The sequence below is a fragment of the Calliphora vicina genome, chromosome 1 (assembly GCF_958450345.1).
Source record: "Calliphora vicina chromosome 1, idCalVici1.1, whole genome shotgun sequence".
Classification (NCBI taxonomy): Eukaryota; Metazoa; Arthropoda; class Insecta; order Diptera; family Calliphoridae; genus Calliphora; species Calliphora vicina.
Genome location: NC_088780.1, coordinates 100,205,241 through 100,781,956, shown reverse-complemented (window position 1 = coordinate 100,781,956; position 576,716 = coordinate 100,205,241). Strand labels below are relative to the sequence as shown.

Here is a 576,716-nt window from a genome sequence, read left to right as displayed (position 1 = left end):
GAATACTTTTTTGAAAAATATGAAAAAAAAAACCTTTTTATTGAATTTTGCATAGATACAAATTTTTCAAATTGAAATAAAATTTTTATTTATGAATATTTTTTAATGAAATTTCACAGTTATGTAGATTTTTCTATTTAAAATGGAAAAATAAAAACAAATTTTGAAATGTGTTATCAAGTATCACGCAATTCCCAAAAAAATCTTGAAAAATCCCAAAAATGGGATTTTTTCGTTTCTGGCTATTATATCCATACCAAAGGCGGGGTTATCGGAACCCTTTACAAAATAATTAAGAACTTATTGGGCCATCTAAAATAGGTTACTATATTTTGATATCGAGTATGCGATTTGAGAATTTTTGCCCTAAATTGAATTTTACATAAAAATAGGCATTTTTTAAATGGATCTGATCCCGTCGGTATCAAAAATTATAAATGTTTTTTTTCATTTAAAATATTTGGCGTAAAGTTAGCTTTTCAAAAAGTACAAATTAATTATACATCATCTTAAAAATTTTTTAGATAACTTAAAAAGAATAAAAGCACTTTTTTCCCAAAAAAATTGCGAAAAATCGCCTTTTTTAATTTTTTTATAGTCAAATGCATGTAACTTTGGAGTCAGTCATGATTTTTAAAGACTTCTTTCTTTATTTGATATATAGATTGTTAATCCTATACAAGAAAAATGGATAAAATCGGAGAATATTTGGAACCGTGGCCACCAAAAAACTGGTGTAGGGTGGGTAAAAATGTTGAAAATTAAATTTTCAAATGCGAATATCTCCTAAGCTATACGAGATAATTGATAGCAAGGTTTTATGTAGTGCTCGACGAGGAGATTCTGTATGTGTAATTTTTTTAAATCGGAACACAAACGAAGAATTAGGATCATTTTAAAAATTGAACATACCCGAGGTGTCCTACTTTGGGAACCCCTGGTCCCGCTCCTGGTGGTGTCATGAGGTCCAAGTTCAAAAATTAAACTCGACTACACTTCCCTCTTTTTTTATTCTCATACCACTGTGCGTCGGCCTTACGTCCTTCGGAAATTGATCCACATGTTCAAAAATTCCAATGATGGAATCAGAAAACAGAAAGCAGCTTGGAAATCTTCATGTGTTCCCTATTTATCTCCAAAGTATTTTCCCAGCCCTGAAGGAAATGTGGACCCTATGTGCAAAATTGAAAAAAATATCTTTTTTGGGACTTTCGCTACAATTTTTAGGAATTGCGTGATTCCCTTTGACATTTTGACAAGTTTTTTAAATTTTCTTATTTAGAATGACAAATGTTGCTACTATTTAGATTCATATAAAACTTGCTTATGAATGTTCAAGTCATTTTGCGAGGGGTACCTTATATGGGGACTAGGGACATATGTTGCCTGATTTTCGTCATTCTTCACAGTATAATTTCAGAACTAATCTGTGCAACATTTTATCAGGATTGCATTAATCAACGTATTTATTAGGGTATTCGAATTATTCGATTTTTCTCTTGTTCGAATAAAAATAATAATTCGAATAAGAGATTTTAACTTGTTCGAATAATTCACACGTTTTAAATTAATCGAATTATTCGAATAATTTAATTTTTTTTAAAAAAGTAAAGAATGAAGTTTTGGTGTCGGTTTTTTAATATTTTATTGTTAAAGAAAAACAAAAATTAACGTTAAAGTTAACAATTCAAGCATTGATAAAGTTAAAAATCATTCGAAAACAAAGTCCATCATTAAATTTGCAACAGAAATATTCTGATCAGATTAACTCCCGAACAATCTACAAAACAATTGACTAGCAAACCCTTTAGTTTCCGTTTTGGAGCTATGCTTTAAAAAATTTGAGCTAGTTGGACATGATCCTGAATTCAAATAAAATATAAACGTATTAAGAACGTTTTTATGTCGTCCATTAATTCGGGTTTTAAATTGAGTAACTAATTCTTTAGTAAATTAATTATTCACTATTTCTAAATTATTAATAACAAATTGTATTATACATCAAGCTCTATCAACGTTGCCGAATCTTTGCTTAATAAAGTGATCTTGGGGAATTACACAATAAAGGGAATCTGTCCAAAGTTTGATATCATTGTCAGTGAACGTGGCTGATTTGAAGTCAGGCAGTGCATGATTGACAAAGATGTTCAACGATATTCAAAATAATTTTTTTGCAAGAAAAGCAACAAAACGTTAGTTTACAGTATTTGTGTTTATCATTCGATTTATTAAAAATTATGCAACACTTACGTACGCGGTTAATAACATCACTTATATACATATATGTTAAGATCATGACTTTCATCTATTTCAATGTAATCATTATAAATGTAATGCTCAATATCACTTTCGACGACCGTTTCAAAATCACATTCTCCATCACATCCAACTACATTTTTATCTAACTTAAAATTTTGATTATTAATTTCGATTCTTCTAATATTTCGCCAGCTTAATAACAAATATTTTACTCCGTACCATTTATTTTCATTGATTCAAGTCCTAAATTAAAAATTTTGAAAGATTTGTTTTTAGAATTGTAACTTCTTGCAGTAATATTTATATATTTATAGAAGTAGCTATCGGAATACTCATCTACAATGATCGAAAGTCATTTGTCCTTATTTATTTGTCGAATTTCAGAAACAATACAATTTTTGTGAGTCATTATTACTTATTTAATTTTGAAATTATGAAAAATTTTAAGCAATTTAATAAGTTTAAATATATATGAACATTTATTCGTTTTATTCGATTATTCCATATAAAATTGTTCGAATTATTCGTTATTCGAAAGCTTAAATTTATGAAAGCTAAAACAGTATTTCCGGTCGATATTTGCATGGGCGTTAAATCATGGACCAATATTTCCCATTTTTAATACCTATCAAAACTTATCAACAGAGATTTCATCCAGCTAGCTCCTTTCGTTTGGGCCCTATTGTGTTTCCAACACACAGACAGACAGCCAGACACAGCTAGATCGTCTTAGAATTTCATAAGGACCCAGAAATTATACACTTTTGTGGGTCTGCGATGAATATTTCGATGTGTTATAAATGAATGACAAAATCTTCTGATGGTGGGTATTAAAATATAGTTCAATAAGTTGTCTACTAAATAAATAAAAACAAGTAAGAGTGCTATATTCGGCTATGCCGAATCTTATATACCCTTCACCTTTGTTGTGGATGCATTATTATTTTTTATAATTAGTATATACATATGTATGTATGTACATTGCCCACTTTCAGCGTACAGCATCCTAAATTTATCAAGAACACAAAAAACAACAACAACGCCAAACGAAACAAAACACCAAAAGAAAAAACAAAATACGCAAGGCAATGAAACCAACACACATCCAAACATACGTTTAATTGTATAAAAAACAACAACAACGCCAAAAGAAACAAAATACGCAAAGCATGCACATTCAAACATAAGATTTGTTGATTTTTTGTCAAAAAAACCAACACACAACCAAACAAACGTTTAGTTGTATAAAAAACAACAACAACGCCAAAAGAAACAAAAAACAAAAAAAAAAACCAAATACACAAAGCTTGCACACCCAAGCATACGTTTTGTTGTTTTTTTGTCAAAGCATGCAATACATTGTGTTTTTTGATGAAATTTTCAGAGGTTGTCTCGGATTTTTGCTCATATCTCCGTTATTTATGGACGGATTTTGCTGATTTTAAATAGCAAAATTCTCGAAAGTATGTCTGACAGAATTGTTGAAGATTTGGATCCCGGAGATATCTGGGGCCTTCAGAAAATTGATTTCAACAGACAGACAGACGGACAGACAGACAGACAGACAGACAGACAGACGGACATGGCTTAATCGACTCCGCTATCTATAAGGATCCAGAATATATATACTTTATAGGGTCGGAAATGAAAAATGTAGAAATTACAAACGGAATGACAAACTTATATATACCCTTCTCACGAAGCTGAAGGGTATAAAAAGTGTAGTATTTGAAATTAGCAATTATTTTAATAATAAACTGTAAATTTTTCTTTAAATTAAATGTTTTGTAATAAAAATGTCTTATGTTTTGCATAAATTTTCCATCTAAGTTTCATTACACAAACCTGCTGAACATTCATATCGATTACCATCTTTTTGAGTATCACTTACACAGATTTTTGCGTAATATTAAACATCACGCATCACTAAAATCACGAAAATGTTTATGTTTATATGGCCTCAAGTATTACAAGTGATAAAAGATACGAAAACAAACTGAAAAACTAAACAAATCATTATGATCATTCATATCTAACAAAATATTTTACATGAATAAGCAAGCTGTAACTGCGGTAGGTTTAGAGAAATGTACGAGTAATAATAAAAAATACTTCCCAAATATTTTATTACCAACTACTTTTGCTGGTATTCATAATATTTTATACAAAACATATATGAAAGATACAAGCCGCCATATGAATATGAAATCATCAACAAATTTGAATAAAAATACATACAATTTTTTTCTAAATTTTATTTGTTTAAAAGTGTCAGGTAGTAAGTAAAACGAACACAATAATTTAGAAAATAATTTATGTTTAAAGATCTAAAAGCTGATAAATTATGAATGAAATTATAGAAAATATAAACGAAAACTCAAATTAAATGTGGAATAATTTGAAAGACATGTGTAATTTGTCGACAATTATAAAAGGCCTCAAGTATAAAACGACTTATAAACAAATTTAAAAAAAGTTTGAAATTAAATTAATTAAATATACATATAAATAATTTAATAATTTATGGAATTTTATGGAAGTTTAAAATGTTAGAATAATCAAATTTATTATACTATTTAAAGTCACAAATACAATTTCCTAGATATTTTTTGTTATCGTTTAATACTTTTTTTATTTTACTGTTAAGCTATTTTGCTTTCTTTGCTAATATATGAAATTTAAATAAATAAGACCTTTTTCTTTTAAATAATTCAAATCTGAACTTGTTGCAACGTATAGACCAAGACAAAACCTTAAGTAACGACACACCTCTAAATGTTTTTGCTGACCATTAGAGACAATAGATATTGGCCAATGTTGGCTAGGTACATGGATCACAAATAACAAAAAAAATATAAAATATTCAAAGCATATACCGATTACAACAACAATAACAACAACAAATCAAACATATTTTAAACAATATGAAGTATTAAACAAAACAATAAAACACTTGAATTATTGTAACTGAACAGTAAGAAAGAAAAGGCTAAAGTACATTTTTCAAACACAAACTAAAACATTGACACTTGGGACAGTTCAAAGTACAACTGTCATGTTTTATTTTTTTTTTAACATTTTAATTCCGTGATTTAAAACACAACACAAGATAATCGTTGTAATTATTTTGTGAAAGAATAAATTTTGACATTAGAAATTATGAACACGCAAGACATTTTAAATAAATCTTTTTTTCTTTTTTTTTGTTTGATCTATCAAAGGCCTTAAAAGTTCTTGTTTTCGTGGTAGAAGAACTCACACGTTGTGACATTAAGGCATTTGAAAAATTATTTAAAGACATAAATTATCACATAATTATAATGGTTTCCTCTATTCGAAATTAAAATCTCATTTGGAAGATAGATTTAATAAGAAATTAATGTAAATTTATATACATTTACATTAAGTTGCGATTAAGGTGGCATTTTCGAGGTTGCACATTTTATTTGAAGTTCAAGAAGATATATATTCAAAATAAAACACGTAAGAGTGTTGTATTCTGCTGTTCCAATTCTGGTTTACCAATTATCAATATGTCAAAATATAATATTTTTCGGATAAAAGGGTTATATGGTGGTGGGATCAATAATGAACCAATCCTCACACAAGTTGGATATTAATTATTATAAGACAACTATAAATGTTCAAGTCATTTTGTGAAGGACACCTTGTATGGGGACAAATGTTTGCCCGATTTTTTTTCGATAATTTACAGTATAATTTCAGAGTACCTAGAACTAATTTGTGCAAAATTTTATCAGTATTCCGGGGGACATTTGTAAGGAGGACAGCTGAAATCATGCTCCGAAATTGCCCATTTTCAATACCAAACACATATCAACAGAGAATATTTGTGTTGAATATTGTATCAAGCTACCTTTTTTCGTTTGGGCCCTATCGTGTTTTCCACATAAAGACAGATGGACGGACGTAGCTTATGTGGGGGATTTACTGACATTTGAAATCGATGTCTTCAGATCGGTATGAAATTTGCACCAAGGTTGGTTCTATTGTGTAGTAATTAGTGTTTATAAAAAACCGACTTTTTAAAAAACCGGTTTCTCGGTTAACCAAAAATTGGGCTTTTTTAGAAAACCGGTTTTTCGGTTAACCGACATCGAAAAAACCGGATAAACCGGTTAACCGTCATATATATGTAGAAAACATAAAATGTCCAATAAAGTATATACAGCTTTAAAATTTGTAGTTTTTAGTAGTCAGGAATGGTTAATATTAAATACCTATGAATATACAAAAGAGCTAAGTCCATTTTATTTTGTAAAAACTTCAAAATTATTATCTCAGTCAAATGGAATTGAGTACAAATATGTTACTAAATATATAATATACTTGTTTTAATTATTGGTTTATTCATTATATTTTTCTGATATGGAACAGAAAATGTAGCAAGTCCCAAAAAAGGACCTATAAGATGCAAACGCACTTCTTCTTAGCTATGATTATTTGTCATTATAAATCATATCAAATAATTAATAAAACACCATTATCAGATTCCAAAATATTTCAAATTATGGATTTTGGAACGTTGTTATTTCTGAAAAGGACTTTGTACACTTAGCTAACGAAATGAATAATAAAATAAAATTTTAAGAACAAAACCCACTAATGAAGTCAAATTGATTGAAAGAAGGTATGCACATCAAATTCAACTTGACGTTTGGTAAAATCATCACTAAGTTTATAATGAATCATTATTAAGATTTTGCTTAACTTCTAGAATTCTGCGGAATTTAATTTTTATAGTTTGAAAAAGTTTTTAAGTAAACTCATCGCCCTCTACTATTTAGAATCATTGTAATTCTTAAAAATATCAATCTAAATAGGTTTATATTGTAAATCAGCAGTTTAGGTTTCAAATCAGACCAATAATGTTTGTACAATGAATATAAAAAATGCACAAAACCATAAGATTTCTTAATTTTAAACCTAAATTTTAAAAACCGGTTAACCGAGTGATAAAAACCGGTTAACCGAAAATCCACATTTTAAATTAACCGGTTCGCAAAAAACTGAGATTTCAAAGAAAAATCGGTTTTTCGGTTAACCGGTTTATAAACACTAGTAGTAATTCAGACACAATTTTTAAACAAGATCGGTGAATAACTCTATGAGTTAGAGTTCAGTTGGCCAAGCAGGCGTTTTTTCTCAACCATGTAACTTATTACCTATTGTTCTTAACAAAATGTATCCCAAATAGTTTAGATAGCTATTTTTTCAATCTTCCGAAGATTTAAAAAAAACAAGAAAGAGAGCTACATTCGGCTGTGCCGAATCTTATATACCCTTCACCAAATTATACTTCAAAATACAAATTTTAAATATTTTTAGGTAAAGAATTTATTTTTCCAAAGTTGTTTTTTTCATTTTTTGGAAAAAAAATTTTGGAATAGTTATTTTAAAATTTAATTTTTTTTTTTAAATTTATTTTTTTTTTTAAATTTAAAAAAAAAAATTTTTGTTTTTTAATTTTTTTTTTGGTGAAAAAAATTTGACCCATTGTAGGTCCAACTTACTATGGTCTTTTATACATCGTTGCAAAGGTCTTTGAAATATCTATCGTTAGATATCCATATTGTCTATATTAATGACTTAGTAATCCAGATATAGGTCAAAATAGATAAAAAAATCGATGTTGCTCTGGTTTTTTCCTCATATCTCAGCCATTTATGGACCGATTTTGCTGATTTTAAATACAAAATTCTCGAAAGCATGTCTTACAGAATTATTGAAGATTTGGATCCCGAAGATATCTGGAGTCTTCAGAAAATTGATTTGAACAGACAGACGGACATTATATTTATTGAAGTACAATATGAAAAGTATTTCCAACTAGAAAATATGATATAAATAATAAATACGCAACGTTTGTTGAAATTACTTGAACTTATTTCTATTACCAACATGAAGGTAAAATATGTCGCGTAATAAATCATACTATAGGTTTTTGAAAACTACCCAATGCAAATATTCAGTCATGACTATTATGTTACATTATTTTACCTAAGTTTAATAAATATCGCTATAAAAATTATCTTCCAATTTGCAGATGTCTAAATTTTTTGGATTCAGTCATGTTTAGTGCTAATATATTGGAAACAACCATTATTTTTTACCATTAATAGTCGTAAAAATGTAGCATTCTAGAACGTGCAAATACTTATATGTGAAGAAATGCATGTATGTTTTAAGATTTGTGAAGGACCTTGTGAATTGAGCAGTCTGTAGTTGAGAACTTCTTCGATTAATTTTGTACATTGTTTCGGCAAATATGACTTAAATTATTGAAGATTATCATAGTAGTCTCAAGGATATTCAATCATTTAATCACACTACTATCTTGGTAATACCTGACATTACTGCTGATTTAAGAAAATTCTTTCAGAAATACGTAAATTTTATTAATGTTTTTGTTATTTCTGAAATAATTTTCTTAAATCAGCAGTAATGCCAGGTATTTCCAAGATAGTAGTGTGATGAAATGGTTTAATATTCTTGAGACTACTATGATAATCTACAGTAATAAAATTTATATCAAAATATTTACATCAAACACTCAAATGTTAACATGAAAATTATGACTCACTTTCAATACTACTAGTGGCTCAAAGAAGTATAACCTGCTAGTCGGCGGCATCCAAAATGATAAACAATACTCGTTGTAGAATAGTTTCTGATCCTAATATTGAGCAATTATCATCCTGCTTCTCCCACAGTAAATGCTAAGTAAATAGTTAATGGTATCTCAGAAGCTACGCAAAAGTTCATCGAGTGTGGACGGGTTCGGGTATTTTATATTTCATGTCAAGTGAACCAACTTTAAGGCCCTAATTTTGTAAATCACGTCACCAAAGTGATATTTATATTGAAAACAAAATTTCAAAAATTTTAAATTTGCACCAAAGTTAGATGTATTGGATGCCAAAAAAGTCAAAAATTGTCTATCTTGAGTTACAAAACATTTATTTTGATATATAACCTAAAACCCTCTTAAAGGAATGGACCTAAGCTTTCTTTTAATAAAAAAAAAATTAAAAAACAGGGTCCATTTTAGAAAAAAAATTATTTTGGAAAAAAAAGTCAAAAACTCTATGTCTTGAGTAAAAAAATATTTTGATAGATATCCCACTCGCATCCCACAAAACGACTAAAAAGGTCTTCAAGGAAAAGACCAAAGCTTTCTTCTGAGCAAAAAAAAAAAATTAAAAAAGGGTCCATTTTGAAAAAAAGCCAAAACTGATATGTTTTGAGGTACAAAACATTTATTTTGATAGATATCGAACTCGAGTCCCACTAGGAGACCAAATATGTCTTCAAGGAAAATATCTAAGCTTTCTTTTAAGAAAAAAATGGCCCATATTGAAAAAAAGTCAAAAAAATTTTTGATTTCAGGAAAAAAATATCAACATTTTTTTATTTTTATACCCTTCATACTCGTGAGAAGGGTTTGTCAATCCGTTTGTAATTCCTACATTTTTCATTTCCGACCCTATAAAGTATATTAATTCTGGATCCTTATAGATAGCGGAGTCGATTAAGCCATGTCCGTCTGTTGAAATCAATTTTCTGAAGACCCCAGATATCTTCGGGATCCAAATCTTCAATAATTCTGTCAGACATGCTTTCGAGAAGATTAATTTAAAAAAAAATTAAAAATTTAGAAAAAAATTTTGTTTACCTAAAAATATTTAAAATTTGTATAAAGTATAATTTGTTGAAGGGTATATAAGATGCGGCACTGCCAATTATAGGTCTCTTGCTTGTTTTTAAATATTTTTTTTGAAAGATTGAAGAAATATCTAAGTATCTAAGTTACGTGGATGAGAAAAAACACCTGATTGGTCAAAATATAAAATTTTAACCCCCTCCAACTCAGAGAGTTCTCCAACGATCTTGAAAAATTATGGCTGAATTACTATTCAATAAATTAACCTTGGTGCAAATTTCATCCCGATCGATTTCAAAAGTTTTTTCACTTGACATGACATCCCCCACATATACATATATAGATTAGTAATCTAAACATTATATTAACTATAAGTACCAAAGGTCAATAATTTTCATGTAATATCCACAAAAAAGTAACAAATCTAATATTAACTATTACTTACTTTCATGATCAAAATTTATAATTCTTTGGAAAACAATTCTTGGCTATCAAAACTATCTATTGATTTATTATTATTTTAAAATGCCCATAAATTTACACAAACGACCATACAAGTAAAACATAGAAATACATCAAATCAAATTGTCTACCCCCTACTAAATGTATGAGTTTTTTTTTCTTATTTTTTGTTTTGTCCAAATGCAATTTTTTTTATTTTATTTTTGGCATGAAAACAAAACAAGTATAAAAGACTGATTTATCACACTTATTTACCATAAATGATCGTCGTCAAGTACCAGGGCCAGCAAACAGACGTACAATGGACAATGAAAGGAAAACGAAATGGCTGGCCCAGAGTGATGGAAAACTGAAAACGAAAAACTTAAAAAAGAGTAAAAGTTCTCATATTGAATGCGTAACGCATTCAATGGTTGCTTGTTTTATGCAATCAAATGATCATTTTTTATGCAAGAGATAAAACAAAAAGTTTTCCTTTAAAAATGCAAACTAGTTGCTTGTACTCGTAAGATATTATTTCTTCTTGGCCCAACTGATGACAGTCTATAGTTTAATATATTGTTCTTCTTTTCTTTTCGTTTTTTTTTTTGTTAAAGAATAAATTTAAGTTGGAACATAAATGGCAAATTATTACTATCAGGTTATGAATTTGTAATCGTTGTGTTGAAGTTTGATTCGCATTAGAGTTTCAAATTTGTGGCCAGGTGAAGGTGTTATTTTTGTATGTTTTATAAATTTATGTTATAAAGTTATAAAGAACCGGATGTATTACAAGCTAAAGAGTTTAAAGTTAGCATGGGATAACTAAAGTTTTTGACAAACTTCTACATCATTTTCGGTATAACTTTTTCAAATGTAGATGATTCCCCATTGCACCCAAAATAAGTTGTCTTCATTAAATAAATTATAGCAAAGTGGGGACGATTTAAAGTAAATCAAGACTAGATTTACACCAAATTTAAGAAAATTTTGTTTATTTTTTCACGATTAAAACTAAATTTCAGTAAATTTACTATAATTTACTTAAAAATCGTATAAATCTTTAAATGCAAAACTAACTGGCAGCCAACCAACCACTACTTTTTTTTGAAAATCAAAAACTATCAATACAATACAATAAACAATGCATTCTTGAGGTTGAGGGTATAATTTTAACTGAAGTTATTGTTTCTAAATGATAATCATTGACTTTTATTATATTTGTCTACGCGAATCGTTCGTTGCATTTGTTGTTAATGGAGCAGAAACAACAGAATTATTGTTTTGTTTAAGATTGCGTCGCAAAGTGGGGACGTACTGTGGGGTCGATTGCAAAAAATAGCTTAAGTTATTCCCTATATGGCTACTGTTAGACTTTGCTATCGATTCTAAAACAACTTCCTCATAATTAGTATAGTAATCCTGCTTTATATTTACCTACCTTAGCTAGAACGTTCAATTCAAACCTAAAAGAGACATTAACTACCAACTAAAGCAGTTTCCAAGACGTCCCAAGTTCCATTAGATCATATATAGTAAAACAGCTCATTGTATGTTTCGCTTTATATATTTCAGATGCCATAATATTAGAAAAATTTAAACCGAATACAATGAAAAACACTATAGCGGTATTCACAATCTTGTGGAAATGGTCTAGCATCATTGCAAATGCAAAATTTTACCGTAATCCAATAACAGAATACACACAAAAATCTATATTTTGCATTTGCAATGATGCAAGACCATTTTCACAAGATTGTGAATACCGCTTATATGTCACCAACTTTGGTGTTACATAGGAAATTACATGGAAAATGGATTCATTATGACGAAGCGTAAAATATCGTAAGTTATGCCTTAACAACCAGTCGAGACCAACGCCAAATACCCATGGCTCTAAGATATTTAGTGGGACCAATAGGGTCCTATCTCTTATGAGCTGCTGAAATCTGGCCAGACCATCACAAGCCACCAGTACTGGATGTAAATGATTCGTTTGAAGAGAACATTTGCCGAAAAACGTCCAGAATATGCCCCGTCCGAATACTAGTTGTTTCAATCGATGCAGAACGCTCTATCTGGGATACGCTTCACTTTGGAACAGATATTGGCCTGATTCGTTCTTGGCCTCAAAAGATGAGCAATTCTTTTGGCTCGGAATCCATATGTTGCAAGAAAGATGTTAAAAGGTCATAGCTAACATTGGCCAATACTAAAAAATAAAAGCTAAAGCATTTTTAAGTCTCCCAATATATTTTGTCTTATGTCGTAGAAGCCCATTTCCGTTTGCTCACATATCTTTGTAATTTGTTACACTCGTTCATGTTTATTTTGACATATTCTGTTAGAATTCTGTCATAGCTTTCAGATTGGTGACTAGTTGCATGGTAATTTATCAGCTACACTTCCATTACCTAAAAGCTACTTGCAACACGGACTGCTTCGTATTTGATCGGTATTGTGAAAAATGTTCTCAATAGTTTATGTCGATGTTGGTTTTCATTGCACACAGATGTTTCTGCTGTGCTGTAGAGCGGATTTTATACTAACTTTGTTTTATATCTTATCCTAAGTATTTCGAGCCTATCGCTCTTCTGCTGAAAGCCCATATTTGATGAGCTTTTTCCACTCTGTTACCAATGTAGTCCTTCCTCTATAGTCTCCAATCGAGTACTACTCTTAGGTAGTTGACTTTCTTAAGAACAACATTTTAAAAAATATTTTTAGTTAAATTTTCCTTATACACAAACATGAGTTCTATATAATTTACGTTTCGCTGGTAGATAAACTCAATTCCACGGCTATGATATATTTCGGTCCACGAGATGTAGGAAATTTTTTACTACTGGTAGCTAAGAAGCTTTCACATCAGTATAAGTAATTTGTTGGGTTGATTCACAGTTCTGCTGTGCCCAGAGGGTAGATAATGAAAACGAAGAGGGATCGTATTTCTAACATTTTTGCAATTATTTGATCTATAACAACTTACTATGAAGAAGTCGTGGTAAATAGTTGGTTCGTTACTTGGTAGATAGCTAAATGCATTCAATTAAGAATAATTGTTATGATTCCGTTTTTACTCGTGTAGATTGATGTACCATATTATGATGTTAGCGAGAAGTCACTAGACCCAACTTTAAGAAGGTGCTGTTGCTTAATTGTTTAGCGCATTTGATCATTAAGCATGATATGGTATTTGCTGCTTGGGATCGATTCCCAGCCGCTGCCAATTAGTTTACTAATATAAAATAAATAAATAAATAATGGCTATAAAATAGCTTGAATAGTGCGTTTACACACCACTATATTCACTGTAACATATACTAATAACAAACATAACGCGCAATTACAGAGTTTTCAAATAAAAAGCTTTTCTCCTCCTTTCACCACCTTTCTTTCTGTAAGTTATCCCCTTTTCATAGATAGGCATAACTTGCCGGAGGCATTGAGATCACTCAGTCTAGTTTCCGATACCCAAGTTATATCGTTCTGCGTATGCAGACAAATGATTTCCTATTTCCAACGGTCTCAACAACAACGACGATAACTTTTAAGGAAGGACAACTCCTTTATTTATCCACGACTTATCCTTCCGATTTATATTCAACAGTCATTGTATACGTTTCCCTAAAATTGAGATACTAGATGTTGGCGATAAGAGTACTAGATCTAAGTTGTTTCACTGAGTCATTCAATAAGATCATACAGGCTAGTTTCCGAGTCCTCAGCTAGATCGTTCAGTATATGTTAGTCTAAAAATCGATATCTAAGCACATGTAGATCTGTACATTCGCAGTTTAGATAAATAACTTTTAAGGAAGATTAACTCTTCTTGCCATCCTCGAAAAATCATCCTGATTTTTTTTCAATAAGTAGTAACGTAGTGCATTTCTCATTATTATTATTAGAGAGGCTTTACGCACTGCGATTCATACGATCTTTTGCGCAGCCTTAAATTTTTCATCCCATCAGATTTAGGTTAGGAATATTCTATTTGGTGAGAGATCAATTACGAACATAAATGCCCTTCCGTGCCATTTAGTTCTGCACATTGCCAGAATTAGACAGTCGCATAGAACATGTTCAGAGGTTTCTGCATGAAGTTCACAAAACCTACACTGTTGGTTCTCAACATAATTTAAAATAAATTGATGATACTTTAAAGCACAGTGTCCGGTGATTGAATATGCTCAAGCGATAGCAATGACTCGGATTTACTCTGGATAGGGTAATGAACCGTTTGGACTGTCTTAGTCCCGCTAAGTTACTCCAAAATCGGGCAAATTCCGATTTAATACAAGAAAGATTGTGTATTCAGATGGGATGCCAAAGAACGGTTCAGGACCTATAGACGTGCACTGGGCGCCCCTCTTGGCAATACAATCAGCGCATTCATTGCCAGGATTCAACCCCAACACACTGTGAGTTCATTGTGTTCACCCCAACACCAGACCTCACTTCATATGATGATAAGGCTCTAAGCAGTCTGCCTATTCGACATAACAAATATCGTAGTACTTCCTAATCTCCTACTTAAACATATATTGCAGTCTGCCTATTCGACATAACAAATATCGTAGTACTTCCTAATCTCCTACTTAAACATATATTGGAGCATATAAGGATGCCGTAAATCTCCGCTGAATTATTGATGGAAATGTACCCATTGGGATACCCCTGTGTCACTATTAGCATGTCTGGAATCATCAGTAAACCACACTTGATCGGCATTATCCTGCCACCATGTCTGATTTAACCACTCGTTCCATTCAGGTATAAGATCCCTAAATTTCCTATGTAACACCAAAGTTGGTGACATATAAGCGGTATTCACAATCTTGTGAAAATGGTCTTGCATCATTCCGAGTCCTTCAAAATGACAAATGACATCTATTGTAATTCCCGCCTTTATAAGTCTTGCTCCCAATAGATTAATACTTTCGTCTATGTAAGTATAGTTGGAGGGTATTTCAAGTTCGGCACATCCAAATATAGCTTTCAAATAAGTTTTCTTGAAAATATTGTATCAAAAAAGTTATATTCTACTAAATATAAGAATTCAGCCAACCTAAGCTTTTTCCCACAAATACCCCACTGTGCGTAGCACACTGCTTGAGAAAAATCCACAAAAACAACTAAAATAAAGGATACGATTGTCACCTTTAACAATTGTATGAATGTCGAAATGACAATAACCAAACAAACCAACCAGGCAGTTAGCCAAATGTCTGAACTAAACTTAAATATCTGTCCGCCTGTCCGTCCGTTTGTCTGTGTCTATTTAGGTTGGCATGTTCAAGTTAATGGCTTTGATTTCTTGATGTTGTTGTTACTGCATGTTTTACTGTACAATATGGTGGCAATTTTAAACCATCCCAATGCAATTTTGTGTTCGCTTCATTCTGTATTTTAAATGAGTTCTGAAATTCCTATTTAAAACCTTATTTTGCATATACAATTGCGTATGTTTTTTCGTGGGTAACAGGGTGTTGGGAAATTGAGTGGTATTTTCATATTAAGCCTAAATTTCCGGACAATGTATTTGAATGGAACCGATAAAGCAATCAGACGCTACAATTTAACACACTGCTAAAAAGTCTACTTGTGGTAGAAGGGGCTCCAGTTGTCACTAACTAAACTAAAGGTAGGGTCACTCATGGCAAATATTTGTTCAAAAAAGCGTAACCACTTTTTTACCACAAATTTGCTTGACGTGTTTACTCTTACAAGTATTTTGTAAGATCAAACAGCATCAAATAAAATAAAACACAATTTTTTGTTTTGAATCATCCTAAGTAAAATAAGTTTTTTCAAATAAATAAAAGAATTCAAATGTATTTTATTTAGTGGTTACGTCATTTTCGTCAAATATTTGTCATGTGTGACCCTACCTCAGCCAATTGTTATATGCGATCATATGAGTAGTTATCGATCAACCAAGAACTGGAATGCGTACATACTCGTACATGTTTGGAATAATTCTGGCAATAAATAGAAAGCAAAACGAATTAGAAATTCCACTCAATTTCTGTACCACCCTGTCACCGACTGAGTAATACGAGGGCACCATCATCATCATTGTTGGCGCATACCTGCGGATGATTCCAAATTAAGGTGAGTTCGATTCTACTTTTGTTGTTATTATCGTAGCAGTTGTTCTTATTGTTATTATTCTTGTCATTTCGCTCTTTTTACATTTTGCAGTTTTATTTATTGTGATTTTATAAAACAAAAAACTGTTTCGTTTTGGAATTATCGGTCTTTAAAAGATAATTTTTTTTCTTACTTTTGTAAATTTTTTATTGCGTTTTTCGAAATTCGTTTGCTGACTTCTCTCCGGTTGATGTCATCATATAAACTGTGATATTTTACGATAACTTTTAAATGATTTCATGTTAAACACAAATTTAGCTGCAGATAAGAGACACAAATGAAAAATGGGTGGTAATATTATATTTGTTTTTTGCAAATAAAACTGTTTCAATAATATTTATCTATATCGAACATTAATTTATTTTTTCAGCAACACACTTATAATTAACATTAACATCCTTTGTCGGTTAAAATGTGGATACAACAATTAGCCGCTTAGTGTTGAATATATAATGATATTTAGGAATCACATAGGAAGTCTACTTACAATATAGTGTGAAAAACAAATAAATGATTGTGTTGGTATTGATGGGACAAAATTAAAAAAACTAAAGTTTTGTAACTAAAATGTAGTTTATGCGGCTCAACCAATTATATTGAAATTTTTTTCTTAAATATATGCGATCATAAATGTGTAAAAATTGAGAATAAAGAGCTGGAACTTGGTCATATTTCCGAACAAAATTTATTTTTTATATAAAAAGATCTAAGATTATAAAATCGTCCATTATTTTTTAAATAAGTGTAATCATATGTCTTGCTGTGTCGTCTGAGTTAGTTATTTATCCGTTTCAGACAATTTTAAAACTTTTGGCACCGATTTGTTAGTGCAGTTTCTCTTTAAAGCATGTTTTGCTTTTTATTGCATTTTTTGCATATTTTTTTCAAAGCTGCATATTTCTGTTGCATGTTTTGGAACAAATCAAGATCCCAGTTTATAATCTTATGTTTTTTGTTAATATTCATATTTTCTGTATTGCTGGCATTCTGCCGGGCGAAGGGACTTTAGACTCTGGGGTGTATCGAACACCGGCTTCGCTAAAATCACTTTTCTGTACATCAACATTTTTTGGTTCAGAATGTTAATAAACAGTACCATATTATGTAGCTTATTAAAGGTAATTTGAAGCACCTTTTGAATTGTAGTTCTGCAGATATTGCAAAATAACTATTTTCTTTGTATTGTTGGTGCCACGCCCATTTATTCAATTCCGTCCATTCCTGCCAAGCTTCGTGAATTATTACCGAGGAAAATTAAGCGAATTGTTGCGTCTTTCACAATTATAGTTTATAAAATATTCCATGGCAAGTGTCACGACCACTAATTCAATACGGCACATTTTCAGCCAACTATCTACCATGATAACGAAATAAATTCTTAAAAGTTTTACTGATTTCTCTACTACAGTTCACCAGATTTTATATGATATTTATTTTTTTTGTATGCGATGTTCCATCTACACTAATAATAACCCGCCCATTTTCAGACAAATTACTTAAGTAAAATTATAAAAATATTTCAGACAAAGTTCGAAGAATCTCACAATATTAGTTATCCAGATATTCAAAATTTACTATGTACTTTGTGTAGAAGGTTCCACGCCCACTGTTCAGATCTAGATAATTTTTAGCTAATCTCCGTACAGTGATAATAAATTGTTTCATACAAAGTTTAAATACTTTACACTTATAGTTTTCCTGATATTCGAAATTAACTATTTACTTTCTACGTAAGGTCCCCCACCCACTAATCCAATTCAGGTAATTTTCTGCCAAACTATGTAAAATGATAAGAGAGGAAGGTGCCACGCCCACTTTCAAATTAGAAAGTATTGTTTCTTTCAGGAACATGCCCGAATTTCAAGAAGATCGGTCAAGTGGTTAACATTAGACTTCTAGCACTGATAATATATTGGTTCGTATAAAGTTTGAAGACTGTCAGAATTATAGTTCTGCAGACATTCGAAAATAATGGTGATATGGGTAGTGCCATACACATTTATCCAATTCCGTTCGTTTCCCAGTACAGAAGTAAATTCCGCGAAGTTTTGCGGCTTTCACAGTTATAGTTCACCAGATATTCCATAATATGTTGCTCTGTATCCTTGAGGATACAGAGAAACATATAGGAAACATTTCAAGAAGATCGGTTCTTTGTTTTAGGCTCCTATAAGTCACAAATCCACAAATAGCTCAACCAATTATAGCTCAATCAAACAATTATTTTTTTAGACGTGGTAGATTTCAAATATCGCACTGTGGTTCCAAATCAAAATTTAGGTGGACAAAATTATAAAAATCGATATCTTCAGAATTTGGAAAAACGAAGTTTTTTCGGATACTGCTCTCCTCCAATACAAATGGGTTTTTCAATTGGACATTTCGTTTTCTCGACAGAAGCGCCAGAAGTTCAAAAAATTTTGAATCATATTTTCGTTATTTTTTTTTAATATTTTACTGCTTTACTAAATTACATATATCTCAATTTTTTTACCATATAGAAATTCATTCTTCAAAACATAGATAAACATTGATATAGGCTTTTATTAAATGTATATCTTATATTTATCGGCCTCTCCATTTTCCTGTTATAGTCCTTTAAACTTGGTTCTCAAACTGATACTGATATTTTTTTTCTAAGAATGTTATATAGCTTGCCGAAAAAAAAGGCCGTCGAAGCCCGCCCAAAGACTACATACATCATTTAAAGAAACTTCTGGTGAATGTATTTGTAGAAAATTTGTAGCCGCCTGCACCCGCCGAAATACTTTTTTTTAATTTTTATGGAATGGAATTTTTAGAAATATTTTTTTTTTATTATTGATTTTTATATATCTAGACCCTACAGTAACTTGAAATATAGTAAATACAGATCTTTTTAAAAATTTAGTTTCAGAAACACATGAAAACGTATTTTTTTAATTTTTTTTATTAATGATTTTTATATATATAGACCCTACTGTAACGTGAAAAAAATTTATATTGATCTTTTAAACATTTCTTTTTGGAATCGTAGACACCAATTCTATATAAAAAGAGCGCCAAATAATTTTGTCCACCTAGATTTTGATTTGGAACCACAGTGTATCGATTTGAAATTTTCATAGAATACATTTTTGGTACTAATGATAGATATCCCACAACGCGACCACGAAGGTCTTCAAGGAAAAGACCTTAACCTTATTTTGAGCAAAAATAATAAAAAAACTGTCCATTTGGAAAATAAATTGTCAATAAAGTTTATGATTTTCCAAAAAAAAATAAAAAATTGTTTGTTTGAGTTACAAAACATTTATTTTGATAGATATCCAACTCACATCCCACTAAGGTCTTCAAGGAAAAGATCTAAGCTTTCTTTTGAGAAAAAAGGACCATCTTCAAAACAAAGTCAAATAAGTTTTTGATTTTAAAGAAAGATTGAAAAAATATCTATCTAAACTATTTAGGATACATTTTCCTAAAAACAATAGGTAATAAGTTACATGGATGAGTAAAAACACATATTTGGCCAAAATGTCAAATTTTGACCGCCTCTAATTCAGAGAATTCTGGACCGATCTTGTTAAAAAAATGTGTCTGATTACTATCCTTGGTGCAAATTTCATCTCGGAAGACATCGATTTCAAAAGTTGGTTCACTTGACATGAAATCTCCCATATATTAATGAAATACTTAAAATATTAAATGACTCAACTAATCCTTATTTCAAACGTGACGTGAAAGTGTGTAGAACTCTGGTTCTACTTGACCGATTTAGCCCACATTCAATATCAAACATTTCTGATCAACAATGAATAATTGAGGAAAATTAAGTGCTACCTTGTAGGTCCTATCGAGCCTTCAACATACAGACAGACGGACACAGCGAGATCCTCTTAAAATATTAAATGGACCCATGATATACTATATATACTTTTGTGAGCCTGCGATGAATATTTCGATATGTTACAAACGGAAAGACAAAAGCAATTCTAGATGCAGTCGAAGACGAGTTCTAATTTTTGTAGCGTTTTGAATTTCATGTTTATTGCTAGTTAGCTGAACCCAATCCGCGTTGCTGGCCCTTAGAAAACATCTGTTTTATATTGCATCTCGATCTTGATTTTTATATAAAGTGTCGGACAAAGTCGGTGATCCAACCTTCAATGTTAATACATGTGGTGGCAGTCCGTCTGGTTGCAATGAATTCAAAAATTCAGTAGGATAATCGACGGCTTGTTCATTACTGTGTCAATCGATTTGCATTTTATTGTTTCGCCAGGCAGTTTCAATTGTATTTGATCATTGAGCTTGTTAACATCATAATTTGTTGGTGACAAAACTGCATGTTCCTCCAGTCAATCCGCATTTTTGTAGTTGGTTGTAAGACATTGGAATACATTGTAGAAACGGCTTGAATATTTATTTGAATTTGGCAGAAGTTTGGGAACGAAATCTCATTTGTGGCGGGATTAATTGAAATTTTCCATTTCCGATGTCCAACAATTGTTTTCAGAATGTTTCGGCAGAAGGGTATTGCTGCAAAGGCACACGCATGTTCGTTGATAGCATTCGGCTTCTGTAGCTTCATTTCCAGTGAAATAAATTTGAAGGAACATCGCATCAACATTGGGAAGCGGGAGCAATGACCAATTCTGTGGTACATTTGGCCTTTAACATTAAAGGTGGGCATGAAGCTGACGTCATTTGAAAGCATGAGTTGCACTGGAATTTGTTTGAACAAATTCATTTTTTAAAAAAAAATGTTTGGCAAAAGTTCGGGAACGAAATCTAAATTGTGGAGGGATCAATTGGAAATTTCCTATTTCCGATGTCCAACAATTGTTTTGAGAATGTTTCTGTAGCTTCATTTCCAGTGAAATAAATTTGAAGGAACATCGCATCGTGATTGGGAAGCGGTAGCAATGATCCAATTCTGTGGTACATTTGGCTTTGAACTTTCAAGGAGGACATGAAGCCGACGTCATTTGAAAGCATTAGTTGCACTTTCGGATATTTTGAAGGAGGTGCTTGGAAATTGGAGGTGCGTCAAATTTGATTGAAATTTTTTTTTTACAACAATCACTGACCTTGTAGACCTGTATATAGGAAACTGAAAATTTCATCAAAATCAGTCCAGCCGTTTTTGAGTTTATTCCGAACATACATAGCGTCTTTTAAGTTTTCTACAGAAATGATGTCACACTGCTGTGAATATAATTGTGGAAAAAATAAAATTTTTCCTGGGTTACAAACATTTGTTAATCTTTGAATATTTTTTAAAATGTTTACTTTTGTTATTTTATTACAAATTTAGTTAAAGAAAATTTGATTAATTTCTTAGCAATTTATGTGAGTTTAAAGGATTTGACCCAAATTGCCAACAAAAAAAACAAAGTTTAATTTAAACCAAGTTTTTGTTATTTTCTTTCAAATAAATCCTACTTTTACACAAGCCTTACAATAGTATTTGGGCTACTGTAGTTTGTTTAAATTTTGTTTTGTTTTTCCTGGGTTATTTGGTGGTTTAGCAAACAAAAGACTTGAAAAAACAAACCTGTTTATTTAGCATTTTAATCATAAACCCAAATAAACATTATTATATTGCATTTATATATTGTATAGAGATATTTTGTTGCTTAGTTTTATTTTTATTCGAATTTATATAAAATTGCTTGTGCTGAGCCATTGTAAAATAAATAAATGAATACTTTTACTACAAACTACGTCTGAGCTGTACAGCACACCTGCATTTGAGATTTTTTTTTTTATATTTTTTTGCGGTTTTCGCTCTTTTAGTTGTTAAATAATGTTTATTATTAAAGGCATTTTATTAACTAGACTTTAATAACATTAAAGAAACTAACTGGAAATCGTAAGACAACAAACTAAACAACCAGTTTGTAGGAACAATAAAAACTATTCATACAAATACATACCAATAAACAATTGCAATTTGCATTGAAGCCCACAGTGCAAGCGACAGGGCGAATATTGATGAATGAATATTTTACAGAAAAAAAATATAGGCTATACGTCAGTGCTTTCTGATCAACTGAAATTGTTCATAGTTCAACGGGAGCAGGACAAAATCAGCTGGTTGTCAGTAGTTCTGTAAAATATATATTTACTGACAACAGAAGGACAAAATCAGCAGTCCTGCTGACATTTAACAACATGTAGGAGTAACTTAAGGATGTCGCAGGTTTTAAATGCGCCAAGGTGCAGAAGTCAGCACGAACCAGAGTTTCTCTGGAAATAAATGTCCTCAAAAAGATCAATGAATTCTTATCGAAGAGCTGCGCAGGCTCCACTCAAATTCAGTACAAACAAGCAAAGGCATAAAATGTGACGAATTCTCTGCCTCTCTCTGGATCTGAACTTGCGTACATTCTGATCTTGACTAAACTTAAAGTGTATTTGGATAATGTTTTTAAATGATTTTAGATCTCTTCTCTTGTAGTTTGTGGCCTATCGCTGGCATTGCAGTTTTCCTCACAATATAAATTCAAGTGTTTTATATTATTTTAATATGGCAATTTATACAATATGTTCAGTTAAATAAAGCATTTTAGCATCGCTTAGCTCCTCTAAGTCTATATGAGTGGTTGTGTTTTGTTTCGTTGTAATTTTTAAGTTTACGTCACTACCATTTTTGGCGTCTATTTGTCTCTCATTGATTTCTATACAAGTTAGGTCCATTGTCGGTTTGTTTTGGATGGCTGGCTGTACGTGTATTTGTTATAATTGTACTTTGGCTTTAAACTAAACATTTTTTATTGTAAACGTAAATGTAAACGTAATAACAAATGCCTCAACAAATATTTATTTAATAACCAAAACGCGCCACCAAAATCATTAAAAAAAAATCAAATGAAAAAAACCATCGGAATTGTATGTTTAAAAATCACTTTAGTAATCAGCTCACCAATGCAGTTTTTAATTACAAAATAATTAACGAAAGAAAATTATCCAGAAATTCAGCTTTGCAATAAATCTATATAGTGGTATAAAATGCTGCATCAATAACTTGTTTTTTTTTTGTTCAACAAACATTGTTGCACAACCTTCATAAGGTCTGCAAGGTGTCATCTTTGCATAAAGATTTTATATGCTACAAATGATAATATCGATGGCCATATGATAATTTAGTTAGGATTTCTTAACTCTCTGATACGGGTATTTAAAATCAATACGAAGATTTATAAACGCACATGAAATTCCTTACCAGGAGGTTCTTCGTATTACTTATTTTATTCCTTATACAATAAATATTTACCTGTACGATCGATTTTATTGGCAAAACTGTCAGTACTTAGTATTATAGACATGTGTATTAAATAAAATTGTTAAGTATCATACAATGTTGTTGCTTTGTTTTTGCCTCCAATATCTTCTCATCGGCTTAATTGATTTTACATTTTTTAACATGAAGACTGAGAGAATTTTATTTTAAACTGACAATATTTTAATGAAATTCTGTTGGTTGATTTTAACGTGGGATTGATACCTTGAAGTTAAGTTGACAAATAACAGCTTAGCGCTAAGAAAGTACTAGGATAGGGTTTATGAACATTGTTAAGGTATACTATTAGCAGCGATGGGCATATAAAAGGTTTGAAGGGAAAAAAATTAAATTGCACTGAATTTCTTGTGAACTTCTAAATAGTGAACCTGAAAAAACTAATACTGTATTAAGTTAAATAAAACTTATACCCTTTAATATAAAAATTCTCAAAAAATTGATTCAAATATTGTTCAAATTCATTAAACTTTACAATATTGGCATTTTTCTCGGTATTTATTAGGGTGATCGATTCTTCGACATTTTTTAGAAACCGGTTTTCGGTTTCTTCGAAAAATTGCAATTTAATATAAACCGGTTTCGGTTTTTTTATAATAACCGGTTAAACGGTTTTTTGGCAAAATATTGAAACGCTTAAAAATAAGAAGAATAAAAGTTTTATTTATTAAAATAATAATTACTAAAACAAAAACAGTTCATGAAAAAAAATAACAGAACAAAGAAGAGATCATATATTTTTGATAGAGAATATACAAGTATTTTAATAACAAAAAATAAGCCTTTTTAAAACGCTTAAATACTGTTTAATTCTAATTTTGATTACTTCCTTTAACGTTCACAAGGTCTTCGAGTCAAATTTGACCCATTTTGAAAATTGAATTTTTTCTAAAAATTAGTGGCTGATATTTTCGATATTTTATGAATTTTTTTTTGAAAAAAATTGGCAAAAAAATATATATTTTATATTTCAGTTAAATTTGACCCGAAGATCGTTAACCTGAAGGTCAAAATAATCTCTTAGGAATAAAACACAGTTTAAATGCTTTGAAGTATATGGATTTTTTTCTTTTGATCTTTCACTCAGTCTACTTGCAGGACATTGCAAAGCATTGAGTAAGTTTTCAAGCTTTCCAAATCGCTTGTGACATTTGTCTAAATATAAAAAGTCTTCTAAAATAGTTGGAGTATTTGTTTTAAAATTTTTTTATGGATTTTGAATATTTTTTAAAGTTTTTAATACACTAAAACTTATAAAAAACACTTTTAGAAAAAAACGGCTATTCGAGGAGTAAAACCCGGTTTCTTCGATATTCGAAATGTGAGCTTTTCAAAAACTACGAAACCAACATAACCAAAAAACAGGTTATAACCTGTTATTGAAAACCGGGCCGATCACCCTAGTATTTATAAACTTATTCACTTTTTCCGGAAATCCTCCCATTAAAGATTTTATAGTTGCTTCCGTTACATTATTGGACGAGGTGGTCCACTTACTTTTAAAATCGGACATGTCCTGGGATACCTTTCCCGTGTTCTTTAATGCTTTTTTAACCATTCCAAAGGCCGAAGTTCAGGACAGTTACGTAGATTTACCGCCTGTGTTTGAAAATTTACATTATTGTTTGAATACCACTCAAGGGTCTTTTTTCCATGGTGGCATGATGCCAAATCGGGTAAGAAATGTTAAGGCTCTCTGTGCTGTTTTAAGAAAGGTAAAAGCCATTTTTGTAGACATTCTGTAATATATATATTTCTGTGTTTATCGTACCTGATGTCACAAATGACTGGCTTCTTTTGCCACAACTACAAATGGCTTGCTACACATAAGCAACTTCTTGAGGAATTTCGTTTGTTTTTATCCGGTATTGTTCTGGAACAGTTCCTCGTTCAAATAAAAATCTTGACCCAGAAGTTGTGAAAAGTCTGCAAGAATATAAGTTTCATCATCCATCACACAATCCAACAATATACCGATCGACTTAGAATCACTTTCTGATTAAACGATGTCCGTCCGTCCGTTTGGCTGTCCATGTAAACTTTGTGTGCAAAGTACAGGTCGCAATTTTGAAGATATTTCGATCAATTATGGTACACATAATTTTTTGGCCCAAGGACCAAGCCTATTGATACTGGCTAAAATCGGTCCGATATTTCACCTAGCCCCCATACAAATGTCCTCCTGAAATTGGACTTTATCGGTCATAAATGTTTAATTTATATACATATGTATCTCCACAAGTTTCGCTCCAAATGAATTTTATATATATAAAATTCATGTCACCAATTTTTGTTACGATCGGTTCATAATTCCAAAATAGTCATAAATCCAAAAATCACTCTAAAGTGCATAAATCTCTTAGAAATGTTTGTATACGCACAAAATTCACCATAAATAACTTTTATATAGAAATAAATCACATGACCTAATTTCATGGTGATCGGACCATAATTTGTCATAGCTTCCATATAAGGCCCACTTCCGAAAATCACTCACGAATATTTATTATTGATATTTTAAAAGAAAAATGTTTTTGTTCATTTACTTAGTGTAGGGTATAATATGGTCGGGCTTGACCGAGTATACTTTATTTTTTCTTATTTTCAAGAAATCGCGATTTAATTCAGAATTTTATATTTTTTAAAGGTGACAAAATTCGACAAAGTATGAAGTTTATGTATTTTTATCTTGTGGTTCTGTGGTTCGAACTGTGGTTCGTTTAATTGTGACACCGTGTATTTATTTAGCAAATATCTACCCGAGCACAGCTCTACATGATAAATTTACGCAATTTGTCCAATTTTGTTGCTTTTAGAAAATCGAAATTGGCGAAAAAATTTGCAAGTTTTCCGAAATCCATAGAGCATATTTTTACCAAAAATTAATAAAATCTATACACACAGATTTGTTTTTGGCTGATTGATCTAAGGTGGAATGAATGATTTTTAATTTAAATTCTTCTAAACGTTTCTACTTTGACTCAAAACTCGAAACTTCAAATAAAAGATGTGCAACTTCTAAATATTATCCTATATTGCCCAAATTTTCAAGACCTTGGAGGCATCGAAATTCGAAAAAGAACAGAACATAAGACATCCTACTATTCAACCTAAAACAAAAGAGTTAAGTAACAAACTTGACAATTTTACTTTACTAAAAGCAATGACCGTATTATTATCAGCAAAACAAGAAATAAATTTTAATTTATTACAAATTAATCATTCCCTACTGTTTGGCTACAAGAAAACAACTTTTGTTATCAGACACTTTCATCCAACAGACATAATTCTAGCACTTCCTGTCTTGTACTGTTCTCTTCAAGCGAATTCTATATTTATTTTTATTATATGTTGCATTTTTATGCAACGCTACACCACCATAGTGGGGATGATATATTGGGTTAGTTCTGATATTTGTAACGTCCAAAAATATTAGTCTAACACCCACCTTAAAGTATACCGATTAGGATTCCTAATTTCCCGGACTTTTTCCTCCCATATCTATAAAACATGCGTAGTTATTTTAGAAAAATACATTTTTCAAATTAGATTGTATATAAACAAATTTAAACCACTATTATTGTTAGTATATTCTCCAAATATGAATACTTTTAAAAGTTGTAATAATTCCTTTAAGGATATAAAATTTAAAATTGATTCAATCTTAATAAACGAATTTTTCTACTGTGCCTTGAGTTTCTCGGGTATTTCAACCGTAATGCTTCTATGCCAACTAAGTCTCAGTTGCTAGAACCGAAGAAATCTATGAATATAATAGAATAATTCAATTAGCAATAAATTTGTTCATCAAAATGATTCTGAATATTGTATCTTTAAGAAGAAACCTTAAAAAGAAATTCCCGAGAAACATTTCCCGAAAATTTGCAAAAAAAAATATTCTCGGGTATTCCCGAGCAATTTTTCACGCGTAAGAACCCTAATACCGATCGACTCAGAATCATTTTCTGAGTCTACTAAACTATGTTCATCCTTCCGGCAGAAAGTACAGGTCGTAATTCTTATGATATTTTAAAAAAATTTGGTACGTACAATTTTTTCAGCCCACGAATGAAGCCTATTAAAACTGGCTTAAATCGCTCCTTTATTTCACCTAGCTCCCATACAAAAGTCCTCCCTATATAAATATATATAGTCAAAATGGACCGATCCATATTTTTTTTACATAAAATATTATTTTGCTGATATACGCATATTCTATAAGGATTTATGTACCGCGGCACAGCCGAATATAGTAATGTAACTAGTATTTTTCTCTCTTTTCAATTCCCAACTGTGTAACATATATTTATGTTTTGTTGCCAAATCACTTTAAATAACCAAAAAGTGATTGACAAAATAAGAATGATCTTGACATCTATTATTTGATTTATGTATCGTATAAACCTATGTTTTAATTTAAGGTAACGTGAGTCAACGATCTTCATATCAAACGATTCTTGAAAGTTTCATTGTTATTTTGCCCATTTCTTTTTAAAACTCACCAGAAATCACATACATAATAAATATTCCCATAAATAATAAAAGATTATCGAAGCATTCTAAACACAACTACAAAACAGTATACGTTTTGAATAAATTACGACACACTTTAATTTGCCCCAGTGTGATCCAAAACAAACATGCGTCTGCACAAACAACTGCAAAGCTAAAATCTAAAAAAAAACGACAAATGAATACAAGTGGCGCCACAGAATTGGCATACAATATTACTAGCAGCAAACTAAACAAAGTGTTTAATTACAAGACACAGCTAAAAAAACGAAACTCGAAAAGAAAATAATAAATAAAACTCTAATTTGAAGATGAAAAAAAGAATAAACTATAAACTGTTCTAAATGCAATTTAATATCGACAAGAGCTGTAAATGAAAGAATTAGAAGAATTAAAATGAAATAAATAAAAAAGCAATTAAACAAATAAATGAGCAGACACAATAAAAAGCAAATGGAACTGAAGTAGAATGGAAGAGAAAAAAACAAACTGGAAATGGTGTTAATGGGTCAGAAGAACAGAACGAAATCAAAGAATGCCAATTACACACAATGTTTAGCTGAATAACGAGATCATAATGTTAAAATATATACGTTTTTTGATCTTTAATGTTGAACATGAATATTTATTTCTACTGGAAATAATCGTAATGAGGTCATAAGAGGCGTATGAGTAATAATTATTGAGAAATAGCTTCTAATAACATTCTAAGGCCTTTTTTGTAGCAAGTTCTTTAATTATAATTAAGTTATTCTGCCATTTTTAATCTTAATAATAAAAATGAGCAAAAAATAGCAGTAATAAAAATAAAAACTAATGAATGAATGGTTTCGTTTTTATATGTTTAACCGCAAGTAAATAAAACAATTATTTCTATTTTTGTTATAATTTTAAAACAAACACTGATCAAAGTCATAAAAAGCCGCAAAAAATCAAACCTAACAAAGAAAAAAAAACACATGGAATATTTACTCAGCGGCTTTTAAGAGTCTATGAAGTCTGATTTTTAGTTTTTATTTTAATATAAATAAAATTTAATGAATAGTAAAACAATTATGGCAAAATTTTGTTTAAAATAATATGATAAATCTATGGGTTCATTCAACCTTTTATGGGGAGATCATTCATTATCAAGCGTAAGATTTTTATTCATTTATTTTTAGTTTTTTTTTTTGGTAACCATGATTGTACTTATTTGTTTATACATATGTCTTCTGCTATAGCAGAATGAAGTCATAGTTAGATTATCATTTGATTTGTAACTAGGCTTCGTAAGAATATTTTTTTTTGGAAATTTTTTGGAATTTCTTTACAAGTTTTGTTCATAAAATTACAATATTCAGATGCGTTGTAATGGACAAATTTTTGTTGCTAATTGAATGAATCCATTAAATCCATAGAATTTTTCGGTTATACCAATAGAAGGTTAGTTGGCAATGAAGCATTTTGGTTGAACTCACCGAATTTTGTTCACTCAACTACAAATTTTCAGCCGCAGTAGAAAAATTCGGTCAAATTGAAATTTAATGTTTTTAATGCAGCTATATTTTCAAACTTGTAGCTTTTATTTTGAAATATTTGTAAAATATAAATTTATTCAAAGTATTGGCCATTGTTAACAAACAGATATGGACTTCTGCGAAATAAGCCAAAATTTATTGGGTGTATGACTTAAAAATGCAAGATTTTTTCATATCTAACTTTTAAAATTCAAAATTTTGCTATTTATCTCACAATATCGGACACAACAATTAACGATTTCATTAACAATTATTCTGCAAGTAAAAAAATATGGGGGATTTCAAAATCAAAACTTTTGTTAGCTCAAAACAAAGCTTAGGTATTTTCCTTGAAATAATTTTTGGGAGAAGTATATCTATCAAAATAAATGTTTTGTAATTCAAAACATGAAATTTTGGCCTTTTTTGCTAAATTAAAAGCTTTGGTGTCTTTTTTTAAAATCGACCCTTTTTTATTTACTTGTTTGACTCAAAAGAAAGGTCAGGTCTTTTCCTTTATGAGCTTTTTAGTCGCTTAATGGGATATGAGTGGGATATCAATCAAAATAAATGTTTTGCAGCTCAAGACATACAATTTTTTTTTTTTTTGCAAAATGAAAACAGTTTCGTTTTTTTTTCACAATGGATCCTTTTTTATTTATTTTTTATTTTTTGCTCAAAAGAGAGCTTAGATCATTCCCTTTAACTCTAGAAATATAATGATATTCTGACATAGAACAGTGGGGCAGAAATAAATCTGGCATTTCCAAATGGCTGGTCGGAAAATTTGACGTCTGCATAGTCAAGGAGTATTCGAGTTCAAGTTATTATAATGGACCCTGCAAACGCTCAAGGGGCGGCACACAAAGTGGGGTTCGACATGTAACATTTTTAAACACATCATATTTTTTTAACTCTTTTTTTAATTAATAAAAAACTGTCTTTAAGAACATATAACAATTTTATGTTTTTCTGTAAGGAATCTTTACGGAGAACATTTCTGTATAAAAAATATTTCCTAGTTTTCGAACATGTCGGCCTTACGTCCTTCGGAAGACATATTTTTTATCAAAATTTAAAATTTGGTCCACATTTTCTAAAATCCCAAAGCCAGGATCAGAAAACGGAAAGCAGCTTTGGAAACCTTGATGTGTTCCCTATTTATTTTCAAGGTATTATCCCAGCCTCGAAGAGAAGTGGACCATATGGGCAAAATTGTAAAAAATACCATTTTTGAGATTTTTGCTTAAATTTTTAGGAATTGCGGGAGTCCCTTTGACGTTTTGAGAAGTTTTTTCACATTTTGTTATTTAGAAGACAAACATTTAAAAAACCTTAAAAATTTCATTGAGTTTTGTTAATAAATAAAGATTTCATTACATATTTATTGAGTTTCTAAAACAAAAATTTGTATCAAAATTTTAATAGGATTGCAAATATTAGCAACAATTTGATCCATATTTATTCCGTAATAATTTTTCTTCCGATAGGAAGACATCGATTTCACTTAACATAAAATACCCCATATGTATATAAAAAATGAATAACAATAAACCTTTGAAGAAATTCAGAGCATGATTGTTGATTCCAAATACGGTTTAGAATGTAAGCTTTATTAATAATCGAATTGTGGTTCATCCAATTTAATATTTATTTAACTAATTCAAAGAAGGGTATTGAAATATCGACTTTAATCTTATATTCTTTGTTTAATTTATTTTCTTTATTCTTTTATACCTAATCATTTTTATTGCTTTAACAAGCCATGAAAAAACTGTCCAAAATATGATTATGAAATAAAAATAATACTCCTAAAATTAAAAACATTTCAGTTGGTTGTGTTTAATAACAAACCAACATTTAAGACAATAAAAATCAGAAATAAAAGCAATGGAGGTGTTGACCACAAAAGCAAAATGTTTTCAAAAGAAAAGAAACTAAACGTTTTAACAAGTGTTTACTTGTTTTAAACAAAATACAGTTTAGGTGAAAATAAAGTACAAAAGGCATGAATAAATATACCCAACACCACCATAGTGGAGAGGGTATATTACGTTAGTAAAACCCAAAAATATTAGCCCAACACCCACCTTAAAGTATACCGATCGACTCATAATCTCTTTCTGAGCACGCCCATAATTTACATACATAGGTTTCCTCACAAATGTCTCCACAAATAAGTTTTATATAAAATAGCAATTTTCCTCCCTGTAAACCGAAAGGTTTTCATATAAAGATGAAAAAAAAGAAAAATGTAGAACAAATTTAAATTTTTATTTAATGACAATGGAATACAGAGCATTATTGTCGATTTTAAATTAGGTTTAGAATATAATTGTTATTTCTAATCGAATTGTAGTTTGTCCAAGTTTGAAATAAAATTATATTTTTTTATAATTTAATATTTATTTGACTAATTTAAAATTTATAAAGAAGGGTATTTAAAAATCGTCTTTAATGTTTTCTACTCTACGTTTAATTTATTTTCTTTAACTTTCATATCAATCAATTTTGATTGCTTTAACAAGCCATGTAAAAAACTATCAAAATATGATTATAAAATAGAAATAATACTCCTAAAATTAAAAACATTTCAGTTGCTTGTGTTTATAAACAATACAACATTTAAGACAATAAAAGTCAGAAATAAAAGCAATGAAGGTGGTGACCAAAAAAGCAAAAGGTTTAAAAAAAAGAGAAACTAATCGATTCAACAAGTGTGTTTTTATTTTAAACAATACAGTTTAGGTGAAATTAAAAAGGACAAAGGTTAAATCACAAATAAAGTGAAACGCAATGTATTCCAAAATTGGCCATAATAGAGCCTAAAGTTTTTTCATAAATAAAGAGTATTTTATTAGGCGCTTCATATCTTAAAATTTAAATAAAACAAAGTGTATATGAGATATCATCGTAATGAATATAATTTCGTGTAAATGTTCGCCAATTACCAATTTTCCATGTCTCTGGAGATAAAACATGTTAGAACGGTATATTCGGCTTTGTCGAATCTTTACCCTCCACCTGCATACATATTATTTAGGTGAATATATATGGGAGCTATAATCAATTATAGGCCGATCATCATAGAATTAGGTATAGCGATTTTGGTATATATGGGGATTATTTATGATGAATTTCAACTTAATAGCAATATTTATAAGATATTTATGCTAATTTAAGGGCCGATCCACAAAAAATTTAGTGTTGTGATTTCATTTACCACGAAACTTATTTTTGCTGAATATTGTATGGATAATGCAATTCTGAAGGCATTTATAAACAATAGAACCATATTTCGGGAAGAAATTTCTATGGGGGCTAGGAGAAATCATGAACCAATTCTTATAATTTTCACCAGAGTTAGTCCTTTTATTATAAAAAATGACTTGTGTAAAGTTTTATGGCATTATCTGCAATATATTTACACAAATAACCAAAAATATGTGAAAATTGTCAATTTTTTTTAGGTTGTCTGACATTTTTGTTCATAGCTCTGGTTCTACTGAACCGATTTTGCTGATTTTCAATACCAAACTGCTTAGGACAACAATAAACATATTTTTTGCAAGTCTACCAATTTTGTTTGCGTATTTTGGACGTGAACGTGTTTTACACAGACACACAGACGGACACTTAGAATTTCATAAGGATCAAGAAAATATATACTTTGTTGGGTCTCAGATGAAAATATATGGAATTTCTAAACGGCTAGACCGATCGGGATAAAATGTGACGTGAGCGTAGTATTCGAGTTTAAGGTATTAAAATGGGACCTACAGATAGGTGCCATTTTTTTGTTTCAAATCCGATTTCAAGGATTTTTTATCTTTCAGAGCAGTGTCAATTATGCATCCAAAAATAAACGATTTTCAATTCAATAATTAGAAAAATAGTAGGTTTTTGTTGTTTTTTGGGCAAAAAGTTGACTTAGCACTTTTTTTACATAAAAAATACTTTCTTCAAGAGCATATAACAATTTTGTGTTTTTCTGTATGGAATCTTTACGGTGAATATGTCGCCAAAACGTCCTTCGAAAATTGGCCCATTTTTTATCAAAATTTGGGCCACATCTTCAAAGGATCAGAAAACGGAAAGCAGCTTTGGAAGCCTTGATGTGCTATCTATTTATCCCCAACGTATTTTCCTAGCACCGAAGGAAATGTGGACCCTATGGGCAAAATTGTAAAAAATACCATTTTTGGGATTTTCGCTCCAGCTTTTAGGAATTGTGGGATTTCCTTTGACCTATTTTATTTAGAATGACAAATTTAAAAAACGTTGAAAATTTGATTGAGTTTTGTTAATAATAAATTTCTAAAACTAAAATTTGTTTAAAAATTTTAATAGGATTTCAAATATTAGGAACAATTTGATCCACATTTATTCCGAACTAACTTTTTTTGTTTAGAAAAGTTAATTTTTGGTCTTACAAAAAAATTTCCAGTCAATATCTCAATTAGATTCAAAAATATGGCACTTTAAAAATCCGTCCTTCAAAAATATATTTTTTAAAAAATTTCTACAATATGGCCGATATCAGCTGTCAAAGTTATGAAATCTCAATGGGAAGACCCTTAACATATTTACTTTTTCACTACAGAGGACATCCCAAGGAAAACGTGGTAATGACTTGCCATGACTGATTAAAATACTGTGTAATTCTTCATACAATTAACATTATTTAACTATACGAATAAGTCATAATGGCAGTAGTAAAGAATATTGATGTAAAAAGGTCAAAAATCTCTATACCAAATAATGAATAATTTTCAAAACTTCCATCATCATTTATAAACTTTTAAAAAATGTACTGCGAAAACAAAATTTTCAAATTATACTTAATTTATAATTTCATAATTTGAAGTCTATTTATTCACTAAAAGTGATTATTTTGCATGATTTATGTATTGAACTTTTTCGCTTTAAGAAAAACTTTAGAGAAAGGTTTTGTTTAATCACTAGCAACAATAAAAACAGCAAAATTTCTTAACTAAATTCTTAAAAATTACATTACACTATACAATTAATGACCATTAAACACGAAGAAGTCAATATTAGCTCAACTTCCTTCCCTCCGGCAGCCAAAACACTGATGATGAGCAAAAACTTGAAATTAACATGATTATTCATAGTTTCTATACTTTGTTTGGGAACCACTAATAATAAGTATAAGTAACAATTTATGAGTATAAAAGTTTAAAATTATGATGGTGCTAAATGTATGTCATGAGAAGCTGTGCAAAAGTGAATAGAAGACAAAAAACAAGCCATGTATTTAGTTATTACTAAAATAAATGATGAGAACGTTTTTAATACCTATAAAATGTGTTATAATCGGTTGAAAGCAGTGAATTTTTTTTTTAATTTTATATCATGACATTTTAAATAAATTGCAGTTTATTTAGGAGAATTTGGTGAAATGAAATTGATACGTTTCGGTTCAAAGTGGAAAAGTTAATTTAAATAATTAAGGGAATATGATATGATTCTCAGATTTCTTATATGAATTAGAATAATTCATATATGTATACATCTACATAGTTCTGTTTTTGCAAAGAAGGGGGAACAATTCACATTTTTTTCTTTGTCTTCAACTGATTGATTGATTTATTCTTCATTAATATGCATTGTCATGGTACTTAAACGTATCTGAGAGTTGTATTCTATTCTCAGTTTAAGATTAAGTTTATATGCATTTTACAAAGTACTGAGTGACTGACTGATTCAGCATCGCCCAGCCGGAACACCAAAAGGTGAAGACTTACAATTTGGACTATAGAGGTTTCCCACTTTTTATGTAGATCCACTAAGAAGGTATTTTTGAAAATTCGAAGTTTTTATTGTTAAATTTGGTAAAATTATTTCTTTTAAAATAATAGGGATAAAAACAAAATATAAAATTCATCTTTATCTATTTACAAAAATAGCAGACAAATGTTTGTAAACTTGGTACCATAAATATAGAAACACTTGCCGGAAAGTGATCAACCACTGCCCGAACTGGAAACAGTATTAGTGACTATGCCAAATTTATTATTTCGAGCTATTTCTATAAATCTCAAAGTAAATAAGTTTCCTGGGCCAGTATTTCCTGTATGTTGGAAAATTGCTAATGCCACACCAATACCCTGAAAATTTTTCGTTCAATAGCAATTTGTTCTGAACTTTTCAAAGTTATGGAAATTTACTGTTAGACTTGCTAGCCTTCCTATCGTATAAATAGTGTAATTTCAATCACCGTTTTGGCGAAAGTAAAGTGGTGGCTTTTGGTGTCGGTATTAACATCTCTCGATTTATATCGAGCTTACTCAGAGATCGCACTATACGAGTTGTTATAGATGGTATCTCATCAAACGAGTTCAAGATAAATTTATGGGTACTCTATTCCTTATTTTTCGAAACGACTTTCTACGTCACACTTTCAACCCTATATATTCTATTGCAGATGACATCAACATTTGCCATACATTCAATTACAGACCAATTCTGTCGGAAATTGGGGAAATGACGGAAAAAATGAGAGATTTCCTTAATCGGGACCTTTTGACAATCTCTTGCTAGCAAGACTCAGTATTGCATGTTGACACAAAAACGATCGACAGACCATGTTGCTTCATCTGTATTAATGGGTGGTGTAAATATAGTGGAATACAATTTGATGTCCGATGGTCTAAAAACATTTTTCAAGTGTCGAAAGAACCATTCACGTGTCTCGGATTTCTGAAACGGTGTAGAACTTTAGTACATCTGATCTCCTCACTTTTACATCACATATATCCGACTGATCATGGACTGCAACTCCCATGTATAGGCCGGTGCTTAAAATTCTATTTTGGAGCTTCTGGACCGCGTACAGGAGAGGGCGAAGGTGACAGTAGGATATCTAACTTTATTGATTCACTGGAGCACCGTCACAATATGGACTGCGTTTCACTGTTATATCGGTACTACAACCTTATACGTAATACCTATTTTTCATCAATCATACATCCCTTTATGGTCAATTGACCAGTGGAGCGTCCAACACACTACATGGCCGTACAAGCTTGCGGCTGAAGTGTTTCCTGTAATTTTCAATGTAGAAAAGTTTAAATCAAATGTCCACAAATACTTTTTTTATAGTTCCAACACAATTAGAAGTCGATTTAACGACGTCTGTCGGTCGCCTGTCCATCTGTCCGCATTTATTTCACCTAAATATTCTGACGAAATAAGACTTTATCGTCCATAAAAGCTTTATTTATATAGATATAAACACGGAGCGGATCGATTCATAATCGACTATAGCTCTCATGTAAGGCCTACTATCGAAAATGACTTTAACCGAACTAATTTCGAATACTCTGTTCTGAAGTGCAGCGTATCCTAGAGAGAGCATTTTGCATAGATCGAAACAAATAGTAGTCGGACGGGGCAAGGTCTGGACTAGTTGTTAGGTGATGCAAAACTTTCCAACCACTTATTTCTAAATAATTTTAACAGGTATTGCAACATATGTCCTAGCGTTGTCATGATGGAATATTACGGTTTCATATCTGGCCGCATATTCTGGGCGTTATTTGGCCAATGCTCGCTTCAAATTAATCAGCTGCATTTCAGATTTCAGTAGCTCATCATAGATAGGACCCTTTTGGACCCACCAAAAACAGAGCATTACCTTAGCGCCATGGATATTTGGCTTTGGTATTGATTCGGCTGTTTGGCCTGTCTTCACTTACGATCTCTTACGCTTCGGATTGTCGTAATGGATACATTTTTCATCGTAGGTAATGAATCAAGCATCATTTCAGACACACAAAATCGTATTTCAAGGTCTCTTATCTTCAATGCGTATGGTAGCCAATTGCCCCGTTTTTGTATGAATCCTTTTGTATGAACGCTGATTGAGTAGCCAGCCCCCAATGATTTTAGAAGCTCTTGTTTAATTTGACAACAATATTCATGGAGTAATGCCTCCAATTCTTAGTCTTCAAACTTTTTAGGCTGACCTAAGTGATATTTGTCTTCCATGTCAAAATCAACACTTCTGAACTTTAGAAACCATCTCTCGCACGTTGAAACTGATGGAATACATTCACCATAAACTTTGGTGAGCAATCGGTGTGCTTCAGCGGCACTTATTTTCAAATTAAAGAAGTAAATCGCTCATTTTTAAGTCATACACTTTATATATAAGACAAACTTATTGATCTATAAATAGGTTCTAGGTATGTTTTTGGTCCATTATTTTTCATAAGATTAGTTTTAATTTTTATCAACTTTCTTTCCAAACGTAGTATCTAAAAAAACATTTGTTGAAACTGTTAAATTTTTAAAAAAATTTTTACAAACAAACTGATATATTCTATTAACATTAACTAAATCCCCACCTTCCTTAGATACACTTGTTATTTTTCCCATTATTTCCGTGTTTTTTTGTAATTAAATTCTCAAGTACCAACATTAATTTGTTGCACAACAAATTGTTCGTTAATTAATATTTTCTTTTTAGATACAATAATAATTTATTTAACAATTAACTCCACCTACTAAACTAAACTGGCTTTTTGTCTACTGTAAATATATAAAAACACATGTTTTATTTTCAGCTTTTGTGTGTTCAAAGTCTATTGAATTAATGTCTAAATTTGTTTACAATGAAGGTGTGTGTTGGCTTGTATATTGCACGTGTGTTTGTATGTTGCAGAGACAACTACGGCAACAAGTCGTCATGAATATTGCTCATGTTTCGCGGTTGTCAATGTATTTACGCACTTTAACACTTTTGTGTTTAACGGTGTTTTCATCAACGCCTCCTTTAGTAAATTTTAACATGTTTTTTGTTTTTGTCGTTCCCCCGATCCCCCTTTTCCAGACACCTTGATGCATTAGGGAAAAGCCCACAAATATTTAAAGTTTAGCGTTTTTTTGTATAGATTTTTCACTATAGTATTTGCAATATTGTCTATTAATTTATGTTTATTAGTAACTTATACGAAACAGGTGTTTATTTAATAATAAAAAAAAACCAAGAAAAAATAACGTTTATTTTTCTCAATATATATTTCGTTAGTTAGCTAAATCTTGTTGTTTGTACACGTTTTATGGAGATAAGATTTTTGTCTATTGCTGATAAGTTGCAAAAGTTTTGCAATGATTTGTAGATAAATATTTTATTTGAACATATTTATATTTTTGGGGGTTTAGCGTGTATTAAGTTTTTATGCCAATAAAAAAAAGATTTAATATGAATTTAAATTGCAATAGGAAATTAACCAGTTGTTACATGAGATTATAATCTTGGTTATAATTATAATTTGTTTATTAACATATAAATACCAAACTGAATAAACGTAATAAAATATTTAACTATTGATTATTATTATGTGATTGAACATTTTCATTAAAATCTATATTTGATAGTTGTACCATTTAGTATGTATGGAATTTCATTTAAGACAAATTTCCCAAATGTGTATATTTCTCATAGATGCAAATTTAATCATAAATAATTCATGCAGTGATGTTTCTGGGAAATGTGAGAAAATATTAATGACTTTATAGATTATTAAGAAGGAAGTTTAATGTACTGTTCTTATTAATTTTTAAAATTTTCAATATACTTTTGCAGCAATTGGGAAAAATATTCATGGGACTTTTTCCAACACTTTTGAATGGTCGTCATATTAAGAAAAAATTAATGAACAAGAAAATAATTTTCAAAAATTATTTTTTTTTAAAAAGGAGTTTGAATTTTGTGTTTTTTGAGTTCTTTAATGTTCAAAATTTGGCAGTAGTAAAATTTTCATTAAACACTTGGACTTAAATTATTTTTGAAAAAATTCAAAAATTACAAAAGTTTGTTGGAATTTTTAAAAAACTCGTATAAAATCGTATATATTTTTCTTAGTATATAGTGTTTTCAAAACTTTTTGCCACAACTTAAAAAAATGCATTTTAAAATAAGTCTAAATTACTTTCATTTTATGTATTATAGAGTAATAATGTTAAAGTAATCTTACAAATAGTGTTTCTAAACCGGTTAACCGAAAACACGGGTTTTCTTCAAAATCTCGGTTTTTTGCGATCCGGTTAATTATACCCTACACCACCATAGTGGGGAGTGTATTACGCGTTTGTGCAGATGTTTGTAACGCCCAAAAATATTAGTCTAACACCTACCTTAAAGTATACTGATCGACTTAGAATCACTTTCTGAGTCGATGTCCGCCGTCTGGTCGGCTGGCTGGCTGGCTGGCTGTTCATGTAAACTTTGTGCGCAGAGTACAGTTCACAATTTTTAAGATATTTCGATAAAATTTGGTAAATATTACTTTTTCGGCCCAAGGACCAAGCCTATTGAAACTGGCTGAAATCGGTCCATTATTTCACCTATCCCCCATACAAATGTCATCTCGAAATTGGACTTTATCGGTCATAAATGTTTAATTTATCGCTCCAAATAAGTTTTATATATACAAAATTCATGTCACCAAATTTTGTTACGATCGGTCCATAATTAGTCATAGCTCCCATATAGAACCGCTTCCGAAAATCACTTTAACGTGCATAAATCACTTAAAAATGTTGGTATACACACAAAATTCAACATAGTTAACTTTAATATAGACATAAATCACACGACCTAATTTTATGGTGATCGGTCCATAATTGGTCATAGCTCCCATATAAGGCCCACTTCCGAAAATCACTCACGAATATAAATTATTGATATTTTAAAAGAAAAATATTTTTACTCATTTACTTGGTGTAGGGTATTATATGGTCGGTCTTGATCGACCATACTTTCTTACTTGTTTTAAATGTTGATTTGATTTTCCAACCCTATAAAGTATAAATATTCTGGATCCTTATAGATTGCGGAGTCGATTAAGCCAAGTCCGTCTGTCTGTCTGTTGAAATCAACTTTCCGAAGCCCCCAAATGACTTACATACACGATTCATACATCAATATCTACCGGAATTCTTCCTGCTCGGTTGCTGTTTAAAATCGAGAAAATCGGTCCACAAATGGCTGAGATATAAGGAAAAAACCAGGACAACCTCGATTTTTGACCTATATCTGGATTACTAAGTCATTAATATAGACACTTTGGATATCTTATTATAGATATTTCAAAGACCTTTGCAACGACGTATATAAGACCATAGTAAATTGGACCTACAATGAGTCCACATCGAAAAAAAACATTTTAACCCGAATTTTTATTTCACCTAAAAATTTTTTTTCGCTAAAAATTAAAAAAAAATTTAAAAAAAAAATTAATATTTTAAAAAACAATTCGAAAATTTTTTTTTGCAAAAAATTAAAAAAAAACAACTGCAAAAAAAAAAATTTTGTTTACATAAAAATATTTAAAATTTTTATTTTGTAGTATAATTTGATGAAGGGTAAATAAGATTCGGTCTGAAAACCTAAACTGCTGATTTACAATATAAAACTCTTTAAATAAAACGTTTTAAAAATTACAATGACTCTAAATAGTGGAGGAGGATGAGTTTTCTTAAAAACTTTTTCAGAATAAATTGCATATAATGAAACTATTAAAAATTAAAATTAAATTCCGCATAATTCTAGAAGTTAAGCTAAATCACACAAATGATTCATTATAAACTTAATGATAATTATCATTCAATAAATTTTTACTTAATTAGTGTGTTTTGTTCTTAAAATTTTATTTTAATAACTATTTCGTTAGTTTGTACACTAAACTAACGAAATAGTTCCTTTTTAGAAATAAACGTTCTAAAATCCATGATTTGAAATATTTTTGAAATCTGATAATGGAGTTTTATTAATTATGGTATGATTTATAATGACAAATAATCATCGCGGAGCTAATAAATTTTTAAAATTATAAAATATTTAATTAAAAAAATTGTGATATACATATTTTGGTTGAAATTTAATGAATAAACCAATAATTAAAACAAGTATTAAATATTTAGTAACATATTTATAATCAATTCTATTTGACTGAGATAATAATTTTGAAACTTTTGCAAAATAAAATGGACTTAGCACTTTTGCATATTTATAGTTATTAAATATTAATCATTCCTGACTACTAAAAACCAAAAGTTTTAAAGCTGTGTATACTTTATTGGACATTTTATATTTTGTTGGCATATATGTCGGTTAACCGATAAACCGGTTTTCTAAAAAAGCCAATTTTCGGTTAACCGACAAACCGGTTTTTTCATAAACACTAGTTACAAGCGATATGAAATAATATTAATATATTAAATTTTATTTAAAAAAATAGTGAAAAGGTATTCCATAGAAGTCAAATTGTGCACCAGAGTGCGCTAAAATTATATAATTATAAGCATGATGAGGTAATACGTTATATACACACCTGTTTCAGTGACTCATCTCTCTCAATACTTTTTTATTTATTCAAAATCAGCAACAAACTGAACATTTACAGAATCTTCACGTTTGTGCACTGCATTGCCGACTACTGCATTACCAAAAATCGGTGAACTAAATAATGAAGTTTATTAGTGTGAGTTATGTATTTTGAAACCATTAATGAGATTTCTGGAAAATATAAGGTATACATACATATTATATATCAACGTATAGGAAATTGTATACAATTTTTAAGAATTTAAATTGGTAGAAAACGTTTTACAAAAATATTAAAATCAAAAATGGTGTCTGATTTTTTGGAAAAATTTTAAATTTTTAAAATGCAATAAAAGCTTTGTTTATGAATCGTTTTTATTGAAATTCGATACTGATATAGATCCATATGCAAAAGTGATAAAGAACTTTGTGAATTGTTATTGAGAATCAAACAATTGCCAAAAAAACTTTTGCAAAATCTCAAAAATTATATTTCTTAGATTTTTGCTAAATATTTAAGATCGTATTGGATCATACAAATGTGATTTTTATTTTATAAAAGCAGCTATGCATTTAGAGAATATTTGGCATAAAGTAGCAATTTACATCAAAAATATGTCTATTTCAGAATGTTCGCAGTTATACAAATTTTGAAATTGTTTTTTTTTGTTTATAATTGTTTTATTATTAATAAATTTTTTGGTAATTCAAAATTATATATTTGAACAAAGTCGGGAGAGATTTGGATCTGCTATTAGCAAAAATCCAGACTAAGGTAGGTAAAAATTTTGAAATTTTAATTTTCGAGTGAATATCTTATTAACAACTTTCTGTTAAGCTCTCTAACTGTTTTAGCTCTCTTCTTATATTCTACATACATATGGGCAAGTCCCAGAAACAGTCTACCAACAAAAAAATGTTTAAATGAATCAAACTTGAGATTTTTAATTGTAATATTAGACTAGATTTTTTTTCCATTATCCCATTTAGGGGCATTTGGCTTCCACAAAGCATCTCCATCTTATACGAATTGTTGAAGTAGTTGTTTTTTCGCGTATTTCCCCATGTAGATTACACTGTCCTTCCTAATTATTGGAGTATCGTGCGTCTTTTGTACGGTGTTGCCATTAAATCGATTGTTATTGTTTGTATCAGTTTAAACGGATGTTGTTCCGGCTAAGTAGATGATTGGTCTGCTGTAGCGGGTCTTCGGATACATGTATGATGTTGCCATAGGGATTCAATCGATTGTTATTATTGCCTTGTGTCAGTTTCGTTAATCGGTTGTTGATCCAGCTAAGTAGATGATTTTATTTTATATATAAACAAAATGTATTTCTATGGTCATTCATAAAAAAATAATTACCAAATCCAAAACTTAAAGCCCAAATATCTTAATTTTATACAAAAAAATAATAAATTTTCTATTTTTGATTTTAACGAGATGGTTCGATTGACAGCTATATTTTTGACCATTCAATTTAAATACAAATAAATTTTGAGTAATTTCACTTTGAATGGAATTTTTCACAACTTCTCATGGAAAAGGAGATAATTTTCAAGCATCTGGATAATTTGTAACGTGCTTCACGTAACGTGCGTCACAAAATGTTCTTGGCTTTTTATGAAAACGGCAAATGTTTTTTTATGCAAATAAGTTATATTTGAATTCGCTTTCATGCTTATTTCTTTTAGGAATAAAATTTTGTGTGCTTTATTATGCAAAATTCGCTAAAATTACGAATAAACACTTCAGCTTTTACTTTTTGTAACGTGCGTAACAAAACTTTGCGCTCAATTATTTCGCAAGAAATGACAATTAAAAAGTAATATATTATGCCATTTGGAATTGTACTTTAATCTCACTATAGCGTATAGTATACGTTGGAGGTATCTTATTTGAAAAACCAAAAAAATTTCATATTTAAATATGAAAACGTGTACAAATGAAACGTTCGTCACGCAGGATTTGTCCATATATAAAAATGGAGAACAAACATAATTTGTATATACCCAAGATACCCAACTATGACCCCTTGAGGCTCCTCGCCACCTTAGTTTCTAAAGATCAAATTCAAAACATAAACTCATCTACTCCTCTTTTTGGCCCTATTTGGCACCATGCAACTATGTAAAAAAGGCCCTGAGTGGTATTCAAACAATAATTTCAATTTGGTAACACGGGAGGCAAATCCACTCAACTGTCCAGAACTTCTGCCTGTGAATAGACATTAGGCTCTTGTAAAAAAAGAATTAAAGAACACAGGAAAGTTATCGCAAGACATGTCAGATTTTAAGCGTAAGTGGACCACCTTGTCCAAAAAGGTAACGGAAGCAACTATAACATTTTTAATGAGAGGATTTCTGGAAAAAGTGAATAAATTTATATATGGGAGATTTCATGTTAAGTGAACCAACTTTTGAAATCGATGACTTCCTATCGATTTAGTTCTATTGGATAATAATTCAGACACAATTTTTCAACAAGATCGGTGGAGAACTCTCAGAGTTAGAGGGGTTAAAAATTTTACATTTTTGTCAAGCAGCTGTCCACGTAACTTATTACCTATTGTTCTTATCAAAATGTGACCCAAATATTTTAGATAGCTATTTCTTCAATCTGTCGAAGAAAAATAAAAAATAAAAAAAATTTTATTTTTTTCCGAAATCAAAAACTTTTCTAATTTTTTTTCAAAATGGGTATATTTTTTTTCCTTAAAATATATAGCTTAGATATTTTCAAAACTTGTACTTGTATGTCTTGAGTTAAAAAATATTTATTTTGATATATGTCCCACTCGCATCTCAAAATGGTCTGCAAGAAAAAGGCCGAAGCTTTCTTTCGAGCAAAAAAAAAATTAAAAAACGGTGCATTTTGAAAAAAAAACTCAAAAAGTTTTTGATTTCGGAAAAAAATATTAAAATTTTTTTTATTTTTTTAATACTTTTTTTCGAAAGATTGAAGAGATAGATTGAGAAAACAGTTCTTAACCGATCTTGATGAAAATGGATTCTGAATTACTATGTGAATTACCTTGCTGCAAATTTCATACCGAGCGGAAGACTTCGATTTGAAAAGTTGGTTGACTTGACATGAAATCCTCATATATATACAAAAGTCATGTTACCAAATTTTGTAACGATCGGTCAACAATTAGCCATAGCTCCTATATAAATTTTAAAAGAAAACTTTTTATAATCATATTCTCGGTTTAGGTTATAATATGGTCGGGCTTGACCTACTATAATTTACTTTAAAATCTTGGAGCAATCTATTGAAACACTGTTGTTAAATTAGTCCACATTAGGTGGCCCTTAATAAACGAAAGTTGGATTTTGGAAATTCTCACCCCCCAGTTTGGTGAACATTAGTAAAAAATCATCCTGAACAAATTTTAGGTAAATCGGTTGGGGTTAAGACGTACCGGAAGCCCTCTGAAGTTTTGAGATGCATTTACAAGGGGAAAAACGGCATTTTTTCAGTTTTTGTACAAATTTTGCCATTAAAAAATTACTTTTCCAATTTAATTTAAAAGAATAGAAATGTGTACGCAAATGTCGTTCTAATGAGACATAAAAAAAAGAAATTGGTCAAAAAAGGTTAAGTTATTAAAAAATCGCCATGCCATTAACTTGTCTCAGGCAACTAGAACAAGAAAGGTAAGAACAAAATTAACATATTTTGATAAATATTAAAATAAAAGCTCATTTTTACTTAAAATATGTCCATGTTTACTTGTATATGAATTTTTGTCTTCGTAGGACTCCGTTAACCTATTCTTAGGTATGAACAAAAAAATAAAATTTTTTTAACGGCAGTTTCAAAACTCCATTTTCAAATTTTTAAAAATTTTGTTAAACAAATTTCAGAATTTTTTGATCATCTCATTGGGATTTATTAAGAATATAATAGGGAATAAAAATGTGAAAAAAATTATGAAAATATCTCTTATAGTTTTTTCGTCCAGCGATTTAAATTTTGAAATTTTCGAGAAAAACCAATTATTTGGAAATTTTTAGGCGAATGAGCTCTATTTCCTTACTCTTATGAATTTTAAGCAAAACTTATTCAGAATATTATAGTCCAGATGATTCTAAATATACTCTGAAACTTTTACTAAAATCGGAAAACGTTAACCCTTAAATCGTGAAGGTCAATGGTCAAATTTTTCAATATTTGGAATTCTTATCCCCAACCGATTTACCTAAAATTTTTTCAGGATGATTTTTTTACTAATGTTCACCAAACTGGAGGGTGAGAATGGCCAAAATCCAACTTTCGTTTATTAAGGGCCACCCTAGTCCACATACAAAATCATAAAAATGTCATTGCACGATAAACAATACAAAGTGGGGTAAATCGAAAAAAACATTTTATAAATCTGGATCTTCTAAACTACTGGTTCGCTTGTAAAGTAATAGGCTTTAAGAAAACTTAATATTTGACCACCATGTTAGAATACAAGGATACCGTGTGTCAAAATTGGCCAACTCTGGTTAGGAAAATTTTGCACAGCTTGCAACTTGTACAGATATAGACAGATTTCAAAGACTGAAAGTGGTCGACTTTGGCACACTGTATCTCACCTTGTATTCTAACCACCCTGTTATAATTTTCTACAAGCCTATGTGCTCCTCTTCTACTCGTTCACACAGCATTTTGCAATCGGACTAGTACATTAGAAGTTACAGATTTATTGCAACTTTTTTTTTGTCGATCGACCTCACTGTGTAACATTTAGCTTTCCACAGCATTTTTATAATTGTCACAATATTAAAAGCAAAAAGTTGTTAAAATAGCAATTCTGTTAATTCTTAATACAGAAATAAAACCTCATCGTAATAAAGTATGAAAATAAATGAGTTTTCAAAGAATCTTAGCAAAATTTAAAACCAAGACTAGCATCTTAATTTATTTCAGTTACATTTTATAGTCTTTCAATAATTAAAATCAATTTAAGTGTTTTTTAAAATTTATTTAGCAATTCTTCAATAAAAAAAAATCAAGCTGACATACTACGTTTACGAAAGGCTTAAGTGACAGACACCAAGAAAAACAAAAGACTTTATGTTGATATTTCGGAATTTTTTTTAAACAATTTTCATTTCTGAAAACACACAAAACCACAATATTTCATGACTTCTATTCATTAAATTTTTAATATAAACATTAAAAGAAAATTGCATTTTCTAATAGCATTTTCTACGTTTTAAGCAAACAACAATTTATGATAATTGTGTCCAAGAAGAGATGAACTCATATGGAAAATATTTACTTTCTAATTAGCAAAAACAATAATAAACCACTTTTTAAGTACAATTTAAACATTAATGCGGTGTACTCGTAGTCGTACATACTCATATTTGTCTGCACACAGATAATATTACAGGGAACGCCACATGATATCCTCCTATACAAATAAAGCAATGGACTTGCATTTAAACTACAATAAAGATGTCTTAATGCTTTGGTGTAAAGAAAAAGTAGTGTTTCAAGAAAGGCAAATACATATTTCACTTTATATGGCTAATGACTAAAAATAAAAACTGCATATAAAGCAAAATGTATAAAGTGATTCTCATATGAATCTCTGCATGCTAATTCTCTAGCTTGTGCCTTTTTTTAAATTATGTTAATTACTAGTTGCACTTGCATACAAAAGCAAATACATATCTACCATCATAGTCAGTTAAACTTCAGTGAGTCTAGTGACTGAAACTCAACTGCAGTTTAAAATCACAGCAACATTAATGTCTATTGCTGTATGTTGCTGTTTTAAATTGGTGGACATAAAAATATTGAATGTCTTACATTTCAGCCATTGAAATTTCATTTCTTTTACATTCTTTCCAAAAAAATATTTAGTAGCAGTAAGTTAAATCATGTACTTTCAACTCGTCTAAATAAAAACTATGCCCACCCGTGGCAAAAATTAAATAGAATAAACAGCACTAAAGCGATGATGCCATTAAAACTAGAATATTTACCATCACAATAAATTGATTGTAAGTATGTACGTAGCTACATATGTGTTGAAGTATGATCATGTGGTAAATGCTCGTAAAATGTCTAATCCAAACACACAAAACACTATTTCAACACACAATCAGGAAGCTATAAAAATGAGAATATAAAGCCACAAAAACACATAAAAATGTTGAATATTTCAAATGATTTACAATGCAATTCTAATTATAGAGTTAAAGTTTTTTTTTACTGAGTGAAAATATTTTGTTAGAATACATTTTCCATTAAGTGTTTAAGGCACAGCAGGAAAATGTATTTCAATTATTTTATATTAGTTAGACAAATGTTACGGTTTGAACTTTCCGAACATTGTATTCCATAAATTGGATACAATGAAACAAATTTTAGATATATTGTGTACTGATTTGACAGAACTTAACCGTATTGGCCAAATTTTTAATTTTTGGTCTTAAGTTTAATTTAAAATTTGACAATAGATTTGAAATGGTTCAAAGTTAAATACACAACAGTGTGCGAACACCAACAGTTTTGTGAAACTGATGAATTCAATTAATTCTGAATAAATTTTAAAAGAATCCATCGATTTTTACGACCGATATCTCATTTTGTTCCTACTACATGTGGCTTTGCGATAAATCAATAAATCTTGACAATTTCTGCCGTTTTCGATTTTTCGTGATTTTTTTAAAACACAAAAATTGTCTATTTTCACGTAAAAACAAGTAAGGAAGTGTGGTCGGTCAAGCCCGACATAAGTAAAAGAGCAAAAACATTTTTCTATTAAAATTTCAATAGTTTATATTTTTGAGTGATTTTCGGAAGTGGGCCTTATATGGGGGCTATGACCAATTATGGACCGATCACAATGAAATTAGGTCGTGTGATTTATATCTATATTAAAGTTAAGTATGTTGAATTTTGTGTGTGTACCAACATTTTTAAGCGATTTATGCACGTTAAAGTGATTTTCGGAAGCGGATCTATATGGGAGCTATGATGACATGAATTTTGTGTATATAAAACTTATTTGGAGAGGAATTTGTGGAGATACATTTATAAATTAAACATTTATGACCGATAAAGTCCAATTTCGGGAGGACATTTGTATGGGGGCTAGGTGAAATAGTGGATCGATTTCAGCCAGTTTCAATAGGCTTGGTCCCTGAATGGCCGAAAATATAATATGTACCAAATTTCATCGAAATATCTTCAAAATTGCGACCTGTACTCTGCGCACAAGGTTTACATGGACAGCCAGCCAGTCAGACGGACGGACAGACGGACGGACGGACATCGTTTAATCGACTCAGAAAGTGATTCTAAGTCGATCGGTATACTTTAAGGTGGGTGTTAGACATACTGCACTATGGTGGTGTAGGGTATAAATATATTCTTTGTTTCAATTTGTTATTATAACTCCTAAACTATTGAAACGCAATATATTAACGGATTAAAGGTTATGTAAATCTTAACTTTTCTAAGTTCATTTTAATAATATCGGAATAACCCTATTTAAGTTATCATAGGTTATGTGGAGAAACGTTTAAAAAAAATTTAAATTTTATAAAAAAAAAAAATTTAAAAAAAACTTCTCCATTGAATTTAAAATTTGGACTATATTTGTACTATTGGAACCACAATACATCAAAATTGTGTAGTGGTTTAAAAAGCCTATAATTTTTTTAGTTTTTTTTATGCCGATCGCCATAGAATTAGGTCATCTGATTTACGTCTATATTAAAGATATTTTTTTTTGTAATTTTATGTAGCTTCCAACATTTTTAAGAGATTTACGCTCGTTAAAGTGATTTCTGCAAGAGGACCTTATATGGGAGCTATGACTAATTATGGACCGATCGTCATGAAATTAGGTGGCATGACTTGCGTATACATAAAACTTATTCGGAAGGAAGTTTTGTGTAGATACCGAAATTAATTAAACATTTATGACGGATAATATCCAATTTCGGGAGGACAGCCAATTTCAATAGGCTCCTTGGGCCGAAAAATTTGTATGTACCAAATTGTATTGAAATATCTTCAAAATTGCGACCTGTACTTTTAAATGAATGCATTTAAACAAAAATTGGGCAAAACAAAATGGGTATGTTAATAATGGACAACGTACGTACTTTAAAATAGCACTATGTTTTTTAAGAAATATTAGGAATTCCCTAAGCTGCTATTCCATCAAACCTTAAATTTAATAAATTTTTAAAAATAATATGAAAGAGATTTCAAAAGTGGTGGAAACATATATCTACATTGAAATTAAAGCTATGAAATCATTTTAACGAAAACCGTTTATTTCATAAAAATCCCTTTTGAAAAGAAAAAAAAATTGTTACAAAATCCTACTTTACAGTCAGATAATAAAAAAGGTGCATATGGAATCACCCTGTTTATAGGAAAGTGTTTACATAGAGACCTGAATTTTTGGCTTCTGAGGTTCTCATGTGTTAACTTTAATATGAGTATTTAAAACTAAAAATTGGCGATGAAAAAAAAGCTATTTCAAAATTAACAAAAATTAGTGGCACCATTTGAGTTTTTTCGTTGTAAAAATTATAACTTTAATTTAAAAATGTTAAAGGCATATGATAGATAACACTAGTTTACAAGGTTTTTGCTCATGAATTGAAATATATGGGGATTTGTGTATTTAGGTCTTCTAACTTCGGAAAAAATATTAAAAAAAATCCTGGACGTCAAACTTTTGAGATATTTATTAAAAAAGAAACGTGTAAAAATGTACATTAAATTAGGACAAACAAACGAAAAATGAAGTGTTTAGTCCTCATTTTATAATTATTTTAATTTGTCTCCCTCACGACACTTCAACAGTAGTCTCCTAGCATATTCTGATCCCAAAAACCTTGATAATTCCTCTCGAAAAACTTCAAATCTTTATGGAAACGCTCTCCATGTTCATCACTCATGTGTCCGAGGTTTTCCGGGAAAAATCCACATGAGAATGTAAAAAGTGAATTTTGAGGGATATATCTACACTCATCAGTTCAAAATTATGTAATAAATTCGCAACAATATCTCTGTAATTTAGACTTTTCTTATTCCCAAAAAATTCTTGAACAACAAGTTTAAAAAAATTCCATGCTGCATTTTCAACATCGATTAATAGATACTCAAATTTGGTATCAACCAAAATTTTTCTTATTTGAGGACCCACAAATATCCCTTCTTTTAGCTTAGCCTCAGAAAGACTCGGGAACACGCTGCATAAATATTGAAATGCTGGTTTTGTCTTATCTAAAGCTTTTACGAAATTTGTTAATGTAAATAAGCATTTTGCAGTGTTTATGTTATAGGAAAACCTCGATTTGACTGAATAATTTTTCAGCAAATAAAACAAAAATGGTCTGGGTTTATTTTACAGTTTCTAGAAGACATTTAAAAATTGTTTTTACTTTAGAGTTTTGTATTTAATAGCGATTTATTAACGTTTATCTACAGGAAATATGTACTTTTAAACAGTATTTATTTTTTTCCCGTTAATTTTTTTTGGAATTTGTCAAAAGAATACAACTCTGAAAGTATCTAGTAGCTTCGCCAGAGTATTGAGTACCCAAAAACGATGTAAATACTTAATTACTACAATTCGGTACACTACAGTATGCATTAGTAGTACTCAGGGCAGGTGAAAAATAAAAACCCATATATCTCAAAATTTTGACGTATAGGTGGGAAACAAAAAATGGTCAATTAACTAGCGTCCCTAGGTCCTCTCAAAAATATAAGTTTCATTCCATGAGCATACAAAAATGTTTGATTTGTAAACTAGTGTAATTGATATACATACCTATGAAATGAGTGTTTGAGATGAGTTCTACGCCTTTTATCTACCTACTTATGGGTTAGCAAAGTTTAAAATTGTGGAAAATTTAAATTTTGAATTGTTTATGTTTCTTTTTATGATTTATAATTATTCCAGAAAAGATTTAATTTTTTTTTTTAATTATTTGTAAAATATTCCAGAGAATATTGTAATTTTTGGAACCATGTTTTTTTTAAATTTTAGCAAAAAAAGGACGGGAGGTGGACATGTTGGCATTAGGTAAATAATCAAAGACCTTATTTTGAAAATATGGCAAATATAGAAATTGATAGTTTTTTTTGCTTTCCATCAAAGTTGAGAAATATAGAAAAAATGTATAGTTTAGATTTACCTGGACAAATATAAAGCAATTCTATTCTTAATAAATAGATCTATCAATAGAATCAAAAATAATGCTGATCCGTTACCTAGTTTTCGAGATATTGTATCTGATAGCGGACCAAATTATCTAAAAACTCTGAAGGTCCATATCTTATGAAAAATTGTAATAAGAGTAGCATATTTGAAATCGTTGGAAAATTTCCTGTAAAATAGATTTATTCAATTTTATTTAGGAGCACATGAAATTTTTGATTTTTGCAACCTCACTTATTCTACGTGCGACATTTTGTTCTAAAATTTTTTAGGTTGAACTGATTTTGATCATTTTCAACAGCAAACAATTCTGCTCAACAACAAATATTTTCAGGAAAATTTCACCCCATAAATTCGTCACTCTAGGCAGTATCGTAGTATTCGGTCGGGGCAAGGAATAAGGCGGATGAGCCAAAACTTCCCAACCACTTCATTCTAAATAGATTTTAACAGGTATTGCATCATGTGGCCGAGCGTTGTCATGATGGAATATTACGGTTTCATGTTTGGACGCATATTTTGGTTCGCTAGAGGTTCCCAATGATGAACTGGTCAGATTTCAGCAACTCCCACCAAATACAGATTATTACCTTAGCGCCATGGATATTTGGCTTTGGTGTCGATTCGGCTAGTTCGCTTGGCTCAACATACGATCTCTTCCGCTACGGGTGGAAGTAATGTTTCGGTGCAAAAATGATTTTTCTTTTATAGCTTTCAAGCCTCATTTCGGACATGGAAAATCATCTTTCAAAGTCTCTCGGCTTTAATTCGTATGGTACCCAATTTCCCTGCTTTTGGATGAAGCCTGTTGCTCGCAAACGTTTTGAAATTACTGTTTGAGTAGCTTCTAATGATTTAGCAAGCTCTTGTTGAGTTTTACAATAATTTTAAATTCTTGGGCTTAAAATTTTTTGGCTAGCTTGGGCGATCTTTGTCTTCCGTGTCAAAATCACCACTTCTGAAAGGCATAAACCATCTCTTGCTCGTTGAAACTGATCGAACATATTCATCATAAGCTTTGTTGAGCAATCTGTGTGCTTGATCGGCACTTTTTTTTTAAATTAAAGAAGTAAAGCAAAACTTCCCGCATATGACGCTTTGTTGGCACAAGATACGAAGCCAAAAAAACTTTGTTGTTCAACAACTAAATGAGCATAAATAACAGATATGTAGCCTTAAAAATTTCGTCTTAGTAACGATTTTTTACAAGAGTTTTAATATGTTCTAGTTATTCTCGAAAGTAGATCTTATGTGGGAGATATGGCCAATTATGGACTGATCGCCACAAAATACAGTGTGAGTTTTGCATACGTTGTTTTAAATTCTTATTTTTAACTCTACAAACTGTTACCACTGAAATAAACATTAAATATGTATTTTTGCATAGTTTTGTACCCAACACTACTATAAATAGCATACAAAAATAATAACATTTACTCATCTCAAAATATATCAATCAACTCAGAATCATGTTTACTTAGATTTACTTTGAGATAACTTGATATTGATTTTAGCCCTATATAGGATTTCTCCACAAAATCAAACCCGGCAAACTCTTATCACTAAGGCTGGGTTTCCACCATAATCTGAAACTGAAAAGCGTTGGTGTTCGTCACCGTCTCGTTTTTGAATTGTTTTCGTTTCAGTTGGCAAATCTTGACAAAAACTATTATTTTTTCCTCTTCCAATAAAGAAAATTTATTTTTGTTATTCATTTTGATTTTCTTTAAATTTGAAGTAAAAAAATAATTAAAATAATTTCGTTCCTACAGCACCGAAAACAAGCTACTTGAAGTTGTTTTCGTTCCGGCCCCAAATGACAGGTTTTTCGTTACTGATCGGTGCAGTTTCGTTCCCAATTTTCGTTGCCGATTTCTGAAACGAACTTTTTTTCGGTGCAAATGTATTGAATTTATTTTTCGGTGCCGATTACGGTGTATGCGGAAACGTGCCTTAAGTGGTTGAACCCCCAAATTCGCATAAACAAAAATCTTTTTTCTAAATGTTTTACCCTACACTTTAATGTTTACAATTTTGGTAGCCAACTGTGTAAAGTTTTGTTTTTACACCCAATCCAATATGGAGGCATTCTGTTTTATGAAATACAGTAATTTCAACCTAATTCCACCTCATTGTCCAATAAAGTGTCTTTATATACTAAAATCTATCAATATGTTTTTTTAAGAGCCATAAGCTAAAAACCGTTGTCAATATTCCCATTTATGTACATGTTTTTTTTATAATTTTTTATTCTAAACTTCTGATTTAATCTTTTGTAAGCTCAAGCCTTTTTATTTATTTTTCTTTTATCTGTTAAATGTTTTTAAAAAAGTAGTTTTAAGATCGATTTTTTCTTGCTTAACCGTATCACATTAAGATCATGGTTAAGATATTGATTTTTTTTGCTAAGATTTTTTTCGCAATCATATGTTAATTTAATTATATATAAGTATATTGTATATACTTGTTTCTTTATTAAGTAGTGATTGAGGGGAAGGGGAGGAGTGCGAAAAAAGCACTGTTAGAATGAAGTGTGGTTAATAGTTTTGTGCGCACTTTAAATGCAATATGCTGGTAATTTGCAATATCTTGAAATATTCTTAACTGATAATCAGTGTGGCTAGAGGTGGTTTAGCAGTTTTTTATCTCAGCTACAACAGGAAAACCACATAAGGTTAAACATAAATATATTCACACTGACAAATATATCAGGTTGTTGAATATAAATATTTGACATGTATGCCTGGTGTTGAGGGGAGTTGGAAGATAAAATTGTACACGATTAGTAAAACAAATACACATATTTGTAATCTATCATCTCCGAGATTTTAAGGGACATGATATAACAGGTCCGCTCAAAATTTCCCATATCAAGCTGTAGCCATGCAAATAAATTTCAATCTTCTCTGAGTAACAACTAAAAGTATCTGAAAATGCTTGTGAGCTGTCTGAATAATTCATCTCATCTAAATTTCCAATCTTATTTATTACTCTCCCCACCCAATAAATATCTTTGCTCACAATTAATTCAGCACTAATTGCATGCAGTTCTACAATTAAAATTAAATAAATTTATTATTTAATTATTAATTTATTTTAATTAACACTTCATCTTGGAGGCCAATTAAAATATAAGTAAAAAAACAGAAAGACAGAAACTAATTGCCAACATCTTAAGATCTAAACCAACTGGCAGTTAAGACCCATAATAGCAATTAAACACTCTCAAGTCAGACTGCTTCATTTAAATAGCCATTTCAAATTCTAACTTGAATTCAATTTTTATAGCATGTAAAACACATTTTATGTCTGATTTAAAGATTTTTCTTATTTTATTAATTAAATTTGCAAATTAATTGTGTTTAAATCTAATAAAATGTTTAGTTTTCAACAAAAACAAAAACAGAAAACAAACAAGTGTCACTATTACTGCTTTTCTATAGCAGCCTGTCAATATTTAATCTTAAACTTTTTAATATTTTGAAAAAAAAAACAAAAACACCAACATTTAGTTTCATATCCTAAAGAAACAGCAGTTTTACTAACAACAATTGCAGTAAAAATTGTAATAAATTAATGTATTAATATTATTAATTATGCAAAATTAATAATGACAATTAGCAACAGGTTTCCAACATCCAACCACAATCATACAAGTACAAAAAAATTGCTTAAACATTTATTTTAATTTATTTTGTATTCATTTATTCACCTCTTTTTTCACTTATTTGCGAGTGCAAGTTACATGTATTGAAAATTGTAATCGAGTTGAAAAGTTTTTTGTAAAATGATTCATTAGTTTTGGTTGGATTTCGTACTAAATGAGGTTCTGCTTTCTGCTGTTTAGCGGCCTTAAGAGTTGTTGTCGATATTGATGAGGGGCAGTCATTTAAACAAATGAATTCATTTATTAAACAGTCACAACTAATATTGATCAGCAATTATGATAGGAAAATATGTAATATGAGAATGGGTCAATAAGTCCACGATTTTTTGAATTTCCGGGCTCTTAACTGAAAGGGCAATATTGCCCTGGTCAAGAGACATACATATATCAGCTGGCACCTGTCAAAATTTGAATAAGCTGCGGCAGCCATTGATAGCAGACTACCTCGTGACTTGAGAAGAAATTGGAAAAAAGTGAACGCTGGACGACCAGTAGAGGTCTCTACACTCGAAACAATCGAAAAAAAATCACGATATGGCATTAGATATGGATTGTGAAAGACATAGGCATCTCACTTGGCTCACTTTCCGCAAGATGGCTGTAGCTTTTGCTCAAAATCGGGTGCACAAAGGGTACACACATTTGCAGTTTCCATGGCAGAAATCCATGACTATTTCTTGTTTCCAAACCAGAAGAAAAGCCTCAGCGGAAAGAGATGGAATCTTCTCACAAAAAATACCTAACTTTGACAAATCTTATTTTTTGATTAAAAAAATGGACAAACGTTGGACAAAGTGCATAGAGCTCAAAGGAGACTATGTTGAACAAATTATTCCCCAACCACTTCTTTCTAAATAGTTTTTAACAGATATTGCAACATATGGACTGTACAAAACTATATTCAAGGCATACAGACATACAGGATTTCAGACATACAAAATCGTCTTTCAAGGTTTCTCTGCTTCAATTCGTATGGTACCCAATTTCCCTGCTTTCAGATGAAACCTGCTGGTTGAAAATGCTTTGAAATTGCTGGAGTAGCTCCCAATGAATTAACAAGCTCTTGTTGAGTTTGGCAATAATTTTGATGGAGCAATGATTCCAATTCTTGTTCTTTAACTTTTTTGGCTGGTCTGGACCATCTTTGCCTTCCGTGTCAAAATCAGCACTTCTGAACAGCATAAACCATATATTGCACGTTGAAACCGATATAACACCTTCACCATAAGCTTCAGTTAGCAATCGGTCTGCTACAGCGACACTTTTTTTCAAATTAAAGAAGTAAAGCAAAACATCCCGAATATAACGCTTTGTAGGCTTGAAATTCGACATTTTCTAAACAAAAATAACTTTGTTGTTTACACTGTAATGTTCAATAACTAAGTGAGAATAAATGACAGAGATAAACCCTTCAAAATGACATATACGTTATTGAAACAAAAACAAACAAAAAAATCCATTTAGTCCATATGATATTATACATATGCTAACGAGACTATAACGTTTAAAAAGTCAGCCGGATATGATTCAATAACTTCATGATTACAAACCTTTAGAACTCGAAAAGAAATAAATCCGGACTTAATTTATTATGAATTAAAACTCCAATTATTATAAATGAAATAACCCTCAACGAGGAGAACTAAACTCTCATACCAAAAATGAATTAAGTCCCTACTTTTGCTGTATAAAAATCGGCTTCGCCAAGTAAAAATTTCTTGCATTGAAGGCCTTTGGCTTTGCGCAAAGGTTTTCTTCCCTGGAGAATATCAAAAAGCGGCTTCGCTCAGTATAGGTTTTTTGCCCATTTTCAATACAAAACATTTCTGATCAACAGAGAATATTTTGAACTAATACCGCAGTTATAGATCAACATGTGAGACAGCCTCCAAAAAAGTTAAATATAAATGTTAAGAATCAGTCAATGAGCCCATAAAATATCTTCCCGGAATATGACTCGATTGTACATAATTGTCTAAAGAAATTCAGCAAAAATGAGTTCAATACAGAAATCAATCATAGCTCCCACATAAGATCCACATTCGGGAATAATTACTACAACCATAATAACCTTGTAAATATTGTAATTGAGACGAAACTGAACCAAAATACGAAGTCAAACTATCAACTTGTCAATTATTTGGAATCGAATAGACTTCAGAATGACAGACAATATTGCTTCAGGAGTAGTCATTCAACTGGGGACATAATGGCGTTTCTTTCAGAATAGTGGAGTCACTAAATATACCGCTTGTGAGAGAGTAAGGTAGTCGCACTCGACATTTCGAAAGCATTTGACCGTGTGTTGCATGATGAACATGGTTCGAAATTGATCTTGTTCGGTGTCGGTTTCTAGTTTCCTTCGTGGACGTATAGTGTATTTGTGCAGATGTTTGTAACGCCCAAAAATATTAGTCTAACACCCACCTTAACTATACCGATCGACTTAGAATCACTTTCTCAGTCAATTAAAATATGTCCGTCCGTCCATGTAAACCTTTTGCGCAAAGTACAGGTCGCAAATTTTGAAGATATTTCGTTAAAATTTGGTACATACAATACTTTCTGAGTCAATTAAAATATGTCCGTCCATCGATCCAGATATTTCGTTAAAATTTGATACATACAATTATTTCCTAAGGACGAAGCCTATTGAAAATGGCTGAAATCGGTTCATTATTTCACCTAGCCCCCATACAATTGTCCTCTCGAAATTGGACTTTATTCGTAATAAATGTTTAACTCACATAGGCATCTATACAAATTTTGTTCCAAATAAGTTTTATATATACGGAAATCATGTCACCAAATTTTATGATGATCGGTTCATAATTAGTCATAGCTCCCATATAGGGCCCTCTTGCGAAAATCACTTTAACGTGCAAAAATCTCTTAAAAATTTTGGTATATACATACAATTCAACAGGACTAACTTTCATATAGACATAAATAACATGACCTAATTTCATGTCGATCTATCCATAATTAGTCATAGCTCCCATATAATGCACTCTTCTGAAAATCATTCACGAAAATAAATTATTGAAATTTTAAAAGAAAAATGATTTTGCTCAGGCTTGACCGACCATATTTTCTTACTTGTTTTAATCTTCATGAATGATTTACTAACTATCACTTCAAATCAAATTTATTCCTTTGCGGATGACAGTAATATCTGTTACTCATATTCATTTGCCCATAGACCAACTCTTTCTGAGATTAAACTATCAATAATATCAATAATAAAAATCGTGACATTACAACAATATCCGAGTTAGTTTCAACGCCATCAAAACTCAGTGTTGCCTTGACACAAACAACTCTTCGTATGGGTACGAAACTGTTGGAGTTTCAGATAAACTTTGGATCCTAAGTACGAGAATACAGTGTGACGTCAGTTGGAATCGTTATATATTCGATGTTGCAAAGGAAACTTTTAGCTTCATTCGTCTAAAAATGGAATAAAACTCACTCATATAATCCGGGGCTGCAAGGTCATGTCTAGGGTATGAAACTGTTGCCTGCAGATACATCCAAAATTTAGGAAAATCCTGACAAGTAATGTTGAGCTCATGCCGAGAAACCTATGAAAAGTAGTTAGACTAGACTTTTGTGGAAAACACTCTATAAAACCACTGCTCGTTTAATAATTTTTCATCTCTTTCTTTTAAGCGTCATGTGGGTGGGTGTGGTTTTATTATATTTTTTTCTTGCCTGTTTTATTTTTCCACGTTATCGCTTTTTTTGGAGCGCAAAACTTAAGCGAAAACACATATGCTACAATGGAGTTTACAAAGCTCTCAGTTGGTTCCACCAGCTGTCCGTCTGTCTAAATGTCTTTGATTATTTGTTACAATGTCATGTTTGTTGGTGGTTTTCGACATACAATAAATATGTTTTTGCAAAAATCTATAAATACATTTACATCATGTTTAACTGAAATGGCTGAATGGTTGGTTGGTTGGCTAAAGAAAGAAAAACCACAAGAGACCCCCAAAGGCAGCAGAGTGTAGTTGAGTTTTTTCTTTTTCTTATTTAATTTTTTTAAGACTGTAACTAAAGAAGTTGCCTTTAAGCTTATGGCAGTTGCTTTTTCCATTTCAGTTTTTTTTTTGCGGCTGTCAACAATAATTTTGAGTAATTGTTGTAATGACATAAATGAAATAAAATACTTAATTTTATGAGTAATTTTTGGTTGGTGTTTTAAATTATAAAATGACATTAAGTTGGCTACTTAGAAATTAAAAATAATTAAAATTAATGGTTTTGTGTTTTATTTTTATTTTTTTGCAAATAAAGAATTTCAATTTACTATTTAAATAATAATTATTCAATTTATACATTTACTTAGTTTAATTTAAAAACAGTAGTTTCTAACTCATTTAAAAGCATTTTAATGGCAACATTTTTGTGTTCTCGTTTTTCTGCATAATTAATAACAAAAACTTCTTTTTATTCCGGTTTGATTTATAACAAAATTTACAAAAAATTATTAAGTTTATTTCTGTAGCCTACGTAACTAAGCCAGGTCTTTTGTTTGTTGGTGGTGTTATTGTGGTTGTTTATTAGAAGATAACAAAAAAAAAAAAAACAAAGTTTGCATGTTCATAAACGACATCATGCAATATTTTAAATAGAGAGACAAACATGTGGCAACTTAAACACTTGTCATAAGTGCTTTTATTAATGCAACACCAACCAACAGCAAACAGCCATGCAGCCATGCAGCCAAAACCAAATCCAAAACCATATCAATAAATTAATTGTTGCGTTTTTTCCTTTAAAGATTTTTATATTTTTTCGCTGAAATGTAACGTTACAGAAAACAACAAAACACCACTATCAACAACCCACATGCACCAAGAATTAACATAAAAACACTTTAAGCTACAACAAAAAAAATAAACATTTTATGTTAATGTTATTAAAGAAAACTGCAAAATAAATTATTTACGTTACATAAATTAAATGTTTTTGAAAAATGATTAATTAAATCATTAGAAATTGTTATTAATATGCAAACAAATGACACATACTTTAAATAACTTGACAATAATTGATGATTAAAGTGATGAAAAACTTTAATCGTTTACAGTTTCAAATAAAAATTGTTATAAATATAAACTTGCGACCCTAGCCCTATATACCTAACCTTTGTCGAAACGACGAACACCGGACAATAATATCGGTATATCTTTTGCACCGATCGCCGCAAATTTGTTTGACAACTTAGTTTTCGATTAATTCTTTTTATGAAAATGAAAAAAACTAACAATGAAGATTGAAAGAGCAATTAATTCTTAATAATTTAGGGACAAACATTTCATTTTCATAAAAATTTTAGAAGTTATAAAACCTTACTTACAAAATTTATGGAAAAATTACGAAAAATTGTAAAAAATTTTACAATTTGCCTAAGTATGTTTTTCCAAATTTGATTATTATGACACGAACGCCATTTTATGCTTGTTGAATACTCCGATACTTAAGTACGATAAAACTATTTGTGTTAATTATTTCGCTCTCACTGCAAGCAAAAGTGATGTTGTTTTAAAGTTTAAACTAAATCTTAAAAAAAACAAGTAAAAGAGCTATATTCGGCTGTGCCGAATAAAAATTTTTAGGTAAATAATTTTTTTTTTCCAAAGTTGTTTTTTGAATTTTTTGCAACATTTTTTTTTGAATTGTTATTTTAAAATTTTTTAATTTTAAGATTTTTTTTTAAATTTAAATTTTTTTTTTTTTAAATTTAAAATTAATTTTTATTAATTTATTAATTTTTGTAAACATATCACATATTTGCTGCAACAACGTCATAATTCAAAATCCGTGTTTTTTGAACTGAGTAATACAAAATATGCGCCGTTCTATAATCTTTCATCTAGTTTTATCAGTTTTCCAAAAAGTCAATTATTTTGTAAACTTCAAAATTAAAATTAATGTTTTCTCGTATATTTGATAAGTAACAATTTGGTTTAAATACAGATTAGAAAGATATTAACATCTACTATTTATATTTCTGAAATCGCATGATTTGTTGAAAATTTATTTAAGAAAAAGTAAAATGTCATAAAACATTCAAAGACGTTTTTCTCGAAACGACTTTTTTGAATTATGTCGGTGTTGCAGCAAATGAGCGATGTTTGAGTTTTTTATGCTTTTAGTGAGATCTTCTGAAATAATCTTTTACAAAAAGAATATATTTTAAATGATTTTTTTCTTTAGATTTAATAAAACTTTTCTTGGGAAAAAACTCTCTCACTGATTGTATATGTTGGAGAAATCAAAAGCATGATAAAGAATATTCCTTTTTGGATTGTTTTACATTTTGATTAATTTAATAGTTTCGTTTAGTTATGATAAAAGACTCATTTCAAAAAAAGTTTCGTCTATACATGTAAATACAAACAAATTTTCAAAGTCATGTAAATTAAATATGTCAGTTGTTATACATACTCACTAATCAAGTTTATTGGATGTTCAAAAAATATCTAATTTTAATTTGAAATTTGTATTTGATTTGAAGGAGAAAAATAAATACAAACAAAAAATTAAAGTACAGAAAAAAAAAATTTCGGTTAATCGGTTAATCGACACAAATTAATCGGTTTATTTGTTATTTGAAAATCGGCAATTTTAAATTATTCGAAGTTAACCGCCCAAAATTAATCGGTTAACCGATTAACGGTTGGCTTAATCGACTGCGGACATGGCTTAATCGACTGCGCTATCTATAAGGATCCAGAATATATATACTTTATAGGATCGCAAAATTATATTGTGGAAGTTACAAACGGAATGACAAACTTCTATATACCCTTCTCACGAAGGTGAAGGGTATAATAAAGCTTTGCTGATTCCCATAGACGCATGATTAATATTATTTATTACCTACATCACATTTATATTTATCATACGCTCTATAAACAAAATTCATACTAGAGTTGGGCAAAATCGTTCTTTTTACTGATTGGTCGTTTTTGTTCAGAACAAATAAATGAACAAGTTCATTCTTTTTGTTCAGTTGTTCACTTCTATTCTGTGGTGTTTGACTGAACTAAGTGAATGAACAATAGCTCTCTTAATGTTATTGCAGTGAACAAAACGAACAGGTCACTTCTGCTTTTGGAAAATGAATTTGATTTTAATAATAAAGAAAAGAATAAGGAATTATATAAAATTCAAACAACATAAATCCGATTTAAAAGCGTTTTCAAAATATAAGTTTCATATAATGACAGATGACCAAAAGGAATAACGTGAATAAAAAGAACAAGATGATTGAACGACTTCACATTGTTCATTTGACTGAATTGTTCTTTCTCGTTCATGAACATCCCAACTCTAATTTGTACACAATACATAGATACATCATGCAAAGTGCCAAAAATGGCGATTTTTGGACAGGGGGATTCTGTATGCCACTGGCATGAATGGGTCGATCCTCCAAAGTTAGTGGGCGTCGGTCATACATTTAGACTCGAATGGGGCACTTTAAATGGGTTAAATTGGGATTTTTTCCAAATTTGACCTTTGTGTGAAAAGGAACATTATCCATTTTGTTTTGGGTTAAACATTTCATAGATTCAAACAAGTAAGAAACTATAGTTGGCAAATCCCGATATTATGATACCCTACACTCAGTATATGAGCAAATCATTATTATTTTCAATTTCAATAATTCTGTTTTCATGACTGATTTTCAGAAGTTTGAGCTATGATCAATTATAGACCGATCGTACTAAAGTTAGGTCAAATGATTTATTTCTGTATGAAAGTTATATTTGTTAAATTTTATTTGGATTCCAAAATTGTATGAGATTTATGCTTGTTAAAGTGACTTTCGGAAGTGTGTTTTTATTGGAACTATGACCAATTATGGACCAATCGTTCTGAAATTTGGTCGCATGATTTTCTTCTATACGAAACTTATTTTATATTGCTACAAAAATAAAGATCTCTTTAAAGTTGAGCCATTTTCGATAGCATTCTTCCTTGATCGAAAAAGTGTGTACACGCAGAAAAAAAATATAGTTGTCCATGATTAATGTAACCATTTAAATAGTGTTATAAGATTTTTAAGAATATTATAGTCACATTAACTATTTACATGATTGTGGTAACCATAGTATGGTTAATTTACGATTCACATGATTGTGTCAACTATATATATGTTTACAGTAAACAAGTATATGTTTGTGACAAGCATTTATATGATGAATAATTTTATCATAATATGTTGTTCTCAGATTATGATATCCATAAGCCGAGAGCAACATAATATGGTAAGTCCTTCATCATATGTATGGTTGTCACAAACATATACTTGTTCACTGTAACCATATATATGGTTAATACAATAATGTGAATTGAAAATTTACTATATTATGGTTACCACAACCATGTAAATAGTTAAAAAAAACTTGTAACATTATTGAAATGGTTACAAATGGACAACTATATTTTTTCTTTGCGTGGATGTGCAAAACTTGATCGAAATATCTTCAAAAGTGTGACCTGTACTTTGCTCACCTGTACTTTGTGACCCGTACTTTGCACACAGGTTTACATGGATAGCCAGCCAGACTGGCGGACGGATGGACGGATATCGTTTAATAAGAAAATGATTCTGAGTCGATAGGTATACATTAAGATTTGCGTTACAAACAGCACAAACTCGTATTACTCTCCCTATTATGGTGGTGTAGGGTATACAAATTGAGCGGTCGAGCATTTGTTTTCCTGATTATTTAAGAACTTTGGGAACTTAGTCATAGTCTGTGGAAATAATTTAAATTAGATATTTCTTGTTTGTGTATTACGTAATAAAAACTATATTGTATTGCTTTATAATAGTTTTAGTGATAATGCAAGAATATTACATTACTTCATGATGTGCTTAAGTTTTTTTCAAAATTATTTAATCTGTTTTTCAATTATTTCTGTCTTTTCAAATATCAAAAATTATTACTATGTATATCTCAAACGAGCATTTTTTAAGAGCTTTCAAATCAAATATAAATTGTATATACTTCGTTCATACATCGTTTTGAAATCGGACCTGTATTTCTGAAGATTCAAATTTATTTCCATCTTTTACGATCGACTACGTAAAAGGGGAACGTAAAAAGATAATTTAGGTTATCACAAAGGTAATAATCCATGAACACAAGTGGACTGGTTCACTGGCTGTTTATAACCGAAACCAGACAGATCTCACATTTTCAAAATTTTCATATTGACATCTAAATTCTGTCGCATAAAATGATCAATATTGTTATACAAAATATAGAACATAATATTCCTATACAAAGTATTAGTGTTAATTTAAAATGGCATTAAAATAAAAACACCATTAATCATTTCTAGTTTCTGAAATGTTACCCTTCTTTTTTTGTAGCAATATTTCAAATGTTTCTTACCATTATACTGCTTCTACTTCATTACTAAAGCAATTTATTGTTTTACATTTCGTACAACAAAAAAATAAAAAAAAAATATTGACAGTTCAAAGGATGTGTTGCGACATTTACATACGCACCTGGTTGTGTCGGATTCGATTGTATTTAGTTTAGTTTTTCATTTATTGTATTCAAAAAGCAAAAAAAGAGCTATAATAAAAGCACAACTAGTATTTCTGGCCATATATAATAAATTTTCAACAACTACACTTGACACTACAATTTAAAAATGTCAATGGACAGGAAGTGGCATGATATATTGAGAAAATATAAATAAATAGAAAAAAAGGAGAAGAAATTCAAATATTTTTAACTATGGATCTAATGCATGCAAAAAAAAGACTGAAAATGTTTTTAGTAAAAAAATAAATATTTTTCAGCTTTATTAAGAGAATTTTAAGTAGGCTCTACAAACACTTTATAATGCACGATTAAGACAGTTAATTTTAAGTTTAAGCTAAACTTATATTATAAATATTCCTGATAGATTAGCTATTTTTGAAAAGGAAAACCAATTTTGCAGAAGACGGATGAATTTTTGATTAATTGTAACAAAGAAAAATGCCTGTAAGGGCCATTGAAAAAGTTATGCATATTGACTTATTTTTCCAAAAATGTCTTTGTGAATAGATAATTTACTAACTGTTTAAAAGAGTTGGGAATTTTGAAAGAAGAATTATATTTCACAAAAACATCCTACAGGGAATATACATTCTTCAGGAGTAGGAACCAGTTCCAGTTATTAGACTATATAAAAGAGAAACTTAAATATATCATTTTCCTAGGTGAGGAAATTTGGCCTTAGAAATGATAAAAATTAAGAAATCATAAACAATTCTTCCATCTAAATATGTACATATGTTTGTTAAATTAATAAAACCTTTTGTTTTTGAAAAAAGATAAACTTACGATGCTGTTTTCATGGTACTGCTCAGCGTACCATTTGTTTGATATTTGCTAAAAAAAATATAAAAAAATGGACCGAATTACTGCATTCAATATCGAGTAAAATTTATCGCAATTTTTTCGTTTGAGGTTATGGCATTCCATATCGAGCAAGATATTTAGTACCTTTTTTTATAATTTCGTTATCGAATTATTTTTTCGATACGATATTTTTTCGATCACAAATGCGACAATTCAGTGCCAGGTTTGTATGCTTTCAGCTATGAATTAAAACCTCTAGATATGAGCGAAGAACGATAACTCCTCTTTCGATCGCTTATTACGAATCATAAACTTTCTTAATTCTGTGGCATTCCTGCTCATAAAGAGTGAGTCAAAACGTATGCAAGCTATTCCAGCCAAAGCTTATCCTTGGTCCAACAAATTATAATTTGTTTAAAAATATGTCAGATATTATCTTTTTTAAATCATTAATTTTCAAGTGTTATTTCGGACAAAATGGTCTTCGAAGTCGAACAACTCTTTCGAAGAGCACCGAACAGTTCTATCAGAAAAGTAGCTCGTAAAGTTAAATCTCGGGTTATTTTGTGTTCAGAGCCAAAGTAAATGCTGGGTTAAAGTCGTATAAAGTTCAGAAAGTTACAGATCGCAGTTTGGTAAAGAACTTAGAAGGAAAAAAAAGAGTGAAAAAATGTGCGGCTTAATTTTATAAAAAAAAAAGTTGTGAAAAGTCTGCCAGTATATAAGTTTCATCATCCAGCATACAACATTTGATGGATAATGACACTTATATACTGGCAGACTTTTCGCAACTTCTGGGTCAAGATATTTATGTAGCTATTGTATGTGATAATGTTCAAAAACCATACTGAATAAAAAACCAAACAAAACTCCCAAGAATTTCTTGTGTGGCAAAGCATTTGCAAAAGAAGCCAATCATTTGTGAGATCAGGCACGATAAACACAAAAATATATATTGCGAAGTGTTTGTAAAAGCGGCTATTATCTTTCTTAAAACAGCATAGAGTGCCTTCATATTTCTGGTCCAACTTGGCATCATGCCACTATGGAAAAAAGGCCCTTGAGTGGTATTCAAACAATAATTTTAATTTTGTAGCACGGTAGGCAAATCCATCCAACTGTCCAGAACAGGCTCACTCTTTAATATCTATATTATACAATACAACTTATGATTGGTTAAATTATAGTAAAGATTAAATTAAAGTTAAGAATAGTGAACAGGGTATTATATGGAGAAGTCCCAAAGCCACCTGTTATCATAATCATCACCATTCTCATAATACATTCGAACATGGTTTTGTTATTTTTCTTCATAGAGGAAAACTAAAGTTTTAACTATTCCGTTGACATACAGAGTGGGCTACAGATTGTCAATGTTGACAACATCGAATGTAATTTTTTTTAAACAGCTGAGGTAAATTCGAGGTACCAAAAATAAGATTCTGAACAAGGACATTCTTTTTAGTACTATACTTTTGCTCGGCATTTGAGTCATTCACTTTCTAACATTGAACGTTTTGGAGATGTTTTTTCTTTCTTAAAATTCTTTATTTGATTTATAGTACATTCAGCTAATGAATGTTTCAGGTCCAAATATATTTGTTTGAGTCCTCAAAAGCTTCTTTACTGCATTGGCATTAATTTCAAAGTTTCATCTTAATAATTAGGTCATTATTCAAATTGAACTTCTAAATTGCTTTGGAATTTGAATGATAGTGCAATTTTTTATAACCTGTATGCCATTTCTATAACTTGTGAAAAGTTTTCGAATCGACAACATTTAAAAATATTCTAGTAGTCATTCAGTTTTTAACAGGATGACTTAGGTAATATTCAAAGTACAGACACAGTAAACGATTTATTAATATTCCTCCTGTGTTTAACAAGAAGTCATAAGATTCTTAAACGATCTAGCTATGCTGCACAGTGCTTTGTTCAATGGACAAAAATCAAAAACATGATCATGTCTTTGATGTTAATGAAATTTATATTTTTCAATAGAGAACTAAATAACTCATTCGTGTAAAAAATACTTTTTTATAAATATATCTTTTTGTCGTCACTAGAGATCGATAAAGTTAGTATATTTTCAACATAATTTTTATGGAGAAAAATATATTTTGTTATAGTTAACTAAAATCATTGTTTAAAAGATATAAACTCGCGATTGGCTGCAAATCAAAGAATATGAATGTGGAATTATGGCAAATTACTGCTTTTGTCAAAAAAGGTTTACCAGTTTAATCTGCGCAATTTTTAATAATTAACTTTTGTTTATTGTAAGCCTGAAATTCTAAAACTTTCTTGGAATATTAATAAAATATATGTTAATCTATTTTGATTGTGTTTTACCATAAAATAGCCTTAAGTATTATCTATAAGAAAATGTAATCATTATTTGTCCTTTCGTATGAAAACTATTAAAAGTTTGTTTTCGTTTAAATGTATAAATTACCATTTGGTAAATTTTCAATTTGATGGTTTGGGGAAATAGCTCCAGACTTTTGGTTTTTTATAAAATAATACCGTTTTTTCTTTTAAATAACTAAGAAATATTGCGTTATTTAACAAAAATAGTTTAATGGCATAAAGTGTATTAATAGGTCTTTATTTGGTTCTTGATGTTGTATGTTTTTTTGCTGAAATCAAAAAAAATTCTAAAGTTTGATTTAATTTTAAAAAAAAACATTTAATTTCTCCTTAATTTTATCTAGTGCTTATCTCTTATTTATTATAATGTGAAATCATTATTTGTCCGTTTTGACTAGAACGTTAAAAAAAATTGTTTTTGATGGCACCCATAAATAATACATTTTTACCATAAATGTAAGTAACTCAATAATTGAATATAACCTACATATCCTTAGGTTGAGATAGTAACATGAGCTTCTGCTGATATTAGGAACACTTAAAGTATAATCCAACATCCAGTTTCTAATATTACAGCTGAACCAGAAGGCTATCAACATTTGAAAATGTCCGTCCATCCGTCCTTCCGAATTTAGAAAATATATACAATATTTCAGTATTTAAAAAAAGAGGATATATGGCAGTTATGTAAATCCTTGCTAGAATTGAAATGTTAATAACTAAATTAATATAATATTATAAGAGAACAACAATTGCTGAAAATTAATAATTTTATTCAGGTTTATAGGTTTTTTAAGGAAAAGGATGTATGGCAGCCACCCGAAAGCTTGCTGCGATTGTAATAAAAATTTTCACAAATAACAATAACCAAATTTTAAAATGTTATATATGTTCAGGATATATGGAAGGTACCCGTGTCCTTGCACGGATTTTTTCAAGAATTGTATTTTTTCTTAATCTTACCAAAAGTTAATATTCTACTAATTTTTATTCGTCTGCAATAACTCCTTCTATTTTTGTCCATTGCCTATATGAAAACAAAGCACTATGTGCCGTCCTTCATTCCGTATGTCTGTCTGTTGAAAACACGATACGGAGAAAACGAAAGGAGGTATATGGCTGAAATTGTTTACAAATACTCTCTGTTGATAAGGTTTTTTTGGTTTGGTATTGAAAATAGGTAATATCGGTCCATGATTTCACCTAGTCCCCATACAAATGTCTCCTCGGAATACTTTTTGAGCAGTCATAACAATATTGATTATGTGGAAATCCTGATAACATTTTGCACAAATTTGTTCTAAGTACTCTGTAAAGTATTGTGAAAGTTGGGCAACATTTGTTCCTAGTTTTAGATAGGACAAATTATTTATGACTTACTTATTACATTCTTAATTACATAAATAGCTGGGAATTGGTTTGTACACCCCAGGGGTTTGTTCCCACTTATACTACAATGATTTCAAAAGATGAAATATCTATATGAACATTTATCAGAAACCAAGAAAATTAATTTGCTAGACATCTAAATAAACATGTCTCCAACAACCTGATCAAATTTTAATAATAATCCAGTTAAAATCAAAATTCATAGAAAATATCAACATTTTTAACATTTAACACAAACAAGATTAAATAAAACAGGCTTAATTTTGAAACACATACTCGTACTATAACATGTTAACCTGAACAAGCTAATATGAAAATTTATATTCATATTAAACTAATTTAATTAACAGCCAATCAAATACAGCAAAAAACCAACAAAATTAAAACAATTTTAATCAAACTCCTTTGATTAAGACATTTATCTCGTATCATAAACATACTTTGTTTAAACTTGAAGCACGAGCAAATAGATTTTTCATAACCAATTATGGATTTTTATCTCAAAATAGTTTTACTTGTAAAAAATATACTAAATACACTCTTAACTACTTATTATATAATATCCACAAGTAAGAAAACTTGAAGAGTCAGAAGTTGTGCAAATTATTTTAACTCGTATGACAAATTATGCACAATTAATTATAAACTACAACTGGAAATTTCTAGGAAGTTGTAAACTTCTAAACCAAAAAAAAAAACAAAAAAAGAAATCTGTCTACGGCAGCCATTCGATTCACTTAAAATCAGCTAAAATTTTAATTTAAAATCTCTGCAGAGAAACTAATAACGAGCTTGAACACACAATTATCCAGCTTTTTTGTAGATGGTCTTTAGGATCATGCACAAAAAAACAGCATAAAAAGGATGCTATCGGCTTGAAAAAAAAAACGAAACGTTGTTAAACATTGTAAGGAAAAACCTATAATTAAATCACTTCCCTGGCAATTGACTGAGAGAGAAGAGTTAAAAGATAAAGCTGCAGTTGTTGTCTTTGTTAAAAGTGTTAGAGCAGCAATTATTTTGCCATTTAGCCGGTTGAAGGTATGAGAAACGATGAAATTATTAAAGAATAATGTAGCGTTTAGAAACCCATAGACACTTACTTGCCTCCTAACTTGTTGTTTAACTTAAAAGTATGATAAATTTTTTAATAACTGAAACAAATCATGTTTTCATCACTTATTACACAACGAAAATTATGTAGTACTAAATACGAAAAGAGACAATACCAGACAGCCAGACAGAGAATGCAGAGAAGCTACAAATGAAGTACACGATATTGAAGTGTTAAATTTACTCCTTAAAAGTGATGAGTGGAGTTGGTAATTTACACCATTTACAAGCTTGAAAATAAAATTTTTGAAATTATTGACAGAATTTGACAGGGATATGATCAATATGAAGGAAAGAAGGAAGGGAATGTGGAAGGGATGATAGAACTTATTCAGGATCGCTAAACTATTTTGTTAATGTTTGTGTTGCGATGAACTTTTAGAATTTACTAATTGGAAATGGTGCAAAATTACTTCTTTCTTTATAACTTCAATTTAAATTTAGTTTTAATAAAAAAACCTGCAATATACACTCTTTAATACAAATGTCTAACTTTAATTTGTATGCGTTCACTTTTAAAGTAAACAAAATTATGAAAAATAATCTTTTTGAAATTCCAATATAATGTAAAAAGCCCATCGGGAAGAATTTCTAGGGCTTTACTTTGTAGGCCTTCTAAAAGACCTGTTTACTTATTCTACAAGATCCGATACTAATTTCACTCTGTCTTCTCTCAGAAGATATTCTAGAAGGGTTTCTACTTCTAAAAACCTTCGTACACATTCAAAATTGCATTGCAAAATCAGGTCTAACAAACATTTATTAGAAATTCAAACATATTTGTTTTTGCAATAATTCCTCACTATAATAAAATTTATTTTGAATACAACGATGTGTGAAACATTTTAGTTCGATATTTATAAGATTTTTATTTAGTCTAATGTGTTTTCGGAAGTGGTCCTTATATGGGACCTATGAACAATGAGGATTCTTTTGTACATGACGATTATTTATCTCGAATTTGAAATTGATTTTGAATTTAAGTGATTTTTGGAAGTGGACCTAAAATGGAGGCTATGTTCAAATTTAGATCAATATACATAAAATCCAGCAGTTTGATTTTTGCATATATACATATATATGGGGGATTTCACGTCAAGTGAACCAACTTTTAAAATCGAGGTCCAGAACTCTCTGAGTTAGAGGGGGTAAAAATTTGACATTTTGACCAAACATGTGATTTTTCTCATCCATGTAACTTATTACCTATTGTTCTTAGCAAAATATGTTCCAAATAGTTTAGATAGCTATTTCTTCAATCTTTCGAAAAAAAAATATTTAAAAAAAAAATAAAAAAATTTTAATATTTTGTTTCCGAAATCAAAAACTTTTTTAACTTTTTTTTCAAAATGGGCCCTTTTTTCTTAAAATAAATCTTAGATATTTTCCTTGAAGACCTATTTGGTCGCTTAGTGGTATGCGAGTTTGATATCTATCAAAAAAAATGTTTTATAACTTAAAACATGCAATTTTTTACTTTTTTTTTTGCAACATCAAAAACTTTGTTGACTTTTTTTTTCAAAATGGACCCTTTTATTAATTTTTTTTTGCTCAAAAGAAAGCTTGGATATTTTCCTTTCAGGGAATCTTCAGAATAGCCTGGCGGGTAACACTGTAAAGACAGATTTTTGATTTTCGGTCTGTGGGCGGAGGGGCGTGGCATTATCAAATTTTTACATTATACCGCTAATACCATCTATATATATAAACAACTTCTGAACCGATTTTGATGAAATTTTCAGGGAATCTTCAGAATAACCCAGCGGGTAACACTGTAAAGTCAGATTTTTGATATTCGGTCTGTGGGCGGAGAGGTGTGTAAAAACCTTTTTTTACATTATACCGTTAATGCCATTATATGTAAAAACAGATGTGTTTATGTATGTTCCATATGGACTCAAAAACGGCTGGACCGATTTTAATAAAATTTTCACGGAATCTTCAGAAAAGCATAGCGGGTAACACTGTAAAGTCATATTCATAAATACTTTTTTTTATTTCCAAAGTTCAAACAATGAAAATTTTAATTTTGTTGCTTAACATCATTCTAAAAATTAATGATTTGGTATAAGCGAAAAAAGGAATACATTCCAGCACATGTCCGTTACTATAGAAGTTCTTTTACTTTTTAATCTTTTATCGATGATAAACAATTTTGTTTGCTCTTGCAAATTAGGTGCATGATTAAAAAATTTCCATATGAAATCTATTAAAAAAAATAATATTTGGAATGACTCTCCGCTGCACAGTGGGAGAAAACCCTAATTTAGTGGAACTAAATTCGTATCTTCTAAACGCTTGGCCAAATTAATTTCATTTATATGGAAATATTGCAGGCAAGGAGGTAAGCTAATAAAGTAATGCAAAATGAGCGGGAGAGGCTGCTAATCTACACTACCTAGGAAGAAATTCTATACTATTTTCAATTGTAAGAAATTATTTTAATATATCTTTCAAAAAATTTAAATTATATAAGTAATTTTATTTATAACAAGTAACTATTTAAATCTATAGATTTTGGACATTTACCCTATTGCCGGCATAGGTCGAAATATTCATAGTAATGGATCCAACAAAATCAATTTTATTATTCAAAAATCCCCAATAAAATATTAATTACGTTATTAAAGCAAAAATCAGGTATAAATACAATATTTTGCCGTTTGAAAAATGTATTGTCAAAATTTTAACAAAATTGTGAACATTTTTCAAAATGGCTTTGTACACACAGAACACAGATTCGTGATAACAACCGAATTTGTTGCCCATCGAATGATTCGGTTGTACACATAGAATTTTTCGGTTCTATCAACAGAAAGTCAGTTGATAAAGAAGAATTTCAATCTTTTATTACCCCTTCTAAAATTTTGTAGCCACAACTGTAAAATTCAAAGTCAACAAAGTCGGTTGCTATCACGAATCTGTTTTCTCTGTGTAATACTATTTTCTAATACACAACACAATATTTTAAAGTTTGTTTCCTATAAAAATATAATTTTCATCAGCACTATTTAAATTGACTATTTTTTAATGGTTTTAGAAGTTTGGCGTAATTTTAACCCCAAGTGCTATTAAGGGTTAATTTTAATTTTTGTGCTGTTATTATAAATACTAAACTTCATGTTATATTTTTCCATGAGAAATTCCAAATATTGAAAAATTTGACCTTTGACCTTCTCGATTTAATGGTTGACGTTTTTCGATTTTAGTAAAACTTTCACACTATATTTAAAATTACATGAACTATAATATTCTGAATAGTTTTTACTTAAAAGTCATAACAGTAAGGAAATTCAGCTAATTCGCCAAAAAATTAGAGGGCGTTCCGAAATTCCAAAAAAAAATTTTTTGGGACACTCTACTGTATATTCTGGGTCCAAAATTCTGAGACAATCTAGCTATTGGAAATGAACAATATCGGTCCATGATTTTACCAAGCCCCAAACAAATGTCCCCCCGGAATATTGTTTGAGCAGTATAAAATGTATGTAGAAATCCATATAAAAGGTATGTATATGAATTTGTTTTTGATTTAATATTTTGAAAAGTTTCCATTGTCAACCTCTGTATTTTAAATTAATTTATCATTTTATTAAGGGCTTAAAACCTAATATCAATAAACTCGTTCAAAATTAATTAACTAATTAATTAAAAATTTCTTTTCATTTCGCTTCAATATACACAAGTGCAGGGTATAAAAAAATCAACTTCAGCCTCTACTACTCTCTTTTACTTGTTGAAGTTTAATTTATGGACGCCTTTCCTTGTAACAGGAAACTATAAAATATCTTTATTTAACCATAAAACTTAACTAATAATCAAAAGAAAACAAAAAGCTAATATTTTGTTTTACTTTAAATTGTAAACGAAGACAAATAATGTATTTAATTTGTTCACTTTCCTTTGGCTGTTGTTATTGCTGGTGCACGCAATTTACAAATAAAACAAATAATTGAAAACATAACCCCTCGTGTATTTAATTTATATTGACATCTTGTTTGATGTTGCTAAATTTGAAACGCATGTTTAGTTTTCTGCTATTTTTATTTTTGTTTCTTTACAATTTCAATGATATTTTGGCTGCAATTGTAATTGTTACAGACAAATTTTCCAAGATATAAAAATGGTAAAAATATTTGCAATTTTACCATAAACATTTAAACTAGAACAACAACATGTAGAGGAAAATATTAGTTTTATTTTTGATATTTTGTTTAAACTATTTCCAAAGTTGTAAGACGGTGTAGAGTAACAAAACACTTTTATTTTAGTTTTTTCGTAGTTACCAAAAATGCGGAATCGTAAGTAACACCATGCAGTAGTGGTTGTATGACTGGGACGGACGGACAGACAGACAGACGGAGTCGTCTCAGTAATGAATAGGAGGCTGTGGTGTTATTTGCAAAAAGCGTGAAGTAATAAATTCACTAATATGGCTGAAATTGAAAAATTATAAAAAAAAATGCAGCAGCAAAAAAAAGGCTAACAATAATAACAAAAATGTTTGTTTAGCCATAGAGACCAATTGAAAGTGTGTTGGAATTTATCAGTGTAACTGATACTTCGAAATATGAAATTGTAATTTAAGAAATTTTGTAAACAAAAGACCTAAGCACAAACTTAAGCTGCTTAAGTTAAATAAAGCAAATATTTGAAATATTTGCATTTTGAATTGCAGGCAATCATTTTAAAAAGGTGTAATAAAAATGCCGCATAGATCAAGATTATCTTGGAAATGGTAGCAAATGCATTTAAAAGATATTAACATAATAGAGGCCAAATATTTTATATCTAAAATGAACTAAAATTTTAAGAATTTCTAATATTCCATTTTCATAATTGACATTTTTCTATTATTTTTAAACACAATTTGTGCAATTCCTTTTGTATACAATTTTTCCCCAACCAACAAGTGATGTTTTCACACAAACCTGCCAGTATATGGCCGGCAACAATTGCTGCAACAACGATGGCAATTTGACAGTTAACAATGTTTCGCTTGTTGCATGAAATGTACGTGTTTAAATTTTATTCAACAAGATGCGTCGATATCAAAAGAAAATTACAGACATGTCTTCACGTTTTAAAAGAACATGATTTTTAAATGAATTAAAAGCCAGCAAAACAAACAAATAAAAACCATTAAATGCAAACATTGCAATGTTTTCCTTATCGAGTTAATTAAAGCAAACAATATCAACGAGCTGAGCTGGTTGTGAAGGTGGAGCTGGAGTATTTCAGAGGAATTTAAAAATAAGTAAGAGTGTTTTAAGCTTAAGGATTTATAGATTTATGGATATATATATAACTAAGGCTTGTTAAAATTTAAATAAATCACATATTTAAGAGGTGTTTAAGCAATATTTTAATATTGTCACTTTTAATATAAAGCAACACTAAATCTTCATTCTGTCATTAACTCTTTAGTATACAGTTGTTATTTTATCTTTCGGCTAGGTTCTATCGGTTGTCAGAATGAAAGTACTTGTCATAAAAGTTGAATAATTTAAACATTGTAAAGTTTAATCTGTTGTCGCCTGTCAATTTGCCTTGACTCTATTTATAAATATTTGCATGTAATCCATAAAACATATACGCAAAGAAAAACCATAGTTCGACATGGTTACGACAACTACACTGTGTACTTTGTAACCATATATTGTTGTAGTATACATTTTTTACAGCTTCTGTAAACATTTGTATGTTCATCGCAGTTATAAATCTGAGGATGGTTCACTGAAACAAAACTATTTTTCAAGCAACTAAAGAATGATAAATATGGAAAAATATTATATTATTTACAACAATTTAAACTTGCAAATAAATGTTGAGATTCTATATATGGGGGATTTTATGTCAAGTGAACCAATTTTTAAAATCGAGCATTCTTTTGATCAAAAAAAAAAAAAAATAAAAAAGGCCCATATTGAGTGACAATTAAAAAAGGGCCCATTTTTGAAAAAAAAAATTAGTTAGATTTTGCAAAACAATGTCAAAAATAGCTGGTTTTGAGTTACAAAACATTTATTTTGATAGATATCGAACTCGCATCCCACTAAGCGACCAAATATGTCTTCACATTTTGCTAAGAACAATAGTTAATAAGTTACATGGATGAGAAAAAACACATGATTGGGCAAAATGTCAAAATTTCTTGACCGATCTTGTTGAAAAATTGTATCTGAATTACTATCCAATAGGTCTAACCTTGGTGCAAATTTCATCCCGATCGGAAGACATCGATTTTAAAAATTGGTTCACTTGATATGAAATCCCCCATTGTATGTTTCCCTTAATAAAGTTTTGTTGGTGTTTGTCTAAGCTAGGAATGGAAAAGTTGATACGTTCGTACTTTTTTTGATACTATTTCATATTCAAAACTCCCTCGGTTCATTTGATACTAGAGTTTTCTATGAAAATATTGTGTATAACAGGGTTATCTGTAGTAAATCTTTTGTATAACAGTCTTGTCTATAGAAAACCTTCATTATGATAGTATTATCTATATAAATCAGTATTATCTATAAAAAATATTCAGTATAACAGTACATTTATATATAAAATCTTCAATATAACAGTATTTTATGTGGAAATCTTTAGTATACTGTATTTGCTGTACGATAGCAAATCCTTTGAAATCTTCTTTACCACAGAGCTGTCTTGTATCTTTGGAATATATTTGTTAATGGACGAAGCTTCTAATAGAGGATATGACGAGATAAATGATTCGGCTCTCTTCTGCTCTCATCGGCTAACTACGACTTATTGGCTAGTACTACCTAGAGAGTACAATCCGACGAGATAAATGCTTCGGCTCTCGGTCTGCTAACCACTTATTATTGGTAAATATAGTTATGGATGCAGAAGATAAATTTTTCAGCTCTCATCGGCTAACTACAATTTATTGGCTTTGAGTATCGGACGATGTAACTGATTCGGATAACGATTAGTTATTGGTAAATATAGCTTATGGAGGAGATAAATTCTTGAACTCACATCGGCTAACCACAGGTTAATGGCTATGACTAGCTAATCAGTACAATGGGACGAGATAAATGCTTCGGCTCTCGTTCGACTAACTACGAATTTTGAAGAGGCATGAAACTTATTTGTGTTGAATTTTATTTGGATACAAAGATCTTTAAAAGATTTATTCGTTAAAATAATTTTCGAAAGTGGGCCTTATATGGGAATAGCCATGAAAATAGCTCGCATGTTTTATTTCTATATGAAACGTATGTTAAATTTTATTTATATACCAACATTTATATGACATTTATGCTCGTTAAAGTAATGTTTAGAAATTTGACCAGTATGGGCGATATGATCAAGTATGAATTGAACAGTAAAACAATTTTAAATGTAATTTATTTTTATATAAAAGATATTGGTGAAGGAATATCTCTATAGGTTAGGTATTAATGACAAAAAAATCCTATTTCTGGAGGACATTTTTATGGTACTAGGCGAAATAATAGACCGATTTCAAATTGAATACAATTTCAGTTTTCTTTCTCCGTATTTAAAGAACATAGAAAAAGTATCAGCTATTTTGATCTTGAAGATGAAGTTTTTTTCGATTTTATATGTACACAATTTTTGTTCTATATCGAGCCCTTAGCGCCAAATTAGCGTAAGCGACAAAACACAAATTTTACAGGAAAAGGTTTTTTTGATTATTTTGAAATTTATACATAGAATTAAAAATGTTTTGATGCGATATACATATGTATGTAATATAATTTCATTCAAGCTATTGTCTATTTTTCAAAAATATTTATTACTTTTGACAATTAAAAATTCATGGAATACTTTATTGAAAAATATGACAAAAAATTTAATTTTATTGAGTTTTTGCAAAGATTTTCAAATTGAAATTAAATTTTTATTTATGAATAGTTTTATAAATATAAATTCTTCAGTTATATAGATTTTTCTTTTGAAAATGGAACAGTAAAAACCAATTTTTAAATTCCTAAAAAAGTTTTGAAAAATCCCAAAAATTATATTTTTTTAGTTTTTTGTCTATAATACCCATACCAGTATCGGGGTTATCGGAACCCTTTACAAAATAATTAAGAATATGTTTAGCCATCTAAAATGGGTTACTGTATTTTGATATAGACTATGCGATTTTAGAATTTTTTGCTCTAAAGTTTAATTTTAAATAAAAAATAGGCGTTTTTTTGGTTAGAGTTGGCCCCTTGGTTTCAAATATTTCCAAATTTTTCCATTTGAAATATTTCATGTAAAGTTATGTTTTCAAAAAGTATTAATTCCTTATAAATCTTCATAGACATTTTTTAGATAAATTAAAAAGAAAAAAATCACTTTTTCCCAAAAAACTAGCGAAAAATCGATTTTTTAAGTTCAAATGAATATAACCTTAAACTGGGTCAGTATTTTTAAACAGTTCTTTTTTTATTTGACACGTACATTTTTTGTTAGTTTAACAAATGAAGAATTGAGAAAATCTGGAAATATTTGGACCCGCTGTTATCAAGATAACTGGAGTAGAGCGGGTAAAAATGTTAAAATATAATTTTCAAAAGCGAATATCTCCTAAGATATAATAGGTCTTTGTAGTGCTTGATGCGGAGAACTGTAATTTTATAAAATCGAAACACAATCGAAGAAATAGGATATTTTTAAAAATTTAACATATGTACCTGAAGTGTGCTAATTTGGGAACCCGTATCCGCGCCCCTGGTGGGTCCATGTGGTCCATAGTCATAATTTAAACTTGTCAGCACTTCCTCTTTGCGCATGTGAATTTTCATTCAAACCAATCTAACCATTCAGAAGTTACAGATTTATTTGGAATGTAAACATTGACTTACGATAAAATCCTACGCCCTATATTTTTTAAGTTACTAACAATTTTGATATGACAAGTGCCTGCCACATTTGTGCTAGCAAAAACTCAAAATTTAAACAAAAATTATCAACATCATTCCCAGGTTTAGTTTCGTAAAAGCCTCATTTATCTTTTGTCATTTTTTTATCCATGATTATATATCGCTGTTTGTTCATGGAATCTTTTTCATTACAATATCTTAAACATGAGTTTCAAATTAACTAAATCTGCCACTGTGCCTCATATCAAATAGTACATTGTTTAAATCGTTGCGACTTAAAAACACTTTATGGTCAAATCAAACTTTATTTTCATCTATTACTATTCCTGTAATTGTTACTTGCCACAAAGTAAATGATTTGAAATTTATGTTTCCTGCACAAATACAAAAAAAAAAAATAAGGTCAGCAGTCACACCATAAATATTGAGTTTCCTTTTCAAACTGTCAGGAATTTCTAAAATGCACAAAAACTGCCACAGAGTGGTGCACAACAGTTGTTGATGAGATTAAAAACAAAATAGTTTAAGTGAATTTAGAAAAGTAACATTTCCATCACTCACTCGTTGTGGCAGTTTGGAGGCAAATAAAATAAATGTCCTCTTCACTTAAAGAACAAAATATTTAAAATGTCACACTCACACACACCAACACGATGTCGCTAAGTGCAACATAAGCCACAACATCTGTTAGTGTCAACATTGAACAAGAGATTTATGCAAATCTTTATAAATTTTTTGTATTTTTTTTAATTTTGAGGAAATTTTGTTTGTTTTGTAAACTGAAACCGTTATTTTGATTAAAACTACAATGTGACAGTGTGTCACATTACATTTCAACTCTATATAGTAAGTGAGTAAGTGTGTGAGTGCCTAAAAGTGCTTTTATATAAAAAAATATATTTTTTACAAAAAAAAGGCACTTCTTTAGATCACATTACAATAGCTGAACATATTTCTGTAACCACCTTGTTTTCGTTATCGCCACGCTCTAGAGCGACGAAACGATAATAGTGTGAAAATACATGTCATGTTTTTTGCCTACATAAAGTGTCTAAAGAAACAAAACTCTGACGTACGAGTAGAAACCAAAGCAAACCAACAAACACACAGCCCAGTGAATACAATTTCTCGTCTACACTTCACTATCTTTGAAAGAAAACAAACAAGTAAAGTGCGTTGGTTTTCCTTAACATTCAGCAACTAGTCAACCAGCCAACAAACGAATCAACCAAAAACTTACTAGTAAAAAAAGCTAAAAAAAACTCAAAAAAAAATCTAGCAAATGTTCTTGTCTAATGTCATGTGTTTCTGGTGGTAAAATTAAGAAAATAAGTTACAGCCAAAATAAAAATACATCTCAGTTTCTAATGGACACAAAACATAGAATAAGTTGAAAGAAATGTTTTGATTTTAAATAATAATTGTTTTTGTTGTTTACTTTTGTTAGAAATCAGTGAAGAAATTAAAAGTTGCTGAAATACTGTTGAAAATAAAATAAAGCTTAGGTCTTAAGTCTTTTGTTTTTAAGGTAAAATTTTGTGTTGACACATTTGGGCCAATAGCAGTCTAATTCCAAATTGATTGTAGGAAGAAAAACATCTTGCTACTTGCCGCAACTCTCTAGTTTGTAAAAACACTTTCTGCAAAATAATTAGGTTGATCGGGTGTCATTAGCAGCTTTGGTCGTAGACCCAGAAAATTATATGTATTCTGGGTGTTTCTAACCAATTTCAATAGGCTTTGCCCTTGGGACAAAAAGGGGAGAAAACTTTGTTCCAAATTTTGACGAATTATCTGTAAACCTGCGACCTGTAGTTTGATTACAAGGTTTACATAGATGGACGGACAGACGGACGGACATCGCTTAGTCGACTCAGAAAGTGATCCTGAGCAGATCGGTATACTTTAAGGTGGGTGTTTGGAGAATGAAATTTTGACATTTAGTATAGAATATTTGGGTCTTTAACGCACTATTTTTTTAAAAGGAATTTATTGGCAATCTTAAAGGATATTAAAAGATAAACACTTTAAAGGACATTTTTGACATCTTTTGATCCTTACAGGATAAAATAAAGATAATACAAAATATTTTACAACTCTTCTTGTTTCTTTGACGTACAATTTGTCGTTGTTGGAATAGCAGGAGTATTTTTAAATATTTTTTGAAAAATACACAGGATCACGAAATTAAAAACTGAAAACACAGTTTGCCTGCTCTTAGAAGGTGTTTAAGAAGGCCTATGAATACCCCCTTCTAATAACAAGTGGTTAAATAAAAATAGTCTACATCAAAAAAATAAAATACTCTGCATCTCTTTGATTAACTATCTTCACAAAATTTACAACAATAAATTGCTTGATGTGGCTTCTTATTTATTTTTGTTGTTTTTTAAGTATGTAATCAGAAATTATCATGTTTCAAAAAATTAAACAAACAAAATAGGTCTTCCATGGTAGACGTTCTATAAAGCTTGAAAATGCAAGACTTTTCATAGGCTGTCCTTTGATGCCTTATTCTAATGTTTTTTTTCTCTTTTAGCCACTTTATTAGACCTTCTCATGTAGCCCTTCCATAAGACTTTGCAGTAGTCCTACCTTTCTAGGCATTCCATACGACATTCCTCTACAGGCCTTTCATTATATCAGTAATAACAGGATTTTGTACAGGCATAAGACCATAAAGCAGACCTGCGAATAGCCCTTCCAAAGTAGTCCTTCTAATAGCCCTTCCTAAGTAGACCTTCTCTCAGCTCTCTAACAGCAGCGAGTGCGCAAGGCCTTGGCTCTCAATGACACACCGTGTCAAATTGAAATGATTTTGCAATGCGGCTAGAAGTCCTTGTGTCTGCAAAAGAAGGCCTTTAGGAAGGCCTCTTTACTGCATCTTTTTCCCGCTGGAACTTGCGGGGAAAAACTTGAAAATAAGTTTTATTTTAGATATCATACTTATGATAGAAAATATACAGGTATTCTAATTACAAAAAATAAGCCTTTTTAAAACGCTTAAATACTTTTTAATTCTAATTTTGATTACTTCTTTTAACGTTCACAAGGTCTTTGGGTCAAATTCGACCCATTTTGAAATTAAAATTGAATTTTTTTTAAAAGTGAGTGGTTGATATTTTATGAATTTTATTTAATTTCAAATGTCAGCAACTACGTTAGCTTTTTAGAAACACAAATTGGCAAACAAATATCTATAAAATTGTTTGCACTTAAGTTCATTGGGTCAAATTTGACCTGGAGCTAAAATCTGCAATTTTTGTCAGGCGCAATTAAGTTAAATGTTTTCAGAGCTTTGGTAGCACTAACATATATCCACCTCTTTTCATCATACTTGCTGAACATTATACTTGTATGAAAACTGGGATTCCCCGGGTAAATACCAAATTTATTGTTTTCTTATCCTTCATATGATATTCGGGTCAAATTCGACTCATTTTAAAATTAAAATTGAGTTTTTTCTGAAATGAGTGATTGATATTTTATGACTTTCATTTAATTTCAAAAGTCAACAACTACGTCAGGTTTAAAAAAAATTGGAAAAAAAAATATTTATTTTCTATTCAGGAAGATCGTTAACGTCAATACATTTGAAGACCTTATGAAGGTTAAAACAATGTCATCGGAATAAAACACAGTTTAAATGCTTTGGAGTATATCGATTTTATCCGTTGTTTTTATAAAGCTAGACATTGAAAATGATCTTTTACTCAGAGTATTTGTAGGACGTCTATGTTGTTAACAAAGCATTGAGTAAGTTTTCAAGCTTTCCAGATCGCTTGTGACATTTGTAACCGGTTATAACCGGTTATTAAAAACCGGGCCGATCACCCTAGTGTGTAGATATTTTTCGTTCAAGTCATTTACAGAGGTGGCCTAGGGAAAAATGTTGCTTCTAGCCTTAACTGGTTGATCAGTGACCAATCAAAATTATGTCTTGATTATAAAGTCATCCTGTATAAAATAGTTTAAAACCAATTTGGATATTTGAAATCCTACTGTTATCCACTGCGAGCGCCGAAGCCTTAATGGCGTTTGATTGTGTGTGAGAAATCTAGCAATCGGGCTCGGGTGAGATTGTAATTTTATAATATATTTATCACGGATTTTCTTAAACTCATCTTTCACTAGTGTTACTTCTAAGTCCATGGTGTGCCATGGTGCACCTGTAGTGATCCTAAGAATTTTCGATTGGGCCCTGTATATAAGATCAATTCTTATTTTCCTCGCTGTGGATAACAGTTGGATTTCATATATCCAAATTGGTTTTAAATTGATTGGTCACTGATCAACCAGTTAAGGCTAGAAGCAACATTTTTCCCTAGGCCACCTCTGAAAATGCCTTGAACGTTCATAATTGTCTGATAACAATTAATATTGTGATGAAATTGCACATAAAGAAGTTTTGAATGAATCTAAATCTATATTTTATTATTAATTAATTTATGTATATAATGAATGATATTAACATAAATTTAGACATAAGTCATTTAAAGTTTCAAAAAATTAATCACTCTATCAAACTGACACCGATTTTTTTTCAAAAATACACTTTAACCGGAAGCCGGATTTTTGAATTTGCCGGCTTTTTGTCACCCAAAGTATCTAATAAAACTTGTAATTAATCATTTACTAAGTAAACAATTCAACAATATAATTAATAATAATCATTTTAACAAATTAAAACTACAACTTAAACAGTACTACAAGAAATAAAGTGAATATTAAAAAAATACTTAAGAATAGTAATCGTGGAATAAAATAAACACGTTCTCTCCACTCATATGCCAATAAAAACGTACAAATAAATTTCAATACAAATTTGAATTAAACAAATCAATTTATGAGTTAGATTTCTAATAATTTTATGTAAGATCGATGGATAAATAAATTAATTGTAATAAAAATATTAAAATCAGTTTTTTAGTGAGCAAAGTTCACATAAGGCCAGCCACACCCACATTTTCATTAATTGCGAATGTATGTTAGTGTTTTATTAATATTTTTATTATAATTCTCTTGTTTGTTTTATTTTTATTATGTATGAAATACATTTCACTAAATTGGTTTAATGGCGCAGTGATTTTGTGATACGACAAAATATTTTTATTTAATTTATGTGAATTTAAAAGTGCAGCAATTAGCGTTATTATGACAGTGACAAATTGTATTCAATAAAAAAAAAACTACACTCACAACTAAAACATTAACACTAGCATGGATAATTATCATTTTACTTATTTGTAATAAAAAGAAAACTAATGTTTTATATGCGATTGCGGATAATTAATTTAATTAAAAGATTAAAATCAATTAAAGAGAGTTAAAAAAAAGAGAAAACAACTAATTTATATTGCTATTAATTTAAATAATTAATATGAAACATAATTGAACAAAGAGGTAAAGGTTGTTTGATTTTAATGCAAAATGATTTTTATTGAAGCAAGGTTATTTTTTGCAAACTGAATTAATATTAATCATACGCCCCACTGAAGATAATGTAAAGGTAAATCATTGATTGAGATTGAACAATAAGGGAATTTTCTCCTGAGTATTGCATGATCCCAAAACAAATATTCCTAATATTTTAATACAAACAAAAATTATTGACACTTTTTTAAATAAATTATCACAACGTTAATATACTTTATATATTAATACTATAAATTTGTCTAATTTCTTTAAATTTTTTAAAAATTTGTTATCAAATCTTACAACAAAATATGGTTATTTTCAGCAAATTAGTTAACTCTCTATTTCCATATTAAGATAATCAAACACAAAAAAAAACACATCAACTGAATATTTATACATCTCCCCCTAACAAAAAAAAAGTGTTTTATCATTTCAATTACAACGAAAACGTATAAAACACCAGCACAACAAGTATTAATTGTAGAAAAACTGCAAATTCGACCGTATTTGGACTGAAATAACATCTGAAATAATGTTAGTAATTTAAATATAATTATCACATAATTTGTTGTAAATTTATTTGAATATATTTTTAATGAAAATCACAAAACTACTGCTTTGTATAGACTCGAAATACTATTTACATCAACCAGTGTCACCTCCTCCAACTTTGTGTTTTAGTATTTAGTTGTATGAGTTTGAGAAAATGTATTTGAAAATGGCAAAACATAGAAACTATAAACTAAGCTATACTCCACTAACTAACTATTATACAAACTTGCAACTTAAATGGCGGACTAACAACAAATACATCGTATCAACATGATTGTGGGCAGCTGCCGAATCAACACTCAAATGAAGGAAAACACAACTGATGCCATTTTAACAGTGACTTTGGGCCAAACGTAACTAAATAACAAGTATGTGGGATAGAGGGAATACGGCATGATGTGAACCGGAGAAAATATTACAACAATTATAAACGTTTTAAATTGAATATATGCTAAAGTTACATATTTAAGAAATCAGAAAATTTGGTTAATAAATGGCTGAAATATGGGCAAAAACTTACGACTACCTCGTTTTTATTTAAAATATTATATTTCGAAATGAAAAAGAAATTTTTACACATACAGCACCGATCATAAAAAGATTTGATTTTCAACAGAACTGATTTCGTTTACCGGGAATATTTCCTCTCTTAATCAAAATATGAATTACTTCATGTCATCCATGACCCAATTCCGGAGCTTCTGAGAGCACACAACCAAATGCTTCAAATTCTATTAACGAGAAGTTCTGGTCTCTATATATTGCCCACCAAGTTTTTCGATAACCAAGGAAAAATTAGAAAAATTCTTTCTAACACTAGGAGATCGGTTTCTGGCATGAAGTCTAGTATTTACAATAACAGCACAAAAATGGAAATTAACCCTTAAGAGCACTTGGGGTCCAAATGACCCTGAACTTTTAAAATTACGAAAAACACAGTCATTTTGACCCCAAAAGCTCTTAAGGGTTAATTTCCATTTTTGTGCTGTTATTGTAAATACTAGACTTCGTGTTATATTTTTCATAAGTTTCATCAAAATCGGCCCAAACATATATAACATTTCGCTATATTTCCATTAGAAATTCCAAATATTGAAAATTTTGACAGTTGACCTTCAAGATTTAAGGGTTAACGTTTTCCGATTTTAGGAAAACTTTTCGACCATATTTAAAATTACCTGAACTATATTATTTTGAACAGATTTTACTCAAAATTAATAACAGTAAGGAAATTGGGCTCATTCGCCAAAATATGGCGAATGAGCCCAATGGAGAAACTATAGGAGGTATTGACATACTTTTTTCACATTTTTATTCCCTGTTATGTTGTCAATAAATCCCAATGTGATGATCCAAAAATTCTGAAATTTGTTTAACAAAATTTTTAAAAATTTGAAATTGGATTTTTGAAACTGCCGTTAAAAAATATATTTTTTTTAGTTATACCTGCGAATAGGTTAACTGTATCCTATGAAGATAAAAACTCATACAAATAAATATAGATATATTTTAAGTAAAAATAAACTTTTGTTTTAATATTTCTCAAAATATGTTAATTTTGTTCCTACATTTCTTGATCTAGTGGCCTGAGACATGTTAATGGCCTGGCGATTTTTTAGTAACTTTAACATTTTTTAACCAATTTTTGTATTTTGTATCTTATTAGAACTACAATTACGTACACATTTCGATTCTTTTAAATTGCAAAAGTAATTATTTAATGGCAAAAATATATATTCTTCAGAACACTAGGAGATCGGTTTCAGGCATGAGGGGACTATAACGCCAAATATACATAATGGTGAATTCCAGACGTAGACAGCTGTACAAAGTTAGATTTCGTATCTCCTGGACACCCAACTTATTGGCCAACAGATGATAGAAAAACTGCCTGATCTAATAGACTTCGCCATATGTAGAAATATTAGTCGAAATGGAATATCCACAGAAATATCTTATGTTCTATCTTCTGACCATTCTCCTGTAATTGTAACTTATTAAGAGTCCCCCAAAACCTTCTTTCTGATGAACTTCGGTTTCTCAATCCCATCCAGCATAGAACCTATTGATGGTCCCTCTCTTGAGTCAATGAGGCTATTCATCTATACGGATTGGTCCAAAAAGGGGGATAGAGTGGGCGGAGGTGTCATTTCTGAATTTGGGATAAGAATGTGCCATAGACTCCCAAATGGATGTAGCATTCTTCAGGATGAGATATGGGCCATTAAGAGAGGGCAACTGGCTCAGATATTACAGGATATCTGATAGAGATAAAGCCGCAAACAAATCCCTGATAGCTGTTTATACAACATGAAATACAGTCCAGGAATACCGGGCATCCTGAAATGAGATGGCGAGATATTGAACAGTTGTGCTCACTTGGGTACATGGACACGAGAATTTACTTCTCTTTTTAATTTCTTTATCTTCTATTTTTTCATCAGGATACACAAAGGGAACGACCAATGGACGAGACGAAAGGTTTTGGATAGCAGCCTGAATACCTAACTTACTTATTGCGAGAGACCCAACATTCCAAGATTTCCTAAGGACTCTTTGTATTTTAACACAAATCTTAATTTACAGCGTGAGGATGATTTAAGTAGATAAAAACATCAATAGATTCACGTCATTGATAATTTCGGCTCTGGAACACTCTAGGTGCCAAATCCCTTCAAAACCTAATACGCATAGAAGGAGAAGGAATAATCCATATGATGTTTCTAAAGCCAATAAATAGAAAGCATTTTCAAAAGAGATACCAACACATCCGGTAGGAAAGCAGTCCGGTTAACTAAGTACTCGCACTATTTGGTACGAAAAGTTAAAGCAATGCAGGTTTAAAAAAAAAGCTCAAAAAAATATACCAACTGCATAATGGATGATGAAACGTATGTTCTGAGAAAAGTTTAGGATCCAAAAGCAGAACATTTTCTAAACAAGTTCTTGGTATTTCAATGCAGTTGCGACAAGTGAAGCCAAACATTTGTTACAAACGGCTCTATAAATACCGAAATTTAAATCAAGCAATGTTTACAAAAGAGGATGCTTCCATTCATAAGACTTCTGAATGTGTCCAGTTATTTTTGGCCTAATTTGGCTTCTTGTCACTATTAGTGGTACAAGAACAATAATGTTGTATTTATACCAAGAGAGGCAAATCCTCCAAACTACCTAAGGCCAGTATAGAGAAATTGGGCTCTGTTAAAAGAGATTTGAAGAGCACAAAAAAGGTGTACAAAAGTGTGGTGGATTTTAAATGGAGATGGACAAACTGTTCGAACAAAGTGACAGAAAGTAATATAAAAAACGTAATGGAAGTGTTTCCGGAAAAGGTTCATATATTCATCACTATTGATTAGAACTATAAACATAATATTTTTTGTAAGTTGTAATAATAATTTCAATAAAATAAAAAAACTGCAGGTTTAGTGATTTCTTTTTTATTAACATTTATGTATAAGATTTTTTCGATCTCACTCTTATATTAAAAGTTTGACTAGTACAAAATCCAAACATTTTTCTGTTTGAAAGGCAACGAGGACCATTAAGCCACCGGTAGAGGCACGAAGCGCTTTAAGAAAAGCTGAAGGAACCTGGGCACAAAGTACTATAGAAAAATCCACAGTATTCGCGGAACATTTATGTGAAGAATTCCAACCTAATTCCAAGGCAAAAGAGTTCGAGCTCGAAGAATTGTCAGTTTTAACAATGGCTAATGCAGTTCAATTCGCTATTAGACCTGAAGATGTTAATAGAGTTATTAAAATAAAAATAAAACTTGAAAAAGTCACCGGAATATGATTTAATAACACCATCAATGATTAAAAACCTAACAAATGTGGCAATAGTTGTGCTATCTATATTGATTAGTGCGATTTTAAAACTAGGAATTTATCCTAAAAATTGCAAAATTTCTCAAATAATAGTGAAACCTAAACCGGGTAAAGATTTAACTCCCTTGTTTGTCGAAGCTATTCAAGAAAATATTCCAGGAAAATAATATAGTTATTGAATGATTCAAACATTATCCCAGTATACCAATTTGATTTCCGCGTACATCATGGCATCATTGAACTGGTCAATCGTTTAACTGGAGAAATATTGTTCTGATGTATTTTCAGACGTTGGTCAGGCTTTTATAAGGTATGGCATAAAGGTCTAGTATATAAAATCAAATGTTTACTGCCATGTTTTGTACTCATAAATTACTGGTGTCTAACGAATCTACTTTAGAGCTGGAGTTTAACATGGAAGTGTACTACGACCTAATTTATTTAATTTACACGTGGAATAAATTAACAATTTCTACATTTGCTGATAATACCGCTAATATTAGCTCAATCGAAAATCCATTCACAGGGTTGGTTGGCTTACGTGGTAGTTCACAGCTAGCGAACAAACCACTCAGATGTCAGATGTAATGTCGTTTACATCGTAATGTATATAAAATGTCGAGTTTGCTAGACCCAACCTGTAGCCATGAGATATCTCAGTAGGTCGTTAAGTTTAGACTCGGCTACCTCACCACGTTTGATCAATATGTAGTTGCCCATGAATTTATGCTTCTTGACACTCAGGGCTGGGCACTCGCAGCGCAGATGGAAAATCGTTTCCTCTTTATCCCTATCCTTATAACTATTACAGTGGTCGTTAAAAGCGAGTCACAGACGATACACATGCTTGCCTAACGTCCAGTTAATACTGCCAGAATTCTTGATATATCCCCTCTCTTCCGGTTTATTAGTAGCATAGTAATTTTTTCGTTAAAAGAGTGCCACATCAACATTGCCACCCTACATGTGTCTAAATTACGCCATCTCAGCCTTTGTAAGAAATTTTCTGAAGATACCTTTAATAGTCCCCAGTGGAATTGCTACTGAGGCCGCATTTGTGATATCTAAGGCAGAGCCTGTTCATTGCCATAATGGTGTCTGTGCGCAGGGACCCAAACCAAAGTAATGTCAAATAGACGACCTAGCCTTGATAGAGAATTCTTACATTGCCTGACTAATGAAGATGAAGTTATGTAGGCCTTCAGTGAGAGAAGTGCTGCCTGACTGTCGACAAAAATGCCTATATTGCAGCGAGTATTATGATCATATAGTGTATTACAAGTTACCATGATTGCAAAAATTTTCGCCTGGAAAACACTACACTCATTCGGAAGGCGGTATGAGATGCCTACCCCAAGTTCGACACAGAAGACGCCATAACCAACACCAAAGCTCAAGAGATCCATAGGTAAGAACTGGACGTACTATAGCCGTATTCATCCATTTAACTATGCTGGGACTTAACATTTTTTACCAAACATCTTACGACAGATGTAGTAGGCCATCGTATGTTGAGTATTCAGTTTCCATGATAATAAAGAGCCCAGTATAATACCTAGATATTTTTCATTATTTGAAAGGATAATTTCGCGGAAGCCTGAGGCTTGGAATCTTGGTTTTTGTCGTGAAAAGTTCAGTTTTGCTTGGATTCACCCCAATACTTACCACAGCATCTAGTCAACTAGAAAACTAGAGCAAAAGTAAGCATGTTGCGTTCACTCTAAGGAGAGGAAATTGGCCACCTGTCACACTCATCAATAACTTGGTAGATATTTATCTAAATAGACGGCACATGGACTTGGAAGTGCCATTGATAAAGAAAGATTTGAAGGAAGTCCGCTAAAAATATATGTATTGTAAATCTGCAAAATCATACCAACCCGCCTGCAAGACCCGATCAAGTCTCCGTAATGCAGATCTAATACCCCGCTATGATGAGTGTTTATTCCATAAAGGCTCTCTTGTTAGAGAGCAACTAGTTTTAATTTTATGTTGGTAGACCTATGAAAGCCAGATTCAAGAAATAAATAAAGCGAAAAAAATATTGAATCCAACGACTTCAAATAGTTTTATATTTAAAGTCATTGGATTCAACTCTAGCTACTTATTCCAATATAAAATCATCAATCGTGCACACCCTTTATTTGTTTTGTTTGTCTGATTTGAATATTTTGTATGAATATATTTTAGTTGCCGGTTTGTTGATGGTGGCTGGTTTGTTTGGTTTTCGCGCTGTTTTATTTCAAATGTTTAGTTTTTATCACCAACAAACAATTAATGCAAACGTAATCGTTATTTTTTAAAAACCCCAAAGCTGCTGCTATAAAATAACAAAGTGTACAAAAAGCTTTAAAGATAGCTAGCGTTCGGTCGGCAGTTCGTCGGTCCATTCTTTGATTTAAGCCATTTTATTGACTTTTTTATTGAGTTGATTTTTCGTCGATAGCTCTTTTAACGTTTATAGGTTTTTCTTTTTTTTTTCCTGGTTGACTTTAAATTTATATGAAGATATAATAAAACAAGTGTTTTCATTTGTTTTCAGCATCAGGATGAGGAAAATGTGAATGGAATTTGTGAGGTTTTTTGTTTGTATTAATTAAAAGTGAAACATTTGTTTGGATTTGTGCGGGAACATGGAATAATTGATGAAATAAATTTACAGTAAAGAAATAATATTTTAGTGTGCTGTCTGTGGTGGTATTTATATTAGCAGATGAAATCTTCAAAGGAATCTTAAAATCATGGTATGACTATGTAAGGAGAATCGATGCAAAAATTACTGATTGAAGATCAAAAAAGATCAGGCCAATAATAATTTGTAAAAGGCCCTAGATCTGTCATTACAAGGTCTTTACATAGGCATAAATAGCTGCTGATATGATTTATAAAGTCTCTGGAGAACTAAATGGATTATTAAAATCAAATTTTTGCAGCTGTTTTTAACTTTACGTAAATTTCATTAAAATGTCACCATTTTGTATTAATTGTCTTCAAACTCAATACATTATCTCTGGGAACTTATTTCTAGTTTAAAGTTCATCAAAGTGCAAATGTTTGCAATGTAAATACACATTGAAATGGGCTTAAACAAATAATAATAATAAATAAAAATATTAAGATTAAGATCGGTTTAATTGAAAATCTCTAAAGACATTTAACACCATTTGACATACAAAATACATGCAAACTGCAAAAAAATTAAAAAAAAAAATAAATAAATGAACAAAACAAAGCGACAGCAACACCACAAAATGTGAGAAAATACTCACAGGTAACCGCCACTTAGGAAATTTTATAGTTTGTTCGCAAAAAGATCTAAATCGTTTCTAATTTTTTTTCCCTGAGCACAGTGGAGTCAATCACAAAAAAAGTGGTAATAAATCTGAATATTTTAAACTACTGGGGCGATTGCAAAATAATGTATCAACGAATTGTTAGAATACGAGGTGTTAAAGTCCACATCTGAATAGGTATTTGTATAAATTTAAACATATTTCAATGAATGAAAGTTTGTACTAATGAATTTGGAAAGATAAAGAAGAAAATAATCAAACTCAAACTTTGGAAATGGTTTGTAAAATTACAACATTTTTACATATAATATTTTAATTTTGCCAAATACTTTTTTTAATATTTTTACATTTTTACATAAGAAATCTATAAATCGATATACATATGTAGACATGACAAGTTTATCATAAAAAATATCACATCTATTTTAATTTTTTTTGTAAATTATAATAAACATATTTATTGGAATTAATCTGTCATTTAAAGGTTATTCGCCAGATAGTTGCTTCCATTACCTTTTTGAACGAGGTGGTCCACTTACGTTTAAAATTGGACGTGTCCTTAAATACCTGTCATGTGTTCTTTAATTCTCTTTTTACAAGAGTCCAATACATTTCCACAGGCCGAAGTTCTGGACAGTTGGGTGGATTTGCCTTCAGTGGTACAAAATTGACATTATTATTTGAATACCACTCAAGGGCCTTTTTTCCATAGTGACATGATGCCAAATCGGGGAAATATGAAGGCACTCTGTGCTGTTTTAATAAAGGTAAAAGCCGTTTTTGTAGAAGCTTTATTTTTCTCTATTTTTTGTGCCTGATTTCACAAATGATTGGCTTCTGACATGATTTCAACAGCCACATACGAAACTTCTTGGGGAATTTTGATTATTTTTTGTCCAGCATTGTTCCTGAACATTACCTCGTCTATCAGCTACATAAAAATCTTGACCCGGAAGTTCTGAAAAGTCTACCATTAGATAGGATTCATCATCCATCACACAACAGGTGTTTTTTTTATAAAATTTTTCCTTAATTTTTTCGCTTGTTCATTTGCTTCTAAGTTCTCTACCGCATTGCGATCTGGAATTTTATCTGAACATTATGCGTCAATAACCCAGCATTTGCTTTGGGTCAGCGCACTAAAGAATCAGAGCATTTAACTTAACGTGCTGCTTTTCTGATAGAAGTGTTCGGTGCTCTTCTAAAGAGTTGTTCGACTTCTTTTGTCTTAATCCAGGATTACTTTCAATATTCTAGTCTTCCTTATACTGTTTAATGGTGACAGTTTGACGATGAACATTCGCATGTTTTGCTAGTTATACCCTACACCACCATACTGGGGAGGGTATTATGCGTTTGTGCAGATGTTTGTAATGCCCAAAAATATTAGTCTAACACCCACCTTAAAGTATACCGATCGACTTAGAATCATTTTCTGAGTCGATTAAACGATGTCCGTCCGTCCGTCTGGTCGGCTGGCTGGCTGGCTGTCCATGCAAACCTTGTGCGCAGAGTACAGGTCGCAATTTTGAAGATATTTCGATCAAATTTGGTACATATAATTTTTTCGGCCCAAGGACCAAGCCTATTGAAACTAGCTGAATTCGGTCTATTATTTCACCTAGCCCCCATACAAATGTCCTTCCGAAATTGGACTTTATCGGTCGTAAATGTTTAATTTATAAATGAATCTCCACAAATTGCGCTCCAAATAAGTTTTATATACACAAAATTCATGTCACCAAATTTTGTTACGATCGGTCCATAATTAGTCATAGCTCCCATATAGACCCGCTTCCGAAATGTTGGTATATTCACAAAATTCAACATAAATAACTTTCATATGGACATAAATCACACGACCTAATTTTATGGTGATCGGTCCATAATTGGTCATAGCTCCCATATAAGGCCCACTTCCGAAAATCACTCACGAATATAAATTATTGATATTTTGAAAGAAAAATATTTTTACGCATTTACTTGGTGTAGGCTATTTTATGTTCGGGCTTGACCGACCATACTTTCTTACTTGTTTTTCCTTGTATTCTTTAAAAACGTAACAATATAGTGGGTAAATTTTTTTCTCGACTCGTAATCTACGACGAATTCTAAGAAGGTTTGCCAAAGAAACCACTTTTCGTATTTCATATTTTTTTTTTAACATTTTACTGAGCCTTTTAAGAAATTTGTCTTTGTTTGGGCTTGTTCGAAAGGAAAGAAAGGCAGAAAATATGAATATTTGCAAATGGAATCGGATTATCGGTTAAGAAACATTGAAATAAAACCTGGATCAGGAAGAAAATAAGTCTAACGGATATTGGTAAGGCAAAAGAAGTCGAACAACTCTTTGAAGTGCACCGAATACTTAGATTAGAAAAATGCTCGTAAAGTTCAATGTGCTGATTATTTTATGTGCAGAGCCAAAGCTAATGTCGGTCGTATAAAGTTTCAGATTGTAATACGGTAAACAACAACAATTGAGGTCAAATTTGATTAATATTGAAACTTATGTACTGGCATACTTGTCATAAAATCAGGGTGAAGATTTTATGTGGCTGACGGACAAGCTAATGTTCAATAATAATACCGGACAAAAAACAAACAAAATTCCCCAAGACGTTTCTTGTATGTCAAACCATTCGCAGTTGCGCCAAAAGAAGACAATCATTTGTAATATCAGGCACCATGAAAACAGAAATATATTTATATTACGAAGTATCTACAAAAGTGGCTTTTACTTTTTTTTAAAACAGCACAGAATGCCTTCATATTTCTGGCCCGATTTGGCATCATGCCACTATAGAAATAAGACCTTTGAATGGTATTCAAACAATAATGTAATTTGCCCTGAGAAGAGGTATTGGGTTCTTTTAAAAAAGAATCAAAGAATCAGGAAAGGAATCCGAGTACAAGTCCGATTTTAATATAAATATTTAAGCAAGTAGAAATAGAATCAATTTGAATTTATATTTTAATACACAGGTGCTTAAATTTTTATATGAATTTATATGAAAAAACCTACTTTAATAAAGTTTTTCTTTATAACGCCTGAACTAATCGAGTCTCTTTTTTGCTTTAATATAATAGATAGCTTAGGTGACCTCATACCATGTTCTTTTTTAATTTTTAGCACCGCGATCTTTGATATTTTTTACTCCGAAAATTGACCTTTAACCTTTTGGATGAAAACAATTTTATTCACACCATTTTAAAGACAATATCTATAAAAACAATTAATCAGGTCTGTGTCTGATCATATCTAAAATTAAACTGTCAAACTTTGAGGGATGGTACATGATCGATAAACGAAAACAAAAGTTGGTATTTAATGTCACAAAATCGATTGCTCTGTTTTATGCCATGTTTCCACGGCAGTCTGAATTACTTAACCCTTTCAGTGGTTTTGTCGAATATATTCGACATTATAACATACTCTGTTTCTATGCGCTTTTACTGTATAATAAAATACAGTTAGTTTTAATTTTTTGTTTTAAATAAAAGACAGGCACAGACAACCAGAGCAATAAATACAAAAAATTTAATTTTTCCCGGATTCAGCGTATTCAATTATAAATATTTATTTTTAATACTTTTAGCTCGACCTAAATTATTTTTGACCCTGAAAGGGTTAATTCGCGTTTTGAATTTCGATTGCGAATCAACCTGTTTACACGACAACATTCGTAATTCAGTTTGACATTTATTTATTTCTTCTTCTTGTTTTTTTCTTCTGTTTACATGTTTTGTTTTTTTGTTTATTTTGTTTGTTTGGTGCGAATTTTAAATTTGTAATTTGGCAATGGATAAAAAAGGTAAGTAAAAACATAAAATTGTAGCATTATTAATTAAACAAATATAATTTAATTATTATTTTCATTATTAGAAAAAATAAAAAGTGCAAGCAAGTGGGACCAGGGCAGCGAGCTGGCTTTATTAGAGGTGTGGGCTGAAAGAATGGCAGAGCTGCTACTTCTAAAAATGAATTTAACTTTAATCAGACTTTTTATTTCTTTTAATTTATTTTTTTAATACAAAAATCTTATTCTTTATTTTGTTTTGTTTTGACATTTTTGTTTGGACAGCTGATTTTGATACATAAATAATCGATAAAAATTAGAGATGACAGTCATTCGTTCGTAATTCATAAGGTAATTCAAACTGAATTACGTACGAACAAGGTAATATTAAAGTTAATAGGTGTTGGTAGATGTGCCCCTATGATAATTTTTAAAGCCAATTCGTATCAATTCGTATCAAAAATATTTAAAAAAATCTTTGAAAAATATTTAAATCACTTTAAGCTCAATTTTTGTAACATTTTAGCCATTTTTCAGTCTAGCTATTTCCAAATTTTAACTTTGATTATTTTTCACAACTAGGATGATTGAGATATTGAACAAAAACTTTTTAAGTGTTATTTCAGAATTTAATAGAAATAAGAATATATTTTTAGGAAAAGAGTTGGACATCCATTACCGAAGATATTTGCGAAAAACTAAACAAAAGGGAAACTGTATTAATTTATACTTAAAAATCTTTTATAACTTAGTGAAATAAATCGGAATTTCTTTACCTTCCGACAAAGTTTGCGTAACCAGAGGTGGTCGAATTTAACACCCTCACCTTTTTTTCGTTTAGAATATCCAGAATTATTTAAAATTTTGTTGCTATTAACCCACTGTGGTGGTGGTGGGATTAAAACAACACGACCAACCAACAACGCTTAAACGCATATTGCAAACAAAAAATGCTCATATGTTTTTCTAATGCAATCTAAACAATATCATTTATAAACTATAAATCATAAAAGTTGTTGCTGCTAAATATTTTCCATAATATTTTACCTTATAAGCACGCAATAAATATATTTTAAACAAAAACTAAAAATGCGTGTTAGAGAAAAAAAAACAATTTTTTTTAATTTTTTGGTTTTTGCACATAAACATTAAATGTTAACATAATGTTTATTAAAATTTTTTAACATAAAAACATAAATTTTTAAATGTACGAAAATTTTGCAAACAAAAAAAATAAATGTTTTTAATTTTTTTTTTCAGTTTTATTATTAAGTTATAAATTTAATAGCAAATAAATATATATATTTATGGTGTAAAAAGAAGCAGAGGGAGGGTATTGAGTGTCTCAGCACTGAATACCGACATGAGGTTTATTAATAGTAAAAATTCGCCAATGGTATGTATGTTTTATTAGTTTTCAGTCACTTCAGCCAGCCTGTTAGTTAGCTATTTCGTCAGTCAGTCATTCAGTCACTCACTCAGTCATTTATTTAGTGCGTTTATTTAGTCATTCCAATGTCTGTCTGTTTGTCTGTCTTGTGATGAATGTGGTAGTTGTTGTTTGTGGTGGCTTTTAAAAATCTTAATTGCATTTCATGTCAATTTTCTGTTTGTTGTATTTGTTTTCCAGTTACCAGTATGTGTTTCTTGAGTTTGCGTGTGTGTTTTTTGCATAATCATATAGACAGACGGACGGACGGACAGACATTCTTTTCTTCTTAGAACAATTCATTTCGATTTTAATGTCTAGATAATATTCAAATTGAAAATCAACAAATGTCCTGTATTTTAAATTGAACAGAAAATGTCGACTTTGTATTTAAATAAACTTGTTGATCTTGTTTTGCTCATTTTTTCATCTTATGCATCCTACACTGAGCATAAGAGGTTTATGGTTGTGCTTGCAAATTAAGACAAGTAAAAAATAATACCCTGCATCATTTCATTTCAAATTACAGTATTTTTTTTCTTGATTGATTTTCGGAAGTGGTCTTTAAATGGCACCAATTATTGACCGATCGCCATGAAATTATGTAACGTGATTTCCTTATATAGGGTATCTCAGTAAGAATGCGCTATTTTATTTTGAAATAAAAACTCGTATTTTTTAAGACAGTTGTTTTTGATTGGATTGTAAAGAATACATGATCCGATTAAGAACGGAAATAAAATATCCGTCAAATGGACCCCACGTCTATAATAATAGGCACAAAAAATTACACTAAATTTAAAAAGTTTAATCTAAGACATCCCATTTATATGAAACTAATTTTTGTTAATTTTATTTGGATTTCAAAGTTTTTCCTATGAAAGTTATCCATTTGTGTAACTTTTTGATAAACATAAAACTTTTTTATCTATATTAACATATATTAAAAAAAATAATATAAAGTTTGGACTTGACTGGTTTCTGAAGCAAACAACCATCAATATCGTAAATTTCATATGAAATGTTCAAATTTTATTAGGAAGTTTAATAGTAAAATGACAAATGAACTTTTCAAAGAGTTTAACATCATATTAAAATACACAAGTTTGTTCTGAAATAACTATTCGTCATCATACACTCATTCTACAGTGGATTCTGCTTCCGTTGTAGGTCATTGAGAAATATTCCCTTAAATCTCTTCATAGGGATTTAGAGCTTGTAAATCATTTATTTTTTTCGCATGTATTGAGACCTACAAAATTTAAATAAAACAATAGATTAGGGCCTAGTATTTCATATGCAGAAACCAATCAAGCGCTGTCACTTGACTTCTTTCTGCGCTAATCACAGATTTCTCTGCATTGCTTCACCATAATAGGGAAGGCAATATTTAATTTTTTGCATTAAACGATGCATTTACCTTTAATCGCCTAATAACTCAATTTTGTTTTTTTTTGTTACTTGACTGGTTTTTGAAATAAACGATTCAATTTCAGATACGGCATTCTAAGTGCCTTTTCACATGATACCAATATTGCATATGTGAAATTTGCGAGAAATATGAAAATGTTTGTTACAACCTCAAAAAGTGTAAATTTTACAGGGATCGGTTATAAGTGATATCAAAAAATATATTTTATAACAGTTATTTTGTGATTTTAAAAATAAAAATTATTTATTTATTTAGTTATTTTTCAACAAAAAAATAAAAATTCGGATGAAACTGAAAAAGAAAATTTTAATTTGAAAAATAAAATAAAACTCATTTGAGGAGTTTTATTTTCCCGTCATAAAATAAGACTCATTTGAGGAGTTTTATTTTTCCCGTCAGAAAATAAAACTCATTTTATGTAAATCGACACTTAAAGCTTACCGCTGGTCCGATCATTACAATTTGTAAAGCATCTTGCATTGCAATTGCATAAATCGCCATTAAAATAAATACAAGTGCGATTTTAATTTATTGTTTGATTCCTATTATAAAATTGTTGTTGTTTTTTTTTCATAAACAAATAAATTATTACACACATATAGGCTTAAGATAGGCTTAAGAAAGATACCGAAAAAAAGAAGAAAAGGGTGTTAGTTATTTTCTGATGGGAAAAATAAATCTCCTCAAATGAGTTTTATTTTATGACGGAAAATATAAAACTCCTCAAATGAGTTTTTTATGACGGCTAATTAAAACACTCTTTTTAAGAGCTTCTAACAAAGATCTTAATAGATTCTGAAAGAGCGCTTCAATACGAATTGGAATATGACAGTGTATATCTCCGTTGACTACAACATGGAGAGTTTACGGGCCCTCAATTTTTATCCTTTGATCTAGCTCACCACATTTCTGAACTCAGGACAAAAATTTTGAGAAACGTTATCTTAAAATTAATTTAACTTTTATTTCAGTTAGCAACAGCCACAACAAAATAATAGAATAATTTAAATTTTAATGTTTAGCCAGTTTACAGCTAAAGTACTTTTAGCTCCGTCAAACATAGTACATTATTTAGAAAATATGGTACTTTTCCAAAAGAGTGTTTTTTGCTAAATTAAGAAATAAATTAATATTGTAATGCAAAAATGATTTAAAACAAGTAAGACAACTATATTCGGCTGTGCCGAATCTTATATACGCTTCACCAAATTATACTTTAAAATAAAAATTTTAAATATTTTTAGGTAAACAAAATTTAAGTTTTTTCCGGTTGTTTTTTCGAATTTTTTTTTAATTTCAAATTTTTTTTTAAATTTTAAAAAAATATTTTTTTTTAATTTAAAAAAAAAATAATTTTTAAATTTTTTTTTAATATTTAGTGAAAAATATTCGGCTTAAAAAATAATTTTTCCGATTTAGACCAATTGTAGGTCTAACTTACTATGGTTTTATATACGTCGTTGCATAGGTCTTTGAAATATCTATCATTAGATATCCATATTGTCTATATTAAAGATTTAGTAATCCAGATATGGGTCAAAAATAAGTCAAAAATCGAAGTTGTCCTTATATCTCAGCCATTTGTGGACCGATTTCCTCGATTTTAAATAGCAATCGAGCTGGAAGAATTTCGGAGATATTGATGTATGAATCGTGTATGTAAGTTATTTTGGGCTTCGGAAAGTTGATTTCAACACACAGACGGACAAACGGACATGGCTATATCGACTCCGCTATCTATAAGAATCCAGAATATATATACTTTGTGGGGTCGCAAATGAAAAATGTAGAAATTACAAAAGGAATGACAAACTTATATATACCCTTGCCACTCATGGTGAAGGGTATAAAAAGTACTTTTTTAGTACTATTATTTATAAACTTTTACCGAATCATAATTTTTTTAGAATCAAAATGTAACCATTCCTGGCTACCCATTTCGCCAACATTTCAGTCCTACTGCGAAATCTATGTTTACAAGAGAGAAGACTCATATCCACTCATTATAGATCTGGTAGAATCCATCTGGAAAACTCATCCGCCCCGACAGTCCCTTTATGTATATGCCAGTGGCCGGGTACTTAATAATCATTATGTTAATCTGTGAATAAAGATTAAAATATATCCATTATAATCCTAAGGATGTTGTAGGGAATTACTTGGTCAATCTTGCTCAATTATAATTTCTTTCTTTACTTTTTTGTTTTGCTTTTTGTTTTGTATCCTACACATGCAATTCTTACATGTTGAACTTGGTGTCTAGTTTGCTTCGTTTTTTATATTTTTTTTGTTCATTTATTTGTTGTCTTCTGTTCTTATTTCGAACAATATTTTGTCTATTTATTTGTCCAACCAACAAAAAAAAATATATATAAACTGACATTATATTTCAAGCACTTGTTATTGTCATTGTTGTAGAGCCGTGTTCTTCTGATCCAGTCATTGCAACTGCAACAAGAACATAATAAAGAAGCTTCATATTAAAAGCAAAATGAAAAAGTATCGCATAGCTGTGTCTAAAAAATGGCATAATTTATCTTTTCAGCGCTTGGATTTATAACAATCCTTGTTTAATACTCTTACAATATTTCTTTTAATGTTGCGGATTTAAATCAGTTCACAGTAGGAGAGAATTTTTTTGGTTTTCCTTGAAAAGAATTTTTTGTTTGTTTTCAGGTTTTTTGTTTGGTGCATGTATTTAAATGTTAAGTGAATTAAATCAACATCGTAGATTTTGTAGAGCAAAAAGGAAATCATGTAGAATTAAATATGTAGTCAACTTTGGATTTATGTATGTATTTAATACCAGTAGGAATTTGTCATTTATAAGACTTTGGCGAAGATTTGAGTTATAATTAATAAATACTGAGAATTTTATGGAAATCGTAGTTTGTTAATCCTTTCAAAGAAGATACTTGTTTCCTTTTCAATGCATTGTTAGACTTCAGAGATGATGTGGGACGAGTTACAATTATTGCTTTTCAATTTTCCACACTAATCACCAATCAACTCCAATAATTGGATTGTTTCTTCCTACCAGATAGAGTTAGAGCAGTTTACCCCAATGATTATGTAAGTGGGGTTTGGATATGGATACATCGATCTCCTGCTTGAAATTTGCCTAACATAACGAAAATCACCTAAATGAAGGATGTGCTTGAGATGTAATGACAACAGGTAATACTGACGCTGTGGATGATCAAAGATATGAGAAGCATCGTTTGTTAGCCTGCCGTGCAGAAAAGCTGCACATAATGACCTCATATGTGTTACCAGAGCATTTAGCACTACCCAGGTTGCGATGACCTGTGCCTCAGGCCAATTCTGATTGATTGGCTTCGGTGACGATGAATGTTCCATTCAATGTGATCTTTGCATGACACACTGAATAGTGGAACGTTTAATCCACTCAGTGATAAGGCCATCGTATGGATGTGACCTCGTGGATGGATATACACGTTAAAACCGAACATTTTGTGTAGCGTTGATGAGGAAACTATATGATTTTTTTCGATGAATCGTCTGAATTATTGAATATATAAGTGAAGCGGATCATTAGCTTTAAAGTGAGTTATGTTGTTATGGTGAAACTCTGAATAAGCAGCGTTCTGTGGTATCACAAAGGACCGATACATCTCACTGTGTTAGATTTAACTCTGATAACCACATCTAATAACTTAACCTAGACACGGGATATGATCGATAACTGATCATGGGATTATTTTCTATAGTTTAATAGTCTTCTTAACCCTCCGTTACTCTCAACTGATCTGGTTGATGTAGGCAAACCTTTTTTTATCGTAAATTTTTTTAATAAAATAATAAAATTGATAAAATAATATTTTTACTGCAATTTTTTTTGTATTACTCTTTTAAATACATTACATTTAATATTGTTTTTATGTTTTCGAAATAAAAAGTGAAGAGATTATTTTCAAACGCTCCTTTCTTTTGTTGATATCAATAGTCTCGATATCCTAAATATGTATGGATTATAAACAAATTTCCGAATTTACATCCTCAAATAGGAGATTTACTTAGTACAACATTCCATAATTTTCTTTAAAATTATTAAAATCAAAAATTTTAAATTTATGCAATTTTATAAGTTATACATCGAAACGAATTACAAAGAAACCACAAACAAGTATTGTATTTAACAATGTTTTCAGTTTTGCCTCAAAACTTTATCATCAAACATTTAAATAACGATCAATAGCATGTTACATTTTTGTTTAAATGACAGAACCTACGATACAAACAGGCGATAAAATATAAAAATATCCTCAATATACAAACGTACGTATTTACTTATATACACCTGAATATTTAGAAAGAACCCCAACAGAATTGAAAACACAAAACTTGAACTTCAATGCTAAATGCTAAATGCTGCAAATGCAACAAGTGCAACAAGTGCATTTGTTTGTGATAAACATGCAACATTTTGCTGTTAGCTTTTTTTATGGTGGAAAAATAAAATAGAATGTAAACTGCTCTCATACGAATACGAGTATTGCTCTTTATGTTTGAAATAGATGTGGAAGTTGTATGGAAGTGTATGTGTTTAAACTGCAAACGTCACAATATTTAAAAATCTGAAAGATAAAAATAAAGTCATTTAACAATTTGAATTACTACTCGACATCCACAAAAGTGTACGACTACAAATGAAAATAGACTGAAAGAAATATCCCGCTGTCAATAGGAAGAGTTGCTAAAAAAGAAATAAACTTTAACAAACTGCTCTCAAATAGCCAATTCGAAAAGGGATTAACATAAGAACAAAATAAAACACCATTTCCAATAGAGTGAAAGAAAAGAAACTAAAATGATTTATTTTTAATATTACAGAAATTTTACTCGTTTCAACATAGAATCCTTTCCCTCTACTTCCTTTTCTAAACACTGTAAAAAATACAACAACAATCATAATTTGAATTTTCTTACTAACACACATTAAACTGATATACACATTACAACAACAAACTATGTTCAAAATTGATTTATTTCAAAAATAGAAATTTTTCTAGGTTGCCCATTATTTAAATCTATAACTTTTTTTCTACTAAACCGATCTTGCTTATTTTCAATACCCAGCTACCTACAACAATAAATAATATTCCAGAAGAATATTATCTATTTGTGTTTTGTATTTTGAACGTTACGATGTTTTACACACACAGATATCCTGACATATCTAAAAGTCCCATACTTTGTGAGGTTTAAAAGTGTTAGAGAAGACAGATTCTCCACATTTCCCACAATTAGTAGTGCAGGATATAAACACTATTTCTTGCATCAGCAATTATACATCAGTTGTTTCTACGGAAGTCTTATAGCTTTTTCCATCAGACATGGTGTAGACTGCATGTAGTTTTTTGATTAACTTCAATTAACAAAAGAAAATAAAATGAAAAATCAACTAGTAATGCAATGCGAAAGTAGAAAATAAACCAAAACAAAACAATATTGGCCCTTTTTATAGTCGAGAGCCTACAAAAAGCACTAGTTACTTGAGGTCCCCTCTACTTCACTTAGCACACCACTAACTAAAAGACAATGGGTGGTTTTTCACATTCGCTTTGAAAAGTTGTTTTTTATAAATGATTTACAGAAGAAACACAGGAAAAAACATGAATTCTTTATTAGATTAAATAAGATTTCTATCAGAGACCATTCAACCAACCAACAACCTAGCAAATAACAAACAAAAACTCAGAATTCAAAATTAATGGATTCTAAACAATATCGCTTCCTATGATCTATACCAAACTTACAATACAATAATACATATTTAGAACACAGGCAGCAGGCATACGAGAAAATATTATCAAGAATTTTAATTAATAATAAAAAATTGTTTTAATTGGTTTGGAGTTTGTTTGACTATTTGCCATTAATCGCAAAGTGTCTCAAAGTGTGGCTTGTTTGGAAAACTGAAAAAAATAAACCGCATTTTTCCAAAACAACTGCTAAATAGTTGTATGTAGGCGTAACAAACATAAATATTTTGAACATTTAATAATCGTTGCAATGAGTGGCTTAATATTTTTTTTATATAGTTTTTTAGTTGTTTTTTCCAATAAACTACCAACCAAAATGTTGATACATATTTTTTACTCATTAAAATGGAGTATTTGACGTTGAAATATACATGCGTTTTTTTCTTTGCTTAGTTGCTGTTGGGTCGGATGGTGTGATACACTTAGAGGGAGAAGTACATGTATCAAAAACATTTTTAAACCCCAAGGAACATCCCCGTATGTAGATATCTGAAGAGGAAAGATTTTGCTAAAACAAGTACGTTTTTACCTTTTAAAAACGGTGGTTTCTTTGCTTTAAATAAACCTAATACCTTTGATGGCATTGATATGCAGTACCATCTTCCAGCAGTTTCATGAATTATTTTAACGGACAAAAATATAATGCTCCATGTCTAGAGCTTTTAGCAGCTTCAATGTTAATTTTATCAGCTTTAACATTTAACAATGTTAATAAAAGCGTTTTATCAACATTGCTGATAAGTAGAAACTTCAACTGATGGAAATGTTTATTAACATAACAATATCCATGGATGTCATGAAACTTTCTACCGACTATTGAACACTTTCATAAATAACGTTCTTCATTTTTCGGGTAACACGTCAACACCATTCTGACTTCATTCTATCTTTACTAATCCTATTGAAGAAGTTCTTGAATAACAAATAAAATGATTTTAATTATATTTCCCAAATACTTGGATCATGAAAGAGAAAAAGTGTTCACAACCATCATTTTGATATCAAGTGATGTTCGACAAGTCTGACTCTCAACTGATCGGCTATTACTCATGCTTTATTATTGTAGAGATGTAACATAGAATTGACAGTTTAGAAAATGGATAAAGATGAAATCAATACGGGAAAGAGATGTGTTAGAGTATTTCTCTTTCAGCATTACAACAAGTAGAGATCTTAGGTTGATGTTGATAGTAGTGACCCTTTATTTTCTGTAGTAAACCCAACAATTAGCTGGTATGACTATTACTTACTCAAGACCAAAGAGGAACGAAACATCTTAAGTATCGTTACCAAGCAGTTAAGGGATCCTTATGGACAGTTATTGTCATATATTGGTTGAATTTCAAATACAAAAATTATTGAATAGATAATTTTTATAATTGAAACACAAAAAATAACAAAAATGTGTTTTCAATTACGAAAATTATCTATTCAATAATTTTTGTATTTGAAATTCAACCATTCAATTGTCAAAATAATCAAATTCAATAGAAAATATCAAGAAATTTTGTTTTTGAGCAAATGAATACTTGATTTAATTATGAAATAATTGAAACCAGTTCAATATGTGACAAATATTTGAATTGAAACGGTTTAAGAAATTATTTCAACTCTTTTCAACTCACGCATTTGATTCCTTGTTCGCTGATTAATGTAGATCAGTACGGATTTAATTACAATCCCTACTGATCTACTCCCATCATAAAAAAGAATTATTTTATTTTTAATAGAGTTCTTCGAATATTCGGTTTGAAATTGTCAAAATTTCTCGAGCACTGAGAATTCAGGAAGGTCCATGCCAACACAACAGCTTATTCAACTGTTTTTGATGGAATTTCTCTTTTTATAATTTATTGAGTCAAAGAACCCACTTTGTATTAATCTAGTTAATAAGCTAATTTCAGTAATTCTGACTTTCTTTCCCACAAATAACCCCAATAATTTCTTCCAGTTTATTCCACACCAAACGACATCATACTCGATAACCCACCCCACTGTGTTTGCGACAAATGTGTTCATTAGTTTAAAACAAGTGCAACATTTGGTTTCAATTTTTTTTCCCGTAAAGCTTTTAGCAAATACGAGTGTAAATAAATAAAATATTTCGTAAATAAGAAATAAAAGAAAAAAATAATAAATATTGAAACGTTTTGTAAGTTTAAATATTTCGCGCTGCTGTCTTCCAACAAAATGTCATAAATTGCCATGATTTATGCGAAATTTGTTGAGACACACGTTACCACTTTGGGTAGCAAAAGCACAAATGCTTTATATCGATTTCGTACGAAATGTGGCAGGCAGTTTTGTTTCTTTATTTTGTTTTTTGTTTGTTTCTAAATTTTCACATTTAGTTTCCTGTGGTCAATAGCAATAACAACAAATAATGATAATGTTTGCATGTTTATAAGTGTTTGATCTCTTTTTTAAAAAAACTAGCGGTGGCCCAAAACTATTTTTTTAAAAAAGCTAGGGGGAGATTTTATCTTTAAAAAAACACTGCGTAACAAGTCGTTAAGAGTATGATGCTCATAATTAATACTTTAATGGATTAATTGAATTGTCAGGACAGGTTGTATAACAGTTATATCAGCTCGATCATATGAATGTGGTAATATTAATCCAGTTAAAAAGTTCACATCAACTTCATGGTATCTTAATGCCTTAACATTCCATTATATAATAGCTTTTAAAAAGTTCAAAGGTTTTTAACAAATATTCAAAATATTTCCTAATATGTTTTTTTACCCATCCATTATGACCTAGCCCATCTTTTCTGTTAAATAAGCATTCATATGAAACTCTTTACTCGTATGAAAAATTCGACCTTTCTCTTTTCTAGTGTTTTTAACTTTAACTTATAAAAGGAAGATAGTCAGACGCTTTGACCAGACCACACAATTGCTAACAATGTGTTTTGAATTAAAAACCCATAATGACAAACATCAAAAAATTCAAATTCATTTTTCTCATTTTTCCTTTTAATACAAAACAAACCATTATATTGTTTGCTCTAACCAAACAATAACCGCCAGAAGCTAAATGATGAAAATTTTAAATTATTATTACAGTTTGAGTGAGGTTTAAGAAAAAAAACTAAATAAAAATTAAATCAATAGAAATTATAGTGATATTGTTTATAGATAATAAAAGAATAAGCAATAGAAATCAAATCAACAACACACAAACGACACACCCCACATAATGAAAATGTTAGAAGCAAATGCAAACAAAGAAATCTATTAAGGAACTGTTAATATGATTAATTTGAAAATCAAAGAATCATTTTACTTTATTGAATTTATTTTGAGGGAATTAAAAACTGAATTGTTGCAATTATACATTTGTTATATATAAAGCATACTTTAAGGCTTTTACAAAAATTATTAGAAGCGGTTATAAAAAGTGTTATAATTGTTTTACTAAACAACACCATTTCCTATTAAAGATCTGGTTTTTATATATTTTTTAAATTTCTTAGTATAAGAGTAATTACAGTTTTTTCTAACCCAACTCAAAAGAGAGCGATCTTTTCTGTTTTATACTAGAGATAGACAGCCTATGCATTACAGCAGTTAATCTATTTTGTTAACACTCTCTTCTAAGCCTTATTATAATTTTTGTAGAATAAACTTATAGTCCAGTGGGTAAATTTTTTTATTGTCAGAGTTATATTGTGAAATTTTATGGGGATCATTTTTCTGGAAGATCCTAACCCTCTATCTCCTCTCTTTAGGGAACAATTTGACCAAACAATTTGAAAACGGGTCTCACATTTTTTAAAAAAATCGCCAAAAATCCAAGTATGATCCGAATGAACTGAAATTTAAAATATAATTAGTCAAGAGATACTAAGTTTATTTATAATAGAGTTGGGTACTCTACTGTCACCGATAAGTAATTTCGTTCTCTCAATAAAAAAGCATTTTCCTATTTCTTCTTTCAAACACACTCGAATGCTTCATTCGGCACTTGGAAAATGTCTTTAGTCCAGCGGACATCATATTGCTTTCTCATGCCTAGAAAATCCTTATCACAGAATGAATCTATATGATCTGATCTGTTTCATTTATATGGCTGGCCAACAATCAATTTTAACAAAGACAAGCCTTATCAGCATTTCAGAATTATAATATCAACTCTTTCCAAAGATTGACTATATCAGAAACACCAATCATTCATCAATGCCAGATAGCAGCTCAACTCAGCAAATTGACAATTTCACAATAGAAATTAGAAAAGTTTAAATTGAAATACGATCAAATTTCAATAAAACTACTTCCTCCTCTCCAAGTTGAGTGAGTTTCAAGAATCAAAATTCGCGGTGCTATCACCTTGAGGATAGCACCAATGTCAGATAGCAGCTACACCCAACAAATTGACAACTATGAAACTACGAACATTGACCAAAAAACGATTTTTTATATAAAACTCAAAATATTTAATTTCGCTAATAACTTGGCCAATAAGCGTTTAATCAAGAAATGCAGCTCGACTGTGATCACTTGTATTTCTGACCAAAATTCGATTTTTTATATAAAACTTACAATATCTAAAATCGCTAATAACTTGGCCAATAAGCGATTAATCAAGAAAAGGAGCTCGATCTGTGATCACTCGTTTCTCAGACCAAAATTATATTACTTATATAAAAACGCAAAATATGTACATTGATTTACATGTATTCTGTTGTTGCAAGACTTAGGTTTGTGACAACAGACTTAGATTCTTTGTCTCTCAGTAGCGCTTCTATGTATATTTTATTCTATGTCCTATATGAATACACAAATCGAACACAAGTATTTTTTTTAACTTGGACAGACAACGTCTGTCGTGTCAGCTAGTCTAAGTATAATTTAAACCAATGGATGTTCTCCCAATCTATTTTTCAAGAACTAAGTCAATATAGATAAATTTTCTGTTTATAGAAGTTTATGTTTAATTTTTCTAAACTTTAAAAAAAAATGTGAATGAATATTTATTTAGTTTATCGACTTTTTATTTTACAGTATAAAATATTTTTATTTTATTAAATAATTCATCACACTTTATTCACACTGTTAGTGAAATTTTTCGTTATAAAATTAACCTGCAGACAAGGTGTTGTGCTATTAATACCCTTAAATGGATTGACAATTTTATCGCCCGTCAAATCATCATCGGCCAAATGCCAAGCCATTTGATAAGGACAGCGACCCTTTATAACGCCAGTTTCTTCATTTTCACAGGGCACACAAAAATCATGCCCAGCCAAACAGTTTTCAATCAGTCCGTTCACTTCACCCATGGTAGTGAATGTCTGATAAACATTCACCGAATAACAATCGAAAGCTTCATCGATTTTGGTATTTGAGCTACATTCGGCCGTAGTCATTTGTGAATAAAATGTGTTGGTGTTGGTATTGAAATAGTTACTCGTTGATTTGATCTAAAAGAATAAAATCTAATTAGTAACTAAATCAGTCGAATTTTTTGTCAATCAAATAACTCGTTTGTTTTAATGGATTAAGTTGAATAATTCGATTGACCACAAATTTGGTTGACACAATAGAACTACTGTATTCTCTAAATATAATTATATTGGCAAAATACTTACGGCATTGTCAGCACATGTTTTATATTTCGTTTCATCTTTTTCCCGTTTCTTTTTACAATCTTTGATGGCATTATTAAATGGCCCATTATAATGATTTCGTATATTTTTCAATGTATTTTCCGGATTATTAAGCAGCGATGAAAATGCTTTATTAGCATTATTGATACAAGTTTTCAGATTCACCTTTAAAGTATTATCAGCAGGCATCTTGCCGCGATACTTCTCCACACACATATCATTGACATCACCCAACATTTCCAATGGATCCAATTTATCCTTCATGTCACGCAATTTTACATCAACAACCGCATCATAATATTCAATCACTTCTAAACGTAATTCAAACTTTTTGCGAAAATCCTCTAAATATTTATCCAAAGTGCGCAGTTGCTCTTCAAATTGTCGTTGATGTTGTAAAATGTAATTGTCCACTTTGGCGGTGGGACTCGAAGTGGTGTACATGGCCTCTGGCAATAAAACAATGTTGCTCTGCACTCCTGTACTCCATGCCATTACTGCCATAAATATTAATGAAAATTTCATTTTTCAGCTTTCCGCTTTCCAATACTAGTTTGTTTGCAAAAACTTATTGAAATATTTGTTTTGTATTTAAGCTCAACGCTTTTATATGCAAAATTTTTCAAGTTCAATTTCAAGGGATTTTTCTACTCATACATATTTGCTGATAACTAACTAATGTTTTCTTTCCTTCAGTCATCATAATGCGTAAAATGCACTATTTCTGTAGCGATAAGCTTTGTTTCTTAATTTGTTTACATCGTATCGCATCGCATTTTATAAATACTCAAACTCTATGTATTTACATTTTATTTATTGTTACATTTATTTCCGAGTTTGTTTTCAAATTCTTATCTCTACTGGGTCTTGTGAACAACATTTATTTTGAAAAAGCATGAAAGTGAATCACTTGAATAACATAATTTCTATAGAGAAAGAAGGAAGGAGGGTTATTATATTATTTTGAGTTGGCGCATCCAAATTCTACCGAAGTTAAAAATACTTACATCCCTCTAGAGTCTAGACTCTATCGTGCCTTTAACAGACATTGAATTGTATATGTATATATTTTGGGTAGAGATAAATGTATTTTCTGGATGTTGGCGCTATATAAATATAATATGTATCGATAGTCACAAAATCCATATTTATGCATACTTTTTTGATCAATATATGTATGTATATGCATTTTTCCGGTGGGCCTTAGAGACCTATTAAGTAGTGGTGTTGTAAAATATTACGCGATGATATATATTTCGATTCAATTTCGTCTCAATAGCCATATTTATAAGATTTTTATGGTTGTTACATTAATTCTCGGAAATTGATCTTACTAGATCTATGGCCAATTATGGACTCTGTTAATTTGTGGTTCGATATCGATATTTATAAGATTTTAAGGTTTGTTAATGTGGAGGTGGTTCTTGTGTTGGAGATAGGCCAATCTTTTGTGTACATGAGGATTATTAATTTTAGGCGGCATGAAATAACCCCCCACGAAATAATCCCCCCAAAAATAAAATGAAATAACCCCCCAAAAATTAGTACAGAGTGCAACAACAACGATTTTTGGGGAGTTATTTAATTTTTTGGGGTATTATTTAATTTTTTTTATTGTGGGGTTATTTCATATGAAATAATACCCCAAAAAATCATCATGAAATAAGTCCCCAATATAAATTTTGGAGGATAATTTCATTTTTTAATTTATAAAGAAAACGTAAATTAATCTGTAAATTATGTTCCGATATATCAACAACTTGTATTTACCATTCACAAAAAAAAATGTGATGTCAGTGTTAAGAAAGTTATAAAGAATAAAAACTATTTTTGAAACTGGGTTCAGGATGACTTTTTTGGTTCAGAATGTCAAAAAGTCGGTATACAATAGTACAAGTAAATAAGAGTACAGGAATAAAACTTGCAAGGCAAGAGTAAGTGTGCTAACAGCTGGTAACTGCTTACTTGCTAAGAATTATGTTGAGCACAACCACAAGAACGAACAAGAATTGTATAAGGAGTTAAGGCTCTGAATATAATTAAGGACTAATGCGAAGATCTTTGCAGGAATATTATGAGGCGATACCTCTGCAATGAGCTTAATACAATCTTCTTTCCGTAATATTTGTGAAACTTAAGTTGTATGTTAGTAAGTTAAAAACTATTGTTCTATTTTTCTCTAAATTGCTAATGGTGTTTGAAAATATTTTCCGAGAAAGCAATTAAAAAGATAAAATATTAAAAAGATTTTAATATTAAAAAAAGGTCTACTTTTTCATAGAAAATTTGTATATTTAGTCTGCTTTAACTTTTTTAAAAAGATCTATAAGGCTTAATTTCAAACCAGTTTAGTTGAAATATTGTTTTGTAAATTACTGTAATGTTTTGTAACCAAGCACATCAGGCGAAAAATATGACCCAATAGCAGACCGTTTGAAACCCCCAATTGTTTTTGATCACCTTCACTGTGTTTGGGGACTTATTTCATTTTAAAAATTGGGGTTCTATTTCATATGAAATAAGACCCCAATAATGTGGTGTTATTTCATTTTAGTTTGGGGCATTATTTTCGTTGGGGTCTTATTTCATTTTCAAAATTGGGGTTTTATTGCATATGAAATAAGGCCCCAAATTTTGGGGGTTTATTTCATGCCGCCTTAATTTTAACTAGCTTAACCCGGTGCGCTTCGCTACCTCTATCGCAGTAAAATAATAAATATGACTTTATAAAACAAATAAACAAACAAACCTCACTTTAATACAAAAACTTCCCATGCGCTTCGGTTTAAAGTTTTAGTATAAATAGATGATGCCCATATCTGCGTTTCTTTCAAATAATAGAATTTAAGTCATTACTGCGCATGCCTGAGCAAAATAGAATTTTTATATCAACATTAACTGTTTTGTATTTGCTTCAGTACTTTGTCAACGTACAAAAAATTCCCATGCGCTTCGGTTTAAAGTTTTAGTATAAATAGCTGATGCACAAGCGTAGACATGCGCATTAATTTGTTAGGTTTATTGAACACTAGCTGACCCGACAGACGTTGTCCTGTCCAAGTTAAAAAAATGCTTGTGTTCGATTTGTGAATTTGTGAGAAGCGGTTTGAAAAGGGTAAAAATAGTTAAAAAGAAAAAAAAAACTTATTATTGAATGATAATTTTTATTCATATAGGACATAGAATAAAATATAGTACATAGAAGCGCTACTGAGAGACGGTTATTGGCCAAGTTATTATCGATTTAAGATATTGTGAGTTTTAATATAAGTAATCGAAGTTTGGTCTGAAATATTATTGATCACAGACCTATGTATTTAATAAGTGGGCGTATTAGTGGACGTGGATAATTTTTATTTATGTAAAAACTTTTGCGGACTATGTATTGCGAACACTAAAAAAAAATTAGTTAAATCGGTCAAGACGTCCTGCGATTTTAGATATATCGAAAAAAAATTGGCGTGGTAAATTTTTCTTTCAGTAAAAACTTAAATTGGATCATTTAAACAAAAAATTAGCCAAATCGATGTAGCCGTTTTCCGATTTTAGATAAATCGAAAAAAGTGGGCGTGGTCAATTTTTCATTTTGTAAAACCCTAAGTAGGGCTATGAACAACATTTAAAAAAAAAATTGTCTAAATCGGTCCAGCCGTTCTCTACTGATGCAATTACCAACGAACTACATTTGTTTTTTATTTATATAGAGATAGAAATAGATAACAATTTTGCATTTGAATTTCCTCAAAACTCTATTTTTTGAGTAATAACCCTATATATCGCAAATAAGCGATATATAAATTTTCGTTGCAAATTGTCTTAAATAATCAGTAATCTTCAAACTATCAATGTAACAGTCCATGACTTTATAAATTTCCCGCCTCTTAACTGAAAGAACAACACTGATCCTGTCAACAGGTATGTATGAATCTCTGTCGGTTGATTCTTGTCAAAATTTGAACCGGCGGTGTCATTTTGTTTTAGACTACAGCGTGACTTGAGGAGAAAATGGAAAAAAGTGAATTTCGTGTGCTCATTAAGCACTATTTTTTTGCGGAAAAAACTATCAACCATAATAAGGCTGAGCTTGATAAATACCATGGGAAATCTGAACATTTAATTGTTATGGTCGTACAAACAAGGAAAATGCCGAACGTTCTGGATATGGTGTTGACGGATTGGAGATTGAAATTATTAGAGATTGTGGAAGCCACAAGAATCTCACATGGTCAAGTGGTTTCAATTATGAATGATTAGTTGGGTATGAGAAAGCTTTTCGTTTGACATTGTTCAATCATTCAATAATGAGTTTCCATTATAAAAATTGCTCCCTAGTACGCCCTATTCTCCGGATTTTGCACCGAGTGACTATTTCTTGTTTCCAAACCTCGGCGGAAAGAGATTTGACATCAGAGATGAAATCATCATCTTATTATTTGGAAGACATACGAAAAATTGGAGAAATCTTGGAAAAAGTGTATAGAACTCAAAGGAGAATGTGTTGAAAAATAAAATGTTTTTTATCCACGGATTAAAATTAAGTATTAAAATTAAACAGAAAACACTCTAGTCACGCTAAATCAAAAAAATTAATAAAAAAAAATTTAGCTAAATGAAATTGTAGTTAATACACATAATTTATTATCATACATTATTCAAACTTAGAATAATCAAACTTATCTCTCTCTCTCACAGTCTAAACTAATACAATTTTATTAATAAACAATTAATAGACTCATTGCGACCATAAAATGGATTCGTCATTGAAAAATTCTTATGATCGACATGAGCTTGTCGCATATAAAAAACATCCGAACAAAAGTCTTCACTATTATTAAGATTCTCCAAACATTTATTGATCAAAGTATTGGCCTCGGCTATCAAAGACAAAGTGCGATTTTGAGCCAAGAAACTGCAATCAATGGCCTTTTTTATATGGGTATTTGCTGTGCACTGAGAGGACTCCATTTGAGTGTTGAATGTTTTTTGATTACTAAGAGTAACAACATTGACAGTTGAAATCTAGATTAAAGCAAATTATAAATTTGTTTATAATAACAATTAATTAGTTTATAAATCTCAAAAGCTCTTACCAAACTTGTTAAACAGGTGGTGTAATTAAACGACAACATGTTGGCATGTTTTGTGGCACAACTCTTAATTTCTTTCTCAAAATTATTGCGATAGTAATTTTGCAAATTATTTCTGGTGGTTAATGGAGTGTTTACCAAATTATTCAATTGATTTTTGGCTGCGGTAACACATGCTTGCATGGCTGTTTTAGTGGCTTCAATTGTGGGTATCCTGGGACGATATTTGGTAACGCAGTGTTTACTGAAATCACTTAGTATTTCCATGGGATTCAGAAGTTCATCATTGATTTTCAAACTATCGACTAACATCTCCAATTGGTTCTCCAATGTGCTTAGACGACCATTAAACAGTTGTTTAAAGATTTCAATTTGATAATCAAAGTCTTTTATAGTTCTCTCATATTGTCTTTTATTTATATTGACATAATCATCGCTACGAAATGAAGTGCTGTAGTTGCTGCTGCTGCTAAATACTTCGCCATTATTTAACTTAAGAAAGTATTTTATAATTTACTATTTAGTTTGTAAAATTAATTTAATATATTTTGATTTTACCTTTAAAATTACAAACAGTCCACAACATACTAAAATTAGTTTATAATGCAACATTTTTGCTTAAATATTTATGTGTTTAATACTTGTCTTGTCTTGAAATATTTAATTAAAACTGATCGCTTTTTTAGATTTAAATCATTAAATTGTATAAATACTATTCTATAAAGAATATAAAAATCCCCTTAATGTCTTTGGTTATCTGCTACAAGACACAACGAGAGTAATCTTTTGAAGACTCATTTCTCCCCAAACTGTGTTCTTATCAGTTTCTAATGAAAGCGAAAATTTCAATGAATTTGGAATTTGGGAATTCAGTACAAATGTTGTTTATACGTTGATGGAGGCTCAAGTTGAATAAGTTATCGGTCATAAATGTTTAGTTTATCTATGTATCTACACAAATTTCGCTCCAAATAAGTTTTATATATACAAAATTCATGTCACCAAATTTTGTTACGATCGGTCCATAATTAGTCATAGCTCCCATATAGACCTGCTTCCGAAAATCACTTTAACGTGCTTAAATAAATTTGATATAATCTAAAACTGATTTATATTTTACGAACACAACAACAACAATTGAACATTCATTCAGTTCAATAAATAATTTAGTACTTTCGATCTAAAAAATTACCCGTTTGTTTGTAGATCAGTACCATTTTAAGATCTTAATTTACCTAGCCAGCATCATTCTAATTTACTTAATAGCAAATTCAACAACCAAATCTCTATTAAAATATTATTTAACATTGGCGCCCTCTATATGTGATATTCAATGTGATTTTAGTACCCACAATTGTGTTATTCAGTTGGAGGTACTAATCCAAACAGCCCAACAGAGATGAACAGTAGGAAAAGAACACTGCACAGTGTTATAGAAACAAATATAGAGGAAAACAAGTAATAGAGCTAGTTTATATACCCTTCACCAAATTATATTTAAAAATATTTTTTTAAAATAATTTTATTTAAACAAGATAAAATTTTATTTTTTAAATTGTTTTGAAAAAAATTTTTTTTACAATTCTTTTTTTTCCAAATTTTTTTTTAATTTTTTAAAAAAAAAATTTCTAATTAAAACAAATTTTAAAAAACTTTTTTAAAAAAATAAAAAAAAAATTTAAAAAAAAATTAGAAATTTTTTTTAAAAAGTTTTTTAAAATTTGTTTTAATTTTTTTAAAAAAAGTTTTTTCCAATTTTTTTTAATTTAAAAAAAAAAAATTCAAAAAAGAATTAATAACAAAAAAAAAATTGTTTATGAAAAGAAAAATTCGGGTTAAAAAATATTTTTCCCGATTTTGACCCATTGTAGGTCCAACTTACTCCTAATATCTCTGCCATTTATGGGCCGATTTTGTCGATTTTAAATAGCAACCGAGCCGGACGAATTATTATATTGATGTATGAATCGTGTATGTAAGTTATTTGGGAGCTTCGGAAAGTTGATTTCAACATACAGACGGACATGGATATATAGACTTCTCTATCTATAACGATCCAGAATATATATACACACAGTTACTAAAATATACGTACGATTGACTTTTTGGGCCTTTTTTAAAAAATCTATATATTTAAAAATACAAGGCCTGACTCATTCATTCACTCACTCACTCATGACTGATGAAGCAGTGAATGAATTTACATTTTCTAAAGGCTTAACATCAAAGTTGAAATATGTGTATCATTGCAAAAACTCAATAAAAAGGATTTTTTGTCATATTTTTGAAAAAAGGATTCCAAAAATTTTTTATTGCCAAAAAATTCCATATCCACTGATATATGCATAATATGTCTACCTTATATTTTTTACTTGTCAAATTAATTAGGGAAAACTTAAGAATTCGGAGAGAAGTTTTTTTAATTTTTTGATGGAAGGGAGCATTATATATATTTGGTCAATTCACAAGGTCTCTTATCAGTCATATTGCCATAATGTCCTAATATATCACGACTCGGCTGCTCGGCTTAACCGACTCTTAGGCATTCGGCGCAGCTCTCTGCTGGTTGGTTACGATAACACAATAAACATAGCATACATAGTAGTATTATTTTAGGACATTTTTTGCTTGAAAAATAATAAAAACCATTGTTAAATATTAGGACTTTATGACAATATGACATGATAAGAGACCTTGTGAATTGAACAATTAAATGAAAAATATGTTGTAAGTTAATGTCTGAGAGAATTCTTATCTTATATCTCCTCTCTTTAGGGGCCAATTTGACCCTTTTTCAAGAAAATCAAAAAAAAATCCTTCACAAAGGACATTTAAGGATTGAAATATATCACGAAATTGTTTGCTGGAAAATTTCAAGGGGGGTCACCAAAGATACCAAAGTTGTAAATGAAGGTGTTTACGCTTATTTAGCAAAACTACACACCAAAAATCCATTTATGATCCAAATGAGCTGAAATTTATAATATAAATAGTCCTTGAGAATATCTACAAAACACATACATAGATATGTAAGTTATCTCTTTAAGTTCAAGAGATATTTAAGTTAATTTATTTATTTTTTTTATAGGGGGGTCCACATTTTTTTTCCAAAATATCAGCTATAATTGTGATAAAATTCCAAATAAAATAAAAATAATTAGCTTACAGTTATTTCATCCAAATAAAAAGTTACACGCATAAAATATTGGAACATGTAAAAATGGTCGTATTTTTTAAGTTTTTTTTCCCAAAAAAATCGCTATATTTTTTTTATAATAATGGTAATTTTATTGCAGAATTTCGGTTTTTGTAGTTTATTCAATAAACTAAACTGTTTTTCAATTACGCGAATATACTATGTTGTGCAACCTCCTTTATTTAGGAAATAACGGTATATCTCGCACCACTCAACTCAGCGTACTCGAATTAGTTTAACGCCCCATTTGACAGTTTTTTTAACTAGCACAGTGTAATTTTTGGTATAAAAAACTCAAATATTTTAAATCTTAATAATTTTGTAACTACAGTCATTTAAGGAAAAATTTCTCAATCTGTGATCACTTATAATTTATACCAAAACTATGTGATTTTCAAAAGTACCGATTACATTCGGTATTACAATAAAACTAGCAATTAGTTTATTGAGTTACTAGTGTTTTCTCATTTCAGTGTAGCGTAGCATGTGGTCAGGAAAGTCCGATTGTACTTTGTTAATTATTTCTAAGTTACATTCGGATTTTTCGCATGAACCACGTCAGCGTATAAGTAATATTTATCAATAATAACAAGTATACTCAAGAATAATATGGTATTCTGTTAAATTTCCTACAGATTTCCGATCTCAGTAATTAAGAGCATTCTATCTTTAAATTTAAATAAAACTAAGTATGTTTGATATTTCATCGACATTGTTTTTTTTATTTCATTATGTATGAAATATAACATCGTCAAATGTCCGTTATTAACTGGGTGGAGCGCATCAGAAATTTACAATTTTTCATAAATCAGGCTGAGTTTGACGGATGGCATGACAAAAAATGTGAATCTCGGTGGCCAGTTGAAAAAATATTGTAAAAATGTTCAGATGGTAAATATCGTTTGGAAGCATGTCTTTTTTCAAAATTTTACCTCTAGCAAAAATGGGGCAAGAACGGGCAGCTGGAAATTGGTTCATTAGGTAAAGGAATAATCAAAGAACTTATTTTAAAAATATAGCATATATAGAAATTGATAGTTTTTTCTTTAATTTTCCTTCAAAGTTGAGAAATATTGAAAAAATAGATAGTTGGTAAATATCGATTTACCTGGACAAACTTGTTGTCTGTCAAAAACCGAGTTCATATTCACAAGCACACTCTCACCACGGCCAACGGCTATTCTCAGATACTGCAGATCTTTTAATTCATCGTCGTTTTTTCAATTTAATATTTACTGAACCTGTGGACTCCAACTTATTCACCACACCGAGACTTGTCCTCTCGTTAGGACGAATATGGCGACCGTAAAATGGCCGAAGCTCACGAAACGTTGCCTGAACAGAACAATCATTTTGATAAAACAATTTTATCATTTGCGCATGTTGAAGAACGCTATATCTGTCCATGGTAATTTGGCAAAACAAACTGAATAAACAACAGCCAATTCGGCAGATTTGCTTTGAAAGTCCTTATTAGAAGACAATTTATATGTATTTATTAACATGTATAATGTATTAATATAAACTCAAAATCAATAACAAGTTTTTTAATTTTTTAAAATGTTCAACATTAAACAATCTGTAGCATTATAACGTCTATAAAATGGATTATCCATTACTTTACTGCTATGGTTTATTTCAGAACGATTCATGTAAAAAACTTCTGAACAAGTATTTGCACCATTACATGGTTGGCAAACATCTTGACCCTGTAAACACGTATCAATCAAAGTATTGGCCTCAGCAATGGCAGAGATTGTATTAGTTTCAGTGGCATAACTGCAATCTAAAGCTTTTTGTATATTGTCATCGAAGGAACACTGGGCTGCATCCATTTGATTGGCGAATGTCTTTTGATTGCTGATGGTATAAGTGTCAGTGTCGGATGCCTAAAATTAACAGAATTTCCTAATCAAATAAAATTCCTTAGCTTTTTTTAAACTTTAACTTACCACTTTTATAACACACATGGTATAATTCTTAGGTAATGCGATGTAGGTTCTTTTGCAACTAGTAATCGATGATTCAAAATTATTCTTGTAATAGCTCTCCAAGTTATTTCTGGTGTACAGAGGACTAGACAACAAGCTATTAAGTTTGACGCTTGCTGTTCTAATGCAACTGTTGATTTTTGTTTTAGTAGAGCTGACAGTGGGTATTGAAGAACGATATTTGTTGACACATTTTTTACTTAAATCACTTAGAACTTCTAAGGATTTTAATTTATTTTCGTTTTGAACAAGACTATCGACCAACATGTTCAATTGTATATTCATGGTATCAAGACTGGCGGTATAAGTTTGTTTAACTAAATCCATTTCTGTATCATAATCCTGGATAACTTTAGCATGTTGTTGTCTGTTCATATTGATATAGTCATCGATGTGAAGTGTAGAATTGTTGTTGGCAACTTGTTGAAGCTTTAAGGGGAAAGTAAACAATTTAATATAGATCTTAGTTTTGGCTAGTATTGCCATAATATTTACCTGTCCATTTGCCACAGCCGCCACTGCTATTAGCAATATTACCGAATTCAACATGTACATTTGTATGGTGTTGATCGTTCCGAATTTCCTAATATTGTTTATTCTTTCTGAAAGTCGTCATACAACTAAATTAACTGCCTTGGCAGTAGTTCGTTATCGTCTTATATTCAGAAATATTAAACAACATATATTTCGATAGATTACTTATCATTGATATCAGTTTGAAAAAGTCTTAGATTATATTAGCAGTCGCAGTGAAAATTGTGTTCTAGTTTTTGGTGGTTTTCTTTGACTTATCAGTCGATATGTTTGACAAGAGTTCAATTAAATAATTCACGTTTGTTTTCGTATTTGAGAAATTGCAAAGTGTGTATTTTGATTAATTAATCTATTATTAATTAGTGTTATTGTTAAAAAAAACAAAATTTTCAGAAATTGTTTATTTATAGCATAGATTAAAACACTTATTACAGGAAACTATTAAGTATTTTGCTGTTAATTGATTAAATAATTTATTTAAAATGACTAATCGTCAATAATTATGTGCAATTAAATTGGTGGTTTTTTAAATGAACCTATCAATGATATAATTTTAGGAAAGTTTTTGCAAGAAAATATTAATAGGAATAAGATGGAGTATGAGTAGGAATGGCTTGAAAAAAACTTAATTAATCATTTTAGCACTATTTCAAATATAGAGTAGCGGGAAAGACAAATAGTACTCAACACTAATTGGGTCCACCACACTTGTATCCAAAAATATTTAAAAATTTTCTTTTTTCTTTGAATAAACTTTTAGTCCAGCTTGTGTGAGTTTTTTTTTACAGCGGGTCAAAGTTTTAATTCTTTAATCGAAGGGAGCATTATACTAAATTTTCGTAGAACATTTCAATCTTTAAATGTCCTTTTAGAAAGGAGTTTTTTCATTTTATCGAAAAAAGTTTAAAATTGACACCTAAAGATAGGGTTATGATCTTCCACAAAAATTATCCCCATAAAATTCCAGAATATAACATTGACAATAAGAATTCTCTCAGACATTAACTTACAACATTTTCTTCATTTAGTATAATGCTCTCTTCTTTTAAAAGAATTAAAACTTTGTAGAAAAACTCACACACGCTGGACTATAATGGCGTTTTCTTTTCTGACACAAAATGTTGCCAACATATTTTATATCATTTATTAAAGATTATGGGTAATCTCATAATATTTTACATTTTTAAATATCACAATAGAACAAAAACCATTACCATTTATGCAATTTTCTTTTATGTACCTTCTAAATGTTATAAAACTATACATTTTGCTGTTTAAAAAAGTTCTGCATTTCTAACCCTTTGATAAAATTGAGGGTGAAACATGTAGCATATCTTCGGGGTTTTAGGGCAACATTATTTGAAAAAAACACGTTATACCCTTACCAAACTACATTTTTTTTAGAAAAGAACACAGAAAAGGGTAAAAGGTAGAATAAAGGCATCATTTATGCCAGAAAAGAAAACGCCATAAGTTTATTCTACTCAACATGCCCTTTCAGAATTATAGGGTCATCGTTTTGAATCAATCAAAACATCTCAATTTGTTGGATAGTGTAATTGAACATCTATTTTGCCCCAATTCTCACTGTTCACTTTAATCATGTTTCATTTATTTAATTTCGATATAACGAAGGCAGTCGATAAGGCGATCTGTATTCTGAGGTAGCAACAATCCTATTGACCCACAATAGTAGCAAAATATTAGAAATATTCATGAAAATTTGAGTATTGAAGATCAGCAAAATCTGTCCGTAAATATCTTAGACATGAGCAAAAAACCAGAGAATAGTTTTTCTAGATAATTTGCAGTGAATTATTATACTCGAGAGTGGTCAGCATCGCATCGTTCAGAACCATTACGGTCTACCTACATTTATCCTCGGAACATCATCTTCACGAAGAAATGATGTCTTTATCATTCAAGGAACAAAATAGCATGATTTCACGCCACTTAGTTCTGGTATGGTATCGGAGGAACCACCACAACTTTCACATAAAAGGCTGTGCATGATCAGCACACTTCGTACGTAGCAGCAATTTCAGATTACTAATTGAATACGATTACAAATAATCTAAAAGTAATCAAGATTACTTGCGAATACAATAGAATAAAAAGTAATCCACAAATAATTCCAATAATTTCAATAATTATCAAAAGTAATGACATCGGTCTTGGATCAGTGAGGAAATATTGATGTGTTCGGTTCGGTTGCAAGTCGTTTTATAGCTAATTATGAATCTTGGATTTAGTTAAGTAGAGTATATCACCGATGATAGATAGAAAAGAAACCTCACAATGGAACCATATTATAAAATATTGGTGAATATTATTGAAATTGCTTGAATTTCAAATACATCATTAATAAAATTTAGACACGACTTCAAACAAATATCTAAATTAATATCTAGCTTATATCTAATCATATTTAATGTTCCAGTGTTATTGTGTTCATATATCATTGCCTTTTTGTTGATATATCGCCACCTTGTTAAAGCTATAAAAACATCGTTCCACAGTTGGAAAAATCGTCTAGGCGACTTCGTCTTTGACGATTTATGTAAGATATATCTTATATCAAACACAATTGATGACAGGATCAGCGACAAGGTCTTGAATGTTGACGAAAAGTAGAGCGATATTGTCTTGAATGTGGTCTTCTCTAAACTTATAGCCGAACTTTTCATTGTTATTATATAAACAACAAACTGAGCGACATTAACTCTGTTTTATTCGTCTACGATTTTCGCGACATATGTTTGAAAAAGTCGTTGACGATTTGTTCTGGCTGTCCCTCATATGTCGTAGACAGTGTTGCCAGGAGCTGGCAAAAAATGAAGCTAAATTGACTTCAAAAAAAGGCCAGAAAAAGCTAAACCGCTTTAAAAAAAGCCAAAAAAAAGCTAAAACTATTTTTAAATAAAAAATTACAAAATATATTCATAAAATTAATAAAAGCAAATAAAATTAAAACGGTACACTGTTAATAATAAATATAATTATAAATATCAGAACTAGAATTTGCATAAATATAAATAAAATACAATAAATAATATTTATGTAATTTTTTTGATGATAATCTAATATTCAATAACACATTAAACATTTTTTAACTTTACAATTTTCGTTGTACTGAAAAGTCGGTCAACCTCTGCTTTACTTAAAGGAAGTACTAAAAAGTTAAATACCAGTTTAACCATGTCAGAAAATAGATATCTTGGTTCTATATTTGTCCATTTGTAGTTTAAAATGCCCCTGAGCCTTAATATTCGTAATTTCACTATCATATATTAAGTGTATTTTAAGTGTATATCTACGGATAAATAATCGATTTTGCGAAGAGTTTTCATATGATAATCTTTGTCGCAATTGCTCAATTAGTTTAATTTGCCGTATTATTAATTTATATCTCATTCTTCAAAATTGTATGAAAAATGTGGCGAAAACATTTAACAATTTTCAATTGGGGACGATAATGGATCAAATTCCTTGCATTGTATAACAATTTCAAAACACAAACTATTTAGAAAAAAATTTAAATCAGAATACAGCTTTGTTGGATCCGCTGAATTGCTTACAAATGATTTATTTCTTTTTTATACTTTGTGCAATACTGGTTTCAAAAACATGGTAGGCCAAATTATAATCAGTATATTAATCACTTAAATGTTTGGCTTTGTAGCATTGCTGGTTGGACGAAATCAAACCAAAATGGGTTTTAACTCGAAACATAGATCCACAATACGTTTAACGGCTATTGACAGCCATCGAGTATCACAAGCATTCTAGAGTTTGTAGGGCTCTTGTCCATTATATAACGATGAATATAAGGTGTAATAAAAATTTTGTCTTGAAAAAAAATTTGCTAGACATTTTAGCTTTCAGATATAAAATACTCTATTTCACTTGATATTGGCAATTGTTATTTGTTCTTTTAATACTGCACAATTCTTGAGTATGTTGAAAAACTAAATGAAAAACTAATGAATTAAAATGAAAATGGTTCACAAATATTAATTTAGCCTTTTTATTTACTCTTTAGTCTCAATATTTTGGTTTTAGCCTTTTTTAATTTCATAAAAGGCTATTTTGAAATTAAAAAAAGGCTAGAAAAAAGCCACGAAGCTAAAACCAAAATTTCGAGGCTAAAGAGTAAATAAAAAGGCTAAATTTAGCCTCAAAAAGGCTAAACTGGCAACACTGGTCGTAGACGAGGATGTCTTGAAGACGTGGCCAATCGTTCAAAAACAAAAGCCCATAATTTACAATTAAAACACATACATTTTTAATAACCTGTGAATTTTGAATAACTAATTTTTTTATTGACTTTTTATTAAAAAAAACTTTTTTTGTTAATAATACATATTAACTAATTAACAATTTTCAGCAGTAAACACTTAGTCAGATCGTAACGTTCATAGAACACATTTTTCATTAAAGGATTGTTATAATCGACTTCGTAACGTTGCAAATAGGTAATATTTGGACATGATAAACCTTGATTACATGGTTTGCACTCATCTTGACCCTGCAAGCATCTATTGATCAAAGTATTGGCCTCAGCTAGGGAGGAGGTAGTTTGATTTTGTGTCGAATAATTGCACTGTAAAGCCGTTTGAATATTTCGGTTAGCGTTAATTTGGGCAGTTTTCATTTGTGCATCAAACACCTTACGATTGGAGACTGTATAGGCATTTGCGCTGGATATCTGAAAATTTTAAAATGGTAACATAACTATTAAAATATAATTTATCATAGATATTTGCGTCTCTAAACTTACCGCATTTAAAACACATGTGTTGTAATCGCCCGGTTGTACCTTACAACTTTCTATATTACCCTCAAAGTTATATTTGTAGTAGCTGTCCAGGCTGGTTCTGGTTTGAAAGGCTTCTATTACCAAACCATCAGTTTGGCTGCTGGCAGTAACAAAACACATATTAATTGTTTGTTTGGTAAGAATCACATTGGGTAGTTTTGAACGATATTTGTTGATACAATTTTTACTTGAATCACTTAAAACTTCCAGGACATTTAAACGTTTTTCTGTCTGTTCTATGCTATTGACTAACATATTAAGACGTTTGGGGATGACCTGCAGACTAGCGGTATAGTTTTTCTTAAGTGATTCCATTTGTTTATCATAGTCTCGTATGTTTTGGGCATACTGTTGCCTATTCTGATCTATGAATCCATCGATATTATTGCTATTGTTCTGCTGTTGGACCTTTAAACAAATATTTTCACGTTTAATTTGATATTAAAAAGTTCTTTACACTTTAGGGCTTTTTTAATTTACCTGACCACTCGCCACAGCTACAATCAGAGATAAGAGGGCCACTAATTTGTACATCATTTCAAATCGCTAATACTGTTTGTTTGTTCTTTGCAGTGGTTTTTTAAATACTAAAACAAATTAATAATAGTTTGTTCACTTTATACACAAAAATTATTAAACAAATTGTTTGTATTGGTTTATTTTGTGGGGTTTTTCTATCATCTTTATCTTGGATTTAATTTTTTGCGATTGAAATTTGTTTACCTTGTCTTATCAGTAAAACATTTAAATTTGGACTTAAACACATTGTCGTTATCAAAAAAAAAAAAAAAAATTGAGAAGTATTTTTTTTATTTATAAACAACATTATAATGAATATCAAATGATTTATTGATAGTTTCTTTAACTTTGTAATGTTGTTTTTTCAAATCCGCGCAACTACAAAACATAAGCAGAAGAAATGTAAAGCAATCTGTTTAAAGGATCTATTTTACTAATTGTGTCAAGTTTGTTTTGACATTTGTTAAGTAAACAGTTACAAAATATATAGTTCAATACCAAACCAGGAAACGCACAGCTAATACAAAACTACTAACGGTATCGCGGCAACAACATGTTTTACTTTATTTGTTGATCTGTGTAATCGATCAATCCTAACAGTTCTTCGCTACTAATAGTTTCGAAGAGATTTTTTTATAAAATATATTCCGAACATGAGTCTTATATGGCTGATATTTGAACATTTGTATAATTTTTTTTAATACGAAAAACATATGAAAAATATTGTAAAACTTCGAGTTATTTGCCAACAGCGAATTTTAAATTTTTTCATATAAATTAAAAGTTAATTTTCAACATCCTTGCGATATCACCAATATATCCTAGAAATTAAATGAACAAAATTGATGTCAAAATTTTAGTAATTATATTTTATATTTCTAAATTTCAATTATTTCTAGAACCCCCATGATTTCATTTGAATTTTAGTTATGTCTTAATCGTGAAATGGATCATTGGAAAATGAAAGACATACATTTTAAGATGTCATTTGTTCAAGGACAATGTTATATCTAGTTTTGATGAGAAACTAGAACAAAAATTTAAAAATCTACGATTCATCAAAAATTGTAATATTTGACGAACAGTTTTTCTGAGGAGCTATTAAATATTGTCGAATTCACTTTCTTCCGATTCTACTTTCTTGCTTAATTCTCAGTTACAGTTGTATTTTTGCATGAACCATGTGTGCGTATGATCAATATTAATATGTAATAACAAGTATACTCAAGAATAATATGGTATTCGAACAAATTTCTAATCGATTAGAGAGCTATGTATTAGAGAGCTATTCAGTCCAAAAAGTAATAGAACAAATATTAGAATGAAAACAAAAATACATATGAGGGGCTTAAAGAACAAGGGTTCTTGTGCCTCTTTTTCTAAAATTGAGTTAACATGTGGATTTAGTAGATGAAGTTCAGAGAAGTTCATAGCACAAGAGTTGAATGTGGGATTATCATCCGTTAGCGAGATATTGCGACCAAATCTAGCACTTGTCATTAAAATACCAGTTTCGCTTCGAGCACAAGGGGTACATGAGTACTTAAACCCTTTGTGCTCTAAGTACATATTAAAATTCATTTACTGTTATTATCCCAACTTGCTTCAAAAAACAGAGTCAAACCAATAAAGTTCTAGAAATTTAACAACCTACAGAATATTCTTTGCACTTCCTCACTATAGAATAGAAGAAATTCCGGAAAGAATCGAAAGTCAAAGAGAGGATGAAGTGAGCCTGATGACGTCATGAAGCCTGATTATGACGACTACAAAATGACGACTACAAAGAGTTTCTTAATAAAATGTTATTTAGTAAAATTTAGTCTATTTAGATTTTTCATACTTCATACTTCAAAGGTAATTTTTGGGTATTTCTATATATAAAAGATGATAAATTTTTATTGTGTTAGATTAAAATATATCTCAGAATCTCTATTAATTAAAAAGTAATGTTCCAAATACCATCTAACATTTTTTATTGTAAATTAACTTTAACATTTTTTTCTCTTTATTAAACATTAGTCACTTGAACCCCTTGTGCTTTAAGCCCCTCAATATGTAAAGGGTCTTTCATTAAGCGCATTCTATATTTCACTTTAAATAAAACAATGTGTGTGAGATTTCATTTCAAAGGCCAATGGATGCCATTATATATAAAACTAGTTGATCGCCCCGGCTTCGCCCGGTAGAATTTACTAATGTTAGTTCTTCAAGTTTCTCAATTACAGTTGACTGGACTCACAAAAAAAATTTTCCGAGTTTTACCCGGAATTTTTGAATTTTTTTTTCTTTACAAACCATCTCCTAAAAAATCAGCCAAATCGCTCCAGCCGTTCTCACGTGATGACATTACATACATGGACAATTTCATTTTTATATATATATAGATATAACATCGTAAATTCTCTGTTATTTACTGATCAGAAATGTCCAATTTTTCATGTCTCTGCAACATAAATCTGGCTGAATTTGTCCGATGGCATGACAAAAAATGTTTATTTCACATCAATCAATTTCAACAGTTCATATCAATCTTTCTTATATATAAATAGGCCAGACTTTTAAGTACGTTATTATCCACTAATATTGATGAAACATATGTGGTTTAAAGGGTACTTTTCTCTAGATATGCACAATATAAACATGTTTTTCAAAATTTTTTTCCATAAAAGTGGACGAATTTCCTAGTTAAAATTAAAATGACAACACATATTTTAAAGAAATCTAATAAAATCAACCAGATTTTTTTTACATTAATCAAGTTTAAATTTATCATTTAATTAAAAAAACTCAAAAAAATCGTCTTATATAATTTGAACACAAAATATCGTGAAACTTTAACTTTTTCTATTGAGCTTTGATTGATCTTCTCGTTTTTAATGCCAACAGTAATCACATATCATAGTTGTGTTCCAATGGCCTTTAAATGATTTTTCAAGCTTCTTTACATGGTGGAACCATGATGTAAATATGAGCACGGTGAGAGGAGACACAGATTAGATGGAAAAAATACAAATGAGAATGAAGGAAGTATATTTTCAATGACATTCTGAAACCCAACTTTTCATAATCTTTAAACATGTCGTCAACTAGCTGTTCTACATTTTCGGCTCTGTTGTTCTCTAAAAACCCTGCTTTCAGAGATAACTAGGCTACAAGTTTCTTATTAGTAAGCTTTTTATCAAAATGTGGGTCTTCATTGAGTTTATCATCACTTAACTTAACATCACTTAAAAAAAAACTGCTTAAATATAAATAGAATGAACAAAATTGTTCATCAAACCAAGTTTTATGTGGAGTGATGGTAAAATGACATATTTAGGTTCTATGAATAGTATATATTTCGTATTCGATTTTCCGTAAACAAACGCTGACATTTCTGGCCATGCTTTTTGTGCATTTAAGCAGTTGCGACGACCACTTAGTTCAGTATTCATATTGGATTTTCAATTAAATGTGAACAAATATGTCCACGTTATCGAAAAGGAATGATTACTAAACAAAACAAAATAATAAAAAAGTGCAATATATCGAAAACAGTAACTGTTTCTTTTAACCCTAAAGAGTAAAATAATAATTGACATGTACCTCGAAAACTAGACGTGATGGATACCAAATTCGTTTGGAACATTTAATCTATGACTCATTACCTATTCATTCCAGCTAACAGTAAAATCGTGTAACGCAGTGTAATCATCGATCGACAGCTTCCCCGATTACGGTGATGACCTGGCCAACGTCTTTCTCCAATAAATCTTCATTATTTACTGGAGCAGTGGACTCCAATTTATCCACTACAACGCTACTAATAATACGATTGGGGCTACCGTAAAATGAGCGAAGTGCCCGGAATGAACAATCATTTTGATAAAACAATTTTATAATTTGCACATATCGTTGAATGCTATATCCGTCCGCGGTAATTTTGCAAAACAAACTGACAGCCAATTCGACAGATGTAGCTTTCACATAATGGCCGCTATCAACTGTCAAAGTTCAAATATGTACACAATTTATAGCTTCAAAATTTATTAATATACATAGCTTCAAAAACATACATACATACGTTTATTAAAATTCAATAACAATTTTTCTAATTTTTTATAATATTCAACATTAAACAATCCGTTGCATTATAACGTCTATAAAATGGATTATTCATTACTTTACTATTATGGTTTATTTCAGAACGATACATGTAAAAAACTTCTGAACAAGTATTTGCACCATTACATGGTTGGCAAACATCTTGACCCTGTAAGCACCTATCAATCATAGTATTGGCCTCAGCAATGGCAGAGATTGTATTAGTTTCAGTGGTATAACTGCAATCTAAAGCTTTTTTTATATTGGCATCGAAGGAACACTGGGCTGCAGCCATTTGATAGCCGAATGTCTGTTGATTCTTAATAGTATAATCTTCAGTTTCGGATGCCTAAAATGAACAGAATTTGTTGTTGAAATAAAATTCCTTTTAATTTTTTAAACTTTAACTTACCACTTTTGTAACACACATGGTATAATTCTTAGGTAATGTGCTGTAGGTTTTTTTGCAACTAGTAATCGATGATTCAAAATTATTCTTGTAATAGCTATCCAAGTAATTTCTGGTGACCAGAGGATTATTCAACATATAAGCAATGCTGTTGACTGACTTAATGCAACTGTTGATTTTTTTTTTAGTATCGCTGATAGTGGGTATTGAAGAACGATATTTGTTGACACATTTTTTACTCAAATCACTTAGAACTTCTAAGGATTTTAATTTATTTTCGTTTTGAACAAGACTATCGACCAACATGTCCAATTGTATGCTGATGGTATTAAGACTGGCGTTAAACGTTTTTTCAAATAAATCCATTTTTGTATCATAATCCTGGATAACTTTAGCATGTTGTTGTCTGTTCATATTAATAAAGTCATCGGTGTGAAATGTTGAATTGTTGTTGTCAACTTGTTGAAGCTTTAAGGGGAAAGTAAACAATTTAATAAAAATCTTATTGTTGTCTAGTATTCCCATAATATTTACCTGTCCATTTGCCACAGCCGCCACTGCTATTAACAATATTACAGAATTTAACTTGTACATTTTTACGTTTAAAATTTTCTAATATTGATTATTTCTTTCTGAGAGTCGTTAAACAACTAAACTAACTACCTTCACAGTAGTTCGTTGCCGTTTTATATTTAAAAATATTAAACAAAATATAATTTGTTAGATTACTTATCATTGATATCAGTATGAAAAAGTCTTAGATTATATTAGCAGTCCCAGTGAAAATTGTGTTCTAGTTTTTGGTGGTTTTCTTTGACTTATCAGTCGATATGTTTGTCCAAAATTCAACTATATAATTCACGTTTGTTTTCGTATTTGATAAATTGCAAAGTGTGTATTGTGATTAATTAATCTATTATTAATTAGGGTTATTGTTAAAAAAAAACTAAATTTTACGAATTTGTTTATTTATTTGTTAATTTATAGATTAAAATACTTATTAAAGGAAACTATTAAGTGCTTTGCTGTTAATTGATCAAATAATTTATTTAAAATGACTAAGAGTTCTGGCTTTCAATGGTAATTTTTTAACAATTGTCCAAATAAATGTGGAATTAAATTGATGTTTTTAAAAAAAAAAAACAAAATTATTCATAATATATTTCGTAGTCATTTTCTGTAACCATTGCTAGTTTCTCCTAAGTTGTTTGGAAATAAATTTAATTGGGAATAAAATGTATAATAACACTAGCCAACAAGGATTTGGACTGGAGCAACCAAATATCTTTTCTAAGGTAATTTAGTGGGTGGAATTCGAATCTGTAACTGGTTTTTCTCTATCAAATCAGGTTTTCGAGATACAAACAATTTTTTTTATTAATTTTTTACATACGAAATCATTAGTTTCTTTAAAAATCAATGAATTTTCAAAAGTGAAGCGTTATTTGAACGTCACACAGTGGCTCCCGTAGAACAAGTGAGGTTGCAAAAATCAAAAATTTCATGTGCCCCTAAAAAATATTTAATAAACCTATTTTACAATAAATAACGATTTCCAATGACTTCAAATATGCTACTCTTATTACAATCAGATTTTTGGTTCAGAAGATATAGCCTTTTAAAGTTGGGTGATTTTCAGTTTTCAAAACAACAGACCATTTATAGGTAATTTGGTCCGCTTTCAGATACAATATATCGAAAACTATATAACGGAACGTCTCGTTTTGATTCTATTGATAGATCTATTTATTAAGTAAAGAATAAGGAAAACTTGTACTGTTTGCTTTGTATTTGTCCAGGTAAATTAATATTTACCAACTATCCATTTTTTAAATCTTTCTCAACTTTGATGGAAAATAAAAAAAAAATATAATTTTCTATATTTGCCATATTTTCAAAATAAGTTCTTTGATTATTCCTTTACCAAATGCAAAAATCTCCAGCTTCCCGTCCTTGCCCCATTTTTTGCTAGAGGTAAAATTTTTAAAAAAGACATGTTTTCAAAAATGACATTAACCGTGAAAAACCCACCAAAATAATTAGTTTTTAATCTTTTCTGGAATAATTTTAAATCATAAAAGCTTTATTTTACTTCCCATAAAATGGATTTTTCCACAAATTTCAACTTTGCTAACCCATAAGTAGGCACCTGAAAGGCGTAGAACCATTTTCAAACACTCATTTCATAGGCTAACCAAATTATATATCATAGTGCTTTTAAATTTTTTGATTATCTCATTTGGTTCAAATGTTATGATTTTTGCAACGAAAAAACCCAAATGGCGCCACTGTGCGTCGTTTGTATTTTGTTGGTTCGGTTTCACGTATTACACCGTTCAACAAAAAGAGAAAAAATCTTTAGACACGAACCGGATGATATGCGTCTAAAACTATAAATTAAATGGAGCAAAACTGCGTCCTTTTTGACTTCAAAATTTCAAAGAAGTACATTTTTTCAAAAAATATTTGAAAATACTTCTGCTTAACCAACAATGCAACAAAAGAACAAGAAGAGTTGTAAAATATTTTGTATTATTTTTATCTTATACAGTCAAAAGATGTCAAAAATGCCCTTTAAAATGTGTATGTCCTTTAAAAACCTTTAAGATTGCCAATAAAATCCTTTTAAAAAAATAGTGCGTTAAAGACTCGAATATTCTATACTACATCCCAAACTTTCATCCTTTATAAATGTAGAGTTCAAATTAAAATATTAAAAAAATGTTGATTTGTATACAAAAAAGTTGTGTTAAGAAAAGTGCATGTTTATACGCATAGCGATGTCCGTCCGTCCGTCTGTCCGTCCATATAAACCTTGTAATCAAACTAATGGTCGCAATTTTAAAGATAATTTGGCAAAATTTTACACAAACCTTTATATCTCCCCAATAAAACGAAATATTTCACAACTCTTCTTGATCATTTGACACCAAATTTGGCATAGTAGGATAAGTATTGTAAAACATTTTTTGAAAAATATGCTCCTTTGAAATTTTTAAGTCCTTTTAAAAGTAAACAGAATCACGAAATAAAAAACTGAGAACGCAGTTTGGCTCCATTTAATCTCTTATTTCAGACTTATATCGTCTGGTTCGTATTTAATATTGAGTGTAGTACGGTGTTAGAGACCAACAATAGTCTCCCAGTATGTTTTTTTCCCAAAATCCTTGATAATTTCTTTCAATTTTCATTAAATCTTGGTGAGCACGCTCACTTGACTCTGTCCAAAGTACTGGAATTAAAAAATCGAAACAGATCTTCTTGCCATTTGACCACTTGTATAACACGGTTCTGTAACTATTGCAAAACATTGTCGGTGTCCACGGTTTTTCCAAGTTTCTGACAGAAAAACCAAAATATTATAAATATCCATATTTTAATGATTCTGTTTAGATTGAATCAGTAACACACGATCTGCTAGTATTATGAAGATTTATAATGAATATGGGATTCTGTCAAATCAATAATTGTAAAATTATAGTGTTTTACAGTATTGCCAGCATGCGATAAAAAAATTAACAAGACATGAAGCCCAGATTCGAATTCTGCGCACCCAGATTAGTTAAAAAAAAAACATGGTTCGTTTCTGCAGTCAATTTTTTTTCCAAATTTGAAGTCCAGTATTATCAAACATCTATTTTGCGCCATTTATTCACTATAGTCGGGTTTTTATTCAATTAATTTCGATACTATTAGCGAAGTCGATGAAGTAAAGAGGAAGGAGATCAGAAGAAGAGAGGTGATGAGAATATTATGCGGATATTAGGTAACTCCGTGGAGTATTAATTGATTATTTGGAAAATTGTTCATTGTATATAATAACCACAGTATATAATAAAGAAGATTTTGCCATAATTTCATATAATTTTTGTGAAAATTTTTCATAAAAAATATTTAAAAATGTTCTAATCTAATTAATTTTTAACAATAAACAATTTTTAATATCAAAACGTTCATAAAATGGATTATTCATTACTTTACTCTCATAATCTACTTCAGAACGTTTCATGTAATAGACATCTGAACATGAATAACCGAAATCACATTGTTTGCAATCATCTTGACCCATCAGACACTTGTTGATTAAAGTAGTGGCCTCAGCAATGTTTGATACTGTAAGATTTTCGGTTGTGTAGCTGCAATCTAAGGCCTGTCTTATGTTTTCATTACCGGAACATTTGGAAGCAGCCATTTGTGTGGCAAAAATCTTTTGATTATTGATGGTTTGAACTTGAGCCAGATTTACCTAGGAATAAATATAAGAAATGTTATTAAATTTTAAAACTTACCACATCTGTAATACACATGGTATAGTTTAAAGCCAATGCAGCATATTTCTTTTCACAATTGGCAATGCCCCTATTAAAGTCTTCCTTATAATAACTTTCCAAGAAATGTCTGGTGTTGAATGGATTTGCCATTAGGTTTGGAAGTCTCTTGCTGGCTGTTTTAATACAACCATTCATTTTGGTTTCAGTATTAGCGATTGTGGGTATCGAGGAACGATATTTGGTGATGCATTTTTTACTCAAATCACTTAAAACTTCTAAAGCATTTAATTTATTGTCAGTTTGATCTAGAGTCTTGACCAACAAGTCAAGCTTTATATTGATCGTATTAAGACTGGCAGTATATGTTTGGTTAAACATTTCCAATTGTTTGTCGAATTCTTCAATATTTTCTACATGCTGTTGTTCAACCACTTTAATGTAATTGTTGGAATGATGTGAGGAATTGTTGATGGAATTGGTGTTATTGAAGGTTACAAGTTGTTCCTTTAAATAATAGTTAGAAACAGTTTCAAAAGGGTTTGCTTATATTTAAAATATTCCCATATTTACCTCTGCTTTTACCATAGACGCAGCTATAATTATAAATAATAATGAGATTATTATTTTGTACATTTTTGAAATTTAGAACGTTATTAATAACGTTTGTTTCCTACAAAAGTCTTTTAATAACTGAGCTACCTTGATATTAGCTCGTTACTTTTTTATATTAAAATTATTTAACAAAATATTTTCTATCAGAGTTTTTATTAGCGATAAAGCTGTCTTTCATTTTAGGTTTTCTGTGAAAATAATTTTCGATTAACAATTTAATACTTTAGTTTTGTCGATTTAAATCAATATAAAAAACATATTAAATAATTTTGTTTTAATTTTAAGTGTTTCACTATCAAATCTCTAAGATAGCGATATTGACTAATTCAATACAATAAGACGTCATAGAAATTGTGGTCTGCTCGTTTATTTGCTATGATTGGTAAAGGTAAAGTTTGTTAAATTCGTTTGTGACTTCTACATTTTTCATTTGCAACCCCATGAAATATATATTCTTAGCGGAGTGGATATAGCCATGTACAACCAAATGCTGAAATCAAATTTCAGTAGCCCCTAAATAACTTACTTACATATCAGTGTTTGATCACTCAAAAATATGTTGATTATGCGGTAATTCTGATCAAATTTCGCAGAAATTTGGTGTAAGTACACCGAAATTGTGCTTTAAAGTATAATGAAAATCGGTCAAAATTTGTCCCTAGTCCACATACAGAAAATGTCCTTAACATTCATAATTATAAACTAGTTTTATATGAACTTAAATTATTCTACCAACTTTTCATTCAATCATTTCATAATTGCCCTTGCCCCAATATAACCCCTATATTAGAAAACAAGTAAGAAAGTATGGTCGGTCAAGCCCGGCCATATTATACCCTACACTAAGTAAATAAACAAAAATATTTTTCTTTTAAAATTTCAATAATTTATATTCGTGAGTGGTTTTCGGAAGAAAGCCTTATATGGGAGCTATGACTAATTATGTACCGATCATAATAAAATTTGGTGACATGAATTCCATATATATAAAACTTATTTGCAGCAAAACTTGTATAGATATCTATATAAATTAAATATAAAGTCCAATTTCGGGAGGACATTTATATGGAGGCTAGGTGAAATAATGGACCGATATGAGCCAGTTTCAATAGGCTTGGTCCTTGGGCCGAAAATATTATATGTACCAAATTTTATCGCAATATCATCAAAATTGCGACCTATACTTTGCGCACAAAGTTTACATGGACAGCTAGCCAGCCAGACGGACGGACATCGTATAATCGACTCAGAAAGTGACTCTGGGTACTTTAAGGTGGGTGCTAGACTAATAATTTTCCTATTATATTCGAATTGATACCCAATCGTATACCCACCACTATAAATATAGGATAGTACATTCTGGGTTCATATAACATTCTAAGCCGATCTAGCTATGTCCATCCATCAGCTGATGACATGATATGGGATGACTATTTCCCCAAATATTCTTCGCTGAAATATTTACTAATGAAAATGTACAAAATCGGTCTATTAGAACCAGAGTTATGGATCAAAATGAGAGACAACATAGAAAGTAGTTGATATTTTACATTCGATTACAAAATGATGTACAAACCGAGAAATATTATAATTTTTTGACCGATCGATCACACCGCGTAACTTATATAATGCTTTTAAAGATATTTATAGTTCAATTTTTAAATTTTTATAAATATCCAAACATTTTTCTATAACTATGCTCTTATTTATAAAAACTCCAACAATTAATGTTTGTAATAAAGTGGTTTCACTTTATTAAGGGTTTTTATATTTGATTATAAATTTTTGCTAAATTATAACTGGTTCAAACAAGGTAGTTGTCGCCCTCAGTGTTCGTCCTCAGTTTTGCTAGTCACAGTAGCCTTAAGGTGTTCCTGTGTCTGAACAATTATTATTTTAGTATTCTTTATTTTTAAAGAAAACTCCCGCTTTTATTTGTATTTCTCAGTTGCTTGTTCAGAAACAGACTATCGTTATCGTTAATATCAACAGGCCCTAACTCTTCTTTTTTTAATCGAGATTTTTTTCAGCATACATGAGCTGACCATTTATCGAAATAAACAAAAATCTGGGCTTACAAAAAAACACGACTTAGGGCCTTTGTATATTAATGTAACGCTATAGTGACTTTATCATTAAAATTTTTAAATTATCGAAGAGTGTTTCAAGTTTATTTACAAATTATAAATATATTTATTGAAATTTATCTGCTATGTAATTGTTACCCGCCTCACAGTGTTGCTAATTTTGAAATTGCGGCCAAAAGTCTTTTTTATTTTGCCGCCAAATTTTAGTTTTAAATACTCATCTTAATGTAAACACCTGAGAACCTCAGAAGCCAAAAATTCAGGTCTCTATGTAAACATTTTCCCTACAAACAGGGTGATTCAATATGCACCTTTTTATTATCTGATTGAAAAGTAGGATTTTCTAATAAATTTTGAAAATTCAATCGCTTATAACTGTTTATTTGCAAAAGGAATTTTTATGAAGTAAACGGTTTTTGTTAAAATGGTTTCATATCTTTTATTTCAATGTAGATATATGTTACCACCACTTTTGAAATCGCTTCCATATTATTTTTAAAAATGGGTTAAATTTTACATAAATTTAAGGTTTGATGGAATAGAACCTTAGGGAATTCCTAATATTTCGTAAAAAGCCTAAAGTACGTACTCTCTCCTTTATTAGCATACCTATTTCGTTTTGCGCTTTTTTGATCTTTTTGAGCTTGATAAAATTTTCTGACTCAAGTATGATGCCGCCATACAGGGCACACTTAGAAAGGTGACTGCATCACTACAACAATACAAAAACAACAGGTACTTTGTTTTTGTTAAAAAGTAGGTGAACTGTCAAAGTTGCCTGTTGTTGTTTTTGCTTTTGGGTTTGTTGTATTTTTCGCCGCAACAACCACAAGTGAATTGAAAATTCAAACTGAATAAAAAAATAATCAGCTGTTTCATCGCAGTCACCTTTCTAAGTGTGCCCTGACCGCCATATATGCTGTATAGTATAAATGCATTCTTGTGAATATAGTATAGGTCGCAATTTTGAAGATATTTTTTGGGCCCACCGACGAAGCCTATTGATACTGGCTGAAATCGGTCCATTATTTCACCTAGTCCCCATACGAAAGTCCTCCCGAAATTGGACTTTATCCATCATAAATGTTTAATTAAAATAGGTATCTACACAAAATTCCTTTCCAAATAAGTTTTATATACATATACGGAAGTCGATTTAATGACGATCGGTTCATAATTAGTCATACCTTCCATATAAATCTCTTAAAAATGTTGGTAGCTACACAAAATTCAACACAAATAACTTTCATGTATACATAAATCACATGACCTAATTTCATGGCGATCGGTCCATAATTAGTCATAGCTCCCATATAAGGCCCTCTACCGAAAATCTTTCACGAAAATAAATTATTTAAATTTTAAAGAAAAATGATTTTGCTCATTTTCTTAGTTTAGGGTATTATATTGTCGGGCTTGACGGACCATACTTTTATACTTCTTATTATTATAATTCTTTACTACTATTATCATCATTTATTAAATTTTATTGGAAAATAAAATATTTCTTATAAAACTTTTCTAAAAAAATTCAAAATTTTTTTTAATTTTTTTTAATTATTCGACAAAAATATGGACACAGAAAGGTTTTTATGTTATACAATACAATAAATACTAAATTTTTTGTTATAAATTTCATACGCAAATTGCAAAAAAAAAAATCTTACTTATATTATGGCTAATAATTCTTCAGAAAATAACTATCACTTTTCTAGACATCATAACTACATTCCGCCACAACCTAATATACAAATTAATATACCAAAATAAGGGTAAACAAGTCACCTATCAAACAAAAAAACCGCATTAAAAAATTCCGCCTGTGTCAAAAGTTATAGAGTTTTGGCCGGTATTTTTAAATTTGCAACACAAGTAATTACATTTTTTCAAATATATCCCTCAAAAAAACTTTGAATCTATATTAAATCCAAATTTTCGAAATTCTGCAAAAATTTTAATTTTTTATGGCCAAGAAAAAAAAATATTGTCGTATTCAAATATATTCGAATTCCGATTCGTTCGTTTTTGTTTGTTTTGCTGTGAAACCGGTTTTAGTAATTTCATGTTTTATCATAAATATATTTGATGATAATGTATTTTACTAATAATAATTTCACATGATTGTAATAGAATTTTTCATGTATTGAACAAAAATATCCGTTTTGCGTTAAAATTTATTGGAAATTATGCAATGTGGTTTTCAAAAGTACCTACCAAAATCGGTATTGCAATAAAACTAACAATTAGTTTATACAATTACCAGTGTAGCGTAGCATGTGGTCAGGAAAGTCCGATACTACTTTCCAAAACTATTCTCTGTTACAGTTGTAATTTTCGTATGAACCATGTGTACGTATGTGCAATATTAATCAGAAATAACAAGTATACTCTAGAACATAGATGCGCAAAAATAAATTCTCTCACCAATACACTTACTCTCCCCTACACATTCAATTCTTTATTTTATTCAGTGCACCTACAAACACACAAATACAAAAACTGAAAAAATAAAGAAAAAGTTATATACCAGTGCTCATGCGTATTCCTAGTTGTCTCGTTGAGTGGACAACGACTAATAAAATGTAAGAGCATAAGAATACGTGTGATTTGATTTTCCACAATTGTGGTATGGGCATGTCTGCCCATATCTGCTCTAGAATAATATGGTACTCTGTCATATTTTCGATATGTATTAGAGAACTTTTCAGTTTAAAAAGTATTAGATAAAAATATTAGAATGAAAATATAAATATGGGGCTTTCATTTCAAGTGAACCAACTTTTGAAATCAATGTCTTTTTTCAACAAGATCGGTCGAAAACTCTCTGAGTTAGAGGGGGTCAAAGTTTGACATTTTGGTCAAGCAGGTGTTTTTTCTTATCCATGTAACTTATTACCTATTGTTCTTAGCAAAATGTGTCCCAAGTAGTTTAGATAACTCTTTCTTCAATCTTTCGAAAAAAAAAATATTTAAAAAAAAATAAAAAAAAATTTATATTTTTTTTCCGAAATCAAAAACTTTTTTGACTTTTTTTGCAAAATCAAAAACTTTGTTGACTTTTTTTTCAAAATGGACCCTTTTTGCATTCTTTTGAGCAAAAAAAATTTTTAGAAAAAGAGCCCATATTGGAAAAAAAATATTACAAAATATTTATTTTGATAGATATCCCACTCGCATCCCACTAAGGGACTAACAATATCTTAGAGGAATGGAAATAAGCTTTCTTTTGACTAAAAACAAATTTTAAAAAAATTTCCGATTTAAAAAAATTCGAATTTGCAAAAAAAAGTCTAGAATTGTAAGGCTTGAGTTAAAAAATGTTTATTTTGATAGATATCCCACTCGCATCATTCTAAACGACTAAAAGGGTCTTCAAGGAAAATATCTAAGCTTTTGTTTGAGCTAAAAAAAGAAAATAAAAAGGGTCCATTTTGAAAAAAAAAGTCAACAAAGTTTTTGATTTTGCGAAAAAAATCCAAAATTGTATGTTTTGAGTTACAAAATATTTATTTTGATAGATATCCCACTCGCATCCCACTAAGCGACCAAATAGGTGTTCAAGGAAAATATCTAAGCTTTATTTTAATAAAAAAAAGGACCCATTAAAAAAAAAAAGTCAAAAAAGTTTTTGATTTTTTATTTTTTTTTAAATATTTCTTTTTCGAAAGATTGAAGAAATAGCTATCTAAACTATTTGGGACACATTTTGCTAAGAACAATATATAAATTTAAAATTTTTACATTTTTGTAAATTTGATAAGGAGTAAATTATTACTCGCAAACTATTATCGATAATTGGATGATTTTTGTTGCTATGTTGGTAGGATAATAGTCCTTAAGAACTGGTATGATTGGTCACTGTACCATTTGTACTTTTTTCTCAGGTACTATATTTTAGTAAAATTTTAATTTCAGTGGAATAAATGTGCTTAGGGCCAAAATGGGTTAAACAAGTTTTACTGCCAAAAAGGCCAAAGTGTTGTCTTTAAAACCATATATACTTATTGACCTATTTTGATATGTTTGTTGAACACTTTTTACATTTGAATGAAATTACTCCGAATTTGGCGCAAAGTACAAGTCGAATGATGATTGTTTTGTAACGTAAGGTGGCTGGTGGTTTAATCGCGCGCGCTATGTTTGTTATTGTTAGTGCAGTTAGTTAGAACAGTAGTTGGGAAAGTGAAAAAAGTACTATATTTTAACTTTTTTCATACTTGTATCTCAGCTTACTAATTTTAAGACACACAGACCATTAAAAATATTTAGAAACAGTTTTAAAATATATATTAGATATTAAGTACAGTAGTTTTCGCTTACAGTTGCACAATTTTTGTGGACTATAAGCGAATTAGGACTATGTATAAGCGTATTTCTTTTCTATCTGATATAATACACATTTTGGACTATATTTGTGTACTTTCTGCAATAAAACCACTTTTTTAAAACAAAATAAAAGATTGATTAAAATATAATCAAATATTGATTTAAATAAAATCAATAGTTAAAACAAAAACCTTTATATAATATGCAATTCAAATGCTTAAAAAACTTATTGCAATAAAAATAAAAACAACTTAAATAAATTGCGAATTGTTGAACGTATTTAAAAGAATTCTGTAATCTTAGATTGTTTTTATTTTTAAAGAAGATTTTACAATAAATTATTGTATTTTTCCGAAGCCACATCGTTCAAAATATCACCATCACTCAAGATTCCATAACAAATAAGTTCGTTATCAGAGTTGATTTTATGAAATTTTTTTCTATATAATATTAGTTATGCATGCAAAGATAATTTGGCCTTTAAACGAAAATGGACTATAGGTGAAGTGGACTTTAGAACAAAATAATTTGTATGAAATTTTAAAGAAACATCCTTTTTTGGCCTTTAAGCGGAATGGAATATAAGCGAAAAGTACTGTAATGTTGAAATATACTTTTCTGCTACGTCGACCTGATTCATGGATATTTGGCTTTGATGTAGATTCGGCTGGTTGGCCGGCCGAAGCAAGTAATGCTTTGGTGACAACATGATTTTCTTTTATAGCGTTCGAGCATCATTTCGGTCACGTCTTTTAAGGTCTGTCGGCTTCAATTGTAATCAGTTGTGTCCGCTACAGGTTCCACGTCATGGTCTGGTCTGATTTCAGCAGCTCATAATAATACGACCCTTTTGATCCCACCAAATACAGAGAATTTCCATAGCGCCATGGATATTTGGCTATGGTGTCGATTCCACTGGTTGGCCGGATATCTTACATTTCGGGTTATAGGAATGGATCCATTTTTTATCGCAAGTAATGATTCGGTGCAAAAATTATTTTCTTTTATAGCGTTAAGTATCATATCCGACATGCAAAATTGTCTTTCAAGGTTTCTCGATTTCCATTCGTATGGTACCCAATTTAAATGCATCTTCCTGCTTTGAAATTGCAGTTTAAGAAGCTCCCAAAGCTGAAAGCTAATTTTGACTCCAATTCTTCATCGAGAAATCCCGAAAGATTACATAAATAGCTATCTAAACTATTTGGGACACACTTTGCTAAGAACAATAGGTAATATGTTACATGGATAAGAAAAAACACCTGCTTGACCAAAATGTCAAACTTTGACCCCTCTAACTCAGAGAGTTCTCGACCGATCTTGTTGAAAAAAAAACCTTGGTGCAAATTTCATTCCGATCGGAAGACATCGATTTCAAAAGTTGGTTCACTTGACATGAAATGCCCCATATATCTGTCAAGAGTCTTTCATTAAGCGCTTCTTGTCTTTAAATTTAAATAAAACAAAGCGTCGATACACAAAAAATGTCAATCTCGGTGGACAGTTAACATTACTTCACTTGAGATGACCACGCCCTCAAATCGCTCATGCAGAATGTTCAATGTGGCATGAGATGTGTGATTTTGTTGCGAAAGGCCGAGTTCTTGTATGCGATTCGAAATCGACTGCTTCATGTTCTCAAGTACACCCTTGCATTTCGACATCGTATGTGTGTTGATTAATTATTTACTGAACCAGTGGACTCAAATGTAGCTCACCAATATTTCCGTTATCAACTGATAAATTTCGGAAGTACCTATTCGACAACCTTTTATATGTTATTATATTTATAGCTTCAAAATTTATTAACATTAATTAAAATTCAATAAACATTTTTCTAATTATTTATAATATTCAACATTAAACAATCTGTTGCATCATAACGTCTATAAAATGGATTATTCATTACTTTACTGCTGTGGTTTATTTCAGAACGATACATGTAAAAAACTTCTGAACAAGTATTTGCACCATTACATTGTTGGCAAACATCTTGACCTTGTAAGCACCTATTAATCAAAGTATTGGCCTCAGCGATGGCAGAGATTGTATTAGTTTCAGTGGTATAACTGCAATCCAAAGCTTGTTTTATATTGGCATTGGCGGAACACTGAGCTGCATCCATTTGAATGGCGAATGTCTTTTGACTGCTGATGGTATAAGTGTCAGTGTCGGCAGCCTAAAATTAATTAACAGAATTTGTTGATCAAATAAAATTCCTTAAAATTTTATAAACTTTAACTTACCACTTTTGTAACACACATGGTATAATTCATAGGTAATGTGTTATAGGAACTTTTGCATCTAGTAATGGATGATTCAAAATTATTCTTGTAATAGCTATCCAAGTAGTTTCTGGTATAAAGAGCATTAGACAACAAGCTATTAAGTTTAACGCTGGCTGTGCTAATGCAACTGTTGATTTTTGTTTTAGTATCGGTGATAGTGGGTATTGAAGAACGATATTTGTTGACACATTTTTTACTCAAATCACTTAGAACTTCTAAGGGTTTTAATTTATTTTCGTTTTGAACAAGACTATCGACCAACATGTCCAATTGTATGCTGATAGTATCAAGACTGGCGGTATAAGTTAGTTTAACTAAATCCATTTGTGTATCATAATCTTGGATAACTTTAGCATGCTGTTGTCTATTCATATTGATATAGTCATCGATATGAAGTGTAGAATTGTTGTTGGCAACTTGTTGAAGCTTTAAGAGCAAAGAAAACAATTTAATATAAATGTTATTTTTGTCTAGTATTCCCATAATATTTACCTGTCCATTTGCCACAGCCGCCAATGCTATTAGCAATATTACCGAATTAAATTTGTACATTTTTATACAGTTGATCGTTTCGAAATTCTGAATATTGTTTATTCTTAACGAAAGTCGTTAGAGAACTAAACTACCTTGGCAGTAGTTGTTTACCTTTTTATATTCAAAAATATATTTTGTTAAATTACTTATCATTGATATCAGTATGAAAGAGTCTTAGATTATATTAGCATTTCCAGTGAAAATTGTGTTCTAGTTTTTGGTGATTTTCTTTGACTTATCAGTCGATATGTTTGACAAGAATTCAATTAAATAATTCACGTAGTTTTTCGTATTTCATAGATTTATTTTGATTAATTAATCTATTATTAATTAGGGATATTGTTAAAAAAAATCATTTTAAGAATTTCTATATTTATAACGTAGATTAAAACACTTATAACAGAAAACTATTAAGTGTTTTGATTTGCGCTCGTTTTACGATTAATTGATTAAATAATTTATTTAAAATGACTAAGAGTGCCGTGTAATTTTTTTAGTAATCTTAAAAAATTATGTGGAATGAAATTGGTGCTTTTTTAAATGAACGTATCAATTATATAATTTTAGGAAAGTTTTTACAAGAAAATACTAATAGGAATATGATGGAGTATGAATAAGAATTCATTGAAAGAAACTTAATTAATTTTATTAACACTTTTCCAAATATAGAGTAGCTACTTTTTGGTGCTGAGTAGAGTAGAGGTAAAGACAAATAGTTCTCCACACTATTTCGGTCCACCACACTTATATCCAAAAAGTTTTTCTCTTTTCTTTGAAAATCTTTTCGTAGTTATTCTCTGTAACCATAGCTAGTTTCTGCTAAGGTGCTTGGAAAGACATTCAGATGGGAATAAAATTGATATGCAATAATAATAATTGAACATCTATCTTGCACCAATTCTCAATGTTCACTAAAGTCATGTTTTTATTCTGAGGTCGCTAATTGGAACCGGAGAAACGCGACGCAATTCTAAACACTATTTTCAAATATTAAAATATATTTGTATTGATTATCATTTAATTGTTTAATTGGTGGTTATAAACATTTTCATATTAATGACGCAAGTCGAAGTACAAGCGACGAGACTTCAAAGCCATGCTACACAAACTGAAAAAAAACTACACAACTTCAAAATCACAGAAATTTTACAAAAACTACGAAACGAAACAGACCGAAGCAACGCAAACCGGGGTATTGGTGTATTACAAATATTCGTAAAAATTTTGGTATTGAAGATCAGCAAAATCGGTCCGTATATTGCTAAGACATGAGCAAAAAACCAACACAACTATTTTTCTAGACAATATGCTGCTCCAGATTTGTCAGCATCGCTGAGTGTTAATCAATGGAGAACCATACAAAGCTGATAAAAGCGTTCCGTTACGGGCTACCTACAGATGTAATCTCTCTAGCTCCATTTTGGAGCCATCCGTAAAGATACTTAAACTGAAAACCATTACTAAAAGTACATTTTTTCATATAAATTCATTTAAAAATTTAAGCTACTGTATTTTACCATATAAATTGAAATTGATTCCACTGTGTTCTGTTTTCTATTTACTAAAATTTTTATATGAAAAAACGTATTTTTAATAACATTTTTCTTTATAACTCCTGAACTAATCGAGTCTGGAAATTATTTTACACTAACATAGTAGAGAGTTTAGGTGTCCTCATACCATGTTCTTTATTAATTTTTAACACCGCGATCTTTGATAATTTTTACATTGAAATATATACTCCGAAAATTTACCTTTAACCTTTTGGTAGTAAACAATTTTATTCAAACCATTTTAAGGACAATATCATTGACTTTAAAATCGAATCAAAAATTATGTTGGACCTTGAGGGCCTCATTTTATAAAACGAAACGTTTGGAAGCGTAAGCAATTTGTATGAAGGATACTGGGAAAATGGTTTGAAACTTGAATATTTTCCATACAAATTTTTTTTAACGTTTGTCGTTTCGTTTTACAAAATGAGGCCCTGAGTTTTTCAATTTTCAAATCGCTATATTTTTGAAATGGAATGGGTTTCCGATGATTGATTGATTTGTTGAACCCTTTGGAACCGTAATATGTGTGGTCAATTTCATTAATATCGAAGTTGTCAAATCCAAAAATAGCTGTTTTCTGTCCGTTTTGATATGGATTCTCCCACGAATTTCGATAACAGGACGATCTTAGTATAAAAAAAAAAAACATAAAATTGTTATATGTTCTTAAAAAAAGTTTTTTTTTAATAAAAAAAGAGTTAAGTCACCTTTTCGCCCCAAAAAACAGCAAATATTTACTATTTTTTGAATTTTTATATTGCTCTGAAATCGTTTGTATATTATTGGTAATTTAGTTGTCTAACTAAAAAAAACGACTCCATTCGGTCCAAAAGTACGCCCTATATTTTTAAAAAAGCGGACCAAGTTATGGCAAAATTTTAAAATTTAAATTTTGAAATGCCTATAACTTGGAAATTATAAGAGATAAATAGCACACGCAAGATTTAGACGAACGCTTTCCAAAAATATAAAAATCTCTGAACATGTCAAATTTTACATTTTGAGCCCCCATAGCGCCGCCACTGGATCATTTGTAGGGCCCATTTAAATAACTCGAATACTCCTTGGCTCCGCCCACGTCAAATTTTATTCTGATTGGACCAGCCGTTTAGAAATGCCAGATTTATTTCCAAAAATGTAGATTCTGCCCCACTGTGCATTATAGTTATTTGTTTGTATAAGTATTTATTTACAAATTTGGTGTCTTTGGTGATCCCCACTGAAAGTTTACAACAAAAATATTCGTAGAATATTTTAATCCTTAAATGTCATTTTGATTATCTCGAAGAAAGGGTAAAATTTACCCATAAAGAGAGGAGCTAGAGGGTTAAGATCGCCCACAAAAATGATCCTCATAATATTATCCAAGACAACTCTGACAGTAAGAATTCTCATAAATATTAATTTACATTTTTTTTTTCATTTAGTATAATGCTTTATTCGACGAAAAAAGAGAAAACTTTGACAGACTGTAAAAAAAACTCAGCTGGACTATAAGTTTATTCTACAAAAGTAATATACTCAGCATGCCCTTTCAGAATTAGTCTTAATTTGTTGGACAATATAATTATATTGTAAGTATAATTATCCAAAAAGTCGCTTCACGTAAACTTAATTTTTTGTCGTAAAATATAGTGGCATGCTACGATTAAAAAGATCTGGTCAACACACGGAGATATATAGGAATTTACATGTCATCATACTTGACATTTGTACATATGTAGAGTGGAATAGATTTTGCGAAAATAAGAGTAGCTGGAAAATAATTTGGTCTTTTTCATGTTCCGAAGTATAGTTGGTCAAGCCGGACCATATGTTTGTTATAAAAAGGTTTCTTTTAAAATATATATGATAGCTACGAATTTTTATATACCGATCGTCACAAAATTTGGTGAACCGAACTCGCGGTTTGTATATAATCTGAATAATTAAGATATCTCTAACCAAATTCAATAGACAATTTTTTCGAATTGTCTTTGAAATTGCAAGCTTTACATGGACCGAATATTTGGAATATTTTATTCTAATAATTCCTTTCACTAAATCAAATATTTTTCCTTTCCAATTCGTCATATTTAAATAAAAAACATGGAAGAATTTTTTAACAAATACGACATTGCACAGTGGTTTAGAAACTTTTTTTTTTTGAAAATAATTAGGTATCTTCGGAATTATTGGTATATTGTTGTGAAATTTCACATGGTTTGAGCTGAGGTGATTATGAGTTGATTTACGTTTGCTCAGCTTCCTAGCAATAATGGTAGTGCCCCTCAGTCACCTCGGGTCTTAATTTTTTTTTAAAAATTCGCCAAAAATGCATTTATGATCCGAATGAGCTGAAATTTTAAATGTAAATAGTCCTTGAGAAGGTCGCTTACAAGTGTAGGTTATATCTATTAGTTGATGAGATATTCAGGTTTGTTTATTTATTTTTAATTTTGCTCGATCTTTTTATGGTTTTTTAGATATGGCGGACCTAAGGAGGGTCGAAATTTATTTTTAAAACATCACCTATATTGGCGATAAAATTCTAAATAAAATAAAAGAAACTTGCTTACAGTTATCTGTTCTCTAAAAAATGTTATACGCATCCAAAGTTATACGCTTCCCAAAAAAGCCCATATAATTTTTCTTTTGTAGAAAAAAATTTTATTCGGGACTATATAGAATTTTTATATGATCCGGAAAGATAACTTAATGAAGAAGCGTGTAAAGAAAAATTATGCTCACTTAAGTGAGTATAACCCCATATGTTTCTTAAATACCTACTAAGTATTTTTACTATCATACAGTAAATAACTTCACAATAGGCACTTTTCTAAAAAAAAACTCAGTTTTTGGAACACATTTTCCCCGTTTTAGGAATTTCAGTATTTAAAAATAAAAAAATTCAAAAATTGTAATGCCATTGATTTAATGACATTTGAGTCTAGGTTCCAAATTGTTTATGTTATCTTTTTAATTTTTTATTCAATATTATATTTTTTTAGTTTTTAATGTAAATGAAGTCCCAAAATTTTATAACATTATTTAATTTTACTAAAATATTAATCCTCAAGTTACAATGTTTTCAACAGTATCAAATACTTATAGAAAAAGCCTTTATTTACTCCTCAGAAGTTCCACAAACCTTGCCCCCTTTGACAAATTTGTACATTTTTTCATATACTTGTAAGCATATTTTTTGCAGACTCTTCCATTCGAAATCACCTCAGCTCAAACCATGTGAAATTTCGTAACAATATCTCTAATAGTTCCCAAGATATCGAATTATTTAAAAAAAAAGTTTCTAAACCACAACAACAAAGTGAGACAATGTCGATCAGCGATATTTGTTCGAAAAAGTCGTTGTCGATTTGTTCTTGCTGTCCCTTATATGTCGTCGAAGAATATACATTGTCATTGAGGATGTTTTGAAGACGTAGCCAAATGGATTGTTCTAAATTTTAGAATAGAAATAGAAAATTAGAATCTAAAACAAAAGTCCATAATTTACAATTAAAACACATACATTTTTAATAACATGTGAATTTTGAATAACAAATTTTTTTATTTATTTTTTATTAGAAAAAAAAAACATTATTTTTGTTAATAATACAAATTAACTAATTAACAATTTTCAACAGTAAACACTTAGTCAGATCGTAACGTTCATAGAAAACATTTTTCATTAAAGGATTGTTATAATCGACTTCGTAACGTTTTAAATAGGTAATATTTGGACATGAAAAACCTTGATTACATGGTTTGCACTCATCTTGACTCTGCAAGCATCTATTGATCAAAGTATTGGCCTCAGCTAGGGAGGAGGTAGTTTGATTTTGTGTCGAATAATTGCACTGTAAAGCCGTTTGGATATTTCGGTTAGCGTTAACTTGTGCAGTTTTCATTTGTGCATCAAACACCTTACGATTAGAGACTGTATAAGCATTTGCGCTGGATATCTGAAAGTTTTAAAATCGTAACATTTTAGAAAATAATTTATCATAGATATTTGTGTTTCTAAACTTACCGCATTTAAAACACATGTGTTGTAATCGCCAGGTTGTACCTTACAACTTTGTAGATTACCCTCAAAGTTATATTTGTAGTAGCTGTCCAAACTGGTTCTGGTTTGAAAGGCTTCTATTACCAAACCATCAGTTTGGCTGCTGGCAGTAACCAAACACATATTAATTGTTTGTTTGGTAAGAATCACATTGGGTAGTTTTGAACGATATTTGTTGATACAATTTTTACTTGAATCACTTAAAACTTCAAGGGTATTTAAACGTTTTTCTGTCTGGCCTATGCTATCGACTAACATAACAAGACGTTTGGGGATGACTTGCAGACTAGCGGTGTAGGTTTTCTTAAGAGTTTCCATTTGCTTATCATAATCTCGTATGTTTTGGGCATACTGTTGCCTATTCTGATCTATGAATCCATCGATGTTATTGCTATTGTTCTGTTGTTGGACCTTCAAGTAAATATTTTCAAGTTTAATTTGATATTAAAAAGTTCTTTACACTCTAGAGTTGTTTCAATTTACCTGACCACTCGCCACAACTACAATCAGAGATAATAGAGCCACTAATTTGTACATAATTTCAAATCGCTAATAGGTTAGTTTGTTCTTTACAGTGGCTTGTTGATTACTAAAACAAATTAATAATAGTTTGTTCACTTTATACACAAAACAAAATATTAAACAAATTGTTTCTATTGGTTAATTTTGCTGAGGTAGATATCTTTATCATGGATTTGAATTTTTCGTGTGAAATTTGTTTACCTTGTCTTATCAGTAAAACATTTAAATTTGCACTTAAATACACGTGTTTAAGAATGTAATTTTGAAAATAAAAATATGTATTTGAAAAGTATTTTTTTTATTTATAAACAAAATTAAATAGAATATCAAATGATGGATTTGAAGGTTTATTTAGCATTGTTGTCATATACATATTTTGTTAGTCTTCGCATATCTTTTTTTAATGATATGTTTTATTAATAGTGTCTGGTTTGTTTTGACATTTGTTAAGTAATCAGTTACAAAATATTCACATCAATACATATATCAAGCCAAGTGGTCGGTGCTGTATGGAGTCGGCGGCCAAAAATACTTCCAGTGTAGGTATCAACTTGTAATTTCGGTCACGGCTTTATAAATATGTCAGAACTGTTTAATAATAAAATGGGAGTGTTTGATGACTCATACCCACCCCCTACCATACCTTAGCATCCAAATTCACCACAACGCTCAGTGCGAGGTTATGACATTCTAGTTAATCAAAATTTCATATCTCGGTAATAAATAATAGTACATTTATAACTTTTGGTACAATATATAATAAGGATATTACACAAATTTTTTTCAAAAATGGGCGTAATTGTACAACTTCCACACCCACTCCCCATATAAGTGAAACTATAAACTTTTTAAAATTGATAAAAAATTAAAAATCAATAAGAATTCTTACTAAATAAATTGCAAACTAAATCTGGGTGTGGTCATGTGAGTTTAATAAAATCGACTCCTTTTAGGCAAGCCAATCAGAATATGTATTTTGAACTTTTGTTTTTATACGATTGTATTTTTACCAAAATTTTGAAATTTTTTTGCAATTATAATTTGAGCGTGTTTCTAAATTACTTTCTTCAAATGTGTAGCCCTCATTTTTAATATAGTTTTTCACGACATCCTTCACTTTTCGAGCTTTTTCAGCATTTTAAGCACCAAATATCAAAAATATGTGAGCGCGAAAGTTTGCAATTATAAGATGTGACTACTGCAAAAGCAATTTATAATAAGGACCAAATTCATAAAGTAAAAATATTAAAAGTCCGTGGAAAAGAAAAAAACAAACACAATTCTTTACATGCATAACAATAACAAAGCAACGCGAACATAAACTAACAAAACACCTCACAAAAATTCAAAGTTGGACATAGAAAACAACGAGGCCGCTTTGGTGTATGGGACATAAATCAAAGAGATGCAAAAGGATGCAGCTGAAATTTCCAATTTTAGAATCTTGGAATATTAACTAATAAATCAGAAAAAATCAGGGGGAAACACAACTGAAACTCTAGTTGAAATTGAAATATATGGACGAACGAACACTAAAAATGACACTGGGCAAATATTAATTTTATAAAAAATACACAAGAAGCTAAACACATTGTAATTATCTTAAAATTAAGTTAATACCTTCCAATTCAATATTCATTTTGATTTATTTCAAAAAAACATTTTTTATATGGTTTTAATTAATTTAAAGTTGCGCTTAATTTTCCACTTTTTCACTCTGCAAAAACCAACTGTCAACATGCTCTCACTTTTGAAGCTATTCCTGAAGAGTATAGTTGGAATAAAACAAAGACAACTGTAAATTTTAAAACCTTGTTTTTATAAGAAATAGTGATGACACATTTGGTGACAAACTTATCACTTTGTTTTTTTTATTTTTGGCCTATGGGATCGACCAGTTTGCATTGGAGCAAAATATGTGTTCTGGTAAGCAATTTCATATTCAGAGTTCATCAACACAACTGCATAGTTGGAAAGATTAAACTCCAATAATTTTTGCTGGTTAGCATTCTCGTTCCGATTTGAATGACTTCCAAATATTCCGGTAATGAAACATAAGACAGGCCTTAGGTTACATTTTATGGACGTTCTGATATTAAAATTAATTAGATTAGAACATTTTTAAATATTTTTTAATAAAAGTGTTCACAAAAATAAATGAAATTAAAAAAAAAATCTTCTTTATTATATGCAGTGGTTGACAATACAATTAAAACTTTTCCAATTCATCAATTAATAGGTAAAAATCCAAATAAATTCTGAAATTTGTATTTTAGTATTTTAAGAGTACATATTATTATTAGAGCCTGACAGATTTAGCCATAAATCAATTAATATTTTTTTACGTTTTTCAATAAGAGTAATTCATAATATATATTTGTTTACGTTGCTCATAACTTTTATTTTCGATTTATATGTTTTTAAAAGGACCAAAGCAACAAAGTGCAAAGTAAACAATATTTATAACTCCTGCTTTTGGCAAAATGTTTATACCCTACACCACCATAGTGTGCAGATGTTTGTAACGCCCAAAAATATTAGTCTAACACCTACCTTAATGTATACTGATCGACTCAGAATCACTTTCTGAGTCTATTAAACGATGTCCGTCCGTCTGGCTTGTCGGCTGGCTGGCTGACCATGTCGCAATTTTGAAGATATTTCTATAAAATTTGGTATATATTATTTTTTCGGCCCAAGGACGGAGCCTATTCAGACTGGCAGAAATCCGTCCATTATTTCACGTAGCCCCCATACAAATGTCCTCCCGAAATTGGACTTTAACAGTCATAAATGTTTAATTTATATATGTATCATCACAAGTTTTGCTCCAAATAATACGAAATTTATGTCACCAAATTTTATTATAATCGGTCCATAATTAGTCATAGCTCCCATATAAGACCCTCATCCGAAAATCACTTTAACTGCATAAATCTCCTAAAAATGTTCGTATAAACATAAAACGAAAATAACTTTCATATAGACATAAATAACACAACCAAATTTCATTGTGGGAGAAATCAACAATTTAGTGGCGCTAAATAAAAAAAAAAATGTTCGCATATTTGATTTATTGTTATGTAGTTTCAATCTATAGTTGTAGCTGTACTTAAAAATAATAACTTCAGTGGTATTGGCAACTATTTAAATGTAAAAATTTGTTCAGAAATTTTTTTTATGAAGAATTGTTTTTAAAGTTGTTATTAAGCAGGATAGTATAAGGTTTTCTTTAAGTTGTATTTTTACTTTTTTATGTAGATGGAATATGGGGCTTGGTAAATCAGCAAAATAAAAATATATTTTCCGCTATTTGTGATAACCAATGGCCATATTGTTATAGAATTTTTTTTTTACTTTTTGAATTTTCGGAAGGTTTCCAGTTACTAATGCTGTGAGATGCAGTTCTAATTTTATTTATCAATATCAAGGCTATATTATAGACTACATATGGTGAAACACTTAGCTGCGAAAAAGTGCGAGGTGAATTTATATAATTTTTTTAAGAAATTATCGTTGGGACGATGTAAAATCTCGTACTAAATTCGGTCCTTATTTTTTTAAGATTGTATATAAGAAGTGTTATTGGTAATTACATTATATAACAATTAAATTTATGTAATTCCAAGTTGATAAAAACAAATGCCCATATATCAAATTTGACATAAAATTATGAGTCCTTTTGAATATGGTAGTGCTTTATTTAGATTAAAAATATAACATTTGCAAAGCGTTTTATGTCAATATTAATATATTTATTTTAATGCTGTGTTATATCTACATTGTCCAGAACTTCATCTGCAAGCTATAAAAAGTGGAACCGTTATCGAAAGATGTTAGGCAACTTTTGTTGGATCCATTACTTCCTAGTGATTCATCAAACTCTCAAGACGACTAATTTAAATAAATTTTAAAAATCTCATAATAAAAATTCACAAAATTGTAACAAGTGTTAGTTAGCTTAATTACTGTTTATTTTCTTGTTTAATTAAAACTAAATTATTTATAATAATTAAATAAAATCATTTCATAACTAATAATTGTTATTCGTTTTTAAAAATAAACTTATTAATAAAACTAAAAAGTTTAATTTTATATGAATATTTCGACATTTGCCGGCAATAGGGTAAATGTCCAAAATCTATAGATTTAAATAGTTACTTGCTATAAATAAAATTACTTATAAAATTTAAATTTTTTGAAAGTTATATTAAAATAATTTCTTACAATTGAAAATAGTATAGAATTTCTTCCGAGGTAATGTAGTTTAGGAGCCTCTCCCGCTCATTCTATTGAAGTAGCAGTACCCATTTTGCATTACTTTAATATATTTCAATATAAATGAAATTAATTTGGCCAAACGTTTAGAAGATACGAATTTAATTCCACTAAATTAGGGTTTTCTCCCACTGTGCGATCGGTCCAAAATTAGTCATAGCTCCCATAAAGGGCCCACAATATCTTTCAAAAATATCTTTAACGATTATAAATCTGTTAAAAATGTTGGTATAAACATAAACTTAAAATAACTATAACAAATAACTTTCATATAGACATAAATAACATGATCTAATTTCATGGCGATTGGTCCATAATTAGTCATAGCTCCCATCATAGCACTCTTTCAAAAATCATTCACGAAAATAAATTAATGAAATTTTAAAAGAAAAATGATTTCGCTCATTTACTTAGTGTAGGGTATTATATGTTTTTACTTCTTTTACCTAAAATTTTGTATAAATATATTGAGGTTTTGGTATATGATCTCCACGTACTTCTTAATTGGTCCCTCAAGGGAAGACGGATGGTCCCCCTTCTACCCTACTCCATCTAAAACTATCATTTCAAAATAATACAATTACAGCTTGTGGCACGTTCTGGAATTTAGAGTGCCTTTATTAGGATTAGCAAATTAAAATTTAAAGTACCCCAAAAATTTAGCATGAAAAAAAATTAGTTCAAATTTAACTAAAAATCACTAATATCCAAATTTGCTATCGAAGATAAAATAGTAGAGATTTTTAGTTAAATTTGAACTATTTTTTTTTCAAGCTAAATTTTTAGGGTACTTTAAAATAAAATTCATAATTAATGCGAAATTAACCCTAGGCTCTCTTTTGATGTGTCTTATTTCTGACATTCTGGTTGAATTTTCTGTTTTGGTGTATTCAGGGACTTATAGTAAAATTTCACTGGTAATATTTTTTCTGAACATTTTAACCCCCTAAATCCCTGTTTTAATTGTGTTTTTTGCTTTCTTTAAAAGAAGGACAAAAAAGATCCATGTCTTGAGGATTTAGAGGGTTAACATATTCTACAAAAATGTTCTCCGTAACATTTTACATAAATTTGATGAACACATTTTATATCTAAAATAAAAGGATCACATGTTTTCTTAATCCGATATTGGTTTTTCTAAAATTTTTTATCAATTTCTGTACCAAAAACTTCACATTTACCTTAATATAAAAAAACGATGTCAAATTTAAATTAGAAATGAATGTAAAGAATAGCGCGGGTCGAATCGCCCAAGTAACAAAGAAAATCGTACTCTAATGATCAAAATAAGAAACTTTGCCCAAGGAACCATATTTCTAAAATTAATTCTGATGTTCGTTATTTTGACCCAAAGGTCAAATTTTGAAAAATCCCACTTTGACCCATTTAAAGTACCCCACTCAAGTCTAAATGTATGCCCGACCCCCACTAAGTGGCACATCTCTAGAGCTCCCCTGAAATCCCCTGGAGGGTCACCATACAAAAATTTCAAAAAATCACAATTTTTGGCACTTTACATGATTATGAATTGTGTATAAATTTTGTTTATAGAGCGTATGATAAATATAAATGTGATGTAGGCAATAGATAATATTAATCATAAGTCTATGAGAATCAGCATCGCTTTATTTTTAAGATTTAGTTTAAACTTTAACCCTCCGTTAGTCGCAATCATTTTCAATTGAGATTAGTCGCAATGTATCGATTTGATATCAATAAAGAAGAAGCCGCGTTTAAAAAATAATTTCTTAACTTTTTATTTCGTAAACATAAAAACAATATTAAATTGAAAGTATTTAATAGAGTAATCAAAATAAAATTTCAGTAAAAAAATATATTTTTATCAAAAAATAGCTTCAAAATTAGAGCATTTAAAAAAATCAACCAGATCGGTTGCGACTAGGGTTCCTACACGGGAAAAATTTCCAGGGAATTCCCGGGAATATTTTTTCGGTAATTTTCGGGAAATGTTTGTAGGGAATTTTCGGGAATTTCTTCATAAGTTTTCTTCTAAAATTTTCTGATTCGTTTCGATGGCCAAATTTGTTGCGAATTGAATCATTCTATTATATCCATAGATTTTTTCGGTTCTAGCAACAGATAGTCAGTTGGCAAAGAAGTATTACGGTTGCAATAACCGAATTTTTTCACTCAACTCAAGCCACAGCAGAAAAATTTGGTTATTAAGAATGAATCTAATTTAAAGTTTATGCTCTTAAAGGAATTAAGATGCCTAACATTACAACTTTTAGGGATATTCAATGAATATTATTCGTATTTAGAGAAAGTAATAATAATAAAGTGATTTAAATTTGTTTATCTACAATCAGATATGAAAAATGTCTCTGACTGCGCATGTTTTATAGATTTAAGATAGTCGAAATTCGAAATTTTTAATTAAACAAAGAATTTATTGATTTTATACAGATTAAAACTACGACTGTGGCAATACCGATAAAATGCCACTATTAAATTAGAAACCCTTATAAAGGCTGGACCAACATTGTACAACCAAATATAGTTATTTTATACTTCTTTTAAAAACCTGATACAAATATAAGTCAATTTATTCGAAAACAATTTTCTGGTTTTTGGTTTAATTTAGTGTTAAAAAATTCCCGGGAATTCACGGGAATGAAACGATTTTTTAATTTCCTCCCGGGATAGAAAAAAGTCAGGGAAATTAGGAACCCTAGTTTCGACTAACGGAGGGTTAAACTAACACAACTTTTGCTCGCAATGAGCGAAATGATTTAGCGTGCTTAAGTAGCGGAAAATATGCTTAGTCAAATTCTACAATTTTTTTAAATTTGACCTTTGGGTCAAAATAAGGAACTTGGGCTAAGAAACTTTGCTCCGTAGACACGATTTTCCTTGTCACTTGGGCGATTTTTTTGCGTCCCTACAAATCGACGCACCCTAATGAAGAACTTAAAATTAAATCAATCGGAATAAACACTACGGAATTGAAACCACCCTAAACAAAATGTGTGACAGGCCTGAATATTGTGCTTCAAGACATTTTCATTCGTTTTTGTTTAAGATTTTTTTATTGATCTCATATAATAAAACACAACGGTTTGAAAGTTAAGCAAATTTTCAATGGCGAATACTGTAATTTTGTTTAATTTTTGAAATTTTAATGAGCTGCTTAATATGAATACATAGGAGAACAGTTTGAAACTTGGGAAGTATTTATGATTTATATATAGCAAGAATGTTTTTGAAAATTTATAAATTTTTTTTAATTAACTTTCAACATTACGCAATCATTAAGATCAGTTTGTCCATAAAATGGATTATTAATTACTTTACTGTCACCATCTATTTCAGAACGTTCCATGTAATAGACATCTGCACACGTATATTCCAGACATGGTTTGCAATTATCTTGACCCACCATACAATTGTTAATAAAAGCAGTGGCCCTTGCAATTTCTGTAATTGTAAGATGTTCGATGGCGTAACTGCAATCCAAAGCTACTTTTATAGTGGCCGCAGCGATACACTCAACTTGAGCCATTTCATCTTCAAACGTCTTTTGACTAATCAAAGTTTTGGTAGTAGTGTCAGCTACCTAAGATAAATAGAGTATTTAGTAGCATTTCATGGTAAAATAACAAATAAATAAATTGAATTGAATTGTATAGAACAATTCTTAAACTTACCACATTTGTAATACAACTGGAGTAGTTTCCATGAAATTTGCCAAATTCCCTTTCACAGTTTAAAATATTATTTTCAAATGTGTTTTTGTAAAAGTTTTCCAAGTCGTTTCTGGTGTTAATAGCTGAAACCAATATAGTAGGCAGTTTGTAACTGGCTGTATTAATGCAATCCGCTATTAGATTTTTGGTAGATGTGACAGTGGGTATCGAATAACGATATTTGCTGACACATGTTTTGCTTAATTCACTTATAACTACTAAAGGATTCAATTTTGCATCAGTTTGAACAAGAGATTTAACTAGCAGGTCAAGTTTCTTATTAATGATATCAAGACTTGCGTCATAGGACTGTTTAAATATTTCAATTTCTTTATCGATTTCGTCAATATCTTTTTCATGCTGTTGTCTATTCAGGTTGAGGTAAGCGTCCATGTGTACTGCAGATGAGTTGGTAACAGTATCGGTGGAAAACAGTGGTATAATATGGTACTTTAAAAACAAATAAAAAGGTAATTATATATGAAAAATACAATACAAAACATTTCAAAGGATTTATATCAAAAATTTTCCCTAAATTAAGTCATTAAATTTAAAACAAAACCTTAAAAATTTACCTCTCCTTTTACCACAGCCACCGCTAACATCAGAAATACTAACGCAACTATTTTAGGCATCCTTTAAATCGAAATTTTCTTTAAGAAGTTCTTAATAGTGTTTGTACTGTTCTAAAGACTTTGGAAAACTAAACTGATTTTGATGTAGATCGCCACTCTTTAAAAAATATATTTTATTAGTTTTCTGAAATATTACTCATTTGAAGTTTTTTCTGTGAAAATTTAATTTTTCGCTTGGCTTTTCGATTTAATTTTTTTTTTTAATTTAACATTGACTTCTGTTTTGCCATTGATAGATTTTTTCATGGTAATTTAGGTATAATTAATCCATTTTTCACCGCGGCTACTTTAAAGTAACAATATTTAAAAAAGAAATTGCCTAAATTCTATTATGTAACGGTTTAATTTTTTAATTATTTTTTTAATAATTGATCTATCTAACGTACAGAAATATAATTCAAAATTCCTATCATTAATTTAAGTTAAACAAAGTAAGTGTGTGATATCATAGAAATTTTGTATTCGTCTGAAAGGCCCATCGACGTCATTATTTATGTAATATACCATCGTTCGCAAATACGCTTAATGGGGCGCATCCAAAATGTCCAATTTTCCATGACCAATGTCAAAAGCTGTCAGGCACTTAGTTCAGGCAAACACATTAGAATATAAAGGAACAAACTTGTTCATTTTATTATTGCAAACAAACATAATCTATCAGTAGTCATCCAAAATTCGCCAATTGTTATTGTTGACGTACCAATTCATCATGAAATGGACCAATTCATCGCTGAATATATTTTTTTGATGAAAAACTAACAGAACATCCATTTTAATAAAACAATTTTATAATATGCACCTGTTCATGTTGATTTGACAAAACAAACAGAATAATTTACAGCCGAAAATAATTATGAAAATTTGTGACCACTCACTAAGTTCACCAAAAATTTAATTTTCAATGTCTGCTTATGTATACTCAGGTGAAAAAGTGTAAGATCAAACTGTATATAATCGAATAGAAGACATATATTCTTTTAATTTCTATACCAAATTTCATTGAAATCAAATAACAATTTCTATTTCCGGTTTAAACAGAATTACTCTAAAGTAATAAATAATTTGGATTTAATTTCAAGTGTTTCGCTGTCAAAACCCTATATTAGTTATTGAAATGACTAATTGAATATGTTTGATAATAAATAATCCAAATCGACATAATCGAATGTTAAATAAAAACTAGCAATGATAACGTTATAAATATGACCACTGTATTGCCGGAATCCCCTGCTGATTAAATGTTAAATTTCAACAATTATGAAAACAAACAGAAATTTGTGTAAACAAATTAGGCAGAGTCTAAAAATAGTAGATCGAATTAGAATTCTTGAAAATAAATTTTAATATGGGCCTGTAAAATATTACTATAGTTATAATGGGGCTTCTAAAACATGAGTTTTTTTCGGCATAAGAACTTCTTCCCGAAGTTGGACTTTATTGGTCATAAATATTTGGTTTAAAAATTTGATTCACAGCAACATTTTTTAATTTTTTAAATAAATCACATGTGGATTGATCAATAACACATTGATAATAGTGAACGATAAAAATATTCAGCGGTTCTCATGTAGCATTTCTGTTTTGTTGGAGTCCATAGAGTAGAGTAACTTCTGGTAATATGGACTACCGTTTTGTTTTTTCAAAATTTTGGACACAATATACATATATGGATATTAAAAAAGTTGTGAAGCAATAAATTAGCTAAATTAATATCTAATTGTTTTTGCAGTTGAACATTTTTTCCGTCAAAGGATAAAAAATTTATGTAAAAATATTGTAAGGAACCCAAAAAATTGGAGGGTAATATGGACCACTATATGAGGGTAATGTGGACTAGTATTTAATACATAAAATTCATGAACCAGCTAATCATGAATGATTAAAAAATTTAATTTCAATATATTTGTATTAATACAAACTAAAAAGTCGCGTTCTTGGCTTAGATAGATTGCTTACAAAGTACATTGTTATTGTCGGGTAATATGGACCAGTAGTACATAATCAAGTAATTTAAGTGGTCCACATTACACGAACTTGGGTTACAGTGGTAAAAAATTATTTTTACTTAATAATCTGAATGTGCTTAAATTCTTACCAAATATATGCAAAACTACGTGTCCACTTTAACTATATAAAACAACCAAACATTTAATTCTACCAAGTAACTGTACCAAATTTTGTTTCTTACTTGAGCCGAAAAAAATGTTGAACACGCGCATTAATTTCAATACAAGAATAAAAAGCCAACATATCAATTACTCATGAAAGCAAATGTGCAATTGTCGTTTCAAACTAATTGTAAAATGTACGACAAATCAGTTTTATCATACCTTCAATAGTTTCTGAAAAAAGACACTGGTCCACAAAAAGACACTGGTCCAAATCATCATAAATATTTTCTTACGAAACTAATTTTAAAAGGATTTATATTGTTTGGAAGATATGAGTTTTATCTTTTAAACCGAAAAAGATTTCTAAAAATAGTTTGGAAAATGGTTGTGCACCAGCTACGTTTTTTTTAGCATAACTCATACTTTTTCACCTAAAAAAACATTTTACTAGAGCGTGAAGAAAATGGAAATTTGTTGAAAAAGGTGTGTTTTTTTTAAAACCGTAACTCAGCAATTTTCTAACCGATTTTCAAAAACTCTCTTCTTTTTGAAATAATAAATAATTTTTTTAAATAAAAGAAACAAAAGGAATAGACCATCAGCTTTGGTCTATTCCTTTAAGACCTATTTGGTCGCTTAGTGGGATGCGAGTGGGATATCTATCAAAATAAATATTTTGTAACTGAAGACATACAATTTTTGATTTTTTTTGCAAAATCGAACTTTTTTTTCCAATATGGGCCCTTTTTACAAAATTTTTTTTTGCTCAAAAGAAAGCTTAGGTCCATTCCTTTAAGATATTTTTGGTCGCTTAATGGGATGCGAGTGGGATATCTATCAAAATAAATATTTTGTAACTGTTGTCAAAAAATACATTGTTTTCTCCAACAAAATTATGAATATTATATTTACTTTATATTAACATATTTATTTTTATCATATTTGTAATATTCATTGTGTACCTATTCGAATTGGTTTGTAGTATACTTAAAATGCATTAATATTATAATATGCTATAATTTTAACCAGTTGATGACGTATGTATGAAGTTGTCTATACCTACCTTCATACATATGTACGTACATTCAATATTACTCTACCGCTCTTGCATGTATGTCATTTATATGAGAGGTAACGCAGTTACACTTAAAATTCGACTTGCTACATTAAGAAAAATGCATTTCAAATGCATTTACACAATGCTTTGTAAATCAAATCATAGGTGTAATTGCATTTCAAGATTAGCGGTATTTGTATATTTGTATTATATTATAATATGTAAATATTCGAACTTCTTTATTTAACCAGTTTTAAAATATTACTCAATTTGAAATAAACACAATTCGAAATTAGGTACACAATAAATATTTAACTTTAGCTTGATCTCTTCTCCTTTCTACTTTGAAGCTGTAAACTTAAGAATTAGCTAAGTATTTTGTGCTTAAAATTAAATTGAATTTTAAACAAAAAAAAGAGCTACTACTTTGAAAACTGAAAACATACTTTAACATAATTAGTAACTGAAGATATAAAATTTTTGTGTTAAGACCAAATAGGTCTTAAAAGAAAAGACCTTAGCTTTCTTTTGAGTAAAAAAAAAATTTTGGGAAAAATGACCCATATTGGAAAAAAAAGTTAGATTTTGCAAAAAAAAAGTCAAAAATTGTATGTCTTCAGTTACAAAATATTTATTTTGATAGACATCCCACTTAGCGACCAAATAGGTCTTCAAGGAAAATATCTAAGCTTTATTTTAAGAAAAAAAAGTTTTTGATTTCGGAAAAAAAAATATTAAACATTTTTTATTTTTTTAAATATATTTTTTTCGAAAGATTGAAGAAAGAGCTATCTAAGCTATTTGGGACACATTTTGCTAAGAACAATAGATAATAAGATACATGGATAAGAAAAAACACCTGCTTGGCCAAAATGTCAAATTTTGACCGATTTGACATTTGACTCAGAGAGTTCTCGACCGATCTTGTTGTCTGAGTTACTATCCAATAGAACTAACCTTGGTGCAAATTGCATCCCGATCGGAAGACATCGATTTCAAAAGTTGGTTCTCTTGACATGAAATGCCCTATATATATTTTTCCTTTCTTTAATGTGATATTCCGAAATGTTTAATTTTAGTCAAATGTTAACAGATATTTTTAATTTCTTAATAACTTCCCATACTTGACTATTTTCGTTTTCCGATTTTTAGTTAAAAATATGTGGCAACAATTCAATTTAAATAATTAAGCATTAAGGGGATTCCTACGAAAATAATTTCAAACGTCAATTCTATTTATAAACATAAAAATGTCTTCAATTGTTAATTTGTTTATCAAATAATAAATAAATCACTTCATATTAAATCAAAATTACAATGGTTTAAAGTAGTATTTTTATTTTAATATTTATTGACCATTAGATTACATTTCCATTGAAATATGTAATACATTTAGCTGACATAGATATCTGTGATAAGAAAACTGCAATAAAATTTTAATATAAAATAACAGGGAAATACTTTAAAAGTACTTCAGTTATTTGCAAAAATTTGAAGACAACAAAACGGTATTCGGAAATTTAAAAATAACTAAAAAAATTAAATTTCGAATCATGTATAAACTAATTTTGGCTGTATTCTTGATTGTGTATGGGGCTGCTGCAAACGGAGAGGTAAATTTAGAATGGTGAAATAAAAACAAACTGAAGTTCTAATCTGAAAAATAATGGAGCTCAATATGTGGAAGTGTTATTGTAACATATATTTGGTCAATTCACAAGGTCTCCTATCATGTCATATAGTCATAATATCCTATTATTTGAAAATGTTGTTATTGTCTTTTAAGCAAAAAATGTCCTAAAATAATACTACTCTGTATGGTATGTTTATTGTGTTATTGTAACCAACCTGCAGAAATCTGCGCCGAACGCTTAAGAGTCGGTTAAGCCGAGCCGCCGAGTCGTGAAATATTATGACAATATGACTGATGGGAGACCTTGTAAATTGACCAATTGTGTAATAGAAAATAATCCTAGTTATTTTGTCACATAATTATAACACTAAAACATCTAACACTGAATTTTCTTATAGGTCCAAAATGTAGCCACCTACAGCAACAATTCCAACTATAATTCGTCACTTCGCACTGATGAGTATATCAATTTGAATAGACAACAGCATGTTAAAAATATCCAGGATTATGATAACCAATTGGAAATATTTAAACAATCATATGCATCAAGTCTTAATACCATTAACATACAACTAGACATGTTGGTCGATGTTCAGGTTCAAACAGATGACAAATTGAATCCTTTAGAAATTCTAAGCGATTTAAGCAAAAAATGTGTTTCCAAATATCGTTCCTCCATACCAACAGTGGCTGCTACTAAATCACTAATTAATGGTTGTGTTACCACTGCCAACAGCCAACTTAATAGTATGCTAAATAGTAATCTTAATACCAGAAACTACTTGGACAGCTATTACAAAAATAACTTTGAAAAGGACATTGCTACTTGCCAAAGAACATATGGTTCATTACCTTTAAATTACACCATGTGTGTTACAAATGTGGTAAGTTTTTCGTTTTTGGAATTAAGGAATATTTTTAATGTTTATAATTCCAATATTTTCAGGTAACCACCACCAACAGTTATACAATTAACAATCAAAAAACCTTTGCCACACAAATGAATGCCGCCCAGTGTTCGGCTACAGCTAATATCAAGAAAGCTTTGGATTGCAGTTTTACAGCTCAAAATAAGACCATCTCCTCAATTGCTGAAGCCAATACTTTGATTAACAAGTGTCTGGTGGGTGAAGACGACTGCAAACAGTGTAACCTTTTCAATAACTGCTCGGATGTCCAATATATAAAATCTACTGAAGTCTATTATAACAGTAGGACTATGGCAAATCCTTTCTATGGACGTAGTGATATTACTGATTGCTTGTTATTGAAAATTATTTCATAAACATGTATACAACCTGTCACAGAGTCTGTATGAAAGTGAAAACCTTAGTATATGAAAAATATTTGTGGAAGAAATATTTAGATATTTGTCGCTCGTAAAAATATGCATTAAATATTTGCTTAATGTTTCTCTTGCTTAAACATCTTCCATTTTTCTATTTTAAAGTGGAATAAAACTCAAAATGTTTGAGTTTTCGTTTTTACTTTCGTACAAATTTGATGTCTGTGACACAACCAATAATAAGATTAAGAAATAAATTAAATCTTATATAGCATTTCATATGTCTTGAGTTGTTACTTTTCTAATAAAAATAGTGAAAACACATCTTCCGAATGGAACTCAGTTTTGGATTTGTAAAGTATATAAGTTAAACGGCCTTTAGACGGCATTGCTTTATAATAATCCTGTAGATGTGTTGCGCATAAAATAGAGTTCTTTTCTTTCGAGGAACATATGTATTTGGTATGCCGAAAGGTAATGGAATATACAAATCGCGGGATCTATGGAACATATGTATTTATTAGGGATGGCAAACGGAACAGGGTTTTTCCAATCCTTGAATCCGAATTTTATAAATGTATAATGGCTTTTCTTATATTGTTTAAGTCACATCTGTAGAATTAGCTGTCGCACAGTGGTATGAGAATAAAAAAGAGGGAAATAAATCTGTAACTTCTAAACCCTTACGCCAATTTGATTGAAATTTCACAAAGAGGAAGTGTAGTCGAGTTTAAGTTTTGAATTTGGACCTCATGACCCCACCAGGAGCGGGACCAGATGTTCCCAAAGTAGGACACCTCGGGTATGTTCAATTTTTAAAATGATCTTATTTCTTCGTTTGTGTTCCGATTTAAAAAAAATTACACATACAGAATCACCTCTTCGAGCACTACATAGAATAGCTATCATAGCTATCAATTATCTCTTATAGCTTAGGAGATATTCGCATTTGAAAATATAATTTTCAACATTTTTACCCACCCTACACCAGTTTTTTGATGACCGCGGTTCCAAATATTCTCCGATTTTATCCATTTTTCTTTTATAGGATTAACAATAGATGTATATCAAACAAAGAAAGAAGTGTTTAAAAATCATGACTGAGTCCAAAGTTACATGCATTTGAATATAAAAAAATTAAAAAAGGCGATTTTTCGCAATTTTTTTGGGAAAAAAGTACTTTAATTCTTTTTAAGTTATCTAAATATTTTCTAAGAGGATGTATAATGAATTTATACTTTTTGAAAAGGTAACTTTACGCAAAATATTTTAGATGAAAAAAACGTTTATAATTTTTGATACCGACGGGGTCAGGTCCATTCAAAAAATGCCTATTTTTTATGTAAAATTCAACTTTAGGGCAAAAATTCTCAAATCGCATACTCGATATCAAAATATAATAACCTATTTTAGATGGCCCAATAAGTTCTTAATTACTTTGTAAAGGGTTCCGATAACCCCGCCCCTATTATGGATATTATAGCCAAAAAACGAAAAAATCCCATTTTTGGGATTTTTCAAGATTTTTTTAGGAATTGCGGGATACTTGATTACAAATTTCAAAATTTGTTTTTATTTTTCCATTTTAAATAGAAAAATCTAGATAACTGTAAAATTTCATTAAAAAATATTCATAAATAAAAATTTTATTTCAATTTGAAAAATTTGTATCTATGCAAAATTCAATAAAAATCATTTTTGTCATATTTTTTAAAAAAGTATTCCATGAATTTTTTAATTGTCAAAAGTTGTATACATTTTTGAAAAGTAGACAAAATCCTCTATCCATTGATATATAACATGTCTACCTTATGTTTTTTACGTGTCAAATAAATTAGGGAAAACTTAACAACTCGCTGAGAATTTACCTAGGGTTTAGAAGTTACAGATTTATTTCCCTCTTTTTTTATTCTCTGTGTGTCTTTAGTCAGTTTGTTTTCTCAAATCACTATGGACGGATATAGCGTTCAATAACACGCGCAAATTAAAATTATTTTATCAAAATGGATGTTCTGTTCGGGCAACGCTCCGATTGATTCGCCCATTTTACAGTGAGGCCCATTTCTGCATGAATTGGTACGTTAGCAAACAAAATTGTCGAATTTGAGATGATACAATCCACATGAGATCCAAGAGCATCCAATAAAGCCACTGTTTGGTGTGGATTTTGGTCTGGCGTTGTCATCGGTCCATATTTCTTTGAGAATGAAGTTACCCAGAATATCACCATCAACGACAAGCACTATCATTTGGACTAGACTGGATGATATGGAAACGACATGTGGTTAAAACAGGACGGCGCTATGTGCTACACAGCTCATGCCACATTGGGCATTCTGCAAGAGCGGAATGAGGGCATGATCATCTCACATGGACATTCTGCAAGAGCGGAATGAGGGCATGATCATCTCACATGGAGGTGATGTGAACTATCCTCCGAGATCGTGCGGTTTCACACCGTCAGACTTTTTCTTGTGGCATTTTCTTAAGACGCAGATCTATGCAAATAAGTCGCAAACCTGTAAAGTTACAAAACATGAGCTTAAAATAACATATCGCATGGTTCCTGTATTAGGGTAAAATAAACAGATCACAGAGAATTTTGCCTTTCAGTCGTCATGAAATTTATTGACCTTCTGTTTGGTCGCTGGTGTCTTGTGTTGGATACACGTTTTGTTCAATTGTTTCGGGGCATTTTAAGAACGTTCGGCATCTTCCGTTCTTCTACGGCCACTACTAAATTCAGTAAACCACTTTTTACCATTGAAATTGATGGTGCAGATTTCCAATAGTATTTATCAAGCTTAGCCGCTATTTGATTGATGGTTATTTTCCGCAAAAAATAATGATGAATGAGAATCGAAATTCACATTTTACCATTTTTTAAGAGGCGGAAAATTCAAAAAGACCCTACTTATTGTAGGGCCCTTGTACAACCAAATATAAATATTTTATAAATGTACTCCAACTAAATTTACAGGTTTTTATTTAATTTAGTATTAAAAAAATTATTTTTTAAAGCCCGTTAAATTAGTAATGCAATGTCGAATTTGTCCACCAACACACATATGGCACACGGTGGCTCAGAACTTAATTTCATCGGCCAAAAGTCCAACTTTTTGATAACTCCGCTTTCAAAAATAGTGGGCGTGGCATGTTGTTAATGTAAAATGTTTTGTGTTATTTTATAGAAAATTTGATTTTTATAAATTTGATAGGAAGTAAATTATCTTTACTTGCAAACTATTATCGATAATTGGATGATATTTTTTTGTTAATAGTCTTTAAGAACGTGTTATTAATTTCAGTGGAATATAAGTCCTTTGTGTCAAAAGGGCTTAAACAAATTTTACTACCAGGATAAAGGCCAAAGTGTCCTCTTTAATCCCATATATACTTGTTGACCTGGTTTGACCTGTTTGTTGAACACATATCTATATATCTAAGTCATTGTTTTTCCTACGCTGAGTCAAACCTTTCCGATTGTCTGAACGACATTTAACTAAATCCAAGAATGAGTTTAACTTATCCTAGCGGATGGGATGGCAGCTATTTTTACTAGAAAAATAAAAACTCAAGACATATATAATCCTATACGTTTATGTAAATATGATTTATTTCTTAATCTTCATACATATTTATGAACTAATTTTCAATAACAAGCACTCCTTAATATCACTACGTCCATAGAAAGGGTTAGCCATAGTTTTGCTGTTATAATCGACTTCTGAACTTTTCAAGTATTTGATTTCCGAGCAGCTATTGAACAGGTTGCATTGCTTGCAGTCATCTTCACCCACCAGACACTTGTTAATCATAGTATTGGCCTCAGCAATTGAGGAGATGGTCTTATTTTGAACAGTAAAACTGCAATCCAAAGCCTTCTTGATATTGGCTGTAGCCGAGCACTGGGCGGCATCCATTTGTATGGCAAAGGATTTTTGATTGCTAAATGTATAACTGTTGGTGGTGGTTACCTGAAAATATGTTGTGAATTAAATATAAATGAGTTTGTTTTTTAATTCCAGAAAATAAAAACATACCACAGTTGTAATACACATGGTGTAATTTAGAGGCAATGAACTATATGTTTTTTGGCAAGTAGCAATGTCCTTTTCAAAGTTATTTTTGTAATAGCTATCCAAGTTGTTTCTGGTATAAAGATTACTACTTAGCATACTATTAAGTTGGTTGCTGGCAGTGGTAACACAATTATTAATTAGAGATTTAGTAGCAGCTACTGTTGGTATGGAGGAACGATATTTGGAAACACATTTTTTGCTTAAATCGCTTAGAATTTCCAAAGGATTTAATTTATCATCTGTTTGAACCTGAACATCGACTAGCATATCTTGTTGTATGTTAATGGTATCCAAACTTGATGCATATGATTGTTTAAATATTTCCAATTGGTTATCATAATCCTGGATATTTTTAACATGCTGTTGTCTATTCAAATTGATGTACTCATCAGTGCGAAGTGATGAATTATAGTTTGTATTATAGCTGTATGTTTCTACATTTTGGACCTATAAAAAAATCAGAGTTAAATGTTTAGTTGTTAGATTAAAGTGACTCATTAATAAAAATAAAATAAATTTTTCACTTTAGAACTTTAGTTTGTTTATTTAACGATTTTAAACTTACCTCTCCGTTTGCCACAGCCCCTAGCACGATCAAGAATATAGCCAAAATTATTTTATACATGGTTCGAAATAAAATTTTTTAGTACTGTTTGTTGTCCGCAAATGTTTTCAAATAACTAAACTACTTTTGAAACATTACCCAGTGGTTTTATATTAAAATTGTTTTAATAACACTATATTATAACAGTTTTCTTATCACTGATATCAATGTCTATGATTGTAGTACTTCTGGAGAAATAATTATTTTTAACTGAGGCGATTTTCTTGTCTTATCAGTCAAACATAGTATTGTTGGACTTGCATTGAATAATTTGCCTCTGTTTTTTAGTGATAAATTAGCCAAATTTTCGTGGTAAATAAAAGTATTATTAATTTGATATTAATAATATAGTAATACATCAATAATGCAATGGAAATGTTTAAGTACATTTGTTTATGGTTAATAAAGATTAAAATAAAAGCACTACTATAAACCATTGAAATTTTGATTTAAAATTAAGTGATTTATTAATTATTTGATAAAGAAATTAATAATTGCGGAAATTTCAATATCAGCATTACTTTAAAAAAAGAATTGACGTTTGAAATTTGTTTTGAAGGAACCCCCTTAAAGCTTAACTAATTTAGACAGTTAGAAACAATATTTATGATTATGACCGGAAATATACAGATACAAATACAAAAGGCATTATTGGATGGGGGATATACAGTGTTCCTTGCCTTTAATTTACTTTTTAATAATCTACATGCTTTGCGAAAGCAATAGTGACACCTTGAAAATTAAAAATAAAAACGTTTTTTCACCGAAAAAGCCACATACTTTTCTTATATTATACTTATGTATATATATTTTTTGTATATCTTCTCTAGGACTATTTATATTTTAAATATCAGCTCATTCGGATCATAAATAGATTTTTTGTGATTTTTTTTTTTTAAAATGTGAGACCCATTTTAAAGTTCTTTACGCTAATTAAGCGTAAAGAACTTTATTTACAACTTTTGTATCTTTGGTGATTTGGATTTTCGTAAAATATCTTAATCCTTAAATGTCCTTTTTGAAAGAACTTTTTTGATTTTCTCAAAAAAAGGGTCAAATTGACCCCTAAAGAGAGGAGCTAGAGGGTTAAGATCTTCCACAAAAATTATCCCCATAAAATTCCATAATACAACTCTGACCATAAGAATGCTATCAGATATTAATTTGCAACATTTTTTTCAGTTAGTATAATACACCCTTCGATCAAAAAATAAAAACAGCTGGACTATAAGAGTATTCTATAGCCCTTTCAGAATTATAGGGTCGCTATTCTGTTCCAAAAATGCTGTTGATGCTATTATTAGCGAGGGGCTTTACTCACTGCAACCCATTGGATTTCATGTCAAGTGAACCAACTTTTGTAACAGATTTAGACACAATTTTTCAAAAAGATCGGTCCATAACTCTCAGAATTAGAGGGGGTAAAAATTTTATATTTTTGCCAAACAGGTATTTTTTCTCATCTATGTAACTGATTGCCATTGTTCTTAGAAAAATGTGTCTCAAATAGTTTATATAGTTATTTCTTCAAGTTTTCAAAAAATTCAAAAAAAATAATGAATTGTTCACTATTTTAAAAAATTTTATTTTGCTCAAAAAAAGCTTGTGTATTGCTTTAAGAGCTTTTTGGTCGCTTTGTGGGATGCAAGTGAGCTGTTTACTCACTTTTGAAAACAAAAAAAAATTATTTTGCATTTCCCCCCACTATGAACATTGGTCTGGTGAGCCACATTTTTTGGCCAGAACTAAAATATTCACTTATATACATGAATTCAAATAAAAGACATAATTAATAAATCATATATTTTCTTAAGTTTTTAATAATTTAATTTTTTCTTGTTTTTTACTTCCATTCTGCCAAACCCTGCAGAAAGTTATGACTTCCGCAGAATAAGTTGAAGTTTTTAACCTTCGGTTTTCTGATTTTGTACAAATTCTGTTGAAGTGATTTGGAATTTTTCATTTTTATTATTTTAAATTTCGAAATAATCAAGATTTTATTCATTATTTTTTTATTCAGTAACTATTAAATTTTTATTAACTTCAAATATTTTTAGAAGCTGATTGATTCGAATTATAATTATGTCCTCATTAGACTTCATAATTAAACAAATATAAATATACAAAAAAATTTTTGAAATGTTCTCCACCTTAACTTTAAATTTTTATACCCTTCAGCTTCGTGAGAAGGGTATATATAAGTTTGTCATTCCGTTTGTAATTTCTACATTTTTCATTTCCGACCCTATAAAGTATATATATTCTGGATCCTTATAGATAGCGGAGTCGATTAAGGCATGTCCGTCTGTCTGTCTGTCTGTCTGTCTGTCTGTCCGTCTGTCTGTCTGTCTGTCTGTTGAAATCAATTTTCTGAAGGCCCCAGATATCTCCGGGATCCAAATCTTCAACAATTCTGTCAGACATACTTTCGAGAATTTTGCTATTTAAAATCAGCAAAATCCGTCCATAAATAACGGAGATATGAGCAAAAATCCGAGACAACCTCTGAAAATTTCATCAAAAAACACAATGTATTGCATGCTTTGACAAAAAAACAACAAAACGTATGCTTGGGTGTGCAAGCTTTGTGTATTTGGTTTTTTTTTTGTTTTTTGTTTCTTTTGGCGTTGTTGTTGTTTTTTATACAACTAAACGTTTGTTTGGTTGTGTGTTGGTTTTTTTGACAAAAAAGCAACAAAACGTATGTTTTTGGATGTGCATTCTTTGCGTATTTTGTTTTTTTTTGTGTTTTGTTTCTTTTGGCGTTGTTGTTGTTTTTTATACAACTAAACGTTTGTTTGGTTGTGTGTTGGTTTTTTTGACAAAAAATCAACAAATCGTATGTTTTAATGTGCATGCTTTGCGTATTTTGTTTCTTTTGGCGTTGTTGTTGTTTTTTATACAATTAAACGTATGTTTGGATGTGTGTTTGTTTCATTGCCTTGCGTATTTTGTTTTTTCTTTTGGTGTTTTGTTTCGTTTGGCGTTGTTGTTGTTTTTTGTGTTATTGATAAATTTAGGATGCTGTACGCTGAAAGTGGGCAATGTACATACATATATACTAATTATAAAAAAATAATAATGCATCCACAACAAAGGTGAAGGGTATATAAGATTCGGCATAGCCGAATATAGCACTCTTACTTGTTTTAAAATAACCTTGTGAGGAAAGAACCTTTTTCAAATGTATATTAAAGCAAAAAATCTGACAATTTTATAAGATTATTTTAATTTTGCCCAAAATTTAAATCTCATATAAAATCTCGAGTTTTTCGAAATTTAAAACAAATAAAAATTTAAATGTCCAAATGCGTTTACCGAATATGACTAAATTCAGAAGACCCAATGTAAATTTGCTTGTAATGTGTTATGGAATTCGTAATATAATAAAACATTTTATTCCAAATCTAAAAACGAACAATTGGAGTATTCACACGGTCTGCTATCAGACAGTGTTATTGTGTTTTAAACAAACAAAAGTATTATTTTATGAAAAAACAATAAACATAGTTCAAATAGTCTTATTAGATTAGAACTTTTTTGTTTGAAACACAACAAAAATTTTATTAAACTATCATAATATATTAGGACATTATGACAATTTAACCAAATATTAGACCGTGTGAATACCCCAAATATTTCACATTAAAATTCATTTCCATATTACAAGGATAACGCGGCTCGGGTTTGACTATTATATTTAGTATTTCAATAATCCGACTAACACTCCTCAAAATTATTTAAAAAAACGCAGTTTTTATGAAAAACCAACGTCGTCTTCTCATATTGATCAACATACTCTGGATTATATACTCGTATCTAAGAAATACTTACACAGTGTGGCAGAATCAAAATTTTTTGGAAATAATTCTGGAATTTCTAACCGGCCGATATTCCGATCGGAATAAAAAAATACACTGATCCGGCAGCGGCGCTATGAGGGCTCAAAGTAGGGTACCTTTGACATGTAAATTTTTTTTTGTTTCCCATCCAATTTTTATATTTTTGGAAAGCACTCGGTTAGATAAAAATCTTTGAAATCGGATGGGAAACAAAAAAATGCCACGTGTTTAAAAATTTTACATGTCGAGGGTACCTTACTGTGAGCCCCCATAGCGCCGTCCCTGGATCATTTTTAGGAAACATTTAAAGAACTTAAACTTGAATCAAGTCATGTCAAATTTTATAGCAATTGGACCTGCCGTTTAGAAATTCCAGAATTATTTCCAAAAATTTTAATTCTGAGCCATTGTGGAAGTGCCCATATCATAAAAAAGGTCATAAAAACAAAAACACTCATTATTATACCGTTCACCAACAATGAGTGAGTGGCAAGGATATACATATATAAGTTTGTCATTCCGTTTGTAATTTCAACATTTTTCATTTGCGAACCTAGAAAGTATATATATTCTGGATCGTTATAGATAGCATAGTCGATATAGCCATGCCCGTCTGTGTGTTGAAATCAACTTTCCGAAGCACCCAAATAACTTACATACACAATTCATACATCAATATCTCCGAAATTCTTCCGGATCGGTTGCTATTTATGGATACCTAATGATAGATATTTCAAAGACCTGTGCCACGACGTACATAAAACCATGGTAAGTTGGACTTACAATGGGTCAAAATCGGAAAAAAAATTTTAAACCGAATTTTTCTCCACCAAAAATTGTTTTTCACTAAATATTAAAAAAAAATTTTTGTTTAAAATTAAAAAAAAAAAAATAATTTTTTAAAATTTGAAAAAAAAAATTAAAAACCAATTTCGAAGAATCAACTGAAAAAAAAATTAAATTTTGTTTACCTAAAAATATTTAAAATTTTTAGGGTATATAAGATTCGGCACAGCCGAATATATGTAGCTCTCTTACTTGTTTTTAAAAACAAATAGTGTTCTTAGGACAATTTACTTCCAAATCTTATAAATATATTATAAATAATTATGAAATAATGAGTACAAATTGTGTTTAATATATCTGTAATTTCAAGCAATCCTTTATATCATTACGTCCATAGAAAGGATTTGCCATAGTTCTGCTGTTATAATCGACTTCTGAACGTTTCAAATAATAGACTTCCGAGCAGGTATTGAGCTGATTACATTGTTTGCAGTCATCTTGACCCACCAGACACTTGTTAATCAAAGTATTGGCCTCAGCAATTGAGGAAATAGTCTTATTTTGTACAGTAAAACTGCAATCCAAAGCTTTCTTGATATTGGCTGTAGCCGAACACTGGGCGGCATCCATTTGTGTGGCAAAGGATTTTTGATTGGTAATTGTATAACTGTTGGTGGTGGTTACCTGAAAATATTGAATTTATAAGCATTAAAAATTTGCTGATCAATTCCAAAAAGGAAAAACTTACCACATTTGTAATACATATGGTGTAATTTAATTGTAACGAACTATATGTTCTTTGGCAAGTATCAATATCTTTTTCAAAGTTATTTTTGTAATAGCTATCCAAGTAGTTTCTGGTATTAAGATTACTACTTAGCATACTATTAAGTTGGTTGCTGGCAGTGGTAACACAAGAATTAATTGCTGATTTGGTAGCAGCTACTGTTGGTATGGAGGAACGATATTTGGAAACACATTTTTTGCTTAAATCGCTTAGAATTTCTAATGGATTTAATTTATCATCTGTTTGAACCTGAACATCGACCAGCATATCTTGTTGTACTTTAATGGTATCCAGACTTGATGCATATGATTGTTTAAATATTTCCATTTGTGTATCATAATCCTCGATATTTTTAACATGCTGTTGTCTATTCAAATTGATGTACTCCTCAGTGCGAAGTGAAGAATTATAGTTGGAATTATAGCTGTATGTTTCTAAATTTTGGACCTGTAAAAAATTCAGAGTGAAATGTTAAATTGTTGTAACTAGATGATAAAATAAGGAAGTTCAGTTTGTATAATTCTGTTTTAAGTTGGTATAAAACATTCGATACTTATTTTCAATTTGGCAAATATTTATTAGTTTTGAACTATAATTTGTTCAATGTAACCACTTTAAACTTACCTCTCCGCAATTAAAAATATAGTCGAAATAATTTTATACATATTGGAAATAAAAATTTTAATTTTATTTGAAATCTCCTAATACTGTTTGTAGTTTACAAATGTTTTCAAATAACTAAACTACTTTCGAAGCATTCCCCGGTTGTTTTATATTAAAATTGTTTAACAACAATATTTTATAACATTTTTCTTATCACTGATATTAATATCAACGATTATAGTATTTCTGAAGAAACGTGTTTTGAACTGAGACGATTTTCTTATCTTATATGTCAATATAAATTGATAAATTGGAATTGAATAATTTGGTAAATTTTTCTTGGTAAACGAAAGTGTTATAAATAAATTTGTTTATGATTAATAAAGATTAAAATGATAGTAGGTACTTGTATATAACATTTAAATTTTGATTTGATATTAAGTGGTTTATTCAGAATTTGATAAACAAATTAGTAATTGCCCAATTTCCAATAACAGTTTAATTTAATAAAATTAACAATTGATATTTAATTCGTAGGAATCCCCTAAAAACCAAACTAATAAAAGAAAACTTTAGCCATAAAGTAAATATTTTTAAAATAATACCGGAAATATGTATAAGATTATATAGCATTACACAGTTTAGTTTAAATAGAAGTAGAAACAAAATATTCGACTCAAAAAGCCATTAATATATGGCTTCAAACGAGATAAGTCACAATGTAGACAAAATGGATACAGAAATAATACTTAACTTTTGAACAGAAGGATTGGCAACAAAATATTTAAATCTTTGGGATCTTTAACAAACCCTTCAGCATCACTGTATGCTTAAACCATCCTACTGTGGAAGACCTAGTCGTCTTTTTATGAATTAAACTCATTCACAGAAAGCTACCGACTACAAACGTTGTTTTTCAAATACATATTTCAGTGGTGCCAATTTTAAATATTTCATTCTTATAAAAATTTAAAATATACTTGTATGTCGTTAACATGCAATTCATAATATTGTTACGTTTTAACCTTTTCAAAACGTTGGTTAATTCCTTTAAATAAACCGGATACTTTTGATTGCAAATAAAAACCGTTTAGTAGTTTAAAAATTTTAACAACTCTTTATTTATTTAAAATGTACAACAACAGAATTAAATAGTCACTCCATGTTTTATTTTATACACGTTTATAAATTCGCAGAAATACAGACACACTTTATAATGTACAAGAATTCACTTGAAAAATACAGCACATTTTAAGGCACTCAGTTGATGTTTATTCGAAAAGCGTCTCTGATAAACTCACTAACGACTGCAAGCTCTGCCACTATTTATAACACAGATTGCTCTTTAACTGTCTTGAGCTTTCTAATACATACGCCATCTGTGGTGTACTTTCTACAATGTTCTTTAACTGAATATTCGAATTCGAATATACGGCCGCATCAAACAGCGTTGCCATATTTACGATCAATGGTCAACTGAAAGTTTTTATTCAATGTTAATAATGCCCACCGATATGTTACAGTTTAAGAGGCAATGCTATTTGAAAGCATTATGCAACTTTTAAATCAGCCGTTAAAATCATTACCATTAACCAAATAATTTTTTCTGAAATTTCGACTCCTCGAAAATGATTTTTTTATATGTCGTAGTGGAAATTTTGTTTAAACAAAATTAAATTTTTTTTTAAATTGTTTTTAATTTTTCTTTTCCAAATTTTTTTTAAAAAAGTTTTTTCCAATTGTTTTTTTTATAAATTTTTTTAAAATTTTTTTTTATTGAAAAAAAAATTTTCTTTTATGAAAAAAAAATCGGGTTAAAAAATATTTTTCCCGATATCTATATTAATGACTTAGTAAACCAGATATAGGTCAAAAATATGTCAAAAATCGAGGTTGTCCTGGTTTTTTTCCTTATATCTCAGCCACTCATGGCGAAGGGTTGATTACATCCGCAATTATACTTCTCTAGATATTCGAAAATAACTACTTACTTTCTATGGGAGGTACCAACCTCCTGATTCAATCCATTCTATTTTTGGATGCACTTCATGCACTGAAAAGTAATTGATTCGTATAAAGTTTGAAGGCAGTCATAATTAGAGTTCACCAGCTATTCCATAATAACTAATTATTTTGTATGGGAGGTGGCACGCCCACTTAAAATTTAATAATAAAAAGCAACTTATTGTGCCATTCATATATAGAGAAATATACAGTAAAACTTTCAAGAGAATCGGTCTAGTGCTTTTTTTTGAAAATTTAAAAATTTTGGGAAATTGATTTTTTCTAGAAGATTTCAACCCAAATATAAAAATACCAAAAAATTAATTTGTAAAAAAATACGAAAAAGTACCTTTTGTTCTGCAGCTCCTCAAATATGGATAAACACTAAATTTCTCATTTTACTCGTTTTTACATCCTTAGAGGTAGACTTTTGAAAAGTTACTTTCTAAATACATATTTTTGTGACTACATTGAGCTAAATTACAAAATTTTTTCCTTTTAAAACAAACTAGCTTAAACCGGTGCGCTTCACTACCCCTATCATAGTAAAATAATAAATATAAAAGGATTTTTAAAAAGTAATAATATAACCCGGCGCTATGGTGAAAAAAAAACTTAAAAAACGACAAACAAACTAACAAACAAAACATTTCGTTCATCACTTTAGTATAAAAACTTCCCATGCGCTTCGGTTTAAAGTTTTAGTATAAATAGCTGATGCCCATATTTGCTTTCTTTCAAATAATAGAATTTTAGTCATTACTGCGCATGTCTGAGCAAAAAAGAATTTTTATTTCAACATTAACTGTTTTATATTTGCTTCAATACTTTGTCAACGTACAAAAATTCCCATTCGCTTCGGTTTAAAGTTTTAGTATAAATAGCTGATGCACAAGCGTAAAATTTCTGCAGATACACAAATCGAATTTTAGTCATTACTGCGCATGCCTGAGCAAAAAAGTATTTAAATCAACATCAACTGTTTTGTATGTGCTTAACTACTGCTTTGTCAACGTAAAAGTGCACTATTTTTCGGACATGCGCATTAATTTGTTAGGTTTATTGAAAATTTCGTTTACAGCTTTAATATAAATACAAGCTGTAGGCAAACAGTAATATTTATATTGGTTTGGTGCACTAAACTGTCAACAGTACAACTGGAATGTGATATTTAAAATAAAAAAAATACTGAAAACATAAAATTTATAAAAAAAAAAAAAATAACTCATGTCAATCGTTACTTTTACTATTATAATTCTTCAATTATATTTCCTTTATATAGGTCATTATAGTCAATCTTACTAAGCCGATCCCGCCCAATTTCGGCTTAACATCGTAAAAATATAAGTGATTCAGACCAAGCTTAAAGACTCTCGTAATTACTATTTTCTTTGCAATAACGGTCTCACTGTTCCGGTCTCGCTATTTTTTAGCTAAACTTCTTAGTGATAAAATTAATAAGTTTTTAGCTAAACTCCGTACAATAATAATAAATTGATTCATACAACGCACAGTGGTATAAAAAAAAGTAGAAAGAAATAAATATGAAAATTCTGAACTGTAAGTCCGATTTAAATGAAATTTCACATGCACAAAGAAGAAGAACTTGGGCCGCATGGGCCCACCAGGTTAGCGAGCAAGGGTTCTCAAGTAGGACACCTCGGGTATGTTACATTTTAAAAACGATCCAATTTTTTCGTTTGCCTTCCAATTTCAATTTAACAATTCTCTGCGAGTTTTCCCCAATTAATTTGCCATGTAAAAAATATAAGGTAGACATGTTATATATCAATTTATAGAGGATTTTGTCTACTTTTCAAAAATGTATACAACCTTTGATAATTAAAAAATTCAGGGAATATTTTTTTGAAAAATATGACAAACAATTTTATTATTATTGAATTTTTGCATAGATACAAATTTTTCAAATTGAAATTCAATTTTTATTTATGAATATATTTTTAATGACATTTCACAGTTATGTAGATTTTTCAATTTAAAATGGAATAATAAAAACAAATTTTGAAATTTATTATCAGCAATCTCGCAATTCCCATAAAAGTGTTGAAAAATTCCAAAAATGGTAATTTTTAGTTTTTTGGATTTAATATCCATACCAGGATGGGGGTTATGGGAACCCTTTACAAGATAATAAAAAACATATTGTGCCATCTGAAATCGGTTACTATATTTTTATGTCGAATATGCGAAATAAAAGTCGTTTTTTTAATGAACCCGGACCCCTCGGCATTAACAATTAACAATTTTTTATTTTTTTTCATTTAAAATATTTCAGGAAAAGTTAGGTTTTCAAGAAGTATAAATTCCTTATACATTCTTTTAGAAATTCTTTGCGATAACTTAAATAGAAAAAAGTACTTTTTTCCAAAAAAAATTAGCGAAAAATCGTCTTTTTAAAATTGTTTATAGTATTCAAATGCATATAACTTTGGACTTAGTCATTGTTTTTAAACAATTATTTTTGTAAAAGTTAGTGCTGGCAACTACATTTCAGATAAATAGTTAACAAGCAAAGACACGAACCTCTTATTAATACCGTCCAAAAGCGACATCTACATTTAATATTTTTACTTTATTTTTGCACAGTCACTATTCAAAAACGGTGACACCATAAAGAATCCGCTAATTCTACACTTAACAATAAACCCTGATTAAATTTAGGTGCGTATCAGAAGGTAGCTGAGCAAATGTGCTGGGTAATAATGCTTTAATAGTAAACATTAGAGAATCGATCATGAAGTAGCCATCCATTGTCTGAAGAACTCGAGCCAATTCATTGGATATAACCTTCAGAAAAGTATGCCGTTTCTATATAATATTTGAAGCTTATCAATTTTGTACTATGTATGTATGATAGGAAGCGAAATTAAGTGATATGATATTATTGGTATCATCGTCAATTACAAGGTGTCAACATCTGACATTTTGATTCAGGGGGTGAATAAAGGAAATCCCCCGCAACCGATAAGTTTTAATATAAAAATGGAAAATAAATTTAAAAATTATTTTCCCTCCAAATGGATTCCCTGGATCCACGCCTAATTTATTGTATCACTGTATGCAATTTATTCTGTTGGAAGTCTAAAAAATACTCACCAAAATTGTGACACAAATGAGGGAGTTTTACATCCAGTGCACATAGGTCTGGCGAACCACATTTTTTGGCCAAAACTCAAAACTTCTTTTCCTATATTTGTTGTTAGAATATAGTAGCAAACACTTCAGATAAACAAAAAAAATAATTTGTTTTTGCAAACTTCAATTAACCGTTAATCTATGAAGTGAGAAAGTTCAATGTTTAAAGTGCAGTGGTAAACTGAAACACGTAGTGCAGTTTTTTGTTTTATTTGAGTCACATGTTACACGAAAATAAAAAACTTTTTAAATCTATTAGTTATGGATATTAATGACAATAGTAAGTATTTAAATTTTTAATAGTGAAATATTCAATAAAAATTATGGTAATAAGCAGGGAAACTGGAAATATGCTCTAAAAAAAGCGTTTTAAGCGCTTTAAATATGCAGTAAAAACTTTAAAATATGCTCTTAAAATTTAAAAAATATGCTCTTAAAAAACAAACTTTTACATAATTTTTAACCAAAAAGTATACTTTTATTTAAAAAAATCAATACAATTCATTTCTAAAAAGGTAAAGTAACATAAAATAAACAAAAATAACAAGAACTAAAAAGTATAACAAAAAATAAATACAACATAAAAACAATAGGAACTTAAGTTATGAAGAGTCCTGGAGAGGTATTTTTTGATGATATTTTATAAAGTCACTTCTTCAATTAAGATTATTATTGTAATTACAAAATGTTGACTTAAATTTTCAAATAAAAATCTTTGTCTATTGGATCTGAAAACATTTTTATCATAGAAAATATTCTTTCGACATCAATTGATGTTATGGAGCGAATTTAAAAGATAATATTTCTTTAACACTTAGAACGGTTGAGTTTGATTTAGAACTAAAATTTGATATTTAGATGGCGCTATTATTAAAATAGTGCTTATTTTATATTAAAAAAAATATATTTTTCAATTTTGAATTTTAAACAAAGGAAGTAAAAACCTGTAACACAACAGAGAAAATAAGTAAGACAAAATTTGTTTTCGATAAAGTCAAAATATGCTATTAAACAGTAAAATATGCTCTAAAACGCCAAAATATGACATAAATATGCTCATAAAACAAATATATGCATTTAAGGGCAAAATATGCACTAACAAATCGATGCCAAAATTCTTAAATAGTTCTGAAACGTGTAAATATCTTATCCATGTGCTCATTAGACTCACCAGAAAAACATGCATTTGCATATTTTGGTTTCCCTGGTGATAAGAAATTACATAAAAAAACTTTCTTAACCTAAAAAAAATCAATGATTTTAACTTTTTATAAAAAAAATATAGTATATAACTTACCCCCAGTAACACGAAGCCTGGTTATGTGTTAACTAATAGTTATACTGACAGTTAACAGTATAACTATTAGTTAACGCATAACCAGGCTTCGTGTTAATGGGGGTAACAAAATTTCAACCTATTACAACGAACCAAAAACGCACAAAATTACAGTAATATTTTGTGCTTACGAATCATCAATAACTTAAGAAATCAATTTTTGTTTCAGGAAACATTTGCTTCAAAAATTGTGATTTACTCAGAGTTTGGCAGAGTGTAAGTGAAAAACAAGAAAAAAAATAAATTTTTTAAAACTTAATAAAATTTATGTTTTTTTGTTATTAATTGTATCTTTTGTTAAAATAATTTATTGTTTTGCACTTTATTAATTTGTTTTTATTTACATAAATACAGTTATTCTATTTCTATCAAAATTCGCGAGTGTTTAATGTTAAAATTTTGATATTTGTTTAAATAAGTATATAAATATTTTGCTATATTTTTGAGTAAATGAAAGTAGAACTAATTCAAAGTTAACATTTCTATTCTAATAAACGATAAAAAGTAAATTATTGTACATTAATAAATACAACAGCATATTAAATTGAAATTTACACGCCAAGCTCTAATTTTGTCTGGTAATTTATATGGAATGCCTTAACAAATTTTATATTAATTTAACTAAAATGAATATTTTGATATACTTATTATACTATATATATTAAGCATTTCCTCAATTGCATCATTTTAGTAACAGACTTCTTTACATAAAGGTTTAGAAAATCTAATTATATATCAAATGATTACAAACCTGTTGGGGATTACAGCAAACTTCGTTAGACCCAATTAATTAAATGGTTTAATCAGATGTGCAAAATTGCAATGAGATCCAGAGAGGAAGCATTCAGATCTTGGAGGAATAATCAAAACGAAGAAATTGATTCGCTACGAAAAAAGGCGAGGTCTTCATGGGCCAAAGTACTAAGGAGCGAAAAAGCTCTGTACGAGCAACGTCTTAGCGCTAAAGTTTTTACTGCTGCCCGAGACAGTAAAAGCACTATTTCATTCGTTAAATGAATACAGGATAAATGGTTCCTCAATCCCGAATCCTTTAAAGGATTATCAAACATTCACTGAACCGGTTGATAAATCTAAGCTTTTGGCAGAATTATTCTCTAGTAATGCTCACTTGCCGGAAAGTGAACAACCACTGCCAGAATTTGAAAGATTATAAGTGCTTATGTCAAGTATATTCATTCGAGCTCGTGCTGTTAAAAGGGTTTTATAGGATCTCAACAAAAATAAGTCTCCTGAGCCAGTTCTCATATCAGCGTTGGTCTTAACGCTATCCTTATCAACACTTTTAATGTAACGCTAATTCCTAAAAAGGCTAACAACCCTGAAAATTTATAGAGAGTATTGTATACTATTATATTTTTAAATATTTTTCGTATAGGATTCTCTCTGACACCAATTTTCCGTTCCATTCACCGTTCTAGTCATTTGACAGGGTGTGGCGTGGTGCGCTTTTATCAAAACTTATTACTTTTGATGTTGTTAATAAATTGTGTCGATTTATATCGATCTTTCTCAGAGATCGCTCTATACAAGTTCAGGATCAATTCAGAGGTACCGCAAGACTCCGTTCTTTCTTCTACTCCATTCCAATGGCCTTCTTCGTCAAACTCTTGGCCCTATCTATATCAACATTTCTATTCATATTCAATTAAAGACCATCCCTGTAGGAGACCGAGGCAATGAGGCAAAACATGAATGATTCGCTTAATCAGGATCGTGAGACAATCTCTGCATGGGGTCGTGCAAAAAGGCTAACAACCCTGAAAATTTAACTCTTGCTTTTAACTCTCCCAAGGTTTGGATATTGAAATAGAAACGCTCCACAGATAATGCCCGTCTTCCGATTACCTAATCTCGCCACTATTTACTTCACCTATGTATGTATATACGACAAAAAACGGAATACATCTATTATGTGCTTTAAAGTCTTTTTGGATATTCTCGACCGCGTAGAGGAGAGGGCGAAGGTAATTATTGGTGATAGTAGGCAATATTTCAATGTTCTATCGGTACTGCAATATTCACAGATTTAAATAAATGAAACTTTGTAATAAAACAAGCGGAATGGCTAAGAAATTATAGTTTAAAAGAAATTTAAGTTTCAATTTAGAAATTTGTTTTATTGTACTAAGATTTAGTTTTTCTCAAATATGTATTTTTTTAAAAATTACCTTATGGAGGATAAATGTTTTAAATATTTCTCAAAGGTTTCTGAAAACACTCAGTGAAGAAATGTGTCCCGGGATTATAATATGGTTCAATAATGATTCAATAATTGTCATTACCATGTATGTGTCCAAAGTAATTCTGTAACCTAGATAATCCAAGGTCCCTACCAGACCACGAACAACCAGAATTTAGTCTCACAGCAGAGTTGAGAACCATTTGTAGAATAATGCCATTTATATAGAATAATGCCAAGGTACTTATCATTATCCCTGATCATAATACTGAATCCATTCAGTATCGGTGATCTAAAGTCATCGATCTTATACCTTCCAGTGAAGAGAGCTCCTTCAATATTGAGAAAGACAAGAAGTGAATACTCCTTTTGTGATAGCAACTCTTCAATGAAGCCAACTAACGAATGTAGAGCTGTTTCCACAGATCTGCCCTTGGTGTAGGCATATTGGGATTTAGAGATGAGTTCCGTCGGAATGGTCATTCTCAGGTGTACGTTCATTACCCTTTATAAAGTTTTCAGCAGAAAGGATGCAAGAATAATTGGTCACTAATTCTTTGGTTTAGTATGAGTTGCCTTACCACCTTTAGGAATGAAGACTAATCTACACCTCGTCCATACGAATATAAGTAGGTCCATCTGATACATGCTGTGTATATATTAGTGAGCCATGGTACAACTATTTCTTGATTCTTCTGAAGATCAGCAGGAATGATGGCATCTAGTCCAGGAGATTTAAACGGGTCGAAGCTTTTGATTGCTCACTGGATTCTCTCCCTGTACACTCATGGCCGACTGGGAGCCAGCCTGAGAAATAAATGACTAGTAGGAACTCAAGTGTCTCTTTACTATTCTTTATAGCTTGGTACAAGCGGAGAGGATGGATTTGAAAAAAGTCTCATCCAATTTTGCTAGGCTTTAATTATACACTTCGCCATGAGTGGCAAGGGTATATATAAGTTTGTCATTCTCTTTGTAATTTCTACATTTTTCATTTGCGACCCCATAAAGTATATATATTCTGGATCGTTATAGATAGGGAAGTCGATATAGCCATGTCCGTCTGTATGTTAAAATAAACTTTCCGTAGCCCCCAAATAACTTACATACATGATTCATATGTATATCGGTAATTCTTCCGGCTCAGTTGCTATTTGAAATCGACAAAATCGGCCCACAAATGGCTGAGATATAAGGAACCGGGACAACCTTGATTTTTGCCCTATTTTTATATAGACAATATGGATATCTAATGATAGATATTTCAAAGTCCAGTCCAATGATGTATATAAGGTTATAGTAAAATGAACCTAAAATGGGTCAAAATCGGGAAAAATATTTTTACTTTTTTACTTTAAAAAAAAAATTAAAAACAATAAAAAAAAACCTTAAAAACAATAATTTAGCACAATTCTTACTATAATAAAAATTAATTTTGTTTAATAATAATAAAAAAAAAATATTTTTAGAATAATTTGGTGAAGGGTATATAAGATTCGGCACTGCCGGATATAGCTCTCTCAATTGTTTTTATTTACATTTTCGAGAAATAAAATTTATGTTTCTATTGTATTTTATTGTATATCCAACACTAAACAATCTTTACGATCACGTCCATAGAAAGGATTCAACATTGTTTTATTTTTGTAATCCACTTGAGAGTGATGTAAGTAATAGACATATGGACAATTAAAACCCGGATTGCAAGGTTTGCAAACATCCTCACCCAACATACATTTATTTATCAATGTATTGGCCTCAGCTATAAGGGAAATTGTACGATTCTGAACAATAAAGCTACAATCCAAAGCTCTCTTAATATGGGCATTGGATGAACAGATGGCTGCATCCATTTGAGTGGCAAAGGTCTTTTGATTGTTAATAGTATAAGTATTAGTGGTGGAGGTCTGAAAATTAAAAAAAAAATCATGCAACTAAACACCAAATCAGTTACATACACAATACTTACCACACTGGTAACACAATTGGTATAATTTGCCGTGGAATTAAGGAATTTTTTGCCACAATTTGTGACCTCCTTTTCAAAATAGTTGGTGTAATAGTTTTGTAAGGAAGTTTTGGTGCTTCGAGGACTGCTTAACAAACTGTTGACCTGGTTATTGGCTGTGTTAACACAATTAGTGATGGAGGTTTTAGTATAAGCTGCTGTAGGTATCGATGAACGATATTTGGTGACACACTCCTTGTTAAAATCACTTAAAACTTCTAAAGGATTTAAACGTTCTTCGCTTTGGACCAGACCATCAATTAGCATTTCTAGGTTTATATTAATTACTTCAACACGTCCAGCATAAAGTTGTGTAAATTTATCCATTTGATTTTCATAATCCTGTACATTATTCTCATATTGTCGACGGTTCATATTTATATAATCTTCGGTGCGTGCTACAGAGCTGTTGCGATAATTATTTCTATTATTACTTAAGGTGGTTTCATTTTGAACCTGTCGGAAAATAATTGCTGCAGTTAAGAAAGTAGTAAACAATTTAAAAAAATTTTGATAATTAACTCACCTGACCCTTTGCCAGCGCCAAAATTAACAACAACGCTGCAGTTAATTTGTACATCTTTGAAATAAGTTTTAGTACTGTCCTTTTCGGATGCTTTCAAATCACTAACGATATCTTAAATTTGCTCGCTTTTTATATCACAATTATCATTTAATATCTTTAATTTCAATTTTAAGCTAATTCGGGTACTTTTTCTTCATCGTCTCTTTGTCTTATCAGTTTAAAATGTTTTATTGCTTCACATGAATTTAATTTAGTAATTTTTTACTGGTAAATTAGCAAGTGTTTGTTTGCTTTAATTTAGATACCTATTTATTTAATATTAATTAGGTTTTATTGTATTTTTTATACACGAAAATAGTCAAAAATTCATATACCTAAATAAATAAAATAATAAGGTCACATAATTTCCATTTTGTTTATTAAAACATACAATTAGTACTGATTGGCACGTTCTTCAAATAATAATCCTTTGCTCTCATTTGACAACAATTAGTTCTATTTAAAAATGAATTTGAAAGGGCGCACAGTGGTATAGAAAAAAATAGAGGAAAAATATGTAACTTTTAAACATTAAGTCCGATTTGAATGAAATTTCACATGCATGTTGTCGGTGGTCGGACCTCATGGACCCATCAGGGGCGCGACCAAGGGTCCTCAAAATAGGACACCTCGGGTATGTTACATTTCTAAAACCTTATCTTAGTACTTTGTTTGTGTTCCTTATGTTTTTTACGTGGAAAATTAATTAGGGAAAACTTAACAACTCGCAGAATGGGAATTTTTAGTTTTTTGGCTATAATATCCATACCAGGATCGGGGTTATCGAAACCCTTTACAAGATAATTAAAAACATATTGTGCCATCTAAAATCGGTTACTATATTTTGATATCGAATATGCGATTTGAACATTTTTGCCCTAAATTTTAATTTTACATAAAAAATAGACGTTTTTTGAATGGACCTAGTCCTCTCGGTATCAATAATTTTACATTTTTTTTTCATTTAAAATATTTTGTGAAAATTTAGCTTTTCACAAAGTATAAATTCCTTATATATCCTCTTAGAAATTTTTTGCGATAACTTAAAAAGAACAAAAGTCCTTTTTTCGCAAAAAATTTTTTTAAATTCGAATGCATATAACTTTGGTCTTAGTCATTATTTTTAAACAATTCTATTTATATTTGACACATACATGTGTTGTTACTACAATTAGCTGGAGTAGGGAGTGGTTAAGTGTTGAAAATTAAATTTCCAATGCGAATTTTTTTTATAAGCTATAAGAGATAATTGATAGTTTTTTGTAGTGCTAGATGATGAGATTCTATATCTGTATTTTTTTTGAAATCGGAACACAAACGAAGAAATAAGATCGTTTTAAAATGTAATATACCCGAGGTATCTACTTTAAGGACCCTTGGTCGCGCCCTTGGTGAGCCCATGAGGTCCAAGTTCAAAACTTGGCCCTTAAACTGTGGTTTCCATACCACAGATTGTTTAAAATTGAACAACATAAATTTGTGCACAATAAAAAATTTTGAAATTTTTTGAGATATAAGGTTAAGAACATCTTATAATAAGGGCACCGATTTTTTCAATTCCAGATCAATTCTTATCAATCTGTATATATAAAAGAGTAACGTTAGTGGGTGGCTGGCTGATTAACATTGCCCTGTCCAAACGCCCAAATCGATTTCAAATATATGTTTGGTACAAATTTTATTTATTTATGACCCTTATGACCACAATGACACTGATATTTATTTAAATAGAAAAAGTGGGAAAAAAGTACCAAAATAGTGGTAAAAACGGGAAAACACATTTTATTCGAAATTATCAAGCCAATATAGATAAAATTTAAAAATTTAATAAAATTGGTCAGCAGTCATACAAAAATTTACTAAAAGGGTGATACTTGGAACTCAAGTGTGAAGGTGTATATAAATCCATTGAAGTCAATCCGTGATTACTGTGATCACATTTTATACCAGTAATCGATTTTTAGTATAAAAATCTCAAATATTTTAAATCGTTAGTATCTTTGAAAATACTTCGATTTTAGGAAAATAAGCTCAATCTGTGATCACTTATATTTTTAGTAAATCAAATAACTTAATCTTAAATCTGTGATAGGCTAGACAATAGTGTACTGGGTTGCGGGTTCAATTCCCGTCAGAGACTCTGGGTATATCTGCAGACAAGCAAAAAGCTTCGCAGTTTGTGTTAGTTTAAAAAAAATCGATTTTTAGTATAAAAATAAATTATTTTAATAACATCGTAAATGCTGCGATTTTATGGAAAATAAACTCAAGCTCTGATCATTCATATTTCATACTAAAAATCGATTTAATACTAAAAATTATTTTAAATCGTTAATATCTTCGTAAATATTACGATTTTAGGGAAAATAAATCTCAATCATATATCTTAAATTGTTCATTACCTCGTAAGTACTGTGATTTTGGGGAAAATATGCTCAATCTGTGATCACTCATATTTTATACCTAAAATCGATTTTAGTGTAAAAAACACATATATCGTAAATCGTTAATATCTTCGTAAATACTGTAATTTTAAGGACAATAAGCTCAATCTGTCATCACTAATATTTAATATAAAGAATATTTTAATTCGGTTATAACTATGTAAATACTGTGATTTTAGGAAAAAGAAGCTCAATCTGTGATCACATCACACTTCGTAAATATGTACTGCTATTTTAGGGAAAATAAACTAAATCTGCGATCTCGTATATTTAATACCAAAAACCGATTTTTACGGGCTGATTTCAAAACACCATTCGAATACAATTTTAAAATTTTTGTATGAAAATCATTGAAAAAGTGTAAAAACATATTATATCCTTAATAATTTCGTAAGTACAGCGATTTTATACCAAAAATCAATTCGGCTGTGCCGAATTTATATACCCTTCACCAAATTATACTTAAAAATAAAAATTTTAAATATTTTTATGTAAACAAAATTTTTTTTTTTTTCAAAAGTTGTTTTTGTTAATTTTTTGTAAATTTAAAAATTTTTTTTTTGTTTTTCAATTTTTTTTTAATATTTAGCGGAAAAAAAACTTTTGGTGAAAAAAAAATTCGGCTTAAAAAATATTTTTTCCGATTTTTACCCATTGTAGGTCCAACTTACTATGGTCTTCGGAAAGTTGATTTCAAGAGACAGACATACGGACATGGCTTAATAGACTCCACTATCTATAAGGATCCAGAACATATATACTTTATAGGGTCGAAGGTGAATTGTATAAAAAAAACTAAAACAGTTTATTACTTTTTAAAAATATAAAAGCAGATTTGAATAGTTTGAGACATAGTAGCTATATCACAAAATATTTCCGTAAAATTTAGTATTTAGAAAATTCAAACCTGAAACTTATCAACTTATAGCTAATGTGCATCAGAATGAATCAATGGTACTTTTTGATTTTTTATAAATTGTAGCATGAATTTATTTGTTTAATTGCAAAATATTGACTGTAATGGATGCAGCATAAATAAATTATGTAACAGGGTTGTTTAGAGCTTCTATGGTCTTGTTTTTGAATGACACTTTTTTGAAACATTTTCTATTCGAACTTGATTAGTTGTTTATTTAAAGGCAAGACAAAAAAGATCATAAAATTTCGCTATGTAACACTGATTGTAGGCTATTGTTTATTGATTATCTTTATTGAAATATAAATAAATTTGTGTATGCTAATGTATATTCAATATTAAACAATCGTTCAAATATTCACGTCCAAAGAAGGGATTCCTCATTGTTGCATTTTTGTAATCAACTTCATTAGATGGAATATTATAGATATCCGAACAAGTAAAACGGTCATTGCATGTTTTGCAAACATTATCATCCAACAGACATTTATTAATCAACGTATTCGCCTCTGCTATAAGGGAAATTGTACGATTCTGAACAATAAAGCTACAATCCAAAGCTCTCTTAATGTGGGCATTGGAAGAGCAGCTGGCTGCATCCATTTGAGTGTCAAAGGTCTTTTGATTGTTAATAGTATAAGTATTTGTGGTAGAGGTCTGAAACATATAAAAGTTAAAATACAGCTTCAAGATAAATCTGTTTCATATAAAATGCTCACCACACTGGTAATACAAATGGTGTAATTTGCCGTTGAATTATCGAAATTCTTGCCACAGTTTGTTAGCTCCTTTTCGAAATTATTGGTGTAGTAGTTTTGTAATGAATTTTTGGTGTTTATGGGACTATTTAACAAATTATTGATCTGGTTATTGGCTGTGTTAAAACAGCTACTGATAGAGGTTTTAGTATTCGCTAGTGTAGGTATCGAAGAACGATATTTGGTGACACACTCCTTGCTAAAATCATTTAAAACTTCTAAAGGATTCAAACGTTCTTCGCTTTGGACCAGACCATTCATTAGCATTTCTAGGTTTATATTAATTCCTTCAACACGTCCCTCATAAAGTTGTCTAAATTTTGCAATTTGATTTTCATAATCCTGTAAAGTTTTCGCAAACTGTTGACGATTCAGATTGATATAATCATCAGTGCGTGCTACAGAACTGCTTTTATTGTTATTGCTTAAGGCGTTTATATTTTGAGCCTGTAAGATATGATTTCATGTAAAGTTATTGTGGAGTTTCAATAAAAAAAGTTATTTGTTCTTAAAATTTAAAAAAAAACTCACCAGACCCTTTGCCAGGGTTAAAATTAACAATATTACTGCTAATAATTTGTACATTGAGATTTAATACTGTTCTTTTCTGATGCTTTAAAATCTTTAACGGTTTATTGTGTTTTATAGCTCAACTATATTTCTATTTTTCCTTAAACTATTTAATGTACTTTTCTTAGTTGCCTCTTTGTCGGACTATTTATCTTATTAGTTTAAATTATTTTATTGTTTGACATGAATTAAATTTAATAATTTTTTCTGTTTACATATTTTTTCTCTCATTTCACATTGATATATTCGCAAGTGTTTAATTGTTTAAGATATCTATTTATTTGACTTTAATAAAGTTTTATTATCTTTTTTAGATACAATTAATTGTCATATATGAAGAGTAAAATCCATAAATGTAGGTTATTTTGTCACTTAATTATCAGTATAGATAAAATTGAAGAGATTTTCATTTTATTTTTTTCCCAAAACGATAAACTTTTAACAAAAGTATATCATATAAGGTGAGTATCAAAATTATAAGACCACTTACTTTTGGTTCTGTTTATCACAAAATACAAATAGTGTTGATTGGTAGTATTTTGTAAAATACTCCAGCAATTCTAGGACACTGTCACGAACTAGTGATTTTACCTATCCTTTAGAGTGACAACTAGTTACATAACTACCTACGTGACTAGTTATTTTTACACGTATATGCAGGGGGTCAATTGACCCTTTTGAATTACAATGAGACTGTCTGATAGCTAGTCCAAAGTAGTCAACGCTTTGGATTCACATACCGGTTACATAGAGTCAGTTACCTTACTAGCTATCTAACTTGCTACTTGATCAGTTATTACTAGTTGTTTTAACATGTAAATCACCTTAAATAATCAGTTAACAAGAAATCTTATAGTCAGTCCAATAACCGATTTTTTTCAAAACAAACTTTCCTCTTACAACTTTCCAATATATTACTTCTGATGGGTAAAATAACTACTTTCTAAAGTGCAGTACAAAATAAACATTTAAAGTGACTACACTCTAGGTTACTTAGATACACTAAAGTGACAGTTGGCTTCTTGCTAGGTGGGATGTCAGTATACTCAAGCAAAAAGAAAATAAACTGTATGAGAATTATGTCAACACAATTTGTATAAAACCAGTGTGTATATAAACGTTTAAAATTACTACACTTCTAGATCATTAAGTGACAATTGACTTCACGCTAGATTACCGGGGTTGTATAAAGTATCCAATTGATTTCTCTCTGCACTACAAAGAGCACATACATGTCAAATGACCCAAAAATAAATAAGTAATCAGACCTTAGTGACAATTACTGTTTTTAAGGGATACATTGACTACTTGCTTAACTTCTGGGACTTTTTAGTTTGGAGGCTATTCGAGTTCTTACAATATATAGGTTTCATAATTATTAGAATTTTCAACTGAAATGTTTTGTGTATTAACAATAACTTCGTCGATAATTATTCCAAAACATACATTTGTTGCAGACAGTTATTAGCGAATCGCCAAAGTGCCTGCAGAGATCAGTAGTCGCCCAGTTTGCGGCACTATGACATCATTGCTAATGATGTCATAGTGAATAATTTCTGAATAATGAATAATTTAATAATAATAATAATGAATAATTTCTTCAACAGTTTTTTATTAAAAAAAATCATATTTTTACGTTTTACCTTTTAAAAACGGTGGTTTATTTTCTTTAAATAAACCGGGTTCTGTTAAATTGCAAATAAAAGCGCCAAGTAGTTTTAACAAAATTTACACAACAATTTAAATATTCATTTTGTTTAATAAACTCATTTATATTGCACACCAGCTAGGCCTTAAAAATACATGCTGGCGTGTGCCAAGAGATAAATTTCCAAGTTATAGGCATTTTAAAATTTAAATTTTAAAATTTTGCCATAACTTGGTCCGCTTTTTTAAAAATATAGAGCGTACTTTTGGACCGAATGGAGTCGATTTTTTATTTGCTAGTTAGACAGCTAAATTACCAATGATATACAAAAGATTTCAGAGCAATATCGATTATGAATCCAAAAATAAACGATTTTCAATTTAAAAATTCAAAAAATCAATATTTAGTAAATTTTTGCTGTTTTTTTGGGCGAAAATGTGACCTAACTCTTTTTTTATTAAAAAAAAAACAATTTTATGAACATATAACTATTTTTGTATAAAAAATATGTTCCATTTTTCGAATACGTCGGCCTAACGCTCTTCGGAAATTGACCTATTTTTTATCAAAATTTAAACAATGGGCCACATGAAAGCAGCTTTGGAAACCTTGATATGTTCCCTATTTATCCCCAAAGCATTTTCCCAGTCCCGAAGGAAATGTGGATGCAATGGACAAAATTGTAAAAAATACCATTTTAGGGATTTTCACTAAAATTTTTTGGAATTGCGGAATTCCCTTTCATCTTTTGACAAGTTTTTTTACACTTTGTTATTTAGAATAACAATTTTAAAAAACGTTGAAAATTTAATTTAGTTTTGTCAATAAATAACGATTTTATTACATATTTATTGAGTTTCTAAAAATAAAATTTTGTATTAGGACCAATTTGATCCACATTTATTCCGAACTAATTTTTTTGTTTAGATAGTTTATTTTTGGTCTTACAAATAAAATTTCAAGTCAATATCTCAATTAGATTCAATAATATGCCACTTTTAAAACTCAATCTTTCAAAAATGGCACGTGTTTAAAAATTTTACATGTCCAGGGTACCCTAATTTGAGTCCAGACCTTGCATTATCCTACTACTTTTACTTCATTTCACTACTATTTCAATTCATTTTTAAAATATAGATATTTGTAAAATCTTTTTTTTTTGTTCCTCTCGAACCTAAGAACCTTATTAACCTATGTGATTGATTTGAATAAATATTTGATATTGTACACAGAAAAAACTATTTCTTCAACCGTTTCAATTCAAATATTTGTCACATATTGAACTGGTTTAAATTATTTCATAATTAAATCAAGTATTCATTGGCTCAAAAACAAAATTTCTTGATATTTTCTACTGAATTTTGAGTTTTGAATTTGATTATTTTGACAATTGAATATACAATTTTCGTTATTGGTTGAATTTCAAATACAAAAATTATTGAATAGATAATTTTCGTAATTGAAAACACATTTTTGTGATTTTTTGTGTTTTAAATTACGAAAATTATCTATTCAATAATAATAAAAAAGTACGAGGGAAAGTAAATTTTTGATACCACAGCAAAATTATGAAATTTTTCTACCATTGGAAAATTGTAATTTACAATAGAACTTTGCTACCGTTTCACATACGCCCTATGTTCAAAATTTGAGTTTTTATGAATTTTCGATACCAAAAATTTTAACTCTTTCCTATAGAATTTAAACTGTATATAGTTTAAATTCTACAATAACAAAAAATTACATGTTAGAATTTTCAAAAATATTAAGGGTCCTCATGTAAACGCTTAAAAGCCTCGCAAACTGTGCAATCTGTGCATTTTTACACTCTCGCAAATGAACTGTCAAAAAATGTATGGAAATTCGTTTGCACAACCCCGATAAGTTTGCGCGACAATTTCGACTCGCAAACTTGAATTTGTTGTGCAATTGATGAATCAGCTGCTTTTGTTTACTTTTATTTATGAAAAATAAAAATCAAATAAAATATAAATATTTTGTTCATGTGAAAATTGTGTATCTTTGGAACAGAATGATTGGATTGAATGGCATTGTGTATGGAAACATTAACCAACAGCTAGAACATAAACAAATTCTTCCAAACTATGTATACCATCGTTTATTCCAAAGATTTAACGTTCATTCAACATTTCTAGAGTTTAAATTTATACAATTTGAAAATTTTTTTTAAAGTTTTTGTCAATTTATTTTTATTTGACATTTTTATCAAATAGAGAGAAATTTAATGCATAAACTTGCACAAAATTGAAACGGTGGGTTCATAAAACACGTCACGCAAATTTGCACAATTGAACAAATGGGAAACTTAAGCGTTTAAATGAGTACCCTTATTTTTTTCTTGATTTGTTCAAAATAGAAACTTTTTAACAATGACAGTGTGCTAAAAGTGTTTAAGAAAAATATAAAATTGTATGTGTTAAATTAATAATGTGTAAAAAAACTTTATTTTATCAAAAATTAAAAGTTAAAATTTCAAGACATTTCATTTGTTTACATTTCTCTGAGGTCACACGGTACCAGTATATGTGAGAGAGTAATTTGAAAAAATTGAGAGTTGGACTAGTGGGTATACTTTGTAGTCAACATTAAGCAATCTTTCAGAAATTCACGTCCAAAGAAGGGATTTCTCATTGTTGCATTTCTGTAATCAATTTCGTAGTATGGAATATTATAGACATCTGGACAAGTAAAACCATCATTGCATGGCTTGCAATCATCCCCACCCAACAGACATTTATTTATCAATGCATTGGCTTCTGCTATAAGGGAAATTGTACGATTCTGAACAATAAAACTGCAATCCAAAGCTCTCTTAACGTTGGCATTGGACGAGCAATAGGCTGCATCCATTTGAGTGGCAAAAGTCTTTTGATTGCTAATAGTATAAGTATTTGTAGTAGAGGTCTGAAAAGTATAAAAGTTTTATAAATAAAAGCGAAATGAGTTGCATTAAAAATACTCACCACACTAGTAACACATATGGTGTAATTTGCTGTGGAATTGTCGAATTTCTTGCCACAGTTGGTGACCTCCTTTTCGAAGTAATTGGTGTAATAGTTTTGTAAAGAATTTTTGGTGCTTAGAGGACTGCTTAACAAATTATTCACCTGGTTATTGGCTGTAGTTGCACAACTAGTGATAGAGGTTTTAGTATAAGTTACTGTAGGTATTGAAGAACGATATTTGGTGACACACTCCTTGCTAAAATCACTTAAAACTTCCATAGGATTTAAATGTTCTTCGCTTTGGATCAGACCATCAATCAGCATATCTAGGTTTATATTAATTATTTCAACACGTCCAGCATAAAGTTGTCTATATTTGTCCATTTGATTTTCATAATCCTGTAAAGTTTTCGCATACTGTTGACGGTTCAGATTAATATAATCATCGGTGCGTGCTACAGAGCTGCTGTGATAATTATATCTTAAGGTGGTTACATTCTGTTCCTGCAAGATATTATATAGAATTAAGTTCACCTGTTTTTATATCCTGCCTGTAATGACTGTTAATTCTTAGGAATTAAGTAAATAACTCACCTGACCCCTTGCCAGGGCCACAATTAACAAGAATACTGCAATTACTTTGTACATTTTTGGCATTAATTTCAATAACAACTTTTCTTCCCAATCGCCTTAAAATCACTAACGATATCTTACATTTTCCAGCTTTTTATATCACACGTGAAACTGTTTCTTATCATTTAGTATCTTTAATTTCAATTATTATTTTTCTGCTGAAAATTTCTTAAACTAATTCGGGTGCTTTTTCTTCGTAGCCTCTTTGTCTGTCTGTCTATCTGTTGTCTTATCAGTTTTTAAATATTTTATTTCTTCACATGAATAAAATTTAATAATTTGTTTCTGTTTACACATTTTTCTTCTCACTTTCCATTGAAAAATTCGCAAGTGTTAAATTGTTTAAATTTAGATACCTATTTAGTTAATATTAATAAGGTTTTATTGTTATTGATACACACACACAATTTTCTATATGTTTATAAAAATATTTCACCTGCCTTATCAGTTGAATGAGAGTTTTGCGGTTTTTAGTTAAAGTCCGTTTAAGAGAAGGTTTTATAAACCCTATTTAACTTAAAATTTTTGGATTTTAAGTTAAATATTTAAAATTTGAAATAATTGCTAAAATTATATAGGAAAAACAATATCAGTGCCACAACTAAGTAGCTCTAGAACGCATGTACCTGCTATTCATTTTAGTTTGGGGTTACGTCCAATGATTTTTATTTGAAACTAGCTGACCCTACAGACGTAGTCCTGTGCAAGTTAAAAAATGCTTGTGTTCGATTTGTGAATTTGTGGGAAACGGTTTGAAAATGGTAAAAATAGTTAAAAAGGAAAAAACGTATTATTGAATGATAATTTTTATTCATATAGGGCATAGAATAAAATATACATAGATGCGCTACTGAGAGACAAAGAACCTAAGTTTCTTGTCAAAAACCTAAGTCTTGCAACAACAGAATACATGTAAATCAATGTACATATTTTGAGTTTTTATATATGTAAGTAATCGATTTTTGGTTAGAAATTTGAGTGATCACTGATCGAGCTCCTTTTCTTGATTAAACGCTTATTTTGAGTTTTTATATAAAAAATCGATATTTGGTCAGAAATATGAGTGATCACCGATCGAGCTGCTTTTCTTGATTAAACGTTTATTGGCCAATATATTAGAGGATTTAGATATTTTGAGTTTTTATATAAAAAATCGATTTTTGGCCAGAAATATGAGTGATAACAGATCAAACTCCTTTTCTTGATTAAAAGCTTATTGGCCAAGTTATTAGCGAATTTAGATATTTCGAGTTTTTATATAAAAAATTGAATTTTGGTCAAAAATATGAGTGATCACAGATCGAGCTCTTTTTCTTGATTAAACGCTTATTGGCCAAGTTATAAGCGAATTTAGATATTTTGAGTTTTTATATAAAAAATAGATTTTTGGCCCCAAATGTGAGTGATCACAGATCGAGCTCCTTTTTTTGATTAAACGCTTATTGTCCAAGTTATATATTTTAATATGAGTGATCACAGATCGAGCTGCTTTTCTTGATTTAACGCTTATTGGCCAAGTTATTAGCGAATTTAGATATTTTAAGTTTTTATATAAAAAATTTAATTTTGGTAAGAAATATGAATGATCACATATCGAACTCCTTTTATTGATTAAACGCTTATTGGCCAAGTTATTATCGATTTAAGCTATTGAGTTTTTATATAAGTAATCGAATTTTGGTCTGAAATATCATTGATCACAGACCGATGTATTTTGCAGATGTATTTAATAAGTGGGCGTATTAGTGGACGTGGATAATTTTTATTTATGTAAAAACTTTTGCGGACTATGTATTGCGAACATTAAAAAAATTAGTTGAATCATTCCAGGCCTCCTGTGATTTTAGATATATCGAAAAAAAATTGGAGTGGTGAATTTTTCTTTCAGTAAAATTGGATTGGATTACTATGATCATTTAAACAAACGATGTAGCAGTTTTCCGATTTTACATAAATCGAAAAAATTGGGCGTAAAAGTGGGCGTGGTCAATTTTTCATTCCGTAAAAATCTAAGTCTAACATTTAAAAAAAAAAAATTTCTAAATCGGTCCGGCCGTTCTCTACTGATGCAATTACCAACGAACGACATTTGATTTTTATTTATATAAAACTAAAATTTGTATCAAAATTTTAATAGTATTGCAAATTTAGGACCAATTTGATCCACATTTATTCCGAACTAATTTTTTGTTTAGATAAATTTATTTTTGGTCTTTCAAATAAAATTTCAATTCAATATCTCAATTAGATTCAATAATATGCCACTTTTAAAATTCAACCTTTCAAAAATGGCACGTGTTTAAAAATTTTACATGTCTAGGGTACCCTAAATTGAGCCCCCATAGCGCCGCCCCTGGAGCATTTGTACGTCCCATTTTAATAACTTAATCTCGAATTCTCCTTGGCTATGACCACTTCAAATTTTATTCCCAACCAGCCGTTTAGAAATGCAAGATTTATTTCCAAAAAAAGTTTCGATTCTGCCCCACTGTGCAAGGCTAGGCTACATATTGCAATACCTGTTAGTGGTTAAGAAGTTTTGCCTCAACCGCCTTGTAGTCCAGACCTTGCATTTTCCTACTACTATTTGCTTCATTTCACTACTATTTCAATTCATTTTTAAAATATATGTAGATGTTTGTAAAATCATTTTTTTTTTGTTTGTAAAATTATCTGAATTTTCATCCATTTGTTTTGGCTGTTCCCGGTTTCTCCTCGAACCTAAGGATCTTATTAAACTATGTGACTGCTTTGAAAATTTTGATTATTTGATATTGAACATCCATTAATAATTTCAAGAAAGACAAAAACACTCATGAAATTTTGCTAAGTAACCCTAAATGCGGGGTATAGTTTACTCTTTATTGAAATATATGTAAATAAATTGTATAAATCTAATGTATATTCAACATTAAACAATCTTTCAGATATTCACGTCCAAAGAAGGGATTTCTCATTGTTGCATTTTTGTAATCAACTTCGTAATGAGGAATATTATAGATATCTGGACAAGTAAAGCCATCACTGCATGGCTTGCAATCATCCTCACCCAACAGACATTTATTTATCAATACATTGGCTTCTGCTATAAGGGAAATTGTACGATTCTGAACAATAAAACTGCAATCCAAAGCTCTCTTAATGTTGGCATTGGACGAGCAATAGGCTGCATCCATTTGAGTGGCAAAAGTCTTTTGATTGCTAATAAGTAGTATAAGTATTTGTAGTAGAGGTCTGAAAAGTATAAAAGTTTTATTAATAAAGTCGAATTTAGTCGCATTAAAAATACTCACCACACTGGTAACACAAATGGTGTAATTTGCGGTGGAATTGTCGAATTTCTTGCCACAGTTTGTGACCTCCTTTTCGAAGTAATTGGTGTAATAGTTTTGTAAAGAATTTTTGGTGCTTAGAGGACTGCTTAACAAATTATTCACCTGGTTATTGGCTGTAGTTGCACAACTAGTGATAGAGGTTTTAGTATAAGCTACTGTAGGTATTGAAGAACGATATTTGATGACACACTCCTTGCTAAAATCACTTAAAACTTCTAAAGGATTTAAACGTTCTTCGCTTTGGATCAGACCATCAATCAGCATATCTAGATTTATATTAATTATTTCAACACGTCCAGCATAAAGTTGTCTATATTTGTCCATTTGATTTTCATAATCCTGTAAAGTTTTCGCATACTGTTGACGGTTCAGATTAATATAATCATCGGTGCGTGCTACAGAGCTGCTGTGATAATTATTGCTTAAAGTGGTTACATTTTGTTCCTGCAAGAAATTATATAGAGTTAAGTTCACCTGTTTTTATATCCTGCCATGATAATCCCTGGAAGGACTGGTAATTCTTAAGAAATAAGTAAATAACTCACCTGACCACTTGCCAGAGCCACAATTAACAACAATAAGGCAATTACTTTATACATTTTTGGCATTCAATACCTAATATTCTTTCCAATTGTCTTAAAATCACTAACGATATCTTACATTTTCCAGCTTTTTATATTACAGTTAAACTTTTTCTTATCATTTAATATCTATTATTTCAATTATTATTTTTCTGCTGAAAATTTCTTAAACTAATTTGGGTACTTTTTCTTCGTAGCCTCTTTGTCTGTCTGTCTATTGTCTTATCAGTTTAAAATATTTTATTGCATGAATAAAATTTTATAGTTTGTTTCTGTTTACACATTTTTTTCGCACTTCCCATTGATAAATTCGCAAGTGTTAAATTGTTTAATTTTAGATTTAGTTAATATTAATAAGGTTTTATTGCCATTGAGACACACACATTTTTCTATATGTAATATTTTTAAAATTTTTCACCTACCTTATCAGTTGAATGAGAGTTTTGCGGTTTTTAGTTAAAGTCCGTTTAAGAGATGGTTTTATAAATCCAATTTAACTTAAAATTTTGGATTTTAAGTTCGCTACAAAATTTGAAATAATTGCTAAAATTATATAGGAAAAACAATATTAGTTCCACAACAAGTAAGAGAGCTATATTCGGCTATGCCGAATCTTATATACCCTTCACCAAATGATACTTGAAAATAAAAATTTAAAATATTTTTAGGTAAACAATTTTTTTTTTCCAAAGTTGTTTTTGTAAAAAAAAATTTTTCGAATTGTTTTTTTAAATTTAAATTTTTTTTTATATTTACTAAAAAAAAATGTTGACTAATTGTAGGTCCAACTTATTATGGTCTTATATACGTCGTTGCAAAGGTCTTTGAAATATCTATCAACATATATCCATGCTGTCTATATCAATGACTTACTAATCCAGATATAGGTAAAAAATCGAGGTTGTTCAGCCATTTGTGGACCGATTTTTTCGATTTAAAATAGCAATCGGGCCGGATGAATTCCGGAGATATTGATGTATGAATCGAGTATGTAAGTTATTTGGGGGCTTCTGAAAGTTGAATTCAACAGACAGATAGTCGGACAGACGAACATGGCTTATCGACTCCCCTATCTATAAGGATCCAGAATATATATAGAGTGTCCCTTAGAATTAATTTTTTTAAAATGTTGAAACGGTACCCGCTGACAACTTTCGTAATAACCAAAAATACCACCAAACAAATTTTTAGCTTGGCCACGCCCACTTTTTTCGATTTATCTAAAATCGGAAAACGGCTACACCGATTTGGCTAATTTTTTGTTTAAATGTTCGTAGTTATCCAATTTAAGTTTTTACTGAAGGAAAAATTGACCACGCCCAGTTATACGTCCACTATTTTCGATTTATCTACAATCGAAAAATGGTTATTTGCCTAATTTGCTTTTAAATGTTCGTAGTAAAATTCGTAAAAAAATTTACCACGTCCACTTTTCGATATATCTAAAATCGCAGAACGCCTGGACCGATTTGGATAATTTTTTTAAATGTTCGCAATAGTCCACAAAAGTTTCTTCCGCCCAATAATACGCTCACTAATACGCCCACTTATCAAATGCTATAAATATGTGACCAAAGGTAGTGACATTGCATCTGGAAAATGGTTGATCGACCGCCATCTAAAACATTGACCAGATTTTTTGATATGTGCCGGAATGATAAATTTGGCTGAACGCTGCTATACTCCGAAATACCAAGATATTATACATGGAATCAATCGTCAAAGAAATTCCAACGGCGGAAACAAGGCATTCCAGTTCCAGGTTTCCCCATTTATTTTCCAACGACACATTAGGTCCATCCGAGAAACGATGAGTGTTTCTATTTGCGTTGCCCAAAAATCGATTTTCTATATAAAAACTCACAATATCTAAAATCGTTAATAACTTGGCCAATAAGCATTTAATCAAGAAAATTAGCTCGAAAATCAAAATATCTAAATTCGCTAATAACTTGGCCAATAAGCGTTGAATCAAGAAAAGGAGCTCGATATGTGATCCTCATATTCTTAACAAAAATCGATTTTTTTATATAAAACCTCAAAATATCTAAATTCGCTAATAACTTGGCCAATAAGCGTTTAATCAAGAAAAGGAGATCGATCTGCGATCACTCATATTTCTGAACAAAAATCGATTTTTTATATAAAAACTCACACTATCTGAAATCGCTAATTACTTGGCCAATAAGCGTTTAATCAAGAAAAGGAGATCGATCTGCGATCACTCATATTTCTGAACAAAAATCGATTTTTTATATGAAAACTGAAAATATCTAACCGTTTGATCAGGAAAAGAAGCTCGATCTGTGATCACTCATATTTCTGACAAAAACTCGATTTTTTATATAAAAACACAAAATATCTAAATTCGCTAATAACTTGGCCAATAAGCGTTTAATCAAGAAAAGGAGCTCGATCTGTGATCACTCATATTTCTGAACAAAAATCGAATTTTATTATATAAAAACTCAACATATCTAAGCGTTTAATCAAGAAGAAGCTAATGATCACTCATATTTCTGACAAAAACTCGATTTTTTATATAAAAACTCAAAATATCTAAATTCGCTAATAACTTGGACAATAAGCGTTTAATCAAGAAAAAGAGCTCGATCTGTGATCACTTATATTTCTTAACAAAATTCGATTACTTATATAAAAACTCAAAATATGTACATTGATTTACATGTATGCTGTTGTGGCTTGGACAGGACAACGTCTGTCGGGTCAGCTAGTAAGAAATAAAAGACAAAAATTGGTTAAAAAATATTAAAGGTTTTAAAAAATCTCTAGGCCACTAGAACAAGAAATGTAGGAACAAAATTAACATATTTTGAGAAATATTAAAACAAAAGTTAATTTTTACTTAAAATATATCCATATTTACTTGTATATGAGTTTTTATATTCATAGGATAGAGTTAACCTATTCGCAGGTAGAACAAAAAAAAATATTTTTTTAACGCAGTTTCAAAACTCCAATTTCAAATTTTAAAAAAATTTTTTAAACTAATTTCAGAATTTTTTGATCATCACATGGGGATTTATTTACAACATAATAGGGAATAAAAATGTGAAAAAATATGTCAATACCTCCTATAGTTTTTGGCCATATTTTGGCTAATGAGCCCAATTTCTTAACTGTTATTAATTTTAAGTAAAATCTGTTCAGAATATTATAGTTCAGGTAATTCTAAATATAGTCTGAAAGTTTTCCTAAAATCGGAAAACGTTAACCCTTAAATCGTGAAGGTCAAGGGTAAAATTTTTCAATATTTGGAATTTCTAATGAAAACATATCGAAATGTTATATACTTTTGAACCGATTTTGATGAAACTTAAGAAAAATATAATATGAAGTCTAGTATTTACAATAACAGCAAAGAAATGTAAATTAACCCTTAACCCTTAAACTGGTTCTGGAACCAGTTCTTTAATCAATTAATTTTGTTTGAAATTGTCACCCTCAAAACTACTTCTACCGAAGCGATATATAAATAATACATCTTTTTAAGAACAGTTATAGAACTAGTTCTTCCATCATTGTTATTTGAAACTAGTTTTTGTTTCTTTTATTAACATCACAAAAAAATATATTTTAAAATTATGGCTTATCATTTTTTGGAAATACGTATTTAACGTTTGTTAAATGCCCACGATGAAAAGTATGATGCAATGAAATTTTTAATTGAGTTTTGGGCAACAAACAGCTTCTGCATTAGTGCAACTAATCTGAGACGCACATCATCTGCAGGACGGTTATGCATTTCCGAACAGGTCCGTACTTCTACGACCATAAATTTCATAGATTCGCAGATAGATTTCATTTCTTGATTAGACACGTTTGCTGATTGCTTTCCAGCTTATCACCAAGTTAATTTTCGGAACAAATAATAGCTTTCGTAATTTTAGTTATAACACAAAATAGAAATTTAAAATTTTGTTTTATTTTTTTTATTTTCTAGAACTAGGGCTTTTGGAACAGGTTCCTGGGAACCTACTATATAATTGAAAATAGAAAATATTTGAAACTACCACACTTAATTCTCAAAATATAATACAATACAGCTCACTGTTTTAAGACATTTTTAGATAAATTTAAAATGTTTCTTCAAAATTGGCCAAGTTTGGATAGGGCGCCTTTAGGCTAAGTTTTCTTTCAGAAACAAACAAAAATATATACTAGCCCGTATACATGGTTTTTGTAATATAATATTCTTACGAAATTGCACTATCAATTTGAATTTAACGACCTGTAACGACTGCTTTCAACATTCATTATGTTTATAAACATGTGCATCTGTAGATGCTTCTACTTATCAACAATGTTGATAGATATCACGCAGTTATTAGCATTGTTTGTAAGTATGGCAACACTAAATGTTTAAGCTGCTGATATTAACATTGAAGCTGCTGAAAGTTCTAGAAATAGAGCATTCTAGTTTTGTCCGTTAAGATAATTCATGGAGCTTCTGGAAGGAAGATGGCGTTGTGTATAAATTGTGGCTGTTGCAGTCGGTAGTTAGTTTATCATATGCGCTGTTCGAATTCACATTAACTGTATTACCAGTGTATGAAATTGTCAAGTGTGTTTTTAAAGTGTATAATGTAAGTATGTGTATTGTAGAAAGTGACTTCATCCCAGCATTTTTTGAGGAGACTGTCACGAACTAGGGATTTTACCTAAAAATTATGGTGACAAGCGGAAGCATTGACTTCAAATAGTCAGTTATAAAAACATCTCATAGACAGTCCAATAACCTATTACTTGTGACCAAACCTTCCTTCAACAACTCTCCAATAGATTACTCCTGTTAAGTAAAATAACTACTTTCTAAAGCTCACTACACAATAAACGCTTAAAGTAACTACACTATAGGTTACTCAGAGACACTAAAGTGACAATTGTCTTAACACTAGGTTACATAGGATGCCAGTACACTTAAGCAAAAATAAACTTGTGTATTTCAACACAATCTTAATGAATCCAGTTTCACTCTAGGTTACTTAGAGGCACATAAGTGACAATTGACTTCACATTAGATTACCAGGGATGTATAAATTAAACAATTGACTTCTCTCTCCTCTACAAACAGTACATACGTGTCAAATGACCCAAAATAAATCAATCGGAGTTAGCCAAGTGATCAGATATATAAAAGAGACATTTACTACTTCCTTAACAACTGGGATATTTAAATTGGTGTGTTTATTTTAATAAATAAGGAGTTGTTACAATTTTGTATTACTAAACTGCTTTTATTTGCCATCAAAAGTATCCGGTTTATTTAAAGGAAATAAACCACCATTTTTAAAAGGTAAAAAAACAATATGCAAAAAATATGCTCTATTTTAGATGTTCCTAATCTAAAAAAAAATTAAACATAAATACCTATTGAACTAAAAAAGATAACTTTTTTAAAATGTAATTTTGTAGGACCTAGGTGAACAACTTTTGGAGCCGCCCACTAGCCCCCATTCCAACTGAAATACTATGTAAAAGTATATCAAGTCAAAAACACCTGCGTACTGACTATATGAAATTTTATTAAGATATCTCTATTAGTTTCCATTAAAATTTCGGATGATTTTAAAAAAAATTTAGTTTAAGAAAACAAAAACACTCGTGAAATTTTGTTAAGTAACCCCAAACACAGGGTATAGTTTAATCTTTATTGAAATATAAATAAATTGTATAAATCTAATGTATATTCAACATTAAACAATTTTTCAGATATTCACGTCCAAAGAAGGGATTTCTCATTGTTGCATTTTTGTAATCAACTTCGTAATAAGGAATACTATAGATATCTGGACAAGTAAAGCCATCATTACAATCTTGCTTGCAATCATCCTCACCCAACAGACATTTATTTATCAATGTATTGGCCTCAGCTATTAGGGAAATTGTACGATTCTGAACAATAAAACTACAATCCAAGGCTCTCTTAATGTTGGCATTGGACGAGCAATAGGCTGCATCCATTTGAGTGGCAAAAGTCTTTTGATTGCTAATAGTATAAGTATTTGTAGTAGAGGTCTGAAAAGTATAAAAGTTTTATAAATAAAAGCGAAATGAATTGCATTAAAAATACTCACCACACTGGTAATACAAATGGTGTAATTTGCGGTGGAATTGTCGAATTTCTTGCCACAGTTTGTGACCTCCTTTTCGAAGTAATTGGTGTAATAGTTTTGTAAAGAATTTTTGGTGCTTAGCGGACTGCTTAACAAATTATTCACCTGGTTATTGGCTGTAGTTGCACAACTAGTTATAGAGGTTTTAGTATAAGCTACTGTAGGTATTGAAGAACGATATTTGGTGACACACTCCTTGCTAAAATCACTTAAAACTTCCATAGGATTTAAATGTTCTTCGCTTTGGATCAGACCATCAATCAGCATATCTAGGTTTATATTAATTATTTCAACACGTCCAGCATAAAGTTGTCTATATTTGTCCATTTGATTTTCATAATCCTGTAAAGTTTTCGCATACTGTTGACGGTTCAGATTAATATAATCATCGGTGCGTGCTACAGAGCTGCTGTGATAATTATTGCTTAAAGTGGTTACATTTTGTTCCTGCAAGAAATTATATAGAGTTAAATTCACTTGTTTTTATATCCTGCCATGATAATCCCTGGAAGGACTGGTAATTCTTAAGAATTAAGTAAATAACTCACCTGACCCCTTGCCAGGGACACAATTAACAACAATACTGCAATTACTTTGTACATTTTTGGCATTAAACTACTTTTCTTCCCAATTGCCTTAAAATCACTAACGATATCTAACATTTTCCAGCTTTTTATATCATCGTTGAAACTTTTTCTTATCATTTAATTTCTTTTATATCAATTTTTATGTTTCTGGTGAAAATTTCTTAAACTAATTCGGGTACTTTTTCTTCGTAGCCTCTTTGTCTGTCTGTTCTCTTATCAGTTTAAAATATTTTATTGCTTCACATGATTAAAATTTAATAATTTTTTTCGGTTTACACATTTTTCTTCTCACTTCCCATTGATAAATTCGCAAGTGTTAAATTGTTTAAATTTAGATACCTATTTATTTAATATTAATAAGGTTTTATTGTCATTGATACACACAACAATTTTCTATATGTTTATAAAAATATTTCACCTGCCTTATCTGTTGAATGAGAGTTTTGCTGTTTTTAGTTAAAGTCCGTTTAAGAGAAGGTTTTATAAACCCAATTTAACATAAATTTTTTTTTGTTTTAAGTTTGCTACAAAATTTGAAATAATTGCAAAAATTATATTTTGGAAGAACAATATTAGTTCCACAACTAAGTAGCTCTAAGTACCAATTTTAGTTGGCGTTACGTCAAATGATTTTTATTTGAAATTCTCACCTTCGGAACAAGTTCTATGAAATCGTTACGAAGCCAGTACCCCTTCATTCGAATGGTTTTGGAACCAGATCTTTAATCAATTAATCTTGTTTGAAATTGCCACCCTCAAAACTACTTCTAAGGAAGCGATATATAAATAACACATTAGTGCAGGACGGTTATACATTTCCGAACAGGTCCGCACTTCTACGACCAACAATTTCATAATGCTCTATAGAGCTTAGTTTACTAGCAAAAAAACAAGCTGCCACGCTTAATTCTCAAAATGTAATGCAATACAGCTCGCTGTTTTAAGACATTTTTAGATAAATTTTAAATTTTCCTTCAAAATTGGGGAAGTTTGGATGGGGCTGAGGGCGGCTCTATTCTCTTAAATGGGCCAATTTTTTTGAATACACAGATATGTTATGTTTTCTTTCAGAAACAAACAAAAATATATACTAGCCCGTATAAATGTTTTTTGTAATATAATATTGTTACGAAATTGCACTATCAATTTGAATTTAACGACCTTTAACGACTGCTTGCAATATTCATTATGTTTATAAACATGTCAATCAGTAGATGCTTCTACTTATCAACAATGTAGGTAGTACGCAATTATTAGCATTGTTGTAAGTATGGCAACATTAATGTTTAAGCTGCTAACATTAACATTGAAGCTGCTGAAAGTTCTAGAAATAGAGAATTCTAGATTTTTCTTTAAGATAATTCATGAAGCTACTAGAAGGAAGATGGCGCTGTTTATAAATTGCGGCTGTTGCAGTCGGTAGTTAGTTCGAATTAAGATTAACTGTATTACCAGTGTATTCGTGGAAATTTCAAGTGTGTTTTTAAAGTATGTATGTGTATTGTAGAAAGTGACGACATCCCAGCAGTTCTAGGAAACTGTCTCGAACTAGTGATTTTACCTACAAATTAAGGAGACAACTAACTGGCTACGTGACTAGTTATTTTAACACGTGCATGTCCTAAGCAGGGGTTCAATTGACGGTTTTATATTAAAACAAGTAAGAGACCTATATTCGGCAGTGCCGAATCTTATATACCCTTCACCAAATTATACTTTAAAATACAAATTTTAAATATTTTTAGGTAAACAAATTTAAAATTTTTTTTTCAAAATTGTTTTTGAAAATTAAAAAAAAAAATGTTTTACATGTTTTTTTAATTTTTTAAACATTTCTTTAATATTTTAAAGATTTTTTTTTTCAATTTATTAGTGAAAAAATGTATGACAAAAAAAAATTTTATGGTAAAAAAAAAATTGGGTTAAAAAATATTTTTCCCCATTGTACGACCACATAACATTACTATAGCCTTATATACATCGTTGCAGTGGACTTTGAAATATCTATCATTAGATATGCATATTGTCTATATTGACTTAGTAATGCAGATATAGATAAAAAATTGGCCAAAAATCTAGGATGTTCCGGTTTTAACCCTCGGAGGTATAGGGATTTTTTGGCGCTATATAACCAGGTCTGTGCAGACCTATATGGAATTTGTATGGAAATACATAGTCAGATCTCCTAAAAGTATGTTTAAATTTGTTTGTTGGCATTCACGGCACGAATCCCTGACCTGTGAATGCTGTAAACAAATCGGCTTTTAGCAATACATGCAATGAAACCACAATTATGCACATGCATTATTAATGTGTGAATCTCCTTAAATTATACATATAAAAGAGTTACCATATGTATAATTTCCTTTTTTAATTTTTATGAACGTTCAAATTATTCATAGGTCTGTACAGACCTGGTTATTACGTTTAAACCAAAATATTTGAAAATCTGGATTAAGCTGAACCAGGATCCACAATCGGTTCGATTTTTCGCTCATTGTGTCCGGAGAATGTTGCTCCAGGAAGTCATGAAAGGATTTGTCTCTGACACGAAAAACAATAAAGTTATACACACTTTTATATGCAAAAGGTCTGCACAGACCTGGTTATACCTCCAAGGGTTAAATAGTCACAAATACTTTTTTGATGTATCAATCATGTATGTAAGTTATTTGGGGGCTGCGGAAAGTTGATTTCAACATATTTCAACGGAATGACAAACTTATATATACCCTTGCCACTCATGATGAAGGGTATAATAAGAATGTCTGATAGCTGGATTCTGGATTCACTTACCGGTTAGATAAAGTCATTTATCTTACTAGCTACTTAAATGGTACTTGATCTGCTACATAACTAGATATTTTAACATGTGCGTGTGCAACCGGAAACATCTCATAGACAGTCCAATAACCGATTACTTGTGACCAAACCTTCCTCCAACAACTCTCCAATAGATTACTCTGTTAAGTAAAATATCTATTTTCTAAAGTGCGCTACACAATACACGTTTAGAGTGACTACACTATGGGTTACTTAGAGACACTAAAGTGACAATTGTCTTAACACTAGGTTACATAGGATGCCAGTATACTTAAGCAAAAATAAAATAAACTGTATGAGAATTATGTATATCAAACCAATCTTTATGAAACCAGTTTCTACCAGTTCTCAAGGTTACTTAGAGGCACATAAGTGACAATTGACTTCACACTAGATTAGCAATGATTGACATACGTGTCAAATGACCCAAAATAAATCAATTAGAGTTAGCCAAGTGATCAGATATATAAAATAGACATTGAATACTTCCTTAATAGCTGGCCTTAATAGCTGGGATATTTAAATTATTGTGTTTATTTTAATAAATAAGGAGTTGTTACAATTTTGTACTACTAAACTGCTTTTATTTGCCATCAAAAGTATCCGGTTTATTTAAAGGATATAAACCACCATTTTTAAAAGGTAAAAACGTTACAATGTGTAAAAAATATGCCCTATTTTAGATGTTCCTAATATGAATGCTTGAAACTTTTTATAGGAAACAGAACTCTATGGAACTTGCTTATATATTATTTGAAATTTTATACAAATATAGCAGATAAAAAAAATTTTGCATCCCATGGAGGTACATCCCAAAAAATAAACCGAGAAAAAGTAGGTAAAAAATTAAAAAAACAATTCAACATAAATACCTATTGAACTAAAAGAGTAACCCATACATACATACATATATTAATTTTTTGTAGATATTTGATTTGATTTTTGGTGATTTTTTAAATTTTGTAGGACCGCGATGAACAACCTTTGGAGCCCCGATTCCAACTAAAAGACTATGTTAAAGTATATCAAGTCAAAAACACCTGCGTACTGACTATATGAAATTAGATATCTCCATTAGTCTCCATTACAATTTCGGATGATTTTAAAAAAAATTTAGTTTAAGAAAACAAAACCACTCGTGAAATTTTGCTAAGTAAACCCAAACGCAGGGTATCGTTTACTCTTTATTGAAATATAAATGAATTGTATAATTTTAATATAAATTCAACATTAAACAATCTTTCAGATATTCACGTCCAAAGAAGGGATTTCGCATTGTTGCATTTTTGTAATCTACTTCGTAATCTGGAATATTATAGACATATGGACAAGTAAAGCCATCATTGCATGGCTTGCAATCATCCTCACCCAACAGACATTTATTTATCAATGTATTGGCCTCAGCTATTAGGGAAATTGTACGATTTTGAACAATAAAGCTACAATCCAAAACTCTCTTAATATTGGCATTGGACGAGCAATAGGCCACATCCATTTGAGTTGCAAAAGTCTTTTGATTGCTAATAGTATAAGTATTAGTGGTAGAGGTCTGAAAAGTATGAAAGTTTTATTAATAAAGTCGAAATTATTCACATTAAAAATACTCACCACACTGGTAACGCAAATGGTGTAATTTGCGGTGGAATTGTCGAATTTCTTGCCACAGTTGGTGACCTCCTTTTCGAAGTAATTGGTGTAATAGTTTTGTAAAGAATTTTTGGTGCTTAGGGGATTGCTTAACAAATTATTCACCTGGTTATTGGCTGTAGTTGCACAACTAGTGATAGAGGTTTTAGTATAAGCTACTGTAGGTATTGAAGAACGATATTTGGTGACACACTCCTTGCTAAAATCACTTAAAACTTCCATAGGATTTAAACGTTCTTCGCTTTGGATCAGACTATCAATCAACATATCTAGATTTATATTAATCATTTCAATACGTCCAGCATAAAGTTGTCTATATTTGTCCATTTGATTTTCATAATCCTGTAAAGTTTTCGCATACTGTTGACGGTTCAGATTAATATAATCATCGGTGCGTGCTACAGAGCTGCTGTGATAATTATTGCTTAAAGTGGTTACATTTTGTTCCTGCAAGAAATTATATAAAGTTAAGTTAGCTTATTTTGATATCCAATGAGAATTATGTAAATAACTCACCTGACCCCTTGCCAGAGCCACAATTAACAAGAATACTGCAATTACTTTGTACATTTTTGCCTTTTAATAACTAATATTCTTTCCAATTGCATTAAAATCACTAACGATATCTTACATTTTCCAGCTTTTTATATTACAGTTAAACTTTTTCTTATCATTTAATATCTATTATTTCAATTATTATTTTTCTGGTGAAAATTTCTTAAACTAATTCGGGTACTTTTTCTTCGTAGCCTCTTTGTCTGTTTTCTTATCAGTTTAAAATATTTTATTGCTTCATATGAATACAATTTAATAATTTGTTTCTTTTTACACATTTTTTTCTCACTTCCCATGGGTAAATTCGCAAGTGTTTAATTGTTTATATTTAGATACCTATTTATTTAATATTAATAAGGTTTTATTGTCAATGATACACAATTATTTTTCAATATGTTTATAAAAATATTTCACCTACTGATAAGTAAAATGAGAGTTGTTAGTTAAAGTCCGTTTAAGAAAAGATTTTATAAACCCCTCTTGACCTTTCACTGTTGTTTGTTTTTGTATAATTGTGTGTTCCATTTGATTCCCAAGAGTATGCGCCTAAGGGGATGGACGATCAGTGCAGTAACTGCGTAAATGAACTAGGCAAAAGATGTATTACAACCGACCAGTGCCCTGGCGTCGGAAGAGAGCTGTTCGCGACTTGTCTTCTTTAACCACTAACTAGACATTAAGGTTCTCAGCACTGCTACTGCTTGGAGAGGGGGATAAAAAGGAATTAGGGTTGAAGGAGATTGGGAAGAACTGTTTTGGTCCACGGTTTATAGCATTGGACATGACGGATTGTGTTCACGCCATATAACAATTTGTCAGTAATATCATGCCATTACGACCACTTATTTCAAGTGTATCACAAGGTATGGCTATCGGATGTCCCGTCTAATAAATATTAACGTAGCTGTACCAAGACTATCATGAAGTCTTGATATCACTCGAGCAGTCATGAACACCAGTCACCGTTTGTATAAAATGTATCACAGATCTAGATGATGACTTCCCCTATCCGCCTATTATAAACAGCCTATCTACATTTTTTTTTCACTAAAAAATTTTAAAAAAAAAATATTTTCAATCTTTATCTTAAAGTATACTTTGGTGAAGGGTATAAAAGATTCGGTACAGCCGAATATAGCTCTTTTTCTTGTTTAATGCAAACATTGTTTTTAACCAATTTTTTTTAATTTTTACATTATTGAAGGGTATATAAGATGCGACACAGTCAAATATAGCACGCTTACTTTTGTTTAACTTAAAAAAATAATAACAATTTATTTCCCTTTTTGGCGATATTTGTTTTGATTTCAGTTTAAATTTTAATTATTATTATGTATTTATTTGATTTATACACCCACTTGCGTATGACACATTTTTTCCGTTTCTATTGCGGTAAACTACAAATTGCTCCATTAAACGTTTATTAAATATTAAATAAATAAAAATATTTATATAGTAAGTATATTATGTGTAAATATTTGCAAGTAACAAACAACAAAGAAATAACACTGTGTTACAAAAATGTAAAAATAATTTAGTGTAAGTTGTTGGCGGACAACATTTGTTGCTAGTCAAATCAAACTCCCTCGTAAATATTAGTACATAGTATACATTTTTAAAGACTCTTACTTTCTGTAGATGTTTTTTTTAGAAAAAGAGCCTAAAAAATCTGTTTGATATTTTCTAGTGAGCAAAAACTAACATGTATGGATTTTTTCCAAGAATACTGCTTTGGAGTCAATCATCCAACAATAATTTGTTTGAAATCGGAACCCAACGAAGAAATAGGATCGATTTAAAAATGTAACATACCCGAGGTGTCCTACTTTGGGGACCCGTTGGCGCAGATCTAGTGGGCCCTGGCCGAAAAGTCTTCCTCTTTGCGCATATCAAATTTCATTGAAATCGGACTAGGCGTTTAGAAGTTGCTGATTTATTTCCCTCTATTTTTTTTTCTATACTACTTTGCAACGGTAAATTACGAAGCATATAACTGAAAAAGTCGAAACATTCGCTAAGCACTTCGATAATGTATTTACCCCTAATAGTACAAATCGTCTAGTATAGACAAAATCACTACCACAATAATAAGTAACCTGACTCAGCACTGAGATTTATTATGTTTAACTCCATATTATGCTACAGAGATAGCTATAATACCTAAACCCGGAAATACATTAATCAAATAATGTAGGAATTCCGAATTTAATTTGGTATCCATCAACACCAGCGTATCAAAATTCAAATCCAATCAAAAGTTATGGACTTTTGACCGCCTTCTCGTTAAATGGGCCACTGTGGACCGTCTAATATGGACCCCAAAATATTGAATTCTCGAAAGGGCTTCTACGTCTAGAGCATTGGTCTCCAGCGGTACGCCCGCGGGCACGGCCTATGTGTGAGTTTCTTATATATGTGAAACCGAAATTAAAAAACGAACATGAGTTATTTTACAAGTGTTGCCAGTGAAGGATATTTTCATAAGAAATTTGGTTCAGTGTTTGGTTAACAATGGTATAGAGCCTCATAAATGGAAAGAAAACGAGAGTCAAGGCTTCAGCAAATGCGTCACAGTGCATCTTCATCGAGAGCTGCAGAAACACCTCAATATCGAAAGACTAGAAGCCAATCATTCCCGAATGGCTCGACCAATAGAAAGAATCGATTTAAAGTTGCCGGCAATTTATTATATTAAGTTGACTACAGGAATCAAAAGGATGTACTGTTTGGCGCAATGAACAAACATTGCTTACATTGCAGCGTTTTGAAGTTCCCTAAGGAATCCCCGGGAATGTGCTGTTCGAACGGTAAAGTTATTATTTCACCAGTTACTGAGCCGCCTGAGCGGCTTCATGTCTACCTTTAAAGTTCAAGGCCAAATGTACCACAGAATTGGATGATTGCTCCCGCTTCCCAATGATTATGCGAAGTTCCTTCAAATTTATTTCACTGGAAATGAAGCTACATTTGTGCATTTGCCGAAACATTCTCAAAACAATTGTCGGACATCGGAAATGGAAAAATTCCAATTGATCCCTCCACAAATGAGATTTCATTTCCGGACTTCTGTCAATTGCAAATGAATAATCAAGACGTTGCCGACAAAGTATTCCTAAGTCTTACAACCAACTACAAGAATTCGTATTGGCTGTGGGAACGTACAATTTTGCCACCAAAAATTATAATGTTAACAAGTTCAATGACCAAATTCAATTGAAACTGTCTGGCGAAACAATAAAATACATATCAATTGACACAGTAATGAACGAAGAACAAGTTGTCAATTATCGTACTGAATTTTTGAATTCATTGGAACCAGCCGGAATACCACCACATGTATTAACAATGATGGTTGGATCACCGACTATGTTCGACACTGTATATTAAAATCGAGATCGAGATGCAATATAAAACAGATGTTTTCTAAGGGCCAGCTATGCATATCGGGTTCAGCTAGTATGATAATAAATGAAGTATTATATATTTGGTAAAACTATTGAATCATCCAATCCCCTTCCCATGGAGCTACTACTTTGAATGAATATTGCAGTGCCAACAACATTCTTATTCTAAATTCCTAAAACAAAATCAATAAAGAAAAAATTATTATAAAAATTGTTTGGGTTTAACTTCAATTGGCCAAAAGTAGTTTATATGTAAAGAATAATGTTGATATTGATATAAAATTCTATAAATGTTAAGTTCATGTTACTAAAGATCACATTACAAAATACAATTAAGATCGATTCATAATTTGGCAATTGTTATTTAAGGAGGTATTCTCCCGACCAATTATTAAATTGTTTGATTTATTCCGAGATATAATCAAAAAGCCACGACTACCTCAATGTTCTCATCTACATTTTTTTTCATCTTAAATTTTGTATTGCCTAATTTTTTATTTTCACCAAAACGTTTTTTTCCAAAATTTTTTGAAGGGTATATAAGATTCAGCATTGCCGAATATAACACTCTTACATGTTTTTTTAAATTTTTTTTGCATATTGTTTCAAAATTTATTTTAATTTTCACTAAATATACTGACAACAGCATAAACATTTTATGCTATGAATTTTCACAAAATTATCACAACATGTTATCCAAATACTGAATATATTTTAATTCAGAACCTTTTTAGTGCAAAATTATATAAATCTAGTTATACTTACCTTTGACTAATGTAGGGTGAATTTGAATTAGTCTTACCCAATTACAAGCTTAGCAAGTTAACTAAACCCACACTTGAACAAGTCACAAAATAATAATAACAATTTCCTCATATTTAAATTTAAATAAACAAATTTAATTGTTAAATTTATTACATAATATGTGGTATTAAACTTTTTTTGCGTCTTTTTATAATTTAAACATAAAAAAATAAATAATTAGTCTTAAAACTACGTCATGTTAGATTAAAATCTAATAATAATCTAATGATTTAAACAAAAACAATAAAGAAACATGTTTTAATTTAAAGAATTCCTTAGCATAGTAGTTGTAGTTGTTATTTATGAATTTGTAAAAATGTTTTAGCTCCAAATTACACCATTTCTCTCCAAAATTAATTCACACGCTTAAAACGATGAGCTTCAGCATAATCACGAACATCAGAGAAATTCCTTTCAGGCAAAATGCGCACATCATTGGGATCTTGCTGAAATTCACCATTCCACGAGGTGGGTAAAATGGTGGGCTCAGTATTGTACTGAAAGTATTCCGAATCATCCGAACGATTACGTTCTTGTTGCATTATAACTTCACCGCTTTTCTTGAAAGTGCCATCCCACACGGGTGGTAAAATAGTGGGTTCACTGGTGTAGCCATAGAAGTTTTGGGTATCGGTGATGTTTTGATTGTAACGGCGTACTTTTGATACATTATTAGTGGAACCGGGTGGATAATGGAATTTACCATTCCAGCCCTCACACTTAATGGGTATGTAATCATCTTTCTTTCTTAAAGGCATTTTCAGTTTTTATGTTTAGTATTTACTTTTTAAATTCAACACAATTTCTTTCACAATTCCACTGTTTATTTTCTATTACAAAATTATTTTGCAACCGTTTCGTTTAAGTTTCAAATCTAGACTGTTGTTTTGAAAGCTGTGTTCAGAGTATTAAAATATGAAATTTTATTTTCTTAAACCCGGAATAGTGGTTTAACTACTTTTTTTTCATCTGTTTTTTGTAAAAATTCAGAAAAAAAATAAATAATAATAATTTGTATCAGACAATAATATAGAAAATATAACGATGACGTTATGTTCGCGTCCCCCCCATTCGTTATAATATTGTTTTGTGTTGTTATTGTTGTTTCCGTTTTGTTTACTTTTTACTATTTACAGACGTAGTAAAAACAACAAAAACAAAGCATGATTAGTAAGTAAATCTTGTTGAATTTAACACTGACAGTGGCACTGATTACCACCTACATTCATTTCCGAATCTTGAAACAACTTAAAGACTGCTTCGAATGTATTTAATTTTGCGACTAAAATTTCCTTTTATGTTCAACAATAATTTTAAAATGTGAAAAAAAACAGAAAAATAAAACATTTTTAAAAAAAATATTGTATAATGTTGGCTACAAATATGTGTATGAAAACATTTCTGAAAGTTGTAGTCTATTTGTGTACCCTACAATTCACGCGGCCAGTGTTTTGGACAATGAATTTCTCAAGCTACATGCTCTGATGCATTCACTTATATATTGAACCTGTCAGCTTCTCTGGAAGCTATAATGCAAGTTTTAAAGTATAAAACTTATCTGAAGATCATCTTAAAAAGTACACTTTGTTTTCAGAATATCTTTAAATATAGCAAATAAGTTATGTATTTCATTACACTATATATAATAAATTTTGATAGAGGAGACAAAAAAAAAGTCACGTGTATCGGCGTTTTGAAAGCTTACATCTGAATTACTTTTGAGGGGGGGTTAAAGTTTCCCAACTCTGGCACATTCTTATTATTAATCGTCATAAGAAACCATGTGATCCTTACATTTAAGGTATAAAATGTGTTCAGCAAAGTTATGTAAAATGTTACGGAGAATATTTTTGTAGAATATGTTAACCCTCTAAATCCTCAAGGAATGGTCTTTTTTGTCCTTCTTTTAAAAATGAGCAAAAAACACCATTACAACAGGGATTAAAGGGGTTAAAATGTTCCGCAAAAATATTATCCGTCAAATTTTACCAAAGTCCCTAAAAACACCAAAACGGAAAATTCAACCAGAAAGTCAGAAATAAGACATAACAAAAGAGAGCCGAGGGTTAATTTCGCATTTATTAAGAATTTTGTTTTAAAGAACATTTTAGGTATAAAATGTATTCAGCAAATTTATGCAAAATGTTACGGAGAACATTTTTGTAGAATATGTAAAATGTTCCGCAAAAATATTGTCCGTTAAATTTTACTATAAGTCCCTGAATACACCAAAACGGAAAAATCAACCAGAAATCCTAAGAGATTAGACTTGAGGAGAAATTGATAAAAAGTGAATATCGTCTGCTTATTCATCATTATTTTTAAGTAAGGAAAAAGCTATCACTCAAATATCGTCCAAGCTTGATAAATGAGAACACTGCACAATCAATTTCAATGGTAACTAGTTAGAGAGCTATATTCGGCTGTGCCAAATCACCAAATTATACTTCAAAATACAAATTTTAAATATTTTTAGGTAAACAAAATTTATTTTGTTTTCCAAAGTGGTTTTCTCATTTTTTGAAAAAAAATTTTTTTTCGAATTATTTAAGAACAATTTTTTTTGTAAATTTTTTTTTTTAAATTTTAAAAATTTTTCTTTTTTAAATTTTAAAAAAAATTTTTTGGTTTTTAAATTTTCTTTGTGAAAAAAAAATTCGGTTTGAAAAATATTTTTTCCGATTTTGACCCATTGTAGGTCCAACTTACTATATATAGCCTTATGTAATGGACCTTGAAAGCATTAGATATCCATATTGTCTATATTAATGACTTAGTAATCCAGATATCCATAGATAAAAAATAGGAGACTTCTCGAAAGCATGTCAGAATTATTGAAGATTTGGACCCCGAAGATATCTGAGGTCTTCAGAAAATTGATTTCAACAGACAGACGGACAGACGGACATGGCTTAATCGATTCCGCTATCTATAAGGATCCAGAATATATACGTTATAGGGTCGGAAATTTATATTGTGAAAATTACAAACGGAATGACAAACTTATATATACCCTTCTCACGTAGGTGAAGGGTATAAAAAGTGGTTTGAATTTCGTTGTGGCCGTACAAGCACGGAAGATGTCGAACGTTCTGGACGACCAGCTGAGGTCTCTACATCCGAAGAATTGAAAAAAACAATATGATAGGAATCTCACATGGTTCAGTGGTTTCAATTTTGAATGATCACTTGGGTATGAGAAAGCTTTTCCCAATATGCAGTTTCCATGACAAAAATACATGAATTGGGATACGAAATACTCCATCTTCCGCAATATTCTCCGGTTTTAGCCCCGAGTGACTATTTATTGTTTCCAAACCTGAATAAATGTTTCGGCGGAAAGAGATTTGATTCCAACGATGAAATCATCTATTTTGATGACCTCAACAAATCTTATTTTTTGGAAGGCAAACAAAAATTGGGAAAACGTTGGACAAAGTGCATAGAGCTCAAAGGCGACTATGTTGAAAAATAAAATTATTTTTTATTCAAAAACTTGTGTTTCATTCAAAACTTAATTTCACTTATGTGTCGATTATGAATGGCAACCGAACTTTAGTTGCGTTGTCAGTTGCCTAAATGGTATTACAGATGACAACTGGCAGCATCATTTTCTGTTGTCAAATGGAAATTGAAGTTCGGTTGCCATCTATAATCGAGACATTAATTTCTATTTTATGTTCAACTACATTATTCTAATTTTATATATGTTTCCATAGCCTATTCTCAAGTCGACTTAAACCATAAATAATTTTTTTATTTGTTTCAATTTAATTGTTTTCAATACAACAATTTTGACATTTTTAACACCCAATATCTAAAATAAACTCAAATATTTTGCGATCTTTCTACAATATTTCATCTTCGTGCTGTGATTCATCATTAATTTGTCTACAAAGTAGACACGAATTCTCATTCTTATTCATATGTAGTATATAAAACACGATAAATTAATCAAATGTCATAAAAAGTAATTAACACGTGTTAAAACTGTTGTCAAAACCATATTTTTAATGATAACACAATTTTTAAATGTTTTTTTGTTTTCTCTTAACAAGAAACAATGTTTCTTCCTAGTAAAGGATTGACTTTGTAAATAAATAAAACTTTATTTTTATTATTTTTGCAAAACAAATGTGTACTTTTATATAACTTTTATTGTTAAGGTTATTAAATATTTAGCTATAAACTATATTTCTAAGGTTTAACAAACGAATTAACTGCTTTGAAGATTGTCTACATAATAACAGCAATAATTTTACTTTTAATTAAATTCCGAAGAATAGATAGCACGCGTGTTATTTATTTAAATAAATTTTGTTTTTATTATTATTTAAATTAAGTTGTGGGCATAAAAATGGTAACATTCATTTTGATCAGCACAAATCGGAAATATGCCGAATCTAAAAAGTTTTTGGAGGCATTAGACAAAGCGTTGAAAGATATGCGAAACAAGCAAAGTCGGTTTGGTGGTGCGATGATTCTATTGGCAGGTGATTTTCGGCAAACAATGCCAATGATTCCACGGTCAACGCCTGCCGATGAACTTAATGCATGTTTGAAGTCGTCCGTTTTGTGGAAACACTTAAATAACTCATTTAATGTTTTTTGCGATTTTGATCTTGAATGAATTTTTGATTTTATATGTTCACAATTTTTGTTCTTTATGACAAGGGCTACAACTTTGCCTCAGTGAGTAAATCAAAATTCCTAACTGTTTGCAAGATATGAGCCTGAGAAAATTATCACTTTTTTGCAAAAATTACTCCAAGGTCCCAAATCTTTGGGGGGCCATAAAAAGGGCATGACTTTTTACAAAACTGTGAGACACGGATCTTTTTTTTGTCTTTTATCACGTAGTGGTGTCCGTATATGGTTATATTTCCATGACTCAAAAAATTACACATATTGTATTCTACAGTTTAAAAATGTTTATACTTTTGATCAGGGAGACATTTATCGATTTCCGTGGTTATCTTTTAGCATTTAAATGATTTATGTATAAAAGGTATGCTAAATGCCTTTTTAAAACTAGAAATATTCTTCAGAAAACTTATTAGCATAAATTTGCTCAGCAAAAAAAGAAAAATTTATCATATTTTTTCACGATTTAATACATATTAAATTACATTTTGTGGCAATACTCTACACAAACAAATGTAGTTCTTATGTAACAAATCGATGTAATGACTTACATTTCTTTAAACTTCTGGCTGTTTGATGAAGCAGCAACTTTGTAAATTTATTTCTCCCTTTCATATAGTTGGCAACATTACGGTTTGTGTCTTTGCTTTTTACACATATTATGTGTTTCTCCTCTATTATTACCGCTAGATAGCACTTGCTCTACACTAAATGGAAGTGTTCGGAAAAATTCTGATAAGAAACTAAATGACAATCAAAACAAAAACACCAACAATAACACAGTCAGACACTATGATGAAATGTCAAAAAATAATCAAAATAAAAATAATAAACCTGCTGTAAATTCGTATCATATTTTGCCTAAAGACAAAAAAAGGAGAAAATATTATTGTTTTTTATATATAAAGATCATAAATTTTGCACAAAAACTAATGAAATATAATCGTGTAGAAGAAGCAGCAGACAGCCGTTTAATGTTTCTTTAGGCAATTTTAAGCGTAAATAAGTCCGGGACACGGAGACAATAAAATACGCGGAATACTATTTAAAGTTCGTTGAAAGTTGTGCGTCGAACGGGGATTTTTTTTATATAGTTAAGGACATAAATAAAAAGCTGTCTGCTCAAATTACAAGTAAAAGTGTTTAATAATTGTGTGGAAAATATTACAAAAGAGTTCCTCAATTTGAGGTAGCTTTAATTTAGACAGCAAACCATCATAAAATTTAAAGCTCAATAATGGCCAATGAAGATCCAGAATGGCGTCAGACTTTAATGATACGTTTACGTGAACGTAATCGTCGGGATGTGGTGCCCTTTAAAGAAATCATACAACAAAGTGAGTATTGGCCATAAATGTCACAGTTTTCATTAGTGTTGTTCTTGTTGTAGCCACAATCTTGGCAAACAGATGTTGATTTGAGGTGGCTGAATCTAATGATGGAGTAGTTTGTGAAATAAAAATACCACAACAGAACGAAATTAAGAAACAAATGTGTGAAGAGTGGGGGTCAAGGTCGTTTGTTTATATTGTGTGTATTTTTATTATGTTTGTTATTATTGTTTTTATTTTTATTCTTGTTTTCTGTTTATTTTATTTTTTTTTCAAAACTTTTCATTGATATTATTGTTATTTTTAATGTTTTAGACAATCGCTTGATGGACAATGTGGCCCAGTTAAAATCAGACAATTTAAAACTTTCTGTTGAAAATGAACAATTACGCACGGCCATCTCAACAGGTGGCGGCATTGGTGGCAAAGATAGCACAGCCGCCCAATTGGCTATTGCTGCCATGGAGAAGAAACTGTTGGCCCAACAGGAAGAACTGACAGATTTGCATAAACGCAAAGGAGAAAATTCTCAATTAATTGTAGATCTTAATATTAAAATGGAAAAGCAGCAACAAATAGTAGCAGAAAAAGAACACAGGTATTGTTTATTTGCGTGTATATATTGGTTAAGGGGTGAATAACCTTTTCTTTTTTTATTTGAAATCAAGTTAGAAAAGATTTGTTTAATTAATTATTTTGTACTTTTTAGTCTTGCTGACCAACAAACTGCCAATAATTCCTTAAAAGCTGAAGTTCAAATGCTTAAAAGCAGTCTAGAAGAACTGAAAAATCTCAATACTACTCTAAGAGATGAATATACTGCATTGCAGTTGGCATTTAGTGCTCTCGAAGATAAACTAAGAGGAGTTCAGGTGAGTTTTGGGGGAAAATATTGTTGAACAAAAGTGTAGTTGATTTATTGAATATTTAACTGTAATCAAACATATATTAACGCATATTACTGAAGAGGTCAAAGGTCAAATTTTGAAATATTTTTCATAAACATACTGGCACACATATTGCTTTTTTAATGAATATTGTTGAAAATATTTTCTAAGACATAAAGAAAATTACCATTTAATAAATTTGGTAATTTTCTTTAAAAAGATTCGATAAGTTTAACCCAATTTGTTTTTCCTTAAAATATACGACAACTCTGCATAAAATATGTCAATAATTTTTCTATATTTCTTCGATCAAAAATCAAAAAAAAAAAATTTATTAAATTTATTTAAAGAAAAACCGTTGCAAATTAAATTCTCCGTAAATATATTTTTTTGTGAAAATTTTTTAAATATTTCTATTTCAAAATACAGTAAGTTAAAGGAGTTATTACAAAATTCATTAAAAACAGTAAAATTTATCATTCAATTTACATACTGGGTAATCTTTTATCATATCCAATATGCGGTTGATTTATTCTTCTTCGGTTACTAGAAATTACTTTTAAAGTTCCACTTTACTATTATCTTTATGGTAGATTTTTGTAAACAAGATCAAAGGTCATTGTGGTATTCAGTGCCCCATATCTTTAAAAATAAATTGCTTAGAATTCAGAAATGGAAATGTGATAAATTGGCCTGATATTTGTTTGAAATTGTCATCAAGGAACAAGTTCTACGGAAGCATGGCCCAATATCCCTTATTCCAATTGGAATTATATTTCAGAAATTTCTAATTGTATTTTAGAATTTTAAATGTGTTTTAATTATATTTCAAAAAATTTAATTTGTATTTCTATAAGAATTTTCTGAAATACAATAAAAAAACTTATAAATGGAGTAGCTAGCTCACCGGAAGAGCCCAATAATAAACATCACTTCTTTAAAACATTTTTGGAAGTGCTTCCTTCATCAATGTTTTTTGTTCGAAATTTTAAAATTAATTTTTTTTGTTCAGGAAATAGTATTTTCCAGTTCAGTTGTACACAGAAAAAAGTTTCAACATAAATATTATGATTCTATAGAAAGAATAATTGGAAATGATATTTTCCATCTAAATTTTATAAAATTTCAAATAAAATTGAGATTTCATAAAAGAACATTAGATTTTCCATTAAATTTCAGAAAAGACTAATTGCAAATGGGATTTATTATTTAAAATTCGTAGTGGAACGATTGAAATTGTGATTTTTTTTTTTATTTTAAATTCCGAATATAACAAATGAAAGCCTTATAGCTATTTTTTGGGATAAAGATAATCTACATTAATTGTTTAAACTAGAGTTTCCAAAAAACTGATGAATTTAAAAACCGCGTTTTCGGTTTTAAAAAATTGAAAACTGATCGGTTTCGGTTTTAGAAACAAAATCAGTGGATAATAAGGAAATAATATACAAATTTAAAATTCAAAGAGCATAAAGAAAAAATAAATAATTTGTTATTTTAATGGTATTTTTTAATATATTAAAAGTAAAGAAATAATCAAGAATGTGGAGCTCAATGGTATTATGATACCAAAAATCGAAGAACTAAACCAAACTAAGAAGTACTTTTGCGTTCTTCAAAATGATACTTTTTGTTTTTTTTATAATATTAAATCTAGAATCAGGAAATTACTTTGAAATTTCAAAATTGACGGGGATTCAATTGTGGTAAATTTATTATATTAAATTATTTTACTATTATGTATACATAATAGTTGGCTGATATGCTTTTGACTAAAGAAAGAAAGTCATTAAGCCATCTATATGACATCAAGGTAACAAAAACTATTAGTATTTTTTCGTTTTTCGAATGGTAATTTTTGAAATTTCTATAATAATGGACCTATAAGGAAATTAAACACATATAATCCTGTCTGAGTTAGAATATGAAAAGGCACTTACAGGTACTTTTTTTATACCCTTCACCTTCGTTAGAAGGGTATATATAAGTTTGTCATTCCGTTTGTAATTTCTACATTTTTCATTTCCGACCCTATAAAGTATACTAGGGCCGCCTGGTGGCCGAAATTCGACCACTTTTAAAACGCTTTTTAACACATTTATGGAAAAAAATTTTAAATAGTTTTTTATATTGTGCACATCTGGAGAAAAAAACCTTTTAAACAATGTATGTTTCATCAATATTGGTGGACAGTAACATACTTAAAAGTGTACCACAAAAAAACGTGTGGCCTATTTATATATAAGATATATTCTGGATCCTTATAGATAGCGGAGTCGATTAAGCCATGTCCGTCTGTCTGTTGAAATCAATTTTCTGAAGACCCCAGATATCTTCGGGATCCAAATCTTCAATAATTCTGTCAGACATGCTTTTGAGAAGTTTGCTATTTAAAATCAGCAAAATCGGTCCATAAATAACGGAGATATGAGCAAAAAACCGGGACAACCTCGATTTTTGACATATTTTTGATCTATATCTGGATTACTAAGTCATTAATATAGACAATATGGGTATCTAATGATAGATATTTCAAAGACATTTGCAACGACGTATATATAGGGTCAAAATCGGAAAAAAAATATTTTTTAACCCGATTTTTTTTTTCACAAAAAAAATTGAAAAAACAAAAAAAAAATTAAAATTTAAAATAATCGAAAAAAAAATTTTTCCAAAAAATGTAAAAAACAACTGGAAAAAAAACAACAACTGTTTACCTAAAAATATTTAAAATTTTGAAGTAAAATTTTGTGAAGGGTATATAAGATTCGGCACAGCCGAATATAGCACTCTTACTTGTTATACCCTTCAGCTTCGTGAGAAGGGTATATATAAGTTTGTCATTCCGTTTGTAATTTCTACATTTTTCATTTCCGACCCTATAAAGTATATATATTCTGGATCCTTATAGATAGCGGAGTCGATTAAGCCATGTCTGTCTGTCTGTCTGTCTGTCTGTCTGTCTGTCTGTCTGTCTGTCTGTCTGTCTGTCTGTCTGTCTGTCTGTCTGTCTGTCTGTCTGTCTGTCTGTCTGTCTGTCTGTCTGTCTGTCTGTCTGTCTGTCTGTCTGTCTGTCTGTCTGTCTGTCTGTCTGTCTGTCTGTCTGTCTGTCTGTCTGTCCGTCTGTCTGTCTGTCTGTTGAAATCAATTTTCTGAAGGCCCCAGATATCTCCGGGATCCAAATCTTCAACAATTCTGTCAGACATACTTTCGAGAATTTTGCTATTTAAAATCAGCAAAATCCGTCCATAAATAACGGAGATATGAGCAAAAACCCGAGACAACCTCTGAAAATTTCATCAAAAAACACAATGTATTGCATGCTTTGACAAAAAAAACAACAAAACGTATGTTTGGAATGCAAGTTTTGTGTATTTTGTTTTTTTTTTGTGTTTTGTTTCTTTTGGCATTGTTGTTGTTTTTTATACAACTAAACGTTTGTTTGGTTGTGTGTTGGTTTTTTTGACAAAAAAGCAACAAAACGTATGCTTGGTTGTGCATGCTTTGCGTATTTTGTTTTTTTTTGTGTTTTGTTTCTTTTGGCGTTGTTGTTGTTTTTTATACAACTAAACGTTTGTTTGGTTGTGTGTTGGTTTTTTTGACAAAAAAGCAACAAATCGTATGTTTTTACAAAAAAGCAACAAATCGTATGTGTGTTTTGTTTCTTTTGGCGTTGTTGTTTTTTATACAATTAAACGTATGTTTGGACGTGTGTTGGTTTCATTGGCTTGCGTATTTTGTATTTTGTTTTTTCTTTTGGTGTTTTGTTTCGTTTGGCGTTGTTGTTGTTTTTTGTGTTCTTGATAAATTTAGGATGCTGTACGCTGAAAGTGGGCAATGTACATACATATATACTAATTATAAAAAATAATAATGCATCCACAACAAAGGTGAAGGGTATATAAGATTCGGCATAGCCGAATATAGCACTCTTACTTGTTTTTTTCTAAATTTGAAAAGGACAATCTCATTTCCATTTCTTCTTTTCTGAATTTTTAATGAAAAATTTGAATTTCAGTTAATATTTTCTCGATTTCAAATTGATAATCTCATTTTCAATTAATTTCATCTGAATACCTGTAAAAATTCTTTAGTTCCAAGAAGCAGTTAAGGAATTTTTATTATAACTGGAAAATGGGGATGACTCTAAAGCAGCGAAATGCAAACTCACACCACTACAGTTTTTAGATATTGTAGTTGTATGAGTTGAGAATTATTCTCTGGCAAAAACAAAAACAACTAGCTGAAATAATGAAATAAACAAGCATAAAAGCGTAACACAACCTGCTTCTATCAATGCTCATGCGAGACTGACTGTTTTTATACAATGTGTGTGCTTGCGTATATGTGAAAATAAAAACAAGAGAGCTCAATTGAGAGCTCATTGCATTTCGCTGCTCTAAAGAGTCAACTCAAAATTTAAAAATTTTCAGTAGAGGCAAAAAAAACTGTTTTTTAAATATAATACAGTGAAAGTTGAAGACGGATACTACTGTATTTTTTGGCGAAAGTATAGATTTTTACAGTGGATAGATAAGATCACTGTACATCGATATCTTGCAAAAAGTGAAAATTTAAAAATTTTGTGTTGTTCTCTATATTTGGTGGGAGCAAATGGGTCCTATCTATTATGAGCTGCTGAAATCTGACCATCACAGGGAAACTGTACCGAACGCAACTGATTCGTTTGAAGCGTTTGAATACAAAACCGCCCAGAATATGCGGCCAGACATGAAACCGTAATATTTCATCATGACAACTTGGTCACATTATGCAATACCTGTTAAAAAGTGATTAGAATGAAGTGGTTGGGATGTTTTGCCTCACTCTTGCCTCTCATGGTGAAGGGTATAAAAATCGCTAATTAAAATAATAACTATAAAAAATGGCTAAAACAATAAGAAATAATCCGGTGAATGATATATTGGAGCATGTACAGATGAATATATCACACTAGCTTGTTCATTTTTAACACGTTGACGCTCACCTCAAAATTGACGAATCCACCCAAAAACACACTTAACTTTTTTTGGTTATTATTTAATTTTAAAGGTGTTAGATGAAGATTTCATAATTTTATGATAAAATTTTGCATTTTCTAAAATTTTTTTATAAAAAAAGTTAGACGTCTATAGCCGTCATTTGTTTTTCATAATAACCATTTCTCTGATATACAAATTACGGCTTTAGACGTCCTGGTATTCAAAAATATTTTTTTGAAATAACTGAAAAAATTCATGATTTTTATTAATTTTAATTAAAGTTATTTCATCTTTACATAAAAAATAAAAAGTTCAGTTCTATATCTTTCTATTCATATTTAAATTTAATAAACTAACAAGTTTAATATGATTATGATAGTATTTATGTATATTTTATACAGATATGTGTTTACTAACAATAAAGTAAGTGATACGGCTCAAAGCTTTCGGGACATAAAGCTGGTTTTTCAGGACATGTTTTACACCTGTATTTTGTCTCTTTTCGGAATTTGTTTTTTGTGCAGTTCCTGCAACGGCAAAATGTGTTAGTTCTTTTATAGTTTTCTGGTGTCAGAATCTTCTCAATGTAATGTTGTTCAGATAATTTTAAAAAAGATGTGTTGGATGTCCTTTGTGGTCTGCCATATGACACATCAGCTGGTTACCATCTAAAATATGTTTTGGTAATCTTATAAGGGATTTTACAAGAGATTCCCTAAACTCAAGGAACTTTACATTTTTATGAAATTTTTTATACAAGTAATACGAATTCCAAACACATAAGTCTAAAATGTGAAAAATTATTACCAACGGATACTCTTTTTTGGAGAAGAATAATACGAGATAATTCGATCGCATCTATCAATGCCCAAATATGTATATCGTCACAAATAGGTAATAACTAAAACCTTCACTGATATTTAAAAAAATACAGTTAGAATTATCAACAAAACCATAAACAAACATTTACATTGTCCAAAAGTAAGTCAGACTCAAAGAGAAGCTAAAAATAATAAATAAATTATTGACGTCTATGCACGTCATTAAAATCTACAAGTACTCTTATAGCAACAAAATCATAAATCTAAAAATAAATGAAATAATATAACTGTAATATTTTCCTTTTAAAATAGTATTGAAGGAATTGGTAGAAAGCTAAATCACACAGATTTATAATTAAAATATTGTTTTATAACTTTAAATATTTATAACGGTTATAGACGTCGTTTGCATATATTTGCACTCGGACACGACGTCTATAGACGTCATTTACGTCAACGTGTTAAGTTTGTTGCCAACCAGACTTTTAAGTGGGCGTTTAAAGAAAATATATCTAAAAATAATCGCAAGAACTTTTTTTAAAAAAATGCTTAATGTGATGATTGACAACTAGAAATTAGTGGACAATGCAATTGCTTTTTTTTTGTTTTATTATTAGTTGTTAAGTTTATTTTTAGACAGCTATTAAACTAACTGTAGGATTATCTATGATGAGATAGGTTCGATAATAAATATTATTGATAATAAGGGTAACAAATACTACCTGTTATCAATCCTCTATCACACCCATTTACAAATTTATGATTTCAATAAATGAATGAATGGATACTACGATGTTTCAATTGGTTTACTGTCACTATCAGTTCGAAGACAAAATAAACAAAATATTTAATATGCTTTTGTGTCAATTTCATTGTATATCAATAAACAGTTGATGATTGAATGATCTGAGGCGCCCTCCACTTGCAACAATAAGCAAGTTCCATAAACAAAACTGTTGAACAATTTAATTGTATTTAGAGCAGACTACTTACTACTATTGCTACAGAAATTCTTATCAATTTGAAGTCTAAATAATTAGCATTCTTTATTTTTTTTTTTATAACTATAAAAAAAATCTATTTTCGCTTGAATACAATTAAATTGTTTCTATTTCTATTCACACATCACTGATCATTAAATTAATTCGTCATCACACTCATAGTCAGTCAAAATGCCATTAATTGTTTATTTACTTTATTTATTAATGTTGCGTACACTCGTACTGGTAGAATGTGTAAATATTTTTCGTTTTGGAATTTTGTAAAATAATTTTAATCGTCTAAAAACAATCATGTTTTGAAAGAATAATAATTTTTTATTAGCTTATTCATATTTGCGTTCATAAAAATGAAATCTAAGAACTATAATTATTTTTGGCTTTCAGCCAACAAATTTGAGCCGATAGTAAATGATTGGAGGTATGATAAGCAAAATAAAGTGTATGCTTAACACATTTAAGCAGTAATAAACAGAATTTTTGATGCGATTAGAGCGACCAGATGCTTTGAGAATAGATATCGTGTTGGGACTTAAAATTTTACTATTTTTTGACATGTTATTAGTTCATAACTAACACATTTTCTTGCGATGTGAAGCCGGCCAACCAGCCGAATAGACACCAAAGTCAAATATCCATGGCGCTAAGGTAATTTCTGTATTTGGTGGGACCAAAAGGGTCCTATATATTATGAAATCTGCTGACATCTGTACCGAACGCAACTGATTCGTTTGAAGCTAGCATTGGCCGAAAGACGCCCAGACTATGCTGCCAGATATGAAACCCTGATATTCCATCATGGCAATATGGATCATGACCACATGTTGCAATATCTGTTAAAAAATATTTAGAAGTGGTACTTGGCCACAAAATATGAGCAGTGATTTTGACTCGGAATCCATAAGGAGTGAGAACGAAAAAACCATAACCTTCAAATTTACTAACGTTAACGATCTTCGGGTCAAATTTTACCCAAATATATATATATTTTTTTTGACAATTTTTTTAAAATAAAATGATATTTAAAATTAAATAAAGGTCATAAAATATCAACCACTCACTTTTAGAAAAAATACAATTTAAATTTCAAAATGGGTCAAATTTGACCCGAAGACCCTATGAAAAACATTGCTTTGGTATTTACCCGGGGAATCCTAGTTTTCATTCAAATATAATGTTTAGAAAGTATGATGAAAATTTAACCCGAAGACCCTATGAAGATTAACAAATGTTTTTCCCTAAAACTTTTAACCCAAATATTATCTGATGTTTTTTTGATCAAGTTACCTTTGAAAAGTATGTCAGTTATTAGTGCGAGAAAAAAGTGCGTACTAAAATTATTAAATATTTTCAACAAAATCCAACTTGGTCCTACAAAACAGTTGGCTTCCAATGTTATTAAACAGTATAGCAACTTGTCCGTTGATAGAAAACCTTGTTCAGGTAATAGGAATGGTCCATATGATATTTCTAAAGCCAATAAATAGAAAGCATTTTCAAAAGCGCTCCCAACACATTCGGTTAGCTCAGTACTTGGACTATATATGGTACGAAAAGTTACAGCCAATGCAGGTTTAAAAATATACAAGGCTCAAAAAGTTGCTGACAGGAACTCTCTGAAAAATTTAGAGGTCAAAGACAGAGAATGGAAATTGAAATAATGTTTTATGAAAGAATTATGGATGATAAAAAGTATGTTCTGGGAAATTTTTCATGTCAATATTTTTATGTTGCTGATGCTCGAGTATGTCGTAGAAATGTTTAGAACCAAAAAGCAGAAAATTTTCCCAAAAAGTTATTTTTGGCCTGATTTGGCATCCTGTCACTGTGGTAAGCAAGGTGTTGAGTGGTACAAGAACAATAATGCGGTATTTGTACCAAGAGAGGAAAATCATCAAAACTGCCTGGAGCTAAGGCAAGTGAAGAGATATTGGACTCTGGTTAAAAGAGAATTGAAGAGCACAAAAAATGTGTCCAAAAGTGTGTTTGAACAAAGTTACAGAATGCTCAGTTTGTCATTCCGATTGTAATTTCTCAATTTTTTATTTGCGAACCCACAATGTATGTATGTATATTCTGGATCGTTATAGATAGCGAAGTCGATACAGCCATGTCCGTCTGCCCCCAAATAACTTACATACAGAATTGGCCATAACTAATGAATTTTTTTCATATGGTATTTTTATACCCTTCACCTTCGTGAGAAGGGTATATATAAGTTTGTCATTCCGTTTGTAATTTCTACATTTTTCATTTCCGACCCTATAAGTATATATATTCTAGATCCTTATAGATAGCGGAGTCGATTAAGCCATGTCCGTCTGTCTGTCTGTCCGTCTGTCTGTTGAAATCAATTTTCTGAAGACCCCAGATATCTTCGGGATTCAAATCTTCAATAATTCTGACATGCTTTCGAGAAGTTTGCTATTTAAAATCAGCAAAATCAGTCCATAAATAACGGAGATATTTATGGACCCGGACAACCTCGATTTTTTTACCTATTTTTGATCTATATCTGGATTACTAAGTCATTAATATAGACAATATGGATATCTAATGATAGATATTTCAAAGTCCATTGCAACGATGTAGATAAGGCTTATAGTAAGTTGGACCTACAATGGGTCAAAATCGGAAAAAATATTTTTTAACCCGAATTTTTTTTTCATCAACAATTTTTTTTGTCATAAATTTTTTTCAAAAAAAAAAAAAAAATTGAAAAAAAACATTTTTTAAAAAAAATAAAAAAAATTTTGAAAAACAATAAAAAAAAATTTAATTTTGTTTACCTAAAAATATTTAAACAAATTTATTTTAAAGTATAATTTGATGAAGGGTATATAAGATTCGGCACAGCCGAATATTGCTCTCTTACTTGTTTTGTATAAAATCAAAGTTTTAAATATCTATATAAGAGGTAACTTAAAATCAAAAAAATATTTTAAGGTAGAAAATTAAACGGACAAAACTAAAGCTCCCCTTCAAGGATATACTGTAAAAAAACATTTTAATTAATTTTTTGTTGCAAATCCTTTGTTTTGGATGGCACAAGAACATCTCTTGGCATAGAAGATATGTTTTTATGGCGTTTTTCGATATTCCTTCCCAGGCTATTTTAACGGCTTGAAATAAATCGTGAAAATTTTCTTATTTCAGCAATTTTCACGATTTATTTTCATATTAACAATGTGCCACAAGTTCTCAATAGGATTGAGATTGACCAGGCCAATGAAGAACTTGATATGCGACCAGTCTTAAAAAATTTTGAAACGAGCCTGGAAATAACTGATCTGTTAATTGAATATTTTTTATTCAATTCATGTAGTGATAAGCCCGTCTTCCAGTCTTCAATAACTTTAATTTTAAATTCACTGGAGTACTTGTTCCTTGTCATTGTTTTTTTTCACAATAAACTGTATAAAACTTAAATTTTGCACACTACGTCTTCCTTTAGTTTTATCTTTTGGAATTTTTAAGTCCATTCATTGTGATTCCCGATAACTCACATTGCAAATATGCAGTACCGAGTCAAATTTTTAGACATCTTATAACAGGGTCCTTTTGTTTTGTCCGTTGCGTTTTGAGTTTTTATATGATTTATCATTTTAAATTAATTTTTAATAAAATTATCTTTTACTAATGAATATTAAATGAACATTAACAGTATTAGTTAATAAAATATATACAAAATACATCCCAAAAAAGACGTTTTTATCAAAAAAACTATGATTTGAAAAAATCAATTGAGGGGGTGCTTTAGTTATGGCCAATACTGTATGTACATGATTCATATATCATATCGGGAATTCTTCCAGTTCGGTTGCTATTTAAAATCGAAAAGACCGGCCCACAAATGGCTGAGATATAAGAAAAATACCGGAATAACTTCGATTTTTGGCCTATTTTTCATCTATATCTGGATTATTAAGTCATTAATATAGACAATCAGCCCAATTATAAATAAAAAATTCCCTGGGAGTTTGTTCCTCGGGAGTTTTTTCCCATTGAATTTGAATAGGAAAAATGAGAAAGGGAAAAACTTCCAAACTCATAATTGGGCTAAATATGGATATCTAAAGATAGATATTTCAAAGTCCATTGCAACGATGTATATAAGGCTATAGTAAGTTGGACCTACAATGGGTCAAAATCGGGAAAAATATTTTTTAACCCGATTTTTTTGTTCATCCAAAAAATTTTTTGTCATAAATTCTTTTTTACAAAAAAAAAAAAAAAATGGAAAAAATTTAAAAAAAAAATTGGAAAAAAATTAAAAAAAAAATTAAAAAACTATTTTGAAAAGAAAAATAAATTTTGTTTACCTAAAAATATAGTTCTCGTACTTGTTTTTTATTTACATTTATATATGTTAAGATTTTTTTAGATTTCACTCCATATTTTGGCCAATATTTTGAATAAATTTATATGTATTATACAAATTTTTCAAAATGAATGCTAAAAAAATGTATGGTCACTTTTAATTTAAAAACCCTCCATTTACATACATATTTCTTTTAACTATTATCCCTGACCAAAATACTCTCAATCTCAAATAATAAAAAAATATACAATACATATGGGCAATTCCATGTCATCGTACGTGACATTTGTACGGCTATGGAGTGAAATAGATTTTGCAAAAATAAGAGTATCTGAAAAATAATTTAGTCTTTATGTTCCATCCATAGGTTACTATATTTTAAAAAAATAATAAGTTCTTTCGAAACATTGTTGTCCAAAAAATTTCGAGCGAAATAAGTGTGTATCGTACGTGACATAAAACGGAAATAATTTTAGGTACATGTAGAAATATGCCAAAATTTGTGAATCGTGAGAGGGGTTATGTTTTCTTTTAATTTCTTACACTTAACCAAATATGTTTCCTTTACAATACGTCATATTTAAATAAAAACAATATTGGGATGATTTTATAATAAATAACATTTAATATCGTACGTGACATACCGTACGTGACAGATTTTTCTCTTATAGTAAAACAATATATTTTTCTGTAAATATACATACATATGTATACAAAAACTAAAAAAATAAATAGAAAATATATATTCGGTTTCAATAAACAATTTGATAATAGCAAAAAACAATCAGAGTCAAATTCATTTCATACTACATGCTATTGAGAGCTTAGTTTTCGCCGAAATCTGAGGTAAAAAAATACCAATTAAATTAAAAAATTAAATTCAGTCAGTTTAAACTATTATTTTTGCCCCTTAAATGTTGTAATAAGCTTAAATACTTTCGCATTAGTAACAATTTAGTGCTTTCTCCTATTCAAATCATCTTGAAAAATAGTTTCAAGGGTTTATGTTTTTTCAGTCGTGGTTGTCATTCTCGTGGAATTGCCCATATGTATATGTAACTATTATTTTAAAATTACATTTATGGATATTTTGTCCATATTGCTTAATTAATACAACATACAACTTTAGTTGCCTTTTACAATTTATTTAACAATCTTTCAAAATACTTTTAGTTTTACACAGATGAATAAATAATAGAATACGAGTATGATTTATGTTTATGTCAAAATGTTTAATTGCTCTTAATTGTTGCTTTGAGCAGCATGACAAACATTGACCCTCAATTTTAAAAAAATATTGTTTAGCTTCATTTTGGCAATATGTATGTATTTTTATTGAGACTTCGATTGTGTTGCAAATTTGTTTGCGTTTTAAAATCTATAAAAATATTAAATTGTTTCTTATGCATTTTTAAGTAATTTATTTGACAATTATTTGAGATTTTTTTGCAGGGGTTTTGCAAATTATTATTTGGTGGTGGGTGTATTTATTTTGTTTATAAATTAATTACTGTATGTATTATATTTATTAATGGTTTCAATTTTTATACAGAGATGGTGGTAGAGAATTAATATTGAATTGAATGTGTCGTTTGTTAATTAAATAAAATTTTTGAAATTCTGTTCTGCTTGTGGATGTCCAGCTAAATAATAGAAAAAGGTTTTCTTTTCATTTTAAGTTTTCTTTTCATTTTAAAAGAAACTTGTAAAATTTGTTTTGAGTTTGTCAATTGTCTGTCTCAATTTATGTAAACAGCTGATCAAATTGATCTTCGATAAAATGTAATGTTAGTGGTGTTAATTTTAAAATAAATTATTTGGATATTAATATTTGGAATATATTAAGTACACATATGTATTTATATTAAAAGTGTTTATTTTTACGTTTTGATATAGTGTTTTTTGTTTGTTTTTTAATTAACACTTCTTTTAATTGCAGTTTTTTTTAGGTAAGCAAGAAAACTTGCTACATTGGTGTTGTTTGTTTATGCTTTTTTTAAAATTTATTTGTTTGTTTGTTTATGTTTTGTTATGATAAAACCTATGTTTTCTTTGTTCAAAAACAACTTTGAAAAATCGCGTGGTTTTCAGAACATGCTGACGTTTTTCAAAACGTAAGCGATTTGAAAACGATGGTTTTTTCCAGAACATGGTGGAATCAATTTTTTTGGAAATCTGTCACAAGGTGTATTCGAGTTTAAGTTATTAAAATTGACCCCACATATGCTCCAGGGGCGGCGCTGTGGAGGCTCAAAGTAGGGTACCTTCGACATGTAAAAAAAAAAACGTGCCATTTTTTTTGTTTCCCATCCGATTTAAATTTTTTGAAAGCGCTCTGCTAGGTCTTGAAAAAAAAATGCTATTTATCTCTAATAATTTCCGAATTATAGGCATTTCAAAATTGAAATGTTAAAATTTTGCCATACCTTGGTCTGCTTTTTTAAAAATATATGGCGTACATTTGGACGAATGTACCGATTTATAATAATATACAAACGATTTCAGAGCAATATCGATTATGGAACCAAAAATAAACGATTTTCAATTTCTAAACATAGTAGACTTTTGCTGTTTTTTGGACGAAAAGGTGACTTAACTCTTTTTTTTATTAAAAAAACTTTCTTTAAGAATATACACTGGTGCATATTCCTATAAACGCACTTAATTTTTTTCTGTATTTTTGTTATATCTTTGTTGTTCTCATCCAAAAGCAAAATTTAACTTCTTTAATGAGAGACAACTTAACGGTTAACGGAAAGTAAACAAGTTTTTTTCTTATTCTTGTTGTTTGCCTTAATTATGCGATCAAATATTCTTGGTGCTATTTTAAGTGGAAGATTCGTATAAACGCAGACGTGAAATTTGTTTTTAAAAAAGTTACCAAAAATAAAATATTATCAATTTTAGTTTTTTTTTTTAACCAAAGGTAAGTTTCTAATAGTAACATCGCAATTTACTGCAAGTTTTTCTATTTGAATCAATAAATTTCATCACTTTTAAAGATGCTCAAGGAAACTTATTTGTCCGATCAAGAAAAGATTCAAATTAAATTTTTTCACGACCAAGGACGTTCCAATAGAGAAATTGGACGTAAAATCGATCGTTCGGAAAGTGTAGTGCGAAAATTCTTGAAGAAAGGTCAAAATTATGGAGTTCGCAAACCTACAAAGGGAAATACAAAACTAACAAGAAGACAAATTAATCTAATAAAACAAGAAGCAAAACGCAACAAATTGAATTCCACACAAATAAAGAATAAATTGAATCTTCCAGTGACTTCCAAACACGTTGCACACATTTTACGAAACGATGAAAACATAAAATGGAAAAAGCCGAAATGTAAACCAATGGCTAAAAAAGCACCATAAAGAAAATCGTCTAAAATTCACAAGAAAATATATGAAATGGACAGATGAGTGGAAAAAAGTAATTTTCTCTGACGAAAAAAAAATTTAATTTAGACGGTCCTGACTCATACTCATGCTATTGGCACGATTTGAGATCAAACGATGTTCGGATGTCAAAACGTAATATCGGTGGTGGCAGTATTATGGTTTGGGCAGCGTTTTCTGCAGTTGGCAAGTCGAAAATATGTTTTGTTCCCACAAAAATGAATAGTGCGATTTATAACGAACTGTTGGAAAATGCTCTACTCTCATTTATGGATGAAAAAATGGATGAAGATTGCATATTCCAACGAGATAATGCTGCAATCCATGTTTCTAAGCAATCCAAATCTTGGTTTAATGAACATAGCATTCCTATGTTGGACTGGCCGGCTTCTAGTCTGGACTTAAACCTAATGGAAAACTTTTGGGATGCATGGCCCGTAAAGTTAATGCAAATAATGCCCAGAATGAAATCATAATGACTGTGAAGAGCTGAAACTAAGAATTAAACAAGTCTGGGAGGAAATTGATTCCAATCTGCTTAAAAAATTAGTGGAATCAATGCCAGACCGTATTTTTGAAACAATCCATAACAAAGGATCATTCACACATATTAATTTATATTATATATTATATAAATTAAAGTGCATTTTCCTATACCTTAAAAATGGCTGTTAATCTCTAAAATTAAGTACAAATGAATTTTTTTGTAAACAATATTTTAAGTGAAGTCTTAACTAATTTAATAAACAAATTTGTAGCCCCCTAAATATGTTCTTGTTTAATTTTTTAAAAATAGTAGTGTGTGTTTATAGGAATATGTACCAGTGTATAACATTTTTATGTTTTTCTGTAAGATATCTTTACGAAGAACACTTTTGTATAAAAAGTATGTCCTATTATACTTTGGGCCACATGTTCTAAAATCCCAAAGCTGGGATCAGAAAATGGAAAGCAGCTTTGGAAACCTTCATGTATTTCCTATGTATCTCCATAGTATTTTCCCAGCCCCGAAGGCAATGTGCATCGACAACGAAACTTAGTTCAAAAAATTGGAAACGGAATTTGTAAGGATGTCATAAAATAAAGGATACTTTTGGAAAATATTGTACATAGCTTATTTTACAATCTTTTGATCTAAGGGTCTTTCAATAGGGACTATCGAACTTTGACAGTTGATAGCGGCCATATTGATTTTTGCAAAATCACCACGGGGTTCAACAACACGTGCAAATCATAAAATTGATGTAGAAAAATTAATTTTGGGTCGCGATTTGGTCCTGCACCCGTACAAAAGTCAGCAGACCCAGGAGCTGAGGGTAAACGACCATAGAAAATAAGATGTGCTCGCTGAAAGGAGCAGTTCGGAAACTGACCCTAATTTTCATTGAAAAATTATCTTCAGCGACGAGGCCTATTTATGGATGAATGGGTGCTTTAACAAACAAAATTGTCGAATTTGGAACGATATCAAAATATAAAGTCACTGATTTGAGTGGATTTTGGGTTGTCGGTATCATCGGTCCGTATATCTTTGAGAACGACGTTGGCCGGACCAACACGGTCAACGACAAGCGCTATAGGTCGATGATTACAAACCTTTTTTGGCCTGATACCAACGACATGTGGTTTCAACGTGCCATGATGGTCATGCCATTCAGCATGGTCATCTCACGTGGAGGAATGTGAACTGTGAACACAAGCCACAGCGGCCATCAATTGCAATCGGTTAAATTCAGCCAGACTTATGCGCCAGAGTCATAGAAAATTGGACCCAGCGAAGCCCCCGCGAAAATTAGCACGATGAATATTCCATACATAATGCCATCAATCGGCCTTTCTAATGAATATAGACTTTCGATGATATCTCACACAATCTTTGTTTTATTTTAACTTACTGAAAGTTCAATCTGTTAAAAATTGGTTAAGTTGTTTTATTGAGGTGACGATATACCCTCAAAAGATCAATTGAAATATTACTTTTGTTTTAGATATCTACTAACACAAACATTTTAAACTCAATTATTTCGAAATGGCAAACAAATTATACACTATTGTTTTATTAAGGGAAGATATTCATATACAAAATTTGAACTTTGAATCTCGATGAAAGACAAATCAAAAAAATGTTTGTGCTACTTCTAATTTGTTATGAAAAAGGACCTTTGTACCAAGTTTTAACAAATTTGGAACTAGTAAGGTCCGATGCCTTGACGAAAAATTTTGTTTTTTATCCACTATTTACAATCCAGAAATTAACAAACAGAATGTTGTTAAAAAGAACTTCAACAGAACAACAAAATGAAATTCGTTTACAAGTACATAATTTATTATGGGTGGGATTTTATTTGCTTCACTTGATTAACTTTAAATATGTTGTAATTTCGTTTCTATATCCGTCTTGTAATATTTCCTTTTCTTACTTTCCAACTCTGTGTTTATATTGTTTTTCCCGCCGTTTTCCAAATTTCATTATACATATTTCCGTTCATATTCGTGCACTTTAGCATTTCTTTCTAAATCATTAAACAATTTGGATTATAACGAAATGACAAATATCGTATGGAGAGGCAAAATCAAATATTCGCCACAACCTACAACATTCATTATTCTATAAAATGCACATTCACCAAATAAATGATGCAAAAGAAAAAAATTATAAAAATACATTTTCATTTCAAAATCGTCCTCAATCAAAAGAACACGCTAATTGTTTTCTTGAAACAAATTTTTAAATAATATATTTCCATTCATCACTTTTTGTATGTATTCAAAAATAAAAAGACGTTTTTCTTGTGCTTCCACCCAACAGGACGAAAATCGTTGTCTACTGGAACGTTTGATGCGTTACAAATCGAAGGATGCTGATAAATTGAATGAGGAAAACGAAAGCTTTTTAAGGTGAGTGTTTGGTTTTAATTTTTATGTGTGTGTCTCTGTGTTGTTGGCTTTTTTAATGTGTTTTTTTATTTTTTTTTTCAATTTGTTTAAATTGTTTTTATTTATTATTTTATTTGGTTAATTTTAGTTTAATTTTTGGCTTAATTTGGTTTAATTATTTTTGCTTAATTGGTTGAAAATTTGGTTTGATTTGCTTTAATTTTCCTCTCCCTTTCATTTATAATTTCATCCATGTAGTGTTTTTTAATTATTAGCTTTTTAATTTTGTTGGTATGTAGTTTTTTTTATTTAGTGGATACAATTGGTTTTAGTTTGCATGTTTATTTTCTTTGGTTTCCAAATTTTCTAATACTGGACATGACTGAGAATATCGCGAGACATAATTTATAGTTTTTCAACTAAAACTGACTATATTTAAAACAACAGCGTTGTCATCATATTTCAATGTACATATACTGGTTTTGATAATTGTGATTAGATTTCGTGAACTTGAGCAAATTGAAATCGAAATACTTATACTTGTATTATGTTAAATAAAACTTAATACAAAAATTCTTAAGTTAATTCAAATATTATAAAAAATCATATGCCAAATATTGGCATATTAATCGGCATTTATAAATGTATCCACTTTTTCCGGAAATGCTGCCTTCAAAAATATTATAATTGCTTCCGTTACCTTTTTGGGCGAGGTGGTCCACTTACGCTTAAAATCAGACATGTCCGGGGATACCTTTCGTGTGTTCTTTAATTCTTTTTTTCAAGAGCCAAATTCCTTTCCACAGGCGGAAGTTCTGGACAGTTGGGTGGATTTGCCTCCCGTGGTACATAATTTACATTATTGTTTGAATGCCACTCAAACACCTTTTTACAATAGTGGCATGATGCCAAATCGGGCCAGAAATATGAATGCACTCCGTGCTGTTTTAATATATATAATTCTTCTGCACGTGTGTTAGTAACTGAACTCCTCCTTAACGGCTGGGCCGATTTCAATGAAATTGTATGTGTGTGTTTGAGTGGGTCCCTGGATGGTTTAGAATCACAATTGACCAATATATGTAGGTAGAATGGGCGCGGCACATCCCATACGAAGTAAAAAATTATTATTGCATATCTGGAGTACTATTATAGTGGGAGTCTTCAAACTTTGTGTGAGAATACAAATCATTAGTAAATAGCTACCGAGCGAAGCCGGGGAAGTCAGCTAGTTTTATATAAATTTCTGTGTTTATCGTCACAAATTATTGGCTTCTTTTGCCAAGTAAGTTGGACCTACAAAATCAAAATCGGAAAAAATATTTTCCGATTCCAAAAGTTTTTTTTTTTGGCAAATATTAAAAAAAAATTAAAAAAAAAAAAAAAAATTTTAAAATTTAAAAAAAAAAAATTGAATTTCAAAGATTTAAAAACAAAATTTTAAAAAACAATTCCAAATTTTTTTTTTCAAAAATTGAAAAAAAACACTGGAATAAAAATAAATTTTGTTTACCTAAAAATATTTAAAATTTTTATTTTGAAGTATAATATGGTGAATGGTATATAAGATTCGGTACAGCCGAATTTGGCATACATTTTTCGCTGGTTCTTTTGCTTCTAAGTTCTAAGTTCCGCATTGGGATCTGGAACTTTCTGAGCTTTATACGTCTTCAACCCAGCATTAGCTTTGGCTCTGCACACAAAAGATTCAGTGCCTTTAACTATACGAGCTGCTTTTCTGATAGAAGTTTTCGGTGCTCTTCGAACGAGTTTTTCCTAACCAATATCTGTTAGAGCTTTTTTACTTCCTGATCCAGGTTTTCTTCCAATGCAGAAAAGTCTTCCTTATACTGTGTAATGATGACAGTTTGACGATGAACATTCGGATCTGGAAAATTCTGAGCCTTATACGTCTTCAACCCAGCATTAGCTTTTCTGATAGAAGTGTTCGGTGCTCTTCGAACCAGTTTTTCCTTACCAATATCTGTTAGACATTTTTTTCTTCCTGATCCAGGTTTTATTCCAATGCTGAAAAGTCTTCCTTATACTGTTTAATGGCTTTTGAAACAGTGTGACAATGAACCTTCAAATATTTTGCTATTTTTAAAACTGGACAATTGGTATAAATTTAAACCAATTTTTGCAGAGTACTAGTGAAAACTGTTATAACTGGCAGAACCGATTGATATGACATTTCATTTCTGATCTACTTGCAAGTGGGTTTTTTCTTCAATCTTTCTTTGGCAATGAGCCGAGGATTGTGAGACTTTATGTAGTTGTTTTTCCCTCAAGAGAGCAATGGCAATATCACGTCCGAAGTCGGTAAAAGTTAGGGTTGTGCTAGCTTTTGCAAGTAATTCTGTGTTGTGGAACCCATACAGGGATAACTGATGATCTCGCTATCTCCTCTAGGGATTCCTGCCATTCTAATTTCGCCTTGTGATTTTTATCCGTCAGTGAATATCTGGATGATGCTTTCCCAAATGTGGAGGCCATTGTCATAGTCAGATCTATCCTCTAAATTAGTCATAACACCTGGGGGGTTATTATGTAACTCCTTTCGAAAAGAAATTCGTTCGAATTTGTATGCTTTATTCTAGAGATTCCAAAAAACCGAAAAATTTCAAAATCGCGGTTTCGGTTGTTTTGGAAATAATTCGGTATGTTGGGAACTATTGGAGATTTTTTATGAAATTTCACATGGTTTGAGACGAGGTGTTTTCGATTCGATTTACGTTTATTCAGCTTCCTAGCGCTAATGGGGACCAGTGCGTAGCCCCTCAAAGTTAGTCACCTCGGGTCTCAAATTTTTTAAACAAATCGCCAAAAATCCCTTTATGATCCGAATGAGCTGATATTTTAAATAAAATACGCTTACAAGTGTAGGTTATCTCTATTAGTTGAAGAGATATTCAGGTTTATTGATTTATTTATTTTTTTTAATTTTGCTCGATCTGTTTATGATTTTTTAGATATGGCGGGCCTACGGAGGGTCGAAATTTATTTTTAAAATATAAATAAAAATTCTAAATAAAATAAAAGAAACAGTTATCTCCTCCCTATAAAAAGTTACACGCATTCAAATTTGGAACTTGTAAAAAGGGCCGTATTTTTTACGTTATTTCCCAAAAAAGCCCATAATTTTTTTCTTTTGTAGAAAAAAATTTTCTTCGAGACTATATAAAATTTGTAAATGATCCCGAGGGATAACTTAATGCGTTTTGTTTGTTACTTACATAAGCTTAACACAATGAATATCCGATTACAGACATCTAATAGGTTTTGGGTAAGACAAGATCATTATTATGTTTAAACTATATATTAGTGATACCGACAGATCTTGCAAATGTCTGCCCAAAGATCTTTTGATGGACTAAGATGAATTCAACAAAAATTAATGCACGAACAAATTTAACCCATTTTTTTCTCATAAAATTATAATTTACATTCAAATTTTAACTAAAATTATATTTCATTAAATTTCAAACAAACTTATTTAAAACTTATAATTAGGATATTATGTATTTCTTTCATAAAATGTTCTCAGCTTTCTCTTAACATCATTCATTACCTTTTGTAAAGTATTATTGTTAATCTCAGATTATGCTCTTTGCCACTTATTCTTAAAATCCTGGTCGCTTCGTGTCACCTTTTAACTCATCTTTTCATCAGTGCCCAATGTCTCTCAATGGTGTGGAGCACCAGGCAATTTGGTGGATTTGTCTCTTTCAGAACAAAATTAATATTGTTTGTATTATACCACTCAATTGTGTCTTTTGCTAGTGACTGCTTGCTAAAGCTGTTAAAAATAGCACAGAGCCATTGCGTTGTCGAATAAACTAGTTTAAGGACTCTTCAAAGAACTTCTCGATATAAATTATGGAGTTTATTGATCCTTTTAAAACGGCATCCTTGCTTTTAAATCCACAGCTACAAATTGCCTGTCTATGATATGGAAATTTGCTAGTATTTTTTTTTGGCGTATATTGCACATTGGCTCCTTCTCTCTTACGGGCGATATAAAATTTTTTGTCCCGTCTTTTGGCTATGATCAGTTTTTTGGCCTATCGTTCTGGCGCTTTTGGCATTTTGTAGGTTTTCTGATTATATTGTTTTTTACCTTATTTACCAATCTTCGTTTGCCCGACACCGGCACGGTTTTCCAGGCAGAGAACTATGCCATCGATACAGCCGCGAGAAGAATCCGAGAACTGAATCTACAAAATACATATCTACTTGGACAGGCTTGCATCAATCAACGCTCTTAAGTCCAACGTTATTGGGTCGAAATGTTTTCTCAATTGTATTCATTCACTGGCACAACTAACACAGCTTCACGTCGAGTTAATATTGGTTCCAGGCCATGAGGGCATCTGGGGAAATGAAGTATCTGATGAATGCGCAACCACGTAACTCATGGGCAAAGGGATATTAACACTCCCTTGGTGACCATATTAAATTTTAAAGATAAATGGGCGTTGAGTGATTCGAATATCCAGAATACTCTGGCCCTCTCTTAGAAAGGATAGGACCAGGACTCTTTTGTCACCTGGTAGAAATTCAATTATGCTTCTTACGGGTATAATTACTGGCCACTGTAACATTGACTGGAAACATTTCGGAATGTATGGGTTACTCACGCTATAGCTATTGTAGAAGTTGTTTAGCTGAGGAGGAGAAAGAATCAGTACAACATCATTTATGTGATTGCCCGGCCTTACAAGAGCATCGTAGACTACTACATCTTGGTAGAGCTCTTTTTCATGATTTATACCAGGGATGACCAAAGCTAAAACTGATTAGTATTGGTGAGAGAAAGAGAGCTGCATTGAAAGAAAAGTTTAGCAAACTTTTCTTTCAATATTTTGAAGTCTTTATTTGTTAACAATAATGAAGAGAACAATCTTAATCAAATTGTCTGCGACATATTATCATAGCTCATTAATTACGAGTTCGATATTAATCATTTTGAAAATTATGTTTTTTTGCTTATTTTATTACGCTCTTTTGATTAAAATCATTTCAAATCTAAAAAAATTGTTCACAGAAGTAAGTTGATGTGAAAAATCAGACAACACTTCAATGATTTTTTAAAGTTCTAAATATATTAAACAATCCAAATATTTCTTTCAGTGATCATGAACAAAAATTTAAAAAAAATTTAAAAATAGCTTAGTGTGTGCATTCGTCGCTGCCTCAGTGGCTACTAACCCAAGAGAATAAGAATATGTGTGTTGTTAGTCAGCGCGAAAGCACAATGAAATGGACATCATTGATTTATACTGTCTCAGAGATGTGTCCACAGGAGTCACATAGTCATCGGAATTAGGGAGGGAAACCATTATCTTTTCATGTATGATTTTCAGCATACGAGGAAAATGTTTTTCTAAGGGTACCAAAATGGATGTGTTAGCTTTTCGTTTAAATTGCTGGACTATTATTCTTGCCAGGTTTTTATTAATTGGACCCAATTTTTGTTTTCGAACCTGAACCGTACTTATTGCCAATTCACTATACCTCAACTTGTTTTGTATCGATTGGACAAACCTTAGTTTGGATTAATATATTTGATAATTGAGGTATTTATACTTTAATATCGAACTTTGAGTCCCTCAAAGCAATATCATACTTTAAACATAAGCCTGAAAGCGAAAATATATCATCGTAAATTCATGAATTGGTAAGATAATTTTTTCCCATAAAAACACATCAGCGCAAGATGAAATAGCAATTACTTTTTTATCACATTTCATATCACTAGATAACACTTTCTGCATATTTGAAAATATTAAATGCATGCAAAATTCATTGTGGAAACAACAATTTCACCTGAGTTTTTTTTTGGACTGGATAAAGCTTATCGAAAAAACTAATCAAACATACTCGTAACAATTTTCAAATCCACATTATCATACATATTTCGAAACTCATTCATGCATATGCGCAGCAAACAAAATTCACTCAATTTCACTCATTTGTTTTCTAAAAAACGCATACTACTCAATCGAAACCCAGTCTAAAATAAAATATAAATTTCAAAAAAAACAAAATACCAACGCTTAATTGAAGAAAAAAGTTTTTTTTAAAAGTTCTATTACTCGACCAAGAAACAAACAAAAACCAACACTATTTTTCTTTCTTCTTTTTTTCTCCTTTTTTATTTATTTTTTTTTTATTATTGTGTGTCTATAAATGTTGACGAATATTGAATATTGTAATAATTATACTTAAAAAAACCCAATACAAACATAAATAAACTGACCCTCCCTGTATATCAAAACAAAAACCGTATGTCAATATTCTCCCCCTCCTCCAAAAATACACTCAACAAAACAAACAAACAAAAAAAAACATGCCAACTGTTTACAAAATCTAGAAAAAGACTGCCGTCAATTTTCAGAAAACGTTCGGATAAACTTAAACGAGATCTCGAAGACGCTGTCCGAGAACCAAATTCACCCTTTACACAACATCATCGCAACTCCTCGAGTCCCTCGTTTCAAGGAGCGGGAGGCGGTGGTGATCCGTACGACGACGACGATCGTGACACCAGCAGTGGTGATCATTGCGTAGAGGCTGGCAGTGATGCTGACATGTATGGCACACAAAATGAGCAGTTTGGTGGTTTGGGTGGCAGTAATATAGGTGGTTATGGCTATTACAAAAGTGCCTGTCCCACCACCATCCATATGAAATTTGAAGCTCATGAAACAGAATCACATGCGGTGCGTTGGAGTCCAATTGAACGTGTCATAGCAACGGGTGGTGCTGATCGCAAGGTCAAGTTGTGGGATGTGGGGAAGGGTGAGTTTGAGTGGATTTTGTTGGCTTTAATTGAATTAATAATATATCTTAAATTTTGTTTTAGGTTCTACTGAACCTCGTGCCGTTTTGGGCGGCAGTAGTGCTGGTATTAATTCCGTTGATTTTGATTCCACTGGTACCTATGTAATAGGCACCTCAAATGATTATGGCGCACGTATTTGGACCACAGGAGATAATAGATTAAGGGTAAGTGATAGTGAAAGTAAGCCTAAAAATAAGATTTAAATAACGTTGTGTTGAAATCATGTTCAGTTGTCATGATGAGTCATGAATTTATAATGAATTCATGATTAAATTTTTTTAATTATTTTAGATTTAATTAGATTTCTTAATTATATACATATGTATTTAAAAACTATAAATTACATTGAACAAATAATTTAAAGAAACCCAATATTAAAAGCTTCACGAAAATATTTTAAATTTAAGTTTAACTAGTAATAATATTATAATTGGCTCTGCAGAATCTTGTATACCCACCATCAATTTGTGACAATGAAATACTTTTCTGATGTAGGGGTTATATGGGAGGTAGGGTCAATTATGGACCGATCCTAATAAAAGTTGGTAGAAAGATTTCAACATGATATTAATTACTATAAGACAGTTACGAATGTTTAAGTAATTTTCTGAGTGGGGCTTTATTATGGGGATTATGAACAAATGCTGCACGATTTTCGCCATACTTTACAGTATACTTTCGGAGTACTTAGAACTAATTTCTCAAACAGTATTCCGGGGGGACATTTGTATGAGGGCTAGGTGAAATCATGGAAAGATATTTCCCATTTTCAATACCAAACAAACCATCTCATTAGAGAGTATTTGTGGAAGAGTTCAGCCAGATAGCTACTTATTTGCGCTCTATCGTATTTTCAACAGACAGAAAGGCGGATAGACGGACTGGCATAGGTATATCGTCTTAGAATTTCACAAGGACTCGGAATCGCAAAAAACTTAAAAAACTATTTTTTTGCGATTCCCTGAGAAGTTAGGTTTTTTGAGTCGGCATGTATTGAATATATGCCCTCGATATATCTATTAAATTTTTGAATGTCCAAATAAAATGTTTGACCCGTCCGACTTCCTGTATGTACGACATTAATGAGACGGTTTTACAGCTTGAAAATTTCAGCATTTTATGCTAACTTCATTTAACGTCCATTGTAATGAAGTTTATCAGTTTGTTATCTCTGGTGGGAATCGAACACGCAACAACCAGACTGATATACTAGCTCACTACCAAATAGACTAACTGGATAGTATTAAAAAAAGAAACCAAGAATTCCCATAAACATTTTTAGAACTTTTTCTAAAATCACTAGTTCTGACGCAAGTATAATCAGCCGTAACTTTTATAACATCCATGAAATTAGTGATATGGCGACCGATCCATACTCCACTTTGCTTTTCCATAATTTTTGGGTTTCTCAAATATTGATTAAATACTGTATCGATTTATTCAAAGAACAATAATTTTAATCAACTGACAATTGTCATAAATTTCCTCTTTGTTAAACGTTTAAGAATTTAGAAGAACGTCTACATTGAAATGTTTGATTCGTTCATTTTGAGCATCATAATTTAATGGTGTACAGTAGGGGATTTTTTTCTATATCCACCTTCCTTACTTTTGGCATAGAAGCACATTCTGAATCGTCGCGACGATTCCCGATGATTCCTTCGATTTTGTATAAATTTTGTCAAGATTGTTATCGAGGCAGAAAGTATGGATTCCCGTATTTATATTGCAAGAAGTGTGATTTTATGTATAATTTTGTTTTGCTTGAACATTATGATCACATTCTGATACCCAAGTGGTAAACAGGTCCCTGAAGTACATTATTTCCATAAAATGGCTTATCTATCGAGTTTTCGAATGGGATAAAATATCGTAGGGTTACCTAGACAGGACTCTCTCTTGGAATAGTTACTTGTCCTACACTACCAATAAAGATAATAGCGCAATCTATGCCTAGCAATGACTTTTTGGTAGAACTTGGATTTAAAACCTAAGATTTGCTGTTCTTTTTCAGTAATACGACTAAACCCCATTAACACGAAGTCTGGTTATGTCTTAACTAATAGTTATACTGACAGTTTTCATACAAAAATAATTTTAACCGAGAGTATAACTATTAGTTAACGCATAACCAGGCTTCGTGTTAATGGGGGTAATAATAACAAGTGACTGTGAGATTTCCACTTGATAATATTTATCTCTTCATCTGTATTTCTATTACTGGAACCATGAGGACCTGCCCAACTTATGCTTTGGGTGCAACCCACCCTTACATTTTGTTAATGGAGGTGAGCCATAGACATGAATCCACACTACTGGGTATATCCCGTACAAAGTATGGTGATCTGGATCTGGAAATACTCTAGGTAACTTTGGGAACGACCGTACGAATGCAGTAACAGACTAAATGTTATCGACCTTGGTGTTGCATAGGAATTTTAGAGTATTTTTACCTGAAAGTGATCAGTGGTCAAATCAAAATGCGGATCAGCTGTGATTTACCGATGGATCCCAATAAGACAGTGGTGTTTTTTGTCGCAATTTTCAAACTTGTATTCCAATGGTTACATACCCATCAATATATCAGGCGGAAATTAATGCCAACCTGATATGGAGAGGAAAAAAGGTTATTTTGTTACCTCCTCAAAATATACCTTGGTTTGTTGTTTGAAGTTTCCCGAAATATTTTCGGTATAGTGATAACCGCTCATGAGCTGGTCCATTAAAAAAAAACAAATTTTTTTTCAAGTATTTTGCAAATACAGCTGACCGTTTGGGAAGCAGATTGCAGAATGTTAGGACTTCTTTTATGTCGGGATGCCAGGCTATCAGCTCTAGTGTCGTCATTGACTGCATTGTATATTTGAATGAACTCGGTGCCCACAATGAAGTGACGTTGTGCTGAGTACATGGTCATGTGGGTCATGCTGGCTCTTTCATATTACCTGAAATTTTTTGTGGCATTTGGACAAAGACCGAATTCTTTCCATAGCGTAAAGAATTCGGTCTTTGTCCAAACGGAAATGGAAAGAGCGATCTGAGACTACTAACTGGATTATTTTCTGACACTGTGGACTTAGGTATGATTACTATATAGGCAATTTTAATTTATAGGCAGATTTTACTATCTGTCCGATGACATTTTTTATATGTGCTTTGTCACTAAGATTCTTTCTTGACATCTCCTCCAAGCATGATAAAAGAGGTAATAATTCTACACCCCCTCATGGTGGCCAGGGGCAGACATTGATAGAATACCGTTTCTTTATCTTTCTCATATTGACAACTCTGCTACATTTGGCCACACTATTTGACAAACGTCCCAACATGATTTTAGATCAGCAAATTAATCTACAATATTCTTTTAATTGTACTCTAGCATTTATTTACTATGAAAACACAATTTTCTGAACGCAGACACATCATATCATTTTATAGGGGTTCAAGAGAAAATACTCATATTTCAATGAAGAACGATCCATCACTCAAATAAGGGCTAAGCTTAATAAATACTATAGAAACTCTGCACCATCAATTTCAATGGTAAAAACGTGATTTACAGAATTTCGTTGTGGCCGTACAAGCACGAAAGATGGCCAATGTCTGGACTCCCAGTTGAGGTCTCTACACCCAAAACAATAGAACAAATGTGGTTTTGGCCGATTGAAGATTGAAAGTGCGAGAGATTGTGGAAGCCATAGGCTTAATGATTTCAATTTTGAATGATCACTTGGGTATGAGAAAGCTTTCCGCAATATGGCTGCCGCCTTTGCTCACAATCGGGTGCACAAAAGGGTACACACACGTGCAGTTTCCATGGCAAACGAAATGTTCCCTCTTCTGCTATATTGTCCAGAATTAGCCAAAAAGAGACTATTTCTTATTGTGAACCCTGAAGAAAAGTCTCGGCGGAAAGAAATTCGACTGCAACGATGAAATCTTTTCACAAAAATACATATTTTGATAACCTCGACAAATCTTATTTTTTGGAAGTGATTGCGAAACGTTGTACAAAGTCCATAGAGCCTACAAAAGACTATGTTGAAAAATAATATAATTTTTTATTCAGAAACATGTGTTTCATTAAAAAAGGCATGGATTTTTTTACCCGCCCTGGTATATTCATTTGTTTTTCAATAATTGCTTCTGATGCTTGCGAATTAATTTAAAAAATGTTCATATCTCCTGACAAGCCAACTTCAAATTTATATAATTTGTCAAATAATTATCATAAAATGTAATTGAATGGTCATCACCAAGTTTTCAACCTACGAGCAACGTATTTTATAGAATTTTTTTATCATCAACTGTCTCAATAATACATATTGTCTCTATAATACCATAACATTTCGGAAACAAGCCCAAAATCGAATATAACCGAAACCGATCGGTTTTAAAATTTTTAAAACCTTAACTGTTTTTGAATTTTATCGTTTTTTTGGAAACTCTAATGCAGAGTGACAGGCTACGAATCATGGATATATAATTAATCGTCTGAAATTTATAAATTCCTTTTATTAGTTCCAAATCCATGATACTAAATTAGTAATAAAACCCCATCAAATTTATATTATTAATATTATAGTTTTATTTATCAAATAAAAAAAAGTATAGAGTACAAAAATTTATCTTCATTATCATATTCTTTTACTATTTTAATACAAAAAGAAAAAGAAAGAAAATGTCATATCTTTTAAAACACATTAACTTAATAAGACTAAAATTTTACTATTCTCTATATAATTACTAGTAGAATTTTTAAATTATTTCAATTTTAGAAAGATTTAAGCGAAAAATTTATTTTGAATTTTTGTTTTTTTTTTAAAGAATACTTAAATAATACATTAAAATTCAATATAATATTATTTAGAATTAAATTCCAAAAAAAATAAATAGATACACATAAATATATAAAAAAAATATGTTATAAAATAAACATAGAAAAAAGGACAAGTGAAAAATAAGAAATTTCAAGAGATTTAAGGAAATTTGCTTATAACATTAATTATTCAATAAAGTTTAACTAAATTATATTGCAAAATATGATATAAAATTATAAATGAAAAAACTAAATATAATAATGAAATGGAAATTGATCTCTATAGGCTTTAAATGGTAAAAATAAAATAAATTTTGCAGATTTTGTTTTTAAATTTTAATATAAATGCTTGTAATTGTTTATGATAAATTACTGTTAATTAAATTACTTATGATTTTAAAACTTTAATTTTATTATTTTTTCTTTGTTTATCAAAGAAATTAATAATAAAATCTATATATTTTTATTTAATATTTTTAATCAGTCGTCCTTTTTTCCAATCGTTTTTTTTGTTCTTATATATTGTTTTTCTTTAAAGAAAATTTGCTTATTAGCTAATTTTGTTTAGACTATTTTTTAAGTTTTTTTTTTTAAATTTTAAAGCAATTTTCTTTTATTATTGCTTTTTTAATTTTTATATTTTTTTGTTTTTAAAAAGTTTTATCTAATTTAATTTTATGTAAAAAAATATTAAAATAATAATAAATATTGCCCTCGAGTTTTTTTTTAACTTTATTTTAATTTTTTTTGCTTATCCGGCACCATTAAGTATTTTACTTTGATTCTGTCTTTTGCATTTCTTCATTTGTTTTTAAATGGCTTTTGTTTGTGTTAATAATAATTTAAATTATTACTACTCAAATGTCTTTAGCTTGAGTTTATGTTTAAATTTTTATAATTTTGTTTTTGTTCACTTGCTTGTTATTTTTTTTTAATTCAAAAAACATAAATTATTATTTATTGTTGTTTTGTGGCAAGTTTTTGTTATGTTGTGTTGAGTTACTTCCATTTTTCTAAGGTGGTTTCCTTTTTTTGTTTGTTAATCTTAACATTTTGAAATACTATTTGCTTGGTTTTTGATTTATATCTTCGTCCCGATTTGCTTAAAATTGACGTCCATGCCTTGCTGCAAAACCACCCTCGTATAATTTACATAATGACTCTGATCTCGCATTTGGTAGGTTAACACCCTGCATAGTGGAAGCGCTCGAGTTTGTGTGTGATCCATAGCTGGAGGCACTGCTTATGCCCTCATTGCTGTAGGGTTGTAGCTTTCGGCGTCTTTGATACAGATAAGTCCAGATGGCTATAACGGCTAGTTGGGCCAATAGGAAGACGGTGGCGGCAACAATAAGTCCTTGAGAGGGGAAAAAAGAAAACAAATTAAATTTTAATATCTTAATATTTAAATATAATAATCATAAAGCAAATGATAATAGTCTATAAAGTGCAAAATCTCGAGATTATAACCATATTGGAATTTAGCTCGGTTCCATCTACAATAATTAACCATGTTTCCTCTATCACGTTCTGTGAATATTTTATCTCCTTCAGTGAAATTCTAAAACTAAATATTAGCAATCTGGAAATATTATCTGTCAGATAAACGATTTACATTTAGGATTTGGGAAATTCTTTGGATTGTATGCCGTGTTTAATTCGTGCAAATCTTATTATCTATTACCGTACCTTAAACCTTATTCGTCTTTGACACTCTACAACTTTCGTAATTTGTTTCTTATTCCTTATTTTGTTCTCCTGAAGTTTTTGTTAAGTTTTCTGAATGTTCAGCCTATTAGAACTGAACATTTGAATTTTAGAAAGGGTTGTTGTTATAAAAGCTAAAACTATTGGGTGTATGACTTAAAAATGCGGGGTTTACAGATGGCATATCTTTTGAACGCGGTTTTTGTTTTTAATAACTTTTAATTTTATTGTAAACAATACCTTTTTTCGAAAATGCCGAATTTTGTGTCAACAAAGCGTCATATGCGGGACGTTTTGCTTTACTTTTTTAATTTGAAAAAAAGAGCCGCTGAAGTACACCGATTGCTCACCTCACGAAAGCATTTGGTGAATGTGTTCCGTCGGTTTCAAGCTACAGAGAGCTACATTAGACAAATATCGCTTAGGCCAGCCAACAAAGTTTGAAGACCAAGAATTGGAGACATTACTCCATGAAAATTGTTGTCAAACTCAACAAGAGCTTGCAAAATCATTTTGAGCTACTCAAGCAGCAATTTCAAAACGTTTGCGAGTAGCAGGATTTAGGGAAATTGGGTACAATACGAATTGATGCCGACAGGCTTTGAAATATGACTTTTGCATGTTCGAAATGCTGTAATAGATAGGTTCCTTTTGGTCGCACCAAATATAGAGCATTACCTTAGCGCCATGGATATTTTGCATTGGTCTCGATTCGGCTGGTTGCCTGGGCTTTACATACGCTTCGGTTTATCGTAATGGATCCATTTTTCATCGCAAGTAATGATTTGATGCAAAAATGATTTTCTTTTATAGCAGAAAATCATTTTTGCTGCTAAAATCTTACCAGACCATCACATGGAACCTGTTCCGAACGTACCGAGCATTTGCCGAATACGGCCAGATATGAAACCGTAATATTCCAACATGACAACGCTCGTCCACATTATGCTATACCTGTTAAAATGTATTTAGAATGAAGAGATTGGTAAGTTTTGCCTCAACCGCCTTAAAGTCCAGACCTTGCCCCGTCCGACTACTATTTGTTTCGATCGATGGAGAACATTATATGCAGAGTATCCGATATTGGCTTGATTCGTTCTTGACAAAAGATTAGCAGTTCTTTTGGCTCGTAATCCATATGTTGCCAGAAAGATGGGAAAAGCTCTTAGCTAACAATGGGCAATACTTTGAATACATTTTTGTTGAACAAATGTTTAAAACTTAAAGCTAAAAATTTGAAAAAAATTCCGCATTTTTAAATCATACACCCAATATATAATTATCTAATCTGGAGGTTCTGCCAAGAAATTGAGTTACTTCAACGGTGATGGTTCACAAATTCATTGAACCATAAGTTAAGAAGGCTGGGCATTTGAATATGTGGGGTATCATGGGGACCCTGACCACATGCTGGGCGTATATTTGAGACGACACGGACGGTCTATGCGGGACCAGTAGGCATTAAGCGTGTTCATAAATCTCAACCTCTGGTGGAAGGTTTTTCTCCCAGCGCCAGAACGTTCAATCATAGACGAGGTATTTTAGTTTTTTTTAACAAGGAATGAAGAAAATAATCTTGACTTGAAAATGTATTCTTGTAGAAGAAAAAACTTATTATCAAGAAAATCAAACAACTTGATAAATGTCAGATCTTAAGTGCCCTGGAGACGATCAAATAAACCCGTCAATCAGTGCATATGTGTGAGTGTCGTATGCTTGAAGCTTTAAAGGATACGTACAAAGAAATACCTCAATCACCATTTGTATTTGGACGCACTTTTCCATTATTACCAAAAATCTCGAAGAAACTGAGTTTTTTTTTGTTAATCAGAGACGTAAAATAAATAATATGAATATTTTTTTTCATCCAAGTTGCTCACATATTCAGCACCAATCCTTCCTCACCATTACCTTGATGTGACTTCTAATAAACTCTTTTTATTCCCACAGATCAATAATAAATGATAAGATTAATATTTTTCGATTCCTAAAGAAGCGGTTTATAAATTTAAAGCGCATATTTTGGAGTTTCTATGTTGACAGGGGAAACAATGAATATATTGAAAAATTATCATCATAATTTGGTTTTGGGTTCTAATTTGCGAATAACTTTGAATTTTGAATATTGTTTAGCTTTTGAAGCTACCAAATAGTTGGAATTCAGCTGGTTTCAGCTGCGGCGATAAAGCAATTGATATCACAAAATGTCACATTTAACGTGACTGTTGAAATGTTTCCAAATTTCAATGAGTTTTAATTTAGTAACCAAAGAATGTGTAATTGGGTCCAATTTCTGTTCACAGTAGAAATGCTCTCATTATTCTGTGATAGTGTATTCTGTTTTCATATATAGGATTGATATCAAAGATATTAAAGTCGATGATTGGTAACGTTAAGTTTATGAGCAAATAAGGCTTTGTAAGCAAAACTATCCAGAATCATTGCGCATAATTGTCCTTAGGAAGGGTTCGGCTATTGTTCCTATGAACTAAGAGCAGTCAATAATCCCGGAATTGCGCCGAATGATGTCGCCCAAAGATAAAATATTTTTTAGTTATAGATTTCTGTACATATGGTGGGTCTGTAAACCATCATTCGTTAGTAAATAAAAGTTTAAAACTTCATAAGAACATAATGATTATTTCCAATATTTTGAAAATATATGACATCTTAGGAGTGATTGATGGTATTATTTGAGTTTCAAGAATCTCTCTCTTTGCAAGAATTGGATCACAGTAACTTACAAGTACATGAATCTTAAAGTTAACCCACATTAATGCTGATTTGATGGACAACATAAATTAAGAAATATGTTTAAATGACAGAGACAAACGTAAATGTATAACCGAACGATCGTTTAAAGTACTTTTCAGCAAATATTTTCTATACTGATCTTGTAGATACTTATTTTGTATGATATCTTTCAATATGTTCTTTATTGCCTCATCACCATTGTTGAATACAGTTATTTATGTTCCTTTCCTCAGTAACTATACCAGACATAATTTCGAATATTTCCTTCCTACTATCTGTAGTAGGCGCGAGAAGTTTCTCTGCTTTTATTTTTGTTGTATTATTCCAGCTTGCTGTTTGTTAAAGGGAGTGTTCTAATCTCAATTAAATTCCTCTATTTCAATATTATAACATCATGCTTAATCTAGCTTATTAAAGCAGCCAAACCAAACCTCCAACAAATTTTCCCACATTAAATTTATTTCCAGGCACCCGAAAAAAAAATCTAAAACCTACTACACAAAGTACACTTGTCGTTTTTTTGTAGTTATTGTTGTTGTTTTCCACCAAACTACAAAAGTCTATAAAGTTTTTGTTGTTTTTCGTATTTGAAGTCATTAAATTTTACAATCATAGATCAAATATACACTTAAATTATAACAAAAACAATTACGTCAAAGCTTAACGCCTGATTGCACACCTTTCTCTTCTTAATACTACTTGGAACTGGGAATCAAAACCTAATACAAACAACACCACTCAGCTATGCTGTAGTTGCTGCTCTCTACCAACATTGTAAACAATTCTGATATCAGATGAATGAAATAGAAATAGAAAAAAAATAAAAAAAACAAGAAACAAAGAACAACCTTAAACCTTAATCGTCTAGGCACGTTTAGGATTGGGTTAGAAAATAGACAACAAAGAAATCAACAAGAAAACATTGTCTCTAAAACATGATGAGGACCATAATAATGTTTAATACCTTTTATTTTTTTTGTTATCCTATCTCAAGCTCAACTAAGTAGTATTGCACTATGTAGTTAGTGTCAGTGTCTAACTGACTGTAAGTCTGTCCGTCTGTCTGTCGGTCTGTTCATCTATCTGTGAAAAGCATAGGAAAATAAGTTTGTAACTTACCAATGGCATTAACACAGAATCCTTGTGTTGTTACATCACTAGCAATGAATACAGTTTCACTTGTATCGTAACCACTGCCTTTCGATTGTTGTTGCTGTTGTTTATCGAAGCCAAATTTGTCAGTGATCTGAATTGATTGTACCAAAAGCATATCTTCTTGACTAGGTTTCTTCGTTGTTTCACGACGTTGTCTGCTGAGCTGATGTTGCTGGTGATGATGTTCTTGATTGCCAGCATCTGCAACAACACCATTACCGAAGGAAGCTGAAAATGAAGGAAAAGAGTCAACCAAACATTGAAATGAAGCGATAAAATAAAATGTTATCATTAAACAAACAACAAACAGCTGAATTGCTCCTGCAGCAATTACAACTGCTGCTGCTGGTGGTGATTGTGGTTTCTGTTGCTGCTGACAATGATAGTGATCATCATCAGCTGAACGAACATTATTTTGTTTGTTTTTTGATTAGGGAAATTAATGTCATTGTTAGAATTGAATTTGATACGAAGAGTGTTACAAACTACTCACCTGTTACATTAAGAGATCTACGTTTACGGCCGAACGATAGCAGTGACTTGAATTCACCACTGATGTCCTCTTGGTCACATTGCACCGGTTCACAGGTTGGCATGCAGGGTGTTACCAAAGCTCTGAATTGTACCACTTCTGATGAGGGGAATTTGAAGGCATCAAAGTGTGACAATAGAATCTTGCCCGACAAACTGCTCTTGTAGATGGCACCCATAATGAAATGATCGGTAGGACAACCATTCGAATCGATCAATGTAATTTCAGCAGTATCACCACCATCCATAGCCACCAATTCACGCACAAAGATCTCATAGGGACTGGATTCATCCAAAATCTCGAATTTCAAGGCCAAAGGATCGCCTACCTCGGCAGAACGCATAATATCGGAACCATCACGAGAGGTAATCTTCATGATTACATTAGGTGAATCAACAATCACTTCCTCAGACAAGGCCGGTTCAATGTCACCCTTAACACCCAAGTCCACTTCGTTCGATATCGACTTGTTGGTCAAATCAAATTGACAAGTCACTGCCAAACCCAAATCGGATGATGTAACAATAGTATCATGATGCTGTATAACCACATCGTTCATATAACGTCCAGAGCCTTGTTGTCTCACATTACACTCCAAGTCGGAATAACCCATTCTCAATTCAAATTCCAAAGAGTTTTTCACATCCATTGAACACGATTTGGGTGAGCCTTTGGCATAGACTTTGCCATCGAACAGTTTGGAGGTGCGTATGCGTGCCACCATATCACTGGCTCCACATTCGATGGTAACATTGTAGCAGGAGGATAGTTCATAGGTGGCAGCCTCGGGTACTTCCAAGTAGGGATCCTGTACATCGGACAAAGTGGCGCGACTGTGATGAGATAAACGACAGACCATATCACCGGTATCGCCAAAGTCATAGGAGTGGCATCTGAAATTTGAAAGTTGAATTGTTAGTTTACTGTTTATTGTGGGAACTAAAAGTATTTAAAATAATTAAACCACAATTCTCTATTTAAAAGGATTATAGAACATGGAAGACTTCAAAGTTTCTGATCTATGACACTTGGGGGTTTATAACACTTTCAATAAATAAAAATTGTACAGTATTTGATAAGGTCTTCAGGAGTGGAAGCTCATTAGCTGGATTAAGATGCTTCTAACGAAGGTGTAAGATGGCTTCGAGCTTTGCTCGAGACGCCTTCCTATTTCTAGACATAATTTGGCTTGTCAAGCTTCAAGCATTTCGAAATTTTGTTTGCTAGATCCTTAATAAACTTGTTGCTTCTGAGATATATTCTATAGCACCACTATTTGTTTAAAGAGTGAACCATTTACTATTTGATTTTTTTTTTGATTAAGTTACCTTAGAAATGTATGTCAGTTATTATGTTTAATGTCAATTGTATTCATTTATTGTTAATCTGATTAAAATGAGTGACGAGAAAAAAGTGCGTACTAAAATGATTAAATATTTTCAACAAAACCCAACTTCGTCCTACAAAAAGTTGGCCAAACATTCAGTATCGGGAAAACTTGCCAGTTAATAGAAAACCTGGTTCAGGTAGAAGGAATGGTCCACATGATGTTTCTATAGCCAATAAATAGAAAGCATTTTCAAGAGCTCCCAACACATCCGGTAGGAAAGCAGTTAGGTTAGCTCAGTACTCGGACTATTTGGTACGAAGAGTTAAAGGTACGAAAAGGTAGATTTAAAAAAACATATAAGGCTCCGAATGTTCCTGACGGGAACTCTGCTACAAATTTAGAGGCCAAAGACCGACAATTTTTGGCAGCTTCCGAGTCAATATTTTTATGTAGCTGATGCTCGAGGGAATGTTGTAGAAAGTTGGACCCAAAAGCAGACAATTTTCAAAAAATGTTCTTGATATGGCAAGCAATATGCAGTTGCGGCAAAAGAAGCCAAACATTTATCTCAAAGGGCTCTATAAATACCGAAATTTACATCAAGGATTGTTTACAAAAGAGGATGCTTCCATTCATAAGACTTCTTAATGTGTCCACTTATTTTTGGCCTGATTTGGCATCCCGTCACTATGGTAAGCAAGGTCTTGGGTGTACAAGAACAATAATGTGGTATTTGTACCAAGAGAGGCAAATCCTCCAAACTGCCTGGAGCTAAGTCCAAGGATTCAGTAGAGAGATATTGGGCTCTTGTTAAAAGAGATTTGAAGAGCACAAAAAAGGTGGCCAAAAGTGTGATAGATTTAAAATGGAGATGGAACTAAGTGACAGAAATTTCTATAAAAACCTTAATGGAAGGGTTTCCGGAAAAGCTTCATAAATACTTACAATCGACTATAATAAAGGCCGACTTCATAAACGCAGTAATGCAAAGCAATTACAAGGCAAAGCAATACTTTGTGACATTCATGAACGCATAAATGTTTTGTAAAGAATCATAAATTTTCATTTCACAGTTCACAAATTTGACAGATGCTGCGCATGGACAAGCATTGCCATACAATAATGAACTTCCGACATTGCCAAAGTAAAATCTATTGCGTTTATGAACACTGTGCATTGCAGTGTTGCTTTGCAAAATACGTTTATGAAGTCAGCCAAACGTTAAGATGTGAACCCATAACTACGTTCTGGCTAGACATTTTAGGGTCTACTCTTTCCCTTGCTTTTCTTCACTTCTCAGGCCTTACAATAAGTATTCAAATCATGTAACTAAAACTAAAAAACAATTTGCTTTCAATTGAGAGACATGGACTTAAAATTAGCAGGGTGGTAGATCAGTCTTCTTCGAGTTTGAGTTCTACTAATTAATCTTTCAGATCTGGTGAGCGGTAACTCTATGGATGTCTTGTTTGTTCCGTCATCATCCTTCGAATTTTGTAATTGGCCCTTATAATAGTCCGCCGTGGCTTTCAAATATTAGGCCACTGCATAATATCAATTGGATGATAGTATAAGACAATTGGATTCCGTTTATCCAAATTGGTTTTAAAACAGTCATATTCACGTGAATTTGTAGCCAAATCTTCATTTGGAATGGGAATAAGGCAGTGCATTAAGTGGCTATGTGGCGGCGTCAAATTCAGATGTTCATTTTGCTAAGTGTGACAGATGAACAATTTACTCTTCTAAGTTTTTGCATTCGCAATTGTTGTTAATCACTTATAGTTCTCTAGATGATTGTTTAGAGTCAACGTGTGAATTGGGATTAATGGGATCTCTTTATACAGTTTTTTAATATTGTTTTTTAAACAAATATATTGAAGACTTTTGTCCTTAGATTTCATACTGAAAACGTATTTTGAAGTAACCCGATATGGCAATCGATACAGCCGTGAGAAGAATCCGGGAACTGAATCTCGAAAATTCGACTATACATATCTACTTGGACAACCTTACATCAATCAAGGCTCTTAACTCCAACGTTATTAGGTCGAAATGTTTTCTCAATTGTAGCCAATCACTGGCACAACTGGGATATTCATACTCCTTTGGTGACCGAAACTCACGTGGTCAAACATTATCACTTGTAGAATATCCAGAATGCTCTGACCCACTCTGAACAAAGGATAGGACCAGGACTCTTTTTTCTCTTAGTAGGTATTCGATTAAGCTTCTTACGGGACACATGAGGGAACGTATGGGTTTCCACGTTATAGTTATTGTAGAATTTGTTTGGACGAAGAGGAGGAGGAATCCGTACAACACATTATATGTGACTGCCCAGCATTACAAGAGCATACACCATGATCTGGACTGTCTCAGAGATGTGTAACTAGTAAATATGATCAGATTTATAAGAAGTACCGGTTGGTTCTCACGGGGACCACAGGAATCACACAGTCAACAAAATTTGGTGAGGGAAACTAACTGTCTTTATGTATGAATTCTGCGCATTAGGGAATAGTATTTCTAAGGGTACCACAATGGGCCACAAGGCCTCCGAGTGAACTCGCTAACTTGCCAGCAACCCACATAACCTAACCTAGCCCCATATGGCAGAACTGGCCAATCCATGGGGAACATGCGCCAGGTGGTTGCAGTCATTGATTTTACGATTTATTGGCTTTTGAAATTTTATTTATTTCATAATGCATTATCAGTGTTTTCTTGTTTATTGTAAAGAATTTTAGAAATATTAATTTTTTGACAGACAGCTTCAGAGTTTGCATTGCTTCAATGATATTTATGACCTTATAATTACTAAACTACCATTTATTTCTAATCTATATTTTCTCTTAATATTTAGGTTTTTCCAAAAAAACCATTAATAACTTTCATTGTCCTCTAGCTTTACAAGCATTTACTTCCATCCAAAAAAACTATTTATTTAAAATATTTTTTTTTTACCCCGAACTAAGACTATTTCACGCCTGTCAAACAAATTAAATTTAAACTTATCAAAGTCATTGTCCATCTTTACAACATAAACTCTACGCATGCAATTTCTAACATAAAAATTCTTCATGTAAACTACAAATTTTCTAACAATAAAATAAAATGGCTCATATTACATCACATAAAGTACACTGCACTGCAGCGTTTACAACAAGTTTGCCATATAAACACTGTCATAAACTCTCATCTTCGCATCTTCACTTTCCGTTAACTTTGAAAACGATTACCAGATTACCACACTCGTAAATAGGTAATATATTAGATTATAAAATGAAATAAAGTTAAAGTAAAACTAAAAATACTATAGTATGGAGTCTCAAATAACTCTAAACATAATCGCTTTGTACTTAAATTTCAAATTCATTGTAACGCAAATCTAAACGTTTCAAATACAATCGCACACATAAAAAATGAGAACACCTTAGAGCATAATAAATTTTATAAACAAAACGGAAAGAAAACAATAAAAAAAAATGGAAAAAAGTGCAGCAAGTTACTGCAGAAAGCTGTAAAGCAGTAACTAAAAGAACGGAAAAAAAAGTTTACTCAATAAGCCAAATCATAAATAACTTAACAATTTGACCATTATGGAGTGGTGTTTGGAGTGTGGAGTGTGGTGTAGTGTTTTGTGGCCAAAAGTAAGAAACCATAACATAAAAATAAAATAAACATTAAACAGCATGTAACCTGTTTCAACTTGTTCCTTTTTCATCCACACCATGGCCTCAAACACTAATTCTTCCTCTAAAGAGTTTTCCAACCTACCCCGCTCCACTTACACATCTTTTCTTATTTTTTGCTTTGCTTTTTGTATTGTTTTTTTTTAAGCTGAAGCCATAATTTCCAATCTCTCTTTACAAGTTTATAGTTAGATGATTGTTGTCGTTATAGTAGGTATTAGCAAGGCAGCAGCAACAGCAGTCGTAGCCGCAGCCACTGCCACAGCCTTGGCTTAAATTCTTTGTTTTATTTTTGTCTTACCTGTATGGCGAATTTATACACAAATCACGGCACTCATCAATACTGCCAACATCCTGATATACTGAATCTACTGTTTTCAATATTCTGCCCGATAAACGTTTAAATTCACATAATTTATTTGGTTCTTCGGCACAATTGTTTTCAAGATAATCGATGCCATCATGAGCCTGGAATGCACTTGTACCCGCCAATGTTATACGATCCATTTCAGACAATTCACAAATATTTGTAGCACGATAATAATTGGCTGATCTGCAAAGAGACAAAAAAGGAAGAGAAGACGACAATGTATTAGTGTTTATAGTAGTTGTAGTAAATATATTGTTTTGTATTGGCTAGTTTCAAATTATAAATTGTTTTTCTTGTTTGTTTATTTTATAAATAGTTTTATTGTTAAAGTGTAATTTTTTGTTAGAAGAAATGGTTAAATCCTAAAAAAAATCATCTTGACCTAAAAAAATTTCTTACACGTCACATTTTTTGGATATATTTTCAGAGTTAGGAAACATTTGAAATGTATTTTTCTGATGGCTGCTTAAGTTTGAAAGTAGTGAAATTTAACTTCCTTAAATCAGTTTAGGACCAAGCTAACTACACTTTGTTTATTGATTGAATTTTTATCCACAATATTTAAAATATGGGACATGAGTAGAAGGAAAACCATGCTCCACTTTTGTTTCGAAGTTATATTGTAAATAAACCAGAACATTTATTTCTCTTCCCTCTCCTAAAATTTATATTATTTTTAATGATTAAAGAGCCATACACAAAGAATACAGATTCGTGATAGCAACCGAATTTGTTGCCAATCGAATGAGTCGGTTGCACACATAATTTGTCGGTTCTATAAACAGAAAGTCAGTTGATAAAGAAGAATTTCGGTTGAAGCAACCAAACTTTTGTTACCCCTTCTAAAATTTTGTAGCCACAACTGTAAAATTCGGTCACTAAGGTAGAATCATTCGATTGGCAACAAATTCGGTTGTTATCACGAATCAGTTTTCTCTGTGTAATACTCAAAATTTTCAATCCCATATCATTTCAAATAAAACAATCATATTTTATTTGAATGGATTAAAATTAATATTTTATAAATTCCTGAATTTGATTTCCTTTAATGCTACATTAATACGTATTTGCAAGCCTTCTCCATATACACATTTGCCGAGTCGGACAAATATCCTTCTTAAATAATATTCCAGCCAGAGACAACTGTGCGCCCAATTATGTTAATCAGAATAATGCAATGAGGAAAATTCTATGATGACCAGTCTGGAGGCCGTGCTAGATTTGATTCCCCCTGATTGCTACATCCAATAAATATTTGTCAGGTCGGTCCAACGACTCAGTGCAGTCATGATCGAACTGGATGTTGATCTATCATACGAAACGAGAGGGACTAGATCTTTTGAGGGGGATCATCATCATTAATACGTATTTGCAAGTCGTCCCCATATACATATTTGTCGAGTAGGACAACTGGGTTGCCCAATTCTGTTAATCGGAATAATGCAATGTCAGTCTTTACTGACGAGTTAAAGACTGATACGGGAACTGGTTGGAGACAATTTTGTGATGACCAGTCTGGAGGCCGTTCTAGATTTGATTCCCCCTGATAGCTACATATAATAAATTTTTGTCAGATCGGCCGAACGAATCAGATGTTGGACTATCCTACGAAATGAGAGGGATGACCTGCCGTCCAATTCTGTTATTCGGAATTCGACATGAGTGAGGGCGATCACGCTCTACTTTTGTTTAGAACTTCCATTGTAAATAAATCAGACAATTTTTAATGATTCCTTTTTATTTTTTATTTTTAATCTTTTATCTTTCCTTTCAATATTCTCTCCCAATTTTCCATTATTTTTAATGATTATCAACCTTCTTGGGGTACTACAACAATGTTTAATAAATATCAATCTCAAATCTATTGGGTACATTCGGCAAATTGTGTGGAACTATCCTACGAAACGAGAGGTGCTAAATTGGATGTCCAATTCTGTTATTCAGAATATGTTGACATTGAACTCTCGATACTTCTCAGATTTGCCAAAAACATGTAAAGTCCAGGCAGAAATTAAATCTATAACTATGGCAGCTAGGTCAATCATCTTCTTCAACCGTCGACAGTTAGGTATAAGTATACAGCCTTGCTGCGTTTAGAACTCTTTATTAATGATTCAATCTCAGGCTTTATTAGGACAACATTATGTCAGAACGGTATGGCAGATCTCATTTCACATGTTCCTTTGCTCGAACTCTCGAATGAGGACGACTGCAATTTGGGGTTCTCAATTCAGGATTTAAGCAGAGGCTCTGCTAGGACTTAGATTGGTATGTGCACCCAAACACAAACACATTAAAAAAATTAAGTGGAGGAGGAGTGCGCAAGGAAAGGCTCAGCCTATATCATTCTCCGAACTCTCGAATATCGGCATTTATATTGACAGTCTTGCTGCGATTAGGACTCTCAATTCAGGATACAATCTCAGGCTCTCCTAGGAAGACATTAGATGAGATTGGTGTTGTGGTACCCAACACAAAGACATTCGAGGAAATGCAATGCAGACGAGTGCGCAAGGAACGTATCGATTCGCAGGTGTATGTTCATATTCCTTTACTCGAACTCTCGAATGTGATAGATGTTTGAACTCTTTTGGGCTCAGTTATGAGTAACTGAAGAAAGTCTTTTATTCACAGACGGATATCCATATTTTTTCTCCGAAATCTCGAATAATATCGAAATTTATCTTGATATTCTTGCTGCGATTAGGACTCTCAATTCACGATTCAGGTCAGATTGGTATGGATTCCAGAACACAAGAACATTCAAAGAAATGCAATGTAGACGAGTGCGTAAGGAACGTATCGATTCCCAGGTGTATCATCATATTCTTTTACTCGAACTCTCGAATGTTATCGATGATTGAACTCTTTTATGATAATGGCTCGATTGAATTTTTATTGGTATTCTCATGTAAGATATTGATATTGAAGTTCCTTATTTCCTTATCACCACTTTCCCTATCACCAGCCGGAATAGGGGAAGCTTGGTGCGACTCCATCTATGCGACTGGCTACAGGATCGATTTTTTCTTTGTCTAGGTTTAAACAGAAGTTTCTGGTTTCCTAGTAGTTCACAGGGAAACATGTGACAACCAAGTGTATAAAATTTGGTTTGCTGGCATGGCTATTTTAAAATATATCCGAAAACACAAAGACACTTTTCACTAACATGACCAAATTCCAAAAAAAAAAACTAACAATTATTATCTAGAAATTTTAATTTTACAACCAGAGTAAAATAATATCCAAAATGGAAAAATTTAGTTAAGATTAGTTTCCTGACCTGCCACTGATTCCTGAAAATATGTCAACTTATAAATAATGTGGCCAGGGTAGTAAAATAAAACTGTCAAGTTTTAAATATGAGAAATGATCTATAACTAATAATATGATCATTTATTACAATTCAATGAGTTACGCTCATTTTAAACAATTGTACTTTTCAATACCTTTTATAGTTCAGATTTGATGTCTTTGTTTATGCAACCCTTCTAACTTTTGTTGGCATTTCAATAATCATTAACAGCCCAATTATGAATAAAAATTCCCCGGGAGTTTATTCTCTTTTCCCATTTTTCCTATTCAAATTAAATGGGAAAACACTCGCCGGGTATTTTTATTCATAATTGAACTGTATATTTGTTAAAAGATCATTATGGAAAATCCACAGAAATACAATTGTTCAGATTTTCATGTAGAACTATATTCAGGAGCAATTATGGATTTGGGTTTATTCCTTTCGTTCAAAGATGTTATAACTTCCGACTGAATGTTAAAGGGAATATATTTTCCTTGCTAAAGCTACTTTTACAAATTGTGGAAATCTCAACTGAGTTGAATATTAGTGGATTCATAAAAGTTTTTTAATTGCAGTATTAACACGAAACATGATATCTGCTTTATTTTTGAAATTTAACTAAGATAGAAATTCGTATGGTTTAAAATTACCTTAAACTATGAAACACATTTGACTATTAAAGACCAATTTGTAGAGGATTAGCGTGTTTGTTTGAAATCTGTTAAAATTCTTCCAAAGAACTCATTAAATTTAATAATCTAAAGCAAACTTTTAAACAATAAAAAGTTTTTTTTTTCTCTAAATCAAAATCATTTAAATTTCATTTTCATTGTTTTCTTTTATTTTCTCCATAAACCCCCATATTCAAATATGTATTTCCAAACACAATTCTTTAAAATCTAACATCTTTAAATAATAGAAAATGAGAGAAAAAAATGCAATACTTCCTAGAGTGGAATGTAGGCGTTTGTTAAAGAGTTAAAAAGCAACATGTTTAAAACGACTTAAGTGTCGCTATATGGTGTTTGTCTGTAAGAAAATTTTGTTTTTATGCTACCAAAAAAATGAAAAAAAACTTTTGGCATGCAACATCACATGATAAAAATCAATAGTTACTTAAAACAGAAATTCAAGAGAAATTGTTCTTGTTAATCGTATTAAAAAAGTACGACCAAATCGAGACCACACAGAAGTCATTTTAGTTTAGCAGCTAAAGCTTTAGAGAATAATGCAGGAATTGTTATAGATATAGTTTATTTATTTAGTAAAAAAAGAAAATTCTAAATATTTGTATGTGAGTAAAATAAATATAAAAAAAGAACTAAGAAAAATAACGAGTTCTTTGATAAGAACGCAATAAAAAAAAACAAAACCAAATGAATTGTAGAATTCATTTCATTCGTACAACACAAAATATCATTTTGCCACATCATTGAGAGACCAAAAAAAAGTAAATATTGGTTGTGAATTGCTGAAAGACACACCATTTGAGTGAATAAAGAATTCTAAAACAGCCGTTGTAACAGCTTTGGAACATTTATATAAAATTCATAGCCATACAAAACGAGGGTGGTGAAGGGTCTTTACAAAATTAAAAAGCTAATGTTTAATAAAAGCTTATGAAAAAGAGTTGTTCACTTTTTTTTAGAAAGCTTTTTTTAAACGAAATATAATTTAAATTTTTGCAAAAAAGAAGTTTTCCAAAAAAGCTTAATTTTATGATTGTATCTTTTATAATAAGATTTTTCCAGTTTTAATAGTGATCTTTTGTGAATAAGCTTCCGGCCTCCACCCTCGTAGATTTTTGATAGGCTCGCGTTATATTTATTTCTGTGTACCAGTACCAATAACAAGAACAAAAACCCAACAGAGATGTGCTGTTATTGCCATTTTTAATTGACAGAAATAAATGTTATTGACAATCTTTGTTTTGTGCTTATTTTTCCTTTTTCCCCTGTTGTACTCTCAGCTGGACCAAAACTGACTTGACTAGAAGCTACCAAAGCATACATATTTGCCACTACTTGCAATAGCACAACAGGCTATTTAAGGCGTTTTGTTTGTATATTTTCAACAGTTGTCATGATATTACAGCATTGATAGGCATATTTTTTAAACTATTCCTGCCGTACACTGATACCAGTATTGATTCCTTACAAGACTGTTATAGAGGTTATTTTTTTTTTGTTGTTAACAAAATGTCAATTGTATTTAGTTAGTTTTGTTTTTAGTTTTTCTATTTGTTAACTTAGGATTTCAAGCGGAGCAGAAACAAAAAAAAATATTTGGTTTAGTTTTTTTTGTTTAGCTGTTTTTATGTGTTTAATGGACAAGGACGTTAAAAACCGTTTTTATTGTGTTTTATGTAATATATACTGGCATATACAACTGCATTTATATTGTTTTGGTTATTCAATAATTTTTTTTTTGGTTACAGATGTTAGATTAAGTTTATGGCATGTTGCTGGCTGTATTTATAAAATTGTTACGAGTTTAAACATTAAATTGATTATTGATTGTTTGTTTGGGAATTAAATTAGTTGTTGAGTTGATGGACCAAAAAGGAAGTTGTTGCTAAAAATGATTTTGTTTTGAGTTGCAGATAAAATTTTGTGCTGGGTAAAATATGTAGTTTTTATGATAAATGTAAGATATCTAAAAGTAGATTAAGAAAATTTGGAAAATTTACCTTATGTTTAAGCAATTGCTACTTAAACCTTCAAAATATAATAATAAATTATCTCAAATAGATTCCTGGATTAATTTCTTAAGTTTGGCACTTACATCCATCCACTATGTCCATCTCCATTTTTTGAAATAAATTTCTTTATATTTTTTAAGTAAAATCTTTATAAGAAATAACCTTTTACTAAAAAGCTTCTTCCCAATTCTCTGCTTTTTTAAAAATGATGCTTATTTTCTAAACATTTCTTTTATAAAACTAATTTTTTTCTTAGAAACCTTTTCCGCATAAAAGCTTTTCTAAAATAATTTTTTTTGTAAAAGCTCTTAGAAATATTTTCCGCAAAAAGGCTTTTTTTAAATAATTTTTTAGAAAAAGCTTTTTATTTTATGTTCATTTAAGATTTAGTTTAAAAATTACTTTTTTCTCAAAAAAAAAAGTTTTTTTTTTCAAATAAAAGCTTTTTTACATAAAAAAGCTATTCCTCAATCGTATCCTTAGACTTTTTTCACACAGTTTCTTTTGAAAAAACTTTTTACAAAAACTGTGTTGTAAAGAAATAAGAGTGGTTCCCAATAAAAACGATTTTTGGAAAAGCTTTGATACAAATAGATTTTTTTCATAAAACTCTCTTTTATATAGACAGAAGATTTTATTTGTAACAAAAATCTATTTTCACAAAAAAAAAATATTATTTTTCAAAATCACGTTTAAAAAAAATGGAAAATTACACTCCGATTTTTTTTAAACAAACAAAAGAAAAAAATTTTTCAACTAGATTTATAAAAAACATTTCGTTTTCTCAGAAAGCTTTTTTACCAAAAAAGCTTGTTAAAAAACTATTTTCTTTTACCTTTGTAATATGATTTTATTCTCAACTAAAAGCCTAATTTATATAAAAGCTTTTTCACAATCCACTCTCGTTTCTGAAACTTTTAATTTTTCCGAAATAAATTTTATAAAATATACTTTTTAAGCTATTTTTAGCAAAAAATTCTTTCAGAAAAACATTTTTTCATTATCCTATCAGATTTTTTTTATTTTTCAAATTTAGAAAAAAAAAAACAAATCATATTGTAAAAAAGTTTTTTCCCATTTTTTTCAAATATGTTTAAACGCGTGTTTTTAAATTTATAAACCAAGTAGAAATAGTCATCCTTTGTGGTTGATGATCATTTATATTGTTTTTAATGAATTTTCAATAGATCTGTCGAGAATTTCAAGCGATAAGTTCTCGCTCTCCTGTTGTCTATTATCTTTAAAGGCATTCTCATATTCTGTGATCCGATCTGATAGACCCATGTCCTCAAAAAACCTCAAAGAATGAAAATCTGTAGCATTCAAATAGCGGGATTTTGTTGGCCACGTCTAATCACTAAAACGAGATTTAAGACGAACCGCAAACGCTTACTTCAAAATGTCTAATACTGCAAGAGCACGAGTCTTTATTCAGCAATTTGCGGCAGACCTCGTTAATCATGGTTCTGTATTGCCCCAAAAATAATGAAAATTAAGTCCATGATACCTCATGCAGTGTCTTCGGGAGCATGTTTTTTTTGTAAATGATACATGGATTCTCAGTAACCCAGAATACATATTTTGTTTATACATTTGCTTTTAGATGAAATTTAAAAATTTCTACCAAATCACTGATCAGTATTCCGCGTTATTAAGGTGTATACAATATTTGACGACGTAAATCAGTTTTCTTTACAATTATTAAAACAAAACAAACAGGCTGTCATCAGCTTTAAGTTTATTATTTTTTCCAGAACTTTCTAAAGCTCCCCGAAAGCCCATGCCGCCATTTATAGCACTATTAGATATATCAATGTTGGTTCACCTTGTATTTTTCAATTCCATTACTTACTTTTGGATACTGCTCTTTTAAATCAATAAAAATATATGATTAATGATTCCTTAAACATTGTTACCCTCCCCTAAAAGCCTATTAGTTTACACATTTATTGCCTATTTTAAGGCGCTACTGGTTTAACTGTCTTTCCAACCAAAGTTTACAAAACATTTGCTCCCACTTTACATTTATCATTAATAGGGAGTGTATTAAAAAGTTTAAGAAGGTACAACCCAAATAATGAGCAGATAGAGAAAATATAAACAGAAATACAATTCATACCGCCTGATTGCAATCGTTTGCAACATTGTTGCAAAAATGCCATAACTAAGCACACCTTGCCATACTATGGCAGTGAAGCATAAAAACTACAACCCTGCAGCCACTGCCAATATTTTGTCCAAAGCTTATTTATTTAGAAAAAAAAATATATAAAAAAAAATCATAAATAAGTGTACTTACTTATTTACTTATTATTGAAATTCTTTTTATTTGTAGAACAGCAAGAAACTACAATACATACTTTCCGTATGAATAAACAAGCATCATTACTATTAAGTCCTTTAACATAAAAATAAGCATAAACAATACACTGGCAAGTTAATTGCAATAAGAAAATGGTTTTTATATAAAAATTCTTATTGATTTCAATACTCTTTCACACTCCCTCGGTTTTTCCTAGAGTCCTGAATACCGCACGTTCTGGCCAATTGTAATTTATATTTATTTTAACAACTGAACACACGTACAGTTTGTTCTTGTTCTCGAGTACTACACGTACATATATTTAAAGTTAAATTGGCAATTGTAAACCCAGACGTACTATCTAACCAGCAGTTCTGAATTGACTGCTAAAGATGTGAGTGAATCATTTTTAAGCAGTAATTTTCATTTAGGGTAGAAGGGGGACCATACGCCACTTTAGTTTTGAGGCGACCTCAAGCTAAAACCACAATACATATTCTTAAATTTATTTTTGTTTCGGATACTTAGATATGTTGGCTCGATGATACTTAGATATGTCATCTTAATATACATATTTTTTCACATTTTTAGACTGACCAAAAAAGGGTTAAATACGCCAAAGCGAAGGGGCAGATTTGTCATTTGTAAAATAATACCAACAAATTAAATAATCGATAAACGAAAACATAATTTGATAATGTAACAAATGTAAGTTATTCGGTGATGGCAGATGTGCCCCTATGGCGAATGATCCTCCTTCTGCACTAAATGTTATTTGGTCATTTACTAAGTATATGCGCTCTTTGTAATGCAGAGAGAAGATAATTGGTTACTGTATACCTCCCGGGTAATCTAGCGTAAAGACAATCGTCACTTTAGTATCTCTAAGTAATCAAGGGAGTAGTGACTTTAATTTTTTTTTTGTTCTGGGCTTTAGAATGATGGTATTTTGAGTCATTTAGTAAGTATGTGCTCTTTGTAATGCAGAGAGAAGACAATTGGTTACTGTATACCTCCCAGGTAATCCAGCAAAAAGACAATCGTTACTTTAGTATCTCTAAGTAATCAAGGGTGTAAACTTTTACTTTTTCCTACTGCACTTTAGAAAGATCTTATTTTAGTCACCAGAAGTAGTGTATTGAAGTGCCACTAAAAATAACTAGTCACATAGTTCTGGGCAGTCCGGGAACTAAAAAAAGTGGAAATAAATCTGTAATTCTGAACGGATAGTTGAGAGGCTCCGCAACATCCCCCAACCCCTTGGTGTTTAAAGACCAAATTTAAAACTTAAACTCAACTACACCTCCTCTACAGTCATGTGCCATTTTTGTCAGATCCCCCACTGTGCACTAGTGACCCCAATCATAGAGAAATACACATAGAGAGGAAATAGAGAGAAATGTCGATGAAAAAAATTCAACAAAATTACTCACTTTTCACACATATGTGTGATGAATAACAAAATACATGTCAATACATTCTCATGAATTGGGTTTTTGACAACAATCTTAGGTTTTTGGCTAGTTGTCATCTATGATCCCAATGAAATGAAGTTTAGGACATTTAGTCAGAACTGCCGGGTAAGGAATGAATAAATGTACATACGAGTATATTTTTATGGGGCAAAAAACAAGTGCCATTCCCAAGTACAATTGCTTAGATGATAAGATGAGTTTTCTTTATTTTTTATAGTTTTTTTTTTTTCGCAAAAAACCCGAGTGTTGAAATGATTTATTTAATAAAACTGTTTTGAGTACTAGATTTTTTTTAAGGCCCTAAAGGTGATTATTATCAATACCAATTCCCAATAGTCATAAATTATGGCCCTAAAATGGGTGATGCAAGTTATGCAGTAAACTTTAATGTATTTAATTAAATTTCATTGCAACTTAAGTGATTTATTATTAATGGGTCTGTGAATATTTTCCCCAAGAAAATATAGATATTATAAACATAAGGCTGTGCTCTAAGATTATTTAATAAATGGCTATAAATTATAGACAACTAATAGGGAAATTAAATAAATTTAATAATATTCGTTTTATAAACGATTTTCATTTGCTAAATAAAGAAATTACATTTCTCTACACTTCAATAGCAACCTCAATACATTACAATGCCATACAATTACTTGCTAACACATGGGATCTTGCAACAATGTTGCTCGATCTTTGGCTGCTTAGTTACTCAAAAATTCCACCTTAGTAAGATTTATGTTTCATTGTTGTAACTCAGAAAAAACATTATTATTTATCTAATTTATGTAAGTGGAATAAACCTTAACCTGCCTCAACTACCTACCTACTCATTGATCATTGTGAATATGTAAGTTTGTGCACCATTGTATATATTCATGTGTTGTGTTGTGTTGCTTTATTTGAAATAGAAAAATCATTTAAATTTAATTTAATTATAAATTATTATAACAGTTTTCTCTGCATATTCCTACAATCATATAGAACAACAAAAAATAAACAATAAAAATAACCTGTTCAAATACTCAACACAGCTCGCACACTTTAGATCTTTGGCCAAGATTTTCTTGCCACTGTGTTTAACAAGTGTGGCAGAAGAATGCTAATATTGGTTATATACAGCCGCCTGCATTACGGCAGTGTATAACTGAAAGAACGAACGAATGAATGAATGCGGTCAATTATAATGCGTTATTCGCAGCTTACAATGAAGCGCAAACGCCTTCTTGGCGCTGTTGTTGGTGTTCAGTAAACTTCCTTATGATTTTAAGCATGCAAACATGCAACAACAAAAAAAAAACACCCAGAACAATAATAACAAACACCACCTAACGGATGTGGTTTTTTCTTATGTTCATTCTTAAGTATAGACCAAAATTACAACGTTACAAAAAACAGAGTAACACTAAAGATCACTTCGTTTGCTCGTTTTAACATTTAAAATCAAATGCGATCAGAATTATAATGGGAAATTAGAATTGAGGGGTTTTGTACAAACTTTTGGAGTACACTATAGGAGGTGAGGACTTAATATTCCATGAGCCATTTTCATTCCATGGCTATGGTCAGTTGATCAGTTGAAATTATTAATAGTTTTATCAAAATTTTATAAGGATTACCCGAAAATCAACATATTTATGACTGGTCAAACAGTATTTCCGGAGGGACATTTGTATGGGTGCTAGGTGAAATTATGGATCGATATTGTCCATTTTCAAAACCTTATTAACAGATAGTATTTGAGGAAAAGTTGAGCCAGCTAGCTCCTTTCGTTTGGGCCCTATTGTGTTTTCAACAAACAGGCAGATGGACGAACATAGCTAGATCGTCTTAGAATCATATGAGAACGATAGTAACGATTATATCGGTAGCGGTATTTCTTCGGTAACGGTAATTGCAGTTATTTCGATAACGATAGTTTTTCGGTAAATGCTATTTTAGGGGTAACGGTAGCCAACCTTGATTTTTATTACATTTTTCACGGTTCGTAAGTTAATATAGAAACGTTAAAATTTCCTGGGGTGGTACAAACTGGCAACAAATAACATTTTTGTTTTTGGCGACAGTTATTAGATATTAGTTATTTAATTTGTGAAAGCCATTATTTTTGAAAAACTTTTTCAAAATATATTTTTTTTTATACTCTTTTTTTTTGGTAAAAATTAGATATTTTGTTATAAAAGCTCTTTTTATAAAAAAGCTTTTAATTTGTAAGAAAGTTCATTTTAAGGAAAAGCTTTTGTTTTTTCTGTAAAACCTGTGGTTTTGTGAAAATTTAAGATTTTTAGGAAAAAACATTGTTATTAAGAGACTTTTATTAAAAAAAGCTTTTTTGTGAAAAAGCTTTAATACACGAAATATCAGGTTTTTATATAACAGCTTTTGTTTTTTTAACATCGATTTTTTATCACGATTTAAAATTGTGTAAATAAATTTATAAAAGTTGTAAAAACAGCGGATTTTATAAAAGTTTAAGATTTTTAGAAGCTCTTTTTTAAATCTTAAGAAGTTTTAAAAAGAAACGTTTTATTTATGTAAAATTTTTAAAAAGCTTTTATTTCTTAACAGAGGTTTTGTAAAATTTTGGAATTTTAAGGAAAACTCGTTTTTAATGTGAAAGGATTTTTATGACGATTGGAAAAATTGAAAATAATTTTTTGGTAATTTTTATGAAAAAGCTCTTTTTGAGAAATTACTTCTTTTCTCTAAAACCTCTCTTTTTCGTATAAGCTTTTTTTATAAGAAGATGTTCTTAAGTGTGGATTAAGCGGAGATTGTGAAATTTGTAAATTTTTAAAGAACAAGTTTTTTTATGATTTTTTTTTTTGTGGAATGGATAAAACATATAGTTGTGAAGAATTAGTTCGTTGTACTGAAATTATAATTTCTAAATTATAATCGGAATATATTCTGGATCGTTATAGATAGCGAAGACGATATAGGCATGTCCTTCTGTATGTTGAAATCAACTTTCTGTAGCCCCCAAATAACTTACATGATTCATACATCAATATTTCGAGAATTCTTCCGGCTCGGTTGTTATTTAAAATCGACAAAATCGGCCCACAAATGGCTGATATATAAGGAAAAAACCTGGTCAACCTCGATTTTTGGCCTCTTTTTGATCTATATCTGGATTACTAAATAATTAATACAGGCAAATCCCGCTATAACGAACCATATGTTGTCAGGCCCATTGAAAAATTCGAGATTTTTTTTAATTTTGGACAACTTTTTCTATATTGGAATTTAACTAAACTAGGTTGGATGAGCGGTGTGACATTAGTATGCATGAATATCGTCCAAATTTGTATGTCTTTAATAGTTTTTACTAATTGTTCTTCTGGAGGATGGCTTGGTGCATTATCCACGATTAATAAAGCCTTCATTGTAAGGGATTTCGATTCGGAAAATGAAAATTAAACTCAGGGACAAACATTAAAAAAAAAACAGATTTAGAAGATTCCACTTAATTTGTGTAAAGATAATTTTCAGGAAATTATCACGATAAAATGTTTGTTTGTATTTTCTTCAAAATACATGTTGAGAATTTTGTTATTCCATATTTCATTCATTCATCTAAATTTTTAGTTTTTCTTTCAATGAAATTCTTCTACGGTTTCCCATATTTAATTCACGTCAATTATAGTCAGATTCACAATATCGAATGAATGATTTCGTTCGCATTCTAAGCGAAAGAAAGCTGATTTTGGATTCCGTAACTTCATATTTATGTTAACGAATTAGTTTTCTTTTGCTGGGAATGCGAACGAAATCTTTCATTCGATATTGTGAAAACAAGCAGTTAAAACCACTATAGAAATGACAGCACCAATTATTAACCATTGAAAACGGTACTGTAACGACTTATTTTCTTATTTTTACATTATTTGCTACTTTTGTTTTTTATACTTTCAGTTCGTTATATTGAGCGTACAATTTTCGAAATATTCGCTATATAAGGTTGTCAATGTTAAAAATTTGGTCGTTTGTTTGATTTTGTTTGTTTTTTCTCATCATTCGTTATATCGAGCATACAATTTTTGAAACGTTCGTTATATAAGGTGGTCAATGTTACGAATTTGACCGTGCGTTAAATCGGATTTTCGTAAAAGTGAGATTCGTTATACCGGGATTTGCCTGTATAGACAATATGGATATCTAATGATAGATATCAAAGTCCATTGTAACGATCTATATAAGGATGTAGTAAGTTGGACCTACAAGGGGCCAAAATCGGAAAAATAATATTTAACCCAAATTTTTGTTTCATTAAAAAAAATTTTTGTCGTAACTTATTTTACCAAAAACTAAAAATTTGGAAAAAAAATTTTTTTTAAAAAAAATAAAAAAACAATTTTGAAAAAAAAATAAAATTTAAATTTTCTTTACCTAAAAATGCTCTTTTTGAAAAAAAAACTGTTTTGAAGTTGTATTGATCGCTGATTGCGAGGTTTGTGTAATTTTTTTTTTAGGAAAAGCTCTGTTTTGTGTATGGAAATAGTTTTTTTTAAATTTGTCCTTTTTAGTAAGGACTTTCCGGACTTTCTTAAAAAATTATTTCGAGTGAAAAAAATTGTTTATTCTTTTTATGTGAAAAATTTAGCAAAAATCCATGTATGAAAAACTATTTTGGAAAACCATTTATTTTTAGGAAAAAAAGTTTAATTTCAAAGAAACAAACAATCCTGCAATCTTAAAACTATGTTAGTTAATACATCATAACGATAAGTCGGAAAGAAAATGATTTTATGCAAAAAAAATGATTTTGGACAGCTTTAAGAAAGGCTATTGCTCAGCCAGCTATCTGTGGCTTTATGTTCAAGGTAGGGTACATTTAGCTAGATTTAAAAGAAATCAGTAATAGTAGTTAAATACAAGTACCTGCTTTAAATAAGCAAAGCTAAAAAATTTAGTATATTTTTTAGCACAATTCTTACAGTGGCTACAAGCTGTCAGTTTATTGTTGTATACATTTTCTTTTATCTGTCGGATTGTTTGTTTGTCCAGCTGTCTGTCTTCTAACTAAAACAACATACAAACAAAATGTTAGTTTCAGTTATTTTTTTAAATTTAAGTATAGTATAGTACAGAAGAAAAGAAACAAAGTTTGTGTTGAAAATTTACTATTATAACGCACCATCACCATCACCGTCATCATCAGCTGCTGCATCATCAGTATAAATATTATGCATTAAATGTATATTGTGTATGCAGTTATAAGGATAAATGTCTAGCTCTAGATGCTACATTTCTATATATTTTCTTAATACTAAACTTACGCATGGCATTTAGCGTTGCTGACCATTTAAAGCGCTTTATATCAAACGTGATTTGTAAAAAAAAAATGAGAAGCACGCATTTGTTAGCAAATAGGTTAACTGATTTTACAAACGAAAATCAAGAAAAAAGAAAATCTAGTAAATGGTTTTTTGTATACTACATTTTAGTTTATCTTTAATATAGAGTCTATGTATTTCTTTTACTTCCTTTGGGCTGTAAATATATAGATTTTTATTTGTGCTACATGTTCTAAACATATTTTGCTGTTTTTTGTTAAGTTGGCACCCTAGACTACTGTGTGCGATTTTTTTTTGCGTTTTCTTTGAGAGTAAGTTTAACTAATTTATTCCCAGAATTTATAGTGTCGAATTATATTTCAGCATGTTGTTTTATGTTAACATGCTGTTGTATAATTATTAAAACACTTAAAGGTTAATTTAGGGTTAGTTGTTTCTTAAGTTCTCACCAATGTTTACGCAGAAGTATGCAACAAATTATAAGCCGGAAAGTAGGCTTTAAAATTGCTATAAAGTTGGGTTGCTGCTTAATTATTTGTAATTTTAAGCCATTACTTGGTAGTGAAACATTTTACTGGATAGTTTGTTACAATTTTATTTGTATGCTTAGATTTTTTCTTACAGTGCATTAAGCAAAATTATTATTTTGTAAAGGAAATATTTCCAGTTTGAAAAATTAACAAAATCTGACTAAACCCACCAAAAATTCTTGAATTAATGTTTCATCTCCCAAAAACATGCGTTCGTTCTACTTTCTGCTTGAAAACAAGAAATAACCATTAATAACTGATTTACAATTCCCTTAACTTTCTTATTTTGTGTTTAATCTTCATTCAGCATGCCCAAACAAAAAAAAATGAATAACATCCTTTTCAGTGATTATGTTTGGCAACATTCTTAATGTGTTCTTTTTTATTTTTGCAGATTTTCATTTAAAAAAAGGAATTTTTGAGAATTTGCTTTTTTTGGCCATAAAATTTGGCAAAACCTGAATAACCACTCTTTTAATGGCCACATTAAAAATAACGGCCTGTAATTGTAATGAATTTTTCGGCACTTTATCATTCACAAGTTAGTGTTTGCAATCTTTAGTTTTGTATCTGTTCATTATTGACCATTCTGTTGCTAAATTTGCAGTTTCTTAAGCATAAAAGGCAAGAATGTTTTACAAATGAAGCCAAATTCCTTGAAATGAAATATATGCTGTGTAATTTAAGTAAGTTTTTGTTTAAGATTGTTTGTAAAAGAATACAATATAACTGTTATAATTAGTAAGAAATTTGCAGGGAATTATTTCGATAAATTGTGTTTCTTTTTGCACACACTTGATTACGATGACTGATTCATAGGCCCCAATCTAGAGCCATAAGATACGTACTGAAAATTTCTTTCATCCCAAAAATCCACTAAAAAGAAAGATGGTTAAATTGGTACTTTTTATCTTCTAAACTAATATGGATACAAACAAATATTTAAAACCTATTCTCATCTATTTTAGAGAAGAGCCGAAAAGTGTTTGGTACTTTTTTAATATTCGAACGTTTAATGTGAGTTAGTCAGGTCAACATTCGTTTACGTTTTGGTTCTCTTTAAAACATTATTTTTCGAGAGCAAAAATTAATGCAGATATTTTATGTTCTGGATCATATTTTTTTTATAAACTTTCTCTAAATTTCATTCAAGCTGAAATGTTGTTCAAAGTTGCTAGCAGGAAACTGGTACTTTATTTTTCTAAAGGTAATTTTTCTAAATAATTTCTTTTTGCCAGCAATATATATAAATATTTAGGGTTCTATTTCGTATAATATTTATCCAAAATTGAGTAATTTTAAGATTAAAGTTGTTAACGTGAAATTGGGACTATCTTCTAAAGGTACTTTTTTAATAGTTTAACATAAAAGCTTCTGATTGAAGTAAGAATATGAGAAACAGGGCAAAAAGAGAGAATTAATTAAATTTTTTCATAACGAATGAAGTGAGAATGCACATAAAGGGAGTTTATGATGCAAAATGGTAACTAAAAAGTTATAAAAAATGTATTCAAAATTATTGTGTCAATTTTTATACAAAATTTTAAACTTATGAATATTATTTGAGAAGTTGTGGTTGGAGTCAAATTTGTTAGCTTTTTGGTACATTTTAAAACATAATTTTCCTTGAGCAAATGATCTCAGTCAAATCTGTGTCACAAAAATGTATCCCAAAGTGTAGTATTTTTAAAATTCAAGCTTAAAGAGCTCAAAGGTCAAACGGGAAATTGTTACCTTTTCCATATATTAATACTGTTTTAATATATTAAATTAAACAACCAAAAGTTATCAGGAATTATTTCGAGTGAATTAAACACAAGGATGCTGTATTTTCAAATGGTACCAAAAAGTGACCTTCTAAAGGTACCAAAAAGGAAGACTTTTGAATTTGTTTTTATAATAAACCTAGAAAATTTTAGTTTTGTTTATATTATCCTGAAGGAAGTAAGAAACAAGAAAAGGGAACTTTACGGTACTTTTTCTTTATTTTAAGGATTATTTTGGATTTGTTTTAAATATTAAATCTAGAAACATGAAATTTAACATCTATGATCCTCAATGAATTGAAAAATCTATAAAGTGGGACATAATGGTTGTTTTTTCCTTTTAATAGTACCAAAAAAATAGAAAAAAAGTACTATTTTAATTTAAGAAAATTGTAATTTAACACATATAATCCAATAGGGGAACTTAATGGTACTTTTATCGTTCTTCTAATGGTACCTTTTTTAATTTTTGTTTAATAAGAAAACTAGAAATATAAAATTTAAGACTTAATGGAACTTTTTCGTTCTTCTACTGGTACCGTTTTTAGGTTTTGTTTAATAAGAAAACTAAATATATAAAGTGTAATTGATAAAATATTGTATGAATTGAAAATTGAAAAGGGGACTTTGTGGTACTTTATCTTCTAATATTACTTTATATACCCTTCACCTTCGTGAGAAGGGTATATATAAGTTTGTCATTCCGTTTGTAATTTTCACAATATAATTTTCCGACCCTATAAAGTATATATATTCTGGATCCTTATAGATAGCGGAGTCGATTAAGCCATGTCCGTCTGTTTGTCTGTCTGTCGGTCTGTCTGTTGAAATCAATTTTCTGAAGACCCCAGATATCTTCGGGATCCAAATCTTCAATAATTCTGTCAGAAATCTATTCGTGAAGTTTCCTATTTAAAATCAGCAACATCGGTCCACAAATAGCTGAGATATGAGGAAAAAACCAGGACAACCTCGATGTTTGGCTCATGCGGTCTTGGCTGAAGTTTGAACTCAAAGATTTGAACTTTGTGGTACTTTTTCGTTCTGCCAATGAACCATTTTGAATTTTTTATAACAGTGAGACTTTAGGTGCTTCTTCTTCTAGTAGTACTTTTTAATTTATTTTTTGTATAACGAACCTAGAAAGCTGACATTTGTCACATGACCCTGAATGAGTTAAAGTACAAAAAAGGGAATTTTGTGGTACTAATTCTTGATTATATGAGTACTTTTTTATTATTTTTTAAATAATAAACCTAGAAACATTAGATCTCTTCTATATGATATTAAAAAAAGTCAGAACGCAAAAAGTACTTTTATTGATACCTTTTCTTTTAATGGTACTTTTTGATTTTTTTTTTAATGATGAATCCATAAGCATGAAATTTATTAACATTAATTGTTTCTAATCTAGAAAATAAAATTTACTTTTGAACTTTTAAAATAATTAATCTGGAAACGTACTACATATTATTAATAGTAAATTCAGAGTGAATTGAAAAAGAGCTATTTTATGGTACAACTTTATCTTTCTTCTAATAGTACCTTTTGAATTTTCTGTAATAATAATACAGCATGAAATGAGAATGACTTCCAAAGATGCTAATCTACAAACCCTTAAAAAATTAGTTTTTTATTCCTTAACTGCTGGTAATTGCATTATCTTTGATTTTAGTATGAAATTTACCATATGGCTTCCAATTGATCGTTGTCTTATACCTTCATATTACTTCTTTCCAGAATTGGGCAGACATTTTGAACTCATTAATCGTAAGAACATACAGAAGTTGTTATTAGTATAAATTTAAAGCCTGAGGTGAGTTAATTCGGCACTTCTGATATACGGTTTCATACATAGATAAGTACACATAGATCGCAAACTCTCCTGCCTAAGACCTAACTCAGTTGTCAAGAACCTAGGTGGTGAGAATGAAATCTATGTAACAACACTCGCGTGATGATTTTGAGTATTTTTTTTTGGTTTCTGCTCTACGTGTATTTCTTTATGACGAAAATATTCTTAATTAAATGAGAATTTTTCTGAGTCTTATGTGAGTTAAGTATCGAATTTGCTTCTGCAGTTGTCGAATAAATAATTACTATATATCTGATTATAAGCCAAACATTACTAAACTGCTTCTGAGTAATGCAGACATGGTTCTTTTTTTTGATTTTAATTATAATTTTGAAAGTTTATTCAACATCTTTATCTAGGCCAGCAAATGCAATACTGTATAATATTACTGTTGTTTAAAAAATCATTACCAAATCTGCAATTAATTGCTAGGCACTTGTTAACCACAATTTTCTTTCCAAAAAAATTACCTCCCACTAAGAAATAAAGCTGGTTTTTGGTTAAGGTTTTCCCCCAAAAAGAAAGCACTTTACTTTTGGTAATAATTTTAATTAAAAACTGTTTGATTTGCTCAGCTAGACAATAAAAATGATATTAATCTTAAAAATGTAACGCAAACCTTAAGGAAAACCAAGAAAAATTATATAAGACATCATTAGAACCACCCACTAGGAACTAAATGATTTTGAAGGAAAAAGGAAAAAAAAAAAAACTTACGAAAGCAACTCAATTTATTATGAAATACTCAGTCATCTTTGGCAGTTGCTAGCTGTATTAAATAGCATTAAGCTTTAAACTGCTAAGAACTAAAGTAGAGAATGTAAAACTACTTACACCCGCTTTTTACAGAACATTTAACAAGAAATCAATTGAAATTTTAAAATGATTTTTTGGCGTTTTTTTCTATTTAAACTGTTAGCGAAAGTACAACTAAGAAATACATTAAATTCTGCCAAAAAAAAGAAAAAGAACTAACAAACTAAACAACATACAATTCAGCAAACACTTCCTGATCAAGATGAAGAAATGAAGATGAAATGAGCCACAATGTTTTTTTTTTCTTTTTCTGTTGCCCAATATTTTTAGCAACAGTCACGTTTTTTCGCACGAAACTTTAAGTTGCGGTTTCTGTTCAAAATCTTTAAACACAAATTGTGTAATGATTTTTTTTTGTTTTGTTATTTTTTGGGCAGAATACCATGATTTTATACAATTTTAGATAAGTTTTAAGATATTTTTTGTGGTTTGAACATTTTAAAAGTCTTAATAACCAGCATAAAGAAAATTATTTGTTCCAGCTTTAATGTTACAATCAAATATTTTTTTTTATTTATAAAAAATATAAAGAAAACAAATAAACATTTAGTTTTTTTTTCGATTTTTTTAGAGTATAATGAACAATTTTAAGTATAAAATAAAGAAAATAATTGGTGGTTCTTAAAAACTTATTTAATTTTGAGGGCTCAGAAAAATTTATATTGAAATAATGAAGATAAAGTTTGTTTAAATTAGCTGTGTTTTGTTGTCTTGGCAAAACGTGAGTTTTAAACATTTAAATAAATAGTAGAACACCCTACATCAACATGGTGATCATGAATATATCGCAACTCTCTGCATTGCTTTGTATCGATGCTTTAATAACGTCCTGGTAATATATACAGTAATACGTTTAAGACTCAATTTAGGCTATTCATTCGGCCATGATGTGGTGAGAAAAGAGAAGCTAGATTTACACACATGTTTGAAACTTAGTTAAAATTCACGTTTTTTTCTGTTAACTCTTTGCGGTTCAGTGGTCACTTTACTAACCACCTTTTCTATAGTCTTTAAAACATAGTTTATTAGCATTTATTGGCATTTTGCTAAAGAATTATATTTTTTAAAGTCATTGTTTATGTTTTTTTTTTGCAAAACTTTGCCGACAGGGTGCTCTGGTTAGATAAAAAAGCACAGAGTGTTTATTGTTCATCGAATTCAGTGTTACTTTGCTATTTCGTTTGTTTGGTCTCGGTGGTTAGTAAACTAACCACCCCCCTCTACAAAAAACCTTTGAATGTGGTGGTTTTTTTATGTTTTGATTTATTTTTTCTTACTTTTTATAATAAACTAACCTTGATTAAAGTAAAAATGCAATTGTTTTGATTTTTAACTTATACAGCCCAATTATGAATAAAAAATTCCCCGGGAGTTTTTTTCCCATTGAATTTGAATAGGAAAAATGGAAAAAAACTCGGAAAAACGGGGAATTTTTATTCATAATTGGCCTGATAAATAAAGCGTGACTGAAAGAGTTAAGTGCGTTTATCAGTTTAGACACAACATTTTTGAAGTCACTCTTTAATGTATTAAATTTCATCTTTAATGTATTTCCATTTCGTTGTATTTCTTTTATAAATTAACAATTTTTTTAAACTCCTTGCTTTTTATTACACAAAATTATACCCTACTAGCAGACCCGGTGCGCTTCGCCACCCCAATTAGAAGAATGAAATAGTACTATTAAGTCTCCCTTTGTGAATCTAATTGTAAATGTCTAATTTCATATTTCTGGGTCCATTATTATAGAAAATGCAAAAGAAAGTTACCACTAAAGTCACCTTTTGTGAATTCAAATTCATTTAAAATCATGTGTGCCTAAAATTACTATAAAATATTCAAAAAGTACCATTGCAATAAACAAATAGTACCATTGATTATCACTTCTGAATTCGCATTCACTAAACCATAACCCGTCAATTTTCTTTCTATAACAATTAATATTTAAAAATTATCACAAAACCCCCAAAAAAAAAACGAAACCGCGGTTTTTAAATTCTTTGGTTTTTTGGAAACGCTAGGTCCATTATTATAGAAAATTCACAAAAGTACGTATGAGAACAAAGAAAAAGTACCACTTGGGACCATAGACGCCTAATTTCATATTTCTATGTCCATTATTACAGAAAATTCATAAAGTACCATTAGAATATATAAAAAGTACCAAAAAGCCCCCACTTGTGGTTTCCCACTCACTCCCATATAAGCTTAATTTCATGGCTTTAGGTTAATTGGTGAAGAAATTACAAAAAGTACCATTCGAATAAAGAAAAAGTACCAAAAAGTCTATCCCTAGAATTCTCACTCACTTTAGAACATATACGATTAATATCATGTTTCTAAGTTCATTGTTATAAAAAATTCAAAAAAGTACCATTAGAATAAAGAAAAAGTACCAAAAAGTCTCCCCCTGGAATTCTCACTCACTTTAGAACATATTCGATTAATTTCATATTTTTATGGCCATTATTACAGAAAATTCAAAAAGTACCGCTACAATATACAAAAATTAACAAAAATCAGGCACTTGTGGATTCCCACTCACTCCGGTCCATATAAGCTTTACTTCATGTTTCTAGGTTCATTGGTGAAGAAATTACAAAAAGTACCATTCGAATAGAGAAAAGGTACTTAGGACCGTGTATGCTTAATTTCATGTTTCTAAGTCCATTGTTATACAAAATTAAAAAAGTACCATTATAATAAAGAAAAAGTACCATGAAGTATCCGCTAAATTTTCAATCATATAGGACCATATACGCTTAATTACATATTTCTAGGTCCAAGTACCATTATAATATAGAAAAAGTACCAAAAAGCAGTCACTTGTAGATGTCCACCCACTCTGGCCCATGTAAGCTTTATTTCATGTTTCTAGGTTCATTGGTGAAGAAATTACAAAAAGTACCATTCGATTAAAAAAAAGTACCAAAAATCTCTCCCTAGAATTCTCACTGACTTAGGACCGTGTATGCTTAATTTCATGTTTCTAAGTCCACTGTTATAGAAAATTAAAAAAAAGTACCATTATAATAAAAAAAAGTACCATGAAGTATCCGCTTGAATTTTCACTCACATAGGACCATATACGCTTAATTTCATGTTTCTAGGTCCTTTATTGTAGAAAATTCAAAAAGTACCATTATAATATAGGAATAGTACCAAAAAGCAACCACGTGTGGATTCCCACCCACTCGGGCCCATGTAAGCTTTATTTCATGTTTCTAGTTTCATTGGTGAAGAAATTACAAAAAGTACCATTCGATTAAAGAAAAAGAACCAAAAAGTCTCCCCCTAGAATTCTCACTTACTTAGGACCATATATGCTTAATTTCATGTTTCTAAGTTCATTGTTATAGAAAATTCAAAAAAGTACCATTAGAATAAACAAAAAGTACCAAAAACTCTCCCCTTAGAATTCTCACTCACTTAGAACCATATACGCTTAACTTCATATTTCTATGTCCATTATTACTGAAAATTCAAAAAGTACCATTAGAATATAGAAAAAGTACCAAAAAGCAGTCACTTGTAGATTCCCACTCACTCCGGTCCGTATAAGCTTAATTTCATGTTTTTAGGTTCATATATGCTTAATTTCATGTCTCTAAGTCCATTGTTATAGAAAATTCAAAAAAGTACCATTAGAATATAGAAAAAGTACCAAAAACCCCACAATTGTGGTTTCCCACTCACTCGGTTCCATATAAGCTTTATTTCATGTTTCTAGTTTCATTGGTGAAAAAATTGCAAAAAGTACCAATCAAATAAAGAAAAAGTACCAAAAAGTCTCCCCCTAGAATTCTCACTTACTTAGGACCATATATGCTTAATTTAATGTTTCTAAGTCCATAGTTATAGAAAATTCAAAAAAGTACCATTAGAATATAGAAAAAGTACCAAAAAACCCACTCTTGTGGTTTCCTACTCACTCGGTTTATATATAAGCTTTATTTTATGTTTCTAGGTTCATTGGTGAAGAAATTACAAAAAGTACCATTCCAATAAAGAAAAAGTACCAAAAAGTCTCCCCCTAGAATTCTCACTCACTTAGGACCATATATGTTTAATTTCATGTTTCTAAGTCCATTGTTATAGACATTTCAAAAAAGTACCATTAGAAGAACAAAAAAGTACCTATAGTTCTGTTCACACATTTTGGTACCTAAATATTATACCCTATGCCTAACACAAACTTCACTCAGATACAAATCAGCTAACTTTAATGTCGATAAGTGCAATAATTTAAAATATTAAAAAAGTACCATTAGGAGAAAAGTACCAATTTCCCTTTTCTTCCTCGAACACCCCTCAAGTTCGACCTTTAAAAATATTCCATTTTGCCAAAATTGTTTATGCTACAGACATGTCTCAAAATATTAAAATCTGTGTTAATGTGCCCAAGAAAAAATATGTTTTAAAAAAGTACCAAACTGTTTACCCGGATGTGGCCCAATATACACCTTGGCACTCGAGTTACAAATAACACCCTGTTAGTTAATTATTGTATGAATCCAGGAACCAGTGTTAAAAAAATTATCAAAATTGGCTTAATAATTTCAATAAAATGTATTTTTCCGATTTTATCCCCTTTTTGGTACCTTTTTTATCCCCATTGCTTTGGTAAAATTTAATTCAAATAAATTTCTGTATCGTGGTGGGAGCTCATAATAAAATATTCGTATGCCTATGTCAAATTATAGAAAAACATATTTTATGAAAAAGTACCAAAAATAAACACAATTTTTATTCCTTAAGGGTTCGAATTTCCAAAAAGTACCAAACTTATATTTTTTATTTTTTGATAAGTAAAGAATGCGATTTAAAATTTGTTTATATGTTTATTGGTTTAAAAGATACATAGGGTGCAAAAAAAGTACCAAAATACAGTTTTTACCCGTTTTCTCCCCTAAATGTTTCGAATTTCGAAAAAGTACGAAACACCTGTCAGCTTATTTTTTAAATGGAGTAACATGCAACTTTAAGTTTTTTTGTATCTTTATTAGTTTTGAAGATATAAGGTTACCGAATTTACCCGTTTTTACCCTTTTTTACCCCCTAAACGTTCGAATTTCCAAAAATCCCTTCTTATCGGATCGTTTTGGGGAGGGAGGAACCCACAGTTAAAATTTCGTGATTCTAGCTTCAGTCGTTTGGGCTGTGCGATGATGAATCAGTCAGTCAGTCAGTCAGTCAGTCAGTCAGTCAGTCAGTAACGTTACTCTTTTATATATGGGGGATTTCATGTCAAGTGAACCAACTTTTGAAATCGATGTCTTCCGATCGGGATGAAATTTGCACCAAGGTTAGCTCTATTGGATAGTAACTCAGACACAATTTTTCAACAACATCGGTCGAGAACTCTCTGAGTTATAGGGGGTAAAATTTTGACAATTTGGTCAAACAGGGGTTTTTTCTTATCCATGTAACTTATTACCTATTGTTCTTAGCAAAATGTGTTCCAAATAGTATAGATAGCTATTTCTTCGATCTTTCGAAAAAAAATATTTAAAAAAAAAAATAAAAAATTTTTAATATTTTTTTTCCGAAATCAAAAACTTTTTTGACTTTTTTTTAAAATACGCTATTTTTTTTTATTTTTTTTTTTTTCTTAAAATAAAGTTTAGATATTTTCCTTGAACACCTACTTGGTCGCTTAGTGGGATGCGAGTGGGATATCTATCAAAATAAATATTTTGTAACTCAAAACATAAAATTTTTGACTTTTTTTGCAAAATCAAAAACTTTGTTGACTTTTTTTTTTCAAAATGGACCCTTTTTTAATCTTTTTTTTTAGGTCAAACAAAAGCTTAGATATTATCCTTGAAGACCCTTTTGGTCGCTTAGTGGGATGCTAGTGGGATATCTATCAAAATAAATATTTTTTAACTCAAGACTTACAATTTTTGACTTTTTTTTTTGCAAATACGATTTTTTTTTCCAAATGGGCCCTTTTTTTAAAATTTTTTTTGTAGTCAAAAGAAAGCTTAGGCCAATTCCTTTAAGATATTTTTAGTCCCTTAGTGGGATGCGAGTGGGATATCTATCAAAATAAATATTTTGTAACGCAAGACATACAATTTTTTAATTTTTTTTTGCAAAATCAAAATTTTTTTCCAATATGGGCCCTTTTTTAATTTTTTTTTTTTGCTCAAAAGAAAGCCTAGGTCCATTCCTTTAAGATATTTTTAGTCCCTTAGTGGGATGCGAGTGGGATATCTATCAAAATAAATGTTTTAACACAAAAATTGTATGTCTTGAGTTACAAAACATTTATTTTGATATATATCCCACTCGCATCCCACTAAGCGATCAAAACCATCTTAAAGGAATAGGCCTAAGCTTTCTTTATAGCAAAAAAAAAAATTACAAAAAGGGCCCATTTTAAAAAAAAGTCAAAAAAGTTTTTGATTTTGCCAAAAAATCAAAAATTGTATATCTTGAGTTACAAAATATTTATTTTGATAGATATCCCACTCGTATCCCACTAAGGGACCTAAAATATCTTAAAGGAATGGACCTAAGCTTTCTTTTGACTAAAAAAAAATTTTTAAAAAAGGGCCCATTTTTAAAAAAAATTCGAATTTGCAAAAAAAAAGTCAATAATTGAATGTCTTGAGTTACAACATTTTTATTTTAATAGATATCCTACTCACATCTTCCTAAGTGACAAAATAGGTCTTAAAGGAAAAGACCTAAGCTTTCTTTTTAGCAAAAAAAATTTTTAAAAAAAAGTCCCATATTGGAAAAAAATTTCGATTTTGCAAAAAAAAATTAAAAAATTGTATGTCTTGCGTTACAAAATATTTATTTTGATAGATATCCCACTCGCATCCCACTAAGGGACTAAAAATATCTTAAAGGAATGGACCTAGGCTTTCTTTTGAGCAAAAAAAAAAAATTAAAAAAGGGCCCATATTGGAAAAAAATTTTGATTTTGCAAAAAAAAATTAAAAAATTGTATGTCTTGCGTTACAAAATATTTATTTTGATAGATATCCCACTCGCATCCCACTAAGCGACCAAAAGGGTCTTCAAGGATAATATCTAAGCTTTTGTTTGACCTAAAAAAAAAGATTAAAAAAGGGTCCATTTTGAAAAAAAAAGTCAACAAAGTTTTTGATTTTGCAAAAAAAGTCAAAAATTTTATGTTTTGAGTTACAAAATATTTATTTTGATAGATATCCCACTCGCATCCCACTAAGCGACCAAGTAGGTGTTCAAGGAAAATATCTAAACTTTATTTTAAGAAAAAAAAAAAAAAAAAAAAAAGGACGCATTTTAAAAAAACGTCAAAAAAGTTTTTGATTTCGGAAAAAAAATATTAAAAATTTTTTATTTTTTTTTTTAAATATTTTTTTTCGAAAGATCGAAGAAATAGCTATCTATACTATTTGGAACACATTTTGCTAAGAACAATAGGTAATAAGTTACATGGATAAGAAAAAACCCCTGTTTGACCAAATTGTCAAAATTTTACCCCCTATAACTCAGAGAGTTCTCGACCGATGTTGTTGAAAAATTGTGTCTGAGTTACTATCCAATAGAGCTAACCTTGGTGCAAATTTCATCCCGATCGGAAGACATCGATGTCAAAAGTTGGTTCACTTGACATGAAATCCCCCATATATAGATAGATAAAAGTTAAGAATGTTAAATATAAACCTTATGAATGATCTTATACATGATTATCTCTGTTTCCCACAGCTTGAAAAATTAATTAGAGGTTTTTTGCTTTTTGAAACTTTAAAAAATTCTGTGAAAATTATTAAAACACAAAATTAAGGCATACCTTATTAATAAAATAAAGAAAAACTAAATTCTTTATTAAAAAGCTTCCAAAAAAAGTTATTCTTTTTAAGTATCTACTAATAATTGGTTAATTCTATATTGTGAATAATCTTTTGTTTGAATAAATGAAAATCTCTCATGGTAAAAGGTTATTAAAAAAGATAATTTAGGAAATAAATGTTTTATAATTTTGAGTGAGGTTTAGTTAAGTAATTGTTTTAGACAAGACAATGATTTCAATCTTTAATAACACAAGTTTACAAAAGAAATATTTTTCTTTGGTTCATTGAATGAAACATATATATTTTTGAAAAGGGCTAGGATGGTAGTTGATTAAATATATTATGTTTCCAAACAATACGTTATTTCTGATTAACAAAATGTTAAGTTATCGTAATAATTTGACATGTACGACGAAGATCGCCCCGGCCAACCAAAAAAGTTTAAAGACCTAGAATTGAAGACAATATTCTATGAAGATTGTTGTAAAACTCAACAAGAGCTTGGAAAATCATTAAGAGCTACTCGAGCAGCAATTTCAAAACGTTCGCGACCAGCTGGTTTTATTCAAAAGCAGGGAAATTGGATATCATACGAATTGAAGCTGAGAGACGATTATGTATGTCTAAATTGCTGCTTGAACGCTAGAAAAGAAAATCAGTTTTGCACCGACTCATTACTTGCGATGAAAACTGGCTCCATTCCAATAACGCGAAGTGTAAGGTATCGTACATTCAATAAAAAAAGTACAGAGTGTTTATTGTTCATCGAATTCAGTGTTACTTTGCTATTTCGTTTGTATGGTCACGGTGGTTAGTAAACTAACCACCCAAACCAGCCAAATCGGCACCAAAGCCAAATATCCATGTCTCTAAGGTAATTCTCTATATTTGGTGGGAGCAAAAGGGTCATATCTAATATGAGCTGCTGAAATCTGACCAGACCATCACTCTGAACCAGAACCGAATGCAACTGTGTCGTTTAAAGCGACCATTGGTGGAAAGATGCCCAGACATGAAACTGTAATATTCCATCATGACAGCGCTCGGCCACATGTTGCAATACCCGTTAAAAAATATTTAGAATGAAGTGGTTGGGAACTTTTGCCTCAGCCGCCTCATAGTATAGACCTTGCCCCGTCCGACTACTATTTTTTTCGATCGATTCCGAATGCTTTCTCTGGGATACGCTTCAGTTCAGAACAGAGTGTCCGAAATTGGCTTGCTTCGTTCTGGGCCTCCAAAGATGTGCAAAAGATCGACCTCACTGTGCCGCATATGATCTGAATTATAAAGGATTTGACGCACTGTATTTTTTTTTCAATATTTTTCTCGAAGTTAGATATCATGGAAAAAAGCTTGTAATTTGTTTTGTTAGTGAATTATTTATTCTACAATTTAAAGCTGAAAACCACTGCTTATTTTTGTATTGCTTAGAATTTGTTTTTAATCAAAAAAAAGTCATGAATGTGACTGAAGAAATCCATACGATCTTGTGGTTTAATTTTGATCGCCGAACATAGAGAGTACAATGCCAAAATATGTCTCATGTTGTAATTAACTACAAGTGTTTCTCAAGTGTTTAACCAAGCCAGCAAGGTGTAAATATGCTTCATCGCTTAGGTTAAATTTTCTCGAAAGTTTGGCCGCCTAAGTATCACTATTTTTGAAATAATGTTCAACAATATTTTTTTTTATTGCCACCTCTTTACTGCATAAATGAAGGCTATTTAAATATAGGAAAGTCCTGTTAAAAACCTTGCATTCATTACTGTAATTCACTTCAGTACCAAACATGCGATTTTATTAAAAAGGGGGCAGAAAAAGGGCAACATTATTTGTTGCACTTTTTACTTTCTAGCTGTTTTCTTCTTTATTTTTTGTTTGCCATGATGCAGCATGAAACATTTTAAACTGTTTAACTTGTTTTTATGACAAAATGCCAGAAAATGCAATTTGATAGCCTGACACATTAAGTTTTCAATTTCATTACTATAAACAACCTACTGATTTTGTCCTACAGACAATTAACAGAAATTCAGTCATGGTCGTCAGCTGGTTTTATATATGAAAAAAAGCAATTGAAAAGCAAGAATTTTCCAAATGGATTTGTTACCATTTCCTGTGCTTAAATGACTATGATCTTAATTACTTTCAAACTAATAAAATATACAATACAACTAAATGACTAAACCGGCTTAAAATCAGTAAAAATTTCTAAATTTATATGCAAAATTCTAGCATGATTAACTCTTGAAAGCATTCTCGAGCAATTAACCTTAAATAAATTTCACTTGCTAATCTAGCCAGCTTGCCAGCATAGTTTGCTAAAAAAAAAACATACTTAAACACTTTGCTGGAAAATCTACATATCCTTGTGGCAGGCCTAAAAGAAATCTCGTTTGGCAAGTTTAAACAAATTGACAAATGATTTGAAAAGAAAACAAAGTAAAGAGAGCCAAAAAAAAGCGTCAGCATCATGCTGCGTCAGCTGTCATTCGTAAAACAACATTAGCAACTTGCAGAAGAATGGGCCACAGTTACACTCATTCATTCAAATATTCTACATGTTGCTTCACCCTGCCCTCCTGCAACAAATCATTTAGTTATGAATTTAATTTTAGAAAATGTTGATGAGCATGAATGATGATGATAAAAAAAAAATTTCAAAATTTATTTATTCCATATGTTATTAGAAATTTCAATCATAATCATGCTGAGTGTTTCTCAGAATGTTTTTATGTAGGTTGTGTGTGATTAAGGCTTGATGTTCTTGATTTTGCAGCAATCTAGTCAAAATCTAACAAGTGTATGATACCAATAAAGTTAATTAAATTTTAATATAGGCTTGTTGTTGTTTTTTTATGTGTTTTCTTTTACAAAAAAACAGTTTAGTTTTTCTTTCTAGACTTTTATGTCTTTAGCAAAATGACATTGAACGTGTGCCAGGGATTGTAAAATTTAATGTTGCTAGAATTGCTGGGCAATATGGCAGCTAGCTACATGCTGAGAAAAATATGGTTGTGGTAAACATAATTTAATGGCAACCTATTATGATAAGATTTCTGATTGTAGACGAAACATATCTGTATCAAAATCACCACTTGTGATCCGAACAAACCATCTCTCGCATGTTGAAACAGATGACATTTTTTTAAAATTAAAGAAGTAAATCAAAACTTCCCGCATATGACGCTGTGTTTGTACAAAATTTGACATTTTCGAAGCAAAAACAAACTTAGTTGTTTACACTATAATGTTCAATAATAATATACCCTTAAAATGTTAACAGTAACAATATATTGTTACAATGAACACAGTATAGTTGCCGTAACCATGCCTAACCATGTTTTGCTCTGCGTGTACATGTTTGTGTAACTCTCAGTTAGCAAAAAAAGGGTTTTCTCTTGTTATTTTATTTGCTGTAACGTTTTTTTTTCTGCTGAGGTAACAGCCAATTATGTTCAAGTTGCTTTTATTCCTAAAGTTTTTTTTTGTTTTTTTTTTTTTTTTTAAATAAATAAAAAGAAAACAATGTAATTGATCTTAGAGCAAGCATCACAGACTTTTATCATGCTAAAAGTTTTTGCTTTTAACATTTTAGCAGCAAAAAAAAGTAAAGAAACTTGTTGAGATTTAAGTTGACGTTGTCTTGTTATGGTTAAGGGCCTGTCCATCATTTTATTATTTATGTTTTAATTATTTTTTAATGCTTTAAAGAAAAACTCCTAACGATCGACCGGTTAGATCACATTTAAACACTTCAAGGGTGGTATCAAACATCTATCCTCCCATCAGCACCAACATTCTGTATTTAAAAGCCATTAATATAAACGTTTTAAAGTGAAGTTAAATAATACAGAAAAAAAAAAATAAACTAACAACACAATTTATCAATAGTTTAATAAAACTTAAAAAAATGCAACATCTTTATATGTTAACTTAACAGGGGACTTAAGCTTCATTTTCCTGGAAATATGATTGTTACCTTTTTTTTGTCCAACCTTTGTAATTATGTGCATAAATTTCTTTGGCAGCATTAAGCATTTTTGGTATTTTTTTTTTTAAGTAACTTTATCAAAAATTCTTTTACCAAAATAAAAACAAAACTAACCAAAAACATGTTTTATTTCTCTGTCTGCCTTAAAATACATAAGAACCCAAAATTATTCATATAATTCCCTTTCCAAAAGCTAAAACTGAACACCAACATCAAAAAACGTGCATTGAACTTTTAGTGTCAAGTGTTGTAAAATATAAAACAGAAAGCATGACTTTTAATGCGGAAATGACATTAAAAATTTCACTTAACAACATCGTTAAATATATTTCTTTTTTTCTCTGGATTTCTTTTATTTATTGTTCAACAGACAACAGATTCATTGGATGTATCATAAAAGGAATATTTTTCCTTTTAGTTTTTTGCAAACTGGGAGAGAGTAAATTTAAAATAATTTGAAACTAATTGTATAAAATTTCAGGGACTTAATTGCTTAAAATCAAAATTTAAGTGCTTAATTAGTTAAAATGCTTTAATTATCGAAAATCTGAAAAAAATAAAACTTCTCAGCTAATTAAAACTTCATTACTTGACAAAGTCGGGCAAAGTCCCAAAATTAAGTCATATTTTAATTAAAATACAGTTGTTTTGCTTTAGATCGTTATTTTTATATTCAATCATAAAGCTCACAGAATAGAGTTATGTATGGAATAGCATATAGGACAAATAGCCTCCACGGCTTTGTTGGCACATACCTACTCTTTTGCCGAAATTTCTCATTAACATTTTGCATAAATGTTGCAGAATTTCGTTGATGCAGCGATGAGTTTCCTCCTTCAATGAACGAATTGTTGCTGGCTTGTTGGTAGAAACCCTTAACTTCAAATATATTGGGTGTACCACATAAAAATGTGGGTTTTACAATAGATTGCGTATTTTTTATTCTCACTTAGTTATTGAAAGTTGTAGTGTAAATAAAATTTTGAGCCAATAAAGCGTCATATGCGGGAAGTTTTGCTTTACTTCTTTAATTTGAGAAATAGCGCCGCTGAAGCACACCGATTGCTCAACAAAGCTTATGGTGAATGTGTTCCATAGGATTCAACGTGTGAGAGATGGTTTGTGCGGTTAAGAAGCGGCAGACGGAAGTCCAAGATCACCCAGACCAGTCAAAAAAAGTTTGAAGTCCTGACCATGAATATTGTTGTAAAATTCAAAAAGTGCTTGAAAAATCATGAGGAGTTACTCAAGCAGCCCAGGCCAGTCAAAAAAGTTTGAAGACCAGACTGCTTTCAAGCTATACTCCAAGAAGATTGTTGTAAAACTCAACAAGAGCTTGCAAAATCATTGGGAGCTACTCAAGCAGCAATTTCAAAACGTTTGCGAGCAGCAGGATTCATCCAAAAGCAGGGAAATAGGGTATCATACGAAGTGAAGCAGAGATATCTTGAAAGACGATTTTGCATGTCCGAAATTATGCTTGAACGCTATAAAAGAAAATCATTTTTGCTTGTGGTGAAAAATGGATCCATTACAATAACCGAAGCGTATGTCAAGCCCGGCCAACCAGTCAAATATCCATAGTGCTAAGGTATTTCTATTATGAGCTGCTGAAATCTGACCAGTCTATCACATGGAACCTGTACCGAACATAACTGACTCGTTTGAAGAAAACCAGACATGAAACCTTAATATTCCATCATGTCAACGCCACATATTGCAATACCTGTTAAAAGTATTTAGAAAGAAGTGGTTGAGAAGTTTTGCCACGCCCGCCTTATAGTCCAGAGCTTGCACTGTCAGACTAGATCTTGTTTCGATCGATGCAGTACACTCTCTCTGGGATACGCTTCACTTTGGAACAGAGTATCGGAAATTGGTTTGATTCGTTATTGGCCTCAAAAGATGAGCAGGTCTTCTCGGAATCTATATGTTGCCAGAAAAATGGGAAGAAGTCATAACTAACAGTGGCCAATACCTGGATTTAAGTCATATACCCAATATTAAAGAATCGATAGAGTCTCATTACTGTTTCATGTAGTAATTGAATTGTTTCACGGGTATATTCCCATCAATATCATCCAATTTAGGCAGTAAGAAGTCTATTATCATGTCCAGCCTCATTATCGAAGAAGTCCAATGATAGCTCTAGGCAAAAAATTACATGTGAGTTCTCTAAATCCCAAATGCGAAAATTTCGACGATTAACAATGATGATATTGCTGGACAAATAAAAACTGTGACTGAAATTTTTTATTTCAAAGATCAATACATATGGTACCACAGCTGTTCTTGACGAAGCAAATAACACGAAGAATGTCGCTCTCCAAGGAGTCAATCGTTGCTGGTTTATCAGCACAAATCAGTGACATAACGTGTCCCCACAGTAAATAATTTAGAGGTGTCAAATCGCACGATCTTGGAGGCCAATTGATAGGTTCATTTCTCGAAGTCAAATTATCGTAAAATTTTAATTGCAATCGATGGTTGCGGTCGCTGTATGGCATGTAGCTTCTTCCTGTTGAAACCACATCTCGCCCAGATCATTGTCATTCATATTTTCAAACAAAAAAATCATTTATCATGGTGCGGCAATGATCTCCATTGATCGTAACGCAAGATACGCAAGATTTGGAGGTAATTAGGTCCGACGATGCCACCAGCATGTAAATCGCACCAAACGGTGTACTTTTCTGTATATAATGGAGTCTCTAGGGTCTATTGTGGATTGGTTTCACTTCATATGCTGCTATTTTGTATATTAACAAACCCGTTAACCCAATAATTAGCGATGACTGATTTTCAAAGTAAATCTGATAGCGTTTTTCAAGCGTCAATCTATTCAACATGATTTGCCAGAGTATACTGATCGTAAATGTCAAAAAGTAGCGCAGTATGACAGTTGGTTTGACAGTTAACCCTTTCGGAATGGTACATCATTTGGTTGATAATTAAAAACTGGTCAGCTGGGGAAATATTTCTCTTCCTGATCCTTCACTTTCAGGTATAACAACGGGGCCATGGAGGACTCATTTGTTAACCAAATCTATGTGATTGCCTACTTTTAGGGTGTCATTGCAACCAGTAGCTAAATATTAGTTTTAGCATACTTTACAGAGTTGACAGTAATGTCTAAATTATGTTTACAAGCTTGAGGTCAAACACAAAAGCAAATAGCACAAGCCTTTCTTTCTTTGCCTCTAAATATGACAAAGTATTTCCTTTAATATTTGCTTAAGACTTCTAAAGCGTATTTGTTTATGTTAGCATATTAAGAAAATACCTTAAAGGTAACAACATTAAAGTAACAAAAAGCTTTAAGCCATAACATTGCTGCCGCTACTGAGTTGCTACCTTTTACTGCTACAAACATATAATCAACTAACTGTCATTGCTTAACAGCACTAGCGCCAACATTGTATAACTTAAAATGCATTAAAATTTGAATATGAACAATGAAATTGAATTTGCATTTAACCTAAAAACATTTCCCTGATCTTAGCATTAACTGTTACCTAGCCAACATCAGTCATGCTCTTTCAGCTTTTCCGATGGGCTGGCTGTCTGCTGTAACTTTGTAGCTAAATACAAAATTTTCAAGCCAAAGACATTAATTAGACATTTAAGCGAAAATAGCTGTTGTTTGAGTTGAAGAATTATTATTGTTGTATGAAATATTCAGTTATAGACACCTCCTCCCCTCAGGCCCCCCACCTTCTTTTCTTTATTTTTTGTTCTTTTTGTAAGGAATTCTTTTAGAAATTTTTCTCTTTAACAATATGCCGTTAAATTGATTGATGTTTTTGTTGTTGTTGTTATTTTTATATGGAAAATTTGCATGATCAATTGCAGCCAGCACGCATTGAGATTTTTGTGTGTAAAAGCCAACTTTGCTAACATGCTGCGGCCTGTTGCAAAAATTGTTTGCCAAGCCATCAACTAAGTATTCAAGCCGTACGCTTTTTTTGGTCATTCATTTATTTAAATTATCTTCTCTCTTTGTGCCACAATAACATCGATCAACGTGTCTATTAAATTATGATGAAATGTTAGAACGTTTCTATAAAAAAATTGTATATAGTTGTGTATATATCTCGGTGTATTGATGTTGGTGATATTGTTAAGTTTTTCTTTTTTTTGTTGTTAGCTATAATTGTTTGTCGTTTTAGCCTGATTGTTTGTCTTTCAGTCTGTCTGTCTGCCTGCCTGTCTGTCTATTGGTAGGCTGTCGCACGTCATGTTATACTCGTATCATGATGTTGATGATAATGATGTAAATGATCAAGATGAAGGCCAAGACAAAGACAATAACGATGATGATGATGTTGAAAATGGAGATGTATCATTGTTTAGTTGTTATTTTTAATAACATTAACCGTTGTTTTTCCTGTATGGCTGCCATGGTTTTTTGTAGTTTGATCTTCAAAGTTATTATGTAAAAGAGCTTTTCCATTTTCTAACCTTTTTTGTATTGTTTATTATTAACAATTTTTTCTTTATTAAATAAAAATTATTACTTAACTACTGTTAATTGGCAGTTAGTGAGTTTTTTTTTCTGTGAGAGACACATGACATGAAATATTTTTCAATTTTAATGATATTTTCAAGGTTTTAAGGAAACAACTTTGAATGTCTTTGAAATCTGTTATCAACTGTTAGAGTTCATAATCGAATGTTTTTGAACGCCATATATTATAATTGATCCCTGAAAAGGCAGACAGATCTATATCTCTAGATTTGGAATTCTGTGAATTTCTTGCTTTAACTCAGTTATTTATGGAATGAATTTGATGATTTTCAATAGCACAATCATCGAAAACATTTACGATATACTGTTGCATGGTAAGGAGTGACATTGAAAAAATCTTAACTTACATAAATGTTAATACAAAAGAAACTACTAACTTACAGTTTTGATTTCTTTTATTTTATGGAAATTATTATTACAACTTATAGGGCCCATACACAACACCATCGTTATTGAGCAATCAAGTGATTGTTCAATTAAGCTTGAAGCACACAATACACCAGCATGCTGGTACAAAATTAATTTTTTTTGTAAATTTTGTGGAAACGGTTATAATGAATAATGATAAAATTTGTGGTGAACTTATTGTTGCTATTATCCTAAAACGAAAAATGAGCCAAAAAATCGTATTTGGATAAAGAAATGGATAGAAAACAATGGGGAACTAGAACATACTAAACTTCTAAAAGAATTGACAATCAGCGCAGAAGGTGATGATGGTACATTTTCCTTCTCTGGAACATTCCTTCAAAAACATCATCTGCAAAACTTGTTCAGGTTTATTGCTTTATCGCAAAGCCACATGTAATAGGAACAAAATGAGATATCGATCATTAAAATCGATGAATTCTTTTGGAATTTATTCACAATTAAGTGAATTAGCTCATTTTCACAAAATTTTACTTTTTTGTTTGATATACATAAAATTAAGTAGTTAATGTTCTTCTTTCGATTTATTGAATGTTGAAAACATTTTCCCCATACTATGTACAAATTTTACATATATATTGCATTTCAATCGGCTCAGTAAGCAAAAAATATATTTTTTTCGAGAAAATAGCAATTTTTTTTGTTTAAAAAAAAATCTTGAAAAACCGAAAACGGCAAAACTTGTTCAGGTTTAATGCATTATCGCAAAGCCACATATAATAGGAACAAAATGAGATATCGATCATAAAAATTGATGGATTATTTTCGAATTTTCTCACAATTAAGTGAATTCACTCATTTTCAGAAAAATTCACTTAACTATGAATAAATTCGAAAAGAATCATCGTTTTTTATGATTGATGGATTATTTTCGAATTTTCTCACAATTAAGTGAATTCACTCATTTTCAGAAAAATTCACTTAACTATGAATAAATTCGAAAAGAATCAATCGCTTTTTATGATCGATATCTCATTGTGTTGCCATTATATTTGGGTTTGCGACAAAGTAATAAACCTGAACAAATTCTGCCGTTTTCGATTTTTCATGAGTTTTTTAAAACAAAAAAATTTGATATTTTCACGTAAAAAATATATTTTTTGCTTAAATTTGTTTTTATAACTCCGAAACTACTGAGCCGATTGAAACGAAATATATATGTGAAAATTTGTATATAGCATGAGGAAAATGTTTTCAAAACTCAATCAATCGAAAGAAGAACATTAACTACTCAATTTTATGTATATCAAACAAAAAAGTTAAATTTTGTGAAAATGAGCGAATTCACTTAATTGAGAATAAATTCGAAAATAATCAATTGATTGTTATGATCGATATTCCATTTTGTTGCTTTTGTATGTGGGTTTGCGATAAAGCAATAAACCTGAATAATTTCTGCCATTTTCGATTTTTCATGAGTTTTTTAAAACCAAAAAAATTAGCTATTTTCACGAAAAAAATATATTTTTTGTTTCAATTTGTTATTATAACTCCGAAAGTACTAAGCCGATTAAAACTCAATATATAAACAGATTAAAGCTTATATAAATTTGAACTTTTCTAAGTTTACTTCAATAATATCGGACTAACCCTTTTTGAGTTATCACAAATTATGTGGAGAAACGTCTAAAAAATTTAAAAAAAAAAAAAAAATTTTACCATTTTTGTACTTAGGTAACCATGATGCTTCAAATCTATATAGTGGTTAGTGAAGCCTTTTTTTGGCTGTTATCGTGTGTTATAAAATGTTATGCATTACTGTGAGTTAAAAAGCCGGTCATTACTAAATTACTTCTTGGTAATGAATACGGTATATAGTAGCCATTACAAAATATATTAGTAAGTAATGACGTAATAATAACAAGTTGTTAGTATCTTCAATTTCCATAAGTTGGTTTTTCTTAAGTTTTTCTGCATTTCATTTTGTATGCTTAGATTTTTTCCTTCAGTATATACAAATATACTTCAATCTCATTAACTCAATTGCACTTATGAATATGAAACTAATAATGTTAGATGCTTACATGTTGCTGTTTTGTTTTTAAAAATTATTGCCATTTCTAGGTTTTCGCTTGTTGTGTTACCTTTCTTCCTGTATTCATCTTAACATTCTTGCAACATGTTTTTCTTTTCATTTTTTTAATGCTAAAGATGCCTTAAAACTTTCTCAACATTATTAGTTATGTTAAAATGGTATCTGTGAATTGTAAATGTATTTCTTTAACTGTGGTACAACTCCTCAAACAAGACTTGCCAAGAGACTTAGATGTTAAATGCATCTTGTAGAGAAGACAGAAACGGTGTTTCAATATAAATTTTCTGTTTTTTTTTATTTTATTTTCCTGCATGTTTCTCAGTTTATATTCTTTCATACCGTTAGTAAGGTCATACACATATTGAAAATAAATATTGCAAAAAAGAAAAAAAAAATAGAAAAATCAAAGATGAAAAATGAAAATAAATATTAAAGTCAGTCTGTTACTCAGTCATTCAGTCAATATGGTTTACGGTTTTTTTTTTATCTCTAACTATGTTTTTTGTATTTTCTCATTCCAAAGCTAATAATCTTAACATGACTTTAAAGACATCTCTAGCATTCGTTTTTCTTTTACAATTTCCTTTTACATTTAACAAACCCTGTATGTTAAACCGGTAGTGAATAGGCCCCACTCCTCCCCTTATCACTCAATACAAAATAAATTAATGATGGATGAGTGTTTAAATCTAAATGTAAAATTGCTGGCTGAATATTTTTCTATATTTTACTAATGAGTTTTAACAACTTTTTAACTTTTTTTTTACTTCTTTTTTGAATTTTAGTTTAGTTCCACCCAAAAGAAAAATTATTATGAATTGAAAATTTGAAGTGTTTTTTTTAGAATCTTATAAAAGAACATATGAAGAGGGGCGTTCACAAAAGATGAGAAAAACTGGCTTTAATTAATGTTAGAAATTCATTAAAACTTGTTACAACAATGTTAGCTGGCTAGATCTTGCTGGTTTATTTATAGATCGATAATTGATTAACAAATGTTAAGATTTTATCTATTGGTTATTTGTTATTTTAGCACAACAGCACAACTACAAAAAGTAGGGAAAAATAAAAGTTGTAGTTATAGTATATTTAGAAGGCAGGTGCTTTTTATGCGAAATGATTAATGTGATTTTAATTTGCAACTTAAGCAAAAAAAAAAAAAAAAAAACAATCAATAGATCAATATCGAATTTTTAGTGTAAGCAAATAAAGTGTATTTTAATGCAAATTATTGTACAGGAAATGTGTTTTTAATCAATTACATGGCTATCTTTGATTTAAATTTTTGTAAATCTGGGAATTTATTTCTAGTTTATCTTATTTGTATTTAAATCTAATCTTTTATAACGGAAATTTCATTAGAGGTGCTTGTAAAAGGAGGCAAACTGCTATGTGGTAAATCACAAAAAGGGATAAACAAATTCCTTTAAAATTTGTTTTGGCATTAGAATCTTTTATAAATAAGGTAGAAGCTGTATTAATAAATTTAAACAAACGATTTTATAGCACTTCTGTCTTCTCTTTAAACTTGTAATTCAGGACTTGGCCTGACTTGTATTCTAAGCTATCGATATAAATGCATCGATTATAATCAGCGGCCGAATTACTGCATTCGTGAGCGAAAAATAAATTCGATATTAAGGACCTTAATCTCTAATAATAAAATTACGATCTATTTTGACTCGATATCGAAATTGGTAATTCGATTTCTGTGTTCATATTTTCGATTTTCATTTTACATTGAAGCATTTTACTAAAATTCACAAAAAAATAACACAGGGCAACAAAATCGAAAAAATTTTAGAGGCTTTTTAACCACCACACAATTTTGATGTATTGTGGTTCCAGTAGTACAAAAATGGTCCAAATTTTAAATTCTATTTAGAGGTTTTTTTAAAAAAAAGTTCTAAGTAAAATTGTGATTTTTTTTAGACGTTTCTCTACATAATTTATGATAACTCAAAAAGTGTTAGTCCGATATTATTGAAGTAAACTAAGAAAAGTTCAAATTTACATAACCTTTAATCCCATTAAATATTGCGTTTCAATCGGCTCAGTATTTTCGGAGTTATAATAACAAATTGAAGCAAAAAATATATTTTTTATGTGAAAATAGGAAATTTTTTTGTTTTAAAAAAATCATGAAAATTCGAAAACGGCAGAAATTGTTCAGGTTTATTGCTTTGTTGCAAAGCCACATATAATAACAATAAAATGAGATATCGATCATAAAAATCGATGGACTCTTTTCGAATTTATTTACAATTAAGAGAATTCACTCATTTTCACAAAATTTTAGTTTTTTGTTTGATATACATAAAATTGGGTAGTTAATGTTCTTCTTTTGAATGATTGAATTTTGAAAACATTTTCCCCATGCTATGTACAAATTTTCACATATATTTTGAGTTTCAATCGGCTCAGTAGTTTCGGAGTTATAATAACAAATTGAAGCAAAAAATATATTTTTTACATGAAAATAGCAAATTTTTTTATTTTAAAAAAATCATGAAAAATAGAAAACGTCAGAAATTATTCAGGTTTATTGCTTTATAGCAAAGCCACATATAATTGCAACAAAATGAGATATCGATCATAAAAATCGATGGAATCTTTTCGTATTTATTCACGATTAAGTGAATTAGCTCATTTTCACAAAATTTTAGTTTTTTTGTTTAATATACCTAAAAATGAGTAGTTAGTTGTAGTTTTGGGAAGTTGTAGTTTTGGGAAGTTACTCTGTCGTGATACCAAAAGGAAAAGTTTAGTTGAGCAGGGTGAATAAGAAATTAGATCCAATGAAAGCATTTTCTTCTAGTGTCTAAAATTTAGTTTATTGACAAGAGTTCATCAATATATTTACCCAATGAAAGCATTTTATTTTAAATGCAATGTTTAGTGGAAAGTGTATCAATATATTGACTACATTTGATCCACGACAAAGATCAAATGAAAGGAGCTACCAGGCAAATACTTTCTATTCATCAATATAATTCTCATTTAGTTAAGACTATATTAAACATATGTAGTAATGTTTTCGTCAAAGGAGAGATGGCAGTTTACTATTTACCAGTCGTATTATGCCTGGCTGTGGTTTTTCCGAAGTCTAAAAACAATTTGTCAACGTTGGTAAACCGACATTTTGTAACTCCTTACAATAGTCCCTATATGTAACTGGTTATTTTAGTATTAACAAAGTAATGACTTATTTAAATCCTTATTTATAAGCGTGCGTGATAGGTAGTTGTCTCTAATAACCTTATCATTTGAAAATTATGATTTTCAGTGCATTTTATTCCATTATTTGTTAATGAAAGTTTTTGTTGAATTAATTTACTCTACGTGGGTAAAGAATTTCAAAATTACATTTTATTCTGCTTACAATTTAAGAATATTTGCACAAATGAAGATGTTGTTTCTTAAAAAAAATGCATTTAAAAGAATTTTAATTAGCCATAATGAAAGAAATTCCTTATTAAACATGGCAATAGAAAACACTGTTCTATAAAAAGAATATTTAACAACACTTTAAATGAAAGAACGAAAGATGTACAAAATAAGCTAAAAAAACGAAACAATTTTAAAGTAAATGCAAAAACTTACATCAATAAGGAAGCTCTTAAGCGTATAAAATTATTTCTTAGTACTTTTTGCTTGTCTATATAATGTTGCCGTGAGAGATGATAAGAAAACCCAGTCATCATCTATTTTACCAGGCCCACATACTCAACACATCAGCTGCTCCAATAGCACATACTCTTTACTTTAAAGCTACTTGCTGCACATGCTACAAAACTGTGGCAGGCAACATCTATAGGCATTGACTCACTAGCTTGTAGCTGCTACTGCTGCATGATGATGATGTGGCTGACTGGTTAATACATACTTTTACTAATTACATAAAATTTACTGAGTGCAAGGTACAAAAAACCAAACAAAAAAAAGTGGAAAATAAAGCAACATCAACTAATGTAGGCGCTGTGGCAAATGAGCCACAAAATGTGTTTGCTAAAACACCAGCACTAAATGTAAACCCTGTACTACATAATCCGGCTGAGCAAAAAAACTAGAGCAGCAACAGCAACTTATACAGAAACAATAACAAAAAGAAAAACCTAATAACAACCTATCCGAACAGCAAGAAAATAGCTTAAGAAAAAAATTAGCGAAGAAAAAAAAAACTTGCAAAGTGTGTGTTGCAAACAATTGTTGCATTCTTGCATAATATCACACGTTCTATTCTATAAAAAAAGCAACTTTGGTTGCATAAACTTTGGTTTATGCAGCCAACCAATAGATACTAGCAGTAAGTACATTACCAACGAGTACATTAGCTTCAAAACATTTTAATTTAACAGATAACTTAACATATTCTTACTCTTCTCTGCTTACTAAACACATGCTAGGAAAGGGCTGTTTATGCAAAAGTCTCTAGCTGCTACATCCAATGGCTAGTTGTTGACGTTTAGATGGTGGGCTGGCTGGGTTATGTTGCTGTTTAGTTTTGTTAGATATCTAAGTAAGCATTAAAATTCAAACTCCAGAATAGGAGTAAGCTTTCCCCACCACTCCTCTTTCTTAATTCCAATCTTAGAAGATATGAAGTTTTTTTCTTTGCAGCCTCGCCACACATTAGTTACAGTAGCTGGTAAATGTTTGTAACTACGTTTACAATCATGTTACAAGTTTTTCATAGGTTTGTAAGAACAAAAAAACAAAACTTGGCGATCTTGATTTTTCTTTGTATTTTTGTTATAAGTGTCTTTGCTGAGCAAAAAAAAACCCAGCCAGAGTATTGAATTGGTTAAAAACAAAATCATCTAATTAGAATTTTATATTTTTTTTGTGTGTTTCTGCGATTGTTAAGCTTGAAATGAGAAAATAAATGAAAAAAACTCAGGCGTATCAAATGGAAATAAAACTACACCATTTCATGAGTTAAAAACGAAAGTTATTTAAAGGAAAAACTAAAGTATTAAATAGGAAATATATTGAAAAATAATCTATTAAGAGAAGATTTTGTTCTGTGCCCCTTTTGAATTATTGAGGACGTTGAAATGCTTCAGGAAAGGCAATGAAATACACTTTGTTTTGTGTATGATATAGGTTAAATGGGAGATCAGTCGCCCCCTGTGGTACATACGCCACCTTAATTTATTTTTAATTTTAAGAAAGCTGTTACATAGTACAAAACTATCATATAGGCAGTTATGGATCAGTTAATGTGGCTACATCCTTGATAGATTTCCTTTAGATATGAAAACCGACAGAAGTTCTAGGAAAAACGCTCATTACCAAGTATGGGATTAAAATGACAATATAACCACTCTTCATCACTACGCCTTTTAAATCGTAATAGAGATGAATGTTTAGAAGTAGACAGTTAAAGAAGTAATTACTTTGATGTCACTGAAATAACTAGTTACATGTAATGACTATAAGAACTAATAGCTGGTAAAGATTTATGGAAAATTGAAATTGTCTCAACATTAAGATACAGACAGGAAACATTACAAAAGTACAGAACATCGAAATAATTAAAGAAATTACGACGCTTCCCAAACCTTTTGAACCATTACAATAGGGTTAACACTAAATTGTGAATCTTCCAGAAATTATGTACCACCACAACATTGGAAAACCAAAAATACAAACCTAAATACCATTTTTATACAAATCGTATACTTATCTGTACATGAATAATAACAACACAAACTAATATTCAAAATATCGAGTTGTATTGGGTGTATGGCTTAAAAAGGGGGATTTACAATATACATTTTACATGTGTTTTGTTTTTGTTAAAATTTTTGTTACAATAAGAAAACACATGTATAATTTACACTCAAAGTGCACTAGAAAGTAAGCACATACTATTTTCTGAAAATAAGTGGATTCACTTAATTGTGAATAAATTCGAAAACAATCCATCAATTTTTATGGTCGATATTTCATTTTGTTCCTATTTCATGTGGCTTTGCGATAAAGCAATAAATCTAAACAATTTTCGCCGTTTTCGATTTTTCATGATTTTTTTAAAACAAAAAAATTGGATATTTTTACATAAAAAATTTATTTTTTGCTTCAATTTGTTATTATAACTCCGAAACTACTGAGCCGATTAAAACGAAATATATATGTGAAAATGTTTTCAAAATTCAATCAATCGAAACGAGATCATTAACTACTCAATTTTATGTATATCAAAAAATAAAACTAAAATTTTGTGAAAATGAGCTAATTCACTTAATTGTGAATAAATTCGAAAAGAATCAAACGATTGTTATGATCGATATCACATTTTGTTGCTATTGTATGTGGGTTTGCTATAAAGCAATAAATATGAACAATTTCTACCGTTATCGATTTTTTTTAAACAATAAAAAAGCTATTTTCACGTAAAAATATATTTTTTTCTTCAATTTGTTAATTAACTCCGAAACTACTGAGCCGATTGAAACGCAATATATATGCGAAAATTTGTACATAGCATGGGGAAAATGTTTACAAAATTCAATCAATCAAAAGAAGAACATTAACTACTCAATTTTATGTATATCAAACAAAAAAGTAAAATTTTGTGAAAATGTGCGAATTCACTTAATTGTGAATAAATTCGAAAAGAATTCATCGATTTTTATGATCGATATCTCATTTTGTTGCTATTATATATGGGTTTTCGATAAAGCAATAAATCTGAACAACTTCGAAAGTTTTCGATTTTTCATGATTTTTTTGAAACAAAAAAATTGGATATTTTCACGTAAAAAATAATTTTTTTTGCTTAAATTTGTTATTATAACTCCGAAACTACTGAACCGATTAAAACGCAATATATATGTGAAAAATTGTACATAGCATGAGGAAAATGTTTTCAAAATTCAATCAATCGAAAGAAGAACAATAACTACTAATTTTAGGTATATCAAACAAAAAAGTAAAATTTTCTGAAAATGAGCGAATTCACTTAATTGTGAATAAATTCGAAAATAATCAATCGATTGTTATGATCGATATTCCATTTTTTTGCTATTATATAAGAGTTTGCGATAAGCAATAAATCTAAACATTTTCTGCCGTTTTCGATTTTTCATGATTTTTTAAAACAAAAAAATTGGATATTTTCACGTAAAAAATAAATTTTTTGCTTAAATTTGTTATTATAACTCCGAAACTGCTGAGCCAATTAAAACACAATATATAATCGGATTAAAGGTTAAGTAAATTTAAACTTTTCTATGTTTATTTTAATAATATCGGACTAACCCTTTTTGAGTTATCATAAATTATGTGGAGAAACATCTCAAAAAAATTAACAATTTTTGAAAAAAAAAATTTTAAAAAAAAAACTTCTTCATAGAATTTAAAATTTAGACCATATTTATACTATTGGAACAACAATACATCAATATTGAGTAGTGGTTTAAAAAGCCTCTGAAATTTTTTCGATTTTGTTGCCCAGTGTTATCCGTTATTGGCTTGATTCGTTCATGGCCTCAAAAAATGAGCAGTTCTTTTGGATCGGAATCCATATGTTGCCAGAAAGATGGGAAAATGTCATAGCTAACAATGGCCAATACTTTATATTGAACAAATGTTACAAAACAAAAGCTAAAGCATTTTTAAGTTTTCACTTTCAATGTAAATGGTGCAATTGATCATTAGTTTTGCTGCTGTTCTTCTAATTAGTTTTATGTAACATGATGAGGCTTTTTTCTTCTAATTTCTAGAAAAAAACCCACTTTTTTTCTATAATTACTAGTTACTTTAAAGCAATTTTATTCGTGTCTTTTTGTTTCTTCAGCTGAAACAATTCCCTAGACTTAAAACTGGAGTACTACGGAGCAAGCAATATGACTGTGCCTTAAATGTAATGAACCAATTGTTAAGTTAACGTTCAAACAAAAGCATTAAAAACACTTTTTATTAGTGCACAAAAAGTTAAACTAAATATTATAGCATCTTTTTGTTCTATTGTATTAGATTTATAGCAACAACAAAAAAATCTTTCTTTTCTTTTACCAACTGTCTGCATACAGAGGTCCACAAAATTAAAATTATTTAACAGCTTTTGGTCATTTTGTTAAATTAGCCAATAATACCCTAACCAAGCAACGTTTCATCTCTATAACCAGATATGGTTAGACAAAACCAAAAGGGATTTCCTTAAACAATCTAATGAATTCATAAAAAAAAACAGAATCTATAGCAACATTACAAAAACGTGATGACCATGAAATTAGATGAATAAGAAAAAGCGGTTTCTTGGCTGGATTTCTTTTTGGTAGTTCCTTAAACAACAACAAAAAAATCAATGGTATTTTTTTTTGTTTAAAAATATTTTAATGATTGTATTTAGCAACAGTTAGGCTAAGCTAATTTATACTAAATATTACTAAACGAAATGCCATAAACAATTATTTAATTCTATTAAAAACTGAAATTATGTTAGGTAATGGGAAACAATGGTGAAATATTTTTGATAAAACGAAAAGATTATTAAAAATCTAAATTAAAAATGTATTATTTCATAAACTTTTTACTTAAAAATTGTATTCTAATCTAATTCGGCTGGTTAACATAAGAAAGAATTAACTTTATAGTCGTTTAAGTGCAAGAAACATGGTTTCAGGCAGGAGTTGAACCAGCAACTTTCATAGCCACTAGTTCCTAGCGAAATAGCTTTTTTAAAGAAAATTTTTTTGGTTTTTTAGATAAAAAACATTTTCTTAGTTATACCCTACACCACCATAATGCATTTGTGCAGATGTTTGTAACGCCCAAAAATATTAGTCTAACACCCACCTTAAAGTATACCGATCGACTTAGAATCACTTTCTGAGTCGATTAAACGATGTCCGTCCGTCTGGTCGGCTGGCTGGCTGGCTGTCCATGTAAACCTTGTGCGCAGAGTACAGGTCGCAATTTTGAAGATATTTCGATGAAATTCGGTACATGTTATTTTTTCGGCTCAAGGACCAAGCCTATTGAAACTGGCTGAAATCGGTCCATTATTTCACCTAGCCCCCATACAAACGTCCTCCCGAAATTGGACTTTATCGGTCATAAATGTTTAATTTATATATGTATCTCCACAAATTCCGCCCCAAATAAGTTTTATATACACAAAATTCATGTCACCAAATTTTGTTACGATCGGTCCATAATTAGTCATAGCTCCCATATAGACCCGCTTCCGAAAATAACTTTAACGTGCTTAAAAATGTTGGTATACTCACAAAATTCAACATAGTCAATTTTCATGTAGACATAAATCACAAGACCTAATTTCATGGTGATCGGTCCATAATTGGTCTTAGCCCCCATATAAGGCCCACTTCCGAAAATCACTCAAAAATATAAATTATTGAAATTTGAAAAGAAAAATGTTTTTGCTCTTTTACTTAGTGTAGGGTATATTATATGGTCGGGCTTGACCGACCATACTTTCTTACTTGTTTTTAATTAAAATGGTTTATTTCGGAAAAGTACACTTTCATAGGAAACAGCTTTTTAGTTAAAAAAGCTGCGACAAAAGCTTTTAACCCTCCGTTACTCGCAACTGATCTGGTTCATACAGGCAAACATTTTTTATTGTAAATTTTTTTAATCACCCAAAATTTTAAGCTATTTTTTGTTAAAATAATATTTTTTTTATGTTTTCGAAATAAAAAGGGAAGAGATTATTTTCAAACGCGCCTTTTTTATTGATATGAATTTGATACATTGCGACTAGTATCGATTGAAAAAGATAGCGACTAACAGAGCACAGTGGTATGAGAATAAAAAAAGAAGGAAATAAATCTGTAACTTCTAAACCCTTTCGCCGATTTGAATGAAATTTCACATGCGCAAAGAGGAAGTGTAGTCGAGTTTAAGTTTTGAACTTGGACGTCATGACACCACCAGGAGCGGGACCAGGGGTTCCCAAAGTAGGACACCTCGGGTATGTTCAATTTTTAAAATGATCCTAATTCTTCGTTTGTGTTCCGATTTAAAAAAAATCTCCTCGTCGAGCACTACATAAAACCTTGTTGTAGCTATCAATTTTCTCGTATAGCTTAGGAGATATTCGCATTTGAACATTTAATTTTCAACATTTTTACCCACCCTACACCAGTTTTTTGGTGACCGCGGTTCCAAATATTCTCCGATTTTATCCATTTTTCTTTTATAGGATTAACAATCTATATATCAAATAAAGAAAGAAGTGTTTAAAAATCATGACTGACTCCAAAGTTACATGCATTTGAATATAAAAAAAATTAAAAAAGGCGATTTTTCGCAATTTTTTTGGGAAAAAAGTGCTTTTATTCTTTTTAAGTTATCTAAAAAATTTCTAAGATAATGTATAATGAATTTGTACTTTTTGAAAAGCTAACTTTACGCCAAATATTTTAAATGAAAAAAACATTTATAATTTTTGATACCGACGGGATCAGGTCCATTCAAAAAATGCCTATTTTTTATGTAAAATTCAACTTTAGGGCAAAAATTCTCAAATCGCATACTCGATATCAAAATATAGTAACCTATTTTAGATGGCCCAATAAGTTCTTAATTATTTTGTAAAAGGTTCCGATAACCGTATGGACATTATAGCCAAAAAACAAAAAAATCCAATTTTTGGGATTTTTCAAGATTTTTTGGGGAATAGCGGGATCCTTGATAACACATTTCAAAATTTGTTTTTATTTTTCCATTTTAAATAGAAAAATCTACATAACTGTGAAATTTCATTAAAAAATATTCATAAATAAAAATTTTATTTCAATTTGAAAAATTTGTATCTATGCGTAAATCGGCGTAAGGGTTTAGAAGTTACAGATTTATTTCCCTCTTTTTTTATTCTCATACCACTGCCTCCGCACAGTTAAGTAACAAATTTTAGTTTTTAGTTAAAAAGGCTGTTTGTAAAGTTTTTTTGTTATGAAAACTTTCTTCAGAATATTCTTTCTTGGACAACTTCTATGAAACAGCTTTCATTTATCAAAATAATTTTTTTGGAAAATTTTTACGAAAAAGTTTTTTATAAAAAGTTATATTTTCAAAAAGATTTTTTTGTGAAAAACCCTTTAGTGGGTAAAAGGAAAAAAGTATTTACGTAGAAGCTTTTTTTGAAAACTAATTTCATGAAAAAAGCTCTTTTTATGAAATAAAATCGTGTTTAAAAAAGCTGCCAGAGATTTAAAAAAGCAAAAAATTCTAAGAAAACCATTTTTTTACCAAAATAATATGTTTAACCAGAAAAGCTTTTTTTTTTCCAAAACAGCTTATTTCAATAAAATGTTAGTTTTCAGTTACAAAAAGCTTATTGTCAAGTTTTTTGTTGTGAAAACTTTCCTCAGAAGATTCTTTCTTATAAAACAACTTTTATTATTTAAAAAAAAAATTGTCCAAAAAAGCTTCAATTGCTAAAAGAAGATTTCTTATGAAAAACTTTTGTCAAAATAATTTGTTTTCTTAAACATTTTAGTTTTTAGTTGTTTGACGACACATTATTTTATGCAAACTTCTTCAGAAGAACTTTCTTGGAAAAGTTTAGCAAAAAGCCTTTATGAACAGTTATATTTTCAAAAAGAAGATTTTTTTTTATGAAAAACCCTTTAGCGTGTTTTTCCTATGTATTTATGTATAAGCTTAAAAACTAATTTCTTGAAAAAGCTCTTTTTATGAAATAAAATCTTGTTTAAAAATGCTAACAATTTTTTAATTTGTTTCTGCCAGAGATTTTATAAAAACAAACAAATTTTAAGAAAACCTTTTTTTACGAAAATAATATCTTTCATCAAAAAAGCTTTTTTTTCAGAACAACTTTTTTCTATAATATATTATTTTGTAGTTAAAAAAGCTGTCTGTCAAGTTTTTTGTTATGAAAATTTTATTCAGAAGATTTTTTCATAGAAACAGCTTTTATTATTTAAAAAAAAGTTTTTCAAAAAAGCTTCATTTGCTAAAAGAAGATTTCTTATGAAAAACATTTATCAACATAATTTGTTTCCTTAAAAATTTTAGTTTTTAGTAGTTTGACATGTTTTTTTATGCAAACTTCTTCAGAAGAGACTTTCTTGGACAATTTTTATGAAAATTTTTAAAAAAAAATATTTTCAAAAAAGCTTTTTTTTAAAAAATTAATTTTTATGAATAAAAGGCTGTTTGTTATGAAAAAATCCTATAAGTAAAAAAAAATCAAAAAAAGCTTTTTTTTAAAAGAATATTTTTTTTGTGAAAAGAAGCTTTTTTCTGAAAAGATATTTTAATTATGTGAAAAAAAGACTTACATTTTTTAAAAAAAGTTATACGAAATAAAAACTTATTTTGTGATAAAGCTTTTTTTTTACCAAAAAAAACTTTTTTCGAAATTTTTCTATGGAAAAAACTAAAAATATTTAGAATCATTATTTATGGCTACAATTTCTATCCACTAACTATATCTAACTGCCTCCTTTAACCTGTTTCTCTTTGCTGCAATAACAATAAAATCTCAATACCACAACAAAAATGTTGCAACAGGCCTTTTTAATGAAATCTAATAATAAAAAAAAATAAGCCGCTACTATTAGAGTAATTTCAAAACTATTTAGAAAACAATACATCAAGTGCAATGGCCTTTTGGTAACCGTACTTCACCAACAACTACAACAAACAACATTATTGAACTTTTAAGTTTTTATGGCCCATCAAAAGTAGTCGCCGTATTTATTGTTATTGTTGTTGTATAATAGTTGTTGCACTGTTGTTGTTGTTCTTATTATTCCTGTTCAGTCACACAGCCGGACTGCCAATAACTGAAGAGGAGTATAAACATAAATCAATCAATTACAATTTTCTTTCAAAAAGCTATAATCTAAGCAACAACGGCAACAGCAGCAGCACCAGTACCAGCAGCCGCCACACTGTTAACAGTGGCATGTTGCAATATATGCGTAACAGTAGAATAATAATAATATAAGTGGCAGAATGAGGAGAGTGGCAGGTAGACATCAACAACAAAATTATTATACATGAAACTTTCAACCGGTGTTTTTATTAATAAATAAGGATTTTTTTGTTTTTTTATAGGAGATGAAGTTGCTTACGCCTGTTAGATAGATAGAAAAAACAGACAAACTGGTTTAATAATAAAAAGGTGCCTCTCATTGAATTTAGATAAAATACAATCACATTTTACCACGCAATAAATTGCCACACGTATAATAATAGAAACGCTTTTTTGTTCAGTTTTTTTTTATTATTTTTTAAATCTGTAATTTTTATAAGTTAAAAAATACTAGGCTCTAGGTATGTTGGCTGCAGCGTTTCCAGAAGAAGTGTTGAATGTTAAATAAATGCTTAACGTTGCTGCTGCTGTTAGAGGCCTTAATACCTGGTTTGATTACTTTAATTGTGCGCAAACAAAACGTTATGGGACTTATGACAGTGTCGACATAAAACAAAAGATTTAAGACACCACCACTTATGTACTTGTAGTTAGTTGTTGGCTAAAATATTTTACAATAAATTTTCTATGATTAAAATTCAGAGAAATGTTGAAATATTTTTTCTTGTTTTTTTTTTGTAGCTTAGGGTCTTGATAAAATGTCTTAATCAATAGGATCTGGCTGCATAAGAGTTTGGTTGTTGGCTTGGCTTATCTTAGCACTGTCATCATATTCTGTGTTGTCAATTTCTTATTTCTTTCTTCATTTGCTTTATGTTAATTTCATTTTAGTTTATAGCTTAAAGACTTCAATATAATATATTAGAGGAAAAAAACGAAAGAATACGCTCTTCCTGCCAAACTCTGTCTAAAAGAAAGATGACAAAAATTTATGGCATTATTGAGCTTAGAGTAGAGGAAGTTTTTAAAAGGTGTCATGCTTTAAATTTAAAAACACGACTTTTCTAAGAATTTTCTATGGCTCTTGCTTTCAAAAGGTTTTTCTTTTATTTTATTTTGCTAGAATTTAATAGTTTGTTGTTTATCTAAATTTCAAGTTAAATCTTTTTAGCTTTTTTCTCTACCAGTTTAGTTTAGAGTTCAAAACTTGCACTTTTTGTTGCGGCTGTTTAGTTTCTTTCATTTAGATTTTCTTGCTAAATGATCTAAATACTTTTTTTCACTTTTTTTTCTTCTTTTTTTGTTTCACTTTTTATTTTGTTGTGTGTGAGTGGTTTTAAACTTACCGGCATGTAAATTCCGTTTCTCCCAAACATAATTCGAAACAATCACGTCTTGATGCCACTGACACTGAACGTTTAGCATGTCCATTAAGTTTATAGTTTTGCACACGATCAACACACCAAGCACGTGCACATGGTCTTACTCCCAAACATGATTTTTGAGCATAAATTGTAAACACCGGGAATTGAGATTTGGTTAAGGCACCTGGAAATGAAAACAAACAAGAAATTGAATTATAAATGATTGAAAATAAAGAGAGAATTACATAAATTGTAAAGAATTTAAATGAAAGTACACTGCACGAAATAAGCTAAGCATACAAAAGAAATATGGGTAAAATAGGGGGTTTCAGTTGGCACTTTTAGTTAAGTTTTATCTATATATATAAAAATGAAATGATCCATGTATGTAATGGCATCACGTGAGAACGGTGGAGCGATTTGGCTGATTTTTTTTTTATTTGATTCGAAATTTTCAGGAGATGGTTTGTAAAGAACAAAAACTCGGAAATTATTTTTTTTGTGAATCCAGTCAACTGTAATAAAAAAGCTCCCTAAAGTATGCAGTACAAATTTAGGTTGGAGAAACTTGAAGAACTAACATTAGTAAATGCTATAGGGCGAAGCCAGGGCGATCAACTAGTTTTATATAAATGAGAGAAGTTTTTTATTCAATTTGCTATTTATTTAACACAACTGTATCAATATTTAAATAAATGGTGTGCCAAAATTCATACAAGTTTAGAATTTGCCTGTATTTGTGCTGTAAATTGTTGATTAGTAAAAATGGAGCATTACACAGCTCGTGCATATCATACGATGAAGTACATTTCCACCTAATCTTTGTTAATACTGCTTTGAAAATGATTCTGGAGAAGCAGTGACTCGATATCGCGATACGGATGATATCGTGTTTAAATTTTGGGACATCGTTTGTTTTGACCATTGAAATGTTTCTTTTTTTCAACTTTTTGTTATGTATGCTTAGGTTTTTTCGTTTAATTATGATGAAAGGAATGTGAGTTAAATTTCAGCTGATTTAAAGCCTTTTATTTAGTTTATATGCTTAAGTTTTTTCGCTTAGTATATAATATTTCATGTTAAATAATACAGTGCAACACGATATAAAGTTTTTTGCGATTTTGATCTTGAAGATGAAGTTTTTATGATTTTATATGTTTACCATTTTTGTTCTTTATGACAAGAGCTACAACTTTGCCTCAGAGAGTAAAGCAAAATTCCGATTGGTTTGCAAGATATGAGCCTGAGAAAATTATCACTTTTTTGCAAAAGTGACACCAAGGCTCCACATCTTAGGGGGTCCATAAAAAAAAGTACATGACTTTAAGCAAAACTAGTAGACCCGTTTTGTTTTTTGTACTTGTGTCCGTATATGGTTATATTTCCATGACTTAATAAATTACACACAGTGTAACAGGGGACCAGGGGAGGCTAGAAACAAAGTCCCGATCTACTTTAGTTTTATACTTTGGTCACGGGTAACAAAGTATAAGTAGACTAGGCCATAGTTCATACTTCGTACTAATACCGTAGTTAGCCGACCGAGAACCCAAGCATTTATCTCGTCGCATTGTACTCATTAGCTATTCATAGCCAATAAGTTGTAATGCAACACGATATAAAGTTTTTTGTGATTTTGTTCATGAAGATGAAGTTTTTATGATTTTATATGTTCACATTTTTTGTTCTTTATGACAAGAGCTACAACTTTGCCTCAGAGAGTAAAATAAAATTCCGATTGGTTTGCAAGATATGAGCCTGAGAAAATTATTATTTTTTTTCAAAAATTACACCAAGGCCCCACATCTTTGGGGGCGCATAAAAAAGTGCATGACTTGGGGCAAAACTGTCATAGTGTGCGTATATGGTTATATTTTTTCATGTTGCACTTTGTATTAAATGGTCGTGCTTAAGTGCTTTTAAATGAGTTTGAAGTATGTTTAGCACCGGCGCGGATCCAGGTCAACCATGGGAGGGAAATTAAAATTTGTTCTATATTTTTCTTTTTATTCCTTTTTTTATATGAAAACTTTTCGTTTTTTGGGGGGTGGGTGGATTTCCTATTTCATCCCTTCTGGATCCACGCCTGGTTTAGCATTTACTTAAGAAATTATGGTTTATCTTTTTATCTCTTTATATGAATAAAATGGAGTTTTATTAAAAAACAAGTAAGAAAGTATGGTCGGTATGGTACACTAAGTAAAAGAGCAAAAACATTTTTCTTTTAAAATTTCAATAATTTATATGGGGGCTATGACCAATTATGGACCGATCACCATGAAATTAGGTCGTGTGATTTATGTCTATATGAAAGTTTACTATGTTGAATTTTGTGAGTATACCAAAATTTTTAAGCGATTTATATACGTTAAAGTGATTTTCGGAAGCGGGTCTATATGGGAGCTATGACTAATTATGGACCGATCGTAACCAAATTTGGTGACATGAATTTTGTATATATAAAACTTATTTTGAGCGCAATTTGTGGAGATACTTTTATAAATTAAACATTTATGACCGATAAAGTCCAATTTCGAAAGAACATTTGTATGGGGGTTAGGTGAAATAATAGACCGAATTCAGCTAGTTTCAATAGGCTTGGTCCTTTGGCCGAAAAAATTATATGTACCAAATTTGATCGAAATATCTTCAAAATTGTGACCTGTACTCTGCGCACAAGGTTTGCATGGACAGCCAGCCAGCCAGCCGACCAGACGGACGCACGGACATCGTTTAATCGACTCAGAAAGTGATTCTAAGTCGATCAGTATACTTTAAGGTGGGTGTTAGACCAATATTTTTGGACGTTACAAACATCTGCACAAGCCATTATACCCTCCCCACTATGGTGGTGTAGGGTATAAATACTGTAATAAAGAAGATTTCAAAGGAAGCAGACCTTTGAAGAACCTGGACAGACTAAGCTTACCCCGGATGGAAACAAAAACTGCATCACAAGTGTGACACAAATTCTAAAAAATTAAAAATTCTTTTAAACTCTTAATTTTGTATGCTTAGCTTTTTTCGTTGAGTGCATGATATTTTCGACTTTATTTAAATATGATTGTTATGCGAGGAAACTGATGAAGGTATTGAAAAATTAAGCTCTATCATAGTTCATTTAAATCCTTAAACATTTTAATATTTTATTTTGTATGCTTAGGTTTATTCGTTCATATTTATTATTAATAATTTTTAATTTAACTGAATTGCAATTCAATTTCATTAAAGTCTTAAACTTTTCAATAACAAATTTGAACAAGGAAATCTTAAGCATTGAAAACCCACTTTTATTAAGCCATCTGTAAATAAAAAGTGAAAAAGCTCTATAAATTTTAAACTAAGAGTATTTTAATCTCTTATACTTGTTAAAATCTGCAATTCATCTTCAACATAATCAGCAATCACAGCCCAACAAGTAATTACAACCAAAACACTTGACACCAGGCGTTGGCATAAGAATACCAGCTAATTTAGCAATTAACCATAACAGTCAGCAGCTTGTTAAAAGCTCTCATGCTGTAAGAATAAATTTCAATTAAATTCAATTATGGCTGCGAACCACAAAACTCTTCAACCAAGATTTATGTACGTTTTTATTTATGCCAAATCATGCAAAACATATAATTTGCTCTAACTCAAACATGCAAAAAACATAGGTACTCTAACTTATATACTTTTATTTATAGCTTAAAATAAATCAGCAAAAGCTGCGAAAAAAAATTTTTAGCTGAAATGTGATCATTATCATTAATAAGAAGATTAAAAATCAACGATAACAATTTCCTACTTGTTAGGCACAATCATGATGCTATAATTGTAATATAAAATAACCAAAAAAAAAATAAGATTTATTTATAGGCTTTTTCTTTCTAAAAATAATAGTAGTACTAGTTCAGTACACACTTACCTGGCAATTGATCGGCATTGGCTGAGAATAATACACATAGACCAGTTTCATAATTAACCGCCTGACATGTTTCATTGCCCTGGCAGGCTTCCAAACAATCTGTTAACATTAAAGTGCCCGGCAAGGAATCCAATAATTTACCAGGAGCCGAGAATACATAACTGCAATTAGAGAGAGAGACAAAAAATATTAATTTTAAAAACCGGTTAATAATTTGTAGGAGAATGATGATAAATGCAAAATGGAAATGAAAATATTATTTTTATTTTATTATGAAAATGATTAATGAAAGTTATTATTTTCTATTTCCTACGTGCATTACAAATCTTTAGCTGAGTTTGTTTATGTAAATTGCTGGCATATTTTTTTTCTTTATATGCAAATCAAATTTAAAGAAATGAATAATGAATGTTTTAAGCAAATTTAATTATTTTCATTATTTATGATCATAATAATTTGTTGAACAAATTTGTTTAATTTGTTTTTCTTTTAAAACCTAAGATTATTTCAGGAAACCTGTGGAATTAATCTCTGTGGCATAGGATTTAGTTTTGAAGTTAAAATTAATGTTTCTGTTATGGATTTAAGAGCTATTTCAAACATGTTTGTAATCAAAAGAGCATAATTTAAGATCTAACTTATAATTACAATCAAACATTTCCTGTAAATTTTGAGTTTGTCTTGAAATATTTAAACAATTTTAGAATATCATGAATTTCAAAGGACATCACAAACAAATTAGATAGAAATATAGTATTTAGAGTCATTTGATTTATTGAGCCCAATTCATAAACATTTGACGAAGCAAACAAAAAAGAAAAACATATATAACATAGATGTTTAGTTATTTTTGATCGGTTTAGTTATGTAGCATTAAAACAGCTACAGATTTTTGGTAAAACATTTGGTATAACATAACAAGTAATGATGTTACTATAAGTCAAGTCCGGCCATATAATATCCTACACTAATATCATACATCAATAATTTTTTTGAAGTGTTCCTTATATAGAAGCTATGACTGATCATGCACCGATCGCCATGAAATTAAGACCCTTGATTTCCGTAGATAAAAAACTTATTTGTGTTGAAGTATATTTGGCTACCAACATTTTTAAGAGATTTAAGTTGAACTCATTTTTGAAAGTGGGCCTTCTATAGTAGCTAAGACCAATTATAGATCGATCACAATGGAATTAGGCCGCGTGATTTATTTATATTATTTTTAAGAAATTTATTTCCTATGATCAATTATGGATTTTTATATAAAACTAATTTGCGCTATCTATATATATATAATTCAAACATTAATTGAAAAAAGTCATATTTCAGGTCATTTGCATGGGGTCTAGATTTGAACCATAGGCTTATCCTTATCGACTCAGAAAGTGATTATGATCATCGGTATACTCTAAGATGGGGGTGTTAGACTAATATTTTTATCGTTACAAACATCAGCACAACCGCAATATGAACTACGCTAAAAATAGCATTTGTCCTATAGAATAATTTTTAGTATACCATTTTCTTTTGTATAACAATCCTTGGTTTTTCTATAGAAAACTTATTTGTATAACAGTTTTTTTATAGAAAATTTCATGGTATAACAGTTTTTCTATAATAAAAATCCTTGGTATAACAGTTTTTTAAGATAACAATTCTTGGTATAATAGTTTTTCTATAAAATATGTTTTTGTATAATAGATTATTTATAGGAAAATACATGGTATAACAGTTTTCTATAATAAAAGTTCTTGGAATAACAGTTTTTCTATAGAAAAATTCTCAGTATAAAAGTTTTCTATAAAAGAATTTTTGGAACATTTTTAGAACAATTCATGGTATAACAGTTTTTCTATAAAAAAATTCTTGGTGTAACAGTTTTTCTACTAACAATTCTTGGTATAACAGTTTTTTATAAAAAATGTTCTATAGAAAACTTCTTAGTATAGCAGTTTTGGCTTAAAAAATCTTCGTATAATAGTTTTTCTATAGAAAAATACTTGGTATAAAAGTTTTCTTTTATAGAAAAATGTTTCTATAAGAAAAATTCTTGGTATAACAGTTTTTCTAGGGAACAATTCTTAGTATAACAGTTTGGCTTAAAAATTCTTGGTATAATAGTTTTTATATTAAAGAATTTTAGGTATGATCGTTTTGCTATAGAAAATTTTTTGGAATAACAGTTTATCTATACAAAACTTCGTGGTAAAACAGTTCTGGCCTAAAAACTTCTTGGTATAATAGTTTTTCTATAGAATAATTTTTGGTATAACAGTTTTCTTTATAGAAAAATGTTTCTATAATAAAAATTCTTGGTATAACAGTTTTTCTAGAGAACAATTCGTGGTATAACAGTTTGGCCTAAAAAGTTCTTTGTATAACAGTTTTTCTTTTTTGGTATAACCGTTTTTCTATAGAAAAATTTTTGCTATAACATTTTTTTTATAGAAAAATTCTTGGAATAACAATTTTTCTATAGAACAATTATTGGTATAACAGTTTTCTATAAAAAAAAATGTTGGTATAACATCTTTCCTATAGAAAATTTCTTGGTATAAAACATTTTCTATAAACAAATTCATGGTATAACCGTTTTTCTATAGAAAAATTCTTGGTATAACAGTTTTCTATAAAAAAAATTTTGGTATAACATCTTTCCTATAGAAAATTTCTTGGTATAAAACATTTTCTATAGACAAATGCATGGTATAACCGTTTTTCTATAGAAAAATTCTTGGTATAACAGTTCTTTTATAGAAAAATTTGTCTATAATACAAATTTTTGGTATAACAGTTTTTCTAGAGAACACTTCTTGGTATAACAGTTTTCTTATAGAAAAATTCTTGGTATAACAGTTTTTCTATAGAAAACATCTTGGTATAACAGTTTTGGCCTAAACAATTCTGGGTATAATATTTTTTCTATAGAAAAATTTTAGGTTTTTTTTATAGAAAACCAAGGATTGTTAAAGTATACCGATCGACTCATAATCACTTTCTGAGTCGATAAGGATAAGCCTATGGTTCAAATCGAGTCCCCATACAAATGACCTGAAATATGACTTTTTCAATTAATGTTTGAATTATATAGATATACATGGCGCAAATTAGTTTTTTATAAAAATCCATAATTGACCATAGGAAATAAATTTCCTAAAAATAATATATATAAATCACGCGGCCTAATTCCATTGTGATTGATCTATAATTGGTCATAGCTACAGTTTTATATAAAACAATTTTTGGTATAACATCTTTAATATAGAAAAATTCTTGGTATAACACATTTTCTATAGACAAATTTATGGTATAAGAGTTTTACTATCTGTGTAACGATTTCTTAGCAGATTTCCTTTCTCTAAATTTTTTCACAAAAAAAGCTTTCTCTACGATAACGATTTCTTATTAAAACATTTTTTCAAGTAAAAGCTTTTTTCATATAAAAAAATATTTTCATTAAACATTAATTTACGTATAAAAAGTCTTTCCAGTAAAATAAATATTTTAAGTTTTTAGTAATTAATCTCCTTTACGTAAAATACATATTTTCACCAAAAATAAAAAAAAACTTTTTTCCAGTAAAATTGTTTTTTTCATTAAAAAAAATTACATTACATATTGTAGAACTCTATGAATTTAATGGTCAGAAACTCCTTATTACCACTGATAACCTACTTCAGCTAATATGATTATAGTTTGTAATGTTTCAAAATCATTGACACCTACTTATTGCTCTTAAAGACCATTCAAATGCTTTTATAAAGATTTTTATTTTTATTTTATTTATTAAAATGTTCTTTGCTATCTGATTTTATAACCGTTTGTTGATAAAAATCATACAAAATTATACAATTTTAGCAAAACAGATTATTTAATACCAGTTTTATTAACACCCAAAGACATATTCTTTCTCATCTCTAATTTTCGTATACATTAAAAATATACATATAAATCAACCAAAAACTTACAGTTACAACTTATTTGAACTGGAAATTGAGCGCCTTAAACTTAAAACAATCAAAGCTTTTTTGCTGTAAATTACAACACTGAAAGGCATATTGTTTATTTTTTTTTATTATTTTATTTAATGTCCTACAATTTTCCAAAGACCACCATCAGATGAATATGATTTGTTAAAAAGAAAACTATAAAGAAAACCAGTATTACATAAAAGAAAACTAACTTGTTTAAAATCGCATCGTTATGCTGGAAATCCAAACAAACAAACTAATAATAAAATACAATCAATTGTGGTATGATCTATATTATTGATTGAATTTGATTTGTATTGCATTGAAAACTTTGTTCATTCTTTTATTTTTCTCTCAATTTTATTATTGTCCATATGCAGCCGTTAAAACGGCCTTAATCTTTAACAAATATTACTTTTGAAAAGACAACAAACAGCATAACGTTATTTTCTATCTATGTATTTTATCAAAACAATTTGAAATTTATTAGGAAAATTTAACTGAAAACTTATTTTTTTGTATTACTTCTAATATTTTATATTTTCTTTCTATTTCTTTTTTATAGGTAAGTTGAAGCTATTTTGATTGTATTCTAACAATGTATTATTGGCAGTATAAGTCATCATTGTTTTAACTGTATTGTGCATCAGGTAAATTATGAACCAGAGAGATACAATTCTTGTTTTGAACATTTTTAATTAAATTTTATTGAACGGTAAGCCACATAAAGCTTTTCATATCTTTTTTCTTCCGGTAATTGATGTTTTTTTTCGAAATGCAGAAATATAAAGTGAAAGTTGTGATTTTTTTTTGCTTTAATTCATAAATTTTCGCTACGTGATTTAATTAATTTAAGAATTTGTTTATTTTATTATTAAGCCTTTGTATTGAAGAAATTTTCTGGTTTCTCCTCAATAATGAAGCAAACGCTAATCTATATGTGGTGATTGACATTTATGCACCCATTGACTTCTTAGTTTGCGCCCATATAAAAGCTTTCAAAACTAATCTCTACCCGCCCGACCAAGCCATCAAATATTTGGCAATCTTTTCAAAATTGAGTAATTCGACAAAAAAATTTTGTAAAATTATCGCGAGTTTTTATTTAATTATAGAGATTTTTTTAACATAACGTATAAACAAACCTAATTATTCGTTATTAATATAGATAATCTAGAACATTTACAAATATTAAGGATTTGCTGCCATAAATTGAACGATAGATGAAATCATTTCGAATCTTTATAAGACAATCGTTTGCATAAAGTTGGATTTTGATTAATACAGTCCTAGGGGATTCGCTTTAATATCCGTAATGTTAAGCTGCTATAGAAAAAAACTTGTTATAACAGTTTTTCTATAGTAAAATTAATGGTATAACAGTTTTTCTACATAATATTTTTTCGTATAACAGTTTTTATTTAGAAGACTTATTGGTATAACAGGTTTTCTATAGTAAAATTTATGGTATATCAATTTTTTTACATTATATTTTATCGTATAACAGTTTTTCTATTGAAAACTTATTGGTATAACTTGTTTTCTATAGAAAAATAATACAAGTTATTGGTATAACAGTTTTTCTACAGAAAAATGTTTGCTATATAGACAAATTCATGGTATAACACCTTTTATATTGAAAAATTCTTGGTATAACAGTTCCATAGAAAAATGTATTTATAACAGGTATTCTAAAGAAAAATGCATATATAACCCCTTTTTACAATATCAATTTTTCTATAGAAAACTAATTGGTATAACAGGTTTTCTATAGAAAAATTGATACTATAACGACAAATTCTGGGTATAACAGTTTTTCTACATAATATTTTTTGGTATAACAGTTTTTATTTAGAAGACTTATTGGTATAACAGGTTTTCTATAATAAAATTCATGGTATAACAGTTTTTTTACATTATATTTTTTCGTATAACAGTTTTTATATAGAAAACTTATTGATATAGCTTGTTTTCTATAGAAAAATAGTACAAATTATTGGTATAACAGTTTTTCTATAGAAAAATTATTACTATATCTACAAATTCTTGGTATAACAGTTTTTGTATAACACTTTTTATATTAAAAAATTCTTTATATAATAATTATATAGAAAAATGCATTAAAAATAGGTATTCTGTAGAAAAATGCATGTAGAACCGCTTTTTCTATAGAAAAACTCATGTATAACAGCATGTTCTATAGTAAAATTCTTGGTTAAACAGTTATATATAGGTAAATTATTGGGATAGCTGGAAAAATTACGAATTTTTCTATAGAAAAAGTATTGGTATAACAGTTTTTCAGAAGTAAATTATTGCCATAATAGTTTTTTTTATATACAAATTATTGTAGAAACTGTTTTTCTATAAAAAAGTTTTTTGTGTAATATTTTTGCCACAGAAAAATTAGTGGTATAACAGTTTTTTGCTAGAGAGTTTATTGGTTATAACAGTTTTTCCACAGAAACATTATTGGTATAACAGTTTTTTGATAGCTTGTTTATTGGTTATAACAGTTTTTCTATAAGTAATTCTGGGTATAACAGTTTTCTATAAATAAATTCAGGTATAATAGTTTTACTATAGACAAATTATTGATATAACCACTGAGCCATGTAAGATGCCTACACAGAAAAAATTATATTTCATTTCAAAAATTTATCCCATATTGAACTGGTTATTGAATAGATAATTTTCGTAATTGAAACACAAAAAATAACAAAAATGTGTTTTCAATGACGAAAATTATCTATTCAATAATTTTTGTATTTGAAATTCAACCAATAACGAAAATTGTATATTCAATTGTCAAAATAATCAAATTCAAAACTCAAAATTCAATAGAAAATATACAGAAATTTTGTTTTTGAGCATATTAATATGATTTAATATGAAATAATTGAAACCAGTTCAATATGGGATAAATGTTTGAATTAAAACGGTTTAAGAAATAGTTTTTTCTGTGTAGGTTTCCCCAATCACCCGCACTTTCAATCTTTGATCGGCCAACACTATATCGAAATATTTTTCAATTGTTTCCGGTGTGGAGACCTCAACTGGGCATCCAGAATGTTCGGCATCTTCTGCGGTTGTATGGCCACAACGAAATTCAGTAAATCACTTTTTTACCATTGAAATTGATGGTGCAGAGTTCCCATAGTATTTATCAAGCTTAGCCTTTATTTTAGTAATGGTTTTTCTCCGCAAAAATGCTTATTGAGCAGACAAAATTTACTTTTTTGCAATTTCTCCTCAAGTCACGTGGTAGTCTGCTATCAGTGGCTATCACAATCTAAATGGAGCAGCTTGTTAAAATTTTGTCAGGAGTTCAATGAGATATGTGTGTTGACAGAAGCAGTGTTGCCCTTTCAGTTAAGAGTCGGGAAATTAAAAAAATCACGGACTTATTGACCCGCGTATACTTTCTAGAACGGTTCCTAAATTGTGATCCGTTGTCCTATATGAGTATTGCAGAGGGCGAGAAGAACTCTGGCAAACATTAATACATTGTATTCTAATTGATTTTCCAATTTTTATTTGACAATGATTCTATTCTAAATACCGGGAAAATAATTTACTTCGAGATTCTTTCTTGAAACTGTTTTTCTGCACTTTTAGCAATGAATCGGTCACGTATGAACGTGATCCCGTCAAACAATTGGTCGCTTAAAACCTATTTGGAGATCACGGTCTTTATCTCTGCGTACGAAAATAACAATCTTCAATGCCAATGTAAAATCTACCCTTTTGTACTGCTACGAAACTTGGAACTGTGCCAACTGGAACCCGGTAGGGAACAGAAGAAGGGGACGCCCAGCTCATACATGGAGAGAAGTGAAGGCGCTAGCACAAAATAGAGAGATATTCAAACATTTTATTGAGGCCCTATGTTCCATGTAGGAACTACGCGAATTTATATACATATATGAAAGCTGAGAATAATATTAGATGTGGATGATCCGAAAGTTCTCCTCACATTAAAGAGCTTATAAAACCAAAAAGGCCGCAATTACTATAATTTATGATATCATTTGTTAAATTTTTATCTGATTTTTCATATAGACATAAATTACACGACCTAATTTTATGCCGATCGTTCCACTTCCGAAAATTTCCTCGATATTAGTTTGCTTTTCCGAATTTCAGTTTGTTATTTCTCAATATTAATTTCAACTGTTTGATTTCAATTTGTATATTCTCAATTTCGGCGTAGTTAATTGAATATTTAAAATATATATAATGTATTCAGAAATGGTTCATGGTGATAGAATTTTCGAATACTCTAGTCAGATGGGTTACAAATTTTCTTCGTTAATACATATATTTATGAAACTTACCCGGTTACAATCTCAAAACCCAACATATCCGAATCGCACTCTTCATGTTGCTGAGCCGAAGCACCACTGCCAGAAGCTGGCAATTGTGAAGCACTATCCACCACCTCAATATCTTCAAAACTAGCCGTTGGAGTTTCCTTTTGTTCTTTAGGCAAGTCCGAGTCACTGGATTGTTTTTCATCTTCAGCTATTAAATCAGTAGCAGCCGATTTGCCAGTATCAACAATAGCCGGTATAGCTGCAGCAACCGCATCCTTGCTATTTGTTGGTTTATCCACTAAATCAGATGAAGATTCTGATGTCGATGATTGATCAGTTTTTAAAGGTAAAGCCGAGGGTAATTCATCCAAAGACACTTCTGGTGCTGGTGCTAAAGCAGTTTTTAAAGATTCACTATCATTATTACTGGCTGAAGATGATGCTGATGATGATGCTACAGCAGCAGCATCTGAGACAGATGCATTTGCGGCTGTTAAATCTAAACGTGATCTTCTGGCCTGTATGCTCTCAGGTGTTAAAATCAATACACTTAGCAGAGTTATGAATATTAGACGTGACATTCTATTTGTCGTTAATGGTGTTAAAATTCGAAAACTCATGTTTTTTATTTGAATTGTGCTGCTGCTTTTGCACTTTGTGAAGAAAACTTTTGTTTTCTTTGAATTTGTCTCTTTAAACGAACGAAACACACGTGTGTATCTTTTCTGACTGACTGACTGGCTGTCTGTTTGTATGGCTTTTGTGTGGAAATGTTTTATTTATCCAATAATTATGATGTCTGCAAAAGAAAAGAGAAATAATATTGTGTTGTAGGTATTACTGATTATTGTACTATTACTATTATTATGTATTTTTGCGGTGTTATTTATATGAGTGATGATTTTCAAGTGACAACTCTTTTTTTATTTTTTCTTGGTCTGTATTCTTTGCTTTTCAGTTTTAATGTTCTTTGAATGAACCTTGGGATTTTTATTACATTTTTTTATCTGGCTGTTTGTTTTATAATCCCCTACTTTTTTTTCCAGCCGAGTTTGTTAGTGTGTTATGAATAGGCGTTACCAACGCCTTTAGGGTCTTACTTAGTTACTTATTTCATTATTTCCATTTCAATGTACTACATATCTCTACATTGGGACAATTGTGAGTAGCTTTGCTATTCTTTTTTTTTTTTATTTATTTTTTCCTTTATGTAGGTATTTTTTAGGTGTCTAGGTTTGTTTGTAAATTTTCGCTAATGACATCTCTATTTCCCCCTCTATTCTTAAGTGTTGTTTATGTGTGATACTTTGTCTTCTTTTTATTATTATTTTTATATTTTAAGCCTGTTTAATGAGCTTCTTTTATGGTTTGATTTATGTTTTCATTTGTTTTATAAGTCATGGATTTTGTGTACCCTACTTGACCGCTAAATAGTGAGATATTTTTGTAACAAAATTCCCACCAAATAGGATGTAGAACAGTGTCAAGTTTATTCTAATGTATTTAATTAAAACAACTCGAATGATAATTAATTTGTGTACTCTTGATTATACTTTGTCATTCCTTGTTTAGTATTAATTTATGACCCTATAAATAATGTACTTCCTTGCGTGTGTTAGTTGCTATCAACTTGCCAAAGTCCCCTGATATCTTACGTACCGATATCTTCCATCAATATATCGGAAGACATTCAAGAATTTTGCTATTAAAAATGAGAAGAATCGCTCTTTAAATAGCAAAGATATGATCAATAGAACACAATTGCTTATTTGTATACCCACCATCATATTGCATTTGTCCATCCGTTTGTAACACATCAATATATTTTTAGCAGACCCACATTAGAATATATATTATCGGTCCTCATACGATTCTAAATTGATAGCTAGATCTTCTGTCTGTCTGTTGAAAACGAAAATAGGTAGCTGAACTTTTCCTCAAATACCTACTCTCTTTATATGAACCTAAATCTGCCTACCAACTTTTGTGAGGATCGGTAAATAAATGACCCTTTCCCGAAGATAACCCCTATATCAGAAAAATACTTTATTGGGGTGGGTATACAAGATTTGACACAATAGAATAAAAGACTCTTACTTGTTTTACTAAGGAGTGAGATCGAAAAAACCTTAACATACGTTTTTTCATCAAAATTTTGCCGTCAAACTGATTCCAATGTTATTAAACAGTATCGGATGAACTTGTCCGTTGATAAGAAACCTTTTACAGGTAGATGGAATGGTCCACATTATGTTTCTAAAGACAATAAATAGAAAGCATTTTCAAAAGATCTCGCAACACACCCGGTAGGAAAGAAGTCCGGTTAGCTTAGACTTGGACTATTTGGTATGAAAAGTTAGAGCCAATAAAGGCTTCGGCTGTGCCGAATCTTATATACCCTTAACCAAATTATACTTAAAAATATTTTTATTTAAACAAAATTATTTTTTTTTTTCAACATTTTTTTTTGAATTTTTTTTAAATTTTCTTTTCTTTAAAAAAAATAAAAAAATTGGAAAAAAATTTATAACAAAAATTTTTTTTTATGAAAAAAAAATCGGGTTAAAAAATATTTTTCCATGTATTGTAGGTCCAAATTACTATAGCCTTATATACATCGTTGCAATGGACTTTGAAATATCTATCATTAGATATCCATATTGTTTATATTAATGACTTAGTAATCCAGATATAGATCAAAAATAGGGCAAAAATCGATGTTTTCCCGGTTTTTTCTTATATCTCAGCCATTTGTGGGCTGATTTTGTCGATTTTAAATAGCAAATGAGCTAAAAGAATTCCCGTATCACGTATGTATGTTAGTTATTTGGGGGCTACGGAAAGTTGATTTCAACATACAGACGGACATGGCTATATTAACTTCGCTATATATAACGATCCAGAATATATGTATATGTACTTTGTGGGGTCGCAAATGAAAAATACCCTTGCCACTCATGGTGAAGGCTATAAATTTTATATTTTATAAATTTTTTATAAATAGCCGTCATAAAAAAAACTCATTTGAGGAGTTTTATTTTTCCGTCAGAAAAAAAAACTCATTTGAGGAGTTTTATTTTTCCCGTCAGAAAATAAAAGCACCGAAAAAAAGTTCGTTTCAGAAATCGGCAACGAAAATTGGGAACGAAACGGCACCGATCAGTAACGAAAAACCTGTCATTTGGGGCCGGAACTAAAACAACTTCAAGTAGGTGGTTTTCGGTGCTGTAGGAACGAAATTATTTTAATTATTTTTTTATTTCAAATTTAAAGAAAATCAAAATGAATAAAAAAATAAATTTTCTTTATTGGCAGAGGAAAAATTAATAGATGCGACATCCAAAATTAAAAAAATATTTTCGTTTCTGTTTTATGCCGCAACGCACCCAACTGAAACGAAAACAATTCAGAAACGAGACGGTGACGAACACCAACGTTTTTCAGTTTTCGTTATCGGCGCCGATTACGGTGTATGCGGAAAACCAGCTTAACGAGTTTTATTTTTCCCGTCAGAAAATAAAACTCTTTTCGTTTATTTTCTACTTTTTTCAGTATATTTATACCCTACACCACCATAGTGGGGAGGGTATTATGCGTTTGTGCAGATGTTTGTAACGCCCAAAAATATTAGTCTAACACCCACCTTAAAGTATACCGATTTAGAATCACTTTCTGAGTCGATTAAGCGATGTCCGTCCGTCCGTCCGTCCGTCTGGTCGGCTGGCTGGCTGGCTGTCCATGTAAACCTTGTGCGCAGAATACAGGTCGCAATTTTGAAGATATTTCGATCAAATTTGGTATATATTATTTTTTCGGCTCAAGGACCAATCCTATTGAAACTGGCTGAAATCGGTCCACTATTTCACCTATCCCCCATACAAATGTTCTCCCGAAATTGGACTTTATCGGTCAGAAATGTTTAATTTATATATGTATCTCCACAAATTCCGCTCCAAATAAGTTTTATATAGACAAAATTCATGTCACCAAATTTTGTTACGATCGGTCCATAATTAGTCATAGCTCCCATATAGACCCGCTTCCGAAAATGACTTTAACGTGCATAAATCGCTTAAAAATGTTGGTAAACACACAAAATTCAACATAGTTAACTTAAATATAGACATAAATCACACGACCTAATTTCATGGTGATAGGTCCATAATTGGTCATATCCCCATATAACCCCACTTCCGAAAATCACTCAAAAATATAAATTTTTGAAATTTTAAAAGAAAATTTTTTTTTGCTCTTTTACTTAGTGTAGGGTATTATATGGTCGGGCTTGACCGACCATATTTTCTTACTTGATTTTTATTGAGTCTATCTGATAAAATGTTTGTAGTAATTTATTTGTTTAAGAAAAAAAATAATTTGATAATATGAATCAAACAATAACAAATAAAAATCCCACTTGATTTTATTTTAAAGACAATTAATTGAATTGTAATGCAATGAGCTTTAAAGCGGCCAGCATGTAAATGAGTTTTATTTTATGATGGAAAAAATAAAACTCATCAAATGAGTTTTTTTTTCTGACGGAAAAAAATAAAATTCCACAAATGAGTTTTTTTTCTGACGGCTATTTAAAATTCTTTTTTTTAAGAGTTTCATGCGAACTTTTTGTTTACGTTGAATAATAACAGGATTTTTGATTTTAAAGTCAAAAAATAGCTGTTACAAAATAACTTTTTGATGTCACTTATAACCGTTTCGGTCCCTGTTAGATATGTGGAGAGTTTCCAACAAAAACTGAAACAGAAAAAAAAAATTCAAGCTATAAAAAATGTCCATATTACAATATAACTACGAAGTAATGCACATATGCCTCAGGAACAACCACTCACTATTGTTTTCACACATGAAATAAAAGTGTCAAGGTTCCAGATGTAACTGCTCATATTTTGAATGCTTATTACGAATTATTTTTCTTTTTTTTGGTTTAAAGTATGGGGTGGCGTATGTTCCCCAATGTCTGATTTGTTAAAATTTTATATTTTTGTAGTTTCAACAATTTGTATGTAGTATTCATGTTAATTAATTAAATTGAAAGATGCGTTTAAAGTAGGGTAACTGTAATTAAGGATGTCACCATGTCCTCACATGTCGATTAAAGTTATTTTTTGTTAGCTTTAAAGTACTATATTTTTTGTCCTGTTTTAACCACCATATCAGTAGCAGGTTTTTTTCTCACTGTCGTCTCATGTATCTGCTGGTTACAACCTCTTCACTACATTGTTACATTCAACAGTCATTAATTTCATTCATTATTTTAAAATATGTTAATGCTACTTCAGAGATACTAGAAAAAAAAAAACAAAACATACACGCATGTATGTTACTGGAAATACATAGATACAGATGGATGTATCGTAGGTCTCAGGGATGGACTATGAATTCTATGAAATAGCTGTGTAAGATACTATTTGAATCTAAAGGTATATTTTGCATGGTGCTGTAAGATTTCGTAACTATTGGAGAGCTTAAAGCTCGAAGTACTTGAAATGCAATATAAAAACAGACATTGTGAAAAAGTAGTATTTTTTTGGCACGAAAATGTACCCTAAAAAGTACTTTTGTAGCTTATTGTCCATTGCTGCTATGTGTCATTTGTTTTTAAATACTCTTTAAAGATATTTAAAGAATAGTTTTAGACACATAGCAAGTATTCGGTGAATGCCTTTGCCTTTTGGCTAGAATATATTAAACGTTTTTTTTCACTTTTCGTTACCCTCACTGAAGTCTTATAATGTTTTTTTGTGGTCCTACTGTTTCATTTTTTTTTGTTATTTTTTCGTATTTCTTTTTATGCTTTAATAATTATAATTATGTTTGCTAAATATCTTGAGAACTACACATTACTACTGTGTTTATGACTCGACGACTGTGAGTGTAAGTGAGTTTAGGCTTTAAACAACTTAATTAAAAACAATTTAATAAATTATTTTCATTACCCAGACTTGGTATTTTTTTTTTTAACTTTTAAAAAGGGGTTTTCATATATAAAGCTTTGGGTTTTATTATGTTGTTTTTGTGGTATTTTAAAGTCCTCTTTGAGTTTATTTCGTAATGCTGTGCATAGGTGACCGCCTGTCAGTCTGTCTGTCTGTCTGTCCTCAGAAGCCTAGTCAGTTGTTGTTTGTTGTCTTAAGTCTGTTTTGTTGCTCCTTTTGGGTGTCATGTTTAATGTGTGGGCGTTTTTGTCTTGTTTTTTTTCCTTCTAAATTGTGGTTTTTTGTTATTGCCTTCATGTTGCGTATTGGTTTCGTTTAGTTTCATTTTCTGTGTTGAAAAAGAGCCATTAAACATGTAAGTTTGTCACAGACATGCCATTTATATCGTTCTTATGTTTTTTTCTTCGTCTTTTTCTCTTTAACTTACAGCAATTGCTGCTGTTGTTTGGAAGCCTTTTTCATTTTAGTCTTATTTCTGTTGTAGAACTTTTAGTTGGCGGTTGCAGCGCTAGTGTTAAGAAAACACTTTACTAATGTATCATCAGTATCACTAGTTGAAATACACTCATGGAAAAATGCTAAATAAATGGAGTTTGAGGGGAAATGGAGGTTTTTTTTTAAAATATAGAACGAAAAATCCTAAGCATACAAACAAAAAATCGAGAAAAACACAAAAGCTTTGTGAAATCATCTGAAGTTGTATAAAACTGGAAGCAAAATATAATTAATTTATAGTTTCAGAACGAAATAATCTAAGCATACGAATCTGAAATAGGCATTTGTTGCCGAAATTAATGCAGAATTATAATGAAGACTTTGACAGGGGATTCTGTACCATTTTCAGGTCAGGCTTCAGAACGAAATAACCTAAGCATAAGAATGTATAAATGCTAAGCATACAATAAAAAAAATCGCGAAAAACACAAACGCTTTGTGAAATCATGAAAAAAATTAAGTTATATAAAACTGTAAGCAAAATATAATTAATTCGTAGCTTCAGAATGAAATAACCTAAGCATACGAATGTGAAATAGGCGTTTGTTTCCGAAGATAATACTGAATAATAATGAAGACTTGTCAGGGGATCATATAGCACTTTGCAGGTCTACCAACTGCACTAGGTTCCCTTTTATTATAATGTTAGAAGCCCCTTTTAACATTCCGGAGATTTTATTAAACTTCCAGTTTTTTTTGTAAGAAAAATATTGAGTGGAAATATTGATTTTTCTAAAAGATATTTGAAAATATAGAACGAAAAATGCTAAGCATACACAATAAAAAGTATCAAAAAATCCAATAGCCTTGGAATATCTTGGAAATACTTGTAATATCGAGCCCTTAGCGCTAAATTATCGTAAGCGACATTTTTAAAAATTTTTTTTTATTGCAGAAATTAAAATTTTATGGACCGACTGATGTTTTAGCGTTCTCAGAATATCGAAATTGTTAATAACTTCAAAAATATCGGGGGTAAGATTTTATCGTAAGTCAATGTTTATATTTTACAGTAAACTAATTTTATCGTAAGCGACACACAGTGGTATAGAAAAAAAAAGAGGGAAATAAATCTGTAACTTCTAAATGGTTAGATTGGTTTGAATGAAATTTCACATGAGCAATGAAGAAGTGTTGTCGAGTTTAAGTTTTGAAAGTGGAAAAAATTAAACATATATAATCTTCTCATCGAGCACTACAAAAAACCTTGAAAATTTAATTTTCAACATTTTTACCCACCCTACTCCAGTTTTTTGATAACAGCGTATCCAAATATTTCCCGATTTTCTCTAGTTTTTCTTTATTGGACTAACAACACATGCATGTGTCAAATAGAAAAAGAATTGTTTAAAAATAATGACTAAGTCCACAGTTATATGCATTTGAATTAAAAAAAATTTAAAAAGGCGATTTTTCGCTAATTTTTTTGGAAAAAATAACTTTTTTTCTGTTTAAGTTATCGCAAAAAATGTCTAAGAGGATGTAAAAGGAATTTTTACTTTCTGAAAGCTAAGTTTTCATAAAATATTTTAAAGGAAAACAAATTTCAAAATTGTTGTTACCGAGGGGACCAGATCCTTTCAGAAAACACCTATTTTTTATGTAAAATAAAACTTTAGGGCAAAAATTTTCAAATCGCATATTTGATATCAAAATATAGTAACCGATTTTAGGTGGCTCAATATGTTTCTAATTATTTTGTAAAGGGTCCCGATAACCCCGACCCTGGTTTGGATATTATAGCCAAAAATCTAAAAATTCCCATTTTTGGAATTTTTCAACACTTTTATGAGAATTGCGGGATTGCTGATAATAAATTTCAAAATTCGTTTTTATTTTTCCATTTTAAATAGAAAAATCTACATAACTGTGAAATTTCATTAAAAACTATTTATAAATAAAAATTTAATTTCAATTCGAAAAATAAAAAAACATTTTTTGTCATATTTTTCAATAAATTATTCCATAATTTTTTTAATTGTCAAAAGTTATACATAAATATTTTGGAAAAATAGACAAATAGTTTGAACGAAATTATATCACATCATAACATTTTTAATTCTATGTACATATAAATTTCAAAATAATCAAAAAAAACCTTCTGTAAAATTTGTGTTTTTTCGCTTACGATAATTTGGCGCAAGGGCTCGATATATCAAAACTGGACACAAAATAGGACGAAACAACCAAATCATACAGAACTGAATTTATATTTGGAAGGAAAATTAACAAATTTTTTGGTCTACCATTTTCAATACGTCCCCTTTTTTGAAATGTCAGAAGCCACTTTCTTTGCATTCAAACGATTTTTTATGAAATTTATATTAAACTTCTATTGTTTTTATAAGAAATACATTGAGGGGAAAATAGAGTGATTTTTCAAAAAGATATTTGAAAATATAGAACGAAAAATGCTAAGCATACACAATAAAAAGTATCAAAAAAACCCAGTAGCCTTGGAATATATTGGAAATACTTGTAATATATAAAAACTGAAGACAAAATATGAAACTATCTTTAGCTTCAGAACGAAACAACCTAAGCATACAAAACTGATTTTATGTTTGGAAGGGGAAAATTAACAAAATTTCTGTCCTACCATTTGCACTAGGTTCCCTTTTTTGAATTATTAAAAAGTTTGTATGGAATTTATATTAAACTTCTATTGTTTTTGCAAGAAATAGATTGAGTGGAAAATAGAGTGAAAAGATATTTGAAAATATAGAACGAAAAATGCTAAGCATACACAATAAAAACCAGCAGTAAATCTAATAGCCATGGGGTATCATGAAAATACTTGTGGTATATAAAACTGGAGACAAAATATAAAAAAAATCTTTAGCTTCAGAACGAAATAAGCTAAGCATACAAAACTGAATTTTTTTAATACATAAAAAATAACGTGTGGATATCATGAAAAAACTTGTTATGTATAGAACTGGAAACAAAATCTAATTAAGTAAGAAATAATCTAAGCATACAAGTAAGAAATTTTTAAAACTGATTTATAATAAAGGCTTGGCTGGGGATCTTACACCAGTGTTTCTTGTTCAGTTGTTTCTCTATCAGGTCTAGCATGTTAATAGGTTCCTTGCTTGGGAATATTAAAAGCTCTTTACCTACCAGAGATTATTTTTTTCTGAAATTTATATGAAACTTCTATTGTTTTTATCGGATATCCTATAACAACAAAATATCCCTTTGCTTTTTTTAAATAAAAAAGATCTATATTTAAATCTACCACATATTTTTATAATATTTTTCCTTACAATCCAAAAAAAAAAAAATTACGCAAAATCTAGAAAAAAAAAACAAATAAAGGAAAACATTCCATAAAAAGTCATAAATTTAAATGTTTATTATATGTATGCAACATTATATGAGGCACATGCAATTTGCCAAAGTAAATATTACAAAAAAAGCAGCAACAAGAAAAGGAAGACAACACAAAGTCCAACCACTGCTCTACACTGTGATATTCCTGGCATAAGAAAAGAAGATCGCACTATTGTTTATTACACTTAAAGTAAAAAGATCTACAACAACAAAAAATGTTAAAAACGTAAATAAATATACAGAACAAAACCAACAAACTTAAATGTTCAGAGAAAAGATGCAGCAGATGAATGTTAAACAAAAAGGAAGAAACAAAAAAAAAATTGTAATGAAAACAAAATTTACATGTTTTACATTTGTTGTTGGGTTTTATTTGTTTTTCTTTTTTTGTTTTTTATCACAATGAAGTATGAAACGATACTAAACAAACAATAAATGGCATAAACAAATAGAAAAATATGTATTACACATATCATTATATGGGGGAATGAATTGGAATGTTATACCTACTTATATACTACATAAATACACCATTTACAAAAGATTTATGGTTCGATTTCCCCCAGAAGTAGAGTACTTTTCCAAAGGGCTTTGTGTTCAAGAAGTATTTGATTTGGTTTTCTTGAAAGTCAGGGAATTAGTTTTGAACTTAAGGATGACAACCACGATGGAAAACCAGTGAAATGTGGTTGGTCTTATATAGTGCTTCATCTCCAAAAGTCGAAACAAAGTGGTTCCCCTCCCCTCTCTACTACGCAAACATACCTTTCATTTAAATCTAAAGGTTTTGTTTGGTCTTGTCTCCAAAAGGCGCTCACACAGCTCTAAAATAACTTAATGAAAGCAAATCTGGTAAATCAAAGAAGCCTTTGAGAACAAAATTAATCATTATTGATCATGGTGCGGTAACGATCGCGTAACTCTAGCTCCGGCTACATTTTTGAAAAAATAAGATACGATGATGAAACCAGGTTTAAACCTCACCTAATGGTGCATTTTTCTGGATGCAGTAGAGTCTATATGGTCTTATGAGGATTGGTCTCATACCATATGCTGCAATTTGTTCAACGCTGAACACAATTTTGCAATAAAAAAGTCGCGAATCGATGACCGATTTTCAAAGTAAATTTGGATAATTTGTTAGCGTTGAGAATAAAAAAAGAGGGAAATAAATCTGTAACTTCTTAACCCTTACTGCGCAAAGAGGAAGTGTAGTCGAGTTTAAGTTTTGAATTTGGACCTCATAAGCCCACCAGGAGCGGGACCAGGGGTTCCCAAAGTAGGACACCTCGGGTATGTTCAATTTTTAAAATGATCCTAATTCTTCGTCTGTGTTCTGATTTTAAAAAAATTACACATATAGAATCTCCTCGTCGAGCACTACATAATTATCTCTTATAGCTTAGGAGATATTCGTATTTGAAAATTTAATTTTCAACATTTTTAGTCACCCTACTCCAGTTTTTTGGTGACCGTGGTTCCAAATACTCCCCGATTTTATCCATTTTTCTTTTATAGGATTTACAATAGATGTATATATCAAATAAAGAAAAAAGTGTTTAAAATCATGACTGAGTCCAAAGTTACATGCATTTGAATTTAAAAAAAATTAAAAAAGGCGATTTTTCGCAATTTTTTGGGGAAAAAAGTACTTTTATTCTTTTTAAGTTATCTAAAAAATGTCTAAGAGGAAGTATAATGAATTTGTACTTTTTGAAAAGCTAACTTTACGCCAAATATTTTAAATGAAAAAAAAGTATACTTTTTGATACCTAGGGGACCAGGTCCAAAATTACAATTTTTTATGTAAAATTCAACTTTAGGGCAAAAATTCTCAAATCGCATACTCGATATCAAAATATAGTAACTTATTTTAGATGGCCCAATATGTTCTTAATCATTTTGTAAAGGGTTCCGATAACGCCGCCCGCGGTATGGATATTATAGCCAAAAACCGAAAAAATACCATTTTTGGAATTTTTCAATACTTTTTTGGGAATTGCGGGATTCCTGATTATAAATTTGAAAATTTGGTTTTTATTTTTCCATTTTCAATAAAAAAATCTATATAAGTGTAAAATTTCATTAAAAAATATTCATAAATTAAAATTTTATTTCAATTTGAAAAATTTTTATCTATGCAAAAACTCAATAAAAAGCATTTTTTGTCATATTTTTCAAAAAAGTATTCCATGAATTTTTTAATTGTCAAAAGTTATATACATTTTTGAAAAGTAGACAAAATCCTCTATCCATTGATATATAACATGTCTACCTTGTGTTTTTTACGTGTCAAATGAATTAGGGAAAACTTAACAACTCGCTGAGAATTTACCTAGCACTGTTATTTACATTCATAAATATGGTGTTATGTAGGCAACATGCTTTTTGATGAATTTCTATGTTAGGTAAATTATCTGCAAGTTCTATGGGGCTTTACTTATTGTTTAAATATTGTAATAAAGTGGCTAAAAATTTTAATTCAAATCAAAATTTAATAGCTTTAACTAAAAACTAAGTTACTGCACGTAATCATCACACTAAATATTTTATTTTGGGATTTCGTTGGATTTCGCAATTATAGATATATCGTTTTCCGTGTAGAACTATTAGTTGGCGCCGGTATTTAGACAATTATGCCCTAAAAGCCTCAGATGGCGCATACATTGAAAAATAAATACGCAATTTTATATATTTTATGAAATTTTGAGTTGAATTGCTTGACTAATTGTTATTACAAACATGACGGAAAAATATGTCGCGTGACAAATCATTCTAAATGTTTGTAAACTAAAACTAATGCAAACATTTTAACAAGAGAACTCTCAATTATTGTACTTTATTTTAAAAAAGTTATTCTTTAATAAATTATGTTTCAGTTTGGAGAGTTTTGGATTTTTCTAGAAGCAGCCGAAATCAAGTTACATTTTGTTTCGCATTCGGGATAAGAAAAATATGTCACGTGACAAATCAGCCTCATACGCAGTTTATATTTTAAGAAATTTACAGTTGAATTAACTTGACTAGTAGTTATTACCTACATGACGGAAAAATATGTCGCGTGACAAATCATTCTTAAAGTTTGTAAACTAAAACTAATGCAAACATTTTAACAATTATTGTATTTTATTTTAAAAAAAATATTCTTAAATAAATTATGTTTCAGTTTGGTGATTTTTTCATTTTTCTAGAAGCATTTTTATATTTTTTGTCTCATCAGGGATACCATGTCCTATATTATGCACAAAACATAGTGCAACAAATATGTTATCGAAAAGTGTAAACAAGAAAACAAATTGTTCAGATTTCTTTATTTTTTTCGTACGAATGTCGCGTTCGCGATCGTGGAAAGGTCCATATATAATTTGAAATTGTTTAAATAAATATTTGCTGAATTCACAAAACCCCTTGTATCATTGTATCGAGTGAATTTTTGAATTCAAATACAATAGTATAAGCTTGTTGTTGGTTTACAGCTATAAATTTCTCTGAGCACACATAGTACCCGTATATGTGAGAGAGTCATTTGAAAAAAATGAGAGTCGGTCTACTTGTTATACATACTACGCTTTCAAAAACATTCATACAATATACAATGGGTGTTCACAAACTAATAAACAAAAATTGTATTTAATACAAGATACACGATACAAATTGTTGTGAATTCAGCAATTAAGTTTTTGAAATTGAAAATTACTTTATATTTCGTCGTTCGAATGTCACGTTCGCGACCATGGAAATGGCCATATATAATTCTTGTAATTCTAATGGTGGACATGAAACAGGAATAATTCTAATATTTTTAGTTTAACTATAAACGAATGCAGGTAGAGCTTTGTAGAAATGGTGCTGACTTTAATTTAATAGAAAGGCAAAACAATTTAGTAATATAAAATTTAATAATACACTATAGTTATTTTTTATGATATTTCAATATAAGTGAACAAGATTATTTAATAACATGTGAAAATTCCATTAAAACTAATGGGAAAAAAAACAATAAATGGAAACAAGTAATAAGCATTAATTAAAAAAAACAGAAACATGATTACAGAACTAGAGTAAATTTACTAAACTGAATTTTATTGGAAATTATTATAAGTTCTAGACAATTTCATTATTATACTACTTCCTTTCAATTTCCAATAATTTTTGCATTCTAGCAGACAAACCAAACCAAAAAAAAAGTGAAAAAATTTAACTCCATGAAGAAGCAAAAGGATGAACCAAAACAGAAAGAACCCACCTAGTTGGAATTGGCATTAAAACTTTTGCAGGAGATATTTTTTTTTTTTGCTGCTGTTATTGTTATAAAAAGGCAATAACATTCATTTCTTATTGTTAAATTGGTAGCTTAAGTTATGCAAAGTGCAATTGCTAGAGAACTATGTACATACAAACAGTACTATACAATCGAACATACCTTGAACCTCAACTCTGGAAAACATAAACATTTCATGGCTCATTGTTGGCGATATTCTTGAGTTCTGTTCTTTTTGTTTGTTTATTTTTACTCATGCCACAAATGCCTGTTGCAGCAGGCTTTGTTTTTTTCTTTATTTTTTTCAATTCGAAAAAGCCTTTCAACCGTTTATGGCCTTATTATGCATTACCAAAAAAATTTATATTAACATTAGCCAAGAATTGTTGCTTAGTTTTTTTTTTTAAGGTCGAGGTTAATAAAGTATCAATCTAGTTAGGTTAAATAACAAACACATAATAAAAATTTAAATTTATTTTTCAAGCCTCCCAAAAAAAGATCAGCTCATAAAATCGAAGAGCAAGAGAGAAGGAAAAAAATCCTACATTTTTATTTATTAAGAATTTTAATGAATACAAATGTTGTTTTCAAACATTATCTTTCCTGTTTTTTTATTTTTTTTTGCCAGCCTTTAAGAACTTAGGTTGAGAGTGAGGGAAGGAAGGAAAGAGGCAAGGTTTTATAAAAACCTACGCATTTTTGCTTTATGTGGCAAGTTACTATTTTTTATACACTTGCAACACACATGTTTTTCGATTGGAAAAAAATAAGGTAAAAATACTTTAAACACACCTCTCAACTTTCAATTTCTAAATTATGGGAAACATTTACTTTAGCGATTATTTAATTTCTTCTTCATTCTACTAGTCTGTCATATGATCATGTTGTTGTTTGTTTAGGGATTTTTATATATCTTGGAGTGTTTGGTAGACTTTTAGCTAAATTGATAAATCAATAGAAAATATCTTAAAGGTTGGTAGTAGTTTTTTTTTAATAATTCTCCTACACTCATGGAAAAATGTTGGGAGAAATATCGAGAAGTATTAAAAAGTAATAAGGATCATGTGACAATTTTGTTTAAAAGATCAGTATTAAATTTATTAAGACTTTTTACTGGTTTAGGTTATTAAAACCTTCTGTCATACAAGGGATATTTGAGCTTTTTACAGAGCACTGTGGTTCCAAATCAAAATCTAGGTGGACAAAATTATAAAAATCAGTATCTTCAGAATTTGGAAAAACGAAGTTTTTTTCGGAAGCTGACAATCTGGTCTGCTCCAATACGAATGGGTTTTTCAGTTGGACATTTCGTTTTCTCGACAGAAGCGCCAGAAGTTCAAAAAAATCTTGAATTATATTTTCGTCAATTTTTTTAATATTTTACTGCTTTACATATATCTCAATTGTTTTACCATATAGAAATTCATACTTCAAAATATAGGTAAACATTGATATATGCTTTTATTAAGTGTATATCCTATATTTATGGGCCTCTCCATTATCCTGTTATAGTCCTTTAAACTTGGGTCTCAAATATACTGAAATTTTTTTTTCTAAGAATATTATATAGCTTGCCAAAAAAAAGACCGTCGAAGCCCGTCCAATGCCTATATACAGCATTTAATGAAACTTTTGGGGAATGTCTTTGTAAAAAAATTGTAGCCGCCAGCAACCGCCGAAATACTTTTTTTTAATTTTTATGAAATGGAATTTTTGAAATATTTTTTTTTTATTATTGATTTTTATATATTACACAGTACAACATTTTTCAGTTCATTGCTTTGGGACTCAATTCTGACAATTGCACGTGAAAGTAGCTCCAAAAATAAGAACTTCTACATCATTAGTTTTGTCAAGTTGGCTGCCGTAATAATTTAATGACCATACAAATTTTTTTTCCTCAAGGTGGATTTTTATCACTTTTTCTATATTTTAGCACGGTTATATCTCGTATACCGTACGGAATATCTCTTTTGTGGCTGAAGGAAAGTTGTAGATATTGAATAGTAGAAAAAAAGTACGGAACATACCTACCCGAAAAAGATGCATCCAGTGCCTTAAAACCGCAAAAATGCCCATTTTTTTTAAAAAAATTACCAGTTTTTCACCTCTTTTGCTCAATAACTGGATTACAAATCCAATTATGGACCGATCACCATGAAATTAGGTCGCGTGATTTATGTCTATATGAAAGTTATTTATCATGAATTTTGTATGTATACCATCATTTTTAACAGATTTATGCACTTTAAAGTGATTTCCGTAAGCGGGACTTATATGGGAGCTATCAATAATTATGGACCGATCATAATAAAATTTTTTGACATGAATTTTGTATATACAAAACTTATTTGGAGCGAAATTTGTGTAGATACATATATAAATTAAACATTTATGACCGATAAAGTCCAATTTCGGGAGGACATTTGTATGGAGGCTAGGTGAAATAATGAACCGATTTCAGCCAATTTCAACAGGCTTCTTCCTTGGGCCGAACAAATTATATATACCACATTTTTTTATGATCGGTCCATAATTAGTCATAGCTCTCATATAAGACACGCTTCCGAAAATCACTTTAAAGTGCATAAATCTGTTAAAAATTATGGTATACATACAAAATTCATGATAAATAACTTTCATATAGAAACAAATCACACGACCTAATTTCATGGTGATCGGTCCATAATTGGATTTGTAATCCAGTTATTGATCAAAAAAGGTGAAAAATTGGTAAAAAAAATTAAAAAATTAGCATTTTTGCCATTTTTAAGGCACTGGATGCACTTTTTTCGGGTAGGTATGTTCCGTACTTTTTTTCTACTATTCAATATCTACAACTTTCCTTCAGCCACAAAAGAGATACTCCGTACGGTATACGAGATATAACCGTGCTAAAATATAGAAAAAGTGATAAAAATCCACCTTGACGAAAAAAATTCGTATGGCCATTAAATTTTTACGGCAGCCAACTTGACAAAACTAATGATGCAGAAGTTCTTATTTTTGGGGCTACTTTCACGTGCAATTGTCAGAATTGAGTCCCAAAATCATGTGTTGTACTGTGTTATACTGTAACTTGAAATACATATAGTAAATACAGATCTTCTTAAAAATTTAGTTTCAGAAACACATGAAAATGTATTTTTTTTTTTAATTTTTCTTTTATTAATGATTTTTATATATCTAGTAGAACCTATAGTAGAACCTGTAACTTGAAAAAAAGTTTATATTGATCTTTTAAACATTTTGTTTTGGAATCGGAGACACCAATTCTATATAAAAAGAGCGCCAAATAATTTTGTGCACCTAGTGCAGAGTGGTGAAAAAGGGAATAAGATCTTGCAAATGTTTGTTGTTTTTACTTGCTATTTTTCAGAATTCAATTATGATCGTTAGTTTTTCAATGAAGAGTTTGGAAAAATGTCTCCTTTGGGAAACTGAACATTTGTGAAAATTAAAGTCGTTTACAATAACTAGTTTGTTTTGCTGCTAACATTTGTGCTGTGTGGAAACTTATACACACGTATGACAAGATCTTTATGAGATCATCGTCGTATGAGAAATTAATTTGCGAGTTCTCATAGTTTGCTTAAAAAAGTTTCCTTATATTAAATCTCGAAATATTGAGTTAATATTTTAGAATTTATTTCTATTTATCCACGCATTTCTAAAGTAAATAACGAGGTCTTCGTTTTTCGACGCCTGAAGAAGCCATGCATTTCAAGAACTTGTTTTAATCGTAATTTATTACTGTATGAGTTCATTCCTTTTCGAATATTTCTTTCAGTGCAAAATAAATCAACATGAGCCGACACAAGACGAATTCAATAAAATTACGGATTTAAGAAGGGTTTGCCAAACAAAGAAAATGATTTAAATACGTTTATATTAGAGTCCTTGTTTTATAAAGTGACTCGAACCTAGTTTTTGAAAGTTACATGAGATTTTTATTGAGCTTCGTGTTGAGTTTGTTTTAAAAGTCAAAAGTGATTGGCATAAAGAGAACATGAATAGTTGATAATAATCATTGTTGTAAGCTGACCAGCTACTTATTATGATTCCTACTTAATAATTTTTTATGAACTTTGTTGGCACTCGAGATGTGTACAGGTAAATCACTGATTTGTTCGTCCCTTGGTGGCTATTCCACTGATTTAGTGAGACTATTTTTTCTCACATTTTACAAGCTTTTTTCTTTATTGATGTTGTTCGCTATAAAACATTTCATAAAGTAGTAATTTTCATGTAATACACGAAAAAAAGATTTATTGGATTCGGATTCAGAAAATGAAGACCCCTATCTTTCATCAAAGACATGTTGACAATGTTCCATCCGATCGGACGAAACCTGAATCTATTCATATGATCAAAACCAATCGACCCTATTTCCATGTTATAAATGAAAAATTGATTTATTCGTGTGGAATTCTGTGTAATTAATTGCTCCAACAAGGCATAAATGAACTGTTTAAGATCATGAAACCAAATCGTAGTAGGACGAGTCAAATACAACAATAGTTGTTCGCGCAAAAAACCACTTCGAATTAAATGGTCGTCTGTTTCATCGAAATACTCGTTCCATGTCATTGCACACTACTATTTCACACAACTAGTTCTCAATGCTGACTATTATTATATTAGCTCTCAAACGCTTCGGATTATCGTAATGTATCCATTTTTCATCGCAAGTAATGATTCGGTGCAAAAAGCATCACTTCGGACATGCAAAATCGTCTTTCAAGATATCTCGGCTTTAATTCGTATGGTACCCAATTTTTGAGCTGTTATTGCTGCTCGATTAGCTCTTAATGATTTTGCAAGCTCTTGTTGAGTTTGACAACAATCTTTATGAATTAATGACCCTAATTACACAGGTCAACAGCAAAAAAAGGCTTTTTAATTTTTTTTTCTAAAATTTTGAATTTTTTTAGATGTTTCTTCACATAATTTATGATAACTCAAAAGGGGTTAGTCCGATATTTTTAACTACTAAATTTTATGTATATTAAACAAAAAAGTTAAATTTTCTGAAAATAAGCGAATTCACTTAATTGTAAATAAATTCGAAAAGAATCAATCGATTTTTATGATCGATATCTCATTTTGTTGTTATTACATGTGGCTTTGCGAATAAGCAATAAATCTAAACAATTTCTGCCATTTTAAATTTTTCATGATTTTTTTAAAACAAAAATTTCTATTTTCACGTAAAAAATATATTTTTTTTGCTTGAATTTATTATTATAACTCCGAAACTACTGAGCCGATTGAAACGCAATACATATGTGAAAATTTGTACATAGCATGGGGAAAATGTTTTCAATATTCAATCAATCGAAAGAAGAACATTAACTACTCAATTTTATGTATATCAAACAAAAAACTAAAATTTTTCGAAAATGAGCGAAATCACTTAATTGTGAATAAATTCGTAAAGAGTCAATCGATTTTTATGATCGATATCTCATTTTGTTGTTATTACATGTGGCTTTGCGAATAAGGAATAAATCTAAACAATTTCTGACGTTTTCGATTTTTCATGATTTTTTTAAAACAAAAAAATTAGCTATTTTCACGTAAAAAATATATTTTTTGCTTCAATTTGTTAATATAACTCCGAAACTACTGAGCCGATTAAAACGCAATATATAAACGGATTAAAGGTAAATTTAAACTTTTCTAAATTTATTTTAATAATATCGGACTAACCCTTTTTGAGTTATCATAAATTATGTGGAAAAAAATTCCCAATTTTACAAAAAAAAAAATTAAAAAAAAAACTTCTCCATAGAATTTAAAATTTGGACCATATTTGTACTACTGGAACCACATTACATCAAAATTGTGTAGTGGTTTAAAAAGCCTTAAAAATTTGTTCCATTTTGTTGCCCTGTGTTATTGCTCCTCAAACATTTTATGGCTGGCCTGGGCGACACGGAAGTTAAACCGTGTCAAAATCACACTTATGATCCGAACAAACCATGTCTCGCACATTGAAATCTATGTAACACATTCACCATAAACTTTGGTGAGCAATCGGTGTGCTTAAGCGGCTTTTTTTCGAAGAAGTAAAGCAAAAATTCTAGCTTATTAGGCTTTGTTGGTTCAAAATTGAAAATTTTCGAAGCAAAAAAAAAACTTTTTTTCTTTAAAGTGACATACATATAAGTTATTAAAAACAAAAACCGCGTTCAAAAGATACGCTATTTGTTGTAAATCCCGCATTCTTAAGTAATGCATCCAATACAAATTATATTTATATTGACCTTTTTAGAATATTTTAATAATAACTACAAAGTATGTAATTATTTCCCCATTCAAGCTTAATAAACATAGCATTCACTTTAAATTACTTTAATTATGTTTTCCTATAATGAAGCAGCTCATAAAAAATTGTCACCTTTAAATCGTTTTACCTTATTAAAATCACTGCATTCAAAACATACCTGCAATAGAGAGGAAAAATATTAATTAATAATAAATTTTATGCTTAATAAAGGCATTAAATTCTTTTAAAATATAAAACTAAAGATAACAGACTACAGCTGGTAAATACTCTAAAGAATTCCATAACTCTTTTGGGTCTATATTTTTTTCATTTATTTGAAATTCTGTTATTTAATAACTTGTTAACATATATTTCTCCAACAATCATTCAACACTCCACAAACTAGACAGACCACCAACCAACCAATGCCAATTATTACACTTTGTCCATAATTTTTGCAAAAAAAAAACCGCTGTTTGCCATAAAATAAGACCAACTACCAACCTTATTTTTCCAAAGCAACAAACAACGCATAATAAATTTAACTATTTCTAAATCAATAATAATTTAAAGGTAAAGCAAAGCAAGTCTTGCTTTCCATCATCATCATCTAGCAGATGAAGATGAACATGATCATCATAAGTTATGGTTTTTATGTATCCTGTCAATGTTTTTTCCGCATGGAAAACATTTATTTATTTACTTAAACTCAACTCAATTCTACTCCTCTTATACTTATGTTCGAATAAGTATAAAACTATAAAGGAGTCCGAGTCTTGTTAGTGGTAAAACACTTTTAAGATTTTTCTCAACTCATTAGATTTCTTACTACTTTGGATAGAAATAAAAAAAAAACGAACATGCTGGGGAGTAAATAAAAAAGCTGAATTGTCATCAGCTATTATTACATGGAGGTTGTCAGCCCAACCATAAAGGAATCTTGTTGTAATGTGTGTTTTCTAGTGTAGTTGTTCGTACTTATGTTTACACTTGTAATCTCCGGGGAGTTGGAAATCATTATTATTGTTTATATTTGAGTTGTTATTTTTTATACGTTTTTTCTTCAGTTTGTTATATTATTTTGCTTTTAATTACCTAATGTTAAATTACAACAAAGTACTGAGATAACTAGTTGAATAAAGAAACTCTTGCACGTACTAATATTGTTGGCTGCATGTATGTCTGTCTCTTTGTCCGTCCTACCTCCCATTCTGTCTGGTCTGTCAATCTAACTGTCAGTTTATTTAATTTTCTTCTTCAGTTTTTTTTTGCTAAGTTCACACGCACTTAATATACACAATATTCAATTTACAATAAAAACTATAACAAATTCATTAGTGGAGAGGATCAGTCTAAATTAAAAATTACAAATAAGTACATTTTAAGTAAGTACAACTATCAAGCTACAAGTCAAACTTAATTAAAACTAAAAGAGTTTGAAAACAAATTGAATTTGTAGTATCATTCAAAGCAAAGTTAAGTTAAGTTAAAATGTTTTTTATTAACTTTTAATGGAACAAAATAAAAATAAATTTCTGTGCTTCCAAATTTTTTTATGTGTGTAGAAATCTTGCTCAAGTCTAAAATATGCAAACGAAAGTAATGATTTTTGCTTATAATATTTGTGTCCTAAATAGTTTGGTATTGAAATTCAGTAAAATCGGTTAAGTAGAAAAAAAGTTATGTCAAATTATGAACATGTTTGCCAGTAGCTGTGGAAATCTTGCTCTAGACTTAAATAAGGAACCCAAATTAATGATTTTTCTTTATAAAGTTTGCCATTGCCCTAAACAGTTTAGTATTGAAAATCAGTAAAATTGTTTAAGTTCAAAAAAAAATATATGAACAAATTTAAAATGACTTTATTTCTTCCGAATTTGTCCGTATTTCTGTGGAAATCTTGCTAAAGTCTTAAATGCGAAACAGAATTTGAATAAGTGCCATTGTCCTAAATAGTTTGGTATTAAAAATCACTAAAATATTAAACTATTAAAAATATATTTTTCTCTTCTGCATTTGCATATAAATCCGCCCCCTACTCATCGTATATCTACAGTTTTTATGGATTAAAATTTGTTTTAAGAATATACCAGGAATTAATTCAGCATCTTAAGATCAAAGATTTTATTTTCATTGATATTGATAACAGTTAAATACGTCTTTAGACGATCAAGTTGTACGAGACACTTGTTAATCTTAATAATATACACTAAGACCACGAGCTGTGTCGTTAATTGGGACCGGAGAATTGCGACGCAAACCAAAACGATGTAAATCGAATCACTTTTTCCGATATATTTGCAATGTTTTCTTATTATTTCAGTCAAGAATAACTAAACTCTATCTAAAATATTGTTTTTATACACTAGGGTATTATGCGTTTGTGCAGATGTTTGTAACGCCCAAAAATATTAGTCTAACACCCACCTTAAAGTATACCGATCGACTTAGAATCACTTTCTGAGTCGATTAAACGGTGTCCGTCCGTCCGTCCGTCTGGTCGGCTGGCTGGCTGGCTGTCCATGTAAACATTGTGCGCAGAGTACAGGACGCAATTTTGAAGATATTTCGATGAAATTTGGTACATATTATTTTTTCGGCCCAAGGACCAAGCCTATTGAAACTGGCTGAAATCGGTCCATTATTTCACCTAGCCCCCATACAAATGTCCTTCCGAAATTGGACTTTATCGGTCATAAATGTTTAATTTATAAAAGTATCTCCACAAATTGCGCTTCAAATAAGTTTTATATATACAAAATTCATGTCACCAAATTTTGTTACGATCGGTCCATAATTAGTCATAGCTCCCATATAGACCCGCTTCCGAAAATCACTTTAACGTGCATAAATCGCTTAAAAATGTTGGTATACTCACAAAATTCAACATAGTAAACTTTCATATAGACATAAATCACACGACCTAATTTCATGGTGATCGGTCCATAATTGGTCATAGCCCCCATATAAATTATTGAAATTTTAAAAGAAAAATGTTTTTGCTCTTTTACTTAGTGTAGGGTATTATATGGTCGGGCTTGACCGACCATACTTTCTTACTTGTTTTTTAATAAAACTCCATTTTATTCATATAAAGATATAAAAAGATCCAAACCATAATTTCTTAAGTACATGCTAAACCAGGCGTGGATCCAGAAGGGGTGAAATAGGAAATCCCCCCCCCAAAACCGAAAAGTTTTCATATAAAAAAGGAATAAAAAGAAAAATATAGAATAAATTTTAATTTACCCCCCTCCCCCCATGGTTGATCTGGATCCGCGCCTGTGCTAAACATTTCAGACTCATTTAAAAGCACTTAAGCACGACGATTTAATACAAAAGTGCAATACGAAAAAATATAACCATATACGCACACTATGACGTGATAAAAGACCAAAAAAAGGACCCGTGTCTGCCAGTTTTGCCCCAAGTCATGCACTTTTTTATGGGCCCTTAAAGATTTGGGGCCTCGGTGTCATGCTTGCCAAAAAGTGATAATTTTTTCAGGCTCATATCTTGCAAACCGTTCGGAATTTTGATTTACTCTCAGAGGTAAAGTTGTAGCTCTTGTCATAAAGAACAAAAATTGTGAACATATAGAATCAAAAAAACTTCACCTTCAATATCAAAATCGCAAAACAAATTTAAGAAATTAATTTATTTTTTACTTTTTTTCTCCTGTTCAGGCAAACCGTTCAAAATTCAAGGAAACAATCAACTACAAAAATTTACCTAAGATCTCAATAAACAACTTCCTGGGAATTATTCTTAACACGGTTAGGTAGACGCAAAAGTGAAAAATATCTCGAAAATTATTTAATTTCATTTGTTCTTCATTAACGTGACTTTGGGTATAACTCTTTTATCACGTAGTGGTGTCCGTATATGGTTATATTTCCATGAGTTAAAAAATTCACACAGTGATATCCTACAATGGGTAAATGAGCAAAAATTTTATTCCCTTAAAGTGTCAATGGGACTTGTGTGGGAGCTGTGTCCAATTATGAATCGATCGCCATGAAATTAGGTCGATATGAAACTTATTTATGGTTATTTATATATTTTTTGGATGCCATAATTTTTATGAGATTTATTTTCGTTAATGTGATATGAGAGCTATTTGTAGAAAATTTAGTGGAAAATTTATATCTATAGAAATCAATAAAATTATATTTTGGGAGGATATTTGTAGGGATTTTTGCCAGTTTAAAATTTTATTGAAATATCTTTAAAATTTCGACCTGATTCTGAGTCCTTTTAATGTTCAAGTCTTCCTTTTACTGTTTAATGGCTTTTGAAACAGAGTGACGATGATCCTTCAGATCTTTTGCAATTTTTTTGAAAGTCTACATTGGATTTTCTTGAAAGGGTTTAATTATTTTTTCACGTAGCTTTTTCTTCAGTGACCATTTTGACTGTGTAAAAAAAAAATAATTTGTTAAACCAAGGATAAGTTTTGGCTGGAATAGTTTGTATAAGTTTTTCTTGACTCACTCTTTAAGTACATATATTTATTTGCATTTATTTTCTAGTTATTCTCCCAGTTTAATTTGAAGTCATAGTTCATCATCCATCATTTAAACTCTTTATCGCAATATCTTACTTGTTTATAGTTTTGCTAATTTAAGTATATTAAATTCTCATAATTTCCTTTAAAATAAAATTCAATGGGACCGTTAGATATCAAAAAGAACTGCCATAATAAACTAATACAATAGATTTCATAACCATATAATGCTGTCTAGCTAGTACGAGAAGACATTGTCTACAATTGTATTGAACAATATAGAACAAAATTGAAACCCCAGTTAACAACTGTAAATCAAAAGGTTAAAACCTGATCGTTTGTTCTTTTTTTGTGCTTTGAAGGATCTACTACAACAATTCTTGCTAGAAACTACAAATTGTTTTTTTTTTCGGTTGCATTTATTTTATTTTTTCAACGTGTTATTTCCAGTTTAAGTTTTTTTTATATTTGTGGGCTTAAATAAGTATTTTTATATAAACTATATGGTGATCGTTGCATTACTAAGTATAATATTATTTAAGTTAAAAAAAGAGAAAAATATTAAAAAGTTAAATAATCTTCAGGTTAAAGGGTGGCTACGAAATAATTTAACTTACAGAAACATTTAGCTTATCAGCCATACAAACAATTTTGCTTTTAAAACACACTTTAAATAATTTAAAGTTTTTTTTATAATTTTTTCTGGCTGAAACCAACCTTAAGGTCATAAACGTGTTTATAAAAAAAAACTATTTACTGTTATAATAGTTAATTTGCCCAAAAAAAAACTTTGCAACATATTTCAACATATTTTTTCATTAAACAGCAAAAAATATTTAGCATATTTTTACAAAAAATTTGTATCATTCCTTTTATTTAGCCAAAAAACATGCATGAGGAATATATTCCCCCCAAAAATGTTGAAAAGAAAGTTATTTTATCTTTAAACATATAAATATAAAATTAAACTTTAGCTGCATCGTCATCTAGAGATTCATTGTCTTCAGTTATTTTTGTTATCTAGTGTCTTTGATCTTAAACATTACATCAATTTTATAAGTGGAAAGAGGGATCTCTTTTGTATGCTTTTCCATCTGTGTAACATCGATGCTTCCATTACAAGTGGCTGACTGGCTGGCTGGTTGGTTGGGTGTCTCAAAAGTGTTTGTGGTCCGTCTGTGTTTGTGTCTCGCATGAGAGTGAGAGAGGAAAATTACAAATGAGAGATAGAAAGGGAAGTGTATAAAATAAAACAAAAGTCAACCTTTTTGGCGCCACTGACAAGTTGTAGAATTTTCCATGTGGCGTGAAGAGAAGTTAGCCATAGATGAAGCTTTTTTTGGAATAAAAAACTTTTTGTTAAAAAAGTTTTCTTAAAAACAAGAGCTTTTTTTCTTTTGAGAGAAAATGTTTGTTTTTAGAGAAAAAATTTTAAACAAAACTTGTGTTTTTTTATATTTTTTTGCAAAAATTAACTTTTTTCGTCATGTTCGAAAATTCGAAAAAAAAAATTTAATTTTATAATATTATTTATAGTCTGTAGACTATGAATATATAAAAAATGTGTGGATTTTCTTAAAATTTTTCATATTTTCGATTTTAGAAATTCAAGATTTGCAAGAAAAATATAAAATGTTTATGTCATTTCACTTTCGAAATTATGTTTGAAATTTTTTCAAACTTTTAAAATATTATTTAATGATTTTATATTATGAAAATATAAAAATAGTTTTTATATTCCTACAAAAATCCATATTTATGAATTTCGAAATTAAAAATTTGCATGAAAAATGTAAAACTTGTATATCATTTTATCTTATTTTCAAAGCTATTTGCAAAAATCCACTTTTTTTGTCATGTTCGAAAATTCGAAATTAAGTTCGACAAATTTTTTAAAATTAGAAAATGTTAGTTAGAGCCTGTAGATTACGAAAATATAACAATTATTGATCTTGATTTTCTTAATATTATCCATATTTACGAATTTCGAAATTAAAAATTTATTCGATTTTGGAAAATGAAATTTTTAGTGTTCGAAAATTCGAAATTAAGTTCAAACATTTTTAAAAGTTAGAAAATTTTATTTAGATCCTGTAGATTACTAATAATATAAACATTTTCTTGATATTCTTAATATTTCGAACAATTTTTAAAATTACTAAATGTTATGTTGAACCTGTAGATTACGAAAATATGAAAATATACTTGATTTTCTTAAAATTTTCCATATTTATGAATTTCGAAATTAAAAATTTCGAAGGTAAATTTAATATTTGTATGTATTTTGTCATATTTTGAAAACTTTTTACAAAAATCCACTTTTTTTCATGTTCGAAAATTCGAAATTAAATTCGAAAAATTTTTTACACCTAGAAAATGTTATCTAAAGCCTAAAGATTACAAAAATATATATATTTTTTTGATTTTCTTTAAGTTTTACATATTTTCGAATTTCGAAATTAATGATTTACAAGAAAAATTTTAAATTTGTATGTATTTTATCACATTTTGAAAGCTTTTTACAAAAGTCATGTTCGAAAATTCTAAATTTTTTTTAAATCAAAAAATATTTAGATACAAAAATATAAAAAAACATTTTTGATTTCCTTAAAATTTGCCTTATTTTCAAATTTCGAAGTTAATGATTTGCAAGGACTATTTAAAATTTGTATGTATTTTTATCATATTTTGCAAGTTTTTTCCAAAAATCAACTTTTTTCGTCATGTTCGAAAATTCGAATTTAAGTTCGAAATTTTTTTAAAAATTGTAAAATATTATTTAGAGTCTATAGATTACGAAAATATACAAATTTTATTGATTTTCTTAAAATATCTGATTTTGAAAGTTATTAGCAATACATAATCTTAATATTACCAATATGAGATTACTTTTCCACTTCTTTTGTGTAGCTTACATTCCCCTTCAGTTTCTTATTAGATTTTCTTTTATACATACTTTTCTATTCTTTTCTAGCCTTAAGCTGTTTTAAATTTTCTACATCAGCAGAAAATTGTTGAAAGTGAGCTATACTGTGTAAAAACAAAAACATTAAATCTCAAACCCCATCCTCAGATTTCACATTCAATGTAATTGTTGGCCGAACAAAAAAAAAAAAACAAACTTTTCATCTTAAATAAAGGAATTTTCGCTATAAATGAGAAAAAAAAGACAACCAACCCAGCATGAGATCACTTTTCCTATAAACGAAAGTTAAGCTACAACAACAACAATTAGAAATTACGATTAAAGAAAATTACCATTCTTGTTTAAAAGTTTTGATATTTAAACGAAAAACGGCAGATTTGTTACATAAAACTTGTAGTTTTTTAAAAAAAACTAACGGTTAGCGATAGTTAGATATCAAATTTCTTAATAAATTTAAATATTTCCAGTGTAATTTACAAAATTTCTACAATCGTTTAACCTTGATTTAAAGTTAGATTAAAGCCCTTTTTAAAAAAAATTAGTTTTAAATTAATTACTTATTTTTCAATTTATTGCTTAGTTTTCTTCTTAGTAGCATGACTCATTTTTTAACTGTCCCTGGTTTTTATTTTGTTCTTTAGTTTTTTTTCTCCCTACAATTCTTAATACACCATGGCAAAGCAAATATTTTTCTTTAGAAATTTCTCCTCTAAAAATTATTTATTAACCATAACAATTTGACGTGCCGGTTTTTAGTTTTCTTAAATTATTTACCACACCTTGTAGGTACAGTTAATTTTCATAAGCAAATATCGCCAAGTTTTAGTTAAATGTTTTATTTAGTTGTTTTCGTTCGGTTGTTCCATCTTTTAGCCAGTATGTCAATAATGTTTACGTCAAGAACTTTTAGATGTGCTAATGAATATAGAATATTGGTTTTCTTAAGATGTTTGTTTGAACAAATCATCGCTTAGTCATACTATGTTATGCCTCTAAGCACAGTGGAACTTTTGAGTAATATTTTGTGTACTTTAAAAGTTACTCTAAGCGCTTATACCTCTAATTTTTGTAATTTTTTTTATTTCAAACATCTGCAGTTTTAATTGAGGTTTATTTATTTTAAACGTCAGCAGTTTTAATCGAGGTTTATTTATTTTGCTTTAAAAGTCTATGGTTTTAATCAAGGTTTATTTATTGATTTTTGACTCAAAAGGCTTATTTCAGGTTTTTATAGAGATTCTAATGGAACTTGACTTTAATCGCAGTTTAATTATTTTAGGTTTTCTAACATTTAATTAGTTTGATTTCAATTGAGATTAAGACGAATTTAGCATAATTGTTGTTCAATTATTTTTAAAAGACATAAAATTAACAAATTTTCAACAAAAATATAAAATTTTCAGATTTATTTACAAAAATTAAGTTTTTTATGAAAAATTTTCATATTAACGAATTTCGAAACGAATTTTATATAATTGTATCACAATTTAAAATGATGTTAATAATATCAACTTTTTCTGTGACATGCGAAAATTCGATGTTAAGTTCGAAACAATTTTGAAACTTAGAAAATGCTATTTAGAACCTTACAATTTTCCAAATTTGTGAATTTCAAAATTAAAAATAAATCGAAATTAAAGTCGAAAAATGATTGAAACCTAAAAAATATAATTTAAAAAAAATCAATTTCTTTCCTGAAGTTTGAAAACTCGAACTTAAGTTCGAACATATTATTTGTATTTCCCGAAAATGTATTAATTGTGTTGATATTCTTAATATTTTCCATTTTTACAAATTTCGAAATTAAACATTTTCAACAAATTATATAATTTGTATTTAATTCAATTAGATTTTCATAATTATTTGCAAAAATCCACTTTTTTTTGAAATGTTCGAAAATTCGAACTTAAGTTCGAAAATTTTTTAAGACTTGGAAAATATTATTTAAAGCACGTAGATTACAAAAATATAAAATTTATCTCGATATTCTTAATATTTCCCGTATTTACGAATTTCGAAATTAAAAATTTTCGAGAAATTTGTATTAAATCAGATTTTCGTAATTATTTAAAAAAATCTACTTTTTTAAATGTTCGAAAATTCGAACTTAAGTTCGAAAATTTTTGAAAACTTTGAAAATATTATTTTGAAGACGCAGATTATAAAAATTAACTCGATATTCTTAATATTTTCCGTATTTACGAATTTCGAAATTAAATTTTTTAACAAAAATATACAATTTCTATATATTTCAATCAGATTTTCATAATTATTTAAAAAAATCCACTTTTTTAGATATGTTCGAAAATTCGAACTTAAGTTCGAAAATTTTTAAAACTTTGAAAATATTATTTAGAATACGCAGATTATAAAAATATAAAAATTACCTCGATATTCTTAATAGTTTCCGTATTTACGAATTTCGAAATTAAAAATTGTCAAAAAAAATATAATTTTGTTATGCATTTCAATCACATTTTTAAAATTATTTGCAACAATCTACTTTTTTCGTTTTGTTTGAAAATTTTAATTTTTGTCCCAAAAAGTATTGAAAATGAGAAAAATTATTTCGACTTAATTAACGTTTTGCAAATTTACAAAGAACAATTTAAAATTTACAATCATTTCATTAGATTTTAAAAATTATTTGATTTGTTTTTTGATGTTCGGAAATTACTTTATTTTCGAAATTAAAATAGTTTAACTTAAATATGAAATTTGCATAAATTTCAATCACATTTTCAAATTTTTTTGCAAAAATCTAATTTTTTCGTTATGTTCGAATATTCGAATTTAAGTTCGAAAACTTTTAAAAAGTTAGTAAATGTTATTTAGAGCCCTTAGATTATGAAAATGTAAAAATTATCTTAATTTTCTTAAAATTTGCCATATTTTCAAATTTCGAAATTAAAAATATTTGAATTATTTCCATTTTTTCTCTAAATTAAACACTGTTCCCTGTCTTCCACATTTGTTAGGGTTCATTTAACGATTCTTCTCCCTTTTTATGGCATTTCTGTGTAAATATTTTATAGTTGTTTGGGTTTGGTTTAAGGTAAGCTTGAAAACTACCAACTAAATTTAGTTCGCATAAAATATAGGTAAATATTACACTACAATATCTGTAAAAAACACTAAATATTTCTTGTTGTTTAAACATAAAAAAACATTTGGTACAAACACACATCAAACAAGTTCCCTATTTTGAACTTGTTTCTTGAATTTTCCAATACATTTAAGAAGGGGGAAAAAACAGATTTTCTCAATAATGATGACAATATTATACGTAATGTTACATATTCCCAAGATAACTTTATCCTTTTGAAAATACCTGAAACTAAGAAAGTTTAGCAGTTCAGGAGTGGATAAAGAAAATAAGCTGGAAATTCTAGTATTTTCATTAGCCAGTTGCATGCCTTTAAATGATTTTCATACATGCGATCACAAAATTAAGTTAAATATCAAACAACAAGTCAGAATTAACTGAAATATAAAGAAAATGCGAAGAAAAAAAAATATCGAAAAATGTTGAAAGTAATTTCAAGAGAAGGGCAGTTAATTCTTATTATATTATTTTTGTTTGTTGCTTTTCGAAAAAAAGCTAAACATGAGAAATCTTTTTAAATGACCCTCATGTTAAGAAGCCATCATTTACCACCACATAAAACCAAAGTATGTAGCAAGCAGCACCACCAATAAGCTTCATCAGTGGCAGTTGTTAAAATTAACAAAAATTTTAACAGCAAAACTAAATGAATGAAAAAAATATAAAAAAAAACACAATAATAATGAAGAAATCGAAAAGATCAGCAAAGCAGCGTCCATTCACTTTTTCCCAACCTTATATACGGGTTTTGTCTTATTGACTGACATCTTAATCTTTGGTTAATTTTAGAATAGAGTTCTTCTTTTTTTTGTTTAGCATATTCTCTCAACTCAATTAATGCCAAGTTTTAGTAGTTTGTTTGAGTTTTTGATACATTTTGCCATTTGTATTTCATTAACTATTTCGTTACTATTTATAAAATATCTTTATCTGTTTTATATTTCCTTCTCAGCTAAAAAAAAACACAACAAATTGAAGAAAATTAATTTATTTTATTGCCATGATTTCTGTAGCTCAATTTGCAGCTGCCGCAGGAAGTCTTTGTTTTGTAGCTAGCTGTAGTTCTTTAAACAGTTTTGAAAATTTTATGGTTGAGATTTAAGTTTTTTTTTATGCGTTTTTGAAGGTGTAAAAGTTGACGCTCCATTCAGTTTTAGTTGCATTTTATTCGTGCCACATTAAATTCAATTTATTACTCTTGTTTTATTTGTATGATGTTAAGCGATCTGGACAGGATGCTGTAAAATTTATTATGTGCAAATGCGTTAAAAGTTGAATACGATATTTTATGGTGATTTTTTTTTTGAGATTGTGCTTGAATTTTTTTGTTGTTTTCACAGGAAATTATCATAAGTAAGCTGTATAGCTGTCAGCCAAAGGAAGAGAAATTTGTGGCAAAATAAGGAAGTTTAAAAGAAAATTTCCATTTTTTGTTAACAAATATTTAAGTTTAAGAAATATTATTATGAATTTTGTTAACACTTATAACATTATTTGGCAAGTGAATGACAAGACTTTGAAGCTTTTTTAATAAAAATGTAAAACAAAGTAGGCATGAAGCTCTCTACTTCCTTAAATAGTGTTAGCTTCAACGAGCTCCAATTACGTCTAATATAAGGAAATTAAAGCTTTAAAAAGCTTGTCGGAAAAAGCTTTGAGCTTCTTTTACTCATGAATAAATTCTTTATGTAATAAATTCAAAAAACCCAACTTGTGAATAGATTATTAAAAATGCTATGAAACCGGCTCTGTGTGACATTCATTCTTCAAAGTTTGTTTTATTTTGAAACATTTCTAGAGTATACCTTTTCCCTTTTCCGAAACAAAAGAACTGCTTTTGAGGCCAAGAACGAATCAAGCCAATATCTGATACTGTGCTCCAAAGTGAAGGGTATCCCAGAGAGAACGTTCTGCTTCGATCGCAACAAATAGTAGTCTGACGGAGCAAGGACTGGACTATAAAGCGGGTGAAGCAAAACTTTCCAACCACTTCATTCTAAATACTTTTTAACAGTTATTGCAACATGCGGTCGAGCATTGTCATGATGGAATATTACGGTTTCATATCTGGCGCATATTATGGGCGTTTTTCGGCGAATTTTCGTTCGGTGCAGGTTCCCCGTGATGACCTGGTCAGATTTCAGCAGCTCATAATAGATTAGACCCTTTTGCTTCCACCAAAAACATAGAATTACCTTAGCGCCATGGATATTTAGCTTTGTTGTCGATGTAGCTGGTTGGCCGAACTTTACAAACGATGTACTATGCTTCGAGTTCTCGTAATGTGTCCATTTTTCATCGCAAGAAATGATTTTCTTTATTATTGTTCCAGACATGCAAAATCTTCTTTCAAGGTCTCTCGGCGTCAATTCGTATGATACCTAATTTCCCTGCTTTTGGATGAATCCAGGTCCACCAAACGCTTTGAAATGTCTTTGCAAGCTCTTGTTGAGTTTAACAACAATCTACATGGAGTAATGTCTCCAATTCTTGGTCTTCAAGCTTTTTAGGGCGATCTTTTTCTTCCGTGTCAAAATCTCCACTTCCGAATCTAACAAACCATCTCTCGCACGTTGAAACCGATAAAACAGATTCACCATAAGCTATGGTGCCCAGTGCCAGCGCTCACTTTTAGTTTTCTTTTTATTTGCACTAAATTACATTTAAATTTTCTTCATCCCTATTCAAACAATTCTAAAACATCTCTATAATAATCACAATGCCTCTGTTCTCTAGCACTCCATGTTGTTGCACTATAATTTTGTTTGGCAAATTACTTTCCATGTATTTGTTACAAAATAAACACCATAACATCCAGAAGAAACTTTAATCTATGATCATCATAGTTTTATAATTAAGTCATAAAATAGGGTTAAATTAGTGTTATTCTTAACAACAAAACAACTTGTATGACTGTCTAACATACGTGCAACATACGTAGATACTTTTTGAAATACTTTTATAAGGCACGCATTTGGGCTGGTTGGCTGGCAGAGTATGCGATTTGAAAAGGAATAAGTTGCGAGCAGATAAAAAAAGAAGAGTAACACACATTGCAATTATCGAATTGTAGTTGTAACAACTACAATAATCCTAGAAATATAATAAAACAGTAGGATATCAAGTGTAAGGGTAAAAGAATTACAGCAACTTTTTCTAAAAACCCATGAAACATTGTGACGGGAAAATAATAAAGTTGATCGAAATAAATAGCATTTGGACGGGGCACGGGCGGGACTATAAAGCGGATGAGTTAAACATCCCAACCACTTCATGATGGAATATTACGGTTACATATCTGGCCGCATATTCTGGTCGTCTTTGATGGTCTGTCCAGATTTCAGCAGCTCATAATAGATAGGAACCTTTTGCTCCCACCAATTGGCTGGTTGGCCGGGCTTCACATACGATTTCTTACGCTTCGGGTTATCGTAATGTGTCCATTTTTCATCGCTAGTTATGATTTCGTGCAAAACTGAGCATCATTTCGGACATGCAAAATCGTCTTTCAATTTCCCAGCTTTTGGATGAATCATGCGTTTAAAAATTTCTGCTTGAGTAGCTCCCAATGATTTTGCAAGCTCTTGTTGAGTGTTACAACAATCTTCATGGAGTAATGCCTCCAATTCTTGGTCTTCAAACTTGTTTGGTTGGCCTATGCGATATTTGTCTTCCTTGTCATCACTTCATCACCGAACAAACCACCTCTCGCATGTTGAAAGTGATGTAACACATTCAACATAACATTGGTGAGCAATCGTTGCACTTTTTTCAAATTAAAAAAGTAAAGCAAAACTTTCCGCATATGACGCTTTGTTGGCACAAAATTCGACATTTTCGAATCAAAAAAACTTTGTTGTTTACACTATAATATTCAATAACTAAGTGAGAATAAATGACAGATATATACCCTTCAAAGTTAAAAATAAATTATTAAAAACTAGTTGACTTCGCCCGGTGGCATTTACTAATGTTAGTTCTTCAAGTTTCTCCAACCCACATAGACCTGCCTGTTCTTATTTATTTGCAAATAAAATATCTAAATTTGTACTGCGGTTGTAGGCGGTTTTTTTTTTAACAGTTGACTGAACTCAAAAAAGCCGGTTTTAGCCGGAATTTATAATTTTTTTTCTTTACAAACCATCTCCTGAAAATCTCGAATCAATAAAAAGAAAAATCAGCCAAATCGCTCCAGCCGTTCTCACGTGATGACATTACATACATAGACCATTTCATTTTTATATATATAGACAAGATCCGCGTTCAAAAGATATGCTATATATTGTAAATTCCTCGCGTTTAAGTCATACACCCAAAACAATAATAAATTTAGTTACAAAAGCAATTGATTCAATTACAAAAGTAATTAATTAATTTAAAAAATTATTCAATTACAAATGTCATTCATTCAATTACAAAGGCAATGCATTGATTCAATTACAAAAGTAATTGATTAAATTACTAAAGTATTTGACTCAATTACAAAAGTATATGATTCAATTACTAAAGTAATTGATTCAATTACAAGTTTAATTGATTCAATTAAAATGTAAGTGATTAAATTACAAAAGCACTTGATTGAATTATCTATTAATTGATTCAATTATCTATTAACTGATTCAATTAGAAGTGTAATTGATTCAATTACTAAAGTATTTGATTCAATTACTAAAGTATTTGACTCAATTACTAAAGTATTTGACACAATTACAAGAGTAATTGATTCAATTACTAAAGTATTTGGCTCAATTACAAAAGTCAATGGTTCGATTACCAAAGTAATTGATTCAATTAAAATGTAAGTGATTAAATTACAAAAGCACTTGATTGAATTATCTATTAATTGATTCAATTACGAACGTAATTGATTCAATTACAAACGTAATTGATTCAATTACAAACGTAATTGATTCAATTACAAACGTAATTGATTCAATTACAAGCGTAATTGATTCAATTACAAACATAATTGATTCAATTACAAACGTAATTGATTCAATTACAAACGTAATTGATTCAATTACAAACGTAATTGATTCAATTACAAACGTAATTGATTCAATTACAAACGTAATTGATTCAATTACAAACGTAATTGATTCAATTACAAAAGTAATTGATTGAACATTTTGCAAATTTTTGACAAATATTCTTATTTGTCCCATTCACTCGCATAATCGTTATTCTATAGTTGAAATGCATCCAGCTATTGCCAAAAGATCTACATTTCCAGCTGTTGAATTTGCCATAATTTTGTTTGTTTGTTTATTTATTATTACATGAATTATTTTTTATTATTAGATTTTTATTTCTTAAATAAAAACAAAAACTAAGCTAAGCCTTTTTTTTATAAAAATCACCTGCGGTGAAATTCTTTTAAAGTTTTTTCTCGGTTTTTTGTTGTTTTTTTTTCGTAGCAGTATACGATCATATATTTATGTACATGAGTTTAGTTGTAGCTTGTATTGATCTTTATTCTTTTAACAAGTGTAAGTTAAAAATCTTTTCCTAACATTATTAAATCCACTTTAAAGAAGTCGTCTGTCTCGTATTGAATGTTTGTTTTACTCGTTCAAAAGCTATAATATTCTTGTCTTGTATCAGGTATTTGGGATTTGTTTTTTTTTGTTGAAAATTATTGTTGTTTTATCATTATTTGTTGTTGTGGCTCAAACAAAATCTCTTGTAACTTCCTAGTGTGCTGGGGATAATCGAACAAATATTTATTTTGTTTCTATGAATTTCTTGTTTATTTAGTTTTTCTTTTATATGTTTGTATATAATTTCTTATTTAGTGTTTTTTCGTTTTTTTGGTTTAAGATTTTTTGCTGTAATAAAATTTTATTTATTTTCCATGTTGCTGTTGTGGAAACTCATATAGTTGATAGAGTAGTTTTGAATCGGCATATACGTTTTATTAGGCTGAATGTAACACTCTGAAATTAGTGATCTTTATTGGAAAATTTGATGTAGATCCTCATTGATCATGGGTCCTTATATGCATTTTTAACTAAAAGGCAGAAAAGGTTAACTAATATCCAACTAATATCCCAGATCTAGTGCTAAAATGAGATAATTTTTGCATATATGGACTGATTTGTGTATCATGCTCCACATGTAAAACCAAGCATCGATCGATATGATCGATAACATAATTAATAAATTAGAATGAAAATGTAAGGATTTCCTAGAAGAGTAGGAGCGTATAGAGTATTCTTTAAGTTCGTTTAAACTCCTATTTAGTAATTTTCAGATTTTGTTTTCCTCCTAAAAAAAACAAATATTTAAGTAGCAGTTTCAAATTCTGTTCCTCTTTTCCTCTTGTTTAGCACAACACTCTTGATTAAGATAATTTGTTTATCAGTTTCTAGTTTATGTTTAAATACACATACAGGTATTTATTTATAAACTATTTTGTTAGTTGCTAAATATTTGCCCAATATATATAATACATTTAGATAGGTTTACCGCACGCAAACTCTTAAATTGGCCTAAGGTGAGATCTTTTTTTTTATTAGATGATATAAATTTAAATGGATTTTAATGTTTCCAGCCAACTAGTTGGAGGTGGGTTAACTTTACAAGATTACACAGGTACCAACCTTGTTTGTTAATATACGCAAGTAGTTAATTCTTTGCTTCCTTTGGATTCCAGTATCTGTTCTGGTTTCTGCAAATAAAGGAAGAGAACAAGTGTGCTATAAAGATTAATCAATCACTTTTGGTTAGATGTGTGTGGTTATTTAATAATATATTTAAATAAATGATTATTACTTTAAAACGAGGCTAAAACTAAACGATGGCCATTAATTTGTTTGGCATTTGCATATACATTTTACAATGTAAATAATTTGGGGTAGATTTAGACTTGTTATACAAACTTTTTGAACAATAAATGAGTTAATCTAATAAATTTAAATTGTGCTTTAATGTTACTATGGATACACCTAAAGTTTTCTTTATTTTATTAACTCTTTCAGTCACGCTTTTTTTGTGTCCTGACGTCAAAGAAACGATGACTTTTAAAGACTATAGAAAAGGTGGTTAGTAAAGTGACCACTAAACTGGAAAGAGTTAAGAGTTTACACCTTTATTTATTTTTGATTGCACAATTATAATGTATTTATATTGGGTGTATGACTTTAAAATGCGAGATATTCAATAAATGGCGTATCTTTGAACACGGTTTTTGTTTTTAATAACTTATAAGGAGTGAGATCGAAAAAACCTTAACTCATGTTTTCCTTAAAACTTTTAACCCAAGTATTATTATTTTTTTTTTATCAAGTTACCTTTGTAAAGCATGTCAGTTATTATTTTTAATGTCAATTATATTCATTTGTTGTTAATCAGATTAAAATGAGTGACGAGAATAAAGTGCGTACTAAAATTATTAAATATTTTCAACAAACTGATGCCAATGATATTAAACAGTATCGGGAGATACTCACCCCTATTGGCAATAACATGTGAAATGTTGTTCCCATGAAGTATCCATTTCCCTCGAAGGGAAAATTTCTATTGTGATATTCCCATTAATTTTTCATTCACAATAGTTAATTTTGTTCGTAACAGCTGTTTATTGTTTACAAAATTTAATCTAAAAATTTCACAACAAGGGGAATTTTTAGACGTCAACAAAGTTGATGAACGAAAAAAGGGAAAATATTTAATGTGTAATATTGATTCCCGATAGTGTTGACTGTCTATTGATAGACAACCTGGTGCAGGAAGAAGGAATGATCCACATGATGTTTCTAAAGCCAATAAATAGAAGGCATTTTCAAAAAAGCTACCAACACATCCGGTAGAAAAGCAGTCCGGTTAGCTCAGCACTCGGACTATTTGGTACGAAAAGTTAAAGCCAATAAAGGTTTAAAAACATACAAGGCTCAAAAAGTTTCTGACAGGAACTCTTCTAAAAATTTAGAGGCCAGAGACAGAGCACGAAAATTTAAGTCAAATTTTATAAAAAAAATATACCTGCTGTATAATGTATGAAGAAACGTATGTTCTGGAAAGTTTCTCGTAGCTTCCGGATGAATGTTTAGGACCCAAAAGCAGAAAATTTTCCCAAAATGTTCTTGCAAAGGCAAATATTAGTTACAAAGGGCTCTGTAAATACCGAAATTTACATCAAGGTATGTTTACAAAAGAGGATTCTTCCATTCGTAAGACTTCTTAATGTGTCCACTTATTTTTGGCCTGATTTGGCATCCTGTTACAATAATGTGGTATTTGTACCAAGAGAGCCAAATCCTCCAAACTGCCTGGAGTTAAGGCCAGTGCTGAGCTATTTGGCTCTTGTTAAAAGAGAATTGAAGAGCACAAAATGGGTGTTCAAAAGTGTGGTAGTGATGGACTATCTGTTCGAATAAAGTGACAGAAAGCTCAATAAAAACCTTAATGAAAGGGTTTCCGGAAAAGGTTCATGAATTCATTATTGATTAGAACTATAAAAATAATATTTTTTGTAAGTTGTAATAATAATTTAATTAAAATAAAAAAATCAAAACTGTAGGTTTGGTAGTTTCATTTTTATTAACATTTATGTATGTTAAGATTTGTTCGAGCTCACTCCTTATCTGTCATTTATTCTCAACTAGTTACTGAACATTATAGTGTAAACAACAACGTTTTTTTTTGCTTCGAAAATGTAGAATATTGTGGCAATAATGCGGGAAGTTTTGCTTTACTTCTTTAATATGAAAAAAAGGTGGAGCTGAAGAACATTGATTGCTCACAAAAGCTTATGGTGAATGTGTTCCATCAGTTTCAACGTGCGAGAGATGTTTTATGAGGTTCAGAAGTGGTGATTTTGACACGAAAGGCAAAGATCGTCCAGGCCAGCCAAAAAAGTTTGAAGACCAAGGCATCCATGAAGATTGTTGTCAAACTCAACAAGAGCTTGCAAAATCATTGGGAGCTGCTACTCATGCAGCAATTTCAAAATGTTTGCGAACTGCAGAATTTATCCAAAAGCAGGGAAATTTGGTACCATACTGAAATGCTGCTTGAACGTTATAAAAGAAAATCATTTTTGCACCGAATCCTTATTTGCGATGAAAAACGAATCCATTACATTTACCTAAAGCGTAAGAGATCGTATGTGAAGCCCGGCCAAGCAGCCGAATAGACACCAAAGCAAATATCCATGGCGCTAGTACAATTCTCTGTATTTAGTGGGAGCAAAAGGGCCCAATCTTTTATGAGCTGCTGAAATCTGGCCAGACCATTACAGGAAACCTGTCCGAAGGCAACTAATTCGTTTGAAGCGAGCGTTTGCCAAAAAACAACCAGAATATGCGGCCAGACATGAAACCTTAATATTCCATCATGACAACGATCGGCCACATATTGCAATACCTGTTAAAAACTATTTATAAATAAGTAGTTGGGAGGTTTTGCCTCATCCTCTTTATAGACCAGACATTGCCCCGTGCGATTATTATTTGTTTCTATCGATGTAGAACGCCCTCTCTGGGATAAGCTTCACTTTGGAACAGAGTATCCGTAATTAGTTTGATTCATTCTTGGCCTCAGAAGATGAGCACTTCTTTTGGCTCGGAATCCATATGTTGCCAGAAACATGGGAAAACGTCATAGCTAACAATGTCCAATACTTTGAATAAATTTATATTGTGCAAATCTTTAAAAATAAAAGCTAAACACTTGAAAAAAATCCCGAATATTTAAGTCAGACTTAATAACACAAGCAAATAATTCGTTAAACTTTAAAATAAAACTCCTTTCAACACAACTACACTTCCTTAATCTAAAATCTAATAACTAAAGTAAATATAACTCAAAAATTAGGTCATACTTTAAAGTAATTCCAAACAATCATCTACTCAATTCAATTCCACCTTTAAACAACCACCACCACCCATATTCAATACGGGAAATAGTTTAGAAAAAACCAACAACTGATTATTTGTAGTCATAATCTAACAAAAATTACTCTACATTTAATACAAAGAAACAACCATTAACCTCGATTAAACCCCAATTTATTTCTTTGCTTTGCTTTACATTGAATTATATTTAATTTTCTTAAATTTTCAAATATTATAGATTTTATCTATATGTATACAGTTTTTAAGTTTTTTTATTATATAATCACAAACAAATACTAGTTTGTAGAAAATCAAGTTAAATAAAAAATTACATAACATTACAAGGCCACTTTAAAAGAAATTGCAGGTCAGCTAGAAAACTAATTCAGGCACACAGCTACAGCTAACAACACATGTCTGTCTGTCTGTCTGACCAAGAAACTTGCCACAAAAACCCTCTCTCTACAACTAAAAATTCAGCCCATGCTGCTAACTGACAATGTTGTAGACCAACATGGACATTAACATTTGAGCTTTTGATAATAAGGGTCATCAAGTAACGAATAACAAAACAATATAAAAAACAGATTGAACCAAACCACTCAAAATCGTAGTAATAAGACTTAATAACAAGTCTATGCTTAACAATAATACAAAGTTTCTTTGGTTTTTTTTTGGTCTTTATCTCTAATTTTTAAAGTTACTTGTCCTTTTAACTCATATTTTTTATTTATTTTTAATTTTGTTTTATTATACAACAATAAAACGGTAAATTGTATTTCCAGATAATTCTTTGTTTCTATTTCTTTCATTTTTGCTAAATTTTTATAAAAAAAAACAGCTCCATTTATGCCATTAAATGTGTCTCTAAATGACTTTTGTAACACACTCACCCCATTAATATTTAACAGAACATATATTTGAACGAGTATCAAGACCATTTATGTGACTGCTTACCAACACATTTAGTCATTTAGTGTTGTCAGTGTCCATACCGCCTTGATGATAAAATTGAAAAATGTTTTAAACCATTGTTTTTTCAAACACATTTTATGCGGGCTTGGTTTTTGTGGAACAAGTTTTTAGTTTTTTTTTTAGTGACAAATTGTCGTTAAAGAAAGTTTAGTTTTTTTGTTTAATGTCTAAAGCAGGAGAAAACTAAAGAATGTAGGCACAAACTTGTGCTCTTGGTCAAATTTCTAACAGCTCAGCCACTTGAAAACTCAATATTCCTGATAGATCATAGTAGGAAAATACCATGCATGCGCCACCCCTCAATTTATACACTTTTTTTTAATAAAAACATACTCGTAAGAACTGAGATCGAAAAAATCTTAACATACATAAATGTTAATAAAATAAAAACCACTAAACCTACAGTTTTTTTATTTGATTGAAATTATTATTACAACTTAAAAAAATATTATTTTTACAGTTCTAATCAATAGTGATGAATTTATGAACCTTTTCCGGAAACCCAAGGTTTTTTATTAAGGTTTTTATCTGTAAATTTGTTCTAACAATTTGTCCATCTCCGTTTATAATCTACCACACTTTTGAACACCTTTATTGTGCTCTTCAATTCTCTTTTAACAAGAACCCAATATCTCTAAACTGGCCTTAGCTCCAGGCAGTTTGGAGGATTTGCTTCTCTTTGTACAAATACCACATTATTGTTCTTGTACCACTCAAGATCCTGCTTAAAATAGTGAGCAAAATCAGGCCAAAAATAAGTGGACACATTAAGAAGTCTTATGAATGTAAGCATCCTCTTTTGCAAACATTCCTTGATGTAAATTTCGGTATTTATAGAGCCCTTTGTAAGAAATGTTTGGCTTCTTTTGCCTTAACTGCATATTGCTTGCCATACCAAGAACTTTGTGGGAAAATTTTCGGCTTTTGGGTCCTAAACTTTTCTACAACATTCCCTCAAGCATCAGCAACATAAAAATATTGACTCGGAAGCTGCGAAAAATATTCCAGACCATACGTTTCGTCATCCATTATGCAGAAGGTATAAAATTTGACTTCAATTTCCGTGCTCTGTTTTCGGTCTCTAAGTTTTTAAGTTTTAGCAGAGTTCCAAAGAGTTCAGGAACTTTTTGAGCCTTGTAAACCTGCATTGGCTTTAACTTTTCATACAAAATAGTCCGAGTACTGAGCTAACCGGACTGCAGTAGGAAATACTGCTTTGTGTTGGGAGCTCTTTTGAAAATGCTTTATATTTATTGGCTTTAGAAATATCATGTGGACCTTCTACCTTTACCAGGTTTTCCATCAACGGACAAGTTCTCCCGATACTCTTAAATAACATTGGAATCAGTTTGACGGCAGACCTTTGATTGTTTGGCCAACTTTTTGCGGGACCAAGTTGTGTTTTGTTGAAAATATTTAATAATTTTAAGATTAACAACAAATGAACAAAATTGTCACTAAACATAGTAACTGACATACTTTTCAAAGGTAAATTGATAAAAAAAAAAATCAAATAATACTTGGGTTAAAAGTTTTAATGAAAAACGTGTATTAAGGTGTTTTTCGATCACAGTCCTTATTTCAGTCTTTAATAAAATATCGTTATCTTTCGAAAAAAATGGAGGTAAAATTTTATAAAATTCACAATTTCCGGGTCAAGATTTTTATGTGGGTGATGGACGAGTAATGTTCTAGAACAATGTCGAAGAAAAAACAAACAAATTTCCCCATGAAGTTGCTTGGGTGGTAGCAATTTGCAATTGTGGCAAAAGAAGACAAATAAGAAGTTTTTACATTTCTTAAAACAGCACAGATTGCCTTCATATTTCTGGCCCGATTTGGCATTATTCCATTATGGAAAAAAGGCCCTTGAGTGGTATTCAAACAATAATTTCAATTTTGTACCACCTGAGGCAATTCCACCCAACTGTCCAGAACTTTGGCCTGTGGAAAGGCATTGAAAAAAATAATTAAAGAACACAGGAAAGGTATCCCAGGACATGTCCGATTTTAAGCGTAAGTGGTCCACCTCGTCTAAAAAAGTAACGGAAGCAACTATGAAGTCTTTAATGGGGGCTAATATTTAATTGGGGCAAACAAAATTAACTGTTTAAGGTTTTTTTAACATAAATAAAACTATAGAGCGTTTGAGAATCACAAGCACTCAATCTGTCTTTGACAAAATACCTACAATAAAATCACTGTTCAGTTTGTATTTTGTTCTACCAAAAAGTAAAAATGATGAACTAAAAAAGCTTTTTTTCAAATATAAATAAAGTTTTTTTATTTACAAAATAACAACAACTTCTTAAAATATTTCACTAAAAATATGTTTTCATTTAATTTGAAAATTATTTACCATTAAAGAGCTTTTTAAAATTTTTCACACAAAATAGTTAATACTCTAAAAGCTTTTTTCATTTCTCAAAGAAAAATTTTTCACTTAAAGCTTTTTCACAAAACTGTTTCTTCTTATTTTTTTCATAAAAGACTTATTTATAGGCGATTTTTTTTATAAATAGTAAGATATTGTAATAAAAGATTTTATTTTAGAGATTTTTGAACTATTTTTTTTTTTATATAATTTGAAAGTAAATTATTTGGCTCATGTACATTCTATTATAATTTCTCTGTAATAATTCAAAGAATACCATTCTAAAGCACTTTTAGACAATTAAAAAATTGAGCCAAATTAAAATTTACTTTCAAAAGATTTTATTTTTTTAATTTAAATTTTTGCCTAAAAAGCTTTTTTATTTTTTATTTAAAAAAAGAAAGCGTTTCTTAAATTTTGTTTACAAACAAAAAGTAAGAGAGCTATATTCGGCTTATACTTCAAATTAAAAATTTTAAATATTTTTTGGTAAACAAAATTTTGTTTTCCAAAGTTGTTTTTTTTAAATTTTTTGGAAAAAATTTTTTCGAATTATTTTTTTAATTTTAAAAATTTTTATTTTTGTTTTTTCAATTTTTTTAATATTTAGCGGAAAAAAACTTTTGGTGACAAAAAAATTAGGTTAAAAAATATTTTTTCCGATTTTGACCCATTGTAGGTCCAACTTGCTATAGTCTTATATACGTCGTTGAAAAGGTCTTTGAAATATCTATAATTAGATATCCATATTGTCTATATTAATAACTTAGTAATCCAGATATAGGTCAACCATTGTGGACCGATGTTCTCGATTTTAAATAGCAACCGAACCGGAAGAATTCTGGAGATATTGATGTATGAATCGTGTACGTAAGTTATTTGGGGGCTTCGGAAAGTTGATTTCAACAGACAGACGTCATGGCTTAATCGACTACGCTATCTATAAGGATCCAGACTATATATACTTTATAGGGACGGAAAATTATGTTGTGTCTCACGAAGGTGAAGGGTATAATAAGCAACCAGTGAAATGCGCATAGGAACTAGCATATCCAAATTAAATAACAAAATACTTACTAAAATAAAAATTTGTGTTTCCTAAAATTTTCTTTGGATGAAATTTTTTTTAAAAAAATAAATTTTTTCTTTAAAAAACTTTTTTTAAATTTTTATTCACAACATAACATATTTCACTAAAACAGTCTTTTTTTAATTTTTAAAATAAAAAGTTTTTTTAATTTTATTCACATAAATTATTTTTATATATAAAAGATCTATTCACAAAAGAACATTTTTTCTCACGCCTTTTTTACATGATCTTCCTATAAAAACACTTTTTAAATTTATTTCCATCAAAAACAATTTATAATTAACTTTTTTTTTTACTTTATTGCACAAATATTCAGCAAATCACTTGAAACAATGTATTTGAAAACATTTCTTTGCAATTAAAAACATAAAATTAAACAAAAGATTTCAGTAAGAAACTTGATATTTTGATTTTTAAGGAAAAACAATTTTCGTTGTTGTTCATATGTCCACTCAACGTTAAATATCATAGATGGATGTAACCTACTTCTGTGACAACACTAATACCAACTGAATTCTGAATTGTTGCAGCAGTGATCCTACACTGCACTGTTAGTTGGACTCGTCGTAGTTGTTTGTTTGTTTGTTTTACGTACCATTTACAGAGCCATTGATGTAACCTGTCATTGAATCACAGTGCAATTAAATTACAAATATAAACTTTGAGAAAACTATCAAACAAACATATTTGTTTGTTTGTTTGTTTGTATACATATTTGTTCATAAAAATCAGAGGAATGAAAGAAGACAAAAAAATAAAAAGAATCTCAAAAGTTAAACAATAAAATGCCGCTTCAATTTTCCAATGCCTTTAAACGTTTACAAACAGAAAAAGAAAAAAAAAACAAACGGAAAAACTTAAACATTTGACAAGTTGTTTTGCTTTGCTTTGTGTGTGTTTGTTTGTTTTCTTTTGCTTTTGTTGATTTTTATTAGAAAAATGCCGCTCAAAGGACCAGCATTAGTTTAACATCTTTCTAAGACATCATCTTTGTTGAGAATGAAATAGAAAAACCAGAATAACCAAAAAAAGAACAAATCTCTATACCATTTCCCCAACATTTACCATGATTTTTGTTTTGTTGTTGTTGAGCATGATGTTGCTTTGCTTCTAAACGAGCAAAACTGATGTTTATGTTTACTCTGGTCTAGAGTATGTATATTTTTGGTATAAATGTCAGACGACTGTAGTTGGAGATGTTTAACCGTTTTGTGTTTCGTTTATAGTTGTGTTTTATATAACCTTCACCATGAGTGCCAAGAGGGTATATATAAGTTTGTCATAGCGTCTGTAATTTCCACATTTTTCATGTGTGACCTCATAAAGTATATTTACTCTGGATCGTTATAGATAGCGGAATCGATATTGCCCTGTCCGTAAGTCCGTCTGTATGTTGAAATCAGCTTTCCGAAGCCCTCAAATATCATCAAATATCATGATTCATACATCAATATATACTTTATAGTGCCGGTTCGGCTGCTATTTAAATTCGGCAAAATCGGCCCACAAATGGCTGAGATATAAGCAAAAAACCGTCGTGACCTGCTCTATTTTTTACCTATTATTTTTTGTATCTATATCTGCATTACTAAGTCATTACTATAGACAATATGGGTGTCTAATGATAGACATTTCAAAGACCTTTCCAATGACTTATAAATCGCCATAGTAATTTGGATCTGCAATGGGTTAAAATCGGAAAAAATATTTTTTAACTCGAGTTTTTTTTTTCAAAGAAAAATTTTTTTTCACCATCAAATATTTGTATGCTAATTAAATATTTTTAAGCAAAAAAATTTGATTCCCAAAAATTTTTTTCACCAAAAACTATTTTCAATATTTACTTGGGTGTCCCGATAGACTATTCGCTAATGTGCTGGTCTATTAATCTATGGGTTGCGAGTTCAATTCCCGCCAGAGACCCTAGGTGTATCTAAAGACAAGAAAAACGCTTTACGGTTGGTATTTGTTTTTTCTAATAAAGTGTACTTCGGTGAAGGGTACATAAGATTCGGCTCTGCCGAATATAATTATCTTACTTGATTTTTTTGTCCATTCTTCCTTTTCACAACTCAATTTTTCTAACATCCATGTGCTCAGCTTGTAATACAATATTTACAGGTTTTTTTTTCTACTTTATTTTTCGATTTGTAGGCTGTACAAGGAGTCTCCTTGCAATTGATTTTGTTTGTGGTATGGAACTCAAGTGCGTAGACACAGACTAGTTTGTGGTTTGTTTATTAGTTATTCATAAATATTTTTCTTATTATTATATAAAGGCAAAACAAAAAAATATATGTTTTTTATAGGTTCTTATAGAAAAACTGTTTGCTTTTCACAGGGGAGTTTAATATAAAGATTTGTGTTGGGGTTCATTTCCTTAGATGAAAAAGCGATGGTAGGATGGTTAGAATCCAAACTTTTTTATTGCTATGTTTTTAATAAAATAATAAATGTTGTTTTGCTTAAGTGTTATTCTATTAATTGTGCAGACATGATGGGAAATGTTGTACTAATAGATAAAAGTCTATTTCAACTTGAGATAATGCCGTTGATTTTATAATTAACACTTTTAAGGCTATAGTGGAATCAGAAATAGTTTCTGATTTTATTAAAAATGTGCCTATACAGGAGGGACTAAAATGAGAGGATTACATATCCGGAATGATAAAATTGAGCGATTTCATTGATATAATTTTGATTTATTCCAGCGGGAAATATTGCTAGGGCTTCACTTTATAGGCCTTCTAATAGATCTGTTTACAAATACTATACGATTCCATACTCATTCCACTCTGCCTTCTTTCAGAAGTTGTTCTAGAAGGGATTTGCTTCTCCTAACACAGAAAAAATTATATTTCAATTCAAACATTTATCCCATATTGAACTGGTTCCAATGATTTCATAATTAAATCAAGTATTCATTTGCTCAAAAACAAAATTTCTTGATATTTTCTATTGAATTTGATTATTTTGACAATTGAATATACAATTTTCGTTATTGGTTGAATTTCAAATACAAAAATTATTGAATAGATAATTTTCGTAATTGAAACACAAAAAATAACAAAAATGTGTTTTTGATGATTTGTTAACTTAAAACTACCAATTTTGGTCCAATTGGACCAAAGCGGCAACGCTGATTGGGATCTTGTTAAAACAGAATTGAAGAGAACAAAAAAGGTGTCGAAAAATAACAGAAAGCTCAATAAAACCTTAATGAAAGGGTTTCCGGAAAAGGTTCATTACTCCATCACTATTGATTAGAACTATAAAATTAATATTTTTGTAAGTTGTAATAATAATTTGAATCAAATAAAAAAATAAATCAAAACTATAAGCTTATTGGTTTCTTTTTTATTAACTTTTATGTATGATACGATTTTTTCGATCTCACTCCTTACAAGATTCGTCACAGCCGAATATAAGACTCTTACTGGTTATTCTTTTGAATTTCGAAAAACCAACAATTTTAGTAAAAATTAAGCAAATTCTCATATTTTATGAACCTGGCGTTGAATTTTATTTATTCACCCTCTAACCCTCTAACCGGAAAACTTTAATAAGCTAAAAAAAAATGCTGAATAATTTCAAATAAACTCAGAACAGCCATCAGAAACTAATTTGTAAATTAAGTTTAGGAACCAGTTGCAAAAAGGTGAAGAGTGCTTCAGGGCACTGTTGCCGGTTTAGGTGTAAAAAATAATAAAATGTACCCAATAAGCACTCAAAAATTTAATTTCAAGTGTTGGAAATTAAATTTGAATTCAATTTGAATTCCAGTCCATTTTTCAATTATTTTTCAAGTCAAACATTATTTATTCTTTTTTGTCAAACAAATAAAATTCATCAAATTAAAAAATAATATTAAGAAACAATTGAAAATAGATTAAACAATTTTTCTATCAAATCAAACATCAGTAAGTAAAATGCGAAAAAGCAATATGGAAAAAGCAAGCATCGCCAATTTCCAAAAATGAAAGACTCGTCAGTAGATGAAACTCTTAATTATTTTGTTTTAGATTCCCAGAGGAAATCGAAAATAATAAAACTTCAGAATGTATCTCCAAAATCTTACAATGAGCTGATTTTTTTTTAATTGATTTGTATTTTAATAATATATAAAACATGTTTTTTTTTTGCAAAATAAATAGAATCCAAAAAAATTTGAAATTAATTAATTAGAAAAATAAATCAAATCTTGAATCCGATTATTTTTTCGACTTGAATTAAACAATAATTAAAGGATTGAATTAAACTGTATTTGAAAGCTTGAATTCAAGTATTATTCCTACTTGAATTGCATTTTAATTCAAGACTTGAACTCAACTGTATAAACACTGGAATGTTCGACTTGAATTCAAGTTTCCTTTTCACTGGAGAATGCTATTGAATTAAAGCGTAATACAAGTGCATTTCAACCCTTGAAATGTGAATGTATGACTGGAATTAAACTTGCTTTACACTTGAATTCCAGCGAAAATGCTTATATATAACCAAAAATATAACAAAAAAGTAAAAATTGAAATATATCTCGTCTATAAATTTAGTCGCAACCCGCAACAGTGCCTTGAGGCACCCTTTAGTTTTTGCGTTCTCAACACACTTTTTATTAATTATTTAACATTTAAAAATTCATAGACTGAAAGAAGAATATCTTACGTTTTTAAAAAAAAAATATTTCGAATAGATCGGCTAACTAAAAGTTAGTAAAACTTTGATTAAAAAAAAAATCACACAAAATTTTACGTGATAAAATAATGACACAAAACAGCTGACAGAACAAAAACTAAAAGTCAGAATGCATTTCGACATTCGAGAGAAATGTTAACAAATGTGTAACTAAAGTCATCGTAAAATTTTAAAAAAAAATTTTAACTATTTTTTGAGATAATTGATGTTTTGTAATGCATGCCTTGAGACACTCTTGCGGGTTAAAATTAATTTGAAACATAATTTTGTCCTCTTTCGACTGCAATGCTAACTTTAATTTTTTTTCAAATTATCTTTAAAAGTGTTAAATTCACTAAACAAACAAATTAATATTTATATGTGATGGGAAGTCTAACTATTTTTAATACTTTTCTTAAAACTGTTTTAAGTGTTTCTCTTATTAAAACAATTAAAAATGATAATGTCCAAAGCAACAAATAACTTTTATTATTGAAATAATGTCATTTAACGAGAATTTAATTAAAGAAAATACTTTAAATATTCTTTTTACACATATAGATGCTTAAAAAACCAATACACAGTGGTTTAGAAACTTTTTTTGTTTGGAAATAATTCGGTATCTTGGGAACTATTGGAGATATTGTTACGAAATTCCACATGGTTTGAGCTGAGATAATTTCGAGTTAATTTACGTTTGTTCAGATTCCTAGCGATAATGGAGGCCAGTGCGTAGCCCCTCAAAGTTGGTCACCTCGGATATGATTTTTTTAAAAAAAATGGAAATAAATTTTGACCCTCCGTAGGCACGCCATATCCAAAAAAAAACATAAAAAGATCGAGCAAAATTAAAAAAAAAATAAATCAATAAACCTGAATATCTCTTCAACTAATACAGATAATCTATACTTGTAAGCGTATTTTTGTAGATCTCAAGGTCTATTTATATTTAAAATTTCAGCTCATTTGGATGATAAATGCATTTTTGGGGATTTTTTTTTAAATTTTGAGATCTGAGGTGACCAACATTGAGGGGCTACTCACTGGCCCCCATTATCGCTAGGAATCTGAACAAACGTAAATCAACTTGAAATTATCTCAGCTCAAACCATGTGAAATTTCGTAACAATATCTGCAATAGTTCCCATGATACCGAATTAATTCCAAAAAAAAAGTTTCTAAACCACTGTGCAATATAGAAAAGCAGTATCTTCTAGTCCTGTAGTTACATGTGCTTGTTTTACAAGCCTTTCATTTACTCTCTTGAGACCTAGCATAAAGTAGCAATGAATTTGCTCTCAATTAATGTTATAGAATCCTGTTAAAACATTTATGTAAATAGATAAATCTTGGTCATTGAGACACGTTTCTCTTAAGAACTTTAAAACAACTAATGAACAAATAAAATTCAATTAACTTAATTAACTTAAAGTTCTGTCTTGCTTATGGCAGCGTGTTCCCCTTAACATAATAAACATTGTTATTTATCAACCATAGACCATAATTAATTACTTTCTACTAAGGCCATTAGTTTCCAGCAACCCAGCCATCATATAACTTGGAATTATACTTATTATATGGTTTTAAAATGTGCTTTATTTAATTTTCATTAAATTTTCCAACATTTTGTGGCATTTAAACAAGAAAAATAAAACACAACTAGAAGTAAGGTGCAGTGGAAAATATTAAATAGAAAGCTAAAACATTAATTAGTTACAAGCAGACGTCGTCAGTCTGTGCTGGGTTTAGCTTTTTTTAAAAAAAAAATAAGAAAAGCCCTTTATTTTGCTATATTAGTAGCAAAAGTTATGTTGCTTTGTGGTTGTGCTGTTGTGCAAAAACATTAACATTCAACTTGGCCATAACAGCATGTTGCTGCAGTCTTTTGATTTGATTAAGGTGGCTTGAATAGAACTACAATTGCAACTGCATTAAGACAGCTAAAGACGTCTGTTTAAACTTGAGTTAATAAGACACTAATGGCCAGAGTTAGACACACACTGACAAATAAAGTGATAGACAAACTTGCAATGCGCGGAAAACTTGAAAAACGGTTTTTATTTTTAAGAAAACTTTTTTTGCCAGTTGTTCTTCACAATTGTTAATTAAGAATAAAATTAAATTAAAATTTTTGAAATTCCCCTAAGTTGACTTGTGTGTAATGAGGGAATTTCAAAAATGTTTATTAAGTGTTAAAACTCATTCAACCAGGAACTTAAGGAACTTGTTTTTTTTATAAATTACATATTTTTGTTTAGCTATAAAAAGTTATTGAACTTTTATTATATTTAAATAATAAATTTATGCCAAGCACCTCCATCTATACTTGTCACACGTCCACAGACATTTTTAAATTGCAGCTGTCAAGCATTTAATTTTGCAACCAACAGCATGTCTCTCAAAAGGTAGCTAGAATATGGTTAAAGTTTTATAATTATCTATTGGGGCTTAAATGACAAGTGCTTAAGTTCCTTGGCAACACAAATGTTGGACTATAATCAAACTTATAATTTTATACATTTTATGCTGCAATTGTTGTGCCTGTGGCAGTCTTTATCTAAAACTCGTAAGTCTAACCTGCGTAGGTGTTGCTGGTAGATTTTAGATATCTTTTGAAATGTTCTTTTTCTTTCTCCCTCTCCCTCTGCAAGTCATAGCATTGTATTTATGTTTAAATTAATTATCACGTTCATGCCATTATTACCATTATAATATTACACGTTTGGCTGACACTGTGTTAAAATACACACTTTCTTTATAAATTTACATTGCGATAATGAAGTCAGTTGTTGTTTGCCGCTGTTTATGGTTTGTTGCACTTAAATGAATATCTCTTTTACCAGTTCATTCGTTTCGTCTTTTTCATTATTTTTTGTTTCCATTATTTATGCGCATTTTATTTATTTCATTAGAATTTAATTATTTATTTAAGAAGAGCGAAGTAATGAAAACACACAAAACAAAACCATTTCTATAAATAATTTTATGCTAATTTGGTGGAAAAAATACATTTTTAATTATTTCCTAGTATTTGAGAGATCATGTGCAAAGTAATTAACAGTTTCTCAAAGACGACTGGCTTTAGGATTAAGATGTAAATATGTAGTATGTTTTTTATTCATTTTAAATCCCATGAGAGGCAAAAATGTTTTTTTTTTATTAATTATGGATATAGGATGATCCATAATAAAGAAAGATATGTTTATAAAGAAAGTACTACTGATAATTTGCAACCGAATTTGTTGCCAATCGAATGATACTATCTTAGTGACCGAATTTTACAGTTGTGGCTACAATATTTTGGAAGGGGTAACTAAAGTTTGGTTGCCTCAACTGATATTCTTCTTTATCAACTGACTTTTTGTTGTTAGAACTGAAAAATTCTATGTGTACAACCGAATCATTCGATTGGAAACAAATTCGGTTGCTATCACGAATCTGTTTTCTCTGTGTGATTTAGCAGTATCTGGAGAACTTGTCGGTTGATAGAAAACTTGGTTCAGGTATAAAGACGTGTGTCCACTAGCAAGTCACTTGCGGAAGAACTTCTGTAAGTATTTGCTGAAGTGTTTCCACTCAAACCGAAAATTGCGGAAGTCTGCTTCCAGAAAGTTTGTAGAAGTTATTACGACGAACTTACTGCAAGAAATTGCAGACGTATTTCCACACAATGTGAGTACAGCTTGCAGTCGAGTTTGCTTTTTTTACGAATGACACTATAAAAATGTCTTGTGGAAAAATAAGATTGGCTGCTGCCTGCCATCGCAGTGTTTGGATGAGAAATTGGGTGCTGCGCCGCATAGATTTAAGTTTACATAATACATTACTTGAAGAATTGATGGCTGAAGATTGCATGAAGCTGAAAAATTTCCTGATTTTGAATACATTTTATCATTAATTCAAACAAGTATTCAAAAGCAGGATTCTAAAATGAAATTGGCTATACCTCCCATAGACCGGCTTTTAGTTACTCTTCGATTTTTTGTAGGTAACAGAAAAAAACAAGAAACAAATTTTAATTTTATTCTTATTCTTATGGTCTTTCTTGTTTTTCAACCACTCTAAATGAATTTATTTTTGTCCATTTTTATAAATTTGGAAAAGAACACGATAAAAAACACAAAACAGAAATCAGAAGAAAATACCACAAACCGTTTATCCGACTTTTTCTGGTGTAAGTAACTTCTACAAGCCGTGACTTCTGGAAGTCAACTTCTAATACGTGTTTACACAACAAAATCTCATGGAAGTCACTTCCGGAAGAAACTTCCGCAAGAAAACTTGGTAGTGGACACACTTAAGGACTGGTGCACATGATGTTCCTAAAGCCAATAAATAGAAAGCCTTTTCAAAATAGCTCCCAACACATCCGGTAAGATATCAGTCCGGTTAGCTCAGTACTCGGACTATTTGGTACGAAAAGTTGAAGCCAACTCAAGTTTAAAAACATACAAGGCTCAAAAAGTTCCTGACAGGAACTCTGCTAAATGTTTCGAAGCCAAAGACAGAGCACGGAAATTGAAGTCAAATTTTATAAAAAAAATATAACAGCTGTATAATGGATGACGAAACGTATATTCTGGAAAATTTTTCACAGCTTCCGGGTCTATATTTTTATGTTGCTGATGTTCGAGAGAATGTCCCAAAAAGTTCTTGGTATGGCAAGCAATAAGAAGTTGCGGCAAAAGCAGCCAACAATTTGCTACAAAGGGCTCTATAAATACCGAAATTTACATCAAGGAATGTTTACAAAAGAGGATGCTTCCATTCATAAGATTTCTTAATGTGTCCACTTATTTTTGGACTGATTTGGCCTCATGTCACTATGGTAAGCAAAGGTCTTGAGTGGTAAAAGAACAATAATATGGTATTTGTACCAAGAGAGGTAAATCCTCCAAACTGAATGGAGGATATTGGGCTCTTGTTAAAAGAGAATTTAATTGAATCTTAGTGGAAGGGTTTCCGATAAAGGTTCATAATTTCATCACTAGTCATTAGAACTGAAGCACACCGATTGCTCACCAACGCTTATGGTGAATGTGTTCCATCGGTTTCAACGTGGGAGAGATGGTTTGTGCTGTTTAGAAGTGGTGACTTTGACAAAGATCACCCAGGTCATCCAAAAAAGTTTGAACAGCAAGAATTGGAGGCATTACTCCATAAAGATTGTTATCAAACTCAACAAGAGCTTGCAAAGTCATTGGGAGCTCCTCAAGCTGCAAGTTTCAAAATGTTTGCCAGCATCAGGATTCATCCAAAAGCAAGGAAATTTTGTACCATACGAATCAGCGTTGCATTGAATCATTACCTGCGATGAAAAATGGATCCATTAAGATAACCCAAATCATAAGAGATCGTATGTGATACCCGGTTAACTAGACGACTCGACACCAAAGCTAAATATCCATGGCGCTAAGGTAACGCTCTGTATTTAGTGGGACCAAAATTGTTCCACCTATTATGAGCTGCTGAAATCTGACCAGACCATCACAGGGAACCTTTACCGAACACAACTGATTCGTTTGAAGCGAGCAGTGGGCCGAAAATTACGAGAATATGCAGCCAGACATGAAACCGTAATATTCAATCATGACAACGCTCGGCCACATGTTGCAGTATCTGTGAAAAACTATTTAGAATGAAGTGGTTGGGCAGTTTTGACTCACCAGCTTTAGAGTTCAAACCGTGCCTCGTCCGGCTACTATTTTTCGATTGGATTGGATGCAGAATACTTTATCTGCGATACGCTTCACTTTGAAACAAAGTTTCCGATATTGGTTTGATTCGTTCTTGTTCTCAAAAGATGAGCAGTTCTTTTGGCTTAGAATTAATATGTTGCCAAAAAGATGGGAGAAGGTCATAAATTTATATTGTACAAATATTTCAAAATAAAAGCTAAAAAATTCAAATATTTTTGTGTACGACAACTATATATTGTTACAAAAAACACAGTATAGTTGCCGTAATCATGCCGAACCATCTTCTTACTCTGCGTTTGGGGGCTAGGGATCAATTTCAGAACGATCTTCATAAACTTATTTCTGTTTAATTTTATTTCTATGCCAATTATTTAAAATCAAACTTAAGAATGGGTTTTGGCGCTCTATTTTTGGGGAATTGCAAACATCAATCGCAGTTTCCTAGATTTCAGCCTTAAAAGTCAAATTGTATGTGTGATTTTAGTTATTTGGTTTAAAATTTTAAATTTATATTCAAATAAAATGATTTTGTTTAAGGTTTTTCTTATAACTTATTAAAGACCCAAACCTTTTTTAGTTTTTTAGCAAAAATCCCAGGCTTACAAATAAATTCTATGTTTTTTCTTCTAAACAAATGTTAAATTATACCTTTTAATCTTCTTTAAAAATACTTTCTTTTCACTACTGTTTTATTATTATTTCCAACATCATACCCATAATTTCATTAACAATAAATAAAGATGATGATGATAATGATAATGATGATGATGCTAATGTGATAATGACTAATTATATATTATTTATCTTGTTTCCTTTCATTTCAGGTAAGTTCACATGACTCAGTTTGTTTAAAACAACATTATGAGTGGATGGATGGATGGCCTTCTTTCTATAAATTACGCATAACTGACCTACACTACTTTTGATGATGACCAAGTAAGTTAATGAAGATGACAAAGAAAGAAGATGTGGTTTATAATAAAGCGAATAGAATAGAATAGAATACAGACAACACCTGTTGCAATGACAAATAGAATATTAAGGTCAAATAAATGTTAAGTTAAACACAAGATAACTGCAATAACAAAGTAACAAAGTAACAGAAAATGACAGTTTAAATAAAAATATTAACCCAATTATTTAAAATACAATAGAAGACTGAATCTAAACAAAATGAACAACATTTTTAAATTATTAGGTTGACATTAAGACACGCAATTGTAGAAAGAGTAAAACATTTTTTTTGAAAATTCAACACCCACATTTTAGCAAAAGTTAAAGCTAAAATAAAATAAAAAGTAAATGCCGCCTGTTACTTCTTGACATTTATAGTAAAGTAGTTATTACAGCTGGCTGGTTCTGGTTCCCTTGGTGCTGGTAATAATGATGTAGATGTTGATAATGAGCTGTTTGCTAATCTTTAGCTGAGCAGTGTTTACACTAAGCTATAATTTCAATTATTTTGTTTACACTATTTTCTATTCACTGCCTCAGTAAGGGGCGTTATAGGAGTTTTATATAAAATGCAAAAGTTTCACTATTTTTCTTTAAATTGTATTGTGTTTTTTTTTGGTGCTTTATTGTTGTTCTTCAATTGTTCAATTTCACTTACGCCCAAATAACCTAGATATTGTCTCAGACGATTCCTTTAAAATCTTACAATTCTGGCCAAAACGAATCGTGAGAATTATTTGTAGTGCTACGAGTGGCTTAGTCTTTGGCTATGGAGCTGGATTTGTGTTGATTTGTTGGTTGGCTGGTTGGCTGGGCTCTAAAGCTTGAGAGGAAATCATTATGTTTTGTACTTATAATTGAAAGAAAAGATTGCATTTTAGTGTCTATGGCAAACTAGCAACCAACTTTGTTTTCTGGCTGAAAGAAGACAATATTTTTTTTTTCTTCATTTTCTTGGGTCATGGAAAAATTTCGCTTTTTAGCATACCAGTCAGGCAAACAGAAAATATATAAAAAAAACTTTGTTAACTAGAAAGTAAACATCTTTTAGAAAAGGATGAAAATGTTTGTGTTTATATTCATACACAAAATTTTAGTTACAAATAACTGACCCTAAAAGAAAATTTATAATTTTTTTTCCAACAAATATTCTTTGAACTAAAACTCTCATGTGTTGTTGATTTTCTTCCATGTTTGCTTTAGTGTGATTTTAGGTCTCTATTTACCAAGCGGCTTTAAAGTCTTTTCATGTTGGTTTTTTTTAGTTTTTTTGGTTGTCTTCCTTCGATTTTGGTCCAACAATGTATGACTCACTCATATGGGAAACATGACTCGCCACACGTTGCAATAGAGGCAGCAAACCCCCTTACATACCTTCAGACCATGATTAAATGGAAAACGTGCCCAGCAAACAAACAAATAAACCAACACATGATATGAAAGATGTTGCTGATATTGTTGTTCATCATTTTTAGTTCAAGGAAGTAATGGTTAATTTATTACAATTTGTTGAGAAATTGGGAAATAAACTCATTATTTTTTCATATTTTCTGGTGATGGTTTCAAACGTTTTTTTTTTAAATAGAGTTTAACTCGAAAAAAAATCTTAAGTTTAAGTAATTTTTTCAACAAATATTTCTTTGAATGTTTAATATAAGAAAACAACTCCCAAAAGTAACTGAGACAGATATTTTCTATAGAAAATTAGTCTCTTAACTATTGAGACAGACTTTTTCTATAGAAAGCTTGTCTCTTAGTTACTGAGAGAGACATTTTCTATAGAAAAGTTCTCTCTTAGTTACTGAGAAAAACATTTTCTATAGAAAAGTTTTCTCTTAGTTACTGAGAGAGACATTTTCTATAGAAAAGTTCTCTCTTATTTACTAAGAGATACATTTTCGATATAAAATTTCTCTCTTGGTTACTGAGAGAGACATTTTCTATAGAAAAGTACTCTCTTAGTTACTAAAAGAGACATTTTCTATAAAAAAGTTATCTTAGTTACTGAAAGAGACATTTTCTATACAAAAGTTATGTCTTAGTTACTGGGAGAGACATTTTCTATAGAAAAGTCCTCTCTTAGTTACTGAGAGAGACATTTTCTATAGGAAAGTTCTCTCTTAGTTACTGAGAGAGACATTTTCTATATAAAAATTCTCTCTTAGTTACTGAGAGTTACATTTTCTATAGAAAAGTTCTCCCTTAATTACTGAGAGAGACAATTTCTACAGAAAAGTTCTGTCTTAACTACAGCGAGATGTTAAAATAACCCTCATAGTTTAAACTAAGTTTAAGTAAGCTCTAAAATAACCAACTCTTTCAATTGCAACATCCACCATTTTCACCACATTACAATGCATTGTTATTCACCAGTTGTTTCCTATCAATCAGCAAAGACACAAACCATTTGACTCTTGTTTTCCCCGATCTCTCAATTTAAACGCTCTCACAAAATCTTTACCGCGTCTTCAAATGTACAGATTTATTTCAAATAATATTAAGTTGTTCTTATTCGAAAATAAGAACAATGCTAAATAATAAAACAGAAAAAAAAACAATAATAATAATCGCTAACAACCGACAACAAAATCTTACATCTCTTAATTTGGCCATTAGTGTGGGTACAGCAACATGCAAGTACTATTTTTTTTATTACAATCATTTCCAGTCTATGATTCTACAATTTATGTTTTTTTCGCATTGTTTTAATGTTGTTAATGTGGCTAATATTATTGTTATTATTCTATATAATGGCTATTACATCTAAACCATGTCTAAGACTATGTTTTAATATTGTGTTTTTTTTTGTCTTGCCATCTAAATTGTCTGTAATTTTCTTTTGCCATTTTTTTTATTTCATTCTGTTTTCATATTTTATTTTATTATATTATTTATAATGTTGTTTACGGTCAAAATGTTCAAATGTGCTTTTGATTAAGATAACATGCGTCTGTCTGTAACTCCAATTGTATATCTGTCTGTCTCGCTGACTGGCTGGCTGGTTGCTTTAAAACCTGGCTCATAAAACATTTTTCATTATTTTCATTTTACTTGGCCTGGGATATTATTTCTTTTCATTTCTTTTGCACATTTGATGTGTTATTTAGAGAAAATAAAGTTAATTTTCAATTTCTGACTTTTTTTTTATGTCAGAGTACATTTGCAGCATAAACTTTTTTCTTGTCGTCTTAGTTTTTTTTTTCTTGATGTTTCTTTTTAAAAGAACATGACCCAAATAAAAAAGTTATATAGATTTTCATTTTATTTTCTGTTTCTTTTTTGCTCTTGTTAACCTGGTCTCATGCCTGTAGTTGTACAAAGATTTATTTGATATGTTTTATTTAAAATTATTGTCATGATTTTTTGGTTCAACATATTAGTTAATAGATGGACCAAAAGGTGATTGTGATTTGTATGGAATTGTTTGAAGGAATGAGAAAAAGAAAAATAGTTGGCAAAAATCAGAGATAGTCTGATAACGAGACAAATGTTTAGACTAACTAGATGAGATTTGGGTGGGTGATTGAGTGTTAAAAAAGATATTGATATGGAAAGTAGCCATTTATACAGATTTTTGTACTCGGAAATTTCGCAAAATAAATGTTTTTAAATATAAAACAAGTAAATGATGAATCATTTTGAAATATTTTCTATGGAAAAGTTCTCCAAAAGTTAATCTGTAGAGAAATATTGTATATAGATGGTTCTATCACAGTTACTGAGCGATACATTTTTTATTAAAGAACTTCGTATCATTGCTTGAGTGATTTTTTCTACATATTTTTTTTTATTTTACACTAAAAGACATTTTTTTATGGAAAATATCTCTCACAGTTACTGAGAGAAATATTTTCTACAGAAAAGTGAAATGAAAGAGGCATTTTCTATATAACAGACATTAGCTAAGGAAAATTTCTCTGACAGTTACTGAGACAGACATTTTTTTTGGGAAAATTTCACTCACAGTTACCGAGAGAGACATTTTCTATGGGAAGCTCTCTCTTACTTACTGAGAGAGGCATTTTCTATGAAAAAGTTCTCTCATATTTACCGAGAGAGACATTTTCTATGAAAAGTTATCTCACTGTTACAGAGAAATATATTTTTTATAGAAAAGTTCTCTCTTCATTACTAACCCCCAGTAACACGAAGTCTGGTTATGTTTTAACTAATAGTTATACTGACAGTTTTCATACAAAAATAATTTTAACCGACAATATAACTGTTAGTTAAGGCATAACCAGACTTCGTGTTAATGGGGGTAAGAGAAATATTTTCCATAGAAGAGTTCTCTCATAGTTACTCTCATTTATTTTCTATAGAAAAATACTCTCACATTTACAGAGAAACATTTCATATCGAATATTTCTCTCAAATTTTTTTAATATTTTATTTATTTTTTCATAGAAAATTTCTTTCTCGCGTTCTCTCTTAGATTCTGAGAGAGACAGAGAGACTGTTTGTTGCAGAGAGGAATTTTCTATAAAAAAGTTTTCTCAAAGTTATTAAGGGAGATATTTTCTATAGAAAAGTACTACCGCCTTGATTGAGAGTTGTCACACAGTTACTGAGGGATATAATTTCTATAGAAGAATAGAAAAATTCTCTTACAGTTATTGACTGTGAGATTATTTGATTAGAAAATTTCTTTCAAGTGTTCTCTCTTAGATTCTGAGAAAGACTGTTTGTTGCAGAGAGAAATTTTCTATAAAAAAGTTTTCTCTAAGTTATTAAGGGAGACATTTTCTATAGAAAAGTCCTACCGCATTGACAGAGAGTTGTCACACAGTTACTAAGGGATATAATTTATACAGAAGAATATAAAAATTCTCTTACAGTTATTGAACGTGCGATTATTTGTAGAAAAATTCTCTCACAGTATCTTAGGTAAACTTTTTGGAGAAAATTTGTGTTCTTAATAAGAAGAGACAGAAACATTTGTCTTGCAGAGACAGATATATCCATTTAATGTGATCATTTTGTAAATAGAAACGTTTCAAGTTCTTTTAATATTTTCATTTATATTTTACTTATAAACAATTTCATTCTACAGCCCCTGGCTGTAACTGTTATTTTAAAGAGATTTTTTCAATTAACAAAACCTATTCAAATTTTAAATTTTTTAAATTTTAACATCGATTTTTTATTACAAAATTCTTGAGATTCCAATTAATTCATGTATTATTAGCATTTTTGTAGATAAAGAATTTTATTTAAGAACTCAATAAAACTTAATTAAGATTAGAAGTTTTAAAGCAATTATAATTAAATTAGAAAAAAAAAATGTTAAAAGATCAACGTTTAATATGGAGATTAAAACCCAAATGTGGTTCTAAATAACAAATAAATTGAAGACCAAATACAATCAATATTATTATGACTCATAAATAAAGTCTTTAATGAGGTGATCAATTAATAAATCGATAAATAAACAATAAAATTTGATTGTGACCCATATAAGTAAAGAACGTTTTTAAACTGTCTTTTAATTATTAGAAACAATTCAAAGGCAAATCAATTCTTTTGATTGATTTGATGCTAAAGAATTTGATTTTGTTTTTTTTTTTCATTTAATTTGTCACAATTTTAATTCTTTTGTTTAAATATTTGTTAAAACTTCCTTATAATCTTGAATGAGGAAATCATCTTAACAACTAGTTTTTTTCTGTTGGTTCTGTTCAAAATAAAAAGGAATATGCGAACGTGCAACAAAAAACTTGTCATAAAACCGGGATTCAGTGTCACAACAAGTCACTTTGTTTATATTTTAGTTGCTTCCTCAAACACGCATACAGGCAGGCAGGCGGACAGACACCACCACACATTCTTGTTGCACCACAACCACAACAGCCTCTAATGCAACTTATGGTGACAATGTGGAACACAACCCAAATCTCACACCTTATAACCAAAAACGTTTGCAACAGCTTAAAGAAAATAGAAAAAAAAAACCAGCCACAACTACAACTATGCAAAGGTAAACTAAAAAAAGTAGTGTTATGCGGTAAAAAGCTAAATAAAAAAAAACCGAGAATGATGCGATATATTTTTTTTTGCTAAAAAAAATTCTGCTAAGCCTAATAAGAATAACAAAAAGATGAAGATGCTGGCTGGTTTTTGCCTTATAACTTAAACATGCTAGTGTGGCAACTAGCAAGTTGCATTACTTGTGCGCAATTCAGAGAGACAGACAGACAGTTAGGCAAGAATGAAAGAACTGTTACAAAATCAAGTTTAAGACACCAATTTTCAAGAAAAATAGAAAAAAAAAATATAGAGAAAAATACGAAAAGACCGCAATAAAGTGTGTACATTTTACAATGGAATTTTTCAGCTTAGATATGGTGGAAAGAAAGAATAATATGTTCAAGGAGTTAAAACCAGGCACAAACCAAAGTTGTGAATCTTCTTCTGCACCGTCATCATTATGATCGTCATGTGCTTAAGAGATAAACAACAGCCGCGCTCTCAAAAAACAACAGAATTAGTTTGGTGCGAGCGAGCAAGCTTCGCTTTCAAGTATTTGAGGCTGAACTTAATAATGTTGTTGCCAGCGATCATGATCATGATCAGCATTAAAAATTTGTTGTAAACAAAATTACAAAATATGATGTATCAAAATCTTAAAAAAGAAAGAAAAATTTGCTAAAACTGTCGAAAAAGTAAACACAAATTTATAAGTACTCACTACATTACTTAGAAGATGTCTTAGTTACTGAGTGATACATTTTCTGTACAAAAGTTTTCTTTAGTTAGTGAGAATGTCATTTTCTATTGAAAATATCTCTCTTGGTTACTAAAGGAACATTTTCTAAAGAAAAGTTCTCTATAAGTTACTGAGAGAGACATTTTATACAGAAAAGTTCTCTTTAAGTTACTGAGAGATATATTTTCTAAAAGAAAGTAAGGGGAGAAACTTTTCTATAGAAATGTGAGAAACTTTTGTAAGAATTGTGAGAAATATTTCTATAGAATTATGAAAAACTTTTCTATAGAAATGTGAGAGATTTTACAATAGAAATGTGAGAAACTTTTCAACAGAAGTGTGAGAAACTTTTCAATAGAAATGTGAGAAACTTTTCTATAGAATTGTGAGAAACTTTTCTATAGAAATGTGAGAAACTTTTCTATAGAAATGTTAGAAATTTTTCTATAGAAATGTGAGAAACTTTTCTATAGAAATGTGAGAAACTTTTCTATAGAAATGTGAGAAACTTTTCTATAGAAATGTGAGAAACTTTTCTATAGAAATGTGGACAACTTTTTTATAGAAATGTGAACAACTTTTCTATAGAAATGTGAGAAACTTTTCTATAGAATTGTTAAAAACTTTTCTATGTAAATGTGGGAACTCTTCTACAGAAATGTGAGAACATTTTCTATGGAAATGTGAGAAACATTTCTTTAGAAATGTGAGAAACATTTCTTTAGAAATGTGAGAAACATTTCTTTAGAAATGTGAGAAACATTTCTTTAGAAATGTGAAAAACTTTTCTACAGAAATGTGAGAAACTTTTCTATAGAAATGTGAGAAACTTTTCTATAGAAATGTGAGAAACTTTTCTATGGAAATGTGAGAAACTTTTCTATGGAAATGTGACAAACTTTTCTATGGAAATGTGAGAAACATTTCTTTAGAAATGTGAAAAACTTTTCTACAGAAATGTGAGAAACTTTTCTATAGAAATGTGAGAAACTTTTCTATAGATATGTGAGAAACTTTTCTATAGAAATGTGAGAAACTTCTATAGAAATGTGAGAATCTTTTCTATAGAAATGTGAGAATCTTTTCTATAGAAATGTGAGAATCTTTTCTATAGAAATGTGACAATCTTTTCTATAGAAATGTGAGAATCTTTTCTATAGAAATGTGGAAAACTCTTCTATAGAAATGTGGAAAACTCTTCTATAGAAATGTGGGAAACTCTTCTACAGAAATGTGAGAACATTTTCTATGGAAATGTGAGAAACATTTCTTTAGAAATGTGAAAAACTTTTCTATTGAATTGTGGGAAATATTTCTAAAGAAATGTGAGAAACTTCTCTACAGAAATGTGAGAAACTTTTCTATAGAAATTTGAGAAACTTTTCTATAGAAATGTGAGAAACTTTTCTACAGAAATATGGGAAATTTTTCTATGGAAATGTGAGAGACTTTTCTAAGAAATGGTCAGTAGTGTTGAAAACTTGTTTATGCAATTTTGTTTATTACACCTGTTTCGCCCATTACTTTTATGACCCATAGTGAGTACATGCTGAAATAGGTTTACTTGTGTTAAAAAGAATATCTAACAATGTTTGTAATGACGTTGTTAAATGTTAAAAGTGTATCTAAGACATCAGCATCAACAACAAAAATATTGGCAGTTAAAAACCAGAATAGCAAGATTTTTCTAAAAAAAATCTAACATCAACCAAACAGAAAGTCAAAATACACAATTTTAACAGAAAATTTACGCATTTCTCATACACACAATGGCTCAAAAGCAACATGCAACATTTCAGCCATTCATACTTCAATTTAAGATTTATTTTCATTTGGTCATCATCAATTTGCTGCAAAATGTAGGAATGAATAGGAAAAAAAAGGAAAAAAGCCAACAACATGGCAAATAAAAGAAATGTGTCACTAATGTTAACAATTGAACTGTTTATTCAAAATGTGCCCCCTAAAATACAATAACAAAAAAAAACGGTTGAACGCAGACAACTGCAAAGGAAAAAAAACGGATTTCAATTCGCATTTTTGTGTCGTTTTTCTGTTTTAACTGACATGACGGCCATTTAGCCAGTTAATTCTTTCAATGAATTTGAACTCTTAAGTCTTGCAAATAAATGTGTCCACATGTCCACGTTAATGTTGCAGTTGTCCTCTTTTTCGTTTCCTTTGTATGGTTTTTAGTTTAGACTTTTTCAAAAATTCTTACATTTCTTTTTACTGTAGCTTTTATCGTGCATATGTGTTCTGTATAGCCACTTGAAGTTGATGCGGTCAAGTCAATTGCTCGTAATTATATGGCTTTTAAAATATATTGCATTTAAACGTTTTTAAATGCTATACATTTTTAAATTTCTCCCTCTTTACCTTGATCGTGTCGATATCTCGCTCTCTTGTTTTGTAAAGATATTTATGTTATTAAAATATTTCTGTGAAGGTGGACATGTAAAATATAGACAAAATCGAATCTAGTAAATTTATTTTTATTTCTTTTAAATGCTATAATTTGGAATGTTTTTAAATTATAGAAAATTGTGAGGTTTCAATGTTGGATTAGAGAGAAATACAATAATTAGATTAACCTATTTACAGTATTAAAGTGTGGATTAGTCTTTTCGAATATGAAAATGTGGGCGATAAATATATTATACATATAAGTGGTAAATGAGAGGTTTTTAGTTTCAATTATTATGAACGTGACTGAGGAAAACAGGACACATCACTTAACTGAATTGAATGTGGTAATATGTTTACAACTTATTATAGAATTTAACAAAATTTTCTTTAGAAATTTGAGAAGCTTTCCAATAGAAATGTGAACAACTTTTCTATAGAAGAAAGAGAAATTTTTCTATAAAAATGTGGGACAATTATAGAAATGTGAGAAACTTTTTTTTATAGAATTGTAAGAAATTTTTCTATAGAAATGTGAGAAACTTTTCCATAGAAATATGAGAAACTTTTCTATAGAAATGTAAGAAACTCTTCTATAGAAATGTAAGAAACTCTTCTATAGAAATGTAAGAAACTCTTCTATAGAAATGTAAGAAACTCTTCTATAGAAATGTGAGGAACTCTTCTATAGAAATGTGAGGAACTCTTCTTTAGAAATGTGAGAAACTCTTCTATAGAAATGTAAGAAACTCTTCTATAGAAATGTGAGGAACTCTTCTATAGAAATGTGAGGAACTCTTCTATAGAAATGTGAGAAACTCTTCCATAGAAATGTGAGGAACTCTTCTATAGAAATGTAAGAAACTCTTCTATAGAAATGTAAGAAACTCTTCTATAGAAATGTGAGGAACTCTTCTATAGAAATGTGAGAAACTCTTCTATAGAAATGTGAGGAACTCTTCTATAGAAATGTAAGAAACTCTTGTATAGAAATGTAAGAAACACTTCTATAGAAATGTGAGGAACTCTTCTATAGAAATGTGAGAAACTCTTCTATAGAAATGTGAGGAACTATTCTATAGAAATGTGAGAAACTCTTCTATAGAAATGTGAGAAACTCTTCTATAGAAATGTACGAAACTCTTCTATAGAAATGTGAGGAACTCTTCTATAGAAATGTAAGAAACTCTTCTATAGAAATGTGAGGAACTCTTCTATAGAAATGTGAGAAACTCTTCTTTAGAAATGTGAGAAACTCTTCTATAGAAATGTAAGAAACTCTTCTATAGAAATGTGAGGAACTCTTCTATAGAAATGTGAGGAACTCTTCTATAGAAATGTGAGAAACTCTTCTATAGAAATGTGAGGAACTCTTCTATAGAAATGTAAGAAACTCTTCTACAGAAATGTGAGGAACTCTTCTATAGAAATGTGAGAAACTCTTCTATAGAAATGTGAGGAACTCTTCTATAGAAATGTAAGAAACTCTTCTATAGAAATGTAAGAAACTCTTCTATAGAAATGTGAGGAACTCTTCTATAGAAATGTGAGAAACTCTTCTATAGAAATGTAAGAAACTCTTCTATAGAAATGTGAGGAACTATTCTATAGAAATGTGAGAAAATCTTCTATAGAAATGTGAGAAACTCTTCTATAGAAATGTACGAAACTCTTCTATAGAAATGTGAGGAACTCTTCTATAGAAATGTGAGGAACTCTTCTATAGAAATATGAAAAACTTCTCCATAGAAATGTGAGAGACTTTTCAATCGAAATTTGAGAAACTTTTAATAGAAATGTGAGAAAATTTTTAATAGTATTTATAATAATTTTTAATGTGAGGAACTCTTCTATAGAAATGTAAGAAACTCTTCTATAGAAATGTAAGAAACTCTTCTATAGAAATGTGAGGAACTCTTCTATAGAAATGTGAGAAACTCTTCTATAGAAATGTGAGGAACTCTTCTATAGAAATGTAAGAAACTCTTGTATAGAAATGTAAGAAACACTTCTATAGAAATGTGAGGAACTCTTCTATAGAAATGTGAGAAACTCTTCTATAGAAATGTGAGGAACTATTCTATAGAAATGTGAGAAACTCTTCTATAGAAATGTGAGAAACTCTTCTATAGAAATGTACGAAACTCTTCTATAGAAATGTGAGGAACTCTTCTATAGAAATGTAAGAAACTCTTCTATAGAAATGTGAGGAACTCTTCTATAGAAATGTGAGGAACTCTTCTTTAGAAATGTGAGAAACTCTTCTATAGAAATGTAAGAAACTCTTCTATAGAAATGTGAGGAACTCTTCTATAGAAATGTGAGGAACTCTTCTATAGAAATGTGAGAAACTCTTCCATAGAAATGTGAGGAACTCTTCTATAGAAATGTAAGAAACTCTTCTATAGAAATGTAAGAAACTCTTCTATAGAAATGTGAGGAACTCTTCTATAGAAATGTGAGAAACTCTTCTATAGAAATGTGAGGAACTCTTCTATAGAAATGTAAGAAACTCTTGTATAGAAATGTAAGAAACACTTCTATAGAAATGTGAGGAACTCTTCTATAGAAATGTGAGAAACTCTTCTATAGAAATGTGAGGAACTATTCTATAGAAATGTGAGAAACTCTTCTATAGAAATGTGAGAAACTCTTCTATAGAAATGTACGAAACTCTTCTATAGAAATGTGAGGAACTCTTCTATAGAAATGTAAGAAACTCTTCTATAGAAATGTGAGGAACTCTTCTATAGAAATGTGAGAAACTCTTCTTTAGAAATGTGAGAAACTCTTCTATAGAAATGTAAGAAACTCTTCTATAGAAATGTGAGGAACTCTTCTATAGAAATGTGAGGAACTCTTCTATAGAAATGTGAGAAACTCTTCTATAGAAATGTGAGGAACTCTTCTATAGAAATGTAAGAAACTCTTCTACAGAAATGTGAGGAACTCTTCTATAGAAATGTGAGAAACTCTTCTATAGAAATGTGAGGAACTCTTCTATAGAAATGTAAGAAACTCTTCTATAGAAATGTAAGAAACTCTTCTATAGAAATGTGAGGAACTCTTCTATAGAAATGTGAGAAACTCTTCTATAGAAATGTAAGAAACTCTTCTATAGAAATGTGAGGAACTATTCTATAGAAATGTGAGAAAATCTTCTATAGAAATGTGAGAAACTCTTCTATAGAAATGTACGAAACTCTTCTATAGAAATGTGAGGAACTCTTCTATAGAAATGTGAGGAACTCTTCTATAGAAATATGAAAAACTTCTCCATAGAAATGTGAGAGACTTTTCAATCGAAATTTGAGAAACTTTTAATAGAAATGTGAGAAAATTTTTAATAGAAATGTGAGAAAATTTTTAATAGAAATGTGAGAAATTTTTAATAGAAATGTGAGAAACTTTTCTATAGAAATGTGAGAAAGTTTTCTATAGAAATGTGGGAAACGTTTCCATAGAAATGTGGGAAACTTTTCTATAGAAATGTTAGAAACTTGTCTATAGAAATGTTAGAAACTTTTCTATAGAAATGTTAGAAATTTTTTATAGAAATGTTAGACACTTTTCTATAGAAATGTTAGAAACTTTTCTATAGAAATTTTAGAAACTTTTCTATAGAAATGTGAGAAACTTTTCTATTGAAATGTGAGAAACTTTTCTATTGAAATATGAAAAACTTTTCTAAAGTAATGTGAGAAACATTTCTATAGAAATGTGAGACATTTTTCAACAGCAAATTGAGGAATATATCTATAAAAATGTGAGAAACTTGTAAAGAAAAGTGAGATATTTTTCTATAGAAATGTGAGAAATTCTTCTGTGCAAATGTGAGAAACTTTTCTATAGAGAAAGTTTCGTATAGAAATTCGCAACATTTTTCTTAGAAATGTGAGAAATTTTTCTATAGAAATGTGAGAAACTTTTCCAGTGAAATATGAGGTAACTTCTAGAGAAATATTACACATTTTCGAATCGATTCAAATTACCCAATAACCCCCAGAATATTTAACTGCGGAAACGTTATTTTCTATTTCAAATTTGTTTCTTAAAATATTTAGCTTGACATAAATTTCTATAGTTTATGGTTATCAAGCCTGTGGCAACGGAAAAGCAGAAATTTTAAAATATTTTCATATATTTTTTTTAATAAAACACTTAATTTCTTAAAGGAAATACATTCAAACACTGTCTGCTGTTTTCTAATGATGTCCAAACAAAATAAATATAACATTTCCTTTAATAAACAAGATTGTACAACAAAAAAAAACTTTAAATAATTAGAAATATATTGTTAGATCAGTTTTAATCTCAATTTGTCTGCCACACTTTTAAATTCTAAACCATTTATATTTATTGCAATTTTGTTGCCATTCAAAGGAAGACATTAAGCAAAATAATTTATTTGAAATAATAGAAATAGAAAAATATACCGGTTAATACAAACAAATACAGAAAATAAAGGTGTAAAATAAAACACATAGGCAAACAAATATTAACGGTATTCACTGAAGACTGCAAAATTTAAAAAAACCAAAAAAGTTTCTTTAAAGTTTCTTTAAAGAATCTATATTCAATTTTGGATTAAAAAAATTTCGAGATGTAATTTTTGCTGGTATTAAAGTTTATTCCCCTTGTTTTTGAAGTGAACACATATGTTTTCTTCAGTTGCAAATAGTTTTGGGCAGAGAGCGGCTTTGAAGTAACAAATCTGTTAACAATCATTGGCAACATTGGCATCATCAAACACATCAAGTACAAGTTTAGTACAAGTTTCTGAACTTGTTGTTCTTGCTGTTTGTGGTGGTAAATTCAGCAACAGCAAACCAACAAAAAAAAAACTTGTCTAGCAAAGCAGGTGAATAAAGAATTGTATGTATTTTCTTCTTTTTTTAAAGGCTGCATATATTTTTTTTTAGATAAACAAAATAGCAGCTCAAAAAAAGTCTCATTTCCTTAACGACCTTAAAGGCAGAGATTTAAAGGGATTATTTAGAGTAAAAGAAAAGTTGTATATTTTAAAAACAGTTTACATTTTAGAATGTAGAATTCAGACAAATTTCAGATTTAATTTTTAAGATTTAAATAGAAATATAAACATATAGGGTCTTCCAGTAGGGACTTCCGAACTTTGACTGTTGATAGCGGCCATATTGTTGTTTATTCTGTTTATTCTGCCAAATCAGCTTGAAGGGATATAGCGTTCAACAACATGTGCAAGTGATGAAATTATTTTATCAAAATGGATGTTTTGTTCGGGCAACATTCCGCTCGCTTCGCCCATTTCTTGATGAATGAGTACGTAGAATTTGGGAAGATACCAATCCACATGAGATCTAAGAGCGTTCAATGCATGCCGAAGATGCCATTCATTAGTGTGGATTTTGGGCTGGTGGCTTCAACGGTCCATATTTCTTTGAGCGTAATAGGTCGATGATTACCAACTTCTTTTGGCCTGAATTGAATGATATGGCCTCCAACGACATGTGGACGGTTCTACGTGCCACACAGCTCATGTCACATTGGATATTCTGCTCAAGCGATTTGAGGGCATGGTCATCTCAAATGGAGATGATGTGAACTGGCCACCGAGATCGTGCGATTTGAACCCGTTAGACTTTTTCTGGTGGGGTTTTCTTAAGTCACAGTCTAGGCGATTAAGCCACAAACCATAGCGGCTCTTAAAGCCATCTACTAAATTCAGACAGATTTATGCGGCAGAGTCATGAGAAATTGGACATGTCGGATGCGCGCCACCCAGCAAAGCCGAGGCGGACATTTGCACGATGTTATATTCGATGCATAATGGCGTCGATAGCCCTTTCAAACGAATACAAAATTTCAATGATACGATCATCTCACACACATTTAAATTTAAAGATAGAAGAGCTTAATGAAATGAGTTGATTCACGCCAGAGAAATGTTTGCAAATTGTTAAAATTTTTCTTGAAAATCATTCGACAAACTCATCGGCCATTACGTCATAATTGGCGATCGAGCTATTAACTATGGATCGTTTTCACATAGACGACGTACACGCCCAGAACATGCGATCGATGATGAGCAGCGTAGTGTTGATGATGATCCAAATGTGTCAGTTCGTCATCGTGCTCAACAATTAAACTTGTGTTCATTTATTTTATAGAATATTTTGCGTAAGGATCTTGGTTTATGTGCTTACAAGATTGGAAGTCATTTGTATAGGAGACATGTGGTTTCAGAAGGATGGAAACAGATGTCACACAATCCCCGATACTGAGAGAAACATTTCGAGAACGAATAATTTCAAGAAATAGACCTACAGTGGTGGCCACCAATTTAAGACAAATACTTGAATTTTTTTCATCAACTGAATTTTAAGTGCGATAGAGGCAAAATAAAAGGACCTCTAAGGGTATGAAATTTATTATTAATGTTTCTAGTTTCTGAAAAATGTTTGGAAAAATCGGTAAAACATATATGGACAAAGATATGTGGAAATATGTTGACCCACCTCAGCGAACATCCGCTGTTAATAACATGATATGACCGAAACTAATGGAACTAAAAATACGAAATTTGGTCCGAATATTTTATAATAATAAAAATATAATGATATAAATGTGAGAAAATATGTTTATTTAAAAAAAAATTTTTTTGGTCAAGTTGTAGAAAAATTGTATGTGTTCATGGTGAATATGTATGAATTGACACAGTCGAATAAAACACACTTGTGTGTTAAAACAGTCCTCATGCATACATATTTGTTGAAATATTTGAAAAAATAATTGACAATTACATGGAATTTAGCAAACAATTTTTGTCTTAAATTCCTGGCCACCACTGTATTAACTGGCCACTTCGTTCATGTGATTTGATGCCATTAGATTATTTTCTCTGGGAAGATATAATGTTCCAGGTCTATGTAGATAAACCAGAAACGATCCAGCATTTGAAAGCGAAAATTGGACCTCGAGGCTACATGTCCGAAATCATATTTAAACATTAAAATTATCTAAAGCTAATTATATTGATAGTATTTAAATTTAAAGTTCACCGCCTCTATAAAAGAACGACCTTTATATAAGGGGCCAGCTCCTCTGTAAAAAACTTTTAGAATGATCGAAGCCTTCGTTTGGCGATCTTCGAAAATGGAGCTATCGCTTTTGTTCGATTGATCAGCGTGTTCCCGAATATGGCTAAATATTTCGGAAATGTGAATTATGTTTAAATAATTCTTTAATTTGTCTGTCTTGCTAAACAATGATTTATTTTAAAGAAATATATAGTTACCAGTTTCACTTATTCTTCTTTGTTAACGAAGTTTATCAGTTTAATTAAAATAAAAAACTAGTAGAAACACTTCACTAGCCGTACCTTAAGTTATCGAGTAATCTAATCTGTTTTTACAGGTAATTTCATATAAAACAACCACAAAAAATTACAACGACGAATAATTGCTTTCAACATTGTTTTTCCCTCACGTTTTATTAATTAATAAAGCATTTTTTTCTTCTTATACAACAAAAACTAGTTGACTACTGGAATATTTGTAAAAATATGTTTAAGAAAACCATATAAAAACAATAATAAAAACTTCGCACGTGTTTGAAACCAAAAAAAAAAAATTCATTCATTCATTTATTCAATCTTGCTTTATGTTTAAAAACATAATTCTTTATCTATTTAGCTTTAAGGCAATTTATAACTATGTCGCTGTTTAATCTAAAGCATTAAGCTTATGTTAATATTCAGTTTACATTTTGAATTTATTTCATTGCTTTTCACTTTAACTCTAAATAAGTAAGATAAACCCAGTGACCTTTTTTCTATGTTTTCTGGTTTCTTATTTATTTGGTATTTATAGTTTTAGGTTATCGTTTAAGTTTTAGCCTTACACCCCAACTTCGTTTATGTTAATGTAACTAATTAGATTTGCAAATTTTGTTTGGAAATTTCATTTTAATGGAAAATATAGTATAAACTTACCAGTTTCCTTTTGCTTTATTGACAGCTGTGCCAGAGAAAGTGCTTTCGATTTATGTTTTCTGTAACAAAACAAAATTATAAAAAAATTAATAAAAATTTCGAAATCATTGAACGTGCTTAATTAAATTGATGGTACAGATAAGCAGATAAATTTTAGATTTTTTATAAATATTTTGAAAGAAGATGTCTGTTTTAATATAAATATAAATAAAATAATTAAGTTAAATGTGCGTCATTAATTTCCATTAGTTTGGGTTTTATGACAAAAATAAAGTTATTTCTTTTATAAATAGAGGAGAATATTAAATAGAGGAAACCATTTTAAAGTTTTTATTCTTAACTGTTCTTAAGATAATAAAATATAGCGGCACAATAATGTCTTGACAATAAGCTCTAATTAAAAATCTTAAATATTCTACTCAATGAATTCTAAGTTAAAGACAAAGAACTAATTTTAGCGTTTATTTCATAAAGAACTTCTTTTTTACCATAAAGCACTCGCGGATCAAGGAGGCAATAATAGGGAAAATCACCCCAGAAAAGAAAAATAAATTTAAATTTATATCCCCCCCCAAATGGTTGACCTGCGTCCGAGCCTGCTATAGCGTACATTTTGTAAAAAAAAAACTTCAAATTATAAAAAAACCCTTATAATTTATAGCTACTGATATCCCAAACAAAATTCCTTTAAAAAAAAAGGACAAAAATTCTATTATTTAAAAAAATCGCCTAAATAAAAAAACGTATTTCCAGATTTTGATTGAATTATTTACCCGGTGATGGATTAGGCATTCAGAAAATATTTGGCTGAATGTCGAAACTCTAAAATTTAAAAATAAGAAACATATATTCGAATTTTAAAGCTTACCAAGTTTTAACATAAAATTTCTAAGTAGATTAATATATATTTTCAGAAACCATCCCGAAAAACAGTTCAATAAACACTTTTCTATTCAAGATGAACATGATTTTTACAAAAATTTAAGCTTTATGCTAAAATTCCACTAAAGTAAAAAATCTTCAGGGGCCAAATTACCGCATTCGTGATTGAATGAGCTATCGTATCGAAAAATGATTACGATATCGAAATTATGATAAAATGCACTAAATTTATTGCTCGTTATGGAATGCCATAATCTCAAATAGGAAAATTACGATTCATTTTACTCGATATCGAATGCGGTAATTTGGCCCCAGATCTAATTCCTTTATCATAAGACAAAACGCAGAAATAATAAAACGATAATTTACAAAAAAAAACACAATTTCATGGTAAATCACTAAATAAAGATTGGTAAATTTTATTGGGTGGATTTTTCCGAACATTCAAAGTATTTGCCAGTGTTAGTTATGCTCTTTCCCATCTTGCTGGCAACATATAGATTCCGAGCCAAAACAACTGCTCATCTTTTGAGGTGTAGAACCCATCAAGCCAATTTCTGATACTCTGTTCTAAGGTGAAGAGCATAACAGAGAGAGCGTTCTGCATCGATCGATACAAATAGTACTCCGACTGGGCAAGGTCTGGACAATAAGACGGGTGAGGCAAAACTTCCCAACCACTTCTTTCTAAATAGTTTTTAACAGGTATTGCAATATGTGGCCGAACGTTGTCATGATACAATATTACGGTTTCATATCTGGCTTATATTATGGGCATTTTTCGGTAAATGCTCTCTTAAAACTAATCAATTGCGTTTGGTACAGGTTCCCTTTTGCTCCCACCCAATAGAGAGAATTACCATAGCGCCATGGATATTTAGCTTTGGTGTCGATTCGGCTGGTTGTTTGGACTTCACATACGATCTATTACCGTTTGGGTTATCGTATTATTTTCATTTATAGCGAAAACTATTTCCTTTTATAGCGTTCAAGCAGCATTTCAGACATACACAATTATCTTTCAAGGCCTTTCAACTATAATTCGTATAGCACCCCATTTCCCTGCTTTTAAATGTAGCCTGCACGCAGAGAAATAATATAGTTGGGCATAGTTACTGTAACCATTTAAATATTGTTACAGCTTTTTTAACTATATTATAGTTACAGTAACCATTTACATGATTGTGTTAACCATAATATGGTTAATTTACGATTCACATGATTGTATCAACCATATACAGTGACGGACATTACAATAGAATCACTATCAATATTTCATTTAAAACTAGGAGCAATCATAAGGATTGGTGTGGGCCAGAAAATATAAAGAAGTGTCAAAATGTGGACGGACGAAACGACCATTAATTTAATTGGTAGTGATGATAAGTCATGGGTTAGACGTCCAAAAAATGGCAAAAACCAAAAACGTTTAAACATGGTTGGGGAAATATTATTATATGGGGATGCTTTTCTTGGTATTGTGTTGGTCCAATTTATTGGATTAAAGAAAATATGGATAAGCACTTGTATGTAAATATTTTGGAGAATGTTATAAAGCCACATGCAGAATGTAATATGCCCTTAAAATGGCTTTTCCAGCAAGATAATGACCCAAAGCACACATCAGGTCTTGCCAAAAAATGGTTTTTATATAACAAAATTCATGTTATGGAATGGCCGTCTCAATAACCAGACTTAAATCCTATGGAAAATAGTAAAAGACAAACTCGGAAGAACTTTGGCAGAAAATTCAGGAAATATGGTATGCAATTTCCCGATCTACATGCGAAAGTTTGTTAAATTCAATCCCCAAAAGATTTGATGCTCTTATTAGAAATAATTGATATGCAACAAAATATTAAGAAAACAACGAATTCTTATGATGATTTTTTATTTTTAATCATTTTAAGACTGATTGATTCTATTTGAATGTCGCATATTTTATTTAGTCTTTTAGATTTGACATCGTTTTTAACATAAGAATGTGTTATTTTTTTATTTTATTTTTTTCTATTTATTGTTTACGTTATGAGCATTAATATATAATGAACAAATTTTAAATTTTGAAATCAAATTTTGTAGTTTTACCGCTTTAATCGAATTCATATGTAGTGATTCTATTGTATTGTCCGTCACTGTATATGGTTAGAGTAAACAAATATATGTTTGTGACAACCATTCATATGATGAAGGACAACATATTATGATAAAATTATTCATCATAAATATGGTTACCACAAACATATATTTGTTTACTCTAACCATATACATATATGGTTGATACAATCATGTGAAACGTAAATTAACCATATTATGGTTACCACAATCATGTAAATGGTTACTGTGACTATAATATTGTTAAAAATCGTGTAACACTATTTAAATGGTTACAGCAACCATGCCCAATTATATTTTTTCTCTGCGTGTGCCATTTTGAAATTACAGCTTGTGTAGTTCCAAATGATTTAGCAAGTTCTTGTTGAGTTTTACAACAATCTTCATGGAGTAATTTCTCCAATTCTTGGTCTTCAAACTTATTTGACTGGCCCGAGCGATTTTTGTCTGCCTTGTCAAAATCACCACTTCTGAACACAAACCACGTTGTGTGTTCAGAAGTTGAAGCCGATGTAACACATTCACCGTAAGCTTTGGTGAGCAATCGGTGTGCTTCAGCGTCTCTTTTTTTCAAATTAAAGAAGTAAAGCTAAACTTCCCGCATATGACGCCATTGTTGGCACAAAATTCGACATTTTCGAAGCAAAACAAAAAGAACTTTGTTGTTTACTGTTCAATAATTAAGTGAGAATAAATTACAGATAAAAACAAAAACCGCTTTCAAAAGACACGCCATCTATTATAATTCTCAGATTTTTAAGTCATAAACCCATATGAGTATGCAAATATCGCCAAAATAAAAAAATCTCTAATTCTACATTCCATACAAATCGTTAATATCCAGAACTATTCCTTAATTTCTAGTTATATCTTCTGATTATATATCAAACTTAAAAGAAGCTTAACGATTGTAGAATTCATAAAAAAACGCCAATTTCACGAAAACACTAAATTTTCAAAAATTAACTGGTATTGGATAAAATCGTCCATTTGCGTAAATTTTACGCATTCTTAACGGATATTCGCTACAGAGCTTCCAGTGATTTCAAGAAACCTTAAGGAATCGGAAGCTTGCAATGTGCATATGTCAACCTTCAATCCAAATTCCGCAATTTGCAGTAATAATAACTCGTTATCAAATATTCTAAGTATGCCTCCATTTATCAAATTGTGACTCGTTGATCTCAAAATTATTTCCAATTTGTATATTCCTTACCATGAGTTGCAAGGGTAAGTTTGTCACTCCGTTTGTAATTTCTATATTTTTCATTTGCTTCCATAAAATAAATATATTATGGATCGTTATAGATAGCGAAGTCGATATAGTTTTGTCAGTCTGTATGTTGAAATCATCTTTCCGTAGCCCCCAAATAACTTACATACCTGATTCACACTTCAATATATTTGCTATAGTTTCGATTTAGTGGCTACTTAAATTCGAGAAAATCAACCGACAAATGTCTGAGATATAAGCAAAAACCCACAACTACCTCAATTTTTGACCTATTTTTCTATATGTGGATTACTAAGTCTTTTATATAGACAATATAGATATTTAATAATAGATATTTCAAAGACCTTCTCAAAATTGGTTTTTTTTCCATACATTTTTTCAAAAATTTTTTCTTCACTATAAAATATTTTTCAGCAAAAAAATCTACTTTGGTGGAGGGTATATAAGATTCGGCACAACAGAATAAAGCTCTTTTACTTGTTTTCCCACAATTTTAAACTACTTTTCCAAAGCTTAATCAATCTTCTTTAGTTTCTGTCGGCTTTAATCCTGATTAACCATTTTACTAACTGTTCTTTTTTCTATTTACAATTCCTAAAATCTCTACATACATTGTTAGAATATCTTATACATATTTATTTAAAATTGTTTCTCACATTAAATTTCAACAAAATGAAAGTATGACACTTGGCTTTTTAATCTGTTTTTCCCAAAACAAGAAATTTGCTGAAACCATAATGTTAACTCGTACTACATTATTTTCCAAGTTTAGTTTATAGTATGTCAGACTATTTGACCACATTAGTATTCCATGATTTTATGCCACATAAAAATCCTTGATATGAATTATAAATGACAACAACATGTGACACATTTTTCAGAAAAAAAAGAAGAAAAAAACCAAAAACACAGAAAAGATGGGAACCACGACAATGAAGCATAGAACGCAGATACCAAAGAAAAGAGGCAGATGGAAAAAAAAAACTTTCAAAACAAATGAAAAACTAGGTTAAATTTAATATTTTCTTTTGCCACTGCCACAGTTTGCTTATCATACAGGTATAAAAATAAAAAGCAAGCAAAAGCAATTTCTGGGAACAAAACTGGCAAAGGACATAAAACATTAAGTTGAGGAAAAACTAAACTAAAATATAAATAAAAATAAAATAAAAAATATTATATATGAATGCCACTGTAACTGATGATGTTACCAGAACACTGTGTGGCAACTAAAACATAAGTAAACATATGAAAAAAGCAAAAAAAAAAAACTTAATGGGGATGTTGCAAATGTTGCATGTACATATGTATAGGAAAACATGGCATCTTGGATGCTGGTGGATTTTAAGCCCACATTTTATGTTCAAAATGTATGTTGCAGCAACATGAAGAACAAAATAATAATAAAAAAGACTTGTGGCGGAAATTTACATTATTAGATTAATGTTTAATAAACATTGCTGTCTTGTTGTTTTTATTTTTATTTTTTGAGCTGCTGCCACTATTAGTTGACTCCAATGAAAAGATTCTGCAGCCTTTTGCTCTCAATGGCCATTTGAACAACATTAATTCATGTGGCATACAACGATTTTACTTTGGCTGCATATTATTGCATTTATTTTATATTCTACAATACAATGTGCCATGAATTTATGCATTTTTAATAAATGAAATAAAAATAAAAATGCTAATATTTGCCACACACACACAGAGAACGAACACGAGAGATATCGAGCGCGAAATTAAATCAAAATCAAAAAAAAAATTTGTTGCCAAGAAGATATTAAAACAGAAACAGACATTGAAAGATAAATATCAAAAACATATTAAAAAGAAGCTGAATGTTTTAAAATGTATGAAAAATCAAAAGACAAGTTAAAGTGCTATAGAGTTGGCTGGTTTTCATCACAGTTTATTTTTTTTTTTGTTAAAGAAATCATATTTTTTCATGTTGAAAAGGCATGTAAAAAGAATCGTTTATTTGAGACGACAGCTTTTTTTATGAAATTAACTATTTTTTTTTAAAAGTTAGTGATTTTGCGCTAATTGAGTGTTTTTATATAAAGTTTTATATTTCTGTGAATTAGCGTTTTTTTTGTGTAAATACGTTTCTTCATTGTTTATGATTAGAGCTCTTTTTACCGCATTTTCAATGCCACTCTTGCAGAGTCTGTGTCTGGTTCACGTAGAAAAAACCAAAAAGAAAGAAGTCTGGATCAGTCATATCGAGCGATTTACCGGTCACTAGACTTAAAAATTCGGGATTTGCAATGGATGGTGTATCTATTGAACGCGGTTTTTGCTATTAATAACTCATGTGTCATTTAGAATGCTACATATCATTCATTTATTCTCACTTAGTTATTGAACAACAAATTTTATTTTTGTTTCGGAAAGTTCGAATTTTGTGCCCACAGAGCGTCATGTGTGGGAAGTTTTGCTTTACTTCTTTAATTTGAAAAAATATGCCGCTGAAGCACTCCCATTGCTTACCAAAGCTTACGGTGAATGTGCTTCGTAGGTTTCAGCGTGCGAGAGATGGTGTGTGCGGTTCTGAAGTGGTGATTTTGACACGAAAGACAAATATCTCTCAAGTTTGAAGACCAAGAATTGCAGGCATTACACCATGAAGATTGTTGTAAAACTCAGCAAGAGCTTGCAAAATCATTAGGAGATACGCAAGCAGCAATTTCAAAACTTTGCGAGCAACAACATTCATCCAAAAGCAATGAAATTTTGTACTGTACGAATTAAAGCCGAGAGACCTTGAAAGACGATATTGTATGTCCGGAATGAGGCTTGAAGGCTATAAAAGAAAATCATTTTTGCACCGAATCAGTACATGCGATGAAAAATGGATCTATTACGATAACCCGGTCAACCAGCCGAATCGCCACCAAAGCTAAATATCCATGGTGCTAAGTTAACGCTCTTTATTTGGTGACCATTACATGGAACCTGTACCGAACGCAACTGATTCGTTTGAAGCGAGTATTGGCCAAAAAACGCCTAGAATATGAGGACATGAAATCGTAATATTCCATCATGACATCGCTAGGCCACATGTTGCAATATCTATTAATAACTATTTAGAAAGAGATGGTTGGGAAGTTTTGCCTCAACCGATCTCCCAGGCCAGACACAAAAGACAAAGAATTGGAGACATCACTGCATGAAGATTGTTGTAAAACTCAGCAAGAGTTTGCAAAATCATTGGGAGCTAATCAAGCAGTAATTTCAAAACGTTTGCCAGCATCAGGATTCATCCAAAAAAAGGGAAATTGAGTACCCTACGAATTGAAGCCTAGAGGCTTTGAAATAAATGATGTTTGAACGCTATAAAAGAAAATAATTTTTGCACGGAATCATTACTTGCGATGATTAATGGATCCATTGCGACAACCCGATGCGTAACAAAAGCCCAATCAACCAGCCGAATCGACGTCAAAACCAAATATCCATGGAGCTAAGGTGAAGCTCTTTATTTGGTGACCATTACATGGAACCTGTACTTAATCCAACTGATTCGATTGAAACGAGCATTGGTCGAAAAACGCCCATAATATGCGGACATGAAACCTTAATATTCCATCATGACATCGCTAGGCCAAATGTTGCAATATCTGTTAAAAACTATTTTTTTAAGAAATTTTTCCTCACCCGCTTTATAGTCCAGACCTTGCCTCGTCTGACTACTATTTGTTTCTATCGATGCAGAACGCTATCTCTGAGATAAGCTTCACTTTGGAATAGAGTATCCGATATTGGCTGGATTCGTTCTTGGCCTCAAAAGATGATCTGTTCTTTTGTCTCGGAATCCATATGTTGCCAGAAAGATGGGAAAACGTCATAACTAAGAATGACCAATACATTTAATTTTAATTCATTCACTCAATATCAAACAAAGAGATTAAGAGTTCAGTGTTGCGAGAGCTTTTTGTGGAGTCTAAACAACTCATTACTCAATAAAAACGTTTCGATCAACTGTTACGGTTACAATATATTCGTTCCATTTGCCATTCAAAATCATAAAAATGTATATTCGCAAAATAAACTTAAAAAACTTTTTTCTCACAAACGAAAGCTCTACGTTGAGAACATTTACCAATAATCGTTTGCATGACTCGAACTCTTGCACATACAGGGCTTCGCAACCCTCTACATTTGAGATCCATTAGCTTAATAAAGCTCTCAATTGAGAGTAAGTATTTCTCATTTTAGTTTTTAAGATTAAAGGGTGACTCATGAGCAGACGGACGGATATAGCTCTTGATCTTCTTAGAATTTTATAAGGACCCAAAATATATATACTTCTGTGGGTCCGTGATGAATATTGCGATGTGTTACACCAGTCCCTGTAACACATCTATTAACCCCCAACTTTTTGGTGCAAAAATAGCAAACGTAATTATTTTGCTAATATCTGAGCAATTTATAAACCGGTTTTGGAGATTTTTTAAAACACAAGATATTATGTGATCTATAAACGTATGAAATGTACAGGTTCTTAGATAATCCGGGGGTTTCGGTAAATCTTTTTCAACCAAAAAGAGGGCATATTTAAATTCACGATTGGGGGTTAATTGGTACATTGTGTTGAATGCAGTTTTTGTTAGTTATTTATTAATTTTTGGTTTAGAATTGGTCTGAACATTTTAATATTTTTTAATAAACATTTTTTTCCGTGTGAAATAAAAAAACGCACAAATTAAAATATCGATTTCAAATCATGACTTCATTGCTCCTGCTGGCCTGCTGCATTTCTAAAAACCTCTGCTGTCTCGCTGGCCACAAAAATTCGTACAGCTGTTGTAAAATGCTAATGATAATGGCCAACCTGATCATAATGCTTGGTCATAATACAGGCATTTGAAGAGCCTGGGCATCTTAAGAAGCTGTTTAAAATTCAACTTTTTAAAGTGGCTTCAAGTGCAAAAAAAGAGTAAAGTTTATTTATATTTATTTGATGTTAAGTATGAAGCAGAAATACAAAAAAAGAGAAAAAAACTGTGTGACGACATGCTAACATAAAATTTTCAAGACAATTTCATGTAACCAAGTTTACAAGTTCAACACTTGACTCAGAAAAAAAATAAAAAAAAACCAACAGACTCCTATGTATGAATTTTAAAAGTTTGCATTACATTGTGGTTTATAAATACATTAATATTATGATTTTTTCTTAAATAAAGAAATAACTAAAACAATTCATATCTACCGGTTCAATGCAAAAAAAAAAAATAAAAAAAATATTTCGAGTAGAAAAAAAATCTATGTGAAAATGTTACAAAGCAGCAGCAAGTTGAAGAACCAAAATCGTGCCCAAAGAAAGTTTCTTTTTTTTTGTAATTTTTTCATCTTTCTCTGTGTCTGAATTTATTAGGTGGTTACAGTTTTTTTGTTGCTGTTTTAGCTACTTTTTGCATTTTATGAACTTTATTGGAAGACCTAATCATATTATATACTCTTTTTTTATTCTTTATTAAAAATAAATATTGTAACGAAAACTAGAACGTGTGATTAAAGAAAATTTTTTTTTTATTTTTCTTAAAGCAAATTTTATACATTTTTTTTGATGAGAAATTAGCTTAAAGAAAAATAATTATAAAATGAGAAATACATTAAATTATATTCAAAAAATATGTAGAGAATAATTTATATTTGCAAATAAAATGTTTTACTAGACTCCTTCTATAAATTTATATGGTACAAATGTTTTAAAATAAAAGTTGAAATTTAAAAAAAAAAAGATAAGCACTTGAACATTTTGTTGGAATTTGAATGCATTTATTTTAACTTCAAAAATATTTGAAAGAATTAAATATTTATCAAACTAAAAACCTATGCTGTTCAAATAAAGTGTAATTCAATTGCTTGACTATAATTCAAGGCTTGAATTACACTTGCTTTCAACTTGCATTCCAGTAAAAATGCTTATTGGGAATATTTTGAGTTCCTTGTTTAAGTATTTGACCATATGACTTTATTGACCAGCTTCAAATGTTCTTGATTTTTTTTTAAAAAAAAATTATATTTTTATAACATTCAAAGCCACATAAAAAACCAGAAATCAAATAAAAAAGAAAATCATAAATATCCTAAAGCTATTTAATGATGCTCTTCTGCCATAACAAACATATTTTATGAGTAAAAGCATAAAAAATCATAAAGCAATACATGTTAGAGACGGTTAAAGAGGCCATCTAATATGAAAAGAGAAAATTAAGAACAAAGATGGCAACCTAAAGATGACCCAACCTTAAGTTATTGTTAGAAATAAAGAAGAAAAAAATGGTTAAACACCAACACAAATCCATTAGGGCCAGACATGCATGTTTGAAAAATAAATTCAAATAATAATATTAAAACTCTATTTCTACTTAACACTTTTGTTACTAAGAAAAAAAAAAGTTTTTCACTTTTGTTGATTTAAACTGCTGTCATTTGAACACTATTTAACTTGTGTGGTAAATGAAATTAAATGTTGTTTGTTAGTTTTTATTTTTTAGATTTTGTATTAGAATTGTAATCTATTTATTTATTACAGCCCACACACGATCATACACTTGTTAGTGACAATTTTATGCAGCTATCATAACATGTGCTGATTGCGTATCTAATTTATGAAAAACGTTTGTTAGTGTCACAATTTTGAAAGCAGCAATTTGTTGTAATGTCAAGGAACTGCACATGTTATATCATAACTGATATTTACATCATGAAAAAAGTTATTAAATAATATAAATACAAAGATAGATAATCGAAATTCAAAGTATGATCAACACAAAATTGATTATTTAGTCTATCGTTGTGTTTATAAAAGCCAAGACTGATCTTTCCAATGAGTACAAAACTCATAATAAAGAATTGAGATCACGTGTCTCTTTCACATGCCTAGAACTTTTATTATTTTTGATAAAAGATTATAATAACCGAGATTCATAAAAACTTGAATCTCAAGTACTTTGTTATATACTTGACATTTGAACCAAAACATAAAGTATTTGTGGCTATTCTAAATATTGTTTGCTTGTTCCTATATTTCACAATTCAATATCAAATTTCATCCTCCCAGGTCTTTCCCAATAGACCCAATTTTGTGAAAATGAGTGAATTCGCTTAATTGTGAATAAATTCGAAAATAATCCATCGATTTTTATGATCTATATCTCGTTTTGTTGATATTATATGTGGATTTGCGCTAAAGCAATAAACCTAAACCATTTCAGCCCTTTTCGATTTTTCATGATTTTTTTAAAACAAAAAAATTGGATATTTTTACATAAAAAATATATTTGTTGCTTCAATTTGTTATTATAACTCCGAAACTACTGAGCCAATTAAAACGCAATATATATGTGAAAATTTGTACATAGCATAAGGAAAATGTTTTCAAAATTCAATCAATCGAAAGAAGAACATTAACTACTCAATTTTATGTATATAAAACAAAAAAGTAAAATTTTGTGAAAATGAGCAAATTCACTTAATTGTGAATAAATTCGAAAAGAATCAATCGATTTTTATGATCGATAACTCATTCTGTTCCTATTACATGTGGCTTTGCGATAAAGCAATAAATCGAAACAATTTCAGCCCTTTTCGATTTTTCACGATTTTTTTAAAACAAAAAAATTGGATATTTTTACATAAAAAATATATTTTTTTGCTTTAATTTGTTATTATAACACCGTAACTACTGAGCCGATTAAAACGCAATATATATGTGAAAATTTGTACATAGCATGGGGAAAATGTTTTCAACATTCAATCAATCGAAAGAAGAACATTAACTACTCAATTTTATGTATATCAAACAAAAAAGTAAAATTTTTTAAAAATGAGTGAATTCACTTAATTGTGAATAAATTCGAAAATAATCCATCGATTTTTATGATCTATATCTCGTTTTGTTGATATTATATGTGGATTTGTGCTAAAGCAATAAACCTAAACAATTTCAGCCCTTTTCGATTTTTCATGATTTTTTTAAAACAAAAAAATTGGATATTTTTACATAAAAAATATATTTTTTTGCTTTAATTTGTTATTATAACTCCGAAACTACTGAGCCGATTAAAACGCAATATATATGTGAAAATTTGTACATAGCAAAAGGAAAATGTTTTCAAAATTCAATCAATCGAAAGAAGAACATTAACTACTCAATTTTATGTATATAAAACAAAAAGGTAAAATTTTGTGAAAATGAGCGAATTCACTTAATTGTGAATAAATTCGAAAAGAATCAATCGATTTTTATGATCGATAACTCATTTTGTTGATATTATATGTGGATTTGCGCTAAAGCAATAAACCTAAACAATTTCAGCCCTTTTCGATTTTTCATGATTTTTTTAAAACAAAAAAATTGGATATTTTTACATAAAAAATATATTTTGTGCTTCAATTTGTTATTATAACTCCGAAACTACTGAGCCGATTAAAACGCAATATATATGTGAAAATTTGTACATAGCATAAGGAAAATGTTTTCAAAATTCAATCAATCGAAAGAAGAACATTAACTACTCAATTTTATGTATATCCAACAAAAAAGTAAAATTTTGTAAAAATGAGCGAATTCACTTAATTGTGAATAAATCCGAAAAGAATCAATCGATTTTTATCTTCGATATCTCATTTTGTTCCTATTACATGTGGCTTTGCGATAAAGCAATAAACCTGAACAATTTATGCCGTTTTCGATTTTTCATGATTTTTTTAAAACAAAAAAATTGGATATTTTTACATAAAAAATATATTTTGTGCTTCAATTTGTTATTATAACTCCGAAACTACTGAGCCGATTAAAACGCAATATATAAACGGATTAAAGTTTATGTAAATCTAAACTTTTCTATGTTTATTTTAATAAAATCGGACTAACCATTTTTGAGTTATCATAAATTATGTGGAGAAACATCTAAAAAAATTCACAATTTAAAAAAAAAAAATTAAAAAAAAATGTATTAATAGAATTCAAAAATTTTACCATTTTTGTACTTAGGTAAGCATGATGCATCAAATCTATATGACCTGTGTAATATTAGAGCTATATATATACCGGTTTTGCTGATTTTTCAAATCCATAAATTCTCAAGAGATTATATGATCAAAAATCGAAAATAGATCGGGAGGTTTCGGAAAAAGTGCATCGCAATTCGTGTAGGAAAATTTGGTTTTTGTTTGGAGCGATTTGGCCAATTTTTTGCCCAAACAATTCTGATCAACAGAGAATATTTGGGACAAATTTCATTCCCCTTGATCAATATCTCTAGGGCCTATGGTGCCTTCAATAAACAGATGAAAGGAAATAGCTAGATCGTATTAGAATTTTATAAGGACCCAGAATATATATATGTATACTTTTGAGAGTCTACGGCCAATATTTCGATGTGTTACAAACGGAAAGGCCAAATCCAGGCGTGGATCCAGGTCAACCATTTGGGGGGGATTAGAAATTAAAATTTGTTATACATTCTTCTTTTTATTTCCCCCCGGTTTTGGGGGGAAATGTCTTTCACATCAATATCAATAAATTTAGACAGAAATAACTCCCCTATCCTGTTGCGGTACCTGGTGAATCCACCCCAAAATCCACATTAAACAATGAGACTTTGTGGATGGGCTTGTCGGAATCTCTGAACTTTGGGAGACACATTAGAATCATGGAAAGAAAGAAACATAGATGCAGAATTTGATTATATTAGATTCTTAATTCAGAGTATGTTTATTTTCATTAACGGCGATACAGATTTTTTGATGAAGTAAAATTGCGTATTTGGGAAACCGCCAACCCGCACGAAATTCACCACATGGCAATTCATTCACAAAATGTTACTGTTTATAGATCCGGAGTTCTTAGAAAACGTCATTGGTAAAGCCAACACCGTGCTACATATCAATGATAACAATGTTCTTATAAATGAATTAAACATGTGAATTGGCCACCAATATGTTGCGAATTGTGGGGTTTTTGGTCTATGAAAATAAGCCGCAATCTACCGATGCCCTCAAAGTCAACATAACACAAAACATCGCTCAACTTCAGCCGGAACTATGCGATATCAATGAAAATTAGACCTGTTGTATCCATGCCAACAAACAAAGACGAGGCCGATATTTAAACGAAATCATGATCCTGACAAATTGACATAAATAAATATTCACCCCTATCGGCAATAACATGTGAAATTTTTTTCCCATGAAATATCCATTTCCCTTGAAGGGAAAATTGCTATCGTAAAATTACCATGAACTTTTCATTCACAATAGCTAATTTTGTTCGTAACAGCTGTTTATTGTTTACAAAATTCCATCTAAAAATTTCACAACAAGGGAAATTTTTTCACGTGAACAATGTTGATGAACGAAAAAGGAAAATGGAAAATATTTCATATGAAATATTGATTCGCGATAGGGGTGATTATTTCAACCTAATTATAAAAGTTATTAATACAATGTCACATTAGGAATTTTTGAATTTAACAAATAATTTACAGAAAAGTTAAAAAATTGTTACCTTATTCACATAAATTGCATTCATAACATACCTGTAAGAAAAAAGAAATAATAAAATTAGTATATTTTAGGGAATTGAATTATTTTAATAGTAAAATCATTTTCAAAGACATTTGTATTTTTTTAATCAATTTAGAAATATTTGTATTGTGCTATACTTTATTTTTGATGTACAGGATCGAAAAAGAAGAACATGCTTCCTATAATAACCCTTGAGGATATTTTGACTACTTCTGAGTTCCAAATTCTTTTTTCTGTTTTCACTTGATTGGAAGTATTTTTGTTTTTGCTGGATACATGGCTATATTACAAACAATTTATATATATTTTTGCTAGAAATCGACTAATTGGTTGTAGAAAAGTCGAACAATCGATTACTTTATTGTGAAAAAGTCACGACTACTAAAACAAAAAATCGATTTCTTTTTTATTCTAAAAATTTAAATAAATAAATTTTTCTTAGCAATAATTCTAATTTACAATATTTTATTGAAATAGAATAAAAAATCGAAAAGTATACACAAATTTATAAAAGTCAAAAGGTAGACTTTTCAAAAATCAAAAAAGTCGAAAGGTTGACTTTTTTATTCAACTATATAACCCTAATTTTTGCAGTTAAAACAGTCGAACAATCGATTACTTTATCAAGAAAAAGTCGAACTCACGACTACTAAAACAAAAAATAGATTTCTTTTTTATTCTAAAAATTTAAATAAATAAATTTTTCTTAGCAGTTATTCTAATTTACAATATTATATTGAAATAGAACAAAAAATCGAAAAGGACACAAATTTATAAAAGTCAAAAGGTAGACTTTTCAAAAATCTAAAAAGTCGAAAGGTCGACTTTTTTATGCAACTATAGAACCCTATTTTTTTAAATTAAATGTTAAATTTTCTTGCTGAATTTTTCAATTATTTTTTTTTTGTATACCAGCTTAAAATTTCTCTTTTATTTTAAAGAAAAATATTTTCAATTTTATTTAAGCTTTAATAGTTAATCAAAGTATCATTGTTTTTTTAACGCCATCCTCAATTTTAGTCATTTATTTTTTTCTTCTTTCTACTCCTTTACACCACACATGAGATCATAATCACATTGACCTCATTTTCTACAGGTTCTTCCTTAAGAAAACCGACAATATACAACAGCCAAACAATAACAAAAGAAATGCTTTTTTATTTTTTTATTTATTATACTCAGGTTATTGAAGTTTTTGTGCTTAGCCAAGAGTTTTATGCCGAGTACCGCATTATCGGCCATAAACAATTAACCAATTTTCTATAAAGAAACTTAAATAAAAACCAGCTAACAGTTATTATCATTAGTTTATACAAAGTGTATAAAAGTTTATGCAATAAAAACAATTTGATAGAGAGAAAAAAACACTATTATTTCTCACCAGACACTACAAACAGCCAGCCAGCCAACAACCTTTTGAAAAAATTATGAAAAAAAAAACTTTACTTAACAGTCATCTAAGAAATACTCACATGATTACTTAGAGGAAATTGTAAAGAATTATAAAACTATATAAACACTTGTCCAAAGCATTGGAATTTTCTAGCTTTAAATACTTTCTTTAAAGGAAATTTAAAACTTTTTATTTTTTTTTTGGGGGGAGTTATTAAACTTCATAATCTTATCAGCGTGTTTAGATCATCAATTCGTTCAAGCTCCTTAAATTTATATAAACGTTTTTTTTTTCTTCATTCGCTTTAATGAGTTTTATTTAATTTTTCTTTTTATCTAAATTATGTGAGAATGTTTAAAGAAAAAAAAACTGTTTGTTTGCCCGTTCAACCTTATTGAGGTTTTTAACTAATTTATAGCATTTATTTATCAAGATTTAAGCATTTTTTCCATCCAGTCTTTTGTGTGCTCTTGGAGGTTTGTATAATATGATGTGTTAAAGAAAATTGATTTTTGGGTTTTTTTTTCTTCTACTCAGCAGCACAACATCTCTAAGCCTTTGAGTTTGTTTAACCAAAGATTATCTTTATAGTGAGTTTTTAATGAAATTTTATGGTGAATTTGGGGCTAGTTTTTTTTTTTTTGTTAAGCGCCATAAAAATACGGCTTGGAAAATGTGATTAATTGCAGATAGAGTTGAAAGTAACACTTTAAAGTGCTAAATAAGTTTTTCCATTAAGTTTATGTGTGTGGCAAAGTAAGATATTATCATACTGTATCACTTTTTTTTATTTTGAGCTTTAGAAAACTGATTTTGTTTGGTATTTAGCGGTAAAGTTGTGGTGTTTTTTTTTTGTCGGTTCTTGGAAAAGTCTAATTGAATTTTGACATGCGAAAGCATGAAAATACCTTGGTGGCTTTAACACATGATTAGCTCGTAGTTGGAGTTTGGGGTGTGGTATTTAATTTATTAAATAAAATGCCAGGAAAGTAGGTTTTAGCAAGACCCAGTAAAAAGGAAAATTCAAAGAATTTAGAGCATTTCATTTTAGAAGTTTTTAAAAAGAAGTATCTTCTTTTTGTACCAGATGTTAGGAATTTAGAAACACTGACCTAAATTAGATTCATTGACAGGTAAGGGTTAATAATCCGATTTACCCATGAGAACACTCATCTTAAAAACAAAGAGAAGCTTTAAATACTGGAAATTTAGAACACTTTTAGAATCAACACTCCTATCATAGATCTGTGGAGAATTGGACCATGCTTCTCCTTGAAATATGCGGAAAAATCTTCCAAGATCATTTGAATTATTTCTGACGAAAAGGGGGAAGAAATCCGGCATTAAGTCTAGCCTGAAAAGCTTTCAAGATCACGCAGAGTTGTATAATTTCTGACGAAAAAGAGGCCTAAACAATACGGGTGATCTTTCCGATTTAACGATGACGATCCTCACCATAAAAACAAAGATAAGATTTAGATCCTGGAACTTTAGAGCACTTTTAGAACCAACACGTCTGTGATTAAGACGAAAAAGAGGCTTAAACAATACGGGTGATCTTTCCGATTTAACGATGACGATCTTCAGCATAAAAACAAAGAGAAGATTTAGATCCTGGAACTTTAGAGCACTTTTAGAACCAACACATCTGTGATTAAGACTAGCCTGAACATCTTCCAAGATCACTTAGATTTAGATCATTTCTGACGAAAAGGCGAAGAACTCATTTGTCACCTGCAAACACTGTTGCCTCAAAATATACGAATGATCTATCCGTTTTACCGATGACGATCCTCAGTGTTGTAAAGTTGCTGGAACTTGAGACAAAACCAACTCACATAACACAGCTCTGTAGAGAATTGGACCTAGCATTTTCTAGGAATGAGCGAAACCTGCTGGTCTCTTAGGTTTATCAGCACCGAACTCCTTTTAACATATACACAATGCTATGCCTCTATAGATGCTGCAGACATCGAGAACAAGCATGAATTTTGCAATACTCTTGACAAGGCCATCAGCGATCTTTCAAATTTTTTTCGAAATGTTTCCATCTATTAACGTCGCTATAATCAGAAAATGGCAAGGTTCTGCGTTAGAGGGAGGTAATCGCGAAGTTAGCTTTGTGGCAAATGATCATACCTGCTGGTTGCGAATATACTTGAGAAATAACAACTGTTTACAGAGAACTATCAACGTCTCCAGACTCACAAACCCAGATATGGCAAACTCTAATACGGAAGCTTAGAGAAATCATCTTTATAACCAAGGATGTCGATATCAAGGTCAATCTTCTTGACAGATATCAATCAACGTTTCCAGACTCACAAAACCAGATGTGACAAACTCTAATACGGAAGCTTTGAAATGTAACTTGAATACTTTACAAAAGTCCTGTTTAAGTAGATGAGAACGAGTCAAGAGTATTGAACCTGTCATCGACATTCTTAGCTATAAGGAGCGCTTAAGAAATAAACGGATTTTAGACGGATTTTGGAGAGCAATGATCCTTATAACCAAGGATGTCGATGGCAGGGTCAATACTCTCGACATTGACTTGATTCTTCGTGGTTATAGCACCACTTTAAGTACAATGAATACTATCTTAATTGACAACCTTTTTTATAAGAAATTCATGGGGAAATAATGGATTTTTGACAAAACTTGGGAACACAATCAAAGGCAGGTGCGATGTCCTTGTTTACAAGGAACAATTATGATTGCTTTCTGACGACACTTGTTAGCAGTGGCCAAGGCAACTCGACAAGTTTGGTAAGCTTAGTGCATAATCGTAAGAGGATCTTAGATAGAGAAGCTCAAAATCCTGAGTACTGTTTTTAAATAAGATCCTGGAAACTAAGTTGATCCTGTAGCCATAATTGTGGTTTTGATAATTTACTTTTAAGTGAAAGTTCCCGCAATTTGATTGCTGGAACTTAGCCTTGACTAAGAGGACATGTAAAAATAAATTTCATATCTGCCGTCTGTATTAATGTAGAAAAATAATCTTATAGTTGGTCAGTTGTGGATCTACTTTGGCGTCGATCACTGTGCAGTAATAGGTTGTAGACATAGAAAAAGTTTCTGAAAACCTTGGTGCCGTATAAGGACTATAATAACTCATTGATTGTGAGGACATAAAGAAGTCGTAGTAAAGAAAAAACCTGGTTCTTTAATATGATACGATACAGACACGGAACAGATTATGAGCGATTTCTATACTTTGACAAAACTTTAGCACAGCAATATCACAATGAAAATAATAAAATTAGAAGTCACCCATTACCAAACTACTTCTAAATAATGCATACTTTGTACAGTATTCATTATTACCATTAGTTTGTAGTGTTAATTGCTTAAAAAGACTAATTGGGTGATATAATTTTTTTTCCTAAACATTTCCTATAGATATTGTTACAGCTAAAGTTTAAGAATTTCTAACATACCTTTAATTTTATCTTTAAGATCTTTTCTGCCTCCAAAAACACAAACATTCCTTTTCAAATTAAAAGACGTTTTAAATACATTTTCCACAAATACAATGACATTTTTGTTATTTTCTTTGCCAATCTAATTGTCGTTGTTTGAGTGTCTTTTAAATGAACATCTAACATGATATTCAAATGAGTTGAGTTTTTAAATTTCTGTTTAAATGGATTTTATTTTTTTCTACTGCCACTTTTCTATTACTTGTTATTGTGTTGTGTTGTTTTTTTGTATACAAACTGAAATCTTTCAAATTCTACTTGTTGCTTTTTCATTATTTTTCATTAATCTAAATATACAACATGAGTTTAAGCACGCGCAGAATGTAAAAATTAGAAAATGTGCAAAATAACAAAATAAAATAAAAATAAGAGAAAAAACTAAGCATAAAATAATAGTAAAATGTGAAAAACCACCGTTTAAATATCAATCTTGAAAGACCAGTTGTTAAGGCAGGACAAGACGCAAAAGATGCTGAAGCAGAGGAATTGTTTTGAAAAAAACAGCAAGACAAAAGCTAGAAAATAAATTGAATGGAATCAGAATTAGAATCAGAGTTAGCAGCAGCCGCATCAGAAGAGCTAAAGCCAATACTTGTTAGAAATGCAAACTGCAGTAAGAGTTTTATGTGTATTTGTTTAATGTAAGAATTTAAGCTTTGAGTTTGAAATAAGACAAGATAAGACAACAACATTTGAACATTTATAACAGGACTGTAGGGGTGTTCAGGAAGATTTATTTTTAAAGGAAAAGGAGAGTATTTAGTAGAAATTGATATAAAGATATTTTCAGTATATTTTGGATATAATTAACTTCAAGTTATATGAGTTTTCAAAAGCCATTCGATTTATTTGAGGTTTTGATTTAAAGACCATTTTTGTAGCTGCTAATAGACACGTGAATAATTTAAATTAAGCATATTTCAATGTAGTCCCAGAGCACTTTTCTAATGGCTAAATAATGAATTCAAACCCTTTGTTGAAAATACTTGAACTAAAATACTTGAACAAAGGTGGCGGAAGATATTTTAATTATAAATGTCGCGTGATAAATCATACAACTATCACCAGAAAGCTACATTATTATAATTTAGTTACAATTCCCAGCTAGATGCAGTTGAAAAAGGTTTCTATTTTTTGTCCTGTTTTCGATGCCATGTTTATTGCTAATATATTGGAAATAACAAAACGGAAAATCGTTATACTAAACACAGTGCTACTAAAATGGCATTGGCAAAATGGAAACAAGAAAATAATTTTAAATTGAAAGGCATTCGAATGTCGCGTTCTTGACCTTGGATATGCTAATATATAAATATTTACTTGAGAATTGACATAACTGCTTAACAAATTGCAAAAATTCACTTGAAATACATACCAATGTCGCGTTCTTGACCGTGGATATTACAGTATATATGTAAGTATTTACTTTAGAATTAACATAAATGCCAAACAAATGACTAAAAATCTCTTCAAAGCCGTACCAATGTCGCGTGCTTGACATATAATAATTAACTTGAGAAATGATAAAAGTGGCAATCAAATTGCCAGCTGTTTTTATCTTAAAACTTTAAGATAAAAATAGATTTATTTTGAAAACATCAGTTAGACGTTTGTTTAACAAATTATGCAATTTTATGCATTTTCTATCCTGCCAATAAACTAGCTTAATTGTCAAGATCTATTATAAATGTCATCTATTTAACACACCATTATAGCTAAATTGAATATGGGAAGGAAACCAATTTATATTTCACTACAAGTTCCCAGCAGTTAAGCAATTAGTCAATGTATCCCTAAAAGACAGTAATTGTCACAAATGTCTTATCACTTGGCTGACTCCAATTTATATATTTTGGTCATTTTACACGTATGTGCTCTTTGTAGTGATGAGAGAAGACAATTGGTTACTTTACACATCCCAGGTAATCTAGCGTGAAGACAATTGTCACAAAAGTGCCTCTAAGTAATCTAGAGTGTAGTCACTTTAAACGTTTTGTGAGTAATTCGTACAAACTGTTTTATACAAATTGTGTTGATATAATTCTCATACAGTTTATTTTTATTTTTGCTTAAGTATACTGATATCCCATGTAACATAGCATGAAGTCAGTCAATAGTCACTTTAGTGTCTCTTAGTAACCTATAGTGAAGTCACTTTGAACGTTTAGTTTTTACTGCACTTTAGAAAGCAATCAATTGGAGAGTTTTCGGAGGAAGTTTTGTTTACAAGCAATCCTTTATGATATGTCTTTTTGAGGTCAATTAGCACCCGTACATGTTAAAATAACTAGTTATGTAGCTGATCAAGTTTCCAATTAAGTAGCTAGTAAGGTAACTAACAATATTTAACCAGTATGTGAATGCAATGCGTTGACTACATCGGATCAGCTTTTACACAGTCTCATTGTAATCAAAAAGGGTCAGGCTTAAGGCTTAAGACATGTACGTGTCAAAATAACTAGTCACGTAGCTATTGAAGTAGCTAGTTCCCACCCTAAACGATGGGTAAAATCACTAGTCCTAGAACTGCTGGGTTATGAATGAGTGAAAATTAAACTCAAGCCAGAATAAATATAATTCCAATATAATAAATTGAAATATTTATAAACTAATTTAAATTGAAAACTATATTCACATATTTATGCGGTATTTACTGCGACTTTGTGATTGGTTCATCCCTTAACAAATCGTTAAATTTTCAGGGTCAAGAACGTGACAAAATATAAAAAAATCTTTAAATGTTTCTTTTCTTAAATTAATGTAAAATTAAATATTTAAAAACTAATTTAAATTTGAAACCATATTCACCAAGGCCCCAAGTTGTTCAAGGCTTATTTATTTAAAATTATCCTGCAGATCCAGGCAGCCCTTAAAGATGACATAAATCGTTAAATAAAAGTTTGCCATTATGACAAATTAAAAAAAATAAATTTCTTCAAAATGTAAATGCACGAATTTTTTCAAAGAAGCACTAACTCGTAGAAATTAATCATTGAAAGGCGCTTGTTAAAAGTGCAAAACGCTCTAAATTTGAAATACTGTGTGGGAGTTATAAGACAAAAGTTGTATGAAGACTCGAATAAAGAGAAAATGTGAAAATAAAGAGTAACATTGGAAGTATCCTTAATAAAGAGATCTGAATTTATTTAACGGCGCCTTGGACTAAAAGGTTTTAAAGTTCAAATATATCTTGTTTATTACAAGACAACTATTATTTCGAAACAACTATATGAAGGAACAGTTAAAGACCTTAGAATTGAGCCTCTTGACACAGCTACCTTGTGCGCCCCCTGGCGCTTTCATACAACAGTTGTTTGAAAATCATAATAAAATGTAGATTATGGAAAAGTAATTGGGGGCATACTAAAGGTATATTTTAATTTAAAAATAAAGAAATTTATAACTGATTTGAATTATTTAATAAGTGAACAGCCTTAATATTCAAAGCCTACACATTATAATATACATCATACAATTTAAATCGAAGAGTTCATTCAATTCTTCAACCATTTATCAAATACAATTTTCAACACAATAAATAAACGATGTCCGCCATAGAAAAAAAAATACTATTCTATTTCAATATTTACATATTGCAGATAAATATTCATTTATCCTGCTGCTGCAAGAACAATTCTGACTGTCTTCTTTTTGAATTTATATAAATTTTCGATTTTTTTTCTATTCTATTTTTATTATTTTGTCATTTTTGTTTGAACAAGTTTAGCTTGTTTTCTTCTACAGTTTCATAGTTATACGATTTACTTCTATTTTGCATTTCATTTACGGTAATTATAATATGTACTCTCCTAAGAGTAGCTAGCAACTTTTCCTCTGCATACATATATGCAAATAAATAAATAAATACAATTTTCTTTAATGTCAAATACAAGTCACAAAACTTTAAATTGTGCTGGCTTAGTTGGCTGCCTGGCTGTTGGTTTGTTTATTCAGGCTAATTCATAAAACCAGCATTTTTGCCAACATTGAAAAAACCGCCATTTGTCTGGTTGCCTTCCTGATTTGGTTGACTCTTTATGTTTTATTTTTTTAGTTTTTCTCCTCATCTTCTTGTGCTTAAGTTTGGCTTAAGATATTATCAATGCCAAATGCCGCTTATAAAAAGCTACTTAAAATGCTTTTGGACCAAGTGCTTTTTTCTGCCAAGCCATACTAGAGATATTTTATAACTGTGCTGCTTTATGTATTTTAGTCGTCGTATGTAGTTGCAATTGTGGTCGTCATAGTCATCATCATAGTCATTATCATTGTTGTTATTATGTTTGTTGTTGTTACTGTTGTTGTTGTTAAACTGTGCATGTGTTAAGAGTGTGTTAAATATGCTATAGCTGCTGGTATTAGCTGTTTGCCAGCTAAACAGCTTAAACCACAGCGATCGAGTTGAATATTTATTTATTTATTTGTTTGCCTGGCTCTAACTTGTCCTCTACTATATGGTTGTTCTTACATAGATGATGATTGTCTTAACAAATGTATTTAATATTCAAGTACAAGTACATGTGTATGTACTCTTCTAGCTGGAGTTGAGTTGAGAAAATTAGGCCAAACAATTTAAGACTCAATTGTAAAAGAGTCACTAGTCGTAAAAGCTGTTGCTGCTTCTGCTGTTGCAGCTTGTGGCTGCCGTTTGTGGCATACGTCCGTCGACAATATCCAAACATCTTTTTATTTTTATTATTATTTTTTTTTTTCAAATTTACAAAGTTGTTTATTTATTTTATTAGCTGCAATAAAATGCGTTTTTTTCTCTTCGTTCTTAGTTTTGTATTAAGATTTTAGATTATTTGTTTTCTTTTAAAGAAACAGTATTTGGCCGTAAATCTAAATTTCATTTTATTACCTCCAAAGAGAGAGTAAAGTGAAATATTGTTTGTTGCCTGTTTAATAAAGTTCACATATTGATTTAATTTGTACCAATGCCAGATTCCTGCATGAATTAATTAACAGGAAGTCGTTTTCATTTTAATTAAATGAAATTAGTTAATGCTATTTGCAACCGGTTTAAGTTTAATGCAAGTGTGTGGAGTTTTTGGAGTGATTTAATCAGGTTTTAAGAAAGAATAACCAATTGCTTTATAAGAATAAATTTTGTAAGGCTTTCTATAGGAAATTAATTTTGAATTTTGGTTTTTGAAAATTTATTGGATGCTGTATCTTTTGAACGGAGTTTTTGTGCATATCTGTCATTTATTCGCACTTAGTGTAAACAATAACGTTTTTTTTCTTCGAAAATTACGAATTTTGTTACTTCTTTAATTTGAAAAAAAGTGACGTTGAAGCACCATCGATTGCTCACCGAAGTTTATGCTGAATGTGTTTCATCGGCTTCAATGTTCGTTAAATAGTTTGTTAGGTTCACAAGTGTTGTCACGGAAGACAAAGATCGCCCAGGCCAACCAAACAAGAAGATCAATTATTAGAGGCATTACTCTCAGAATATTGTCGCCAAACTCAACAAGAGCTTGCACAATCATTGGGAGCAGCAGGATTCATCCAAAGGCAGGAAAATTGGGTACCATAGGAATTGAAGACAAGAGACCTTGAAAGACGATTTCAAAGAAAAATTGTTCTAAACTGCTTTTTCAGTCTTGTTCAAACGTCATTGACTTTGTCTAGAATACAACCCAGTAAATCGTCTTAAGTTAAGATCAAATAAAAAACTATGGATTAGAAACACAGTGAACATTTATGGCATTTTTGCAGATTCACCCAGAGTCTCTGATGGGAATCGAACCCGCACCCCTCATATTGATAGTTGAACACACTATCGTCTAGTCTATCCGGGCAATAAATTATCCAAGGTGGCTTAAAGAAGTCAGTAGTAACTTGTTAATCTATAGACGAGTTCTGTTCCAAATGGAATTTGTAGAAAATTAAAAAAATCCCGGGGAATTTTTATTCATAATTGGGCTGTATATAAAGTATATATTTCTTTGATCCTTATGGAATTTGAAATCGATTTAGCTATGTAGCACGTTATGTGTGTGTGTAAAACATGCTCAGATTCAAAATACACAACTGAAACTTATGAGATTCACTTAAAAATGTTTACTATTGTCCTAAGCTGTTTGGTATTGAAAATCAGAAAAATCGGTTTAATAGAAAAAAATTTATAGATCAAAATGTAAGACAACCTCGAATGAATTGATATATTTTGCCTAAACAATTGTCCACAAGTGTTAAGTTAGCTTAGAATGTTGCTGTAGCTTTGATGGTAGTTTTTCTTGCAGCAGTACTAGGAAAATAGGTTATGGGAGGAAAGGGATTTTAACTTTAATATAGTGAAAATGTCAGGAAAGACTTCAGCGGGAAGTTTTTTCCACATACGGACAGTACGGCTAAATAATGAATTTTCCCTGTAATGTGTTGTGCGCTCCACTGGCCAATCGACCACAAAGGGATGTGTTCTTGATGAAAAACGTGTATTACGTAAAAATCTGCGAGTATCAGGAACAATTTCCCTAATTTCATCAAAACACTTTCCATAGTAGTACCGATAGAACAGTGAGTTAGATAACGTACTGTCACCATAAATCACCTTCGCCCTCTCCTGTATGCGGTCGAGGATCTCCAAAATAGACTTTGAAACACCGATCCATACATGGGAGTTGTATTCCTAGGCTGGGTTGATTTCTATGGACAATTAAAAAGTAAAAAATCGTATAGCAGAAACGCAATCTATGGAAAATTGTATGAAAGTTTCTTCAGCATTTCGTCTATTATCCAATAAAAAAAATATATATGTATACTGAAATATCATTGGATAAAAGACAAAATGCGCTAGATACGATTTGATTTTAGACCTATGGATTTTTGGGAAAACTTTCTTAGAATTTTCCGTAGAATGCGTTTCTGCTATACGGTTTTTCGTGAAAAACAATCGACCCACATTATGTATTCATTCCATTTTCGGTCGGATATAGGCGGTGTAAATAGTGAGAAGATGAGGTGGAGTGAAGTAAATCCTACACCGTTTCAGAAAATCGAGACACTTGAATGCTTCTTTCTACAAAAAATGTGTTTAGACCAGCGGACATCACAATTTATTATCACCCAGCAGTTCTAGGAGACTGTATAGAACTAGTGACTTTACACATCATTTAGGGTGGGAGCTAATTACTTCAATAGTCACGTGACTAGTCATTTTAACACGGGCATGTCCTAAGCAGGGTCAATTGTCTCTTTTTGATTAGAATGGGACTTTCTAATAGCTGGCCCAAAGTAGGCAACGCATTTTATTCACATACTGGTTACATAGCGTCAGTTACCTTGCTAGCTTTGTAACTGCTTACTTGATCAGCTACTTGACTAGTTATTTTAACGGGTGCATGTCCTAAGCAGGGTGTAAATTAACACTTTTGATTACAATGTGACTATCTGATAGCTGATCGAAAGTAGTCAACGCTTCTGGTGGGTAAAATAAAGTGCAGTAGAAAAAAAGTTTGAAGTGACTTCACCATAGGTTACTAAGAGACACTAAAATTACTATTGACTTCATGCTATATTACATGGGATATCGTATACTTAAGCAAAAATAAAAATAAACTGTATGAGAATTATATCAACACAATTTGTGTACGAATTACTCACAAATCGTTTAATGTGACTACACTCCAGATTACTTAGATACACTTAAGTGTCAATTCTCATCACGCTAGATTACTTGGGATGTATAAAGTAACCAATTGTCTTCTATCTGCACTACAAAGTGCATACACGTGTCAAATGACTAAAATATATAAATTGGAGTCAGCCAATTGATAACACATTTGTGACAATTACTATCTTAAGGGATACATTGACTACTTGCTTTACTGCTGGGCATCGTCTGATTTACACCACCCATACATACGCATGAAGCGACATGGTCTGTCGGTCGTTTTTGTATCAACAGGGAACACTGAGACTTGCGAGTGCTAAAAACGACCCTATTCGCACGGCCCCCGATGTTGTCACCTTTGATTCAATTCGGTTCATAACTATGCTTTCAGATTTTTTAGTCATTGCTAGAGTAGTCCTGTATATATACAGGGAGATTTAAGATATAATTTTCTAAAATCTTAAGTTTTGCTCTATAAATTTCATGAACATTACTTTTCAAGAACTATGCTTCTGTCATATACAGTTGTTCACCAAAATTAAGCTTCTTTAAACAAAACTCTTAAGCTAAATACTTGAATTCAAGCATTTACTTTAGTATTATCTTAATCACACGTAAATCTTATACAACTCTTTGATTCTAAACACCAGCATAAACCGCTTAAGTTAATCAATCGAATTTAAACATAAATATTTATGTGTTTACTTAAGCAATTTGTCAGCTAGAATTTAGGCTAAATATCGCTAAATCTGCACACCAAAAAAAAAAAAAAAAACACCAAACCACCAAACCACCGACATTTTTTAAGCAATAAATTTTATTGAAATTGTTGTGGCGTGAATAATCAATTACCACAGCTCTATCATGTATAACAAATTCGCAAATATGCTAAAATCTTGTGAATATCATGGCTTCTAACTGAATGTTGAGTTGACAGCTATTAAGGTAATCAAAACTAACATGAGTTTATGAGCCAGTAACAAGATGTTTTTTTTTCAGTTTATTTGAAATTTAATTTATACCGACGCAAAACAAAATCTTAACCCACTTTAGGTGAGACAATATAGGCTGTTGGTTGGTTGGTTGGTTGGTTGGCTATTGATAAAGATTTCTAGCTTGGGGCTTCTAAACTAAAAAAACAAAACTAGATATTTTTATGATTGCAGTTAAAATGTTAGTGTGTAGCTCGTCAGTTTGAAAAAGGTTAACAATAAATTATAGAAATTAGCAAGATTTGAAAAAAAATATTGGAAAATCATTTCAAATATTATTCACAAACATAAGATTGACCTAAATTAGCGGGAGTTTGTTGTACAATAATCATAAAATATAAATTAGCATATTTTGGTTTAATGGCAAACAATAAAATTGTTATTAAAATCAAATTTTAAAGTAAAATTATGAATGGATATTAATGACTAATTTACTACTTTTTAAATTTAAAATAAAACCAGGATATAAAGTCTTAGAGGTTAAATTCTGAATACCTTTCTATTTAGCATGTCTTTGCTTTTACAATTAATACCTCCTTCACTGAATAGTTTTTCATTTTGCCCTATTTAAATATATTCAATAAAACTCCTCCTCCTCCTCCCTTTTTGTTAAGATTTTATATTGAAGTTTGTTAGTTTTTTTTTTAAAATATTTTGTACACAAAAAATGCTTTATATGTTTTCTATTTAACATTTAGTCACGATTTATGTCTTAAGTTTTAACAAAAACACACAAAAATCTTATAACATGACACCAAAATGCAAAACCTTAACTACTGTTACCTGCACAACAACAAAAAAAAAACGAAGGAAAATCAAAAAGAAAATCTCTAGTTTTTCTGACTTAAATTGTATTTATTTAAAAGGTTACCTTAGAAAGAAATCAATGCCTTATTTTAATCTAATTCACTTTTTAACTAACAATGCTTTTTAGTTTCATTTCTTCAAATACATTTAACAGAGTTTGTTTTCAGGCCTCCACCAACCCCAACCATTTAAGCATTGAACCACTTGTCTGTTGTCACTTTAGGAGTTGGAAAAAGCTAAAATTCTCAGCTTTTAAGTTTGCTAGAAATTCTAAGAATATTTTATAGATTTTCTTTCCTATTGCCAAAGAAAAACTGCATCAGCCACATAAAAGGCAGCAAATAAAAACAAAATTAACATAATGTTACCAAACAGCCAGAAAGGGGGACTGACTAAATGACATATTCCTGGTTTAAAAGCCATTTAAACGTAACAAGATCTAGACTTAAAATCTAACAACTCTACAAAGAAATGCATTTCAAACAGCAAACAAAAGAGAAATGCCAGCATTGAAAAGAAAACCTAAACATAGAAATGCAATTAAAATATTTATTTAGCTAAAAATTAGCCAGCAATTTGTTCTGCTCTATGCTTTTTTAGTTTTACTAATTCTTTACCTTAATAACATTTAATTTTTTATTTCCAACATAAATTTCCATATTTTCCTCGTAACATGTCCTTTATCTTTTCCATAATATATTTATGGTTCACGCCTATTATTATGAGCTGCATAATAATAATAATGTTAAAAGCTTTTATGTAAATGTTTGTTAAAAGCTGGTGTATGCTTGAAATTCTTTGCAAATAACTGTATTTGATAGAGAAAGAAAATTAATATGTGGTGGGAAAATCATTTTGATTAATTCATTAATCCCCAGAGTGTTACCCAAGTTATGTTAGCAACATTCTTTACATATTAAGTGTAAAGAAAATGGAATTTTTAAGTTTTTTTTTCTAATCTCACGATTCCAGACAATATACAGACAGTTTGAATTATAATTACAGTTATAAGGAATCAACAGATTTGAAAATAACTTAAGTACACAGAAAAAACTATTTTTTAAATCGTTTCAATTCAAATATATGTAGGAATTTGTTGATTCCTTCTTTTTATTAAATAAAACACTTTGAATATTAAATTTAATTCATTTTATTTAAAGTAAATGGCTTAGGCGGTAAAAATAAAAACTAATGTAATAAAACTAAAATAAACAGCCGCTTTGTTCTCTGCGGTCAACTAAACTTTTTACTTCACCGTTCAAACGTCACTTCAAAACTAAAACTCACTACCATCCTCTGTCTGTCCGTTGTTCACTATGTAAACATATTAAGCTCATTTTCTCCCGTAGATAAATGAGTGTTTGTCCGTCTCTTTGTTTCTGTCTATTAACCCTTGTCTGTCTGTCTTGTCCCTAACTGTCCCAATCCTACATCCGGCCATTCCTGACCTCACATTCGTCCCGAATGTTGTCCCCACCTCCTCATGTACCCCGACACCGTCGTACATCTCCTAGTTCCCTGCGAACTCCCCACCTTCTCCACCCCGTAACGACCATGGTCAAGCTCCTTCACCACCCCATAAGGACCAAGAAACTTCGGTTCCAACTTCATTCCAGCACCAAATTGTGTGCGCTTAATGGCGACCAATCCACCACCGTCATATGCTGTTATCGGAACCCTTCCCCTATCAAATATCCACCTTTCCTCCTTCCGAATCCGTAATTCATGCAACCTTCGTAGAATTAGTTCACCTAACAAACTTCCAACATCAAAATCATCGCAAATCCTCATATTCAAAACATTGTTTAAAATCATTGGAACCTCCCTTATCCGCTCATCCTGGGGTCGTGCCTTCCTCACACTACGGTACCTGAAAGAATTCCCAATCATAGGGCATTGCGCTCGACTCCATGCATCCACACATCTCATCCCCGAAACAATACTATTTTCCGTCTCGTAGTCAATTTCCAGTAAAAATAGATCACTCCTAGACATCCTCGGCAGAACATTTTGTTCCCTCATCGTTAATGCGAATGAAGCACAATATGTCATCGCCCTGAACCTCAAACTCAATACATAAATCATCGATCCATCCAAAAGTCTAACCGTCAAAAACTCCACAATACAACCACGAAAATCAATCTTCCCTCTCAAAAACTGACACTTCATCCATTCAATATCCAGTCCGTTTAGCTCCGAGACCTTCAATACTCCTCGTAACATCCCAATTTCCTTCTCCTCATTCCCTGAGAGAAGTACTCGATCATTCGTGTCAATCATCATCGATCCCTCAGTCACCAATTCCCTAAAAACCGAAGAAATGTAATCAAATTCTAACCTCCTAAATGCCTCTACACCCCTCGAACACCGTATAACATCATCAGTTACAACCACTTTAAAATCGTCCCTTACCTTCGTCTCATCAAGTCTACGGTAATCGCAGCATAGTCGTTTGGTTCCGTCTATTTTTGCAGCTAATACCATTGGTGCAGCATATTCCGAAGAGCTCGGCTTATTTACGCCCTCCTTAAACAACTCTACCAATTGTTCGTCTACCAAAATTGGATCCGTATATGACATTCTTCTCGGCATCTGTGCCGCGGGAATCTCATCATTTAACATCATCTTCATCGAGCAATCTTCAGCTCTAGTTGGTTCATACGTCTCAATTAAATTCTCCAATTCAATATTTTTCACCAAGTGTTGAGCGTCCAATTTATCACCACACTCGCTCTGCAGCTCAGCCATCAAACTGTCATTCCCAGTATCATTCACTTCCTCAACTTTCGCGGATCGCCCCTTATATCGAAATTTAGCTCCATCCGAATCAATAACCAAATCAACCTCATCAAAAATATCATTCCCTAACACAACGGAATACAAAATATCACCCTCCTTACAAACATGGAATGTTACATCCATTTCAACCTCATCCATACCGACCTTAACAGTAAAATTACCCATCGTAGTAATCTTCCTTCCACCTATTCCGACCAAAGTCCTCACATCCGGTTTGAGATCAAACTCACCTAAAATCAATAGGCTATCGCAACGAATAGCACAAATATCGCTACCAGTATCGACGAAAGCAGAAATTGTCCTATCCAAAATCGAGATGTCCTTAAATATTCTTCTTGATGGAATAATTATATCGTCAGACAACGTATGAACATTATTGGTGCTCTTGCCATTTCCTCCGCCTCCACTTCCTTTTTTATCCTCGTTCTTCTCCTTCTTGACCTCCTGTCCGCACTCAAATGACTTATGTCCAAAACCATGACACTTAAAGCACTTTACCTGGGCACTTGCACACGCACTAGACAAATGTCCCTTATCACCACACTTGAAACATCGTCTTTCATCCTTGGTTTCCGTCACATTCTTCAAAAAACTCTTGGGTCGTGCCCCCTTTGACCCTGATGAGTCCGATGCACTAATCTTCTCATAAATTGCGATATTCTCCTTAAGTTCGTCTAAGTTCCTTGACTGGTACAAAATAGCCTTGTTTGACTTATAGTCGCTTATCCCATCTATGAAGTATTCAATTAAGCTCTGTTCGTCCAATATAATAGGATTTCCAATCTCTCGCAGACTATAAAGATATTCGCGCAATGTTTCACCTGACTTCTTCTTCCGATTTCCCAATGTTCTATGAATCTCCAACGATGACAGCTTTCTTCCAAATTCTTTCCTCAATGCTTGCTTCAGGGAACACCAATCCTTAATACCAGATTCGCTTCTAGCATAAGTCTTCGCAGCACCCATCAACAATTGTCTTGCGTATATGTACTTTTGAAGGTCGTTCCATTTCACAGCACATGAACAGTCTTCGAATTCTTCTAACCATTGTTCAATTTCCGGCAAACCATCGCCTGAAAAAGCCGAAACCGAATCCTGGACGTCCCTTAAAGTAAAACTACTATGGGGTAATGTCGCAACATTGCCGGCAACTATAGAAGTAGCTTCACCATAATCAGAAACATCATCCACAACATCGACACCAAAATGATCTAAAAGTCTATCCTGCAAAACATTCTTATTACCCGTCCTAGAAAGTCCTAATTCGTCCAATTTGGCCCTCAAGCCCTCTAAATTCAAACCCAAAATTTCGTCTCTGTCCATCTTGTACGTCAGCGGCCTATAAATTCAGAATTAAATATTATTATAAAAATTAAATAATTATTATAATTAAAATATTCAATATCAATACAGTATTATCCAAAATATTATCCACATATAAAATCCCGATGGAATAATTTCGCCAAAGTTAATTACAATATTATAAATTCCATCAATTATCATCGAATAATCTAAACATTAAAAATTAATCATTAAACTCCGTATCCAAATTAATTAAAATCAATCAAAATAGTCCAAATTACATTAATTATCCTCAAAGAATTTAAACATCCAATCAAAATTCACATCTAATTTAATTAATCAAAATACTCAAATTATTATCATCAAATAACACCAATTATCGTCACACTATGTATGCAATTTCAAAATCAAATATCTTCCATCTTCCTCTTACATCACAAAATTCACTCAAAACATCAAGTTCAAATTTAGTATAAAATACTAACATCTATACGTCATAAATGAATGCATACGTCCAAAGCACTCAAAATTCAAAACTTCAACGTCCATTAACATCTAATTTACTCAGCCTCACAATATTAACCTCTCCACATAAAATATTCTAATTACATACATACACACTTATCTTTATTACTACTAATACACGCCTTGGTTGACATCAACAGCAATAACAAAAATCTTCACGGCTGCGACTGCTCAGCAACTGCGTTTACTGCTCAAACAATTACAGCAACCAATTGCGTCATCTACAACGCTTTATCTCCTTCACAATGCAAAAAACAGCTTCTTTATTCTCCGATCATCTCACTCAAAAGCACTTGTTCATTTGATTTCAAAATAAGGGTTGTTTTCATATTCACACTGTGTTGTTCTTGTAAATACGTTGAGCTTTATTATATTATTCTATTATATGTTTTTCATTGTTCTCTTCTTTTCATATTCACACTGTGTTGTTCTTGTAAATACGTTTAGTTTTATTATTTTGCTCTATTCTATGTCTCTCATTGATTCTTCTTCATTTGTTTATTGTCTCAACAATAATAACACACTACTTATGTATAAACATCTACACAACAACATCAATTCATGTTTTTTACTTGTTACTATGTTCATAAGTTCTTCGAAAAGTTTTTTTTTTCATTTAATCTCTGTGTAACGTCTTTCCTTCTTAACATAACATTTGTATGATCGTTCTTGTTGCCACCTTCAAAGTTTTTTTTTTTTCGAATATAGTTGAGTGGTAAAGTTCACAATTTCTCTTTCACGCGCACTCACTTCAATAGTAACGACTTTTGGCTTCTAGAAGTTTTGTCTTTTCATGCAACACAATTTTTTTTTCCCTTTTACATACGGCACTTATTCATGTTGTTGTTGTTCTCATATACATACAGCACATCACTTCAACAGAAAAATAGTTTGACTACGTTTTTTCTTTTGTTGTTCTTTTCGGGCAGTTATTCGTTTCTTACACAGTTTTTCATAATTTCATCACTTTTTAATCAAGTTCACACATTCACTTTTCCGCCAGGGCCATTCCGGTCGAGCCCCCAATTTTGTAGGAATTTGTTGATTCCTTCTTTTTATTAAATAAAACACTTTGAATATTAAATTTAATTCATTTTATTTAAAGTAAATGGCTTAGGCGGTAAAAATAAAAACTAATGTAATAAAACTAAAATAAACAGCCGCTTTGTTCTCTGCGGTCAACTAAACTTTTTACTTCACCGTTCAAACGTCACTTCAAAACTAAAACTCACTACCATCCTCTGTCTGTCCGTTGTTCACTATGTAAACATATTAAGCTCATTTTCTCCCGTAGATAAATGAGTGTTTGTCCGTCTCTTTGTTTCTGTCTATTAACCCTTGTCTGTCTGTCTTGTCCCTAACTGTCCCAATCCTACATATATATCTCATATTGAACTGGTTTCAATTATTTTATAATTGAATCAAGTATTCATGTGCTCAAAAACAAAATTTTCTGATATTTTCTATTGAATTTTGAGTTTTGAATTTGATAATTTTGACAATTGAATATACAATTTTCGTTATTGGTTGAACTTTAAATACGAAAATTATTGAGTATATAATTTTCGTAATTGAAAACTCAAAAAATAACAAAACTGTGTTTTCAATTACGAAAATTATCTATGCAATAATTTTTGTATTTAACCCCCTGTCTATACTTGCAAATATTTATCATAACAATAAATGACATTTGTTGTCAATACAAAGTTGTCTTAGCAAAAGCACTAAAAATTTTGTCATAACGAAGCAATAATACTAATAAATGGAGACTATACCTGATAATTTTTTATATTGACAACCATTTTGACGTTTATCATGATAAAAATGTATCAAGTGTAGACAGGGGGTAAAGTTCAACCAATAACGAAAATTTTGTTTTTGAGCACATGAATACTTGATTTAATTATGAAATAATTGAAACCAGTTCAATATGTGATAAATTTTTGAATTCAAATATAATTTTTTCTGTGTACATACAGGAGTTTTGTGGAAAAATAGCAAGAACTAGTTCTTAACGTAGTTCCTTTACATTCTATAGTACTTTGGCCACTGTACTGAGAGAGAGACAAAACTTTACAATTCACTAGTAGTGCAAAATAACGTCGTCACAGGCTGTTTAGGACATTTTTATAACCACAATCATAAAAGATGGGGGTATATTGATTTGGTCCTTGCGTTTGTAACACATCGAAAATATTCTAAAATGATCTAGTTATGTCCGTCCGTCTATCTGTCTGTTCAAAACACGAAAATGAATGCAGCTAGCTAGCTGGCTGAAATCTTACACAAATACTGTCTTTTGATAAATTTTTTGCGGAAATTAGTTCTAAGTACTCTGAAATTATACTGTAAAGTATGACGAAAATCGAGGTACATTTGTCCCTAGTCCCCATACAAGGTCCCCCTCAGAAAATGACTTGAACTTTCATAATTGTCTTATAATAATTAATATCGTGATGAAATTTACATAAACAAGTTTTCTTTAGATTTAACAACTTTCTTTCTAACAACTTTCGTGAGGATCGGCCCCAATTGATTCAACATCCCAGGCTAGGTTTGATAAATACTATTGGAACTCTGCACCATCAATTTCAATGGTAAACAAGTGGTTTACAGAATTTCATTGTGGCCATACAAGCACAGAACATACCGAACGTTATGGATGCCCAGTTGAGGTCTCTTCACCCGAAACAATTGAAAAAATTCAGATTGAAAGTGCAAGAGATTGTGGCTCAGTGGTTTCAATTTTAAATGATCACTTGGGTATAAGAAAGCTTTCCTCAAGATGAATGTGCAGTTTCCATGGCAAATATCCATGAATTAAGCTACGAAATGCTCACTCTTCCGGCTAATTCTCCGGATTTAGCCCCGAGTGACTATTTCTGGTTTACAAACCTGAAGAAATGTACCTTGACAAATCTTATTTTTTGGAAGGGATAAAATATTGGAGAAACGTTGCAGCTCACTATGTTGAAAAATAAAATAATTTTTTATCCGAAATTTTGTGTTTCATTGAAGAAGTAACGGAAATTACTTGGGGGCTTCTAAAGCTGATTTCAACAGACAGCCGGACTTCGACTTTTTCCAGCAAAAAGTAGATTGTACGAGCAATCAACTTATAGAGCCCTTCTTAAGAGAAGATTTTGTACATGTATTGTTATATTGAAGGAAAAGCAAATAGTTTTACTAACCAAAATCTGCAGTGAACATAATCTTTTTGTAACCACAAGAAGTTAGATTATAAATGCAGTCAGTTAAAACAGCTACATGGGGCCATGATATCCTACCATTGTGATACCATAAAGGATCATGTTATATCAGTATACTGCCTTCTTCATGACCAAAATATCTGCTGGATACACTGCATTGATCCTGCAGACCTTCCACCAAAATCGTGGAATGTAGAAGACACCAAGATAATGACCGAAATTTCAGCTTGGTTAAGATTGCATAGATCCTGAAGCCGACTCCTCTCCTCTCCGAAATCGGGAAATGTAAAATCCTCCACCAAGATAAACATTTAAAAATAGCATTACTTTTTATCTAAAAAATAATCTTAGTTATGTGCCGGCTTCTTCGGGAAGAATGCTTTCATTTCCCAGGAAAAATATTAAAACAAGATCACCTAGTTGTATGATTTTTTGAGAAGACAATGTGTGTATTGTAATGATCAATGGGACTTTAACACACTTCTATATTTGCAAACATCTGTTTACGTAGAACTATTACTTTTTCTGAAAATTCCATAAACTTATTTATTGACTTCCATCAATTATGAGTAAGTGAAAAGAATTGATTCATTCATTCAACCTAATTGAATAAAAATATTAAATGGGACGAGTGTCGAACAACATGAATTTTGTAATTTTTAAGATCATACTGCACTTTATTATATTCTTGTTTCGGAATATGAATAGTGTTCCACAAATTAGTTAAAATATATGTATAGAGTATTTTTGTTCATTATTTAGATTATATTATACAGCAACTATGACATTTTGGTGATTTATTTTATATTATTTTTCCTCAAAACTTAATCAGTAACCCTCATTAAAAAACTGGTTTATTTATGGTCATTTTCTTTGACCTTATAAACCAAAAATTGTCTTTAAGAAACAAATGATTTTAAAAAACAAACAAACAGACTTGTTTTTACAAACACTTTCTTTTGTTTTATTGTTATTAGAAAAAGGTTTATTAAGGTTGTTTTCTTTTTTTATGATTTATTGAAACAAAAGTCTTAAAAAATATACATTTGTCTTTGAATAGTAGTATTTTTATGATTTTAAATACTTTCTAATGGTTTATTATGGTTTTGCTTTTATTTGTTTACATCTGGAGCAATAATAAAATTAAAATCTAAACAAATGTTTAGTTTTTTAATTATGCTAAGTTACAAAATTCTATGCTTTTTTGTGTTTTAAAACAAAAGTTTTTAAATTTAATAAATCAACATAATAAATTCATTTCAACATTTTTATTTCAAATATCTCTTTATGTTTAACAATATAACGTTTATGAAAACAATATTGTTCAATGACATTTGTTCTAAAAAAACCTTTAATAATTTCTTTGACAAAAAACAATGCACTAAAAAACTTAAGTATTCAAAATAATATAAAAAGTAGAAGGTTCATAAATGGCGAAGAAAATCTGTATATTAATATATCATGGTAAATATAACTACATACTGCGTACATTACTCAGAAGTTGTTTAGTAATGACTCGCTTATAATATGTTATACAAATACATGCTTATCAATGCAATGACTTTAATACTTACACGAAAAATCATCATGAAGCACATTTTCGGCTGTGTTAATCTTCAAAATTTATGGATTTTTGGTTCAGTGAACCAATATGTGATTGTCGAAAAATTAGTACATCAACAATATGTGACTTTTTGATACGAATTTTGGATTAAAGTCATCATTGGACCATAATTTTTAAATTAGGCAGGTTAAGACTGGTGCTCGATATCGCGACATGATGACCAATGTCATATTAAAGTCATGTGTAAGTTTTGAAGGATCTTTGTATTAGCATTTTTTTCAATGAAAACCTGGTTAAAATCTAAGTTATGCTTACTTTCAGAGCGAAAGTAAGCGGTTATACCTGATAAATTTGTATCATGATAAACTTCAAAATGGTTGTCTAGATAAAAAATTATCAGGTATTGTCTCCATTTTTTAGTATTATTGCTTCGTTATGATAAAATTGTTAGTGCTTTTACTTAGACAACTTTGTCTTGACAACAAATGTCATTTATTGTTATGATAAATATTTGTCAAGTATAGACAGGGGGTAATATCCAAGCCGCATTTGTGAAAACTATATCGTCATCTTGCTTGTAGTTTTTTATTTAGTTAAGCTATAATTAAGTTAACAATATCTTCCCATATATTTAGAGTCAGGTTATTTCCGACCAATTGTTGTAAGAAAAGATAAAATCTTTGTTTACTTTGGCACAGTGGGGCAGAATAAAAATTTGTTATTACTAAATGGCTGGTGCGATCGGGATGAAATTTAACGTGAACATAGCAAAAGAGCATTCGTTTAAGTTATTAAAATGGGCTCTACAAATGCTCAGGGGCGCCGCTATGGGGATTCAAATTTTTAAACACGTGCCTTTTGTTTCTTTCCTCTCCGATTTCAAAGATTTTTATATTTTTGGAAATCGAAAATTGGCCCTACAAATGATCCAGGGGCGGCACTATGGGGACTCAAAGTAGGGTACCTTCGACATGTAACATTTTTAAACATGTGCCGTTTATTTGTTTCCTATCCGATTTCAAAGATTTTTATATTTTTGGAAATCGCTCGACTAGTTCTTGAAAAAAATTTTTGCGTGTGCTATTTATCTCTTATATTATTTCCGAGTTATAGGCATTTCAAAATTTGCCATACCTTGGTCCGGGTTTTTAAAAATATATGGAGCACTTTTGGTCCGAATGGACTCGATTTTTGTTTGTTAATTCGACAACTAAATTACAAATAATACACAAAAGATTTCAGAGCAACATCAATGATGGATCCAAAAATAAACCATTTTCAATTAAAAAATTCAAAAAATATTAGATTTTTGCTGTTTTTTAAAAAAAAATAAAAATTCTTTAAGAAAATATAACAAGTTTTAATTTTTCTGTATGTTATCTTCAAGGAGAACATTTTGTTATAAAAAACATGTACTATTTTTTGAATATGTCCGCCCTACGCCTTTCGGAATTTTACCTATTTTTTATCAAAATTTAAATTTTGGGCCACATGTTCTAAAATCTCAAAGATGGAATCAGAAAACGGAAATCAGCTTTGGAAAGCTTGATGTGTTCCCTATTTATTCCCAAAGCATTTTTCCCAGTCCCAAAGGAAATGTGGATCCCATGGGCAAAATTGTAAAAAATGGAATTTTTGGGATTTTAAATTTTTATGAATTGCAGGATTCCCTTTGAACTTTGGACAAGTGTTTTTACCCATTGTTATTTAGAATTACAAATTTAAAAAAACATTGACTGCCTGTTCCACGATGTCGAAAGAAAAATGAGTCGAAAAAATTTGTATGAAAAACACCCGGTTTTTAAAATTCTTTCGAATAGTTTTCATACAAATTTGTTGGAATCATTTTTCTTTCGACTTCGTGAAACAGACCTTGAAAATTTCATTGAGTTTTGTTAAGAAATAATGATTTTATTACATATTTATTGAGTTTCTAAAAATAAACTTTGTATCAAAATTTTAATAGGATTGCAAATATTACGAACAATTTGATCCACATTTATTGTTTAGAAAAGTTAATCTTAGTTAAGTCTTACAAAAAAAAATTAAAATCAATATTTTAATTAGATTCAGAAATAAGCCACTTAACTTTATTATTTTTTAAAAATCAAGCTTTAGTTGTATTAGTTTTGCTAAATTTTTTGCTTTTTGGGAAATTATTTTCTGATAAACTGGCCTAAGCAGCCAGTGAAGTACGCAGTGAATTTATTTATTTAAATAATATTTAATAACAAACGTTTACTAAAAGTAATAATTGTTATAAGTTGTTTAAATAATTAGTTTTGTTAACTTTTATTTTGTATGCTTAGATTTTTTCGTGTAGAATATTATTGTGTGAAACATAAGAAAAACCTTTTCAATTCTAGTAAGACATATATTTTTTTTTAATTTCTATTAATAAATATAAACTAAATGGAACTAAATGGAATGGAAACCTTGTTAAACTGCAATTACAATTTAATTTTACCACATTAGTAGCCCTTAAAGACACTAAGCTTTTCTTTCCCATGTCCTTTAATAAGGAATATATACTAGACAATCTTACTGTTTCAAATTATTCATAAGAAATTGTAAATTAAAACTTCTTACCACAGCATTCTTGATTGTTGTCACCAGCCCACAATCTTCCATCAACCATTCCACATATAATTTTCAATTGAAAATAACTTTTATAACAAAACTCACTCGAAGATACCAATGATTTTACAAGGAAATAAACACTTTGAAATTAATTTTCACTGTCAATCACACTACCTACAGGCTCATTAACACATTCGATTGATTGCAAAATGAGAAATGAAGAAAAACAGAAATAAAAAAAACCCTTAAAGTTTTCTGCAAAACTCTAACAAACAAGACAGGCCTTAATTTTCTACTCAAACTTCTACGACTCCTTATATGTGGCAAAACAATTACATTGCCTTTTATGTTATATTTGTTAAATATGTATAGATTTTATTTTTTTTCCTATTTTTTATTCAATATCTTTTCTATATATACATAAATATTTGAGTTTTTGTTGCTTCTTCTTTACGACGTTTTTTTTTCATCATTTTCATTTTCTGATGATGTAACTTCAACTGTCTAATCATCGGCTCAAACCGTTTGACACTAATGCCTCCATCCAGCCAGCCAGCTTTATGTTTAAAGAAAAATTGAAAAAAAGAAGGCAAAAGAAATAGAGAACAAAAAATTTATCCATCAATAAAACCATCATATCAAAAAATAGTTAAAATATTTAAGTTTGACATTGGTATGTGAAATCAGTACTTTTATTACCTGTAACTGTCACCCATTATCATCAAGATGTGGTTGGTCGTTTGGTTGCTTGCCTGCAACCTGACAATTCTCTGAAGTTTTTATTTTTTTTATTTTTTTCTCTATCGTTTTCTATCATTTTTGTTCATTTAAAGCTTAACCATTAGTTATGGTAGTTTTTCATACCTTTTTTGCTACGTTTTCTTTATCATTTTCTTGATTCTGTTTTTGGCAAATCATTTTATGTAATATATTTAGTTATGTGGTTTAGAAAAAAAAAAACAAACAAAGTGTAGAGGAAATAACGACAATTGAATAAAATGTTGTTAATAAGTTTTAGCCATAAATAAAAGGCTTAAGTGTTGAAACAGGTAGATGAAGTATTAAATAAATTAAGACTAAACTTTATTTATTTAAAGATTTTTCCTAAGAACACCGTAATTCTTAAGAGTTTATTTGGTGTATACAGAGAGAAAAAATGTGGTGAAATTCTTACTTGAAGAGCTTGATTTAGAAAACATGAACTTCGGAAATGGCCTCACCTAAGCAATGTATGAAAATGCAAAAATAGTGAAGTGTCTTTATTTTTATCATATTAATCCATTACTTGGTAATGAAAAGTTTATATTCTGGATCCTTATAGATAGAGTAGTTGATATAACGATGATCGAATGTTTATTGAAATTAAATTTCCAAAGTTTGCACATATCTGATAGATACAAATCTTGTAGCATTCGATAATGGTGGTATTTAAAATCCTCAATATTGGTCCATAAATAACTATGATTTGATTATGAGTTTTGAAAATATTTTTCGATAAATCTTGAATATAGAAAATGAAAGGTATTCTTACTCAGGTCTTTCTACGTTATTTCGGAACCAGAAATACGGAGCCAGAATTGGTCACAGATTTCTTTTGTAACGACTTCGAAATAGCTATAAAAGACACTTTGAAAATTTCCCCCAAATCATTGAGGAAATTATAATTACTTATGTGTAAAATATTTTGAACTAAACGAGAATTATATTGATTTTTTTATAAGGGAATGTTGCAAATGAGTTCAGAATATAATATATACATGCAGAGGTTTAAATACTTATATAGAAGTTTATAATAACTCAATCATAACTAAACAACTTCTGCGTAATGCAAGCGGTATGTAGTTATCTTTGTAAAGTATGTTAATTTGAAAAGATATATTATTACCAACCTGGAAAAACTTGCAATTACTGAACAACTTACTTTTCAATGACTACTTCATAGCGTCTGCATTACTTAGAAGTAGTTTGGTAATGACATTATAAAACACTTTATAAACCTTTGATTGATTACATGTTTGTTAATTTAAAATATTTGTTCTTCATTCAATATAATTTTTAAATCTCTTATCTCTATTTGTAAGCGGACGTGGTAATTACTTGTCTCTCAATGACATCACGGTGTTAAAATAATGAGCTTAAATGCCAATGTATAAGTAGTGAAGCGTAAATTTGCAATGTAAGGTTTTGCTGGGAAGTTTTTCTTCGGTGTTTATGAACTTTATACTTCTGATGAATTTTGTATGCTTTGGTTTTTTCGTGCTGGATTTTTTAGAACAAATGTCATTATTCTACGCTACTATTTTTATAAATCAAGATAACGACTTCAAAAGTAATTTATTTGGTTTATTTCAAATATGGTATTGATATTTTCAAAGCTCGAGGAACAACAGCCCATAAAACTCTTTACAGAAAGTTTGAAAAAACTTGAGAAACATAAATAATTAAGATTTCAACTTGAGAGCTTTCGTAAACCTTCTTTAAGGCCCGTTTTCTCAATGTATAGACAAACTGCATGCTACTAAATGTCGACATAAATTTATAAGGTCGATAAACTATCCGTTAACAATTTTGGGTTTCTCAATATACCGACAAAAAACAAAAACACCTCTCAAAATATATGTGAAAGTTGGGAACCCTGCCTTCAAGTGACAACGTGTTTACATAATTCTGCTGTTTAATGTGGCCATCGACAGCCAGAATCTTTTGAAAAATTCATTATCCTGCATATCTGCCAGGTAATTAAGCCTGGCATTATAAACTCTTTCAGCATTCTCTTGGAACTCATGTTCTTCGAGTTCATCCTACATCAAATTAATGTTAATTAATCTATTATTTTTTTTTTTAATAAAATCTATTTAATATCGTTTACAAAAACACATAAAAACTATGAACAGCAGTCAGCTGATTGAAATTATCTGTACGATAAATAAATAATTGGCAGATGAGGTCGGGTTAGCTTTGCGACAGAATAGAATAGCAAATGAGACATTGAGAAAACCAAATTTCTTTAATTTGCGGTTTTTTGTTGGAATCGCCTAATGAGAAAACGGCTCTAAGAATTTAACGAATGCTTGAAACTAAATATAGAAAAAATCAATCTCCTCAAAATATGAAAATCTTAAATTTATTTCAAATATGGCTTAATATTTTCAAAGCTATCTGCAATCAAATAATGCGGTGAATTTTTCTGAAAAAATATTTAAAAACAAAAACTAAAAAAACGTAAATTAAATAACGATGAGCTTTTAGATGGCTTTCTTGATCCTCAATACATTCCAACTTTAAAAAGGGAAATTTATTAAAGTTTCTTTAAAGTTACACTGTTATGAGAAAGCTTTTCTATAAAAGTTTACATAAAACGTTAATATTTAAATAGTTTTAAATGGTTTTTTGATATTTAAAATCCTTAATAAAAGGACAAATTCAATGCTAAAAGCGCGTAAATTATAAATTTTGTTTTAAATGGGATAACAAAGCCAAATATTTGCCCCATAATACTGATGCTGTCTGAATTCATTGAAGAAATTTACACTTACGTGGTGTTAATTTTCATATTATTTGAATAAAAGCTTTTGTAGTGCTTAAATTGAAATCTTTTAAGCTAAATGTGAATCCTTTAAGCTAGAAAACTTTAATTAAGATGCATATTTTTTAAGCTTTTACTATCAAAACCTTTGGAGTTTTTTGCCTTTTAATTTATTTTTCATAAGTCTTTAAAAATAGCTTTGGAATTCTGATTGCTAAGCTTTTTTTAATCTATTTTGTAAAAACCTTCAAAATTATACTTTAGAAGTTATGCATTAAGGTTAATTTTGTCTTTTGGCATATTAAAGCTTTTGGAAGCTCTTTTTGTGAGCTTAAAAAAAAGCTTATTTCATTTTAAATCTTTCTATTGCTGATTTGATCATAATAATTGCACATTGGGACGACATTTGAAAAAGCTTCTCATAAAAAAGCTTATAATATTTATATTTCTTATGACTTTTTTTAAAAAAGTTATAATTTTAACATACACAGAGAAAACAGATTCGTGATAGCAACCGAATTTTTTGCCAATCGAATGATTCTACCTTAGTGATCGATTTTTACAGTTGTGGCTACAGAATTTTGGAAAGTGTAACAAAAGTTTGGTGGCTTCAACCGAAGTTCTTCTTTATCAGCTGACTTTCTGTTGTTAGAACTGAAAAATTCGATGTGTGCAACCGCATCATTCGACTGGCAACAAATTCGGTTGCTATCACGAATCTCTGTGTACTTAAGATGCGAAAGCTTTTCCCAATAAGCATTTTTACTACACTTCAAGTTGAAAGCAAGTGTAATTCAAGCCTTGAATTATAGTCAAGCAATTGAATTACAGTTGTATTATACTTTATTTCAATAGCATTCTTCAGTAAAAAGAAAACATAAATTCAAGCCCAATGTTTTTTTTTGAAAAATATTTAATTTTTCATTCAAGTCAAATTCCAACAAAATGCTCAAGTGCTTGAATTTTTAAGGATTTGATGCTTAATGGGAAGGCTTTAATATTTAGCCCTCACATTTATATTTCAAAACCCCTTTTACTTAAAAATTTCATGTTTTGATGACAGCTTTTGGATTAGTATCTCAACAAATATTAGTATTCCAAATTTGTCCGCTTAAGAATCACTGACCTTTAGAAGTTTATTTTTTTTGTTGTTTTCTTAAAATTAACGGTTTATTTTCTTACATCAGATTTTGCCATCAAACATGACATTATCATAAAGTGAATGTTTTTAAAATCACAGCGGCAAGTCATAAATATTTAATTGTTTTCATGTTCTCACTACTGTGCATTTTTTTTCTTCATTGCTGCACATTTAAAGAAAAATCAAAGAATACAAAATTCTTGTATTATCATGAGAGGCGATGAAAAGTCTAGAATAACTATGAAATTTTTGGTTTATTTTTGAAAAAAAAAAATAAAAATAAATGCTATAAAATAATAGAGGAAAAATTAATACAGAATTTCATGTCTCTTAGATGGTGGTTGGTGGTGACCCAATTCTTTTATTAGTCTCTAGAGATTTTTGGCTGGTTGCGGTTACATGCCAATGTTTTTTTTTTAAGAATTAAATAACAGCTTCGTGTTTGGTTAATGAATTTTTTTTGGATATTGAATTTATTTTAAATTTTAGATAGATAAAGATATAAACCGTTTTTTTTTGTAATGAATTTAAAATTTATGCCTAAAATTGAAGAGCATAAAATAACGGTTTTTGGTTTAGAAAATAAACATAAATAAGATTTTAAATAATTTACTAAATGCCACTGTTTTGCTAGACATTCTTTGTGATTTTTTTAATTATGTTCACTTAAAATTATTTCAATATTTTTAAAAGCCTAAGAATAAAATATTTTGGCATTTTGCCCAACAACAGCTTTAGTTTAAAAAAAGAAAACTTGTTCATGTTTATTTTTTATGGCCTTTTAAATTCTATTCCCAACAATTTTCTTTTCAAATGTGTCAATTTTAATCGTGACTAACTGTCAGATAATCTCGTGATAAATTCTCATTGACACGTGCTGTTGACAAATAACCATATTGGTTTGAAATTTGTTATTTGATTGATAAATTTTATTGGCAGACAGCTACTTAGACATGACCTTATACGAATAACTATCAAAATTGTTTGAAATGTTTAGACACTGACTGTTTGCTGCATGGCAATTTCTTTGGAAGAATTTCTATAAATGATGACAATTTGATAAGTAACGCCTGTAGACGCTTACATGTCAAATTTTCATTTATGTTTAAAGGGAAATATTATGGATATTTTTTTTCCGTTTCACCTTCGTGAGAAGGGTATACATAAGTTTGTCATTCTGTTTGTAATTTCCACAATATAATTTTACGACCCTATAAAGTATATAGTCGGGATTCTTATAGATTGTCCGACTGTCTGTCTGTTGAAATCATCTTACCGAAGCCCCCAAATAACTTACATACACGATTCGTACATCAATATCTTCCGACTCGGTTGCTATTTAAAATCGAGAAAATCGGTCCACAAATGGCAGAGATATAAGGAAAAAACCAAGACAACCTCGATTTTTTACCTATTTTTGACCTATATCTGGAATACTAAGTCATTAATATACACAATATGGATATCTAATGATAGATATTTCAAAGACCTTTGCAACGACGTATATAAGACCATAGTAAGTTGGACCTACAAAAGGTCAAAATCGGAAAAAATATTTATTAACCCGAATTTTTTTTTCGCTGTCTTTAAAAAAAAATTGAAAAAATCAAAAAAAAAAATTTTAATTTAAAAATTAAAAAAAACAATTCGAAAATTTTTTTTTCCAAAAAATGAAAAAAAAAAATTTTGGAAAAAACATATTTAAAATTTTTATTTTAAAGTATAATTTGGTGAAGGGTATATAAGATTCGGTACAGCCGAATATAGCTCTCTTACTTGTTTTTAAATTAAGTTATTGATTTTATTTATATTTTATATACATAAAAAGTAACGTTACTGAATGATTGACTGAATCAAGATCGCCTAGCCCAAACGCAATTTGAACTATCTTCATAGTTCAAATTGTCCAGAAGGGATTTTTGGAAATTCAAAGGTTTAAGTGGTAGAAACGGCTAAATTGGTAATATTATATATTCTAAACTATTATCGATACCAAAAACATTTTAAATACATCTTCATCCGCAGACAAGTGTTTCGTACTTTTTTGTAATTTGAAAACGGGTACTTTTTTAAGCAGCCTATATATCATTTAACAATAAAAATATAAATACAATTTAAATTGTATTATTTACGTATCGAAAAAAAAACTAAATAAAAATTTGGAACTTTTTTAGGGGTAAAAACGGGAAAATGTATTTTATTAAAAATTATTAAGCCAATTTTGTAAAACTTTTAAACATTCGTTCCTATAGTCAGACATCAAGTTACTAATATAGTTTTGTTTGAAACATGTAGGTTACCTCTGCCTATGAAGATCCACCAAGAAGAGATTTTCGAAGGTTTAGGTGCTAGAAACGGGTAAATTCGGTAATCTTATATATTCTAAACTAATACAGATACCAAACAACATTTTAAATACATCTTAATATGCCAAAAATCTTATCAGACAGGTTTTTAGTACTTTTTTTGAAATTCGAACACTTTAATGGAGAAAACGGGTACCTTTTAAACCAATAAATTTTAAATATATTTGGTACTTTTTGAGGGGTAAAAACGGGAAAATACATTTTATTAAAAATGATTAAGCCAATTTTGATAAAATTTTAAACTAACATAGTTTTGTCTGGAACTCGAGAGCGAAGTTTTAAATTGGACCAAATCTGGGTACAAAGTTTGGTACTTTTTTAAATATTTTTTCTTGAGCACATAAACATAAATTTAAGTCGTTTGAAAGTCGTCACAAAAGTGTTTGAATGATAAGGAAAATCAAAATTGATACTTTTTCTGCTAATGGTACTTTTTTGATATCTATATATATAAAAATGAAATGGTCCATGTATGTAATGTCATCACGTGAGAACGGCTGGAGCGATTTGGCTGATTTTTTTTTATTCGATTCGAAATTTTCAGGAGATGGTTTGTAAAGAAAAAAATTCAAAAATTCCGGGTAATACTCGGAAATTCATTTTTTTGTGAGTCCAGTCAACTGTAATAAAAAAGCTCCCTAAAGTATGCAGTACAAATTTAGATATTTTATTTGCAAATAAATAAGAACAGACTGGTGTGCGTGGGTTGGATAAACTTGTAGAACTAACATTAGTAAATGCCGGGGCGATCAACTAGTTTTAAATAATTCAACTTCAACTACATAATAGTTGGTTGATATGTTTCTGAATTAATAGAAAAACAACGATAAGGTACCAAAACGGAAGAGCTGATGGTACTTTTTCAAATGGTACCTTTTGAATTTAATATAATAATGAACGTAAAATCAGGAAATTAAACGCAAATGGTCCTAAATAAATTAGAATATATAAAGATGGGACTTGCAGGTACTTTAAATTAAGAATTTATGGATCTAAGTGAATGAGAATTCAAAAAGGGATAATGAATGGTATTAAACACATGATCCTCAATGAGTTAGAATCCGCAATAAAGCCATAATGCTACATCAAATGTCCGTTATAAAATAATTTGTAATTAAATTACGATTGGGCTGGATAAGCGAACCGGGTCAGCTATTATTTACATAAATTGATTGATTGAAAATTGTTTAGCAATTTTTTTTGTAATAACTTCCACTTTAATGGAGAAAACTTCATTTAGATGAAATGATTATTTCGTGATGTTATTAAGGCTAAATTAGTATTGCAATGAAAACGTTAAAATAACATTAAAATTTAAACACTTTTTTATCTCTGGCAAACTGGAAAAAAACACTAAATAATATGCGTTTATTTCTTACACTCAGCAATCAAAGTATGAATATAGATTTTTTATATATTTTTTTGTAATGAAACCAGTTGCAAACTGCAAAAAAGCGACCTTATATGCGTGCCAATAATTTGTATTGAAATTAAGGCTTTCAACTGAAAATATTTATGTTGCACAGACATTTCATTACATATGTAGCAAGCAATCAAATGCTGTTGCCACAAAAGAGTTAAAGTTATATAGAAGTTGTAGTTTGTTTGCCGTTGATTTGAAAGCAGCCTTAAGCTGACACGTCTTTTCAACATTTGATGTTAAACAGGCTTTAATAATCAAATTCCTTTATTACTCCGGCCTTAAAACACTCGAAACACACACACACCCTATCTCTTATGTAGTCAGACATTCATGAAAACCTGCATTCAAAACCACAATTTTTGTGTTGTATGCTGCATTTAGGTATGTAACATTATTTATCATTTTAGGAATCTTTGTTGCAAAGTGGCAATTGCCACAAACACCAAATAGCCCCACCAACCTACCATAACACACCATACCACATCAACCAACAATCGAGCACCATTTTAAAGCAAGGTTATTTAAAAATGATTATTGCGATAAAATATTTCTTTAATAATAAAATTAAAAAATGTGGCACAATCAAAATGGTGTCATCTTGGGAACCCAAAATAACTACCTACCACACTATTAGTTTTTACTTAGTTTCAAAGAAAATTTGTTTTGTTTTCTTTAGAAAAAAAGTCTAGACATTTTGTTTAACAATTCAATTGAATTTGAGTATTTTTTTGTTGTTATTTGAAACCTTCTTTTCTCTTTGCTTAATTAACATTATCTGGGGGGGGGGTTTTTTTCAGTTTTCCACTTAAGTGTACTTTTCTTGTAGTTTGTTGGTCTTTCAGGTGTGCTCAAGAAGTGTAAACATTTCATAAAATATGTTCTTTTGTTGTTCAAAGATTCAAAGTTCCAAAGAAAACTGAGAGTATTTTAAGTTCTATACAGCATAAGAGACATATTTGTCAACACTTTTCTACAAACGAAGTAAACTAGTGGTGAGATGGGAAACAAGTTTTGAAAAAAAGTATATAGCAGGACCTAAGCTTTCAGAAAATTAAGCTTATAACAACCATGTTTCTACACATGAAGAGCAATAGGGAGCCAAAGTTGCCTACACACCGTGAGACGATGCTCAGTGGGGCAGATTCAAATTTGTTTGGAATTAAATCTGTCATTTGTAAACCTCTGGTCCGATCGTTTAAAATTTCACGTGTGCGTAGCCAAGGAGTATTCGAGTTTAAGTTATTAAAAATATACATGGAAAATTTTTAAACACGTGACATTTTTTGTTTCCCATCCGATATCAAAATTTTGTTTATATATTTGACAGCATGCACCTTGGTCCGTTTTTTTTAAAACATTGGGCGAACTTTTGTACCATGTAAATAATTTTCAATTAAAAAATTTCAAAAATATTAGATTTTTGCTGTTTTATGAAAAAAAAACTTTCTTTAAGAACATATAACAAATTTATATTTTTCTGTTAGGTATCTTTACGGAGAACATTTTGGTTAAAAAACTATGTCTTATTTTTCGAATATGTCCCCCGACGCCCTTCCGAATTTGACCTATTGTTTATCGAAATTTCAACTGTGGACCACATGTTCTAAAATTCCAAAGCTGGAAACCTTGTTGGAAACCTTGTTGCCTTCCTTATTTAGTCCCAAAGTATTTTCCAAGCACCGAAGGAAATGTGGACAAAATTTAAAAAAATACTATTTTTGGGATTTTCACTCAAATTTTTAGGAATTGCGGGATTCACTTTGACCTTTTGACAAATTTTTTTACACTTTGTTATTTAGAATAACTAATTGAAAAAACATTGAAAATTTCATTGAGATTTGTTAACAACTAAAGATTTTATTACATACTAGTTGACCGCCCCCGGCTTCAACCGGTTGCTATTTACTAATGTCAGTTCTTCAAGTTTCTCCAACCCACATACACCAGCCTGTTCTTATTTATTTGTAAATAAAATATCTAAATTTGTACTGCATACTTTATTAAAGTTGACTGGGCTCAAAAAAAATTTCCGAGTTTTAACCGGAATATTTGATTTTTTTTCTGTACAAACCATCTCCTGAAAATGTCGAATCGAATAAAAAAAAATCAGCCAAATCGCTCCAGCCGTTCTCACGTGATGCCATTACATACATGGACCATTTCAGTTTTATATATAGAGATTACATATTTATTAAATTTCTAAAACTACAATTAGTATAAAAATTTTAATAGGATTGCAAATATTAAAAACAATTTAAGCTACATTTATTCCAAACTAATTTTTTATCTTCCAAAAAAAATATCAAGTCAATATCTCAATTAGATTCAAAAATATGCCACTATAAATCTCCGTCCTTCAAAAATATTGTAGCATATTTTTGAATCCAATTTTTGTTATCTTCTGAATTTGAAGTGCTATAGGGCCTAAACGGTGGGCACTTCTTCGAAAATGTTTGGTGTTCACGATTGGATAACTAATTGAACAAATAAGAATATGTACGTACTTATCGTACATCCAATGTTATGGATGGACCCAGAAATACGGATATTTTATAATGATAAAAAATATGTGTTTTATTCATATAGCAAACAATTTTGTACCTAAATAGTACTTTTTTCTGCGGGTAGAAAAAGGATTTTTTGTTTTTCTTTTTAAATTAATGACGTGCAGACTTACAATTTTAAATATCCATTTTTTAAAGGCACAAAAAGTACGCAAACAACATTTGGGAAATCCATAATTTGAAGGCCTTTTTTGAAATGAGAAATTGCATTGATGTATTGAGTGCGACAATAACCAGGATAAAATATTTTAAAAATATTGTTCAGTTCTTTACCAGAACTCGAAAATCATGGATGGTATCGTTTATTTTTAAAATTTTTTAAAAAAATATTTTTTTTTTTTTTCAAAAATGTTACTACATATTGGTGCATTTATAGCATCCATGGAAATCTTTCTGAACTGTTTTGTAATATTGAGTTCATTAGAAGAAAACTATTCTCAACTTAAATGCTAGTATTTTGATCCAAAATAAAGATCCATTTTTTGCAGAAGAAATTTTTGAAATCCATTTCAAAAACAATTTAAACCCTTTTTTGAAGTTTTGTTCTAAAATCCTGATTTTCAATTGATGTAAGGGAACTTTCGAACAAAAGTTCCTTGTTTCTCCGTTAACGATAAAAATTATTTTTTTAAATTTTGAAAACTTTTATAAACTGATAACTACGAAATATAAAAACAAATTATACTTCAAAATACATTTTTTTAAATATTTTTAGGTAAACAAAATTTAATTTTTCTTTTAATTGTTTTTCAAAATAGTTTTTTAATGTTTTTTAAAAAAAGTTTTTTTAAATTTTTTTTTTTTAAAAAAAAAATTTATGACAAAAAAAAATTCGGGTCAAAAAATATTTTTTCCGATTTTGACCCATTGTAGGTCCAACTTACTATAGCCTTATCTACATCGTTGCAATGGACTTTGAAATATCTATCATTAGATATCCATATTGTCTATATTAATGACTTAGTAATCCATATATAGATCAAAAATAGGTCAAAAATCCAGGTTGTCCCGGCTTTTTGCTCATATCTCCGTTATTTATGGACGGATTTTGCTGATTTTAAATAGCAAACTTCTCGAAAGCATGTCTGACAGAATTATTGAAAATTTGGAAACAGAAGATATCTGGGGTCGGACGGACATGGCTTAATCGACTCCGCTATCTATAAGGATCCAGAATATATATACTTTATAGGGTCGGAAATGAAAAATGTAGAAATTACAAACGGAATGACAAACTTATATATACCCTTCTCACGAAGGTGAAGGGTGTAATAGGAGGACAATTTACGAAGATGATTAAATTTTAAATTTGATGTCGGCTCGCATAGCCTCCAGGTTTTTCGCCATTAAATAATACTAATCATAATTAAGAGAGCTTGTGAGATTACAAGAGAGAGTGAAAGAGAATTGCGTATTATTATAATACATGTAGATACTCTTTATGTTGATCACTGATGTAAATGCTTTGGGGAGGTTGGCTAGTACTTAATTTGATGACAAATCATTGTGAGTCTATGAGGGAAAATTTCAAAACTGAAAAAGATGTCGTTAACTTTGGCAATTACTGTTTAAGTTCTAGCTTTCTTTTTAAAACAAGTAAATTCATTTTATTTTTATCCCCACAAACTTCAAGTAGTTGTACTAGAAAGTCGACCTAAGTCCTACTTGTTTTTCTTAAAGTTTGTATTCATGTTTGTTGTATAAGTTAGACGACTGGCAACCACTTGACCATAATATTGTTTATTATATGCTGGATCTTAACAACACTTAGCCTTTTTTATGTAACTGACTACATGTGTGTGTGTGTGGCTGGGTAATGATAAGTGTATATCAGTTACACTACATAACTACAAAGAAAGGAATAAAAAAAAATTATACATTATTATATAGTTAAAACCTTTTTTGCTCTCCTCTATCTATACTTTGTCTACGACGACTACACCAACATGTAAAAAGTATGGCAAGAATTTTTGTGGTGGCTGTTGTGATTTTCTTTTTATGTTAAATCTTAAGATTTCTTCTCATTTATCTGTGGCTTACATTTTTCTATTTTTTTTTAAGTTTGCTTTTTTTCTATTTAACTGCTGCCTGCTAATAATTTTTTTCTATAGATTTTGTATCATTTTATTTTATAAGTTTAGAGCAGCTTGTTTCCAATCGATTATTATGTTATTTCTGTTCCTTTTTTTTATTTTGAAAAAATTAGTTTTCCTTTGCATAAAGGCCCATCTATCTATATTTTCATTACTTACTAATAGAATATTCTATTATGGTGGTTTTTTCTATAGTTTTAGTAGCCATTAAACATCATGTTACCTGCAAGTAAAGATAAAAATATAATAAGTTTTAGTATGATGTTGTTGTTGTTGTTTTCTATTCTAAATTTATTAGCAATAAATTTGTTAAAGGGAAGCATTTAATGGTCATATATAATATTTAAAAATTTTACAACATTTATTAGTTAAAAGACTAAACCAAACACTAGGTTTAACGCGGTTAATTCCTAGCCGTGCAATCTGCATATGAGTTTAATATTTTAATATTTTTCTTCTTAATTAAAAAAATATTTAATGTTTGTTGCTCATTATAATGTTTAGGGTTTGAAAAAGAACTGACTACCTTTACAAGTTGTAACATGTTAAATAATAAAATTAATTAAAATCTGTGTTTCATAAAATAATCGATTTTTACACTTTCAGCTGTTAAGTTAAAATAGCACTTCATTAAGGATTTTACACATTTAGCGGATTTTCTTATATACATTAATAAACTTTATTATAAAAGTTTCATGGACATTAAAAAAAAACTAATCTTAGTGTTCATTAGATAAGACTGCAATTAGAAATCTTGGATTATTTTTAAGGAAATTTGAATTAAATATTAGTTTTTTCACACAGTTCTGCTTTAAAATTGATTTTGCTTATGGGTTTTTATTTATACAATACTTTTAGGTATTAGTTTTACGATAATCTTTTATAGATTTGTATGTAATGTAATGTGAAATTGGTTATCAGTGTTTCTAAAAACATATTACTTTGCTATCGAGAAAATGTTTAAACTTCATATATAATCGGTCAAGCCCTGCACCTAGTATATGATTATAAACAGGTTTCTGTTAATATTTATATGGGACCGGTCACAAAACGTCATCTTTTATCAACAAATTTTTAGAACATATTTTCCGTGTTTCAGAAATTTGATTAAAAAACATTTCGATCTGTATAAGTCACAGCTGTAAATGAATCATTCTTTTTGGATTTTAATTCATTATGAATTACCTAAATTTTTAATTAATTCTTTTCACAACAAAAAAATATGGATGAACTTTGAATTAATTCAAACGAATTAAGCTACGTTTCCGCATACACCGTAATCGTACCGAAAACGAAATTCCATACATTTGCACCGAAAAAAAGTTCGTTTCAGAAATCGGCAACGAAAATTGGTAACGAAACGGCACCGATCAGTAACCAAAAGCCTATCATTTGGGGCCGGAACGAAAACAATTTCAAGTAGGTTGTTTTCGGTGCTGTAGGAACGAAATTATTTTAATTATTTGTTATTTCAGAGGAAAAATTAATAGATTTTGTAAAAAATAATGAAATTCTATTTAATGTGCGACATCCAAAATTAAAAAAAATAATTTCGTTTCTGTTTTATGCCGCAACGCACCCAACTGAAACGAAAACAATTGAGAAGCGATACGGTGACGAACACCAACGTTTTTCAGTTTCAGTTTTCGTTATCGGCGCCGATTACGGTGTATGCGAAAAACCCAGCTTTAGGCAGAAATGTATTTCAATTAATTTCCAATTCAAATGAATTTGTTAAAGTGAATTTCAATTCATTTGCAAGTCGTTTGAATTTAAATGATTTTGAAGTCATTCAAATGAATTAGAACAATGAATTCGCAAGTATTATTTGATTTTTTTTAATAACGTTAAATGTCAATTATGTTCATTTGTTCTGATTAAATCTGATTAAAATGAGTGACCAGAAACAAGTGCGTACTAAAATTATCAAATATTTTCAACAAAACCCAACATGGTCCTACAAAAAGTTGGCCAAACAATCAAAGATCTGCCAATGTTATTAAGCAGTATCTGGAGAACTTGTCCGTTAATAGAAAACATGGTTCATGTAGAAGGAATGGTCCACATGATGTTTCTAAAGCCAATAAATAGAAAGCATTTTCAAAAGATTTCCCAACACATCCGGTAGGAAAGCAGTCCGGTTAGCTCAGTACTCGGACTATTTGCTACGAAAAGTTAAAGCCAATGCAGGTTTAAAAACATACAAGGCTCATAAAGTTCCTCACAGGAACTCTGCTAAAAATTTAGAGGCCAAAGACAGAGCAGGTTCCGGGTGAATATTTTTATATTGCTCGAGGAAATGTTGTACACAAGTTTTGGATTCATAAGCAGATAATTTTCCCAAAAAGTTCTAGGTATGACAAGTAATTTGAAGTTGCGGCAATAGAAGCCAAACATTTGTTACAAAGGGCTCTATAAATACCGAAATTTACATCAAGGAATGCTTACAGAAGAGTATGCTTCCATTCATAAGAGTTCTTGATGTGTTCACTTATTTTTGGCCTGATTTGGCATCCTGTCACTATGGTAAGCATGGTCTTGAGTGGTACAAGAACAATAATGTGACATTTGTTCCAAGAAAGGCAAATCCTCCAAACTGGCTGGAACTAAGACCAGTGAAGAGATATTAGGCTCTTGTGAGAAAGAGAATTGAAGAGCAGAATAAAGGGGTCCAAAAGTGTAGTAGATTTTAAACGGAGATGGAGTACCCGGTTCGATCAAAGTGACAGAAAGCTCTATAAAAACCTTAATGGAAGGGTTTCCGGTAAAGGTTCATGACTTGATCACTATTGATTAGAACTATCAAAATAATATTTTTTTTAAGTTGTAATAATAATTTCAATCAAATAAAAAAATCAAAACTGTAGGTTTAGTTGTTTCTTTTTTATTAACATTTATGTATGTTAAGATTTTTTCGATTTCACTCCTTAGTTTTGTTGAATAGGTTAGAGGTTGAGGATTGATATTTTAAAGAAAATGATGTATCTGATAAAAAACGGATTGGTTTGATAACTTTTGTCGTGTTCTTAATTTACATAGCGAAATTTGTAAAAATACCGCTCTGCCGTTCATTACCTAGTGATATCTTACTAACTTTTAGTGTAATTAAACTATATATAAGCGGAGATTTGCCTTTTTAAGTTGGACTTATATGGGAGCTATGACTATTTATAGACCGATCGCCGTTAAATTAGGTATTGTGATCTATATCGATATGAAACTTATTTCTGTTGAATTTTATGTGGATACCAACCTTTTAAAAAGATTTATGCTCGATAAAATGATTTTCGGAAGCAGGCCTTATATGATAGATATCGCTAATTATGTTCCGATCATCATAAAATTACGTGATATGATTTCTTTATATATAAAACTTATTTGGAGCGAAATTTGTGCAGATACCTATATAAATTTTACATTTATAACCGATAAAGTCCAATTTCGGGAAGACATTTGTATAGGGGCTAGGTGAAATAATGGACCGATTTCAGTCAGTTTCATTAGGCTTCGTCCTTGGGCTGAAAGAAATGTATGTACTAAATATGATAGAAATATCTTCAAAATTGCGACACGTACTTTACTCATTAGGTTTACATGGACAACCAGACGGACGGACGGACATCGTTTAATCAACTCAGAAAGTGATTCTGAGTCGATCGATAGGTGGGTGTTAGACTAATATTTTTGGGCATTACAAATATTAGCACAAATGCATTATACCCTCCTCACTATGGTGGTGTATACAATTCTATAATTATACATTATTTGTATTTAACAACATTTGTATTCAACATATCTACACACAATTATGTAACGCAAAATGATTTATAACATTATATAGTAAATTAAATAAAGATTTGTTTGCTGTTAATTAAACTAGATTCGATGTTGCCGCACTAATCATAGACACACAGAGAAAACGATCTAATCATAAATCTATGATAGAAATAACAACAGCTAATAAAACATAATTATTAACACATACTTTGGCACACCAAGGAATTAACAATAACAAAATAGCAAAAAAAAAAAATAGAAAACAAAAACAAAACTGAAGAAAAAGATACATTAACAGTTTATTTACTCTACATTTAGTACAAATGTAGCTTTAAAGTAAAAGAATCAGTAAAAGACAAACAAAGAGTCTTAGAGATAGAAATTCAAAGTAATTCAAGTATAAATGAGGTAACATATAAATATGAATTATTGCCAACATTAAATTATAAATATTATCTTAAAACAGTTATCATAAACTACTAGAACTACTACTACTACTACTTATATGTATAAATAAATACATTGTAGTAAATACGAGCTCAACAAGAACCCATTTGAACATTTAAATATTTCTTTCTCCTCATACTAACTATGAGTAGCACTGTAAAACACAACATTTTTTTTATATGAAAAATATAAAAAGAGTTCAAAGCACAAACTTCATAAATAACCCATCAAACATTTAAATTCATTTAAAGAAAGAAAAATAATAATTTTATATTTATTCTTATTGGTAGCTTATTAACAAAATTTGTTTCAAATGTTTGCTGGGTTATTTTGGTATATATTTCCTTTTCATATGTTTTAACCATATTAAAAGACCTTAACAAACAAAACTCTAAAAAGACATTCTTAATTCATTCTTTCATGCATACACCAGTATTTATAATGTCTATTTGGTTAACTAAATTTCCATTTATATAAAAAAAGAAACAAACTTCTTGTTTTTAGCAAAAAAAATATGTTACATAAGTTTTTTTTGTTTGTGCTTTTAAACAAAACACAGGTTAAAGCACTTTATGCTCCTCTGCACCTTTAGGAAATGAAACAACATTTGTTTGTTTCTTTCCCTGTATGATGATTATGTTCATTGTAGTACTTACAGTGTTGTTAGCATGTATGTATTTTTGCAAACCTTTTAACTTTATTTATTTTTTTTTTTTGATATTTAGTTCTGATAGGTAGTAATGACCTTCACTAGTTAATAAAATAAAAAAAAAATTAAGAAAAAAAAGACATTTAAAAAAACCTTATATAAGGAATGTTAAAACAGACAATTGTTTTTCTCAAGAACAGTAGTCTTGAAGGGAGGAAATGTTGTTTTTTTGGCCAACAAATAATAGGAAACAAGTTGTGGTTTTTATACGTAAGGGAGCAGAAAACTAGTAATTAATTTTTCTTTAATAACCAAACTGTATCTGGGAAGAATATTTTCGATATTGTTAAAGGTACACGCTGGCAATACCGATAACCAACTTATTACAAACTTTTTTGAACGATTTACAAATGATGTCGGTAATGACACGCTATTGATATGATCAGCTAACCTTCGAAATCGAAAGATTTGCTGCCACAAACTGAACGATAGTTGAGCTCGTTCTTTTGTCGCCTTCAAAAGTCGTTCTAGAATATTTTTCCCGAGAAATTTACGAGAAAGATTTGTGCGATTTACAAATGATATCGCTAAGGACTCGCTGTTGATATCATCAGCGAACTTTCGAAATCGAAAGATTTGCTGACACAAACTGAGCGATAGTTCTCTTGTCGCATTCGATAGTCATTCTAGAATGTTAGAGAAAATGATAGAGAAAACTTCGATAGCGATTTTGTTTGCAATATCTCCGAACAATATGTCTATATAGCTCAAGGTATCAATCCGAGAACGCTGGCAATACCGATAAATAACTTATTACAAACTTTTCTGAATATAAAGATCGACACACATCAGCGAAAGATTTGCTGACACAAACAGCCATAGTTGACTATCGCCTTCGATAGTCGTTCTGGAATGTTTTGACCGAGAAAACTTCTATAGTGATGTCATTAGCGAAAGTTGTGGTTAACTGGGAATAAAGAGTGAATTTCACGAAAACAATTTTTGTCACAATATAAAGTTTTTTGACTTATTATCAGAGAGAGCAAAAAGCTTGAGAAGCAAGCTTTTGCATGATTCAGAAGTTTTTAGAAAAAAGTGCATTTTTGGCGGAACTTTGCATAAATATGCATCTTTCGCACTCTATAACTATATTTTTTAAAAATATTAATTTTGAGTTTTTTATCTGTCACGACATATTGAATACTGCCTTTTTATACCCTTCACCTTCGTGAGAAGGGTATATATAAGTTTGTCATTCCGTTTGTAATTTCAACATATTCTGGATCCTTATAGATAGCGGAGTCGATTAAGCCATGTCCGTCTTTCTGTCTGTCCGTCTGTCTGTTTAAATCCATTTTCTGAAGACCCCAGATATCTTCGGGATCCAAATCTTCAATAATTCTGTCAGACATGCTTTCGAGAAGTTTGCTATTTAAAATCAGCAAAATCGGTCCACAAATGGCTGAGATATGAGGAAAAAACCAGGACAACCTCGATTTTTGACCTATTTTTTACCTATATCTGGATTACTAAGACATTAATATAGACAATATGGATATCTAATGATATATATTTCAAAGACATTTGCAACGACGTATATAAGACCATAGTAAGTTGAACCTACAATGGGTCAAAATCGGAAAAAAATAATTTTAAACCCGAATTTTTTTTTCACCAAAAAAAAAATTTAAAAAACCAAAAAAAAAAATTTTTTAAAATTTAAAATAACAATTTTTTTCCAAAAAATTAAAAAAACAACTTTGAAAAAAAAATAAATTTTGTTTACCTAAAAATATTTAAAATTTTTATTTTGAAGTATAATTTGGTGAAGGGTATATAAGATTCGGCACGGCCGAATATAGCACTCTTACTTGTTTATTTTTTTTTACTTTTCTTTCAAATACTTGTTTTTTATCATTTGACTTAACAAATAAGGATAGTTTTATTTTGAAAAGCTGAAAAATATCGTAATGTTCTTTGTAACCCATTTGTTTTATTCAAATACAAATAATTTAAAGCTTTTATTTATAATTCTTCTATGCATATTCATGCTTTTTCCTGCATATTTTGCAATTTTTTGAGCTTTTTTGCTAGCTTATTTTTAAATTGTGCATATCTAAAATTGTCCTGCTTATAATTATTAAAATTTTACTAAAAAAGATTTTTTAAAAGACAAGTTTTACTTTTACCAGTTTTTGCTAAAAAAAAAAATAAAGTTTTTTCTCAAAATGTTATATTTAAAAAAAAAATTTTTTTTTTCATTAATCCAACTTTCCTCATCTAAATCTGGATTAGCAAGACGACTCAGAAACACCACCAAAAAACAATTTGTAGAAGAAATCAGTTTTCAAATATTTTGTTTGTGTTTTTCATACAAAAATTTTTATTTTTTCCGGTCTTGTTAAGGCTCTTCATCAGGGCCTAAGCGCTAATGTTTTATTTGTAGCCTTTGGAAAAAGGCTTCATAACGATCTGGTCAAATCGTCTGACCTTCCAAAAAATAATATTTTCACATCATTTCATTAAAGCAATAACGATTTATGCACAAAATGTCACAAAAAGGATATTTTGAGAAGAATTTCCAAAACAGCAAATTTTCCTAAACATTTTTTTTTAAACAAAATAAAAGTTGTTTACAAAATAAAGTTTTTTCACAAGATAAAGTTTTTTTTTCACAAATACAAGCTATTGTTTAAAAAAGCTTTTGCCCCAAAAATAACAAAACTTTTTCTAAAAGAATTAAAAAAATATAATTTTAGTTCTTAATAATTTAAACTAAAATTTTAAAGTATATACCTCCTTATTTAAGCCCACTGTTAACATTTTTGTTTGTAGTTATCATTGTAACAACATTTTTACGCTTTATGAATTTTTGAAGTACTCTCTTGAAAGTACAATTGAGTTTTGTTCTATTTTTTATTTTTTTTTGTTGCCTCTATAATACTTACAACTCTATTGATTTTTTTTTTTTTTGTTTGTTATAAAATATTGTTTGTTTAGTTCTTACACGACTTAATCTTAACACTGCATATTGTAATATTTTTGTAACATCTTAAACTAATAAGCTTTCTTTTCATATAATAATAACTATAAGACTGAAAAAACTTTATTGTTTTGTTATACAAAAAAAAATAAATAATAATAGAGTCCAAAAAGAATGATTTGGTTTCGGACTATTGCAAAAATAGCAAAATAAAAAAAAAAACTTTATTATTGTTCTGCTTCGATGATCAATATTTTTTTAGTTGTTAGTTCTTTTGTCTATAACTATTCTATTTACAAAGACGACTACACTTGACTTTCTTTTAAGCCTAAAGGCTAAAGTTTTACAAAAAAAAAAAATACAAAATAGTAGTAAAAAAATCAGCAACCTCAGCCAACAATTTCAAGAGCAACAAAACAAATAGTGCCTTTAATAAAGTTGTATGATGAAAATGTTGGCTGTTTTCTTAGGAACTATTGAAGCAAGAAGCACCTTATGGTTGAAGTTAAGGCTATTTTAACTTAAAAATAAAAGAAAAAACAATCATTTAAACAGGTGACTGGTTTTTACACAGAACTAAAACACAAAAAAAGGGTTGGTATAGTGAAGGTCTTAAAGCTATAAAAACCAACACAATAACTGCAAAAATTCTAGTAACTAAATAAAACTAAAATTTTTTCTATATAATTTTTTTTAATAGAATTTTGTTTGCTAAGGTATATGAAAAATGTTTTTTATTTTTTTTTCTATTAGTCCCAGGCATATTTTTATAAGTTAATCATTTTATTGTTTGAGGTTAAAGGAATTTATGTCTACAATATAGCTACAGGGTTAGGTGGAGATAATTAAATTAGCAAACTCGGCTGTTTAGAATTTTCAACAATGAACTACTACCGACCATGTTAAAGTAATGTCTGGCAAATAAATGTATAAGAAATTGAAAGATTAAAAATTTATATGGGACTTGCAACTGAGAGAACTTGTAATTGAGGTAGATTGGAAAAATTGTATTTTTTAAATCAGTATTTTACACTCTGCTAAATTTGAAAACTTTTTGAAATGAAAAACATTATTTTCCGTATAAAAACGTTTTTAAAAATAAAAGGTTATTTAGAAAAAATAAACAATTTTATAAGTTTTTTTTGTATTTTTGTAAAAAAGCTTTATTTGAAAAAAGCTTTGAAAGTGTGAAACACTTTTTATCAAATTATTTTTATGTACAAAAACTAATTTTGTAAAAAAATACTTTTTTGAGACAAAAAGTGATATTATTGTGAAATAAGAAATCAAACTAAAACAAATTTTTGTAAAAATTTTATAAAGAGTTTTTGGTAAACATTTTAGTTGGAAAAATGGTTGTGAAGAAGAAAAAGCTTTATTTAAAAAAAATTATAAAATGAATACTAATTGTAAAATAAAGGTTTTTGGTGAAAATATTTTCATTTTAGCTTTAAAAAATTGAGAAGTAAGCTTTTTGGTGAATATTAGAAAAAGCTTCCTTTTGGTAAAAAAAAATTGTGAACAAAGCTATTGCCCAAAAAAAAAACTTATTCATCAACAAATATTTAACTAACAATATTATGTGACAATAGCTTTTTGTTGGGAGAAAAATAGAGAAGGATTTTTCATGATTGAAGCAGAGAGACCTTGAAAGACGATTTTGCACTGACTCATTACTGGTGATGAAAAATGGATGATAACCCGAAGCTTAAGAGATCTTCAAGTACGATCTCTTATGCTTCGGGTCAAACCACTACACAAATTTGATGTATTGTGGTTCCAGTACTACAAATATGGTCCAAATTTGAAATTCTATGGAGAGGTTTTTTTAAAAAAAAATTTAAGTCAAATTGTGATTTTTTAGACGTTTCTCCATATAATTAACGATTACTCAAAAACGGTTAGTCCAATATTATTAAAGTGAACTTAAAAAAATTTAAATTTACATATCCTTTAATTCGTTTATATATTGCGTTTTAATCGGCTCAGTAGTTTCGGAGTTATAATAACAAATTGAAGCAAAAAATATATTTTTTTCGTGAAAAAAGAAATATTTTTTTTTTTTTTAAAAATCATGAAAAATTAAAAACGGCAGAAATGGTTCGGGTTTATTACTTTGTCGCAAAGCCATATATAATAGCAACAAAATGAGATATCGATCATAAAAATCGATTAACCCTTTTCGAATTTATTCAAAATTAAGTGAATTCGCTCATTTTCACAAAATTTTAGTTTTTTGTTTGATATACATAAAATTGAGTAGTTAATGTTCTTCTTTTGAATGATTCAATTTTGAAAACATTTTCCCCATGCTATTTACAAATTGTCACATTTATATTTCGATTTCATCGGCTTAGTAGTTGCGGAGTTATAATAACAAATTGAAGCAAAAATTATAATTTTTACGTGAAAATAGAAAACATTTTTTTTTTAAAAAAATCATGAAAAATCGAAAACGTCAGAAATGGTTTAGATTTATTGTTTTATCGCAAAGCCACATGTAATAGGAACAAAATGAAATATTGATCATAAATATCGATGGATTATTTTCGAATTTATTCACAATTAAGTGAATTTGCTCATTTTCAAAAAATTTTACTTTTTTGTTAGATATACATAAAATTGAGCAGTTAATGTTCTTCATTTGAATGATTGAATTTTGAAAACATTTTCCCTATGATAAGTACAAATGTTCACATATATATTGCGTTTTAATCGGCTCAGTAGTTTCAGAGTTATAATAAATTGATGCAAAAAATATATTTTTTACGACAAAATAGCTAATTTTTTTTGTTTTAAAATAATAATGAAAAATCGAAAACGGCAAAAATTGTAAGTAGTGATCATTATTTTACTTAAAATTGTAAATATTTCTTATATTTTTCTTTTCATAATTGTTCTAACAAATATTTGCTCTAAGAACCTCTACGCCACTTACACTCAATTAGAACTGTTTGTTTTATTCTGTTAAACAATCTAACTTTTACTAACAAACAAAATCTTGTTTAATTTGTTAATAATAAAAAAAACAAATTTTAAATATCTTGTTTGCCCTCAAATTTAAAACGCCATTTACACTCAATTTAAATTATTTACAAGTTTTGTTACTGTTGCTATTACTTTTAGAAAACAAACAAAATCTTTTCTTTACTTAATCTACTTTTCAAGCTCATAAATTTATTAAAAAAAAAAATAAAGAAAAAAATAATAAACATTTATTGCTTAGCTTTCTTTCTAGACCAAAAATAATAAAAAGGAAAAATTGAAGTGGTGAGGCATGTGCTTGGCTGCCTCGTCACTAAAAAAGCTAAACAAAATAAAATGAATCATGACAAGTGAAAAATAAGAAATATAATAATGATTTAAATTTCTTTTAAAACTTTTTCCAAAGAAAATAATATAAATAACATTTTCTAAACAAGCTTAAGAATTTGTCTAATGTTAACGCCTTGGAAACTTAAAAAACTATAGAAATGTTCATGACTATGGGAAAATAAAATGATGTTAGACAGTCTATTCTTCAAATTTATAAATGTTTACATGGTAAATGATTATAATTTACCCCGACAAATATTTATTTATTTATTTATTAGTAAAACAAAAATTAATCAATCAATTAGTTAGAGACAAGTAAATAAAATTCTCCTAAGCATATTTCCGTTTATTTTTTTTAGCTCTCCACAACGTTGAAAGCATATCAAGTAACAGATATGTTAAATTTGAAATTGAAACATTTATCATTGATTTGGTCTTGAGGTGGGGCGTTAAGCACAAAAATTCCCCAGAACTAAACAAAAACAAAACAACACAACACAACAAATAATCTTGTTTTACAAATGCTGTGTTAAAGAAGTGAATCGAAATGAAAGAACTTTCACCAGACACAATTATTTATTCCATTGAATCTTTAATCAGCTTGAATTTGTGTTGTTTTTTATTCCTGCTTCTCAGCTGTATGTATTTAATGTAATTTAGCTTTGTCATCTTTGGCGAAAAAAAAAATACAAAATGTTCTTGAAATTGAAATTCTGTAAATGTTTTGTGGTCATTCTGTTTGCTGTTACTGTTGGAGAATTGTTTTTAAATTTATAACTTTCCTTGATTTAAGATTCTGTTTAGTTGACACACTTTTATTTTATTTTTTTAAATTTTTTCATTTTTTTTTTTTCGATTGTAATGGGAATGTGCATTTAATGTAAAGTTTGCTGATTTAACATATTTGTTATTAATTTGTAGTATTGTGGTTTGTCACTAATTTTTATGTCAAATGTTTAAGCAAGTTGTGGTGGTGCTTTAAGATGGCAAGTGTTATGAGTTTTGTGTTAACTGTGAGCTTCTTAATGTTTAAAATTTTAATATGATTTTAATGAAATCAAATGAAAGCTTATTTTAAGCAAACAAAATTTAGAAATTTTGTTTATGCTTATTAGATGAATAGCTTATGTTTAAATTGTTAAATTAAAAATTAATGGCTTGCCTTGTTTCAATGCGAAATTTACTTCTCTTATGGAACTGAGTTCAATAAAATATTTTTCTGGTTAAAAAGATCTTATATAAAGATAAGATTTCCTAAATAATGGTTTTATCAATACAAAGCTTTAAATATACCTATGGAGAGGAGGCGTTAAACTTGTTAAAATTCAATATTAAAAATCATCGACTACACAAGGCAACAAAATCCTAAAGACTTTAGAGGCTTTTTAAACCAATACACAATTTTGATATATTGTGGTTTCAGTAGTACAAATACATATGGTCCAAATTTTAAATTCTATAGGCAAGTTTTTTTTAATTTTTTTTTTTTTTCTAAAATGGTGAATTTTTTTTACATGTTTCTCCACATAATTTATGATAACTCAAAAAGTGTTAGTCTGATATTATTGAAAAAGAAAAGTATAAGAAAAGTTTAAATTTATATAGCCTTTAATCTTCTTATATGTTGCATTTTAATCGGCTTAGTAGTTTCGGAGTTATAATAACAAATTGAAACCAAAAATAATTTTTTTACGTGAAAATATAATTTTTTTATTTTTAAAAATCATGAAAAATCGAAAACGGCAGAAATTGTTTCGATTTATTGCTTTATCGCAAAGTCACATGTAATAGGAACAAAATGAGATATCGATTATAAAATTCGATGGATTATTTTCGAATTTATTCACAATTAAGTGATTTCGCTCATTTTCACAAAATTTAACTTTTTTGTTTGATATACATAAAATTGAGTAGTTAATGTTCTTCTTTCGATATTTTGAATTTTGAAAACATTTTCCCCGTACTATGTACTAATTTTCACATATATATTGCATTTTAATCGGCTCTATAGTTTCGGAGTTATAAAAACAAATTGAAGTAAAACATATATTTTTTACGTGAAAATAGCTAATTTTTTTTGTTTTAAAAAACTCATGAAAAATCGAAAACTGCAGAAATGATTCAGGTTTATTACTTTGTCGCAAAGCCGCATATAATAGCAACAAAGTGAGATATCGAGCATAAAAATCGATGGATTCTTATCGAATATATTCACAATTAAGTGAATTCGCTCATTTTCACAAAATTTAACTTTTTTGTTTGATATAGATAATTTTGAGTAGTTAGTGTTCTTCTTTCGATTGATTGAATTTTGAAAACATTTTCCCCATGCTATGTACAAATTTTCCCATATATATTGCGTTTTAATCCGCTCTATAGTTTCGGAGTTATAATAACAAATTGAAGCAAAACATATATTTTGTATGTGAAAATATCAAATTTTTTTGTTTTAAAAAAATCATGAAAAATTGAAAACGGCAGAAATTGTTTAGATTTATTGCTTTATCGCAAAGCCAAATATAATAGCAACAAAATGAGAAATCGAAGATAAAAATCGATTGATTCCTTTCGAATTTATTCACAATTAAGTGAATTCGCTCATTTTCACAAAATTTAACTTTTTTGTTTGATATACATAAAATTGAGTAGTTAATGTTCTTCTTTTGAATGACTGAATTTTGAAAACATTTTCCCCATGCTATGTACAAATTTTCTCATATTTATTGCGTTTTAATCGGCTCTATAGTTTCGGAGTTATAATAACAAATTGAAGCAAAACATATATTTTTTATGTGAAAATATCAAATTTTTTGTTTTAAAAAAAACATGAAAAATAGAAAACGGCAGAAATTGTTTATATTTATTGCTTTATCGCAAAGCCACATGTAATAGCAACAAAATGAGAAATCGAAGATAAAAATCGATTGATTCCTTTTGAATTTATTCACAATTAAGTGAATTCGCTCATTTTCACAAAATTTAACTTTTTTGTTTTATATACATAAAATTGAGTAGTTAATGTTCTTCTTTCGATTGATTGAATTTTAAAAACATTTTCCCCATGCTATGTAAAAATTTTCACATATATATTGCGTTTTAATTGGCTAAGTGGTTTCGGAGTTATAACAAATTGAAGCAAAAAATATATTTTTTACATGAAAATAGCAAATTTTTTTGTTTTAAAAAAATCATGAAAAATGGAAAACGGCAGAATTTGTTTAGATTTATTGCTTTATCGCAAAGCCACATGCAATAGGAACAAAATGAAATATCGATTATAAAATTCTATGGATTATTTTCGAATTTATTCACAATTAAGTGAATTAGCTTATTTTCAGAAAATTTTATGTGCGTACAAGCGTGTAATTTGAGTGTATATTTACATGTGTTTTGTTATTGTAACAAAAATTTTGACAAAAACAAAATACATGTAATATGTACACTCATATTACACGCTTGTACGCACATACAATTTTCTGAAAGCTTAACTTTCGTACGAGTATAAAACTTCACTTACCAGACAACACTTTGAAAGTGAAATTGTAATGTTGGATATTTTGATTACTGCTGGTAACAATTAGCGATATTAGAAAAATGAATTTTAATTTGTACATTCTTAGCAGAACAATTTAAATCTAAACAATTGGTAAATCAATTACAAAACAGCATTTAAAAAGTCATAATGTAATAAAATAAAATTCGGTTTGCATTTAGTTGCTTTCCATTCTCCCTAAACAATACATATTTCTAAATCAATATAATGTTTAAATAGTTTTTTAATATTTCAACCTTTAATACCTTCTAATGTTACAATTCTATTGGTTTTTAATAAAAAATTAAATAGTTGAAATAGAACAATTTTCCTTTTAATGATTAATGACTTCATATAGAAATAATTGACCTTTTCTTGAACCACACATTTAACAATAAATCTCTTTTACACACTACCAGTTTAAATGAAACTATTATTCGAAAGCAGTTAGTAGTTAAATGAAAGAAAGAGTAGAATTTCATGTGTGGACGGACCCCCCTTTAAGTAATAATGATTTCAAGCTGTGTGTTGTAACCTAGGAGGCTCTAAGGGTTAAATAGTTTTCTAAATTAATATTTAAAACCTATCGATAATATTCAAGCGGATGCTGTTGTTATTCTTTTTTATTTCTTTTAATGCATTAGCTGATTCCATGAAAGAGGTTGGTTGGCAAGTTGGCAGCCTGTTACATGAAATATGATTTTTTTTTTGTATGATTCTGTGCATAATTAGAAAGAACTGGAAAAAAATGTTTAAACAGAGAGAAATGTTTACTGTGTTATAAGCAATTATTTTGGTGTACAGTTTAATGATGGCTAGTTTTATAGTTATGCAGGATATCAGAAGTTCCCAAACGGTAGTTAGGGATTTTAATTAAATAAAAAGGAAAGGAAAAAACTAGGTACTAGGTATTTACTTAATATATTAGTACTATTCTTTTAAGTTTATTTTTTTCTTTCTGTTTATTATTTTGTTTTACTTTTTCTATATATTTTACTTGTATTCTCATTTGTCGCCCGAAGGCTAAGACACAGCGATGAGCGATGCAACATGAGTGCAGAGACCAAAACAAAACTTGAAAGTAACAGAAGGTTGTTGATCGACTTTAGTTTTCTTGCATGTAGTATAAGCAGTTCATAAAACAACTAACTCTGAAACAAAAATGTTACTTTACTTTCCTTCATATAGTTCGTCAAGTATTCCGTACATCAGCCAGCTATGCTAGCAAGCATTAGTCAGTCAGCAAGTCAGTTGAACTGTTAGTCAGTCAATATTCTTTTAGTCATTTTTCAGAAAATGTAACATGGCACACTCATACTATACTGTATTTATCTTTTACACATTCACTTTACTCGCCTTGTAACACGACGACCATTGGACGCTTTTAGTCATTCATGTTCTTGCCAAGAATCTGTAGATTTTATTTGTGATTTTGTGTTATTTTTGTTTCTTTTCCACTTGCAGTTCAACAGTATTTTTTCCTCTTAATGATGGCTTAAAACAAAAATGTAAAATCGTTGGTGGTTTAAAAATTATATTTTTGTTTTGTGTGTTGTATGTATCTTTCAGCTTAAAAGAGTTTAATTGCAGACACATATCAATCAAAATTTAACGCGAATTATATAGATACTGGCAACATACTTGAGTCTGCCTTAACTAAAAATAAAAGCATTTCAATGTTGTACAAGTGCAGAAAGCAACAAGTCTAAATAGCAAAAGTAAAACTGAAATGTTGCTGCTCATAATAGGGCAGATGTTTTGAGCAGTGAATTAGAAGTAAAATATTAGTTTGATTTTTTTTCTTGCAGCCAAATCTATTGAGTGTTTGTTAAGTTCTAAGGAAAAACAAGAAACCCAATAAAATATTCATAATGTAATAGGAGCGGATCCAGATGTTAAAAAAGGAAATTTCCTTCCCAAAACCGAAAAGTTTTAATATAAAAAAGGAAAAAAGAAATAAATGTTACTTTATTTACCCCCTCCTCCCAAATGGTTCCTGGATCCGTGCCTGTATACTTTATATATCATTAATTCCATAAGATATCACAAACAAATTGTCCTTGAGTTTTCCAATTTTGATCATATTCGGTAAACACATACTCTTTATAGTAATTTTGACATTTCCATTTGAATTACGAAAAACTCGCGATTTTATTTGTGAGGAAATATCATTCTTACTCCAAAGGGTAGGTGTTTACCAAATATGGTCAAAATCCGAAGACCCAAGGTCAAAAACTTGAGTTATTTCTGTGTTCAATGTTCGTGTTCGTGTTTGTGCGGTTCAGAAATTGCGATTTTGACACGGAAGACAAATATTGCACAGTCCTGCCAAAAAAGTTTGAAGACCAAGAATAGGAGGCATTACATGATGAAGATTGTTGTTAAACTCAACAAGAGCTTGTAAAATCATTGAAAGCTACTCAAGTATCAATTTCAAAACGTTTACGAGCAGCAGGATTCATTCAAAAGTAGGGGAATTTGGTACCCTTCGAATTGAAACCGAGAGACCTTCAAAGAAATTATGCTTGAACGCTATGAAAGAAAATCATTTTGGCACCGAATCATTACTTGCGATCCATTACGATAACCCGAAGCATAATAGATCGTATGTGAAGCCCGGCCAAAGCCAAATATCCATGGCGCTAAGGTAATGCTCTGTATTCGGTGAGACCAAAAGGGTCCAATATATTATAAGCTGCTGAAGTCTAACCAGACCATGACAGCGAACTAGTACCGAACGCAACTGATTCGTTTGAAGCGAACATTGGCCTAAAAACACCCAGAATATCCGGCCAGACATGGAACCGTAATATTCCATCATGACAACGCTCGACCACAGGTTGTAATGCCTCTTAAAAAGTATTTAGAATGAAGGGGTTGGGAAGTTTTGCATCAACCGCTTTATAGACCAGACCGTTCCCGTCCGACAAAAATTTATTTTGATCGCTGCAGAACGCTCTATGGGATACGCTTCACTTTGGAACATAATATTCGATATTGGCTTGATTCATTCTTGGCCTCAAAAGATGAGCAATTCTTTTGGCTCGGAATCCATATGTTGCCAGAAAGATGGGCCAATATTTTGATTAAATTTATACTGTACAAATGTTTCAAAATAACAGCTAAAAATTTTAAAAAATCCCGCATTTTTAAATCATACTCTTTAATCTTTAGGTAAAGAGTATTGCTTTTTTGATCTTTTTTAGCACTTATGTTGAAGTTCTTTTCTTTCTGCTAGGTAAGAATTACTTCCATTAACTTTATTTCTTCTTAGACTTCCATTTCAAAAAGGAAATCCATTCCCATCTTATATAAATACAAACTTAAAATTTTCCCTCGTTAAACAACCAAATCTCCAATTACTCTACAAACTAAAAATATGAATTGGTTTTCCTTAAAACTCACGCCACCATGTCATTTACAATCTATAATATTTTTGGCTGCCCTTACTTAAATAACAAACATGACATATTTTCAAGCTAAACAAACCATTAAATCAATGATAACAAACATTTAATTGCTACAAGTGCAAAAATTAATCTCTTGTACTTTATTTTATAAGCAGATTATTATGAATATTTTTTTCGTTTCTTTTTAAGTCTTTAAAAAATGTGTTTAAATCTTAAAAAAACGCTGCTTGAATACGCACTTAAAAGCCTGCTTATCTTCGTTAGTAATCAAAGAAATATTGTCATATTTTTATTATTTATGCAACATATTTTATTAAATGAAGTTTCTTTCTACATAAATTTTATGTATATTAAAATGATACTATAAAAAATGTTTACGATAATTATTTCAATAATTAATAAAAAAAGGAGATAAATTACAAAGATTTTTAAAGCGTGATAATAAAAATCATATTTAAAGAAGAAAATGGTAAAAATACTAGGATTACATAGAGCGGAATCAATTGCCAAATAGATTAACTCTGTAAAACATAAACGTAAAACAATTTATATAGAAAAAGTGCAATGTTTTATATTTAATACATAAAATGTTTAAATTAATTCTTTTTGGAAATATATTGTTGTTTTGGCAACAAAATCTAAACAAAAACTGATTAGATGGAGTTAAACTATTTGGAAATAAGTCCTCAATAAAGTTTAGGACCATTTATTTAACAGGAGAGAAAAAAGAGACAGACGATCTTTATGAAATAATGCATAAAGGAAAGCTAAATTTTAATAAAAAGTGGAGTTAGTAGCTTTACCACTCTAACCTACACAGAAAAAAATTACAACATTTCTTAAATAATTAAAAAAAATTGTTAACACTTGGTTAACTTTTGTAACAATTTTTTTAATTAATTTATTTGGAAATTGTTATATTAACAATTTTTATTTTAATTTACATTTGCTGAATAATTCATTTCAATAAACCAAAAAATGTGAAATAGAAAAATTAGAATCTATATCTACAAATAAAATATTAATTGTTAATAATGGAAATTTTCGCGAATTATTAAAGAAAAATATACAAGGTATGTATGTACAACAAATAAGTTGTTATAACTTTTAAGCCAAAAACATTGGACGAAAAATCATTGAAAGGGATATTCTCTCCAGGGTTGGCGTACAAATTTCAAGGAGCGTACAATGGTCCTTCGCACGAAACATAGCAAATACGGTTAATCATCTTTGAACAAATCCATCCCTTCCATTCAATATTATTTAGAATTATACAGCGATCACATGTGTCATTGCTCCAATGCATTCTCAGCTCTAACCGAATCCAAAGTCAATATCTGATGTATAACCATTAGATCCATGTTCGCTTATATCCACGATTTTCGGGCTTAAGAAATAGCTTAGCGTAGAACCAAGAAAAACATCCTTTTCAATGTAATTTTCAAGATTAAAACATGCAGTTATTAATAAAGAAACACTTAAGTAAACCCCTTATTGTTTTTCTTAGTATAAGGAGTGAGATCGAAAAATTCTTAACATACATATATGTTTATAAAAAAGAAACCACTAAACTTACAGCTTTAATTTTTTTTTTATTTGATTGAAATTATTATTACAATTTACAAAAAAAATTATTTTTATAGTTTTAATCACTAGTGATGAAATTTTGAACCTTTTTCGGAAACCCTTCCATTAACGTTTTTATAGTGCTTTCTGTCACTTTGCTCGAACATGTAGTCCATCTCCGTTTAAAATCTACCACACTTTTGGACACCTTTTTTGTACTCTCCAATTCTCTTTTAACAAGAGCCCAATATCTCTCCACTGGCCTTAGCTCCGGGCAGTTTGGAGGATTTGCCTCTCTTGGTACAAATACCACATTATTGTTCTTGTACCACTCAAGGGCTTGTTTGCCATAGTGACAGGATGCCAAGTCAGGCCAAAAATAAGTGGACACATTATGAAGTCTTATGAATGGAAGCAGCCTTTTTTGTAAACATTCCTTGATGTAAATTTCGGTATTTATAGAGCCCGTTGTAACAAATGAGTGGCTTCTTTTGCCGCAACTGCATATTGCTTGCCATACCAAGAACTTTCTGGGAAATTTTGTCTGCTTTTGGGTCCTAAACTTTTCTTCAACATTCCCTCGAGCATCAGCAACATAAAATTTTTGACCTGGAAGTTGCGAAAAATCTGCCAGAACATACGTTTCGTCATCCATTATGCAGCAAGAATATTTTTTTTATAAAACTTGACTTCAATTTCCGTGCTCTGTTTTTGGCCTCTAAATTTTTAGTAGCGTTCCTGTCAGGAACTTTTTGAGCCTTGTATGTTTTTAAACCTGCATTAGCTTTAACTTTTCGTACCAAATAGTCCGAGCACTGAGCTAACCGGGCTGCTTTCCTACCGGATGTGTTGGGAGCTCTTTTGAAAATGCGTTCTATTTTTTTGGCTTTAGAAACATCATGTGGACCATTCCTTCTACCTGAACCAGGTTTTCTATCAACTGACAAGTTCTCCCGGTACTGTTTAATAACATTGGAAACAGTTTGACGGCAGACCTTTGTATGCTTGGCCAACTTTTTGTAAGACCAAGTTGGGTTTTGTTGAAAATATTTAATAATTTCAGTACGCACTTTTTTCTGGTCACTCATTTTAATCAGATTAACAAAAAAATTAATATAATTGACATTACACATAATAACTGACATGTTTTTCAAAGGTAACTTGATCAAAAAAAAATTCAAATAATACTTGGGTTAAAAAATGTAATGAAAAACGTGTGTTAAGAATTTTTCGATCTCACTCCTTAGAAAGGTCTATAAAATAGTAATTATTTCTCTTAAATCCATTAGAGAAAATGTAATTAACTATTAACAACAAAATATAATAAATAGGACTATCTTAATGTTGAAATATAATAGTTGATTGTTAATCAATTAATGGTTCAATAAGACAATCTTGTAGTTAAAAAATATTGTTGAGTGTTAACAACTTTAAGTAACAATTTTGTTTATATTTACAAAATCGATTGTTGGTGCCTTTTTAATTAAAAAAATAATTGTATTGACGAATTTGTTAATTAATATGACAATTGATTTGTTGTAATTTTTTTCTGTGTAACGGTATATTTTTAGAACACATGTTAAGATCAAAATGGAAATGTATTCACAAAATTGTCTCTTATAACCGGGTTTTTGGGAAGGATGCTAGGAAAATGCTTTAGCTACATTTGCCTCTGATGTACAATTTTAAGTGTAATAAGCTCGCCATAGAATTCTAGTGCCAGACTGAAAAAACATGAAATTTCTCTAACAAAATTTTCTAGCATTATCTTATTTATAGATTTTTTCTTCACAAGTTGTAAACATCAATCGTCTGCTTAAGCTCGATCAGTTCTTAATAATAATTCTCCATACAGATGAAAAATCTGGGGCCGAATTTCCGGATTCATTATCGAATAAGCTATCGTATCGAAAAAAGATTTCGATATCAAAATTATAATAAATTATAAAACATTTCTTGCTCGATATCGAATGCCATATTCTCGAATAAGACAATTACGATCACTTTTGCTCGATATCGAATGCGGTAATTCGATCTTTGATTCTGATGATTCAATACAAATAATCATTTAAATCAGAGACAACACTTATGACCTTTGTCAAAAATGGCTAATATGTTCGAGTTTATTGAGTTCCACGTGTGGCGAAACATATGCAATTGCAGCAAAAGAAGCCAAGAGTGCTCTGTTTAGGGTCAGTAATATCACTCATAAATATTGAGACAATTTTCCTATACTACATAAGTGTCGAGCTTTATGAGCAGTGCAGATGACAGTCAGTTGAATTGATAAAATAGGCAGCGGGATGAAAAAAGTCACTAATGATTTCCGAGATGGCTAATACTGGGATTCAATTAGCTGTATGACCTTTGTCAAAAATGGCTAATATGTTCGAGTTTATTGAGTTCCACGTGTGGCGAAACATATGCAATTGCAGCAAAAGAAGCCAAAAGTGCTCTATTTAGGGTCAATAAATACAGAAATAAATATTGAGTGATATTTTCAATAACTTGGGGTACTTTTAGACAGTTTTTCGATACTACTTAAGTGTCGAACTTTATTAGCAGTGCAGATGACAGTCAGTTGAATTGATAAATAGGCAGCGGGATGAAAAAAGTCACTAATGATTTCCGAGATGGCTTTCTAATATTGGCATTCAATTAGCTGAAACCAAAAAAGTTCTTGAAATTGTTGCACAACCTGTTGGTAGGATTTAGTGTAATTACACCAAAAAAAATGTCTTATGGCTCGATATTAGTCTAGACTTTTGAAAATTATTGAGCAAATGTAAAAAATTCTTTGATTTAAACAATATTTTTGATACCAAAAATAACTTGAAATTAGCATAATAAACATGTATTCTTTGGTTATTTCATACTATTTTGTGAATTCATCACATTTTATTGCTAATTTAGAACAAATTTTTATACCCATCATCAAAAAAGATGGGGGCTTTATAATATTAGTCATTCCATTTTTAACATCGAAATATTGGTGGTAGAACCAACAAGTCTATCTGTATGTTGAAAACACGATAAGCCCAAAACGAAAGGATATAGCTGGCTGAAATTCTGATGATAACATTTCTTTGGTATTGAACTTAGGCAATATCGGTCCACGTAATCACCTAGACCCCTTACAAATGTCCCTCCGGAATACTGCTTAAGCAGTCATAAATATGTTGATTATGCCTTAATACTGACCAAATTTTGAGAAAATTAGTTCTAAGTACTCTGAAATTATACTGTAAAGTATGGCGAAAATCGGGCTACATTTGTCCCAAGTCCCCATACGAGGTCCCCCTTAGAAAATGTCAACACATTCATAATTGTTTTATAATAAACTAGTTGTATATGAGTCTAGCTATTGTGAGGATCGATCCATAATTGATCCTACCCCCCGATATAACTGCTAGATCAGTAAAATATTTTATTGTCAAGAAATAAATAATATAACCACATATTGATGGTGGATATACAAGATTCGTCACCACCAAATATAACACTCTTACTTGTTATTATTCAACTAGTTTCAAATGGATGAGATATGTTTTATAAAAGTTATTAATATATTTCATTTGTATGCTTAGATTTTTTCATGTAGTCACATTTTTGTTAAAACTAACATGGGTGATTTAAAAATTAAAAACATATAATTAAATTTTTGAAACCCCATTACATCACAAATAGTTTAAGCTATAAACAAAGGTTAAGTCTACACTTTACTTAATAAAAGTGAACCCTAATCACATATTTTATTATAAAGAAAACCCCCTTTTTAAAAAAGGTGACTAGTTGCTTTAATAAAAACTAAAAGACAAATAATAAAAACTCTATATATTGTCCTCTATACATGGTTTTTTTTATTAGTATTTCTTTTTATATTCTATACTTAAAGTGGCCACTGATTATAGTAGACCTTTTAAATTACTAGATATTTGTGTGCATGTGTTTTTTTTGTTATAGTAATAATAAAAAAATAATAATAAAAGCCTTAGTTTTTTGTCGTTTTCTTTGTCGAAGTCGTCTTCATTGACTTTATAGGTTGACTATTTTTTTTTATTAAATTTTTTTAGTTATTTGCTGTTGGGACTATTTCAAAGCCTGAATTCTGTTAAAGGAATTTTATGCGAAAAAGTCAAAAGAGTTTCCTTTTCAAGACACATAATAAAGCTTGATAAATACTAGCTATTAAAAATCCCTTTTTTTAGCAGGGGATAAAATAGTAAGGTTGATTTGAAATTCAGAAGATACATTTTATACAAAAACTGTTTTTTAAAGGGGTGGATTTGGGAATGAGTTTTCAGAATTAAACAAATTATGTGTATTCAATATTTCCTAATTTTATTTTACAATATTTAAACCACAATAACAGCAAAATTAATTCAAAATAGTTTCCTCAAAATGAAAATATTTTATTTCGAAAAAAAAATTGGATAAAAAATTTGTTTAACTGTTAAAAGCACTGCTTAAAATAATTAAAATTCAAATAATAAATGGTTTTAAAAATTTATTGAATAAAGTCTTTACAATTTCGAAAGAAATCATAAATTAATTTTTTTTAAATGTTAGAACTGATTTAAATTCATTTAAAGCTTGAAAGTATAAATTCAAAATAAAATTTGAAAATTAACAAAATTTTTAGAAATATTTTTTCAAAAAACCTTAAAAATCAAGCATTTAAGTATTTTTCCAATAATAAAACTTTCATTTTTATATAAAAAAATATTTATTTTTATTTAAATCTTTCCAAAACACTCACCTTTTTTCAGTTTCGTTTTCTTTAGATATTGTTAATTTTTTACTAAAAATCTTAAATTCGCACTTTTTATCAAAATTCCAAAATAATTTTTATGCTTCAATTGAAAACACCTGTTGTCACTTGTTGAAATTTCTGGTTTCTTTTTGTATTTATTAAAATTATATTCCAAATATCGCAAAAATATTAGCACCAAAATTATGTAGTTTTTATTTTTTTTTTTAAAAAAAACTATTTTTCTTCTATAAAAAAAGAAATTTTGAAAAAAAATTTAAATTTTCAAAAATATATTCTTGTAAGAATCAAAAAATATCCACACATTCAGTAAAATTCTTGACTTTCTATTTTCAAATTACACTTCAAACACTTCTTTCTTTTAGTTTAGAGAACATTTAACAAAAATATTAATACCAATTTGCAGGAGAATAAATATTATTGTTTAACAAGTAGAAAAAAAACAAATAAAAACTAAGAATTATTTGTAACCGAACTTGACCAATGTAAGGTCGACGTAGAACTAAAGTCTTTTGCCAAGGTAATGAGTTGTTATATAAGTTAGAAGACTTCTTTCCTCATCTGCAACATTTTACAAACAAACAGGCAAAAGAACTGTGAAAGAAAATAATGAAAAATAAAAGAAGTACACTCGCTTAAAAACGAACAAACAAACATACCTACCTACCTCTCAATCATCAAACACATAAAGCAGTAACTGAAAACTCATCATAATGATCATGATCATGGCAACAGCAACATCATCATTATCATAGTGATCATTATTAAGTTAAATTATGGCCAAGAATCAGCCAACATTTATTTACATCTCTCTTTTGAACATATTTACCAACTGATGCTGAAGAGGTATCTATCTTCTGGCATTTGGTTTTAACTGCTTTGACTTAGAGTTTGAACAACAGCCTTCATACACGCAAAACTCCCCAAGAGTTAACATTTTCTTTTCATGCTCACAAAAACTGCCTGTTGGGCTGGCTAAACAGAAAAAAGTGGCAGCAACAAGAAGTCTGTTCAAAGAATGTTTGTAGTGGTAAGAGAGCACACCACAGTGTTGTTTGTGACCACAAGATCAAACCACAATTATTGCAATGATCATTTAACAGACAAAGACAAAATCACAAGTACCACTAGTAAAAAAAAGAACTTGAAATGAAGTTCAAGGCATGATTTACTAAAGTAAAGAAATATTTCTTTATCTTGTTTTTTTCTTCTTTTAAATAAAGACTGAAATTCCTAAATAATTTTAATATTATTTTAGAGTTCGGTTTTTATTATAAAGAGCGTGTTTAATAGAGAGTTTAAAGGCAGAGAGAGAGACCGTTAGTGGCAAAGAAATTTTAAAGAGCTCTAGTGAAAGAAAGTTTTATCTCTTGTTTATAAACTTTCTTATCAGCAAGAAAGAGTGTTAACAAAGTAGTGTTTTTTTGAAAAACATATTGTTTATTACAGCAATATTTTACATTATTATTTCTATAGGTAGCATATAAATTTATTTATTTTATAAATTCTGTTCTATATTTTGTAAATAAATTAATTTTTGTTTTCCTTTTAATTTCAGGTAAGCAATAATTTGTCGTCAATTTAATTTTGTAAGTAATATTTTTATTTAGTTTTTCTTTGTTTAAATTTCAATTTTATGTGGTATATTCAAAAAAAGCTAGGGTATATAAAACTGTATTCCGGGTTAAATTTAAAAATATCTTGGAATAATCTCTTTAATAATATCGAGCCCTTAGCGCCAAATTATCGTAAGCGACATTTTTAAAAATTAAATTAAAATTTTATGGACCGACTGATGTTTCAGCGTTCTCAGAATATGAAAATTGTTAATAACTTCAGAAATATAGGGGGTAAGATTTTATCGTAAGTCAATGTTTATATTTTACAGTAAACAAGTTTTATCGTAAGCGACACATAGTGGTATAGAAAGAAAGAGGGAAATAAATCTGTGACTTCTAAATGGTTAGATTGGTTTGAATGAAATTTCACATGCTCAAAGAAGAAGTATTGTAGAAGTATATACATGGGCCCACCAGATGCGCGAAAGTAGAACTATTATTTCCTCGTCGTTGCTATCAATTATCTATTATAGCTTAGGAGATAATCGCATTTGAAAATAAAATTTTCAACATTTTTACCCACCCTACTCCAGTTTTTTAATAACAACGTATCCAAATATTTCTCGATTTTCTCCAGTTTTCCTTTATTGGACTAACAACACATGTATGTGTCAAATGGAAAAAGAATTGTTTAAAAAAATAATGACTAAGTCCAAAGTTATATGCATTTGAATTAAAAAAAAATTTAAAATGGCGATTTTCCGTTAATTTTTTGGGAAAAAATTACTTTTTTTCTTTTTAAGTTATCGCAAACAATTTCTAGAAGGATGTATAAGGAATTTCTACTTTCTGAAAGCTAAGTTTTCATAAAATATTTTAAAGGAAAACGAATTTCAAAATTGTTGCTACCGAGAGTACCAGGTCCTTTCAAAAAACACCTATTTTTTATGTAAAATAAAACTTTAGGGCAAAAATTCTCAAATCGCGTATCCTATATCAAAATATAGTAACCGATTATAAGTGGCTCTATATGTTTCTAATTATTTTGTAAAGGGTCCCGATAACCCCGACCCTTGTATGGATATTACAGCCAAAAAAATAAAAATTACCATTTTTGGAATTTTTCAAATAAATTTCAAAATTCGTTTTTATTTTTCCATTTTAAATAGAAAAATCTACATAACTGTGAAATTTCATTAAAAACTATTCTTAAATAAAAATTTATTTTCAATTCGAAAAATTTTTATCTTTGCAAAAATTCAATAAAAAAACATTTTTTGTCATATTTTTCTATAAAGTATTCCATGAATTTTTAATTGTCAACAGTTATCAATATTTTTGAAAAATAGACAAATAGCCTGAACGAAATTATATTATATCGCATCATAACATTTTTAATTCTATGTATAAATTTCAAAATAATCAAAAAAACCTTCTCCTGTAAAATTTGTGTTTTGTCGCTTACGATAATTTGGCGCTAAGGGCTCGATATCTTTAAAAAAATATTCCAAATTTCTAAATTTGTTCAGGGGCTAAAATGTATATTTTTCACTAAATATCTATAAAATTTAAAATTTCTGTAATATTCAACTTTAAAACCAGCAGAGGCCAAATGCATACAACACGAATGTTATCGAAACTGTTTAAAATTAACAGAAAATAAAACAATTTGAAGATTTTGAATCAAAACACCAATCAGCTAATTCAATTCATGTTCTGTCTGTGCGTTTTTCCATATCTGAGGTACCCTGCTTTGAGCCACTCCTGGGGGCTATATTGAAAAAACATAAAGTCGAATACTCATCTACATGCCTACCCACTCAACAATACATTTTCGACAACAAGGTATCATGAATTAAAAAAGTTTGTTTCAAAACAAAGTGGCAATGAAAATAACTGACGAAATTCCCCTAATGGGTGCTTGTTGTATAGCAATACCATTCCAATTTTCGCTACGATTTGGATATTTAATTGTACGATAGTTGTGAAAAACACATATTCTTTTGGCGTGTCGGAGAGACACAAATTTTGATTTACTGAACGTAGTAGTTTCGTTGTAAGATCCTGGCATAGACCTAACTCAGTTGTCAGAAACAGAAAGAATGTATTTGTAGAAAAAACTATGTGAAAACAAAAACAACAGTTCCTGATTTCTTTTAATAGCATTTTTGGTTTATTTTTGTTTACTATCCTAAAGTTTCTTGTATTGTTTCATTAGATAATTTCTTTAGGGTATCATAATGGATCCTACGGGTCTCCGAGTGGAAGTGTACTTCTTATAGAACACACCCCTTCAAATCTATCGATTTATCATAACATAATTTACAGTGTTTTATGGAAGCTTTAGCTTTTTTCAAATCATTGACCTCGACAATATTGGATTTTCAGGGAATTTGTGCACGTTTTTTTAACTATTTTGATTCTTAAATCTTTGTCTTGTTTGATTTTGTTAAAATTCTAGTTCAACGAAATTATGATTACTGTATGTATGAAAATTACTTATGGATACCCATAGGTTTAAAGGTTTCTATGAAAATTATTTGGTATGACTTAAAATTACGGCATTTGCCATTATTACGTATCTTTTGAACGCGGTTTTTGTTTTGAATAATTTATCTGTCATTTTAAAGGGCATCTGACATTTGTTCTCACTTGGTTATTGAACATTTTAGTGTAAATACCAAAGTCCTTTTTTGCTGCGAAAATGTTGAATTTTGTACCAACAAAGTGTCATATGCGGGAAGTTTTGCTTTAATTCTTTAATTTAAAAAAGTGACACTGAACAACACCGATTGCTCACGGAATGCTTATGGTGAATGTGTTTCATCAGTTTCAGCGTGCGAGAGACGGATTGTGCGGTTCAGAAGTGGGGATTTTGACTCGTTTTCAAGCAGCAGGATGCATCCAAAAGCAGCAAAATACGAATTGAAGCTGAGACACATTGAAAGACGATTTTCTATATCTGAAATCCTGCAGTAAAGCTCCGATCATTACTTGCGATGAAAAATGGATCCATTACAGAGATCGCATGTGCAGCCAGGCCAACTAGCCGAATCGACACCAAAGCCAAATATTCATGGCGCTAAGGAAATGCTCTGTATTTGGTGGGACTAAAAGGATTCTATGTATTATGAGCTGCTGTAATTTGACCAATATAAGGCAATTGATGCGCTCGAAGAGAGAATTGGCCGAAAAGCTCCCATACGGTCAGACATGAAACCGTAATATTCGATCATGACAACGCTCGGCCACATTATGCAATACCTGTTAAAAACTATTTTTAAATAAATTGATGGAAAGTTTTGCTTCACCCGCCTTATATAAGAACTGACCACTTAAAATCGGTACATACTATAGTAATCATAACAACGCCCCCTGTTATCAAAATGGAAACAGATTTACATATGGTTTTAACAACAAATCTACCATTATTCTACAATGAATTGCAAAACATTATGTTTGGTTTTAAAAAAAGTGGACACAATTGAAAAAGAAGCTAGAGATAAAATTGTGCACAAATATTTATAAAATCCGACTTTGTCGGGTTCAAAGATAGCCAAAATCTGATTTTAGGCTGAAAACAGATCAAAAATTTTACGTCTCGGTAGCTCGAGGTTTTGTGGGCTTTAAATATAAATACGTAAAATTGGACAAAAATATTAATTTGGCAGGCAATCCACAGCTGCGGTTTGAAGAGTAAAGCTTTTCTGACATGTTTAATAACTACATCAGATTTATATATTAAAGAGAGTTTGGAAAAGCGATTGCATTTATAAGACATCACATATCTGATACAAAATTTTGGTATACATAGAATAATATTGATTTTATACCAAAACACACATATGTTGTTTCATTTAAAAGTTATGCTCGCTCTAATCCGTACCGATTTTAAGTGACCACTACTTTACTCCAGACCTTACACGTCCGACAACTTTTTGTTCTCTCACGCTGCCTCTGGAAAACGCTTCAGAACAGAGTATCTGAAATTGGCATGATTTGTTCTTGGCCTCAAAAGATGAACAGTTCTTTTAGCTCGAAATCCATATGTTGCCAGAAAGATGAGAAAAGTTCATAGCTAATAATGGCCAATAGTTTGAATTAATTTATATTGTACAAATGTTTCAAAATAAAAAAATAAAAATTTTAAAAATTCCCGAACTTTTAAGCCATACTGCCAAATAACGATCCTAATGAAGTAAATATAGGCATAGATCTTCCTCATACTGTTCTAAATGTAATGACAATAAATCATGTTTACGTTTCTGGAAATATTGGAGTACAAAGGTAAAAAAACAACGATTTTTACGGCACATAAAGCACATTTTAAGAGTGGATTATATACTTTGAAATTAAATAAAATCAGAGACGCACTGTGGTTCCAAATCAAAATCTAGGTGGACAAAATTATGAAAATCGGTATCTTCAGAATTTGGAAAAACTAAGTTTTTTTCGGAAGCTGACAATCTACTCTCCTCCAATACAAATGGGTTTTTCAATTGGACTTTTCGTTTTCTCGACAGAAGCGCCAGAAATTTAACAAATTTTTAATCATATTTTCGTTAATTTTTTTTAATATTTTACTGCTTTACTAAATTAGATATATCTCAATTGTTTTACCATATACAAATTTATACTTCAAAACATAGATAAACATTGATATAGGCTTTTATTAAGTGTATATTTTATATTTATGGGCCTCTCCATTTTCCTATATATATAGCTTGTAGGTTGCCAAAAAAAAGACCGTCAATGCCCGTCCAATGACTATCTACATCATTTAAAGAAACTTCTGGGGAATGTCTTTGTAAAAAATTTTTAGCCGCCAGCACCCGCCGAAATACTTTTTTTTTGATTTTTACGGAATGGAATTTTTAGAAATATTTCTTTATTTATTATTGATTTTTATATATCTAGTCCCTACTGTAACTTGAAATATAGTAAATACAGATCTTCTTAAAAATCTAGTTTCAGAAACACATGAAAACGTATTTTTTTTTAATTTTTTATTAATGATTTTTATATGTATATCTAGACCTTACTGTAACTTGAAAAGAAGTTTATATTGATATTTTAAACATTTTTTTGGAATCGGAGATACCAATTCTATATAAAAAGAGCGCCAAATAATTTTGTCCGCCTAGATTTTGATTTGGAACCACAGTGAGACGGTAAAAATCCAATCTGGGTTGAAATAATATCACCCTACTATTTGCTTAGAAAACAAAAGATTTAAGACACATGAGCTTAACTTATCCTACTTAATGAAAATCAAAAGACTTAAGCCAAGTGCAAGTCATTCATATTTTGTTATAAATCAAAAGACTTTAGACACATGCATTACATCTGCATTGATTTTCAAATTAATTGAAAAAAAATAAACAGAAAATTATTATTTTTATAAAAAATAAAAATATGTAATTAAAAAACATAAATAAAACCGCTTAAATTCTACATTAATTTTTTAAAGCTAAAAAGAAATACTCGTACAATAAAATATCTCATGCTCTCAAACAAAAGCAAACAATTAAACTCTCTCTGCTCTCTTCTGCAGCAACTAATGATCATTAGAGAAAGTAATTTCTTTTCTTAAACATTTGCTCCATAAATTTCTCTCAAACATTGCATTAAAACTCTTCTAACCTACTAATGATGTACAACATGTTTGATACAAAACATTAGAGCTTCAAAACCGAATAAATTTGTTTACATAAAACAAACATGTTGCTAGGTTCTACCTATATGGCTGTCGAAAAATTCACGTTACGCTGTTTGATTATTGCTAAATGAAAAAGAATAGAAACAAAAACATTAAATATATTTTTCAGCAAACAAACTAACAAGAAAAACAAAATAAATTAAAACGAAAAATAATCTTTATCTTGTTGTTTATTTAATTTTTGTTAAATTTTTTTTTTGCGAAAAAAAAACCGAAAAAACGCCACCATTTATCATCATGTAGCCATTACAAATTCACACATACACACACTTGCTCCGGCATAAGCCATACACACATGAACAATGTACGATGACGTTTCTTGAGCTGGGGTTTATTTTAAAAAGAATAATTCAACCAAGCATTTCATTCTAAACGTACAATGACCGTTCAAGTAGGCAGCAAAAGAAAACTCTTCTGGTTCATACTTCCAACCAGAAAAAAAGCACAAAAAAAACATCCACCAACAAAAACCATCATCTTCTTCATACATGCACGCATTACTCTTGTCTTGTCTTTTTCATGAAGCACTCACTCCTCTACGGTGCATGGTTGAATGTTTTGGGCTAAATGGCTTTGGCTACTTGGTCTACTCACTTGCAGTGTTGTACAAGTAGTTAGTTAGTTAGTAGTTGTTGGTGTTGCAGTTGCTGCAGCTGTTGTTGTTATTGTTGTATTACCGTATTATTAATTTAACTGTAAATTTTATTGAAAATAACTCTACTCGTGTGTGTGTGTGTGTATGAGAGTTTGTGCACAAGTTTGCTTAAAAAAGCGCATAAATAAATTGTTGCTTATGGGTGCTGCGGCCGCTGTTCTTGTTGTTGTTGCTGGTTCATACCAAACAGCCAAAAACACACACGCAAAGTTAGCAGCAACAATAAAGCTTATTCGAACACCACATACACGAAATGATCATGCCAACCGAAATGACCATGATCATGAACTTGTTCAATGTTCAACATAAATGAGCAGTGAGTGAACCTAAAATTTTACCTCGAGACTGCCACCATCAACCAACCAACACTTTTGCAAACATACACATTTTGGTTGTACGTAATGTTGGTCAGGGTTAACAGAATTTGCTAATATGGAAATTAACATGAAAAGAGAGAGCTTTTGCTTTAACATAAAGCTCTTTATTCTTGCTAAACAAAAACAAGCGTTGATAATTGAGCTAATGTTGAATAATGTCATTATTATGAATTATTTATTCCGTATAAAACGAACGAGATCAATGAACTATAATTAAATACAAACAAATAATTATTAAGATACATCTAAACGAAACCTTTTTTTATTAGATTAATAGTGTAAATGTTTTTCTTATTATTTATTAAATCAAATAGTTTTTTTTTATGATTTTATTGGTAAAATTAGTTAGTGCTACAAAATAATTTATAAATAAATCAGTTATTAGGTAAGGTAATAATGGATTTTAAATTTATGTGACAGAGTAGTTACAGGTTTAATCACATCTCTAGTTAGAAAGCTGATGTACTTAATGTAATCAATCCATCATGTCAAGGGATATTGAAACTAACAAACAATTTTTGTAATGAAGGTATGGTTTGGATATGGACTTCTGAGATGGAAAGCTGGCATTGTTTTTTCTTTTAATTCATACTAATTCATGCAAATATCTATACATGTTTACATGTGTGGGTTATCTTTATTTGTGCTCAAAAAACTTTTTTTTTAAGTTTTCGTCAACTTTTTTCGTTTTTTATTTATTTGACGGGACCAACTGGAATTGGAAAAATTTTACACGCATCCAAATTCGGAAATTCTAAAAGACTGCAAATATGAAGAAGAGTATTCAGGTTTCCTGTGATTGTCTGGTCAGATTTCAGCAGCTCATAATAGATAGGACCCTTTTGTTCCCACTAAATACAGAGAATTACTTTAGCGCCATGGATATTTGGCTTCGGAGTCGATTCGGCTGGGTAGCCGGCCTTCACATACGATCACTGACGCTTCGTGTTATCGCAATGGATCAATTTTTCTTTCAATGACTCTAGGCTTCAATTCATATGGTACCCAATTTTCCTGCTTTTGGATAAATCGTGCTGCTTGCAAACGTTTTGAAATTGCTGCTTAAATAGCTCCCAATGATTTTGCAAGCTCTTGTTGAGTTTTACAACCGCATATGTTGTTTACACTATAATGTTTAATAAGTAAATGATAATAAATGACAGATATGTAGCCTTCAAAAGTACATTCATTGTAAACCTTCTGAATTTTTCGAAATCTCCCCAATCTGACGTAAGTTATATGTTCAAGACGATTACAATATGGACTTTACGTGGCCAACCGGAAATGATCGAGAGGTGTCAATTCGCACGACATTGATGGCAAATTGACAGGTCCATTTCTCGAAATCAAGTTATCGTCAAATTTTGATTTTAATAAATCCATGATTTCGGTCGCCGTATGGCAGGCACGTAGCGCCATCCTGTTGAAACCCCATCTCGCTCGTATCAATTTCATCCAAATTTACAAAAAAAAAAAAAAACATTGATCATGGTGCGGTAATGATCTTCGTTGACCGTAACGCGAACTCAGGGTTAATTTTTGAAGAAATAAGTTCCGACGATACGTGTAAATCGCACCAAGCACTGCATTTTTCTGAATGTAAAGGAGTCTGTAGGGTTTGTTGTGGATTGATTTTACTCCATATGCTGGTATTTTGTTTATTAACAAAAATGAGCCTCATCACTAAACACAAGTTGCGCGAATGGATGATTTGGTAGCGTTGTTCAAGCATCAATCTATTCATGATACATTGCCAGAGAATAGTGATCATAAATGTCAAAAAGTGAACGCTATATGACAGTTCGTTTGACAGTTAAACCCTTCGAAAGTTCTATCGGATTAAAAAAATTATTCAATAGCTATGGAAAATGTAGTACTTGTTTTGTTTAACTTTTTTCTACGTCATCGCTATCACATTCCATTCTGGTTGTATTTTCTTAAATGTTTTCATAATGTAGCCTAGTGGGTCTAATCTTCACAAATTGTGAGTATTCATAGAAATATGAGTTGATGTGGGCGTTATCGAAATAAAACTATGTATTCCGTTGACTGCTTGATGTTTTATTTTCATTCAATTTTGATTAAATTTTATATTTTATACATAAAATAGATCCGATTAACCTACAGTTTTAGCATTAATATTTTCTAAACAACAGTTAGTATTATAGAGTATAATAAAAATTTAATAACTGATGATTGAAAGCAAATGTTTTGGAAATCTTACAATAGCATTGGTGTTGAATTGATTTTCAATACTTTAAATTTGTTTTTCCAGTTTAAAAAAATTCTCACAAATCAAAAAATATAAATTTTATAGCTAGATTTTTGTAGACGGAAGTTATTAAATTCAACACCCATTACAAGTTTTCCTCAATACAATCAAGTAATTAATCTCAAGAATCGTTTCAGTTGTAACACAAATGAAATCAATAAAAATAACTATAAACATCAATGAAATACAAACCACTAAAAGAGAAAACAAAATTAAGTTTTTAAATTTCTTTTACTTTCTTCAGATTCTAAATTTGTTCTTTTGTTTTCTTATAATCAACTAATAAACAAAACTTTTTTATAAAAACCTGATTCAGGTAGAATTTTGATTTTGTTTTCCATTATTAAGATTTATAGTGTCACATTACATTCGATTTTTTTAGGGTTGATAGCATTACAGCTGGGAAAACCTGGTTGAAAGCACTTACAATGAGGAAATTATGTTTTCATTGACAAAAATAAATCTTAAATAAAATTAACATATTTGCTTTTGTTTAAGAGCAACCCATTGATTAAAGAAAATTTTTAATTAATGAGCAATATTTTTCCAATTTACACAACATAAATTTAATCGGGTTTTATTAGAATTTCTAAATTGGAATAAAAGTAATAAAGAAAAGATTTATAATTGAATACTTCAACAATATCTTTGATAAATTTATGTGATCGATAGCTCACGTTCTAGGTATGATTCTACAAAGTTATAGGTATGGGAGGTGATCGAAAAGTGATCATTGATCGTTTATTACAATTTATGGGCTTTCTTAATTTCGCAAATTAATGGAGTTGGCGAATGTGCGCCAGTTGTGTAATGATTCGGTTTCTTATGATTTTCTTTCATAACGTTCAAGCAGCATTTCAGACATGCAAAATCGTGTTTCAATGTCTCTCGGCTTTAATTCGTATAATACCCAATTTCCCTGCTTTTGCATGAATCCTATTGCTGGCAAACGTTTTGAAATTTCTGCTTGAGTAGTTGCCTAAATAACTTACACACATGATTCATAAATCAATATGTCGGAAATTCTTCCGGCTCGGTTGCTATTTAAAATCGACATAATCAGCTCAAATGGCTGAGATATAAAACTGTGAAAACCTCGATTTTTGGGCTATTTTTGATCTATATCTGGATTACTAAGTCATTAATATAGACAATATGGATATCTAATGATAGATGTTTTAAAGTCCATTGCAACGATGTATATAAAGCTATAGTAAGTTGGACCTACAATGGGTCAAAATCGGGACAAATATTTTTAAACCCGAATTTTTTTTCATCAAACATTTTTTTTTTGTCATAAATTATTTATCCAAAAAAAAAAAATTTGGAAAAAACTTTTTTAAAAAAAATTAAAAAAACAATTTCGAAAAGAAAAAAGTTAAAAAAAAATTTTTATAAAAAATTTAGAAAAAAAAAATTAAATTTTGTTTACCTAAAATTATTTGAAAAAAAATAATTTTTAAGTATAATTGGGTGTAGGGTATCTAAGATCTAAGAGATAAGCCGAATATAGCTTTCTTACTTGTTCAAACTAAAGAAGTAAAACAAAACTTCCCGCATATGACGCTTTCTTGGCACAAAATTCGACATTTTCGAATCAAAAAAAAAACTTTGTTGTTTACACTATAATGTTTAGTAACTAAGTAAGAATAAATTATTAGTGATTAGAACTATAAAAATAATTTTTTTTCCCAAATTGTAACAATAATTTAAATCAAATAAAAAAGATTCAAAACTTTAAGTTTAGTGGTTTCATTTTTATTAACATATATGTATGTTAAAAATTTTAAGATCTCAGTCCTTAGTACCAAAGTGACTAACATTTAAATTTAATCCTATAATAAAAAACTTTAATTTGTGAGTTCTGAATTATATTGATTTTGTCATTCCTTTTGTAACATATCGAAATATTCTACTCATATATTCATATATATTAGGGATTAATTTTGGACGGTTAACTGTTCGAATAATTGAAAATTGTCGATTTTCAAATAACAAATTAAATTGTTTTTTCCGAATCGAAAAAAATTCTTGTTTTTTTTTGAAATTTAACAAACATCCATGAAAAATGTTTAGTGAGAATAACAACTGACATATTTAATTTACGTGTTTGCATTTACATGTACAGAACTTAACGAAACTATCAAAAGTATTCAATACACCATACGACACTCAATATTAGACACGAACAGGATGATATACGTCTGAATCTATAAATTAAGTTTTTCATTTCGTGATCCTGTTTCCTTTTAAAAGGACTTCAAATTTTTAGAGGAGTACAATTTTTAAAAAATGTTTTAAAATATGTTTAAATCATCGCACTATGCCAATTTTGCAGTCAAATGATTAAGAAGAGTTGTAAAATATTTCGTATTATTTTTATTTTATCCTGTCGAGATCAAAAGATGTCAGAAATGTGCTTTCAAATTTTTATCCTTGAATATCCTTTTAGATTTCCAATAATTTTTTTAAAAAAAAATATTGAGTTAAATATCCAAATATTGAATACCACATGCCAAAATTTCATACTACTATCTTCACTACTTAAGAGTTAAATAATATTTTAAATTTGCATTATTTGCTTTTTAATATTTTATTTTAATATTTCATTCGAAAGAAATATAACAAAAACCGTTGTGAAATGCAACGAACAATACTTTTTAAATGGTAAACAAGTAAAATGGTAAAGTCAGGCAAGCCCGACCTTATGATAGCCTACACGGAGTATATGATTATAAAGAGTTTTTTTTTTATATGAAACTTATTTGTGTTGAATCTTATATTTGAGAAGGTATGACAATTACGGACCAATCGTCCCAAAATTTGGTGGGATGAATTGCGAATATATGAAACATATTTGTGTTGAATTTTGTTTGGATACTGACGTATTTCAGAAATTTATATATATTAATGACATTTTCGAGAATGTTGCTTATATGGGAGCTATGGAATATTGTTGACCGATCGTCACGGAATTTGGTCGTGAGAGCTTACATAAAACTTAATTGTGCTGAATTTGGTTTGAATATGTTTATAATTAAGATATTCATGAGAGCTTAACTATTTTCAAAAAGGCCAATTGTATGGGGGCTAGGATAAATAATGGGCTGATTCTAATCAAATTCAATAGCCTTTGTCCTTGGGACAAAGGTTTGTGCATTTAGTATAGCATATTTGGGCCTTTAACGCACTATTTTTTTAAAAGGAATTTATTGGCAATCTTAACGGATATTAAAGGATAAAAATTTTGAAGGACATTTTTGATATTTTCTGATCCCTACAGGATAAAATAAAGATAATACAAATAATTTTACAACTCTTCTTGTTCTTTTGACATAAAATTTGTGATTTTTGGATCAGCAGGAGTATTTTTAAATATTTTTTGAAAAATGTACTTCTTTAAAACTTTGAAGTCCTTAAAAAAGGACACAGGATCACGAAATGAAAAACTGAAAACACAGTTTTACTCCATTTAATTTTTAGTTTCATACGTATATCATCCGGTTCGTGTCTAACGATTTTTTTTCTCATTTTGTAGTACGGTGATATCTAAAACAATTCAAAAAGGACACCAATGGTATAACGAAAGATTTGATATGCTTAGAACAAACTAAAAAAAAAAAAATATGTATATTGGATATTCTTTTGATTTCTCCAACATCTACAATCAGCGAGAGAGTTTTTTCCAGGTCAAGTTTTATTAAATCTAAAGAAAAAACTGGTTTAAAATGAAAAAAATTAAATTATATTATTTTTTTAAAAGATTATTTCAGAAGATCTCACCATAGTCCTTAAAAAAACTGAAATGTGCATACCAAAGGGATCTCAAATACGATATTTGCTATTATTTTGTTGGTTGAATTGTTATGTTATGTTAGTATTTTATGTTTTTGTACACAAAATTCGTGGTTGTATTTTCAAATTGAAATTATTCGGTTAATCTAATAATTTTAAATTAACCGATTTTTAACCGCATAAATCTAAACCCCGATTAATTATTTGCTCGATTAACCGATTAAACCATAAACCCGATTAATTGAATACCATACCGTCTGGCTGCCTGTCTGTTGATAACACAACATAGCACAAACGAAAATTTTCCACTAATACTCTCTGCTGATAAGGTTTGTTTGGTATTGAAAATAGACTATATTGGTGTATGTTTCCACCTAGCCGCATACAAATGTCCACTCGGAATATGTTGATATTAGTTCTAAGTACTCTGAAATTATACTTATATTTTTTGAGCATATTTTTGGTTGCCCTGGTAATTATCATTTCTTTTGCAAACAGTCCCACTGTGACTACTAAATAATATATTCATCATTATGGTTTCAGTTTGACACGAACGATTCAGCAGAATGTTACTACAGTAGCAATATGTAAAACATTTTTGAAAAATTAGTAACAAAAATAATATTTTCTTTTAAAAACCAGGGCACATGTTGATTCTTGTATAAATTCATTAATTTTATTTAAATTGCAACAACATTTCGGCAAAAAAACAAATGTAAAATTTTTTACTTTTACACATGACGATTTAAGTATGAAATCAGATACATGAAATCAACGCCCAATTTATATGGTCATTTATTTAAAACAATAGATGAATGAATGGTGATTGTTGCTAACATACTTGTACATTCCATAAATCTAAGATCTTAATGAAAAGCTATTTTTTTGGCACTACTCCATTTTAAATCATTAATTTAGTTTGTTTTGTTATTGTTTAAATTTCAAACACACAAGAACAAAAAATATGGGTCACTTGGCGGCAAAGTCAATGTGCTGTGCTGTATTGCTTGCCTGCTTGCTGGTGCTGTATCTGGTGGATTGATGATTCTCAGGGTGTTTCATAGTTTCATTTTGTTAAAATTTGTTTTTTTTCTACTTTTTTTTTTTAACAATTTAATGTTTTAATTTTATGACAAACAATAACAATAATGAAGCTAAATGTATATAATTTGTATAATTTTGGCACGTACACGCATTAATGACGACACATAAAAACAAAAATAGAATTGTTCGGGTTTTTTGCGGTTTCTATATGGTTTTTAAAATATAAACTATAAAGATCTTTTGTTTAATGATATGCTTGAAAATTGTATTTAAATAAAAATTAAAAAATTTAAAAAAAAAATGACAGGCAGGCAGGCATTATGTCTGCCAAATTGAAATTATGAGGGTGTTAATTATAAAGTAATTTTCAAAAACAAAAAATAAAACAATAAAATTGTATAAACGTAAACTTAACAAATATTTTTAGGCAGTTTTTTTAGAAAACCACAAAAATGTAAAAGTTACTGAACATTGTTTAGGTGATGAAATCTGACTAGCAAAGAAAGAACTCTTCAATAAATTCAAACATACATTTTTAAACAAATTTTATGTTAGAGTCTTAAGGTCTTATGGAAAATATTTGCTCAAAAAAGCGTAACCACTTTTTTAGCACAAGTTTGTTTGACAAAAAAAATAATTTTATTTTATTTGGTGCTGTTTGATCTTACAAAACATTTGTAAGAGGTTTTGTAAGATCAAACAGCATCAAATAAAATAAAACTATTTATTTTGTTTTGAATCATCCAAAGTAAAATAAGTTTTTCAAATAAATAAAAGAATTCAAATATATTTTATTTAGTGGTTACGTCTTTTTCGTAAAATATTTGCCATGTGTGACCCTACCTTTAGCTAAAATTGTTTATCATGATCAAGAAAGATATTTCTTTGAACGTTAAAAGTAAAAATATTTTCCATATTAATGGAAAATAATATTTTTTTCCAAGACTGTATTGCAAAAAATTGATTTTTTTCCGATTATATTGTAATAATTGCTACGAAATAGCATAAGCACCCACCCATATCGGTTCCAAAATGGCTCAAATAAAAGAAGAAAAAAAAACACTTTTATTAATAAGACATTTCGTCGTTTGTAATTTTTATAATATTCATTTGCAATAGTCAGAAGAAGTCAGTCTGAAAAATTTGACCGATGGCATGGATTATGTTGGCTTTGAAGATCGCTGTGGTTTGTGTCTTATTCGTATAGACTTGCTATTTAAGAAAACGCCACCAGAAAACGGCTAACATGGTCAAATCATGACCATGCCCTCAAATCGCTCGTGAAGAATGTCCACTGTTACATGAGTTGTGTGCCACGTAGCGCCGTCCTCTTGAAATCACGTGTAGTTGGTGTCCATGTCGAATTTTCTACCAACGCACAGTGTGGTAGATTGCAAATCTAACTGGACAAAATTAATAAATCACGTTGGGTTCACTTCTCACTTATGAATCATATAAAAAATTAGTTCAAATATATAAACGATTATAAAAAGCCAACTTTTTTTTCGCAATGTATTTTGGGAGTTTTTACCCATTCTTCAAAAATTTTCTTTCGTGAAAAAGTAGAAGTCATACTGGAAAAGTGAAAGAATTTATGGCGGTCGCAAGAATGCGCAAGATGTTTTCGATTTACCTTGAAGTGAACACTTGACAGATTAACTCAAATATAGCTTTACACCGGAACTATCCGCAATAAACAGCTTTAACTCTACTTGAAAAAAGGAAATATTTTATTTTTTCTTTGTGTAGGTCATACTGGAAAAGTGAAAAAAAATGTATGGCGGCCGCAGAAATGCGCACGATGTTAGTGATTTACCTTAAAGTGAACACTTGACAGATTAACCCAAATAAAGTTTTACAGCGGAACTATGCGGAATAAACAGCTTTAACTCTTCTTGAAAAAAGAAAATATTTTATTTTTTCCAATTTCTGATCTTCTCACAAAAAATAGTTTTTTTTAATAGTTACAATGGAAATAGTTAAATGAAAATTGTCCCATATTTCCTTGAAATAGAGCTTATTAATAATATACATATACGTAGCCTTTTTAATCATAAACCAAAGTCTCACAAAAAACAAAATACACTTCCCTTTGAAATCTGAATGTACCTGTTGACAACAACTGACTTTAAAGCTTAGTTTTTCCTAATCGGAGCTAAAAACAAAAAAAAACAAAACATGAATTACAGTTCCCTATTGTATTGAGAAGCTCATTAAATTATCAGAAGGTATGTTGCCAGAGATTTATTTTTTAATTTTGTCCAGCTAGATTTGTGATTTACCACATTGTGCAACGGCTCGTCATATGCGGGATATTTTGCTTTACTTCTATGATTTGAACAAAACTGATTGCTCACCGAAGCATATGGTGAATGTGTTTCATCGGTTTTAAAGTGCGAGTGATAGTTTATGAGGTACAGAAGAGGTGATTTTGACACGGAAAACAAAGGCATTACTCCATGAAGATTGTTGTAAAACTCAACAAGAGCTTGCCCAATCATCGGCAGCTACTCAATCAGCAGTCTTAAAACGTTTTCAAGCAGCAGGATTCATCCAAAAGCTGTGAAATTGGAGACAACTTGAAAGTTAATTTTGTATGTCTGAAATGATGTTTGAACGTCATCATTTTTGCACCGAATCATTACTTGCGATGAAAAATTAATACATTACGATAACCAGAAGCGTAAGAGATCGTATTTGAAGCCAGTCAGCCGTATTGACACCAAAGCGTCTGTATTTGGTGCGACCAACAGGTCGCTGAAATCTGACCAGATCATCACAGGGAATTTGAACCGAACGCAACATATTCGTTTGAAGCGATCATTAGCTGAAAAACGACCAGACATGAAACCGTAATATTTTATCATGAAAACGCTCGGCCACATGTTGCAATACCTGTTAAAAACTATTTAGAAATAAGTGGTAGTTTTGCCTAATCTGCCTTTTAGCCCAGACTCTGTCCCGTGCGATTTATATTTGTTTCGATCGATGCAGAATGCTCTCTCTGGGATAGGCTTTACTTCATAACAGAGTATAGGAAATTGGCCTGATTCGTTCTTAGTCTCAAGAGAGGAGCAGTTCTTTTGGCTCGGAATCCATATGTTGCCAGAAAGATGGGAACAGGTTATACTCTGAATAAATTTATACTGTACATATGTTTCAAAATAAAAACTAAAAATTTGAAAAACCCCTAATTTTTAAGTCATACACCCAATATAATAAGTGTTTATATATAACGAATTAAGAATAACTACGATAATACGTTCGGATGCAGTCGGGTCTGGTAATGTATTCTTCGGACTTCAATAATCGTGGGCCCACCGCGGCGTTACGATATTTTGGTACCATTCACTAGCTGGACAGTGTGTCACTAGCGATTACCTCGGCTTTCTGGTGATACGTTTCATCGGTACAGGTTTGGGTGATTACTAACACTATAGTTCCTTATATACAAATAAATTAACTTAACTAGGGAGACAGTTAGACGAAGATCATGTGTTGAACAATCTTGAACAGTTGACTGAAGTCTCTGTATTGAACAGTCGACCGAAGCCTCTATACTGAAAAGACAACAGAACAGTTGGGCGAAGCCCATGTGTGTAATCTGTTGTTACTTATAAATACATTTTTATAAACTAAATGAGAATTATAAGGCGGTATGATTTCATTTCTAAACAAATGAGTATACGTACAGTGTAAGACAAAAATGTGTAAATGATGGTCATATATTTAAAAATAACTGCAACCCATTTACACACTTTTGGCGCAGATTACTAAAGTAACTTTTTTAGTACTTCGAATAACCTGCTTTCGCGTCAATGGCAGCCTGAATTCTGGAGGGCATACTCTCCACCAGTTTGCGACACTCTTCTTGCATTATAGATCCCTAGATATCATGGGAGCGCTCATAGAGCTGAGTTGTGTTTCTAAATGCATTTTGATAATTATAAACGCGACGTTTTAGAATTCGCACCAAATTCTCAATCGGATTTAAATTCTGAGATTGTGGGAGTCAATCTAGCAATGTAATTTTGGCGGTTTTTAAAAAATTAAGCGTCTTTTTAGACTTATGTTTGTTGTCGTTATCTTGTAGTATCACAGTGTTTTCAATTTGTCCACGCCAATCATTCAGACTATCCACATCTGTTGTCTTGATAATGTCTATATACATTTCTGCATTCATATTACTACCAATTTTATGGAGTTTTCCTACACCTTTCGCAGAAAAACAATCACAAAATGGCAATATTCCACCACCATATTTCATAGTCGTCATAAAATCACGGTCTTTTAATGGCGCATTTCGTTTTTGGTAGTCATATTTTGGTCCATCAGTTCTAAAATGGTTAATTTTCGATTCATCTGTACAGATAACTTTTCCCAATCATCAAAGGTTCATTTCTTAAAAAAATTTACAAATGTTAGTCGAAGAGACTTGTGTCTTTCAGTTAAACGAGGTTTTTTAACAATCTTTATTGCATAAAAACCACATCTTTTGATTTCTCTAAGAGATGCACGTTTTGAAATCTTAATTTGGTAGCATGAAGATAGTTTTGGTTGTACCTCACGGGGACTATTTTCTTCTCCTGATGCAACTAGACGTTATACAGTGAGACCATCTTTTAACAATAGAATTGAATTCCGTCCACAAATTGGTGCTGGAAAAGCCAAACCACATATATTCGCTATGTTCTCAACAGATTAAAAGAAATATTGAATTTGGTGGATATTTTTCGATGGGAGATACCATTTTTCAGCTGCTCGGTAACAGAATTTGCAACTTCGGTGATAATCTTCTTCATATTCAATATTCCTTAAAGAATTGTAAATTGTTAACTAGTAACATGTTTTAACTAACTGTCATTAATGAAATTGATTAAAATTGTTCTTTTTCTAAATAATAATAACAAGTTTATTTAACTTTAAAGAAAATGCGACAAAATTGTGTAATTCAGTTTTTAACTTTTTGATATCCTGGTATTTAAATGCCATTACTTGAAATTAATTTTTTTGTATTGCTATACTTCACTAATCATGATCTTCATATTGTGTAAAAAATATTGTCAGATTGGTAAATGTTGAGCATAAAAATTCAAATTATAGATATTTCCAAATTTATTTACACATTTGTGTCTCGTACTGTATATGTCAGGCGCAGATCCAGAGGGGGTGAAATATGAAATTTACCTCCCTCCCAAAACCGAAAAATTTTCATATAAAAAAGGAATAACAAATTTTAATTTTTCCCCCCCCAAATGGTTGACCTGGATCCGCGCCTAGTATATGTTCACACTGGATGACATATTGAGATGATGTTCCCACTAAAACTAAATGAACTTAAATAGTTTAATGATGATATTTTACGTTAGAATTTGTCAAAACAAGCTGAATAAAGGACAATTCGACAGTACGATTTTTATTCAGTCTTCGTGACTGTTTTTTGGCTACAAGATTTCGATGGGCTGACAAATATTTGGTTGTTTCAAAAGTAATTCATGCTGCTGAAGAATCTGCTTTCTCTATGTAGAAAATATCTGCCTACAATATAGTTAAACCATATTTCCAATCCTCTATGGTTGTATTTAATGTTAAAACTGCAAACTCTGCATTATCAGCATGTGGTAAAATCTGTACTTTTTCAAAATTTTCTTAATTAACGAAAACACAATACAAATCAAATAATTTAATTCAACTGTAATGTTATATTCGTGCGAAAGTGTTTAACACTATGTTTATTTACAAAAAATGCAACATTGCATTATTTTTTTTACAATTGCTGTAATTTTTTTACCAAATATATTGGTCTAGAAATGATATAAGCATAATTTTTTTTAAAACTGTATTTTAAAGGATTTATAACAAATATAAATTAAACTGAAAAATACTACTTCAAATCAAAATAACTAAAGCTAAAAAAAGAATTAAAGAAAGAATCTATTATTTTTGTATAAAATAGAATATATTACATTGTTGATGTTGGGTTTGTATTTATAAAAAAAGATCTTGCTGTTTGATATGAATGTTAACTGGAGCTTTACTAATTTGTAAAAGTTCTGAAAACATTTTTCAAATTGTATGCAGACATACACACGCATACACATACAGCGACCGACCGATAGACAGACAGTCAGACGGACGGAAAGAAAATAGAGAGACACATATAATTGCCAAAGATATAAATAAATTCGGTTAGAATTTTAATTTGGCCACAAATGTTTTAATAACACACATGCTGAGTTTTTGCGCACAAATAAAGACATTTTTAAAACAATTTGAGTGAATTGTTTTTGTAGCTGTTTGGTTGTCTAGCTGGGGTTGGTTGGATTGGATTGTTTTGTTAAGATTATGGTGCATAGCAAACAAATCGTTATCATTAGTGGTCAACTAAGAGAGCAAACAAAAAATATATGTATTTGTAGTTATGCAGAGTTGCTAGAAGTTAAAGCAATTGTTTAAATCTGTACATGTGCAGCTGTTGCATTTTTCTCCATTTTTTTATCTCATTGTATTGCGTTCCTGCTCCAAAATCTGTATTAAATATTTAAGAAATCAAAGGAATTGTGTCTATGAAATTTACGCAAAGAATCTTACACAAAAAAAAAAAACAGAACATCAACAGCAGCAGCAAAAAATTGGAGTACAAGCCGTTATGGTCAACGATTTGGATTTCATTCGAATAGTTACAAATAAAATCGTAAAACATTAAAAATCTGTAGCAAATAAGTATAGAAATTGTTTAGTCTTTGGTTGCTTTATTTAAGTATAGTGTAAGTTTTTCTTATTTTCTTGGTATTTTAAGCCAAACGGCAGCAACAAGTGTTGAAGAATGATTTTTACACGCAAACGTTAGAACATTGAACAGAGTTTCTCAAGCGAGATTGATTAATAATAAAATCAATTCAAAAAAGCTGCATGAGGGGTTTACGTAAAACCCCTTTAGAAAAATTAATAACAAGAGGAATTCAAAGTTAGTACGATAAAAGGGAAACATTCACAAACTTTATGTTGATTAAATGGATTCCCCTTTTATATTTAAAGTAAAACAATAATTGAAGCAAATTGTCCCCTTCTACTAAATCTGCCTAGCAACATGTTAACGAAAGGGGAACATAACTTTTTTGATGAACGGATTCCCTTTTAATGTTTAAAGTAAAACTGACAGAAAATAGCAGTGGCACAGGATCCCCTTTCAAAAATGTCACAATGAAATGAATCCCTTTTTCAGTACTAAATTTCCAACAGATTGATTGAATTGATTTTATTAATCCCTTTCATTAATTTAATGTACTGTGAAATGATCGATAACTGTTCATATAATCATTCATTACAATTTAGTAGATTTATTAATTTAGAAATTAATATAGTGACGCATATGCCGCCATGGCTCATAGTCCCCCTACTATCCAAGTTTTATTTGAGTACCTCTGACAATATAGAATAAAAAATATTTATTTTTCTTTTTTCTTTAATTTCATTTAAAGTTTAGAAGATCCATAAATTCCACACCTAATGGGCGTGTTAACCACAAATAAAAGTACAATGTCAGAATCAGTTGTGCATAAAAATAAATAACAAATTCACTACCAACAACAACAACAGCAACAACTACAATACAAATAATAGTATTGAAAAACAAATGAAAGAAATAATTTTTCTCTTTAACTTCTAAGACCTATTGCCAAGATGAGAATTTTACCAGAAAATTCTTTACATTTCTACGCACATTCATAAGTAATGGAATGTGAAAAATCGAAATGTATCGAACAGAAACTATTACATTGTATTAAATTGTATATTGATTTGAACATCTAATTTTATTTACAGTTTGTGTTAAATTGTTTAGATCAATAGTAAAAGATTTTAATCTGTAAATCAATATTCCAAAAATATACCAAATTTCTAAAGTTTTGTTTGTTGCAATAAAGTAATCAAGTTTAGATTTCAGAATAAATGCTAAATGCAGATTATCAACCTGTTTACAGAAGGAAGATATTATACTAGGATTGTCATTCGAATAAAAATTTATTCGATTAATCGAATAGTCGAATAAATTTATAATCAAGTTAAAACTGAAAAAATGGTTTATTTAAAAAAAAAATGGAGAAAAAAAGTATATCAAATAAGCCAGACCAATTGTTTGTAATGTTTTTCCAAATTAGGTTGCAACTCGAATAACTCCACTTTTTATGATAATTGCGATTTTAATACAAAACGTTAGAATAAGTAAAAATACCTACCAATCAACCAACCAAAATGTGAGATAACCTACACAAAAGATGGTATTTTTCTAAAATGTTTTGCTATTTTCTTTAATTATATTCCAGATAATATCATGAAATTTTGCACAAATTTTTCTTTTGATGATAACACTAGCTCTGGCAAAAATCGGTCTATTCCCACAAAAACAAATTTTGTTTGGATCGTTCCATTTTTCCCCATAAAATCACTTAACCCTCTAAACCGCAAGAGTGCCTCAAGGCGTACATTACAAAAGACCAATTATCTCAAAAAGAAATTATAATATTTTTTTTTTTAAATTTAACTGTGACTTTAGTTACAGATTTGTTAACATTTCCCTCGTAGGTGGGAATGCATTCTGACTTTTAGTTTATGTTATGTCAGCTGTTTTGTGAGTGATGTCATAATTTTAGCACGTGAAATTTTGTGTCTTTTTTTTAATTAAAGTTTGTAAAACTTTTAGTCGCCCGATCTATTCGAAATTTTTTTTATTACTTCTTTTTCATTAGTTTTTCAATAAAATCGTATCATTATTATTGTTTTTCAACCCTAAACCAGCAACAATGTCCTGAGGCACTCTTCACCTTTTTGCATCTGGTTCCCAAACTTAAACTGGTACTCTAAAAAACATTATTCGACAACTTTTTTAAGCTTTTTTAATTTTGCTGGTTAGAGGGTTAAATCTCTAACAAATCACGTTTTAATCCTCATGTATACACAAAAAAATAATCCTCATGTATATACAAATTGGCCACCTAAATGTTATAAAGATCATTCCATAATTGGTCATATCTCCCATAGAAGAAACACTTTCGAAAAACGCATTAACCTAGATAAATCTCTAACAAAAATCGATTTCGAATCAAAATCTTACACATTTAAGTAATATTTATGCTTGATTTTGTGTATATCGGTCTATATTTGATAATATTAGGTCCTCTTCCAAAAATCACTTAAATATGCATAAGTCTCTATTTCTATCTTTATTAACACTTGACTGGTTTCAGAAACAAACAAATTTCATACGAATTATTCTAATTTTATTAGTAACTTCAAAAGTAAAATGACAAATGAACTATTTAAAGAGTTTACCATCATTATACACTCGTTCTATAGGGCATTCTGCTTCCGTTGTAGGCCATTGAAAAATGTTCCCAGACATTAAGGCCTGTCACTTGACTAAGGCCTGTCACTTGACTTCTTTCTGCACTAAACACTGATTTCTCGGCTTTGCTTCACCACAAAAGGGGGCAGTATATAATTTGTTTTACATTAATGCGTTTACCTTTAAAAAACTGTAGTCGCCCAATAACTAAATTTTGGATTTTTTGTTGCTTGACAGGTTTTCGAAGTAAACGATTCAATTGGTCATAGCTTCCATATAAGGCCCACACCTATCCTTTGGGTTTTGTGTAGTATACTCGAATTATTCGATTTTTCTCTTGTCCGAATAAGATATTTTAACTTGTTCGAATAATGTGATCACACGTTAAAAATTAATCGAATTATTCGAATAAATTAATTTTTTTTTTAAAAAGTAAAGAATAAAGTTTTGATGTCTGTTTTTTTAATATTTTATTGTTAAAGTAAAACAACAAATAACTTTAAAGTTAACAATTCAAGTATTCATAATGTTAAAAAACATTCGAAAACAAAGTCCATCATTAAATTTTCATCAGAAATATTCTGATCAGATTAACTCCCGAACAATCTACAAAACAATTGACTAGCAAACCCTATAGTTTCCGTTTTGTAGCTATGCTTTAAAAAATTTGAGCTGGTTGGACATGATCCTGAATTCAAGTACATACAATATAAACGTACTAAGAACTTTTTTATGTCGTTCATTAATTCGGGTTTTAAAATGAGTAACTAATTCTTTAGTAAATGAATTATTCACTTTATCTATTTATTTAGGTGGAGGAAACAATTAAAATTTGTTCTACATTTTTCTTTTTATTCCTATTTTTATATGAAATCTTTTCGGTTTTTGGGGGGGGGAATTTCCTATTTCATCCCATCTGGATCAGCTCCTGCCCTCAAGTTCTATCAGGGTTCCGAATCTTTGCTTAATCAAGTTGTCTTAGGGAATTACACAAATGTGTCCAAAGTTTGATATCATAGTCTGTGAACATGGCTAATTTGAAGTCAGGCAGTGATTGACGCATTTACAAATACGCAACAAGTTTATTACCATATTAGACATAGATGTTCAAAGATGTTCAAAATCTTGTATAAGACTTTTCTTGCTGCAAAACGTTAGTTTGCAATATTTGTGTTTATCATTCGATTTATTAAATATTTTGCAATACTTACGTATGTGGTTAATAACATCACTTAAATATATTTTAAGATCATGGCCTTTGTCTATTTCAACGTTATCATTATAAATGTCATCCTCAATATCACTTTCGACGACCGTTTCAAAATCACATTCTCCATCACATTCAACTCCACTTTAATTTAAGTTAATATTTTTATTATTAATTGCGATTCTTCTAATATTTCGCCAGCTAAATAACAAATATTTTATTCCGTACCTTTTATTTTCATTGGTTCAAGTCCTAAGTTAATAATTTTGAAAGATTTGTTTTTAGAATTTTAACTTTTTGCAGTAACATTTACATATATATTTATAGAAGGAGCTATCGGAACACTCATCTACAGTGATCGAAAGTCCCTTTGTCTTCAGTTATTTGTCAAATTTCAGAAACAATACAATTTTTGTGAGTCATTATTAATTATTTGAATTTGAAATTATGACAAATTTTAAGCAATTTAAAAAACTTAAATATATAATCGAATAAAACAAATAAATGTTTTATTCGATTATGCTACATCAAATTGTTCGAATTATTCGTTATTCGAAAATGGCCATTTTTAAATTGTTCGAATAATTATTCGTAAGAAATTATTCGATTAATTGAACGATCATTAGTCGAATGAATACCCTAGTTTTGTGACTATCGCAAATCGCGTGAACCAGATAAATGTTTTTTTATACAAAACTCACAATTATCGGTGTCCGTATTGTATTCGTGGTGGGTATATAAGTATCGGCACAGCTGAATGTGACACTCTTACTTGGAATATTGGATAATTTGATTTATTATCTACTGATATCAAAACCCTTCCCCCATTACACTTTAAGAACAACCATAGTGACAATAGAGATCTTACACCAAGTAACTGAGTTGTGTTGATAAAAATAAAAAATGTTATAAGAAAATCAGCTAAGTCCTAAAGTCTAATAAATACAAAACAAGTAAAGAAAATTAGCTTAGTCCGGAAATATGATTTATACGTCGTTAAAGAACTTCTTTTAAACTGTGATTATTTTCATTATAAATTATACCAAAAAGGTAATAAAACTTCAAAAATATTTAAAAAGATTTTAGAACGTTTTTTGAGTCTCCTGTAGTATTTGTGAAAATAGACTTATCAGGTTTACACACTAAGCTAGCGATATGTGGAGTTTCTTTCCAAGCTTAAAGGCATGAAACCATTTATGCTTTTTTTAACTTCATCGAAATGATGTCTCAATTACTTGTCAACCATTTAAAAAAAAACATTAACATTTTTTTGTTTTAGCTGCTTCATTATTCATTACTACTAAAACATTGCCACAGCAGACTTCAGCTTTTGACAAAACGACTTTCATCTCTGTCTTAATTTATAGCCATTTGATCATTGTCAAACTCCTCATCACTAATGTGTGTCATAGCGATACAAATCTTTCTAATGAACCGATTAAATATAATTATTTTTATGTTATATTATTTGACTCACATTTTATTAAATCATTATTTTTCAATATTTTATTCTTATCTTACTTGGTTAATTAAAATTATATAGATATAACAAATAAACAAAACCGAATAGTTAACCAGTCTAAAGCGATTAAATATTATTTAACTTTGTTCTTTTTGTTACGCCAAACACTAAAAGGTTTTAACCCATTTACTAAAAATCTTAAAAACAACAATTTAAAGGTAGAATAATAAAATGTTGAAATATATTTACATACTAATCCGCAGGGCAGGAAATTGTAAAACGATTTAAATGAAGATGATGAGAAAAAAAGCTAAAAGAATTGGAGTACGTACCAAGTAATACAGAACCTAAAACCGCCAACGAAGCTTTAAAAAAATGTTAGCTGAGATAAAAAACACTTTAGATTTATTGGAGGGTTGAGACGACTTTTGAAGCCACTACTACTATTATTTTAAGGAATGAAAATCAATAAGTTGATTGATAATATCACTGCCGGATTATATGACTCCATTAGTAGTCTTTCAATGGATTCTTTATTGCAAGTAGACCTTCTTACTGTATTTTTTAGTCGACATAATCTTGGCGACTATTGGTTCATTTCTTTGCGTTAGTTGATTCTTAATGAAGCATTTACTATTTGTAGAATTCTGCGTTACAGGGTCGTCTTGAGATCTCGTCCGAATTGCCATACTTCCAATCTTTCCTCTGTTCAATGCAGAATCAACGATTCTCACACTACTACTGCCAATAAGTCACATCGCGTTACATGGTAGGTTCTCTCAGGTTTCGAAATTATTCACCTGTAGCTGTCTGTATTTGGTGGCTTCGCTATTTTGCACAAATTTCTCTCAAGTAAGAGGATATGCCAGGATTAGTGTTGTATAGAAATTATTGGTGCGAGGACTGGGTAATTAAATACTCCCAATGAAAATGGATTTTCGAAGATAAAAAATATGAAATATGAACTTTAAAGGTGCGTACAAATGAATGATCCATGCTTAGGATATTTCACTCGCCGTTGAAGGTGACAGCCAATGACACCGCGCAGTGGTATGAGGAAAAAAAAGAGGGAAATAAATCTGTAACTTCTAAACCCTTAGTCTGTTGTTAATCCTATAAAGGAAAAATTCAGAAAATCGGGAAATATTTGGAACCGAGGTCATCAAAAAACTGGAGTAGGGTGGGTAAAAATGTTAAAAATTTAATTTTAAAATGCAGATATCTCCTAAGCTATAAGAGATAATTGATAGCTACGATGAGAAGATTCTATATATAAGTAATTTTTTTGAAATCGGAACACAAACGAAGAAATAGGATCATTTTTAAAATTGACCATAGCCGAGGTGTCCTACTTTGGGGACCCTTGGCTCAGCTCCTGGTGGGCTCATGAGGTCCAGATTCAAAACTTATACTCAACAACACTTCCCCTTTGCGCATGTGAAATTTCATTAAAATCGGACTAAGGGTTTAGAAGTTACAGATTTAGTTCCATCTTTTTTTTTCTCATACCACTGTGCGCCGCCAGCCCAAAATCCACACCAAACTGTGACTTTTTGGGATTCATTGGACGATCTTGGATCACATGTGGATTGATATCGTCTCAAATCCGACAATTTTGTTTGTTGACTGACCAACTGTCAAAGTTCGGAAGCCCCTTTTGAATTTTATACTTGAGGAATGGCGATAGTTTTGATAAATGTTATAGAAATAAACTTTTAATATTTGTAACATTTGTTAATAGGTACTTCATTTTGTCACCAATAATTCAAACATCTTTCTAAAACTGTGTAGTGGAATATTTACAAATGATGATGACGACATAAAAAGACCCCAACAAAAATCCATGTTAAACGGGTGGCATATCAATTTTATAGTAATTGAAGTTTTCGCAAAAAGTAGTAGAAAAAATTCTACAAAAAAAATGTCTTACGTATTCTGCTCGTACTCAGCCATGTTGTATACACCGTGTATATTATGGTAAATTTGTGGCATTACAGCATTGAAAGTTAAAAGCCAAAAGCGATATGAATATATAGAGTATATAAATAAATATACTCTTGCAATATATTGCGTACTGCAAATTGATTAAGTTTAATTTGTTTTAAATGAACACAAGTTTTTGCTGGGCTGTTAAGATGCCAGCTAAAACAAATAAAAGCCTTTAAGGTTTGGTAAACTGTTTTAGCAAATATTTATGGCTGTAACTATATAAATGAAAAAGAAAAAGAAAATCATAGAATTTGTAAGATATGATACATTTTCTATAGCTAATAAACTAATTCTTTAAATAAAATAGTTTGAATTCAATCTGTGATATATGCTAATTGGTTTTTGGTTTATTGATTGTTGGAGGGAATCAACCAATAGTGCCACCAAAAAATTTACCGTTAACATAAAGTTCAAGTTGTTAACGATTTGTTTATATGATCATTATTATTTTGTGGGTTTTTTTTTTGGTTGTTGTTCATAACGAACGATTTATAGGTCATAACTTGAACCAATATTTAAGCATCGAGGGAAGTGTGTAGATGATGTTTTGTTTGTTGATATTAAATGAAATAGAATACGAGTACGGAGTATGAAAATAAAATCGTTTTTATTTTCTTAACATGACGCCTGCTGGGTTTCATTTTAACACTTAAGTACATACGTGAATGATGATGATGATGATTATACCAATTTTGGTTTAAGGGCACAGTGGTTGGTTACAGTCTAACAAGTTAAAATTGTTGAAGAAAAATTTTTATTTTGTGATGAAAGCTTAATTGCGAATAAAGTTAAAATTTATGTATCGATTTTTGGCATAAGTTTTATGCAATTTTAATTATATTTTCTAAAATTTTATTTAACCAATTCGTAGAACTAATGTCTGATCAATTGGCTGACTCCAATTTATATATTTTGGGTCATTTGACTCGTATGGGTTTTTTAGTGCTCTTTATACATCCTATGTAATCTATCGTGAAGACAATTGTAACATACGTGTTTTTAAGTAATCTAGATGGTAAACAATTTAAATGTTTGTTTTGTAATGCACTTTTTTTTAGAATTGCATTTAATTAAACTAAAATTTGTCTTGGCCTTTAAAAAGATTGAAACTGAAATTGGACTTTGAAAAGGCGTTCGACTGAAGACGTACGATTGAAGCTAAAATTTGTATTTAAAAAGACCCTCGGTTGAAGTCAATATTGGACTTTAGAAACCCCTACGATTTAAATAAAAATTTTACTTTAAAAGGCCCTATGACGGGAACTATAATTTTACTAAAATTGGACTTTAGGAAGACCTACGATTGATAATGATCAAAACTGATCATTAAGAGCACCTATGATTGGAACTAAAATTCTGCTTTAGAAAAGCCTACGATTGAAACTATAATTTGACTTTAGTTAAGTCATTACTTACGATCGGAACTAAAATTTTATCAAAATTGAACTTTAGACAGACCTAAGATTGAAACAAAATTTTACATTAAAAGGACCTATGATTGGTACTAAAATTTTACTTCAGAAAGGCCTGCGATTGAAACTTAAATTCTAATTTAAAAAGACCTACGATCGGAACTAAAATTTTACGAAAATTGGACTTTAGAAAGTCCTATGATTGATACCAAAATTGGTCATTGGAGGGACCTACGATTGGAGCTAAAATTTTACTTGAATTTTGCTTTAGAAAGGCCTACGATAGAAAGTAAGATTGAACTTTAAAAAGAGCTACGATTAGAGCTAAAATGTTACTTAAATTGGTCTTTAAAAATAACTACGATTGAAGCAAAAATTTAACTTTAGAAAGCTCAATTTTTGCATGATATTTCTAAAGCCAATAAATAGAAAGAATTTTCAAAAGAGCTCCCAACACAACCGGTAAAGCTACGATTCCGCAACCACCGTAATCGGCACCGAAAACGAAATTCCATACATTTGCACCGAAAAAAAGTTCGTTTCAGTAATCGGCAACGAAAACTGGAAACGAAACGGCACCGATCAGTAACGAAAAACCTGTCATTTGGGGACGGAACGTTAGTTTGCCATATTTGTGTTTATCATTCGATTTATGAAATATTTTGCAACACTTACGTACGCGGTTTATAACATCACTTATATACATATATTTTAAGATCATGGCCTTCATCTATTTCAATGTAATCAATATAAATGTCATCCTCAATATCACTTTCGACGGCCGTTTCAAATTAACATTCTCCATCACATTCAACTCCACTTTAATCTAAGTTAAAATTTTGATTATTAATTGCGTTTCTTCTAATATTTCGCCAGCTAAATAAGAAATATTTTATTCTGTACCTTTTATTTTCATTGGTTCAAGTGCTAAGTTAAAAATTTTGAAAGATTTGTTTTTAGAATTGTAACATCTTGCAGTAATATTTATATATTTATAGAAGGAGCTATCGGAACACTCATCTACGGTGATCGAAAGTCCCTTTGTCTTTAGTTATTTGTCGAATTGCAGAAACAATACAAGTTTTCTGAGTCATTATTACTTAGTTAAATTTGGAATTATGAAAAATTTTAAGCAATTTTATAAATTTAAATATATATGAACATTTATTCGTTTTATTCGATTATTCTACATAAAATTGTTCGAATTATTCGTTATTCGAAAATGGCCATTTTTAAATTGTTCGAATAATTATTCGTAAGAAATTATTCGATTAATCGAACGATCATTAGTCGAATGAATACCCTAGTATATATACGTTTGCCATTTCCGACTCTATAAAGCATATATATTCTGGATCCTTATATATAGCGGAGTCGATTAAGCCATGTCCGGCTGTCTCTTGAAATCAACTTCCCGAAGCCCCCAAATAACTTACATACACGAGTCATACATCAATATCTCCGGAATTCTTCCGGCTCGGTTGCTATTTAAAATCGAGAACATCGGTCCACAAATGGCTGAGATATGACGAAAAAATTTAAAACATTAAATACTCCACATTATTCTCTATTCATGCCACTGTTCACTGTTTAAACATTTGAAGATGCTGTAGGCCATCTACGAGAAAATAAGGTGCTGTTAAGCAAACAGTAGTTAATATTGGTGGTTATTTCTATAACATTTGCCAATTATTTGTTTTCATTTGGTATACGAACAAAATATAAATAAAAACAAATAGCTCTCATTTAAAATGCCATTTATCTTATTCATAACTAAATATTAACAAAACGAAACAGAACAGAACAAAACAAAATATTAAAAAAAAACGCAAAATTAATAGCTTCTAAGAATTAAACTTTAACACCCTGCTACTCAAATACAGGCGGGTATAAATATAATTTTGTTAGTGGCAGCAGTAGCAGCATATTTTACTTAGTTTATAAGTTAGAGGTGAATGAATGATGATGATGATTTTTGTTAACACAAACAAGCTAAAAGTAAAAAAACAAAAAAAAAAATGAATAAATTCTCACGCGTTTTAAGTCACGAATCTTTATCAGAGCCCATACATGTGACCATAAATGGTATTAACACACACACATACACACTATCTTCATATCCTCCTCACACACATTTAAACACTATTACATGTTTAAATTGGCTGGTTATAACTGCAGCATAATCACTGTTTTAATTAAATATTTTTTTCTGTTTCCCTGCACTGCAATTGTTATTTCGCCCAAAAGGCATTATTTAATGTGAATTTATTAAAACTTACCAACAAACAAACCATTTTTTTATGACTAGCTTTAACTGGTTAATGAGTGGTTTAAGAGCATAATTAAGAAAATTCTTTTAGGGGTGGCTAAAGTATTTTATTACCAAAAAGTAAATTTTTATTAAAAAAAAAGAACATAAACTTTTGTAGATCTTTCGAGGGAATGTTGTGTGTCATTTGTGTTAAAGTATTTTCCAGAATTATTATGAGATTTTCCGTGCATTGTGTAGATAACAAAACAAATATCACGTGATGGCGTTTAGCTTATAATTGCTGACTGAAATGTGAAAACAATTGTTATTTCCTTATTGCTTTGGGAATATTTGTTAGATAAAATATACGATTTTTTTTTGTGTTTGTGGTTAAAATAAAATCTTTGTTAAATTTACGAAACTGATAAGCCTATTGGATCGTGGTAAACTTCAAGTAGTAAACGATATTTTGCCTAACTTTATTAGTACAAGAAACGGATCTGACAAAAGTTCTTATCTTCTTATTATTATATTGTACAAATTCCAAGAAAATCTTCTTATGTTAAGCATCTGTAGTATGGAACCAAAATTAATACTTTTTTGTCTAGTTAGAGCCAATTCATAATATAACTTCATAGGGCATTATTTAAAAGATTTAATAGAATATTGAAAAATTATAGTTTAACTAGCGGCTTTAACAATACTCGGCATGTACTAAGGACTGTGATTGACAAATTCTCTTTTAACAACAGCCCAATATCTCTCCACTGGCCTTAGCTCCAGCCAGTTTAGAGGATTTACTTATCTTGGTACAAATACCACATTATTGTTCTTTTACCTCTCAAGACCTTTCTTACTATAGTGACAGGATGCCAAATCAGGCCAAAAATAAGTTGACACATTAAGAAATCTTATGAATGGAAGCATACTTTTCTGCAAACATTCCCTGATGTAAATTTAGGTATTTTTAGAGCCCTTTGTAACAAATGTTTGTCTTATTATGCCGCAACTGCATATTGCTTGCCATGCCATGAACTTTTTGGAAAAATTTTGTCCTCTTGGGTCCTAAACTTTTTCCCTCGAACATCAGCAACAGAAAAATAAGCTGCGAGATGTACTTTTCGTCATCTGTTATGCAACAGATATTTTTTGTATAAAATTTGACTTCAATTTCCGTGCTTTTTGAGTTTTGTATGTTTTTAAACCTGTATTGGTTTTAACTTTTCGTACCCAACAGTCCGAGTACTGACCTAACCGGACTGCTTTCCTTCCGGAAATGGTGGGAGTTCTTTGGAAAATGCTTTCTATTTATTTGCTTTAGAAACATCATGTGAACCATTCCTTCTACCTGAACCAGGTTTTCTATCAACGGACAAGTTCCCCCGCTACTGTTTAATAACATTGGTATCAGTTTTTCTGCAGACCTTTGATTGTTTGGCCATATTTTTGTGGGAACGAGTTGGGTTTCGTTTAGGACGTGCGCAAAACTGGCTTTTTCTAAATTCAAACCAGCAAAACTTAGCGATAGGCCTTGAGCCTTGATGATGATTATGGTGGAAGCTAGACGTACGCTTGAAACCGAAGCGCAAATCGGTTGAAATCATTGGAATTCGTATTATCAGCAGATCTTCCCCTTTACTGGTGATTGTGGATTCGATTAAATTCGGCCATAGTTTTTTAACAGCCTTGTCCGTTGCACAATTTTCTTGTATCTAAGTAGTAAACGAATGAGCATCAACGGTGAACCAACATTTAAAATTAAAATGTGTGACGACAAAGAGTTAAAAACTCTATTGGATAGTTGATCCTATTTAAAAATATTTAACACTTTTATCGTATTTTCATTATTAACCACTCAATTTTTATTAAAGTAGATATATACTTGTCTGATTTGAAACCGAAATCTGAAACTAATGTGCCGGATTTCGAATTCGATAGTTAAAAGAAATCCACTTTCGAATTAGCAAGGAAAATTAGTCCAGGAACCAATTGACCAGTTTTGATACATTTTTTGTCCCTCTGTAGAAAAAACAATTAAGATTGCTTTATTCGGCCGTGCCGAATCTTATATAGCCTTCACCAAATTATACTTCAAAATAAAAATTTTAAATATTTTTAGGAAAACAAAATTAATTTTTTTTTAAAGTTGTTTTTTTTTAATTTTTTGGAAAAAAAAATTTTTCTAATTGTTATTTTAAATTTTTTTTTTTAAATTTAAAATTTTTTCCGATTTTGACTCATTGTAGGTCCAACTTACTATGGTCTTATATACGTCGTTACAAATGTCTTCGAAATATCTATCATTAGATATCCATATTGTCTATGTTAATGTCTTAGTAATCCAGATATAGGTAAAAAATAGGTCAAAAATCGAGGTTGTCCTGGTTTTTTCCTCATATCTCAGCCATTTGTGGACCGATTTTGCTGATTTTAAATAGCAAACTTCTCGAAAGTCTGTCTGACAGAATTATTGAAGATTTGGATCCCGAAGATATCTGGGGTCTTCAGAAAATTGATTTCAACAGACAGACAGACAGACGGACATGGCTTAATCGACTCCGGTATCTATAAGGATCCAGAATATATATACTTTATAGGGTCGGAAATCAAAAATATGTACACAGAGAAAACAGATTCGTGATAGCAACCGAATTTGTTGCCAATCGAATGATTCTGTCTTAGTGATCGAATTTTACAGTTGTGGCTACAATATTTTGGAAGGGGCAACTAAAGTTTGGTTGCCTCAACTGAAATTCTTCATTATCAACTGACTTTCTGTTGTTAGAACTGAAAAATTCTATGTGTGCAACCGAATCATTCGATTGGCAACAAATCGAATCTGTTTTCCCTGTGTAGAAATTACAAACGGAATGACAAACTTATATATACCCTTCTCACGAATGTGAAGGGTATAAAAATATTTATTTATGGAGGGGTTTTATAATAAAGAAGATTTCTTTAAAAAAAAGTACCAAAAATAGCGGTCAATATATAAGGGGTAAATTATACGTTCAAATTTCCAAAATCCATTTTAAATTTCTGGGATATGGAATACAAAAAAGTACTAAAACTCGGTTTTCGACCGTTTATACAAATATCAAAATATAAATACAAATATCAAAGTGTACCGCATATCTTTCCAGTTATCTGTCTGTCTGTTGAAAACGAAAGAGCTAGCCGGATTGAAATTTTCCATAAATACTCTCTGTTGCTAAGGTTTGTTTGTTATTGAAAATGGGCAATATTGGTTAATGATCTTCTTATAAATATCTTTATTATGCGGCAATTCTGATAATCCCCATACAAGGTCAGAAAAAGACTTGATTGTTCTTAATTGTTGTGTACATAAACAAGTTTTATATGAACTTAAATCTTTCTACCATATTTTGTGGGGATCGGTATACCCCTCATATAACCCCTGTATTAGAAACATATTTTATTGTCACGTATTTATGGAATGTTTTAAAGATTCTTACTTGTTTTTTTTTACTTTTTAGCTGGATTAATGCCATGTTCTTTTGAGATATCCATCAGTCCAAACACTAGCATTACTTTAATTGATTCTCATAGTCTCTTTTGGGGACTTTCATATCTCGACATCACCAATCTTCTAATTTGTCTAGCAGTTCTGTAGTTTAATATACTTCCTTAGTAATTTTTCCAATATATTTGAATATAACCCATAGGCATATTTTTCAGATTTTCAAAGACTATGCATTCAATTTTTATATATCATGCCGGAATCGGTTTCTGGTTTCCCAAAAAAAATATGGACTATCAGCCACCAAACCGTGCATCTGAGAGGATGTAATTGTCGCTGATGGATTGCTTTTGGATTGGCTACCGATTTTAAATTATTTATGGAACGGTTTTACGATTATATCAGTAACTGTATTTTGGCGGTAACGGTAGCTGCAGTATTTTCGAAAAACTGTAAGGATATTTTAGAGGTAAAGATAGCCATCTTTGGTAATTGGGGATTTTGATCAATATATAAAAATCCTCTCCATTAAATAGTTCATGCCACAACCGGAAATTTAATAGTACATACTAATACTCTAACTTCCTTTAAAAATTATTTAGTGCCTTTACCTTTATGTTTTTAAATTCAACATTTTAACGGTATCTTTCAATCGAAACTTGTCAATTTGCTAATGCGCAAAAGAAAAACCTTACTTAAACAATTTAACTGGATTTTGCCGTCTTTATTTAAACTAAAGAGTTAGTTACATGTTTATTTAAATGTTTCTTTTTTATATGTGTATGTTATTCTATACTCAACAGACGATTAACAAATTGTTAATTAAATTAACAGCAAATGCAGTCATAAAATTTATGTTAAACATTATCTAAACATTAACATAGACACGCCATAAATTGTGTTGTATTTTGTTTTATTTTTCTTCAAAATAAAAGAGAAAAATAGCAAAAAATTCTTTGAATGAGTGAAGTGAGTAACTTTATACTTTAATATTGACCCAAAAATCTTAACACACGCCTTTAGCCTCTGGAAGTGTGATGATGATATGAAAATAAAAAAATTTTAAAATAAAAATATACAGACAGCCAAAATAATGAAAACAAAGAGCAGCACAGACAGCATTGAATTACCTTTTTAACACCCAAAGAATATAAAAATCTTGAACAAAAAAAAAATAATAATGTTAAAGAAAAGTTAAAATGTTATCAAACCAACACCCGTAATAATCACTGAAAAAAGATCTTTTCTGTTTTTGTTGAGTCTTTATTTTTATTCTTGAGTTTTGCACACAACTAAAGCGCTAAATTAAACTTCATCATAAATCACATTGTACTGGATTTGTCTGTCGGCTGACATTTGTTGGTGTGTCCGTCTGTTGCTTTTTTTTGGTTTTTGGTGATTCGCCAAATTTTAGCTTAACACAGAAAAGTATCTATTTAATTATTAAGATTATATCACAATAACTTTACTGTTTTTTAGAAGTACTTACGAGTATGTAAATGGTTTGATTATAGTTAGAGTTTCTGGTTTTTTCAAAGTGGTTGTGCGAAAGTTGTCGATGGGTTAAATGCAAATATTTTACTAATTTTCTTTTTTAGATTTAAAGATCTGTTATTTGATTTATTAAAGAGGACTTTTAAAAATTAGTTTAAAGCTCCAAACAAAAAGTTATTTTTTTATTATGTTGTAGTACCTTGCTATTGAATATCCTACTAAAATGTTGTTTATATAAACCCACATAAACCCTGGAAATTATCAGCCACTAACAATTCCAATGCAGATATGTACTATAGTATACGCTTTCTAATGAAAACTTTTTGTCGTTCCATCAACTATTTTGTTCTAAGAAAAGTGTTGGATGGAGATATTTCTATGGTGTTTGATAGAAAGTTTTCCCTGGCGAACTTCTCTCAAAACATATTGGCTTGAGTTATATGTATGTCTCATTTCATAACGATCATTCTCAATGATCGAACTATAGGAGTTAGTGTAGTTTGGATCTTATGAAATGAATTCAATATTAATTCAGGAGTAGTGTCAAGCTTCGTTGTTTTCCCTTTTTTATTTCTTATTTGCCATTTATATTCATTCAATTATAGGTCAACGTGAATCGGGATTTTCTTAATGCGATCAAGTGAATAGGCCGATTAACTATGAACAATTTGGTATTGTATGATAAAAAACAAAGATCCCTTGATCAATATTGCTGATCCATAGTGATTAATTGAGAGAATTCGTGAATTTCACAATGTCTGATCTTTATTAATTTTAGTATATCAATTTCTTTTAGATTTTAGATGAAATCAAATAATCGAGTGCAATTGCAAGGCACTAATAGAGAAAATGGAAGCTATCTTCCTTTGCCTTGCTCGCCATATGCAGATATCGGCCCCTATTATGAGTTGCATTCGACAAACGATATTCGTTGCCTATCGAATGTAAAATTCGTATTATAAGTTGGCATCGCTGTCGAAAATTTCGTTGTGCATCGAATTTTTCAACGAACACAATTTTGCTTTCGACACTGCAAATAAAATTAAAACAAGTAAGAGCTATATTCGGCTGTGCCGGATCAAGTTATACTTAAAAATAATTTTTTTTTAAATATTTTTAGGTAAACAAAATTTAAATTTTTTTTTCTAAATTTTTTTATAAAAAAGTTATTTTAATTTTTTTCTTTTCGAAATTATTTTTTAATTTTGTTTTTAAAAAGTTTTTCCAATTATCAAATTTTTTTTTCATTTTTAAAAATTTTTTTTTTTGGAAAATTAATTTATAACAAAAATAATTTTGATGAAAAAAAAATTCGAGTTAAAATATATTTTTTTATATACATCGTTGCAATGAACTTTAAAATATCTATCATTAGATATCCATATTGTCTATATTAATGACTTAGTAATCCAGATATACATACAAAATAGGCCAAAAATCGAGATTTTCCGGTTTTTTTCCTTATAACTCAGTTATTTGTGTGCCGATTTTGTTGATTTTAAATAGCAACCGAGAAGAATTCCCGACATATTGATGTATGAATCATGTATATAAGTTATTTAGGGGCTACGGAAAGTTGATTTCAACATACAGACGGACGTGGCTATATCGACTTCGCTATCTATAACGATCCAGAATATACATACATAGCTATATACTTTGTGGGGTCGCAAATTAAAAATGTAGAAATTACAAACGGAATGACAAACTTATATATACCCTTGGATACCACTAACTGAAATATTTTCGTTAATTTTATGCAGGTCTAAGGTTGTAAGCAACGAATGTGCGCCATAATACCAAATGACATAATGTTGATGTTTTCATTTCTTATGTACCATGGTGGTCCCGTCATGGTCCTAAGAAATTTAGATTGTTGCTAGCCATTCCCCATAATTAAATTCCATATGTCCAAATTGGTTTTAAAACGGTCTTATACAGGATGACTTTATATTCAATGCTTAATTTTGATTGGTCACTGATTAACCAATGAAAGCTAGAGTCTTTTAACTTTATGTGAAGTCTCTTGGTTTCTATGTGTCGGCGGCAAGTAAACCGTCTATCTAGATGAATACCAAGGTAGGTGACATAATCAGACTGCGGTATATTAACGTTGTTGAGTGTGACAGGTGGGCAATTTCCTCTCCTTAGAGCGAACGTAACATGTTTACTTTTCAGCTCATTTACCTTTATTCGCCAGTTTTTCAACCATGACTCCACACGTACGAGGTAATTCTGTAGTTGACTAGATGCCATGAGTGGGGTTTCGTCTGAGCTAATAATGGCGGTATCATCAGAAAATGTTGTCGGAGGTGTAAATCGAATATAGCGTAGGTCCTAGTACACTTCCCTGTGGAACGCCACCTCCAATCTTGTATTCTCTCGTCACATAATCATTGTATTTAACTCTGAAAAGTCTATTCGATAAATAAGACTCCAGCAAATTATGAGTACATAGTGGTCTTCATCATGACTAAATTTTTCTTTTACCCTTCTGTACACTGTACAATTCTTCATCAAGATATATATTTTCATAATAGGTTACCATTTAATAGTAATGATGTTATTTCCTTGGTAAGCGTCACACAGTGGTTTAGAAATTTTTTTTGGGAATAATTCGGTATCTCGGGAGCTATTGGAAATATTGCTACTAAATATCACACGGTAGGAGGTGAAGTTTCTTCAAATTTATTTACAGTTGTGCACCTTTCTGGGGTAATAGGGGCCAGTAAGTGGCCCCTCAATATTGGTCACCTCGTGTCTCAATTTTTTTTAAAAAAATCGCCAAAAATCCATTTGTGATTCGAATGAGCTGAAATTTAAAATATAAATAGTCCTTAAAATGATCTACAAAAAATACACTTACATATAGATTATAGATTATTACTTTATTTCAGAATTAAAGGTTATCTCTTTTAGTTGAAGAGATATTTAGGTTTATTTATTGATTTTTTTATGGGCTGTGTTTTTTACGTTTTTTCCCAAAAATGTCCCTATATTTTTTCGTTTGTAGATCATTTTCCATATGATCCGAAAAGAGAACTTAATGCAAAAGCGTGCAAAGTAAAATAAGGCTCACTTAAGCGGACATAGTCCCCACCAAACCTCTCCAAACTTGGTAAATTTAAAAAAAATGTTTGAGTAAAAAACTGTAAAAACGTAAATAACGTCACAAAAATTTAGTTTTTGGAACACATGTTCCCCGTTTTAGGAATTTCAGTATTTGAAAATAAAATATGTCAAAAATTATAATGCAATTCATTTAAGGACATTTGGATCTAGATTAGTTTCAAATTTTGTAATGATAGCTTTAACCGTTGAAATTTTACATGAATTAAAATTTTATATTTTTTTTCACGGAAAATCACCATATTTTAATTATAAGTTTTTAAGGTAAATGAAGTCCGAAAATTTCATAAAATTATTTCATTTCACTAAAATATCAATCTCCAAGACGTAAGGTTTTCACCAATACCAAATACATACTTATAGTGCATATCAGTCCAATTATGAATAAAAAATTCCGCGGGAGTTTATTCCCCGGAAGTTTTTTTCCATTGAATTTGAATAGGAAAAATGAGAAAAGGGAAAAAACTCCGGGGGAATTTTTATTCATAATTGGGCTGTATATTTACTCTTCACAAGCTCCACAAACCTTGCCTCCTTTGAAAAATTTTAATTATGTTTTGGTGAAACATACTCAAATTTATAATTGCGATGAAAATGTTTACAGTAACTGAAATATTGTTGAAATTAAATTAAAATAACCATGTCGAACCATGTTTTTTCTCTGCGTGTTGGTTCTATCGATACATGGGTTATTTAACCTTTGTATTTTGACAATCTTTTCTTTCGAATATTAATTGAAAAAGTTGATTTTTTAAAGAAACTATATTTAACTTTCAGGTAACGTCTACATGTCTTTTTTTAGAGAACTATAATTAAATATTTGTTTTAAACCACTTGATTGTTTATATTACCATAGAAGTTTCCTTTCGTTTTTTCCCAAAAAAGATATATTTGTTCGTGATTGATTAATTTTCTATAATTATAGCAAACAAATGAAAAAACAAACCTAATTAAAAGTAGATTTAAAAAACAAAATTTTCCAAAAAATCTTAACAGACCCGCTTTAAACATAATTAAATCAAAACAAAGACTTCTGCTTTTAAAATCAAAGAAAATAGATGATCTTTTTAATTCATAAATATTTTTTTTTTCAACAAGTGTAAGGAATTTTAAATGTTAATTATTGTTTTGACCTTAAATGTTACACTTTTGAGGAAAAAAATCACAACAATGTAATACCAACAAAGGGGAGAATACTAATTAACCTTTTTGTGCAATTGAGGATTTTCATTCATTAAAGAGGAAATCCACACACACAAATTAAATGAAAAGTCTTCTATAAAAATGTTATTGGAAAAAGTTGTTTCGTTTTTTTTTACAACGATTTTCTACCAAACAATCCAAAAAACACACTTAAACCACAAACAAATAAAATTAAGAAAAAAAAATGAACATATTTACTACTTTACTAATAATTTAAAAATGTTAACACGAAATGTAATCATGCCATCATCATGATATCATCCACATACTCATAAATAATTTCCATTGAATTTTTGTGGCCATGTGTACATATATATTGGGAGTATTTGTATGAATGGGAGTCTGTGGCAATTGTGAGCGTGTTTTTGTTATGTTGCACTATGTGAAATTGTTGAATTGCGATTAAAATCCAATTTTTCATCTAACACTTCTTCGAAGTTTGGTTGTACGGATACATTTATGTAGAAGCTTGGGTGTTAGTATATAAATGTTTGTTCAACACAGTTTGAGACTGTTACAACTAGAGCGCTGATTAATTTCCTGTTGTATTAATACATACAACAGCTAGCTCGCTAGCTATAAGCCATGTTATAAAATTCATAATTCTAAAATACACTTTTGAAACTTAGAGAATTTTAGATAATTCCTAAATTTAAAAAAAAGGTTTTGTAATTAAATTTATCTAAAATATGCTCCTCATATCTGTGAGTTTATGGTCCTTCGAAGCAAATTTTGAAAAGACATCAAAAAAATTGCATTTGTTTTAAGAATCAGTCTTTCTCATGCACATTATCAAATCTGTATTATAAATATTAAGAGATTATTAAAAACAATTCCCATAAATTTGTATGTCTATTAATTATCTCGTTTTTTGCCTCTTCTAATTCCAGCACACTTTAACTGGCCATAGTGGAAAGGTAATGGCAGCGAAATATCTGCAAGAGCCGGTTAAAGTTGTGACCGGCAGTCACGATAGAACCTTAAAAATTTGGGACTTGCGTAGTATAGCATGTATAGAGACGAAATTTGCCGGTTCCAGCTGTAATGATCTCGTTACCACCGATAGTTTAGGTTCGACAATCATAAGTGGTCACTACGACAAGAAGATACGGTTTTGGGATATACGTACGGAAAAACAGGCCGATGATGTCTTGATGAATGCTAAAATTACCTCATTGGATTTGTCAAAAGGTTGGTTACTAAATTACCTAACAATATTTAACCAAATTTGCATTAAAAATTCTTCTTTAACAGATTGCAATTACCTCATATGTTCAACACGTGATGATACTATAAAACTTTTAGATTTACGTAAAAATCAAATTATTTCCACATTTTCGTAAGTTTTTTTTTATAGAATTTATTACATAACTTCCTTATTTTAACTTTGTTATTTATTATTCTTATTTTTAGCGATGAACACTTCAAACTAAGCTGTGATTGGGCGCGTGCCTCTTTTAATATGAATGCCACGAAGATAGCGTGTGGCTCAGCGGATGGTGCCATTTACATTTGGAATATTATGGGTCATTTAGAGGCTGAATTAAAAGGACATGCGTAAGTTACACTCCAAAGTTTTTCTTATTGTTTTACCTTAAAATTATTAAGCTTTGTTTGTTCGAACTACTGTGTACAAATTATTATTATGTGTTGCATTAAGTACCTTAAACTAAAGTAATTTAGATTGAATTTCCAATTAAAACTTCTCTATTAGTTAGTCTAATATCCCCTCTTTTTAAGGAAATCATTGACCTACTCCCAAAGAACTACGAAATGCTTGAGCTTTGTGAGACATTTAGACGTGTAAAAATTAATTTTAACTGAGATAAAAAGCTAAATATTGAATTTTTCTCAATTTCAAATCGAATTTCTCAATTTTCATTCGGAATTTTCTCAATTTAAAATTGAAGTTCTCAACTTCTTTGGAATTTTCTCAATATCATATATATTGTTCTCAATTTCAATTAAAAATGGTCTAGTGTCAACTAATCTGAAATGAAAAGCAATATTCAAACATGATTCATTCTTTAAACAAGGACTTTTTGAACATTCAAAGCAAGGAATTGAAGGATCATCATCTAGAAAGCCCCAACTTGACATGTAATGAATAAATTTCATATTCGTCCTTCAAAAATAAAATTTCTTGACATCTTAAGACGTATTAAAGTTATGAAAACTGATTTTAACTCAAAAAATTGTATCCATTATCACCGATTTTCCGTATTATATAAAAAATTCTTTAATACTTTCAGTTTTTTATACATAGTAAATTGTTTTTCGATTAGTTTTCTAAAATTTTTCCATTTTCTTTTAAAAAAAATTGCAATCCATTCGTTTTCTTTAGAAAATTGTTCGATCAGTTTTCTATAGCAAATCAGTTTTCTTCAATCGGTTTTGTTTTCTATATACAATTGTTCTATCGTTTAAGTTTTCTTTAAACATTTTTCCGATCGATTAACTTTCCTTAAAAGATTGTTCGATCGTTTCAGTAGAAAACTGAAAAGATTGACAAATTTTCTATAGAAAATTGTACCGATCGAACAATTTTCCAATCTTTTCAGTTTTCTACAGAAAATGGTTCAATCGTTTCAGTTCCTCTAGAAAATGGTTTGATCGCTACAATTTTCTATAAAAAATTTGTCATTCTTTTCAGTTTTCTACAGAAAATAGTTCGATCTTTTCAGTTTATTTCGGAAATTGTTCGATCGTATCCATTTTCGATAGAAAATTGTTTGATGGTTTCAGTTTCTATAGAAAATTGTTTGATCGCTTAATTTTTCTGTAGGAGATTGTTCGATCTTTACAGTTTTCTATAGAACATTTTTAAATCGGTTTCTATAAAAATTGTTCTATCGTTTCAGTGTTCAATAGAAAATTGTTCGATCGATTCAGGTTACTATAGAAGATTGTTCGATCGTTCATATAACAAATTGTTTGACCGTATACGTTTTCGATAGAAAATTGTTTGATCATTTCAGTTTTCTATAAAAATTGTTCGATCGTTTCAGTGTTCTATACAAAATTGTTCGATCTTTTCAGTTTCTATAGAAAATTGTTCGACAGTATGCATTTTCGATAGAAAATTGTTCGATCGCTTCAGTGTTCTATAGAAAATTGCTCAACCGTTTCCATTTTCGATAGTTTCTATAGAAAATTTTCGATATTTTCAGTTTCATTAGAAAATTGTTCGATCGTTTCAGTTTCCATAGAAAATTGTTTGATCGCTTAATTTTTCTGTAGAAGATTGTTCAATCTTTTCAGTTTTCTATAGAAAATTGTTAATTCGTTCAGTATTCTTAAAAAAATTATTGCCGGTTTCAATTTCTATAAAAATTGTTCGATCGTTTCAGTTTACTATAAAAGATTGTTCGATCGTTTCAGTTCCTATAGCAAATTGTTTAACCCTATCCGTTTTTGATAGAAATTTTTTTGACCATTTAATTTTTCTATAAAAATTGTTCGATCGTTCCAGTGTTCTATACAAAATTGTTCGATTATTTCAGTTTCTATCGAAAATTGTTGGATCGTTACAGTTTCCTATAGAAGTTTGTTCGATCCTTTCAGTTTTATATGGAAAATTTTTCGATCTCTATCCAAAGAACATGAAATCAGGTTCTGTTATTGGTAATTTATTGTTATCAAATCCCCGAAATATTTTAAAATATTGGCAATTTTGGCAAATGCCCTTTCATTGACCCTTCAAAATCACCAACATTGTTGACAAATCTTTAAGTCTAGCAGGTCTATGAACCTCTTTTTATTATCTGAGTGTAACATAATTTGGAGAGATAGGAGTGAGTCTAGTGTCGATCCAAAGCATAGATTCAATTGTCGTTAGAAGGACGTTTATTAATTGTTGAATTTCCATTCAGGCTTGAAATCTGAATGGATAATACTTAGTAGCATTTCCATTAGATCAGGAAGGCATTTTTTCCTCAGTACCTTATTACAATGACATATTATTATTTTGTTTATTGCACACTATTAACATTAAATTGCTTGCTTTTATTTCAATCCTGTCCACATCTATCCTTTATTGTATATAATCTTTTTCCAAATTCACAACAATTTTTTTTTGGTTTTTGCATTTTTGCTTTTATTTTTTTTCTTTTTTCTCTACACGCTTCTTCCTAAATACACACACCCTCTACTACTACATCTACCAAAAAAAATAAATAAAATACTTAAACAAAAAAGTTCTGGTTCTGGATTTTTTCACAGCTCGGCGGTCAATGCAGTTAGTTGGAGTCCCAATTTCAATGCTATCGCATCGGTGGGTAAAGGTAAAAAATGTCTTATATATACGGAGTCGTAGCTGGTATTAAAGAGACTAAGAAATTATATATATAACACGTTACAAAATCCAAAACAAATGAAATACTGAAGTTGAAATATAATAAATCCAAATAGAATTTAACAATAATGTACTGGTATTTCCCACACGAAAGAGAGAGAGAGAAATAGAGAAATGCAAACATGTGAAATGAATAATGAGTTAAACGTTGATAACTGCAATGAAAATTCTTTTAAAGAAATGGAATTTTAATTTAAGAATATTTTTGTATTAAACGAATTCTTGGTAAAAAGAATTTAAAAAAAAACTTAAAAATTTTTCAAAATTTTAATTAATTTAAGTCTGTTTATTATTATAATTTATAAATTATTATAAAAAATCACAAGCAAAAACAATTTGGTCAAAATCATGTATTTCTTCAGTTAAGACGAATTTAAATTTCTTAATACATACATATGTACTACTATAATTTTTTTTATATATATACAAGTCTTCAAAGTCTTCTATTTCGAAAATTAAACATCACTGTACATTTTTTTTATTATAAAAACTGAAAAATAAAAAAAAAACATTATTATATATTTAAAAAAAAAACAAAAAATTTCTTTATAGATTTTTTTATGTACTCTAAATAAAGAAATTGTATACATTTCATAGATATAGTACAATTGATAGGAATAACAACAGCTACACCACAAACAACCAACATCTAACAGCAAATAGTAGGAGTAGCTGCTGAATAACTCGCTCTTCTTTTCATCTCTATCTTCATTGTTGGCTGTATTAGCACTGGTACTCGCATAATGGGCCAACGATTAATTTCAAACAATAAATTTTGAACTGTAACTGTAACACAACCATTTATTGTTAAACATACTTTTAACTGAATATATTCATCCTCTTCCACTTTGCCTCATCCTTCCAATTCTGTGCCATATCTTTGTTTTTGGGCAAAACTATGCAAAAAGTATCCAATAACAATAGCTTATCTTTGAAATAGTGGAACAAACAGTCATCTTAAAAGAAATTTATGAGTTTGTTTTGCATCCAATATGTATCTGGTCGTTCTGTAAGTAAAAAAAACGTTAATACACAAACTCGCACCACACACAGCCACACACATTAAATTGAGCACTATTAAAGGTTATATGGTGTTAAAGATACCGCCGACCAACAAATGATGTTGATGGCTTAACAACAATAACAGCTATACCGAAAATGACAATAACAGCTACAACCACTGATATTCCCTGAATGGTCAACAAATTGCAGGAGCGTACACAGGTAAGTGGCAACTAAAGAGTAATATAATCTCATTTGATATTTTTATTAACTTGTTTTATAATTAGTTTTTCATTATGTTCCTTTATCCTGTCTACACCGATGATGTCATGCTGACTACCGAATCTAAACACTGCAATTTGTCATTCCTTTAACATCATATTAATCTACATATGGTAATAAACGTTAAGAGTTCAACAAACTACCAAGTTCAAAAAAATTTTGTTAATACCTTTCAGAAATATGATAATGCCGATCACTATACAAATATCCCGGAAATCTGGTAAGGAGAATTTTATTTTATTTTTATTTTTTATGTTTCAATTTATTTATTCGAACACTAGATGCAGCATAACATGAATATTGATCATAAAGAGTCTGGTATCAATTGATCTAAAGAATTTGTTAAAACATTCATGTTCCAAAAACTACCATAAGATCGGATACTCGATGAATCCAAAATAAAATAGCATTCGATTGTGATAATCCAAGCAAGGCAAATCCAACAAGAGTGTGCCCAAAAGAAAGACCGAGAAAGAATGTACTTCTTATTATCCGTGCTCATCAAAAATAACTAGTGTCTTGTGTCTGTTTCGTAAGATCGTATCTAATATTTTTTTCTAAAATAGTGTTCGATCGGCACAGTATTGTTCGAGTTTTCTATAGTAAATTATTCGAGTTTTCCATAGAAAATTGATCGAGTTTTCCATAGAAAATTTATCGAGTTTTCAATAGAAAATTTATCGAGTTTTCTCTAGAAAATTATTCCAGTTTTCTATAGAAAATTATTCCAGTTTTCTATTGAAAATTATCCCAGTTTTCTATTGAAAATTATCCCAGTTTTCTATTGAAAGTTATCCCAGTTTTCTATTGAAAATTATCCAAGTTTTCTATTGAAAATTATCCCAGTTTTCTATTGAAAATTATCCCAGTTTTCTATTGAAAATTATCCCAGTTTTCTATTGAAAATTATCCCAGTTTTCTATTGAAAATTATCCCAGTTTTCTATTGAAAATTATCCCAGTTTTCTATAGAAATTTATTCCAGTTTTCTATAGAAAATTGATCGAGTTTTCTATAGAAAATTGTTCGAGTTTTCTATAGAAAATTGTTCGAGTTTTCTATAGAAAATTGTTCGAGTTTTCTATAGAAAATTGTTCGAGTTTTCTATAGAAAATTGTTCGAGTTTTCTATAGAAAATTGTTCGAGTTTTCTATAGAAAATTGTTCGAGTTTTCTATAGAAAATTGTTCGAGTTTTCTATAGAAAATTGTTCGAGTTTTCTATAGAAAATTGTTCGAGTTTTCTATAGAAAATTGTTCGAGTTTTCTATAGAAAATTGTTCGAGTTTTCTATAGAAAATTGTTCGAGTTTTCTATAGAAAATTGTTCGAGTTTTCTATAGAAAATTGTTCGAGTTTTCTATAGAAAATTGTTCGAGTTTTCTATAGAAAATTGTTCGAGTTTTCTATAGAAAATTGTTCGAGTTTTCTATAGAAAATTGTTCGAGTTTTCTATAGAAAATTGTTCGAGTTTTCTATAGAAAATTGTTCGAGTTTTCTATAGAAAATTGTTCGAGTTTTCTATAGAAAATTGTTCGAGTTTTCTATAGAAAATTGTTCGAGTTTTCTATAGAAAATTGTTCGAGTTTTCTATAGAAAATTGTTCGAGTTTTCTATAGAAAATTGTTCGAGTTTTCTATAGAAAATTGTTCGAGTTTTCTATAGAAAATTGTTCGAGTTTTCTATAGAAAATTGTTCGAGTTTTCTATAGAAAATTGTTCGAGTTTTCTATAGAAAATTGTTCGAGTTTTCTATAGAAAATTGTTCGAGTTTTCTATAGAAAATTGTTCGAGTTTTCTATAGAAAATTGTTCGAGTTTTCTATAGAAAATTGTTCGAGTTTTCTATAGAAAATTGTTCGAGTTTTCTATAGAAAATTGTTCGAGTTTTCTATAGAAAATTTTTCGAGTTTTCTATAGAAAATTGTTCGAGTTTTCTATAGAAAATTTTTCGAGTTTTCTATAGAAAATTTTTCGAGTTTTCTATAGAAAATTTTTCGAGTTTTCTATAGAAAATTTTTCGAGTTTTCTATAGAAAATTGTTGGATATTTCTCTAGAAAATTGTTGGAGTTTTCTATAGAAAATTGTTGGAGTTTTCTATAGAAAATTGTTGGAGTTTTCTATAGAAAATTGTTGGAGTTTTCTATAGAAAATTGTTCGAGTTTTCTATAGAAAATTGTTCGAGTTTTCTATAGAAAATTGTTCGAGTTTTCTATAGAAAATTGTTGGAGTTTTCTATAGAAAATTGTTGGAGTTTTCTATAGAAAATTGTTGGAGTTTTCTATAGAAAATTTTTCGAGTTTTCTATAGAAAATTGTTGGATATTTCTCTAGAAAATTGTTGAAGTTTTCTATAGAAAATTGTTGGAGTTTTCTATAGAAAATTGTTCGAGTTTTCTATAGAAAATTGTTCGAGTTTTCTATAGAAAATTGTTCGAGTTTTCTATAGAAAATTGTTCGAGTTTTCTATAGAAAATTGTTGGAGTTTTCTATAGAAAATTGTTCGAGTTTTCTATAGAAAATTGTTGGAGTTTTCTATAGAAAATTGTTGGATATTTCTCTAGAAAATTGTTCGAGTTTTCTATAGAAAATTGTTCGAGTTTTCTATAGAAAATTGTTCGAGTTTTCTATAGAAAATTGTTCGAGTTTTCTATAGAAAATTGTTCGAGTTTTCTATAGAAAATTGTTCGAGTTTTCTATAGAAAATTGTTCGAGTTTTCTATAGAAAATTGTTCGAGTTTTCTATAGAAAATTGTTCGAGTTTTCTATAGAAAATTGTTCGAGTTTTCTATAGAAAATTGTTCGAGTTTTCTATAGAAAATTGTTCGAGTTTTCTATAGAAAATTGTTCGAGTTTTCTATAGAAAATTGTTCGAGTTTTCTATACAAAATTGTTGGAGTTTTCTATAGAAAATTGTTGGATATTTCTCTAGAAAATTGTTCGAGTTTTCTATAGAAAATTGTTCGAGTTTTCTATAGAAAATTGTTCGAGTTTTCTATAGAAAATTGTTCGAGTTTTCTATAGAAAATTGTTCGAGTTTTCTATAGAAAATTGTTCGAGTTTTCTATAGAAAATTGTTCGAGTTTTCTATAGAAAATTGTTCGAGTTTTCTATAGAAAATTGTTCGAGTTTTCTATAGAAAATTGTTCGAGTTTTCTATAGAAAATTGTTCGAGTTTTCTATAGAAAATTGTTCGAGTTTTCTATAGAAAATTGTTCGAGTTTTCTATAGAAAATTGTTCGAGTTTTCTATAGAAAATTGTTCGAGTTTTCTATACAAAATTGTTGGAGTTTTCTATAGAAAATTGTTGGATATTTCTCTAGAAAATTGTTGGATATTTCTCTAGAAAATTGTTCGAGTTTTCTATAGAAAATTGTTCGAGTTTTCTATAGAAAATTGTTCGAGTTTTCTATAGAAAATTGTTCGAGTTTTCTATAGAAAATTGTTCGAGTTTTCTATAGAAAATTGTTCGAGTTTTCTATAGAAAATTGTTCGAGTTTTCTATAGAAAATTGTTCGAGTTTTCTATAGAAAATTGTTCGAGTTTTCTATAGAAAATTGTTCGAGTTTTCTATAGAAAATTGTTCGAGTTTTCTATAGAAAATTGTTCGAGTTTTCTATAGAAAATTGTTCGAGTTTTCTATAGAAAATTGTTCGAGTTTTCTATAGAAAATTGTTCGAGTTTTCTATAGAAAATTGTTCGAGTTTTCTATAGAAAATTGTTCGAGTTTTCTATAGAAAATTGTTCGAGTTTTCTATAGAAAATTGTTCGAGTTTTCTATAGAAAATTGTTCGAGTTTTCTATAGAAAATTGTTCGAGTTTTCTATAGAAAATTGTTCGAGTTTTCTATAGAAAATTGTTCGAGTTTTCTATAGAAAATTGTTCGAGTTTTCTATACAAAATTGTTGGAGTTTTCTATAGAAAATTGTTGGATATTTCTCTAGAAAATTGTTCGAGTTTTCTATAGAAAATTGTTCGAGTTTTCTATAGAAAATTGTTCGAGTTTTCTATAGAAAATTGTTCGAGTTTTCTATAGAAAATTGTTCGAGTTTTCTATAGAAAATTGTTCGAGTTTTCTATAGAAAATTGTTCGAGTTTTCTATAGAAAATTCCCAGTATGCAAAATGATTCGAAGTTATGTGGAAAATGAATCATTTTTTCGTAAAATTTTGTCGATATCGACTTCGATATAATGTCGAGAATGTGCGTGTTTTCCTAAGTAGAGTGCAGAGCGATAAAGAGTCGAAAATTATTTATTATTCTGGTTCTAATTTTTATCGATATACTATACCTTTTTCGGTATTAGAAATGTTCTAAAATGATTCGATTTCGATTAAATATATGAACAATTTCGTATACTTTATACCATCGAGCAATTTCTTCTTGAAATAATGCATATTCAATACCTTTATTATTATCCAATAATGTTGCGTTAGACGTCTTTGATCCATTTTTCGTGTTAAACTACATTTTTATGAATATTTTATTGATAGGATAAGAAATAAAATTTTATTTTCTCACAAATTGACAAAAGAATAATATGTATGTATATGAATTTGTCAATTTGTGCAAAAATAAAATTTGACATTAAAATAAAACTCGAACATTATTCGCCATTTCTATAAAATATTAAAATACGATATTCTAAAAAATGTAGATTGGATAGAGCATCATAATAAATTCATATTTTCGATTTTAATTCGAAATAAGTTCGATAAAAAGAACTGACTCGAAATGTTGCATACTGGGTTGTTCGAGTTTTCTATAGAAAATTTTTCGAGTTTTCTATAGAAAATTGTTCGAGTTTTCTATAGAAAATTGTTCGAGTTTTCTATAGAAAATTGTTCGAGTTTTCTATAGAAAATTGTTCGAGTTTTCTATAGAAAATTGTTCGAGTTTTCTATTTCTATAGAAAATTGTTCGAGTTTTCTATAGAAAATTGTTCGAGTTTTCTATAGAAAATTGTTCGAGTTTTCTATAGAAAATTGTTCGAGTTTTCTATAGAAAATTGTTCGAGTTTTCTATAGAAAATTGTTCGAGTTTTCTATAGAAAATTGTTCGAGTTTTCTATAGAAAATTGTTCGAGTTTTCTATAGAAAATTGTTGGATATTTCTCTAGAAAATTGTTCGAGTTTTCTATAGAAAATTGTTGGATATTTCTCTAGAAAATTGTTCGAGTTTTCTATAGAAAATTGTTCGAGTTTTCTATAGAAAATTGTTCGAGTTTTCTATAGAAAATTGTTCGAGTTTTCTATAGAAAATTGTTCGAGTTTTCTATAGAAAATTGTTCGAGTTTTCTATAGAAAATTGTTCGAGTTTTCTATAGAAAATTGTTCGAGTTTTCTATAGAAAATTGTTCGAGTTTTCTATAGAAAATTGTTCGAGTTTTCTATAGAAAATTGTTCGAGTTTTCTATAGAAAATTGTTCGAGTTTTCTATAGAAAATTGTTCGAGTTTTCTATAGAAAATTGTTCGAGTTTTCTATAGAAAATTGTTCGAGTTTTCTATAGAAAATTGTTCGAGTTTTCTATAGAAAATTGTTCGAGTTTTCTATAGAAAATTGTTCGAGTTTTCTATAGAAAATTGTTCGAGTTTTCTATAGAAAATTGTTCGAGTTTTCTATAGAAAATTGTTCGAGTTTTCTATAGAAAATTGTTCGAGTTTTCTATAGAAAATTGTTCGAGTTTTCTATAGAAAATTGTTCGATCGTTTATGTTTGCTATGGAAAATTCTGGAATCGATTCAGTTTTCTATAGAAAATTGTGTAATCGGTTCAGTTTGCTATAGAAAATTGTGCGATCGGTTCAGTTTGCTATAGAAACATTTTTAAATTTGATTTCTATAGAAAATTGTTCTTAGAATATTTGCTTTTGATAAGTTTTCTATAGACATTTTTTTAAATCTTTCGATCGGTTTTTTTTTGTTTGCAAATAGTTTGATCTGTTCCGTTTTTACTGAAAATTCGGTTGAATTTTTTATAGACCGATTTTCTATAGAAAAGTGTATGATTGATTCGGTTTTCTATAGAATTTTTATTAATGGCTTCAATTTTCTACAGAAAAATATTCGGTTGAATTTTTATAGAATCGTTTAAGTTTTCAAAAGAAAATAGTTCCATCTGTATAGTTTTCTATAGAAATTATATGGAACACCTTCAAAAATTTAATCCCCTGCTAAACTGATTTAAGCCAGCCTTGCTAAACAAGCAAACAATTAAAGGAAAATAAAGACGACCCGATAACCCCATGTTGTAGGTGTTGGCTTATTTAAAAAGATCAAACACAATAACTATAATAATGCTTAAGTTTTACAACCATCTTTAGTCAAAACCATATCATATTCATAATATTCTTTATGTTTTTACAGGTATATGACTTATATTATAAAGCGTTGAAATTTGTTTATTTATTTGTACAAGCAAGTCTTGAAAAAATAAAACTCAAAGCGAAATTTTTTAATTGTATTGTTAGAATTACGGACACACAATGTTGGCACTAGTAGGGCAAATCATAATTCTTACTGAATATGAGTTATAAATAAATACCAACAAGACTCCAAATCCAACTAGTGCTGAAAAGCCGCCTCTAAAAGATGTTGATATGCTGATGATGTAGATCGAAATGGTGGTAGTGGTAGTGTTGGCTTTTTGGCAAAAACAAAAGAAAAGCAAACATACAAATAAAAGCACGCTAAAGATGATGTTGCTAAAGCTGGCTACAAACATTTTTTGTAATACCTAAATTTGATACTATGTAAGCTGCTAATACACCACAAAACAAGGAAATTTCCTTAGTTTCATTTGTGTTTTTTTTGTTTGTCTTTGCTTTTTTTTTGTTGCGATTTTTGCCGTTTGTAATACATCTGAATTGTATACAAAAGAAGAGATGTTGGTCACGACAATTTAAACGTGTTCCAATAAGCAATTAACAATGGTAAGTTTCATTCATACATACAAAGATGTGTGTATGTTTGTAAAACAGCATCACAACAACAAAAAAAAAACTCCCAAAAAATGTTTGGCACAAAAAATGCCGCTTTATTTAGACACACAATTGTGTTAAAAGACAAAAGGTCTCTTGAATTTTCTAACACAGCCGTGTGTTTCTATGAAATACTACTACTTTTCAACTAACTATTTTTCGTAGTAGTCCGAAAAAATACTACCGCTGCCCAAATTTATGGAAACTTATATACGTAGTGGATATCAATGCTAAAACTCAAATTGTATACTTGTGCATACATATAACTTTACTTAAAGGAGTTTGTGTTTTTTGTGTGAGCAATATTTTTGCCATTTGAAAATGATGGACAAAAAAAATTCGCCTAAATATGATTTTGGCTAATGAAGTAGGAAAAAAGTAAGAAAGAGTTGGCTTTAGACGACCTCTCAGTACTCTTATTTTGATAATGAATAGCATTCACAATTTTGAAACTAATATTGTAAGTGAGTTGGATAATCTTAATGCTGGAAAGCAGGATTATCAACTCAACCCTAGGGGATGATGTGATCAGAAGACGGGTTACCAGAGGTACACCACAAGGCGGAGTTCTTTCTCCTCTGCTGTGGTTACTGGCGGTTAATCCTATTCTCAGGTCCTTCGAATCTAAGGGTAGGAAGATAGTCGCCTATGCGGATGACGTGGTGATCCTGATTAAGGGAAAATTTCTCTCAACTATCAGTGACATCATGCAGGAGTCGCTTGGCGATCTCTCGTCCTGGGCAAAGACTAACGGGCTGGGTGTAAACCCATCAAAGACAGAATTGGTGTTGTTTACTAGGAAGTATAAGGTAGAGAATTTCAAATTGTCTTTAGGAACTCAATTGGCAAGAACTGGGGCTTGCGACCTAGTATTGTATGAAACTAATATTGTATGACTAAATGAGAAATTTTAATGTTTTTTTTTATTTATTTCAGAAACAAATTTTCGAAAATAACGTTTCAATTAAAATTTCAGCATTGTCGAGAAAATATTTATAGTTTCAAAGAACTGGTTTCTAGAGAACTCTATGGAAGTCTATAATAATCACTATAATGTTCCAGAGAACAGCTTCTAGGAGTAACTAAGACATCACAAGTTCAAAGACGGTCATTAAATAATCTGAAATGGTTCCAATTAACTCATTCTAGAACTAGTTATTTTGGAACATGTTCTGGAAATTTATTAAAAATTTATTTTCTATTTGTTTTTTACTTGATAAATAATCATATTTCAAATATAAACTAAAACATTTTCTTCTTTCTCTTAGTTTATATTTAGCTGGACGCATGGTGATCGTGGATTGTTAAAGCCAAAGCTGTATCAGCCTGAAGTTTATTTTCCAGGAAATACCTTTAGACGACAGAATACCAGTTACAACAATAACCAACAAGTATACAGTATTTTAATTTATTCTATTTCATTCCTTTCAATGTCTCTTGGCTTCTCTACACAATTTCCCCCCATTTGGATGAACTCCGCTGCTCGCAAACGTTTTGAAATTGATGCTTGAGTTTGACAACAATCCTCATGGAGTACTGTATCCAACCCTTGGTCTTCGAACTTGTAAAATGTTAACAAATAAAGAAATATAAAAAATTAAAAATAATTAAATAATAAGACACTTGTTTTTATTTTTATTCGGATAAAATTTGGTAAAGCTCAAAATAAACTCTGAACTTTGTAATAATTACCGACTTAATTACTTTCTCTATTTCCATGTACAATTTTATGTCAACATCGCCAATATCCACTGAAATATAACTTTCAATGTGAAAACGTTGTTAACATGAAAGTGGGCGGTATGGTATGTTGGTCTTTATATATTATGTTATAACTCAGAAACTAAATAAGATAATGTAGGGAAATTTCTACCATATGATAGAACAGAATATGTGCTCTCTAAAAAATAACTTTGAACCGACACTTGCCACGCCCCCTAATCTATATTTGGCGTTTGTTAATTATTTCCATTATATTTTCAACCAAAGTAGGCGTGGCAATTTTTAATTTCTAAAGTCTGATAGCTCAATTCTTTCTCTATCAGTGGGCTAAATTTCAACTTAAAATCATTTAAACTTACAAAAATATATCTAAAAGTGTAGTAACATTGTCAATAGGAAACTGGTCGGAAAGTTCAATAACAATTTAATACCTTACGTTATAACTCCGAAACTAAAGGAGATAATGTCGTAAATGTTTCTGACCGTGGTTGAACAGAATATTGGCTACATAGAAATAAACTTTTAATCGTAACTTATCACGAACACTTTACTATATTTTGTGAGTTTCAATTATTTCAACTATACTAGCGAACAAAGTGGGCGTGGCAAGTTTTAATTTTTAGAATCTGATAGCCCGTTTCATTATCTATACGTGTGCAACATTTCATTTAAATATCTGTTACATATACATTAATATTCCTAAAATTAAAATGACGTTGTCTGTCAACTTACAAAGTTGTTAGATTTTTTTTCATTTACATGAAATTTTTGGTAGTAACAGGTCATCAGAATTGTTTAGTAGGTGATTTTTGAATATTGATTTTATATTTTATCGTATAACTCTGAAACTAAAGGAGATAGGGAAATAAATGTTTTTCATTGTGATAGAATTGAATATGGGCTACTCAACAAATAAATTTTGAACAGCCCCTTGCCACGCCCTCTATGTAAAATTTGGTGTTTTTATAAACGTTTCTATATATTTTCACTCTAAATGGATGTAGTACGTTTTAGTTTAATAGAATATGATAGCTAATTTCTTTCTCTATTTGCATGTACAATTTTATATCACTATATCCCATATCCACGGAGATATAACTTTCAATGTGGAAACGTTGTTAACATAAAAGTGGGCGGAATGTTCAATAAGAACTTTATATATTAAGTTATAACTGTGAAACTAAATTAGATAATGTAGAGAATTTTTCACCATGTGTAGAACAGAATATGGGCTATCTAAAAATAAAATTTGGAACCGCCCCTTGCCACGGCCACTAAGCTATATTTGGCATTAATTAATTATTTCCATTATATTTTCAACCAAAGTAGGCGTGGCAATTTTTAATTTCTAAAATCTGATAGTTCAATTCTTTCTCTATAAGTAAGCAAAATTTCAACTAAAAATCATTTAAACTTACAAAAATATATCTAAAATTGTAGTAACATTGTCAACACAAAACTGGGCGGAAAGTTCAATAATAATATAATAGCTTAAGTTATAACTCCGAAACTAAAGGAGATATCGTCGTAAATGTTTCTGCACGTGGTGGAGCAGAATATTGGCTACATAAAAAAGTCAACTTTTAATCTAACTTATCCCGAACACCAAACTATATTTTGTGTGTTTCAATTATTTCAACTATACTAGCAAAAAAAAGTGGACGTGGCAAGTTTTAATTTTTAGAATCTGATAGACTACTTCATTATCTTTTTGAGTGCTAAATATCATATAGATATCACTTACGTATACAGAGATATTACTATAAAATTAAAATGACGTTGTCTGTCAACTTAAAACATTTTTAGATTTTTTTTCATTTACATGACATTTTTGGGAGTAACAGGTCAACAGAATTGTTTAGTAGGTGATTTTTGAATATTGATTTTATATTTTATCGTATAACTCTTAAACTAAACGAGATAGGGAAATAAATGTTTCTCATTGAGATAGAATGGAATATGGGCTACTCAACAAATAAATTTTGAACAACCCCTTGCCACGCCCTCTATGTAACATTTGGTGTTTTTATAAACGTTTCTATATATTTTCGCTCTAAATGGATGTAGTGCGTTTTAGTTTGTTAGCAGATGATAGCTAATTCTTCATCTATTTGCATGCCCAATTTTATATCACTATCTCCCATATCCACGGAGATATAACATTTAATGTGGAAACGTTGTTAATATAAAAGTGGGCGGAATGTTCAATAAGGACTTTATATATTATGTTATAACTCATAAACTAAATAAGATAATGTAGAGAATTTTTCACCATGTGGAAGAACAGAATATGGGCTATCTAAAAAATTATCTGAAATCACACCTTGCCACGCCCACTAAGCTATATTTAGCGTTTATTAATTATTTCCATTATATTTTCAACCAAATTGGGCGTGGCAATTTTTAATTTCTAAAATCTGATAGCCCAATTCTTTCTCTATAAGAATGCTAAATTTCAACTTAAAATCATTTAAACTTACAGAAATATATCTACAATTGTAGTAACATTGTCAATACGAAACTGGGCGGAAAGTTAAATAACAATTTAATAGCTTACGTTATAACTCCGAAACTAAAGGAGATAATGTCGTAAATGTTTTTGCACGTGGTGGAGCAGAATATTGGCTACATAGAAAGTAAACTTTTAATCTAACTTATCCCGAACACCTTACTATATTTTGTGAGTTTCAATTATTTCAACTATACTAGCGAACAAAGTGGGCGTGGCAAGTTTTAATTTTTAGAATCTGATAGCCCGTTTCATTATCTATACGTGTGCAACATTTCATTTAGATATCTGTTACATATACAGAGATATTACTAAAATTAAAATGACGTTGTCTGTCAACTTAAAACGTTTTTTAGTTTTTTTTTCATTTACATGAAATTTTTGGGAGTAACAGGTCAACAGAATTGTTTAGTAGGTGATTTTTGAATACTGATTTTATATTTTATCGTATAACTCCGAAACTAAACGAGATATTGAAATAAATGCTTCGCAGTGTGATATAATGGAATATGGGCTATCCAAAAAATACATTTTGAACAACCCCTTGCCACGCCCTCTATGTAACATTTGATGTTTTTATAAACTTTTCTGTATATTTTCAATTTAAGTGGATGTGGAACATTTTAGAATACTATAATATGATAGCTAATTTCTTTCTCTATGTGCATGTACAATTTTATATCACTATCTCCCATATCCGCGGAGATATTACTTTCAATGTGACATGTTGTTAACATGAAAGTGGGCGGTATGTTCTATAAGGACTTTATATATTATGTTATAACTCAGAAACTAAATAAGATAATGTAGGGAAATTTCTACCATATGATAGAACAGAATATGTGCTCTCTAAAAAAATAACTTTGAACCGCCACGCCCCCTGAGCTATATTTGGCGTTTGTTAATTATTTCCATTATATTTTCAACCAAATTTTTAATTTCTAAAGTCTGATAGCTCAATTATTTTTCTGTCAGTGGGCTAAATTTCAACATAAAATCATTTAAACTTACAAAAATATATCTAAAATTGTAGTAACATTGTCAATACGAAACTGGTCGGAAAGTTCAATAACAATTTAATAGCTTACGTTATATCTCCGAAACTAAAGGAGATAATGTCGTAAATGTTTCTGCACGTGGTGGAACAGAATATTGGCTACATAGAAAGTAAACTTTTAATCGTAACTTATCACGATCACTTTACTATATTTTATGTGTTTCAATTATTTCAACTATACTAGCAAACAAAGTGGGCGTGGCAAGTTTTAATTTTTAGAATCTAATAGACCATTTCATTATCTCTTTGCGTGCTAAATTTCATATCGACATCTCTTACCTATAAATAGATATTACTAAAATTAAAATGACGTTGTCTGTCAACTTAAAAAGATTTTTTTAGATATTTTTCATTTACATGAAATTTTTGGGAGTAACAGGTCATCAGAATTGTTTAGTAGGTGAGTTTTGAATATTGATTTTATATTTTATTGTATAATTCTGAAACTAAACGAGATAGGGAAATAAATGTTTCTCATTGTGATAGAATAGAATATGGGCTACTCAACAAATAAATTTTGAACAGCCCCTTGCCACGCCCTCTATGTAAAATTTGGTGTTTTTATAAACGTTTCTATATATTTTCACTCTAAATGGATGTAGTACGTTTTAGTTTATTAGAATATGATAGCTAATTTCTTTCTCTATTCGCATCTACAATTTTATATCACTATCTCCCATATCCACGGAGATATAACTTTCAATGTGGAAACGTTGTTAACATAAAAGTGGGCGGAATGTTCAATAAGAACTTTATATATTAAGTTATAACTCTGAAACTAAATTAGTTAATGTAAAGAATTTTTCACCATGTGGTAGAATAGAAAATGGGCTATATAAAAAATTATCTGGAATCACACTTTTCACACATTATATTTTCAACCAAAGTGGGCGTGGCAAATTTTTAATTTCTAAAATCTGATACCTCAATTCTTTCTCTATAAGTAAGCTAAATTTCAACTTAAAATCATTTAAACTTACAAAAATATATCTAAAATTGTAGTAAATTGTCAATACGAAACTGGTCGGAAAGTTCAATAACAATTTAATAGCTTACGTTATATCTCCGAAACTAAAGGAGATAATGTCGTAAATGTTTCTGCACGTGGTGGAACAGAAGATTGGCTAAATAGAAAGTAAACTTTCAATCGTAACTTATTACGAACACTTTACTATATTTGCTGTGTTTTAATTATTTAAACAATACTAGCAAACCAAGTGGGCGTGGCAAGTTTTAATTTTTAGAATCTGATAGACCATTTCATTATCTATACGTGTGCAACATTTCATTTAGATATCTCTTACGTATACTGAGATATTACTAAAATTAAAATGACGTTGTCTGTCAACTTAAAAAGTTTTTTAGATTTTTTTTCATTTACATTAAATTTTATGAGTAACAGGTCATCAGAATTGTACAGTAGGTGATTTTTGAATATTGATATTATATTTTATCGTATAACTCTGAAACTAAACGAGATATTGAAATAAGTGCTTCACAGTGTGATATAATGGAATATGGGCTATCCAAAAAATACATTTTGAACAACCCCTTGCCACGCCCTCTATGTAACATTTGGTGTTTTTATAAACTTTTCTGTATATTTTCAATTTAAGTGGATGTGGAACATTCTAGAATACTATAATATGATAGCTATTTTCTTTCTCTATTTGCATGTACAATTTTATATCACTATCTCCCGTATCCACGGAGATATAACTTTCAATGTGAAAACGTTGTTAACATGAAAGTGGGCGGTATGTTCAATAAGGACTTTATATATTATGTTATAACTTAGAAACTAAATAAGATAATGTAGTGAAATTTCTACCATATGATAGAACAGAATATGTGCTCTCTAAAAAGATAACTTTGAACCGCCACTTGCCACGCCCCCTAAGCTATATTTGGCGTTTGTTAATTATTTCCATTATATTTTCAACCAAAGTAGGCGTGGCAATTTTTAATTTCTAAAGTCTGATAGCTCAATTCTTTCTCTATCAGTGGGCTAAATTTCAACTTAAAATCATTTAAACTTACAAAAATATATCTAAAAGTTTAGTAACATTGTCAATACGAAACTGGTCGGAAAGTTCAATAACAATTTAATATCTTACGTTATAACTCCGAAACTACAGGAGATAATGTCGTAAATGTTTCTGACCGTGATGGAGCAGAATATTGGCTACATAGAAAGTAAACTTTTGATCGTAACTTATCACGAACACCTTAATATATTTTGTGTGTTTAAATTATTTCAACAATACTAGCAAACCAAGTGGGCGTGGCAATTTTTAATTTTTAGAATCTGATAGACCATTTCATTATCTATACATGTGCAACATTTCATTTAGATATCTGTTACATATACAGAGATATTACTAAAATTAAAATGACGTTGTCTGTCAACTTAAAACGTTTTTTAGTTTTATTTTCATTTACATGAAATTTTTGGGAGTAACAGGTCAACAGAATTGTTTAGTAGGTGATTTTTGAATATTGATTTTATATTTTATCGTATAACTCTGAAACCAAACGAGATATTGAAATAAATGCTTCGCAGTGTGATATAATGGAATATGGGCTATCCAAAAAATACATTTTGAACAACCCCTTGCCACGCCCTCTATGTAACATTTGATGTTTTTATAAACTTTTCTGTATATTTTCAATTTAAGTGGATGTGGAACATTTTAGAATACTATAATATGATAGCTAATTTCTTTCTCTATGTGCATGTACAATTTTATATCACTATCTCCCATATCCACTGAGATATAACTTTCAGTGTGAAAAAGTTGTTAACATGAAAGTGGGCGGTATGTTCAATAAGGACTTTATATATTAAGTTATAACTCTGAAACTAATTCAGATAATGTAGAGAATTTTTCACCATGTGGTAGAATATAAAATGGGCTATCTAAAATAATAATTTGGAACCGGCCCTTGCCACGCCCACTAAGCTATATTTGGCGTGTATTAATTATTTCCATTATATTTTCAACCAAAATAGGCGTGGCAATTTTTAATTTCTAACGTCTGATAGCTCAATTCTTTCTATATCAGTGGGCTAAATTTCAACTTAAAATCATTTAAACTTACAAAAATATATCTAAAATTGTAGTAACATTGTCAACACAAAAGTAGGCGGAAAGTTCAATAACAATTTAATAGCTTACGTTATAACTCCGAAACTAAAGGAGATAATGTCGTAAATGTTTCTGCACGTGGTGGAGCAGAATATTGGCTACACAGAATGTAAACTTTTGATCTAACTTATCCCGAACACCTTACTATATTTTGTGTGTGTCAAGTATTTCAACTATACTTGCAAACCAAGTGGGCGTGGCAAGTTTTAATTTTTAGAATCTGATAGCCCATTTCATTATCTTTTTGCGTGCTAAATTTCATATCGACATCTCTTACCTATAAAGAGATATTACTAAAATTAAAATGACGTTGTCTGTCAACTTAAAAAGTTTTTAGATTTTTTTTTCATTTACATAAAATTTTTGGTAGTAACAGGTCATCAGAATTGTTTAGTAGGTGATTTTTGAATATTGATTTTATATTTTATCGTACAACTCTGAAACTAAACGAGATATGGAAATAAATGTTTCTCATTGTGGCAGAATGGAATATGGGCTACTCAACAAATAAATTTTGAAAAACCCCTTGCCACGCCCTCTATGTAACATTTGGTGTTTTTATAAACGTTTCTATATATTTTCGCTCTAAATGGATGTAGTGCGTTTTAGTTTGTTAGAAAATGATAGCTAATTCTTCATCTATTTGCATGCCCAATTGTATATCACTATATCCCATATCCACGGAGATATAACATTTAATGTGGAAACGTTGTTAATTTAAAGTGGGCGGAATGTTCAATAAGGACTTTATATATTATGTTATAACTCATAAACTAAATAAGATAATGTAGAGAATTTTTCACCGTGTGGAAGAACAGAATATGGGCTATCTAAAAAATTATCTGAAATCACACCATGCCACGCCCACAGAGACTAAGGGCTATACAAAAAATACATTTTGAACAACCCCTTGCCACGCCCTCTACGTAACATTTGGTGTTTTTATAAACTTTCTATATATTTTCACATTAAGTGGATGTGATACATTTTAGAATATCAGAAATTGATAGCTAATTTCTTTGTCTATTTGCATGTGCGATTTTATATCTTTCTCGCCTATATCCACATAGATATAACTTTTACTGTATAAACTTTGTTAACACAAAAGTGGGCGGAATATTCAATTAGGACTTTCTGTATTATGTTATAACTCAGAAACTAAATAAGATAATGTAGAGAATTTTTCTCCATAGTATAGAACGGAGTATGGGCTTTCTTGCCACGCCCACAAATTTATATTTGGCGTTTATTAATTATTTCATTTATATTTGCGTTATAAGTGAGCGTGTCAATCTTTTCACTTTTTTATCTAATAGGTCATTTCTTTCGCTATTAGTTGATTTAATTACATTTCGATATCTTTTAAAACTTTCAAAAAATATATATGAAATTGTAGAAACAGTTTTTCCGACAAACATTACCAAATTTTACTCCAACTAAATCTCGCAAATCTGCTGTTGTTGTACGTCAACTCAATTTAAAAAGCGCCTGAAGATATGCTGTAATTTTTTTTTGTTAGTTTATTTATTATCTTCAACGAAATTAAAAAATAAACGATATAAATATTTGTTTTTTTAGTAATTTATTTAAACGAATTAATTGATAATACAATACATTTTATTATTTAAATATTATGATTATGTATTTAAAATAATCTCTTCATAGTGGTTTAATAATACAACGCCAATGAATTCCAAGCAATTTTTGATACTGCATTATTGTAAAAAGCTGAGAAAGGTGATCTGTAAAAAAATTAAAAATAAAAAACATTAATTAAATTGCTTTTTAATTGTCATTAGTTTAAGTGGAATTATCATAAGATTTTAAAAATAGCTATTATGTTAAATTAAATGTCTAAATTTAATACAGTTCCGATGAAATAATACATTTTCAACAACGCAGTCAGTAAAGTCTCTAGAAATTTTGTTGGGGACATCAATGGGAACAGAATTTTCTGTATAAAATTTGTCTTTTCAGCAATAGGCACAGAAATTTCTCCACAATAGTGACAGAAGTTTCTATAGAAAAATTGTCTCCTCAACAAATGGGAATAGAATTTTCTATCACTAGTTTGTCTTCTCAATTATGGAGACAGAATTTTCTATAGAAAATTTGTCTCCTCAGTAGGGTCAGATTTCGTTATAGAAGATTTGCCTCCTCAATATGGGGAAACATAATTTCGTAAAGAAAATTTGTTTCCTCAATAATTGAGAAAGAAAATTTGTCTCTTCTACAATGGGGACAGCATTTTCTATAGAAAATTTGTCTCCTCAACCATGGAGTCAGAAATTTCTCTGCACAACAATAGAGACTGAATTGTGTATGGAAATTTCTCTCCTCAACAATGGGGAAAGAATTTTGTATGGAAATCTCTCTCCTCAACAATGGGGAAAGAATTTTCTATAGAAAATGTGCATTCCCAAACATGGAAATAGAATTTTCTATTGAAATTTCTCTCCTCAACAATGGGGACAGAATTTTGTATAGAAATTAGAATTTACTATGGAAAATTAGTCTCCTCAACAATGGGTACATAATTTTGTCTCCTCAGTTTTTATACAAAATATGTTTGCTGTGCATTGAGACAAATATGTTCGACCAAGATAGAGAAAGACACAATTTTCTTTAAAAAAATTACAAACGTTTAGATGAGCCAACAATATCTTAAAATTATAGTGCCACAAAAGTATATGTAAAATTATTTATGGTTTGTTTTCATTTCACCAAAAGAATAAATAGAAAATAGGAAAACGAAATGAAAATCATATGTGGTGGTCGAACTTCATGTTTTTTTTTTTGGTCACTTACTGTGGGGTGGAGTATTTGTTTTTCCACTTCTGGTTGTGAATGGTGGGAACTATTTTCTCACAAATGAATTGATGAAGACATTAAATGCTTTCAGCACTTCAACATTACAACCATGTTCAACGTTTTTGTATTTTTTCTTTCTGGTCGAACTTTAAAAGGAAAGCTTTTCTCTGTTTACACCTCTTCGAACGTTAGAGTTTTCAAGCAACCAAACTAAAAGTGTCAGTTTGGTTTTAGCCATAGTTTGCTTTTGCCAAAAAGGAGGTTACATGAATTATAATTATGACATTTTTGTCTTTCAAATGCAGTCATAACATGTCGACTTTTTTTAAGTTCGATTTACAATATTTAGCTCGGAACTATAAAAAATTTAAATTAAATGAACAACTAAATTTCTTTATTTGGTTTATTTAATATCAATTGGGTTGGTCTCAATATGAATTGGGTGAGGGTATGTAGAACATAGAAACAAACAAACAAACATACAATGTAAATTCTTGAGCTAGTATCTCAAGTGCATCTTTAAGTTCAGTTGTTTGTTGAAAAAGTATTGTTATAAAGTTATGACCATTTGTAAATGCAGCCTACACATCCGTTCCTGATATGTTTGCCAAGCAAATACTTAGAGTAGTTGCCAAACTGTTTAACTGAGGTATCTTTTTTGCCAAGAGTGTGAAAACTTATAGGAAAATTGTGTTTTATAAAAAGTTTGTCATTCACTGCATCTTTATTGCTTTACTTACCAATACCTAAGATCTTCTTATGTGCGAATTTACTCATATGAATTGTGTTGAGCGAGTGTGCCATATAATCAATGATCTTTATAATATTTTATCTTTATTGTATTGTGGTGAAATATGTTACAAATTAACATAAATAAACACTAGTAGGAGTTAATGCTAATGTTGCAATTATTTTTTTTTTCTAAAACTCAAATTGCTGGCAATACTTTAGGCGTTAATGGTGGAAATTTAGTTGTTGTAAATTTCGAACGGTAAAGTGTTTCAATTTATTGGTTCAAATTTGTATACTATTTCATTTTATTGTAAATATGTACATTAGGGATATAACTATTGACAATTTTTGCAAATATGCAAATTGGCATAGCATAGTCGTATAGAGTATTAAAAAATATAAAAAACCACGGTATTATTTTTTCGCGGTTGTTAAAAAAGTTCACGGACCAAACGCAATGAAGTTTTTGATTAAATTTTTTCAATTATTTTGAAAAACTATTGTTCAATTCACAACTGACGTTGTACAGTCGTATGAGTTATAAGTCGTCTGAATCTACAATAGTTGTACAAATGTTGTTGATAATTTCTATATAAATAAGCATTTTTACTGGAATTCAAGTTGAAAGCAAGTGTAATTCAAGCCTTGAATTATAGTCAAGCAATTGAATTACAGTTGTATTACACTTTATTTCAATAGCATTCTCCAGTAAAAAGGAAACAGAATTTCAAGCCATATGTTTTTTGTTTGAAAAATATTTAATTTTTCAAATATTTTTCAAGTTTAAAACATAATAACAATTGCATTCAAGTCAAATTCCAACAAAATGCTCAAGTGCTTGAATTTTTGAGGGTTTGGTGCTTACTGGGCTACAACATTTTTACATATGTTTTTCTAATGTTGTATGAAAATTTAAGTGTTACCAAAAGTTCATATTTATACATAAACAAAAAAATTTGTTAATTTTTGTGTAAAATAACAACCAAACGGTAACACTGAAATCAGTTGATTTATTTAATTTATGAAAAACGATAATTTGTTTTAAATATAAGTCAATTGTTTGCATTTTTAAACAATTCAGACATTAGTTTGATATTGTTCGCAGCACTATTAATTTTACATATTAATAGACTTTGGGATGTTTTGTTTTTATCTGTTTCTTTTGGCACTGACAAGGTAAACTTACGACTTTGCGAAACTTGCGTTCACAACCACAATAGTTGTATCATACAACGTACAACATACAACTACGTTATGAATTGGACAAATATATTTTATTTTAATAATAATTGCGGACATACTTCAAAAGATAATTTTTAAATAAAGGAAGTATCCCTCATACTTGCAAAAAAAAAATATGAAATTATTTATATAATTTTTCAGAGAAAAAAAAATTTGGTTTATTTTAGAAATTGGTGATATTTTTTATTCCAAATGACCTAAAAAAATGATTTTCATTACTCATACAACATTGGCCATCACGTGGTATGCCAAAATTAGTTATATGCCTAATGTACATACGATTATAAAGTACTAATCGACCAAAAACTTTTAGGTTTTGCAAAAAGAAAGTCAAAAATTGTATCTCTTGAGTTACAAAACATTAATTTTAATAGATATCCCACTCGCATCCCACTCAGTGACAAATTTTTAAAAAAAAATTAAAAAATCTTGAATTACTATCTTGTTGAAAACTTGAATTACTATCCAATAGTAATTCAAGATGTCGGAAGATGTCGATTTCACTTGACATGAAATCCCCCATTAACATAGCTACTATGGTATTCATTCGAGTAATGATCGTTCGATTAATCGAATAATTTCTTACGAATAATTATTCGAACAATTTAAAAGTCGCCATTTTAGAATAACGAATAATTCAAACAATTTCATGTAGAATAATCGAATAAAACGAATATACAAGGTGGCGCAAAAGTAAACTTCCGATGTTTTTTGGCTGTAATTAAAACAAAAATATGAAAAACTTTGATTCTTCTTGCGGATAATTTTTATTTGGTCTTTTAATTTTTTTTACATCAAGTCGAGAATATGATGTCATGTAAATGGCCGCCGCCACAGTTGATTGTCATTTGAACCCTTTTTATGGCATTTCCCATGACTTTGGCCAAAACTTCCGGCGATAGGTCCTCACATTCTTGACGGATATTGTCCTTAAGAGCTGCAAGAGTCTGAGGCTTTTTGACATAAACCCGCGACTTCAAAAAGCCCACAAAAAGAAGTCTGGAGCGGTCAAATCAGGCGATCTTGCTGGCCAGTGCAAATCGCCAAAACGGGAGATTAGGCGCCCGGGAAATGCATCCTTCAGCATATCGTTTGTGGCACGTGCAGTGTGTGCCGTTGCACCGTCCTGTTGGAACCACATGTTTTCCAATCCCAATTCATCAAGTTGCGGCAAAATTAACTCGTTGATCATTGCTCTGTTGCGCTCACCATTCACAGTAACCGTTTGGCCCGCGACGTCTTCGAAGAAAAAAGGTCCGATGACTCCTCCAGCGAAAACAGCACACCATACAGTGGCTTTGAGCGGGTGTAATGGCTCTTCGTGGGTTACACGCGGATTTTCAGTGCCACAGAAGCGTAAATATTGCTTATTTACGTACCCGCTAAGATGGAAATGGGCCTCATCACTCATGATAATTTTTGATGAAAAATCATCTTCCTCTTTGTGGTGATTAAGGTCAAATAAATAGTCAGCAATATTCCGCGTTCTGGAGCAGTGTAGCGTAACATTGTTTATTAACGTGTATTTCGCATGTGTTTACTACACAAATATCAAAACAGAACTGACATTAGGGGCCAATCGCAAAATTTATAGCATTTTCTGATAGGAGGATTACTTTTGCGCGACCTTGTATATTTAAATTTATTAAATTGCTTAAAATTTTTCATAATTTCAAATTTAAATAAGTAATAATGACTCACAAAAATTGTATTGTTTCTGAAATTCGACAAATAACTAAAGATAAAGGGACTTTCGATCATTGTAGATGAGCTCCTTCTATAATTATACAAATATTACTGCAAGAAGTTACAATTCTAAAAATAAAAGGTACGGAATAAAATATTTGTTATTTAGCCGGAGAAATGATAAACACAAAATATTGCAAACTAAAGTTTTGTTGCAAGAAAAGCATGGAGTTCGTCTTATACATGATTTTGAACATCTTTGTCTAACAGGGTAATAAACTTTTTACGTATTTGTAAATGCGTCAATCATGCACTACCTGACTTCAAATTAGCCACGTTCACTGACAATGATATCAAACTTTGGACAGATTCCCTTTAGATCACTTTATTAAGCAAAGATTCGGCAACGTTGATAGAGCTTGATGTATAATACAATTTGTTATAAATTATTTAGAAATAGTGAATAATTAATTTAATGAACGATATAAAATAGTTCTTAATACTTTTATATTGTATTTGAATTCAGGATCATGTCCAACTTGCTCAAATTTTTTATAGCATAGCACCAGAACGGAAACTAATGAGTTTGCTAGACAATTGTTTTGTAGATTGTTCGGGAGTTAATCTGATCAGAATATTTCTAAAATTTAATGATGGACTTTGTTTTCGAATGTTTTTTAATATTATCAATACTTGAATTGTTAACTTTAACGTTATTTTTTGTTTTTCTTTAACAATAAAGTATTTTTTATGAAAATGTAAATTATTCGAATAATTCGATTAATTTTAAACGTGTGATCGAATTATTCGAACAAGTTAAAATCTCTTATTCGAATTATTCGTTTTATTCGAACAAGAGAAAAATCGAATTATTCGAATACCCTAATAGCTACACAAGTCAGGAGTAATATATTCTATGTAATCTTATCTCACTCTATCAAATATGATAATGATCGGTTCATAATTTACCATAGCTCCCATATAAGGTCCATTTAGATATTTGTATTGGTAAGAAAACGCCAGCAATAAATTTGTTTATCAATCAAAATCATTAAATATAATTATATTTCTAAAACATTTGAACAAAGTATTTTTTCATATCATCCTCCATCCTCCATTTTGGCAGGATCGGTCCATAATTAACTTTAGCTGTCATATACTACGTTTATACGCACGACTTATTCGCAAATAAATATATTGAAAGTAGAAAAATTTGCCGTATAAACAGTGAATTTATTTATTATTTGCAAATAGCCAACTCACGAAAACAATTCCTGATTAACGACACTATTTGCAAATAAGAATTGAAACATTGCCATATTTTTAAACGGTTTTAGTTTTTCTTCCTTTTTTTAAATATTTCATTGCGTTTTTGCATTAATCGAATTGCAAGACAACCAATAATTTTTAATTCTTTCATTTTTGCATTTAAAAAAATAAGAATTTTCCCTAACCAAAGTAACATATAAACAGAGAATTAGTTAATTGCAAATTATTTTTATTTGCGAATAGGCTACGTACAAACGTAGTAATAGGCATAATTGAATGTATTAATTTCAAAATGCAATTAAATTTCTTACAAACAGAAATAAAGAAATAACCAGGGACCGCAAATAACTGTTATCCAGAAAATTTTAAATCAAAAACTCTCCACGGAGACCTATACTGTTGTTACCAATGGATTTAAATTGACGTACTCTTTCAGAATCTATGGTGATAATAAAAAAAATGATATCAAATCCACAGTTAATAGTTATTTTTCAACGTAAAAATAAAAGTTAGCATGAAACTCATTTGAGGAGTTTTATTTTTCTCGACAGAAAAAAAACTCATTTGAGGAGTTTTATTTATTCCCGTCAGAAAGTAAAAGCCAATTGAGGAGTTTTATTTTTTCCATCACAAAATAAAACTCTTTTAGTTTATTTCAGTATATTTCTTTATTGAGTATATCTGATATAATTTGTGTAGCTATTTATTTGTTTAAGAAAAAAAAAAAACAACAACAATGTAAGAATAGGAATAAATAGGAATGCCCATTACTACGTACAAACGTAGTAATAGGCATAATTGAATGTATTAATTTCAAAATGCAATTAAATTTCTTACAAACAGAAATAAAGAAATAACCAGGGACCGCAAATAACTGTTATCCAGAAAATTTTAAATCAAAAACTCTCCACGGAGACCTATACTGTTGTTACCAATGGATTTAAATTGACGTACTCTTTCAGAATCTATGGTGATAATAAAAAAAATGATATCAAATCCACAGTTAATAGTTATTTTTCAACGTAAAAATAAAAGTTAGCATGAAACTCATTTGAGGAGTTTTATTTTTCTCGACAGAAAAAAAACTCATTTGAGGAGTTTTATTTATTCCCGTCAGAAAGTAAAAGCCAATTGAGGAGTTTTATTTTTTCCATCACAAAATAAAACTCTTTTAGTTTATTTCAGTATATTTCTTTATTGAGTATATCTGATATAATTTGTGTAGCTATTTATTTGTTTAAGAAAAAAAAAAAACAACAACAATGTAAGAATAGGAATAAATAGGAATGCCCATTACTACGTACAAACGTAGTAATAGGCATAATTGAATGTATTAATTTCAAAATGCAATTAAATTTCTTACAAACAGAAATAAAGAAATAACCAGGGACCGCAAATAACTGTTATCCAGAAAATTTTAAATCAAAAACTCTCCACGGAGACCTATACTGTTGTTACCAATGGATTTAAATTGACGTACTCTTTCAGAATCTATGGTGATAATAAAAAAAATGATATCAAATCCACAGTTAATAGTTATTTTTCAACGTAAAAATAAAAGTTAGCATGAAACTCATTTGAGGAGTTTTATTTTTCTCGACAGAAAAAAAACTCATTTGAGGAGTTTTATTTATTCCCGTCAGAAAGTAAAAGCCAATTGAGGAGTTTTATTTTTTCCATCACAAAATAAAACTCTTTTAGTTTATTTCAGTATATTTCTTTATTGAGTATATCTGATATAATTTGTGTAGCTATTTATTTGTTTAAGAAAAAAAAAAAACAACAACAATGTAAGAATAGGAATAAATAGGAATGCCCATTACTACGTACAAACGTAGTAATAGGCATAATTGAATGTATTAATTTCAAAATGCAATTAAATTTCTTACAAACAGAAATAAAGAAATAACCAGGGACCGCAAATAACTGTTATCCAGAAAATTTTAAATCAAAAACTCTCCACGGAGACCTATACTGTTGTTACCAATGGATTTAAATTGACGTACTCTTTCAGAATCTATGGTGATAATAAAAAAAATGATATCAAATCCACAGTTAATAGTTATTTTTCAACGTAAAAATAAAAGTTAGCATGAAACTCATTTGAGGAGTTTTATTTTTCTCGACAGAAAAAAAACTCATTTGAGGAGTTTTATTTATTCCCGTCAGAAAGTAAAAGCCAATTGAGGAGTTTTATTTTTTCCATCACAAAATAAAACTCTTTTAGTTTATTTCAGTATATTTCTTTATTGAGTATATCTGATATAATTTGTGTAGCTATTTATTTGTTTAAGAAAAAAAAAAAACAACAACAATGTAAGAATAGGAATAAATAGGAATGCCCATTACTACGTACAAACGTAGTAATAGGCATAATTGAATGTATTAATTTCAAAATGCAATTAAATTTCTTACAAACAGAAATAAAGAAATAACCAGGGACCGCAAATAACTGTTATCCAGAAAATTTTAAATCAAAAACTCTCCACGGAGACCTATACTGTTGTTACCAATGGATTTAAATTGACGTACTCTTTCAGAATCTATGGTGATAATAAAAAAAATGATATCAAATCCACAGTTAATAGTTATTTTTCAACGTAAAAATAAAAGTTAGCATGAAACTCATTTGAGGAGTTTTATTTTTCTCGACAGAAAAAAAACTCATTTGAGGAGTTTTATTTATTCCCGTCAGAAAGTAAAAGCCAATTGAGGAGTTTTATTTTTTCCATCACAAAATAAAACTCTTTTAGTTTATTTCAGTATATTTCTTTATTGAGTATATCTGATATAATTTGTGTAGCTATTTATTTGTTTAAGAAAAAAAAAAAACAACAACAATGTAAGAATAGGAATAAATAGGAATGCCCATTACTACGTACAAACGTAGTAATAGGCATAATTGAATGTATTAATTTCAAAATGCAATTAAATTTCTTACAAACAGAAATAAAGAAATAACCAGGGACCGCAAATAACTGTTATCCAGAAAATTTTAAATCAAAAACTCTCCACGGAGACCTATACTGTTGTTACCAATGGATTTAAATTGACGTACTCTTTCAGAATCTATGGTGATAATAAAAAAAATGATATCAAATCCACAGTTAATAGTTATTTTTCAACGTAAAAATAAAAGTTAGCATGAAACTCATTTGAGGAGTTTTATTTTTCTCGACAGAAAAAAAACTCATTTGAGGAGTTTTATTTATTCCCGTCAGAAAGTAAAAGCCAATTGAGGAGTTTTATTTTTTCCATCACAAAATAAAACTCTTTTAGTTTATTTCAGTATATTTCTTTATTGAGTATATCTGATATAATTTGTGTAGCTATTTATTTGTTTAAGAAAAAAAAAAAACAACAACAATGTAAGAATAGGAATAAATAGGAATGCCCATTACTACGTACAAACGTAGTAATAGGCATAATTGAATGTATTAATTTCAAAATGCAATTAAATTTCTTACAAACAGAAATAAAGAAATAACCAGGGACCGCAAATAACTGTTATCCAGAAAATTTTAAATCAAAAACTCTCCACGGAGACCTATACTGTTGTTACCAATGGATTTAAATTGACGTACTCTTTCAGAATCTATGGTGATAATAAAAAAAATGATATCAAATCCACAGTTAATAGTTATTTTTCAACGTAAAAATAAAAGTTAGCATGAAACTCATTTGAGGAGTTTTATTTTTCTCGACAGAAAAAAAACTCATTTGAGGAGTTTTATTTATTCCCGTCAGAAAGTAAAAGCCAATTGAGGAGTTTTATTTTTTCCATCACAAAATAAAACTCTTTTAGTTTATTTCAGTATATTTCTTTATTGAGTATATCTGATATAATTTGTGTAGCTATTTATTTGTTTAAGAAAAAAAAAAAACAACAACAATGTAAGAATAGGAATAAATAGGAATGCCCATTACTACGTACAAACGTAGTAATAGGCATAATTGAATGTATTAATTTCAAAATGCAATTAAATTTCTTACAAACAGAAATAAAGAAATAACCAGGGACCGCAAATAACTGTTATCCAGAAAATTTTAAATCAAAAACTCTCCACGGAGACCTATACTGTTGTTACCAATGGATTTAAATTGACGTACTCTTTCAGAATCTATGGTGATAATAAAAAAAATGATATCAAATCCACAGTTAATAGTTATTTTTCAACGTAAAAATAAAAGTTAGCATGAAACTCATTTGAGGAGTTTTATTTTTCTCGACAGAAAAAAAACTCATTTGAGGAGTTTTATTTATTCCCGTCAGAAAGTAAAAGCCAATTGAGGAGTTTTATTTTTTCCATCACAAAATAAAACTCTTTTAGTTTATTTCAGTATATTTCTTTATTGAGTATATCTGATATAATTTGTGTAGCTATTTATTTGTTTAAGAAAAAAAAAAAACAACAACAATGTAAGAATAGGAATAAATAGGAATGCCCATTACTACGTACAAACGTAGTAATAGGCATAATTGAATGTATTAATTTCAAAATGCAATTAAATTTCTTACAAACAGAAATAAAGAAATAACCAGGGACCGCAAATAACTGTTATCCAGAAAATTTTAAATCAAAAACTCTCCACGGAGACCTATACTGTTGTTACCAATGGATTTAAATTGACGTACTCTTTCAGAATCTATGGTGATAATAAAAAAAATGATATCAAATCCACAGTTAATAGTTATTTTTCAACGTAAAAATAAAAGTTAGCATGAAACTCATTTGAGGAGTTTTATTTTTCTCGACAGAAAAAAAACTCATTTGAGGAGTTTTATTTATTCCCGTCAGAAAGTAAAAGCCAATTGAGGAGTTTTATTTTTTCCATCACAAAATAAAACTCTTTTAGTTTATTTCAGTATATTTCTTTATTGAGTATATCTGATATAATTTGTGTAGCTATTTATTTGTTTAAGAAAAAAAAAAAACAACAACAATGTAAGAATAGGAATAAAACCATAGAAAATTAAAATCCCGCTTATTTTTATATTAATGAAAATTTATTCAATTGCAAGGTGAGTAATCATCTGATCTCGAGGGAAAACTAAAACTCCTCAAATGAAGGAAAAATAAAACGCCTGAAATTATTTTTTTATGACGGCTATTTAATGTGCTGTTTTTCTATAGCGAACGAGTACTTTGAAATTTAACATGTGTTTTGTTATTGTAACAAAAACAAAATACATGTAACGTCCACTCAAAGCACTCGTTCGCTATAGAAAAACAGCACATAAAACTCTTTTTGTAAGAGTTTCATGCGAACTTTTATTTTTACGTTGAATAAGGACTGAGTTCGAAAAATCCTTAACACACATTTTTCGTTAAAACTTTTAATGCAAGTATTATTTGATATTTTTTCAGATTCAGTTGTTAATCTGATAATTCTTAAATATTTTCAACAAAACCCAACTTGATCCTACAAAAAGTTGGCCAAACAATCAAAGGTCTGTCGTCAAACTGCTGCCAATGTTATTAAACAGTATCGGTAGAACTTGTCCGTTGATAGAAAATCTGGTTCAGGTAGAAGGAATGGTCCAAATGATGTTTCTAAAGCAAATAAATAGAAAGCATTTTCCCAACAAATCCGGTAGGAAAGCAGTCCGGTTAGCTCAGTACTCGGACTATTTGGTACGAAAAGTTAAAGCCAATGCAGGAACTCTGCTAAAAATGTACAAGCTAAAGACAGAGCATGGAAATTGAAGTCAAATGAGTGACGAGATAAAAGTGCGTACTAAAATTATTAAATATTTTCAACAAAACCTAACTTGGTCCTACAATCGGACTATTTGGTACGAAACGTTGAAAGGCAATGCAGGTTTAAAAACATACAAGGATCAAAAAGTTCTCTACTCTAGGAACTGTGCTATAAATTTAGACACCTAAGATAGAGCATGGAAATTGGAGTCAAATTTTATACAAAAAACATATCGGAGATGAACTACGTGTTTGATTAAAGTGACAGACTATTGATTAGAATTATAAAAGTAATATTTTTTGTAAATCGTAATATGAATTGCAATCAAAACTGTAAGTTTAGTGTTTTCATTTTTATTAACATTTAAGTATGTTAAGATTTTTGAGGCAATTGACCAGAAAACACTCGTTAACTGAGTTAGCCAATATTCTAGACATTAGTGAAAATGAAAAACTGTCTAAAAGAGATGCACTGACTTCAGTAGTAGTCAATGCAGAACGACTAAGACAAATATTAAGTATAACAATTAAAATATCTATGTATGAGCCTATATAACAATATAACCACATGTGTTTGTCAAAACATTATTTATCGTTTGATGAACCCTTAATTTAATGGTAATACTTAATATTGATTTTGTTTACTTTCCGTTTAATTTGCATTTCTTAGAATTTCCAAATCCAAATTTGAAAGGAACAAACATTTAAACACATAACCGTGAAATTCTGATATTTTCCTTCTTTCTTTTTTAATAATTTCAAGTTGGCCAAGGTAAAGTAACAAGAGATATGCAACATACTATTCCAAAGTCAGGCAATGCCATCCCATACCATCATCATACAATATCATTCCACAATTTCATACCATACAATTGATTATTCTTCAAATGTGTATGAAGTGTCTTGTTAGTTGCGGAATCTAAGAGTCAATGCGACGACTGCAACTGTGGTTAAATCTTAAAACAAAAAGAGAAACGAACCAAAAAAAAGATTCCTTGAGTACTGAATTCTGCCAACTGTCAGTTGAAGATGATAAAAACACAACAAAAATTTGCTGACATTACAAGCAGTACATCATCAAAGTAGGAAAAAGATGAAAATAAGCAAATAATGCGGAGAGAAGATGAGAAAAGAAAACAATCCTGTTAAAATGTCAAACAGTTTAAATTTCCTAAATGAAAGAAAAACAAAATCCATATAGCGTAAAGTTTTAAAAAAAGAAATAACTTTAACCCATGGCCATCCAGTGCCATAAAAATGGGGAGCGTGTGAGAAAAGCCCAATAATATTTAAAGTGTATTTAGTTCAAAATCTAAAAGTTTTATTTACTTTTTTTTTAATATTTGCTATATTTATCTTATTTAAACTAGGTTCTTTTAAGGGTTAAACAAAGTTATTGGTACTTTAAATGTTTGTTTTGAAGTTCTCCTTTTACTTGTCATTTACCTTTTTTATTTTTTCTACTTGTTGTATTTTCATTTTATTTGCGTACGTCCTATAGAAGTGTACTGTTGTAATCCAGAAGTAAAATTTTTACATTTTTACGTTTTAAGTGAAAGCAATAACAAGAAATAAGATAACACAAATATTTCTTACTCTACAATGTATTAGAAATCCTAGCAAATATTTGCTATTGATTTGCAAGTACAAATTGTATGAAACAAATAAGAGGTATATAATAAGTGTTGCAGAGGCTTTATACAGCCCTACGAAAAGATTATTTCTGTAAAAGATTTTCAATATAAAATATTTATGTGAATATTGGCTATTTTATAGATAAATATTTTTACTGGAACTATTTGCAAATATAAATACAGAAAGTTTTAAAAAATTTAAAGAATTTTAAAATATTCAGAAAAGTTTTCATGTTGAACAATTTCTGAATAAGAATGGAGAAACATTTTCGAAGAGAAAGACATTTTTTTGGACAAAAAAAATAAATATGAGATAATTTTCAAACAGAAAAATGTTAGAATATTGAAAATGTTTTGAAAAAATAATGTTTAATATATTCGAGTATGAAAATTTTAAGACATTTTCGAATATTCAGAAAAATAATTGAAAATGCATTGAGAACAATTTTCGAATATTAAGATATTTTTTCCGACAGAAATATAGAAAAACATTTTTTTTTTTGATATTTTCGAATGTTGAGAAATTCTTACTCAAAGTATATTTATACAAGTACATGCAAGTGATCAGCTGTTCATTTTAGGTTCCTTTGTAAATACATAATTGTGAGATTCACAAAATTTTTTACTGTGTTCTTTTTCTTTCTATGTTTGTCAACAGTTTTTGACAACCTCACAAGTTTTTACAAAAACAAAATGAATGTTGTTTTTTTATTGTTCTAGAGTTGCATGTACTTGTAAAAATATACTTTGGTTTTAATTTGAAAGTTTTTCTAACTGAACTTTTTGAATACTATAATATCGAAAATTTTAAAATTGTAGGAATATTGAGAAAATTAAAGTTTTCGACTAGTAAAATTTTAATATTGAAAATTGTTTGTTGAACATTTTATTTTTTTGAAAATCTTAAACAAATTTCAAATGTTAAGAACATTTTTGGGTAGAAAACTTATGAAATATTGAAATAGTTTTCGAAAAACCAAATAATAAAATCTTTGCAAAATTAGAAAATTGTGAAAATTTTTTCCACAAAAATGTTTTCGAATATTGAAAAACAATTTTATGCATATTAGGTAAATTTTCATATAGAAAGCTTTAAAAAGCTTCAATTATTCGAAATTTTCCAAATTGTTCGAAACATTTGTATATCAAAAAAAAGGTTTCTTTTTCATATAGAAAATATTTCGAGTATTGATGAATTTTTCGAATATTTAGAAGAAATTTGTTGATATTTTGGAATATTGTGAAAATTTTCATGCGGAAAATATTTTCAAACCGAAATATTTTGGAATATTTTATTATCAAACAGAATTTTCCAATAATAATTTTCAAATACTTAAATTTTCGTTTGTGACAGAGCTATAAATAAATCATTCTTTTTTGATTTTAATTCATTATGAATTAGCTAAATTTTGAATTAATTCATTGAATTGAAAAAATTAATTGAATGAAATTTGAATCAATTCAATCGAATTAGGCTGGAATGAGTTGCAATTCATTTCCAATTCATTTGAATTGAATTGATTTTGAATTAATTCAATTGAATTAGAAAAAAGAATTAGCAATTCAAATGAATGAATCAAAAATGAGTTGCAATCAATCAAATTCAAGAGCAAATCTATAGGGGGAATGAACAATTTCTCCTAGCAAAATGTAAACATTCAGTACGACCACCCAACGACAAACTTTTTGCCAATATTTATGTAATATTTATTTCAAAAAAATAAAACTATCTTCCACAAATAATCAAAAATCAGGAAAAATAACAATGTAATTAAAAAATTAGTTGAATGACAAAACGACAGTGATGCTTATTGTAGATTTACTTACAAAATCAATTAAAAGTTCAATCAATTCAAATGGAAATGAATTCAATTCATATTAATTACTAATTCTTTTTTCTAATTCATTTGAATTAATTCAAAATCAATTCAATTCAAATGAATCGGAAACGAATTGCAATTCATTTTTACCAAATTGATTTGAATTAATTCAAAATTAATTCAATTCAAATGAATTGAAAACGAATTGCAATTCATTTTTACCAAATTCATTTGAATTGATTCAAATTTCATTCAATTCATTTTTTTGTGTGAATGATTTGCGAATTAATTCAAAAATTATTTATTCATTTACAGCTCTGGTTTGTGAGCGTTTGTGCCGAATGTTTATAAAATATTGAAACAATCTACGAAAATTCAAATCAGAAAAACTCTCCGAATATTTTGAAAATATTTCAGACCGAAACTTTTTCGATTATTGAAATTATTTTCATATACAATTTTCGGAATATTGATGAAATTTTCGGGTAGAAAACTTTTCGAATGTTGAAACGATTTACGAATATTGAGAAACATTTTTCGTTCATCAAATTTTCGAATACTGAGAATATAATTCCAAAATATTAAGACAATTTTCCTATTGAGACAAATTTTCAAATACTTTAACATATTGAAAATTTTCAGTTATTAGGGAAACAGAAATATTTTTGATATTACGAACAATTTGAAAATACTGGAAAGTATTCAACAAATGTTAACGATATTTTTCAATATTTTGAATATTGAAACAATTTAAAATCAAAACATTTTCGAATATGCACAAAAAAAAGAAATTCATAATTGGAATGAATTTTGTAATAAATATTATTAATCGAACTTGACTTTTTTTTCCCAAACTTATTTCATTCAAAATAAGAACATGTTCATAAATATTATAAAATTTTACATGAAGGAAATTTTTGCTTTTTTTACATAATTTTTTTAATAAATTGCATTATAATTGTATTATATAATGAATTAGTGCAAGAATATTTGCATAATAGCCATATATTGGCCAATATTTTAAGATAAAAAGGAGAATATCTGAAACTTAAAAATTATCATTAAAAATAAGAAAACATTCATAAATATAAAAGCATTTCATCCTCTTAAATCAATTTAATCATTTTCGGGCTTTTTATATCATTTTGTAGCTGAAAATCATAAAAAAACTAAAAATTTTCCATGAAAAATTTCAAACATTTTTGAACAACATAAAAAAAAAAATGAAATTGAAATTATATTTTTCAAGCCTTCTAGATTTTATTTCAAAACATAAAATATTAAAAAAATCATACTATTTAAGAAATTATTTATAAATGTTATGAATTGAAATCAATGAATTCGAATCATAATATTTATGTTGAAACTTTTTTCTGTGTGTATGTATTGAGAAAAAAAATATTGAATTTTGAGAAAAATTGTTAATAATGAAAAAAACTTTTCCTAGAGAAAAATGTTAGAATATTATGATACATAACTTTAAGACTCCGTCAATGCAACTAGACTGCCCACTATTTCCCTGTGAAATTCTGTAAAAATTTAATTGTTAAGAAATCGTACATATGTATTTATCAGTCCCAGCTGAAGTAGTGTAGAGTACAAACACTTTTTAAAGAGCCTTAGATTTAAAAGAATGGTAAACTATACAATAGAATTTGCTCATATTACATTTGTGTACCTTGTTACCAAGCAAACAATTTGAACGCGTGTTTGGATTTGAGTTACCTAAACGCGTGTCTAACGTGCAATTGACATTCTTGTCAACAAAACGAAAATCATGAAACTAAAACCAACAAACAAACACAAATCACATTTATAACAATAAAATCTTAACAAACAGCAACAAATTCCACATGTGTCTTCTCATGTTGGTATGATATGATTTTAATTTCTGTCAATTAATTTGAAAATCATATAATATGACTCTCTACGATTAACCATAAAAATGTTAACAATCACCAAATGAAATAGAAACAAAGAAAACACTGGCATTCATCCATCCATCCATCGCATCCTATGCCATCCCATCACATTCATCCCAGATCATGCTGAGCTCTATGTTGCCTGACTGCCTGCCTGCCTGCCACACACGGTAAATAGGTAGCAACAATCTGGCAATTATTCATCAGTTTATTTGGCAAGTATAGATGAAAACTTTTCAGTTCAGTTTAGTTCAGTTTTATGTTTTAGTTTCGTGTAGTAGTAATTGCAGCATATGTATGTAGTTATAATAAAAATAGCATATCCGCCTTGAAATGATTGAAATAAAAAATAAAAACTAACAATTACAGTGAGTCTTAAAAGCAAATTAACATTAGAAATTGATTTTAATGTGAGAAAGAATAAAAAATTGTTCTTCTTAGATGTTATCTTGTGTTTTTTTAGTGTCTAAACGTAGAATTGTTTGAGTAACTGTGTTATGTTATGTTTGTACACTTGTCAGAATTATAAGTTGACCATGTTCGTTAGTTTATTTGTTTGTTAAAGCATTCCGAACTACCTACTCATTTAGTGAATCTCTTTCTTAGTTTGTTTTATAACTATTTATTTATTTATTTGCGTCTTGTGGTGCTTTGCAGGATCTAGTAGTAACACGCAAATGTAATTAATGTTTGGTTTTATTAATTTTATGTTCAACTTTTTTATATATATCAGTAGTTTATAATGTTGTTTTTGTACATAGTAAGTAACTTTTGAAATATTTGTAAATATTTAAACTTAAAATGAAATATGCGATTGTAGTTGCATATTTTTTTTTTGGTATTTATGCGACTGCTCTGAGAATTTAAAATGTAATTCAGATGATACATATAAACATAATTTTGTGGATATACAAGGTATCCATCCGGTCATATAATATTGACAGAATGCTCTAAGATTTCACGATTTGGAGGCTCGGCTTATCAGACGTTCGGCGCAGATCTCTGTTAGTTAGTTAGTTACCACAGCACAATAAACACAATTGGTCGATTAATAGGATATCCTATCATGTTATAATATTCTAATATTTCACTGTCTTTAAAATAGAATTTAAAATATATTGAAAAATTTGACCTTAGACCTTCACGATTTAAGGTTTAACGTTTTCCAACAGGTTTTACTTAAAATTCATAACAGTAAAGAAGTGGCCACTTAAAATCGGTACGGATTAAAGCGAGAATAACTTAACATTAACATTTTATACATAAAATTACAGGTAATTTATTAAGCTTTAAAAAAAATATAATTGCAGGTTTATGTGTCTTTATTTCGAATAAATTTTCAGGCTTTTCTTTCAATGCCTCTCATTAATAGCTGCACAGCCTGTCTTCCCACTTCTTCCGTCATTCCAGCATATTTATTCCACTTTGTTTTTTTTTTCTTGGACCAGCACTCTGGGGATGACCCCTAATCATGCAAAGCATTGTGTTGGAACTAGGAAAATAGGTTATGGGAGGGAGGATAGAGGGAGTAGTGTTTGTGAGCATTAGATTTGAATTTTCCTATATTGAAAGTGACAGGAAAGACTTCAGGAGAAAGATTATTCCACATACGGACAGTACGGCTAAAGAACGAATTTTCTCTGTAATGTGTTGTGCGATCCACTGTCCAGTCGACAACGAATTGGTGAGCCCTTGCCCAAGAACGTGTGTTGCGTAAAAAACTACGGGTTTCGGAAACAAGTTCCCTAATTTCTGCAGAGCACATACGATTGCAGTATCGGTAGAACAGTGAAACACAACCCACATTGCGACGATGTTCCAGTGAGTCAATAGAGCTGGATACCCTACTGTCACCGATAAGCACCTTCGCCCTCTCCTGTACGCGGTCGAGTAACTCCAAAATAGACTTCGAAGCACTGGTCCACACATGAGAGTTGTATTCCATTTTAGTTTGGATATAAGTGATGTAAATAGTAAGGAGATCAGATGGAGTGAAGTAATTCTTACACCGTTTAAGGAAACCAAGGCACTTGAATGCTTCTTTCGACACTCGAAAAATGTGTTTTGTCCAGCGGACATCGCACTGAATACTCATCAACATCAAGAGCTTCTGATTCCTTAATATTTACACCACCCATGAAAACAGATGGAGCAACATGATATGTTGTACGTTTGTGTGTTAACATACAACATTGAGTCTTGCGCGCGTTGAAATCGACTCTATTCGCACAACCCCATTCAGAGATTGTCACAAGATGTTGGTTAAGAGTATCAATCATGTTTTGCCTCATTGCCCCAATCTCCGACAGGCTTGGTCTATAATTGAATACATATGAATGGCAAATGTTACTGTCATCTGCAAAAGAGTAGATAGGGTTGGAAGTTTGACGTAGAAGGTCGTTTATAAAGATAAGAAATAGAGTAGGAGAAAGAACGGAGCCTTGCGGTACCCCTGAATTGATCTTGAACTCGTTTGATTAGATTCCATCTATAACAACTCGTATAGTGCGATCTCTGAGAAAACTCGATATAAATCGATAGAAGCTATTACCGACACCAAAAGCAATAAGTTTTGCTAAAAGCGCACCATGCCATACTCTATCAAACGCTTTGGAAATATCCAGAGCCACCACTTTACTTTCGCCAAAACGGTGTATGGAACGACACCATTTTTCCGATAGGAAGGATAGCAGGTCTCCCGTAGAGCGTCCTCTACGAAATCCATACTGCTGGTCGCTGAGTAAATTGTTGGACTCTAAATATTTCACAAGATGGTAGTTAACCATACTCTCCATGACTTTGGAAAGTGCAGAACAAATTGCTAATGGGCGATAATTTTCAGGGTTGTTAGCCTCTCCCTTTTTAGGAATTGGCGTTACATTAGCAACCTTCCAACATACTGGAAATTTGCTGGCACGGTATAAAGTCCTGAAAAGGTTAGCTAATGGACGAGCTAGCGTCGAAGAGCACTGCTTCAAGACCAGTGCTGGTATACCATCAGACCCAGGAGACTTATTTATGTTGAGATCCGCTAAAACCCTTTTCTCGATTGGAATAAGATTTGGGCAATTTGTTTAATTAATGTGTTTTGGTATGACATTGAGTAACGACAACTTGGCTAAAACTTTATATCAGATGTGTGATGCCTTACAAATGACAGCAATCGCTTTTTAAAACTATCTTTTTATATATAATTGTGATTAATTTGTTAAACATTTCTAAAAAGCTTGATTCTTCAAACCGCAACTGCGGATTTCTTGCCAAATTAATATTTTTGTTCAATTTCACGTATTCATATTTAAAAGCCAAACAACCTCGAGCTGCCGAAACGTAAAATTTTTGACCTGGTATCTGCCGAAAATCAGATTTTGGCTATATTTTAACCCGACAAAGTCGGATTTTCCAGATATTTGTGCACAATTTTATCTCTAGCTTATTTTTCCATTGTGTCTACACTTTTTAAAACTAATCATAATGACTTGCAATTCATTGTAGAATAACGGTAGATTTGTTGTTAAAAACATATGTAAATCTTTTGCCATTTTAATAACAGGGAGCGTCGTTATGATTACTACAGTGCATACCGATTTTAAGTGGCCACTTCTTTAAGGAATTTGGGCTCATTCGCCAAAATATTGCCAAAAAATTAGTTTTTCTCGAAAATTTCAAAATTTATATCGCAGGTACGGGAAAATTATAAGAGATATTTTCATAATTTTTTCATATTTTTATTCCCTATTACAATTTTTATTCCCTATTACGTTACAAGAAATGTATAATTGATAATTTATTTTTTACTGAGTGTACCTTATATTGTTGTATCATGTTCCCTATTATATTCTCAGTAAATTCCAATGAGATGATCAAAAAATTCTGAAATTTGTTTAACAAAATTTTTAAAAATATGAAAATAGAGTTTTGTCATACCTGCGAATAGGTTAACAGTATCCTACGAATCCAAAAACTCATATACAAGTAAATATGGATATATTTTAAGTAAAAATAAGCTTTTGTTTTTATATTTCTCAAAATGTGTTAATTTTGTTTCTACATTTCTAGTTCTAGTGTCCTGACACACGTTAATGGACTGGGGAATTTTTAATAACTTTAAAATTTTTTGACCAATTTTTGTTTTTTTATGTCTCATTAGAACGACAATTAGGTACACATTTTTATTCTTTTAAATTAAATTGCAAAAGTAATTTTTTAATGGCAACATTTTTTAAAAAAAAACTGAAAAAATTGCATTTTTTGGCCTTGTAAATGAAACCCTAACCGATATACCTAAATTTTTTCAGGATGATTTTTATGCCAATGTTCACCAAACTGGGGGTTTAAGGGCCAACCTAATACACACAGCTCCCTCGACGATGCAAATTTGGATGGATGTGTTACCGGGTCAGTTAGTGTCCAACTTTGGCAATTTTTAGCGACTTATACAATCACCTTTGCAAAATCACAGGTCTACGTGAAAAAGCTACAAACTCTGAAAGTGATCAAAGAGAGATCCGATAAGACTGCGAGATCTTGAAAACTAAAGTTCTCACCAGAACAATTAAAATAATGGAAGAGACCCCAGAAAACTTAAAAACATTGTATGAATTACCACAGAGCTAACATTTATACTAAGTTCTTGAAAATAAAATTCACAAAAAATTCAAACCCAAAACTTGTATGAGTTTCTACCAAAAAACCACCAAAATAATAAATCACTTTAAATTTCACAGGCTACTTTTCATTTAGCTGGTTACCGCAATATAGTTTTGTATTTTGAGGAAATAATTGTTTTTAATAAATAAAATAAAGAAAACTATTGATTAATTAAAGAGAATGTTGGGCTTATTACGAAATAAAACGAAAGACTGAAGCAGCAAACTTGAACACTTTCAAAATTCGCAACGAAAAACAAAAGATTTTAGCAACAAACTTGATACAAGTGGCTTAAATGATTTTCTTGCTACATTTTCAAAGAAAAATTACTTTAATAACAAATTGTTTTTTATCAAATTAACTGTATTTATCAGGGTAATTTGTAATGATTTCTCAATTTATTTTCCTAGAAATTGTGCTGGCTTTTGCAACATTTTCGCTGTGGCTAACAAGTGTAGGTGCTGCCAAAAGTATGTTGTTTTTAGTGAAAAATAACAACAACAACAGCAGCAGCATTTGTTGTGGTCATAACTATTTTTCGTTTTAGTTGTTGTTGTATCTTTTGTGTTTTTGTTGATAGTAACGCCTAATGATCCACCTGGCAATTAATTATAATTTATTAATAGCAGACACGTAAACATAACGGTCCTACAAAAAACTACAATATTGTGGCAGTCTTAAACAATTATTTAAGAAAAAGTCTTTAAACTTTTAATACATTTCTTATATAATACAAGACATTCTTCAATAAAAAGAAAACAAAAAAAAGAAAAGTTCAAAATAATATGTTAATTAATGTTTTATTAAAGAGACATGATCACCAAACATTTACTTGTTTGTATGATGTAATTTTTATTTTCCTCTTTAGTTTCAGTTTTATGTTTAATCTAAGTATGATTAATTAAAGTGTAGCCTCCTTTATGTAACAACCTCAACTGAGTGAAAGAGACCACCCATTTTTATTAAAGTAGATTCTTATCTTTATGGAACAAAAACTAATACTGCATACTTACATGATTAAAATTCATGTTGTACAAACTAGAGGTGTTTTTGTTCTGTTCTTTTTTTTTAGCAAAATATATAAAATGCAAATTGCCTCTGTCTTGACCACAAGCCACAAGTCTGAAATAACAGAAGAAAAATCTTAAGTTTTTTATTGTTTGTTTAAAAATTTATCATCAAAAATATGTTGTGGTCTTATTTATAACTTTATTAAATTTTTGTTTCATCTTTAATATTAATGTTAAACATATTAAGATTTGTTCCTAATATTAAGAAAAATTGTTTTTATGTATTTATGTTTTTAAATTGTTGCCCATTAAATTGATGTTTTAATAAAAGGCATTTTATGTTTTTGTGGTATTAAGTTCATAATGTGTTTGTTTGCTGCCTGTGTATATTTTGGTGCCTTTTTTTTTGTTAATAATGAATTTAAGGTGTTACCGTAAGTATGATTTGTAAATGATGCTTCAAGGCAATACCCTACACGTTTGCAAAAAGCTTAAATATTTGAAATCTTATATGTGTACATATATTACAATAGCTAATACAAATGTAAGAATTATATTATAGCTTTCTTCGTTCTTCAATAGAAAAAGTAAACGAACGGACTTTTATATAAATTTAGAGACTCTATTTATTAAATGATTAAAATTAAACTATCTTTATTTGTTATTTTATTGTGTCAGAATAGTATAAACCAAAGTATACCAAGTAGTCCAACACTCTATTTTTTAAAATTACTCTCTCACATATACGGGTACTGTGTAAATTCAACAGCCTTGTGAGAGAATTATTATTCTCGAAATTTTAACTATAAATTGTCGAATAAATATAGTTTGATACACGTAAATTCAATAACACACATTATTTTGAAATTTTTTCCAACACATTTAGCACTTTTTCTTTTCCGAAGTCCATTTCGCACACACTAAAAAATATTTATTTTTATACTTTGGTATAAACCATATTGTTATAGTGTCATTTTATGAAATTGATGTTTAAACCAGAGTATGAAAACAAACAAAACATTTCGCAAACGTTTGCAAAATGTACAAAACAAATCAAAATTTTTATATTGTATTGTACTTGAGCAAAAACAAAACAAAAACTTTTCAAGTGACAAAGAGAGAAAACGAAACGATAAGCTTTTCACTCATCTTCATTATTTAATTTACCGTTACAATCGTACATTTGAGTACAAAACAGATAGAGAAACGTATTTTTTATTCGTTTTATTTTTTATTGTACTGTGTTCTCTATTATAATGAGTAAATCAATTACCAAACGTTTGTTAAACGTTTTTTATCAGAATGTTTCAATATTGTTCTTACTCTTTTCTTTTATAGCTGCGTACGTTTATAATTATATTAATGTACTTTATATTAATGTACAGTTTGCGCTCATGAGCAAAAACAATACAAAACAAAATGGGACAATCATTCTCATTTTTTTTGTTTGGTTTTTGTTTTATTCACTGTAAAGAACAAAACAAAACAATAGCAAACGTTTCGATTTGTTTATTTCCGTACTCTGGTTTAAACACATAGTGTTCGTTTAAGTATAATAACCAAATTTTTAGTTGATCGAATCCTTTAGTATTAGTAACCTAATTTTTCTGTTGTGGCTGACAAGTTTAATTTAATAAAGAACTATTAATATTTTTTGTTCTATGGATATTGATATTTTTGGGATTTTAAATGCGTTTTTAATTGCTATAGCAAATCGGAAGAAAAGTAAAGAAAATTAACATATTTTTTTTCTGTTTATTGAACGAATACACAGAAAAAAGTTTCAACATAAATAGTATGATTTGATTTCATTGATTTCAATTCATAACATTTATAAATAATTTCCTAAATATTAAGAATTTGTTCATATTTTATGTTTTCAAATTAAATCTAGAAGGCTTGAAAAATATAATATCAATTTTCATTTAAATTTTTATGTTGTTGAAAAATGTTTGAAATTTTTTTGGAAATTTTTTTATTTATTTTTATGATTTTTAGCTGCAAAATGAAAAAATATGCGCAAAATTGATTGAATTTGTTTATGGGGATGATATGCTTAATGTTTATGGATATTTTATTATATTTAATGATATTTTTTTTAGTTTCAGATATTGTTGATTCATTTTAAAATATTGGCCAATATATGGCTATTATGCAAATAGTTATGAATTAATTCATTAGATTATGCAATTTATTATAAAATATTATTAAATTTATGCCAAAAAGCTAAAATTTCCGTCATGAACAATTTTATAATATTTATGAACATATTCTTATTCTGTATGAAAAAGTTTGGGAAAAAAAGGCATGTTCGATTTATAATATTTATTACAAAATTCATTCCAATTATGAATTTCTTTTTTCTGTGTATACTTGGTTATTCAAAAACTAAAACCGAAAATCATTTTCTCGAAAACCTGAATTTTGAGAATTATTTTTCTAAAACTATCCACAAAAGCATTTTCGTTTACAATCGTGGTCATATCATGATATTTTTTGGACACTGTTTTTAGTTATATAGTTGTATTTCAAATGACATGCATTTAATTAAAATTTATTATAAACAAATATTTTTGACTTTTGTCTATTAACATTATACGAATTAGCATGAAGTTTAACTACAGGATTTCAGAAAATAGTAGATTTTTGCAGTTTTTTTGGGGTGAAAAGGTGACTTAACTCTTGTTTTATTAAACAAAAAGTTTCTTTGAGAACATATGTATAACAATTTTATATTTTTTTGTAAGGCATCTTCACAGAGAACACTTTGGTATAAAAAAACATGTACTATTTTTATGAATATGTTTTTTTCCACACATTTGAACCATTTAAATAACCGAAACGTGTATATTTTGCACAAACGAAAAAAATATTTTTTTAATTTTTTTGACATTAATATTTTGGGGGTTGAAATAAAATAAATAAAAGACACATTTGTAAAATTTCATATTGGAAATTAATAAAAAAAATTTAAATAAACTTAATTTTTGCAGAAATTATGGAATAAAAAGCGGAAAAATCTATTTATAAAACCTCTCCAGATCAAATGTCATTCAAATAATTTGAGAATTTTTGTAATAAAATTTTGTTATAATTTTCAAGGTCGCTTTTTTACAATTCTGTGTGTTTGAGGAGTGTGGTGAAAGTGGTTTGAGAACCAATACATATAAATAAAATGATACCAATACATTCTTATAGTTAGGTTTTTTTTGACAACCGACTTAGGTTTTTTTTGACAGCGTTTCACTTCTTGTTATTATTCTTTGCCCAACCCCGTAAGAAATGCGGACCCTATAATAAAAATTGTAAAAAATAACATTTTTGGGATTTTCGCTCCAATTTTTTAGGAATTTCGGGAATCTCTTTGACCTTTTCAAACGTTTTTTTACACTTTGTTACTTAGAATGACAAATTTAAAAAAACGTTGAAAATTTTATTTAGTTTCTAAAACTAAAATTTGTATCAAAATTTTAAAAGGATTGCAAATATTAGGAACAATTTGATCCACATTTATTCCGAACTATTTATTTTTTTATTTAGATAAGTTAACTGTTGGTCTTTCAAGCAGATTCAAAAATATGCCACTTTAAAACTCCGTCCTTCAAAAATATATGTGTTTTACATTTTAAACCGAAAAATATTTTGTAAAAATCGGTTACAAAAGAGCTGAGATACGTTTCTTTCAAATCGGAATGTTCCCCAACTAAATCAAAATACTGTCAACTATGTTTTTTTTTTTTTTTGAAACTCACAAGCATAGAGAAAACACATAGAGCGGAAACTCTCTTGTCAAAGACCTAACTCAGTTGTCAAAAACCTAAGTGGTGAGAATGTATTAGTAAAAATAACTATGCGAAAACAAAAACAACACTCGTATGTGTAACTTTTTTGAGTAATTTTTTTGTTTGAGTTTTTTGAAAAAACCGAAAAAGTCGAAAAACGAAAAAAATAGAAACAAAATATTTTAATGCCTCTCAATAAACTTGGAGCTTGGAGAACACTAAAATCATAGAGAATAGACATAGAGCGGAAACTCTCCTGTCAAAGACCTAACTCAGTTGTCAAAAACCTAAGTGGTGAGAATGTATTAGTAGAAAAAACTATGTGAAAACAAAAACAACTCTCGTATGTGTGATTATTTTGAGTAATTTTTTTGTTTGAGTTTTTTTCTAGTTTCCGCTCTATGTTCTCTATGACTAAAATCAAAAAAGTTTTTGTTTTCACATAGTTTATTTTACTAATACATTCTCACCACATAGGTTTTTGACAACTGAGTTAGGTCTTTGACAGGACAGTTCCCGCTCTATGTGTTTTCTCTATGACTAAAATTTTTTGAAAAAACTCAACCATTTTCAAAACAATTTTTAAAAGTTTCCTTTTATTGAAAATGCTAAATATGCATTTTTTAAATAAAAATAAATTTCAAAACAACATACATATGTACTTCTGAATTTTTTAAGTAGTAACTTTAATGTGCTGTTTTTCTATAGCGAGCGAGTACTTTGAGTGTAAATTTAACATGTGTTTTGTTATTGTAACAAAAACAAAATACATATAAAACGTCCTCTCAAAGCACTCGTTCGCTATAGAAAAACAGCACATAAGAATATTGTTATTTCACTACATTTGCTAATAAAAGAGGTACTAAACTCCGAATAAAATTGCAATATTTCTCAATATTTTGTGTAGCATAGTGTTAAAGTATCAATATCTATATGCAATTTGTGCGATATCTATTAATATCCAATCCTATATCCTATTAATGCTGGTTTGACGGTGAAATGATAAATAGGTTTTAAACAATTTCAATAGGTTTCACTTATGGGGCGAGAAAAATTCATGACCTAGAAGAAATATGTAAGCGTCCATAACGCAACTAGTATTTTGCACCCAACTTTATCATGGACTGATATTGTTAAATTGACTCAGAACGTGATGCTAAGTCGTTTGATATATTTTAAGATGGGTGATATATCCACTCTGCAACTCTTTATAAAAATCTGGTGTATCTTGGAGATGTTGTAGGGTACTTTAAAATCACTATTGTAAGGTACTTAAAACATCTTAATGATTTCATCATTAATTTGCATTAAAGTATTTTCTTTGTTTTCTGTTTCTTTTTTTTGTGTACAACTTCTCAACATGTTGTTCCTCATGTGTAATCATCTTAAAATGTATGTTTTATTTTTTTCACTTTAAATTTAAAGGCAGCGAACCTTTAATTATTAATTGTAATTTATGAAGTGTATAAAGTAGAATTGCTGGTATTTTTTGTA

At 29.9% G+C, this 576,716-nt stretch overlaps 20 protein-coding genes and 1 long non-coding RNA gene across 26 annotated transcripts; 2 read left to right on the top strand and 19 right to left on the bottom strand.

Moving 5' to 3' along the window:
• Nucleotides 1–110,680: 110,680 nt before the first annotated feature.
• On the bottom strand, nucleotides 110,681–112,044 carry LOC135950754 (uncharacterized). Its single transcript, XM_065500287.1, has 2 exons — nucleotides 111,306–112,044; nucleotides 110,681–111,137 (listed from the first exon to the last, which is right to left on the bottom strand). The coding sequence occupies exons 1-2, from the start codon at nucleotides 111,846–111,848 to the stop codon at nucleotides 110,751–110,753; spliced, it is 930 nt and encodes a 309-aa protein (XP_065356359.1). The 5' UTR covers nucleotides 111,849–112,044; the 3' UTR covers nucleotides 110,681–110,750.
• A 3,894-nt stretch (nucleotides 112,045–115,938) lies between these two features.
• On the bottom strand, nucleotides 115,939–117,083 carry LOC135950747 (uncharacterized). The gene is made up of 3 exons (XM_065500280.1): nucleotides 116,969–117,083; nucleotides 116,414–116,902; nucleotides 115,939–116,342 (listed from the first exon to the last, which is right to left on the bottom strand). Exons 1-3 carry the CDS (start codon nucleotides 117,020–117,022, stop codon nucleotides 116,022–116,024), a joined length of 864 nt encoding a protein of 287 aa, XP_065356352.1. The 5' UTR covers nucleotides 117,023–117,083; the 3' UTR covers nucleotides 115,939–116,021.
• Nucleotides 117,084–121,153: 4,070 nt separating this feature from the next.
• Nucleotides 121,154–122,184, bottom strand: LOC135951915 (uncharacterized). The gene is made up of 3 exons (XM_065501666.1): nucleotides 122,093–122,184; nucleotides 121,559–122,026; nucleotides 121,154–121,495 (listed from the first exon to the last, which is right to left on the bottom strand). The coding sequence occupies exons 1-3, from the start codon at nucleotides 122,150–122,152 to the stop codon at nucleotides 121,154–121,156; spliced, it is 870 nt and encodes a 289-aa protein (XP_065357738.1). The 5' UTR covers nucleotides 122,153–122,184.
• A 4,316-nt stretch (nucleotides 122,185–126,500) lies between these two features.
• On the bottom strand, nucleotides 126,501–127,531 carry LOC135951904 (uncharacterized). Its single transcript, XM_065501654.1, has 3 exons — nucleotides 127,431–127,531; nucleotides 126,912–127,358; nucleotides 126,501–126,839 (listed from the first exon to the last, which is right to left on the bottom strand). Exons 1-3 carry the CDS (start codon nucleotides 127,485–127,487, stop codon nucleotides 126,501–126,503), a joined length of 843 nt encoding a protein of 280 aa, XP_065357726.1. The 5' UTR covers nucleotides 127,488–127,531.
• A 3,631-nt stretch (nucleotides 127,532–131,162) lies between these two features.
• LOC135951894 (uncharacterized) lies at nucleotides 131,163–132,558 on the bottom strand. Its single transcript, XM_065501644.1, has 4 exons — nucleotides 132,499–132,558; nucleotides 131,968–132,432; nucleotides 131,592–131,904; nucleotides 131,163–131,455 (listed from the first exon to the last, which is right to left on the bottom strand). Exons 1-4 carry the CDS (start codon nucleotides 132,556–132,558, stop codon nucleotides 131,163–131,165), a joined length of 1,131 nt encoding a protein of 376 aa, XP_065357716.1.
• Nucleotides 132,559–135,874: 3,316 nt separating this feature from the next.
• Nucleotides 135,875–136,820, bottom strand: LOC135951883 (uncharacterized). The gene is made up of 3 exons (XM_065501632.1): nucleotides 136,806–136,820; nucleotides 136,254–136,739; nucleotides 135,875–136,210 (listed from the first exon to the last, which is right to left on the bottom strand). Exons 1-3 carry the CDS (start codon nucleotides 136,818–136,820, stop codon nucleotides 135,875–135,877), a joined length of 837 nt encoding a protein of 278 aa, XP_065357704.1.
• Nucleotides 136,821–145,097: 8,277 nt separating this feature from the next.
• On the bottom strand, nucleotides 145,098–146,100 carry LOC135951874 (uncharacterized). The gene is made up of 3 exons (XM_065501622.1): nucleotides 146,041–146,100; nucleotides 145,507–145,974; nucleotides 145,098–145,439 (listed from the first exon to the last, which is right to left on the bottom strand). Exons 1-3 carry the CDS (start codon nucleotides 146,098–146,100, stop codon nucleotides 145,098–145,100), a joined length of 870 nt encoding a protein of 289 aa, XP_065357694.1.
• A 5,143-nt stretch (nucleotides 146,101–151,243) lies between these two features.
• LOC135951869 (uncharacterized) lies at nucleotides 151,244–152,254 on the bottom strand. The gene is made up of 3 exons (XM_065501608.1): nucleotides 152,170–152,254; nucleotides 151,651–152,097; nucleotides 151,244–151,582 (listed from the first exon to the last, which is right to left on the bottom strand). The coding sequence occupies exons 1-3, from the start codon at nucleotides 152,221–152,223 to the stop codon at nucleotides 151,244–151,246; spliced, it is 840 nt and encodes a 279-aa protein (XP_065357680.1). The 5' UTR covers nucleotides 152,224–152,254.
• Nucleotides 152,255–159,594: 7,340 nt separating this feature from the next.
• On the bottom strand, nucleotides 159,595–160,912 carry LOC135950704 (uncharacterized). Its single transcript, XM_065500236.1, has 3 exons — nucleotides 160,769–160,912; nucleotides 160,155–160,643; nucleotides 159,595–160,063 (listed from the first exon to the last, which is right to left on the bottom strand). The coding sequence occupies exons 1-3, from the start codon at nucleotides 160,826–160,828 to the stop codon at nucleotides 159,731–159,733; spliced, it is 882 nt and encodes a 293-aa protein (XP_065356308.1). The 5' UTR covers nucleotides 160,829–160,912; the 3' UTR covers nucleotides 159,595–159,730.
• A 4,574-nt stretch (nucleotides 160,913–165,486) lies between these two features.
• Nucleotides 165,487–166,983, top strand: LOC135950695 (uncharacterized). The gene is made up of 3 exons (XM_065500226.1): nucleotides 165,487–165,609; nucleotides 166,028–166,513; nucleotides 166,576–166,983. The coding sequence occupies exons 1-3, from the start codon at nucleotides 165,550–165,552 to the stop codon at nucleotides 166,912–166,914; spliced, it is 885 nt and encodes a 294-aa protein (XP_065356298.1). The 5' UTR covers nucleotides 165,487–165,549; the 3' UTR covers nucleotides 166,915–166,983.
• Nucleotides 166,984–170,498: 3,515 nt separating this feature from the next.
• LOC135950681 (uncharacterized) lies at nucleotides 170,499–171,694 on the bottom strand. The gene is made up of 3 exons (XM_065500215.1): nucleotides 171,562–171,694; nucleotides 170,958–171,443; nucleotides 170,499–170,891 (listed from the first exon to the last, which is right to left on the bottom strand). Exons 1-3 carry the CDS (start codon nucleotides 171,619–171,621, stop codon nucleotides 170,553–170,555), a joined length of 885 nt encoding a protein of 294 aa, XP_065356287.1. The 5' UTR covers nucleotides 171,622–171,694; the 3' UTR covers nucleotides 170,499–170,552.
• A 4,882-nt stretch (nucleotides 171,695–176,576) lies between these two features.
• On the bottom strand, nucleotides 176,577–186,797 carry LOC135951858 (uncharacterized). Its single transcript, XM_065501597.1, has 4 exons — nucleotides 186,628–186,797; nucleotides 180,719–180,779; nucleotides 176,977–177,462; nucleotides 176,577–176,912 (listed from the first exon to the last, which is right to left on the bottom strand). The coding sequence occupies exons 1-4, from the start codon at nucleotides 186,795–186,797 to the stop codon at nucleotides 176,577–176,579; spliced, it is 1,053 nt and encodes a 350-aa protein (XP_065357669.1).
• A 1,091-nt stretch (nucleotides 186,798–187,888) lies between these two features.
• Nucleotides 187,889–188,902, bottom strand: LOC135951848 (uncharacterized). Its single transcript, XM_065501586.1, has 3 exons — nucleotides 188,849–188,902; nucleotides 188,284–188,778; nucleotides 187,889–188,221 (listed from the first exon to the last, which is right to left on the bottom strand). Exons 1-3 carry the CDS (start codon nucleotides 188,900–188,902, stop codon nucleotides 187,889–187,891), a joined length of 882 nt encoding a protein of 293 aa, XP_065357658.1.
• Nucleotides 188,903–192,568: 3,666 nt separating this feature from the next.
• Nucleotides 192,569–193,590, bottom strand: LOC135951837 (uncharacterized). Its single transcript, XM_065501576.1, has 3 exons — nucleotides 193,537–193,590; nucleotides 192,967–193,452; nucleotides 192,569–192,904 (listed from the first exon to the last, which is right to left on the bottom strand). The coding sequence occupies exons 1-3, from the start codon at nucleotides 193,588–193,590 to the stop codon at nucleotides 192,569–192,571; spliced, it is 876 nt and encodes a 291-aa protein (XP_065357648.1).
• A 4,061-nt stretch (nucleotides 193,591–197,651) lies between these two features.
• On the bottom strand, nucleotides 197,652–202,794 carry LOC135963410 (uncharacterized). 3 transcript variants are annotated; one of them, XM_065515245.1, is made up of 3 exons: nucleotides 202,703–202,794; nucleotides 202,116–202,601; nucleotides 197,652–198,148 (listed from the first exon to the last, which is right to left on the bottom strand). In XM_065515245.1, exons 1-3 carry the CDS (start codon nucleotides 202,763–202,765, stop codon nucleotides 197,804–197,806), a joined length of 894 nt encoding a protein of 297 aa, XP_065371317.1. In that variant the 5' UTR covers nucleotides 202,766–202,794; the 3' UTR covers nucleotides 197,652–197,803. The 3 variants fall into 3 exon arrangements, with proteins under 3 accessions (XP_065371317.1, XP_065371318.1, XP_065371319.1); XM_065515246.1 differs by lacking the exons at nucleotides 202,116–202,601; nucleotides 202,703–202,794 and adding exons at nucleotides 198,208–198,693; nucleotides 198,784–198,895; XM_065515247.1 differs by lacking the exon at nucleotides 197,652–198,148 and adding an exon at nucleotides 201,850–202,056.
• A 5,575-nt stretch (nucleotides 202,795–208,369) lies between these two features.
• Nucleotides 208,370–209,557, bottom strand: LOC135950638 (uncharacterized). The gene is made up of 3 exons (XM_065500170.1): nucleotides 209,424–209,557; nucleotides 208,837–209,322; nucleotides 208,370–208,777 (listed from the first exon to the last, which is right to left on the bottom strand). The coding sequence occupies exons 1-3, from the start codon at nucleotides 209,535–209,537 to the stop codon at nucleotides 208,439–208,441; spliced, it is 939 nt and encodes a 312-aa protein (XP_065356242.1). The 5' UTR covers nucleotides 209,538–209,557; the 3' UTR covers nucleotides 208,370–208,438.
• A 3,911-nt stretch (nucleotides 209,558–213,468) lies between these two features.
• LOC135950633 (uncharacterized) lies at nucleotides 213,469–214,670 on the bottom strand. The gene is made up of 3 exons (XM_065500166.1): nucleotides 214,449–214,670; nucleotides 213,894–214,379; nucleotides 213,469–213,834 (listed from the first exon to the last, which is right to left on the bottom strand). The coding sequence occupies exons 1-3, from the start codon at nucleotides 214,500–214,502 to the stop codon at nucleotides 213,499–213,501; spliced, it is 876 nt and encodes a 291-aa protein (XP_065356238.1). The 5' UTR covers nucleotides 214,503–214,670; the 3' UTR covers nucleotides 213,469–213,498.
• A 4,098-nt stretch (nucleotides 214,671–218,768) lies between these two features.
• LOC135950618 (uncharacterized) lies at nucleotides 218,769–219,601 on the bottom strand. Its single transcript, XM_065500151.1, has one exon. It carries the CDS (start codon nucleotides 219,451–219,453, stop codon nucleotides 219,049–219,051), a length of 405 nt encoding a protein of 134 aa, XP_065356223.1. The 5' UTR covers nucleotides 219,454–219,601; the 3' UTR covers nucleotides 218,769–219,048.
• Nucleotides 219,602–224,100: 4,499 nt separating this feature from the next.
• On the top strand, nucleotides 224,101–531,107 carry Atg16 (Autophagy-related 16). Of its 4 annotated transcripts, none has more exons than XM_065515242.1 (10): nucleotides 224,101–224,676; nucleotides 224,986–225,268; nucleotides 225,380–225,542; nucleotides 242,881–242,969; nucleotides 249,331–249,752; nucleotides 249,817–249,959; nucleotides 526,804–527,104; nucleotides 527,168–527,252; nucleotides 527,327–527,470; nucleotides 530,111–531,107. In XM_065515242.1, exons 1-10 carry the CDS (start codon nucleotides 224,577–224,579, stop codon nucleotides 530,226–530,228), a joined length of 1,848 nt encoding a protein of 615 aa, XP_065371314.1. In that variant the 5' UTR covers nucleotides 224,101–224,576; the 3' UTR covers nucleotides 530,229–531,107. The 4 variants fall into 4 exon arrangements, with proteins under 4 accessions (XP_065371314.1, XP_065371313.1, XP_065371316.1 ...); XM_065515241.1 differs by having other exon boundaries at nucleotides 249,325–249,752; nucleotides 530,111–531,106; XM_065515244.1 differs by having other exon boundaries at nucleotides 224,102–224,676; nucleotides 249,349–249,752; nucleotides 530,111–531,106.
• neo (neyo) lies at nucleotides 255,347–332,015 on the bottom strand. Its single transcript, XM_065515240.1, has 8 exons — nucleotides 331,794–332,015; nucleotides 331,388–331,745; nucleotides 323,077–323,237; nucleotides 319,149–319,350; nucleotides 266,089–266,340; nucleotides 260,724–261,655; nucleotides 260,195–260,458; nucleotides 255,347–255,971 (listed from the first exon to the last, which is right to left on the bottom strand). Exons 1-8 carry the CDS (start codon nucleotides 331,984–331,986, stop codon nucleotides 255,718–255,720), a joined length of 2,616 nt encoding a protein of 871 aa, XP_065371312.1. The 5' UTR covers nucleotides 331,987–332,015; the 3' UTR covers nucleotides 255,347–255,717.
• On the bottom strand, nucleotides 332,092–483,579 carry LOC135950469 (uncharacterized). The gene is made up of 4 exons (XR_010575948.1): nucleotides 483,510–483,579; nucleotides 404,906–404,964; nucleotides 368,825–368,892; nucleotides 332,092–332,165 (listed from the first exon to the last, which is right to left on the bottom strand). It is a non-coding gene; the product is annotated as an uncharacterized LOC135950469 (long non-coding RNA).
• Nucleotides 531,108–576,716: the final 45,609 nt, after the last annotated feature.

Excerpts from the sequence above, each read along its gene's own strand:
- LOC135950754 (XM_065500287.1), bottom strand. The coding sequence starts at position 111,848 with ATGAAATTTTCATTAATATTTATGGCAGTAATGGCATGGAGTACAGGA. Across the intron at positions 111,138-111,305 it reads AAACATGTGCTGACAATGCC|ATCAAATCAACGAGTAACTA; the intron begins GTAAGTATTTTG and ends TTATTCTTTTAG.
- Atg16 (XM_065515241.1), top strand. The coding sequence starts at position 224,577 with ATGGCCAATGAAGATCCAGAATGGCGTCAGACTTTAATGATACGTTTA. Across the intron at positions 225,269-225,379 it reads GTAGCAGAAAAAGAACACAG|TCTTGCTGACCAACAAACTG; the intron begins GTATTGTTTATT and ends TGTACTTTTTAG. Across the intron at positions 527,253-527,326 it reads CAAATTATTTCCACATTTTC|CGATGAACACTTCAAACTAA; the intron begins GTAAGTTTTTTT and ends TCTTATTTTTAG.
- LOC135950704 (XM_065500236.1), bottom strand. The coding sequence starts at position 160,828 with ATGCCTAAAATAGTTGCGTTAGTATTTCTGATGTTAGCGGTGGCTGTG. Across the intron at positions 160,644-160,768 it reads TGGCTGTGGTAAAAGGAGAG|TACCATATTATACCACTGTT; the intron begins GTAAATTTTTAA and ends TTGTTTTTAAAG. Across the intron at positions 160,064-160,154 it reads CCAGTTGTATTACAAATGTG|GTAGCTGACACTACTACCAA; the intron begins GTAAGTTTAAGA and ends TATTTATCTTAG.
- LOC135951883 (XM_065501632.1), bottom strand. Across the intron at positions 136,211-136,253 it reads CCATGTGTATTACAGATGTG|GTAAATCTGGCTCAAGTTCA; the intron begins GTAAGTTTTAAA and ends ATTTATTCCTAG.
- LOC135951858 (XM_065501597.1), bottom strand. The coding sequence starts at position 186,797 with ATGACCATTCCGACGGAACTCATCTCTAAATCCCAATATGCCTACACC. Across the intron at positions 177,463-180,718 it reads TTACTGTTTGCCTACAGCTT|GTCCAAAATTTAGAAACATA; the intron begins GTATTTATATTA and ends AATTTTTTACAG. Across the intron at positions 176,913-176,976 it reads CCATATGTATTACAAATGTG|GTAACCACCACCAACAGTTA; the intron begins GTAAGTTTTTCC and ends CAATATTTTCAG.
- LOC135951904 (XM_065501654.1), bottom strand. The coding sequence starts at position 127,487 with ATGATGTACAAATTAGTGGCCCTCTTATCTCTGATTGTAGCTGTGGCG. Across the intron at positions 127,359-127,430 it reads TAGCTGTGGCGAGTGGTCAG|GTCCAACAGCAGAACAATAG; the intron begins GTAAATTAAAAA and ends ATTTGTTTAAAG. Across the intron at positions 126,840-126,911 it reads ACACATGTGTTTTAAATGCG|ATATCCAGCGCAAATGCCTA; the intron begins GTAAGTTTAGAG and ends TAAAATTTTCAG.
- LOC135951869 (XM_065501608.1), bottom strand. The coding sequence starts at position 152,223 with ATGTACAAATTAGTGGCTCTATTATCTCTGATTGTAGTTGTGGCGAGT. Across the intron at positions 152,098-152,169 it reads TAGTTGTGGCGAGTGGTCAG|GTCCAACAACAGAACAATAG; the intron begins GTAAATTGAAAC and ends ATTTACTTGAAG. Across the intron at positions 151,583-151,650 it reads ACACATGTGTTTTAAATGCG|ATATCCAGCGCAAATGCTTA; the intron begins GTAAGTTTAGAA and ends TAAAACTTTCAG.
- LOC135950695 (XM_065500226.1), top strand. The coding sequence starts at position 165,550 with ATGTATAAACTAATTTTGGCTGTATTCTTGATTGTGTATGGGGCTGCT. Across the intron at positions 165,610-166,027 it reads GGGCTGCTGCAAACGGAGAG|GTCCAAAATGTAGCCACCTA; the intron begins GTAAATTTAGAA and ends ATTTTCTTATAG. Across the intron at positions 166,514-166,575 it reads CCATGTGTGTTACAAATGTG|GTAACCACCACCAACAGTTA; the intron begins GTAAGTTTTTCG and ends CAATATTTTCAG.
- LOC135950638 (XM_065500170.1), bottom strand. The coding sequence starts at position 209,537 with ATGTTAGATATCGTTAGTGATTTTAAGGCAATTGGGAAGAAAAGTAGT. Across the intron at positions 209,323-209,423 it reads TGTCCCTGGCAAGGGGTCAG|GAACAAAATGTAACCACTTT; the intron begins GTGAGTTATTTA and ends AATTTCTTGCAG. Across the intron at positions 208,778-208,836 it reads CCATTTGTATTACCAGTGTG|ACCTCTACTACAAATACTTA; the intron begins GTGAGTATTTTT and ends TATACTTTTCAG.
- LOC135950633 (XM_065500166.1), bottom strand. The coding sequence starts at position 214,502 with ATGTACAAAGTAATTGCAGTATTCTTGTTAATTGTGGCTCTGGCAAGG. Across the intron at positions 214,380-214,448 it reads TGGCTCTGGCAAGGGGTCAG|GAACAAAATGTAACCACTTT; the intron begins GTGAGTTATTTA and ends AATTTCTTGCAG. Across the intron at positions 213,835-213,893 it reads CCATTTGCGTTACCAGTGTG|ACCTCTACCACTAATACTTA; the intron begins GTGAGTATTTTT and ends CATACTTTTCAG.
- LOC135951837 (XM_065501576.1), bottom strand. The coding sequence starts at position 193,590 with ATGTACAAATTATTAGCAGTAATATTGTTAATTTTAACCCTGGCAAAG. Across the intron at positions 193,453-193,536 it reads TAACCCTGGCAAAGGGTCTG|GCTCAAAATATAAACGCCTT; the intron begins GTGAGTTTTTTT and ends CATATCTTACAG. Across the intron at positions 192,905-192,966 it reads CCATTTGTATTACCAGTGTG|ACCTCTACCACAAATACTTA; the intron begins GTGAGCATTTTA and ends TATATGTTTCAG.
- neo (XM_065515240.1), bottom strand. The coding sequence starts at position 331,986 with ATGAGTTTTCGAATTTTAACACCATTAACGACAAATAGAATGTCACGT. Across the intron at positions 260,459-260,723 it reads TAGATCTCTTAATGTAACAG|CTTCCTTCGGTAATGGTGTT; the intron begins GTGAGTAGTTTG and ends CTTCATTTTCAG. Across the intron at positions 255,972-260,194 it reads ATTCTGTGTTAATGCCATTG|GACTTATTGTTGCCGCCACC; the intron begins GTAAGTTACAAA and ends TCCCCTCTCAAG.
- LOC135963410 (XM_065515245.1), bottom strand. The coding sequence starts at position 202,765 with ATGCCAAAAATGTATAAAGTAATTGCCTTATTGTTGTTAATTGTGGCT. Across the intron at positions 202,602-202,702 it reads TGGCTCTGGCAAGTGGTCAG|GAACAAAATGTAACCACTTT; the intron begins GTGAGTTATTTA and ends AATTTCTTGCAG. Across the intron at positions 198,149-202,115 it reads CCATTTGTGTTACCAGTGTG|ACCTCTACTACAAATACTTA; the intron begins GTGAGTATTTTT and ends TATACTTTTCAG.
- LOC135951874 (XM_065501622.1), bottom strand. The coding sequence starts at position 146,100 with ATGTACAAATTTAATTCGGTAATATTGCTAATAGCATTGGCGGCTGTG. Across the intron at positions 145,975-146,040 it reads CGGCTGTGGCAAATGGACAG|CTTCAACAAGTTGCCAACAA; the intron begins GTAAATATTATG and ends TTGCTCTTAAAG. Across the intron at positions 145,440-145,506 it reads CCATGTGTGTTACAAAAGTG|GCTGCCGACACTGACACTTA; the intron begins GTAAGTTAAAGT and ends AATTAATTTTAG.
- LOC135950747 (XM_065500280.1), bottom strand. The coding sequence starts at position 117,022 with ATGTTGCATTATAAACTAATTTTAGTATGTTGTGGACTGTTTGTAATT. Across the intron at positions 116,903-116,968 it reads GACTGTTTGTAATTTTAAAG|TTAAATAATGGCGAAGTATT; the intron begins GTAAAATCAAAA and ends TACTTTCTTAAG. Across the intron at positions 116,343-116,413 it reads CCACCTGTTTAACAAGTTTG|ATTTCAACTGTCAATGTTGT; the intron begins GTAAGAGCTTTT and ends GCTTTAATCTAG.
- LOC135950618 (XM_065500151.1), bottom strand. The coding sequence starts at position 219,453 with ATGCCTTTAAGAAAGAAAGATGATTACATACCCATTAAGTGTGAGGGC.
- LOC135951894 (XM_065501644.1), bottom strand. The coding sequence starts at position 132,558 with ATGTACAAGTTAAATTCTGTAATATTGTTAATAGCAGTGGCGGCTGTG. Across the intron at positions 131,905-131,967 it reads CCATGTGTGTTACAAAAGTG|GCATCCGAAACTGAAGATTA; the intron begins GTAAGTTAAAGT and ends TGTTCATTTTAG. Across the intron at positions 131,456-131,591 it reads ACGTTATAATGCAACGGATT|TTGATAGCGGCCATTATGTG; the intron begins GTTTAATGTTGA and ends GAACTTTGACAG.
- LOC135950681 (XM_065500215.1), bottom strand. The coding sequence starts at position 171,621 with ATGTATAAAATAATTTTGGCTATATTCTTGATCGTGCTAGGGGCTGTG. Across the intron at positions 171,444-171,561 it reads GGGCTGTGGCAAACGGAGAG|GTCCAAAATGTAGAAACATA; the intron begins GTAAGTTTAAAA and ends ATTTTTTTATAG. Across the intron at positions 170,892-170,957 it reads CCATGTGTATTACAACTGTG|GTAACCACCACCAACAGTTA; the intron begins GTATGTTTTTAT and ends ACATATTTTCAG.
- LOC135951848 (XM_065501586.1), bottom strand. The coding sequence starts at position 188,902 with ATGTACAAATTAACTGCAGCGTTGTTGTTAATTTTGGCGCTGGCAAAG. Across the intron at positions 188,779-188,848 it reads TGGCGCTGGCAAAGGGTCAG|GTTCAAAATGAAACCACCTT; the intron begins GTGAGTTAATTA and ends ATTTTCCGACAG. Across the intron at positions 188,222-188,283 it reads CCAATTGTGTTACCAGTGTG|ACCTCCACCACTAATACTTA; the intron begins GTAAGTATTGTG and ends TTTAATTTTCAG.
- LOC135951915 (XM_065501666.1), bottom strand. The coding sequence starts at position 122,152 with ATGTACATGTTGAATTCGGTAATATTGCTAATAGCAGTGGCGGCTGTG. Across the intron at positions 122,027-122,092 it reads CGGCTGTGGCAAATGGACAG|CTTCAACAAGTTGCCAACAA; the intron begins GTAAATATTATG and ends TTCCCCTTAAAG. Across the intron at positions 121,496-121,558 it reads CCATGTGTGTTATAAAAGTG|GCATCCGACACTGACACTTA; the intron begins GTAAGTTAAAGT and ends TGTTAATTTTAG.